The sequence below is a fragment of the Ahaetulla prasina genome, chromosome 2, assembly GCF_028640845.1.
Source record: "Ahaetulla prasina isolate Xishuangbanna chromosome 2, ASM2864084v1, whole genome shotgun sequence".
Classification (NCBI taxonomy): domain Eukaryota; kingdom Metazoa; phylum Chordata; class Lepidosauria; order Squamata; family Colubridae; genus Ahaetulla; species Ahaetulla prasina.
The window spans coordinates 75,741,778-76,310,110 of NC_080540.1; the positions used below are offsets into that span (position 1 = coordinate 75,741,778).

At 39.8% G+C, this 568,333-nt stretch overlaps 6 protein-coding genes across 14 annotated transcripts; 3 read left to right on the forward strand and 3 right to left on the reverse strand.

Annotated features, from left to right (window-relative positions):
• Positions 1–101,753: 101,753 nt before the first annotated feature.
• Positions 101,754–188,460, reverse strand: MAPKAPK3 (MAPK activated protein kinase 3). Of its 2 annotated transcripts, none has more exons than XM_058174000.1 (11): positions 188,296–188,460; positions 185,530–185,883; positions 115,991–116,130; positions 111,974–112,038; positions 110,821–110,900; positions 109,952–110,078; positions 109,187–109,262; positions 108,839–108,963; positions 107,058–107,143; positions 105,202–105,282; positions 101,754–104,302 (listed from the first exon to the last, which is right to left on the reverse strand). In XM_058174000.1, the coding sequence occupies exons 2-11, from the start codon at positions 185,752–185,754 to the stop codon at positions 104,144–104,146; spliced, it is 1,164 nt and encodes a 387-aa protein (XP_058029983.1). In that variant the 5' UTR covers positions 185,755–185,883; positions 188,296–188,460; the 3' UTR covers positions 101,754–104,143. The 2 variants fall into 2 exon arrangements, with proteins under 2 accessions (XP_058029983.1, XP_058029984.1); XM_058174001.1 differs by lacking the exon at positions 188,296–188,460 and adding an exon at positions 131,362–131,471 and having other exon boundaries at positions 185,530–185,666.
• On the forward strand, positions 188,309–193,345 carry LOC131193618 (uncharacterized). 2 transcript variants are annotated; one of them, XM_058174009.1, is made up of 2 exons: positions 188,309–188,808; positions 191,872–193,345. In XM_058174009.1, the coding sequence occupies exons 1-2, from the start codon at positions 188,309–188,311 to the stop codon at positions 192,062–192,064; spliced, it is 693 nt and encodes a 230-aa protein (XP_058029992.1). In that variant the 3' UTR covers positions 192,065–193,345. The 2 variants fall into 2 exon arrangements, 1 of the variants encoding a protein (XP_058029992.1); XR_009153963.1 differs by lacking the exon at positions 191,872–193,345 and adding an exon at positions 188,923–189,501 and having other exon boundaries at positions 188,676–188,808.
• A 42-nt stretch (positions 193,346–193,387) lies between these two features.
• HEMK1 (HemK methyltransferase family member 1) lies at positions 193,388–373,261 on the reverse strand. 6 transcript variants are annotated; one of them, XM_058174005.1, is made up of 12 exons: positions 373,126–373,261; positions 369,604–370,049; positions 364,842–364,933; positions 363,401–363,494; positions 350,520–350,681; positions 349,543–349,607; positions 338,704–338,753; positions 335,250–335,355; positions 332,147–332,242; positions 317,132–317,245; positions 315,792–315,893; positions 193,388–194,770 (listed from the first exon to the last, which is right to left on the reverse strand). In XM_058174005.1, the coding sequence occupies exons 2-11, from the start codon at positions 369,862–369,864 to the stop codon at positions 315,839–315,841; spliced, it is 1,095 nt and encodes a 364-aa protein (XP_058029988.1). In that variant the 5' UTR covers positions 369,865–370,049; positions 373,126–373,261; the 3' UTR covers positions 193,388–194,770; positions 315,792–315,838. The 6 variants fall into 6 exon arrangements, 5 of the variants coding, with proteins under 5 accessions (XP_058029988.1, XP_058029989.1, XP_058029987.1 ...); XM_058174006.1 differs by lacking the exon at positions 193,388–194,770 and adding an exon at positions 280,491–283,537; XM_058174004.1 differs by lacking the exon at positions 193,388–194,770 and adding an exon at positions 308,727–311,072.
• Positions 211,429–220,799, forward strand: CISH (cytokine inducible SH2 containing protein). The gene is made up of 3 exons (XM_058174008.1): positions 211,429–212,442; positions 218,077–218,303; positions 218,993–220,799. Exons 1-3 carry the CDS (start codon positions 212,396–212,398, stop codon positions 219,493–219,495), a joined length of 777 nt encoding a protein of 258 aa, XP_058029991.1. The 5' UTR covers positions 211,429–212,395; the 3' UTR covers positions 219,496–220,799.
• A 1,240-nt stretch (positions 373,262–374,501) lies between the features above and the next one.
• On the forward strand, positions 374,502–388,122 carry C2H3orf18 (chromosome 2 C3orf18 homolog). The gene is made up of 6 exons (XM_058173466.1): positions 374,502–374,615; positions 377,996–378,160; positions 379,257–379,670; positions 381,249–381,274; positions 381,556–381,685; positions 383,953–388,122. Exons 3-6 carry the CDS (start codon positions 379,437–379,439, stop codon positions 384,022–384,024), a joined length of 462 nt encoding a protein of 153 aa, XP_058029449.1. The 5' UTR covers positions 374,502–374,615; positions 377,996–378,160; positions 379,257–379,436; the 3' UTR covers positions 384,025–388,122.
• An 11,902-nt stretch (positions 388,123–400,024) lies between these two features.
• Positions 400,025–415,767, reverse strand: LOC131193271 (high mobility group protein HMGI-C-like). Of its 2 annotated transcripts, XM_058173282.1 has the most exons (6): positions 415,734–415,767; positions 414,876–415,069; positions 410,867–410,950; positions 408,755–408,802; positions 402,754–402,838; positions 400,025–400,131 (listed from the first exon to the last, which is right to left on the reverse strand). In XM_058173282.1, the coding sequence occupies exons 2-6, from the start codon at positions 414,966–414,968 to the stop codon at positions 400,049–400,051; spliced, it is 393 nt and encodes a 130-aa protein (XP_058029265.1). In that variant the 5' UTR covers positions 414,969–415,069; positions 415,734–415,767; the 3' UTR covers positions 400,025–400,048. The 2 variants fall into 2 exon arrangements, with proteins under 2 accessions (XP_058029265.1, XP_058029264.1); XM_058173281.1 differs by lacking the exon at positions 415,734–415,767 and having other exon boundaries at positions 414,876–415,143.
• Positions 415,768–568,333: the final 152,566 nt, after the last annotated feature.

The following is a 568,333-nucleotide window of genomic DNA, read 5'->3' on the forward strand; positions in this document are numbered from 1 at the left end:
TACTTTTACCTCTGCTTTTATTTTGAAAATCTCTAAGGAATTTGTGATTTTGTATTTATCTGTCATACATCTATAACATAGTTTCCAGACAACAGGAAAAAGCTTCAAAATAAGAATTTGGCAGATACTTATATCCAGCAAGCCCTCAATTATTCATCCTGTAGCATAGTTCCTTTATTTGCAAGTAGTGTGTTTCATCAAACTGGGATAAATTTGGTTAGTTAAAACTTTACTTTGTTCAAACATGGCAGGATCAAACAGTATTTATAGCACTAGATGGCAATAGAAAATAGAAATATTTTCAATAAAAAAATTCTATTATGATCTATACCTTATAGTTATGTTGTAAGAAGATGTAAATATGTAAACCAAAAATCACCCGCATGATGGTTAAAAATATTTATTGCAACAGATACCTATATCTAGATCTTAAATCCCAATATCCTGTCAACTTCAAAACTCCTTTCTGAACAAATCCATTTCCAAAACCTTTCTAAAATTTAGGAACATAGATGCTGTCCAGATGTCTAATAGCTATTCCTAAGGGTGGGTGCTGCCTCTAAGAAGCACATTTCTGATTTTCTGCCAAGTCTCCTCAATAGTCCAATCCCTAGTTTCAACTTCATTTTACACGGAAGAAGTTGGTCTAAACTGCTCTAATCCAGATAATAATATTATCATATGCAGATCTACCTGAAAATAATCTTTAAAATTCAGATACTTCTCAATTTACAACCGTTTAGCAATCACTAGTGTTGTTTACAACAGCACTGAAAAAGGTGACTAATAACTGTTTTTCATACTCACAACCAATGCAGCATCCCCATGGTGACATGATCAAAATTCAGACACTTGGCAACTGACCCACATTTATGACGGTTGCAATGTTCCAGAGTCATGTGATCTCCTTTTGTGACCTTTTGACAAACAAAGTTTGCCCAGCAATAAGGAGAGTTGCCTTACTAAAAGCCATTTAGTAATTAAGGGTTTTAATTACTGGCTGAACATCCTATTCATGGATTCAAACAAATACTCAAGCTGTGCTTCAAAAAGCAGCTACACAACAAGCAACCTTGTGCTTAGGCCACCCAACTTTCAAATATCATGTCTCAATATGGATTTTCCAACTACTTCGCAGTCCAATTATTTTTATTTATTTATTTATTTAATTTTGTCATAACAATATACACAAGCATCACACAAAAAGATTATATAATATATAAACATATATATGAGGAGAAACAAGGAAGTATAAGCATATATATATATAGGAAAAGAAACAATAGGACAGGAACGGTAGGCACGTTTGTGCTCTTATGCATGCCCCTTAAAGTCCTCTTAGGAATGGGGTGAGGTCAACAGTAGATAGTTTTTGGCTAAAGCTTTTGGGGTTATGAGAAGAGACCACAGAGTCAGGTAATGCATTCCAAGCAGAGATAACTCTGTTACAGAAGTCATATTTTCTGCAATCCAAATTGGAGCGGTTGACATTAAGTTTAAATCTATTGGTAGCTCTTGTATTATTGCAGTTGAAGCTGAAGTAGTCATTAACAGGAAGGACATTACAATAGATGATTCTATGAGTTAAACCCAGGTCCTGTAGAAGGCGACGGAGTTCCAAGTTTTCTAAACCTAGGATTTCAAGTCTGGTGGGATAAGGTATTTTGTTGGTTACGGAGGAGTGGAGAACTCTTCTTGTAAAATATTTCTGGACACCTTCAATTGTATTGATGTCAGAAATGTGGTATGGGTTCCAGACAAGCGAGTTGTAATCAAGAACTGGCCTAGCAGATGTTTTATATGCTCTGGTTAGTAGTGTGGTGTTTTTGGAAAAGAAGCTACGTAAGATTAGGTTAACAACTCTTAGAGCCTTTTTTGCTATGTAGTTGCAGTGGGCTTTGGCACTTAGATCATCAGATATGAAAACTCCAAGGTCTTTGACAGGGTGGGGGTCATCTGTAAGGTAATGTCCATCAAGCATGTACTTAGTGTTTGGGTTCTTTTTTCCAATATGTAAGATTGAGCATTTGCTGGTTGAGATTTGCAGTTGCCAAATTTTAGACCAAGTGGTTAGATGATCAAGGTCTTTTTGAATGGTAGATGTATTGTCGGTGGTGTTAAACAGTTTGACATCATTAGCAAAGAGAACACAGTTACTTGAGATATGGTCACAAAGATCATTTATGTATAGTATAAAGAGAGTTGGTCCAAGAACGCTACCTTGAGGAATGCCACTCTTGACAGGAACAGAATTAGATCTAAAGGCCAAGAAAGCTTTCAAACAAAGATTTATTGACGCAACTGCCCAAGATGATATTGCAGTACTTAAATGCGTCAAGTCTCTGAAATGGCTGGCTCAAAAAATCAGTCTTCCAGTTAGAAAAATATTTAACAACTTACATACATCAACATTTCAGAAGACCTTTTTCTAGAGTATGATTCAAACAACTGGACCCAATGATAAGACATGGGAGGTTTCATAGAGTCCCAACTAGTCCCAAGATTGTGCATTTGGGGAACAGCAGCTTTTGAAGACACTGGACACATTCATGTTTACTGAAAATTGTACTCTCCAGTAAGGAAGGGCCTTATTTTAAAACTAAAAAATACTGGAGCACCCAAGAGTCTTATTTATTGCAGGGAACAAACCTAAATATCATCAATAAGACTGCACTCGTGATTTCAAAGGCTATCTCAGAGAGGACAAAAAGAGGACAAACTTGATCAGATTGGGGATAAATATAGGGATAACAATCTATTATGAAGTTTTGTTTTCTTTTTATCTATTTGCATTTTTCTATCAATTGTATATATATGATAATCAATTGATTTAATTAATAAAGATTTCTTCTATTTTTCTGTTTTATCTTACTCTTTCTTATCGACTGTATTTTATTTTATCTCACAATAGCTATTTATCTCATTTCGCTGTATCTTAGCTCATATTACTGTATTTTACTATTATTGATGCTAATATGGTCAATTGACTAATCAATAAAGTATATATTGTGTGGTAACTATAATAGTGATCACATGACAGAGGGACACTGTAAAAGTCGTAAATATGTAAAGGCATTGATTATAAAGTTATTTTTTCAACACCATTGGAACTCTCAACTATTATTGAATAAGACAGTTGGTAAGAAAAGTTTATCTATAAATAAATCAGGAATTTGTGCACAGTTTTCAAAAATCTTCTGAATTATTGCCCCCTCACCTCATATCGGGATTCAATCTTAAACAAATATTCTCTCAATGCCCTCACAGGATGCCATAATTTTTATTTCTATCCCCAGATATAATTACAGGCATTTATAATATTGCTAAACAAAATAGGCAATTTAACTATATCCTCCCAGTTCCGTTTCATGATATACAATACTATGAAATATCACATGTCTCCAATGGCTTATCTTTAGAAGAGCTGAATGAAAATAAATAAATAAATAAATAAACAAAGTTTGATAATTTTCTATGTAGATGAATTAGATTCATTTTAAATGTGCTTTTCATTTACTTGCATAATGCAACATAACTGCTAGTTGTACCGATTCATTTAATGAGAAATAATCTGTTATTTCTCTTTCCAGAAGAAAAAAAATACATAGAATAGAATAGAATTTTTATTGGCCAAGTGTGATTGGACACACAAGGAATTTGTCTTGGTGCATATGCTCTCAGTGTACATAAAAGAAAAGATGCGTTCATCAAGGTACAACATTTACAACACAATTGATGGTCAATATATCAATATAAATCATAAGGATTGCCAGCAACAAGTTATAGTCATACAGTCATAAGTGGAAAGAGATTGGTGATGGGAACTATGAAACGATTAATAGTAGTGCAGATTCAGTAAATAGTCTGACAGTGTTGAGGGAATTATTTGTTTAGCAGAGTGATGGCCTTCGGGAAAAAACTGTTCTTGTGTCTAGTTGTGTGCAGTGCTCTATAGCGTCGTTTTGAGGGTAGTAGTTGAAACAGTTTATGTCCAGGATGTGAGGGATCTGCAAATATTTTCACGGCCCTCTTCTTGATTCGTGCAGTATACAGGTCCTCAATGGAAGGCAGGTTGGTAGCAATTATTTTTTCTGCAGTTCTAATTATCCTCTGAAGTCTGTGTTTTTCTTGTTGGGTTGCAGAACCGAACCAGACAGTTATAGAGGTGCAAATGACACCTCTATAATTCCTCTGTAGAATTGGATCAGCAGCTCCTTGGGCACTTTGAGCTTACTGAGTTGGCGCAGAAAGAACATTCTTTGTTGTTCTTTTTTAATGGTGTTTTTGATGTTAGCTGTCCATTTGAGATCTTGCAATATGATAGAACCCAGAAATTTGAAGGTTTCTACTGTTGATACTGTGTTGTCAAGAGAGGTGAGAGGTGGAAGTATGGAAGGGTTTCTCGTAAAGTCTACCACCATTTCTACGGTTTTGAGTGTGTTCAGTTCCAGATTGTTTTTGGTTGCACCACAAGGCTAGTCATTCGACCTCTTGTCTATATGCGGATTCGTCATTGTCTCGAATGAGACCAATCACTGTTGTGTCATCTGCGAACTTCAGTAGCTTAACAGATGGATCATTGGAGATGCAGTCATTGGTATACAGAGAGAAGAGAAGTGGGGAGAGCACACAGCCTTGGGGGGCCCCTGTGCTAATTGTACAGGTATTTGATGTGATCTTGCTTAGCTTCACCTGCTGCTTCCTGTTTGTTAGGAAGCTTGTGATCCACTTACAAGTCTGTTCCGGTACCTGTAGCTGGTTTAGCTTAGTTAGAAGAATGTCTGGAATGATGGTATTGAATGCTGAACTAAAGTCTACAAAAAGGACCCTTGCATAAGTCTTTGGAGACTCAAGATGTTGTAGGATGTAGTGCAGAGCCCTATTAACAGCATCATCTGTTGATCTGTTTGCTCGGTATGCAAATTGCAAGGGGTCTAACAGTGGATCCGTGATGGTTTTCAGGTAGGAAAGCACTAGCCTTTCAAAGGTTTTCATGACTACAGATGTTAAAACAACTGGTCTGTAGTCATTCAGTTCCTTGATGGTGGGCTTCTTCGGCACTGGGATGATGGTAGAGCGTTTGAAGCAAGAAGGAACATAACACATCTCTAGTGATTTATTGACAATATGGGTGAAGATGGGGGCCAATTGGTCAGCACAGACTTTTAAGCAAGAAGGAGTTATCTTGTCTGGGCCTGGAGCTTTTCCTGGCTTTTGTCTGTGAAATAGGTCCTGCACTTCCTTTTCTGTGATCACTAGGGGTTGTGAACCCAATGAAATGGGGTCAGTTGTAGGAGGCTTGGCTGTTGTTGGTGTGTCTGAGATGGGGGTTGTGGAGATAGGTGGCTGTAGTTTCCTTTCAAACCTGCAGTAAAACACATTCAACACACTGTGCAGGATTTATACTGAAAACAAATTAAAAGCATAGTTTAGCAATTCATATAAAGTTTGCAACAGGATATGTGCTCCCAGAATAAGTAGTTTTTGCCAGTCTCCTCTTTAGACTCAAACATTGGAAGAAAAGCATACAACCTGGCATTCCTCCCTAACCCCCATAAATATTTTTGCCTTATACTGTGCTACAATCAGCTCACGCATACTGTACTAAAGTCAGAATAGGCAATATATTGTCTGAAATGACAGGCAGGAATTACCATACTTCCACAAAGGTATGCTTAATATAATCTACTCTTTATAGGAGGAATTAATGTACTGTACTGATTTTAAACACATAATCATGATATAATTAATAATTCTTACAAAATATGCATTAAAAGTTGAGTTGCTTTAAAGAAAAATTAATGAAATTAATTAGTGGTGATCTTTAGTGGCTGTTATGGAAAAATATTTCCAAGAGTTGGCCATATTAGAAGATTTTCTGATGCTAATATAGAATTACTGAATAAAAAATATAGAATGTCAAATAGACTGATTCCTGTCATTTTCTTTCGAGAACTACATGTGATAGAAACTTGCATACTTTCCAGGCAAATAACATCCCTGGCATATGCTGGGGGAGGGGTGGAGGGAAATAGAAGTATTTCTTGATTTGCCTTCTACAGTTGTTAATAAACAAAAATTTAATCTTAATCATGAGAAATAGTCAAGGGATAAGATTTTTTTTTCTTTATGCTGAATCTTTTGAAGGTGAGATGAGAAAATTTCATAATCTTGATTTTTTTATTTTTTTATTTTTTTATTTATTAGATTTTTATACCGCCTTTCTCCCGAAGGACTCAGGGCGGTGAACAGCCAAATAAAAACAAACAAGCACATAGACAAAATTAAAACATATTAAAAAACTAATTATAAACTGGCCAATTAAAATTAACACTAAAATAAGCAATCCTAAAACCCCACTTAAAATTTCATCAAGTAGCCCCGCACGGTGGAATAAGAAAGTCTTGAGCTTGCGTTTAAAAGACCGGAGGTCGGGGAGTTGACGCAGCCCCGGAGGCAACTCAGCCCCGGAGGCAACTCATTCCATAGGGCTGGAGCCCTTACAGAGAAGGCCCTCCCCCTGGGGGCCGCCAGTCGACATTGTTTGACTGACGGCACCCTGAGGAGGCCCTCCCTATGGGAGCACACAGGCCGATGGGAGGCTATAAGCGGCAGTAGGCCTATAGCCTACTTTTGAGAGGGGCTACCATCAAATCAGTATTGGCTCATGGTGACTGGCTAGACAAGTCCCTGCAGTTTTCTTGGCAAAATTTTGGAAGAGGTTTGTCATTGCCTGCTTCCTTGGGCTAAGAGAAAGCAAACTGACTAAAGGTCATCCCGTTTGCTTTATGCATAAGGGAGAGGGGGGAGAGAGAGAGGGAGAGAGAGGGGGGAGATAGAAGGGGGGAGAGAGAGAGGGAGAGAGAGAGACACATAGAGAAATACAGAGGGGGGGGAGAGAGATGTCAAAAGGGTTTTGTGGTTCCCTGTGTTTTTTAACAACCAGTTCTCTGACTTAATGACCAGCTGAATGGGCGTGGCTAGGGGGTCATGTGACTGGGTGGGAGTGAGTGATGTCGAATTGGCCATGCCCACCCAGGTTTTGTGGCTCCTGGTGTTTTCTTTTCTATGGGAAATGGGTCCAAATGGCTCTATGAATGTTTAAAGTTGCAGATCCCTGCTTTAGGCCAATTGGGGTGTTTTATCTAAGCTTGTAATTTTGATATACTATATGAAGATAAATTTACATTCTTTTTGACTTTTGAAGGAAAAGTTGCCAATCTGACAACTACAGAAGAATGAAAAGGCAGAAAGCGGATGAGCTCTTTGAAACCTCTATAGGCAAAGAGAGAACTTGACATTGCCCACAAGTATTCCAGACAGTTGTTCCTCACAAAAAGACCATAAGATATCAGCTTCTGGTTTAAAACCCTGAGAGACAAGGGAATATTTATCTTGCTCAAATCACAGCGAGCACTTTAAAAGGACATTAAGTTTGCATACTTCCTTTTCTAATCACTTTCAGAAGTTGCTTGTTAATTGCTTTTCAGTTGTTAGATACCTTTGGATCAATGTGTTTCACAGCATTGGGTGAATTTTCCTCAATCCTTAGCAAAAGAAAGTTTAAACTAATAGTTTAAGAACATAAATACACACACACATACATGCAAATAGCAAAAAAGGTGATTAAAACTTTTGACTGTGGAAAATTACAAATTGATTAAGGGTCCAGTTAAATATAAAATGAGATTTTGGAATCTATATATATAAAAGCCAAATACGACTCATTCATCACAAAATCTCCAGAACGGTAAAGCCTACAAACTTGAAAATTGGCATGTATGTTCCTCTTGGCTTCTAGGTGCTTGCTAAGAAAGGTTTTTTCGAAATAACCATCAGATCATTAGTATTTCATATCCAGTATTATAGTCACACGTTCTGATGCTAAGGAGTTAAGACATTCTACTCCCACTCCCCATCTGAAAGGAACTCTGTCCCAACTGCCAGTTGCTTTATATTAACACACTCTGATGCTAAAGAGCTCGACATTATACTGCCCCTTCCCACCTTAAAAGAATTCTGTTCCAACTGTGAGTTGCTTTATATTAACACACTCTGATGCTACCCCTTCGCTAAACCAGGTGTGGCCATGGCCGGCGCGTGACTCATCCAGCCTGAGGGCTGGGACATTTTACTCCCCCTCCCCTCTGTTCCAACTGCCAGTTGCCTTATATTAACACGCCCTGATACTACAGAGTTACACATTCTATATTAAGTTTCAGGCTTTAAGTGTCAATTTATCATGCCCAATCACATAGTTTTGTAGCAAAGCATGGGTGTCCAGCTAGTTAATTATAAAGGAAGAAGAACTCATAAATTCAACTTACAGTTGCAGAATGAAGCAAATATTCTAATATTGGACATACTGAAGAATATTTTTTAAATGAGTTTAGAAATTAATAGTATCAACAGAGACATTTGTGTCCATGGTAAGACTGTATCTAAAAGAAGTTATAAAAGAGGAACAAGTTTTACCTGACAAGATCAAATCCGAGTTGAAGTGCATTTACAAATGACTGACTACCAGAATGACATAGAAAAAAATCTTACACTAGACATAAAAAGGAACCACGTGGTGTTTTAATAATTAAAGGGGTATACAAATAAAAAACCAAGACAGTAGCCTGGATAGTTTTCTTATATTACTTTATAATATAATATTTCTTATATTAGGTTTACAAAAAGAAATGTATTAAAATTTTGAAAAATATTGTGAGAAGGGGCAAAGAAAAATAAATGGACTAAAGATTAAAATTATTAAATATAAAGGGAAAGAATATAAAGTTGGTTTATTTGATCAGTGTTGAAATAGTTGTTATTTCTGATAACCCAAATGGACTTTTTTTGACATCAGGATTGAAATGGCAATTCTATATGTATTTGTCTATAGATAAGAAATGGCATGTAGGGAAAAAATGATGTATTTTAAGAGGAAGTGATAATTTACTAAAATTGTTTATACTTATGGGAAATCACTTCTTTGTACATTTATTTTTTTCTTTATTGTATTCTTTTATTTTGTATTTCTCTATTTCTTCCTTTTTTCTTTCCTTGTTGCATCTTCTCTTTCTTTTTATTCTTTCTTTTTTACTTCGTATTAGATTTGACTGTTAAAATTGTAATTTTTAATAAAATAATTATATGAAAAAAAAGAATAAGTATATTTGAATACTATTTTGTTGGAGCCTTGTTCTAGATCCATGTTGGGTCCTTCTGGTATAAAACTATATTATTTAATGTTTTTGTTGAATCATTATTTGTATCAACAACAATTTATTATTAGTCTTAGACCAGAATAAAAGCACTCAGTATATATACACTTAAAATTTCTGGTATAAAATAATAAATAACTAAAATCTATAATAAAATCCAGTGTCAATTACACATGGTCTGACTATACAATAGTTGTAATCCCTGTGTGGCCCATTTAGGTTCAACGCTAAAAGGGAAATGACTAAGCAGTGCAAAGGGTTTGCCACAATTGTTATATAACATTGCTATGGTGGAGAAGATATGTGTTTGCGACGAATCCCCAGTGCTGCTGCGCAGAATCTGGCCACCTGTGCTGTAGTTATGGATTGTTCATCCTTAAGCAGCCACTGAAGATAGGTAGTGTTGGAATTGCCAGGATACCTAGCAGTTATTGGCAGAATATGCTTTTTCCTAATCTCCATATAAAAGGAACATCTAAGGAGCATGTGACTCACAGTCTCCACCTCTCCTGAGCCACAGGGACAGAGTCTTTCCATGAATGGAATCCTTTTATACTTGCCGTACAGGACAGCCGATGGAAGCGCATGGCATCATGCGAGTGCAAATGCTCTCCTGTGGTTTGCTGATTCCAACTGATCATTATTTGTATCATAGAATGTCATAGAACTGAGCAGATTTAGATAAAGACAAAATTTTGCATAAGGGACATTTTTTTACAAATTGAAGTGCTGAAGCCTAAAATAGATTTTTTGCAAAAATCCTGATGGAAAACATTTAAGCAATACTGTTACTCTAGAAATAACAGTAACAAGAGTTGGAAGGTACCTTGGAGGTCATCTAGTCCAACCCCCCTGCTCACGCAGGAGACCTATACAAGGGATTCGAACTGCCGACCTTTCTGATCAACAAACACAGCGTCTTAGCCACTGAGCCACTTAGGGAGATCATATTCATATTTATCAAAAATTGAAAATAGCAAAGGATTGGGTACATTTAGGAATTTCATATTTTATTTTTGAGCAATTTTTTAAAGATATTGATATCATTTGGGGTATCTGAGGAACCATCTCTTCCCAATGGGGACTAGCCCACCTCATTCGTTCCACTGGAAAGGGCCTACTGCAGATCCAAAGAATTTCAGAAGAGCCTTTTCTGCTCTAGTCTCGGCCCTCTGTAATATTCAGATGTGAGGCCCGCCTCCACATTCCTGGCCTTCCAGAAGAGCCTAACAACTTGGCTCTGTTCTCAACAGAAGTCTGCTACATTGGGGGTGACTGACCAGGAAGATAAGATTACCACCCCAGGGTTCACCATCATCTTGGTTCTCAGCTTTTCTATTCAATTTTTATAATTGTAATTATTTTTTTGGGTTCTTTTTTTACTTTTCAATATATTGTAAGCCACCCAGAGTCACTGTATATCATTGGTCTGTGCAGCATAAAAAATAAATAAATAAATAAAAATAAATAAAATGTTGGATGTTATAAATGGTAATACTTGGATAACTGAACCAAAGATAAACCACACATTTTGTTTCTTTGTTTATTGCTAATCTTTTTAGACAGACCTTACAGGTTGGAGATTTTAGTTAAAAAATAAATTTGTCAACCAACTGAAATTAAGTTTCAAAGAAAAATTGTTTACAGAGATGGAAAATCATCCATGCTTATATCAGATTGAATTTACACTTGATTAAACCAAAAGCCATTGATGTAGAACAAATGAACTTTTAAAAATATTTTAATCAAACTGATGTCAGATATTAAGTTTTAATGGAATGGTCAAACGCCAAGTTCTGTCTTTCAGAATGCAGGGGTTTAGTTCTGCTGATTTTCAGTTACATTTTCAGGCACATTTATGACCCTCTTGGTTTTTTTTCAAATGAAAATTATGTTCAGCATGTACCACTAGAAGTCCATCTGGAGAGCTATAATTTGGCATCTTAAAATCTTGGCCAGTTCTTGTTTTGAGTATAGTCAAAACACTGTTGTATTTCCAGCCCTGAAAGCAGTCAGATATGTTTAGACAATATTGAAGAAATTAAAATTTGATTCCTGTTGTCAGAAAAACTGTTCCCTTGGAATCTGTATTTTAAATGGCAGTTCCCTCCCTTCCCCCCACCCCCAGCATGGCCTGAAAATTAGATAGTCGGCTTTAATAAAGCATTAATTTGTATGATTTACAAAATATTATCTATTTACATTTTAATATCTTGGATTTGAACCAGTTGTATTGAAAATCCTAGCTTTACAATGTCACTTTTTCACTTTTTTTAGAGATTAATCCAACAATTCAATTTCATCAACAATGAAATAATTTTAATAAAATAAATTCATTTTCAATTAATCAGAACAAGTAATTGGGTTTGCCTATTTTGCCAGATCAAAGTTCCTGTCTTTTTAACAAATGATAAAATATATTTCTTGTGATCTTACAATGGGACTGAAGTTGGTTTTAAAATAGGTTTAATAAACACATCAACAGTGTTAAAAAGAATTTTCTTTTGCATATAAAATAAATTTGGTGTGCTAGTCAACATGTTTGATCATGCCTTTTGGTGTCTGTTGGATAAATATTCTAGTTTTACAAATGAGGTTCTTAGAATGAAGTTAAGATTTAAATATGTCAATGTGTTGGGCAACTATATTCCAAATATTTAAAATGTATCTATGAAAAAAATTTCATCTACCACGCCTCAATTGTTTCTAAAAAGACTATCATGCATTCGTAGAAAGATATTCATGTATCAACTATCAAAAGCTGGCTTCATAAAGTGTGTCAACTTGCAGTCTTTGATTGGTTTTTTACTCGTGTAAAGGAAAGACTAAAGAACACATCATGTGGCTGAAGTTTACTTCCTGGTAATTTTCACTTAGTTGCAACATTTCTTAATCTATTTTTTTGTAAGGAAAGAGCTTTTTGTCTTTGCTATTTAAGTTTGCATTCATATGTGGGTTTTCCCTCCTTCTTTGTTAAATATGTTTTTACAATTAGAAAGGCCTCAAACAATTTGGGACAATGATACCTGTCAGAATGCCTTCCCCATTAGAGATCTAATCACAGTGTTTATTAGGAGAGGTCCTGCTATGTATGCTGGGATTAGCTAGTATCAACTTGCAGCTGCTTGAAGATGGACTTTCCTCATGATTATTTCAGTTGTTCTGGAATTCTTTCCCCATTAAGTTTGGGAACATCTGCTATAACCTCGTCTGAGCTTCTTTGAAAGTTTACTGTTTACATAAGCCAATATGAATATTAGAAGACTGTCCCTCACCATTTTAATTAATCTATTTTTATTTTATTAAATAAATAAAAATAATTAATCTAACCAAAAACTATCTGCATTTAGTATAAATAGTCCTCAGTTAATAACAGTAATTGGAACTAGAATTTCGGTTGCTAAGTGATGTATTCATACAATCATGTAGACTTCATACAACTATGCCACTTAGCAACAGCACTTTTGGTTGCCATCATTAAGCGAACCCCATGACATTGTGGAATAACATCAATCAACAATTTCACATGGTCACCATTTGCAACCTGCTGCCAGGTCCCCACTTACTTTGCTTGTCAGAAGCTGGAAGGGAATGTTACAAATAGTGATCACATGACCATGGGGATATGACATTGTAATTGCAAGCTGGTTGCCAAGTTCCCAGATTGTAATCAAATGACTATGGGACACAGCAATGACCAGAAATTTGAGGACTCATTGTAAGTACCATTCATAAAGTGTTGTCATAACTTAGAATGTTGCTGAACAAGATTATTAAGCAACGACACCTGTATTACTAATTTCATTTTAATATATTGTATTGCTGTTTTTATTATAAATGGATTTGAGATAATTTGGTAGGGTATAAGTATATTAAATATATAATACTGAACAAGTAAACTTTCAAGTAGCCCTTACGCTTAAACGTATTTTGGCATCTAGAATGCCTTTACCAATTCTGGACAAGTAAGTTCCGTTTGAATTAAACAGGATATATTATTTTTGTTTTTCCTTTTTTGATTTTTGATTTTTGATTTTTCCTTTTTTGTTTTTCCTTTTTTGATTTAGATTGATGTATCTTACATCAATCTAAAGATCAGGAAAGATGTACCTAAGGCATCTATTGTACACAACAAAGAATTCAGTTTAGGCAAGTGGCAAATATATGTGATATAGAGGTTGACAACAAAAACAGTAACCCTTTCTGGGCTAAACTTTGCATGAATATAAGTTGGCTCTCAGTTCAAGTGTAGATTCTGAATTACCGTTATTTCACAGTAAAGCAACAAGCCTGGAGAAATGTGTTAATCTTGAAAGCTCTAAGTGCACTAGAATCTAAAAACCTATCTCTTTCATTCTAAATTTGTCAGGCTATTAGGATTTGCAAGAAAGACACTCTTAAAGATACTTCCATTGCCAATGGCCAATTAATTAGCATATCAGAAAGGACTTTCTTTCATCAAGCCCAAATTCTGAAATGCAGTCTCTTCAGAAGGGGTTCCCCTTTTTTTTTAAGTTTAGCTGTAATGTGTTAAAGGCACATTTTATTTAATATATTTAAATTATATTTATTTTAATTACTGTGGTTAGTTTAATAGAAATAGGATTTTTATTAAAAATTTTGATAGAATTGACATATTCTGTTGCTTTGTTGTTTATTAACTGTACACAATCCTTTGACAATTTTAGGAGAAAGCTGTTAAATAATTAATATGCTTACTAAGTTGATGAACGTATCTTTTGATACGTTGATGAACGTATCTTTTCTTTTATGTATACTGAGAGCATATGCACCAAGACAAATTCCTTGTGTGTCCAATCACACTTGGCCAATAAAATTCTATTCTATTCTATTCTACTCTAATATGCTTACTAAGTTAATTTAACATATTTTAAATATTATGTTAACTATGGATATTTTAATACTGTGGATAATATTTAAAAAGATTAAACATATGCTGTTTCTACACTTTAATTCTTAAGCAATAACAGACTTGCAAAAGTATGTGACTTGACCTACTCTGTAACTGAGTGTTCTGTTATTGATCCCTGTTTTTTAATTAACATCTGAAAGACAGGCTGCTTACAGAAGCTAGCACTTCCTATTCACTTTTGCAAGTTATAAGATAACAAACTATCTGTTCTAACTGTAATTAAATGATTTATCTTTTTTGTCTTAGTTAGGCACTCAATACCTGATAGACACTTAATCCTCATTAATAGGAATCTTCCAAATCGTACCTAAACTAAGCATCTCTGGGGGGTGGGGATTGCTTACAAGGTATAAAATTTGTCAGCAAAAGCAATTCTTTTGTGATTAGAATTCTGGAGACTGCCCCTAACACTTGGGCTCTCCCTGGAAGCTTGAAGTAATTAAAGGGGAGAATTTAAATAAACATGACACTACTTGTTTCCCTCTTGGCATCTAATTTCTTCCTGTTTCAGTATCCATTCTGAAAATTCTAAATTAGCCAGCCACATAAGAAGTTCAGAAAATACTGAACTTCTTGTAGCTGAAATTTTATTTGGAGGTGCTATTTCCTTTTGTATTTTAGAAGTCAGATTATTTTTTGGCTAAGAGTAGATTAATTTGGAAATCCTAATATTCCTTCTTCTTAACCCTCTTTTCTCTGAAAGCAAGAGTTGAGGTAGTGTTACAAATCTTGATTAATATAGTACAGGTTTGCAAATGAAGCTAAAGAAAGGTGGAATTGCGTATCAGGTATGAACAAAATATAAATATACAGGCTATATTTTATTTTTTTAAAAACTCAAAAGTGCTAAATTTCCAAACCAATAATTTCTAATGTTTATTTGACAATGACAGGAGATTTTAAATAAACATTAGTATACTTTGTTACAATTCTGTTCAGCCAGAGCATTTTATTAGTTTTGCAATAGTGGCCAATATCTGAGAAACTTTCTAGTAGTCTGGAAGTTGAGTCATGGCAATTGAACTTAGTTTGTTGTTGGTTTGAGACATTTAGCTGCCCATCCAAGCAGTTTCTTCAATCTGAACCAATTAGTCAGAGGAATCTGAATAGGCAGAGAGTCATTGGAATTCATATAATGTTCCTAGAACTTTTGAACAGAGCAACTGGACTTTCTGGTTTTTCTTTGAAGACATTTCGCTTTTTGTCCAAGAAGCTTCTTCAGCTCTCTTGAAAAAGCACCTTTGGGATTATCAGTGTTCAACTATTTAAAAAGGCTTGTATATCCAAACAAATAATATCATGATTAGTCTGATTTATTGTTGTGGACTGCTTGTAGCATTGGAAATGGACTCTTAAATACTTTTTAAATATCTTACAGTACAATGCAAATTTAAAGCTCTCTAGACAGTATTGCTGGGGGAGTTAATGTTAACCCTGCCAATAACAATTTTTACGAATAGGTTATTACATAATTTATTTCATATTGTCATGTTACATATTTGTGCTATGGTTATGTTTTCCAGAAATATTTGGATGCCTCTTTTTAAAGTTGAACTGTTCAATTAAAAACACTACTTTCTCCTTCATGTTGTTCCTTTCTAAAAATTCTTATTTTAAGAATTAAGAAGGTTAAATATAAAAAATGTATTGCAAATGAACAAACATTCATTGGTTAAAACAGAATGAGTGATTGATCAGTATGAAAATATCAATATAGAAAATTTTATCACAGGCAGTCTTAAATATTAAAAAACAAATGAAAAATAGAGGAAAGTTCAACATTCTAATACCAGTAATTCTAAGATTACATACACTATTTCGTTTCAGTTTCTTATTTATGAAATCATCAGCTTCATCATAGCAAAGCTCTAATTTTACAATCTCATCTTTGTAAAATTACTTTTATGATTATCTCCTTTCAAAATTTTATATTAAAAAAAAGCATGCAAGCCTAAAATACACCGACGTTATTTTAAAAAATAAACAAAAATAGCAATACATTTAAAAAGATTTTAAATGGGTCAAAATACGTAGAAGACAAGACATGCCTACGATATTCATTATATTTTGTATGTCATATACCTATGTTCATATGGAGGGGAGAAATCATTAGCATCCTTGCTCAAAGTACAAAAACTGCCAGTTAATGAAGTTGCTTTTGGTTACCATTCTTGGAATAATTAACTGAGCAGGTACATAATTGGCGCCCCCTAACGATGCTTCAACCACAATTCCTTATTTTTAATCACAACACGATCGTCGTGGACGCTGATCAAAAAGAAAGGCGCACCATAAATAAGTAGGTTAAAAGATGAGACGGGGTTTCTATTGATCTTATCGGCTTAGTTTTTACACGCGGACTTCGGAAACCCATTTTTGATCACCTCAACAAGGACACTTCTTTAAACACAACACCAAATCCTTTATAACTCCCTAGCCCTGGATGAGAGAGGCTAACTGGGTTTCTGCACGAGCGAACACTGTCCATCTTTCACTTCGAGGGCACTGCCTACGCGATCGGTGCAGAATGTTGAAGAGAATTCTCTCTCGCATGCCATCTTGCAATGAAAAAGCAAGGGAGCCCAATCGGGAGGAGACGGGAGAAAGCTCTTGAGCTGCAGCGGGATGAGGCATAGCGTTGCACCTGCCAAACCCTTTCCGAAAAAGGAAGCGAGGCCGCTCGCTGCCCGCCACCAAAACAGCAGCGGCCCCGCATCCCTCAGATCGCCACCACCAGCATCACCACTACCACCATCCCTTCCAAAAAACGGCACCCTCCACCCCCACCCCCACCCCCCCAAAACGCCATTTTCTGACAAAGTCCGTGGGAGAGCCACGGACGTGCAAGACTGAGGCAGAGCGCGAGCGAGGGCGCGCGCGCAACAGGGATCGCTACAGCAGCTCCGCCCGCGAGCCAGACGTTTTGCTGGGGGGGGGAGAGCGGGGCGAAGCAGCCTCCCCCCCCACACACACACACACTCCTTCAGAACAGGAGGCGGCTCTGGACCTACCCACGCCGTATTTTTCCTCCTCCGTTGGGATCCACATGCTGCTCCCCCCGCCGCCGGGGCTGCTCCTGAAGCCGGCTCCCCCCTGCCGGAGTGGAGCTCCTGAACCGCGATGCTCATTGACGAGCAGAGGAGGCGGCTTTTCCTGACGAGCCCGGGGCCGCTGCTCCGTACAGCCCCCAGGGCAGCGCGGCTGTGGCGGCGGCGGCGACGTCTTCTCTGTCTCCGCGGGCCAGCAAGTGCGCGGGTGACAGAGGGCGACGGCGGGCGCAGAAGCGGGCTAGCCTTGTCCCCGGAGAGACTCGGCGGATTCCGCTGCGCTGGTGAAGGAAGAGCACAGCGCTCGCTCCCCCAGGCCGGCTCTGAGGCAGGACGGCTCCGAGGGAAGGACAGCTCCTCGCCTTTAATCCACTAGCCACGACAGCCCCGCTCTCGCCGCTCCTCAGCCTGATTCTCTTCCTTCCCCGGTCCGGTGGTGACGGGAGATGAAGGAATGGACGGCAGCCCTCAAACGCTTCTTCGGCGGCGGCGGCGGCGCGACAACGACTGTTGTTGTCTCCCCCGCTCGCTCCTGCTGAAGGACTCCCGCGCCCACCCACTTGGCAACCAGGCGCATGCGTGGAAGCTCCCGCTGCCGGCCTTCCCGCGCGATCTCGGTCGGCGTTTGGGTTGCGTCCTGCTGCTGAGGTGGGCGAGGAGCGGGAGTTGCGGGCGGGTGGGTGGGGGGGGGAAGCGGTCTCCCTTTGCGGGAATCGTTCTTCGGATGTTCATTCCTTGCCTACCCAAACTACGGCAGCGGGTAAGCTGGAGCTCGCGGGGTCCGCTAAATCCAAAATCCTTCGGAAACGGATAGGGTTTTTTTTTGAGAAGGTATGCCGATAAAATGAGAGTACTGAAAAGAAATGGCCTCTGAGAAATCAAGATGATTACTGAATGTCTATAGAGATTCTCAGTCATCCAGGTCATGGTGTTACCAGAGGTGCTTTTTCAAGAGGCAACTTGAAAAGTCCAGTTGGCTCTTGAAAAAGCACAATTGGAGCAAGAGGATTACTGCCATGAAAAAAATTGGCTTGAAGGTACACTTCGTAAAAATGTTCTATCCCGCCCTAAAAGGATACATCGGAAAATGTTCTATCCGGCCCTAAAAGGATACATCGGAAAACATCAGAAGAAAATGCCACAATTCCCATATTCCCCCTCCCCAAATTTAAAGTACACCTGATTCATCAACCATTAGGTAGACTTAAGATAGGCCATGAATAGGAAGGCTTTAACTGTAAGAAGCTAAGTAATACCAGTACTTAGAAAAATAAACGCAGTGGTATATGATGGAAGATACCTGGTTTTGTAATAATATTTGAGAAAAGAATATTGGAATTGGCCATGCAGCATGTCCTTCTGAAAAGGCATAGTCCTCAACTTACAACCATCCATTTAGTGACCATTCAAAGTTTCAACAGCCCTGAAAAAAGTGACTTATGACCATTTTTCACACAACCATTGCTGCATCCCTTGGTCATGTGATCAAAATGTGGATGCTTGGCAACTGGCTCATATTTGTGATGGTTGCAGTGTCCCAGGATCACATGATAACCTTGTGCAACTGTTTGACAAGCAAAGTCAATGGAGAAGAAAGATTCACTTTACAACCGTGTTACTAAGCTAACAACTGCAATGATTCACTTAATTGTGGCACGAAAGGTCATAAAATGGGGCAAAGCTCACTTAACTGCCTCGCTTAGCAATGGGAATTTTGGGCTCAACTGTGGTCCTAAGTTAAAGACCATCTTATTCAATTTTAGGTTGCATCAATAGAAAAACAATTTCCAATACATACAAAATAATAGCCCCGCTATATTCTGTCTTGCCTTGAGTACTGTCACCAGTTCTGGGGCACCATATTTATTTGCTTGTGTGCTTGCTTGCTTGCTTGCTTTTTTATTTGATTTAGATGCTGCATGACTCAGAACAGAAAACAAAATTAAATGGTAAATTCAGCCAATAACACAGAAACTTATATATCACACATCCAGGAAATATCAAAGATTCAGAGAAATTGGAACAGAGGGAGAAAAACTAGTTTGGTCTAGTAGTTAAACCACTAAGCTAGAAACCAGGAGATTGAGAGTTCCGGTTCTCCCTTGTGCATGACTCAGCTCAGTGACTCTGGTCCAGTCACTTTCAGTTTTACTGACCTCACAGGTTTTGTGGGGAAAATAGGAGGAGGAAGGAATATTAAATATGTTCTCTGCCTTGAATTATTTATGAAAACAATAAAGGCGGGATGAAAAAACTACCAAAAAAAAAGCACTGAGGATTTCCTAGAAGAACTTATGAGAGAATTAGACATACATAGGCCTAATAAAAGACAAGTAGGCACATATTTAACATTTTTAGGTAACCAATAGGGTGTTACATAGAATATCATCAGTCAATTTCACAATCATCACAGAACTGAACACACTGAATAATGGTCTTATTATTGAAAACTAGTTTGTTATTGAATATTTCAAAAACATTCTTAATAGTAAGAACAGTTTAATAGTATAATCAATTACAAAGATCGTGGTGAGTTTCCTTTTATTGTTTGTATTAAAACAGGTTGAATGAGAGATTGTTTTAATTTCAATTTCTCTGTTGTACAGAGTTGGATTTCATGGTTCTTTTTTTCTAGCTATTTAGACTATCATAACAGTGGAAACAATTGTTTCAAAACTATTCAACCAAAGTTCTAGAATGAATTATGGCATTTAGAATAAAGTGAGTTTGAACAGAACGTCTGTAAATGTGAGAATAAACAACAATGCATTATGAACTGGACTACCAGGCAGGTGAATATATTGATAGAACAATATTAAATATAATCAGAAATTAATAATCGTTGGTTAAAATAGGTCTTGAATTAAAAGGATGACAGAAGAATGATTGCAGCAGAACAGAATTAGGGTGACTGATCTTGTATACCTGAATGTAATTAAATAGCGTGATCAACTCTACAGTGGCAAATCAGTGCAAGGGTAGCTTGCATATGGAATCACAATACATATACCTATACACATACAAACTGAAAGATAGGCTTGAAATTATGTCAAGATATGGGCCGTGGTGGCTCAAGGCTATAAGAAGCCTGTTATTAAAACCAGCTGCCTGCAATTACTGCAGGTTCAAGCCCCACCAGGTCCAAGGTTGACTCAGCCTTCCATCCTTTATAAGGTAGGTAAAATGAGGACCCAGATTGTTGGGGGGGCAATAAGTTGACTTTATAAATATACAAATAGAATGAGACTATTGCCTTACACACTGTAAGCCGCCCTGAGTCTTCGGAGAAGGGCGGGATATAAGTGTAAAAAAAAAAAAAAGATATAACTTGAAATAATAATTGTGCAATAACTATGCAAGGGTCCTCTTTGTAGACTTTAGTTCAGCATTCAATACCATCATTCCAGACACTCTTCTAACTAAGCTAAACCAGCTACAGGTACCGGAACAGACTTGTAAGTGGATCAAATAGAATGAGACTATTGCCTTATACACTGTAAGCCGCCCTGAGTCTTCGGAGAAGGGTGGGGTATAAATGTAAACAAAACAAAAAACACAAAAAAAAACCACAAGCTTACTAACAAACAGGAAGCAGCAGGTGAAGCTAAGCAAGATCACATCAGATACCTGTACAATTAGCATAGAGGCCCCCCAAGGCTGTGTGCTCTCCCCACTTCTCTCTGTATACCAATGACCGCATCTCCAACGATCCATCTGTTAAACTACTGAAGTTCGCAGATGACACAACAGTGATTGGTCTCATTTGAGACAATGACGAATCCACATATAGACGAGAGGTCAAACGACTAGCCTTGTGGTGCGACCGAAACAATCTGGAACTGAACACACTCAAAACCGTAGAAATGGTGGTAGACTTTAGGAGAAACTCTTCCATACTTCCGCCTCTCACAATACTAGACAACACAGTATCAGCAGTAGAAACCTTTAAATTTCTAGGTTCTATCATATCACAAGATCTAAAATTTTATTTTTTATTTATTTATTTATTTTTGTCACAACATTATATACAAGCACATATAATGAAAGAAAACAATAGGACAGGAATGGTAGGCACTTTTGTGCACTTATGCACGCCCCTTATAGTCCTCTTAGGAATGGGGTGAGGTCAATGGTAGACAGTTTTTGGTTAAAGCTTTTGGGAGTTTGAGAAGGGACCACAGAGTCAGGTAGTAAAATGGACAGCTAACATCAAAAACATCATCAAAAAAGACAACAAAGAATGTTCTTTCTGCGCCAACTCAGTAAGCTCAAACTGCCCAAGGAGCTGCTGATCCAGTTCTACAGAGGAATTATTGAGTCTGTCATTTGCACCTCTATAATTGTCTGGTTTGGTTCTGCAACCCAACAAGAAAGACACAGACTTCAGAGGATAATTAGAACTGTAGAAAAAATAATTGCTACCAACCTGCCTTCCATTGGGGACCTGTATACTGCACGAATCAAGAAGAGGGCCGTGAAAATATTTACAGATCCCTCACATCCTGGACATAAACTGTTTCAACTCCTACCCTCAAAACGACGCTATAGAGCACTGCACACCAGAACAACTAGACACAAGAACAGTTTTTTCCGAAGGCCATCACTCTGCTAAACAATTCCCTCAACACTGTCAAACTATTTACTAAATCTGCACTAATCTTCTCATCGTTCCCATCACCAATCTCTTTCCACTTACGACTGTATGATTGTAACTTTGTTGCTGGTAATCCTTATGATTTATATTGATATATTTGACCATCATTTGTGTTGTAAATGTTGTACCTTGATGAAGGTATCTTTTCTTTTATGTAACTGAGAGCATATGTACCAAGACAAATTCCTTGTGTGTCCAATCACACTTGGCAAATAAAAAAATTCTATTCTGTTCTGTTCTATTCTATTCTATATAAAAAGTGTTATGCAATGGGAGTTCTAAAATGGTATCCTAATGAAATAACTGGTAAATAGTGGAATACCTTTTGATTGATAATTTGAGCATGGATTTATAATAGAGTGTAACATTTGAAATATAATGGCATTGGAATAACTGAGTAAAATAATTGTATCTGAACCATAATGATATGTGAAATTTCATAATGCAGAAAAAGGTGACGAGAATGATAGTGCTAAGTTGAAATGACAGTGATGTGCCCAGATGTAGAGTAAACAAAACAAGTAGAAGAATAACAATGTAATTTCTGTTAGGTGTAGCATAGAATTTCTTATATGTAGGAATACATTTCAAATATTGATGAATTACAAAGGTTATGGCACCTAGAAATATAGTTTTATGGTCTACAATCTTGTTTTTGTTTCATATAAGATAAATGACAGTGGGGTCTGTCTTTTAATCAGAATGTTCTGCTTTTATGTTCTCATGGGGAAAAACAATTCAGTAATAATCACATCACTTGTCATGTCCCCCTTTTCTATTGGAAGAGATTTTAGGGTGAGCAAAGATCAGAAATCTTGATTTTTTCCCAGTTGCTTCCTCCAACCATTCCATAAGTAATTATTTCTCATAATACTTTTTTCATATTCCATAAATTTCAATCTTGTTAACAAAAATAATACAAGAAAGGCAAAGGTATGGGAAGGTACTACAATTGCCAGTATCATTGGCTTGCCCTTGCATCAGGCAACAACTTGCTTTTTGTTTATTTATTTGAAGAATTATATGAATACCCATCATAGACCTCTGGGTGACTCATAACTACAAAATCTTAAAACTGTAAAAATTATTACAAAATCCTAAAAATATAACTAATAGGTAATATGCTCAGACTTGCTGGCATGGAATTATATTCATTACTACTGGAGATTGGCAGGTTGGGCAAAGTTATAAATGACAAGTGTCTTTGATGCAGTATCTGAATTATGGGAGTTAATATGCAGCCGTCTTTAATACTGCTTTAATAACCAGTCTTCATGTTTTGCTAAATCATAATTCTGTAGCCTTCTAATACCAAAATATAAATAGACAGTTGTATGTCCAGACCCCTTTTAGACTCTTTGTATTTTGAGCAACAATAATTAGATGATTATTTGGCTTGATATCCTTACAAACACTGATTCTTATACAGAGATTCTCTAGAATTGAACAGTTGTTGGAAACAACCCGGATTTAATCTTCCCAACCCCACATAGATAGTAATAGAGCCAGAGCTAACATTGCTGATAAATTGTCCCAAATAGATATAAAACGTTGGTACCAAATCACCATTGCCAGTATCATTGGCTTGCTCTTGCATCAAGCAGCTCACTTGCAGTATTGGATCGTGTTTCTATTAGCTCAGCAATAATATTTCATCTTTCCTGTTTTTCAGCAACAGAAACATAAAATCTTTCACAATGAAGAAGACATATAAAGAATTCTAATAAATGGGGAAAATATGATGAGGTTGAAAAGCCAAAAATGAGAAGGACATAACATTAGGGCTTATGTAAACATTAGGAACAATGTATGTTGGTGATACTAGAAGCATTTGCTCTTGAGGATGGTTCTGATCTCACAAGTAAGAGTAGGTGTAGAAGCTTTCCTCCCACTGCATAACAGATTGTAAAATGCTTCTCAATGTTAATGTAATGTAAATGAATTTATTGAAGTGTCAAAAGGTATAATTTTTTTCATTAGGAGAGATTATACTTTTCCTAGACTGTACATGAAAGACTATTATCCATCTTGCTTTAAAAACTTGGTACAGGTGTCAGATTTAAGTGGTATAATATCTTTTCAGCTTTTTCCTGGGCCTTCATCTCTGCAGCCAATTACTGGTTCGTCATCTCCAACTTAGCATGATGTAACAACAATACAATGGTCTTTCATTGGAAAAAAAAATCAGGGACATCGTTCAGACCTGTTCCTGCTGGTTGGATAGCAACAGTCAGCAGTTACTTTGCAGATAGCTTCTGAGCTTATTTATTATAGGTGAAAAAGAACTATATACGATTTATTGAAACAGTAAGAATTTTCACGATAAAGCAGCATCATTATAGCCTTAGCATTTGTATATTTATTAGAAGCAACCTTTTCTGAGTTTAATGGGATTCATTGTAGTGTATTTTTAATATTGTGTAAAGGTACATAGCTATTATTGAATTACCTGATATCTTACTGTTCATCAAGTTCCTTTACATGATGGTGAAATCTGAAATAGGATAATCTTGAATTTCCCAGGCCCTAAAAATAAAAGACTAAAGAACTGGGAGGTTTTACTAAATATAAAATAACAAATTGCACCCAGACATTATTCCTTATGTTTTTTTATTGCTCTTACTTTTCTAGATTATTTGAGCATGAAATGATCAAAGTGACCTTATTCAAAAACATGAGTCCTTTCATCACAATGAGCTTTCTTGGTTTGCTGTTTGCATGGAATTAAATCTATGCATAAAAACGTATTTCAACTTGTTGAGCTGAATCCTGTTACTCCAGATGACTTATGAATATAATAATATTCACACTAATACTTTTATCAGTTTTTTTTCCATTTTAGATAAACCCAACATTGAATAACTGCAATCATAGTATAAAAGTTGTACCTCAAAGTCTTAGTTCTCTGTAATGTTTACATTTTAAAAATAGTAAGTGTTATAACAGCACTAGACTTGAAAATGCATGGACATGAGTTTATACTTAGAATATGTGCCTAACCTTCCCTAACCCATTGCTGAAATGTACAATGCACTTTAGTATGTCCTGTTTTAATATTGCATATTGTATTTTAACATATTGAATGTTCATTAGATATATTCCTTAGAACATGTGGATACAACATATAGATTGTACAAAATATGATTTTATTGTTATTAAATACTATAGTTGTTTTTCCATTCTGAATGCTGTAATACTTACCCAGTAATTGTTTCACAACTCTGTTAGATATATATATATGTATTGATTTATTCTCTTCAGCATATATGTTCTGTATTTATGTAATGCAGCAGAATGAAGAGTAGAGAGCTCAGTGAGGTTGCTGTGGAAACCTGTTCTGAATCTTTATGCACTGAAGTTCCGTAGTCTATGATGTCCTAGCATAATTTATATTTGGAATACAGTCCAGTTGAGTTCAGTACAAAAATGCAGAGTGCAATATTTGTACAGCTTTTCTCTTTACTTAAACATGTTTCTGCTATGACTGAACCCAAATTTTCAATAACTTGGGAAGTTATATTACATTTTGTACTGTTTCCAATACAATAGAATTTCTTTTCTTTTTTTTAATATGAATATCTTTATGTTATAGTGTTGGTAATTTTGCAGACTCACTACTTGTTAATATTACCTCTCTTCATCACAAGTAGTAGTGGTTATGGAATGGTGATAGTGATATATTGGCTGTGCTTGTGCTTAACTAAACATATACTCTATATTTATCCCAAACATAGCAATGCAGCAACGCTTCTTTAATTTGAAGTAAGCCTTCTAATACTTACTGGTATTTATGTTTCAAGGAAGAGAAATAAGTCTCCATTCCAGAAAGTCTTTTGAAACAAGTATTAGGTTCTGTTTTCTAACATTAAAATATTAGTTTTTGCCCAATGATAGCATTCATAAGAACATACGGATCATGCTGGTCCAAATCTACCTAGCATTATATTTGCACAATTGCTAAATAATGCCTTTGGGAAGCTGATAGAATAATAGCTTTCTCACTGATTTTGGAAGTTACAGCTAGGCATCATTAATACTTGCCATTGAGAAGTTTATTCATCAATTTTTCTAATCACCTTATCTGTTTTGCTGAAACTGTTGCCTATCACTGCTTATGATTAAAAATTCCAGAGTTTATTGCTATTTCATGAATTCAAAAAGCTCATGATATTCAGTGCTGCTCAATTTATACCATACTGATTCAATATAGCATGATGTATGTAAATCATAGCAGAGAATACAGAAGATTAATTTGATTTTCTGCATGGAATCAGACCATCTCAAAGGACAAGTATCAGCATAATGCAGAATTATATTACTTAGAAAGACAGTGTTGAGTTCTACTGTAAAGATTCCTCAGGTGCATTTTATTTTTCAGTGTCTGAAAAGGTCAGGTAATAATACTTTCTCATTATTCTGTCACTTAGCACAAGGCCTGCTTGGCATGTTAGTCAGAGCTCTTGCTATAAAATTAAATATTCCATGGTACTTATTTTTAGAAAAGAGTTCATTATTCTGGGGGATGCAGTGACTGTAAAGATGTAACCATTCTCTATAGCACTAGATTACACATAAAAAAGTAAGGGGAGTAAATATTTCGTGGTACAAACAATGAAATACAAAAAATTGGTACAGAACTATCCTCAAATGATGCTTTTTAAAGCAGGAAGAGAGATACAGAGGAGCTGTCCATGGTACTGACATATACAAAGCCAGCGAACATTTTTAGCTATGTTACAAACCAATGCTGCATTTTATAATTCTATCACTAGAATAAAAAGTGAGTTCATCTAAATAATCTATTATGTTATTAAACAGAACCAGTAACAAATCCATATCCATTTTGGAATCAGCTACTCATCTTTTGAATTTGCTATAATAATAAGATTTTTTAAGTATGTAAAACACATTTTTCTCCTACATAAAAGTTGCACTATTATAACTTGAAAATTATACTTTAATATTATGTGTGATGAATTAAAAATAAAAAGGAACTTACCATTATATTGGCAAAATTCTTTTTTTAAATACATTGATTAATAAAATAATTTTCAATTTAAAAATTTAAAGTCATTTAAATTTATTTTAAAAAATAAAAAATACCATTCTACTCATTTAATATAAGTACTTAAATACCTTTTGATGTAACCTTGTTTTTTATCATATTAGTATGATACATAGCAATGAGAATGTTTGCATTTTCTTTCCATTCAGTACCTAGAAAATATTAATAATATTGGTGCCAAATTGTGGCAGGGGAGTTTAAGCTATGTTACTAGAAATATATTTTAAATGTTAACATTTACAAGAAATTAGATGATTAAGACAGAAACCATACTAATTTTCATAGAAATCATGGTGATTAATGTCTAATTTTATATTTAAAATGGATCTATAATGTTTTGGTGGAATTTAATACAATTTGTAGAAAAATGGTCCTATTTTGGGGAGTAAAAAAGTAAAGTCTCCTTTGAAATATGCTTGGGTGTGTAGATACACCCATGTTCATTTCTTGGAAATAGCATGAAGTTATTTTCAATGGTCATCCACCAGGATTATTTTTTAAAATTTCCAGGCACAAATCAAGGATTTTATGTGGTTTCCTATCCAAGTACCAGCCACATCCAGTCATATTAACTTTTTGAAGATTAACTGAATTTGGACAAGAGCTGCATTATCTGTGCCAAATTTGAAGCTGGTAAATTGAAGCTTTTTTTTTCTTTTTTGCAAAGGAAATAATTGGTGGCAAAAAAATAAAGATGCTTCTTCATGAGAGGATTGGATTTTCTGTCAGTAGTATGAGAAAGAGGAAGAATATAACAACTTAGTTCATCTCTATTCTGTCTCATCATCTTTTAGCGACCAGATAATTCCTTGCAGGGTGGAGTCTGGGCAACTGAATGTAGTTAGCAGAGTGTTTACTGGCCGGATGCCCTTCCCGTTGCCAGTGCTGAGTTTTGTTTAGCAGATATATTCTCATTGTACCCAGAGAGAGAAATATCTGCCTCTACCTAGGATCGAACTCACAGCCTCCTCTAGGCCACCACATCACTTCTATCTCTATTCTGTCTATATACTAATAAATCTTTAGTGTCTGCAGCATTTAGCTGGATGAAACTACATCATAAGGCTTTTTTTTTTCAACCAAAGTACCTCAAATGGGCTAATTTATAGAATGTGCTACCCATTACTATCAAGGGAATGAAGTTTTCGAAAATTGTGGCTGCTTCAGTGGTGGTGTGCTACTACAGTCATGTGATCCTCAATTTCAGTTGAATTGAAAGCAAGAAGATTCTTTCAATTCTTCACTCATTTAATGGTAAATTACTATGAATTGTCCATATAATGTTGGTTGTGCTTTGTGGTGTGGGATTGTAAGTGATCTTAGGCTGGCTTCTAGGAGTGCCCTATACATGGTGCTGACAGAATGAATAGATGTCAAAAGCTGGGAATTATTGAGGGAAAGGGCTAGAAAAGGACTCAGCAAGTGGAAAGACGGAAGACTGAGGAACATTCAGTAAGAGACACTGAGTAGGCTGTTGCAGGAGAATAGGATTTATCAGAAACATGTAAACATGGAATAGAACCCTATCTTCACCTCTAAAAATGGAACAATCAAAATTTCACTGTCTTCAAAAGGGAAGAGGAAAAGGCCTAGAATTTAAACCCTGTTGTAGCAATGTATATTTCATTGGACTTGAAAAAGTGTTCTGCAAATAGTCTTGTTTGCAGTAAATTATCTAGGTCTATCATATGTACTGATAATAGCGAATTACTGAATATGGGATATAGTATCTGGAGAGTGGAGATTTATTACCATGTCAGATCTGAAATCTGACAGCTACTAGATAACTGATTATTTGAAGAAATATTGTTTCTTTTGTAGTTAAAAGGATGACACCCATCCCACTTTTTCAATAAAATATGCATCAATTGTGATAGAAATACAGTTCTCAAAATTCCCAGACATGCTCAACTGCTACGCTGACTTGGAAATTTGAAAATTGGAATCCAGTACATTCAACGAACACCTTTGGAAAAGTCTGGGATAAATCTCCCTTCCCATCTGAACAATTCCATAAGTTGGATGTAGAGAAGAAGATCTCCATAAACTGGGAAATCGTAATTTTGTCTTTTTCTAAAGTGGGTGTTAAGCATACACATTGGAAAAGTTTGTCATTAAAATAAAAACTGACCTTGAAGAAAACTTGCATATTTATTTGTGAACCATGAAATGAAGCAAAGTAATATCCAAGAATGTTTCCAAGAATATGTTTCCTAAACAATATTCCAGCACAGATAGATTCTTTTGAAAGATATTATGTTCTGATATTGAGATTAAGAAATGTCCATTTTTTGTGTAAATGGTTGAAATTCTACCCTGTGTTTTGTATGTGCACATTTTGTGGCTTAGCATATTGAGTGAGCCTATATTTTCCAATTTTTGAAATATATTTCATAGATATGTAGGAACCAGGCCATTATGCCTTATTTAATTAATCTTGATTGAAACAAAATATTGTATAGTATTGTATGTTAATCTACCATAAAAGAAAGCATAAAACCAGCATTAACACCACTACTTTTTATCACCTTGAACATTCAAGTATAATTTAATTTGAATAATTAGTAACATTAGACTGTTCACAGATGAAATTATAAACATAGCAGGCTTTCATCTGATAGGTAAAACATAATGTGTAAAATGGAGGATGCTATTGCTGATAAATTGAGTTAATGTGACATATTCAACTTTAACATGTTTCCATAATAACAACAGGTAAATATAATTTTTGTTTTCATTTGGTAGTTTTATGTGCAATGGTAAGATCAAAGTATGACATAACAGTGTCTTATTTTAAGTGTGTTTGTGTATGTGTTTGTTGGTTCATATTTATAGAGTTACTACACAGTTTAGCTTTTAAGCTTACGAAACTCTAAAATCTATATAAATAAATTGCATTATAGCACTATCCCAATCATATCTCAGAAGAAAGTCATAATGAATACAGTTGAGTTTATTGCCATTGTTTGCAGTTTTAATCATCTTTCCCTAGGCAAATTCAAAAATTTATTTCATAACAGTACTATATGTACCATTTATTTAATGCAACAATTTAATAAATTTAGTACTGAAGAATTCACTACAATTGGATAAGGCTTTGGTCATCATGTTAGATGACTTTAAAAGAAAATTAGACAATTCCAGAAAAGAAAGGAAAAACTCTTAATGACTTTAACAGTAGTTATGATTATTACATGCTGTAATCAGAATTTATAAAATGCATGTAATAAATGATGTACTACTTTTACATTTTATTTATGGATTTACTAGAGGTATTTCATTGGTCTTGTGGAATAAAAAGATTGCTGGAATGGAATGGCTTTTAGTGTGATCTAGCAGTTAGCTTAGAGCAGTGGTAGTCAACCTGGTCCCTGCACCCCCTAATGGGCGTTCCAGCTTTCATGGTGGGCGGTAGGGGTTTTGTCTGATACTGAAGCACTTCCTTTTTTTTTAATTTAATTGATTTTTTTAAAAAATTTCATAGCATTATTTAAAAACATTTTCATTAGGTTTTCATAAAATTCCCCGTGACAATTTAAATTTCTGAAAATATACTATTTGTATTGCCCACGCATAAGTTCAGTTCACGTTACGTAAGTGAAACTAAATGGCGCTATAGTGCGACCACAAACAACCTCATCCCAGAATAGCTCGTGCATCTCCCCCCACACCACCCAGCTGTAACAGACAAGCAGAGCTGGTAGCCGGCGCCCACCCCCCAAACCCAATCCACGATGCACGAGAGGCATGTGCAGACGATGATACATGGTGCATTATGTGGAACGGGTGGGCGGTTAGAAAATTTTACTACTAACATACACAAAAGTGGGCAGTAGGTATAAAAAGGTTGACTACCCCGGCTTAGAGAATTATCCTTTTCGATTACTGTTATTTAACTTTTTTTATTAGAGTTTGTCACATCTCATATACTTATGTTCTTTGGCTTGTTCATAAAATATAAGTTTTCCAGTGCTAAGCCTAACTGGCTTCAATTTACCGAACGAAATACTGGTACATTCAGCCACAATCCATTGTATATGAATAGGCAAAGGGGAACTTTGCCCAGCTTTACCTGGCTACTGCATTACTGTAGTTATGGATCTTCTTGGGATGCTCTGGTGATGATGCCTTGTCCTATTGGCACTCAGTTCACTATTGTAACATGCTTTATGTGGGGTAGGAGATAACCTAGAACCGTGATAGCGAACCCATACCTTCGGGCATGCGAGCCGTTGCCCTAGCTCAGCTCAAGTGCACATACGCGTGCCAGCCAACTGATTTTCAGCTGGCCCCGCCCATGCCTCCCCTCCCAGGAGTCTCCACATGGCCCATTTTGGATGCCAGGTGAGTACAGGGCTTGTGTGGATGCTCTGGGAGGGCATTTTTGGTCTCCGGAGGGCCTCTGTGGGGTGGGGAAGGTCGTTTTTGCCCTCCCCAGTCTCCAGGAAAGCATCTGGAACCTGGGAAGGGTGAAAAACAGGCCTACCGGGCCTACCAGAAGTCAGAAAACAGGCTGTTTCTGGCCTCCAGGGGTGTGGGAAAGGCCACTTTTGCCCTCCGGAAGCTTCAGGCAGGCTTGCTAGGCCCAAAATGGGGCATGGGGGTGGTGGTCATGCGCACATGAGTCGGGAGCGTGGGGGGGTCATGTGCACATGCATGGGGGCAGGGGGCATTGAATTATGGGTGTGGGCATGCACGCCTGTGTTCCTTCCCGCTTTTGGCACGCAACGGCAAAAAGGTAAACCATCACTGACCTAGAAGGTGAAGTTGGCACAGGACAGGTTAACACTTGTTTTAAAGTCACTGTAATGACTATCAGATTTCCAGGCTCAGTTTGCGTTCCATTGTGTGTTTTATGTAAACTGATTACGGACATCATAATAGGAAAGTCCTCAAAAATAATTGAACTGGGTTAGTTTATTTTCCATTTTATTGTGTGTTTTTCTTATACTTTATACTGTTCAGTCCAAATTGGAAAGTTTACCAATTTTGTCAAAGAAACAAAAATGTTCACTTTAGCACAGCCTTATTAATTTACAGATTGAGCATAGTTTGTTTGTTTTTCAGTAGTTCTCACTAATACTGAGCTGATCTCTTTGCCCTCCTCCAATATATTTTACTTATTTTTGTCTTGAGTTAAACCTGAAAACCAAGATAGAATATATCAACTACGGTGTGTGGACTGAGCCATCCCACTAGGTTATTGAAATTGAGAAAGGTGTTAAGCAATATTGCACAATGGCCCCACTTCTATTTAACCTTTATATTAACTCCGTGGAGGGCCAGCTCTACAACCTGGACTTTCACTTCCTGAAACTTGCTGGAAGACACATTTCTGTTCTATTCCATGCAGATAATGCATCAACATTTTCAGTAATGCCTATCGGCCTTAAAACAGAACTGACAATCATACCAGAATACTGCAAAAAGGACTGTCTCTAACTCAAACTAAAATCATTTGCCCAAAGGCCCAAGAACTATTTCTGGAACAAGATGGCCCCAGGATAGAGCAGGTTTTTTATTTCAAAGGCTTGGGGGTAATCATTCACTCTGCTACATTGCTGAAAATGCACAGAGCAGCTCATCTGCCATTCTTAACTACCTAAAGGTTAACAAGTGACTATGATATATCTGCAACTCTTTAAATTATTTGAAGCTAATTAACACAGTTTCTCTATGGTACCTAGCTAAGCCCTTTCTCAATTTCCTACTGCCATACATATAATGCAGGTTCCTAAGAATACCCTTTCAAGTCCCTAATTGTGTTTCTAATGACCCCTTGCAACCTAGAGACAGGTTTTATGAAGGTGAAGGCTAAAGTGTGAGAGGTCATATTCAACTATTGTGTTAGACTGTTTGTCTTTCTCCCTGGCCTTGCCTCAGTATGAGCAGTGAATTCTAATATTCATGGAAACTGTCAGTGGCAATCAAAATCTCCTCCATTGGCCTTTTTTCAGATCTTCTGCTTGGGATGGGATACAAACAGGCCAAAACATTCATCAGACATAGCCAATATAAAGCACCAATTGGCCTTAACAGGACCCAAAATTCTTTTCCGTGAACTCATTATGTACTGAATACTTTTTATATCATTCATGCATACGTACGTGTGTATGTACATACATACTCCTTTCAGATTCTAATTTTTGTAACTTTTATACCTTCTATATTGCATTTATATTCTATATTCTAGGAATTCCTTCATACATACATATACATCTATAATTCCTTTTAGATTTTCATTTTTATAACTTTTATACCTTCTATATTGCTTATGCATCTATCTTCTCTGTGCTGTGTGTGTCCATGCATGTGAGTGTATCCTTTTACTTCGTATACTTTATAATCCCACCCTTTATGCTGGTCTATGACTATAATTTATGTGAATAAATGTTATTTTTAAAATGCATGACTGTGTCTATAGTTAAGAGCTCCCATTTATTTGTGAGATATACTAGCCTAATATAAATTGATTGGAGTATTTAGCACACAAATCAACTGTACTGATTTGTAATTAGTTCCAAATCAGGTTAGAGATAAAAATATCATACTAATTGGTTTGCTGAACTGTATAGAAGAAAAAAAGGCCCTGTAGGATACCTAGAGAACTGGGTTCCTACGGTTCTGCAATATTACAGAATTACAGAAAAAGTCATTTATATGAAATGTAGCACTAAGGATTCTTGGTACAAAAAGAATAGCAGATGCAAAGGGATCAGTCAAGAGAGTAATCTGTCTTTTGTTACAATGTTTTGTAAGAATTGACTTTTTGACTAATAAGTGGTTGGTTTTGTTAAGCAATGTTATGAATGGGTTTTTGTAAAATAATTTTCAGAACTCTTTGTGCTAAGATCTGAAGATTGAAGAAAATAAGTAGTTGAAAAACTGAAGTTGCAATTCAATTTTGTTTACATCAAGATGTGGATAAACATAGTTGAATAACTATGTGCTTTAACATCTAACCTGAACTGTGCTCGCATTTCATCATTGGTTAATTTTGCATATTTGAAATTATTTAAATTATGTTGATAGACTGCTGTTAACTATGCATGTTACTTTTTAAAAATTTCAAGTAAATACCTCTGACAACTCTCATTTTAAAAACTTGGACTTGTTATTTGGTATTAGCAAATTAACCAAGCCAAGTTTCAGTAGTATTTTTTAACCATGATATTATACAAAAACGCTATTTGTTTTTCTAGTAATTTTGAAGAGGGGGTGTGTGTAATGTATCTTTAAATGGTTTCGGCGGGAAACAAGCACGTTGCTGATTGGTTAAAGCCGCCGGTAGAACTGTATATAAGGAGAGGTTTTTCCCCAGCCTGGTTGCTGGGTTCACCATATATTAAAGAGCTGTTGTCACTACCCTGGTCTCCAGCCTCGTTACTTCCCGAACTTAACACTGGCGACGAAGGTGGGATCTCGAGGCTAAGAGCACCAGGAACGAGCTGAACGCACGGAGAACCGAACCCAGCAAACTCAGGGCAGAAACGCGGAGATGGCCAGCTACACTCCGCCCGCACCGTTTGACCCAGCCAGGGAGAAATGGGGAACGTACATGACCCGTTTCGAAAGCTTCCTAGAAGCAAACGAACTGCAAGGAGTTCCAGACAACCGCAAAAGGGCATATTTCCTGAGCCACTGCGGTCCTGAGGTCATCGACATTGCGGAAGCCCTGGCAGAGCCAACGCCGGTACAATCGGTACCGTGGCAAACTCTGCAAAATCTATTGAAGAACCATTTCGCGCCAACACCGTCCAAATACGTACGGCGTTTTGAATTTGGGGAGCGCAGACAGCAAGAGGGCGAATCCATCAGCGATTACATGGCCGCCCTGCGAAAAGCCTCCAAGGACTGTGGGTACCGAGACTTGGATGAGGAGCTGTTAGAGCAACTCATCCGTGGGGTCAGAGACATGCGTTTGGAGGCGGCTGCTATCAAAAAGCAATCTAACGCTGGCAAACGCTCTGGACGAAGCCAGAGCTCATGAGATGTCCACCCAAGCGGCGGAAACCCTGCAAAAGCCACTCTCGCCAACGGCGAGCACAAGCGCGAAATCAACCCCGGTCCATAGTGAAGAAATCCAGCCCGAGTCAGACGGCGAGGATGAGGAAGGAGTTTGCCTCACCGAGAGAAGGGGAAAAGAAGACCGGGATGAATGCGGAAGTTGCGGAGGGCAACACCAGCGTCAACGATGCAAGTTCAAGGACGCTACATGTCGGCGGTGCGAGAAGAAGGGGCACCTGGCTCAAGTCTGTCGAGCACCCCAACCTTCCCGCCGAAAATTCAAACCAACCAATCAGAGCGCGGGATCGGCAAGGCGACCCGCGATTGGTCAAAACAAAAAGGGCGCGAACTCAAATCGAACGACCGTGATCATAGGCCGTGCAGCAACCCGCGTCGAGAAGAAAATTTTCACTAAACCAAAAATCGAAGGAGTGCCGTGCCGACTAGAAGTGGACACCGGGTCAGCGATCACAATCATGTCCTGGGACACTTTTGCAAAAGCTTTGCCGAGAATCGCCAAACGCAAACTGCAAACACAACGGCTACGAGTGCACGACTACCAAGGGAATCGCATCCCTGTTCGAGGGACCACCTCCGTCCGTGTCGAGTACGGACCACACAAGAAGACCCTGCCCATCACGATAGTCGAAGGGACACTGCCAAGTCTGTTGGGACTAGACTGGTTCCGTGCATTGGGCATGGGAGTGACTGGCATCTACAGAAGTGACTTTAACCTAAAAGACACACTCATGAACGAGTTCGAAGATGTCTTCAAGGACTGCCTGGGCAAGTACAAGGGGACCCCTATTTCCTTCAATTTAGACCCCCAGGTAGCCCCCATTAGGTTAAAGGCAAGGAGAGTCCCTTTTGCCCTTAAACCTAAGATTGACAAGGAGATAGACAAGCTCATCAGTCAGGGGATTCTGGTGCCAGTCGATCACGCAAAGTGGGAGACGCCAATCGTCACCCCAGTAAAACCAGATGGGTCAGTTAGAATCTGCGCTGACTACAAGGCGACGTTAAACAAAGCCTTGCAGAAAAGCGCTTACCCGGTCCCCGTGGTGCAACATTTGCTGCACTCGCTGGGGCAAGGACACGTCTTTGCCAAGTTAGATTTGGCTCAAGCCTATCAACAACTACCCGTAGACGCCAACACAGCCGAAGCCCAGACGATTGTGACTCACAGAGGTGCTTTCAAGTGTACCCGGTTACAGTTTGGGGTGAGTGTGGCACCTGGTCTATTCCAAAATTTAATGGAGCGACTTCTGCAAGGGCTCCCGGGGGTAGTCCCCTATTTCGATGATGTATTGGTATCAGCCGAAAATTTAGAAGAATTGGGGGAGCGTTTGAGAAAAGTTCTGGGCATTTTCCGGTCAGCCGGTCTAAAGGTTAAAGTGAACAAATGCCAGATAGGGGTAGAATCCGTAGATTTCTTGGGCTACAGAATAGACAAGGAGGGAATTCACCCCACTGAAAGCAAGGTCAGGGCAATACGAAAGGCTCCAGCGCCCAAAAACAAAACAGAGCTACAGGCATTCCTGGGTCTAGTGAATTTTTACGCGGTCTTTTTAAAAAATAAGGCAACCGTTGCCGAGCCGCTACATAAGTTACTGGGAAAGAATACTGCTTGGTCTTGGGGAAAGTCGGAAGCTAGGGCTTTCGAAGCAGTAAAAAACCTACTCTCGAGCGATAGCTTACTGGTTCAGTATCATAGCTCATTGCCATTGGTATTAGTCTGCGATGCTTCCCTTACGGGGTTGGCGGCTGTGCTCAGCCACAGGTTTCCAAATGGCACAGAAGCCCCAATAGCCTTCTACTCCAGAACGATGTCCTCGACAGAGAGGAACTATAGCCAGTTGGATAAGGAAGCGCTAGCTATTGTGTCAGGGGTAAAAAAGTTTCACGAGTACGTTTTTGGTAGAGACTTTGAAATTGTGACAGATCATAGACCACTGTTAGGGATACTGGCTGGCGACCGCCCAACGCCTGTGGCACTGTCGCCACGACTGACCCGATGGACTATCTTCTTAGCCGCCTATTCCTACAAACTGCAGCATCGGCCGGGAAAAGAGGTGGGGCATGCGGACGCATTAAGTAGATGCCCACTACCAGGAGCGATCGAAGACCCCACTCCGGGGACACCCATACTGTTAATTGACTCTCTGGACTCTGGCCCAGTCACATCTAAGGAGGTGGCTCGGGCATCATACCGGGACATTACTTTGAGAACTGTACTCGGTTGGGTACAAAGAGGGTGGCCCGCTGCGCCGGGCGAGCGTTTTAAGGAATTTGTAAAAAAACGTGGGGAACTGTCGGCTCAAGGGGGGTGCCTGCTATGGGGGGATAGAGTGGTGATCCCAGAAAAATTGAGGAAAAGGGTGTTGGACCTCCTCCACGAGGGTCACCCAGGGATCGTTAGGATGAAGGGTTTAGCGAGAAGCTATGTGTGGTGGCCCTTAATGGACTCAGAAATTGCTGAAAGGGTAGGGAAATGCCAGGCCTGCCAGGAGTCCAGACCGCTACCCCCAACGGCCCCGGGTCGAATGGGAGAAACCCCAGGGCCCCTGGTCTAGAATACACATTGATTTTGCCGGCCCCTTCCACGGCCAAACCTTCCTGGTCGTAGTAGACGCCTATTCCAAATGGCTGGAAATCATTCTCATGAGATCCATGACAGCCGAGGCCGTGATCTCAGTCCTAAGGCACCTATTTGTAACCCATGGGTTGCCCGACACGCTAGTGTCCGATAACGGTCCACAATTCACGGCAACCCAATTTGAAGAATACTTGGCAGAGGAGGGCATCCGACATGCCCTCTCGGCGCCTTTCCACCCTGCGACGAATGGCCTTGCAGAGCGTTCCGTCCGGAGCGCTAAAGAGGCATTGTCCAGACTTAAGCCAGGCGACTGGCAAACAAAGATAGATATTTTCCTGACAGTCCAACACAGAACCCCCTGTGTCACAACCGGCAGAAGCCCAGCCGAATTGTTAATGGGCCGAAAGCTCAGGTGCCCCCTAGACCGTCTACATCCAAACTATACGCCGGAGGGTTACAAGGGGGAAATAGGAAAAACAAGAGAAATGGACATAGGCGACCGAGTGTGGGCACACAACTATGGTGAAGGCCCAACCTGGATAGCAGGACAAATCCTAAACAGAACAGGTCCCAAATCATACTTAGTAGAATTAAGGGACAGCCGAGTATGGAGGCGCCACATAGACCAAATACGAAAACGCATAGCTGAACAATCTGAATCAATAGAAACGGGCCCTGACTACACAATGTTTGATTCCACAGCTGACTCAAACCCGGAGAACTCGCAGGACTTAGCTGAAATTCCGGAGGTCCAGCGACGCCCACAGGTTCCAGTAGAAAACAGCAGGGACGACTCTGCTAATAATCCAGGGCCGGATGGCCTAGAGAAAGAGCTGAGAGGAGCAAACAGCCCCTCCGGTCAGCTCGACCCACTCCCAGGGAATGTACTGCGCAGGTCCGAAAGAGTCAGGAGACGCCCAGTCTATTTGCGTGATTACGTTGAAAAATAATATGTAAATATCATGTAAATATGGGTAAAGTGTTTTCTGGGGGGAAGGAGTGTAATGTATCTTTAAATGGTTTCGGCGGGAAACAAGCACGTTGCTGATTGGTTAAAGCCGCCAGTAGAACTGTATATAAGGAGAGGTTTTTCCCCAGCCTGGTTGCTGGGTTCACCATATATTAAAGAGCTGTTGTCACTACCCTGGTCTCCAGCCTCGTTACTTCCCGAACTTAACAGGGGGCTTTCAAAAAACTAGAATCCTAATAAGGATGTTATAATTTGCCTAAAGTAAAGACAATTTAAATAAGTAAAACATATGAAGAACGGTTGCAGGAACTGGGTATGTCTAGTTTAATAAAAAGAAGGACTAGGGGAGACATGATAGCAGTGTTCCAATATCTCAGGGGTTGCTACAACGAAGAGGGAGTCGGGCTGTTCTCCAAAGCACCTGAGGATAGAACAAGAAGCAATGGATGGAAACTAATCAAGGAAAGAAGCAACTTAGAACTAAGGAGGAATTTCCTGACAGAACAATTAATAAGTGGAACAGCTTGCCTGCAGAAGTTGTGAATGCTCCAACACTGGAAATTTTTAAGAAAATGTTGGATAACCATCTGTCTGGGATGGTGTAAGGTTTCCTGCCTGGGCAGGGGGTTGGACTGGGGGGCCTCCAAGGTCCCTTCCAACTCTGTTGTTGTTGTTGTTGTTGTTGTTATTATTATTATTATATACTGTATAACAATTTCCCATACTTAGTATGTTACTCTTAGGGATCAGCATGACTTTGAAATACAGTATTTGGCAGCTATTTGTGACAGGACAGGCTGCCTGCAAAATGAGCAGCCCATGGGTCGCTGGTGCCCTGTCCCTTTAAGATCTCTCTCCCTAGCCAGCCTAGCAACTGGTGGCTGTGAAACCTAAGCAGAGAGACAGGTGGGGTGCTGATGCTGGAGTGAGCGGGAAGGTGGATTTTTCTTATTGTGGGAAACTAAAACAGCCTGAAGCAACCTAAGGCAAATAGAAAAGTTACTGTTCTCCAGAAGTAGGACTAACAAAAAGAAGTACTGGTAGTAGAGGAACAGGAATTGTAGAAGAATTGGGGAAGAGTGGTATAGTAGACAGTGAATACTTGTGGGTTGCCTAGAGCAGGGGTCTCCAACCTTGGCAACTTTAAGCCTGTTGGACTTCAACTCCCAGAATTCCCCAGCCAGCTTTGCTTTGCTTTGCAGCTTTGCTGGCTGGGGGATTCTGGGAGTTGAAGTCCAACAGGCTTAAAGTTGCCAAGGTTGGAGACCCCTGGCCTAGAGCATGGGGTTATGTTAGCTTTCTTACCTTGGGTTTCACAGAAGTAATATTTGATGGATTGCACCCAAAATATACTTAGGTTCTGTATCTTAAAACAGAAATGATGTATAAATATTGTTATAAAAATAAAATCATTTTCATCAGCACTCTGTTGTTTTGCATCAGCAATTGGGAGAAAAACAAATACTATTCTCTCCAAATACTTCGGAGAATTACCTGTGGCCTGGTCACCTCACAACTGGACTATCGGTAATTCTCAGATTATGACAGCAATTGGAACCAAAGTGTCTGTCCTAAGCGATATGGTTGTAAAATGCAATGTCATATGACTGCACCACTTAGTAGCTACACTTAGTAGTCCCGGTTGCCATTAGAAACTCAGGGCAGTGCAGCTTGTTGAATGAGGACTTTATATGACCACAATGTGGGAGGAGGCAGGAGTCTCAGGCAAATATGTCCATGGGTGAGCTGTGGGTGGGTGAGTCAGTGCCAAAGGCAAGTACTGGGGAATGCAGGCAGGTGGATTCTGCCATCCTGTGGGGAAAGACAAGGGCCAGGACTGCAAGTCCACTCAGCTGCATGCCATTGCCAGCCAGGGCAATACTGATGAGGTAGGGACATTTCATTTGCACTTTTCTCATGCATGGCCTGAACATCCGTTGACAATTCCTGGAGGCTGTTTGGCTGAGTGTCTCACACACTGCAAGATGTCTAGAGGAGGAGGCAAGACAAAAGGGCAAAGGTGCCCTACACAGCATGGCTGACCGAGCCCCCGTATCATAGGGTTTGAGCCCAGCTGACATCGGAGAGCCCAGAGAGGCAAGCAAAGAAGATGACAAAGGTCAGCTGTTGGTGGCAACTGAGGGGGCAGTTATAAATGTGTAATCATTTAAAAGTAAAAATGACTTGATGACACAAAATGCTTATATTTGTCATTTGCATATTTACTGGCATATCAAATACCTATAATAGAAACTATAAATAGATTTGCAATGAAGGGATTTTTTTAATGAATTGATAAGTAAATTAATTGCTTAATCCTATGCTGTGAAGGAGTGCTATGCTGAAATTTTACCCGTATTGCATATTTTTGTTAATTATGATCTAATGTTATAACAGCTGTGGATTGACCTCTTTTCCAAAATAAAATTTATATTATTTATAGAATTCTGATATTCCCTCATGCAAAATCTCAGCATCAAAAAAGCTGAAAATGCAATTATAAATTTTACTTCTCAGTGCAACCTAGTTGTAATAAGAGTCAAATATTTATAACTAACCATATATGATTACGCCTTGGGATCTTCTGTTATAATTTCTTTAATAGTTCCATACAGAAGTTTCTTTTATACTAGGCACATGTAAACCTTGACACATGTACTCTCTTGAACTTTCTGTTATTTTGACTTTAAATTGATGGTATGAAAGGGGGTCACTATGTGCTCCAAAACGAAAATGTGCTCTAGTGGCCTTTTGGTGACCTAATTTAATATAATTGAAGCTTCAGTAGAAATGGGGATAATCTTTGTAAATAGCCCAGAGACCACAAAACGCCCTGCACTCATGGAGCATAAATGTCTGCTGCAGCTTCACTGTGGTAGATTAGCATGTTTTATAAAGCCTCAGAAGGGAATGCTGTTTGTGCCATATAGGTTTATTTCAATTGCTGACACCTTGTAAAAATGATTTTAAAACGTACATGCTGCCTCTTGAAATATGTATTTCTCATAAAGATAATTAGTATTTTTCACGTCTTTTGCCCATTGGAAACTAAAAGGTATTTTTCTATTCAACTTTTCTACATAAGATAGATGTATCGGTTCCGGAGTATTTCAAGTTGTATATCCTTATGTCAGAACTATGCTACTCCAAAAGCTGAAGCAGGGGAAATTTGCTCATATTTAATATATAATATAATATAACAACAGAGTTGGAAGGGACCTCGGAGGCCTTCTAGTCCAACCCCCTGCCCAGGCAGGAAACCTACACCATCTCAGTCAGATGGTTATCCAACATTTTCTTAAAAATTTCCAGTGTTGGAGCATTCACAACTTCTACAGGCAAGTCGTTCCACTTATTAATTGTTCTAACTATCAGGAAATTTCTCCTTAGTTCTAAGTTGCTTCTTTCCTTGATCAGTTTCCACCCATTGCTTCTTGTTCGTGCTTTGGAGAACAGCCCGACTCCCTCTTCTTTGTGGCAACCCCTGAGATATTGGAACACTGCTATCATGTCTCCCCTAGTCCTTCTTTTTATTAAATTAGACATACCCAGTTCCTGCAAACGTTCTTCATATGTTTTAGCCTCCAGTCCCCTAATCATCTTTGTTGCTCTTCTCTGCACTCTTTCTAGAGTCTCAACATCTTTTTTACATCATGGCGACCAAAACTGGATGCAATATTCCAAGTGTGGCCCTACCAAGGCATTATAAAGTGGCACTAACACTTCACGTGATCTTGATTCTATCCCTCTGTTTATGCAGCCCAGAACTGTGTTGGCTTTTTTAGCATATGGCATTTATTTAGCATATGGCCACCCATCAACTAAGACACAATGTGTGGTAAACAAAAATGTGACAAATTCGTAATCTCTTGCATAAGAAGTATGTCAAGGCCCCTAAGAAATTTCATAAGCAATATAGCAATATACGTGCATCCCCATCAGAGCTTTATTAACACCCTAGCCCCAGTGCCTGGAGGACTAACCAGATTGTCAGGGCTTCCCAGAAAGTCAGCAGGAGTCAGGTTTGGTTTTTTTTGTATTTTATGGGAAGGCTGTTCCACAAGACATGTTCCATGATAGGGAAGCCAGGCTTTCTAGAATCCACCAAGTATCGAAACCTTACTGATGGGACTTGGGAGCAAACCAGAGGTGGGTTTCAGCAGTTTCTGACCAATTCTGGAGAACCGGTAGCAGAAATTTTGAGTAGTTCAGAGAACTGATAGTAAAAATTCTGACTGGCCCTGCCCCCATCTATTCTTTGCCTCTCAAGTCCCAGCTGATTGGGAGGAAATGGGGATTTTGCCGTAGCCTTCCCCTGGAGTGGAGTGGGAATGGAGATGTTACGGTATCCTTCCCCTGCCACGCTCTCCAAGCCACGCCCACAGAACCGGTAGTAATTTTGAAACCCACCACTGGAGCAAACCTACTGTGTCTGATGTAGTGGAATGGGGAGAAACTGTTGGGGAAGGGTTGTTCTGCAATTAAATTGATCCATGCTATATAAGACTGTAAAGATGACAATCCGCATCTTGAATTGCACCCAGAAGCCTACTATGAGTCGATGCAGTTCACACAGCAGTTGTGTTATCTATGCTACTGTGATGCACTCAGTAATGCAACACAGGCTGTTGGGGGATTTAACATTTCCTCCCCCATCCACCCCCCACCCCAATCATGGTCAGATCATGTTCTGGTGTTCCCAAGACTCTCTTATGCCATTCCCCTGCACAGGGAGGCCAGACGTATTCAAGCAGACCACCCTTGACAACTGATGGCCTTGAATGGGTTCCAGATGGAACTGGGGAATATCCTGTCTGGAGGTTTTGCTGCATGGTCCTGCCAAAGCCTTAGTAACAATCTGGAAGCAGTGGATTGGATGGCATCTGTGTAGCATTTCTTGACCCATCTCTCCCAACTCACCCCATGATTCATGGAGGAATGGTATGTGTCCAGGTTACCTGTCTCACCCGCGCAAGGAGAGAGGCATACTGCAGATCCTGTCAGTCAAGGAATTTCAACTCCTGAGGTCCAGCTCTGCCGTTTGGCTCGGCTTCTGCCCTTTGGAACATCTTATTTATTTTATTTATTTAGTTATTTTATTAGATTTATAGACCGCCCTTCTCCCGAAGGACTCAGGGCGATGTACAGCCAAGGTAAAAAAGAAACAATGTACAATTAAAAGTAAATTAAAAAACTTATTATACAATTTGGCCGAAAATTAAAATGATTAAAAATCTAAAAACCCCAGTTTAAGACTTAAATAAAATTTAAAATTCGAAATCTAGACAATTTAAGAAAGCCCTGCGTGAACAAACAAATATGTTTTCAGTTTGCGGCGAAAGGTCCGAAGGTCAGGTATTTGGCATAAACCAGGGGGAAGTTCATTCCAAAGAGTAGGAGCCCCCACAGAGAAGGATCTTCCCCTGGGGGCCGCCAGCCGACACTGCCTGGCGGATGGCACCCTGAGAAGTCCCTCTCTGTGTGAGTGTACGGGTCGGTGGGAGGCATGAGGTAACAGCAGGCGGTCCTGTAAGTACCCAGCAGGCGGTCCCGTAAGTATCTTGCCCCTTGAGGTGAGATTTGTCTGAAGACGTGGCTTTGCCAGTTGGCTTGGGGGCCCCACTGGGGGAGTATCATGCTGAAGGTGGTTGATGAACCAATAGCAGATCCACCTCCCACCCCTCACATCCTGTTTCCTCCCTCCACAACTTTTTACCATCTATATTGATTATAATCCATATTTTATTGTGTGTATATATATAATATATATAACTAATAATCCCTTATAAAAACATGCAAGTAGAACATAAATGCAGTACAATGCAACTGCTATATTCAGTGATAATTCACCTAAGTTGCTAAAGTATTGGAATAGTGACCACAGTTTTTAAAATCACAATTTTTGTAGGAAATTGCCAAGGAAGCTCAGCATAATGTTTGTCATTGATGGAGAAAGCTGCTAATTACTAAAATGTAAAAGCTAATTACTAAAAATATCCCTAATAATAAAAATAAGAACTCTTAAAGAGCACTGTAGTCAGAACCATAATTATAGAAGTTTAGCTGTAGTGTATTATCATCGGACCACACAGTCCTGTGAAAGAATAAATATCACTGAAGGGCACCCATAAGAATTCTTCCTTTCCCTTGTGAGAGTTTATATTAGGTCTCATACCTAAACTGACACTTGAATATTTATACAAAGAAGCGAATAAAGAAATTGAGTAAATAAATGAATTTTGAGGAAGAAGCATGAGGAACTGAATAGGTGAAAAGAAATGAATTTCTGGGGCTTATTGATAAACTTGAGATAGACAAATTGCAACGTTCACACATATTTATCCAAGAATTCTTCAATATGTTTTAAATCTTCAAATAAAAATAGGTTAGATACCCTAAGATCACTCTTTATATGAAGGGACTGGAAAATGTCCAATACAATGGCAGGTTTTAACAAGCTAAAGAAAAGTTCATGGCAGTTAGCTTAATGCATGTTACCGATAATACTAATAAACTGAATAACTCATTTAAAAGGGAATTAACAATATTTTTGAAACCAAAGAAGAAAATGCATTTTTAAGAGCTTACATTTACAAACACTGTTAATTTGTTATAATAAAGGCATTTAGGTAAAACAAACTGTGGCTTCTGAAAAACATTCGGAAGCAGAATTTTTTATTACTGCAATTTCAAATGAAATGAGAACAATTACATTTGTTTCATTTTATGCTCCAAATAAAAAGAAAATATTATGAAAAACATGATTCATGGAGACATGAATGGGGGTTCTTTCACAAAATCTTGGTAAATCCTGATTCATACAAAGAGCTCTGGCATACTGCCCAAAATGTAGTAGATTACTTATTATCCTTTCTTTTTCAGATGCATGGAGGAATAAATACCCTGTAGAGAAAAAATATATTTATTTTTCTTCTTTTCAAAAAATTTATTCAAGAGATAAATGCTGGATGTTTAAACCACTGTTAAATAAACTTACAGTTGTGGAATTTACAATGCTCACTTATGTAGACTATAAACACTGATTTTGAAATTGCAAGTAGAATCATTGTCTTGAAAAGATGGAAATTGAATGGCTTATTTTTATTAAAAGAAGATATAAGACTGAAATGCCAATTTAAATTAGAGCTTCCTTTAAAGTAGTTCAATTCCCTATGTTTCTTTATTCATCACATGAGAATACAGTAAAGCTTTTAGGAAATGTTATTCATTTTTTTTGGCACTGAACAGAAAGAAACTGAAATACATATTGTTGAATGGTTTGAAGCAACTGGAATCAAGAAACAAGCAGAATCCACTGTTGAACATAGAACAAACTTTTAAAGTGATTCATAATTAACTAGACTTGAGGCTTTGAAGAAGGTGAATTACAAGAAGCTTTTTCTGAGAAGATATGTTTAGTAAGGGAATAACCCAACTCGGGTCCAATAGGCTTATTAAATATACCTAAGCTTTTTATAACAATTCTTGTAAAGTGATTTAATATTCTTTCAGCTGACATTACACACCCTGATTGGCAAGATTTGTCCCAAAGATATACACAAGGGGAAGTATCAAATATATTCTGAGTGCCACTGCTATTGATTTTAATGTGGACAAAGCTATTGATATTTTGTAATAGCCTTTTGTATTCATGACCTTGAAAAATGCTGATGAAGCCCATGAGTGTTCCTTTTCTTCATCATAATTTCCTAGACTACTCATAACACATTTTAGCTCTTTCCTAGTAATGTATTTGATATCTTCTAACTCAGGAGTGGAGGAGGGGAGATGTTGTTACACTTTCTGGTAACATATTTATTGGAACTTTTCCAATAAAGATTTGATGCTAATATTGGAGTACATCACTAGTCTTTCCCCAGCCTTCCCTATTTACTCAGGCTTGTAACTGGCATATTAATGTATTAACAGATGAATACACTCAAGGTGAATATGTTACAGTTTATTAAAAATCACTGCAACAAATGATAATTTAAAAAAATATAAATCAATTATTTGATTTTTTAAATTATATATTCTATTGACAGTGACTATCAAACATACACTGTATAATTATCCTAAATTGTCTACAACGGCAAGAAAATTATTTGTGTTAAAATATATCATTAACTGCAATCATAACACTTAGACTGAATGACTACAGGTAGTCTATTCAGCAGTTGGCACTATATTTTTAAAGCTATATCTAGACAAACAATGTTTGCTGCTACATATTCTAGGCAGAAGAAATATTATAGTAGCCAACAACGTTCCTCTAATTTGTGACCAGAAACAAGTATCCATGCAAGTAAAATGCAAGTACATGTAAAAACAACACGTTAAAATATTTATGCTTTTTTAGTTATAGTAGTAGAAAATATAATTGTATAATCACATACATCTGTAAAATGTGTACCTTTAAGTTACTTTTTCTCCAGGTAACGATTCCTTGCAGTTTTTGTGGCAGCATTTTTCAGAAGTGACTTGCCATTGCCTTCTTCCTAGGGCTGAGAAAACATGACTGGCCCCAAATTGTTCAACTATCTTTGCACTTAAAGCAGGACTAGAAGTGATGCCTTAACCACTACACCAAACTATTTCTACACATATAGGTCACAAATTATAGTGTATATTCACCACTCACCTACAATTTCTAGTCAGTCAATATTTTCTAAGGATTTAAAATTCCCTCTTTCCTTCCTTCCTTCCTTCCTTCCTTCCTTCCTTCCTTCCTTCCTTCCTTCCTTCCTTCCTTCCTTCCTTCCTTCCTTCCTTCCTTCCTTCCTTCATTTGCAGCTATTGAAGGACCAGAATGAAATCACTGCCAGAAAAAGTGTTCATATTACCTGTCTGATACAAATATGTCATTTTGAATTTTTCAATCATCAAACTATATCTTAATATATTTACAAACTATACTCATAGTGTCCATCATGTCACACTGGTAGATTATATCTATTCCCTGATATGACTCAATATCTCAGATCCTGTTTTACTCTTTTATTGTATTCAGTTAATATCACAACTGATGAAAAAATTCCTCTTAAATCACATAAACAGTAATCTATCTTGTATAGGAGAAAACATGTATACAGATCTTTCACAATAATTTCTTTTCCATTATTTTATCACATTTTTCTTTATATGTCAGAAGATTACTTACTAAATTTGATAGGCAAAAAACCTATTTCACTGACCTTGCACGCCTCCTTTCTTGGTACATTGCAATTTAAAAATTCAAAAGTGGCTCTTTATGTTTTCTTTTTTCTTCTGATAAAAGGTTCTTCATACTGAGGAGATGTTTTAATTCTCTGTTAGCCATCGTTTGATGAGTGGGCATTCATGCTAACTGAAGAAAAATAAATCTTCCTTCAGAAACATGTTTGCTGATTTTATATAATCCAAATTTGCTGGACACTCAGCTGGGTAATATCTGCTTAAAACATCTCAAGGCATATTTAAACAGAAGCATTTTCTTGTGGAATTTCAAAGCTCTTCAGTCTCATTCAGCTTTGCCACATCTGTGTTCTTGGCTCTTCATTCCTTATTCAGTTTCCATCTTACAATTTTATAAGGTAAGTAGATTGAGAGATCAAGGCTGACATCAGTGAGCTTTATGACCGAGTGATAATTTTAATCTTATCTGGGATTCCCTCATCCATTGGATAGTAATATCCAACAAATAGTAATTGTACCATACTTCCTCGCTTTTAAAATTTCCATTTTCCAACTTCCTGAAAGAGACAAAATTCTCCACACATTATGCAGATCTCTTACAAATAGGCTGTGTGCTCCATGCAATGTTGTTTTTTTAAAAAAACCAAAAAGAGCATGGAAAGTCAGTATTCACGTTCAACTATTTGCCAGCAGCTCTTAAGATTCCACGTTTGCCTCAAATCAGTAATGTGATACTTCAGAACTGATGAAACATTTGCTTTAGCACAGATGGATAAAATAATTTACATGAATTTTTAATATATTATTATTATTATTATTATTATTATTATTATTATTATTATTATTATTATTATTATTATTATTATTATTATTATTATTATTATTATTATTATTATTATTATTAGATTTTTATACCACCCTTCTCCCGAAGGACTCAGGGCAGTTTACAGCCAAAAAATAAGAACACAAGCAATGTACAATTAAAACAAAATTAAAAAACTTATTAAAGTTTTTTTAAAGTTAGAGGATGGTCCTGGACAATCCTAGCTTGACTACTGTAGGACTTCATCCTTTTCCCCCTCCCCTCGTCCATAGACCACCCCTCGGGATTGGATATGAGGGGTTGGTGCTCTGACTTAATCATGGCGGTTTTTCATCCACCGCCTAAGAACTATATCTCGTCTGTCTTTCACCCGGAATTACTGGTGTGTCAATTTTCATCTTGACAGGTCCAGGATGGGTCTGCTTGCCGGACTTTTATCATGCGGATATTTACAGCGGCTGACCTTCTTGCCCTGCAAGATTCCCCTCTCTCGCAGGTTTGGCCCTCCACATTATTGAGGGCCCATCTTGAGGACGGGTTTTGGAACCTCGAGAGATGGCATGCCAAAAATAGGAGACTCAGGGGATTTTTAACTAATTGTTTTAATCGGTTTTTTAAGGGGAGTTTTAATGGGAATTTTAAGGGAGTTTTAATGGGAATTTTAAGGGAGTTTTAATGGGAATTTTAAGGGAGTTTTAATGGGAATTTTAAGGGAGTTTTAATGGGAATTTTAAGGGAGTTTTAATGGGAATTTTAAGGGAGTTTTAATGGGAATTTTAAGGGAGTTTTAATGGGAATTTTAAGGGAGTTTTAATGGGAATTTTAAGGGAGTTTTAATGGGAATTTTAAGGGAGTTTTAATGGGAATTTTAAGGGAGTTTTAATGGGAATTTTAAGGGAGTTTTAATGGGAATTTTAAGGGAGTTTTAATGGGAATTTTAAGGGAGTTTTAATGGGAATTTTAAGGGAGTTTTAATGGGAATTTTAAGGGAGTTTTAATGGGAATTTTAAGGGAGTTTTAATGGGAATTTTAAGGGAGTTTTAATGGGAATTTTAAGGGAGTTTTAATGGGAATTTTAAGGGAGTTTTAATGGGAATTTTAAGGGAGTTTTAATGGGAATTTTAAGGGAGTTTTAATGGGAATTTTAAGGGAGTTTTAATGGGAATTTTAAGGGAGTTTTAATGGGAATTTTAAGGGAGTTTTAATGGGAATTTTAAGGGAGTTTTAATGGGAATTTTAAGGGAGTTTTAATGGGAATTTTAAGGGAGTTTTAATGGGAATTTTAAGGGAGTTTTAATGGGAATTTTAAGGGAGTTTTAATGGGAATTTTAAGGGAGTTTTAATGGGAATTTTAAGGGAGTTTTAATGGGAATTTTAAGGGAGTTTTAATGGGAATTTTAAGGGAGTTTTAATGGGAATTTTAAGGGAGTTTTAATGGGAATTTTAAGGGAGTTTTAATGGGAATTTTAAGGGAGTTTTAATGGGAATTTTAAGGGAGTTTTAATGGGAATTTTAAGGGAGTTTTAATGGGAATTTTAAGGGAGTTTTAATGGGAATTTTAAGGGAGTTTTAATGGGAATTTTAAGGGAGTTTTAATGGGAATTTTAAGGGAGTTTTAATGGGAATTTTAAGGGAGTTTTAATGGGAATTTTAAGGGAGTTTTAATGGGAATTTTAAGGGAGTTTTAATGGGAATTTTAAGGGAGTTTTAATGGGAATTTTAAGGGAGTTTTAATGGGAATTTTAAGGGAGTTTTAATGGGAATTTTAAGGGAGTTTTAATGGGAATTTTAAGGGAGTTTTAATGGGAATTTTAAGGGAGTTTTAATGGGAATTTTAAGGGAGTTTTAATGGGAATTTTAAGGGAGTTTTAATGGGAATTTTAAGGGAGTTTTAATGGGAATTTTAAGGGAGTTTTAATGGGAATTTTAAGGGAGTTTTAATGGGAATTTTAAGGGAGTTTTAATGGGAATTTTAAGGGAGTTTTAATGGGAATTTTAAGGGAGTTTTAATGGGAATTTTAAGGGAGTTTTAATGGGAATTTTAAGGGAGTTTTAATGGGAATTTTAAGGGAGTTTTAATGGGAATTTTAAGGGAGTTTTAATGGGAATTTTAAGGGAGTTTTAATGGGAATTTTAAGGGAGTTTTAATGGGAATTTTAAGGGAGTTTTAATGGGAATTTTAAGGGAGTTTTAATGGGAATTTTAAGGGAGTTTTAATGGGAATTTTAAGGGAGTTTTAATGGGAATTTTAAGGGAGTTTTAATGGGAATTTTAAGGGAGTTTTAATGGGAATTTTAAGGGAGTTTTAATGGGAATTTTAAGGGAGTTTTAATGGGAATTTTAAGGGAGTTTTAATGGGAATTTTAAGGGAGTTTTAATGGGAATTTTAAGGGAGTTTTAATGGGAATTTTAAGGGAGTTTTAATGGGAATTTTAAGGGAGTTTTAATGGGAATTTTAAGGGAGTTTTAATGGGAATTTTAAGGGAGTTTTAATGGGAATTTTAAGGGAGTTTTAATGGGAATTTTAAGGGAGTTTTAATGGGAATTTTAAGGGAGTTTTAATGGGAATTTTAAGGGAGTTTTAATGGGAATTTTAAGGGAGTTTTAATGGGAATTTTAAGGGAGTTTTAATGGGAATTTTAAGGGAGTTTTAATGGGAATTTTAAGGGAGTTTTAATGGGAATTTTAAGGGAGTTTTAATGGGAATTTTAAGGGAGTTTTAATGGGAATTTTAAGGGAGTTTTAATGGGAATTTTAAGGGAGTTTTAATGGGAATTTTAAGGGAGTTTTAATGGGAATTTTAAGGGAGTTTTAATGGGAATTTTAAGGGAGTTTTAATGGGAATTTTAAGGGAGTTTTAATGGGAATTTTAAGGGAGTTTTAATGGGAATTTTAAGGGAGTTTTAATGGGAATTTTAAGGGAGTTTTAATGGGAATTTTAAGGGAGTTTTAATGGGAATTTTAAGGGAGTTTTAATGGGAATTTTAAGGGAGTTTTAATGGGAATTTTAAGGGAGTTTTAATGGGAATTTTAAGGGAGTTTTAATGGGAATTTTAAGGGAGTTTTAATGGGAATTTTAAGGGAGTTTTAATGGGAATTTTAAGGGAGTTTTAATGGGAATTTTAAGGGAGTTTTAATGGGAATTTTAAGGGAGTTTTAATGGGAATTTTAAGGGAGTTTTAATGGGAATTTTAAGGGAGTTTTAATGGGAATTTTAAGGGAGTTTTAATGGGAATTTTAAGGGAGTTTTAATGGGAATTTTAAGGGAGTTTTAATGGGAATTTTAAGGGAGTTTTAATGGGAATTTTAAGGGAGTTTTAATGGGAATTTTAAGGGAGTTTTAATGGGAATTTTAAGGGAGTTTTAATGGGAATTTTAAGGGAGTTTTAATGGGAATTTTAAGGGAGTTTTAATGGGAATTTTAAGGGAGTTTTAATGGGAATTTTAAGGGAGTTTTAATGGGAATTTTAAGGGAGTTTTAATGGGAATTTTAAGGGAGTTTTAATGGGAATTTTAAGGGAGTTTTAATGGGAATTTTAAGGGAGTTTTAATGGGAATTTTAAGGGAGTTTTAATGGGAATTTTAAGGGAGTTTTAATGGGAATTTTAAGGGAGTTTTAATGACGGCCTTGGACTTGATTCGAGTAAATGATGGCCCTATGCACATGGGGGGAGGCACACTGGATCTGATTTATATCTCTGGACAGTGGTTAAATGATCTGGAATTAGATGATTTAGTAACAGAACCAATGTCATGGTCCGATCATTTTCTCCTTCGCCTAGACTTCCGAACCGCCACTCACCATCGCAGGGAGACGGAACCTATACGTTGGTTCCGTCCCAGGCGCCTGATGGACCCCGAGAGGTTCCTGACGGAGCTTGGGCCATTCCCTGAGGATCTGGCCCACGGCACGACTGAGGAACTAGTCGTGGCCTGGGAACAGGCTGCGGCTGGGGCCTTGGACCGTGTTGTGCCTTTGCAGCCTCTGACCCAGCGCAGATCTCGTCCGGCCCCTTGGTTCTCCGAGGGGCTGAGGGAGATGAAACGCCGGAGAAGATGCCTAGAGAGCACCTGGAGGTCCAGTCGTTCCGAAGCTGATCGGACACTAGTTAGGTCCTATTCTAGGACCTACCTAGTGGCAATGAGGGAAGCGAGGCGTTCTTACGCCTCCACCCTCATTGCGTCGGCAGATAACCGCCCGGCCGCCCTGTTTCGGGTGACCCGCTCCCTCCTTCATCAGGAGGTGCGGGATGACCCTTTGCAGGGACGTGCCAAGGAGTTTAGTGGTTATCTATACGATAAAATCGCTCAGCTCCGGGACTGCCTGGACCGAAATTGGGATGATCCAAGCGAGGGAGAGGAGGCACGTCTTGTCGAGTCTGTTTGGGATGAGTTTGACCCAGTGGCTCCCGAGGACGTAGACAGGTTGTTGGGGAGGCTTCACGCCACGACATGTTTACTGGACCCGTGTCCTTCCTGGCTGGTACTGGCCACTCAGGAGATGACACGAGGCTGGCTCCAGAGGATTATCAACGCTTCTTTGTTGGAAGGGGTTTTCCCTGCCGCCTTGAAAGAGGCGGTGGTGAGACCCCTCCTCAAGAAGCCCTCCCTGGACCCAGCTATTTTGGGCAATTATCGTCCAGTCTCCAACCTTCGCTTTGTTGCGAAGGTTGTAGAGAGTGCTGTGGCGCGACAGCTACCCCAATACCTGGATGAAGCCGTCTATCTAGACCCGTTCCAGTCCTGCTTCCGACCCGGATACAGCACGGAGACAGCTTTGGTCGCATTGGTGGATGATCTCTGGAGGGCCAGGGATAGGGGTTACTCCTCTGCCCTGGTCCTATTAGACCTCTCAGCGGCTTTTGATACCATCGACCATGGTATCTTGCTGCGCCGGTTGGGGGGATTGGGAGTGGGAGGCACCGTGTATCGGTGGTTCTCCTCCTATCTCTCCGACCGGTCGCAGTCGGTGTTGACAGGGGGGCAGAGGTCAACCGTGAGGTGCCTAACTTGTGGGGTGCCGCAGGGGTCAATTCTCTCGCCCCTTCTGTTCAACATCTATATGAAGCCGTTGGGTGAGATCATCAGTGGCTTCGGGGTGAGATACCAGCTGTACGCTGATGACACCCAGCTGTACTTTTCCACCCCGGGCCACCCCAATGAAGTTGTTGAAGTGCTGTCCTGGTGTTTGGAAGCCGTACAGGTCTGGATGGGGAGAAACAGGCTCAAGCTTAATCCCTCCAAGACGGAGTGGCTGTGGATGCCGGCATCCCGATTCAATCAGCTGCAGCCGCAGCTGACTGTTGGAGGCGAGTTATTGGCCCCAAAGGATAGGGTGCGCAACTTAGGTGTCCTCCTGGATGAACGGCTGTCGTTTGAGGATCATTTGACGGCCGTCTCCAGGAGGGCCTTCCACCAGGTTCGCCTGGTTCGGCAGTTGCGCCCCTTCCTTGATCGGGATGCCTTGTGCACAGTCACTCATGCGCTCGTTACCTCTCGCTTGGATTATTGTAATGCTCTCTACATGGGGCTCCCCTTGAGGTGCACTCGGAGGCTTCAGTTAGTCCAGAATGCAGCTGCGCGGGTGATAGAGGGAGCTACGCGTAGCTCCCACGTAACACCGCTCCTGCGCAGACTGCACTGGCTACCTGTGGCCTTTCGAGTGCACTTTAAGGTTTTGGTTACGACCTTTAAAGCGCTCCATGGCTTAGGGCCTGGGTACTTATGGGACCGCCTGCTGTTACCGCATGCCTCCCACCGACCCGTACGCTCTCACAGAGAGGGACTTCTCAGGGTGCCGTCCGCCAAGCAATGTCGGCTGGCGGCCCCCAGGGGAAGGTCCTTCTCTGTGGGGGCTCCCACACTCTGGAACGAGCTTCCCCCGGGTTTACGCCAAATACCTGACCTTCGGACCTTCCGTCGTGAACTGAAGACACATCTTTTCATTCGCGCGGGGCTGGCTTAAATTTTATCGATTTTAAATTTTTTATTAATAATTTTAAATGGGGTTTTAGTTTATTATATATTTTAAACTTTTTAGGCTAATTATAAAATAAGTTTTTTAATTTGCATTTTAAATTGTACATTGTATTGCCTGTTTTATTTTTGCCTGTACACCGCCCTGAGTCCTTCGGGAGAAGGGCGGTATAAAAATCAAAATAATAAATAAATAATAAATAAATAAATAATTGGCCGAGATTTAAAAAACATTTAAAATCTAAAAACCCTTAAAATTCATCTAGAAATTTAAATTTAACAATTTAAAATTTAAAATTTAAGCCAGCCCCGCATGAATAAATAAATACGTTTTGAACTCACGGTGAAAGGTCCGAAGATCAGGCACTTGGCGCAAGCCAGGGGGAAGTTCATTCCAGAGGGTAGGAAACCCCACAGAGAAGGATCTTCCCCTGGGGGCTGCCAGCCGACATTGCTTGGCGGACGGCACCCTGAGAAGTCCCTCTCTGTGTGAGCGTACGGGTCGATGGGAGGCATGAGGTAACAGTAGGCAATCCCGTAAGTATTTTTTATTTATTTATTTATTTATTAATCATATTTATATATCGCCCTATCTCCCAAGGGACTCAGGGCGGTTTACAGGCACTAAAAACAGATAAATAGAATATAAATACAATATAAAACATTTAAAAAACTTATTCTAAAGCCCGTCCAATTAAAAATAGAAATAAAACCCAATTTAAAACCCAAAATTTAAAATCTAGCTCAGTCCTGCACAATTAAATAAGTATGTTTTAAGCCCGCGGCGGAAGGTCCGAAGGTCCAGCTGACGAAGTCCGGGGTAGATCGTTCCAGAGGTGGGAGCCCCACAGAAGGCCCTTCCTGGGCGTCGCCAGACGACATTGCCTCGCTGACGGCACCCTGAGGAGACCCTCTCTGTGAGGCGCACGGACGGTGGGAGGTATTCGGTCGCAGTAGGCGGTCCCGTAAGTAACCCGGCCCAATGCCATGGGCGCTTTAAAGGTGGTCACCAAAACCTTGAAGCGCACCCGGAAGGCCACAGGAAGCCAGTGCAGTCTGCGCAGGATAGGTGTCATATGGGAGCCACGAGGGGCTCCATCTATCACCCGCGCAGCTGCATTCTGGACTAACTGTAGCCTCCGGATGCCCCTCAAGGGGAGCCCCATGTAGAGAGCGTTGCAGTAATCCAGGCGAGACGTCACGAGTGCGTGAGTAACCGTGGATAGGGCATCCCGGTCCAGAAAGGGGCGCAACTGGCGTACCAGGCGAACCTGGTAGAACGCTCTCCTGGAGACGGCCGTCAAATGCTCTTCTAGAGACAGCCGTTCATCCAGGAGGACGCCTAAGTTGCGGACCCTCTCCATCGGGGCCAATGACTCGCCACCGATGTTCAGCCGCGGATTTAGCTGACTGTACCGGGATGCCGGCATCCACAGCCATGGAGCGCTTTAAAGGTAGTAACCAAAACCTTATAGAATGCTTTCTTGTGTTGTTTGGGTATTTTCAATAAAACACAGTAAGAAAGGGAAGATATCAAGCCGGGCGAAATTACCAAAGGCTTTTTTTGAAATGATGGAGGACTTGGAATTAAGAGATATTTGGAGAGAACATAATACAGAAGAGAGGGATTTTACCTTCTTTTCTGATAGGCACCAATCATTTTCGAGGATTGATTTTATTTTGATTACTAATGACTTGTATTCTAGAGTGAAGAAGACGAAGATTTGTTCAAGAACTTTATCTGATCATAGTCCAGTTTGGATTGAATTTGATCGGGAAAAGGAGGCTAGGAGATCATGGAGGTTGAATGAGAATTTGTTTAAATATGAACAAAATGTAAATGAATGTAAAAAACAAATGAAAGAATTTTTTATTATGAATATGAAAAAAGAGACATCTATAGAGATGATTTGGGACTCAGTAAGGCTTATATGAGAGGAAATCTTATACAAATGAATATTAAATACAAAAATAAATTGCAGAAAAGAAAAAGGAACTGGAAGAGGAAATTAAAAGAAAGAACAATTATTGATCAATAGCCCAGGAAATAGTAAAATAAAAGAATCAATAAATATATTGAGAGGTCAGTTTAATATGTTGATGGCAGATCAAGTAGCAATTAATTTACAATATGTAAAACATAATACGTTTAATAATGCCAATAAGCCAGGAAGATGGCTTGCCTATTTAATAAGGAAAAAACAGAAATCACGAACGATTGATAAAATAGGATATAGGGTAAGGAAATTTATTAAGAGAACTTGATTAAAAAAGCATTTTTAGAGTATTATAGTAAGTTATATTCTAGGGATATGGTGGATGATACAGAGATAGAAAGATATTTACAACAACAAAATATTTGTGAGCTTACAGAAAATCAAAGAGAAGAATTGAATCAATTAATTACTTCAGAGGAAATTTTCTTAGCAATTAAACAACTTAAAATCGGTAAAGCACCAGGAACAGATGGTTTAACAGCTGTTTATTATAAAATTTACAAAATGAGATGGTTGAACCACTTAAAGAGTTATTTAATAAAATTCAAATGGGAGGAGATGTTCCCCCTTCATGGAGGACAGCCTTTATTTCGTTAATACCGAAGGAAGATCGAGATGGTATTAAAGCAGAGAATTATAGGCCTATATCACTTTTAAATACTGATTACAAGATATTTACCAAGATATTGGCTAATAGATTAATGCCAGTGATGAATCAAATAATTCATAATGATCAGTCAGGATTTATTAAGGGTAGGCAGATGAGATATAATGTGAGGCAAATCGTAAATTTACTTGAATATTTGGAACGAAACAACCAAGTATCAGCGGCATTCCTTTTTGGATGCTGAAAAGCTTTTGATAGATTGGATTGGCAGTTTTGTTTAAAGTAATAGAAAAATGCAATTTGGGGATTATTTTATTCGTGCAATTAAAGCAATATATCAGAAGCAAACAGCACAAATAATAGTAAATGGTGGGTTAACAGAAACTTTTAAAATTGAGAAAGGGACGAGACAGGGATGTCCCTTGTCCCCATTACTTTTTATTTTAACTTTAAAAATTCTTCTGAATAACATACGTGGTTCCGATCGAATAAAGGGAATTAGAGTTAAACATCAAGATTATAGATTAAGAGCTTTTGCAGATGACCTGGTTGTTACTGTATCTCAACCAATATACTCAGTAACTGGTTTAAAAGATATAATTGGTCGGTATGGTAAAGTATCTGGATTTAAGGTGAATCAGCAAAAGACAAAGATGATAACTAAAAATATGAATATACAACAAAAAGAAGAGTTAGAAAGAACTTCAGGTTTTGAAATCGTTAAAAAGGTTAAATATTTAGGAATATATATTACAGCTTCAAATGTTAAATTATACAAAAATAATTATGAGGTATTGTGGCAGAAGGTATGGAAAGAAATGGAGAGTTGGAAGAAGTTACAACTATCTTTGCTGGGAAGAATAGCGGCTATAAAAATGAATGTTTTGCCCAGGTTTTGTTTTGTTTCAAATGATACCGGTGTTTAAGAATGATATTAAATTACAGGAATGGCAAAAGGGGATTAGTAAATTTGTATGGATGGGCAAAAAACCAAGAATAAAATTAAAAGTAATGCAGGATATAAGGGAAAGGGGGGGTTTTAAAATGCCTAATTTAAAATTGTATTATGAAGCAGTTGTTTTATCATTAATTACTGATTGGATTAATTTAACTGAGGAAAGAGTTCTGAATATAGAAGGTTATGGTTTGTTATATGGGTGGCATGCCTATTTATTATATGATAAGAAAGTTGATAAAATATTTAAAAATAATATAATTAGAAATGCATTATTGAGGGTTTGGAGGAAATATCAATACAAATTAGATGGAAAGATTCCAATATGGGCAAACCCGAGACACATGATAGAAAATATAAATATATATCAAAAGATGGAGGTAGTTACTTATAAAGAACTTCTTTGTATGGAAAAGGGGGAGTTACAATTAAAATCTAGAGAAAAGATGGGGGAAGAAGGGAAAAATTATACATGGTTCCAATATGGACAACTACAAGCTAGATGGAAATTAGATCAAAAATAGGTGTTAAGCAAATTGAGGATAATTTGTTAAAACAAATGAGAGATCAAGGTCAACAGCATATTAAGAGGTTGTATAATGTATTAGTAGAAATAGATTCAGAGACTGATTTGGTTAAGGATTGTATGATTAAGTGGGCACAAAATTTTCAGCAACCAATAATGTTGGAAACTTGGGAAAGAATTTGGGTGAGGAATGTTAAATTTACACAAGCGCAAAATATGAGAGAAAATTTTTATAAGATGTTTTATAGATGGCATTTAGACCCCAAAAAATTGTCATGTATGTATCCTAATGTACAGGCTAAATGCTGGAGATGTGATTGTGAAGATGCTACTTATTATCATATATGGTGGACTTGCAAAAAAGTTAAAGCATTTTGGATTAAAGTATGGTGGATCATGCAGAATATTTTGAAAAGAAGATTAAGTTTACCCGCAGTTCTTTTACTAGGAATAATTATGGATTGTACAGCTATAGAGACTAAATTGATTCTGAACTTAATAACAGCCGCAAGACTTTTGATTGCTCAATATTGGAAGAAAGAAGAATTACCTACAATTGAAGAATGGACTCTCAAAGTATCAAATCTGGCAGAAATGGCAAAAATCTCTGCTTACTTGAAAGACTATACACAAGAAAAATATATTTTAGAATGGAAAATGTGGATTGATTATATTCAAAATAAGTATCAGATAAAAAAATATCAAATAGCATATGAGTAAATTTAGGAAATAATTTGTATTAGATATATTTTTGAAGGAGAGGGGAATTGAGAGTGTGAATAAGCGTGGAGAGACCAGAGATTATAATTTAGGAATTATTTTAGATTATGATTGTTAGTTTTGATACCCTGCATTTTGTTCTGGGAAGTCGGGGTGGGGGGTGGGGGGTAAAGGGGAAGGGAATTGGGGGGTTGAGGTTAGTGATGGAGTGATGGTTAATGTACAGGGATTATTGAAGATGTATAAATATAATTAATGTAGGGTCGAGTCTGACCAGTTGCCATTTTAGAACGGTGGGGAGGGAAAAAAGAGAGTAGGAGGTAGGAAAGAGGAGAAGAGGAAGGAAGAGGGGTAGAAGAGGAAGGAAGAGGGGTAGAAGAGGGAGAAGAGTGTAGGGTGGAGGGAGGAGAGGAGGTAGATAAGAGAAGGAGAGGAAGGTTTGGAAAGTAAAAGAAGGTAGAAGAGGGAAGAAGGTTAAAAAGGGGGGTGGTGACTGGGCAGGCCCGACTAATTGTATATAACTGTACATTGGATGAATTATTTGACAAGATTGTAAAAATAAAACTTTTTTATAAAAAAAAAAATAACCTTAAAAAAAAAAACACAGTAAGAAAGCTCAGTAGACTTAATTGTCTTCATGTGTGTTACAAATTGTTTTTGTATGATTCTTGAAATGTCTTTCCCATCCATACCCCATACCCCCAAAAAGCACAGATCAAATCATTTTATTTCCCCCCCCCCATCATTATTGGTGGTTTCCCCAAGGGACCTTATATCTAGTATTTTTCTGGTTCAAAATATAGCTCCTGATTTCAGAAGAATAATAAACCCTTTCTCTGTGGGTTAAGAACTAATGATACTGACCTATTTTAGTTTCAGAAGTGATTTAGTGGATTCAGACTATAAGCCTACAGATGTATTTATTTTTATTCCTTTGATGAACACTTTCCTGAAAGACGTAGCAATCATTTTTGAAGACATTGAGAAATTTGAACGTTATTTATTATGATAGATTTAATCAATTGCTCTATAAAAGAATTATTGAATATTAAAACTTTGTAAGTAAAATGTGAAACTGAAAAAATAAAGAAATTAAAAGGTATACCTTGATTGTGTTTTATAGCATTCAAGAACTCAGTGCAGCCTTTATAATATTGTTAAAACTCTAAGTTTCCTTATGGCAATTGCCTTCTAGGTGAATTATAATGCCCATCATCTTTCAAAATAAGGGGGGATAAAATCCAACACATAAATGAAAGCGGTGGTTTGTAGATGGCTGCCTAGTTTAATAAATTATATCTGGGTAATCTACAATTAGATTCACAATGTAACACTGATGGAAACTTATCTATTCAAATCCTAACCAAGAACCCAATTCTTAAGGATTATTCAAATAGTGTCTAAGAATATAGAGATCCAACCAAGGTAATTTTTTGTAAATAAAATTAAGGTGTTCAGGTCTTTTTTTTTTTTTTTTGCATACCTTATAAAGGATGGAGGGCTGAGTCAACCTTGGGCCTGGTGGGACTTGAACCTGCAATAATTGCAAGCAGCTGCTGTTAATAACAGACTGCATTAGTCTGTTGAGCCACCAGAGGCCCTAATCAATTAGCATTTTGAGACATCAAGGAAGTCCTTTAGATAGCGGTCTGAAGGCTCCAATCACAACTGATAAAAGAACAGATTTATTTTTTGATAAGCATTCAATTGTGATCAGCAAGTCCCTATATTTTGTAATTTTTTTCAATTTTTTTTCCTCAATCCCAGCATTACCTGATACAGGACCATAAACAAAGCTAGACTCCCCCCCCCCCACCAGTAACTGTTGTATCAGGCATGCTGTGAACAAAATGCCTGACTTTGGATTTTAAAGTCCTATAAGAACTTAATTTGCTAATTTTCCAAAATGTTCTCAACTTGATAGTCCCAGTAGTTTTTAGTACTACATTCAAATCCAAACCTCTGACAAAGTTTCCAATGAATAATTGTGGAAACATAGTCATGATGCTACTTGCAATCAGTTTATGAAATGAAATTTTGCTTCAGCCACCAATTAAATGGTCGATTGTTTCATCCTTTTCACTACATAGGGAACATTTGCTGTTGTTACATGTTGCTGAATTTTCACCTTCACATAATTAATTGGCAAAATTTGTTCTTGAGCCACTACAATAAAACCTTCAGGTTTTTTTTCTTTAATCCTCCTGATTTTAACCAATAAACATGTGGGTGTTTAATCAGCTTTTCCTTCTATTGACCATGCATCGATTTGTTCTTTCAATTAACAAATCTGTTCTCAGTTGTTTCTTTTCTATATTCAGCCTTCACCTTCATTGTTTTCAAGAGCTTTCCATGATTGACTTCCTTTAGCAAGGACTCTTGGCTTTTCTTAATGTAATAACTCAAGCCATGTTTCCTTCTTCCACAGTTTGCTTCACCTGAAGGAATCGTCTACTGTCTCCAACTCATGGCAAATACACCCAATCAATACCACATTTTGGGTGCAAAATATGCTGCGTTGTCATTAATTTTCTTGTCTTCGGATTCAAGTTAACAAGTTCCACCTGGGTCCAGTCAACTGTTTCTGCTGCATATTGAATAACAGAAACTGCTCAGGTATTAATTGCTTTAATGATGTTTCTACTTCTATCTGTAGGCCTGTGTATTTTGTGATTTTCTCCAGTTCTTTCTCTTGTATTCTGCTGTCTCTAGGTACTGCCACATCCACTATTCAGCCTTTCCTCCCTTTCTAATAAGTTGATAAGTCTGGGGTGTTATGTGACAGGTGCCTGTCTGTTTGAATTGTAAAGTATCAGAGCACTTTAGCTTCTTCAGTTTCTATTACTTTCTGTATTTTGTGGTCCCGCTAGTTTTTGTTGGCAGGCAAAACAGTATTTCTTGCAGCTATTCCAATGGACCCTTGTGGTTACTTTACGATGCCATTTGCAGGCAGTTTATGAAATCTTCTTGCAGCAGTCAACCAGGTGGTCTATTTTCTTTAGCTTCTTTGCAAAGGCAGCATTTGCTGTGTGATGCTGTCCTCTCAATTCTGGCTTTGTATGCATTTGTTTTTAAGACTTGGTCTTCTGCAGCCAAAATTAGCCCCTCTGACTCTTCTTTCAACTTTCCTGTTCTTAGCCATTGCCTGTCTTGTTATTTGTTTTGCCTGCTATTTTCTTAATGTATTTTTCCTCACCATGTCTCTTTTCTTCCTTTGATCTTTCTTGAGGCCAATTTGGTCTCTCCAGAATTCACAGTGTACTCACTTCAGTGTATCTTCTTCATTGTTCCTCAGATATTCTTCCAGTGTGCATTTTTCTTCTTCCATTGCTTTGTCTACTTTATTTATTTATTTATTTATTTATTTATTTATTTATTTATTTATTTATTTATTTATTTATTTATTTATTTATTTATTTTGTCACAACAATATATGTAGGTATCATACAAAAAGATTATATAGTATATAAACACATATATGAGTAAATATAAAGAGGTATAAGCATATATATACAGTATATATATAGGAAGAAGAAAAGAAAAACAATAGGACAGGAACGGTAGGCACGTTTGTGCGCTTATGCATGCCCCTTATGGTCCTCTTAGGAATGGGGTGAGGTCAATAGTATACTTATAATACTTATAACATTTAATACTTATAACATTTATATTATTAATATAATATATTAATATAATATAAATTAATATAATATATTAATATAATATAAATATAAATATTATAATACTTATAACATTTAATACTTATAACATTTCTCACCCCCTTATTTTCCTTAGTACATAGAGTCTGTGAACCTTGCTGCATATGTGATGGGCATAATTCATTGCCATTATTTTTCTGGTCTTCATATCCAGGTCTGTCTGTCTATCACCCATCCATCCATCCATCCATCTATCTTCACCGCCCATCTCCATCACAGAGACGCTTTCAATTCTGCTGGTGTGAATACTATATTTCATATTACAAATAATCTTGGATCTGCTAATCTCCGTTATTTTTTATTCTGGATGTTGCTTTTACTAGAACTGGTGCATTCTTTTCAGCTACCCTATTCTTGTTGGACTTGATTTGTAATAACAGATTATTATTATTATTATTTTGTTTTTAATGTTTGTATATTTGCAACAGGTAGAAATCTTTTATTTTATTTTATTTTGTCACAACAGTATACACAAACAATTGTCATAGATAAAACAACATATATTGAAGAAAATATATAAGTAAAAAATATGCATCAATAATATTAATTTGATATAATGAAGGGAACAATAGGACAGGAACGGTAGGCACTATTGTGCTCTTATGCACGCCCCTTAGTCTTATGCACGCTGCTCCCGGCCCTGGTTGCAACAATGCTAAGTCCTATAGCCCAGTTGTCATCAGATGTCCAGGAACTGCAGAAACCTATTGTGGTCCTTGTTGATTCAAATGACGACTTATCCAGTATAGGTTTCTTTGAATTACGTCTCACCGTATTGTTTATGGGAGAGACAGTCTTTGTTTTACTCTGTTGAAACCTGTCCAGCATGGTTGAAGCTCTGGCATAGCAAGGCTCACACAATGCTCACAACCATGTCAAGGTAGTGGCTCACTGGGGGATTATTATTATCTGTTCAGAACAAAGTGAACTCAAAGCAATGTGAAGCCACAGCTTCCAATTCCCTTTAGTTGGTGTTGGCTTAATATGCATCAGGTTCTTGCCAAGAAACTAAGATGTCATAATATATTGGCATAGTATATGTGCAAATCCAAGCAGTGGTTTCTGTAATTGGCAGATGGAACATTTATCAATGCACGATCTACCATCCAAGTGTTTTAATAATATATTTTTGTTTTATGGCACCCAATATACCATTGGTACCACCATGACTTGTTTATGCCATAATCTTCCCATTTTGATTTTCAGATCTTGACACTTTGAAATTTTTTCAAATTTTTTTTTCTGTTCTACTATCCCCTGGTGCTGTTCTAAGTTCTCAAATAATACAAATAATTATCTTTAGATTATGATAGATAAATGCATTGAAGGTTATACACCTTTGTCTTAGAATTTATGTTGATACATTTGTGCCTATTTATTCATAAGTGGAGGTTAATACATATGTTTCATAGAAAAATAAAACAAATATCATTATTTAGAATAGTCCACTTAAGGCAATAGCACCGTGATGGCGAACCTATGGCATGTGTGCCACAGGTGGCACACTGAGCCATATATGTGGGCACACGAGCGTTGCCCTAGCTCAGCTCCAGTGTGCATGCACACGCCGGCCAGCTGATTTTCAGGCCTTCTGGGCCCACAGGAAGTCGGGAAACAGGTTGTTTCTAGTCTCCGGAGGCCTTCCAGGGGGATGGGGAAGCCGTTTTTGCCCTCCCAGGCTCCTAGAAAGCTTCTGGAGCCTGGGGAGGGTGAAAAATGGGCCTACCAGGCCCACTGGGCCATCACGTGCCAAAAGTGGGGGGTTGTGTGCGCATGCGCAGGGTGCATTGAATTATGGGTGCGGGCACACATGCGCGTGATCTCCCCGCCCTCCCCCTGCTTTTGGCATGCAACAGCAAAAAGGTTAGCCGTCACCGCAATAGCAAATCCAAGGAGATTAATAATTATTATCCAAAAACCATTATTTTTGATTACAACTCTTGTGGTACAGTTGAGACTCAGCAGACCAGACCAGAACTATTTCTATTTAAGCACTTAAAACAATCATTAAAATACAGGAGAAAAAAATGTATGTATATCAATGAATCAGCATTACCTTTCTTAGAAGTGAATTACTGTAAATTTTATGTTATCTATTTCATGGCTATTTTATATCTTTTAATTTAAGTTAATTAAGCAAGAGTTCTAAAATAGTCAAAAATATTCACCAGGGGGAGCGGGATGACCCGCTGCAGGGACATGCTGAGGAGTTTAACGGTTATCTATACGATAAAATCGTTCAGCTTCGGGACGGGTTGGACCAAAATTGCGGTGACTCAGGTGAGACGCTCGAGGGTGGTCTTGGTGACATTGTTTGGGATGAGTTTGACCCTGTGGCTCCCGAGGACATGGACAGGTTGTTGGGTAGGTTGAATGCCACCACGTGTTTACTGGACCCGTGCCCCTCCTGGCTGGTGCTGGCCACTCAGGAGGTGACACGAGGCTGGCTCCAGGCGATTACGACCGCTTCTTTGGTGGAGGGTGTCTTTCCGGCCGCCTTGAAAGAGGTGGTGGTGAGGCCCCTCCTCAAGAAGCCTTCCCTGGACCCGGCTGTTTTAGGTAATTATCGTCCGGTCTCCAACCTTCGCTTCGCAGCGAAGGTTGTAGAGAGTATGGTGGCATATCAGTTTCCCTTACACCTGGATGAAACTGTCTATCTAGACCCGTTCCAGTCCGGTTTCCGGCCCGGTTACAGCACAGAGACGGCTTTGGTCGCGTTGGTGGATGATCTCTGGAGGGCCAGGGATAGGGGTTTTTCCTCTGCCCTGGTCCTATTAGACCTCTCAGCGGCTTTCGATACCATCGACTATGGTATCCTGCTGTGCCGGTTGGAGGGATTGGGAGTGGGAGGCACCGTTTATCGGTGGTTCTCCTCCTATCTCTCCGACCGGTCGCAGTCGGTGTTGACAGGGGGGCAGAGGTCGGCCCCGAGGCGCCTCACTTGTGGGGTGCCGCAGGGGTCGATCCTCTCACCCCTTCTGTTTAACATCTACATGAAGCCGCTGGGTGAGATCATCAGTGGTTTCGGTGTGAGGTACCAGCTGTATGCGGATGACACCCAGCTGTACTTTTCCACACCGGACCACCCCAACGAAGCTATCGAAGTGCTGTCCCGGTGTCTGGAGGCCGTACGGGTCTGGATGGGGAGAAACAGACTCAAGCTCAATCCCTCCAAGACAGAGTGGCTGTGGATGCCGGCATCCCGGTACAGTCAGCTAAATCCGCGGCTGACCATCGGTGGCGAGTCATTGGCCCCGATGGAGAGAGTGCGCAACTTAGGCATCCTCCTGGATGAACGGCTGTCTCTAGAAGATCATTTGACGGCCGTCTCCAGGAGAGCGTTCTACCAGGTTCGCCTGGTACGCCAGTTGCGCCCCTTTCTGGACCGGGATGCCCTATGCACGGTCACTCACGCACTCGTGACGTCTCGCCTGGATTACTGCAATGCTCTCTACATGGGGCTCCCCTTGAAGGGCATCCGGAGGCTACAGTTAGTCCAGAATGCGGCTGCGTGGGTGATAGATGGAGCCCCTCATGGCTCCCGCATAACACCCATCCTGCGCAGACTGCACTGGCTACCTGTGGCCTTCCGGGTGCGCTTCAAGGTTTTGGTGACCACCTTTAAAGCGCTCCATGGCATAGGGCCGGGTTATTTACGGGACCGCCTACTGCTACCGAATACCTCTCACCGACCCGTGCGCTCTCATAGAGAGGGACTCCTCAGGGTGCCGTCAGCGAGGCAATGTCGTCTGGCGACGCCCAGGGGAAGGGCCTTCTCTGTGGGGGCTCCCACCCTCTGGGACGAACTACCCCCCGGGCTTCGTCAGCTTCCGGGCCTTCGGACCTTCCGCCGCGAGCTTAAAACATACTTATTTAATTGCGCAGGACTGAGTTAGATTTTAAATTTATGGGTTTTAAATTGGGTTTTATTTCTATATTTTTAATTATTGGGCTTTTAGAATAAGTTTTTTAATTGTTTTTATATTGTATTTATGTGTTTTTTAAGTGCCTGTAAACCGCCCTGAGTCCTTCGGGAGATAGGGCGGTATATAAATATGATCAAATAAATAAATAAATAAATCAAATAAAAATATATACAGTATGTAAGTTAACATATATCTTTAAAGAATTACAATAATTAATAAAATAATTTCAGAAAATTAATCTAACCAAAAGGTTTACAGCTTTAAAGAAAAAACATTTGAGTTATAAAAATATTTTGTGTCTTGTAAATATAACTTCTAAAAACAAATCTGTAACAGGTTCATGACATTAGCAATGTGGGAGGCAGAAGAAACACCAAGTACTGTGAGCAATTTACTTCTGATTACTAGACCCACTGTGACAAACACCAGAATCAAGGTAATTTATGTTTTTCCCCCATCTTGTGGAACTGAATCACAATCTTAATATCATAGAATATACATACATTTAAGCTAGATAATTTTTATTTATGTACTATTTATAAAAAAATATTTTTATTTTCATTCATATTCAAAATACACATAATTATAGGCAATCCATTAGGGTTTTTGCAGAGGTTGGCATTCATACCAGAGCTCAGCTGTCTCCAGTCTAATGATCTTCCAGAAGTGTTGGGCTCCACAAACCCATGCTTAACGTGGTCATTGTGCAAGATTATGGAATCGGAAACTTAACACATTTATAAAGCATCAGTTTGCAGAAGCTGTATATTTATGCAATGTGTTAGGAAATTTGCTCATTTATAAATGATGATGAATTTTAGAATGCCCATTACTTCTCCCCACCCAACCCACCCACCCTTGCTCCAAATTCTAGATCAGAAAGTGTGACAGAATTCTGTGTGGAATCAGATGGGCCTTACTCAGTGAGATTGTGGTAAACTCCTATCGAGAACCAGGCTGGTTGCAAGGTTTCAGTGAAGTGTGACTTGGTTCTTAGTTTTGTATGCACTAATTGTTTTTCTTGCAGTTTTTCTCTATCATCTAATAAAATATATATGTTGTAGTTAAAATAACATAGTGTCAAGAAAATGCAAAGTAATAAACTTTTGTTCATTTGTGATAAAAATTATCTGATAAAAACTATCTGGTATAAAACAGAGGATCTGATTTTCTGGAAGAGAATTATGGATTGAAAGCACCAATTACCACACCAACAAGAATAGAAACTCCTGCGCACAAAATCCAACCGCGCCTTCTATAATTTTGTAAACAACAAACTCAAGATCCATCCCACCCTTAAAAGGACCTAACGGTAAAGAATGCAATGATGAAGCAGTTAAAGCAAACCTCTTCAACACATTCTTCAGCTGAGTCTTTGTATACAGCAATGGCTCATAGCCAACATCCCCTAGTCATACCACAAATAACTACAATGATCTAATACAAATAGATTTCACAGAAGATAACATTGAAAAGGCACTTCACAGACTAAAACCATCTCTATCGGACTTGATGGACTATGTGCATACTTCTTAAAAAAGCTTTCCACTGCTATAGCAGAAGCCCTAAGCATAATCTTTGAAAAATCCTTCAGGACCAGTTCCCTACCCAAACTATGGTCACTCCCCACGGTCATCTCTATCTTCAAAAAGGGAGACCCCAGCCTAATTAAAAATTACAGACCAATCTCTTTATGCTGCATCACCTGCAAAGTCATGGAATCAATCATTAATCATTCCATTACCCTCCACCTAGAAACAAACAATCTACTCTCTAATAAACAATTTGGTTTCAGAAAAAAAATATCCTGTAATCTACAACTTCTACATTGCAAGAACATATGGACTACAAATCTCGATCAGGGCAAAGCAATTGATGCAATTTACATAGACTTCTGTAAAAACTTTGATTCAGTGGTACATGACAAACTACTTCTAAAACTAAAACTAAAATCCTATGGCATCTCCAGACCCATAGGATATAGCTATCCTACATAATTGGATAGCTACGAATCTGTCAAACAGACAACAAGTGGTCAAAATAGGGAGCACCCTATCAAATCCTGCACCTGTTAATAGTGGTGTCTCCCAAGGCAGCGTTCTAGGACCAACACTCTTCATACTATACATAAATGACCTTTGCGATCATATTATAAGCAACTGCATTCTCTTCACCAATGATGTAAAAATATTTAACACCACAAACAATGTTGCTACCCTTCAAAAAGACCTTGACTTTGTGTTGGAATGGTCAAACAGTTGGCAACTCCAAATCTCAACCAACAAATGCTCTGTCTTACACATTGGCAAAAAGAACCAAAACACAAAATACAAGCTGAGTGGATACAACCTTGTAGATGACCCTCACTCTTGGAGTACCGATATCTAATGATCTAAGTGCCAAAACCCACTGGCATTAAGAGTTGTAAACCTAATCTTGCGTAGCTTCTTCTCCAGTAATATCACACTACTAACCAGAGTATACAAAACATTTGCTAGACCAATTCTCGAATGTAACTCATCTGTCTGGAACCCACTCTACATATCGGACATTAATACAATTGAACATGTCCAGAAATATTTCACAAGAAGAGTCCTCCATTCTTCTGCTCGTAACAAAATACCTTATTGCCACCAGACTTGAAATTCTGGGCTTAGAAAACGTAGAACTAAGCCACCTTCGGTATGATCTAAGCCTAGCTATAGTGATGGAACCGGTGTCATAATCAGATCATTTTCTTCTTCGCCAAGACTTTTGGACCGCCGCCCACCACCGCAGGGAGATGGAGCCGATGCGTTGGTTCCGTCCCAGGCGCCTGATGGACCCGGAGAGGTTCTGGACGGAGCTTGGGCCGTTCCCTGAGGATCTTGCCCACGGCACAACTGAAGAACTAGTTGCGGCCTGGGAACGGGCCGCGGCTGGGGCTTTGGACCGTGTCGTGCCTTTGCGGCCTCTGACCCGGCGTAGATCTCAATTGGCTCCCTGGTTCTCCGAGGAGCTGAGAGAGATGAAACGCCGGAAAAGATGCCTAGAGAGCACTTGGAGGTCTAGCCGTTCCGAGGTTGATCGGACACTAGTGAGGTCTTTTACTAAGACCTACCTAGTGGCATTGAGGGAGGCGAAACGTTCGTACATTTCCACTCTCATTGCATCGGCAGATAACCGCCCGGCCGCCTTGTTTCAGGTGACCCGTTCCCTCCTTCATCAGGAGGGATGGGATGACCCTTTACAAGGATGAGCTGAGGAGTTTAACGGTTATCTATACGATAAAATCGTTCAGCTTCGGAAAATTGCGATGATCCAACCAAGATGACGGAGACGCGTCTTGTTGAGGTTATTTGGGATGAGTTTGATTCTGTGGCTCTCGAGGATGTGGACAGGTTGCTGGGGAGGTTGCATGCAACTACATGTTTACTGGACCCGTGTCCTTCCTGGTTAGTGCTGGCTACCCAGGAAGTGACACGAGGCTGGCTCCAGGGGATTATAAATGCTTCTTTGTTGGAAGGGGTTTTCCCAGCCGCCTTGAAAGAGGCAGTGGTGAGACCCCTCCTCAAGAAGCCTTCCCTGGACCCAGCTATTTTAGGGAATTATCATCCAGTCTCCAACCTTCGCTTTGTGGTGAAGGTTGTAGAGAGTGTGGTTGCATGGCAGCTTCCCCGGTACCTGGATGAAGCTGTCTATCTAGACCCGTTCCAGTCCGGCTTCCGACCCAGTTATAGCACAGAGACGGCTTTGGTCACGTTGGTAGATGACCTCTGGAGGGCCAGGGATAGGGGTTGCTCCTCTGCCTTGGTCCTATTAGATCTCTCGGCAGCTTTTGATACCATCGACCATGGTATCCTGCTGCACCGGTTGGAGGGATTGGGAGTGGGAGGCACCGTTTATCAGTGGTTCTCCTCCTATCTCTCTGACCGGTCGCAGACGGTGTTGACAGGGGGGCAGAGGTCGTCCGTGAGGCGCCTTACTTGTGGGGTGCCTCAGGGGTCGATTCTCTCGCCTCTCCTGTTCAACATCTATATGAAGCCGCAGGGGGAGGTCATCAGTGGTTTCGGGGTGAGTTATCATCTGTACGCTGATGATACTCAGCTGTAATTTTCCACTCCGGACCACCCCAACGAAGCTGCCGAAGTGTTGTCCCGGTGTTTGGAAGCCGTACGGGTCTGGATGGGGAGAAACAGACTCAAGCTCAATCCCTCCAAGACGGAGTGGCTGTGGATGCCGGCACCCCGGTACAGTCAGTTGCACCCACAGCTGACTGTTGGGGGTGAGTTTTTGGCCCCAAAGGAGGTGGTACACAACTTGGGCGTCCTCCTGGATGGACGGCTGTCCTTTGACGAACATCTGGCGGCCGTCTCCAGGAGGGCCTTTTACCAAGTTCGCTTGGTTCGCCAGTTGCGTCCCTTCCTTGATGCCTTATGCACGGTCACTCACGCTCTGGTTACGTCTCGGTTGGATTATTGCAATGCTCTCTACATGGGGCTGCCATTGAGGTGCACCCGGAGACTGCAGTTAGTCCAGAATGCGGCTGCACGGGTAGTAATGGGAGCCACTCGTGGCTCCCATGTAACATCGCTACTACGCAGTTTGCACTGGCTTCCTGTGGTCTTTCGGGTGCGCATCAAGATTTTGGTCACCACCTTTAAAGCGCTCCATGGCTTGGGACCCGGGTACTTACGAGACCGCCTGCTGTTACCTTATGCCTCCCACCGACCCGTACGCTCCCACAGAGAGGGTCTTCTCAGGGTGCCGTCCGCCAAACAATGTCGGCTGGCGGCCCCCAGGAGCAGGGCCTTCTCTGTTGGAGCCCCGATGCTCTGGAATGAACTTCCCCCTGGCTTACGCCAAGTACCTGATCTTCGGACCTTTCGCCGTGAGCTGAAAACACATCTATTTATTCAAGCGGGACTGGCATAATAGTGTTATTAATTTTAAATTGGGTTTTTATTGTCTTAGGGTTTTTTAAATTTTTAAATTTTAATATTGGCCTTTTGTAATTTGCTTAGTTTTAAATCTTGGTTTTAAATTGTATGTATATCAACTTTTTATCTTTGGCTGTACACCGCCCTGAGTCCTTCGGGAGAAGGGCGGTATAAAAATTTAATAAATAAATAAATAAATAGCTCATAAAATTATCTGCTACAATGTCCTACCTGTCAATGACTACTTCAGCTTCAACCACAACAATACACGAGCCCACAATAGATACAAACTTAAAGTGAACCGCTCTAAACTCGATTGCAGAAAATATGACTTCAGCAACAGAGTGGTCAATGCCTGGAATGCACAACCTGATTCTGTGGTTTCATCCCCAAACTCCACCCCCCAATTTTAACCTTAGACTGTCTACTGTTGACCTCACCCCATTCCTAAGAGGTTTGTAAGGGGCGTGCATAAGAGCACCAGCCTGCCTACCATCCCTGTCCTAATGTTTCCTCTATTTGTAGCTATTTTATGTATCCAATCCATGTTTATACTTATTACCTAATACGTTCTTGACAAATAAATAAATAAAATAAAATAAATTGTGGTAGAAATAAAATAGGCATATGCTGTATTATACAAATATATGAAACATGATATTCTTGAAAGATTATAGCCTGCAAATGTTATCTTTTCCCAGAAACGTTCCATTGGGGTCAGTGAAGCTTCCTTCCAAATAAGGATAGGATAGCAGTTTAAAATTATTAACCTAACCAATCTTGTGCTTTTTCCCAGAGAAAAGGTTGCCTAATCTCTGAATACATGTAATGAAAGGAAATACATCTAACCCATCACCATTCTGAGTAATTCATTCCACTGCCTTCATTCTACATTCTTTCTATTATAAAGCTCTTTTCCAATTAATGAGTTGAGATGTCACTTTTTATATCTTAAATCTATTATTCTGTTACTTGTATTTGAGAAAAACAGAAAACAAACATTGATACTTCTTTAATGTAAGATATTTGAAGAGTGCTGTCATACCTTTCCATCACCTTTTCTCAATGCAAGACATACTTATCCTCTTCAAGGTGGGGTTTATTTATTTATTTATTCATTCATTCATTTATTTATTTATTGTTCACATTTTTATACCGCCCTTCTCCGAAGACTCAGCAAATAAAACACAAATACAAAATTTTTTAAAATACAATATATAATTAAAAATCTAATTCCATAAGCTGAATATTTAAAATACGTGAATAAAATTATAAAATAAAATAACCCCCTTAAAAACCCCACTAAAAACCCTCGATTAAAATTTATCATTAGGCCAGCCCTGCTCGATGAAAGAAAAAAGTCTTAAGCTCACGCTTGAAGGTCAGAAGATCAGGGAATAGGCGTAGCCCCACGGGTAGTTCATTCCACAGGGCAGGGCCCCCCACAGAGAATGCTTTTCCCCTGCGGGCCGCCAGCCGACATTGTTTGGCCGACGGCACCCTAAGGAGGCCTTCTCTGTGAGAGCGCACAGGTCGATGGGAGGCTACTGGTGGCAGCAGGTGGTCCCGTAAATATCCCAGTCCCATGCCATGGAGCGCTTTAAAGGTGATGACCAAAACCTTGAATCGCACCCGGAAGACCACTGGCAACCAATGCAGCCTGCGCAGAAGAGGTGTTACATGGGAGCTACGAGGTGCTCCCTCCTGAGGGTTGAGAGATTCATAAGGTACAGAAATCTGTTAGCCGCTAAACATTGAAGCTGAGCCTTTATATAGAAGGTAAGTCATTGAGGATATTATTTTTAAGATTGGAACAGGCAAGGAAAGAAACAAGGAATTTGGGATCAGACCAAATGGCTTCTAAACATTGGCCAAATGCAACCTACCAAGCCACATAAGAAATTGACTGCAAGCAGTTGTCTTCAAAACAGTAGAATAAATCAACCTAGGATTTCTCCCTCTCCCTCCCTCTCTTCCTTTGTAGAAGCTACTATTTGTTTTTATAGAACCTTTTTAGAAGTACTAGTTTACTGCAAATACAAGGGCTTGTATTTGCGATCTAATCTACTGAAGTGGGATACTTGACATTGAATGCTGAATGCCAGAGAAAGAATTATTGCAAGGCCCTAGGCTCAATTGCCAGATAGTTATTCTATCATCTTTGGAAGGCACCAATTTTCAATATTTATTTATTGGTTTGTTAAATTTATTTGCCATCTATTTCGCCATGGGGCTCCTTCAGAGAGCTTAAAACAGAGAAATGAAAAGAAGTGTAAAAATAACAGTTTTGCTGTTAGTATGCAAAGTACTTTGACCAATTAAATAGAAAAAACTGCAATATAAGATGCTACGTAGGATGTTAACGTTTATAGAAGAAATTATTAGACTTTCTTTAAAATTAGATTAGTTAGGGTTAGAACTCAGGAGGTCACATTCCCAGAACTCAGGACATTTCCAGGAAGCCCATTACCACTACAGGAGATCACATTCCCAGAACTCAGGATGTTTCCACACAGCCTATTAACCAGGTTGTTACAACACAAAAGACTAGGACCACACCCACACAGGATGCTACGAAACAGCCGACCAATCTGCAAACACCCACTCCATCTACCAATCAAGATGCAACCGCACAGCCAACCAACCCGCTCACAGCAACAATCCCCACCTGCCCACCAGTATTTATAGAGAGATGGCAGCTCCGACCAAGCTTTGCTCGCACAAGCACGAAGCCGAAAGTACCAGCCTGAAGATGATGAGTGAGACCTCATCAAAACGTTGCCAAGATACTCTCAACCTTACATGGGAAAAGACCCGAATATCCCAAGATCTACATATATGTGTGTGTGTGTGTGTGTGTGTGTGTGTAAGTAAAGGTATATAAAATAAATTGAATTTCTGCACATTCCACGTACACATTATATGTGAATGCCTCCCTGCTTTCTACTTCTTTTTTCTGAACTATGCTTTTCCTTTCTACTTTTTGGGCAATACATAGTGGTTATCCTACTTATTAGATAGAAAATCAGTTACTTCATATCCCTAGATATGAAGGCTCCTGCAGGTGTTTCGCTCTCTCTTTTCTCATTCAAGAATTGCCAACCTGCTGCCCTCCACCTGCCTACTGTTTACATCAACCGCCTCCCCCTCACTCAAGAATTAGTTTTCCCAAATAGATGGTTCTCTTAGTCAACCATACAGAAAGAGTGCCAGAATCACTGTGCATATTTGTAATAGTATTCAGGCAGCACAATTACCAAGTACTTGTGGGAAAGATGTACTTGGATATAAATTCCTGGTTGAAATTAATTGCAATAGATCACAGACTATTTCTCAATAGTGGAAAAAATGTTTTAAAAGACATATATAAATTTGCATTATAAACTATTTGACAGGAGTTATGAGTCAGCCGGCACAGTGCATCAGGTTTAAGGCAGTTTTAAAATGGGTGGGTGCAGACAGAAATGAAGGTGAGAAAGCAACAAAAATAGGAAAGGGTGGAATTTGTTATCTGTTTAAAGAATCAAAGAGTTGGAAAAGACCATAGAGGTCACCTAGTCCAGGGGTCTGCAGCTTTGCTGGCTAAGGAACTCTAGGAGTTGAAGTCCACAAGTCTTAAAAGAGCCAAGTTTGCAGACCCCTGGCCTAGTCCAACACCCTCTCCCCCACTCAGTGTACAGATGACCATCAGACCTGTTTGAACACCTCTAGTGAAGAGCACAGCACATCCTGGGGCAGCTTGTTACATTGGCTTGTACTGTCAGGAAGTTCCTTCTGATCTCCCCCCGTATAGTTTTAATGTATTCGTCCTATTTCTGAAGCTCTAGAGCAATAAATAATATAGTCATGCCTATCAATATGCTGCATAATAATCTGAAGATCTTGTCCAGAATAGATACCAAAGTGTTAAGTCTGTAGATTCTTTGGTCCTCCTTCTTCCCTTTCATGAAAGTGCGGTGACATTTGCTCTCCTTCATTGTTCTGAGACTTCATCAATATCTAATGAATTCTGATCATGGTTCTGCAATCCCCTCTGCTAATTCCTTCAGTATTGTAACAAATAATCCACCTGGCCATGGACCCTGGGGTTAAGTATTTCTGCCTTCTCACTGTCACCATATCACATTGAAGCTGACACACTGTTTGGCTTTTCTTTCATTGTTAAAATATTCAAAGAACCTTTACAAAACTACTGACTAATTCAGTTAGCTTTTCTGAGCTATCTTTGTATTATTGTTTGATTATATGCCCCTCCTTCCGTGTCCCCTTTTCTCTTCAGAGTTTTAGAGAACTCCATGCATTCACCAGGCCTGCTTTGATATTTTTTCCCATGTTCCTTCTTCAGCGGAACCTTGTGTTCTTTGTGTCTGCACCAGAGGTGGGTTTCAGCAGGTTCAGACCAGTTCTGGAGAACCGGTAGCGGAAATTTTGAGTAATTCAGAGAACCGGTAGTAAAAACTCTGACTGGCCCCGCCCCCATCTATTCTCTGCCTCCCAAGTCCCAGCTGATTGGGAGGAAATGGGGATTTTGCAATAACCTTGCCCTGGAATGGGGAGGGAACGGAGATTTTACAGTATCCTTCCCCTGGAGTTGGGTAGGAATGGAGATTTTACAGTATCCTTCCCCTGCCATGCCCACCAAGACATGCCACGCCCACCAAACCACACCCACAGAACCGGTAGTAAAAAAAATTGAAACCCACCACTGGTCTGCACCTCCAAAATCTCTTTGTAGTAATGCCCAGCCTTCCATCGCACCTTTTTCCTTAAGGACTTGCACTGTTGGATCTGATCTAGCTTCCCTCAAAGTTCATCACAATCTGTTCTTCTGAAGCCTGGTCCTCTCTCTTGCTCTCCCTCTTGATATCATGATTTCAAGAACACGTTTGAGATTAATAGAGTTGGCTGTGCTACTGCTTTACCCCCGAGTCTCTAGGTGGATTTCCAGGCCCTTAGAATGAGAAGTATCTTAGTAATATAACATAACATAACATCAGAGTTGGAAGGGACCTTGGAGGCCTTCTAGTCCAACCCCCTGCCCAGGCAGGAAACCCTACACCATCTCAGTCAGATGGTTATCCAACATTTTCTTAAAAATTTCCAGTGTTGGAGCATCCACAACTTCTGAAGGCAAGTCGTTCCACTTATTAATTGTTCTAACTGTCAGGAAATTTCTCCTTAGTTCTAAGTTGCTTCTTTCTTTGATCAGTTTCCACCCATTGCTTCTTGTTCTACCCTCAGGTGCTTTGGAGAACAGCCCGACTCCCTCTTCTTTGTGGCAGCCCCTGAGATATTGGACTTGCTATTATATTAATATAATGGACTTGCTATTGCTAAGCATGTTTTATAAAACATTGAAATATTACTGGTATTGCTAAGATAGCAACGGCAACATATCCAAAACACAGAAAGGTAAAATTCTGAAAGGGACGAAATCCTAGCTGAAAGAACCATATATGAAACTTGGCATGTAGGCTTCTTGCAAACTCTTCTTCCAATAATAACTACAGGGCTGGACATGATTGCAAGTCACCTAGTCTTTTGCATAGAAAGCACTATTATTTACACTACAGTTGAAGACACAGGAGCACGCCTCTAAGTCACTCCCATAGCTGAAAATATCTTCTCAGAATGCTTTTAATCAGCTTAGCAAATAGAGATGCAGACGAGGGAGCACTTTGAATGGTGACATAGGTATGAGTTTTCAATACCATTAGTTGCTGTTGCTAAGTATAATAGTAAATAATAAATCCAACCCTATACGCCATTTTCCAGCATTCAGAGGAATTCATATGCATTATTTAGACTGAGACGATATTATTACAGTGTTGCAGATTGCAGGAAAAAGACTGAAATATTTCTTGCAGTTCAGTCTCTTAGTTACTGCACAATGGCCTTGCCCTGATAAAATATGGGCTACAGCTCTATAATTTCATTAAAAAAAGCCATAGTCATTTCTTCTATCATCATAGTGCTTTCTTATATTAGTTGAATTTCATAATAAATAGAATTGATGGGAAAGTGCTAAGGAAAAACGTAATCATCTTAAACTGTTTAATAAAAATCCATCAATAATTATATGCTATGCAATGAGATTTAAAGTATCATTTCAGCTTTGGAATCTGCTGGTGTCTATTTCTGAAGAATCAGGATTTTCTTTGCCAGAGGGATTTGAAAGAAAAATAAAAGATTAGATACTAAATGACATAAGGAGGATTTATGTTTTAAACTTTCCCCCCCTCTTACAACACTTAAAAGATTTAGTTTCAAATGTTGTACTGCACACAGACTAAATGCTTCAGGCCTTGATAGCAGACACATATGAGCCATAAGAAGTGGTTAATCCTTGTTTAAAGTGAAAATCTTACCATTAGTCCACTTATCATTTCCATAACAGAATTTATTCAAAGCACATCTTAGGGGAAATACAACACAAGCAGCAATGCAGAACCAGCAGCCTATCAGTTCGTGGGGAGATCATCTTGCATAATTGGTGATAGCTGCCTGTCTCAGCTTTCTATAAATTTATCATCAAAACAACTATCAAGCATCTTGATATATACATACATAGAAGAAAGCATATTGCAATAATTCAGGGACTCAGCTTTCCATAACAGTTGTTCACTTTTTCAGAAAAGCTCAGATTTCAAATAAAATAATTTTCCAATATAGAAACAACAAAGCTGGTGTATTTGATTAAAGTTAAAATGAGATACATTGTTAAATCTGGCTATCCTTTATGGACTTTCTGTTGTCACCAGGACTGAAAATGTTGTTTTATAGATTTGTTTAGCAATAAGAGATGGACTATGGAATGAAGAAGTGTTTATAACTTTAGAGAGGGTGAAGAGTTATCAAATTTGTATATATACTTGTGGTGAAATTTGGAAGTCACTTTTTTATATATTTATTTTTTCTTTATTCTTACTCTTTAATTTTTCCTTGCACTTTTTACTACTTCTCTAATCTCTTTTCTTCTTTAAGTTTAGTTCGTATTAGTTTTTACTTCCGTGCTACTGTACACATACTGCTATAAATTCTTAACAAAAATTAGACCCACACAGAAACACCCACACAAGTGGTAGTCCATTGTGAGTGGTATGGCACACAGTAAACTTTAGAGTAAATCTTTCTCCTGAAATAAACAATGCACAGTTCTTTTGGTCTTACATACCCTGTATAACCTACCTGCTAATATATGGTATATAACCTACCTGCTAATCAGTTGTGTTGTTTAAGAAGTTACTTAATTTTTAATTTAACAAATATTTCTACTGAAGAAAATGGCTTAAAAGTATCAGATTTAACTGCCAACATTTTTTCTCCCAGCAAGAGCAGAGTAGTAAATGGTGCAGTGTCATCTTGGATTTGCCTTGCCTATGACATCCTTTTCATGTAGCCACAGGAGAATAGCAGGTAACAGGATAGAAGACTATCATGGCCCTGTGCTCTTGCTTCTCTTTGAAGACTCTCCTTGTTTCTTTCAGGCTGCATCTTTCCAATTGCTTTGTAGCTTTGTGCTTAGCTTGCAATTGGCAGCTTGCAATAAATATGTTCAGCAACCAACTGTAAAATATTGCTCGTAAAATTATCTCTTGTTAGAAATAAGCTAAAAATGGAACTATTAGCTATATATAAAAACATAGTAGAGTTTTTTAGAATTTGTTTACTGTAATTATATTAAATGGATTCATCTTCGTTTAAGAAATTGTTGTACAATTAGTGGAAAATGCTTGATTATGTTTACAGAATATACATGTTTATCCATAATAGCATTGCCCATGAAAAGTGTAAAGTGGTCAACTAGAAGCTGAATGGGGATTAGCGGAATAAGTGCAAGAATATTTGGTGCAATAAATTTGCAATGACCATGAAAGTAGTCGTGCAATGGTTTTCCCCAATAGTTTGCCTTTGGTTCAAAGTCTTCATAGCATATTGAAGCCATACTAACAATTTGCCTTTTGTTCAGGGACCGCATAGCATATTGAAGCTACACTCCAAAATTGATTGAGGCCAAGATCCATTTCTGGGTAGATGCAAGAACACCTACCATAAAGTTTCCATAAACGCTCCCTCCCCCTCCATTTTTAAGGAACAAAATGATATCTCATAGCTTGGTTTTCAGTTCTTTGGTTTCATCTCTTGGTTTTCTCCAAGACAAAAATCACACCTCTATCAGTATTGACAGGACAAACTACTATAAACAGGCAGCAAACTCCAAACTCACCAGGGCTGATGTTATCCATATATATAGTGTCCTCTCCTTCCGTTACAATCGGTTAAAATCAATGGTGGCTCAACAGACTAATGCAGTCTGTTATTAACAGCAGCTGCTTGTAATTACTGCAGGTTCTAGTCCCACCAGGCCCAAGGTTGACTCAGCCTTCCATCCTTTATAAGGTAGGTAAAATGAGGACCCAGATTGTTGGGGGCAATAAGTTGACTTTGTATATAATATACAAATGGATGAAAACTATTGCTTGACATAGTGTAAGCCACCCTGAGTCTTTGGAGAAGGGCAGGATATAAATGCAAATAAAAAAAAATCACCCCATACAATTTTTGAGACATATTGTGACAGTGCTCTATGTAGGATTTTTTAAAAAAATAAAAATAAAATGCCTAATTGTAATGAGCTTAGCCACATGCCACTTCCTATAATTTATATTTATTTTTTAATAGGATAGTTTGGTTTTGCAGAATGTAATTATTTACAAATACCCCTTAAGGTTATGTTAATCTTGGTTTGAGAAAGTCAAGATATTTGCCAGATCTGTTTTTCCGCTGATACATTCTAGTCTAATTTTAACTTTTGAAGAAGCTTCTTTTTTTTTCAGATCTATTCACTCTTTTCATATTTCAATGTTGTGTCTGGCTTTCAGATTGCTTACCCTTTAGTCACCGACTGACAAAAAGCAATATTAGAAGGGGCTCTAAGATCAGTAGTCTTGGTGGCATCAGAAAAGACATTTTGGAAGAAACACAGTGAACTCAATATTAAAGTGTCCTACCTAGCTGGAGCAACAATTGGATGCAGCAACATCCCTTATTAAAATATAGAATGGTACTTTTCATACAGACTATTTATGTTGGCAATTAATGTAACTGAACCAGAATGTTTCTCATTAATCTAAACACAGCTAGAATTGAGTAAAAAATCCATTTCATAGCCACTCAGGGAACAAGAAAGCTTTGGTTGATTTATTTCTTTGACCGTTTAGCCTCCTGTGACCATCAGGCTACAGACAATCTCCATAACAGAATAGCAACAGGGGGATTTCTCAGCTACTCCAAATCCTTTACTAAACAATCTTAAGTAATATTCAGCTGGGCTTGGCAGCCTGTCTGGAGAAAAAAAAGGCATCAGCAATTACTATGTTATATTTTCTTTTTCTATCCTGCCTAAGGTCAGTTATTCACAGGGCTTGGGGTTCAAAATGCTATTAGCATTGCTTCACATTGGTAGTTCAAGTTTAAATATCTAGGAGAATGGACTTCTTAGACATCAGTAGCAAAGTCCTTGGAGAAGGAGCGCAAGAGGACATGCGCCCCAATGCAATCCCTATGCCAGGGAGAGGTTCTGCCACCGTAAATGGGGAAACAGAATTATAGGGCTGGAACAGACCTTGGAGGTCTTTTAGCCAATCCCCTGCCCAAGGAGCCCTTATACAATTTTACTCTTGGTTGTCCACTCTTCACACCCACAAATTTAGGGGGCAAGTTGTTCCATTGATCAATGGTTCTCTTGTGTCAGAAATTCCCCTTAATTCCAGGTTGAATCACTCTTAGATGTGCTTGCATTCATTGCTTCTGGTTCTGCCCTCAGATGCTATCGAGAATAAATTGACCCCCTCTTCCTGCTTCAAGTATTGGAAAACAGCTATCATGTCACCCGCTAAGCTTTTATTAGGCTAAACATACCTTGTTCCCTAAGCTGTTCATTGTACGATTTAGCCTCCAGACGCTTTATCATCTTCGTTGTTTTCTTTGCATTTCTTCTAGGGCCTCAACATCTTTTTGTATTGTGATGACCAGAACCAGACACAGTGTTCCAAATGTGGGCTTGTTAGTGCAGTAAAGAGCAATTCTGTTACTTCCTTTGGTCTTGATGCTCTCCCTCTGTCAATGCAGCCAGGGCTTTTTTGGCAGCTGCAGCACATTGCTGACTCATAGTTAAGCAGTGGTCCACCAGGACAGCTAGATCCCTCTCACAATCACTACCTTTGAACCAGGTACTGCCTGATCAACAAAGAATGTTCTTTCTGCGCCAACTCAGTAAGCTCAAACTGCCCAAGGAGCTGCTGATCCAATTCTACAGAGGAATTATTGAGTCTGTCATTTGCACCTCTATAACTGTCTGGTTCGGTTCTGCAACCCAACAAGAAAAACACAGACTTCAGAGGATAATTAGAACTGCAGAAAAAATAATTGCTACCAACTTGCCTTCCATTGAGGACCTGTATACTGCACGAATCAAGAAGAGGGCCGTGAAAATATTTGCAGATCCCTCGCATCCTGGACATAAACTGTTTCAACTCCTACCCTCAAAACGACGCTATAGAGCACTGCACACCAGAACAACTAGACACAAGAACAGTTTTTTCCCGAAGGCCATCACTCTGCTAAACAAATAATTCCCTCAACACTGTCAGACTATTTACTGAATCTGCACTACTATTAATCGTTTCATAGTTCCCATCACCAATCTCTTTCCACTTATGACTGTATGACTATAACTTGTTGCTGGCAATCCTTATGATTTATATTGCTATATTGATCATCAATTGTGTTGTAAATGTTGTACCTTGATGAAGGTATCTTTTCTTTTATGTACACTGAGAGCATATGCACCAAGACAAATTCCTTGTGTGTCCAATCACACTTGGCCAATAAAATTCTATTCTATTCTATTCATCTGTACCTATGCATTTGGTTGCTCCTGTCTATGTGCAGGACCTTATTTTTCTCATCACTGAACTGCATCTTTTTGGATAAGGCCTAATATTCTGTTAAGATCTTCTGAATTTTGAGTTTATTTAATTTTTTATTTAATTTTAAAATTTATTTTAAATACAAGTAATGCAAACAATACAAACATATACATACACATCTAAATACAAAAAAGAAAAAGAAAAAATACAAATAATACAGTGTGTACCCTCATGCCCAGAGACCATTTTCCCCCCTTATATTTCTTCTTCTAGAACAGCTAAAAAAATATACAATATATTCTAAATGAGCCCTTATCCCCTCCAAAATAGCATATATTCTTGAGTAGGTTTATTCCTTTTGCCTTCCACCAACACTGATTTTATAAAATCCCTCCATATTTCATTATAATTTTTCATTTTAATATCCCTTTTTTAAATTTAATTTCTGTTGTTAATTTATCATTTGTTGCCATATTCCCATGATGGTGAACTTATGGCAAGCATGCCACAGGTGGCACGTGTAGCCATATCAGTGGGCACAGAAGCTCAGCTCCGGTGTGCCAGCTGATTTTTGGGCCTTCTGGGCCCACCAGAAGTAGGGAAACAGATTGTTTCCTGCCTCCAGAGGGCCTCGGTGGTGGTGGGGAAGACCCGTTTTTCTCTCTCACCTGGCTCAAGAGCCTCTCTAGGAGTCTTGGGAGGGCAAAAACTGCCTTTTCCACCACCACTGAGGCCCTCTGGAGGCCAGAAACGGCACATTTACCAACTTCCAGTTGGACAGGAAGCTCTCCCAAGATTCATAGAGAGGCTCTGGAGCTAGGTGAGAGATAAAAACAAGCCTACCAGGCCATCGTGTGCCAGGAACGGGGGGGGGGGAGTCACGTACACATATGTGGGGGTGGGGCATGTAGAATTGTGGATATGGGCACGCGCGCACACGACCCCCACCCCACCCTCCCCTCCTGGCACGCGATGGCAAAAAGGTTAGCCATCACTGCCATATTCCAAATTTCATTATACCATTCATTTCTTTGAATATCCCAATTTCGTCCCCAGTATTTAGAATTTTGAGTTTATTTTCCAAAGTATTAGCAATTCCCTCCAGCTTGCAAAGTCATCCGCAAAGTTGATGAGTTCTGCCCTTCAATCTCTTCATCTAGGACCTAGATGAAAAATTCTAGGTCATTTTGAAGATGCTGAAGTGCACTTGACCCAAGACAGAACCTTGAGGTATCCCATTGCAGGCTTCCCTCTATGTAGATGTAGTTCCATTAAGTGTGGTTGGTCAGCCAACTGCAAATCCATCCGGTGGTGTGCAGTCAATTCCCACATTGTTTTATCTTACCAAGAAGTAGTCTGTGGTCTATTTTATCAGATGCCTTACTGAATTCTAAATATATTATATCCACCAATCTAGTCACTTTATCAAAGAATAGAATAGAATAGAATAGAATAGAATAGAATAGAATAGAATAGAATAGAATAGAATTTTATTGACCAAGTGTGATTGGACACACAAGGAATTTGTCTTGGTGCATATGCTCTCAGTGTACATAAAAGAAAAGATACGTTCATCAAGGTACAACATTTACAACACAATTGATGGTCAATATATTAATATAAATCATAAGGATTGCCAGCAACAAGTTATAGTCATACAGTCATAAGTGGAAAGAGATTGGTGATGGGAACTATGAGACGATTAATAGTAGTGCAGAAGAAGATCGGGTTTGCATGGCATGGCCTGCTTTTAACAAACCCATGCTAGCTTCTAGCAAGCACCTTGTTAATTTTTAGTTGCTCACAAATCTGTCGCTTCATTATCTTGTACTACCAGAATTTTCCCAGGTATTGATGTCAAGCTGACTGGTCTGTAGTTTCCTGGATTCGCTTTTTTCCCCTTTTTGAAGATTGGAGCCACTTTTCTTTTTTTCTCTCTCTATCTTTTCCAGTCCTCTGCAGTTCTCCCATGCCCCAGAAGCTCAGAAAGGTTTTATTAAATGGTTCCAAGACAATATCTGCCAGTCCTTCAGTACCCAGGGTTGTATACTGGTTCCAGAGATTTGAACCCATCCAAAGTAGATCGGTATTCACTTACCAATTCCTTGCCTATTTTGATGTGCATTCCTGTTCTATCTGACATGCTGCTGCTTTTGACAGGTTAGACTATTTTTTCCCCTTTTGCATAAAGACAGATGCAAATAAGGAATTAAGTAGTTCTCTTTTCTCCCTCTCACCTTCTTGCCCTTTTCTCCCATTAGTGGTCCAACCATTTCTTTGACTTTCTTGTAAAGTGGTAAAATCAGAGCAAGCTGCTGGTTTCACAGTTTCTTTGTGCCACTCATGCAGATTAAGATCTAAGGCAGCTATGTGAATGTTCAGATTATTTTTTTCCTATTTCAACCAATTTTGATCAATTCTGCTGAAAAGCTAATATTCCTCCAGGTCACTTTGCATAATTATTGGTTAAAATTCCAATGGAAATCAAATGTTTGATTATTTTCTGTATCATTTAACCCAGCTTTCTCTGGTGTGAGGCCAATTCTTACTGGTAATCCTTCTAACAGTTACAGTCCTAATATAACTGAAGTCCACCAGGTTAGGCTATTACATAAGCAATCAAGGTAATACAGGGCAGGACAGAGTTGTACTCAACACAGGTACACATTCTATGCAGTATGGGAAGCTTCAAATATTGGGTTGCAGTTCCTGGAAATTTTTTAGCATACTTCCAAGCGATGACGGATATTGGAATGGAGCAACCTGTAAAGCCATATATTGCCCGTTCCTAGCCAATGATATGTCTGCTGTCCAAAGCCAGCTATCTTACCTTCTCAATTAATAATATTCAGATTGTGTTGCTATTATTGATTGGTAACGTTCTTGTGCCCTTCATGCAGGAGTTGATATGCCTTTTCTTTCTTTTAATCCCAGAGCATTTGTGTAAAGTAGGTTGAGCTATGACAGGGCAGCATCACTCATCAAACTCTGGAGTGATTTCAAACTCTAGCTTCATTGATTAACCTGCCAGCTGTCTAGCCAGCTTTTTTCCTCTGACCTTGAGCCTCTCCATCAGTTAATAATACTTCTGATAAGCTTTTAATTCAAATATAGTTTGTTTCTCTCCCCGACAGTTCCAGTTTAGAGAAGAGAGTCTTTGGCATTTGTGGGTACAGGTAGTCTTCGATGTATGACCACAATTGACCCCAAAATTTATGTTGTTAAGTGAGACATTTGTTAGGTGAGTTTTACCCCATTTTATGACCTTTCTTGCCACAGAGGTTAAGTGAATCACTGCAATTGATACTGTAAGTTAGTAACCCGTTGTTAAGTGAATTTGGCTTCCCCCATTGACTTCGCTTGTGAGAAGGTCACAAAAGGTGATCACGTGACTTTGGGACACAGCAGAAAATATGACTTCAGTAACAGAGTTGTTAATGCTTGGAATACACTACCTGACTCTGTGGTCTCTTCTCAAAGTCCCCAAAGCTTTAACCAAAAACTCTCTACCATTGACCTCACCCCATTCCTAAGAGGACTATAAGGGGCGTGCATAAGTGCACAAAAGTGCCTACCGTTCCTGTCCTATTGTTTCCTTTCAATATATGTTCCTGTATATAATGTTATGACAAAATAAAATAAAAATGAAATAAAAAAATAAAAATAAAAACTGTTATAAGTATTTATTTATTTATTTTATTTATTTATTTGATTTTTATACCGCCCTTCTCCCGAAGGACTCAGGGCGGTGTACAAGTATGAACCAATTGCCAAGCATCTGAACTTTGATCACATGATCATGGGAGTGCTACAAAGGTTGTAAGTGTGAATAACGCGCAAGTCACTTTTTTCAGTGCCATTGTAACTTCGAACGGTCACTAAATGAACTGTTGTAAACTGAGGACTGCCTGAATGTACATATTCAACCCTTCCAATGTATTTAAAAAAAACAAAACCAAACCAAAGATACTGCTGTGACCAGTGTTTCCAACCTGGAGGCTCATCGCTTTGTTACCCGCATTGCCTGCTGCTCTTGGGATAACTTTCTTCCTACAGTCCAAGCGGCATCATGATTTTCAGGGTAGCTGGGTGCTAGCTGGGTGCTGTGGGGGCTCCCACCCTTTGGAACGAACTTCCCCCTGGACTTTGGCAACTGCCGGACCTTCGGACTTTCCGCCGAGAGCTGAAGACCTATTTGTTTGTTCGCGCAGGACTGGCATAGGATTTTAATAGGATTTTAATTAGTTTTAATGTTTTAACATTTTCTAATTTGGGGTTTTATTCTAAATGTTTTAATTCGGCCATTTGTGTAATAAGTTTTTTAATTATGGTTTTATGTGTATATTGCTGTTGTTTTTTACTATGGCTGTAAACCGCCCTGAGTCCTTTGGGAGAAGGGCGGTATAAAAATTTAATAAATAATAATAATAATAATAGCAAAAGAGGATGCATTCAGCGTGTCATGAAAGCACATAAGACAGAGTAAAGGTAGAACTCTTATAAGGATAGGGTAATTTTTGACCCTTCTCCTCTTGTATTAGAATGTGTGTGTTTTCTCAAAATTCTGGAGATGAATTTAAGGAAATTTAGTCAAGATTATATGGGAGCCATGCCTTTATATCGTTCAATAACCACAACTAGTCAATAAAAGGTTTACTTTGAAACTGGCATTTCATATATTGGGTCAGTTACTAAAACAAAGAATGTCACTGCTAGGGATGAGCTATATGGTTAGATTACGGACCTAAGGACTAGGCTAGGGTGTCCCTTAAATGCAGCCCCCAAACAAATCCCTGTACTGGCTAACTGAAGGTTGCAGTTAGCTGAAAGCTGTGCATTTAGGACAGTAACCAGTTGGCTATTGCAGCATTTCTTAATCACTGATGGATGAATAGAGAAAGCAAGGTAGGTGGCAGTAGCTGGGGGTGGGGATGGGGCTATTGAATGGATGCTTACAGAGAGAAAACACAGCAGCAATAGGGAAAAAAAGGATGAGGAATTGGAGGGAGAGAGCAAAAGCAGTAGGGGGAACGCAGCGGTTTGATTCCTGGAAGCCCTTCAAAGTATGTTGCACAGAGATTCCTCAAACGTGGCACTACTGATATGAAGATGTAGAAGATAAAGGATTATCCATCCATCCATCCATCCATCCTACCAGAAATCTGTTCTTTCTCTAAGACCACTAATTAGTCAATTCACTTACTGGAGATCTGTATTGTGACTGAAAGATCAAAGGTGATGAGTTAGTTCAGCCTCAGTGTTTCCGAGATGGCAGCTTTACCACCTGCTCGCATGGAAATGTCAGGTCTTATTTTTAATTTATAGAGACCTACGTCTCAAAGGTGGAGTGGGGAGGCAGGGATTTCTGTCACAGCACGTTGAAGGTTTTTGTTCTGCAGGAGCTATTTAAAAATCTGAGGTTGCAGAGGACAAATTTCTTCCAGATGTGCAAAAGGCATCTTAAAAACCTAACTCAAGGGTAAGTAGGAAGTAGATGGTATCTGACAATCAGCATATTCCAAAAGTCTTCCTATCACGCCTGAAGATAACCAGCCATATTGTGTTTATGCATCCAATCAAAGTTCAGTTGTAACAGTGGATTAAAAGAGGAAAAAATAATTTGCTTCGAAATGGGGACAGGATTTTAAACTAACAGAGAACAGGCAGTGTGATTATCTTGTTATTTCAGTCTCTGGACAAGTTAGGAGCTGCTTTTTAATTAGACAGCCAACCCTGGGGCAATAAGGAATTAAGAGAAATCCAATCCCAGGATTCCTGCTGGGTTTCCTCAATTAAGAGATGAAGAAGCAAGACAGTGGTTTATAATTAATATTAGACGTTAGTAATAGCATGTCAAGAAAAAGTGTACACTGTACTGAATGTAAGTTTTTATATATCATGTAGTTTTTGGAGAAGTGAGCTGCAAAGGAACACTAGGGAAAGGGTGACTTTGCAAGTAGACCAGAGGTGGGTTTCAGCAGGTTCTGACCAGTTCTGGAAAACCAGTAGTGGAAATTTTGAGTAGTTTGGAGAACCAGTAAATACCACCCCTGACTGCCCCCTCCCCCATCTATTCTCTGCCTCCCGAGTCCAGCTGATCAGGAGGAAAAGGGGATTTTGCAGTACCCTTCCCCTGGAGTGGGGTGGGAATGGAGATTTTACAGTATCCTTCCTCTGCCACTCCCATTAAGCCACGCCCACCAGACCATGCCACGCTTACCAAGCCACTCCCATAGAACTGGTAGTAAAAAATTTTGAAACACACCTCTGAAGTAGACCAATATGAAAGAGAAGCACAGGAAACATACATTCCCTTTAAGATAGCCTTGTCCAATGTGGAATCTTCCAGGTATTTTGGAAGTGTTATGTTGGGAAGTTCAGGTCCAGTTTGTGGAACATTCCATGGATTATTAAATGTTAGAAATTAATTAGGAAATGTAATTCAAAAATGCAGAGTGGACATAGTTGAGCTGGAAAAACGTATCATCAGACTACAGATATGGATCTATTACTTGGAACCCTGACATTCCTCAACTTAAAATAAGTATTTAATGATTATTTGATGTTACAGACACACTGAAAAAAGGGACTTACAGCCGATCGTTGCAGCATCCCTATGTGCTTAAAATTCGGGTGCTTAGCAACCAGCATATATTTACAAAAGTTGCAGTGTCCTGGGGTCACTAATCATATTTGCAACCTTCCCAGGTGGTTCCTGCTAAGCAAGGTCATTTGGGGACACTGAATTCACTTAAGTGTGTGATGCAAAAAAGGTCATCAAATTGCAACTCATTTAACAACCATCTTGCTTAGCAATTAAAATTCTGGTCCCAATTGTGATTGTAAGTCAAGGACTACCTGCATAGGATTGAGGAAGAAATGTTCACTCGGAAGAAAAGAACCTGATAATCTATGGGAAGAGATAAGGAATGGGATAAGAAAACCCAAATGGAGAGAAGCCCCAACATTTCAAAGAAAATAGAATTTGCAGGTTAGGCATAAACGGAAAGTCAGATAAATGGCAATCTGGATAGAAAGTTAAGTGAAATGGATGGATATATTTTAAGACATGTAAATCCTAGTAGAAGCCAATGGGCAGAATGTGATTTACTGCAAGACGTTAATGTTTGGCAAAAGAAGCAAAAATAGATGTTTATGAAATAGTTCATCTGCCTCCTTCGTTAGAACAGAAGGGAAATTTAGGTAGGTCAGGAAAAACCTAGTAGTTGAATGAAAGGGAAATATGTTCTGTAAGAAGCTTGTGCAGTAAAACATGAAAAGATAGGATAAAGAATAAACAGGTGAATAATGAATGTGAGAATGAGAGGAAAAAGATGATCAAGAAACTCACCTCCCACACCAGCTAATAGAACTGATGAAGCTTCCAGAATAGGAAGTGGAACATCTTCTTCTTCCTCAAAAAAATCAGTCTAGTTGCCTTTTCAAAAATAACCACTTTTGATACTACAAAAGATGATAAAACAAAACATCAAATAACATCAAAACACTCAGAAGTAAATTGAGTAATAACTATGGGAGACTTTGCATTGGTACATTTCACTCCTGCTGCACAGTATGTTGCTAGAGGCTGAATTGTAGAAATCTGACGTTCAGATCAAGTAAAATTATATAATAATTGTCTGTTCTTCCACAGCTTTGATAAAGCTGGGATAGGTGTTAGGAATCTCCCTATAGATACTATAGTAATAGAATACATCGTGGCTGTTTCATTACCCCATTTCAGATGGGCATATATGAAATGTATAGGGTAGGCTGTGTCTAGTCAACCACTTTGAAGAAGCCAAGCACAGTTGCAAGTGAAACAACAGAAACAACAGAAAAATCTACTGTCTAGGCCCAAAAGTCTATAGAGATTCTCAGTCATCCAAGTCATGGTTGTCCCAAAGGTGCTTTTTCAGCAGTCAACTGGACTTTCTTGTTTTTTCTTTGAAGATGTTTCACTTCTCATCCAAGAAGCTTCTTCAGCTCTGACTGGATAGTGGGGAATGGAAGGATCACCACCGCAGGGAGACGGAACCAATGCGCTGGTTCCGTCCCAGGCGCCTGATGGACCCGGAGAGGTTCCTGATGGAGCTTGGGCCGTTCCCCGAGCACCTGGCCCACGACTCGACTGAAGAGCTAGTTGCGGCCTGGGAACGGGCCGCGGCTGGAGCTTTGGACCGTGTCGTGCCTTTGCGGCCTCTGACCCGGCATCGGTCTCAACTAGCTCCTTGGTTCTCCGAGGAGCTGAGGGAGATGAAGCGCCGGAGAAGACGCCTAGAGAGTGCCTGGAGATCCAGCCGCTCTGAGGCTGACCGGACACTAGTTAGGTCCTATAGTAGGACCTACCTAGTGGCAATGAGGGTTGCGAAGCGTTCCTACGTTTCCTCCCTCATTGCGTCGGCAGATAACCGCCCGGCCGCCCTGTTTCGGGTGACCCGCTCTCTCCTTCAACAGGAGGGGCGGGAGGACCCCCTACAAGGGCGTGCCGAGGAGTTTAACGGTTATCTATACGACAAAATCGTTCAGCTCCGGGACGGATTGGATCAAAATTGGGTAGATCCAGGCGAGGGTTCTGAGGCCCGTCTTGTTGAGGTGGTTTGGGATGACTTTGATCCTGTGACTCCCGAGGACATGGACAGGTTGCTGGGTAGGCTGAACGCCACCACATGTTTACTGGATCCGTGTCCCTCCTGGTTAGTACTGGCTACTCAGGAGGTGACGCGAGGCTGGCTCCAGTGGATTACAAATGCTTCTTTGCGGGAGGGGGTCTTTCCCGCAGCCTTGAATGAGGCAGTGGTGAGACCCCTCCTCAAGCCTTCCTGGACCCAGCTGTTTTAGGGAACTACCGGCCAGTCTCCAATCTTTGCTTCACGGCGAAGGTTGTTGAGAGTGTGGTGGCATGTCAGCTACCCCAGTACCTGGATGAAGCTGTCTATCTAGACCCGTTCAGGGCCCGGATACAGTACGGAGACAGCTTTGGTCGCACTGGTGGATGATCTCTGGAGGGCCAGGGATAGGGGTTATTCCTCTGCCCTGGTCCTATTAGATCTCTCAGCGGCTTTTGATACCATCGACCATGGTATCCTGCTGCGCCGGTTGGAGGGTTGGGAGTGGGAGGCACCGTTTATCGGTGGTTCTCCTCCTACCTCTCTGATCGGACGAGACGGTGTTGACAGGGGGCAGAGATCGACTCCAAGGTGCCTCATGTGTGGGGTGCCGCGGGGTCGATTCTCTCACCCTCCTGTTCAACATCTATATGAAGCCGCTGGGTGAGATCATCAGTGGCTTTGGGGTGAGATATCAACTGTCGCTGATGATACCCAGCTGTACTTTTCCACCCCGGGCCACCCCAGTGAAGCTGTCGAAGTGCTGTCCCGGTGTCTGGAGGCCGTACGGGTCTGGATGGGGAGGAACAGGCTCAAACTTAATCCCTCCAAGACGGAGTGGCTGTGGATGCCGTCACCTCGCTACAGTCAGCTGCAGATGCGGCTGTCTGTCGGGGTGAATCATTGGCCCGATGGAGAAGGTACGCAACTTGGGCGTGCCCCTGGATGGTCGGTTGTCCTTTGAAGACCATTTGGCAACCGTCCCCAGGAGAGCATTTTACCAGGTTCGCCTGATCCGCCAGTTGCGTCCCTTCCTGGACTGGGATGCCTTATGCACAGTCACTCATGCTCTCGTTACCTCTCGCCTGGACTACTGCAATGCTCTCTACATGGGGCTCCTTGAAGAGCACCGGAGACTTCAGCTAGTTCAGAGCAGCGGCTCTTGCGGGTTATTGAGGGCGTCTCGGGCTCCCATATAACACCTATCCTGCGCAGACTGCACTGGCTACCTGTTGTTTTCGGTGCGCTTCAAGGTATTGGTTACCACCTTTAAAGCGCTCCATGGCTTAGGACCGGGCTATCTACGGGACCGTCTACTGCCGGCTTCTATCTCCCATCGTCCGATGCGTTCCCACAGAGAGGACTCCTCAGGGTGCCGTCAGCCAAACAGTGTCGACTGGCGGCCCCAGGGGAGGGCCTTCTCTGTGGGGGCTCACCCTGTGGAACGAACTTCCCTCGGACTTGACAATTACCTGACCTTAGGACCTTTAGCATGAACTTAAAACTTATTTATTCCGTATGGCTGGACTAGCCTGATTCTTATTTTTATTGGATGGGTTTTTAAAATTCTGTGATTTTATGGGGAAGTACGTTTTTTAATATTTTGGGCATTTAAATTAGTTTTTTAAGGGATGTTTTTAATTATTGTATGTATGTATATTTTATCTGCCTGTTCACCGCCCTGAGTCCTTCGGGAGAAGGGCGGTATACAAATTAAAATATTATTATTATTATTATTATTATTTATATTCCTTGCAGACAGTTGTAGAGAGTTATTGAGGCCACTTGGAGGTGAATATAGAGAATGGGATGGAATGGAATGGAATGGAATGGAATAGAATAGGTCACCTGAGTAATGCAAATGGGTGTGGAGCCTTCTTGGCTGGATGTTTTCTGCCCTATGTCCCTTCACAGTTGAAGACAAGTGCATGCTGTTAGGGATGAGTCCGTGTTATCTGCAGCTCAAATTGAAATGCAAATATTTCCTGTAGTCTGCAGTTTTTCTGGAAATCCGTTCATACTCCCATGTCATTCAAAGGATGTTCATCCCAAAGTGCATAGTTAAAAGTCTATGAAGTTTCTCAGTCATCCAGCTCATGGTTGTCTAGGACCAAGGTCACTAAACCCTAAGACTGAAACTCTCCAACAGATATCAGCTATGAAAGTCTACACCAATAACTTGTATGGACCTTGAGACCTGCTAAATTGGGGGCATGACAGTCGGAGCTGTTCACTGGTTTGATCATAGAATTAATAAACAAATTAAACAGATCAGGAGCTAGAATACACCACTGCCATATCCTTTCCATAGGGGTATCAAATCAAAAAGTGGCCCTTGGCTGTTGGTTATCAAGGGCCAAATGGTATATAGATTCTAGAACAAATAAAGACAATTCTGAACTACCGTGCTATTTATGATACTATCTTACAGAATATTTCCATCTATAATATAAAGGCAGATTTGAAGTACATAGGAATGCCACATATAAAGGGGATTTTAAATTGTGCACATACTTCTGAATCTTGTACAGTAACAAGATATCATATATAGTTGATTGACATTTTCTAAAACTGGCTTGTTCATCTCCTCAAATTTCTTCTCATTCCATTCAGGCTTGAAATTTTATTTAGATGCTTTGCATAGTGTTTACTTGGAACTCTTAACAGACTGATAAGTCTGTACTTAACTGGAACTTCCTTGTTGTTTTTCTTGTGAAAGGGGGCTATTGCTAAAACCTCATTCTTAGTTATTTGCCTTTTTGATCAATAAATGTAAATAGATGCCAGCAAGGGTATCTGCCTCTTGTAATTCAATTTGATCACTTCAGAAAACATAAGATCATTACACAAGGCCACTCCAGACTTAAAATACTCTTATCAATTTGATCACATCTGCTAAAATAACTGGAGACCACTTATCTACAGTGTTGAAATCAAAGTATGCATCATCAGAATTATAATCGAGGTCAATATGCAAAGCCTTGTTTCGTTTCCCGAGAATTGATTTACATTGATTTACATTGTGATTTCGGGCCAAATAGGATTTGATAATAGGCTTTAGATGAGTGAAATGTATAAACAACATAAGCTGCCCTAAATTTTCAGCTTAAGCTGCTGACATTCGCAGTCAAATCACTGCTGATCTTCACTATTTGGACAAAGGGAATATTTCCTCTTTACTGTGGGGAAAGATTGGCTTGAATTTTCTGATCAGCCGATTGTACAGTTTTATCTAGCATTTCATTTGCAGTTTGTCCTGAGAACATTTCTGAAAGATCTTAAGACATTCATCATTCAGTTAGAACATTAACCTTTTATTTCACCCAGATTGCAGCACAGTGTTAACAACCTCCAAATTCTAGTATACTTTGCCTCTGTTTTCACAAACTCATTTTGTAATTGTGTGTTTAATACCAGGGGATGATAGTCACTCTCCAGGTGTGATTGCACCTCCAACTTTAGAAGATAAGGTAAAAGATTTTAGGAAAAGACCTGTAATCTGTTAAACTTCTGCCCACTCATCTAAAAATATCCTCCACTGGGCAATCTCCATAGTGTACCATTCAAAAGGCAAAGAGCCGGAGTCAGCTATATCAAATACATTGTCACCAAGTTGCACTTTGGTCCTTTGCTGATCTTCGGTAAAGTGATTCCTCTAGAGATCAGATAGGCATAAATTTTAAAAATGACTTCAATATTTTAAAAAGTCTTTTGATTTTGACCATCATTTGCAATGTTCCAATAAAGTGTATGTATGTATGTACGTATATACAGAACGAAGTTAAAATACAAAATATAAAACTAAATAAAAATCCAAGAAGACATAAAAGAAAAAGAAACCCAAAACACAAAGCAATCAGAACATTAAAAAGGTGTATCAAATGTACTATTTTCTGTTTCATACTTTTGTTATGTACTGCCAAATAAAAATATTTTATATGCAACTCTTAAAAAGAAGTTGCATCAAAAACAACACATACACAGATTTCCCTTCTAGTTGACTAGTGATATATATATATTACTACATTAGTTCCCACCGCTTGCGAAACAGGCCCTCCCAAAATTTTTAAACTTCTAAATCTATTAACAATTTCTTGACCTGTCTTCTATATGTTATATTAGTGACAAAGTAGTTAACAGGAAAAACAATAATGGTAAAACCTAACAAAAATAAAGTTATTGTAGTTCACTCATAAAATTTTTTCCAAAATGCTTGTCAGACCAAAACCCTTTTTTTTATTCTAAAAACATCTGATTTATTGTGATAGTTTTGCAAGCTTCTACTGCCAAAACGTCAGACCCTTGAATCTGGGTTCTGACTGACACATCTACTGGGATAGACATAGTCAAATCTCTGCCAGTGGACAGATCATTAAAGCTCTGAACTCTCTCTGATTCTTTAAGATCTCAACATGGGGATTGGTGATATTGATAATACTGGTAAGAACTTCTCTTAAAGAAGATTCAGTGTTGAGTGGATCAGCGTTTTGTGTTTTTTCTTGCTCAGGATTTTTAATTGCTACTAGTTGTGTCAAAGATATCCTTCTTAAGGCAAGTTCCTATTCAAACCGTAGCTTGACTTCTAGTTCTGCTGTGGCACAAAGCGCTAGCAATGCCTGCCTAACCTCATCTACACCTTTAATTACGTCCACCTGCTCATCTCTTGGCAAGACTCCAAATGTCTCAGTTAACCTTGCTTCTTATTCTTCTAAAGGCATCTTATATGCCTTTATGCACCAGTGTTTATTGAAGCAGTTTCCTCTCAAGGACTTTAGAAGCCCAATCCCCTGGTGGGGGACTGTCACTGGCATATCTTGGCTTAAAAAGGCAGGACCATCCTACAGAAATAAATCCAGCAAAATACCTAGTCTTTCATCATGAAACACTTTGCCTGGGGAAACTATGAACGAAGGGTTTTATCGTAAATAGTACAGTAGGAATGAAAGATTACATACTTTGTGGCCCAATTTGCTTGGCAGTCATTCAGCTTCGAAAAGATCAACAAAATACAGTTCGTAGCAAAAGAGCTGACTCAAAGAGAGGGTGATGGACTTTTTTGATCTCCCAAAATGCCTATTGCCTATATTCTTATCTAGTTATATACTGTTAAAACTCTTCTTCCTATAACCTTTAACTGGGTAAAATGCTACATCATAGGGCAACAATTTTTGAACCAAGGAACTTGGTTAAATTACCTCTTCAATGGAGTAATTTATGGAATGTGTCCAAAATCCAGAACCCATGACTCCCATGGAATTGGAAGTTTGGCAAATTTTATAAAATAAGACATTAAAAAAAATTACAAAAGAGTTTATTTCACAATATGAAGTGCTTTTATTTGTTTATTTAGAAAATGCATATAGCTGCCCAACTCACGGTGACTCCAGGTGGCTTACAAATGCCACAAAACATTTCCTGTGCTGATTTTTGACTGAACGATACAGTTCCACATGGTTTTAGTCTCAAGGCAGATCCATCTCTGAATATTTCCTGAATTTTTAAGACGTAGTGAATGCCTTCCAATGAAGGCATTACATTCAAAATTCTGCTATGGTTACTGGCATTAAGGAATCTGGTAATGAAATATTTCTGAATCAACAACCAAACAGGTCATGGATTGTCTATTGTATTACTAAAACTGTTCTGTTTGTATGTAATTGGGCAAAATGGCACAACATAGGGCTACATTTTTTGAACTAATTTACCTCAAAGTGGCTAATTTACAGAATGTGTGCAAAACCCAGAACCCATGAGTTTTACGGAACTGAAATTTGGCAAATTTTATAAAACATTTTATGACATAATACAAAATGTCACAAAACATTTCCTGTGATCAACTCCTGATGTTTGACTGTGTGTTACATTTTGATCACCAGCTATTGTTTCTGAATAGCTCCCTGAATTTTTAACTTTTCCAGTTTTAACTTTTAACTTTTACTTTTCCAGTGAAGGCCATTAGAAGCTCTGCCATTATTGAGTGCTAGAGAATGTGGTAAGAAAATATCTCTGCGGCAATGACCCGACAGGTCGTAGTTTTCTGGTATGCTATTAAATGTACATTGAGGGCAATCAGACTAGTCTGTAGGAATCCAGGCTTCCTGTTCACAGCCTCTTCCTTCAGGGGGCCTTATTTCTGATAACTGTTCAGTAATAGAAATAACTTTGCAGTCAATAGACGTTGTGAGGATATCATGTTAGCTATCTTTAAAATCTATGTTCTCATGTTCTTTTAAAGAAAGGGCAGCTACAGAACTAATTTGATAAGTCTGCATAGGGAAAATGTTAAAGCCGCAGACCCCTTCTGGGAGCCATACACTTCGTAGCAGTGGTGGGATTCAAGTAATTTAACAACCGGTTCTCTGCCCTAATGATTTCTTTCAACAACCAGTTTGCCAAACTGCTCAGAAAGTTAACAACCGGTTCTCCCGAAGTGGTGCGAACTGGCTGAATCCCACCACTGCTTCGTAGCATATAGGAAAACCATAGAAATGGTTAGCTCTCACTTTCTTCTTACAAATCTCATTCCAAAGGTTCAAACTGAGGTAACTATAGAATTTTGCTACTTACCATTGGTGCCTCGTTGTATTATAAACATTCCTGTTCATTTATTTATTTATTTTGTTTAGTTCTATTAAAGATTGATTATACACTGCCTCCTCTTTTTCCTTTCCTCTCTGCTATGTTATGAAAACTATTACCTCCTATTAGTGCCAGCTATGGCCAAATACAGACAAGCCAAAAAGCTTAGTCTGCGGCTGACAGGTAAATGAACATTAGAAGGTCAAAAATAATAAAACAATAAGAAGTGTTTTTAAACAGTTATTAAAAATGAAAGTGTAAAATGTAAGAAAAAGAAATTAGTTCAAGTTAATTCTATTTTTTGCAATAATTTTACTGAATATTACAATTAAAAAAGATAAAAGCTAATATCAACTAAAAAATAGAAAGTGCAGAAAAGAAAAAAGAATATATAAAGAAATAACTTCCTTCTTCATCACCAAGTATAAAAAAATAGTAATAGATAACCTTTTCTTAAAATATAACAAAGGATCTTTCCACATCTCATCTCACATTTATAATCAAAACTTTAAAGCCTCATCATTCAGTCCTGGTCAGCAAAAGTTTATTAAAGGTTATTAGAGAGCAATATATCTTTTTTAACCTTGATCAAATAAACCAACCTTATATTCTTTCCCTCTACTTTTAACTATCTTGGTCTTTAATTCCTTCAAATAATGTCCTACAACTTTATTTCTTTTCCTTTTTCCGTCCCTTCTCACAAATGCCTTCAAACATTGACAAGTCTCTTTTGTAAATCAATATAGAAAAGTTTTCCAAGTTATTCTTCCAGTTTGTTTTTGTATAATTTTAATTTTTATTATTATTATAATATTCCATATCACTCTTATATACAATCATTTTAAAATCCATATTCAAATTAATTTCATTCAGACATTGAGGATCTTTCTGTTTTGTTTTTAAAAACTCTATTCCCATGTCATCTTCAGTTCCAGCATTTAATGGACTTTATGAGATTCTCAGACAGATGAGCTTAAAGAATAAAATGCAGTGCATGAATCAGTGTATGGATCTGGTGAAAGCAAGAATGATCTCCAAGGACAGAATGGTCTGGAGAGGTATAGCAAATGATCTGATGTAAACTAGACTTGGTTAGATTTAGATTTCGTTTTATCTCCTTTTCTTTATTTTGTTTAATGCTTTTTGCTTTTTCTGCATTTTTTATAACATTACTTATTCTGAAAAGGAATATTGTGATGCATTCATGTGTGATGAAATATTGAGATGGGCTTATACCTATATAAGGGTGTGGCTAACAGGCTGTAAGAAGCCTGTTATTAAAACACAGCAGCCTGCAATTACTGCAGGTTCTAGTCCCACCAGGTCCAAGGTTGACTCAGCCTTCCATCCTTTATAAGGTAGGTAAAATGAGGACCCAGATTGTTGGGGGGGGGCAATAAGTTGACTTTGTAAATATACAAATAGAATGAGACTATTGCCTTACACACTGTAAGCCGCCCTGAGTCTTCGGAGAAGGGCGGGATATAAATGTAAACAAAAAAAAAAGTAGCTTTCAGAAAGAAAGAAATTATTACACTAGAAGGCTATAAAAGATGAAGACAGTGGAGGTGGGAGGCTGAGATTTAAAAAAACTAGAATGGTCTCAGAAAGCTATAATTTTATAGTAAAAATGGCAAGCATTTGTTCATCCAGTTGCCAGGAGTTGAACTCAGTACTATCTTGCTTAATAGCCTGAACAGAAATGTGTTCAACATATATCCAGGACATAGAAGGGGGGTTCGCATACAGTAAAAGAAAATGTATTTCAGAAGGAAGTGTTACTAATCAATAGTAAAAGCAACATGTATACTTGAAGAAAGGCAGAAGAGATATGACACCTTTTAGAGAAGCTTACAGTCGGAGAACAGATAATCCCATGGCTATGTATCTTTCCAGAAACAAAATGAAAGAAAAGCTGGCCCATTTCATAAGCATGTAGGTTGCTTAGAGACTGTAATTTCCTCTGAGGTTATATTCTTTCTCAGAAAATAATGGTTGCATGATGAGTTGTGTGCCACTCTTGACCAATGCAGTATTTTCTGATAGTTATAAGATTTAGAATTGAAACAATGAGCATTAACTGGTTTTCCTATACTTTGTCTTATAATATTTACTGTGTTCACAGGGAATTTTCCCTATATTCATAGAATCATGGGGCTAGAATAGACCTTGGGAGATCTTTTAGTCCAGCCCCCTGGCCAAGACAGGACTCCTTATTCCATCCCAGATAAATGGTTGTTCAATCTTTTCTTGAAAACCTCCTGTGATGGGCACCCACAACTCCTGGAGGCAAAATGTTCTATTATATAATTGCTCTGTCAGGAAATGCTTCCATAGTTCCAAGTTGGATCTATCTTTATTGAGCTTCTACCTGTTGCTTCATGTCCTTCAGGTGCTTTGGAGAATACGTCAACCTATTCATCTCTATGACTTCCCTTCAGGTACTGGAAGACAGCTATCATATCACCCCTAATTCGTTAGGCTAGACATACCTAGTTCCTTTAACTAGTCATCGTATGGTTTAATTTCCAGACCTCTTATCATCTCTGTTGCTTTTCTCTGCACTTTCTAGGGCGAGAGCATCGTTTTTTGTATCGTATATTATTCCCGATAAGGAATTAGAGAAAGCCTCTTCCTTGAGGCCTTGTAAAGGTTTGGTACGTTTGTTCACATGCTTTTCTCTTGCAATTGTGAGATTTATAACACCTTCCTCTTTATCAATTCCTTGTGCTCCTGTTATTCAAAATGTCAGATGTGGTGAAATGTAACTTTCATCTAGGACTGAATTGGTGCACATCAAGATTCAATCTGAAACTCAAATGAACGAAAAAGCAAGCAAAGAGGAGGTTGCCAAAAATTATATTGTTTTCTTCAATTGGCCAAAAACAGTAATAACATTAGCCAGAAGTAAAAAAAAAAAAAAAGGATCAGTAATTCCACTTGGAAGCAAGACTGATGCAGCAAATAATTCTATGGGCAACAGCTTTGGAGAGCCACCTAATGTAACTCAGTTGCCTGTTTGCAACATCTTAAAAATGCCTGTTTTCCCAGGATCCTGCATCTGCCCTCCAATCTCAAGAAAAGCAGTTGTTGTTTTAAAGTGCTATGCACAGTACCATCTGCATGCTCCAAAGCACTTTTTTGGAGATTCAATCCAAAATACTGCACAGAAGTCAGATCTTATGTCTATCTAGCTCACCAGTGATGAAAGAGTAATAGTTGTTCTCAGTTATCTGGCACTAGCTCTCTTAGAAATACAGGAAATGTGAAACATATCATCTGACAGTGAATTATGGCACTTTCATAAACATTGGGTAATTGTGGAGTCTGAATAAACTTAAGAGTAGGTAGGGTTGGGTTTTTTGCCTTTTTTTTTTAAAAAAACCTTTTGCTTTAATTTAGTCTCATATTCTAAAATATTCTCAACTCATGCTTCACATCTTATGGCTACAGAGACATGTCTATAATGTTTTTTTGCCATCATTTCAGAAAAGTTTGCCACTGCCTTCTTCAATTACCAAATCTACCCTCTAGCCCTGGTGATTCAAGTACTAACCAGATCCAACCATGTTTTTTTTTAAGAGCAGCCAAGGTTGGCTAAGTGCTGCCACCTAGTGACTATTGCTAACTTACAGTTGCTCTAAATTTAGTTAAATTGAACATTAAAACACATAATATATGGACAAAAATGATGCCTTCAAATTAAGTTCGCTTCACATTCTTTGAAGGGGAGAAGAGAGAAAGTCTGTCATCCTAGAACTGAAAGTAAAATATCACAAAAGAAGATTGATTAAAAGAGCCAGGTCCATTTAAGAAAAAAATTTGGTAAAGCACCATTTTATTAATATCTGCAAAATGTTAGAATTTCCCAAACAGTCTGAAGTGCTTTTAACATCAATATGCTTGCAAATCAAAGAGAGGCACCTATGTAATTAATAGAAATTTACTTCATTGCAGATTAATCCTTATAATTCTAGAATAAGGATATAATACAAAGTCACCAATATTTTTTGGTTTACCAGCCACAAATTTTCTGCCTCCATCTCTGGTCTCCTGGCTTATGCAGCAGACTTAGCTTGGAAAATGTAAAGAACACAACAATTCATCTGCAATTATTTATCATCTCGCCATTTTACAAGTACCATTAGGAGAAGACTTCATCTCCCCCTTGAGGCTTCTGACAAACACGGAGGCCATCAAAGGATTTCTCTTTCCTGTAGTGAGTGTTAGAAATGAGAAGTAACATAAACAAGCACCTGTTCGTTAGCATCTCAAAAACTGGAGCACAAATGAAAGCTGAGAGAGAGGGCTTGATCAGTTCTCACCTTCTTCCTAGAGGGCCAGGGGCACTTGCATGTGTGGGAAATTGTCATAGGAATAGGAATATCCCTTTTCAAAGAAAATGTTTGGACAATGAAATGATTTGAATAAAGATAATTGGTATGTAATATAAGTTTCACAGGACAAGGTTATTATGAGATATTGTGTAAAAATGCATCCCAGTTTGAGACCTTTAGTGTTTGCTTTTCTTGTTGCACATATCGCCATACTGAAATATCTAAACTCCCTAAAAAAATATCCACAAAAATTACTTGAGTAACTTCAATTTTTGTTATGCCATCCACCCTAACCTACAGGGTATTAAGAAATAATATATGATACGTAAAAACAACTGTAGTAGTGTGTGTGTCTGTGTGTGTGTGTGTGTGTGTGTGTGTGTGTATGCGTGTGTCTGAAATTTGCAAATTTCCTCTTTGAATTTAGAAGCACTCATGGCATGTGCTCATGTTTTAAACTTTTTATATATGGACATTACATGAAAGTGCTATATCTCCCAGTTCACAGAATAGCCAAACTGATACCTTATCTCAGGGAAACTGCAATTGTAACCATTTATTTTCTGGTAGTAGTTTCCCGAGATTTCTCATGGAAATTTATCAATAGCTAAATAAAAGGAATATAAATAAAATAGGGGAAGTAGGGCCAATTGGTTTAATACATTTTTAAAAACAACATCACAGGAAGGGAAGGGGTGACAGTAATTCTACCCGTGTCCTCTCTGATGATGCCACCATGTCAACCCCAGACCACTGGAAATTTTCTACTGCTGGAAAAGAATGTAAAAAGTGTGCCCTCTAGCTATACCCTGATAGCTATATTGTGGTTCTTTTAGTAAAAAAATCATAGTGCATCTGGGAATCATGTCCTTCTGAACTGTAGAAAATTTCAGCTAAAATCTTTGTGCAAAGTTGTGGATGCTGACATAAACAATGATATTTTGGTTGATTAATGCTATATATTAATCTCTGATACTTAAAAAAGTAAACAGTGGAAAAAAATGTGTGATAAAAATAAATTATGGCCTATATGTAAACAAGGAAATGGTACATCTAAATTGGAAAATGTAGCAACTGCACTCATACCTGTTTTTTGTTTTTTTTTTGCTATGTGGATCCTACAAGGCAGCCAGTGGAAGTTTCCTGTGGTTGAAAAAAATGTGTGCCCACTTCACATATGACTGACTACACTGTTCTTACCTACATGATCTGAATGTAGGAATGGAAGAAAGCTTGTAATAATCCCTTAAACCTTAAATTGTAAATATTTCCCAAAGACTAAAAAGCAATGCTTCCTTATGCAGATGGACGGTGTATAAAATAAGAGCATTAACCTGATAAGAACATTAAATACAATAGAAATGAACAATGAAAATCAAACAAAAATATATGAAAAACTTACTTTTTCATAGCTTTCTGATTGCTTCTTGTAAAAACCTGATTTTTTTTTTTTACTCCTTTGCTTTATGCATGATTTAATCTATTTCTCTTGAATGGATTCAGCATAATCCAGTCTAAATTAAGCACATTTATGTCCTTATGAATTCATCTGAGAGTTAAGCAGATGGATGCTCTTAATTGCTTTATATGAAAAAAGGGATTTAGAATTGCTTATTGTGACTGTGCTTTTGTAAGCACTGAACCCGCATTACCACAAGAAATATTTATTTATCCAACTTCACTGGTATTCTAAGGTTTGTTGCAGCTCCTTATGTATACTAAAATGTAATAGAATAATTAACAAAATTCTTTGTAGAAAAAGGCCCAGTTGTGTTGAAATAAAAACATTCGTGTTTCAGTTATGTATCCTTTGTGCGATGATTTCAGTTCAATTAATTATTTCATTTTATTTCTCTCGTCTTTATTGGTTGTTACAGCCAGCTGATGCAGTTGAGGTGCCTCCTTGTTTTTGTTTCTTACGCCGTTTGTTGAGGAGCCGATTGTTGGATACTTTCAAATCTTTAATTTTTACCTGATCATAGTCTACCCTCATGGTCGCCAAAGCACTAGTCATTTCCTCCTAAAATACAAAAGAAGTAACAGTGAAATTTAAAGGAAAAATAGTCTGTCTCCTGTTATGTCTACAGAAGGAAGGATATCAGGCAAGAGTAACAACTGTAAAGTCCCCCCGCAAAAGTTATATACCAGATGTAGTAGGTTGTAATGAATAAAATAATTCATATGTAGGATTAAACATTACATATTAGGGACAAAAAAACTCCTGAGAACCAAATTAATTCTGTAAAGAACATTCAGCAAAGTAGTATATCTTTAATGCTGCCTAATGTGCCTATGTGGAATGTAATGTTTTCCTATGTCAAAGGCAACCTGACATTAGGAAAACTTCTAGAAAACACTAGTGGCAAAGTGAAGTGGGTATTCAAAGTCCAAAACATCTGAAAGCCCAAACTGCCTATTCTTGTTGAATCTGCCTCAATCAGGATGGACACCTCAGAAAGCACATTATATATGCTTTTCTTGTAGCCCCCAGAACTTTTGGAGAAACATCAAAAGTACAATTTTCTATTGTTTTTCAAAAAAAAGGTTTTTTTAAAAAAAAAGAATATAAGTATTTGGACAGATCTAGCACGTTTATTTAAAACAAAAAAAATTCCAAACTTCTTACTCCAAAAGGCATACTAAAGAAAGATTAAAGTAAAAATCCTGGCTTTAGCCATTGCAGACATTTTTTGCTAAAGTCTATTTAAAAAAATAAACACCTACCCTGTCACTAAAATCCTGCTTGTCTTTCTAGGCCTAACTCTAGTAATTCTCTCAATCTATTATCTGCATATCTTTTAGCAACTATTGTGCTATTTCACACTACTTGGGGTTATAAATAATTAGAGAGAACATTGTTTTCCAACCATCCATAAAAAGGAAGCTCTCCACCCAACTCTGCACATGCCCAAAGATTACCTTCACTTCATCCCAGTGGTCTTTATCTTCTTGCAGGACTCGAGTAGTGTGAAGAGGAGTTGGTGGCACCACCATGGATTGCTAAGAGAGGCAATCAATAGAGATGATTTCTTGTGACAGACTGCTGACACACTAACCATTAACTGCTCTTAAAAAAAGAAGTTGTGTTCAAAATGTAGAAACTTGTCTCCTAAGCTATGTGAGAAAGAGTGTAGGCGGCTGCATTTTGGGAGACAGTCGTATTTTTCATAATCACAAAATTGCATAACTTCCATAAGATTCTGGCAATTAACTTGGTAAAAACTAGAGGAGAAAATCACATTTGAGCTCCTCCCGCTTCCCCCAGCAAACACTTGTCAAAGGAGGATAAAACTTGCAGTAGCAGGAAAAAGCACTTCATTTCCCCTTCTGCTTCCAGATAGACCTTTCCCCCCAAAGTAAATCTCAAACCTCAAAACCATATTCTTCATAAAATAATTTAGTTTTCCCCTCGATCTCAGTATGAAATTCTGCAGCTCTTAACATCAAGGTCCCATTCTCCTTTTAAAATATTTTTATTTATAGGCCACATAGCCGAATGAGAAGTAGAACAGACTGTCAGGATGATAAGTTGTAAAAATAAAAGCTCTTAACACAGCTACACTTACATTTTAGTTTGTAAATTCTGCTTAAAGCCCACAATGAAGTTGACACAACACTTGAATCAAAGGCTAAGCTTACACTTGTTCTTGATCAACTGACATCCCTTTGTCCAAATTAATCACTTCTGCACTATGACCTATGTCAGCATTTCCAAATGTGGTTCAATCTAGGTTTCTCGTTCAAAGGAATGGCAGGTGCTAGTACAGAGTTTCTGTGATAGAGATACGGATTCCAAGTCTCTCCAGAATTGTTTATATTAGAAATTTAAATTTTAAAACTTGAAACATCAGTTTCAATTTTGGTGACTGGAAAGAAAGGACTTTCTCCACACAGACATGTTCAACTCATTTGTCTGCTTAACTTTGAGCCTTTCTTATTGAGACTGAGATCCCCTTTCGGCCTACATTTCCTTTGGGCTGACAGTTCGCTATTTAACCATTTGCTCTATGGAGCACTCAAATTGCTCTCTTGGACTTTGTCTCTTTTAAGAGGAAGTGTTCACAAGGCATTTAATCTCTTTAGACTGATTTTTCTTGGCAACAATATCAATCCATTTTTAAAGCAGCTATTTGAAGTGCGTTGATAGATGTGAGAATCCGGTAGAGAAAAGGTTGGTGTCTTTTGCCTGGCAGTATGCAGATGGGAAACTCAAAGCTTCAGCAGCAGCTTGTTCTCTCTCTCTCTCCCACCCCAGAGGGGAGTCTATTTCAACACTCCCAGAGCCTTTTAGTTAGTTGGCATCTCCATCAGAAACAACTCTGGCGTGATTTTCTGAAAGAGCTGTGCTTAAGCCTCCCCCTTCGCTATCTTGAGTTTTCCCAGTCCTCTGCCAAAAACTGAGAACGCCCCCAAAGCAGGAGGTCTCTATTCATATCAACACTGTGTAGCACGATGGTGCCTTGGAGGTCTAATAATAAGTCCTATGTTGATGAGGTAATGTAGCTTTTTATAAATAAGAGAAAGAGAATGTGTGCACTGCAATGAAAGCTAAATCTAGCTGAGCAGTTGGGTTGGGGGTGTAATGTCCTTGACTGCCACTCACAGAGAGTTTTTTTTCCCCCTCTACCCTCCAAGACTTCCCTCATACTGTGAGGGAAAAAATATATTCGTTTTTACAGATAGAGCCTTAGTTCAATTAGTAATATGCTAAATCGTCTCAGCAGGCTGCCTAGTACCCCCATCAAGACACAGGCAGACCATTGTGCAGGACTCACATTAATCCAGGGATGATTCATAAATTGAGAAATGGTCATCCTCTCTGTTGGGTCAGTTTTCAGCAATAGACGAATGAGCTGCTTGGCTAGAAAAAAATACACATGGAAACATAACTTAGGCAATTAGGGCTTGTAAAATTATACATGAAAAATATTGTAGAATATCCATGCACCCTACTCAGTTTTTCTCTTCTGTCCAATTAGGAAAAAATGGCACCTATCTGCAGAATGAATATGTCATATTCATGATCTTATATTTAAGAACTACTTATCTTTTCCCATTTATATCCTGCCTTTTACCCAGAAGCACAAGACCATGCATAGTGATTTCCTCTCTAAAGTTAGCAGCCACGAAAGGTATATTACCAAATGAATCTTCATGGCTTATTATAGTTTCTAAATGTTCTTAATAATATAATAATGATAATTGTTTTACTAATTATTAATCTAACTGTTTGTGATACACCTCCTACAGTTATTTGTTTGTGAGAAGGGCATATAAATTTGACAAATAAATCCAGTTCTCCTCAGTTTTACACCAATACCCTAACCGCTGCAATATTTTAATTCTACAGGGAGGAGAGAATTTTGAAATGGAGGAAAAACATGATGTGGACTTAGAGAGCTCTATAAACTGAAATCATTAGATCACACCGTCCTTCAATCTGGTACTCTCATCACTTCTCTGATTTCTTTAAGCTACGATAGGGTATCTATGGCTCTCCAAACTTCAGTTTCAGACAGCATAACCAATATCGGAAAGGCCAAAGATTCCTTGCTCCTGAATGAACCATTTTCCATTGGTTGAAGGGACATGTCATCCCACTGCAGCCAAGTCTGGAACAGTTCAGAAATTTGGCCCCCAAAAGATGACTATATTTGCTAGCCCAGATGAGGCAGACTTGGCTCCAAGCAGAAAAAAAGATTTTAGGATGATGCATTTTTGAGCAATTTACAAATGTTAAACATGTGTATATAATATTATTTGTCATATGGAATCTCATATCTGGAAGCAGCAACTGTTGCCGATATTCTAGTACTAACTTAGAGGTAAGCAAGCTGTGGTATCCCAGATGTTACTGAGCTCTTAATTCTTAGAAAGCATGGGAAATAGTGACAGTTGGTGGTAATGGTCAGGCAGCAATTTCCAGAATGCTGTATGTTGCCTATTCCTGCTCTAGACAAACATACCGAAGCTAATTACAAAGAAAACCAGATATTAAGAGGCATACTGGTGGAGCAATATCATATTTGTTACTTGGAATACATTTTTGCTTATTTTCTACTGGCCCAGCACATCTAAATTTCTCTCTAATATTAAAATAATATGTGAAGAAATGGCATTTAATTCAATTTGTCTATTTTTTTTGTTTCTGACCATTCTTTTTACAATGTTTATGAATTAGGCGTGTGCATTCATGAAGTTTGCCAAATTTTATTTGTTTCTATCCCTCCATTATTATTTTTACAAATAACTCTAAGTGGCAAACATATCCAAGTTCCAACACACATTTGTTTCCTATTTTCTCCACAACAACAACCCCGAGAGGTGAGTTGGGCTAAGAATGAGTGACTAGGCCAAGGTCACCCAGCTGTCTTTCATGGCTAAGGCAGGACTAGAACTCACAGACTCTGACTTTCTAGCCTGATGCTTTAACCACCAAGCAATCTCGTATCTTGAAGGTCTTTATGAGCACATAGGTTACGCAAATAAAAAATTGCAATTTTTAAAACCCAGCAATGATACAATGTTATTGGACACATACACAACACTCATTTACCTTCGTCAGATACCTCTGACCATTCAGGATTTGGAAATCCATACTGCCCCATCCGAATTCTTCTTTTCATTCCTGGGGAAATGGCTTGGCCAGTATTGGAATAAAATGGAGGGAACCCACACAAACTGCAAAAGAAGGACATATATAGATGAGCTTCTGGTAACTAGAAAACCACTATATATTCCCTCCTGGGTCCCATGTAGAGTCACAGATGGCTGCTCATTCTTCTGACAGAATGAGTAATGATCTAGTGACTAATTTTTCTGATTTACTGGTGGCATTACGGTAACAAGGAGCTAATATGTGACATATCAGAATTCTGTTTTGTTATCTAAATTTTACACTTACAGAATATACATGATGACACCAAGAGACCACATATCACAGGATTTGTCATATTTCTCAGGACCAAGTACTTCTGGGGCTGAAGAAGAGAACAAAAGAATTGTGAATGTTAGTTTTTCAGATGTTGGTTATATGCTAACTAATATTTATTCTTTCCTTATTATTAAATAAGTGCTTAGTATATAACTGAATGTAGGTATTTTAATATAATCAACAGTAACAAATACTTTATATAGTTTACTTATGTAAACTAGTGTCCATGAGGGTGTACATATATGGGGTGTGTCAAAAACAGACATCCCAAGTTTTATTTCCAATACTACCAACAATGGCAAAGTGATTATCCATAATAAATCTAGAACACTGAGCAATTTTGCTTTGCTTGCATGATCTCAGATCATACCATCCTTCCAGTATAATTTGTCAATTGTTAAAGAAGCTTTTTTCTGTTGCCTGCAAAACCCCCCTCTAATTTTCACATTATATTACTTGCTGAAGCCCAATACTTACAATAAAAATTAACTCCTAGCATGTTGTGACTATGCACAGGGGGCCTTTTCCTCTAATCCTGGATTGGTAACTTTGGATTTATATATACACACACTATAGTATTCTTTAACATAATTGCATGTATCCATAGGTTAGAAGTCAACTGTGGTAATTGATTTTTTACTTCTGATAGCAACGGTTGAGTGCATTTATGAAAGTGTAATAATTTTATGATTTCCAGAACGAATAAATCAAAACATAGGAAAAAGCCAAACTTACCCACATAGTAAGGAGTGTAACAAGGAGTCTGCAGTGCGTTCTGTATGGTTGTCTCTTTAGCAAACCCAAAATCTGTGAGCTTAAGCACTGACTCTTTCTCCTTGGATGTATAAAGAAGGTTTTCTGGCTGGAGAATACAAATAAAGATGAACTGGATAATTTTTGGTACTAATCTCTTCTGAATTTTTAACCCTGTTTGGTTTGTAGCTAGAGCCAAATTTACTTTTAAATATCGGTACATTTTAATCTTGTGGGTCAGTGTTTGACTCAAGCTGTTTCTCTCAGCGTTGAAACAGGCCTATGCAAATCAACTGCTTAGATATGTTAATTTATAATTGCTACCAACCTGTCTTCCATTGAGGACCTGTATACTGCACGAATCAAGAAGAGGGCCGTGAAAATATTTACAGACCCCTCACATCCTGGACATAAACTGTTTCAACTCCTACCCTCAAAACGACGCTATAGAGCACTGCACACCAGAACAACTAGACACAAGAACAGTTTTTTCCCCCGAAGGCCATCATTCTGCTAAACAAATAATTCCATCAACACTGTCAAACTATTTACTGAATCTGCACTACTATTAATCTTCCCATAGTTCCCATCACCAATCTCTTTCCATTTATGACTGTATGACTATAACTTGTTGCTGGCAATCCTTATGATTTATATTGATATATTGACCATTAATTGTGTTGTAAATGTTGTACCTTGATGAACGTATCTTTTCTTTTATGTACACTGAGAGCATATGCACCAAGACAAATTCCTTGTGTGTCCAATCACACTTGGCCAATAAAATTCTATTCTATTCTATTCTATTCTATTTTTTCACATAGTTAGAACACATTTATAATAGTTCTTACCTTGACATCTCTATGAGCTATATTCATCCCATGAAGATGTTGGATGGCTGTTCCAATGTCTCTCATTATTTCGGAGGCTTCTAGAAATGTTATTTTAAAGAAAGGTCACATTAGCATTCTTGCTGTACCTCAGAGATATACAGTGTTTCTAACTAGCAACCAGCTTGTTTATGTCGGAGGGGAAACATAAAATTAGCCCTAAGACTTGTGTTTTGCTTTGAGAATGACTATTAATTAAATAATTAATTAATCAATGACATTTCTGCTCCTCAATCCTTTGGCTAAAAGGTAATACCACTGATATGAAATCTTGTACATTACAAACCTGCAATACACTGAACAATTTTTTAAATGACTAAACAAACACCTTTTGTCTATGTATATTTTGAAATAAACACTGCAGTATTTGGTGAAGCTTCAATCCATAATGGGAAAGCCTCATTATTTAAACTTGGATAGTTTTTCATTAAAAACAATGCACACGACCCCCAATGAAATTTATATTTCTGTGGGTTTGCAGGCATTTAGAAATAAAAATAATCAGAAGCTCTACAGAAGTTTTGAAAGAGTTACCAATTTTGATTTGATTAGAATTCCTTTAAAATAGTAAGAAATAAAGAGTTTACCTAAATACAGGTAGCCCTCGACTTATGACCACAATGAGTCCAAAATTTATGTTGTTAAGTGAAGCATTTGTTAAGTTGCCTTAAGTTGCCTTACACAATGTAAGCCGCCCTGAGTCTTCAGAGAAGGGCAGGATATAAATTAAAAAAAAAAAAAAGTGAGTTTTGCCCCATTTTACAACCTTGCTTGCCACAGTTGTTAAGTGAATCACTGCACTTGTTAAGTTAGTTACATGGTTGTTAAGTGAATCTGGCTTCCCCATTAACTTCGCTGGTCAGGAGGTTGCAAAACGTGATCACATGACCTTGGGACCCAGCAACGGTCGTAAGTATGAACCAGTTCCCAAGTATCTGAATTTTGATCACATGACCATGGGGATGCTTCAAAGGTTGTAACTGTGAAAAATGTTCACAAGTCACTTTTTTTAGTGCCATTGTAACTTTGAACAGTCACTAAATGAACTGTTATAAATCGAGGATTACCTGTACTAACTTCCAAAATGTGTTCATAAAAACCTTTGATGTTCTACCTTTTTCTGTGAAAGCTTGATCTCCTCGTTCCTGGATTCGAGTGAAGAGTTCCCCTCCCTCCATGCTGTTGTGAACAAGATACAGATTATTCAAAATGCAAGCACAGAAGGGGTGCCTAATTTCAGTCCTTACAGGTAATACTATTCCTCCATTTCATCTTCTCTACGGTGTGTGTCTCTCGAACCTATCTGGCATAGAAGCCCAGAGCTGCTGCTCTAACCTTACAGCATACCTCAAATCGTGTTGTCACCTGTCTAAACCTTGCTTAAAGGCTTCTAAATGATTTGCTATGCTTCCAGTTTTCCTGCTTACAAAGAAGGTGGCTGGATATCTGGAAAGTATGTCTTCCATGCTAGCCTTCTCCAGGCATGTCAAATTACTAAGAATATTCTCATGATATCATCCAGGAACTACGTTTAGATGCAAAAGCAGCTGGAAAAGTTGAAGAGCAGTTGGGGCTGCTCTGCAACTTTCTTCCCCTGAAGCACAAAACAAAGATGATTCTTCTCAAACTGTGTACTTCGAACTATACCTTGTCTGTACCTGCCCTTTCTTTAAAAATACTGCAGGAGAGGGTGGTACTGCCAATCCCTGGCCTATTGCCATGTCCTTTATACAATTTCCTATCCAATGTATAGCAATGCACAAAGGAAATCTCTCTACAGTGGGAGGAGATGAAAAATATATAGTCAAGAAAGTGGCAGGAAAAAAAATCTTTTTCATGGCTTTTCACCTTTAAAAATGGCTGGAAGACGTTAATCTGGACTATTGTAACACTATGTTTATTTATCCACCAATTACATTTTACAAGTAGCAACTTACAACCTCCAGTAATGGCTAACCATAATTCCCAGAATGTATTTTCATGGGCTAGGAATCATAAAAATGCTAGGAAATAAAATTCAGTATCTAGAGTCACACAGTTGTCTGGGGTATATCTCGTAAATATTTTTAAATATGTTATTTGTCGCGCATGCAGACTACTTAAATCCTGCTGTCTTTAATAGGATTTTAAATGTTTAGCAGCAAGACCATTGCTGCAATAAATCACCCACTTGTGACTGGATGATTGTAAATTGCTGCTCATCGCTGTGCCTCCCTGATATATTTGATAACAAAGAAAGCAAATGAACACACAATGAGTTTTAAAGCTTGATGCTTAATATACATGCGAGCTTTTCAGAGAAAGCTGAATCACTACTATCATTACTTGACCTTACTGGAAATGAGCATAACAGACAGTACTGGAGGATGGTTAAAAGTAATTTCTCTAGTTTTGATGCTATCAGAATTCTGGAAACAGAAAATAAAACAGCAACAGCAACTGAAAGATTGGAGAGTATTTGAAGAGAAATATAAAACTGGTCCAATATAGGTTCTAAAAAGAAAACTCTTATGGAGGAAAAGCATAATTTAAGCAGATGCATATAGAGTTTATTTTATTTTATTTATTTATTTTTGTCACAACAATATATGTGTCAAGGTTCCCTTTAGGAACCCTAAAGTCTAATATGGTTTCCAGGCCTGACAATATGTAGGTATCATACAAAAAGATTATATAGTATATAAACACATATATGAGTAAATATAAGGAGGTATAAGCATGTATATATATAGGAAGAAGAAAAGAAAAACAATAGGACAGGAATGGTAGGCATGTTTGTGCGCTTATGCACGCCCCTTATGGTCCTCTTAGGAATGGGGTGAGGTCAATAGTAGAAAGTTTTTGGTTAAAGCTTTTAGAAAAAGATACATAAGTCTTTGAATGAGATCAAGAGAATTCTGATTCTGACTTGACTCTGATCTTTCCCTCCACACTTTCATACATAGCAATAGCATTTAGACTTATGTACCGCTTCACAGTGCTTGACAGCCCTCTCTAAGCCTAAATGAGAATAGCTACAAATTCCTTTGAATATACTCCTGTCTTCTGCAACTTTTTCAATTTCTGGACAGTCTGCCAGGATAGCCAGCTAATAATATCAACTAAGTTAATTTGTTCACCATCTCTCATCATATCGGTACAAGACTTTTCAGAAAAAACTTGGCAAGATTTCTCTCCATAGCATGCAAAAAGTATCAACTGCAGTATGTTTTACATTTAAGTCAATGTCATTTATGTTTCAAACAGATGAATGTTACCGTACTTTAAGAGAAAAGCCCAACAGAAACATGCAGTGGTACCTCTGTACTTGACTGCTTTGAAACTCATCAAATTTGTTTCTCAACACATTTTGACAAAAATCTTGTCTTGGTACTTATTATTTGTTTGGTTCTTGATGTACAAGCTAGAATTTGTTGGTGTTGGCTACTTTATGACTTGCAAACCTTGCCAGAGGAAACAAAAGGGTCACGCATTAGTCACGTGGTTTGTTTGGTAGTTGTTGTTTGTAGTACTTGTCGTGTCTCCCAGAACCAATTGAGTACTGAGGTACCACTGTACTATATTCATATTCACGATGCAAGAATAAGAATACAGAATCTGTTCCTAAGAGCATCTGTTCTAAAGTATACAGTATCATCTTGAATAAAACATTTATAATGCTTGTGGCTTTTACAGTTTTGTACAGAAATTTCAAACACCTTTCCTTGTGTCTTCACCCAAGCTAAGGAAAATAACCCTTTTCTCAAAAAGCCTTACAGCAATTTGTGTTATTCCTCTAGCCACGGAGACAACCCTAATCATCTATCCTAGCATTAGTTAAGGATAATAAATACATTAATTATACTTTAAACAGATCAGATAGCATCACTAACCATACAGAAGCTTCCCAGAAGATGCCATTATCCTCATCTCTTGTAAAGAGCTATTCTCAAATCATAAAACTGGTTACTGAGGAAAATGGGATGATGAGCTTGATAAACCCTCAAAGCAATTCTGATGCCTTTCCATCTCTTACTAAATAAGTATGGCTGAACTATGGAAAAATAAACAGGGAACTCTTCATATAGATGTTTCTACTGCCACTCCAGCTACAGACTAGCTTTGATCAATGAGAGCATTAGGTGGGGAGAGTGGAATTTAATTGCAGTAAGTTATTTGGACTGATTTAGATTATTACTTTCCTGGGACTACTCACCCAGTAGTCACTCACAGAGAGAATGGTAAAAGAAAAAAATATATATACAGGTAGTCCTCGACATACGACCACAATTGAGCCCAGAATTTATGTTGCTCAGTGAGAAATTTGTGTAAGTTAGTTTTGCTCCATTTTATGATTTTTCTTGCCCCATTTGTTAAGTTTGTTAACTGCAGTTGTTAAATTAGTAACACGGTTGCTAACTGAATCTGGCTTCTCCATTGACTTTGCTTGTCGGAAGTTTGCAAAAGATGATTACATGACCCTGGGACACTGCAACCGTCATAAATATGAAGCAATTGTCAAGCATTCAAATGTAAATCACCTGATCATGGGGATGCTGCAATGATCATAAGTCACTTTTTTCAGTGCTGCTATAACGGGAGGAGGTTTGGAAATTTTTCTAGCTGGACTACCAGATTCTGTAACAGCTTTGTTCCCTATGCCATCCATCTGGAAAACTTGCAAGATTTGTTTCTCTCGCCATGTACATGTATACATCTGAACTAGACTGTGTTGTTTCTCCGTGTCATATAATATATGTGGGTATATGAATAATTATGTATTTATTTATTTATTATTTATTTATTCAGTTGTATTTATGGAGTGTATATTAGAGGTGGAGACCCTTTGAGAGCTGTATGCAACGAAATTTCATTTTAATGTATGCCAATTAGTGTACATTCAACGTGACAATAACATTATTCTAAGTTATAAGTGTTGTAAGTCGAGGACTACCTGTACAGTAGGAACCCAACTCCTTCCAAGATTTTCAGATATTTTTTAAAAAAAATTAAAAATTCCAAAATAGTTTTGAACACTCTTGGGAATTATGGACAACTCACCACTGTTTTCTATACTAAAGAGATTGTATGACTGAGATCTAATAATCGTCTTGAAGATTCCAAATATAAAACTAGTGAGGGTTACGCTTACCACTCCATGATGATTAGAAGGCATCTCTTCCCACGGTGTATATTCTCGTAAACTTCCAAGATATGGACAATATGGGGACAGCCTGAAGCTCGCCAGTGATGATCCACTTCCTGTCGTGCTTTTGGGCTGTCATACAAGAGCTGTAAAGAGACAGGAAGGAGTAACAATTAAGCTAATTTTTTTTACTTACAGTCTAAATTTGCTGCCTTTAAAACTCTTAACGGGAATGAAAACTGTCAAGCTCATTCAGTTGGACTCCTTCATTACTCCTAATTTTTCTCCCAAAATTATGGGTACCAGATTAGGCAGCTGCTCTACACTTGGAAACAAAGTGTTTTTAAAGCACTGCCCTTAGTGCACTAGAATGAAATATAGGTAGTCGTCGAATTACAACCATAATTAAGCCCAAAATTTACATTGCTAAATTTACATTGCCCCATTTTATGACTTTTTTTGCCACAGTTATTAAGTGAATCGTTGCATTTGTTAAATTAGTAACACGGCTGTTAAGTGAATCTGGATTCCCCATTAACTTTGCTGGTCAGAAGGTCGCAAAAGGGGATTACATGATCTTGGGACACAGCAACAGTCAGAAATAATGCCAGTTTCCAAGCGTCTGATTGTTTATCACATGGGGATGTGGCAATGGTCGTAAGTGTGAAAAACGGTCAACAGTCACTTTTTCCAGTGCCATTGTAACTTTGAACGGTCACTAAATGAACTGTTGTAAGTCGAGGACTTCCTGTAATCTTAACCTGTTGTCCTTAATCTGCTGCTCTTCCAAATGGAAATTAAATGTATTTTGAGATCATGTATCCTTTTCCAATTTGAAGTATATATTGAAAGGGTTGAGTTGATAGCCAGTATATATTTAATATATATTTGGGGAGAAAAATATTACAAATCATGCTTGTAATATTAAAAGCGGTGGTTGAACTATTGGATTTATTTTCTTTCTCATCCCTTTACACAAAAATAACCTTTGTCAATTATGTATGTATTCTAGTCCCACTAGGTGTATAAGTAATAGCAATGATGAAGCCAAAGAGAATACAGATAGTCCTTGGACCACCCAAAAAAAGGACTTACAACCTAGATTCTAAGTTTCAATGTCTGCTCCCCACCCCCACCCCACCCCAAGTCATGTAACTGCATTCTTGGTGCTTAGCAACTGGCCCACATTTATGACTGTTTGTAGTGATGCAATTTATGGGTTGTCGTTTTTTTAAGAAATTGGTATATACTTCCAGTTTCCGGCAAAAAACACCCGATAGTGAGCAATAGATTCACTTTATGCCGTTTGCTTCCTGGATATTGCACTGCAGCACTGTACGATTGGACATGGTCACATGATGATCTGCTTTATAACTATCACATAGAGTAAATTGCAACTCAAATATGGTCATAACTAAAGAACTATCTGTAACAGGATTTACTTTTGTTTAAAGCAATTTATAGCTTGGCATTTTACCTGTCTGACAGTGTTAAAAAAGATTTACTTCTCTTCCTCTTTATCTTACTCAATACAATACTTGGCAGTTGTGAAGTGCATTCCATGATCTTTAAGTAAATAAGGGTTGTTAATGCATGTTTATTTGGAAGAAGTTTCTAAAGTGGCCAATCAGTTCATTCTACAGTAACTACATATACGTTTGTAGCCTTACTCCCATTACAGGTATCATAGTTTTATGATACTTAAAGAAAGGGAGTAGAGAGTAAAGAAAAAAAATCATCTTTGGTAAAAGCAAACAAGGAAAGTGACCCTATTCTTAATAAATATGAAGCAGTTGGTATTCCCTTCATCTTTCAAAAGAGCAGACTTCTTCTGAGAAAGATGAACATAAAAATGTTCTGGTACAGTTCAATGATTTAAATTGCTTAATTTTTTTTTCTTGTTACATTTTGTTCTAATGCTATGTTATTGAATGGATAAGTTTATTATTTATTTATTTATTTATTATTCATATTTATATACCGCCCTATCTCCCGAAGGACTCAGGGCGGTTCACAGGCATTTAAAACATTTATGTACAAATTAAAATAATCATTAAAAAACTTATTCTAATGCCCAATTATTAAAATAGAAATATAAATATTAAAACCAATTTAAAACCCCTATAAATTTAAAATCTAAAATCTAAGCCAGTCCCGCACAGATGAATAAATGTGTCTTGAGCTCGCGACGGAAGGTCCGGAGGTCCGGAAGTTGACGGAGTCCTGGGGGGAGTTCGTTCCAGAGGGCGGGAGCCCCCACAGAGAAGGCCCTTCCCCTGGGCGTCGCCAGACGACACTGCCTAGCTGACGGCACCCTGAGGAGTCCCTCTCTGTGAGAGCGCACGGGTCGGTGAGAGGTATCCGGTAGCAGTAGGCGGTCCCGTAGATAACCCGGCCCTATGCCATGGAGCGCTTTGAAGGTGGTTACCAAAACCTTGAAGCGCACCCGGAAGGCCACAGGTAGCCAGTGCAGCTGTGTCTAGTATTTCTGCTTTTATTGGCCAAAGAAGAAAAGTGCCTCTTATAACCTTTCCTACAAGAAAGAACAGACATGATTCCATATAGATTTTTTAAAAAGTGCTTTACGAAGCACTTTTACAAGTATCAGTCAATTCAGTTGCATTTCCATGGACCTGGAAGATCATATAAGTGCTATAGAATTCTGGCATTTTAAAGTTTGCATTTTCAAAGCTACTTTGAACATAACTGTAATCTACAAAATCTCAATTCTTACTTGGCATGTATTTTAAGTAGATAAGCATCTTTTATAGTTAGATGTATCCACTATAATATTCAGGCAACTCTCTTATAGGCGTAAGTACATTTCCATTACTGTTAGGCAGAGAGGTGCAGGGCTCAGTGGCTTAAAAAATACTGGAGATCTATACTACTGCTGCGTGATGGGGTCAGCTCCCATCACCTGCCTCAGCTCCTGCCAACATAGCAGTTCAAAAGCATGTAAATGCAAGTAGAGAAAGAGGTACCAGTTCAGTGGGAAGGTAACAAATGTTCCATATTTCACTATATGCTTTGTGCAATGAAACAAACAAAATGTTAAAAAGTTATATTTATGTAGTTACTTACCAAGCACATCTAAATTTTATTAAAGTAAACAAAATATCTTTACAATCCCCAAGACATGTCACAAATTTTGAGCACCCCAAATGTTTGGAAATTGAAAGTTGAAAAGTTTGACACATGCTAAATATGCGTTATAACATGGTAGCCACATGACCATGGAAATGTCTTCAGATAGTGCTGGCTCAATGGCTTAAAGAAACGGAGATGAACACTACCCTTAAAATTGGCTACGACTAGCTGAGTAAAACTCCTAGCAGAGTAAAATCCTTTACCTTTACTGTTAGGCAGAATATTAATATTAAGGGTCCACAGGGCTCAATCTAGAATTTCATAATGATGCTACTGATCATCGGGGATATGCGAGATTGAATGGCAGTGCTAACATTTTCAAAGTTAGTCTAAATAAATTCACCTTGAACTAAAATGAAAATATATATACTGTGTTGAGTAAGTAGGTGGAATATGAGAGGCAGCAGCATAAAGCATTTTTACTCTGAAATATATTTTAAAATATTCTTAGTGCTGAGAGCTGCAACATCCAGGGAACTGCAATATCCTAAGGCTAATAATTTTCCACTCCACATGGTACTTTGGAATGTGCAAATAAAGGCCGTTTTTATTGGGAATTAGCAGAGGATAAGTTTTTTAAGCATAAATTTAAAAATTTTAATAATCTGTGGTATTATATTAAATCGTCTCTTCATTAATTATTGAAAAAATAACTTATTCAAGCAAGTTCTTTTCTTCTGTACAATAGAAAGCTGTAGGACCTGGACAACTTGCAGTGAAGCTTAAGAAAGCTAATGTGGAAGTGAAGGGAGGGAGGAAGTGTTTTTGATCCTTCCCCTCCACTGATTTCTTTTAATAATTCTCTCCATCTCTGGCTTAGAAGCATCAATTAACTGTTCAGAAAAGAAAGATACTTTGAATTGTACTTTAATGGCCTAGTAGGAATCAGAAGCAGCATCACTGGGGGAAAAAAATCAGATTATTCTCTTTTGCTTTTCCCACATTGCTTTCTGAAAGGCCTAGATTTTTATGGTAATAGAAAATCACCAGAGTAAAATTGGACGCATATATTTAGATTCACTTCAACACTGGGAGCTGACAGTCTTCACTGACAATTATGTGGATTTAGGAGTTGTTTGTTTGAAGTGTCAGGACAGTGATAATTACCTAAAGAAAGAAACTAAGGAGTCTGAGAGATGGTTAAATTTTCTAGAAAGTCTTTGATTTCAATGAAATCATGTTGCTGATTACAAATTAATTATTAATAACACATTGTGGAAATTATATAAAATATAAAAGCCAACAAATATTACAGAAGTATTGAGAATCCTTGGTTTCAGTTTGCTGGGAAATATGATTTTATTACATTCTGCCTGTGTGAAAAGTGAATATAAAGATAAAGCCAGAAACGTTTTATTTATTTATTTTATTTTATTAAATTTTTATACCACCCTTCTCCCGAAGGACTCAGGGCGGTGTTTTATTTTGAGTTTAATGGAAAAAGACTGGGGGGGGGGATGGATCTTTGATGTTATATATGTTGAGGGCAGCAAGTTTACTTTATGCACAAAAAATGGAAGGACACTTTGATTCCCACAATGATGATGGATCATCATCGACTGCTAAATTGACTGCTTTGATAAAAGAAAAAAATACAATTACATCTGTTTTCAACTTGGAAACTGCTTCTGGACTTTGTACTTGAGGTGGAAAAAAAATGAAACTTTAATTTTGGATTTTACCGATTTGTTGTTATAAAAATGGTTAATTTAAACTATTAAAGACAAGGTTTGATGTTTTTATCTTATTCTACTGCACCAGAGGGAGTCAGAAGTCAATGCCTTTTCTTTCTTTTTCCCCTTTTCCCTCCCCTACACTTTTTCTTTCCCTTCTCCCTCCTCTCTTTGTCCTACTATTTTCTTCTGTATTTTTGCATTTTATATTACAAACTAATAAATAAAATAAATAAATAAATAATTTCTGCTTTAAGAGTGTCACAAAATAAGCACTGCCATATTGGACCAGCTGATTATTCTCACAGTGGCTAACCAACTGTACAAGGAAGCCACTAATCTCTTAGCAGATGGCTTCCCAGGCAATCACTGCCCTTGAAACGATAGCTGCTGACCCCATGGAGAACCCCCATGACCTCCATGAATTTGTCCAACCCTTTTTTGAAGCCAGCCAAACTTACAGACAGCAGCACAGATTGTGTCTTTTTTCAGTATTGTTTCTTATTATTTTGAATGTATTTTTGGCCTTTTTACACTGAGTTGACACCTTCATTGAACTATTTACCATTAATCCAAGATCTGTTTCCTCACCACCCACTGTTAGTTTTGGGGTTTGGGGTTTGGGGGGAAGGGAAGATGGGCGCAGTTCTTATATACAGGAGATAGAAAGGTTTCTTCAAAAATTCATGATGCAGGGATAAGCAAAGCTATGCTCTTTCTAAGCTCTTAGTCTTCTAAGTCACAAGATGACTGAATGGTGCTTATTTCTCTTTTACATTAAAATATATAGTAGATGCTCAAAGGAATGGAAGATTCAACTCCTGCAATTTTCAAGTCAATAATATTTTTATGAACAGGTCAAGACGATCATCCAATATTGTATATATGAAGAGAAAAACAAGCAGGTGTCTATACTTATAGAATCATTTCCTGGGTCATTTATTTGATACTGTGGAATAATTTTTAAAAAGTCAAAGCTATTCAACTCATATTTTAATCCAGTCTTTTCTAATAAAAAAAGTCTATATAATAGGAAACTGCAAAGAGTTAAAGGGCACAATTGAAATTTGAAATTGACATATCATATCCAAGAAATGCATGTTTACTTTGAACCAATTTAGCTCTATTTAAGACCAGATGGATTGCATTCTAGCCTATGGAAGGAACTAAATTATGATCTGTCAGGTCTCTGTCTTCAAAAAATAAAAGAGGGCACGGGGAGGAAAAGCCGTAAAGACACAGACAGTGTCACATAGATGTCTGAGAAGATTCATAAATAGATCATAAAGAAACTGATTCATAAATGTATTGTAAAAGTGCAGTATTTATTATTTTTATATATTACCATAATCAAAAGATTGACTCACAGTCATTTACACAATCAGTGTGGATTTATCAAAAACAAGTCTAGCCACTAATCTCATTTTTTGACTGGGTAAGTGATTTACTGGATTGTCAGAATAATGGAGACACAATGTATCTTGGTTTCAATATGATTTGATAAAATACCTTCTAATTATCTGATTAGCACTACGCTTTACAGCTGACTATAAAATTCAGTACTTAGCTGGATACATAGCTGTAAAATCATACCCTAAGACTACCATCATTAGCACGATAAACCTATAACCTAAAAACGGAACAAACATTCAAAACAATACTGGTCGGTTAGAACACTGTTTTCCAACATGTAATTTCAAGACGCATGGACTTTAGTACTCAGAATTCTCCAAACAGCACGACAGTTACATACTAGTTACAAGGTTGGGAAAAATTAGGTTAGAGAAATGGGCTGAAAGTAATTGAATAAAATTTAATGAAAACAAATGCAAGATTATTACCTTTTAAGAAAAGAAAATCAAATATGCCACATTAGGTGAGGGTACTAGTATTTACTAAAAAGGAAACTAGATCAGTCAGTAGTGTGATGTAACTATATTAAAAAAATGACAATTTAGGCTACATCACAGATATACAGTTCCCAATTCACTAGAAGTAATTGCTCCACCACTTCTTCCTGGTTTGATCAGATCCCATCTTGTGTTGTTAGTTCTGGGTAATGCTCTAATGAGGATCCAGAAGTGAGAATACAATAGAATAGAATTCTTTATTGGCCAAGTGTGATCAGACACACAAGGAATTTGTCTTGGTGCATATGCTCTCAGTGTACATAAAAGAAAAGATACCTTCATCAAGGTACAACACTTAAAACACTTAATGATAGTCACAGGGTACAAATTTAACACTTAATGATACATTTAATGATAGTCATAGGTTACAATTAAGCAATCAGGAAACAATCAATTACAGTGTAAATCGTAAGGATACAAGCAACAAAGTTACAGTCATAAGTGAAGAGAAATTATGTCCTTTGGAGAAAGACTGAAAGACCTAAGAATGTTTAATTTTGAGAAGTGTTTATTGGGGGGTGGGTTAGCAATCTGACTGTAAAATCCTAGGAACTGAAAGTGCTCTTCAAATACCTAAAATATATCTGAGAGAAGGATAGCATGGCCTGTTCTCTAGCATTTTGGAAAGGGGGTTACAAAGAGGGGGGGAAAGGGGAGGAGAAAGAGTCGGTTTACTGGGGGGAAGGGGGAGAGAAATCTTCTTAACTGCAGGAATCCAAATTAAAATATCCCCCAAAATTCTCTGTCTACTCTCACCACTTTGGATAATTGGTTCAACTGTTGAACTGCTCTTACTGTTTGGAAAAGATCACATAATTTGTACTGGAATAGCTAATTCACAATTCGTGAAGTAATGTTCAAATTAGAAATTACCCTTTGATATTAAGAATGTTTAAGAATTTTATGACAGCTTTATGATTAAAATGTACACATTTAGAGAAATGAGTACATTTGCTTTAAAATGTGTTTAGCATAATCTAAACAGTAATAGGAAATAAACAGACAGGTTTGTCTATCCCTCTGAAAGAGGGACGGGTGCAGGTGCCGCTCTGCGTGATCGACTGGGGCTCCACTGAGCCGGTCTGCCTGCACATTCGCCATCCCTGATATATGAACTGCCCATATGGATAGCAGATGAGTCTCCACCCAGAGGCCCAGGAGTTCGGCTTCCTGCATGAGGGCCCTGGAATGGGTCCCTCCTAAGCAGTTTATGTGGGCCTTGGCGGCCACGTTGTCCATGAGGACCAAACTATTTTGACCCGATACCACATCCTTGGAACTCCTCAAGGCCAGATGTATTGCCCAGAGCTCCAACCAATTTAAGGTGAGCTCCCCAGCCAAATAGGCTGGCATCTGTTGTCAGGATTAGGCAATTTGATTCCGTGAACCTGCTGCCTCTGAATATGGCTGGAGAGGTCTACCATTTGAGCAAGTGTAATACCTCTGGTGGAATCTGTACCCTGGTGGAGGAGGCTCGTTGTGGGTTCTCTGGAATGGGAGGAGGAACCACTGTAGGGTCCTGCTGTGCAGTCTTGCCCATGGTGTGATGCCAATGCAAGACACCATCTTTCCCAAGAGTGGAGAGAACAAACACAGGGATGCCGATCGTTCTGTCCTGACTTGTTTTGCCAACTCCCTCACACTGGATTGTCTCTCCTAGGAAAGGTATACCTTGGACTCCACCATATCTATTATAGCTCCCAGTTGTTGGGTTTTGGGAACTAAATGGCTTTTGGATTGATTTATAGAGAATCCGTAGTCTTGAAGGATTTGAATTGTGGACAACAGGTCCTCCCTGGCCTGCTGTTCCGAACTGGACTGGATAAGAATATTGTTCAGGTAGACTTTCTTTCTTATAGGCAGAGTCCAAGATGTCATGTCCCACTCCTCCGCTGACGGCCGGGTCAGGGAAATCCGAATCAGGCGTGCCTCTGCAGCTCTGCCAAAATCCTAGCAAAGTTCTCAAGGCAGGCAGGAGACCAGAAAGTGACTTCAGCAAGATAAGGTAGACTTTGCCTGACTCAGAGAATGCCAGAAAGCAGATCCTTTATATAGGCCATGGGGTGTGGCTCCATGACTCAGCACTTATCCAGGCCTGCCCCTCCCTTCCTTCTGTCACCGCCGCCTATCAATTCTCCTGAAGCGAGGGTCACTCTAGTCTGCAGCTGTTGGTAACTGACCTTCCTCAGGCTCACATGCTGTGGGGGAGGGGGAGGGGTCTAGTTGCTCCGTTTGCCTGGGCATGGAGCCAGAGCTGGGGGCTGGAGGCACTTCTTCCTCTTCGGCCTGTCTGGGCATGGAGCCAGGGCTGGGGCCGGGAGGCACTTCTTCTTCTTCGGCTGTCTGGGCATGGAGCCAGGGCTGGGGCCGGGAGGCATGCTAGGACATTCCTCAGCATTCGGAAGCAGATAAGACGGGCCTGGCTGCGGGGAAAGCGGACGAGGCACAACACAAATGTGTCCCGCCAGGTTGGTCATCATCTGGGGGCAGATGACAGACCAATGGCAACGCCCCATGAATTGGAAATGGAGAAAGCCTCTCCCATTATCTGTGGCCCCTGATGGTAATCCTGGGACCTGGAGTAACCAGAGGCAGATGAGGCTGTTCTCTGCTTTAACCGGCTGCAATCCCTTCCTTTATGGCTTCAGATATATATATATATATATATTGTTTACATTTATACCCTGCCCTTCTCCGAAGACTCAGGGCGGCTTACAATGTATAAGGCAATAGTCTCATTCTATTTGTATATTTTTTTACAAAGTCAACTTATTGCCCCCCCCAACAATCTGGGTCCTCATTTTACCTACCTTATAAAGGGTAGAAGGCTGAGTCAACCTTGGGCCGGGCTCGAACCTGCAGTAATTGCAGGCTCTGTGTTCTAATAACAGGCTTCTCTACTGCCTGAGCTATCCCGGCCCCTTTTTTATTTTTTTATGGCCCACATGCTGGCAGAGAATTATGGGCCAGATTGCTGTCCAGGTCAAAGGCCTTCAGTGGTAGGTGTGAAGGTTCCTCAGCGGAGGACACCCCTCTTTGCACAGGTAGATCCCAAGAAGGATCAGTTATATCTGGAGCCTGCATTGGGCCGAATAGCAGCTCATTGTTGTTGGGCAGATTAGGAGCCTGCTCTATGTTGCCATCTGGTGACCATGCAGCTACAGGGATTGCCACTGGATTTTTATTATTATTATTATTATTTTTGTCACAACATTATATACAAGCACATATATTGAAAGGAAACAAATAGGACAGGAACGGTAGGCACTTTTGTGCTCTTATGCACGCCCCTTATAGTCCTCTTAGGAATGGGGTGAGGTCAATGGTAGACAGTTTTTGGTTAAAGCTTTTGGGAGTTGGAGAGGAGACCACAGAGTCAGGTAGTGTATTCCAAGCATTAACTACTGTGTTACAAAAGTCATATTTTCTGCAATCAAGATTGAAGCAGTTAACATTAAGTTTGAATCTATTGTTTGCTCTTGTATTATTGCTATTGAAGCTGAAGTAGTCTTTAACAGGAAGGACATTGCAGTAGATGATTCTGTGTGTTAAACACAGGTCTTGTCGGAGTCGACGGAGTTCTAAATTTTCTAATCCCAGGATTTCAAGTCTGGTGGTATAAGGTATTTTGTTGTTTACAGAGGAATGAAGAACTCTTCTTGTAAAATATTTCTGGACTCGTTCACTTGTATTAATGTCAGAGATATGGTATGGGTTCCAGACAGGTGAGCTGTATTCAAGAATGGGTCTGGTAAATGTTTTGAATGCTCTGGTTAGTAGTGTAGAGTTTTTGGAAAAGAAGCTACGCAGAATTAGGTTTACAACTCTTAGAGCCTTTTTTGCTATGTAGTTGCAGTGGGCTTTGGCACTTAGATCATTTGATATGAAAACTCCAAGGTCTTTAACAGGGTGAGGGTCATCTATAAGGTAATGTCCATCAAGTTTGTACTTTGTGTTTGGGTTCTTTTTTCCAATATGTAAGACTGAGCATTTGCTGGTTGAGATTTGGAGTTGCCAAATTTTGGACCAATCGGATACAAAGTCAAGGTCTTTTTGAAGGGTAGAAGTATTGTTGGTGGTGTTAAATAGTTTGATATCGTCAGCAAAGAGAATACAATAACTTGAGATAAGGTCACAGAGATCATTTATGTATAGTATGAAGAGCGTTGGTCCAAGAACGCTGCCTTGAGGAACGCCACTTTTTGACAGGGACAGGATTTGATAGAGCATTGCCAATTTTGACCACTTGTTGTCTGTTATCAAATATTATCAAATATTGATTATCAGATTATCAAAAAATGGATTATCAAATATTACAGGCTGTCCTTTAGTTGGTAATTGTGGGCCTGTCGGCTCCTTGCTTTGGAGGCTCCTCTTATTCTTATCAGCCTCCTTTTCAGCCTTCTGGAAGTCTTTCTCAATAGCCTTGTGCCTCTTGCTAGTCTCCTTTTAAGCAGCCTTAGAGGTTGTTTCTCTCATCTTATTTACTTGAGCCTGAGCCTTGCCATGTTTTGAGGACTTAGAACCCAAAGGGCCTGCCCTCATAATCACTGTCTTGGCTAGAAAGGCCTGACTTAGGCCCAGAATGAGTGTGCCTGTGAGAGGCAGCAGCCATTTTGGAATGCCAGAAAAATTCTTTTAAACCAAGAAGGTTTGGGTAAGTTCTACCCTTTGGGGCTTATCTGCAGTTTGCAATTCTGCCACCAATGCTTAATTCACAGCGTCTCAGAGCTAAGCTCGTGGACGCTTGTTTTACTGTCCATTCAGCCTGTTAGGCCTTGCCTCCCAAGAGCTGTAGAAATTGGAGCAGTCTTACGATTCCTCCAAAATGGTGGCAACCATCCCCTTTTGCGCTGTCTGGCTAGCGCTACGTGGGCTCTGCAGCATGGGGAAAAGCAGCTGATTGAGCTGGACTGGGTTCACCGGTCTTCCCACCACTCAGAACAATTCGTCACACTCACTAGCAAGTGCTATGCAGCTAGGCTCATGGGCACAGCAGAATTTGTGGCTTTTTTCAGGGCCTGTCTTGTGGGCCCATCAAAATGGTGTCCGATCCTGCCGCATTCTCTAGCTAGCGCTATGGAGCTAGGTTTATGGGTGCTGCCTGCCTGGAGTCAAAGGGGCCGAATACTCGGGTCCCCTCAAGGGTCAGGGGTTCGGAGACAAGCCGGTGAGTGCTGCCCTGAGATCTGCCAGCCGGCAGTCTCCTCGCTGTCTGAGCGACCTTCATGCTGGTATCACAGGGAAGATCAACCAGCCAAACTGGGATCCGTCCCTGAATATGTTGAGATCTTAAGAAAAAGCAATCAGAAATGGTCAGCTCGATAAAACACGTCTGTCCAGCTTAGACTGAGTCTGAAAGCTGGGAAGCAAGGGGAGGAGGCGTGGGTTAAACAACTTGCAGACTCAGTCCAATAGCTGACAGATGGAGTTAACCCATTCCTGGCTGCTGTCTCCAGCCGCTATGGAGAAAGGGGTTAAATGTAAGCCACTGAGTGACTGACTGCAAATCATCTAGTTCAGTCCACGATCAATGGAGACATAAATTCCAATCCAACTCCTTAGTCTCTGCATTACATTCTATACACACACACACACACACACACACACACACACATCATTGTGATATATATTCACACCATCATCAAATACATATCTCTAAACTAGCAACAGGCTCAAGAAACCTGACTGGGTGAGCATGACTCATAGCATTTCCTCTAATGTACAATTTCTCGTGTGCTTGATAATAGAGTCATAGGTGAAGACTTTACAGAACCTATTTGGAACACATAATAGCTTTTCTATTTTCTTCTTTTAAGTTCCAAATGACCTCTGTAAAGCTGCAAAAACTAACATAACCAACAGATACATGATGGAAAAAACTATCAGTATATCATATAAACATAAAAATATATGATATAAAGTGAACAACAAGAGAAGTATCTATTGCATGTATTGTAGTATTCTCTTTAATAAAGTTGCATGAAACTTTGCTTCCTACAAGAGACTCTGATTTATATAGTCCTTGCAATGACTGTGCAGTGAAATCTCTTGGATTCAGTAATGCAACTTTAGAAATAGTGGAAGAGCCGATTGATTTATTCTCTAAGTGCTGCAGTTCCCAACAGAGGATCCTATTTAACATTACTGCTTATTTTGAACATGATAATTTTTCTGACCTTGAATATAAGATAATCTGTTGGGAAGCTCAGGTATCAGATATATGATATTTCAATCATTCTATTCTTGGGACACTTTTCAGATGGGAGAAGAGGAGAATATCAGAACATAAGCTGTGGGGATAAAACCTCATCCGTCTTCTATTTTCTTCTTGCGGATATGGAAAAAATATGGAAAAATACTAGGAAGGGAGAAATCAAGATGATTTGGGGAAAACAAGATAGATGACCCGAAGTCCAGTATTGCTGGATATTTTAAGCATGTTTTTCCCTTCTAAAATATCTCCTGATGCTGATTAATTCATTCCCACATAGATGAGTAATTAGTTAAACATTCCAAATGAATTTATGATTAACTACCCAATTCTAAACATGTTTATGCTTAAGAGTGAAGCCTAAATGTTTTTGTTGATCACCACTGAAGCAGTAGTGAGAATGTGGGCATGCATGTGCATAAGGGCCATCTAAAAAGCAGATAAATTATTCTTGGTGACTGTGAAAAGTTTCAAGTGGAAGGATAATGTCAGTGATGAAATTAGATCCCACAATGAAGCAAAAGATGTAATATACACAATACAACTCCTTACTCAAACCAGGAGTATTTTTAAAAAAATTAAGTAGGCTTTATAAAAGCTGCAAGCTTTTGTTCCCAGGTTTCCAATTCATATTTAATGAAAATTTAGTTGCACCCCAGAACGTTTTTGTTCATATTAGCAGAAAAGAAACTGGTGCATTACATTTTTAGTGGAGATTTTTTTACAGCAGCACCTTTAATAAGTACTGATTTGAATTTGTAGGAAAAGAGAGATTGAAACTAATTTATAATGTTTCCTAGTAGGCATAACAATATCCTAAAACTGTTCTATACAACATAGTAACAAAGAAGCCTTCCTATCGCCTGCATTTCATGGACACTTCAGTTCACCTATTTGTTTGAATAAGATTATTAATCTCTGCAACAAAAACTTTAATAAAACCACTGGTTATAAACAAAACAGCAAAATCTGTAGATTGCATCCCTAGTGATGCTGACATGTCTAAAATGAGTAAGCTAATTCCTTTGATCTGAAATTTATTTGATGAAGTTTGCATTCTGACATATGTGATAAATCCTAGCAAAAACTTTGCTACTGGTACTTCTAAACAGTAAACATAAAACAGTAAGGGTAAAAAGAGCCTATATCAAATTCTTCTAGCCTCCAGGAACATTAGCTAGAAAAGAAAGAAGGACTTCTTGATATAAAACAGTATAACAATGTAGCAAAAATAAAATAACGCACAATCTCAATTTCTCTGGTACCTTATGGTCATATGCATATCAAGTGAACAGGGAGACAAGCAAACAAACAATCTGCTTTCAACAAAAGCTGATAGGAAGATATTAAACTAGGCAGTTCAAAAGGCCTTCCTATAATTAGGGACAAAAATGTAAAAAAACCAAAAACCACCTGTTTGGCCACCTTAAATTACCAAATGGATTTTCAAAGACTATATTAATTATTAAGTCTAAATATATCAATTTACTAATTCAACTATTGATGTAATGTGAAAATAAAATTAAATTACAATCTAGTATTCTACTTCTATAAAATGTGAGCCCAGGGGAAGAGTAAGTCAACTCACAACATAATAAAGGCAAAGAGGGCAATATAAAATTTAGTAAAGAATTCCCCCATGCGCTGTTAGCATGACAGTCTTAATTATTATTGAGATATGAAATAAGTAAATCAATTACTACTGAGTTATGAAATAAGTAAAACAAATCACCTTGCCAAGGAAAACAGCCCAAGGACTTTGACTGAACAGCATATCTTCCCTATCTTTGCCAAAATTCTCAGTGCTCTCAAGGGACATCATAGATAGTTTGTACATGTAAACCTTCTATTTCTGTTGTTGCTAAAGTTCTTGTACTTAAGAATATATGTTAGAATTTCTTATGTTTTTATTGTATTCTAAGCTGCCTAGATAGCAAGGATAGCAAGATGAGCAGCATATAAATTATATCAATAAAAATCCAATAAGAAAATGCCATTCCCTCACCATTTTGCACATACCAGGGATTTAAGTACATGAGGGACAATATATCTCTCATACTGCGAGAATACTCTCATAAGGAATATTCTGAGAGCTTTGGCCCAAAGGACAGAAGAAATGCAGACCTATTATTGTAGATAAGATTCAATATAATTCTTCCAGACATTGGGACTGAAAGTGTTTACTAGCCTGCTTGGACAAGAAATGAACAAACAACTGTACTACTTTACAAAATGCACAGTTAAATGCCGCTTGCTATGAAAAGATGTGAGATTACCTATCAAGTGGATTGTTTTAAACAAATGTAGACATACTTATGGATATAAATTTGTAATGCATACTAGTTATGATGACTATCTGCTCCCCTAGGAAAACTCTGAATGCCAGTTACTGGGGAACAGCAGTAGAGATCTACTGCCTTTATGGCTTACTTGTGATCTTTCCAGTGGCAATAGGCTGGCCATTCTGGTAAGAGGATGCTGGACTAAACAGGCAATTGGTTTCATCCAAAGGTCTTATGAGAAGTAGCTATGTCAGAAACCTGAAAGGGGTGACAACACAAATCGAAGAAAAATACAAATTCGTTATGAGAGTCTTTAAGAGATTTCAAAGAGCAGGCAAGCTATCAAAGAGCAAAGTTATAAATAGTTATAAACAGTGGGGTACACGAGGAGTGAAAAAGCTCAGAGAGGCATTGTAGCAACAAGTCCAGCACTTTGACATTTTTCCTCTGTTGGCTGGATGCAATCTTTACTGATGACCACAAATACAGTACCCTTGCTTTGAAACGAGATGGGTGCCAAATGAATTTAATAATAAATAAATAAATTTAAAACTATTGGCCTTTTAAAATAGTAAATGGCCTTGAAATGCCAGCTTCCATGCATGATCAAACCCCATCCCTCCTTAAGTATTCAGATGTAGAATAGAATAGAATAGAATAGAATTTTATTGGCCAAGTGTGATTGGACACACAAGGAATTTGTCTTGGTGCATATGCTCTCAGTGTACATAAAAGAAAAGATACGTTCATCAAGGTACAACATTTACAACACAATTGATGATCAATATATCAATATAAATCATAAGGATTGCCAGCAACAAGTTATAGTCATACAGTCATAAGTGGAAAGAGATTGGTGATGGGAACTATGAAACGATTAATAGTAGTGCAGATTCAGTAAATAGTCTGACAGTGTTGAGGGAATTATTTGTTTAGCAGAGTGATGGCCTTCGGGAAAAAACTGTTCTTGTGTCTAGTTGTTCTGGTGTGCAGTGCTCTATAGCGTCGTTTTGAGGGTAGGAGTTGAAACAGTTTATGTCCAGGATGCGAGGGATCTGCAAATATTTTCACGGCCCTCTTCTTGATTCGTGCAGTATACAGGTCCTCAATGGAAGGCAAGTTGGTAGCAATTATTTTTTCTGCAGTTCTAATTATCCTCTGAAGTCTGTGTTTTTCTTGTTGGGTTGCAGAACCGAACCAGACAGTTATAGAGGTGCAAATGACAGACTCAATAATTCCTCTGTAGAATTGGATCAGCAGCTCCTTGGGCAGTTTGAGCTTACTGAGTTGGCGCAGAAAGAACATTCTTTGTTGTCCTTTTTTAATGATGTTTTGATGTTAGCTGTCCATTTGAGATCTTGCGATATGATAGAACCCAGAAATTTGAAGGTTTCTACTGTTGATACTGTGTTGTCAAGTATTGTGAGAGGTGGAAGTATGGAAGGGTTTTCCTAAAATCTACCACCATTTCTACGGTTTTGAGTGTGTTCAGTTCCAGATTGTTTTGGTTGCACCACAAGGCTAGTCGTTCGACCTCTCGCCTATATGCGGATTCGTCATTGTCTCGAATGAGACCAATCACTGTTGTGTCATCTGCGAACTTCAGTAGCTTAACAGATGGATCATTGGAGATGCAGTCATTGGTATACAGAGAGAAGAGAAGTGGGGAGAGCACACAGCCTTGGGGGGGCCCTGTGCTAATTGTACAGGTATTTGATGTGATCTTGCTTAGCTTCACCTGCTGCTTCCTGTTTGTTAGGAAGCTTGTGATCCACTTACAAGTCTGTTCCGGTACCTGTAGCTGGTTTAGCTTAGTTAGAAGAATGTCTGGAATGATGGTATTGAATGCTGAACTAAAGTCTACATAAAGGACCCTTGCATAGGTCTTTGGAGACTCAAGATGTTGTAGGATGTAGTGCAGAGCCATATTAACAGCATCATCTGTTGATCTATTTGCTCGGTATGCAAATTGCAAGGGGTCTAACAGCGGATTCGTGATGGTTTTCAGGTAGGAAAGCACTAGCCTTTCAAAGGTTTTCATGACTACAGATGTTAGAGCAACTGGTCTGTAGTCATTTAGTTCCTTGATGGTGGGCTTCTTGGCACTGGGATGATGGTAGGCGTTTGAAGCAAGAAGGAACATAGCACATCTCTAGTGATTTATTGAAAATATGGGTGAAGATGGGGGCCAATTGGTCAGCACAGACTTTTAAGCAAGAAGGAGTTATCTTGTCTGGGCCTGGCGCTTTTCCTGGCTTTTGTCTGTGAAATAGGTCCTGCACTTCCTTTTCTGTGATCACTAGGGGTTGTGAACCCAATGAAATGGGGTCAGTTGTAGGAGGCTTGGCTGTTGTTGGTGTGTCTGAGATGGGGGTTGTGGAGATAGGTGGCTGTAGTTTCCTTTCAAACCTGCAGTAAAACTCATTCAGGTCATCTGCCAGTTGTTGATTACCTTCAGCCTGGGAAGGAGGTTTGCCATAGCCGGTGATATTGCGGTGTAGTTCATATTATGTAATTTTGGTTTGGGTTATTTCTGCACCATCTGTTTTTGGAAAACCTGGATCAAAATATATTAACCACCTGGTCTAGGTTCACGAGCAGGACTTATTTTAACATCTTTCTCACACTTTATCTTTCTACATAGCCTTATTTATAAAAGGAATACTTTTCCAAAATATTGGAAAATATTCCAAAATATTGCCAGAAATGAACTACCTTACAAGGGGGAAAAAATGAATTGGGAAGGGGACTGGGAGAAAAAACCATTTTTTTACACAGATCAAAGACACCTATATTGATTGCTCAGCAGTCTCAACATTATTACTTTGCATATTCTAGTACCACAACGGAGCCCAAAATTTATATTGCTAAATGAGAGTTGCTAAGTTAGATTCAATGGGGAGTCTTAACAACCGTGTTAAGGGGTGCGAAGTGAATCTGACTTCCCCATTGAATCTGCTTGTCGGAAGTCTGCAAAAGTTCTCATGACCCCAGGACATTGCAACCGTCATAAATATGAATCAGTTGCCAAGCATCTGATTTTAGATCACATGACCATGAGGATGCTGCAACGGTCGTAAGAGTGAAAAACAGAAGTCACTTTTTTCGGTGGCAGTTAACTTTCAACAGTCACTAAACAAATTGTTGTAAATGAAGGACTACCTGTACTATACATATCATACATGATCTCAGTGCTCTTTAAAAATGACTCTGGTGAAATATCACAACCCAATATTGAAAGCAGGCGACCTAATGTGGGGCTCTGACGTTACTACCCTGAAGGCACCTAAAATGTTCATTAAATGAGATCTGAAGCAGTGATTAAAAGATGCAATTACTGTAGTTTGCACACAAGTTCTCCAACAGGTTGTTGTTGTTTTTTTTGCTTTCTTTCTGATGTACAGCCTACAAGGAGGTTAAAGTACAGAGACGAGCATCTCGTGATAAAGGAAGTTCTCCTCAGGTTGGTAATCAGATCAATCCTAAAAATAACTCAGTTTGCCATAATTCCCAGGGCTCTTGTAAACTGCATAATTTGAACTCTATGAAAATGCTGAATAGATGCAGTTGCTCCAAAGTTAAAAAGAGACATCTGAAGGAGGAGGATGTGAGAAGGGTAGAAACATGAAGTAGCACTCTTAGATGTTTTGGAATATTTAGATAGCACTTTAGGGGAAACAAAGTAAGGACATAATTTTAAGGAGAGCTTTGGGAGAAAATAAGAGATTGAAAGAGGGCATACGGTTTGATTTCTTATACGGCATTGGCTTTAAATCTGCTGTAGCTATGCATACATGTATTAGTGCGCAACAAATTGTACAACAAGGTAAATGTAGGTACAGACCTGAATATGAATCTTATTCCAATCTAGAGTTTGTATCTTTATTTAAATATATACCCATAATATGTACCAGAATCATTTGGCACTTCCCAAGCCTACTAAAGCAACAAATGTATAAATCTAAATGTGGGGATAATGTTTAAAAGGGAGATGTTGCTATTGAACCCTATTACCACAATGGAATCTATCACAAGGTAGAAAAGAGGCAAATTACTACTGTCTTGTGGGCAGAAGGATCCAGTTATCAGGTTATCCTTCAAACTCTCTAGAATGTTCCACCAAATTTCACTTCCAAGTCTAAATACAGAATTACACAGGGTGGCAAGGTAGATTCCCTCCTTTTAAAAATTACATTTTCCCTCCAAATCAGTTTCTAGCTGATTGATGATACAGACAGCCTGAGCATTTTATTAAAGGACATAAAATCTTAGCTTTTGGGAGACATTTGTCTCATTTTTGTGTGTGTTATGCACTATTATGCAAAGTACACAAAGGGAGTAAGAAATAGTAAGCTAAAAAACCCCTTGATGAATTCCAAACCATTCACCACATCCAGAGCCCACCGAATACAACACCTTCTGCTCTTTAATTTTCTTATTTTTCTTGTCTTTGGATCTCATCAACTTCATCCAACTTCCTCAGTCTTTACATTCTTAATAACCCATTCACTACTTTGCAGCTGTATTCATTCTCTATTTATGTCCAAACTATTTCAAAATACTGATTATGTACTGATCACATTTGTTTAGCATCTATTTATTCTAGCCCCCTTCATTTTATCACATATTTAAGTATCCTATTCGCATTACATATCAACTCTTCTACATAACAAAGAGATTAGAAGCATACTCAGTTGCAAAACCATTTTTTGCTTTTGACAAACATTCTTCACAACATACCTTTCTAACAGCATCTGCATGTTTTGAATTTCCCCATTACATTTTTCCTTTAGTAAACAGTCAACAAAGATATAAATTCATCTACTTATTTTACACTATTTGTGAATAGGACAACCATTTGCCCTATTTTCCCAATTAAACACAAATACAACTGCAACAAAGCTAATAGAATCTGCCCTCAGCACTATTCTCTTAATTGACTGGCAAATGAATCAAATTTGCATCTTTATTGTGTGATGAAACAGCACCTCCCAAATATATCTTTTTCTCTAATAGGTGAAAATGCAAATCATTTGGAAGCCCAAATAATGAAAATCAGGGAGCACTGTGAAAAAAATGGGTTCAATATTAATATAAAGACCAAACTAATGACAACAGATACAGCAACCACCCTTAAAATTTGACAATGAAAATATTAAAGTGGCAGATCATTTTCTTTTGGTGTCAGGTAGCTATAACAAATCTAGCAATAGTTTATCAATTCATGTAGCACTCACCACAGAAGTGCAGAGATCAGAAGTATATAGGTAATGATTTTCCTCAGTCTATAGAAGTAAAAGTTAGATTTTGAAGAAGTAGAATAGAATTAGAATTGATGCTTTTGAATTTTGATGTTAGAGAAGACTCTTGAGAATGACACAGTCAGTCAAGAAAACAAAAGGAAAAAACCAATCATTGAACAAGTCAACTCAGAGTTTTCACTTGTGGGACAAAGACCAGGCTAAAATTATCCTACTTTGGATTCATAATGCAAAGACCTAACTGTCTGAAAAGTAGTGGGAAAGTGACAATCAGCAGCAAAGACAATGGATTCAACAAAGTGTGCACCTTTGAAAGACCTGGAGAGCCAGATTGGAGATAAAAGTTTATAGAAATGGTCTACGTGGTTCTTTGGAGTTAACTTCATAGCCCTTTTTTTTTTTTGTTGTTTACATTTATATCTCGCCCTTCTCCGAAGACTCAGGGCGGCTTACAATGTATAAGGCAATAGTCTCATTCTATTTGTATATTTTTTTTACAAAGTCAACTTATTGCCCCCCCAACAATCTGGGTCCTCATTTTACCTACCTTATAAAGGGTGGAAGGCTGAGTCAACCTTGGGCCGGGCTCGAACCTGCAGTAATTGCAGGCTTTGTGTTCTAATAACAGGCTTCTCTACTGCCTGAGCTATCCTGGCCCATACTCAATCAATCAATCAATCAATCAATCAATCAACATTGCCAATATAAAGAACAAAGAAAATTAAGACTGGCCACTCTGCTTATTGCATGAGTCACCTTTGCTAGATTCCTGATCAATGCAAATACCACTCAGAACAGTAGGGAATTCCTTTTCTTCAATGACAAAGAGGGCTGAAAATCAAAAGTGAAAGAAACTTCAGCTACAGCTGCTCTTGGTAATTTAGGAATATCAAAAATCATTTAAAAATAAGAATAAGAAATTTTAAAAAAAACTGAGATAAAAAAAAATACTCCAGAGCCACAGAATATCCCAATATTTTTCATTGTTTAAACTTCTTACCTGAATATTGTCAAATGGAGGTAACATTAAAAAATATTTAGCTGGAAGAAAAGATAGATGTTGAATACCTCCACTTCCCATTCTCCAGGAAGCTATGTCTGGTATTCTTCATAAACAAGAACAGTAGGCATTTAACTGTTGTGATGCAGCCATGCTCTATTTTTTTCTGCACAATTTTTCCTGTCAGAATTGAAGCCTATAATTTCTGCAACCTTGCTAAAATATCCACTCTATTTCCCATGCCATTCTAAAGTTTTTCATTAAGTGGAGGATGAAAGGCATTTTTTCTTCCCTCAGATGAATCTAATTTTCCAAGCATTAGTGACAAAACAATCTGCTTACTTCACCATGCCTTCTGGATTATAGGAGTACAGAAGGGCAGTTAATCATATGGGAAGAAAGAAAAGCAAACAAATTGATGCAAGCCGAATGTTCATTCTTCTCCAAAAGATAGCACACTAAAATCCAGCTCTTCTTTAATATTTATCCATTGATGTATATGTTTTATAAGTCTGGCCATCTCATTTCTGCAATTCTGGGTGGATAACAATCATTAAAATAATAATGAACAGACTCAAATACTAAGAACTAAGTAGGCCCAGAAAAATGCTGGTAGAAAATAAAGAACCACCCTGGCTAAGCATGGGTAGCACTTAAGGTCTGAGCCTACCGGTAGCAATCAGTGCATCAAAACATTAACATTTCTCCAATCTTACTGCTCAGCCCTCTTAAATGTGTCCTTTCTTCTTTGGGCTTTTCACTCAATACTTTTAATTTTTTGTGTTTAGATTACTATTCATTAAAAAAAAAAGCACTGCTCTTTTGATTGCCAGTTGGTTTCCAAGTATGATTCAAGGTTCCGGTTGTCACCTTTAAAGTCCTATATAATTTAAGTCCTCAGTTATCTTCAGGACTGACTGCTTCCAGTAATATCTGCACACTCTACATCAGTGGTAGTCAACCTGGTCCCTATCGCCCACTAAAATTTTTCATAGCATCATTTAAAAACATTTTTATTAGGTTTTCATAAAATTCCCCGTGACAATTTACATTTCTGAAAATATACTATTTGTATCGCCCGCGCATGTTTAGTTCACGTTACATAAGTGAAACTAAATCGCGCTATAGTGCGACTGCAAACAAAAGAGCCTCATCCCAGAATAGCTTGTGCATCTCTTCCCACACCACCCAGCTGTAACAGACAAGCAGAGCTGGTAGCCGGCGCCCTCCCCCCAACCCAATCCACGATGCATGAGAGGCATGCGCAGATAACGATACACGGTGCATTACTGTGGAACGGGTGGGCGATTAGAAAATTTTACTACTAACAGAGATACAAAAGTGGGCGGTAGGTATAAAAAAGTTGACTACCCCTGCTCTACATGATCAGGAAGAGGGGGGGCACCCGGTCTTTTAATTTTCTTATTACCACTAGGGGCCCCAAAGTAGTCGTCCTCTGTTACAATCCCCTTCCTATGACATGGTGTTCCCATCTAGGATTCAAGCAGCTTCTCTGACCTTGGGTATTTGCTTGCAGATATTTCATTACCCAACAGGTAACATCATCAGTGTACTATTATGCTATGAATAGCCTTTGGTTGGTCCAGAAAGGCTTGGAAGACTACAATGCATATGGCCCTCTGGAGGTTGTGATCTATATTGGAGAGTCTTATGTTGGTGCAATAAAGTTAATGATGATTGAGTACATATAGTCCTTGACTTACAACAGTTCATTTAGTGATCGTTCAAAGTTACAACAGCCCCCCAAAAAAGAGACTTGTGACCATTTTTCACACTACCGTTACAGTATCCCCATAGTCACATGATCAAAATTCAGATGCTTGGCAACTGGTTCATTTTTATGACGGTTGCAGTGTCCTGGGATCATTTGGTCACCTTTTGTGACTTTCTGACATATAAAGTCAATGGAGAAGTCAGATTCATTTAACAACCATATTACTAACTTAACAACTGTAATAATTCACTTAACAACTGTGGCAAGAGAAGTCACAAGATGGAGTAAATTCATTTAACAAATGTCTCACTCAGCAACAGAAATTATGGGCTCAATTGTGGATGTAAGTCGGGGACTATCTGTATTGCTGTAGTTTATCCAATTATGATTGGAGTAGTCATGTGAAAAAGTATATCCCACTGATTTTATCTTACTTTTTCAGCATATTTCAACATACAAACATTTGATCTTCCTTTCAACAAATATCTTGCATTATTTACATTTTGTAAACCACTGTGTAATTTAAATAAAAATAAATGCAAATTTCTCATGTGGGAAAAGTACATTTATCCTTACCTCAAATAGCTAAAATTAGAATCAGGTGCACCACTCCAGAATCAGGTGCGAATGGTAAGAACATGGTTAAAGAGGACCTGGAAGAAACCTATCTTATTTAAACCTTAGCCATTTTAGTTTGATTTGTTCTTTGTTGTGGAAATGTGTGCTATCAGTATGCCTAGATTAAATTCAGGTTTTTGGAAGGAAGGTTTATATATCCCTATGAAGAGAATCTATAATGGGAAGGGATTTTAAAAGATTGCCAAATAGTTTAACATCAATCATTTCACTGTCTGGAAGATATATGTACAGGGAGAGAATCTCCACCTTGCACAGGCCAAGTCATCACAGCAAGTTCAGTTCAAAAGCAGGATGCAAAATGCTGAAAGAGGTCACACAGAATCCCAGAATTATGTCACATGACAAACAGGTAGTTCTTGCCATTATTGATACCAAAGAGCATGAGTTTACCATTAAAAAGAGGTTGTTGCACAAATTAGATCTACATGGGAGATACACCAGGAGGAACTGTCCAAAAAGAACATCAGGACATTTGCTCATGAACACCTAAGCAAAGACAGGACTCCTAGAACAAAAAGATCTGGACAAAAGAAGCAAAGAATTATTTGGCTGCAGTACCAGAAAATATGTTCGGCAAAAACTAAAGACAATATTTCACCAGAAGAACCTGATACTAATTATAAAGCAAGTTATTTTTGAAACTGCTTTGCAACATTAGAGCCTGGGCACAGATTTTTTGATCATAGTAGATTCTGTGCCCAGGGGTGCCTGACAATAGTCAGAAGAATGAAGTTCAACTAAAAATGGAGCTTCCAACATGACAATGGCACTAAACATTCCAATAAATCTGCCAAAGAATGGTTTTAAAAAAAAGACTTATCTTTATATTTTGTTTGAATGAACATAAAATGTATTTGTCCACCTATTTTAGAATTTTTTTTGCATGGACTTTATATGCTGTATAAGGATTTGCAACTGGCTGACCAACCGTACTCAATGAGTAGTCTTTAATGGGTCTAAGTCTACATGGAGAGAAGTAAGCAATGGGGTGCCACAAGGTTCTGTCTTAAGAACAGTACTCTTCAATATCTTCATAAACGATTTAGATGAGGGATAGAAGGGGAACTCACCAAATTTGCAGATGATACTAAGCTGGCAGCAATAGCTAACACCCTAGAAGATAGGCTCAAGATCCAGATGGATCTTGACAGACTTGAACACTGGGCCCTATCTAACAAAATGAAATTCAAAAGAGAATAGTAGAGAAAAGTAAAGTAACTACACTTAGGTAAGAAAAACCAAAAGCACACATATAAACTGGGGGGAAACCAGGCTTAATAGCAGTGACTGTGATCTTGGAGTCTTAGTGGACAACCAGCTAAATATGAGGCAGCAGTGTGCAACAGCAGCCAAAACCAATGCAATCCTAAATTGCATTAACAGAGGGATATAATCAAGATCAAGTGAGGTACTAATACCAGTCTATAAAGTACACTTAGAGTACTGCATTCAGTTTTGGTCACCACACTATAAAAAAGATGTTGAGACTCTAGAAAAAGTGCAGAGGAGAGCAACCAGGATAATTAGGGGACTGGAGACTAAAACATATGAAGAAAGGTTACAGGAACTGGGCATGGGTAGTTTAGTGAAGAGAAGGACCAGGGGAGACATGATAGCAGTCTTCTAATATTTGAGGAGCTGCCACAGAGAAGAAGGGGTCAAGCTATTTTCCAAGGCACAAGGAATAATGGATGGAAACTGATCAAGGAGAGATTCAACCTAAAAATGAGGAGGAACTTTCTGACAGTGAGAACAATCAACCAATGGAACAGCTTGTTTTTGGAAGTTGTGGGAGCTTCATCACTTGAGACTTTCAAGAAAAGACTGGACTGCCATTTGTCAGAAATGGTGTAGGTCTCCTGCTTGAGCAGAGGGTTGGACTAGATGACCTATAAGGTCCCTTCCCACTCTGTTAATCTGTAATCTGCTGCTCAAAGTCAGTTGCGATAAGTAGTTTATATAAATGAACACATATATTTTACTTTTTAAAGTACAATTTGAAATAAAAACTTCTGTAAATGTGAATTAAGGTAGAAACATTATTGAGCATTCTGCTGGCGTTTTCAAACCAATAGCAACCACTTACGCAAATAATAACTTTCTGAATGTACAGCCTTCTACTGTAAAAGCCACATTAAGCCATCTGGTGTCATTATCCAGAACATGATGTGCTATGGAACTGGTAAACATGACTCCATCTTATCTTGCACAAAGAGTTTTTGTCTAAGATATGCAGCTGCAGTTCTCTATCACATTCAATTAATGTTTCAATAAGATTACTTGAGAACAGAGAAATACAGTAAGAAACATAATAAAATAAAATACAATAGCAAATTTTATTACAAACTTCACACAAAAACCCAACATTTCAACCACATTTGCTATTATTCACTTAAAAATTAAAATAAATGATTCTGGTAACCATATGGAAAATGTAAATTATCTATATCAGTGGTGGTATTAAGCCGGTTCTATCCAGTTCGGTGAACTGATAGTGGCAGCTGCCAGAGGCTCTGCCCACCCATCCGGATGTTGTAACGTCCAGTTTTTGATGCTCTGCGCATGACCGGAAGGCCCTGCGCATGCGTGCATGCTTACATTTGCGAACCGGTAGCGAAGGTAAGTGAATACGACCCCTGAGCTATATGATCCATATATCTCACCTTTGGGTAATACAAAATAATTCAGCAACTACACAGTTCGTCCTTAACTCAGCTCTTAATATGTAATCCAGCTGACGAAAAAAATAGATTTTATGTAGATGACATCTATGTCTTAATAAAAAAGGACCAACTAGAAAAAACACATAAAACTATCAACAACATCTTCAAAATTCTCAAGGTAAAAGAAAACCACAATACAGATAACTCTCAACTTATGACCACAGTTGAGCCCAAAATATCTGTTGTTAAGTGAGACATTTGTTAAGGGAATTTTGTCCCATTTTAGATCTTTCTTGCCTCACTTGTTAAGTGACTCACTGCAGTTGATAACTTAGTAACTCAGTTGTTAAGTGAATCTAGCTTTCCCATTAAATTTGCTTGCCAAAATTCACATGATCTCAGGACACAGCAACAGTCATAAATATGAACCAGTTGCCAACACAACATCTGACTTTTGATCACATATTCATGGGGATGCTGAAAAGATCATAAGTATGAAAAATGGTCATAAATCACTTTTTTAGTGCCATTGTAACTTTGAACAAATGAACTTTGTAAGTCAAGGACTACCTGTTCTTATGCCAATTAAGTGCTCCACTACCAAATAATAACCCAACCTCCCACAAGAGAAGCTGTGTAAGAACACGATTTACACGAGCACAAATATATTGCTGCAACCCTGAATATCAGAAAAAGGAAACAGATCATCTATACAGTATCTTCCGACAAAGTGAATATCCATGGAACTTTATCACAAAGTGTTTCATCACTCAACCTACTATAGCACAACCAACACAAGCTGTGAAAAGGGTAAAATTGTCATACATCAAAAACATCTCAGAAACTACCAACAGACTATTACAACCACATGGCATCACCATAGCACACAAACCAACTAAAGCCAGTGGTAGGATTCAAGTAATTTAACAATCGGTTCTCTGCCCTAATGATTTCTTCCAACAACCAGTTTGCCAAACTGCTCAGAAAGTTAACAACCCAAAGTGGTGCGAACTGGCTGAATCCCACCACTGAGTAAAGCCCTCCAAAACATTCTAAGAAAACCAAAAGACAAAACAGGAGTCATCTAAAACATAGCAACTATGTAGAACAAAACAGGCAGAAGACTAGCTGAGAGCATCCATGAACACCAACTAGCAGTCAGAAGACATGATGAAAACTCGTAACTGTAGTTTCAACTGGGAAACTGTGAGCATGTTAGATTAAGCCAAGTTCCAAAGTGACAGAGAATTCCTGGAAGCCTGGCACTCAGACAAATCAACAGGCACATAGGGATAAACAACATCTACATACCACCCAAAAATGACGATCAAAAAACCAAAAAAGAAACAAGATCAAAACACCTCGCCACAGCAATCAGCATCCATTGATTCTAGATCAACAATCAGAAGTAAACAATACTTCAGTCAAGGAAGTACCAATGCAAGAAAACAAGCTAGCAGTTAACAATAATAAACAACAGCCTAATCAAGGAACTACCAAGACCACTCTCACCAACACTGATAGGATAACCCAGTAATATATATAAATAAGAGTAAGCCCCATTCCCTTGTAGCACTGATAATGTTTTCTAGTTTGATAATGAAATGTTTACAAGAAAACCACCAAGAGAGCACCAAGGATCCCACAGTTATTCTGAGCTACAGATATTCTCCTTTAACTGATTTTATGTAGTTTTGTGAAACATGAAAGCCACAGATAACACTACTTTTTAATTCTTTTGAGGGAAAAAATAAAGAAAATTGAAGTGTTTAAAATAGAGGATTGGCTATATTCTTGTAGATCTATCATAATAACATGACATATTGTTTTTTATTTCTTTCTATTTACTCATACATGGTTTGAGAAATAGCACTAAGTCCTTCAGGCAAATGATTGGATGAGTATGATTTTATCACTATTTTCCATTCTGTGGATTTAATGGCCAGTTCTGCTATCATACAGTTTTCCACGAATTACTTTCATTGGCTACAGAAAGATATATTGGGAGTTAAAGATAGATACGCAGGGGCGGGAAAGAACTCTAGAGTATGTAGCCTTTTCTCTTGGAAGAGTATGTACTCATTTAGTCATCTTTCATCAATAAAATCGATTAATAATAAATTATAATTGTTCTTCTCCTATATGACAAGATAGTTATACTCCTTTAACAAAGAAAAGTACTTTAATAATAGCCATGTGGCTTCAAGTGTATCTGCTAAATCCATAAAACAGAATGTTTTTCAGCTACTCCAAGTAATTTCCTCGTTCATTTTATGTTTCACGCTTAGTAGTATAATACTGAATATCTTAGCAACAAGAGAAAAGATAATACAGTACTCAGACAGCGAAGGAAATTTCCACTCCATACTGAACCATCATAATTGCAGCACTTTCTAAATGAATTGGCTTTCTCATCAGTCCCTCCCTATCTGTCTGTCTTTCTCAAAGTGCTTTTGGAATCCCTGTGGAATGGCATTGTGTCATTTTCCAAATTTAGTAAGCCTCCAGTGAAATCCAACCCATTTACTCTTTTCAACAAGCTTACCTGGTACAATAAATTTTGGAAGGACAAAAAGTTATGTTCCATTGTGCTATACCTTTATTTATCATAAACAATTGGAGGGTCTGATGGAATTCATGATGCCTGTCTAAATTGTTTAATAATACAGAAATAAATCCAACTTCAGGAGTCTCAGTATTTTCAGGGAATTATGTAGCTATAGCTCTTTATATTATTTGATTACATATACATTTGAGGATGATTTTTGATTTGAAATATTAATTAAAATGTTCAAACAGTTTATATAGGTCACAATTTCAAACCAGAATTGTTGTGTTAGAAAAAATGTAATAGGAATATTACATTATTACATGCAAAATAAACTGAACTGAAGAAGCTTCTTGGATGAGAAGCAAAATTTTTCAAAGGAAAAATAACAAAAAAGTCCAACTGTGTTTTTGAAAAAGCACTTTTGGAACAACCATGACCTTGATGGTTAAGAATCTCCATAGACATGCAAAATAAAAGTTCATAACAATGAAGTCAATTGATAAAATATCAAGATTTTTAGTTAATAAGAATAATAATCAGTTACTTATTTGATTTTGATGGCCACCCATTCAGTGATTTATGGTATTTCTAGGAAAGCTGAATATATCTCCTATTGCTACCATATAATGTCTTTGAAAAATGTAATTTTAGAAAAGAAAAAGCAAGCAACAGTTACCGTCTTCAAAAGACTGTCAGATTGCCTCCGATCAATATTCAAGAAAGGATGACCCTGACTCCATTTGATTATAGAGGAAGGTAACTTTTACTGAGCTCATCTGATAGCAATAGAAGTAAAGCTAGAACTGGAAATAGATATGGCTTACAGATACATTTCCCCTTATTAAGCCCTCCTCCCTCCAAAGGTCAAACATTTTTAGTCCATTGTTCTTCTCCTCTCTGGCCACGTGGTACTTTGCTTCCGATGTTATTCCTCTGTCTGTCTTCTGGTTGGTATGCCAACACAGTGTGTATGGAAAATGTTTACCCCATGCCATTGATGAGAGACATGTTGACCCATTTGGCAAAGGGGAAAATTTTCACCAAATTGGACTTACGAGAAGCTTACTACAGAGTGTGGATGAAGTAAGGAGATGAGTGGAAAACTGCTTTCAATTGTCCCCTTGGCTGCTTCCAATTTCGGTGCTCCCTTTTGAGCTTCAGGGGGCTCCTGAGGTGTTCATGCATTTGATAAATGAGGTGCTCCATGATAAACGTCCTTGTTGCAGGAGGGCCGAATGTCAGCCTTTAACATCCTTTGCAAGATAGGCTGGGTTGGGGCCATCTGGATCTTGGATAGAATGCTGTTCCCAGGTCATGCTTTCTGGGTCATGTCAGACAATATTGCTTAACTGATAACTGGAGACTGATAGTCCTGCAGGTACTTAGGCCTTGTGTCATGAAGAACTTCGCAGCATCTTTAATGGAACCTGCAAGACCACCAATAACCAGTGCAGCTCACAAACTACTGCAGCTCATAACTATTTATGCCATTAACCTCTGGGCTAGCTGTAGCTTCCAAGTTGTTTTCAGGGGCAGCCCCATGTGTCATCATCATCATCATCATCATCATCATCATCATCATCATCATCATCAAGCTAAGTAACTAAGGCACTTCTGGTTGGCCCCACCTTTCTCGCTGGGTGCCTAATTTAAGACACTCCGCACTGGATATCGTAAAAACCGGTGAAAACAGCGAAGAACAGCTGTTCCCGGCTTCAATTTCTCCCTCTGGTTGAAAGAGAGAGAATAGAGCAGCGGGGAGAGTGGTAGATTCCCCTAGGGGCTTTGTTTTTGTTATACAAAGTCCCGAAGGGTGGAATCCCATTGAATCCTCCTTTAATCTCCAGTATTCAGTGCGCTCCTGGAAAAGCAGGAAAAGAGGAAGGTGTCCACCTCTGCTCAATTGATTTCTTTTTGTGGATTCCTACATGCAGATGGAAGAAGCACGAGTGAACAATTATTGGATTGCAAGTATTTTTGATTTCCTGACTTCCACCTTTTAAAAAGAGAAACTTTTTTCCCCTTGCTTTAACTGACTGTTTAAAATGGCGTTTGAGAGGAAGTGAAAGTACAGTGAAGTAAAGTGGAAAGGAGCAAGCTGCGTAACTAAGAAGCTAAGAAGCTAGGAAACACTATTTGTGGATTGTAAGGAATTGAGCTCTCTTATACTTAAAGGAAAAATCGTGTTTACTTGCTGAGAAAGTGAAACTGAATGGAGATTTTATCTTATTGTGCTGGACTGTGAACTGTTGGATTATTCTAGTTTGTTTAAGTATTTCATAAGGGGATTCTCAGCAAGAACTTTGCCATGAAGGTTCTTTCAGAAGAATGGATTCATGACTTTATACAGGATTATACAGAAAGAATGTATTTAATTATTCAAAAATATGAATTGATAAAAAATGGGGATGTTTTGGATGAGAGCTTGGAGGAAATTAACCAGTGTAATCAGTACTTGGAATATGGAATGGAGGCGCAAGCAAAAACAGATAAAAATGAAGATATGGTCATGAATAAACAAGATGATGTACAGAGGCTTTTTCTAAAAAGTTTAGATGAAATGCCTGAATCTGTGTTACAAGAGGCTGCCTCCCGAACTGGAAAAATACACAGGATTAATGCTTTCCAAGAGTTTTCTTTCCAGATTGATGGAATATATGGCAGTAACTTGTGGATTGTTGGACATAAAGAACTATTAGGAAATATTGTGATTGACTTTTTAAAAGGAGTAATGAAGGAAAGACAGAGACTAATGCATCAAAAAAAAAAATGGCAAGAGATAAAAGTATTATTCTGGAAAGAAGTTTTTTTTTAAAATATTAACAGACAAAAATATTAGCGTTCTTGAAAGATTAAAGATCTGGAAGAAATGGGTTGATTATATGTTTCACATCTATCATAAAAGACTAAATATTTGGATTTATATTGGATTTTGACGAGGAAGTACTAAAGTTGAATAGATACTGTAATTTCTTGTATTGAAATTATATAATGTGTTGTACTGAATTGCAAATAGAATATTTTCGAAAGGTCTTACGTAAGAAAGATTTGGGGGGAAATTATATGGTTATAGAAACTATTAAGGGAGATATTCTCTGAATTGGATTGGATTTTTATGTATTAGCTGGTTTTAAATACTTTAGGATTAATTTGTTTTATTGATTTATATATTTTATTATTGTTAATTGTTAAATTTTTTTTGAAGGATTTTGGTTATGTAAGGAGGAAGTCAGAGTTAGAGAGGGAAAATTGGTATAATAGTTTTGGGGGGGAAATTTTTTTTAGCATATGTTTATTTTATTTTTAACTATACCTTGTGTTTGTTCCGGGAAGTGAGGGGAGGGAGGGGTTTGTGAAGGAGAGGGAGGGGCTGGGGAAAGGGGATTTTTGTAAAACTTTTTGAATAATAATAAAAAAAAGCTAAGTAACTAAGACTAAGACCAAAATAGGGTTCCCAATAATGGTGGAAAGAGGGAAGTACAGTTCAGGATAGACAAGAAGGCAAAATACTGAATTTTAATGAAATTGAGTCTCCAGGGACATCCCTAAGAATGAGGGAATTAATGGAGAATCACTGATTATAATCTTGGAGACCTGGAGGACTGGTGAGATCCCAGAAGACTAGAGGGGATAAAATGTTGTCCCTATCTTTAAATTGGGGAAAGAAGAGAACCTGAGAAATTATAGATCTGTCATCTTGACACTTATAAATGTCAATGTCAATGTCCTCAAAACAATTCTTAGAACATATTATCTGTGAACACTTAAAATTGTGATAATTTTCAAAAGCCAGGATGGGTTAGAAATAAGTCACACTAAACAAGCCTTATTGCTTTTTCTGTTTAACTTAATAAATTGTGTGAATGCTATGGATATAAAAGCACATTTAATGTTTCTCAAAATGTCTAACCCTAAAATATGGGTTAGAAAACAGAACTTTTAATGGATTCATAACTGGCTGAATAACCACACCCAGAAATACTAAATAGTTTTACATTAGACTGTCTTGAGAGGAAGGCTGCAGGGCTGCATCATGGGTCATGTGCTGTTTTTTTATTAATGATTTGGATGAAAAGGTTCAGGAGATGACTATCAAAAAAGGAGTGGCCAGCATCTGAGAAGATTTAAAAAATATAAACAGGCTTGAACAACAGGTCAAAATGAACAGGATTAATTTTAACAGAGAGAAATGTAGAGTCATGTATCTGGGAAGGAAAAACGAAAGTATAGGCCAGGGGAAATCCGACTTGGCAGGAACATATATGAAAAGATCCGATTCTGCTTGAAGAATTCAAGCCAATTGTGTGATATAAATGCTGAAAGGCAAATGCTATTTTAGGGTGTTCTAATAGAAACAAAGAGTCCAGATCATGTGAAGTAATTGTCCCACTCTAGTCTGCCTTGGCCATGCCCAATTGGGAATATTTGTGTATAATTCTGGGCAACTAAATCTAAAAAGAACACAAATAAACTGAAAGAAATTCAGAAAAGGCCTCAATACTGTGAGGGGACTGAAAAACCATGTCCTATGAGGAAAAGATAAGGAATTGGATAGACCATAAAAGAAAAGTCTGAGGGGATATATGATAGTAGATTTTAGGTATCTAATTGTTTGTTATATAAAGGAGGCAACAGGTTCAGGCCCTGTCCCACCATAAGATAAGACCAGAAGCACTGGTTGAAACTAGAAGGAAATATATTAATTCAAGATATATATTGAAGAAGGAATTTCTTAAGAATAAGAATAAAAATTGTCAATCAGTGAAACAGGTTATCTCATGAAATGGCATGTTCTCTTTTACTGAAAGTCCACAGAAGCTGGGTAAACACCTCTCCAATAGTACATCCTACACTGATAAGATGGTTGAACTAAATGACCTCTGAATATCTTAAACTCTGTGAGTCTATCTACTGGTGCAAGTTCCAATTTTTTAAACTCTTTTGTTGGGTTTTTATGCAAATCCTTATGACTTGCAAAGGGTCCCAACTGTTTTATGTTTTCCTTTGGGTTTTTTAGATTTCCACATCAATCACTTAAAACTACATGAAAGCAGAGTACTCTATAAATTTATAAAATCCCAAAGGTTTCTTCTTACAGATGTAAATATAAACTTCGCCTGCATGTGCATACACACACATACATATACATATCCAGGAAAATCATTTAGACATTTTTTATGTTTTATGAGTTTTATTTTAAATTGCTCATCAATCACACTTTTGGCAGGGTTCATACATAATAAAAATAATATATATATAGAATATAGAACAAAAATATATAAATTTTTAACAAAATATATGATCTACAGTAATAACAGTTGTGTTAGATTAGTAGATAAGAGGTTACTAAATATTTATGAAAATACAAAAGTCCTTGCCCAAAACCAAAAGAACCATAAATGTAGGTATTAAACAAGCTTTTCTATAGAGGATGATTCAGAAACAAGATGCCATTTCTGAAAAGAAAATTTCCTTTGTTGGCACCCTCCATACCTCATAGTATGGGAAAAACTGGAGAAGAGTTTTTGATGAAAGTCTTATTCATCTAGATTTTAAAATATGGGAAGAGATGCTTCTACAGATTACTTGCTCTAACACTTTTATGATGACGGGAAAGTATAAACTCTGACACTGAAGGATTAAATAAAGATTATTTGCCAAATTAGTGTTATTTCTATATCAAAAGCACACATCACTTCTACTAGTAGAATTTCCAGCTAGCAGAATTTGTTTCCACGTATTGTAATTGTCATAAAAATAATTTTTGCTAGAACTTTGTTTATCATCTTAACCTAATAGGAGAGTGCCTACAGAATTGTTACACATTAATTTTACTATGTGACATAAAGTTTAACAGTTAAGTCTATAAATGCCTCTATGAAATTCATCTACGTAGCAGTTTGTCTTTATGTTCTGCAAAAAAAGTTAGAAAGGGATCATTTTATTTTATCTACTGTGACATCCTGTAGCTTACCGAAATTGCTTACGTGAGCCCTGGGAAAAATGCCATCAGGAAAAGAAAAATCACAGCATATATAAATCATGTATTTTTAAAAGTTGCACTTCACTTTCTAAAGCACATGCATTGCATTTTTAAAAACTTCTATCAACATGTTTTTACGCCAACCTCTATACAGTAATGTTTTAAATTTTATTCCAATGATATATTTTGTGTCATATATTTAATAAATTATTTTTCCTCAATAAATTCCTTTTCCTTTATAGGTAGTAATATGATTCCTGAGCTCTTGAACCAAATGAAACTTAGCATTTGTAATTTTAAGTAAATTTACAATATTCATATTTGTTAAAATAATGTTGTTGCGTACAATGGAACTTATTTGCTGCTGAGGGTGTTCAGGAATGCAGCCTCAAACTTCATTTTTAATTTTATTGTTTACTTCTGTTTCATTGGATTTGTAATGGATAATAAAAGTGGTTTCAGACTATATTTTATAATGGTTAACTTCTATTATATGAATTACCATAAAAGATTATGCTTTTAATATTTGTTTTTTAATGTACACTTTGCTGTCCAGTACTTTTGCATTCTGATCCATTTTTTATCTATTAAATGCATTATAACAATTGTCTATTTTACTATATTGTCTTTTCGCATGTTTAATCCAGAACTCTATTTTGACATGGCCACTAAGCATTATAATAGTATTATAACTAAATCTACCCAGCTTGCTGATGTCCAAGTATCCTAGAAGTGCTGGTTGAAAATGTTTGAATTAGAAACCAAAACATCTGGAAGGTTTTACACATTGATTTAGAGACTGAAGGAGAAGGAATGCACAAACAGTATCACTTTTTCTCTTTTCTGCTTCTTCAGTGCTATTTTCCTTTATATTTTATTGAAACAATAATACTTATTTAGGAATCCTTTGGTTCCCCAAATCTTGCTTTAATAAATGATTTTTCAAATAGCCTCCCATTTTAGCAGCATCATTTCCACACAGAAGACAGTGATCTGGACCAGCAGTTTATTATGCTACGTAGCTTTCATCTAACTTTTTTATTCTTCCCCAGTTTCTACAATAGAGAAGCTTATTTCACCTTCCTCTCTACATTTAGATGTTACAATACAGCTTTACTTTGATGTTTGTTCTTAGGAATACATTTAAATTTTGCAGTATAAACTAAGTAAGGATTGTTATTTGATAATTGATTTACAATTATTCAACATTTTAATTAATGATTTGGATATGAAGATTGATAGATTGCTTATCAAATTTTGTGGCGGACACAAAATTGGGAGATCTGGTCGGCACACGAATTGACAAAACAGGATTGGATAGATGGTAGGAACAAGATATCCTTCAACTTTCAGAACCTAAAGTACTATGTTTAGGAAAGGAAACAAAATTAGGATATATAGGCAAGATGGTTTATTTATTTAGTTAAACTTTTATACCGCCCTTCTCCCGAAGGACTCAGGGCGGTGTACAGCCATACATAAAAACAATAAAAAATATACAAAGTTAAAATATCAATTTAAAATACATATTCAATAATGGCCGAATTAAAACCGTCAATTGACCCAACCTAAAAATACCCTATATAAAATTACAAAATTTAAAATTTAAAAAATTTAAAAATTTTAAATCAGGCCAGTCCCGCTTGGATAAATAAATAAGTTTTTAATTCCCGGCGAAAGGTCCGAAGGTCAGATATTTGGCGCAAACCGGGGGGGAAGTTCGTTCCAGAGGGTAGGTGCTCCAAGAGAGAAGGCCCTTCCCCTGGGGGCCGCCAGCCGACACTGCTTGGCGGACGGCACCCGGAGAAGACCCTCTCTGTGAGAGCGTATGGGTCAGTGGGAGGCATAAGGTAACAGCAGGCGGTCCCGTAAGTACCCGGGCCCTAAGCCATGGAGCGCTTTGAAAGTGGTAACCAAAACCTTGAAGCGCACCCGAAAGACCACAGGTAGCCAGTGCAGACTGCGCAGGAGAGGTGTTACCCGGGAGCACCGTGGAGCTCCCTCAATCACCCGCGCAGCCGCATTCTGGACTAACTGGAGTCTCCGAGTGCACTTCAGGGGTAGCCCCATGTAGAGAGCATTGCAATAATCCAGGCGAGAAATGACGAGAGCATGAGTGACTGTGCATAAGGCATCCCGGTCCAGAAAGGGGCGCAACTGGTGAACCAGGCGAACCTGGTAAAAGGCTCTCCTGGAGACGGCCGCCAAATGATCTTCAAATGACAGCCGTCCATCCAGGAGAACACCCAAGTTGCGTACCCCCTCTGTTGGGGCCAGTGACTCGCCCCCAACAGACAGCCGCGGTTGAAGCTGACTGTACCGGGGTGCCAGCATCCACAGCCACTCCGTCTTGGATGGATTGAGTCTGAGTCTGTTTCTCCCCATCCAGACCCGTACGGCCTCCAGGCAACGGGACAGCACTTCGACAGCTTCGTTGGGTTGACTCATGGGTTGGAGACAGTACACTGGAGCAGAGCTTAGGTGTCATCATTGACAACAAGTTGAACAGGGGTATTGAGACAGCTGCTGGAAGAGCTAATATTATTTATTAATATTAATATTATTGCTTAACACAGTGTAAGCCGCCCTGAGTCTTCAGAGAAGGGCGGGATATAAATTCAAATAAAATAATAATAATAATAATATAGTTCTGGGCTGCATTAAAACAGGAGTTCCCAACCTTTTCTATACCCCGCACCCCTAGAATGCTTCTGATATATTCTCACACCCTTACAAAAGTAAATAATTATATGCATAGAATTATGCATATACACTATAATTTTGAAACTTCTAAACTCAAGTTTTCGCAACCGCTGGAATATCGTCTTGCACCCCTGATTGGGAACCCCCTACATTAGAAGAACCATTGTATCAAATATAATATAATATAATATAACAACAGAGTTGGAAGGGACCTTGGAGGCCTTCTAGTCCAACTCCCTGCCCAGGCAGGAAACCCTACACCATCTCAGTCAGATGGTTATCCAACATTTTCTTAAAAATTACCAGTGTTAGAGCATTCACAACTTCTGCAGGCAAGTCGTTCCACTTATTAATTGTTCTAGCTATCAGGAAATTTCTCCTTAGTTCTAAGTTGCTTCTTTCCTTGATCAGTTTCCACCCATTGCTTCTTGTTGTGGGTGGTTCTTTTGTGTAAAGTTATGTGTAAAGTTCTTTTTCCTTTTTATGGTGCACTGGTGAGACCACACCTGGAGTATTGTGTCATTCTGGGAATCACATTTCTCCCAAATATTGACAGGTCAGAATATATTCGTAGAACAAAAAAGATGATACAGGAAGTAAGTAAGGAAGTTTAGTCTGGGGAAACAGACTGAGAAAAAGTGTGATATCAGTATTCAGCTATTTTAAAGGATGCCAGTGAAGATAGTCAAGAACAGTTTTCCATTGCTACAGAAACTAGGACCAGAGATAGTAAATATATGTTGCAGCTATCAACATTTCATAAGGAAAAAAATCCTGAAGGTAAGAGGTGTACAATATGTCTGCATTTTTATCCACAGGCTGCTGCTTTTGCTGCTGAAGTGTGCTTCAGCTCTTAAGTTGCAGATTGTATACCCATAAAGCAACAGAAGAGAGAAAAGGCTTCTGCTGAAACACTACAGATTAGTCTGAAAACAGAATAGCATCTACTTTAACGGGGTACATGTATAAATAGTCTGATTTAGCACAATGCAAGTTTTATATTCCTAAACTAAGAACTTTTGCAGCAGAAACTACAAAACACCAGTTGAGCTATGAAACAAGGTTCCTTAGCTGACAGTGTATGCTTTTCTGATGTGCCAGGAAAGATTTTTTTTAAAAACTTATTTTATATATGGAAACAATACTATGAGCAAACTTAGTACTCTGCAGAGTAAATGAAAATAAATGGGAAGGGATAAAATAGTTGCAACCAAAACTCAGAATTTACTGTAGATCCTGAAGAAGATTTATTTGTATGGTAAGAGGTGAATATTGCAAGGTTGGCCAGTTGTATTTTTTCAATGTGATTAGTCCTTCCTGACCTGAATAATCCAGATCAATCTGCATAATCTCTTACCAGGCCCAGGAAGACTGTTCTGTATTTCAGAAAAGCTAAAATATAGCCACAATCTAAATTCATGGGCAGGTAACTTCTGAATCAAATTCCTGCTTTAATAATCGCACATATTTGCAGGGGAGATTGACAGTTGCATACAATTATATCTAATGCCATTTGAATTTGACCTACCCAAGAAAAACTCCAGACCTTTTAGCATGCTGAGCTTTACACATTAACTCCATCTAAGTCAAAAGGATGTATCTCCTCCAGATTCCTTCCAAGCAAGATTATAAACTGATTTAAAGCAAAGGGAGGGGAAATACCCATAAAGACTTTTACTTGCTGCAGTCCATGGGTACCTTGTAATATAGCATGGAGGCAGCGGAAGCTTTTGCTGAAGCTAGAGAAACCCACCCACCCCCTTCAAGCCATGACATTTTTGGTATTAACAGATGAGTTGCTGTGGCAACCAGATTCTTTTTTAGAAAGCCACACTAACTAACTATCTCAAAGCAACATGTGGGAAACTGGAATTTTGAAAGCCTTCTGAAAAATGAGTCTCAAAAGAAAATTAGGATTAAAATTTTGCAAGCATGTGAATCTTAAGAATCAGGACTAGCCTGGGCCTTGCTCAGTGCAGTAACCCAGTTAAAGCATCTGCAATAGAAGACATTTATCAATTAAGTGTTCTAGCTCATGGGTTCCACAGTCAAAGTGTCCTTTCTGTGGGGTTTTTCTGTAACCTACTCATTTATATTTCAAATTCTAGGCCACCCACCACTAATGATTCTGGGAGCTTCACATGAAACAATAGCCAGATTTTTCTGCCTTCTTGTAACTTTCTTTCATGTGTTTGAAGAATATCCCCCTTCAGTCTTCTCAAGATCAGAAAATCCAAGATCTTTCAATCACTATTCATAACATCCATTTCTAGTCCCTAATCATCCTTAACACCCTTCTCCAAATCTCTTCCAGATTTTCAAGTGGGGTTTGAGACAAGTTGAAGAACGACTAGCCTTGTGGTGCAACCAAAACAATCTGGAACCGAACACACTCAAAACCGTAGAAATGGTGGTAGACTTTAGGAGAAACCCTTCCATACTTCCACCTCTCACAATACTAGACAACAGTATCAACAGTAAAAACCTTCAAATTTCTAGGTTCTATCATATCGCAAGATCTAAAATGGACAGCTAACATCAAAAACATCATTAAAAAAGGACAACAAAGAATGTTCTTTCTGCGCCAACTCAGTAAGCTCAAACTGTCCAAGGAGCTGCTGATTCAGTTCTACAGAGGAATTATTGAGTCTGTCATTTGCACCTCTATAACTGTCTGGTTCGGTTCTGCAACCCAACAAGAAAAACACAGACTTCAGAGGATAATTAGAACTGCAGAAAAAATAATTGCTACCAACCTGCCTTCCATTGAGGACCTGTATACTGCACGAATCAAGAAGAGGGCCGTGAAAATATTTACAGACCCCTCGCATCCTGGACATAAACTGTTTCAACTCCTACCCTCAAAATGACGCTATAGAGCACTGCACACCAGAACAACTAGACACAAGAACAGTTTTTTCCCAAAGGCCATCACTCTGCTAAACAAATAATTCCATCAACACTGTCAAACTATTTACTGAATCTGCACTACTATTAATCGTCTCATAGTTCCCATCACCAATCTCTTTCCACTTATGACTGTATGACTATAACTTGTTGCTGGCAATCCTTATGATTTATATTGATATATTGACCATCAATTGTGTTGTAAATGTTGTACCTTGATGAACGTATCTTTTCTTTTATGTACACTGAGAGCATATGCACCAAGACAAATTCCTTGTGTGTCCAATCACATTTGGCCAATAAAAATTCTATTCTATTCTATTCTATTCTATTCTATTCTATTCTATTCTATTCTATTCTATTCTATTCTATTCTATTCTATTCTATTCTAAGAAAACAGAAAATGACTTCCGGTGATTTAGTAACTGAACCAGTGGTAGGATTCAGATTTTTTTACAACTGATTCTGTGGGCATGGCTTGGTGGGCGTGGTGTGGCTTGGTGGGCATGGCTTGGGCATGGCAGAGGAACGATACTGTAAAATCTCCATTCCCTCCCAATCAACTGGGACTCAGGAGGCAGAGAATAGATGGGGTGGGGCCATTCAGAGGTGGTATTTACCAGTTCTCTGAACTACTCAAAATTTCCGCTACTGATTCTCCAGAACTAGTCAGAATCTGCTGAAACCCACCTTTGAACTGAACCCTTTTTAACATGGTTTAAAATGTTACTTGCCTTTTCAGAATCTATATCTTGCTGTTGCATTTAGTTTAAAATCAACCACTGTTCCAAAATTTGTTCACAGTACTTTTACCAAGCCAGGTGGCCCAAATCTATACTTACAAAATTTGATTTCTGATTCCTAAATGAGGAACTTGGTCTTTGTGAAGAATGATAGATTTCATCCTGTTAGCCTATTTATTGAAGCTATCAATATGCTAAAATAAAAATCTGGAGGCCGAGGTTCAATTCCCCCATTAGCCACAGAACCTCTCTGGGAGACTTTGGGCTAGTCACTTTCTTTCAATCCAGTTATCTTATAGAGTTATTGTTATGGGGAAAATATGGAGAGTGCTATTTATACCACATATATAAATTGGGGAAAAAAGTAGAGTAGATAGATAAAGATGTGCATCTTAGTAGAATGTTTACAGATAATGGGAAATGGATGTCAAAGTTTTAGGATATACAAGAGCTGATAAAAAAAAATAGTGTTTTTTAGTGTGTTACAAGAGATGAAACTTATTGAAAGATGCAAAATGGGCGTTGGACTTACCTGAGACGCCCTTTCTCAGGGAAGTGAAAACGGCAGTCAGGCAAGGGTTTGACCCATCTATCCAGCTTGGAGGACCGAGTCTGCTAAATCTTGAAAGCCCCACCTTTTCCTGTTGGGCTCCAGTTTTTGGTGAGGAAGCTGTCGCAGACTGACGTGTCTTTCTGGAATGAGAAACAATTAGTGTCCACCCTCCCCCATGGCTGGTGGCCAGTCCCAATAGAGTGGGGCTGACTGCCGTTTCACCTCCCTGAGAAAGGGCGTCTCAGGTAAGTCCAACGCCCATTCTCCACGTCGGAGAAAACAGCAGTCAGGCAAGGGACATACTAAAGTTTGATGTCCATCCGGCTGGTTGATGGCAGGCCGCTGGCTTATTGAACATCGAGGACACTCTGTAACACCCTCCTGCTGAAAGCTGCATCCGCCGAGGCGTACGAATCCAGCTTGTAGTGTCTGATGAAGGGTGTTGGAGTAGCCCATGTTGCTGCTCTGCATACCTCCTCCAGAGGACCCTGAGTAGACCAAGTGGCCGACATGGCCACGCTTCGCGTGGAGTGCACTGTGATGTGTTTAGGTCAAGGCAAGGACTGTGTATCATAATCGGTAGCGATAGTAGCTCGAATCCATCTGCCAATGGTGGGAGCAGAGACTTTTGTACCTAGAGACGCCGGTTGGAAGGAGACAAAGAGTGCCTCCGTTCTCCTCATAGAAGATGTGCGATGTAGATAAATTTTGAGAGCACGACGAACGTCTAGGGTGTGCCACTGATGTTCTAGTCAGTGAGTAGGTGCAGGGCAGAAGTTGGGAAGGACTACTTCCCGAGAGCGGTGGAACAGAGAATTTACGTTTGGAACAAAGGTAGGGTCCAGATGTAATACGACTCTATCCAAATTTATTTATTTATTTATTTATTTATTCATACTTTTATACCGCCCTATCTCCCTAGGGACTCAGGGCGGTGTACAGCCATATAAAAAACACATAAATATACAAAATAAAACATTAATCTAAAAAACTTATTAAATAGGCCAAATATTTAAAATAGACATATAGATAATAAAACCCGATTTAAAACCAAATCTAAAATGTAGACATTTAAAATTTAAAAATCTAGTCCAGTCCTGCACAGATAAATAGATGTGTCTTAAGCTCGCGGCGGAAGGTCCGAAGGTCAGGAAGTTGACGAAGTCCTGGGGGAAGCTCGTTCCAGAGGGTGGGAGCCCCCACAGAAAAGGCCCTTCCCCTGGGCGTCGCCAGTCGGCACTGCCTGGCCGACGGCACCCTGAGGAGTCCCTCCCTGTGAGAGCGCACGGGCCGGTGGGAGGCATTCGGAGGCAGTAACGGTCCCGTAAATGAAAAATGTAGAGCTCCCTACGGGCTGAAAGGGCTGCAATTTCAGAGATGTATCGTGCCAACGTGATGGCAATGAGAAAGGACACTTTAAGAGTTAGAAAGCGGGGAGAGATCTTTTGGAGAGGTTCAAAGGGCGTCTTAGTCAGTGCAGAAAGGACTTTGTTCAGATTCCAAGAGGGATATCTATGCACTACAGGAGGGTTCAGATTGGTTGCTCCCCTTAAAAAATGTCGTATGACAGGATGTTTAGCGAGGGAGTCCGATGAACCACAAGAGAGTACCGATGAAATGGCCGCCATCTGGCGTCGGAGCATATTGGGCATTAAAACCCGAGTTCAGTCCATCCTGTAAGAAGCCGATAATGTGGGCCAGTTCCGGATCTGTAGGAATGACTGAGTGCTGATGGCAACACCTGGAGAAAATCTGCCAAGAGGCCTCATAAATGCGGTTTGTCAATGGATGTTGAAAGGTCTGGATGGTGGTGATGGCCTGAGACAGAATGTTGAGTTGAGCTAGGATGCCCCATTCAACCTCCAAGCAGTGAGATGCAACCACTGGGGCTCCGGATGGATGAGAGCCCCCTGTCAGAGAAGAATGGAGTCGTCTGGTATTTGCCATGGTCTGGTGACCGAGAGAGAGACTAGATCCGTGTACCAAGGCCTGCAAGGCCAATGAGGTGCAAGGAGGATTAGTTTGCCCTTCTCCTCCAATAGTTTTCAGATCACCTTGGGGATCAGTGGAAGTGGTGGAAATGCATAAAGGAGGCCGGGAGGCCAAGGAGACTGTAGAACATCCACTGCTTCCGCTCCCGATGAAGGGAATCTGGTAAAAAATCTGGGAAATTGATGATTGGTAGCTGTCGCAAATCGATCCACTACTGGAGTACCGTATCGGCGAGATATTTGCAGAAATAGGTCTGGAGATAGGCTCCACTCAGAGTGGTCCAGTTGGTGGCAGCTGAGGACATCCGCCTGGACATTTGCCATCCCCGAAATGTGAGCTGCCTGGAGACATAGAAGGTGAAGTTCCACCCACTGCCCGAGCTTGGAGATTTTGTCCATGAGAGATTTGGAGTGCATTCTTTCCCTATCTGTTGATGTGGGCCTTTGCGGAGACATTGTCCGTGAGGACTAGGATGTCCCGTCTGGTGACTAGCTTGCTGAAATGGACCAGGGCTCGATGAACTGCCCTTAACTCTAAGAGGTTTATGCTGAGTGCTTGTTCAGAGTCCTTGTGCCATATGGGGCCCAAGATGAGCTCCCCAACCAGGGAGCCTCGCGTTTGTCGTGAGCATGAGTCTGCTGGGCTCCCAGAATCTGCTGTCCTTGATAAAGAGTGTTGGTCGTCCACCAATGAAGAGAAGCCAGAACCGATTGTGTTAGTTGAAGTCGAGAAAGAGACGTGGAACGCTGGCTCCTTTGATATGGAAGAAGTATCCATTGCAGATCCCTGCTGTGGAGACGAGACTAGGGCACAATTCCAAATGTAGATACCATCTTTTCCAGTAACTGGGGAAAGGTCTTCAAAGATGCCAAGTGAGAACAAATGATTCGCTCTGTCAGCTCTTTGAGGTTAGATTGGTGGTCTTGAGACGGATAAGCCATAGAGAGACTTGTGTCAATTTCCGCCTCCAGGTGAAGAAGTCTCCTGGTGGGAAAAAGATGACTCTTGGACCAGCTTATGGAGAAACCGTGGGATTGCAGAATGTGCAATGTGGTGGACAAGTCCTGTTGAGCAGTCTGCTCCGAGTGTGACAGGATGAGAATATCATCAAGGTAGAATTGGATGCGAATGGGCAGGGATCAAATATGGCCGATTAATGCCCCCAAAACCTTAGAAAACAGCCTTGGAGCAGAGGACAACCAAAGGGTAAAGCTTGTACTGAAAATGCTCTCCCTTGTAAGAGAAACGGAGGGATTTTCTGTGGTCAGGATCTATGGGTATATGAAGATATGCCTCCGTAAGGTCTATGGAGGAGAGAAAATCTCTCGGGCAAATGGATTCCAAAATGGTATGCAAAGACTGCATTTTAAATTTATGGTACTTAACATAATGGTTTAAGGATCTGAGGTCAAGAATTGCCCTCCATCCTCCCGAGGATTTGCGGACCACAAACAGGCAGAAATAAAATCCGCTATCATGTTGAGAAAACGGGACCCGCTGAATGGCTTTGATGTTTAAGAGATGGAGAATGGCTTCCTCCATCATCACCCAATTGAACCTGTTGTGGAGACAGGACAGGTGACGAATATCCTCGGGGGAGGGGAGAGGAATTCTAAAAATAGGCCGAATCGGACCATATGTAGTACCAGAAATAGAATGAGACTATTGCCCTATACATTGTAAGCCGCCCTGAGTCTTCGGAGAAGGGCGGGGTATAAATGTAAACAAAAAAAAAAAAAAAAAAAAAAAAAAAAAAGAAATGGAAAATTCCCACTGGTCGGCAAATAGGGTGAGACGACCGCCAATGGGAGGGGATTGGGGAGACTATTTGAGTCTGCGGAACCTTCTACCCCTGCCATCCCGAAAGGGCTTTCTGTAAGGGAACTTCGAACCTGGTCTGACCTGTCCATCCTGCTGGTAACCTCCTCTGGATTGGAAGGAATGGTGGGGGCGAGACTGGAAGAAGTTGGTGTCAGAAGGCCGAAAGGACTGGTTCTGTGGGTACAGTGACGCGCTTGTTTCAGTCCTTCTGGAGAGAGAATGAGGAATTTTCCGCTTATCCCTTGTCTCGATGAGAATGGGCTCAAGAGCCTCCCCAAACAACTTGTCTCCTGAAAATGGGGCAGACACTTGTTTTTGGCATCCGCCTACCAACTGCGAAGCCAGAGAAGTCAGCACAATGCGACTGCAGACCCTTTAGAGGCTTTAGAGGCGAACCTCGCTACACTGAGAGATGCATCCATGGAATATTCCAGTGCTGCGATAATCTTGTTGAGGTCTTGGTGTGACCTCGTATCCATGGAAGGGGTCCTGGCCTGTAGTTGTTTCAACCATAAAATGGTCACCCTGTTAAAGAAAGACATGGACGCAGCCACCTTCGCTGACCAAGCCGCTGCTTGGTGACCTTTAACCAAAACCCTTTCTGCTCTCTTGTCTTCGGGATGGAGATATTCCTTTGAAGGGCCCGTGATGTGGGTCAAGGAAGAGAGAGCCACAATAGGACTGTCAACAGATGGTACCTGAAGGATATTAGTCATCTCCAGAGCCATATTGTATAGATACTTGTCGAGACCCAAAAGATAGGGTCCCGAGCCGGGGATAACCCATTGACGTTGGACTATGTCTGTAAAGAGTTTGGGTACAGGCACCATATCCATGTTTATGGAAGGTTCAGAAAAGAGAGAAGTGGATGGATCCTCCCCCAGTTGACTGTGGGATTTGGATGTAGATGCGTCCCCTAGGCGGGGACATCTGCGCCTTGTAGAGAAGGGATTTAAAGACCTGTGGATTAAAGAGTCCTACGAAAGACAGTTAGTCTTGTTTCAGGCCCTCATCGTCTGACCAAGTGTCATCCCTAAGGATTTCTTCCTCAGAAAGGGAGTCCTGGTCTGAATGGTCAAGGGAAGCAGCCTGACCATGATCTGAGATTGAGCAGTCAGAAGCCAGAGTTTCCTCCTGTTGTGCTTTTTTTTTTTTGTTGTTTACATTTATACCCCGCCCTTCTCCGAAGACTCAGGGCGGCTTACAATGTATAAGGCAATAGTCTCATTCTATTTGTATATTTTTTTACAAAGTCAACTTATTGCCCCCCCAACGATCTGGGTCCTCATTTTACCTATCTTATAAAGGGTGGAAGGCTGAGTCAACCTTGGGCCGGGCTCGAACCTGCAGTAATTGCAGGCTCTGTGTTTTAATAACAGGCTTCTCTATTGCCTGAGCTATCCCGGCCCCTTGAGATGTGGATTGCATTGCATTGAGCACTGTTGAAAACATTGAACCATGCCTGTGTAAATGGCTTCGGCAATAAGAGCTCCAAATGATGGGGAGCTGAAAATTCCCTGAATCTGAAGATAAAGATGCAGCCGGAAGTCCCGATGATGTGAAGGTTCGGCTTCATCCCTTTGGGGAGCAGAGGTGTTCCCTGAGGGAATCTCAGCGATTTCCTGGAATAGCGATGCACTCTCAATGGAGGGCGCTTGAGCCCCTGAGGCTGGATGATCCGGAGACCAATTCGGTGGAGGTGCAGTTCCAGGGGTTGTTTGTTGGTGGAGAGATACCTCATGAACAGGAGATGATGAAACCTGATGCTGATGCCCTGTTTTGGTCTGCTGAAGAGGAGTCTGAGAAAGGGACGGGCCTGTGGCCTGGGATTGAGCCTTTAAAAAGGCTTTGTCAAGTGCCCTGTGACGTCTTTTATCCTCTTTAGTAATTTTGGCCAGAATGGAAGAACGTCTCTTGTTATGCTTGGAATCCCTTGAGGACAATGTGCCTTCCCCAGGATCGTCATGGCCGTTAAGAGTGAGATGGATCTTTACATGAAGTATGCTGCCTTGCGTCTGCCATTTTGAAACTCCTAGGAGAGATACTGTCCTGCAAGGTATTTATCGAAATTTTGCTAGATTCCTGACTCAAGCTTTCTGCCCTGACCCAAGGCAAAAGGAGAAGATCACTGGGTAACCGAAGCCGAAGTAGGCAATAAATGCTCCCAGAATATCTGAAATATTGCTTGGCTGGCCAGCCAGAAACGATAACAAAATGGCGCCTAGACGTTTCCTGCCAATGAGGAAGAGCACTTATAATGAGCCCCAGGCCGTTTTAACAGGCCGAGCTTCGGGCACTAGTTAGTGCACACTTCAAACTGTTTTTCTCCCCCCCCCCATGCACCAGCCGGTGACTCACAAGGAATAAAGTCAGGAGACCTCTCTGTGTAGATGTAGATGGCTGTTGTTGCAGAGATCGGCAGCTGAAGAAGAAACAGCCCATTCTAGTGTAGCCCGGCTTAATCGAGTGCCCCGGAAAAAGCTGCTCAGCAATAGCTGTGAAATGTAGCTAAAAAGCTCCACCTGGTGGATGAAAGCCAGGGAGACTGCCAAAGACTCTGACGTTGGAGGAGTCTATGAAGTCAGAAGCTGCCAGCCGGCAGTCCGATGCCGCTCTGCGGCCCTCAGCGGGGTCGGACTGACAGTCCTTCACGCTGGAACTGTAAGTCTTCAAGAACGCTGAAAAATCCAAGTCAAAGTATGGTGTAGAAGCAAAAGACACGTCTGTCCAGCTTGGGACCGAGTCAAAAAACTGGAGCCCGACAGGAAGAGGCAGGGCTTGCAAGATTTAGAAGACTCGGTCCTCCAAGCTGGATAGACAGGTCAAACCCTTGTGTCAGGCCTGGAAACCATATTAGACTTTAGGGTTCCAGAGGGGAGGAAGGGGGGCTGAGGGGTATGGTAACATTCTTCAAGCGGTCAAGGTCGGATGGTGTTCACATCTGCAGGAAGAGTAGCAAGAAGATATTTGAATAAACTGGGAGAACGTGGGACCATGTGACCATCAAAGGGGTCAGGGGGGTGGGACTCTTGGGGTTTGTATAACTGGGAAAAGAATCCGGAAATTCAGTTTTGGAATTTCACTCATCGTGTGCCAGTTTCCTCATGCTAGTAAAGAACTCTGGAAAACAATGGCTTCTGAGTTTTTTTATGCAGAAGAGGTTTTTCTGGAACCTTGACATTATTCCAAAACTCAGAAGCCATTGTTTTCCAGAGTTCTTTACTAGCATGAGGAAACTGGCACACGATGAGTGAAATTCCAAAACTGAATTTCCGGATTCTTTTCCCAGTTATACAAACCCCAAGAGTCCCACCCCCCTGACCCCTTTGATGGTCACATGGTCCCACGTTCTCCCAGTTCATTCGAATATCTTCTTGCCACTCTTCCTGCAGATGTGAACACCATCCGACCTTGACTGCTTGAAGAATGTTACCATACCCCTCAGCCCCCCTTCCTCCCCTCTGGAACCCTAAAGTCTAATATGGTTTCCAGGCCTGACACCTTATCTGACTGCCGTTTTCTCCGACGTGGAGAAATGCCTTTGATTTAAAGGATGCTGCTGCCTCCTTTATGATATTGTTGTTATAGTGTTGAATTATGAGGGGGTAGATATGGATTCTAATCTTCCCTTTGACTTTGGTGACTTTGGATCAATCATTCTCTCTCAGCCCAACCTATCTGGCAGAGTTGTTATAATGAGAAAAATAGGCTAAGGAAGTATTGTCATGAGCTTCTGAATGAAAGATGGGATATAAATTTAAATTTAAAAATAAAAAGAAAGTGGCAGGTCAGCAGAAGCATAGAAGCAAGCTCAGTGCAGCAGGAACTGGTTAGTTAAGAAGAATGCAGTGTGTAGCAAAACAGGAAGGTTCAATGTCAAGAACGAACTGATTCTGAGGTGGATTCTGATTGAATGTAAAATGGATGTATCAGTATAGAACAATTATATTGAGATGGTTTGAACACACAGAGGGATGAGAATCAAACTGCAAAACAGATATGAGAAGGAAGAATGAATAAATTTAGAAGAATTTATTGGAGTTAATGAAATAACACAAAAGAACATAATTTGAAGAACAAAAGGCAAAGTATGAATCAATGAAATAAGGTATGGATGTAGCGTAATCAAAGATGATATAGATAAGTATAGAGAGCTACAAAGAATGGAATTAACATAAGATAAATTGAGCAATATTTCCTTTTTGTTCTCCAAATTGTTTATATTTTTATATTACTATTTCTTTTGCCAAGCTTTGCATAATAACACTGTTTAACCTGAAAAGGAATGGTGTTTAACCCATAAACAATGCTATAGAGCACTGCACACCAGAACTAGACAAAAGAACAGTTTTTCCCCAAACTCCATCACTCTGCTAAACAAATAATTCCCTCAACATTGTCAAACTATTTACTAAATCTGCACTACTATTGATTTTCTCATCGTTCCCATCACCCATTTCCTTCCACTTATGACTGTAACTTTGTTGCTTGTATCCTTTTGATTTATACTGATATTGTTTCCTGATTGCTTATTTGTAGACTATGACTATCATTAAGTGTTGTAAGTGTTGTACCTTGATGAAGGTATCTTTTCTTTTATGTACAATGAGAGCATTTGCACCAAGACAAATTCCTCATGTGTCCAATCACACTTGGCCAATAAAAAATTATATTCTATTCAAAATATTTTACACATACATGTACACATAAACATAGCATGATCCTAATATGAAATCCTGTTGAAATTTTGCTTTGCTTTATTTATTTTAGATTTAAATTCTAGAAAGAATCCTATTTATAGGAAAAAAGTGTATATATCAACCATGTTTTAAATGGATATCTATAAACTTATTTCAGCATTATAGTATTTGAACCTTCTTTTAAAATCCCATCTTTATTCTTTCATATGTAATTCAAGATGGCATGTGTACATAATTCTCCTGATTTTACTTAGTTTGGTAATGAATTATCTGTAAAAAAAAACAAAAACCCCAACCAAGCTCACAGAGCACCAGGGACGCCACACATAATTCTCCTTCCTCCTTCTATTTTCCTCACAGCAACAACCCACTGCAACTACATTGCAGTGGCCAACTACTGTAGTAGTTAGTACTACATTGAAAAAAAGGCTTTAAGAGTTGTAAACTTAATCTTGCGTAGCTTCTTCTCCAGAAACACTACACTACTAACCAGAGCATATAAAACATTTGCTAGACCAATTCTTGAATACAGCTCGCCTGTCTGGAATCCATACCTCATTTCGGACATTAATACAATTGAGCGTGTCCAGAAATATTTTACAAGAAGAGTTCTCCACTCCTCTGATCACAGCAAAATACTTTATGCCACCAGACTAGAAATCCTGGATTTAGAAAATTTAGAACTCCGCCGCCTTCGACATGACCTGAGCTTAACTCATAGAATCATCTGTTACAACGTCCTTCCTGTTGAAGACTACTTCAGCTTCAATCACAACAATACACGAGCACACAATAGATTTAAGCTTAATGTGAACCACTCCAATCTTGATTGCAAAAAATATGACTTCAGAAACAGAGTTGTTAATGCCTGGAATGCACTACCAGACTCTGGTCTCTTCCCAAAATCCCCAAAGCTTTAACCAAAGACTATCTACTGTTGACCTCACCCCATTCCTAAAAGGTCTGTAAGGGGCGTGTATAAGAGCACCAACGTGCCTACCATTCCTGTCCTAATATTCCCTTTGATTGTATCCAATTTCATGTGGTTATTACATACTTATGATTTTATATATATGTTTATATATCGTATAGTTATTTCATGCTTTTGCTTATATATAATGTTGTGACAAATAAATAAATAAATAAATAAATAAATCTCTGTGAGGTTTGAGAGAGGGTGACCGGCTCCGTCACCCAGCAGGCTTTCATGCTTAAAACAGGTCTAGATCTCACAATCTTCTAGTTAAAGTCAGAACTTTAACCATTACAACTATCTGGCTCTCGGTGTTATCTCCTACAGAAACTTTTCTAGATCTATAGATATGAGAAGAGTTAATTAGAGATGAAAAAATGAGACTGTCTTTAATAAGATACTATTCTTTGTTTCTGATATATTTCAGAGTATCTGATTGTGTAAATTATGTAAATTTTCTCTTAAATATGCAAAAATGGAAGGTCACTGAAAGCCAATAGTAGAGTGGAAATGTGGGGAGCAAATGTTATTCAGGGTACTTTAAGATACCCTTAAATTTAAACCAACATGTTAATTCTGTACAAATATTTACTGCAAGGGGAAAAAATCACTGTAACTGCACACAGAATAGGATTATAATTTTCCAAATCCAATTATTACATCGATACTAAACACTGTATTGTATTGTAGTCATAACTTCTTTGAATATAGCAAACTAAAAAAAATCTTTTTAACAGAAATTTGCTATTCAACTGCTTCATTCACTGTTGCTCACTGATCTTTTATTATTTTTGCATAGTTTTGTAAGCATTTTGTACCATTTTATTAAATATATATATGCCACTTCTCAGTATTATTCAATTAAAATAATTTGCCTGCATTTACTGCCAGAGAGAAGAATCATAGGCTGTGCCAAGCTAATCTGCATGCTGAACTACAACACTTTGAAAATACAATTTGAAATACAAGAATTACAGCACAGTCTTACTGCTTAGGATGATGCAAAGCTTTCTCATTTATGAAGGAAATTGCAAGGACAACCAAATCCCAGTTATCTATATTCTACAGGAAGGAAAACTGGTAAAAGAGAAAACGTTCTTCCAATTTTCCATCTAAAAAGGCTGCTGCATCCTATTCAATCTTCACTGGATATTCGATGCCCATTCTGGGTCTACCAAGCTAGAAACATTTGTGATGTTTCTAGAATCAGGAAGAATTAGTAATAAGGGCTTACTACTTCATACTATATTAATTTGTGCAAAAAAACAACACAAGCATATTCTACATAAACATATATGTGTATATAAGTCTGATTTGCTTCATTTTATAACCCAAACAGTAGGCTGTTTTAATGTCATGGCACATATTCAACAAGTCAGTATCTGAGTTGAAAACCTTTTATATATTATGACTCACAGATGTGGAAGCATTGTCTGTTTTTTATACCATTTAAGTAAGTTTGAGGCAAGTTCATATGGCAAAAACACTATTCTCAGACTCTTCTTGAGAAATTTCCTTTTGGAATGTACACAAAATCTCATGCTACATTTGAAAGGAAGCTTTATATTCTCTAATATCTGCAGTATTTTATACTTCTAAGTTCAGCAATAACCTTAAATTAGTTCATACTTTTCACCTATCATTCTCTGTGTGAAAAATATAGGTAAACTGCAGGTGCCAATATATTTCTTCCCATGGATGAAATGGCATAAGGAAAGAGTCAGATCCATCTCAGCTCCAGATTTACTTTCTAATCAAATTAGCAACTCCACCTGAAATTGCAGTTAATACATCAAACAAAATCGTCTTCCAAAACCTAGGAGGTTTTACATCTAGGAAAATTTTTGTTAAATTAATATCTAACAGGGGTATCAAGAAATAGGATTAGAGTTAAGATTAACCCTGACCCTAACCCTAACCACCACAACTGTATATAGAGTCAACAAGCAAAATGTAACTCGATGCTTTTAAAAATTGCCTCCAAGCCGTAAAATGCTATTGCAATCTTTAATGAGATTTTGTTATGTCATAAATCTAGACAGACTTGTTTCAGATTGTTGGCAGTTTGGAAATGACTCAGAAAGGGAGCAGCACTAACCCAGCTTGTATTACAAAGATGCCTTATGATTATGCTGTACTTTCCTCCCCTTTTTTTCTAATTCCTGCATTTTCAGTTATCAAATTTTGATGAATTAGCCTTCACTTACTTACATGATTGTTCTTTAACAAGAACTACCATTTTAAAAAGTTAACCAAAAAGAAAGACAACCACTACCATTTAAAAGGATAACCAAAGAAACCATTCAAGTGACCTCTTGAACAAACCAATTTATAAACACTCAAATAAATAATACCCCGCCCAGTGCAAAACAATTTCACTTCACCAAATGGTTTCCATATTATCATCAGAAAGTAGCAAAATGGAATTGTATTTGAATACCAGATATATTTCCAGCTGTGCATTTTAAGAAGAAAAATTAAAGTTGGATAGATGATTTTAGATATGCAGGATAGTGTCCATAAGATCAAAATTTTAAAATCTGTGTAGACTTTGCCCTGCATTATAAGCATTACCCCATCAGTAAAATATTAACACCCTTGAAAGTCTTTTAAAATAAATGAATTTACTCAATCAGCAGTAAAACTATAGTAGAACAGAAGATATAAAATGATCATTTTAATGCACTTTGAAATATACTATGTACTATACACTATTTACCCATCATTATAACAGACACACTTAAAAGCTGCTTTATATAAGACTATGTCTCTACAGTATATGCACATAATTACTTTATTTAGCAGAGGATTTTATTTCTGAAGTCTATTTCACATATCAAAGTAAACATGTATTCCTCAATATATTATGGAACAATGACAAATGAACTTTACCATATGATATAGTTTTCAATAGACTGAATAGCACACATTTCCAGTTAGAGTTTCTAAATACATTGCAATCTTTTCACTAGTTAAACTAGAGGAGAATATTTGTGGCTCAAAGTTGAAATGAAGGAGTCTCTGATGCCCTCTGAATTTGGTGTTTTCTTGAAGATGTTTCATTACCCAACCTAGGTACCAACCAATGCTAATAGAAAGTGGGATTTGCTCTCATTCTATGGTTTGCCTGTCAGTGTTGTTGGGAGTTGTCTTGGCGGTTCTTTGGTTTATGGTTAGCTTGTTTGGTAGTTCCTTGGAGTATTGTTTGCTTCTTGATTGTTAATCTTGGTGTTAATCTCTGCTCATTTGAGTGCAGATTGCTGGTGAGGCAACGTTTTATTCCCTTTTTGGCATGTTGATGATCTCTTTTGGATGGTATGCAGATGTTGTTTATGTCTATGTGCATGTTGACGGCCGATTTGTACAGGAATTATCTAACATTTTTAGACTTGACTTGGTCCAGGATGGTTCCCAGTTGAAACTTATCGTTAAATCTGTCCATGTTGTGAAATTATGGAGTTTTCATGTCTTCTAACTGCTAGTTGGATTTCATGGATGCGCTTTGCTAACTTATTTGTTCTCCATAGTGGCTGTTGCAGTCTTTACACTATATGTTGTAGGTGACTAATCTTTTTTCTTCTAGCCTGCTGAGTTTTTGGTTTACTTAGAATGTTTTGAAGGACTTTATTTGGTTTGTACACTGATGCTGTATGGTTGTAATTGTTGGTTGGTGGTATCTGAGATGTTTTTGATGCATGGCAACATTATCCTTTCCACAGTTTGATTCGTTGTTCTATATTGGGTTGAGTGCTCAGGCATTTTTTTTATGAAGTTGCATGGATATTTGTTTTGTTGGAAGATGTTGTACAGATGATCTGTTTTCTTTTTCTAATGTTCCAGATTGCTGCAGTATATTTGTGCTTATCTCAATAATATTCCTGTTTATTCAAAAGAGACAATCAACAAGCCAAAAAAGGGAACAAAGAGACACCCAAATGAGCAGAGATTAACATTAGACTAATGATCAAAAAGTAAATAATACCCCAATCAAAGAATTGCCAAACAAGCTAACAGTAAATAGCTCTCCAAGACCATTTTCACCAATACTGACAGGGCAAGCCACCAGAATATAAACTGAGAGCAAACCCCATTCCTTACTAGCACTGATGATGCTACATAGTTTGGGTAGTGAAACCTCTGCAAGAAAACAACCAAGCCCAGAGAGCATCAAGGATCCCTTATTTAAATTAGATTTTACTCCATTCTTTATATATTAAAATTGTGGAAATTTTTAGTATGTACTGTAAAGCAACTGAAAGTTCACTCTTGATTTCAGTGGTAACTCAACAGGAGAAGACATGCTTATCAGAATAAAACTAGTCAGAACAAAGTATCTTATGTTACAAGTAATTATCTCACAATAAATTAACTTTCTGAAAGGGAGCAAGTTTTGATCTTATAAAATTAAAATAGACTTCAGGCATTCAAGAAAAACTACCATCATCAGTTCTAAAAAAATATCGGTGCTGAAAGAAATTATAGTTTGGAATATAAACATGCTTTCTTCATGTTTATTTAATCATCACATGTATGATATTAGAAAAATAATAGAAGAATAGTTTTTCTGAAAAACATACAATCTATATATATAAAAGCAAAAACCACTCACGCATCATCACAAAATCTCCAGAACCATAAAGCCTACAAACTTGAAATTTGGCACATATGTTCCTCTTGGCTTCTAGGTGCTTGCTAAGAAAGGATTTTTCGAAATGACCATCAGATCATTAGTATTTCTTATATTATTATTAACACACTTTGAAGCTAAGGAATTAGATGTTCTACTCCCCCTCCTCACCTGAAAAGAACTCTCTTCCAACTGCCACTTGGTGTGGGGATGGCCAATGCATGACTCATCTGGTTTGAGGTCTGGGAATTAGACATTCTACTCCCCCTTTGCTCTGATGCTAAAGAAATAGACTGAGGGAGAGAAGGGGATAAGATAGGAGAGGCCTCTGTGGGGCAAGCCTAAGGGACAGAAGAGGAGAGGAGAGGCCAATCGTAATTACTCATTAATTTGCAAGCTGTGTCAATTTATCAAGTCCGATCACATAGTTTCATAGCGGAGCACGGGTATCCAGCTAGTTTGCAAATAAAACTCATATTTCTGCAAAATGTCTTTAGAATGCTAAAAGCATTATTGGGCATTCATTGAAAAGGTTCAAAGAAAGAAGAAAAGAATCTGATTGGAGATTAATCCAATTTCATTATTTTGTTTGTGCCACGTTTTCTTAACTCCAAGAATATTTAAAGATTAAATTATTTGATATTAATGGAAAATCCATGATGATTCTATTTTACTAGAAAAGAAGTTGGGGCACCTAATTTTCCCAATCCCCTAGCTACCAATGTCCCGAATCCTCTAGCAAAACTGCTGATAGTTGTGGGACCCTTTAAAACATAATGACGTAATATAAACAGTTTTGGTAAGAGGAAAATTTAGTGCTTCAGATTAAGTGAACAAACATGCTTTGTACTAAGGCAAAGCAACCATTTGATATAACACATTATTTGGGTTGACTAAAAAGGAATAAACTGAACACCAAAAATCTCACTTCGATGCACAGCTTCTCCCTTTCAGTAAATTAGATTCAGTTTATTCAGTATCAACTATCCTACAAATATCAGCTGTCCTACTATATTTCTACAGTTATAAAAAAGGATGAGGGGAGAGATGGGGAATTTCTATGCATAAAAAATATTACATACCTCTAATTACATTCTCACAAACAAAATCAATGATATTAAAATTAACAAAAGTAAACTAAAAAAACCTGACATATTATCACATCAGCTAACATTTTTATTTTTCTGCCCTTTTTAATCTGAGCATTCTCTCCATTGGAAGCATTGCCTCCCAAATAATCTGGTTTAAAACCAATTATCCAGTTTTAATTTTCTAAACTATGGCAGCAATGAATGTGTCATTTTAACTGCATGGAAATAAATTAACACCATTTCTAAGAAGGGCATCGATAAATAGTTTAATGTATTCTATTAAACGCTTTGGAAAAATAACTAAAGCAACTATTGAAGCTCCTACTACACTGTTTTTAAAGATACCATGTTCACATTTCCAGACGAAAGTGATTCCAGACGAAAATGTTGAGTAGTTCCATTAATAAGAACTATTGGACATGACAGGGACTTTCCAGTTACTATGCGGTTTGAATGAGTAACATATGGCTCTGCAAGTAAGTCTTCCTGAATGCTTTTTGAAGAATCTTAAAATCACATACTTAACTATAACTTTCCCTTGAGTCATCTGTCCAATTCCAGACTTCTCTAATTTTGTTCACATAGTAGACGAAAGATTTTTGGTAAAAGAACACAAAAGCTTGGGTGTGGAAAACTGGATGAGGCTGGAACTCTGTTAGGCCTCAGCTTTCTCAAAAAAGAGATCACCTGAGATAACAGGTACACTTAATAGAATCTCAGCACAGTTATGCATAGTCACAAATTTTTACAAGTAGCCCTCACTTTACAATAGTAATTGGGACCAGAATATCCATCACTAAGCAATGCGGTATAAAGCAGTAAATCACATAGCCCTGCTATAGGGCTATGGCATAGGGCCGGGTTACTTACGGGACCGCCTGCTGCCACCGACTACCTCCCACCGACCCGTACGCTCTCACAGGGAGAGACTCCTCAGGGTGCTGTCCGCCAGGCAGTGCCGACTGGCGACACCCAGGGGAAGGGCCTTCTCTGTGGGGGCTCCCACCCTCTGGAACAAGCTCCCCCCAGGATTACGTCAACTTCCCGACCTCCGAACCTTCCGCCGCGAGCTTAAGACACATCTATTTATCAGTGCAGGGCTGGCCTAGGGTTTGATTTTTTATAAATTTAATTTTAATGGGGTTTTGTATTTTAACTATAGTTTTAAATTTGGCCTAATGGAATAAGTTTTTTAAATGTTGTTTTAACATGTATTTATATTATATTTTATGTTTTATAAGGCTGTAAACCGCCCTGAGTCCTTTGGGAGATAGGGCGGTATAAAAGTTTGAATAATAAATAAATAAATAAATAATATTTAACAATGGCTGTTCTAGTAGTCCCCCAGTTATTAAGAAAGGACTGGGCAGGTCATTAAATAAGGACCTCGTGCAATTGTAATTTCTGATCTCTTGCTGGCTTCCCCACTGACTTTGCTTGTGAGAGGCCGGCAGGGGAGATTGCAAATTATGACCACATGACTATGATGCTACGAAGACTGGAAATCTGGCTGGTTGCCAGATCTCAATCACGGGAGCATGGGAGTGCTGCAATGGCCACAACTTTAAGAACTGGTCATAAATACCACTAGTTCAGTGCTATCATAAGTTCAAACAGTTGTGAATGAATAGTTGTTAAAAGAGGACCACCTATATAAATAGTTCCCTCCAAATCAGGGGTGAAATCAGGGTTCAGACCAGCTCTCCCGATCCGGTAGTGATGGCAGCAGGTGGTTCGGAGAACCGGTAGCAAAAATCCCTGGCCCCGCCTCCTGCCCCTGCTGAGCCGCACCATCATCAGAGGTTTTTTTTTTTTACTTTTAAAAGCAGTTTTTCTTCAGCCGAAAACATGCCTTTAAAAGTAAAAAAAAAGCCTTTGATGATCTTGCGGCTCAGCTGAAATCCTGCGGCTCAGCCGAAGAGGTTGTAAAAAAAAAAAGTTGTAAAAGGCTCCTCTGGCGATCCCAGCTGAGTTCCTCATCACCAGAACCTTAAAAACATGTTTTCTACAAGCTCTTCAGACAAAGTGCTTGTAGAAAACCTCCTTTTAAGAGATTCTGGGCTGCGATAAGGCACTTACCTAATTACTGATGTAAAGCATGGCTTTCCCAGCCCGAAAGGAGCAGTTTCAGTAGGCAGGCAGATTCAGTTGCTAGCTAATCCATCTCCTCAGTCAGCAACTAAATCTGCCTGCTTTGCTGGCTGAGGAACTCTGGGAATTGAAGTCCACAAACCTTAAACTTACTAAGGTTGGAGACCCCTGATCTAAAAAATATAAATAAAATAAAAAATGGCTTAGGACCGGGCTATTTACGGGACCGCCTACTGCCACAAACAGCCTCCCACCGACCTGTGTGCTCCCACAGGGAGGGCCTCCTTGGGGTGCCGTTGGTGAAACAATGTCGACTGGCGACCCCCGGGGTAGGGCCTTCTCTGTGGGGGCTCCTGCCCTCTGGAATAAGCTGCCTTCGGGGCTTCGCCAACTCCCCGACCTTCGGACCTTCCGCCATGAGCTGAAGACTCTTTTATTCCATCGAGCTGGGCTAGCCTGAATAAGTAATTTTAAATGGGGTTTTAGTTTTTTGTATTACTTAGTTTTTAATATTTTTGGCCACTATTTATCTAAATTTTAGTCTGTTTTTAACTTGTATTTATTGTATTTTTTAATTGGCTGTGAACCGCCCTGAGTTCTTCTGGAGAAGGGCGGTATACAAATGCAATTATAAAAATAAAATAAAATAAATAAAATATTTGTGCAGCTTTCTGAGATTTGGTGTGTTTCTGTAGTGTTTCACTCTAACTACACAAACACACAAAATCTCACAAAGCTGTATGTGGCATTTTGTGTGTGTGTGTGTGAGAGAGAATCAGTTGTGTTTTGTGTGTTTAAAGTGTGAAAGATGGTTTTTGAGCTTTTTGTGGCTGTGTGAGGTTCCTGATTGTTGCAGGGGCCATTTTGGGTGAAGAACAGCTGTTTTTACATCGTGTATGAGTCAGTTGTGTTGTGTTGTGTGTATGTAAAGTGTGAAAATTGGTTTTTGGTACCCCTTATTGTTTTGTATACTTTATTTTTTTTATTATTTATTGTTATTGGCCACACCCACCCAGTCATCTGACCACCAAGTCACACCCATCAATTAAGCCACGCCCACAGAACTGGTTGGGAAAATTTTTAGATTTCACCCCTGCTCTAAATCCTATATTTGTAATGCCCCAAAATAAATTAAAGCAATTGTAATGGGAATCACAGATTGTATAAGTATTTCAGTTTATTCCACCAGGCACTAGAGATATTTATCGGAACACTCCAGCCACAACAATACTACATAAATGCTTCTACCTCCCCATAAATGCTTCCACTTTATTAGCTGCTTTTCTCCAAATAAATGTTCTCTGCCCTAGTTTATTCAGGAAGAGGCAAGTGTGGCTTTCCCTCCTTTAGTAGTTCCCTAAATGTGAAACTACGTACTAGAGGCTGATTCTTTTCTTCAGAATGAATACCACTTAAGAATTCAAGTCTTTATTAACATATAAACATATAAATCAAGGTTAAAAAAAAATAGAAGAAAGTTGTAGCGCACTAAAAGACAAAGGGGGAAAAGGAGACTAGATGAATACTTGCTTCTGGAAAGACTATTCAATTGCTTCTTTAGTCTAGGATCTCACTCATCACACAAAGAGATTGAGATCAAGAAAAAAATTAAAATAAAGCCACAGGAACCCAAATCATTGGCTATAAAATACAGTAATATCCAACGCGAGTCTAGTTTCATTGATCCTAATGTGTAGTATAAAAACTCCATCTCTGTTGGACGATTTTTAAGGAATGTTGCTTCTTTTCTTACCTGTCTTTCAGCTAGTCTACAGGGAAGAGAAGCCTTGTTCTTCATACCAGAGATTAGACTAAAGACAAAATAAAGATTATACCTTGCTCTTTGAAAACAAAACTCCCAAACTGAAAGGGGAACTGTCATTCCTAGTTGGTTCCTTAGCGTTTAATTTTCTTCTGCATCAATTGCCTCTATATATAACCAGGATTAAATACCCAGTCAGTTTTTGCTCTTTCTGTGTTTGAACCTCTAGGAATGAAATGTCCCCCATTCACTACAACAATTTTACTCTTCTTGATTTCTTGAGTGTTTCCTCAATAAATGCAATCGTTATTGTTTATGTTCACTTTTTGATGACACAGAGGAGATTTTGCTGAGTCTGCTTTCAAAGAAAAGAATGTAAGGTATCAAAGCTGGAGAATATATAACTTACAGATAGTTGGGGTCAAAATAACTTGAAATTCTGAACATTGAAATCATCAAGGTTCCAAGACGGAGATAGTTGTCTAGCAGAAAATGTAACTGAGAAAGTTTATTAATTATATCTGTGGTTGACTCATGCAATTAACTGATATTTACCGATAAAAATAAATGTGAAAATGTCAAATTTTTCACAAATGTGAAAATTTCTGGTGTAAGAATACTAGTAGTCGCTATCATAATTATTTTTTTCTTTACTTTTTGTTGAACGGTAATTAACAAACATTATCATCAGGTAACTTAATCAAGAAACATAAATACATGATGCATAGAGGAAAATGTGCTGAAAAGTAAATATAGATACAAACAATAAAAACATTAATATTCATCATATAGCCTAAATGTGGCTGTTGATAAATCTGTTACAGTTAAGATCATATATAAAGTCCACTTCAATTGTACAATCACATAATTGTAGTCCTGCCTCTGACCTTTCCCATTTTAACTATTTAAAATCTAAAAATGGAAGTTAACCCTACAGTCTATTTTGTAATGTTTATATTATAAGAACTTAGAAATCCATTGTCTTCCTTTTATATTATCCACTGTGTAAATTCTTAAAGTTTTATGTACTAATGATTTTTCTATGAATTAATAAAAAGAATCTATGTTCTAATTAGAAAAGGATTATTATACAACAGTGGCTTGTACAGCGATGGCCCTTACCTAAGTCTACTGTAATAAAGATGGCTTAAGATACTATCGTGTGATTAATGTATCCAATTAAGTTCAATAAAATTTATGAACAAATTAACATAAGTGGATTAGAACCAATAGCTTTTCTGTATTGCAAATATACTGCAGAATGCAATTGTTCACGTCACCACCTGGTGCTCTGGTTGTTTCCATTCTACAATGCTTCAAGTTAAAGTATAGCCTATAAAGCTGCAATGGTCTACATCTAGGATGCTGTATAAGGTTACTCTACTTTCAGCAACAGCATCACAAACAAGATAGCCAAAATTGACCAAAATATTTAGTGATTCAGTCTGTTCAATTTATTTCTATAGGACCAGAGGAAGTGGCTGCAATTATACTGGGAAAAACAGGATTATCCCACATTCAGTGTTTTGTCATTCCTTTTCCCTTTTATATCAGTTTGTATTTTATTGTATGACACTGAAGCTTATTATAAGAAAGGAAATTTCCTACATTCTCCTACCCTTGTTATTAAGGTAAAGGTAAAAGTTTCTTCTGTTCAGTCGTGTCCAAATTTAGAGGGCTGTGTTCATCTCCATTTCTTAGCCGAGGGAGCCAGCACTGTCCAAAGACATTTCCGTGGTCATGTGGCTAGCATGACTATATGCAGACGCACATGGAATGCTCTTATCTTCCACTGAAATGGTACCTATTTATCTACTTGCATTTGCCTGCTTTTGAACTGCTAGGTGGGCAGGAGCTGGGGCAAGTGATGGCAGCTCACCCCATCACATGGTGGTTGGGTCTTTTTTTTTTGTTTTGTTTACATTTATACCCCGCCCTTCTCCGAAGACTCAGGGCGGCTTACAGTGTATAAGGCAATAGTCTCATTCTATTTGTATATTTTTTACAAAGTCAACTTATTGCCCCCCCAACAATCTGGGTCCTCATTTTACCTACCTACCTACAGGGTCTGAACCTGGCCAGTCAGCTTTCCTGCTGACAAGCTCAGTGTCTTTAACCACTGAGCCATCATGCTGCCCACCCTTGTTATTAACTGATGATAACTAATAATGGACAGGAATCAGTTTCATATTTAGAGTATTAGTAGTCCAGTTGCTCTGAATCCTTCTCCAGTTTATTATTCACAAAGTTGCTCTTTATGGACAAAATAAAGTGAGATGCTACAATGACTTCCTAGAAAAAATCTGGGTTATAAATCTAACAAAATTTATTCAGTAAAATGAGTTGTGCTAGACAAATTCTCCTTCCACTACAAAACTCACAGATGAGGTCCAAGATTGCTGAACAATAGTACCACTGATTCTCCTGCAAGATACCCCTCTGAAGTAGTACTATCCACAAGAATGCTTTCCAACTATCTACCTGAACTTATCAGGAGCAGCACTACTACCAGAAATAGGCTTCACCCCCTCTCCAAAGTTGTTTACTGTTCAAGAGGAATCCTATCTTGACTGGACTGACACTGTTATTTTATCCAAAGAGTTATTTTACTCACTGCCTTTGTATATATTTCTACTGTGAATGTAGCATTAGCTGAGAAACAGCTGGATATAGCCAACATATTGATGCAACTGAACTGTAACGTTCTGAATATCTTTTCTTTATACACTTGTCAGAAGATAAGCAATTGTGAAGCATATCCAACAGATTAACACAATAGGCCGTAACCTATCACCTGAATATGTTTGGTCAAATAAGACTAGAAACATCAGAAAAGTTCATTCTAGTCACATGAGTTAAATAATATGACAAGATAGCATTCTCTTTTTTTTTTTTTTTTTTTTTATTCAAAAAGTTTTTATTAGTCAAAAAAGGTTTATACAAATACATATCAGGTATGGTAAATTTTCATTTTTCTTATCTAAAATAAAATTTTACTCAAATTTTTAACACATACAACAGCCATAAGGCAAGCAGGTGACACAGTAGCTAAGTTTGCAAATTTTAAATCGTAATAAAGAAGAGTCAAGAATAAACAGAATATCGTACAAAGAGAATAAGGAAAACCAACACAATCCCAAATATCTTTATCACTTCCTAGTTTTGGATCTCAACACTCTGGGTCCACCCTGACCCAACCCCAGGGCCGCAACAGCGCCAGCCGCTTCAGCCCCATGATCTATAACCTCCCTTCTTCAATTCCTGGGTCATCTGATTCCAGGAAGGCTTTGTGTTCCTCCACATAGGCCGTAGCCTCCATAATTGTACTGATTTTTTCGTAATGCCCTCCCGGAAAATCATCAATCCCTCTGGCATCAGCCATCTGAAGCCCACTCCTTCTGGTACAATTTGCTTGACAAAAATAATATTTCTTTCTTTTTCACGTACCTGTCTGGGAATCTGCCTCAGAATGGCTATCTCCCTGCCCCTGTAAATCAGTGCCCCACTCCTATGTTTTCTAAAATTTCATCTCTCGTCTCTCTTCTCACAAATTTGACATGAACCTCTCTGGGAACTGCATGCGTGCGTGCATATTGCAATTAACTCTATAAACTCGATCCACATCCCAATTCATGAAATCAACACCTCTCCCAAGAAATTCTCCCAACAATTTAGTCACAACATCTCTCAAGTCTTCTTGGTCCACTTCTTCCAAATTTTGAAACCTAAGGAAATAAGACATTTTATCCATCTGTGGTCAAGCACAGCATTGCCTGTCGTCTCCTCTCTTTTCTGCACTGCCGCATCTCACCCTCAAACCTTCCACTTTCTGCTTGTTTTCTGCTGAAACTTGTTGAGTATCCTTTAAATCCTTTTGGATAGTCACAATTTCTGCTCTTATTTCATCAATTTCTTGTCCATATTAGATAACTTTTCCGTAATTCTCTCCATCTCTCGGGCAGTAGCTCTCTGACCTTTTGCCTTTAAGGGAAAAAAATACAAAATCCTCAGGCAGGCACAGTATCCTTGTAATTTCCTCCGGATCCACCAGGGGGCACTCACAGGAGCAACGAGTCCAGAGTACAGTTAGTCAACCAGGAAGCCGAAGGGAAGTGATGTCATCAAAATTCTCATAGTGAAGGCGGAAGCTGGGCGCCACCACTGTTCCCCAGAAGGAGGGGCCTCAAACCTTCCCTCCTAAATTTCTCCATCACCTCTTCTCTCCAGAGCTCCACAAAACCGGTAATCTTCTTATTTTAAGTTCTCCTCTCTCCAGAATAACTCGTGCTCCTTCCAACCGCAGGGGAGAAAAAAACCCCCCGCACTCCGGAGCACTCCACTCACGTTTACCGATATTCCCTTCCCTTCTCCTCCTCAATTCTTCTCCGTTCCCTGTTCACCACCAGGCTGCTGCAGTTATAAATCAATGCCCGGTGTCACGGGCACAGCGGCAAGCGGCGACCAAAATAATGGCGCGGCCTGTGGCCTCGAACCCCCCCGAGCCTAGGACGCGCCAGCATCGGTCCCCACAGTCCTGTATGTCGGCTGGGAGACCCCTGGCGAGCCGTCCGTGCGGCAGGTGTCCTTTTCGGAACACCTGGCCCCTGAGGGCCTCGGCGGCGGCCGGATTCGGGCGCTGGAGGCAGGAGAAACCTTCCAGACGTCCGTTGCCGCTGGATACCGGAAGTCGTCTCCGACAAGATAGCATTCTCAATTTTATTAAATGCTGCTAAGAGATCCAGTAATACAAAAATCAAAGACATATAACCTCTGTCCATTTCTTGGTGTACTACATGGATCCAGATAGATGAGATTGAAACAGATTGAAATAATCAGTTTTATTCAAGAAAAACCAGAGTATGGTGTCACTGTCACTTTGGAGCTTTCAGAGGAAAAAAGGTAAAGTGGAATTTTTATTTCATGGATCTTTGAAAACATTAGAGTACCAAGGAAACAAGAAATGTGCGTGTGTGGGAGAGAATAGAAAAGAGAATTTACAAGTTACATAAAACTGAATAAAAAGTTTCAAATTAATTATTTTAGTAATTCAGTTAAATGTACTCTTTATATGAATTTAACATTTTAAAAACATTACAATCAAATCAATATTCAATAATTAGGAATTGTAGCCAATATAAGACTCATCAATCAGAAAAAATATTTACTGTACTTACAATTTTTATTTACTTTGATTTTAAATTTTTTTTTAAATTTCAAGGACATCTTGCAGTTATCTAGATCTGAGCATGGACAGAGCTGTTTGATCCAGAAACAAGATGCAACTGGTACAAAGAATAGATTTGGACTCCCAGACTATGTATCTATTCTACTTGGGGGTGTAATATCCCATTCAGAGTTATTGATAGAACTTCAAACTTTAGAAGTCCATGTGCAGAATTATAGCCTATAAGCTATTAAAAATTTAATAAATAATAATAATAATAATTATACTGCCTTATAAGCTAAATTCAATTCAGTATCACTTTTTTAAAAAATAAACCAGCTTGCTTATTGCAGTATTTTTTAAAACATAATTATCTAGTTTGGCAATCAACATAGGTGTAATTATACCAATAACTAGTAATTACACCAATGGAAAAAACATCTGAATGTAATATCACGATAAATTTAATATTTTTCTTCCCCTGGAATTCCCACTGTTGCATACAATGTTTGACTTGTTCAGTTTCCAAATATTTTAGTAACAATTTATAAAAAATCTCAAATGAGTAGCTTTTCTAAGTAATGGTGGACATCAACCAAATGAACATGTAGTTGGCCTCTTTCCACACTTCCATCTTATCTTTATTTTTAAATAATACAAATTAAATTCATCCATCTAAATTATGCAAAGTGTACTTCACTCATCTATTATTAATTTCATTGTAAGAAAAAAAGTAAATCAAAGTTGATACTAAAGACTTTTCTTATAAAGTATCTGGCAAACTAAAATAGTAGATTTCAGGAAATTTTCCTTTCTATCCAGCCATCAGTGTGCAAAGTTCCCTTCACCAACAAAACAATAATATTATAGAATTTTGTTTAGTCCCTTTATATAGTAAAGATCTTTGGCTTTGACCGATATTCAGTTGCATTTAATTTGCAAAAGTGAGTTCCTCTATTGTTAATTTACAATTTATTAAGATGTGTCACCACCCAAAACTTACTAGAAATTTAAGAAAATTCAGTTCAAGATCCCAATCAATATATCATAATTACCAATTCCATTTTTTCACAGATCAGGTTTGAAGATCGATAAGATTGCCAGCTTTAATTCATGATTCATTTGTGAATAAATGTAACAATTCTCTACTATTACAGACATTTCAATCCCCATGAACGTAAGAGATTCTATTTGATGGTGAAGAGTTGATGATAATGTTAAGTAGAGGTGGTCCTCATTTAACAGCACTGTTCAAACTTGCAATGACATTAAAAAAATAGTAATTACAACTAGTCCTAAAAGTTTTAGCCCTCATATAATGCAATCTGTCACTGATCAACCAATCAAGATTTTGGTCATGAAACCTGATTTGCAAACTTCCCTTCTGGCTTCCCACAAGCAAACTCAATGAGGAAGCTAGCAGGAAGTCAGAAGATCACATGAGGTCCTTGATTAACAATGATAACTGGGAATTGACAGAACTGATACTGCTAAACCATGTGGTCATGTCAAATAGAACTTTATGAGTACATCACTTAGCAACAAAAAATCATGTCCCAATTATTATTGTTAAGCTAATCTACCTGTACTTTTAAATCTTCCTAAAGATCCATATATGCTAAATGGCAACTATAAGTACAGAATGTATGTATAGCCTGCCACAAATACAGTCAGATATTCACTGACACACTGATGTTTGACATGGATGAAATCTGGCTCCTAAACCTCCCAAGGTAAGATACAGTGTAAATTTTAAAATCCTACCTACAGTCAGATTAGGGTGAACTGGTACCAATACAATCTCTCATAGTTCAATCAGGGAAACACTTGAGGAGTGTGATAGGGAGTATATCAATAGAACCTGCCTCACTGTTCTATCATTAGGCAAATAAACCCAGATACTGGAGATTACTAAAATTATATAATACTGTAAGAAAAAAGATTCATGATACAATGATACATGCTTGTCTACCAGATACACAGATGGTCATACAAGGGCAACGTGTAATAAGTTACATCTCTTCATGACTTGCTTTATCCAATTTTCTCCGAAGCCTTAAACTTCAAATAGGGTTACTTATAAGAGAACATGTAAATCTGCATTCCCTCTCTATTCATCCTGCTTTATATTTCAGTACAATTGTAATTTATGTTTTAACAGCTGAGGGCCATTTTATTTATAATTTTCATAAAAGTATAATGTACACATTCTCAGATTTCACCCTCATTATCCTTAACTATCATGAAGGATCTAGCAGAGTTATTAATCATGGTCCTATTTTGACCAGTGTCAGTTGTCCATGTATAATACCATGCAGCACAATATAACTATTCTAACCAAAATACCAGAAATTATTTAATAACTACAACTAAATCTTATTCCAAACAAATATTATAGGTACCTTTATATTGATTTATATTGATATATTGACCACCAATTGTGTTGTAAATGTTGTACCTTGATGAACGTATCTTTTCTTTTATGTACACTGAGAGCATATGCACCAAGACAAATTCCTTGTGTGTCCAATCACACTTGGCCAATAAAAATTCTATTCTATTCTATTCTATTCTATTCTATTCTATTCTATTCTATTCTATTCTATTACATTTTTTGATTTTGCTTCTCTAAAAGTGGTTTCAATCATTTTCTATTTCTTAACATGGGTTAATTTAATATACAGATTTTCAAAATTAATCCCTCCACAAGAAATTACTGGCATTTTAATTATCACGGAAAAAAGCAAGCAACAGCATTTGTTTTAGTGTGTATAAACAAAATTATCTTTGGGTTTAGTTCTAAATTTTTTAAAAAGATGTTGATCTGAAGGAATCCTGGAATCCGAATATTCCATTGGTTTTGTGATCAATCCACATCTCCAGCTAAAGTAACCTTTGACTCTGCTGGCTATGAATTATGGCTGTGCTGGTTGTGAATTCTAACACCTCTGGAGAGCACAAGGCTGGGAAAGGCAATTTAGAATTTCTAATATGAATATTATCTAGGCCTCAACAATTGCTTTTAGCCTACACATCAAATAATAAGGGCCACGGTGTGGCTCAGGCTGTAAGAAGCCTGTTATTAAACACAGCTGCCTGCAATTACTGCAGGTTCTAGTCCCACCAGGCCCAAGGTTGACTCAGCCTTCCATCCTTTATAAGGTAGGTAAAATGAGGACCCAGATTGTTGGGGGGGCAATAAGTTGACTTTGTATATAAATATACAAATAGGATGAGACTATTGCCTTACACAATGTAAGCTGCCCTGAGTCTTCGGAGAAGGGCAGGATATAAATGTAAAAAAAAAATAATAAGGAAAATTAACAGCTAAATCAGGATGAATCATCTGATACATACCTTTAAAGCACATTTCCGTCCTGTCACTTTGTGAAAACATTCCAATACTTTTCCATTAATACCAAGGCCCAAAACCCGTTTAGAGATTTTATAGTCATCTGTAACTGCATGTTTCTTTATTTCCCCTTTGACAGCAGCAGCCTGGCTAGGCAAAAGTCTTGTGTTGCTTTTGCTTTCATCTGGAATCTCTGATGAGGATCCTTGTTGATTCTCACTTTGTTCCATAGCAGGTAAACGCTCAAATTTTTAAAAAAACTGCTGTCCCAATCTTCAGAAATATTCTTCCATTAGACTGTAGAAGCAAACATTTCAAAGAGACGAGGTCCATTTCCTAGGATTTTACAGAACATCCTCCTTTAAAAAAGAAATGTTAACTGTAAGGCACAGATTGGACTATTTACTATACCTTCTTTATTGGTCATATGCTTTAGCACAGAATTTATAACATGGTAAGGTACATAATTCACTCAATAATCTTGTGATATACTAAGAGTGCAGCACTACGATTTACTGATCACTACCATATTTTCATGGGAAAAGGTGCCTGTGCCTCTAAAAGTCATATAACATTAAGCAATTTAACACGCTAAGCACTGACAAATATTCTGTTCCATGTAAGAAACTGGGTTATTAAGGACTTTAGGTTTGAAGACGAAAGGGTGCTTTGGAGCCTGGAAGTCGCATGAATATTATACCTAGCTGCACTCTTTAAAGCAGCTACATCTTTTCTCAGGATTCAGTGACTGTCCTCTGTTGTGTAATCCCAGACAAGCACACATTTGGTTTAATAAGGTGGAAATAGGGACTACATTCATGTCTCCATGGACTCAGAAGCATCTTCATGCTCTCAAGCCAAAGAGCTTGTTGTATAGCTACAGTAAGAAATGTTGTAACAAAGAATTTCTGACATTGTGCACTTGCTTGATAGAAAAAAATGGCAGTCTTGGATTGAAAACTAAAAAAAAAAGCACTGATCACTTAAAATCATGTTTTCTTATTTTTAAAAATAAAAATACATCTTTAAGATTTGTAAGAAGGTTCATTTAAGCAATATTCAGTTCACCTAACTAGGAATAATTATGTAGGCCTGTACTAAGAACTAGTAAATCATCCCCATAAGCAAAGCCCTCACAAATGAAATTGCTTCCAGTGTTTGCAAGAACTAAATTAATGAAATAAATCACTGTATTTAACATTTTGTATAATAGCTGTATTCTGAGCTGCTCTGAGTAACTAGCAAATAAAGACAAGGTATATATAATATTGATCACTTGGAAGCATATGATTAGCAGCTAAACCGGTAATTTTTCATCAAAACAAAATTAAAATTGGTAACAATACAATGAGGCTCTATTCGAATCAGTGTGATTCCAAATTAAAAATCCTAGCAAATAAATTTTTAAGATGTTCCTGCTCAATTTCCCACATTGGTGCTAAATGCAGCTCAAAATTATTTCAATAATGTTGAAAAGGCCTCATGTGAATTACAAGTATTATAAAACTACAGCAAAGGCAAAGACCACAATTCATGAATACACCCACACAATCCTTCTTTGACCCATATCTTTCCTTTTAATTTGACAAGTGGTGTCATCTGCACAATTAAATTGCAGGGCTGTATCTTGATAATACAGGTTGTTCTTGACTTACAAATACAATTGGGACTGGAATTTCCGTGGCTAAACAATGCAATCAGTAAAAGTGACTTGCATCCAATGTTATGTCCTTTTGCCATAGTCGTTGGGGAAAGCTGGATTTGCTTAACAACTATGGCAAAAGGACATAAAATTGGATGCAAGTCACTTTTAATGACTGCATTGTTTAGCCATGAAAATTTCAGTCCCAATTGTATTTGTAAGTCAAGAACAACCTGTATTATCAAGATATTTCTTTTATGAAGATACATGCAATCCTGGGAACACTGCAACCATTGTAAATACATGTTGGCAAGAGCCCAAATTTTGATGTGACTACGATGACACCGTGACAGTCAAAGTGCAGAACCAGCTGTAAATTTCAGTGCAATCGTAACTTGAAGTTATTAAACAAATGATCATAAATTGAAGACTGACTGTATTTGGTAAGACATTTCGAGACTCCCTTTTAGCTGCCTACTCATATTTGCCATGAACTCAAGCTATGATTTCATGGTCAGAACCACCTTTTGAAAAAACAAATAGTTACCATTTATATATTAAGGGTACTCATGAAATTTTAAAATCCAAAAACAAGAGCCTGGACTGGCAAAACAATGGATACAGTGTATTTTTCAAAGAAAAATACTTTATAACAAAAACAGCAGTTGCTTCCTCATCGAAGGCAGAATATCTTCCGTTTAAGGAAAGACAACAGGACAATCCCGCTCTTCGACACCACCTGTGACCCCATCCCTTCTGGCAAGCAAATGAATAGGTGGAAATTTACAGCTAACATTTGCCCCACTTGGACCATCATCTCTCTGACACAGATGCAGAAAATGAGGGTGTTCCCCCCCCTCAAGACCATTTTCTTGTGAAGGGCACTTGGTTGAGTTTTCTCTTCTGGGCAACTCTTGGTCTAACTCTGAACTGGCCAAAGAGGTGAATTATTCCAGAAGAGAGGGGCTGCTCCGCTTCAAGGTTGGCTAGAGGCTAACACAACCCAGAACAACCCATCCATTCGTGTACAATTCCTCATGGCAGCAACGTATGGGGGTGGGGTGGGGTGGAGGGGGGGGGTAAGAAAACCCCGCGACAGAGCCGCGGAAGATTCAACGAGGGATGTTACCTTCGTTGCGCGCATGCTCCTCACAGGTGGTCGCTCCGCCGCTGCTCCCTCAAACCTGTGGGTAACCAGGAGGGGAAAGGGGGGAGGAGGGAGGAATTGGCGGCCATGGGAAACCTCGCCCCCGCCAGGCCCAGCCGAAGCTCTTCGCCAACCGAGCAGGACAAGCTCAGGCAGCAGCTCATGTGACTCTCCGCCCCGGCCGGCCCAACCCGGTCCCGCCATAGACAATTGCCAACATGGAGGGCGGGGCATTGTAAGGCGGGAGAGCACGTGCTCCGGGGCACCTGGCTACCCGGCGCGGGAGTTGCGTGGCACCCCCCACTCCGCCACCAGCAGCCAAGCGGGATGCATCTTCGCCTGCCCCGTCCAGCTGGCGGGTCAGAAACTTTGTATTGTCGTCCGAGCTAAAAGGAACTGGAGGAGAAAAGCGGGGCGGGGCAGAGCTGCCGAAGCGAAGGGCGAGCAGCGGCCCTCAATAGTTACAGGCAACTACCGTGAAAGGCGTAATCTGCGGTGGGTGTTAGCAGTGGGGTGACATTAGGTCGTCTATCTTTTGCGATGACGTCCGGTCCGAAATACCTTGTGGTCTCTCTAAAACGCCCTGCCCTTTCTTTTCATGCCCATCAGTCTCTTTCCCAGACAGCGAAGCTTGTGCTGAGAACAAAGGGAGCCGGTGGGGGGAGAAAGAGGCTGGGAACCGCCGCCTTTTGCCGGAGCCCCAAAGACTGGAGAACAACGAAGAATCTACATATATATATAGACCATTGAGGCCGTTCGACAACAATTCGACAGTTGAAATGTCTTTGGATATTAGTAGTATATATAATATTCGACAGTAAAAAGAGCGGATGTAAGCTCTTGCAGGAAACGAATCTGACCGTGATGGTTCTGTAGATTCGGATTTCGGAAATGCGGTAGTTTCTCAACTACAATCTGGTATCAGGGCAACACCTACTGGTGGAAGGAAGGTTGGATCGACAAGACGGGCTGCGGGAGCAGTTTCCACGGTGGTTTGGAAAGGGAAAGGAGGAATGCGTGTTCAGCGCATACGGTGCTGTCCTAGACACGTGTGTGCCTGTCTTGTAGTTGTGAAGAATCAATAAAAGATGAGTGCACTTCGTAAGCAGTTGATTTTTAAAGGCAGACGCGGAGACTCAAGTTCACTTGATTGTATTTTTGTAAGCTGCATGGTGGATATGTTCATGGGTTGAGGAATCCAAAGGTGCTTTTTCAAGAGGCAGCTGGTTTTTCTTTGAAGACGTTTGGCTTTTCATCTGAAGAAGCTCCAACACTGAATGCTCCAACACTGGAAATTTTTAAGAAAATGTTGGATAACCATGTGACTGAGATGGTGTAGGGTTCCTGCCTAGGCAGGGGGTTGGACTAGAAGGCCTCCAAGGTCCCTTCCAACTCTGTTGTTGTTATGTTAAGCTTCTTGAATGAGAAGCAAAACATCTTCCCAAAACAAAAAAACCAGGAAGTCCAGTTGCCTCTTGAAAAAGCACCTTTGAGACAACCATGATCTGGATGACTGAGAATCTCCATAGAATTTGGATTGAGGAATGTGAATTTGAGAGGGCTTGGATGCTTTTTGCTTGTTCTAAAATGTTAAGCATGGCACTGATGACAGGTTCACTGTCAGAATTATTATAAACCTCAGTTCACTTGAACAGCCTTCCCTGCAGTAATATATAGTAACATTGAACGTTATTTACAAAATACACTTTTCTATCAATAGAATATTTGCAGCTCAGGATTAAATTGTAGGGTCTTTGGTGGTCTCAGCTTGGTGGTTTTCTCACAGGCGCTTCATTACCAAGCTAGGTAACATCATCAGTGCTAGTAAGGAGTGAGGTTTGCTCGCAATTTATATTCTAATAGCTTGCCCTGTCAGTGGGAGTGGTTTTGGTGGTAGTTTGGCTGGGCTGTTTATTGCTACTTGTTTGGCTAACAATAACCTCTAATACTTTTCTATAACAGCAGTTGCTGGACTTTGGGCATGCTACATTGATAAATACAAAAGCTGCCCACACTTGATGTGATTATACTGTGCTGTTCTAAACAGTGAACTGTTAATTAATCTTAAAAGATGACATTTACATAATCCATCAGGTTTCCTTCATTGCACTTCCCATTTAATTCTTATGTAGCTTATATAGCTTTCTGATTGCCCTTGCCCTAGAACCAAATTATTTCCACAGTCACAAAAACTAAATATGAACTGAGTGGTGTTTGCTTTTTGTGAGAACATATTATTGCCCACCCTTGCTTCTTAAATTATGTGAATATTGTATATAAAATGCCAACCTTTATTTAGTTTTGATAGTTAATGAACATTAATGGCTGTGTTGGAAAATTAGTTTTCACTACACCCATTGATGCCGAACAAATCCATATATGAGAGAAGGATACTAAAAGTTACATAGAACTAAGATCTTTACTTTTTTATGAACAAATCCAATTTGTCACTGTATAATTATACATATACTGTATATGTTCATATGCATAAACATTTGTGGTTATAGAATTAGGACACTTAACTGGTAGTCCTAATTTCATTCCATTTATATAGTATGTAAATGTTGCTTAAAGTGCTAATGGCAGACCTTTAGAAACTATGCTAATGAGAACATTATAAAACCCTATTGAGTGTTCAATTAAATGCCTTGGGAGTCAAACCAGAATCTTCGCATCCATAGTTACATGAGGTGGAATAAAATTTACAAACAATAATACATATTTCCTTGCACTATTGAATATAATGATGAAAGAATAGAACAGAACAGAACAGAACAGAACAGAACAGAATAACAGAGTTGGAGGGGACCTTGAAGGTCTTCTAGTCCAACCCCCTGCTTAAGCAGTAAACCCTACACCACTTCAGACAAATGGTTATCCAACATCTTAAAAACTTCCAGTGTTGGAGCATTCACAACTTCTGGAGGCAAGTTGTTCCACTGATTAATTGTTCTAACTGTCAGGAAATTTCTCCTTAGTTCTAAGTTGCTTCTCTCCTTGATTAGTTTCCATCCATTGCTTCTTTTCCTACCCTCAGATGCTTTGGAGAATAGCTTGACTCCCTCTTCTTTGTGGCAACCCCTGAGATATTGGAACACTGCTATCATGTCTTCTCTAGTCCTTCTTTTCATCAGACTAGACATACCCAGTTCCTGCAACCATTCTTCATATGTTTTAGCCTCCAGTCCTCTAATCATCTTTGTTGCTCTTCTCTGCACTCTTTCTAGAGTCTCCACATCTTTTTTACATAGGGGCAACCAAAACTGAATACAGTATTCCAAATGTGGCCTTACCAAGGCATTATAAAGTAGTATTAACACTTCACGTGATCTTGATTCTGTCCCTCTGTTTATGCAGCCTAGAACTGTGTTGGCTTTTTTGGCAGCTGCTGCACACTGCTGGCTCATAGTTAAATGGTTGTCCACTAGGACTCCAAGATCTGTCTCATAGTTACACTATTGAACAAGGTACCACATATACTGTACCTGTGCATTTTATTTTCTTGCCTAAATGTAGAACCTTACTTTTTTCATCATTGAATTTCATTTTGTTTGATAGCGCCCAATGTTCAAGTCTGTCAAGATCCTTCTGTATCTTAAGGCTACCTTCTGGAGTGTTGGCTATTCCTGCCAGTTTGGTGTCATCTGCAAATTTGATGTGTTCCCCATCTATCCCCTCATCCAAGTCATTGATGAAGATGTTGAAGAGTATTGGGCCTAAAACAGAGCCTTGGGGTACTCCACTGAAATGAAAAATAATCAATCCTGTAATGGTATGTGGGAAAGATCTTGGAAGAGAGACAAAGAGCAAAGAGACACAGCCAAGGGAATAGAGGTAGTCCTCGACTTATGACCACAATTGAGCCCAAAATTCCTGTTGCTAAGCAAGATATTTGCCCCATTTTGCAACCTTTATTGCCACCATTGTTAAGTGAATTACTGTAGCTGTTAAGTTAGCAACATGGTTATTAAATGAATGTAGCTTTCTAATTGACTTTGCTCATCAGAAAATTGCAAAGTGCAAATCACATGACCCTGGGACACTGCAACAGTTATAAAAATGAGTCAGTTGCCAAGCATCTGAATTTTGAACACATGACTTATGCTGCAACAGTCATAAGTGTGAAAAACGCTCATAGGTCACTTTTTCCAGTACCGTTGTAACTTCAAATGTTCACTAAATGAACTGTTGTAAAACGAGGACTACCTGTAGTCAGATGAAAGGGCAGCAAAGTCTGCAACTGGATAGTGGGTGGGAGCAAGAGGCTGAGAAGAGACCTCTAGTTTCTCAGGCTGTAAAGGAGATGGTGGGGAGGGATTGGTCTTTCAAACTTCCAACATTCTATCAATGTAGCTTTACAATAAAGTAGAATTAGCTCATCTGGTTGTGATTCCTGTATGGTTTATCCCGAGAGGCCGACAAGTCCTGATACTGACATAATTCCTGTTATGAGTAAGCTTTGTGTGAAAAGAAAGACTGCATTGTCGTATCAGTTCAGTAAAGCAAGAACTATCTAGTGGAATTATCTGATTGAGACGTGCCATAGTAAAGGAGTCTTCTCAATTTGTAAACAAGAGATGTTACATAATTTCCTAAGTCAGTAGTAGTGTAATTCTGTAATGTAATAGCATATTTTGTGTAAAATCTTTACATTGTTTTCTTCTAAATAGTGCCCTGCAAACAAATGTTCCTATTTTTTTAAAACAGCAATAATTCTGCTGAATTATTTGCAAAATTATCTCCAATGCAAAATAAAAACGTGCTTTTAATTCAAAGTGAACAGATGCTGTAAGATTAATCATTAAAATGGGTCATGCAGAAGAGGTGCTGCTCTGATTATAAGAAAAGGAATGCCAAGTTAATTGGTCACATACCACATACCTAAAGTAAAAAAGTATATTATAAACACATACACACACACACACACACTACCCTACTAATATAATTATTTATTATCCTTCCCATGACTCATAGAGGTATAAAAAAATAAGAACTATGAAGAATTTTTATTCTTAAGCTATATAAATAACTAATTTGATTTTTGGCTTTTGTGCCTTTGTATCTGCCAGGACCATTCCCTGCCATTGTCTTGACAAGATTTTGGACCTGATCTGCCCTTGACTTCCTTGGGCTGAGAGAGAAGGGCTGGCCAAAGGTCCCATCTGAATTCAGGCCTAAAGCAGGACTAGAATTGATAGTATCCTTTTTTATATTACAGCCTGGTGCCCTAACCACTACACCAACCTTCTGATCAGTGATGGGTTTCAAAATTTTTTACTACCGGTTCTGTGGGTGTGGCTTGGTGGGTGTGGCATGGCTTGGTGGGCGTGGCATGGGAAGGTTACTGTAAAATTTCCATTCCAACTCCACTCCAGGGGAAGGCTACTGTAAAATCTCCATTCCCACCCCAGTCCAGGGAAAGGTTACTGCAAAATCCCCATCAGCTAGGACTCAGGAGGCAGAGAATAGATGAGGGCAGGGTCAGTCAGAATTTTTACTACCGGTTCTCCGAACTACTCAAAATTTCCGCTACTGGTTCTCCAGAAGTGGTCAGAACCTGCTGAAACCTACCTTTGCTTCTGATTCACTGTAGAATAACTTCAATTTCCATCCCCACTCATATGTAACAAACTAATACAGTTGCCTCTCAAGTTCTCTTTAGCAATCTATACGAAGATTAGTTTTGTTGTGTATCACTCTACATCTTAAGATATTTGGGATGTAGGGCATATCTTCACTAAACTCCTCCCTCTATATCTTACTGGACATAGATGCTTATATGTATGCATACAGCATATATATATATGTACTATACAAAGTTAAGTTGCAACTATGTGCATTTTAGGACCAGTTTTTTACAAATAAAGTCTTAAAATGCACACACTTGCAAGTGTAGCAAGCTGCTTTTTCAACAATTGCTATTTGTTTCCTACTTTTCCTTGTATTTTTTTTTAAATTCAGAGACACACCATTTCATCATTTTTCAAGTCACACTCAGTTCCCCAAAAATAAGTTCTACTGCAATAAAACAATACACATGTTATATTCCCTTTTTATTTTTTAAAGCTCTAAGCTATGGTAATTAATTCACTTGAAAGGGCATTCAAGCCTCTGTAGAATAAACAATGATTTGCAAGGGTTAATCTGCAACAAACTGAAGCATGTTATCAGAAACAAGAATGCTTGAGGCAACATAAGTTATGGCAGTGAGATGGGCATCCAGATAAGCTATTTTAATAAATAATGCATTGTTTAAATAAATAAACATGATATAATGTCCTTCAGAACTGCAGGAGAAAAACAAGGCATGAGGTCACTTTGACAGTAAATTGCAGATTAATAGATAGTAACACCATCAGTTTCTGCCCTTCACTAACAGTGGAAGAAGTGGAGAAATTTGTATCTCATGTTTTTTCTTGGAATAGTGTTTTGCTCATAGCTGGTCATTAAAACTTTGCTGCTGTAAGAAAAGATAAAAAGTTACTGTTTTATAGAATGTATTAATTGCATAAAAGAAATTATAAAGGCTCTATTGCAAAGCCTCAGTTACAAGGCATACAAGGCATATAAGGCAAACTAGGGCATACAAAACTTTTGCCAGACCAATTCTTGAATACAGCTCATCTGTCTGGAACCCACACTGCATATCGGACATTAATACAATTGAACGAGTCCAGAGATATTTCACAAGAAGAGTCCTCCACTCCTCTGCTCACAACAAAATACCTTATGCCACCAGACTCGAAATTTTGGGATTAGACAATTTAGAACTTTGCCCTCTTTGGTCTGACCTAAGCATAGTACATAAAACCATCTGCTACAATGTCCTACCAGCCAATGAATACTTCAGCTTCAACCAAAACAATCCAAGAGCACACAATAGATACAAACTCATGGTAAACTGATCCAAACTAGACTGCAGAAAATACGACTTCAGTAACAGAGTTGTCAACGCCTGGAATGCACTACCTGACTTTGTGGTCTCTTCCCCAAGTCCCCAAACTTTAACCTTAGACTGTCTACTGTAGACTTCACCCCATTGCTAAGAGGTCTGTAAGGGGCGTGCATAAGCGCGCCAGCGTGCCTACCGTCCCCGTCCTAATGTTTTCTTTTATTCGTATCCTTTACATGTATTTATAATTATGTTTACACTTGTATCTGTCATAGAATACATGCTTGATGAAATAAATAAATAAATAAAGGAAAAGGAAAAGCAACAAAATGAAAAAAGATTAATTATTATGTGTCAGCTTGACCAAAATGTTCAAGAAAGTTCACCCACAAAGGGTGAGAGAAATAAGATGCATCCTGTTGTAAATTAGCAAAAAGAATCACTGCAAAACACAGGAAATTGGGAATCAGTAAATAAAAGAAGCCATAACCAAAAGGAATCATGTTGGACACGTACACAGAATATAAACAGGCAGGAACTGGGGGGAAGGAGGTATGATGTATCCTGGGGGGAAAGTATAAAAGCATTGTTTAAAACTTTGAAAAGTGCGCTTCATGATCTCAATCCAACTTGAGAAGTGACATGGAGGCCTGCCTTTGCAAACGCATTTCAATAGATTCTCTTTGTACATCAGAGTTGTCTATCAAATTAGTGACTATAAAAAACTTTTGGTGTTTAAATCTCACATTGCTCTTAGTCCTTGACAGGTCTTGTTGTATATGCTTGGCCTGCTATTCTTCTACTGTGCTGGTCATGTAATACTTTTCCTTGCTGTGTTTCTTTTCTATTCTTTATTTGGTCTTGCAGCCAGTTTGCTCTCCAGTACACAGTAGGCCTTCATAGTATACCAGGGGTGAAATGCTCCCGGTTCGGACTGGATCGCCTGATGTGGTAGTGATGGCAGCGGGTGGTTCAGAGAACTGGTAGCAAAAATACCTGCCCCCGCCCCCACAATTCCCAACTGAGCCATGTGATCATCAGAGGGTTTTTTTTTTTACTTTTAAAAGCATTTTTTCTTCGGCCAAAACAATGCTTTTAAAAGTTTTTTAAAAAGCCTCTGATGATCATGTGGCTCAGCTGGGTTCATTGGAGGCTTTTTAAAGTATTTTTTCTACAACCTCTTCAGCCGAAGAGGTTGTAAAAAAATGCTTTAAAAAGGCTCTGAATAATCCCAGCTGAGTTGCCGGATCGTCAGAGGCTTTTTTTTCTTTTAAAGGCAAAAAAAATGCTTTTATAAGAAAACAAAAGCTCAGCTGGGATCATCAGAGCCTTTTAAAAGCATTTTTTTACAACCTCTTCGGCCGAGGTTGCTTTTAAAAGTAAAAATAAAAAAGTTGGCCATGCCCACCCAGTCATATTACCCCCCCACCACCAAGCCACGCCCACAGAACCGGTAGTAACAAATTTTACATTTCATCACTAGTATACTAGCTTCAGTGTACCCTCTTCAGTATCTTTCAGATGTTCTTCCAATGCCTTCCATTCTTCCAATGTCTTCCATTGTGGCATTGATCTTTGCACAAAGCTTTTGATGTTTCTACTTACTCCTGTGTGCTGACCTACGAGTAGTCCCAAAAACATCTTTCATTTCAACAGCTGTGAATTCTTGTTCATTCACAGATGAGTCCCAAATAATTGTAAAGAGTCCTTCGGGATAAGGCTGATAATCACCCACCTTTATCTCCATTGACATGCTGCCAAACACCTAATTAGCGACGCCACACAGAGTCCAGAATCAAACAGAGCTTCAGAGTTTAAACTGAACAGAATTAAGAATGTTGCTTCCTGCAAAGACCCATGTCCCTTTGCTGCTCTTTTAAGTCTTATGGGAGGGGCCAATCATCTCCAAGCCCTACTCCCGAGTTGTCCCTTTTGTTTTAACTGTTCTTGCCTTCTGGCAGCTCTGCGCATGTGCGCACTGTGAACTGGGAACAGGCTCCCCCTGTCTGCTGCCTTGCTGTGATCTGACACTGGAGGTTCCAGAGACAGCACGTACCTCCCAGATGGCCGACTCTGCTGCCAGCTCCACAGGCTGCTGGCAGACCACAACATCCTATTATTTCTAGGCACTTGATTGTCCAATCACATGGTAGGGAGTTGAATACCTTTTGTAATAAATCCGAGCTATATTCAAGTTGGCCTTCCTCTTCCTTCAGTTTTCCAAAATCATCTCGTCAACGAAGAGCTGATCTTTTGTTCTGCTATTTGAGAAGTTTCCTTGTTTGTCTCTGGCTCCTCTGATAAGATCTGCCCAATATGGTTGAATATTCTGGAATAGCTCTCACCCTCCTCAGAGCATGCAAGTCCCTCAACCAGACCCAGGTAGTGCTTCACTGGGGAATTATTATTATTTAGATGACAAGTTCTGTTGCCTGAAAAGGCCTGATATAGAGTAACAAATAGGTTAGAACAAGGCGTAACAGCACCAGGCAGTCACTTGCAATGCATAAAATGGAATTTGTTTTAAATTTGCCCTTGATTCTGTAAGCGATAAAAGGGTGGTGGTTAGTAAAATAATGCCATTGCAGATAAGCCAGAGAATCTGGCTGAACAGGATTGTCGGAAGCAAAGTTTCTTCATTGTCTGATTCCCTTTTCCTACTCTAAGAGAACTAAAAATTGAAAAACAAAATAAAAAATGTGAATATTATGTAGTGTTGTATAAAGTGTTGCATATGCAAAATTGAGTAATCCCTTAAGTGCAAAATCTGGCAGTTAGCCTGATGGTTGGCACAAAGCCTCTGGTGGCTCAGACTGCTAAGACAGTCTGTTATTAACACAGCTGCTTGCAATTACCACAGATTCAAGTCCCACCAGGCCCAAGGTTGACTCAACCTTCCATCCTTTATAAGGTAGATAAAATGAGGACCCAGATTGTTGGGGGCAATAAGTTGACTTTGTATATAATATACAAATGGATGAAGACTATTGCTTAACATAGTGTAAGCCGCCCTGAGTCTTCGGAGAAGGCGGGATATAAATGCAAATTTAAAAAAAAAAAGTAGAGGAATAACACTTTTGCTCACACTGAGGAACAGTGCAGTTGCCTGGCTGGTGCTTCACTTAAAGCCTCCAATGAATGACCTGAGAGCCTGATTGAACATCTGCTTCTCCTATGATGAACTGCCTAGTTGCATAGATCACCAAGATAGGCCCTTCCAAAGATGCTGCCCTTGGCAGAAGCTTGACTGTTGGCAATAGGGGAATCTGGTGCGATTCTCAGGAAAAGGCAGGCAATCCTCAAGGAGCCAGATTGGGTCCTGTTTCCCAGTGTTTAGCAAGATAACAAAAATACATCTCTTTTCCCAAGAGTTTAATTGTTCATCATTTTAATAATTGTGTTATCATTTTGTTTTGTTTTTTATTTTAATTGCATTGGTTTTATCTTTTAAACACATTTTTATTGTTGTAAGCCATCTCGGGTGTTTCTAGATACAGAAAAGCAGGTTACAGATTCATTAAGAAAAAAGGAATAAAGAAAATTCCAAATCCTTATTAAGACAATGTAATCTCAAGGGGAGGGGGAAATCACATTTTGGAACTCTCCAGATTTCTGGGGTCAGATAAGATATGAAAAATATATAGACTGAAGACTGAAAAAAAGCTAATTGAAATTAGAATAATAAAAGTCAGCATAGCTCTTAGATCATTGTTTGCAGTCTTCACCGACCCGTGCGCTCTCACAGGGAGGGACTCCTCAGGGTGCCGTCTGCTAGACAATGTCGTTTGGCGACACCCAGGGGAAGGGCCTTCTCTGTGGGGGCTCCCACCCTCTGGAACGAACTCCCCCCAGGACTGCGTCAACTTCCGGACCTCCGAACCTTCCGCCGCGAGCTTAAAACATATTTATTCATCTGCGCAGGACTGGACTAGGTTTTAAATTTATATTGGTTTTAATTGGGTTTTACTATTTATATTGTTTTTTAATTAATGGGCTGGGTAGAATAAGTTTTTTAATTGGTATTTTATTTTGTATTTATATGTACTTTTTATCTGCCTGTGAACCGCCCTGAGTCCCTAGGGAGATAGGGCGGTATATAAATATGATAAATAAATAAATAAAAATCATGATTTATCTGTGATCTGCAGCAAATCATCCAGTCTTACTTAGGACCACAACAATAGCAGTTCTTTTGGTGACATGGTAATGCGTTTTTCCCAATAAAAATAATTTTCCCCGAACCGGCTAAATTTGTATGACTTCTTGGCCAGACCTGTTACTGTAGGTCAGAAATCTCTCTGAGCTAGCATTTAGCCACTATCACTTGACAATAGAACATAGCTTTTTGGCTATATAGTCTGCATCCCCTAGAAATATTCCTTATAGATACTTACAGTCTTAAAAACAAATCTGTTTTTTTTTCTAAGAAAAACATTTATTATGATTCAAAGGGACATGCTTTTAAATTTCTTTTGTATCTGTAGTGCAGTACTTGTGAGACGATGATTGTAAGGACATGGTAATAAGCCCAAAGGAGTTAAGAATGCCATGGGATCTCTTCAATCATTTGAATTATATTTATTTATATTCCTTTGCTCGAAATTCTGAAAGGCCCGAAATTCAAATATTTCCTTTCATTTTTATGAATATGGAAATTAAATATTAAAGTTTAATTAGCTAAAGAATGAACTTGAATGTACTACTTCCAAACCATAAATCTGTTTCCCTCATATTCATATAAGCAGCTTATTACTGTACTTTATCAGTAAGTCCTGAGACACAATTAAACCAAAAAATCAAATCTATGCATAATGGAAAGTGTGGCTTTGATACAAAGTGTGGCTTTGATGACAAAAGATTCATGATTATTGGTTTTTGCTTTAAGGAATGTATTCTTCAGTCATTTTTAGAAGAGTTAAATTCTCTATTAAGTATGGTAGAATTTTGCTTTAGTGTCAGACCTGCTTCGACTTAGACATTTAGGAAAGAAAGACTTTCGACTCCATTTAGTTGAAATGATAGGTCTTTTACTAAAGTCAAGCAGTTTTAGCGAAAGAAAAGCTAGATCTGAGTATTCCTGTGCAAAGGTTATATTTTTTCTCTTTCCCTGGTCCTCCCCCTTTGACCAATTCTGTTAAGTCCGGACACGGACAGAGAGGCAGGACGATCATAGTGAAGTAAAACAACTGTTTATTTCAGGCAACAGGAACAACAACAAAATAACTAGGAACTAAGGGCTGCCCGAGGCTGCAGCTCCTTTTACTGTCCAGCCTATCAACCACTAACACTTGTTCATTTTCCCGGGGGGGGGGAATGAACCAATGAGTAATGGCTGATGTAAGACTCCCTCCTAGTTGAATATTCAACAAATTCAATAGTGTCAAATAGTATTCTGTTTTGATGTTTTGGCACCTTTCTGGTGCCTTTTAATGTAGTTTCACATTCCATTCCCATGTGTCCTTGCTGGCTGGTTTATTCCAGTTTGGCACCTCTGGTTCTTGTCAGCTTGTCTCTCCCTCCCTCCATTTGTCTTCCCTATGCTAGCTCAAGCTTAACTTTCCCAAATTCCTCCCCCCTACACCACTTTCAATTTATGGCTGGATGCCAGCGAAGTGAAGATGCTGAAGATGGCAGACCTTATACTTAGTGAGAAATACATGCAAAACATTTCTTGATTGAAATGAGGGGTGTAGAAAACTTCTTGTTCTGAGAATAGAACAGTCTATTTCTTTTCCAGACTCTAGACTTGACGACAGTAGGAGAAAGATCTTGCTAGTGGCTGTTGCTTTGCAGAAGAGCTGCAGGTTACAATACTCTTTCTACTCCTGGGTACAATCTACAATCTACATGAAATTGCTGGATGAGATAATCCAATAGTATGGAATGAGATTTGATCAATATGCAACAATGCCAAATTTTATATCTCCATCCCAGGCTGTTCAAGTGATGTGGTAGAGGATCTTTTTCAGTGTCTAGATTGTGGGGGTTTGGATGGGGCAGTCCATTAAAGTGTGCCACCTTACAAGATCCAGAAAGAGAGATTTCTCTGTCCTTTTACCTTCCCTATGGAACATCCTTCCCCAAAAATGAAATTGGCCTCGGCCAGGTTAACATTTTCTAGGCCCTGAAGATGTGGAGGTATTCCTGCTCTTTAGAGTCTGAGTGTCTGTTGGAGCCTGTGAATTAGTATTATTGCAACATTTGTATCGAGATTTTTATGGGATTTTTAGAAAGATCTCAGCTGCAGATTGTATATTGTTTCCGTTTTTTGTTGCTTTGTGCTGTTTTTTAATTGTTGTTAGCTACCCAGAGTCATTTGTTTGAGATGAACAAATAAATTTATTTAATTTAATCTTGTTTGAGCTGAATAAATAAATCTCTTTAGCATCTGGACAACCTCTGTCCTCTTGTTAAGGTTTCCCAAGAATTTCTACTAAACCTATTATACTAATGCATCATTCATTACATACATGCAAAACTCTTTTTAAGATTAAAAGCTGACCCAAGTCCTCCTGGACAAACAATTTCATCTTAAGCTTTGTTTTTTAAATTCACAATCTATTTTTAGTCTAAGCTGTGGGTAGAGAAATAATATTCCTATACTTCAGTAGCTCTTTTAATCTTTTCAGATTGCAGCATGTTTCATGAACACTTTCATTAACCTTTGGTAAATAAATACTAATAGTCTGTTAAATAAAACACCTAATTCTCTAATAAAGGAAGCAAGGATGTACTTCAAGCTTGTAAGAAACATTGAAGTAATGTTGGAACAGCACATTGAAAGTAATTAAATTAACCTCAGCCACCAGTATGTTTTTAAAAAATTAACCCTGCATGAAGTATCCATGGAGGCAATTCTGATTATTTATATTCAAAATATAACTTTTCTACTCTTGACAATAATAATGATACAGTACTGCAAATGAAAATTTATACTGTCTCTGATTTTCTGAACTGTTCAATTTTATCTAGAAATTTTATCTACCTATAGGGAGATAGCTGCAAGAGAATTGCTAATTTTGAACATAATAGTGAATTCAAAATGTCTGTAGTTATGCAAATCTATACCAGTCTTCCATGTTTGTATAGCATACAGCTTATTGAGATGCTCTAGTGCCATACCTAGTGGTCTGGTGCCATACCAAACTACTGTTACTGAGAAAATAACTTCTTTTGTATATTGTACAGGGAGAAATAATTTCTAGGCAGAGGAATTATTGTAAAATATGCAGATCTTTTCTAGTCTATAAACTGGAAGGTCAAATATGGAGTAAAACTATTTCATTATTTGTTAATGCAGGCATGTGAAAAACTAGATGTTTTGGAGAGGTCTAGCAATTACTTTCTAGATGAGGCTTGACCAATTTAACTTTGATATCTTCCTGGCAAGTGATATTGCTGCTATAAAGAAGCAGAACCATCCCATCTAAAGGACAGAATTCAAGGATGAGCTGAGAACCCAATTTATTTTTTGTCATACTGGTAGCCTGAAGGGGCCTTTTATTATTTATCAAACTTACATCTTTGTGGCTTAAAGCCTTTTGTGTCCAGACTGCTACTGAGCTGGACACAGGTGTGAATCAGCAGAGAAAAAAAATACTTCCAACCCACCAAAAAGGAATAGAGGATGGAGAACAGGCTAAGGTATGGCCTTGAAATGCATTTGTGCTGTTCCCAAGGGCAAATAAGCTATCCAGGTGACTAACCAATACTGTTTTGGGGCAGATGGAGGCAGCATTTTGATTGGCCAAACTTAGGATGCAGGTGTACTGAAGACTAAATCCCTGAAAGAGGATATCACATCCTCAATGGTTGGGGGATGTGCTATAAGAGGAGCTGTAATAAGAGAGAGAGAAATTGCCATGTTTGAGCTTGTGCTACATTGAGGCATCAAGACAGGGGCCATCTTGATTGTGGTAGTTAGAAAGAAACTTTATTCTGGGTGTTGAAATGAACAGATGCCAATTCCTGATCCAGGAGGAGGCAGAAGACACTGGTGGGCTCTTCCCAGGGGGAAGAGAAGAAAATACTCAGACAGAGGGATGTTTCACTCAGTGGTGGGATTCAAATAATTTAACAACCAGTTCTCTGCCCTAATGACCGGCTGGGTGGGTGTGGCCACCTGGTGGGCGTGGCCAGGGGTGGGAGAGGCAGCACTCAGCCTCCTGCACCTCCCAGGGAGCAAAAATGGGTTGTGGGGACACTGCCCCCCCGCGCCCCGTTTTGGGCCTAGTAGGCCTCCCTGCAGTCTCCTGGGAGCAAAAATGGGCCACGGGGGGGCACCGCACTCCCCATGCCCTGTTTTGGGCCTAGTAGGCCTCTCTGCAGCCCCCTGGGAGTGAAAACAGGCCACAGGGAGGCCACACAACACCCCTTGTGCCCCGTTTTGGGCCTAATAAGCCTCCCTGCACTTAACTGGGAGCCAAAATGGAGCACGTGGGGACTCCTGGAAGGGGTGGGGAGGGGAGGGGCAAGCCAGAAATGTAACTACTAGTTCATCCGAACTGGCCCAAACCCCACCACTGGTTTCACCCCAAATCCAAGACAGAAGAGGACTGAGGGGCATGACTCCCTGCAGATGGATGCTGGACTTTGGAGAAATTGCACACTAGGAAGTTCTGGGCAGAAGACCCAGAAAGAGGTATGTCACACAACATACAGAGAGATGCTGACGAGGTCCAAAAAAAAAGCATTATTTTTTATTTCTGTTAGCGAAACATGGGGCGGTGAGAAAGAGGGGGAACTTGGTAGTTATGCTATATTACAGGGGGTTGTTAGCAAATAGCTCAGGAGAGAATAGAAAAAATTACAAATTCTAAAGTTTGGATGCTTATTTTTTTCCCAATCATTCCTGTAAATATACCTGTATATTATAAAAGAAACAAAAAAAGCTTCCATCACTGTTTAGCAATTGTCCTTCTCAAAGACACCTACACATCAGTTATAAAAGAACCTTTAGTCACGCTATGACAATCTTCAGTGTTGATTTATATTTACAAACTCTTTTAACAGTTGCAATAATGTCTTTCCATTGTTGAGATGTTCCTGCATGAAAATATCCAATCATATTAGAATTGTACTCGGTTTATTGTAAGACAAACTAGGGAAGGACTCGTAGAAGTTGACCAAACCTGATAGTATACCCAACCTGTTTCACTCTGCACAAGCCTGGTTTTTCTTTGTACTGCTTCCTTGCCATTCTGCTGCTGCTTCTCCAATCAAGTGGTCAATGCTCTGTTTTGGTACCATTCAACCTACCTCCATCCAGACTCTTCTTCACCTCTCTGCCATTGCTTCTCTCCTGATGGGTGTTCTGACCTAGACTTCCTGAGACACTAAAAAGCACACAATTAATCCCCAAAACCCTCTTTTTATTTCAACTGCTGTGAATTATTATTCATTCACAGCCCGTAATGAGTTTCAAGGAGTTGGTAAAGCGTCTGAGAGAAGACTGCCAAAGCCCTTTGGGATAAGGCTGATAAGCACCCACCTTTATCTCCCTTGACACACTGCCAAAGACCTAATTGGCAATTAGCTTTGCAAGGCATATAGAGCACAGAATCAGAACGGAGCTTCAGAATTTACACCGACCAGCATGAACAAAGTTGCTTCCTGCAAAGACTCACATGCCTTTGCTCCTCCTTTATGTCTTATGAGAGGGGCCAATCATCTCCAAGCCTTACTCCCAAGTCACCCCTTTTTTCTTAACTGTTCTTGCCTTCTGGCAGCTCTGCGCATGTGGACACTGGGAACAGGTTCCCCCTGTTCCTCTGCTTCGCTGACGTCAGACTCTGGAGGCTCCAGAGTCAGCACATAACTCCCAGATGGCTCTGGCCCCATCTCTGCCTCCAACACAGACCCGTCATCTGAGCCTTTCCCCAGATTCCAGGACTGGCCCATGTTCCTCTCCAGCCTCCTCATTGTCCAACTGCCAGCTCCAGCGGACCACAATATAGGGTGCCTGGCTCCCATCATCTCCCCTAGCTGCATCCTGCCTATTTCATGGACATTCTTCCCCATCACTGAAACTGAGGCCTGAGTAAAGGCCTATGGTGATATGTACTTGTGCCTCTACGGATAACTGCCTGCAATTAGATATTGTTTTCACCATACCAAAATTCTTCACTCTGTATAGACCAGGGGTATCAAACTCAATTTCACTGAGGGCCACATCAAGGTTGTGTTTGACCTTGGGGGGCCGGGGTGGGTGTGGCCAGGGTGGGCGTCAACATCACTCATGTCGGGGGTGCCAGCGGTGGTGGCCCAAGCGCTCTACCAGTGAAAAAAAGGCTCCCAAGCTCCATTTTTGGCTGTAACAGCCTCCTGCAACCCTCTGCCAGCGAAAATGCCATTTTCACCGGCAACACAGTGTGGGCCGTTCTTTCACTGTTTCCAGGATGGCCCTGTGGGCCAGATCAAAGCACATCATGGGCCTTGAGTTTTACATCCCTGGTATAGAGGCTTGAAAGGAATTCATGTCTCCATTAATATTCCTCCTTTAGAAGCATATAGAAATATGATGAGGAAACTAATCCAAGACAGATTTAAGCAAATTTAATTTGCTAATGACAAGATTGAGTTGGGAGAAAATTGATAACGTTGGGCTGTTAAAAAGGTACAGGTATTTTCCGGTTTATGACCACAATTGAAGCCAAAGTTTCTATTGCTAAGGGAAACATTAAAAGTGAGTTTTATCTCATTTTACAATCTTTCTTGCCACAGTTCTTAGGTGAATCACATGGCCCCAGGACACTGCAACCATCATAAATACGTGTCAGTTGCCAGGCATCCAAATGTTGACCATGGGGATGTTGCAATAGTCGTTAAGTTTGAAAAATGATCATAAGTCACTGTTTCAGTACCACTGTCATTTTGAATGATCACTAAATGAACTGTTGTAAATTGGGGATTATCTGTACCACTCAGGCATAGAGTCCAAAGCAGTAACTTGGAAAGACTTCTAGTTTTACCCCATCCAAGTCAGTTCATTGAAGGAGAGAGAGCCTTGTTGTCATCTGCCAGCAGCCTGCGGAGCTGGCAACGGAATTGGACAGTGATGAGGCAGAGGTGAGGCCAGGGCCATCGGGGAGTGAGGCGTGGCCTCCAGAGCCTCATAGTAGTGAGGCAGAGGAACAGGAGGAGCCTGTTGCTAATGCATGCATGAGAAGAGCTGCCAGAAGGCAAGAGCAGCTCAAGCAAAACGGACGACTCGGGAGTAGGGCCAAGAGATGATTGGCCCCTCCCATAAGGCTTAAAACAGACCAGTAATGCCGTTTGGGTTTTGCCGGAAAACAACGTTGATAGCTTCATCTTCTGCTTCGTCTACGTCTTGGATTTATTTTTGTGACTTCTGAATGTTTCCCAAGAAAGGCCTTTGGCAGTTTGTCTAATTGGACCAAGGTTTGTGATAGGACTGAGGAATTTGTGTTGGGAGGAATTCGTTTTGAGTTGAATGACGCTGGGAATGAAGTAATTCTCAGCTGTTTGAATAAAGTATGTTTGCTTTTTCACGGACTGAGTTTCCTACTACCTACTTGGGTCTGGGTGACAACAAGCCTTCTTCAGAGATGAGACAAGTGGAGTGGGGAAGGGGACATGCAAGGAGAGAGGTCAGAATTCAGCATATACCTAGGATAAGTTTAGTGGCTCAGGTAACACATGGCGGGATCAATTTATAATGTAACAGTGGTGGGTTGCCCCCGGTTCAGACCGGTTCTATAGAACCAGTAGTAAAACCAGCGGGAGGCTCCGCCCACTGACCCAAATGTCATCAAAACTCTCCTGCACATGCTCAGAAGACAGCACGCACAGGCACAATGCAAACCAGTAGTAAAGATAAGTAGAAGCCACCCCTGTAATGCAACAGCAGAGATAATGTCAGGGTTGGGACACAAGGCTGTAAAACAAAAACAACAAAATGAAAGTTCAAAATAGAAAATTAGATTGGAAAGGAAGATTAATAATTTACAAATGGATGTTAGTAATTTGAATAATTTGCAGGCAAGAATATGAAAATGTTTACCAAAATGATATAACCTAAGAGAATTAAAAAAGACTCAGAATAATTTTTTTTAAAAATTGAGTCTTGGCAATTTTTTAAAAAATGAATGATACGAAGGTAGAAAAAAACCAATTTGATAAAAACAGCAGTTTTTTTTTAAAGAAAGCATTTGTTTTATAAAACATTGCTGGAACACACTACAAACATAGACTTAACCCTGATAAAGATAAAATATTAAAATTTTGGAGTGTTATTTAGGATAACCAATAATAAAGATCAACATGGATAATGGAGATTGAGAAATGCATTAGATCAGTAAAAATAGATAATGTAGTCATAACATAAAAATGATTAAACAGCAAACAAAAGATATTAAGTAGAGTGCATCAGGAAATGATGAACTACATGGATTTTGGCTTAAACATCTGATGACTTTCCATGAAAGATTGGCTACTTGGTTTAATGAAATATTACAGATTAAAAGCATTGAAGAATAGATAACAATTGGTACATTTTAATAAGCCAAAGAGAAGCAGGGCCATTAAGTTTTCTACTCGTAAATTAGCAACAAAAGTTAATTGCCCAAATTGATTAGGAACAAATGATCAAAATATCCTACAGTAAAAGGCTCCACTTAACAGTATCGCAGGTTGAAAACCTGTTTCTTTTATGCTTTGACCAGTAGGTGGTGACACTTTGTTTTGAAATCCTGAATGGATTGTTTAAGAATAATCCCTAGCTCTCCTTTTTTTGAGCTTTCTGGCAATGCTACTTTGAGCTTCTCAGAAGGTTGATAATAAAATCTATTTCTAATGACATTTGTTTGAACTATTGACTACAATTGTAATGTATTAAAAATATGGAAGATTTTATTCCTTTCTAAGTTTGACTTCATCGGGCAATGTAGCACAAAAAGCAGCAAATAAAGAAATAAATAATTCCAAAGTAAACCAGATCTTTTTTCATTTTGAAAAAGAAGACAGCACACTGGAAAAGGTAGTAAGTAAACAATCAGGTTATGAGAGTATACTTGACAACTTGGGTCATCCAATGGTGCAGGTAATTCCCAAATCACATTGTTCTCTGCACCAGGTATTGAAACAAATACAAAATTGAACTAAAATCTGTTACAAAATCTGACACTGCCATTTCATTCTGCTTGATGAACACAAAAGCTTGCATTCTTTAATTAGTGCCACCAGAAGGTAGGAGGTTTCAAAATCAGATAGGAATCTACTCTGAAAATAACAACAAAGTTGAGTTTTCATTAGATCTACTAAAGTTTCAGCTGTAATCAGTACTGATGTCTGGATTTATAAATACTCCACTTGTACTTAGAAAAGTCATTTTTTCAGATTTTTACTTCTAAATGGCACTTGATGACATGCCTAGAAAATATACAAAGGCAACACTTTTTTTTCTATCCATAATTAACTGGGATGATCATAACACTTAAAGCACAATACATTTAAAACTCAAAATATCTACTTTGAAATGAAAACTGTGATTGGAAGTTATGTTGAGGTTGCAAATACATTGCAGTTGCAGAGCTTGTAATTAAATTCACACAGACCCTTCTCCAACTGATTAGTCAGATCTTTTTCTTTTAGTGTGAATATTAAAAAAAGCCCACAAGCTAATTTGCTATCTAATTGAGGTTAAGAGAAAAGAGCCCCCAAATAGAGCTCCAGAAAATAGTAAAGCTCTCTTATATTCTGGTTACATAATCATTCTATGCTGCCAGTTTGAGTTCAATAATAAATTGTTGAACAACTAATCTCCAAGGTCGATCTGGCCATACTAAGTCATCTCTGTTCTAGTTTATGAGAATATCTGGTGTTTAACTAGTTAAATAACATTAACTCATACTACTCTAATATTTTCTTACAGTCCAAAATCAATATAAAGAAAATTAATAAGCTGAAAAGATACGGTATCTTTACTGGTGCAAACAGCTGATTACCACATTTCAATAATGGACCCTCTTCTAGGGTAGGTTAAATAAGGATCAGAAGATTTTAGGATCTAAAATGATCCTATGATGTACATTGGTTGCAGCCATTATTTCCCATCTGACTATATAAGTGGTGTATCTCTATATTTATATTACAGAGTCAGAGAAACATGCATATTTACAGACATTTCAGGCAAAACAGGCTCCATTTACATACAACAGCTTGTCTCACAGCACAGGACTCTGTCTGGCAAAGCTTACCTCATTAATCATAGTTCTCCTACTTACTTGTACAAGATTATTCACTATTTTTCTTCCAAAGTTTAGTTTCTAGTTATGGAATTTAAATCCGTGCTCCATGGACCTGGACCAGGGGTGAAATCCAGTAGGTTCTGGCAGGTTCTGGACAACTGGTAGTGGAAATTTTGAGTAGTTTGGAGAACCAGCAAATACCATCTCTGGCTGGCCCCAGAGTGGGGTGGGATTGGAGATTTTGTAATATCCTTCCCCCCTCCCCGGAGTGGAGAGGGAATGGGGATTTTATAGTATCTTTCCCCTGGGGTGGGGTGGGGTGGGAATGGAGATTTTGCAGTATCCTTCCCCTGCCACGCCCACCAAGCCACACCCACAGAACCAGTAGTAAAAAAAATTGGATTTCACCACTGAACTGGACCCATAAAATAGACAGTTCTCCACAAACAGAAATATTTTGATCCCAAGCTATGCTGGACACTGAAACTATTACCATTACCCTCATCTCCAAGGTTTCAGATTGTAGTTTGCTATGTGATCCTGTGTGACAGGCACATTTGGAAGTGACTATTGTCTTGGAATCCCTGAAAACTGACTTGTTAATAAAAATTAACATTAAAAGGAAAACAGTATCCTATTATATAAGAACTGTTAATCATTCACACATAGTAAATATCTAACTTCCACATCAGGGAGATTGGAACTCACAATCCCATGAAAAACAACTAAACACTTCACAGTCGTAGCAATTTACATAGTAGCAATTTACTTTATGGAATCTACAACAGACCTACTTTTGAAGCACCCATCCCATACTTCAGCCATTCTTAAACACTTGGACTCAATCACTCCTTTCCCCGCTTTTGAATACTGTCAAAATCCCTTCAAAATCCAGGGTCTTGTTTTTACACAAGAGTCTTAACAGCAACAATCCTTTACCAGAATTTGCCAGAAACTATTTCACTTGTTTTCCTAAATTAAGTGATAAAGTATAATCCCTTTCAATTTCTTCAAAAACAACAACAACAAATTTAAGAATTGTGGCCTTGAACATTGAAGAGGAGCTGAGAGGAAATTCTTGTGGTTTTTAGTATGATTTGAGGAAGAATGTCCTGCCAGAAGTCCAGCTAGGAAACTGGAGGAATCCTTTTTGAGAATCCTGCCTTGGAATGCAGGAAGTCATTGGAATTGGGAAGAAATAGGCTGGCAGCGTATAGAGTCGGCAACGACTAGCACATATGTGCGAGGGGAACCTTTACCTTTACCTTTAGGCTGGCATATTTTGCCTCACAACCAATTGTCCTTGAATTGCACGCTGGACTACACATAGTGCAGGGTCATAGAATTGTCCTGTGGTGCACCATACTGAATTTCTGGGATGCCTGGAGATAAAATAGCTTTAAGGTTCCGCTGTGAATGAGCTCCTACAAGTTAGGAGGGTAGGGCTATCATTCCTCATTGTTTTTCTCAGAAATCCCCAATACATTCACTTTCACGTATACCAGCTCCCGAATTATTCTAGCATGTTCATCCCTTCCTGGTTTTTCATCGTTTTTAAAGATAAAAGGACACATGAAAATAAACGCTGGATGTATTCCTAAAGAGAAGGGTGCGTTTTATGCCTTTGGAAAGGCAGGAAAGGGGGGGGGGCTGCTTTTCACCAGCATCTCTTCGCTGCAATGTCTCCATCCCGCCAGAAAGTCTGGCATTTATTTATTATTTTTGTTACAACTTAGAACAATGGATGCCCGAAAAATTTATGCCCAATTAAGAAAAGTTTGCAGAGGTGGGAGGAAGGCTGTCAGCCCTAAAGAAGCAGCCTTTGTTCTCCTGATGGTCGGCTCCGTTGTTGCCCTCCCCGATCAGACTTTTTGCCTTCGGGCGGCGGCCGCAGGAGAGTCAGCGCCCACCTTCCCGGGCCACATGGCGAGCGTGCGCCTCGAGGCTTTCTGCTGATTTCAGCTCCCCCCGCCCCCCCATCCCCCCCCCTCCCGCTCTTTCCTGGGACCCAGCACCGGCCTGCGGGTTTCTCACTAACCCTGCTGGGCCTGGGTAACTGCAGCATCGCGCGTCATTCGCTCCCGATTGGCGGGCCTTCGGTCGTCCGGCCCTGCCCTCCTTCACTCCGATTGGCAGAAGGAAGGGAGCCCGCCCCGCTTTCCTGGAAAGTTCTTGGAAATCTATCAAAGGTATTTCCTTGAACTGAGCGAACGAGCGGAGGCAGCGCTGAATTAAAACGACAAAACACGCAAGTTTTCAAACCATTCGGCGCAGATCTTCCGAACGCGCTTCCCTTTCCACCCGAGGGATGCGTCTTTTTGAGGGAGGGGGGGAGGATCATTTCTGACCTTAGGGGACCGCAAGCCTGAAACGAAGGTGCCTCGAACGGCCCCTTCTATTTATACTTGCCTTTCTTTTTTGTCGGTGCCTGTCGGAACACTAATGTGAATACAATACAATTCCAAGAATCCACCGCTTCCTGGAATAGATTAATCGGGCGCAAACAAAAGATTACGGAGTAGTGCTTCTCCCCTTCCGCTCCCCGCGATCCGCATTTCTTCAAGGGCCGGCGTCGAGGCTGCTGGGCGTCCGCTCGGCTCTCCTCCCCGAAGTTTTTTGTTTTACGCGGGGAGAGATTATTTATTCAGACAGGTATTTATTATTATTATTTTTAATTCTAGTTTTTTATTCGCGGCGACTTTCCGCGCCGCCGAGGAGATTGGTTTTTAAAGTGAACTTATTGCCCACGTTTTAAAGCTCGGCCGGAGGAGAAGAGCGACTACGACCCCGCGCATTTTTCTGCTGGTAACTTGGTGCGGGGAAGATTGCTCTGGAGGTACCCGCAGCTTGTTTTCTCTGGGCGATTCTTGAGTGCGTTTCACAGAAAGTTTGTTGGGACACTTTTGGATTTCTGGTAGCTTGCGGACGGACTGTGTGGGAACAAAGAAGAAGCGCGGCTTTCCCCCGTTTCTCTGAGGATTTGATGCTCTTTCCTGAATCTTGGCGTGACATGATCCTCTGCGTTCAAGGGTAAGTTTCCTTACAAATAATGACTTTAAAAAAACACACACACACATGCACACAAGTGGAATCTTCTTAAAAGCTTGTTCCGAAGTCAGTCCTGTTTTCAGTGACAGTTTACTCCAGCTCCCTAGGAATACACAAGAAAAGGACGGAATATGGATTCTCTTGCCCTGTTTTTTGTTTGTTTGTTTTTGTAAAATTGTGGGCTTTTATTCAAATCAGTGGCTCTGATGGTCATTTCTAACCTATCAAGAGTCTTCACATTTTCTGTACTTTTTCATGTAAAGCGAAGCGGGTAGTGACTAGCTGTGTGCACCACCAACCACTTTTAGAGAGCTTTGAAAAGGAGCATTTATTAGGTAGTTATAAAGAAATAGAACAATAAAAAGGCCTTCCCATATGTGAAATGTCTTTAAATCTAACTGAGCTGAAAAGAAGGTGGGGCAACCATCAAGAAAAAGAGAATTCCAGATCTGAACTGGGCCAGAGCACTTTGCTTTGAATAGCAGAAATACCTGATTTGAAATGCTAAACCATTACGTTCTTTGTTAGGATACACAGATCATGAAAGTGGATAATAGACGAGTACATATGCATATGTGCAAGAGAAGTCAAACTTAACAACGCTTACATGTTTGTTTCAGTGTGACTATTCATTAGTCAAGGCCATTGAACCAACTTATAAATGAACTTGTACAGAAATACTGCCCTTAGGACTAACTGGGTCTTTTTTACCTTCAGGTTTTTTGCCTTCAGGTTTTTTTCATCTTTTTCAGGTTCTTCTCTTACTATTATAAATGTTTCTAATCACGGATCCTGTGTATTTATATGTTTACCCAGCTTAACATTTATTGTTCCTTCAGGTCATTTATAAACAAAATAATTACATTGGTTCATTGACTCTTATATGGCAGGTCCAACAAACTACTAAAAGTTGTTGGCCATTTAAAGCTGTTCTAAATATTATATTAGTATTTTTTTTTATTTCTTAAAGTTTACAAAAATTGGACTTTTCCTTTGGGCTTTTGTTTTATTATCATATTAGACATACTGCAATCACATTGTTTGTTTTTTATGTTTGGAATCCACGTTATGCTTTTTATACTATATCTGCTTCTGAATTAATGCTGGATTAAAGTTATAGATTTATACACACCATCCTGCAAACACTAAGATCAATTATATCAGGCTTACTTAGGCATGTATTGTAAAGTTGTATTTTAATTGTGGTAGTAGTTATGTTAGTAGAAGGAGTTACATGATTTCTGTATGTCCCTCTCTTGCTTCACTATTTAATTGCTTCTTGAGCTAATGTATCACTTTGGATGTGTTGCACTCTGTAGAGCTGAGTTTCTCAACTTTGGCCATTTAAGATGTGTAGATTTCAGTTCCCAGAATTCCCCAACCAACATGGCTGGCTGCAGAATTCTGGAAATTGAACTCCAGACATCTTAAAATTTTCAACGTTGAGAAATACTGCTCTGGAGTGACACACAGTACAGAAACCCCAGTATCGTATCACAGTGAAAATGAGAATGGCCTAGTAACCTCCAGTAAACTTTCTAGCTGCACTGGGATTTGAATTTGAATGTTTTTAACACCAACTTTGCCAACTGCACAAAGCTGGTGTACACACTTTTCTGGTTCTGTCAATCTTCAACTTGACAGTTCTGTTTATTATTCAGCAGCTTGTCCTGAAGCTGTTTTGGCTGCTGTGGAGTCTTCCCCTGGAAGATGCTCTTACTCTGGGTGCATAATTCAGTATTGATAGTCACTGTGTCATATAGTTGAACTCATGATGTTAACCTACAACTCTAGGCAGTCTCTTTCATATTCCCAGGGGATGCTTCTGCATATACAATTTCCCTCTCACAACTTTGTTATGTCCTGCCATTTAATGAAGAACAAATCTGCTGTTTCCCTTTCCTCCTCCTTTCCCCCACCAAGGAACCAACCCCCGCTATGATCCCAAGGGGGATCATTGCTTGCAGCATATAGATCAAACAAACAAGAAACATCTTATTTAAGCCCCTCACCCAAAAAATAATTAAAATGAACTTGTAACTAGTTTGGTTTTAGGAATAATACAACTTTTAACTCCCTTATTTGACAGTTACATGAGCAAACAAGAGGCTCTCTGCTCTCACTAGTTATCCAGAAGAGTTTTTACTCAGCGAATCCCCAGCCAAGAAATTTATTCACTCAAGAAAATAAGATGGTTTACAATGGCATGTGCCCTCTTCTCTTCTTGGCAAGGAAGCCCTGAGATTGCCAGTGCAAGCCACACTACTTGCCTCATTAATCGTGGGAGTGAGACAATATAATTACTTCGTTTTCCACTTGTTCATGACTATGAACATTCATTTACAGAGCAGCAATAGTGATGGAAAGAAAAGTGACTTTAAATGGTGTACATGAAGAGTCCATGTTGGGGGAGAGGGAGAACAAATGGCACTGAAAAACCAATGATAAGAGCAGATTCAGGATTCTTCTAGTTCCTTTCTTCTGCTCCTGAAATATTAGATGTTAAGGAAATAGAGGAAGATTTCATTGAAAGATGTGTCTTTGTAACCTTTACAGCTTTAGGTATTTATATAGGCCAGTGGTGAAATCCAATTTTTTTTACTACCAGTTCTGTGGGTGTGGCTTGGTGGGCGTGGTTTGGTGGGTATGGCAGGAGAAGGATACTGCAGAATCTCCATTCCCACCCCATTCTGCGGCCAGCCAGAGGTATAATTTGCCAGTTCTCCGAACTATTCAAAATTTCCACTACCGGTTCTCCAGAACCTGTCAGAACCTGCTGGATTTTACCCCTGATATAGGCTTATAGAGTATCAGCAGTAAATGGAGTCTATACTGAATAAAAAAGTCTAGATGTCTGAAATAGACCAAAGTGTTATAGAGGATTAATAAGAGGAAAAAGTTACATTTTGTCTCTGATATACCATTTGTTCAGACTATAAGATGCACTGTTGTATAAGACGTACCAAGATTTTGAAGCAGTAAGCAAGAAAATCCCAAATTCCCAAAGATCCTAGGAGTAGCAGCAGTGATCTTCATGGGTTATCCTTTGTAGGATTATTTGAGGATTAGTGATGGTCTTTCTGAAGAAATAGTCTGGAAACCTTTCATCCCTACTGTTTATTTTGTTGACTCATTTGCAAAACAAACAAACAAAAACCCTCCCAGATTTATGTCTTGTTTTTTTCCCTATGTATCATACCCACTTTAGAGAACTAAAGCTAGAGAGATGTGTGTTTGTGTGTGTAAGAGAGAGACCTAATTGCTCGAGTCAATGTAGATCAGGGATGTCAAACTCAAGACCTGTAGGCTGCTTAGATCTGGCCCGCGGGGCTGCCCTGAAAGGTGGGGACAGCGAAGGACCAGCCCGCAGTGCCTTTGCCAGCAAAAATGGAGCTGGGGGGGGCATGCGTGGCCCCTGCAAGCTCCATTTTTGCTGGCAGAGAGTTGCAGGAGGCCGTCGCAGCCAGAATGGAGCTTGGGAGCCCATTTTTGCTGGCAGAGCAAAAGGCGCCCCCAACACAAGTGACGTCGAGCTGGCCGCAGCCACCCCAGCTCCCCAAAGTCAAACACAACCCTGATGTGTCCTTCAATGAAATCAAGTTTGACACCCCTGATGTAGATACTTTTCCAAAAATCGGCAACAGAATCAGTAATAGAAGAATTCTTCTGAATAGAAGAATCAGAAATAAATAATTAACCCAATTAGGATACTGAATACAGATACTATTTCTTAAATGGAAAGAAATCTATACCAAGTTTGTGGACACAAGTTGAATTTCAGTGTGTAGCATTTTAATTATTCCAGATTTTATCTATAGGTTGATTTTTAATCACATTTGTCATCTCCTTTCTCACTAGACATCAGGAAGTGTTTTCTAGAAGTGATTTTTGAGTTCTCATTTTCCATTTCCATTTTAGTGAGTTGAAAAATGCTTATTGGTCAGGAAATGATAAAATTTAATTTTTTAATAAAAAAGTTTTCCGTTCCTAATAGATGGTTTTACTTTATTTCTGCTTTTTCTTGACCCATAGTTGAACTTGAGTATTAAACTGGAATGATTGCAGAGGAAAGAAAAAAGCTGAACAGAGGATAGGAAAAGAAAATAGGAGAAAGCATAGCTTAGAAATTTAACTTTAACCCCTGTTTTCATTGGTAACTTATTCATATTGCAATTGCACACAATCAGTACTGGGGTATTATTTTAACTATTCAAAAGAGAAACTATATACTGTAAGCAAAGCAGAAAGGTATAAGTTACTTGTGGGGCCGCTAAGGTTGAATGATAAGTAAACTGGGGGAGTGAATGATCAAATTTCTACTAATGGAAATATTTCCAGTTTTGTGAGCAGTTGAAAATAATTGTTAATGCATTTATCAGGTAGGTGAGAAAGCGCCAGTAGCAAAATACAACTGTGTGAAAGTCTTTTGAAATTCATAATACCCAAGAATATTCTGTTACATCTTAAAGTTACAGATTGGCATAGTGTAAAAAATGCTTCTTTAAAATACTAAAGCAGTTTCACACGATCTGGAATGTTCAAGTGGCTCCTTAAAAGTCACCACATGGCAATGTGTTTGCCTGAAACCAGATTGTCAAGCATTCAGCTGCCAAGAGAGCCAAGTGCTCCTCCATAAGGTTGAATGTTTGAGGATTGACAGTGGTCACCTGGATTGGATGGTACAGGAGACAAGCTGTTCATGTAGTTGGAGCCATCATAGGGTTATCACGGTACAAAGGAGGCCTATATAAATGGCCTGTAAATTGCCATTTCATATCATCCCACAGGAGAACCCTTTGATCTTCATCTTTCATTTACACTCTACTAAATAGACACATTTATTTTCATACCAATTTTTGGAGGGAATCCTTCCAAACACCAGTATATCAATCATAATGTTATACTTCCTTATAAAATTAAATTTAGGGGATTATCTTAAAATTGCAGAGAAACTAACATCACTGGAAAGTTCCATTGACCTAAATGGAATATCCTTTGGAGGAAATACGCATAACCCTGCACAGAGGGAAACCAGGATAATATAAAATACAGGATGATAGCTTAGCATAGAGATATTTTTTGACTTCATAGCTGGCTCACACATGTTCCTACATTTGTTATTGTGAATAATAAATTTACTGATTGTCTGATTCAGGTAAGATAGTTTTTTAAAAATCAGTAACTTTAAAATATAGGAAACAAAGAATTTTAAAAAATTCCTGGGAGGGTGGAGTGTTTTCTAAGAATCTGCATTGTGTTTTTTCTTTATCTGTTTGTAGTACCGTACTTGCAAAGCATCAAGATGGATTTTTAAATTTTATCCAAATTTTACCTATTGGAAAATACTAAAACACTGTCTCATTTTAAAAATGAAAGGACTGATAAGCGAAAAACTTCTGTAAGCCTAAAAAGAGCAAAGAATCCTGAGCCGTTGCCTTCTTTGCTTTGCTTTAAATGGGTTGCTGCCATGAATACAGTTGCCTTGTTTGTGGAAATGAACTCTAATGTAACTGTACAGTTCAGTATATGTGTTCTCAAAAACACAAAAGATGTTGTGCTCAGCGATACATCTGTTTCATCCCGAAAAGGAATAATCCAAAATGCTCTTCTTTCCAGATCCTATCCTTTGGTATCAGAGGAGAAACTCCGGAGGCTACCTGTTGCAGGCCTTGCAGTGAATGTGTCAGAACAGGTCATGCAGCCTCTGTCAGTCACATCCTTCCAAGAACAGTCTGCCCCTCCCTTGGTAATGCCCAGACTTGAAAGCAACTCACCTCAAACACGAGACCCAGAGGAGGATCTGCTGTGTATTGCCAGAACGTTTTCATTTCTGAGAGAATCTGGTAAGGATCCAATTCGTACTTTTGACTCTTGGAATAAGCACTTATTGTATATTGTTAAAGTGCCCACTTCCTGGCTGCTGAGGAAAGTATCTATATCTCAAGGGTGAAATCCAGCAGGTTCTGACAGGTTCTGGGGAACTGGTAGCGGAAATTTTGAGTAGTTTGGAGAACCGGCAAATACTACCTCAGGCTGGCCCCAGAGAGGGGTGGGAATGGAGATTTTGTAATATCCTTCCCCTGCCATGCCCACCAAGCCCACAGAACCGGTAGTAAAAAAAAAATTGGATTTCACCACTGCTATATCTCCTTTAGGGCAGCCTGGATTTTAAACAGCAGAATTGCCAAAAGGCAAAATTACTCCCCAATATAGTTATCTGGGGCTACAATTCTGTAGCTCTTTGTCTGCAAACAAGCCCTACTTAACTCAGGGACACTTCCACAGCTCCTTGAATATATCATCCCAAAGCTGACTTCATAAATGTAAATATTTGTGATACTTCCCCTTATGATAGTGATTAAACAATATTACTTAGGAAGGGAGTGTAACTGCCACTTGAGTTCACAAATATACGTATGTATATATATTAATAAAATAGAAGATGACTCAATCAATAAATGTTTCTTTTTCTTTTTCTTTAAATGAATAGTTTGTCCTTCTTATCCATGTCTTTTCTGGGATTTTCTTCTAGGTTGGTATTGGGGTTCTATTACAGCCAACGAAGCCAAGCAGCAGCTCCAGAAGATGCCAGAGGGGACTTTTCTGGTACGGGACAGTGCTCATCCCAGCTACCTGTTCACGCTATCCGTAAAGACCAACAGAGGCCCTACCAACGTACGCATTGAATACGCCGATAGCAAGTTCCAGTTAGATTCCAATTGCCTCTCCAAACCTCGGGTTTTGGCCTTCCCAGATGTGGTTAGTCTCATCCAACATTATGTTCTTTCTTGTACTGTGGAGAGCAAGAGTGATGCTCCCTACCCGCCTCCCATGCCTTTGCCTCCCCCACAAAAGGAGATGATAGCATCAGCAGTACACCTGAAGCTCATCCGGCCGCTCAGCCGCAAGGACATTGCCCCCAACCTGCAGCACCTCTGCCGACTACAGATCAATCGATGCACTGGAAAGACAGACCAATTGCCTCTACCAAAGAGAATGAAGGACTATTTGAAGCAGTATCCTTTTCAACTTTAAAGGCAGCCAATCTGACTGGGACAAGCAACCGAAATGATGTTGAAAAACATCCAATTCTGGCAACAGATTGACTTTGATCCATTGATGAGGTTATGTTCTTAAGTGGGCACAGTATATTAAACTGCCAAAGGAAGAGACTGTTTTTCCCATCATCCTCTCCCTTATTTTTCTCAGTTACCTAAATTCATTCTCATGCCATGGAGGTGGCAGTATGCACAAGGTACACAAATCCAAGGCCAAAAGCTCAAGGAGGCACTTCTCTTCTTTGTCTGCAGAAAGGAACTACTCTTGGCATGTGCAAACTACTTGAATTGGCAGAATTGCGCCAGGAATGTTCAAGCCTCAGAACTGTATTATTTATTCCCATGGTACTCTTTTTTTCTTTTGCTATTTCCGAGTACATATAAATTGAATATCCTTCTTTTACTTTTGCAAGCATAATAATAATGATAATAATAACAGTAACAGAGTTGGAAGGGACCTTGGAGGTCATCTAGTCCAACCCCCTGCTCATGCAGGAGACCTATACTAGGGATTCAAACTGCCGAACTGCCGACCTTTGTGATCGACAAGCTCAGTGTCTTAGCCACTTGAGCCACCTAATCAGGCAAATTATTTAAAGATGGGCTCAAATCATAACTTATGTAAGTTCATTTTGCAGTAGTTCATTATGGACTTGAATGAAGTCTCCTGGCCATTCTATACTCTATAACCTGTCTTGATGTATTCATACTCAGATATAAGATAAATATATTGGAAGTGTATAAAAGGTTGATTCCAGTTGCAATCAACATCCAGACTTCAGTTCCCATTAGATTGACAAAGAGATAAACTTATTCAAGCTTTTTGAGCTTGGATTAGTAAACCCTCTGTTCTCTCCCTTTTTGAAGAGGCTATTCCTAATTTGAATCAGTTAAATCCAAATGATTTTTTGTTAAAATTACACGGTGAAGATGCCTACGTATCTGTCTTATGAAGCATAACATTGTCCTTGGAGAAATGGTCACACCCTAAAAGTTCATTTCTGTAGCATTTTGTTTATATCTTTTGGAGGGAAAATTCAGGAAATGGGCCATTTTTCTCCTATTACCATATTGTTAGCTGAAATATTAACTCACATTACTGCTGTATTAGCACAAAGGAGCTTCAGGGAGAACACAATACTGATACATTATTTACGACCATTTTTGCTTGTGAGTACCGTATATACTCGAGTATAAGCCGAGTTTTTCAGCACATTTTTTGTGCTGAAAAACGTCCCCTCGGCTTATACTCGGGTCTATACGGCTTATACTCGAGTTTTTTTTTTTAAGCCTCGCTTATACCGAGTATATACGGCTTATACTCGGGTTTTTTTTTTTTTCTTTTTTTCACATTTTACCGGACTGAAGCCCTGCCGGTGCAGGGGGAGGGCGGGGGGGGGGAGCCGCCAGCCTTCTCAGCTGAGGGAGGGAGGGTTTCCCCAACCGGTAGGTGCCTCATTTCCCACCCTCGGCTTATACTCGAGTCCCCAGTTTACCCCAGTTTTTGGGGTAAAATTGGGGACCTCGGCTTATACTCGGATCGGCTTATATTCGAGTATATACGGTACTTGCCCTCTTTGATTCTGATGCTTGTCCACGGGGCAGAGAAGATAGCAGGAATTAAGTGTCACTCCAGCTTCCATCTTTTCCAATTGCTCTGGTGCACCTTATATTTGTTAGGTAGGAAGCTAAGACACTACAGTGTTGGTTGTATAAGGGAAAAAAGCATTATTGGCATTAATTCTGCCTTCCATTCCTTCCTCTGTCTTACAATAACAGTAGCTGAGGATGGAAAATTTGTGTTGTCAAAAGACTGTCCTTCCTTATTATATGTCAAATCCTCAGGAGAGTTATACATATTTTCATGGTTTTATAGTTCAACGGTGAATACCTCTGCTACACGTGTGAGCTCCAGGAAGGGATAAAATTCTAGGGCAGTCTTTTCTAACCTGCCACTCTTCGGATGCGGGACTACAACATCCTGAATTATAATTGGCCCTGCTGGTGGAGAATTCTGGGTGGTATATTCCCAGCATATCTGAAGCTGCCCTAGATACAACTTGAAACAAAAGGAGCAGTATGCGCCTTCAGCAATCCAACGTGGCTTGGTATATTTAGTCAGCATTCATTTCCTCTTATGTTTTTTTTCTTCAGAATTTGTTGTACGTATGATTTTGTTTTAGATACTTTAATAACTGACAGAATGTGTGTGTGTGTGCGCGCATGTGTGATGTCTGGTTTGTTGATCACAGTGCTCTCCATTTCTGGAACAAGGGCAAATGAATGGGAGAATATATATTAAAAAAAACAAAAAAAAACCCAATAAATGATATTTTTAAATATTAAAAATGTTTAAAACATGATTTTGTTCCAATTACATGCACAATGAAATTTTAGCCATTTCTTGGAAGTATATCAAATGCATCTGCTAATTTTGCAATTTTAAATATTGCCACTGATGTTTTAAATCAGGGGTCTCCAACCTTGTCAACTTTAAGACTTGTGGACTTCAACTCCCAGAATTCTTCAGCCAGCTTTGCTAGCTTAAAGTTGACAAGGTTGGAGATCCCTGTTTTAAATAGTGTTAAACCGACATTAGCATAAAATTCCCACTTTTTTGCAGCATTAGGATTATCCCTCACCTGAGTCTTACAATTACAGTGTTTGGGGTGCTTTTTCCTGTTACCTGAGAAAAAAAAATTGAGAGGTGTGCAGTGATCCCCAAAGGGGAGAATTAGATCAGTGATCCCTCTGCACATATGGACTATCTGCTGTGCATGAAGTAGAGGAACCAGATATGAAAAAAACCACCAAGGAATGTTAGCAGCAACCGGGTGCCTTCCACACAGTCTGGACTAGAACTCCCTTAATCCCACACTATTTAGTAGGGTGGCTGGGGCGCTGGAAATGGAAACTGAAATCCAAAACAGTGAGGCTAACTGGTAATTCTAGCATTTATGATGATGGTAGAAAGGTCCTGTTTCCAAAACTGGTCAATTTTGGTGGGTTTGGAGGGATTAAACATGCTGTGGGAATACCAAAATGATTGGTTAACTAATCCAGTCTACCAATATAATAAGACTACAGTTGATTAAACCAGGTCAAGAACAAGGTTACACTAACTACATAGCACTACATTGTTCTATGGGGACACTTAAACTCAGTCATCATAGACCTGGACAGAGAAATGGCTGAAAAAGTCCCATAAACACCTAAAAAGCAATGCTGAAACAATGTTCAAAACTCCCTAGTACCTACAATCTGCAAGGGAACGAAGCCATCCTCTCCAGATATGATCCTTGTAGATACATTCCAGCAAAGCAAGAAATAGAGAGGAAAACGAAAAAGTTTCAAAGAGACTCAAAAGACTTGCATGTGTTCCCAAATGTTGGATAGGTTGAATTCCACCGCATGTTTATTGGACCCGTGTCCCTCCTGGATGGTACTGGCCACACGGGAGGTTACACGAGGCTGGCTCCAGGGAGTTACTAACGCTTCTTTGTTGGAGGGTGTTTTCCTCGCCGCTTTGAAAGAGGCGGTGGTGAGGCCCCTCCTCAAGAAGCCCTCCCTGGACCCGGCTGTTTTAGCGAACTACCGTCCAGTCTCCAACCTTCGCTTTTTGGAGAAGGTTGTTGAGAGTGTGGTGGCATATCAGCTTCCTCAGCACCTGGAGGAAACTGTCTATCTGGACCCGTTCCAGTCCAGTTTCAGACCCGGATACAGCACCGAGACGGCTTTGGTCGCGTTGGTGGATGACCTCTGGACAGCCCGGGACAGGGGTTGTTCCTCTGTCCTGGTTCTATTAGATCTCTCTGCGGCTTTTGATACCATCGACCATGGTATCCTGCTGCGACGGTTGGAGGGATTGGGGGTGGGAGGCACCATTTATCAGTGGTTCTCCTCCTATCTCTCTGACCGTTCGCAGATGGTGTTGGCAGGGGGGCAGAGGTCGACCCCAAAGCGCGTCACTTGTGGGGTGCCTCAGGGGTCTGTTCTCTCACCTCTCCTGTTCAACATCTATATGAAGCCACTGGGTGAGGTTATCTGTGGTTTCGGGGTGGATTATCATCTGTACGCTGATGATACTCAGCTGTACATTTCCACCCCGAACCACCCCAACGAAGCCGCTGAGGTGTAGGGCCGGTGTCTTGAGGCCGTGCGGGTCGGATGGGGAGGAACAGGCTCCGACTCAACCCTTCCAAGACAGAATGGCTGTGGGTTCTGGCGTCCCGGTACAGTCAGCTTATACCATCGCTGACCGTGGGGGAGGAAGTCCTGACCCCCAGGGAAGGAGTGCGCAACTTAGGTGTTCTCCTGGACGATCGGCTGTCCTTAGAGGATCATTTGACAGCCGTTGCCAGGGGAGCATTTTATCAGGTTCACCTGATTCGCCAGTTGCGCCCCTTCCTTGACCGGGACGCCTTACGCACGGTCACTCACGCCCTTGTCACTTCCCGACTGGACTATTGCAATGCTCTCTACATGGGGCTCCCCTTGAAGAGCACCGGAGGCTCCAGTTAGTCCAGAATGTGGCCGCGCGGGTGATAGAGGGAGCACCGTGTTGCTCCCATATAACACCCATCCTGCGCGGTCTACACTGGCTACCGGTAGCCTTCCGGGTGCAATTCAAGGTTTTGGTTACCATCTTTAAAGCGCTCCATGGCTTAGGACCAGGATACCTTCGAGACTGCCTTCTGCCACCGATTGCCTCCCAATGACCCGTGCGCTCCCACAGAGTGGGCCTCCTCAGGGTGCTGTCGACCAAACAATGTAGGTTGGCGACCCCCAGGGGAGGGCCTTCTCTGTGGCGGCACCAGCCCTGTGGAACGAGCTTCCTCCGGGATTATGACAACTCCCCGACCTCCGGACCTTCAGACGTGAACTGGAGACTTTATTAATTCAGCGCGCTGGACTAGCCTAAGAATAAAATGTTTTAACTAAATTTTAAGGGTTTTTTAATGGGTTTTTACCATTTTTAGTGATTTGGCTATGATAATATTTAGTTTTAATTGGGTTTTTAATGCTTATTTATTATATTGTTTTTTAATATGCCTGTGAACCGGCCTGAGTCTTACGGGAGATGGTGCGGTATAAAAGTATGATTAATAAATAAATAAATAAATAAATAAATAAATAAATAAATAAATAAATAAATAATGTCAACAAACAGCCATCAAACAGAGCTGTTGTGCCCACAAAATTTAAGGAAGTAGTCATGTACGGTAATACACCAAGGCTAACTGCAAGCTACCAACCTAGTCTGGGAAGATTCCTCCATCCCATGATGGTCACAGAAACTTAACATATGGACATGAATTAGGTAAGACCAGGCTATCGGGAACCACATGGGATAATAATGAAATAAATCTCCACAAGCATCCATCCAGATAAGTGTTTAACAAAAGCCAGACAGCCCATCTAATCAGAAGGAAGTTAGCCAAGTGTAGCAAAGCCCAAAGAATTCCTCACCTGCCCACCCACTGCCAAAACATGTTAAAGTGGAGCTTGAGGGGGAAAGTGGGTGTCATCTCTCAAGATGTGCAGACTAGAAGTTTTGAACAGCTAAAGCAGGAAAAAGGTGGGAAGGCTTGAGCCACCAGCTTAGGAGGACCACTCAGCTAGAACTGAAGGGAAGCCTTCTCTTCATCCTTTCTAATAGGGAAATTCTTTAGACGAAGACTGAATTTCCAAAGCAGGTAGAAGCAAAGCAAAGTGGTTGCTTGATGGTTAGAAGTGAGGGATGTAGATGCAACTCAGGAGGCAGCTTTGGGGAAATGATGGTCAAAATAACATCAAATCAACAGCTTTGGGGAAATGATAGTCAAAATAGCATCAAATCAGACATTCTTTAGCCAACCCTTTTAAATTTGCACAAGGCTAAGGTGCTTTGAATACATAGCTGTTTTGGATACTGATGTCCCTGTTTTTATGGTAAAAGCTTCAGTAAGTTTGGAAATAAATTCTAGCAGGGTTTCTAATTACTAAAAGATTAGGTAGACATTGAAGAAGCAGAGCCTAAGCTGTGCTTGTGTCCCAGTTTCTGCTCGCTTCCTCACGTTGAAGACACAGAGCATTCATGACACTAAAAGTGTTGGGGGTTCAAAAAAAGAAAGAAACTAATATTTAACTAGTGCTATAAAAGACAGGGGAAATGCTTAGGAAGTTAGATGTCTTGGATGCATTTAAAAGACTTATTGTATAAGCACCCATAAGTGGTTAATGACAAAGTATAAACACAATAAAACTCACACCCAGAGGTGTGTGCAGAACTGTTGGCATGAAGTCAAAGCCACTTTTAGAAAAAAGTAATAGTTAAGAGAGGACAGAAAGGATGACTTGTAGGTGTATACTGCTTCAACTCTTGGTACCTACTCCTGTCCAGCGGAATTGGGGAGGGGGTGGTGAGAAGCCCCCTGGTTAGTTATTGTGAGTGACATACGAACCTCATTCTCACAAAGAGGGTTTGTTTTAAAAGATAGGTAATTGCTGCTGAGAAGGGTGAGAAAGGATAATGGTGTATAGTAGAGGTGGTAGTTCATTTTTCAGATGGTCACAATATAAATATTAGGTGTCATGTTTGACAGCAGAAGCACTGATGGGATATAGAACTGGGCTGAGAAGCCTATGGTAAATATTTTCATTGTCTCTTTGGTAGTTTTGTTCTATTCCTCTATTTTTTTATTTGTCAATCTGTATGCTGCCTCAAATCACAAAGAAATTTTGGTGGCTTACACAATAGGATTAAAACTTCAGTAAAAGTAACTAAAAATAATAATAGCCACAAATTCAATACCTGACACAGCAAATTGGGATAGAAAGTTACTTCCAGTCAGGTGCAGGCAATAAGAAGCTACTTCAGATAAGTGCTGTCTGTTGGCAGGGCTATTTGGAAAACAAATAGCAGAAAGCAAAAAAGAATCATATATAAACCATACATTTTTGGATGTGCTAAAATATTTATTTAGTACACCACTTACATCACAGTACGTCTACTACATGGATATTCCTCTGGGCAGCTAACAACACATTAAAATAATTTTTTAAAATAGTGGGGAAAACCCCCCCAACAATGGTCACCAAAGATGAACCCAAGAAGATAAGAAGAAACCTCCTACAGCAGTGCTGGCAACAAGACTTCAACATGCTGATGTGGGAATTCTGAGAGCTGAAGTCCACATATTAAAGTTGAAAAATACTGTCCCAAAGCATAAAATAGCTGTCCATTCCTGTCCATAGCCTCTATTTTTTTTTTAGGTATTCTGGGTTTATTCATGTGCTAACATGATAGAGGTTTACCAGTAGGAAGACAGGTTGAGCAGTTCTATTCATATGTCAGTATTAAAAGATAGCGTAATTCTCCATTCTTATATTTGAGTATATTTTGCAGAGACAATCTTTTTTGTGGTAGGAGGAGAATCAGAAGTTACAGCCCAAAGTGAATTTATTTATACAACTGTGCTATAAAGAGATCTGCATGGATATGAAGACAGAACTTTATAACAGCATGCTGTCATTTGCTGAACTCTAAATTTACATGGGCAATGAAATAAATTGGAGTGGATCATCACTTTCTACATCAAAAAGTATTTATAGTACAGTGTAGAAATCCACTGGGAACATGTACAGTGTATATCTCTGGCCAATTGAGAGTTAGTGTGATTGCATGTCTAAGGGGAAAAACAGTTCTGCTTTATAATGAACAACATTCACAAGTCTGAATGGAGTTAGCAAAAATCATTTCTGCACCTTATCCGCCCACAATGTGACAGACCTGTTCAGACAACAGTTAGGTAATGATGGATGCACTGTAGTATGCCTCTATTGGTGAATGGTGGGTTTTTCTTTTAAATCTGAATCAAAAGCAATAAATGTGTTATATATTATATAATTAAAAGATAATAAATTTATTGGTTTTGATTCAGACTTAACAAAAAGAACCCGCCATTCCCTAACAGGTACACACACACACACACACACACACACACACACACACACACACACATATATATATATATATATATAAACCATACATTTTTGGATGTGCTAAAATATTTATTTAGTACACCACTTACATCACAGTACGTCTACTACATGGATATTCCTCTGGGCAGCTAACAACACATTAAAATAATTTTTAAAAATAGTGGGGAAAACCCCCCCAACAATGGTCACCAAAGATGAACCCAAGAAGATAAGAAGAAACCTCCTACAGCAGGCGTTTTTCTATCTCGATGGCTAATAATAGAATAATCTAACAGAATAATCAGAGAAGCTATCGAGATAGAAAAACGCCCACACAGCATGAACAAACGAGATGATACCTCCCGCCTACCAGCCATTTGGAAACCTGCCCTTATTGACAAACGAGTCCCTAACACGAGGAATGACACCAGACCCACACTCACGAGGTCCACACAGGATGTCACCACCACACATCCACCCAGAAAGCAGACCCAAACCCACACTGATCAGGAAGCACGACCAAGGACCAGAAGCCAGACCGCAGCTGCAACATTAGCCATTTCAAACCCCTCCAATCCATACATACAGCAGACAGACACCCACTATGAAGATGTAGCACGACCACAAACACGAAGCCAAACAGCAGCAATGCAGCTCACCAGCTCAAATCCCCCTGCAACTCAGACCAATCTGAGCACAACCAAGCCCTCACCCAAAGAGGACACCCCCCCATCCAATCAGAGCACAAAAAAACCCATCCAATCAGAGCACAGCCAAGCTCCCACCCAATCAGTTCAAACCCCCACTAGCAGTTAAAAAGGAAGAAATAGCTGCAATCACACATTGCTCCCAGAAGCACGAAGCTGAAGCCTGAAGATGACGAATGAGACTTCGTCGAAACGTCGCCAAGACACTTCCAATTTTACGCGGGAGAAAACCTGAATAACCAAAGACCTACATACAAACACCTGTGAAAACCTCAGAAAACAAATAGATAGATAGATAGATAGATAGATAGATAGATAGATAGATAGATAGATAGATAGATAGATAGATAGATAGATATGGGTATACCTATCTATGTATATCCATCCATCTATACCAGGGTCTCCAATCTTGGCAACTTTAAGACTTGTGGACTTCAACTCCAGAATTCCTCAGCCAGCAAAGCTGGCTGAATATCCAGAAATATTTTACAAGAAGAGTTCTCCATTCCTCTGAAAACAACAAAATACCTTATCCCACCAGACTTGAAATCCTAGGCTTAGAAAACTTAGAATTCCGTCGCCTTTGACAAGACCTAAGTTTAATTCATAGAATCATCTATTGTAATGTCCTTCCTGTTAAAGATTACTTCAGCTTCAATTGCAATAATACAAGAGCAACCAATACACAATGTAAGAATGTAAGAACCCACACAATGTAAGCCGCCCTGAGTCTTCGGAGAAGGGCAGGATATAAATTCAAATTAAAAAAAAGATTTAAACTTTATGTTAACCGCTTTAATCTAGATTGCAGAAAATATGACTTCTGTAACAGAGTTATCAGTGCTTGGAACACATTACCTGACTCTGTGGTCTCTTCCCATAATCCCAAAAGCTTTAACCAAAAACTTTCTACTATTGACCTCACCCCATTCCTAAAAGGATTATAAGGGGCGTGCATAATAGCACAAATGTGCCTACCGTTCCTGTCCTATTGTTTACTTGTTTCTTTCTTTTCTTTTTTTCCTTCTTATATATATATGCTTATACTTCCTTATATTACCTCATATATATGTTTATATACTACATAATCTTTTTATGTGATGCTTATATATAATGTTGTGACAAAATAAATAAATATAAATAAATAAACAGCAGAAGAAACAGGAGTAATCTAGCTGTGAAAGGCATCTTGAATGTAAATTGTGATTTATCCACTATCACAATAATTGTTACTATGGCCAAGGCTTACCTATTAATCTCCATATTTTTATTCTGATGTCTTTGAGTCAGGGTTTTTTAACTCATGGTGACTGCCTTGATAAGTGCCTGCAGTTTTCTTGGCAGGGTTTTTCAGAAGTGGTTTGCCCTTGTCTTCTTCCTAAGGTTGACACAGAGAGAGACTAGCTCTCTCTTTAGGCTGATTTTGTGCTTGAAGAACTCACAGACTCCTGGTTTTAGTCTTGTGCCTTAACCACTATAGCAAACTGATTCAATTGCAGGATTTAGCCAAAACAAAATATTAAAAACCCCTTTTGTTAAGAAAAACCATGTGCTCCTGAGAGAACTTGCTGCCATTCAGAGATAGAGTTTTAGAACATTGGGAAAGACACTGAAATTAAACAACAAGCTTTTTGAGATGGAATGAGCAGACAATATAATATAAAGCAGACATATCTTGATTGCTTTCACATGCTTTGGACTTTGAATCCCATAATTTGAGAGCTGATGCAGTGAAATGGTTAAAATGCTGGCCTAAGATCTGAGAGAACCAAGTTCAAATCCATACTTAGCCAGGGAAACTCATGCAGTAACCTTACACCAGCCATGTTTACTTACCATTAAAGTTTGTTGGGATGGTGATGATGGGAATTGGAAAAGAGAGTATCATTATGTTGCCATGAGATCCTGGAGGAAACGCAGGATATAAATCTGACAGATAGGACAGTCCCCATTATCATCATGTTGGGTTAGGCCAATATGAAGTTGTCCATCTGGGTTCAGTTCCAAGTGGTGAAAAAGACACTGAAAACATGGAGACTGCTTGGAAAGATGGTTTAATGGTGGTCAGGATCACATGGCTTGAGTTCCTGAACAGAAAAGGGGACGAGGTGCTGAGCGCACCCTGGCTTTACGCTTTCTCTGAGCTTTGAATTTCCTGAGGCACAGGAAGATTATCCTGATTGGTTGTCAGACTCCCAGGGGGTGGGGGTCTTAGCTAGCCTTGCTGGCTGATGTAATCTTCTCAAATGCCATATGGTGAGTTTCTGTTGCTAGATGGGTCCTATTGTGTTGCAGATGATGGTCCATTGACAAAGGTGGGGAGAATGAGTTTCTGCCTCTGGCCCATTGACAAAAGTGGGGGGAGGCAGGAAGCTGTAGGGAGCTGTAGGGAGCTGCTTTGTCCTTAAAACATATTTCTCCATTTCACATCTGTTCTGTCCTCCGCAACCAAAACCAAGAAGACACGCGAGCTGACTATATTTACCAGCAATTTATTCCTACAACAGATATCAGTTCTGGCAACGAATCTGCAATTGCCTGCCAAGTTCTCTTATCTCCTCAGAAGCCAACGTAACTGCAGTTAATAAACAGAAATCCAGAAGCCAAATTCTTAATCTCGAAATATTGCAGCCAGAGTTTCCAAGAGTCTGTTTTTGTCTGTCACAAGAAGCTATAGAGCAGCTCCTCCTGCTTTTATACCCTGTGGGGTGAGGCTCCATGACTCAGCACTCTCTAGGCCTGCTCCACCCCTTCTTTTGTTGTTCCTGCCTCTCCTTTCTGCGATACCTGGGATTTAACCAGGACTGATTGTCAGCAGCTGGGACTTGAGGCGCTGCCTGGGAGGGGAAGGTGCGGAGAATGAGTTTCTGCCTCTGGCCCATTGACAAAGGTGGGAGAATGAGTTTCTGCCTCTGGCCCATTGACAAAAGTGGGGGAGGCAGGAAGCTGTAGGAGCTGTAGGAGCTGTAGGAGCTGTAGGGAGCTGCTTTGTCCTTAAAACATATTTCTCCATTTCACATCTGTTCTGTCCTCCCCAACCAAAACCAAGAAGACATGAGAGCTGACTATATTTACCAGCAATTTATTCCTACAACAGATATCAGTTCTGGCAACGAATCTGCAATTGCCTGCCAAGTTCTCTTATCTCCTCAGAAGCCAACGTAACTGCAGTTAATAAACAGAAATCCAGAAGCCAAATTCTTAGTCTCGAAATATTGCAGCCAGAGTTTCCAAGAGTCTGTTTTTGTCTGTCACAAGAAGCTATAGAGCAGCTCCTCCTGCTTTTATACCCTGTGGGGTGAGGCTCCATGACTCAGCACTCTCTAGGCCTGCTCCACCCCTTTTTTTGTTGTTCCTGCCTCTCCTTTCTGCGATACCTGGGATTTAACCAGGACTGATTGTCAGCAGCTGGGACTTGAGGCGTTGCCTGGGAGGGGGAAGGTGCGGGAGAATGAGTTTCTGCCTCTGGCCCATTGACAAAGGTGGGGAGAATGAGTTTCTGCCTCTGGCCCATTGACAAAAGTGGGGGGAGGCAGGAAGCTGTAGGGAGCTGTAGGGAGCTGCTTTGTCCTTAAAACATATTTCTCCATTTCACATCTGTTCTGTCCTCCCCAACCAAAACCAAGAAGACATGAGAGCTGACTATATTTACCAGCAATTTATTCCTACAACAGATATCAGTTCTGGCAACGAATCTGCAATTGCCTGCCAAGTTCTCTTATCTCCTCAGAAGCCAAATTCTTAATCTCGAAATATTGCAGCCAGAGTTTCCAAGAGTCTGTTTTTGTCTGTCACAAGAAGCTATAGAGCAGCTCCTCCTGCTTTTATACCCTGTGGGGTGAGGCTCCATGACTCAGCACTCTCTAGGCCTGCTCCACCCCTTCTTTTGTTGTTCCTGCCTCTCCTTTCTGCGATACCTGGGATTTAACCAGGACTGATTGTCAGCAGCTGGGACTGCTGACAACAACGACAACATCCATGGAAATATATTCTGCCTTTTTAATATTTTCTAAAATATTTCATTCTTCTAGGAGGGGGGGTGGGTGCTAACTTTCTACACAGGCTAAACAGTGCAACATTTTAAAAATTCAGGACTATAGACAATGGAGTTAAACGTAAAGCAAAAGAAGAAAACTGCCACTGTCCTTAGAATAAATTTCAGTTTAATCAAATGTTCCTATCATTTTGTATTTTGCCATGTTTTTCTCAATTCAATCAAATTCCTTAGAGCAAATATTCTTGGAACAGAAAGTGTTGTCAATCCATCGGTAAAAGAAACAATGCTTTTTCACCTGGAGGTATTTATATTTTGTCCATTCATTTATCACAATATTAGGATACACACAACTACTTTCACAGATTAGTATCTATCTGCTATAGAGATTCCCAAGTCTTTTTTAATTTATGAATTAAAATACACGATTATTTCCAGAGCTTTATACTGACATTATCCATAAGTGTTAGGGTAAATTGCAATTTAATTAACACAGGCTGTAGTGGAAAGAATGGATACAAAAATGCTTTTCTGACAGTTTGTGAATCTGAAATGCATAATATCTCTCATTTCAGGATCACAAAGAACTTTAAAATGAGCTTGTAACCCACCATTATTTTGGCAGATGTTAAAACACACAGATTATGGTTTCAGCTATGGATTGTTAACTTCAATTGCTTAAAGTACTTACTGCTTGAAGGAAACTGCAGTTTCACACTGAAATGCAAGTCAATATTAATTAACAACTTAGCCTACAGCCATACATGACCATAGAAGGTCTGTGAGTTCATCTATTATCAACTTCATTTGTAGACTGAATTAGAGTAGGAGGAAGCAACCATTGGACCAAAGTGTATATTTGGAATTTTGAGAGCAAGTTATGGGCATTTCCAGACCAAACTTTCAAAATGGCTGCCAGAGTGAGACTTTATAGACAATAAGGAAGAGGACCTTGATAGAGATGTAGAAAGTTAGCACCAACCCATAAGAATGAAATATTCTAGGACAGCGGTCACCAACTGGTGGTCCGTGGACCACTGGTGGTCCCTGAGAAAATTTTCGTGGTCCCCAGAAAAATTATTTGCATTATTTGTATTGCCCTAAATCAGGGGTGCTCAAACTATGGTCCCTGGGACAGATATGTGCAATGAACATTTGTGTTGTTGCAGAGAGTTTCCCCCTTCAGGGTCTTTTTGTGAGAGAGGGTCAGAAATTCCGACTTGGGGTCTGCTTCAGCTTCCTGGTCTGGGGCTTTGGCCAAAGACTGGAGGGAAGGGCCACTGGTGGCAAAGAGTCAGAGGACCTTGTTCCAATAGCACAACATCATGGGCTGGAACTGGCTGACCATCTCAGCCAACTGAGCTGCCAGGTGCTGGTACCTGTCCTTGCACTCCCGCAGGTCTTCCCTCTGTTTGGAAAGCCTATGCTTGCTGCGCCTCCTTCTTGCTCAATCCAATTTGAACTGAGCCAGCTGCTTTGCCAACTCTTTCTCATGGTGGCTGCTTAGCTCTAGCAACTGCTTCCAGTTGGGGCCCTAAAGAGCCCGGGCGGGTGGGCAGACGAGGAGTAATGAGTAGAGGCTGGAGGTGCCCCTCAACATGAGTGACATTGAATTGGCTATGCCCACCCAGCCACATGACCACCTTGCCACGCCCACCCAGCTGGTCATTAGGCAGATCATATTAGTGGTCCACAGGATTTAAAATTATAAATTTAGTGGTCCCTGAGATCTGAAAGGTTGGTGACCCCTGTTCTAGGAAATATTAAAAAGGCAGAATATTATATTTCCCTGGATGAAAGAGAAACATGTTTTTTTAGGCAGGAAGCAGGCTCACTTTTATTAGCCCCCACCCTACTCAACAGCCCACAGCAAATGACAGCACTTAAGAGATAAAGACATGGCTAGGTCTATTCATAAGCAAATATCCTCACCCAAGATCCAACAAAGGTAGGATTAGCCCTCAGCCACAATAGGAATTGCCCAAAACCCTCTTCGTTACATTACAGATTTAACCAAGCCTGGGACTCAAGATAACCTACAAAGTTACCCCTCCATGGCCCCATGGGAATCTGATAACCAATCAGGATACCTGCCCTTACACAGAAACAGGAAGCTCTAAAGCGGGGCCCAAGAAAGGGTGTAGATAGATAGATAGATAGATAGATAGATAGATAGATAGATAGATAGATAGATAGATAGATAGATAGATAGATAGATAATGTGTATGTGTGTATGTATGGATGTATCTTCCATGTTCTCATTTCTGCCCAGGAACTCAAATCATGTGGTCCTGTTCACCATTAAAACCATCCTTCCAAGCACTCTCCATGTTTCCAGTGTCTTTCTCCCCACTTGGAATTGAACCCAGATGGACATTTCTTCCGACAGAGATATGCAAGATCTGATGACAGGGCAACAGGAGATGAAACATTTTGTCAGATCAAGCTCAAAGATGACACAACAAAATCCAATATAGTACAATCATTTATTTGCTTACACAATCTTGCCAAACTAAAGCTATAGCCTTCTAATCTAATCAATGTACTCTGAGAGATTCTAGGGCCGTGATAGCGAACCTATGGTACGCGTGCCAGAGGTGGCACGCAGAGCCTTTTCTGTGGGCATGAACGCCATCGCCAGCTGTTCTTCTGGTTTCTGGCACACATATGTGCGCTGGCCACCTGATCTTTGTGCGTGCATGCGCACCGGCCACCTGGTCTTTGGCCCTCTTTGGCCCTCTGGCCCTCTGGTCTTTGGCCACCTGGTCTCTGGCCCTCTGGCATGCATGAAGGCCAGCTGGCCAGTGCATGCGCGTGCTGGAAACCATCAAAGACCAGCTGGTCTTTGAGTTTCCAGGGCTCTAGCACACACATGTGCGCACACACATTCCGGCTTGGGCACTCGGTGTAAAAAAGGTTCACCATCACTGTTCTATGGTGTGGCTACCCGAAAACTACTCCGCTTCATCCAGTTTGGGACTGTACTCTCTTAATCTGGGCCTCTCTCTGATGAGATTTACTGCTTCCTCCCGGGAAAAACTCTGTGTTGTCCAATGTCCTATTCACGGATCCTCCAGGTGCACATTCCATCACATACAGTCCACAACAGACAAATATTCAGAAGTGGATCAGCCAGAGACTCTCTGCAGATTGAAATCCACAACTCTGAGCAGACTTACTTCAACCCAATGATCTGGAATAGTGGATAAACAGCTTGGTGTCTCTCCCCAAAAATAGGAATTTGAGTCCCATAAAGTCCAGCCAGAATAACCAGTGACAAGGGATTGTGAGAATTACAGGCCAAAACATACTGAATGATCATAATTACATATGCCTTCATTGTAATGAATTGGCCTAACTCCTTTTAAAGCTGTCCAAATTGGCAGCCATCACAATTTGTGATAGTGACTTCCAGCTTAAATGCATATTGTATCTTGGATTTCCTTCTCTATATTGTGAGAAGTGGATCTTCCCACAATCCAGCTTAACTCTCTTTAAAACGTACATTTTAGTGCTGCTTTGAGTTGGTTGACCCTTGGGAATTTTCCTATTATCGTGGCAGGCATGTGAGCACTATTCCGTCTTATCTGTTCCATCTGATTTATATCCAAGAATCCAAGCTGTTCTGTTGATGCCCAGGCTGTTCCTATAGTGAGCTGTCCTATATTTATTTTTAAATCATTCAATAATCTTCCAAATTTGCATCTATATTAGCACATGTTAGCAAACAGCACTCTAGTCTTTCAGTTACACATTTTATGGTTATATCTTTACCTTCCTCTCATTCTTTCAGATAATAGTGTGTCATGAGTTTTGCTTACTCATAAGCTGCAGCACGCGTAAGAATTATAGAAATGTCTGGTTTGCACATTATTAACAAAAATGTCCTGAAAGGCCAAAGAATAAACATTAAAATGCTTTTCTATACAGTATCTTTGATTACATGAAGAAAATGAAGACTGCTTGTTAATGGAAAAAAATAGTAGTGAGCAGGGTGTGAGAAGGGGGGAGAGGAGAAGTAACAGATGAAGCCATTCTTAACCATCTTTATAGACCACTGGAAGAACTTCTGGAATCTGTATCAGTGATATAAAAAATGGAACTGGCTAGTTGTTTAATTACTCTGAGAACACACACTCTCTATGTGTGTGCTCGAGAGAGAGAGATGAAACGAATCACTGGGTGTTATGTAAAGAGAACAGGAAGGAGACATTATGCTGTTGTTGTATAACTCAATTTTCCAAGAACACTGCATTAGTCAGATGTCAGTTAAATAAAGATAGGGTGGAATATAGAATTTGCCTTTGTTATATTATGAAAGGGCGCGGCTACTTAATAACAGACTTAATTTTATGGGAGAAGCTGATTATCTTTTAAAGGCTTTTGATCTCTGCAAGTACTTTGAGTGCTGCAAAACATGAGAATAGAAAGAGACTTCCACAAGAGTTCTCTTCCCCACAAATTTTTTAACTCCTTTTCATAAATATCCCTGAACTGGGACTGGCTTTCTGTATGGAAGCAAAAGGTAAGATTAACAAAGGAAATGATATTTTATATCTGTGTTGTTGGAAGTTGGGACTGATACCCATTCAATTTACCAGAAGAGATATCTCAACAGAAAGCCAGGACATATTTTCAGAGAACCATGGCATGGAATAATGGCCCCAAGTTACTAGAATTCAGTAAACAACTGTGTTACCAAATCAACAATTGCAGTGATTCACTTAACAACTGTGGCAAGAAAGTCATAAAATAGGGCAAAACTCACTTAACTGTCTCACTTAGCAACAGAAATTTTGGGCTTAATTGTGGTCATAAGTCGAAGACTACTTGTATTAGGGAATAGAATTTGGAGGCTAATATGATACTTTCAACTCTAAGAGTTTAAATCATATCTGTTATTTTATACAAGACAGAAATACATGTATATATAGTAGCTTTTCCAAATGATTTAGGATTGAAAAGTGAATAGAAAGTGTACAATATTTGTTTAGAGCTTGGCAGGGGTGAAATGCTCCCAGTTTGGACTGGATCGCCCGATCCAGCAGCAATGGTGGCGGTGGTTCGGAGAACCAGTAACAAAAATCCCTGCCCCCCCCCATGCCCAGCTGAGCTGCATGATCATCAGAGGTGTTTTTTTTACTTTTAAAAGCATTTTTTCTTCAGCCGAAAAATGCTTTTAAAAGTTAAAAAAAAAAGCCTCTGATGATTGTGCGGCTCAGCTGGGATCATCAGAACCCTTTAAAAGCATTTTTTTCTACAACCTCTTTGGCCGAAGAGGCTGTAAAAAAAATTGCTTTTAAATGGTTCTGGCGATCAGGCAATTTAGTGGGATTATCAGAACCCTTTAAAAGCATTCTTTTCTACAACCTCTTTGGCTGAAGAGGTTGTAGAAAAAATGCTTTTAAAAGGCTCCTCTGGTGATCCCAGCTGAGTGGCCTAATCATCAGAGGCTTTTAAAAGCATTTTTTCTACAACCTTTTAAGACAAAGAGGTTGTAGAAAAATGTTTTTAAAAGTAAAAAAAAAAGAAAGTTGGCCACGCCCACCCAGTCACTTTATCTCCCTTCCAAGCCACGCCCACAGAACCGGTAGAAACAAATTTTACATTTCACCCCTGGCTTAAGGGTTTTTTTCTCTAATTACATTGTTCTTCCTACATTGTATTTCTAAACTTTTATGAAATAGTGACAATAATGGAAAAGTTTCGTTCCACTGTAGTTGGATTTCCACACTGCAATTATATACTGTAAACTCAGAAGTTTCATGAAGTGTATCATAGCCATACCTCTCGTGTCCTTTGGCAGTCTAGTGACTAGAACCACGATAATGAAGATAATATCCCTTTCTAAGCGGTTTACAGAGTCAGCATTGCCCCCAACAATTTGGGTCCTCATTTTACCCACCTCAGAAGGATGGAAGGCTGAGTCAACCTTGAGCCTGGTGAGATTTGAACTGCCAAATTGCAGGCAGCCGGCAGAAGTAGCCTGCAGTAATGTACTGTAATCACTGCGCCACCGAGGCTCTTATTATTTCATTATTTAATTTTTTTAATTACATGCTATTCATGGATTCATACTATCCAATATATGTACAATGCATTCTCAACATCATTGTCTGATTGCCTATCACAGTGCAAAACTGAAATGAGTTTAAAACAAAAAAGAATGGAATCCATCTTTTCTAGAAAATGCACCAGTTGTATTTATGTTCTGATTGGTCATCTTTCCTAACTTGCTGAACTCCAGATGAATTGAACTACAATTCCTATAGTCTTCATCTCTCTTCTATAAATAAGGCATAGAACAATTAGATATTAGGGTGGCCTAAGGGGACCTTCTCCTTCAGGACACTGACAAAGTATCCTGAAGGGAAAGAGCAATTCTAATGTTAATTTGAGCATTTAGAATGACACCCAAAATGGGGAGGGGCAACATATGACATCTATGGAAGAAATCTGCATTTATAATTTTTTTGTTATAAAAACAAATTAGAGGACGTATATCAATTTTGAAACAACAGATGGTTTTGGGCTTTCAGAGTTGAGAAGAGCAACCATTTTCTTTGTTCCTGAGTATTTGATGTAAAGAAGCATCAACATCTTCCACATACAATGCAGACAGTCTATAGTTTCCATTTTAAGACTGACTTTAAATTAGAGACATTGTCTGTAAACTTAACTTAGGTTAGAGACTGGCTTCTTCCCCATGCCTTTCCTTTTGCTAACATCTTGCCTGAGGAATACCTCTAGAGAGGTCAAAAGAAAGTTTGCATATTCTATTTTCATTAATGCCAATTATCCAGGACTCAAAGCCACTCTGTCTTGGAGAGATTCCCATCCTCATTCGAAATCTGACAGCATCCATGTCAGCACTTCTACTACATTTTTGTTATGAGGCCAAAATATATAACTGGATATCATCAGCATAATGAAGACACCTGATCCCATGTTGACAGTTGACCTCTCCTGGGGTTTCATGCAGTTATTGGAGAAATGGAATATTAAAGTGTAGAACAGACATCTCTAAGTAGACCACTCTTTCCTCTCCACTTTAGACTGGTTTTGACTTCTTAAGAGAAAAGAGAGTTACCAAAGGCTGCTGCCCGCACTCCAATCCTTTGATCCAGAAGAATATTATGGCTGAAGGTATGACACCATTGAAAGATCAAGGAGGACAACAAGGTTTAGCTTGAATCTGAGTGATTTTGTCTGCCAAAAGTCATGAAAATTTTTCACAATGGCTCTTCAGCTGTTCTTGCAAATTCTCCTTATCCCTACAGGGAATAGGTTGCCTTAAAAAGGGTCACTGGGCATAATTCAACAGATGCAATAAAAATGACAAAATATTTTCTTTTTGTCACCTAAGTCCCATGGCATAGATTCAAACATACGCTTTACCACTGAGTCCTCCAACAGCATTCTAGATACCTCCTCTGCTTAGTAGTAAGATTTAATCACCATCAGTTTTCTGGAAATGAATTTTCCAGAAGAAGAAATGCTTCTTAGAAAATTATCTGATTATAACTGGATTGATGCATCTGAAAAAAAAAATAACATGAACTTTCCCTGGAACATCCTGTCTCTATTACACTGAAGTTTGCACACAAATATCTAGAACTATTGAACTTGACCAAATATTGCCAATTCTTTTCCGCTTATAAAAGTACTTCTCAAATTTTACTGTTCCTAGCCAGAGGTTTCTCCAAAAACAAAGGAAACAATTAATAGAACAATTGAATTATAAACTGCCTAGAGTCTAATACGGGCGGCTATAGAAAACAAATAAACAAATAAATACATAAATAAATTAACTTTTTCCTGAGATTATGTTGCCAAAGTTTAGGAAACATGAAATGTTTATAGGAACTGCTGAAATATGTTTTTCTATTTGTTTATATAATCTGTCTTTATTTGGAGTTTCTACTGTCTTTATTGTGGGGACTAAAGAAGCTTCTGGATTAATGTTAAAGGTTTAGCTCTGAGGATTTCCAGCTACATAGGACAGATTTTTAAATATAATGAACTGATTGCATATGAGCAGTTGTGTTGCTGCTTTCAAAGAAAGTACACTTGCTAAGTGTAGTTCATAATTACATTAGATCAGTTTTGCTGAATCAAGTCAAGAATCATTTTAATCTGGTAGAATCACTTCAATCCACTTGCTTGTTGCCATTCTTAAAAACTCCTCTAGAAGATTGGTAAAGCAGGATTTAACTTTGCAAAATTCATGCATGTTTCCTTTAATGAAGTTCGTTCCTCATGTGCTTGTTTTTTCTTTACTACAATTTCAAACAATTTGCCTGGAATAGATGCTAATGTTTTTTAATGTGCCATATTAGCGATGTTCCAGTGCCTGATACTCAGACTGATTTGAAGAACAAATCAAAATTTGTTCTCTAAAGCACCTGAGGGTAGAACAAGAAGCAATGGGTGGAAACTGATCAAGGAAAGAAGCAACTTAGAACTAAGGAGAAATTTCCTGACAGTTAGAACAATTAATAAGTGGAACGACTTGCCTGCAGAAGTTGTGAATGCTCCAACACTGGAAATTTTTAAGAAAATGTTGGATAATCATCTGACTGAGATGGTGTAGGGTTTCTTGCCTGGGCAGGGGGTTGGACTAGAAGGCCTCCAAGGTCCCTTCCAACTCTGTTGTTATATTATATTATAACATATTACATGTTTCTGCTTAGAGGCCAATAATTTCATACAGTGCAGTTCAAGGAAAAGCTTTGCTGTTGAAGAAATGCAATGAATGCACATTTGTATAATATTCCTACAGAATATCTTACACAATTTTTTTCTGGAATCCCTCTTGGGCAGTATGACATTTGGACCAATTTAGGCACCACTATGAAAGTCAATATTAGTTACTGAAAACCCAAAGTACAAATAATTGTTTCTGCCAGAACACAATTTCCGATTGCATCATAAAATCTCTAAAACTGCCAGAGAAAAAATTAAGAGCAAAACAAAGTAGTTCCTGGAAAGAGCTTAATCCCATATACTTTGCCATATAATTAACCAGGAACTTGAGTAGTCACCCTTGCGTCAACATAAATTAAAACATAATAACATTAAATGACCTGCAAATGAGGATACTGCCTCATCAAGAAAGTGAGGAATGTCTAGAAATCTTCCTATTTCCATAACTCATAATTGAACCTAATCCTGCAAGATTGGGCAGCCAAAAATTTCACATTACAACACATTACAATGTACCTACTGTTCCGGTCCTATTGTTTCATCCCCTATATATATATATGCTTATACTACCTTGTTTCTCCCCATATATATGTTATTATATTATATAATCTTTTGTGTTTTACTTATTATCCTTGTGTATATTGTTATGACAAAATTAATTAAATAAATAAATAAACAATCATGGTAGAAACAGAAGGCAATGTTTTCTAGTAATCAGAATGTGTTTAGATAAGACCTCTTTGTCATATTAAATTGTCTTTTAATCAGTCTTTGCATTAGATATTGCATTTTTTCCTTTCAGAATGGCAATGTTGGAATAGTTTATACTTGTTTTGCCTTAATAAAGATAAATCTGACACAACATCTACGAAGGCACCTTGGAATAGATTTAAAGAGTTTGCAAAATAATAGTATTGATACTGTTTCCCAGATTTCTTATAGCTGAGCCATAACACATTTGCTTTGTTAACAGTAATACTTTCTTCACTTCCTATTCTGGATCATTGTTTTTGTCTGTCTGTCAGTCAGTCAGTCAGTCAGTCAGTCAGTCAGTCTGTCTGTCTGTCTGTCTGTCTGTCTGTCTGTCTATCTATCTATCTATCTATCTATCTATCTATCTATTTATCTATCTATCTATCTATCATCTATCTATCTTTCATCTATGATAAAATTTTGCTATTACAGACTGTTACAAGCAGAAGAGAAGATAACTGTGGATCAATTTTTGAGTGAATAATTATCTATTTTGGGACTATCATAATTTCAATTACAATTTTTAGCTTCTGTAGCTAGGGATTCTGGGATTACAGTATGGCCAAGCCATGTTGTGGAAGAGTGACTTAAAATCCATCATACCAAACATGCTCAATAACCAAACGATTTTCTATAAGGAAGCTGCCTAAAAAACAGTGGTGAAACAATTTTGTTACTGTTGTAATTTGCAATCTATCCTCTTCTAAAGAGCTTCTAACACGTTATAAACAATAACTTCATTCAATAATGGTTATTTTCACTGTATTTCCAGGAGAATGAAGTATATTTAGCACTTGGGTTTAATTAACAGTATTTTACCACGAAATAGACATAGAGAAGAGTTTTCCAACCTTTCTGGCTTTGCAGACCAGGGGGAGAGGGGAGAGAGGGGATGAGTCCACCTGAGTGGTGGGCAAGCAGAGCTCCATTTGCGTGAGCGGTAGGCACACAGGTGGCCCAATTCCGAATGGCCCGGTAGTGGGACATGCCCCAGGGGTTGGAGACTCCCAACGTAAGAGTAAGCAAGAACTAACCAAATTAACAGTTCATTAAATTTTGCAATAATTTTCACTAAGGATGGCAGGGCTAATTAATATTAATGGAAGAAAATTATGGGATGTATACTTTGGCTAATTAAGAAATTAGAATACATTTTATAATGGTAAGAACTCTTTCAACAGTATAACTGTTTACTGAGGGTGGGTTGTGTTTGAACTGAAAATGTTTAAACAAATGTTGGACAATAATTTTTGAGGAATGCAGCTAGTCGCCAAGTTCTCTTTTAGTTCTCATGGTGCTATGGTGTATGTCATTGATATAAAATGTTGTATTTTTCAGAGTATAACTATAGCACCCTTTAACAAATGTTTCCATTTCTTTCTTCTGTTCAATTTTTGATTCTTGGAGATTTCTGGACAGTCCTGCAGTTTTCTTGACAAAGGTTTTCAAAAATTGTTGCCTTCTTCCTAAGACTGAGAGAAAATGACTTCCCCAAGGTCACCCAGTTGGCTTTGACCCTCAAATGGGAGTAGAATTTTGATCTCCTGGTTTCTAGCTGGATGTCTTAACCATTTTACCAGTAGTGGGTTCCACTTACCTTCACTACTGGTTTGGAATTGGGAACGCGCGCATACGCACGCTTGTTTGCTTGTGCGCAGCACTTCTGCGCATGTGCAGAGCATCCGTGATGACATCCAGGAAGGGGGGTGGAGCCTCCCACTGCTGCCAATTGGTTGGTAGAAACCCACCAACTGCATTACACCAAACTGGCTCTTGATTTAGCATCATTAATAAGTTAAGAATATAATGTATTCTTCAAGTTGAAATAGACTTCCTGTGATTTCATGGTCACATTTTTCTAGTTTTCTTGTAGCAGTATAAAAATATCTGCCACTGTTTTCTTCCAGGATTTTTCTTTGACTTTCTAGTCTAGACTTTAGCTCAAATATTCCTGGTTATTCCTCATTCAAATATAAACTTGGCCCAATTTAACTTCATTCTGGGGATATCAGCCAGGGCTAGAAAAGTGCTTCCATTTAACAAGATAGCAATATTAAAACTTTGCAAGCAATTTTATTTTGCAACTATGGATTATACAATTCTCTTTTTTGTGAAATATATTTAGCCACTTTTTTATAGGCTGAAATACAAGTAATCCTCAATTTATAATTCACAACAGTTTGTTTAATTTCAAAGTTACAATGGCACAAAAAAAATGACTTATGACTGTTTTTCACACTTAAGACTGTTGCAGCATCCCGTGGTCATGTAAGCAAACATTTATATTTGCTCTATCAAGGGATTTATAAATATGTTGGGTAAAACATATACATTTAATTACAAAATAGGGAAAATAACTAGGACAAGGTTTGAAAAAAATGTTTCTATTGACAGATTTAAAAAATTAAGGTATTAAAATATATTATTTAATATATTTATTGATGAATAAGAAGTTACAAGTTATTCTAAGATATGCAAATTATATCTCAGTTTCATTAAATCCCCTTGTATTCTGAGAAATATGTTCCTTCCTCTTTAAGTCAAGAAGAAGTCTCTACCACTGAAGAGGAAATGACAGTTAGAAATGCCTCAGTGAAGACATAGTTGATAGTTGAGGAAATTGAATAGTTACTGAGGGCAACAGTCTCAGAATTTGCATTGTGAAGAAGTATTTGGGGATTTCTTTGTCATTAGCTTTGTTTTAGTTACATACCTAGAAATATAGCTAAAGAGTAAGTAAAATGTGAATACAACCTTTTCAATTCAATTCAATTCAGAATAGACCTGACAGGGACATTGGATATCTTCTAGTCCAACCCCCTGTTTAAGCAGGAGACCCTACCATTTCAGACAAGTGACTTTCTAGTCTCTTCTTTTTATTTTATTTTAATTTTTGTCAAGCATGTATTTCATGACAGATACAAGTGTAAACATAATTATAAATACATGAAAAGGATACGAATAAAAGAAAACATTAGGACAGGGACAGTAGGCATGCTTGTGCGCTTATGCACGCCCCTTACAGACTTCTTAGGAATGGGGTGAGGTCTACAGTAGACAGTGTAAGGTTAAAGTTTTGGGGATTTGGGGAAGAAACCACAGAGGCAGGTAGTACATTCCAGGCGTTGACAACTCTGTTACTGAAGTCGTATTTTCTGCAGTCTAGTTTGGATCAGTTTACCATGAGTTTGTATCAGGGGTGAAATCCAGCAGGTTCTGGAGAATCGGTAATGGAAATTTTGAGTAGTTCGGAGAACCGGCAAATACCATCTCAGGCTGGCCCCAGAGTGGGGTGGGAATGGAGATTTTGCAATATCCTTCCCCCAGGAATGGGGAAGAAATGGGATTTTGCAGTATCCTTCCCCTGCCACACCCACCAAGCCACACCATGGCCACCAAGCCACGCCCACAGAACCGGTAGGAAAAAAAATAGATTTCATCATTGGTTTGTATCTGTTGTGTGCTCTTGTATTGTTTTGATTGAAGCTGAAGTATTCATTGGCAGATGATTTTAAGTACTATGCTTAGGTCAGATTGAAGTCTGCATAGTTCTAAGTTGTCTAAGCCTAAAATTTTGAGTCTGGTGGCATAAGGTATTTTGTTGTGAGCAGAGGAGTGGAGGACTCTTCTTGTGAAATATCTCTGGACATGTTTGATTGAATTAATGTCTGATATGCAGTGCAGGTTCCAGACAGATGAGCTGTACTCAAGAATTGGTCTGGCAAAAGACCTTAAAAACCTCCAGCGATGAAGCACCCACAACTTCTAAAGGTTAGCTGGTTAATTGCTCTTATAGTTAGGAAGGTTCTCTTTAATTCCAATTGCTTCTCTCCTTGATCAAGTTTCCATTGTTTCTTGTCCTATTCTCTGGTGCTTTGGAAAATCAGTTGATACCCTCTTCTTTGTGGTAGCCCCTCAAATACTGGAATAGTGCTATCATGTCACCCCTGGTCAGTGGTGGGATTCAGCCAGTTCGCACCACTTCGGGAGAACCGGTTGTTAACTTTCTGAGCAATTTGGCAAACTAGTTGTTGGAAGAAATCATTAGGCAGAGAACCGGTTGTTAAATTACTTGAATACCACCACTGACCCTAGTCCTTTTTTCTAGACTAGCTATACCCAATTCCTGCAACCGTTCATTGTATGTTTTAGTCTCCAGGCCCTTAACAAAATTAAGGCTACAACAAAATTATGTTTAATTTTTCTCAGTACATATATGACATGGTTAAATAGATTTTGTTTATTTAGTACAGATCCAGAAATAGCTGATGTATTACATTAATTTTTCTCCCAAATGCTTCCTTGTTTCATCAGCAGAGCCAATACAAAAACATATGAGCAGCTGTGGAGGGACTAAAAATTTGTTAGAGCATTTTGATAGCCAGGTGCTTTCACTTCACCAGCTTGACTGTTATTATTAGGGATAATTTTGCTTTGTTCATTCTATTTGATGTTTTTTTTAATTAATCAACGACCAAAATAAAGTTTTGGTCTGCCTGCGAGTGCTATTTATTGTTACGCATGAAAAAAGCTGTCCATATGATTAGTATTCAACTTTACCAGTTTGCATTTGAATCACCTGATGACATTACTTTAGTCTAAGAATCTGCATTTGTTCCATTTGGGTCTAAGAGGCACAAATAAAATTGTGGTAGGATCATGGTAGCTTTGTTTTGCTATGATTACAACTTTTTTTAAAAAGTCATTGCACTTTTAATGGATGGGATTGTGCAGGAGCAGGAATTTCTGTTACATGGCATGTAATTAGCCTCATGCAACACATTTCTACTAAGCAAATCTGATAGATACCTGTAACTATCCTGCAATTATAAAACCATGTAATTATAAAGTCAAAACATAAATTATATAGAATTATAGAACTGGAAAGGGTCATTTTGGCCATTGAATCCAACATCCCTCCTCAATGAAGCATCCCAAAAGTATAGCCCAACAATGAACACATCCACTAAAAGGCAGCCAACTAACTCCCTAATAATAAATTCCACTATATGCTGCTCTTACTCTGAGGACATTCTTCTTAACATTAAACTGGAATCTGCCTTTATGTAACTTGAGACCACTATTTTATGTCCTTAATTTTGGGATGTGTCAGGCTAGAATAATCTCTGTAGTATTACTTCAGGTACTATTGAAAAATACTATAATATCCCTCTTTATTTGTCCTTCCACAAGGTAAATATATCTAAGGGATGCCATGGTAAACTGAGACTTCATTAAAATGATGAAAAGTGTAGTCATGCCATAATGCAAACTTGCCTCCCATATATTTGCATGCAATCTTACAGTCTAAATGGAAGAGCTTGTTTCATGACACCACAGTGTACGTTTTGAATGCCCCTTGCGGGAGCTCCCATAATCCATGTAGAAATAGTTCATAATTTGCACCATTTCTTGTGGTTTTCTCAGAAACTGAAATACCCACGTATAGTCAGATATTTATATAGTACCTAGAATCTCTAGAACAGCATATAAACAGATGAAAATGCATATATGCACAAATAACACATTATTCCATAATGTAGTACATTCACATGAATGTTAGGAAAGGAAGGAGTCGGATTATGGCATGCAATTGCATAAAGGGGGGGAGTACTTGTATCATGACATCCCTGTGCATGTGTCATCATTCTGCTACTGTTGTTTCTGTAAACCTCACAATTTGGGTGAACTCACCAGGAGACTCCAGTTTATAAGAAGATATGTGTATAAATATGGCATTTTTATAATTTTACTCAGTTACTTGAACACAGCTCTTCCTAGTAATATCCTTCACCTTATTTTACAATTCATCATCTTTCTTTTCACAACTTTCAACTTCATAAAAAATTACACTGAGAATATGAGCTAATTTATAAAGGTCAAAGTAGCAAAAAAAATGAAATGTAATAAAATATGGAAAATACCAGTTTGATGAATACATTATAAGATAATTTCCACTGAGAACCTAATCTAGGCTACAAACGTATTATGGGTAATATTGCAATTGTAATTCTTTTTCCATGGGTTTACCAATGACAAGACATTTACTGGTATATAGCACTCTGCTATTAATAGAAATTATATTTTTATGCAAAAGGTTTCAATTTCAACCCTTAGCATCTGTAGGCTGTGGAAAATCTGTCTACTGCCACTTTATATTTTAAAAAAGTCCAATTTAGTGCCTTACAAATGTGTTAAGACTATGTCTCCAAGAATTCTTATCTATTAACCATGTTAATTCAGAATTTTAATTGCAACTATACTTCCCTAACAAAATATAGGGAACAAATGGAGACTAGCATAGAACATACCAAGCATAGGTTGGATGCCTTAGTTAGTACATGTACATGTGCAGAAATGAGTAAACTTGCGTTTGAAATTAGAGAACAGGAGGATAAACAATATTATAAGATATGGGATTTATTCTATCGATGGTTAGAGGGGAAATTATGATAAAGAAGAATGGAGTTTTTAAGACATGAATTATTGAGAGATATAATTGTTTTAAAATAATGGAATAAACAGGGCAATAAGATAAAATATTGTTCGGTAATCCTCTCTACATGGGGCTCCCCTTGAGGGGCATCCGGAGGCTTCAGTTAGTCCAGAATGCGGCTGCGCGGGTGATAGAGGGAGCCCCTCGTGGCTCCCGCGTGACACCTATCCTGCGCAGACTGCACTGGCTACCTGTGGCCTTCCGGGTGCGCTTCAAGGTTTTGGTGAACGTCTTCAAAGCGCTCCATGGCATAGGGCCGGGCTATTTACGGGACCGCCTACTGCTACCGAATACCTCCCACCGACCCGTGCGCTCTCACAGAGAGGGACTCCTCAGGGTGCCGTCGGCGCGTCAGTGTCGTCTGGCGACGCCCAGGGGAAGGGCCTTCTCTGTGGGGGCTCCCGCCTCTGAACGAACTCCCCGGGACTCCGTCAACTTCCGGACCTCCGAACCTTTCGTCATGAGCTTAAAACGCATTTATTCATCTGCAGGAGTTAGTTTTTAAATTTATGGGTTTTAATTGGGTTTTTATTATTTATTCTAAATTTTTAATTTCGGCCCAATTGAATAAGTTTTTTAATTGTATTTTAATTGTGTTTATATTGTAACATTATTGTGTTTTTTATTTGGCTGTGAACCGCCCTGAGTCCTTCGGGAGAAGGGCGGTATAGAAATTTAAATAATAATAATAATAATAATAATAATAATAATAATAATAATAATAATAATAATAATAATAATAATAATAATAATAATAATAATAATAATAATAATAATAATTTAGTAACCACAACCGGGACCACCAGTGCACTGATATTACCAAGAGTAGGTGGATAATGAAATGTCTGCAAGAAAACAACCAAATTCAGAGTGCACAAGGACTCCCTATTTTTCCTCTAGCATCTCAAGGCAGCCCACATACTACTTCCTCCCTCCTTTTTCTTCAGAAAACAAACAGCCCTTTAAGGTAGCTTTGGATGCAGAGGTAACTTCAAAATATCCAGGGGTTTTTTTACAGATGAGGGTGGATTTGAACTAGAGTTAGAATCTTAAACCAAGCAACATTATTATACCTCTGGTTAAGAACTGCTGTAGGCTTGGATGAGGTACACATGTGAATGGCTGCTTTCTCCTTCTGTCATTTAAAAATCCTTTGTTTTGTTCCCTCATTCTCACTTTTACTACAGGTAGTCCTCAACTTACAACCACAATTGGGCCCAAAATTTATGTTGCTAAGTGAAACATTTGTTAAGTGAATTTTGTTCCATTTTATGACCTTCCTTGCCAAAGTGGTTAAGTGACTCACTGCAGTTGTTAAATTAGTGATGCGATTGTTAAGTGAATCTGGCTTCCCCACTGCTTGTCACAAAAGGTGATCCTGGGGCACTGCAGCCGTCATAAACATGAACCAGTTGCCAAGCCTCTGAATTTTGATCCCGTGACCACTGGAATGCTGCAATGGTCATAAATTGAAAAAATGATTGTAAGCCACTTTTTTCAGTGCCGTTGTTAACTTTGAACGGTCTCTAAATGAATTGTTTTAAGATGAGGGCTACCTGTAAATGAGTTAAATAAGTGAAATAAATGAGAACCGGTGAAATAGGGTGGAGGAAGTGAATGCATTTTCTTGAAATGTACAGTGTAAATATTGGTTGTAAGTCGAGGACTACCTGTATTTAGTCTACTTTAAATTGTGTGTGTGTGTGTGGTGGAGTGGCTAGAGCAGAGGTCTCCAACCTGGGCAACTTTCAGCCTGGCGGACTTCAACTCCCAGAATCCCCTGGCCAGCAAAGCTGGCCAGGGGATTCTGGGAGTTGAAGTCCGCCAGGCTGAAAGTTGCCCAGGTTGGAGACCCCTGGGCTAGAGATACAATGCACATACAACATAAACCTCATTATTGGCACGGCCTTGTAGTTGAGCTCTGAGGGGGAACGTACTGCATTTGCGTGCTGGCTCGAAAAGATTAATGCCGCTCTTGGCTGAACAGAGCCCGCCACCCGAGTTCACCTCTACTTGAGCTTGACAGCCGAGCGGCGTCATCCATTAACCTGACAGATATCCCCTTTCCAAGTCCCGTGGCAGTTAACTCCTCCTCCCCTCCTCCTCGCCGGTTTCCCACACTTTCCCAGCGGAATGAATCATCTGTACGCCGGGCCCGACAACCAAAGCGATTTCCTTGCCTCTTCCCCGGGCGGGGGAGGCCCCCTCCTCGCGCTACCGGCGTTCTCGTCTTCAGACACGCTAAGTAAGGTCACGGCGAGAGCTCGCTTGCCTCTTGCATTCCACAGAAGGAGCCAGAGGATTCCCAGAAGTGCCGCTCCAAGTCCAAGCAGCCACGCTTCCAAGAACTGGAATCGACAGCTGCTGACTCCACAACCCTTTTCCTAGAAAAGCAGGGCCTGTAATTGCCTCGGGGAGGGCGGGCCAGGAGAAAGAGGGAGAAGAGAAAAATCCCCGTCTTGAGCAAACGAGAGTTCACGGGCGGGGCTTCTTAATTAGAGAAAGAGGAGGGAGGACTTAAAAAAGAAAAACAGAAAGAATTGCCTCCACCACAGTATACGCTGTGTGCGTTTCTTCCTTTTGCACTTAATTCAGACCCAAGTAAAACATAATTTCTTCCCTTTTCGTATTTAGGTCTGGGTTCCTCAGAAGCCCGAGCAAGTGCAATTAGTCGGTGACTCAGGCCCATGGTGGGTTTTGCAAGTTATCCCGCTAGTAAAGCCTTTTTCATACTTCTTTATACTGGAGAGGGGTTTTCAGAAAGGAGAACTAGTGGTGGCAATATATGGTAACGCAATTAAGTATTTTTAGAGCCTGAATTTAACAGTATTATGATCCTATACTTGCATATACTGCTCCAATTGTGAAGAAGAGAATCATTGTATTTTTAAAATCTCTTTTCAATGAAACTGCTATTTTCAGCTTCTGAACATGAACAGTTTCTCAAACTTACTTGAACTGTAACGTTCTAGGTCAATAAAGTAGAATTTGTCCTAGCACTGAAGAAAAAGATCATAATAGCCATCCTTTATGCATTAAGAGATCCTTTTCTCTGTTCCACTTCTAAACTTGTTTTCAGGGAAAAGTAAAATAGATTTCAGTGAAACCTATTAATTTAATTGGCTTTAAATCAAAAGGATTTTAGACATGATGCCAACATAGATGCTTACTTAACATTTGTCAGTAATGCAAATTAGATACAGGCTGGGACAATGTTGAACAATATCTGGGTATTTCTCCCTGGTGCTTGGTAGACTTTCTCCCCAATTTGGCTTCAGTTTTTATTTTTAAGAACTGAGTTCCTTCAAGGCTCCATAATACGCCTGTAAACCGTGGGTCAGCATGTTAGGTGAACACAGCCTAGATATTAAGAATTTGAGTGTCTAATCAGTTTTAGGGTAAGTAGACAATGAAGGAAGGTTTGGGGATCATTTCACTTGGGGAAGCCAAACATTAAAAATAATTCAACTTCTTTTCCTCCAATTTGCTTATCTGAAAATATCAGTGAGTTGAAATGTAATTGGTGAACTGAAGGATCTGGGACTGCACTGTAACTCCATTTGTTCCCTATGTTTTGTAGTACTGTACTAGGTGATTGATGATGTATGGCATCATCAATCACCTTGAACAGCAAGAAGCAATATTGTAGGCTGCTTTACTCAGATGGAATTATTAATTAGGAGACAGTGTGGGTGAAAATGAGATGAGACATTGTTTGTATAAGTTAAGGTTCTCTTGTAAAAAGTTTGCCTGTAATAAACAGATGATGCATAAAAGCCTTCCAGTTCAGCTATGTCCTTGTGCTGATAACTATTGCTAAGAGAAATTTGTATTAATAACAGATGAAAGATTTTTATGTTTTGAAGAGAAATTTATGGCAGTCTGCATTCCCTCTCAAGATTCAAGCTAGATGTCCCAGAGGTGCTTTTTCAGGAAGCAACTGGAGTTTCTTGTTTTTTTCTTTCGAAGACGTTTTGCTTCTCATTCAAGAAGCTTCTTCAGCTCTGACAGGATAGTGGGGAATGAAGGATTTATATTCCTTGCAGACAGCTGGTCATTTGCATCCTTTTAGAGGGACCTTGAAGCACTTGGAGGTTCATCTGTGTCCTCAGGGTCACCTGACTGGTATTAGATACTTCTGGCAGTTCACTTTTAAGTACTGTCTTGATTATGCATATTTGCTTTACCACCACAAAAGTAGCATTGACTGACCCATCAAATAACTGCAAATATTTTTCTGAAGGTTGAACTTATTTTTCAGCAAAGCAACTGATTTCCCAATTCAGATTCCCCCCCCCTTTTGCTCCAGTATGCTTTTAAACCGGTTATTGATGATGTTAATCTAATAGGCCACAAATAGCCTGAGTTATGATGGGTTTCTAAAAATTCTGTAATAATGTTAGCAAAAGGGTCTCTTGGAAGAAACAAATCCTGGAACAGTATTTCACCATGCTGCCAAATTTAGCTGAAAGCCTGTGGGAACATTTGGGCAAATTTTAAGGTCAAAATGCCCCAGAACATATTACATAAGGGTTGTTTTTGGGAAAAAGAAGAACACGCACAAAATACGTGTGATATAGTAAATTGGGTGAAAAGAGTGACTTTTGCGGATCTTATGGAGCTAGTTGAAAATGTAGATAACTGAATTTATTGATAACAATTTCAGAACCCAAAGTATAGTTTTTTAGTTTAATTTTCCCCTGCACTTTGTAGGATTTTTAAAAAGGTATTTGTAGTTTTCTATCATTCAATAAAATCTTTTCTCTGAATTTGATTTTTAGAATGTATACATTTTAGAATATATTAGTATAAACATAAATATTTAAATAAAAAAACCTTGATGCACTGCTGTTCACAATTGTTCTGCAACCTTGAAAAGAGCTGAAAAAATATGGCCATCTTATTTATTTATTTACAAATGCATAAGACTGATGTGGTAAGAAAGATGAGCTTCATGGGAATATTCAGAAACTATTACTTGGACAAAAGGCAGTGGAATCTTTTTTAAGCCCAGAACAATGCAATAACATTTGGAAGTGGCTTAGGCAGATCCCTAAATCACTGGAGTGTAGGGAGGAAGAAATACAGAACAATCAGGCTTGCCAAATTTTGTTACTATAACTCATTGCAATTAGAGTAATTTTAATGTTTGTATGAATTTGATTTTATGGTCTGATCTATCTGTTGGGGGTGATAGCTGCCTAACTTTATAGAGACTCTGGGAGACATATCTTTAAAAAAGTAATAAAATACAAATTTAAAACCCCAAGCCTTAGAAGAAAAACAACTATGAAAAAACAAACACATAGAATCCACCACTCTCCTACCCTTGAGGAAGGAGCCGGGTTTTCAAGGTTATTTTAAATATTGCTAGGGATGTGACCAAATATATCTTGAAGGGATGGTGTTCCAGAAGGCTACCTCAGTCCCATCAAATGGCACTGTTTAATGGATGGGGTGTGATTACTGCTTACTCTACCCTCTCGTACAGGTTGAACTGAAGCCCTAAAAGGTATGGCTTTAAATAACTAGGTCCTATGCCAGTGATGGCTAATCTTTTTAGATTAGCACACCCACACCCACACCCATAATTCTATGCGCCCCACGCATGCGCACGCAACACCCCCACTCCCCCTGCTCCTGGCACGCGATGGCCTGATAGGCCCGTTTTTCTCTCTCACCTGGCTCCAGATTCCTGTCTAGGGAGGGTGAAAACAGCCTTCCCCATCCGCCGGAGATCCTCCGGAGGCCGAAAATGACCCGTTTGCCAACTTCCAGTGGGACCGGAAGGCCCGTTTTTTGCTGTCCCCAGCCTCTCTAGGGCCTCTCTAGGAGTCTGGGGATGGCAGAAACAGCATCCCCCCCCTCCCCGGAGATCCTCCGGATGCCAGTGGGACTGGAGTTTCATCTTCAGGATCTGGCCTTCAGGATCCCCTCTAGGACTGACCAGTTTGATCGTCTTGCAGTCCAAGGGACTATCAGGAGTCTTCTCCAGCACCAGAGTTCAAAGGCCTCAATTCCTTGGCGCTCATCCTTTCTTATGGTCTAACTTTCACAGCCATACATTGCAACTGGGAAAACCATAGCCTTGACTATACGCACTTTTGTTGGCAGGGTGATGTCTCTGCTTTTTATTATGCTGTCTAGATTTGCCATAGCTTTCCTCCCCAGGATCAAGTGTCTTTTAATTTCTTGGCTGCAGTCCCCATCTGCGGTGATCTTGGAGCCCAGGAAAATAAAATCCATTTTATTACCTCCATTTTATTACTACCTCCATGTCTTACCCATTTATTTGCCAGGAGAGAAATAAATAAGTAGACTGTAATATCCTAATTGAATTTGGATTTTAATATTTCCACGAGTTGAATTCTCAATACATATATTTTCTTTCTTTCTTTCAGAACTGCATATTTTGTATCTGATTGATTATGCTTTTTAGAAAAATCCTGGCAGCAACAGAGAACAAGGTGATTATTTCTGGTAGAGATAGTCCTCTACTTACAACCATTTGGTTAGTGACCATTTGAAGTTACAACAGCACTGAAAAAGTGACATTACCATTTTTCACATGTATGACCATTGCAGCATCCCTATGGTCATATGATCAAAGTTTGGGCACTTGACAACTTGAACTCTTCCAGGTCATGTGATCACCATTTGTAACCTTCCCAGCCAGCTTTCAGCATGCAAAGTCAAAGGGGGAAGCCAGATTCACTTAACAACCACCTGTCTCACTTAACAACTACAGTGATTTGCTTAATAACTATGGCAAAAAAGGTTGTGAGATGGGGCAACAAATGTTTGGGGCTCAATTATGATTGTAAGTCAAGGACTACCTGTACATAAAGCAGCAATCACCCTCAACACCAAGCTGGCTGAGATAAGTGGAGTTGGAAAATCTTATGGGGTGTTGTGTGAATGACCTTGGGAGCTGTGGGGAGGAGAGGGGAGGGGAGGGAAGAGATACTGCCTAGGGCCGTGATGGCGAACCATATTGGTGGGCACATGAGCTCAGCTCCAGCGTGCATGTGCGCCCTGGCCAGCTGATTTTCGAGCCTTCTGGGCCCACCAGAAGTCAAGAAACAAGAAAAAAGTCAAGGAAACAATTGGCCCATTGCTGGGAGAAAGTGGCAAGAAGATGACAAGGCAAGGAAGATGGCAACAGGGAGAAAGCAGATCTACTCAACTCATTTTTTGCATCTGTCTTTACACAAAAGGAAAAAACAATCCAACCTATCAAAAACAGCACTACAAAAAACAGATTAGAAACACAAGTTAAAATAGGGAAGAAAATGGTAAGTGAACACCTGTCTACCCTAGACGAGTTCAAATCACCAGGACCGGATGGATTACACCCCAAGGTTCTGAAGGAACTGGCAGACGTGATCTCAGAACCACTGAACTATATCTTTCAAAGATCCTGGAGCACAGGGGAGCTGCCAGAGGACTGGAAAAGAGCTGATGTAGTTCCCATCTTCAAAAAAGGGAAAAAAATAGATCCCGGAAACTACAGACCTATCAGCCTGACCTCAATACCAGGGAAGATTCTGGAAAAGATAATCAAGCAACGAATCACCGAACACCTAGAAGCAAACAAAGTAATGACCAAAAGCCAACATGGGTTTGTCAAAAACAGATCATGCCAGACTAATCTTATTGCATTCTTTGACAAAGTGACAAAATTAGTAGACCAGAGGAATGCTGTCGATATAATTTACTTGGACTTCAGTAAAGCATTTGATAAAGTAGATCATAACCTACTACTAGATAAAGTAGAAAAATGTGGGTTAGACAGCACCACCACCAGATGGATTCGTAACTGGCTGACCAACCGTACTCAACGTGTAGTCCTCAACGGAACTACATCCACATGGAGGGAAGTATGCAGTGGAGTACCCCAAGGCTCTGTTTTAGGCCCAGTACTCTTCAACATCTTCATCAATGACTTGGACGAGAGGATAGATAGGGAACTCGTCAAATTTGCAGATGACACCAAGCTGGATCTTGGAGTCCTAGTGGACAACCATTTAGATATGAGCCAGCAGTGTGCAGCTGCTGCTAAAAAAGCCAACACAGTTCTGGGCTGCATAAACAGAGGGATAGAATCAAGATCACGTGAAGTATTAGTGCCACTTTATAATGCCTTGGTAAGGCCACACTTGGAATACTGCATTCAGTTTTGGTCGCCACGATGTAAAAAAGATGCGGAGACTCTAGAAAGAGTGCAGAGAAGAGCAACAAAGATGATTAGGGGACTGGAGGCTAAAACATATGAAGAACAATTACAGGAAGTGGGTATGTCTAGTTTAATGAAAAGAAGGGCTAGGAGAGACATGATAGCAGTGTTCCAATATCTCAGGGGCTGCCACAGAGAAGTGGGAGTCCGGCTGTTCTCCAAATCACCTGAGGGTAGAACAAGAAGCAATGGGTGGAAACTGATCAAGGAAAGAAGCAACTTAGAACTAAGGAGAAATTTCCTGACAGTTAGAACAATTAATAAGTGGAAAGACTTGCCTGCAGAAGTTGTGAATGCTCCAACACTGGAAATTTTTAAGAAAATGTTGGATAACCATCTGTCTGAGATGGTGTAGGGTTTCCTGCCTGGGCAGGGGGTTGGACTAGAAGGCCTCCAAGGTCCCTTCCAACTCTGTTGTTATTATTATTATTAAACACGCTGTTTCCGGCCTCCGGAGGGCCTCCCAGGGGGGAGGGCCATTTTTCGTTCTCCCCAGGCTCCGGAACCTTTCTAGGAGCCTGGGAGGGGCAAAAACAGCCTTCCCCACCTCCCCCAGAGGCCCTCTGGAGGCTGGAAATGGCCCGTTTCCCAACTGGGGAGAGCAAAAAACTGGCCTACCAGGCCCACCGTGCCATTGCATGCCAAAAGTGGGGGGAGCATGGAGGGGCGGGGTGCATAGAATTATGGGTATGGGCACGTGCGTGTGTGACCACCTCACGATCCCCACTTTTTTGGCACGTGGTGGCAAAGGTTAGCCATCTCTAGCCTAGGGAATGGTCAGATTAGAGAAGACATAGCCTGCAGCTGCATATTGAATAGAGAAAGAGCACAATTAAAACATCCATATAATAATATAATAATATGAAATTAGAAAAAAAATGAGTTAAAAATAAAAATGTGGTAGCCGAGGATAACTGCCAACAATAATTATCAATATCTCACAGGCTCATCTCACCTCTTTGACACCCATGCCACTATGCCAGTTTTCTAAAATCATTACTTTAAATAATACTTTAAAATGTGGCTCATAACTCAAGTTCTTTTTCTTAATATATTCACTTGATGACCTCAAAATTAAACAATCAAGAAGTGATAATATATTTCTCATAGCTATTTCATGCTTCACTGTGACGAATTATATCTTTTTCCAGAAATGTAGTGCAAGATTGTTATAATAATGGCACAAAACATTGGTTCTGAAGACCTAGAACTGGCTAAGGAATTGGTGAACTAAAGTTTTAAGACATTTAGAGGGCACAAAATCAGAGAAATCTACTCAGGATATTCATACACTATATTAGATGCCTGCCGAATATGGAAAATTAATTACATTTTCAGTCAGGTAGGTTGACTGATTACATATTTTTAATGGTGTTCTCTTTTTTTCTTCTCTCCCTTTCCATGAAATGTTAAAAATGATAACAATTGAATATTGTAAATGTAATGAAAAACGACGTTAGTTAGTCAAACCATATATTAAGACGTACTGCACAAGAATAACACAGAATTCACAGTAGATATACAGTATAAAATCAACATGACAGACTTTTAAACAGCAGTACTGTAAAAGCAGCAAGAAAAATCATAGTATCATGAATACAGTGTTAAAAGTTTGTAAGAAAAAATACCTTGGCTTGGCATAAAAAAGACAAAGACAGTTCCAAATTAGCTTCAGGAGCAGGCCTACATATAGCAGTAATCAAAATAGGAAGATATCAGAGCATGGAGTGCTGTGGTGATGCTTATTCCATCTCATTAGGGCCACATCTTTCACAAGCCTGATCTAGTAAGATGCTTAATGCCACAAATTCTGCTTATACTTTTGTGTCAAAAATGGAACCAGAATCCTCCCCAAGCTACAAATCTGATCCTTTAGTGGAACTGCAACCCATCTACTAGAACAGGTTGAACTTCACTCACATATAAATTATCTTCTAGTTTAGATTGAACTTTAATTTACATGGCCCTTGTTCAATCCATACTACAACCAAGCTATTTCAGCAATTCTGTTGCCTCACCTGGATGAAAAGGAGAGATAGAGCTGTTATCATCAATATACTAATAACACTAAATATCTGAATGACTTCCCTCAGTACAGCATGTAGGTGTTGTACAGCATAGTGGAAAAGATGGAAATTTATAGAATCCCACCAGATAAATACCATAAGGTATGTGACTATGTATTAAAGATAGCCTTTCAGATATGTCTAAAAACATTTTAAGTTTCTTCTACCCACAGGTAACTCAACAGTGATCTAAGTAGTTTCAATGTCAAAAGTAAGTCTAAACTCCAGTGAAATGGGTTAAGAAAGTCAGTTTTATCCACATACTAGGATCTTTTCTCCAGAAATAGAATTTTAGTTAATAAGTAAACCCTTTAATTAGATTATCTAGATCCAATGAGGTTTTGTACCATGAGAAATCTTTCTTCACACTCCATAAGAGTGAGGAATTTATAAACTTTTGGATCCAACTGTATACTCCAGTGGTGCGTTTCAAAATATTTTACTACTAGTTTTGTGGGCATGGTTTGGTGGGTGTGGCATGGCTTGGTGGGCGTGGTTTAGTGGACGTGGCAGGGTAAGGATACTGTAAAATTTCTATTCCCACCCCACTCCAGGGGAAGGTTATTGCAAAATCCCCATTTCTTCCCAATCAACTGGGAATTGGGAGGCAGAGAATAGATGGGGGCTGGGGCAGTCAGAATTCTTACTACCGGTTCTCCGAACTACTCAAAATTTCCGCTACCAGTTCTCCAGAACTGGTCAGAACCTGCTGAAACCCACCTCTGGTATACTCCCTTCCTACCAGATGTAAATAAACCCTGAAGGACCAGGGTCAAGCAAACATGTTGTCAGCTTCAGCCAAGAACCTTGTCTGCCTCATTAAACCTTAAAACTGAAACCCATTCAAAAAAAATCTGACAGGTTCATACCCTGGACATTTACTGAAAGTATAAAGAATAAGTGGTTATGAATGAATCAATCCTGTCCTCAAACTGACTAACCAATATGTCACAGTGAACTATCAAGGATTATATAATCTTGTCAGTCCTCCCATATAAACCAATCAAGAAACCCAACCAGATGAGCTAATTCAACTTTATTGAAGGATACTTGACCAGAATATTGCAAGTCTGTAAAAATAAATGTCCCATCATCATTTTTAACAACCTGATGCATTAGGATGAGTCTTTCCTAGATTTCTTTCCCTGACTATTAAGCAACTGCAGGCTCCCCCTTCTTTTTATTTCCTAGGCAGCATCTTTTCCCTTTATCTCTCAAGGTCATTGTTACATTACACTACAAATCTTTATCCTTATGCTCAGTTTTCTCAGAAGTAGATGCCAGTAACTAAAACAGGTTGGAGGATCCTACTAATCCTTGCAGTACAGATTCTTTTCCATGTTTTTAGAGATGGAAGTAGCAGGTGAGCTAGCCCTCTTAAAGCTTAATAAAATACTGGATCCAGATCAGGGGTGAAATCCTGCAGGTTCTGACAGGTTCTGGAGAACCGTTAGCAGAAAGTTTGAGTAGTTCGGACAACCGGCAAATATCACCTCTGGCTGGCCCCAGAGTGGAGTGCAAATGGAGATTTTGCAGTATCCTTCACTTAGGAGTGGGAGGCATAGAGATTTTGCAGTATCCTTCCCCTGCAGCGGGGTGGGAATGGAGATTTTGCACTATCCTTACCCTGCCATGCCCACCAAGCCACACCCACCAAGCCACACCACGTCCACCAAGCCATGCCCACAGAATCGGTAGTAAAAAAAATTTGAATTTCACCACTAGTGCAGATGATATTCATCACAGAGTTCTTAGGAAATTTCTAGATCTGCTTGCTGGACCATTAATTAATCTGTTTGAGCAATCATTTCTAACAGGTGAAGTTCCCCAGGATTGATTAACAGCTAATGTACCCATCCATAAGAACGGGGATAAGGAAGAAGCTGGAAGCTATACATCAATGAGTGTAACACCTGTAGTAGTGAATTTAATGGAATCACTCCTGAAAAAAAACGGGTAACCAATTTTTAAAACTACACAACTTGATGGACCCAGAGCAGCATGGCTTTACTAGGGACAGATCATGTCAAACTAATCTGATTTGACTTTTTAAATTATGTCACAAATACATTGGACAAAGTAGTGCTGTTGACTTAGTCTATCTTGATTTTAGCAAAGCATTTGATATAGTTCCACGTAATGAGCTCATTAAAAAGTTGTACAGACTAGGAGTTAACCACTGGGTGATCAATGGATAGGAAGTTGACTCAGCAATAGATCCTAGTGTATGATAATGGGACACTGCTTAAACAGATACCAGTCACAAATGACATGCCACAGGTCCTGTTCTGACAGAAAAGGATGTAATAGAGCATTCACAACTTCTGGAGGCAAGCTGTTCCCCTGATTAATTGCTCTAACTGTCAGGAAATTTCTCCGTAGTACTAAGTTGTTTCTTGCCTTGGTTAGTTTCCATCCATTGCTTCTTGTCTTGACTTCAGGTGCTTTGTATAATAGTTTGACTCCCTCTTCTTTGAAGGGAAAGGGGATACCTGACTGAAACCTTTATAAATATTAAGGGTATGAATAAGTTCTAGAAGATGGTATTTTCAATATTAAGCAAAAATTAAGAACACAGGGCATAACTTCAAACAGACAGGAGGGAAGTAATGTTACCAAGTATTACTTCTCAGAAAGAGTGGCGGAAGCTTGGAACCAACTTCCAGCGGAGGTACTGGGTCAATCATTAGAAACTGAATTTAAACACGTTTGGGATAGATAGATGTCTATTATCTTACAAAAATTAATAAATACATAAGAATAAAATTAATAATAAAAATTCTAGCCTTTGTTTTCAAGCACTGTATATTTGCAACAGGTAGTTCTGCAGTTTCTGGCGCTGGTTGCTCAGCCAACAATCCTGAGTCCCGTAGTCCATTTTTCACCAGATATCAAGGAACTCCAACATGTAGTGCAGACCTTGTTAACCCGGGCGACATCCGAGTCAGTATGGATTTTTGAGATTTATGTCTCACTATATTTTTTTTAATGGGAAAGACACTCTTTGTCTGACTTCTCGATGAGACCTGTTCAATATGGCTGAACCTCTGGTATAGCTCTTATCTTCCTCAGAGTACAGAAGCCCCACAACCACATCAATGGATTCAAATAGATAGGCAACTGCCACACAATACCCCAGACTTAACAATTGCCAAAGAAAGGCAAAAAAAGTCTGGATAGTGGATATGGCAGTACCAGGGGTAAAATGCTCCTGGTTCAGACCAGATCGCCCGATCCGGTAGTGATGCCGGCGGGTGGTTCGGAGAACTGGTAGCAAAAATCCCTGCCCCCCGCTCTGCCCATGCGCAGCTGAGCCGCACGAACATCAGAGGCTTTTTTTTTTACTTTTAAAAGCATTTTTTCTTCGGCTGAAAAAATGCTTTTAAAAGTAAAAAAAAAGCCTCTGATGATCACGCGGCTCAGTTGGGATTGTTAGAGCCTTTTAAAAGCATTTTTTCTACATTTTTTCTATGGCCCCTGGTTCAGCCAAAGGGGTTGTAAAAATGCTTTTAAAAGGTTCTGACCATCAGGCAACTCAGCTGGGATCGCCAGAACCTTTTAAAAGCATTTTTTCTACAATCTCTTTGGCTGAAGAGGTTGTAGAAAAAATGCTTTTAAAAGTAAAAAAAAAAAAGTAGGCCACGCCCACCCAGTCACATTACCCCACCACCACCAAGCCACACCCACAGAACCGGTAGTAACAAATTTTACATTTCACACTGGGCAGTACTTGGAGACAGCAAAATACCTATAAATAGAAATAGAACAACTGTGGCAAAGTCAAGCAAGGGTAATAACAATAGTAATAGGTGCCTTGGGTGCCATCCTAAAACAACTGAAGCACCACTTCAACACCTTGGCACTGACAAATTCGCCATCAGTCAATTGCAAAAGGAGGCTTTACTTGGAACAAGTTCTTCAATCCTGCGACAATATCTGTAACACCCTCAAACATTCTGATCTGCCTATCCCAGGTTCTTGGTAAGGACTAGATAGGTAGACAAAAATGTCGAATCCAGTCTGAACATCTGGCTGACTATTCGATGAACAATAATAATAATAAAATAAATAAAAATACAGAGTAATAATTAAAAAAGGACCTTCGAGAGCAAAAAAATCTACAACCAGAGTGTAACCTGTCAATATGTTAAGGTAAAACCATGGTTATCATAGTAGCAATTAAATGCCAAGCAATTCTAATATAAATATTCAAATTAACTTTTAGGACTTCTCAATCCCATATTCAAGGCTACCTCTACCAGGTGAGGAATGGAAACTATCGGGTACAGGGTAGGCAATGCATCACCAGAACCTTCAATTTGTCTTGAGTGCTCTGTCAAAATTTCAATCTGTTGTGTTGAATGGACAGGAATCCCAAGGAGAGAAATAAAAAAATATTTATTAGACATAAAATCACCACCCTGCAAATGGGGGAAGATTGATAAGAAAGAGGTAGTGACTTGATTATGGAATGCCCAGGAGTGGGCTTCAAAATTTTTTAGCAAGGGGTTCTCTGACCGGTTCCTGGATGGGCATGGCCATGGTGGGCATGACCTAGTCAGCTTCCTGCACCATGGCAGGAGGGAGGTGTTTTTGCCCTCCCAGGCTCCAGAGGCTTTCCTCGAGCCTCCAGGAGGGTGAAAACAGCCTCCCCAGGCTCCGGAGGCCCTCTGGAGGCCAGAAACGGCCCTGTTTCCGGCTTTCCCAAACTTCCAGTAGGCCCATTTTTCGCCCTCCCTGAGCCTCCGTGTGCACCCTGCACTTACCTGCATCCAAAACAGGCTGCGTGGGGACTCCTGGGAGGGGCAGGGTGGGATGGGGTGGGCCAGCCAGGAGTGAGATTTGGGAGTTCTCCGAACTGCACAGAATCTTAGCTAGAGATTCTCCTGAACCCCTGCGAACCCCCAGCAGCCCACCCCTGGGAATGTCAGAGGAACTGGATTACCTAGTTACTTCTTGTCCTGGGATTCCAATCCAAGCATAAGATGGATGGTCTGGCTCATTCCAATGGATGACTTGTCATGATCCAGTTGAGGAAAGGGGATGTGTTGCTTCTGGACTTGGTTTTCTCAGCAGCATTCACTACTGACCATGATATCCTTCAGGATTTCTATGGAATCAGACTGAAGTTGCCATGGAAACCTTGATCCAGTGCCTAGAGGCTGTTAAATTCGAAATGAGAAAAAGCAATCTCAGTCTGAATCCTCTCAAACTGCTGTTTATTTAGAAGGGCTCTGGCTATAATTATAGAGGGGGTGGGACTATACAGGAAAAGGTTCTTAGGTGCTTGGGGCTCTTCTTAGATGCATAGCTACTGTTTCACAGCAAGTGAAGGCTATGTCCAGGAAGGCCTTTGCTTAATTTCAGCTGGTTGTGCCAGTTACAGCTCTACTAGGAGCAGGAGGCCCTGGCAATAGTGTTCCATGCTTGTATCAGAACACAACTGGACTATTCTCCGGCACTTTACAGTGGACTGCCTTTGAAGACCATTTTGAAGGAAAAATTGTCTTGCTGGCAAACAAGAATAGCCATTTAGCTCCTGGTTGCTAATAGGTTTTCAAGTGCAATTCAAAGTGGTGTTGAATTATAAAGCCCAATGTGCATCAACTCTTAGGCTTCAGAAGTACTTCAGGACTGACTTCTTTAATTCTCTGGTGTGCAGTCCCGAGTAAAAATTGTTAATAGTCTCCCATTATACAGGGAATAAGGAGGGATTGAACTAACAGACAATGTTTTTCTATGGCACTCCATCAATTATGAAACAGCTTCTCTCTTGAGAAGACCACTCTAATGGATTCTGAATACTAGTAAAAATGAAGCTTTCCCAGAGAGCATTTGGAGAATGATGAATGTGCACAATTTGTATTGCTGTAATGTATTATTATGATTATATTTTGGTCTTAGTTTTAATATGTTTTTGTTGTTGTAAACTGATGGAAGTGTGCACAAATCACAACATGGTACATAAATGGCAGAAATAAATAAATCATACATAATGTACGAGAAACACAAATAAAACAAGATCATGTTAACTTGGTAAAGCAAAACAACAAAATAAGACAAATATTCAGCAACAGGAAAGTCAAAGAAAAATGGAGCAATAATTTATCTGAAATCTTTTTGGGAGGTACTGGAAAGACAAAGAAGGAAGAATTTTAATTCTGAAATTAAGAAAAGAAGATAGAATTTTAACACTGTCTTCCATCTATGTCCCACATAAAGTCCAGGAATAATTGTAGAAAGTTTTTGCAATAATACAAATCATGGAAGTAAAAATAAACATTGTTGGAGATAGTAACAGGGTACTAGATTTGAATGCAGACAAATCATTTCAAGGGAAAAAAAGAGGAAAACATATGAGAAATGTTTTCAGTATATGAATATATTCTTTGATAAATGCTTGGACATTAAAAAAAAAAATCCAGAAGAGACAACCCATTCTCAGCAAGACATCAAATGTACGCAAGAAGTGTTTGTTGGGTCTCCAAGACTCTCACATTCCACAGGGAAATGAAGATACAGGGAAATGAAGATGACGTATGCAATTTTATTATCATGGTTCCAAGGGGAATAAATGGCACGTAATGGCATGTAAAATGGCTCATAAAGTAACAAATGGCACGTAGTTACTCTAAGGAGGCATATTAGAAAAGTGTTAAGAAAGCAGCCATCTTCATTAGGATCCCAGCCTTCTCTGTGGAAACAGCTGTCCTGCTGTTTTCTTCCTTCCGATCTTAAAAAGTAAATATCTATGCTAGCCTAAGCAAGGTCAGAGCTACCCCATGGGTTGGTGGTAATGACTTAGCCCCTTTCACCCCAGATCTGCAGGGAAACTAAAAAAAAAAAACCCCAACCCAAACAAATCAACGGCTACTCTTTTCACAAAGCTGTTCTGTGTGGTACTCCTGTTTCTGACAGAAGTATCCCATTCAAAACAGTATTCTGGAAGGAGGGTTAACACTATGTTAATAATCTTTCTATGTCTCGGGAAATTGATCATCAGAAGGTCTGTGTAACCTAATATTAAACAGAGCCTGGCTTGGGTTAAAACTGAGTCCTAACCCATTGATGGTTGGGTTTGCTCTCTGCAGGGCATATCACCCCTCCACCCATCCCCGCATTCAGCATTTCTTATCACTGCTTCTTTTTTTATTAGTTTATAGTATAAAATACAAAACTTCAAAAACGAATAGTAGGGAAATAGGAGAGGGGAAAGGGAAGGGAAAAGTGCAGAAAAGAAGGGGAAAAGAAAGAAACACTTCTGACTTCCTTTAGTACAGTAAAATAAGATAGTAACATCAAACATCAACATTTTACATTTACATAGTAGTATAAACTAGCCATTTCTATATCAAACAAATCTGTCTATTCATTCAGCATTTCTTATGAATGAGTTCATCATGTTTGATCTTCTTTCCCTCTGTGCTGAACTTTATTATGCTCTTTATCTGTTGAATTTCTACCCTTGTTTTCTCCATCAAAGCAGCTTAACAGTGATAAGAGCATCACAAAGTCCAAAGTAAACATCGATACAGAATTAAAAGTAACTGCTGGAATAATTTAAAGACAATATTGGAATAAGATTGGCATGTTGATTTTGATATGGCATTTGGAAGTGTTAAACTAGCAATGATTTTAAAAGACTGTGGAGACGACCCTCCCCCTCAATGTTTTGGGATGAATGTCCTGACAGCAGCTGACTGCAAAGGCTATACAAGAATATGAGCTCCGAGAAGTTTCTCTTCTCAGCCAAAGTTTCTACCACCAGCTTGGTGCAAAACAGGGTTTCCATCCCCCCTCCCTTTCACTTGTGCTTCATAGCTTCCAAAAATAAGACAAGGTGAGAGCCAAGCCACTCCTTGAGCAGCTGTCCAATAAAGCCAAAAAGAGCATGATTCTAAGTAGCATCAGATTCTCTGCAAAGAAACAGCTGCATGATGATACTTAGGGCTCTAACTTCTTGTGTGGTGGGAACAATTACACAAGGTAAGAGCTTTTTAAAATGTAGAAGGGCATAAGGAAGGTAGGTTCCGAGAGAAGTTTCCAACACAGTTAATTATGAAGAAAGCATCCATAAAATGCTTTCCTCAGAATGTCTAAATATATGCAGAGATAGTCCTTCCTACTTCTTGACTCACCTAACACTTGACACCTAACTCTGACTTGTTTTGAAGCTCATAGGCAAACCGGTGTTTAATGCTAACACACAGATAACATTTTTTTAATTAAAAAAAAGGAAAACTGTTTCAATAGATAAACGTTTTCTGTGTGAAAGTGGCAACACTATGTAGCAAAGAGTTACATAACTCTTTAACTGGTGATTGTTTTGCCATACCCAGTCCCTATGCAGTTGCTTTTCCTATCTTTATATAAGATTGTAAATAATTACTTTGCAAAAGCAAATGTATAGTTGAAACCACACAGGCATATTTGAAGCAGAGGGGTGCAATTTGGCCATTAGAAAAGGGCTTACTTTTTTCTTCCATTCAAAATAATCCTTAAGCATTTATCTTTCTCTTTTTAAAAAAAGGCATTATTTTAAAGAAATGGTTTTATGATTTCTCAAATAATCTGATATGAATTTAATTTAAATATGATAGGGCCTCAGGACAATTTGTTTGTTTTTTGTCATTAGAAACAATAAAATGAGATCTGATAATCTGCTCTGGTCCCTCTTCACAGTCAGATTCTTCCTGTTTTCTACATCTGCTTGGCTTCCTCATAGAAATAAAAATAAGGAGATATGCAAGATGGAAGGCAGTGTTTTTTTTTAAAAAGTCAAGCTAGTATCCATAACTGCATGACTGAAACCCTGGCTTTCCTCCAAATATTCAAGGCTGCACAGATTGCACTTCTTTCTCTATTTTTCCCCCTCTGAAGCAACAACATCCAAAATAGGTTGCTCTGAGTGATAATATTTGGCCTATGGTCCACAGCAAGCTTCTAAGGCCAAGAGTAGATTTGAATCTAGACGCTTTTGCCCCTAACCCAACACTGATTAAAGCTAAAGATATAGGCCTATGTGTTCTCCGCAAAGTCCTTAAAATGGTGGGCCTATCCCATTCACCAAACAATATTCAATGACAAGGACCTCCATGTCGGAAAGATACATGCCATTTATTTATTTATTTAAAACAGGGGTCTCCAACCTTGGCAACTTTAAGCTTGGAGGACTTTAACTCTCAGAATTCCCTAGCCAGCTTTGCTTTGCTGGCTGGGGAATTCTGGGAGTTGAAGTCTTCCAGGCTTAAAGTTACCAAGGTTGGAGACCCCTGATTTAAACCATTTATACAGCTGCCCATCTTAACCAATTTTGGGTGACTCCCAATCAAAGATTAAAAAAACACATTTACAATGATTTTAAAAACTACAAACACAACTAATTAAATCATTAAAAACAACAACTTTCCCTGTACCTTGATTTAGTGATGACAGCTGTTCTATTCTATGTCACCCTTTCCAGTGAAAGAAAAAAAGAAACAATGATCTTCCTACCTTAGCATAATCGGCCTCTGGACTTGTCTACTGGCTGGTTGATGCCCTACTTCCTACCGCTTTCCTTTGTTTTTGTTACAACTTAGATGCTGATCCACAATAGATTCAGAAAGGATTATTTATAAGGCATATTATTGAATGTATTTTGGCTGATGGGGAATTCATAGGAATGGGAATCTTAAATAGTAGGAATGGGAAGGGGCAGAAGTCAATCATTGTGGAAGAAAATAGATTGATCCAATTAGGTTGGCTCAGAAGTTTTACTAGGCTGAAAAGAAAATGGACCCAAACAATGTGAACAATTTAACCTAGTTTTAAAAAGTTTGCAAAAACCACAGTGCTATCTACTTTCAGTTATGCATAAGTGAAATATTCTCAAGAACTTCTTCAGGTTACATTCAGTTCAAAAGAAAACATTTCAAGCTAAGTGCTGACACACAAAAATATATCCTGTTATCTCTTATGATAGTGGGAATTCAGCTAAAATGTATATCATTGGTTGGAAAAGATACTGACAACCAAGGGTCTGAAAACTGGTAACAAATGGTGTTACTAAACTATTAGCAGAAGGGCAGCTTCTTTCCAAAGACCTATTGCTTGAATGTGGGGAATGAAAAAAGTACATAAGTTTTCACAAATAGGATTTATAGGACCCTCTCTCTAATCATATTCATATAACATACAGAATCATATAAGCAGGAGACAAATTAGGAAACTAGTTGAACTAGTAAAGGACAAGAGAGTTAAAGAACTGTTAAGTAGTTTTCAAATTGTGTGAATTTGGTTTTTTCTGCAGATATCTATGGCAGATTACTTTGTCTGAGATAGTGGAAAAAACAAAGGGAATATTAAAATGCATTGGCAGATTGAAAAAAGTGACTTATGACCCCTTTTCACATTTATGACCATTGCAACGTTCCCATGATCTGCTTGGGGATTTGGATGCTTGACAACTGACTTACATTTATGATGGTTTCAGAGTCCCAGGGTCATGTGATCACCTTTTGCAACCTTCTGACAAGCAAAGTCAATGAGGAAACCAGATTCACTTAACAACTGTGTTACTAATATAGCAACGGCAAATGTGGCAAAAGTTGTAAAATGGGGCATAATTCACTTAATGAATTTTTCACTTAGTAACATAAATTTTGGGCTCAGTTGTGGTCGTAGGTTGAGGAGTACATCAAATATGGAATGGGTTCATGTTCTGTTAAACCATGATTTATTTAACTATAACTGATTAAAAGTATGACTGGCTTCACATAGCATCCTAAGCAAAACACAAGCGAACATTGACCGTAATGTGTGAATCCCAATGCCTCCATCAAAGCTACTCATCAAGAGAAAGGTGTGGGGCAGTGTTTCACATCCTTCCCCTTGCGGTTCCTGAAAGCAGATATGCAGAGCCACACTATCTAGATAAACATCCTAAAGAACATTCAGTTTTCATCATTAAAGAAACATTAAGACAAGAGAAATCTTTCGTTGGGAATGTTGGAGCTTGGATGCCAAGTAAACAGTGCTACTTGCTAATTGAGTTTCAGAGAATCTGGGGCCTTTTAATGTGGCCTTGCCAGTTCTGAGTATTAATTAATGAGATGGCAGGAAAGGAGATAACTGGATACTGGATGGCAATGTATTTGTCAAAATTGCTGCTTAGCTACTCTCTTATCTTTTGATTGCTTAACCATGCTGGTGGGAGGATTCGTGGGATTGAAAGATTGTGGCACAGTGACAAAATTGCTTGGGTACATTTCCTAGAATATGACTGCCTCAACATCTTTGCATTTTATCAAATTTTAATTGACGGATAACCACGAGGCTATCAAAATATCTCCAAACAACTATTTTGCCATCATAGCCGGAACTTAAAATTGGAAGAGTACATTCAGAAATGGTTTAGAAAACAAACAAGGAGGAGGCTAGTTTAATATTAAGCTTTATTGCAGGCTTGTCAAACTGGTGGCCTGTGGGCCGGATGTGTCACGTGCAGGCCATGCCCACCCTGGCTCCGCAAAGGCAAAAAATCTCATGATACGTCACGTGATGCAATCGAGTTTGACACCTGTGATTTATTGGAATAACAACATATAAAAACAGTCCAGATAAATATGTTTAGGATATTTATTTCAAGAAAATGCATTCACTTCCTCCATCCTATTTCACTGGTTCTCATTTATTTAACTTATTTAATTTTTTTTTTTTTGCATTTATATCCCGCCCTTCTCCGAAGACTCAGGGCGGCTTACACTATGTCAAGCAATAGTCTTCATCCATTTGTATACTATATACAAAGTCAACTTATTGCCCCCCAACAATCTGGGTCCTCATTTTACCTACCTTATAAAGGATGGAAGGCAACCTTGGGCCTGGTGGGACTTGAACCTGCAATATTGCAAGCAGTTGCTGTTAATAATAGGCTGCATTAGCCTGTTGCGCCACCAGAGGCCCACTTATAATTCACTTATAATTCACTTATAGGTAGTCCTCATCTTAAAACCATTCATTTAGTGACCGTTCAAAGTTACAACGGCACTGGAAAAAAGTGGCATATGATCATTTTTCACACTTACAACCAGCGGTGAAATCCGGTCGGATCTATCTGGCTCGCGTGAACCACTAGTGCCAGCGGCGGGAGGCTCCATCCATCCGCTTCACATCTCTTTTTTGACCCTCTGTGCATGCGCAGAAGGCTCTGCGCATGCGCAAAAGAGGTGCACACACTCACTTTCCCGAACCGGTAGTGAAGGTAAGTGCATTTTCAACTGTTGCAGCATCCCCATAGTCACATGATCAAAATTCAGATGCTTGGCAACTGGCTCATATTTATGACAGTTGCAGTCATGTGATAGATCATGTTTTGCGACCTTCTGACAAGCAAAATCAATGGGGAAGACCAGAGTCACGTAACATACTAACAACGATAGTGATTCACTTAACAACTATGGCCAGGAAAGTCATAAAATGGGTCAAAACTCACTTAACGAATGCCTCGTTAGCAACATAAATTTTGGGCTCAATTGTGGTTGTAAGTTGAGAACTTCCGTAGTTAGTTGAAAAGTCCTTGACTCAGTAAAAGCCCCCAGAGATGAGACTCCTCTAGAGTCTGGCGCTGACTGAAAACATCCCATATTAAACACCCAAGTTTGGATTTTGGCCTGCAGCTTTTTCTGCCAGCCACAGAGTGCAGAGAAGTCCTCTCATCTCAGGAGCTGGCAAAAAAAGCTCCATGCTGAAATCCAAGCAGTCCAAAAACCAGCTCCATATGGCCCAGAAATGTGGTGCAAGGGGGAGATTTGGTGTGCTGCGGCCCCTTTAAGCTACTTTTGCATTTTCTTTTTCTTTTTCATTGTGTGCATCCAGCCCCATAAGTCCAGGAGCCAGGTCTGAGCACATCTTGTCAGCAGTGGGGGCAAGAAGGCAGTGGCAAAAGTCACCTAGGGTGGTGAGTACAGAGTGGCAGAGGCGGGGAGGGTTAAAGGGAAACAAATAGGGGGAATTAAGTGGGCGGGGGAAGTTGCATCGCCCGTGATTGTACTTGAGGGTGGATTGTCAAGTGCCTCGATTTTGATCATGTGACCATGGGGGCACTGCAACAGCTGTAACTTTGGGCACGGGCCACAAGTCCCTTTGTGTAAGTGTAATTTTGTGTAACTTTGAACCATTGCTGAACATAAGTCGAGGACTATCTGTATAAATGCAGGCTGAAGTAATTGTATTAGTTTAGAGTCACGATTTATGGTTCATTCCTGGGTCAAGGAACAATTGCCGCCTATATCTGTTGTGCTGGTTCAAGCTTTAAACTCTATGAATTCGCTCACTTTTTATTTATTTATTTATTTATTTAGATTTTTATACCGCCCTTCTCCCGAAGGACTCAGGGCGGTGTACAGCCAAAATATAAAAACAACACAATGTACAATTAAAACAAAAACTTAAAAGAAACATAATCCATAAATGGCCGAAATTAAAACAATCAAATTTAAAAACCCTTAAAATTTATAAATAATAACCCCGATTAAAATTGTTTAGAATTAAAAGTTTAGAATTAAAAATTTAAGCCAGTCCCGCTTGAATAAACAAATGCGTTTTCAGCTCACGGCGAAAGGTCCGAAGGTCGGGTAATTGGCGCAAACTAGGGGGAAGTTCGTTCCAAAGGGTAGGAGCTCCTACAGAGAAGGCCCTTCCCCTGGGGGCCGCCAGCCGACATTGCTTGGCGGACGGCACCCTAAGAAGACCCTCAGGGTGCCCTCTGATTATTTTAGAATAATCAGATTTGATGTCATTAACACTTTCTGTTTCACGTGAGGAGGATTTCCAAATTCACATGAGAGAGAGCTTTAGTGTCCTCCTGCAGCAAAGCCACTGACTTAAACCATCCAGTTATCTGCTTTTCTTGCTCATTTTAATATTGGAGCAGCAGCTGGCCTGCCACAAAGTAGGCCGATTTATCATTTTAATTTGAGAGATGCGTGATATGATTTGGGAACCAGAACTAACTTGTAACCTTCGAGAGTCCAACCTGCCTTTTCTGTTCTGCTAACCTATAATGAAACAACACTAGGAGGAAGTGAGTCAGATAACTCCACACTGCTTTGAGGGGGAGTATGATTCACTGTAGCATTGGCCTACTTCTCCAAGAACTTTGCAGGAGATGATAAAAAATTGTGTAATTCACCAAGACAACTCACTGTACATCCTAAATGTGGTGTTCTTCCCATGGTAGGAGACTCCTACTTGGTACTGTATGTGAGCAGTTTTCTTGGAAGAACACATTTGAGCTGAGTGAGCTCATTCAGTTGAAGGTTTTGGTGCTGGCTGGCTGCCTGTACTGACATCTGAATTAGAAACCACAGAAGTATGAGATGAATGACAAGTTCAGCAATGACTTGGCAGAGGCCTTGTGGCTAATCTCCCCTTGTGTCCTGTGTACAAATTAGAAAGGCTAAAGAGATTCATTTGTATTGACTGAAAAGACGAAATAACAACCAAGTTATGTTACCTTGGAGACATGTAAAGAATAAAGGAGAAAGCAACAAAGGAGCAAGGTCAATAGATCCTTTAAAGATTTTTCTGGTTAATGGGATTATGTTTTAATTTTGAAGAAAATAAAAATAAGGAAATAGTGTCACTCCCCAAACAGTGAGACCTGTGAAAACATCCTATGATGGTTTAATGTAAACGTGACTGACAAGATGGAACCTTGTGGGATGCTAGTCAGAACCTAGATGTTGAAAAGCAATCACCCAGGATGCTGGTCAGTCTATATGTAACATCAGTGGTGGGATTCAACCAGTTTGGGCCGGTTCGGGCTTCAATTTGATCAGTTCTCAGCAATTTGAGCTGTCAGCAAAAGGTGCTGTGCAGCAAAATCGCACAAAGTGATTACAAAGCTAGACATGACCAAGTTGTTAAATTAATCCACTGGTCATTATGTAAAAAATACAACTTACCTGTATCATGGGAACATAAAGTGGAAAAAGTTATGGAAAATGAGAAAGTGATGATCTTATGGGACTTTCGAATACAGACGGATGATCATTTGGAACACAACACACCAGATATCAGAGTTGTCAAAAACCGAAATGTACAATTTATTGATATTGCTGTACCAGGAGACACCAGAGTTGAAGAAAAAGAACTGGAAAAAATCATGAAATATCGTGACCTGGCCATTGAAACTATGCGATTATGGATGAAACATGTAATAGTGATACCCATTGTCATCGGGGCTCTTGGTACCATGTCCAAGAATTTTATAAAATACATCAAGAAATAGCAGTTTCCTGCAATAACCACCAGCAGAACTGCAAAAAACTGCTACTCAGAACATCGTACATCTTAAGAAGGTACTTGGTTGATACCGAGGATGCTGGTAGCAACCCATATCAACCATTAGCACCAGTCAATGATATTTGTGATGCATTTTTGAATGTTTGGTTGATTGAGTTTCATGTTTGGTGAATAAAAGATGATGATGATGGTGATTTAAAAGGCAATAAAAACTTGCATTTTTGTCTCAGCTTTGGTGCTGGAGCTACCCATCTGGAGAATGTGATTTCCTGGTCCCTTATTAACAATTTAGATTTTAACTAAAATTGTTTATTTTTTTTGTTTTAAGTTTATTGTACTATAGTAAAATATTGTAGTACAATAAACTTATGCAGATTTACAGCAAATATGTGAACAACAATGAAAGGAAATTTTATATGCTTTGCAAATAGAAAATGTGCTGCAAAAATTATTGCTTTGTCTGATATAGGCAGCTCTATGTATAAGCCTGGGCTTCCCATGTGTACAGAAGTTGTAAGATACACTGGAAAGTACCAAATTGAAAATAACTTTGCATTCTTGCCAATCCAGTACCAGTATTCTCACTAAGCCCTGAACTGCATTAGGTCACATATGTCTAGAATACATTATAGTCCAGAGGATCATTCAGATGTCTGAATGCATTGTAAACCACACCAGTCTTGGAGAGTCCTTTATACTCTCTCCAGCTATTCTTCTAAACAGAGAACATGATCCATCGCTCATATTTAGATTCATGGATGATATTCTTACCCCGGAACCTTGCTGGTGCATTAAGCTGCATTAGATTGCAGTCTATCACTTCTCTGTAAGAATTATTCAACCCCATTTCAGTGGTGGGTTGCTACCAGTTCACCCCGGATAGAGCAAACCGGTATCGGTGGCAGCAGGAGGCTCCACCCAGCCACCTGGATGCTTCTGTGCATGCGCAGAAGTGTTATGTGCACGTGTGCCCACGTGCGCGTCCATGTGCGCACCCACAAGCGAACCAGTAGTGATGGGTTTTGAAATACACCCCTGCCCCATTTGTATATATTCCAATTATATAAAGAGAATGCTGTGGCTGTCATTTCCCGTGTTTCACTTTCTTCTTACCCCACTCTAGCTAGTCATAAGGGATGAAAAGTAAAATGAGCAGTGAGGCATTATTCCTAGGGATCCCGCTTTTGTGTGGCTATCCTAGGACTTAATCTTTCTGCTAGCAGCTGTCAGCGTTCCAGAAAACCCCCTCCTGCAGAAAAGACTCTGAGGCAACCATCTTTCAAAGTTCTTTTACTAGCATAGGTAAGCTGGCACAGCTGTATGAACTCCAAATCTGGAGATCCGGGTTTTTCCTCAGTAGTACAAAACCTCAGACCACCCCTTCTCCAGATGCAGTCTTGGCTTGACCTTGACCGGCAGGAAGAATGTTATTATGTCTAATAGTCCCTTGTACCACCACCACCCTTCTCCTATTTTCCCACACAGGAGAAAGTGACAGCATGTGGAAGCCTTCGGCCTAGTATGGCTTCCAAAGCTGACAGCAGCATTTTAATTCTTGTTTCAACAACATGGCTGATTGGGTGAAGTTAAGGCTCAGGTATTGCAACACATTGTAGATGGGGCTATCTTGAAAAACAATTAGAAGCTTCAGCTGGTTCAGAATACAGTGGCTCAGGCAGTGAGGTTTTGTGTTTTGTGAACGGCATTGTCTGCCATTCTACCTATGGGTGCAATTCAAGATCACTTATCTGCCATAGTTTCTGCTTGCTTGGTATGTGTCAGTAGAGCTGGAGCACTTCAGTTCCCTTCAATTAAACAATGCCAAAGAAGTGTGCCTTCTTTGTCAAGGCACTGCCCTTTGAATGAGATCTCTCCTGAAACCCATGCTCCTTCCACTCTATTGGCATTTTAGTCTTCAAGACCTGATTGAGGTGGCAGGGGCCCCATAGGTGTGTTTCTTATTTTTGGTTTCTGTCTGTATATTTCATCTAGATCCTATATTCTTTTGATTTTTTGTGTTTTTTATTGTTATTATTTATGAACCTTCCAAAACAGAGTCCAGCAATATGCAGATCAAATATATAAGCTAAAAGAATCCTAAAGCCATTTACGATTCTTGGAGGTAACCCTCTCTGTAATAACTCTGTAATAACTTCATATACTGTTATAACTAACTGTAAGACAAGTATTGAAATAAAGAGGCCTTCATGGTAGAAAGAAGAAATGGAAAACAAGGCAAAGGAAACATGTAATAGCAAAATATATGCTAAAAACTGAAATTCCAGGGCCAACTAAAAGATATGTGAGTTGTGGGCAACTTAAGATATGAGGCCATAAGCAGCCCCTATGTTCCACTTTAAAAAACACCCGAAGCGTTCACTAATGATTTTCATGATATTGAAAATCAGTTTCCCACCATTTTGAAGTGAGAAGCACACAAAAGCAGCCCAAAAGTTTCTTCATTATCTAAAATAATAACCCAATGTTCATGATACGCCTTGCTGTGCCATTTTCTATGAACTGTGGATCTCAAATCAACCTCAAAATAGCAGGAATGGCTTCAGCAACAAAAAGTGAAGATAAAAGAAAAGTCCCAAGAAAGAATCAATCAATTCAACTAGCAGGCTTGCAAGTTAACAACTAGAATAGAATTCTGACCATAGAATATCCTATGCAGGTGTCATTAGGTGAGAGAGAAATTGCAGCTGAAGAACAAAATATTTTATCCTGACTCAAAGGACAAAGACAAACCATTATGTTGAAGGAAAAGGCAACCAATTCATTTTCTTGAGGCTGGTCAGCCAAAATATATCTATTCACTCAGAGTATTTCTGTTCTGTTTCCCTTCCCCCAATACTCCCAGCAAAGAGTCCGTCAGAGGCCTTCCTTTTTTTCCCCTTTTATTTACATAGATACATGTCCTGGCCACGTCTACCCACGGGCCTGCCAAGTTTCTGGAGATAACGAGGAAATTATAGATAAGGCCAGAATTACTCACGAATATATTCTTCCCTCCATTGAAATAGTTAGCTCGCGCCAATTCATTAGCTCGCGCCAACTCATTACTTTGTCCAAGACAAAAAACCAGGAAGTCCCGCCTCCTATTTATAGTCTCTGCAGATGTCACTGCATGACAATTATGACTTGGCTTTGTCCCAACTCTTCCGCTGCTGCGCACGGCGACACGCTCACGTGACCTTGCATCGCTCCAAAACTGTTCTTGGGCGTTGCCAAATCAGAAGGAGGCTCCATGGAATCAGGCTGTGCCGGCCCTCCCATCCCTTTGAGTGGGTGCCAGGGAGGAAAGGGCTCAAGAGAAGCAGGGCTGGCCAGGTCTTCTCCTCACTTTCGGAATCATCCGAGTCCAGGAGGCCGGGTCCAGGAACCTGGGTCACAACACTATCCCTCACCGCAGGGTCCTTCCCCCGGGGCTGACGATCGGGATGCGGTCGGGCTGGGTTCTGCTCATGGAAGACCTGCACCAGGTCAGGGGCATGGACGTCAGAGGCATCTACCCAGGAGAAATCAGTCCCGTATCCCTTCCACGCGATCAAATATTGGAAACGACCCTTCAGCCAGCGGGAGTCTCGACGCTGTGGACTTCAGATTCCTCCGATCCGCCCTCGGCGACAGTGACGGGTGCTGTTGGGCACCGGGACTCGTGTGGCCTCAGGAACCAGAAGGGACCGTGAAAACGGGTGGATCCGCATGGATCGTGGCAGGGTCAGTCGGTAGGCTACCGGGTTGATGACTGCCTCGACAGGGAACGGGCCGATGAATCGGTGGTCCAACTTCTTTACCGGGCGGTCGGACGGGAGGTGTTTGGTGGAGAGCCACACCGGTCTCCAACTGCCAGCGGGGCGTTGCCCGTCGGGAGCGGTCGGCGGACCGTTTGTAATCCTCCTTTGCCCGATTCAGCTGCTGGCGTACCAACTGTTGGACCGCATGCAATTCCGTCAGGAAGGTCTGCGTTCGGGAACAGGAGAGTCCGTGGTGCCAGAGGAAGAGCCGGATGGTACCCCACATTGGCAAAGAACGGGTCATCTGAGTAGAGGTGTGCTGAGAGTTGTTAAAGCAAACTCCGCCAGGGACAGGTAGTCAGCCCAGTTGTCCTGTTGCTGGTTGATGAAGCAACGGAGATACTGTTCCAGTATACCGATGACCTTCTCTGTACCCCCGTCGGTCTCCGGATGGTGCGATGACGACAGACATACCTGCACCTCCAACGCGGCCATCAGGCTCTTCCAGAAGCGGGCTGTGAACTGAACTCCGGGGTCCGAAACCACCCTGTCCGGTAGACCATGGAGGCGGAAGATGTGCTGCAGAAAGAGACGGGCCGTTTTTGCGGCTGTGGGCAGTCCGCGGCATGGGATGAAGTGTGCCATCTTGGTGAGCATGTCCACCACCACCAGCACCGTGGTGAACCCAGAGGACGGCGGCAGGTCTGTCAGGAAATCCATAGAGATCCCCCCCCAGGGTCTGTCGGGTGTCGGCAAGGGTTGAAGGAGCCCGGGAGGGGCCCCCGTGGCGGTCTTGGCTTGCCGGCACGGTACGCAGGATGTCACGTAGGCATGTATATCATGCCGCACTCGGGGCCACCAAAAGGTCCGTGTCACCAGGTGGAGGGTCTTGAAGAACCCAAAATGTCCTGCTGCAGGGTTGTCGTGGCACTGGGTCATGACGAGGGCTCGGAGTGGTCCTGTGGGTACATATAATCGCCCCCGAAACTTGAGTAAGTCCTCCTCCAAGGTCCAAGGAGACGTGGGGCCCACCTCCGCTCTCCTTTGCTGCGACCAGGCGTCCTGGCGCTGCGCCTCTCGCACCTGGGCCCGCAAGTCCACTGGCTCCCGTGCTGCGGCCAAGGCTTCTGCCGGCAGCACTGTCCGTGGAGGAAGGGGGTCCTTGGCGCAGAGGTACTCTGGCTTGCGGGACAGGGCATCCGCCCTCCGGTTGTGACCGCTGGGAATGTAGGTCACGCGGAAGTTGAACCGGGCAAAAAACAACGACCACCGGATCTGCCGCTGGTTTAACTTCCGAGCTGTGGTGAGGTGCTCGAGATTCCGATGGTCCGTTCGGACCTCCACCTGATGTCGGGCCCCTCCAGATGGTGTCGCCAAGCCTCGAATGCAGCCTTGATAGCCAGCAACTCTTTTCCCAGATAGTGTAGTTGCGCTCGGAAGGTTGAGTTTCCGGGAGTAGTAAGAGCAGGTAATTAGTGTGCCACCATTCGTCGGAGCCTGTAGCAGCACCGCTCCCAGAGCCACATTGGACGCGTCTGTTTCCACCACAAAAGGCCGGAGCGGGTCGGGATGCCTCAGGACGGGTTCCGTGACGAAGGCTTTCTTGAGGGCTGTGAATGCTTCTTGCTGCGGGGGACCCCACCGGAATGCAACCTTCTTCCTGAGGAGCTGGGTAAGTGGAGCTGTCAGTGTGGCGAAGCCTGGGATGAAGGTCCGGTAGTAGTTGGCGAAGCCCAGTAGGCGCTGAACATCCTTCACCCGACGAGGGGCTTCCCAGCTACACAAAGCTTCTACTTTACATGGGTCCATGGCTATGCCCTCGGGCGAGATGATATGCCCGAGGAATTCTATGGAAGTCCGGAAGAAGACGCTTTCTCCAGCTTCGCATTGAGTTGTTGCTCCATAGCGTTGCAGAACCAGACTGACGTGTCGAAGGTGGCTTTCCCTGGACCGGGAGTAAATCAGGATGTCGTCGAGGTAGATAACCACGAACCGATCCAACATGTCTCGGAACACGTCGTTCATGAAGTGCTGAAAAACGGCGGGAGCATTGGTCAACCCAAATGGCATGACAGTGTATTCGTAGTGTCCGTATCGGGTGCCGAATGCCGTCTTCCATTCGTCTCCTTCTCGTATCCGCACCAGGTTGTAGGCCCCCCGGAGATCGAGCTTGGTGAAGATCGTGGCCTCCCGCAACCTTTCCAGTAGCTCCGGGATGAGCGGCAGGGGGTAGCGATTCCGCACCGTAATGGCGTTTAGCCGGCGGTAATCACAGCATAGGCGCAAGTCCCCTGTCTTCTTCTTCACAAAGAGGACCGGGGCCGAGAGAGGGGACTTTGAAGGCCGGATGAACCCTCGGGCCAGGTTTTTGTCCAGGAAGTCCCTGAGGGCGGCCAACTCGGGCTCCGACATGGAATACAGGCGTCCCAAAGAATCAATCAATTCAACTAGCAGGCTTGCAAGTTAACAACTAGAATAGAATTCTGACCATAGAATATCCTATGCAGGTGTCATTAGGTGAGAGAGAAATTGCAGCTGAAGAACAAAATATTTTATCCTGACTCAAAGGACAAAGACAAACCATTATGTTGAAGGAAAAGGCAACCAATTCATTTTCTTGAGGCTGGTCAGCCAAAATATATCTATTCACTCAGAGTATTTCTTTTAAAAAAACAGCAGCTGAAGAGATATATATATATATATATGTCTTTGGTTGTTCGGGTTTTCTCCCGTGTAAAATTGGAAGTGTCTTGGCGACGTTTCGACGAAGTCTCATTCGTCATCTTCAGGCTTCAGCTTTGTGCTTCTGGGAGCAATATGAGCTTCAATGTGAGCTTCAATCACACATTGCTCCCAGAAGCACAAAGCTGAAGCCTGAAGATGATGAATGAGACTTCATCGAAACAATGCTTTCTGTACCAAAAATCCACTTCCTTGCCTATAGAAACTAGAAGAAAAAGGACTCTGTAATTAAGCTTTCTCCCTGCTATTGCTATTGTAGCATCCTGTAGATCTCAATTCTTAACAATATAAGAATGGCATTATGTATGCCCATCATTTAAGAATGGCCAAAAGAACTCTGAGCTCTTCACTGAAAAATATGAAGGACATGTTTAAAAAAACAAAACCAGGCACTCCACAAGGTTCTCTTTGCTGTATGAGTTTTGGAGGGAGCTTTGAGGGATTTTGAAAAAAATCACTGCTTCATGATAAATAAGTCAAAGAGACTCTTGTTCCATCAACAACATAGCAGTTAACAATTTCCATGCTTTTTAGGTCCAGGGCAGACAGATAAACATCAGAAAAACTGGGGAAAGGACAGTAGAGGAGAGAGGGCTGAAAGACTAATCTTTTCCATTCAGCAGCTTCTAGCTACTGAGAATGTCTGTTTCCTGATATAATAAGCCTCACTGACTTCCAGGAACAGAGAGTTAAACTCCTCTGTTTTTCCCAGCAGCATATGAGGGAGTGGCTAGAGACTGCACAATTAAGTTCCTGGAAAATCCAGAAAAATAAATCCTTGCCAAGGCTACAACATTTCCCTTTCCCACTCTCTGTCTGTCTTTGAGCTTGGCAACTCCCTAGGCAAAAATAAGCTTTGCACACAAAATGTCATAGGTGGTAATGGACAGTAATTGCTTAAATGAACAAAGACTAAAATATGAAACATATTATAGTGATTCTCCTAAAATCAACAATTACATCTTAAGTAATTTCCCACTTTGGAAATGTATGGTCATGTTAACTTTCATTTTTTATTATAAGATCAGAGCTTTTAATAACATAAAAACAAAAACATAATTGTTTATGTAAAATGAAACAGGCACAAAAAATCAAATGCAAACAACTTGCTAAGAACATTAAATAGTGGTATGCTGGGCCTGAATGGAAATCTAGGTGTTTTTATTAGAAAATAGCTTCAAAAGCAGTGCCGCTTACTTTTGAGTAGAATAGGGCTTCCAATTGGCTATAAATTGTAAATATTATTATTGCCTTGACATTTTAAAACTTTTTTTAAAAAAATTGGGAATTCAAAGACTAGAAGTCAACAGAAAACCACAGCATCTTATTTAACCTCAAATACAGCTGAATTCCTGAGTTCCTTAGGAATTCTACTTAAAACAGTCTTACACAAATCTGTTCAGATATAGGTAAGCATATATGGGATTCAATCCAGGGGTGGTCTTCAAAAAATTTAGCAAGGGTTTCTCTGCCCGGTTTCTGGGTGGGAATGGCCATGGTGGGTATGGCCTAGTTGGCCTTCTGCACCATGGTAGGGGGGTATTTTTGTCCTCCCTGGGCTTCGGAGGCTTTCCTCGAGACTCAGGAGTTTGAAAACGGCCTCCCCAGGCTCCGGAGGCCAGAAACGGGCTCATTTTCGGCTTTCCTGAACTTCCAGTAGTCCTGTTTTTCATCCTCCCTGAGCCTCCACATGCACCCTGCACTTACCTGCATCCAAAACGGGCCACATGGGGATTCCTGGGAGGGGAGGGATGGGGTAGGTGGGGCCAGCCAGGATTTGGGGGTTCTCCAAACTGCACAGAATCTTAACTAGAGGTTCTCCCGAACCCCTGCGAATCCCCAGCAGCCCACCCCTGATTCAATCTAAATATAAGAGTTTGTTTCAAAAGTCTCACTGAAAATGATCTTTGAAATATAACCATGCTTATGTAAATTAAACATTTTTCAGTGACAAGATCTCTGCTAGTCCATGTTGAAGCTGCTTTATGATCAATATATCATTCCAGTTCCCATTTCCAGAGTAGATCTTTTCTGTGGAATTATATCAATTACTTATTAATCCCCTATGGAAAAGACAGAAAGCATTGGCCTCCTCTAGCTAGAAAGTAAAACTGAACTGTTTAACGAAAACATTCAAGAGGCTTCTTTGTCATTCTTGCTTAAGAACCTGAAAGGGAGATAAAATGAGTGTCTATGCTTCATCTTGAATTTGAAGATTTCTGAAAACTAAGCTGGAAAAAAAAGAGCCTAATTGTGGAATATTAGTAGACCAGGCAATCCTCTCCATATTTCTAAGTAGCTGCAAATCTAAGGCTAGAATTTAAATATGCATATGGTGGAGTTGGTAGAGTTCTGAATGAAAGGCACAATATGAGGGTAGAACAAGAAGCAATGAATTAATGAAACTGATCAAGGAGAGAAGCAACTTAGAACTAAGGAGAAATTTCCTGACAGTCAGAACAATTAATGAGTGGAACAACTTGCCTCCAGAAGTTGTGAATGCTCCAACACTGGAAGTTTTTAAGAAGATGTTGGATAACCATTTGTCTGAAGTGGTGTAGGGTTTCCTGCCTGGGCAGGGGGTTGGACTTGAAGACCTCTGAGGTCCCTTCCAACTCTTATTATTATTATTATTGTGTACCTACAGGTAAACATGGATTGCTCCTTTGCGGTGATGATCAGCAAGAACAAATTCATATATTTTGGGCAGGACAGTCTAGAAAAAAATGACTGCTTGGCAAGTTGAGAAAGGTCAAAGAGAAAGAAAATGGAAAAGGTGGATTGGTGGAATCAAAATAAATTACACTGTCATTGGAAGAATTACAGGTTATTAGAGAAACTAATTGAGATGGTGTGCATTTGTCTATATAAAGTCACCAGGAGCTGAGCTCACATTTTTGACATCTAACTAACAAACTGGCATGAATGGGGTGGTGTATGTAATTTTATTGTTGCAAAAGCATTGGCAATATGGAGCACTTTTTTTTTTTAGGTTAAGCATTACACAGATCAGAAGCATGGACACAGCATAAGCACATTGATTTTTATTAGCCTTACCAAGACCTGGGTATTGCATAACATTACAAACTTGTGTAATCTGTCAGTTTCTGTATCTGTACTGTAATCATGTCTTGAAAGTAAATACCATGAGTGCTTTGAAAACGATTCTGACATCCAAGGAAGAGAAATTGAAAAAGGCTTTTCAGAATGTTGTGAAATGATAGCTCTAGATGCAATGGTTTTTTCTTTTTCTTTTTTTTTTGCAGTCTGCAAAAGGTTGTAAATCATCCTTTCTTTAAAATGTTCCAGTGCTTCTCTGTTGGTAAATGCTAATAATAAAGGGAGGGGTGGGGGGAGTTCAGAATTGCCAGAAGTGCTTTTCTTTCATAGCACCTTGCCCTGTGGAACATGGTACCCCGCTGGCCACAACCTTGCTGGCCCTTCATAGAAGACCAGGGTCTTTGTCAATTGTTCCATTTTAGATTTTTCCATGGTGACTATTGTAGGTTTCTTTTTGTTTGCTAATAGCAGTTATTCTATTGTTCTATCGAGCCACATAGAGTCACATTCACATGATGGCCAGCCATATAAATAAATAAATGGAAAAGCATCTCCTATACATTTATAAATCTCACAATTTCAGAACATTGAGAGGCCAAACTAATAATCTGGAAGAATATGATTACATTGCTTACCTTTTCAGATGACACCAATTTTTTCTTATGTCTGAACTACTAATAATGAGGCTACTAGTTTTTTATAGTCATGTAGCAGAATATTGTTTTCCTCAAATAAATATGCTCCAAATATTAAATATTGCTCGGTTTTCGAACTGCATGGTTCTATAATAGTAATTCTTTATTGATTAGCCATATTTGGCTATATCAGAATAAAAAATATATATTAGAGAAGAGCTGTAGAACCATGTTAAAAGCAGACTAAAAATAATTAAAAGAAAATGCAGACCATAATTCACTCCTACAATTTACCCCAATCATATCTACACACATAGTTTCCAACTGTACCATTTTGTTCAGAAAAATGCTGCATATATGTAATTTGTTATTCTGACTGCACAAATATTTGTTTTAATATAAAGATCCTAGTATGCCGTTCATCTAATGTACACTGCAAGATAGTAATCTCTCTCTTTCTTATACAACTGACATTCGAATATATATGTGTTCTGTTTTCTGTCTCTTGTTGTTGTTAGTTGCAAAGTCGTGTCCAACCCATCGCAACCCCATAGACAACATTCCTCCAGGCCTTCCTGTCCTCCACCATCCTCTGGAGTCCATTTAAGCTCACCTACTGCTTCAGTGACTCCATCCAGCCACCTCGTTCTCTGTCGTCCCCTTCTTCTTTTGCCCTCAATCTTTCCCAGCATTAGGCTCTTCTCCAGTGAGTCCTTCCTTCTCATTAGGTGGCCAAAATATTTGAGTTTCATCTTCAGGATCTGGCCTTCTAAAGAGCAGTTAGGGTTGATCTCCTCTAAGACTGACCATTTTAGGGACTCGCAGGAGTCTTCTCCAGCACCATAGTTCAAAGACTCTGGGGCTCCACAAATATAAGTACATTCATTATAAAGGACTTGGTTAAAACTTACTTATTTAATCATTGTTTCCAGATGTTCAAATCTTGCTCAAGTACTTACCTCCTTGTTAGAGCATTTTTGTTTTTAAATACTTGGCAATTTGAAGGTATCTTTATATCAACACATCCATTTCAATGTGCCAGCCTTACCATGGATGACTATACAGTATCTCTGTGACATTCAATATCCAAAATTATCTATGCAGCATTTTTGTGTTCTGGAGATAGGAAACAGAGAGACCACAACTCCTGTACAATCCAAGAGATCTATAGCTGAGATTTGTTCTGTTCCAACAGCCATACTTTTGGGAATCTGCTGGTTTTCATTATATTGATTTTTCACCAATTATTGCATGCCCTGATTTTACACAAATAACAAATTGTATAAATTCCTAATTTGGCTTTAACTACAGTAGCTGATGACTGTTTATACATACCCAAGTTTCTTCTCAGATGCTACACAACCCAACTTGCAGATACAACAGTAAACCAATATTGTTAGCATACAGCAATATGTTGCAATGTCTGCTAAATGCCTTAAGCATTTAGGCAGGATCCTTCAATAGTACTTGTAGGCTGTTAACTGTAGACTGAATAGCAGTTGTACTCTTGACTTGTCCCTTTGTATCGCTCCTACTTATCGTAACTCCATTAATCCCAAACTGTAGTCTCAAACAAGTATGTGTGTGAAGGGCTTTGATCACTACCAACAGTCTGGGTTCCATATTTTGCATTAAGTTTTATAAAGATATCAAAAAGATCGCATTTAATGATAAATTTTATAATAAGATGTTTCAAAACAAAGCAATTGTTGATAGTGGATCAACTCTGTCCAAAGCCAGCTTGTTATTTGACAAGAATGTACTTTCCAGCTACCCAGCTCATAATTCTATTCAAAACGAATCTGTTCTATATTTTAGACACTATGAAACTAATGGGGCTGTAATTGCTAGAGTCCTTTTTAGCCTCCCACCCTTTTGTATATAGAAACTAGTATTGCTATTTTGCACTCAGCTGGAATATATCAAGTATTAGTTATATGTTTGAATAAATCCACTGAAGGAAGGGCCCACCAGTCAGGGTATTTTTTGAGTAGCTTGGCTGGTAGAAAACACAGGGGGTTTATTGCTCTTCAAATCCTTTATGAAAGAGATTAGGTCTTGATTTCTAATACTGATGGCCAGAGGGCTAAGTCTTCAGTAGGTAGTAAGTCACTATTTAAGAACTGTTCCCAAGCTGGTTCTGAGAAAGCAAATAAGACATGATAATAGTCACCCAAATCCTCAGCAGAGAGAGGTGTGCTGAATATAAATCACTTTTCCTTCAGGAATCAGTGCCAAAAATATCACCTTTTTAATCACCTTTTGCTGACAGCTCAAATTGCTGACAGCTGACCAAATTGAAGCAGTACGGCATTTTCTTTGATTTAATGAGTTTCCTATATTCTTTTCTTAGAGATAGCATCTTAACTTGAATATATACAGAGGAATGCCTCTGAGCAAGTCTCATAGCTGCCTTTAATTTCTTTTTCATCAAACATTCATTGTCAAACCATGGAGGTCTACCCATAGGCAAACTTTTGAAGTTATTAGTTTCGTTATTAGGTAAAATTTTGTGAATGCGTTGGAGAATGACTGCCAGCCAGCTGTGGGTGGATTGTTAGGGATAAACTTTGAACTGGGGCTATTCAATATTCCCTCATGATCTACTTTGGACTATAATAAACTTTTATTCTGATCTACCTCTGAATTATTCAGAATTTTATTCTGACCAACCTATCAGTCAAGTTATATGATCTTTAGGGCGAACAGCCTAGGAATTTCACACTCACTGGCTAATCAGTGCTTTCTTCTGTTGGCTAGACAACGACCTCTAAGAAAAGAATGGTTTTACTTTTCAATACACAAATAAAATCTAACACACTGCTCACACAGCCTCAGTGGAAGCTGTATCCTTGCCTTCCAGAATATGAAGCTTACATTTAAAAATCAGTGACACCAAGTATATACCAGCAGTATTATTTTTTGTTATCGCTTGAAAACCAATATGGGTGATTATTAAAACATTCATTCTGGAGACTACTATATTGAGTGAAAACATGAAAAGATTGGCCAAGTGTATCATTTAAAATTACCAATAATTATTGCTTGGAATGCCAAATAATTATTTCTTTCAGCATTATTTCTAAACGTATCCAATAGTCAGAACTGTAATAAGCAGATATATTTATGAGAATATAAACATCTACTACTATAAACTCAAAATGTTTATGTCTGAATTTCACTGCCAGAATTATGCAGATTATCCTTGTTACATTATTTCTCACCTGCCATTTCAATTCTTCCATAATAAGAATTGAGAAATGAGGCTCACACTTTTTTCTTTAATTTTTGCACAGGAGTATACTTGGGTTATTCTCTCCTCTTAGCCGAGTTTCATGTAAAACATTTATCTCAAATTCAGAAAGGAATCTCACCAAATCACTATCAGCAAATTCTTCCCAGCCACCTTACATTCTAAGCTACAATTTATATGGGTCTCTCAAAAACAAAATATTCTGGACTGGGATGGTGCGTAGAAGAGGAATATTCAGACTGTTGATTTCTTTCTGAGGCTGAAACAATATTGGCAATGCTTCCTGAATATACACAATTATTATAAAATCTAGCTTTCCTCTCATTTTCTAATTGCTTGGCTTGAGGAAAATAGAATCAGACTGAGGGCTTATAGCAGAAAATTGCCCAAATCAGGGTTTCTGTGGCTAGAGTTGGCTTGCAATTATGGCTAGGTGTGGATGGAGCATCAACTTGGGGAATAGGATCAGGGTTAGGGCCCATTCTAGAGCCAACTAATAGAAACATTTATGTTTGATTCTTTAGACCAGAGGTCCGCAACCTTAAACATTCAAAGAGCCATTTGGACCCGTTTCCCATAAAAAAGAAAACACTGGGAGCCACAAAACCTGCGTGGGCATGGCAAACTCAATGTCATTCACTCCCACCCAGTCACATGACTCCCCCAGCCACGCCTACCCATGCTTTGTGGCTCCTGGTGTTTTCTGTGGGAAATGGATCTTTCTCTCTACCTCCCTTTCTCCCACTCTCTCCCTCCCCCCTCTCTTTCTTTCTTTCTTTCTCTTACTCTCTCTCTCTCCCTTCTCTCTCTCATTTGTTTCCCTCTCTTTCATTCTCTTCCTCCAGCTCTCTCTCATTTCTCTTTCTTTCTCCCCTTCTCTCTCTCATTTGTTTCTTTTTCCTCTCTCGTTCTCTCCATCATTTTCTCATTTCTCTTTTTCTTTCCCTCTCATTTGTTTTTCTTTCCCCCCTCTTTTTCCTTCTTTTTTCTTTCTTTGTTTTTCTCTCATCCCCCCTCTCTTATTTATTTCCCTCTCTCTCATTCTGTCCCTCCAGCTCTCTCTCTTTTTTCTCTCCCTCTCTCTCTCTCCCCTTCTCTCTCTCTGATGAAGGTATCTTTTCTTTTATGTACGCTGAGAGTATATGCACCAAGACAAATTCCTTGTGTGTCCAATCACACTTGGCCAATAAAATTTTCTATTCTATTCTATTCTATTCTATTCTATTCTATTCTATTCTATTCTATTCTATTCTATTCTATTCTATTCTATTCTATTCTACTCTACTCTATTCATTTCTCTCTTTTTCCTCTCTTTCATTCTCTCCTTCCATCATTTTCTCATTTCTCTCTCTCTTTCTCTTTCTCTCCTTTTCTCCCCCCCTCTCCCCCGTCTCCTCTTTCTCTCTCTCCTCTATCTCTGTGTCTCTTCTCTCTCTCTTGGAAAGCTGAGGCTGGTCTGACCTGGTGAGCTCTCCTTGGGGCTCTTCGCAACTCCTTTACTTTCTTTTTTGCAGCTTCGGAAACTTTTCAAAAAACTGACCATGAGCTGCGGCAGCAGCTTCTTCTCCTCACACAACCACCTGGCCGCTTGTTGCAGGGCCAGGAGGGCGCGCACAAGTGGGGATACCCTCCTCAAGTGAGCGGCGGGGCTCGGCCAAAGTGCAGTGAAGGCACTTAGAGCTGGTGGGTTGAGCAGCTGATGGGCGAGCGTTTTTGGTGAGGGGGTTACAGCTTTCTCCGAGCATGGCAGTGGGAAAAGGAGGCTAGCCCCACTGAACCTCACATGTCCACCCCACGGATCAGGCTCAGAGAAAGCCATAGTGCCCTCGCCAAAGACGCTTCCCAATCAGCCGGTCAACCCACCAGCTCTGCGTGCCTTTGCTGCACTTTGGCCAAGCCCAGCCACTCACTTGAGGAGGGTATCCCTGCTCATGAGTGCCTTCCCAGCCCCACAACAGATGGCCAGGGGGTTGTGTGAGAAGGAAGAAACCGCTGCCGTGGCTCATGCTCACTCCTCAGCTGCGGACCTGTCCCCCTTTCCGTCGTACCCTCCTCACGGATCCCATTCCCACCCCACCAGCCCTCATGTTAGTGAGGTTGGCATCAGGCATGACTGGGTTGGGCCAGTGTCTCGGGGCAGAGCAGGTCACATGACTGGGTCAGCAGGGAGCCATAGGAGAAGGGTCAAATGTGGCTTGGGAGCCATGGGTTGCCGACACCTGGTTTAGACTGAAGCTTGGAAGCCAGTTGTAATAGGTCATCAACTAAAGACTTATCATCCAAATAATTAGGTGTCTCATTGACCTACTGGGTATTCTTTTCTTTTATATAGTTTTATTTTGGAATGGAATGCCTTTATTTATTAGGGATTTTCTACTTTTAGAGACTGGACTTAACAGCATTTCCACAGCAAAGCAGCTAGAAAGAAATAAGGTAGAAAGAGACTCAAGTTGCACCATTGGCTCATTGCAACATAAGTCAAACCTTTTCAAGCTTGCTTAAAAGCAGTCGTCATTCCTATGGGGAAAGATGGCAAATTGTTGAGTTAAATCTCCCCATCTTCCAAAAAGTCATTTGAAACAGCTATCTTTCCTTTAATTAAATCTAGGGCATTTCTTTCTCTTTATCTTCTTCTAATCTTGCCATTAAAACAATTCTCCATTTTACAAATAGTGGATGGTTGTGATTAGAATCTCTAGAACTTGTGTCTCCCTCCCTCTCTGACTTGGTTCTCTTCCCAGAATTTAGCAAGGGCTGCATACAGCTGCTATAACAAGACACGTATTGGCAGAATGCAGAATCTCCTTAAAAAGTTACTAAGTTTGAAACACATCCATGGAAAAAAAAAACTGCCTAAAAGTGAGCATTATCCTTTTAGATCTACTGTATGCCTGGTAAGAAGCCAGAAGTTTTCTGTAAGCTCATTAGAGTATATTTTACAATGAAAAAGTTGTGAAAGGGAGCATATATTGCCTGTCTGTTGTGTCATCTACCTTCATGCAAAGGAGTATCAGCAGCTTAAAGCAACATCCTGTGTCTCTGCGAAGTTAGTTCCTCCTCAGTGTCTCCTTTAACTGGAAACTTTTGTACAGTCCATTGAGGTCAGTTTTGAAATATAGCAGCTGCGGTTTGATTCTATCAAATAGCGTCAATAGTTTTCTATTAAAGTCTTTAACTCATCTATTTTTATTGGTATCCAGAAGTTGACTGAATATAGAAACAACTGTTTGAGCTGTTAAAAGGCAATTCTTAGCTATCAATTCCAAGTCTCCTTTCAAATAACTCCTAATCTAAGCAGCATCCTCCCCTGTACCTGCTATCAGAGCCACTTCTTCAGAGGAAGGGTGATTGCCAATAATCCACTTCCTAGTTGAATGAGGAATAAGAATGAGGAATAAGAATGATTCATGAAGAAGGGAGGGAGACTTTCATGCAGTGTTCTTAAGCAGGAATAAGTCCTCTATTTTTGGTTGCTAGAAGTCATCACAGTCTGGTCTTGTTTGGGATTTCCTCTGCTGAATTTCATGCTTAGGCTTCCCTTTGATCTTTCTTTTCAGGTTCTTGTTTGTTCCTGGTATATAATTTTGCATCCTCAGTTAGCATTTGAAATTATGTAGAACAATCTAGGATACCAGGAAATCTTATTTCTAATTACAAAGAATTAAAAATAAACATGAAAGAGTAATAAGGAACTGGAAAAAAAACCAGGAAAAATACTAAAAGTACTTTATTAAAACTACATAAAAGAACTAAAATGAACAGAAAATCAGGAGCTCTTTAAAGAGCTGTCACTCTGTTGTTATCTTAAGTGGGAGTCTATCTTCACTGCCTCAGTTCTATAACAATTACAAATAGGTTACCCTACTTAAGATAAGATTTATGTTATTGACTGGAGCTAAATATTTTGCCACAAAACCTCCAGGAAATATTTCTTGAATATAAACTGTTTTTGAAGGCTTATTATTTAGTTTTTCTTCTTAAAAATCAATATTTTCATCTCAATTTTTAAATTATTCATTGATTTGTATTTCATAATTTTGTCACAAAACCTCCAGGAAATTCAGGATTATAACGTTTGGTCTGGGGCTTAATACCCAAATAAACATTGGGATTCTCTGCAGACCACCTTATTATTTTTTTAAAAATAAACAATTTCCATTTTTTCCCCAATATTATTTTTCTTTCCTCTCCTACTCCTTCAAGCTGGAAATAGCTTGTTATTTTAACCAGAACATTTAGATCCCTCAATAATTATTTCTTAAAAATGAGCTGTTTTCTGTTTTTCCCAGATTCAGCACATACCCGTTTAGTGGCTAGTCACAAAATGTTATGAATTTTAACTTAACATTATTTGGACTCAATCTATGGAATTGGTTTATGGCTTATGTCATCTGATAAAATTGAACTAATTAAATCATGTGGGCATAAATAGAGTGATAAAAAAATGGTTTTATACCATCTTGTTTTGGGTTATGCAGAAGTGGCTCCCAGTAAACTATATCTCTCAGCACACAATATTTTGAAATCATTCTAGACCAGGTAAAGGAAAACGTTACATTTTTGTTTTCTTTATAAAATTCTTTTCAAGTTTATATAGATGATGACAATATTGTTGTTGATGATAAGTCCACATCTATCCTCTGTAACTGAAGGTTATGGACCAAACCCCACCATGCTAGTCTACTTCAACTGCTGTATTATATTATATATATGTTTATATACTATATAATCTTTTTATATGATGTTGTGACAAAATAAATAAATAAAATAAATAAATAAATAAATTAGCTCTTATCTATTTAGACTGACATGCACAAATACAAGCCATTGAAAACTAACAGCTATTTTTGAAGCCAGTGGAAGGTAGGAAAGTAAAAACCAACTTACCATGGCCAACTCGCCATGGGACAACTTGCCACAGGACAAAAGTTATATAACATTGAAGAAATAGTGAAATATAATCATTAAAAGAAAAGATGCAAAAGGAGAAACAAAATGAAATGCGAATGACATAAATTAAAATAATTGATTAATTATTTCAAATAATTAAAATCATGGGACATGAATTGTCCCATGGCTGGCTACGGTGAGTTGGTCATGGAGAATTGGCAGCAGTGAATTGGCAGCAGTGAGTTGGCCATGGCAAGTTGGCCAAGGTGAGTTGTCCCATTCCAAAGTGAAAGGAAGTTAAACTTTTTAAAAAAGTTAGAGAGACAGCTTCAGTAATAAGGAATACTTTTTCTCTGTACGTATGTAGGTGTGAGGAGAGGAGAAATGAATATTCGGAAAGTAACGGATAGTATAAGAATAAAAATGACAGAAATACCCCAAAGCGTCTTGGATGATGAACTATATGGTGTTTTGTGTGTGTGGAGGGAAAATAATATATATGCAAATTTTAAGTTAAGACAGAAGATTGCTCAAGACCTTAAAAACACCCTGATTTCTAGGAAACCAAAAAGACAGATGGGCTCTGATGGTGGAAGAATATTTAAATTTTCATTTCACTTTTGTATAGAATTTGATGACAACTATTAGTTAATCTCTATATTTTATTGTATTCTATGCAAAGCAATCAAAATAGATAATCTAGTAAGCATAAAGAAAGGTATTGATTGCTTTGTTGGAATCAAAGACAAAATCAGGAAAGAAAAGAAGGTGGAAAGTTGATAGTAATACACTTTAACTACAGTCACTTAAGCATACTTTCTTCAAGCCATACACAATTTAATTGTGGTTAGAGGAGGCTTACTAAAATCTTAATAAATCCAAGATATTCCAAGATTATTTATGCTAGGATGAATTAATACTTATATAGGCACAGTTATGTGTATTGAGAGTTTTGCCTCATTTTGGGCATTCAAAGAGTTGGTTTCATAGCTCCCATAATAGATTTCATGGAAAGACAGTTTTATGAATTGTCACAAAGAACTACACCAGACAGTGGAATTTTTATAGTTTCTTAGGTTTCCTGGAAAGTTGTCTGCTGAATCACGTGAACTTTCAATATATCATTAAGCCAGTTATTGAATCATGGAGTTGGAAACAACCTCAGAGATTGAATTCAACCTCCTGCTTAAGCAGGCTCTGTTAACGCATTTCAGAAAGATGACTATCTTGCTTTTGTTTGAAGTCCTCCAACGAAGGAGAACCATTGAGGGACAGTTCTTGTCATCAGAAAAGTAGCTATAATAGTTAATCTGAAATTATTTTTCTATACATTGGTTCTGGTTCTGTCCTCTTGGGCAACACACAGATATTTTCAGTCCCTAAATATATATGACAACTTTTAGAAATCTGAAGACTCTTATATTTGCTCAGTCCTTTCTTCTGTTGGCTAAACATAATTGTTTTTTTTACAACTTGGCTTCCATATCTGGATTACCCTGAATCTGCTCCAGTTTTTCAATGCCTTTTTTAGACTGAAGTTCCGAGAAATGGACATAGTATTTTGAGTGGGGCTTGGCCAAGGTAGAGTGAAATAATTTCTTCCCAGGGATTCTGATTGTATCAATGCATTCCAAACTAATATTTTCCTTTTTAGTAACTGGTTCTCTTTACCCAATTGTCCACCATCCAGATTGCTTTCACATAGAATCAACTATCCTCAAGTCAGTTTGTCCCTATCATATAGTCTTGATTTTATTTTTCCTACCTAAAAACAGGACATTGCATTTATCTTTGTTAAATTTCATCCTGTTTTTTGATCAACTCCTCAAGCATGTTTAAATAGTTTGAATGTTCTCTTTCTCTTCTAAACTGTTAGCTACTCCTCCTAATTTTGTGTTGTCTGAAAATTTGATACCCATCTTGTCAACCCTCATGTAATTAATCCAAGTATTGAACATCACAGGACCCAGAACAGCTCTGTGGGATTCTACTAAATACTACTCTCCAGTCTAGTGTGAAGCCATGTTATTTCACTTATCTTTAACATATACATTAAACCAAACCATTATCCACTGGGAAAGAAATAATTGTATGAGAAGAAAATGAATCACTCTGTATAATCATCTTGCAGCAGCTAATTAGGTAATATAATATAATATAATATAATAAATTAAATATAATATAATAAATATAATATAATATAATATAATATAATATAATATAATATAATAAATATAATATAATATAATATAATATAATATAATATAATATAATATAATATAATATAATATAATAAATTAAATAATATAATAATATAATATAATATAATATATAATATAATATAATATAATATAATATAATATAATATAATATAATATAATATAACATAACAACAGAGTTGGAAGGGACCTTGGAGGCCTTCTAGTCCAACCCCCTGCCCAGGCAGGAAACCCTACACCATCTCAGACAGATGGTTATCCAACATTTTCTTAAAAATTTCCAGTGTTGGAGCATTCACAACTTCTGCAGGCAAGTCGTTCCACTTATTAATTGTTCTAACTGTCAGGAAATTTCTCCTTAGTTCTAAGTTGCTTCTTTCTTTGATCAGTTTCCACCCATTGCTTCTTGTTCTACCCTCAGGTGCTTTGGAGAACAGCCCGACTCCCTCTTCTTTGTGGCAACCCCTGAGATATTGGAACACTGCTATCATGTCTCCCCTAGTCCTTCTTTTTATTAAACTAGACATACCTAGTTCCTGCAACCGTTCTTCATATGTTTTAGCCTCAGTCCCCTAATCATCTTTGTTCTCTGCACTCTTTCTAGAGTCTCAACATCTTTTTTACATCGTGGTGACCAAAACTGGATGCAATATTCCAAGTGTGGCCTTACCAAGGCATTATAAAGTGGCACTAACACTTCACGTGATCTTGATTCTATCCCTCTGTTTATGCAGCCCAGAACTGTGTTGGTTTTTTTAGCAGCTGCTGCACACTGCTGGCTCATATCTAAATGGTTATCCACTAGGACTCCAAGATCCCTCTCACAGGTACTACTATTGAGCAAGGTACCACATATACGGTACCTGTGCATTTTGTTTTTTTTTTGCCTAAATGTAGAACCTTACTTTTTTCACTGTTGAAGGTGGTCTATTGTTTCTTCAACTTCTTTGTAGAGGTGGCATTTGCTGTCTGTTGCTGTCTTCTCAGTTCTGGCTTTGCATGCATTTGTTGAGCCTTCCTTGTCGATAGCTTTATTTTTCTTTCAAATCGATACACATGCAATTTTCGGAAGACAGATTATTGTGAAGGATATCTTAAATATAATTCTTTTAATTACTTTTTGGGTTTGTAACTTTTAATTCATTTTATTTACAATAATATACTTAATTTCTTTCCCATTGTACCAATACCTAATGTGGACCTGTTTCTTATATATTTTATAATTTTAGGAAGAAATAACTTTCTCTGATTCTAATTAAATGAGAACTGACCCAGTAATTAGAAATTAAAATATAAAATAAAATACTCTCCTAAAAGGAGAGTAATCCTTCTCTGTCTGTGTATCCTGCAATTCTTAATTGTTTGCATGCATGACACAGGTTTATAACCTGAACCTATAAAACTAGATTACAGTGTGATCTGAACAGATTCCAAATGCTTTAAGTTCTGATGATTCAGTGATTTTCTAGTAAAGAAACAGGCAATGTGTGAATGTGTGAAATGTGTGAAAATTCTGGCATGCACACACTCATTATCACAGTCCTTTGCCTTAGAATCTCTTGTACTATAGGCAGAGATGGAAAATATAGCTCAGTTTCTAGGTTTCTGGTTGAGTTCCTGTTCAAAAAAATACAACATACTGCCTAATTAAAAAGGTAAAGGTTCCCCTCGCACATATGTGCTAATCGTTCCTGACTCTAGGGGGCGGTGCTCATCTCCGTTTCAAAGCCAAAGAGCCAGCGCTGTCTGAAGACATCTCCGTGGTCGTGTGGCCAGCATGATTCAACGCCAAAGGCGCACGGAACACTGTTACCTTCCCACCAAAGGTGGTCCCTATTTTGACTACTTGCATTTTTTACGTGCTTTCAAACTGCTAGGTTGGCAGAAGTTGGGACAAGTAACGGGAACTCACCCCGTTACACGGCAGCACTAGGAATTTGAACCACTGAACTGCCGACCTTTTGATCGATAAGCTCAGCGTCTTAGCCCCTTGAGTCACCGCGCATCCCGCTACTGCCTAATTAAAAGGAGGTAAATTTAGATCATGCAATAAAAAATGATAAAGGCTGGTTTCATCACATTGGGAGGATCATTCTTTAATAAACTGAAAGTTTACGACATGCCAGTAATTATCTTAATATGAATTCAAACTTAATTTATGAATGTTTCTATTATCTAGTGGATAATGGAAGATATTACAGTAGTAAAAGCAAAGACAACGTGTTCCAGTATAGCCAGTGCTAATTGATAAAAGACACACTGACTCTCTGAAACCTAGTTAGTTGTTGTACTTGTCTATATTTGTCTGAAGGCGAGAGGAGGTAGGGTCGCTCTCTGACAGACCAGATACAAACTTCCCGGACGAATATCCATTTTATATCTACAAAACTATAAATTGAAGGATTTATATGAGGACATTTTATATAGCAGCTTTTATCTATCCTAACTAAGATAATTAGAGAGTAATAGTAGTAGTTGTAGTAATAGCAGTTTAATTTGGACATATTATCAGTATGTAGGTTATCACTTTTAGTTAGAGTTTTGTAAACTCCTACTTGTTTCACACACCCATGTTTCATATTTCAAACACCATAAAGCCTTCTCATCATACAGACTGATGCAACAGATCAGTTAAACAAATGGGTTAATGCAGTCTTTCCCAACTAAATATTATTTAGACATATGAGGATTGCATTCCCAGAATTTCTTGCCAGCATTACTGAAAATGCACAATATTATTAAAGCTGAAGTATACAAAGGTTGATTAAGAATTCAATTAGTTGTCACTGAAAACATGGCTTAAAGTTGGTAGATACCATTAAAAATATTCAGATGGTAAATTAGAACCTGATAGCTCACTTAATGGTAGTTATAAAAGAAAAATGCATATGTTTATTTATTTTTAAAAAATTGTATGGCCACCCACTCATTCTCTGTAATACTGGGCAGCTTTCCAAAATGTGTAATATTTTTACTAATAGTACTGTATTTTTGTTACTTTAAACATGTTTTAAACAATGCTGGTGAGATTACTGGAGTAAACTATATACGGTATTTACACCATATTTATTTATTTTATTTATTTATTTATTTTATTTTGTCACAACAATATATGTAGGTATCATACAAAAAGATTATATAGTAAATAAACACATATATGGGTAAATATAAGGAGGTATAAGCATATATATAGGAAGAAGAAAAGAAAAACAATAGGACAGGAACGGTAGGCACGTTTGTGCGCTTATGCACGCCCCTTATGGTCCTCTTAGGAATGGGGTGAGGTCAATAGTAGAAAGTTTTTGGATAAAACTTTTAGGATTATGGGAAGAGACCACAGAGTCAGGTAAAGTATTCCAAGCACTGATGATTCTGTTACAGAAGTCATATTTTCTGCAATCTAGATTAAAGCGGTTGACATTAAGTTTAAATCTATTAGTTGCTCTAGTATTATTGCAATTAAAGCTGAAGTAGTCTTTAACAGGAAGGACATTACAATAGATGATTCTGTGAGTTAAACTTAGGTCTTGTCGAAGGCGATGGAGTTCCAAGTTTTCTAAGCCTAGGATTTCAAGTCTGGTGGGATAGGGTATTTTATTGTTTTCAGAGGAATGGAGAACTCTTCTTGTAAAATATTTCTGGACACGTTCAATTGTATTGATGTCAGAGATGTGGTGAGGGTTCCAAACAGGTGAGCTGTATTCTAGAATTGGTCTAGCAAATGTTTTATATGCTCTGGTTAGTAGTGTGGTGTTTTTGGAAAAGAAGCTACGCAAAATTAGGTTTACAACTCTTAGAGCTTTTTTTGCTATGTAGTTGCAGTGGGCTTTGGCACTTAGATCATTTGACATGAAAACTCCAAGGTCTTTGACAGGATGGGGGTCGTCTGTAAGGTAATGTCCATCTAGTATGTATTTAGTTTTTGGGTTCTTTTTTCCTATATGTAAGACTGAGCATTTGCTGGTTGAAATTTGGAGCTGCCAATTTTTAGACCAAGCGGATAGATGATCAAGGTCGTTTTGAATGATAGAAGTATTGTCTGTGGTGTTAAATAGTTTGACATCATCAGCAAAGAGAACACAATTACTTGAGATGTGGTCACAAAGATCATTAATGTATAGTATAAAGAGTGTTGGTCCAAGGACGCTGCCTTGAGGAACGCCACTCTTGACAGGAACAGGATTTGATAAAGCATTGCCAATTTTGACCACTTGTTGTCTGTTAGACAGAAAAGCAGATATCCATTTGTGGAGGGTCCTGAGATGCCATAGGATGTTAGTTTTAGGAGAAGTTTATCGTGTACTACTGAGTCAAAAGCTTTGCAGAAGTCTATGCAGATTGCATCTATTGATTTGCCTTGATCGAGATTTGAAGTCCATATGTTTTTGCAGCGGAGAAGTTGTAAGTTACATGATAATTTTTTCCTGAAACCAAATTGTTTGTTGGAGAGTAGGTTGTTAGTTTCTAAGTGTGAGGTAATGGATTGGTTGATGATAGATTCCATGACTTTGCAGGTGACGCAGCAAAGGGAGATCGGTCTGTAGTTTTCGACTAAGCTGGGGTCTCCTTTTTTGAAGATAGGGATGACTGTGGCTAGTGACCAAAGTTTGGGAAGAGAACTGGTAGTGAAAGCTTTATCAAAGATAATACTTAGGGGTTCTGCTATATTAATGGAAAGTTTTTTTAAGAAGTATGCACATAGTCCATCGGGTCCAATAGAAAGCGATGGGTTTAAGTTGTGAAGAGCTTTTCCAACATTATCTTCTGTGAAATCTATATGAGTTAAATCATCATAGTCATTGCTGGTTCGTTTGTGGAATGTCGGATATGTGTTATCGGAGTTAACAAAAACTGAGCCAAAGAAAATGTTGAAGAGGTTTGCTTTGACTGTTTCGTCATTGCATTCTTTGTTGTTAGAATCTTTTAGTGGTGGGATGGATCTTGAGTCTTTAAGTTTATTGTTGGCAAAATTATAAAAGGCATGATTGGAATTTGTGCGCAGAAGGTTCTCTTCTTGCTTGGTGTGGTAATTTGTGCATTCAGTTTTTATTTGGTTGCATATGTTTCTGTAGCGGTTTTTGAAATTTGTAACATAGCCTTTTTTGTTTCTTTTCCAGAGGGATTTTTTTTTTGATTGAAGTTTTTTTATTGATATGGGTAGTTTGTTTTTCTTGGTCATGGTAGTCATTTGTGGTACATATAGTTTAATGACTCTATTGATTTCAAGTAGGAAGGCTCTATAGTGGTCTTCAGCGGTTATGCAGGTTGCAAACAGATTTTGCCAGTCCAGAAATGAAAGATCGTTGTTTATAAGGTCGTAATTGGCTTTTTTGAAGTTGCAGATGGGAGTACTGTTGTTATGATGATTTAAGTATGGACGTATATTGAGACGAAAATCTATCATGCAGTGGTCACTGTTGGAAAAAGGTTCTTTAATCTGTAGTCCGTAAATTGAGTTTGAATTGTTGCAGAAGATGAGGTCAAGGCAGTTGTTGAGTCTTGTATTGTTAGTTACAAGTTGTTCAAGACCTAGGTTTGTAACAGTGTTGTATAGTGTAGTATGGATTGGGTCAGTTGAACATTCATTAGTTGTCCAGTTAATGAGAGGTAGATTTAGGTCACCTAGGAAGATGAGAGGATATGGGCAAGAGGTAGCCCATGTTAGCATTGAGGTTAGCATATTTGCATGGGTAATGTCATAGTCAGGGGCTCTGTAGCATAGTAAGAATCGAAGAGTAGTGTCAAGGGATAGGTCGCATACTATAGTTTCAGGAAGAGAGAGTTTATGTGCTACTTGGATATTTTTTAGATTCAGTGACTTTTTGTAAAAGAGTCACTGAATCCGCCACCTCTTCGGTTTTCACGATCTGATCGATAGACTTGATATTCTTTGTTTGAGATAATGGAGTCAGGAAGGGATGAGTTCAGCCATGTTTCACAAACAAAAATGATATCAAATGTGCCACTGTTTAATAAGAGGATAAATTCAGGTAATTTGTTGACTATGCTTCTTGCATTTATCAATTTGCATTTGAGATCTGAAGTGATTGATGTTGAAGAGGTAAGGGGCGTGCATACCTAGTTTTGGATGTTAGTAGGTTGGGGGTTGTGTACAACAGATGGTTGTATAGATGGTTGGATGGTAGTTAGGTTGTTTGGATGGCTGGTTGATTGGATGGCTGTTTGGGTGGCTGTTTGGATGGCTGTTTGGATGGCTGATTGGATGGCTGGTTGGATGGCTGGTTGGATTGTTGGTTGGATGGCTGTTGGTTAAATGGCTGGTAAGATGGTTGGTGAATGGGTGGTAGGGTGATGGGTACTTGATTGAATACTGGGATGGCTGGTTGATCGTTATGGGTGATGGGGGGTTTGGAGGTGATTTTTTGATTGTAGGTTTTATTTTTTATGCAATCAGCACGGTAGTCAATGTATAGGTTGGATTCACCATTGTCTTGTCTTCTTTTAAATTCTGTGCGAAGTTCACGAGAATGTATCTGTTGTAGAAAGGATAGATCAGGACGTGATCTAAATTTACTGTAGGTAGGGTTGGATTTAGCAATTGAGTTTATAGTATAGATGAATTTGCGTTTACTGTCCTCGTTTATGCATGTGATTCTACAAAATCTTGGTGCTGTTGACCCATCGCTGTTTTTATATTCTGGTCCATCTCTGGAGACAGCAATTATTTCATTTGGGAAGATGGTTGATGAGTTATAATTTCCAATGATGTTGTGAATCTTATTGATATCTGGTTTGTTAGTGTTTTCAAGTCCAAATAATATTGCATTATTTATTTTTTGTCCTCTCTCCATTGCATCTCTGATTAGTTGGTTAGTAGTTATTTGATGTTTAGGTTGTGTTGTATTAATTTGTTGTCTAGGTTGAGTATGCTTGTATAAATATGGTTTGAAGTGAAGGAATTGATGTTTAAAGAACACTTCAAATTTTTATTTCAGCGCTATGAAAGGAGTGATTGTGATGAATGTTTTTATTGACCTACTCTGATCCACCAACAGTAAAACTCTGGATCTTAAAAGTCATGCTTAAATTATATTCTGATTAGAGTGCTGCTGTTGCTCTCCCTTTGGAGCGGAGTATATCAGCATCTCACTGCAGGATAATGCCAGCTATACTAGATGTCTATTCATTTTTGTATGCAGTATTGCTTTTTTAAAATTACTTTAGTATATTAGGACTTAATGGATGCTTGAACACAGATGAGACTAGTCTGGGCTAAAAACTGGCTTTTCTTTTTTTGAATGTTCAGTATTTTTCCATAAATATGACCTAACATATGATCTGTTCTCCATAGAAATCTTAAAACTGGGTAAATAAAATCCATTTAAATGAATCAAAATATATTGCTCATAAATAAATCAAGGAAAACTATCCAAAGCTGCATATTTGTATGTGGCAAAAAAAAAAAGGTGAACCTTTGCTTTCAATAACAAGTGTGCTCCCTCCTCTGACAGCAATAATTGGAACTAAATCTTTCCAATAACTGTTGATCAGTCCTGTGCAAATATTGGTTTAGAGTAGGAGACTCCAACCTTGGCAACTTTAAGCCTGGTAGACTTTGCTGGCTTGGGGATTCTGGGAGTTGAAGTCTACCAGGCTTAAAGTTGCCAAGGTTGGAGACCCCTAGTTTAGAGGAATTTCAGCCCATTCTTTCTTACAGAACAGCTTCGAGAATCAAGAATGCTGGTGGATTTCTTGATCATTAAATTTCTTCTGTTTTTATAATTCTTTACTTGTCCTTCATTGATGTTTGGCCAATAAAATAGGATCATATATTACAACTCATTATTATTTTTTAATACTTTTTTTTAACAAACATATCAATGCGTGAACAGTGTGGCACCTGGGTGTCATACATTCTAATGCAAATAAAACTAGTAGAATTAAACATAATTATTACGTTCAACCAACTTATATATTTCTAATAATACATTGAGTTAATTAATACATTAATTATATTGAGTTGCAGTCTATCATTATTCAATTATTCCATGTTTTTTCTTGTTATTGCTTTTATTTTATTATATAAAAGTATATACACTAATATTCCCCCTTCTCTTATTTCTCTCTTATTCTAACTTTTAATTATGCCACTCTTTATTAAAAGATGTTTTCTTTCTATCTTACCTACCTTCTACTCATGTTACTAATCTAAAAAAAGAAGAGAGAGAAAAAGGAAAGCAAATCAGAACATTAAAAAAAATCACCTATCCATCATCTCTTGCCCGCTTTAATACTTTAATAGTTATGCTTTTTTTGGCTTGCCTCCCATATTCCTCTCTTGGATCTTTATCTGTGTCTGCATCTGCTTCTTGGTTGTTAATCTAGGTATTTCTCCCACCTCTAACCTCTTCCACTGCCTAATTTCTAAAATTTCTGCCCAGGCCCCTATCTCCCTTTCAAAAGTATCTTCCAATTCTCTTAATATGTTTTCCCCCACATTTAATTCAACAGACACTATTATTTTCATTGCTATCTCCTCCTTCTTGTCTTCTTTCGTTCTCTGGTTCTTCGGCTCAATATTACAACTTGTTAGACATAGTCCTCAACCTATGACCACAATTGGGTTCAGAACTCTAATCGCTAAGTGATGCAGTTTTTAAATGCATCTGCTTTTATTAGCTTTTTTCCTGTATGAACATTAAGCAAATCTGGCTTCCACCTTTGACTTTTGTTTGCCAGAAACCCCCTGGGAATGGCAATCACATGACCCTGGGATGCTGCAACTGTTGTAGATATATGCTGGTTGCTAAACGCTTGACTGCGATAATGCTGCACTGGTTGTAAGTGTGAGGACCAATCATAAGATACTTTTCTGGTCAGTGTCATAACTTTAAAAGGTTACTGAACAAATGGTCATACAGTTGAAGACTACCTCTATATTACCTGAGGACAGTAATTATCTAAAGCCAAGGAGACCATTTCAAATGTCTTCTTTTTTTTTTTTTTATTGAAAGAGTTTTAAAAACAAAACATTTTCCCCTTTTTCCCCTCCTCCCAAAAAAAAAACAAAACACCCCTCCTCCCCACCCCGGCTTCCGGGTCAATCACAAGGTAAAGTCAATCAAATAACCACATCCAAAGCTTTTCGTCTCCCAACCCCTCCCATTACATAAAATAACTTTCTAATTATTCAAAGGCAATCTGATATTTCTTAATCTGATATCTGTTTTGTAGATAATCAATCCATTTTTCCATTCAATTAAATATCTTTCCTGCGTATTGTCTTTAAAAACACTGAGATTTTAGCCATCTCAGCCAAGTTAATAACTTTCAATATCCATTCTTCTATTGTAGGTATCTCTTCTTTCTTCCAGTATTGTCCAATCAACAGTCTTGCTGCTGTTATTAAGTTCAAAATCAATTTAGTCTCAATCCCTGTACAATCCATTATAATTCCCAAAAGGAAAAATTGTGGCAGGAACTTTATCTTCTTCTTCAGTACATTTTGAATAATCCACCAAATTCTTATCCAAAAGACCTTAATTTTCTTGCAAGTCCACCAAATATGAAAATATGTAGCATCATCACAATCACACCTCCAACATTTCGCTTGGATATTAGGATACATACATGATAATTTTTTGGGATCTAAATGCCATCTATAAAACATCTTATAAAAATTTTCCTTAAATTCTGTGCTTGTGTAAACTTAACATTTCTAACCCAAATTTTCTCCCATGTTTCCAACATTATTGGTTCCTGAATATTCTGTGCCCATTTTATCATACAATCCTTTACCAAATCCTTTTCCGAATCTATTTCAAGCAACACATTATACAATCTCTTTATATGCTCCTGGGTCTGATTTCTAATTTGCTTTATTAAATTTTCCTCCTTTGCATTATACCAATTTTTGATCTTCTTTCCATCTAGCACTTATTTGCCCATATTGAAACCAAGTATAATTCCTCCTTCTTCATTTAATACCTGTAATGATTTTAATTGCAATCTACCTCCTTCAGCATACAAAAGTTCTTTATATGTAATCATTTCCTGTTTCTGTTCTATATTTATATTCTCTATTGCATGTCTAGGGCTCGCCCATATAGGAATCTTATAATCTAATTTATAGGAATATTTATTCCAGACCATAAAGAGCACTTCTCAACACATGATTCTTAAAAGCCCTATCCACTTTTTTCCATAAAATAAGTACGCATGCCATCCATATAACAAGTCATAACGTTCTATATTCAAAATTCTTTACTCTGTTAAGATATACCAGTCACCTAATACTGAAAGGGATACTGCTTCATAATATAGTTTAAACGTAGGCATTCTTAAACGACCTCTTTCCCGTGAATCCTGTATTATTTTCATTTTAACCTCGCCTTTTACCCTGCCATATAAATTTATTAATCCCACTCTGCCAATCTTCCAAATTTTTATCCTTTTTAATTATAGGTATCATCTGGAACAGAAACAAAAATCTAGGTAACACATTCATTTTAATAGCCGCAATCCTTCCCAATAGGGATAACTGCAATTTCTTCCAGCCATTCATATCATTCTGAACTTTTTGCCATAGCAAGTCATAATTATTCTTATAAAGTTTCTTGTTCGATGAGCTAATATAGACCCCTAATTATTTAACCTTTTTTACTACCTCAAATCCTGTCATTTCCTCTAGTTTTTGTTTCTGTTGTATAGACATATTTTTAATTATCACTTTTGTTTTTTTCTGATTTATTTTAAATCCTGATACCTTTCCATATTTATCAATTACTTCCAACAAAAATCTACTTGAATTTATAGGATTCATTAACGTAACCACTACATCATCTGCAAAAGCTCTAACTTTGTACTCATATTGTCTAATCTTAATTCCTCTATTTTCATTAATTCTCGTATTTTATCTAATAATGGTTCCAGAGTCAAAACAAACAATAATGGTGATAAGGGACATCCCTGTCTTGTTCCTTTCGCAATCTTAATAACTTCTGTCAAACTACCATTTACTATAATCTGTGCTGTTTGCTCTCCATAAATCGCTTTAATTATTCTAATAAAACAGTCTCCAAATTGCATTTTCTCTACTAATTTAATAAAAATCCCAATGCAAGCGATCAAAGGCTTTCTCTGCATCCAAAAAAATAAGTGCCGCTGAAGTATTCTTCTTTTCCAAATATTCCAATATATTAATAATCTGTCTAACATTATTCCTCATCTGCCTCCCTTTTATAAAACCAGATTGATCAGTATGAATTCTTTGTTGTAAAACTAACATTAATCTATTTGCTATTATTTTTACAAAATCTTATAATCATTATTTAAAAGTGAAATCGGCCTATAGTTACCAGGTTTAGAGCAGTCTTGCTCCTCTTTGGTATCAGTGAAATAAAAGATGTTTTCCATGACGGGGTATTCCACCCTAATTGTATCTGATTAAATAATTCTTTAAGTGGGCCTAATATTTCATCCTGTGTTTTTATAATAAGTTGCTGTAAGACCATCTGTACCAGGGTTTTCCCATTTTAATTGTTTAATTGCCTCCACTATTTCTCCAGTAGCTATCGGCCGGTTCAGCTCCTCCTCTGTTCTAATGTTAGAATATTCACCTTATAATCTTTCAAATAATCATAAATGTCCCTATCAATATTTTGTCTTTTGCATATAGTGCAGTATAAAATTCTGAGAATGCCTTTTAATTTTATCCTGTTGATATATCTCTTTACCTTTATATTCTATTTTTGTATGACACGTGCTTTCTGTTTCTTCCTTAAATTATATGCCAACCATCTCCCAGGTTTATTTGCATTACAAAAGGTATTATGTTTAGCATATTGTATATTCGTTGCCACCTGGTCTGCCATTAACATATTAAATTGACTCTGTAATATTTTATAGCCTCTTTAAGTTTATGATCTTGTGGGTTTTGAATTAATAACTGTTGCTTCCTTTGAATTTCTTCTTCCAAATATCTACGCTGCCTTTGTTTATTATTCCTTTGCCTGTTGTCCAAATAAAATCAATATCCTCTAATAAACGCTTTGCTCGCTTCCCACACAGTTCCTATAGGTGTCCCTTTGTACATATTAAAATCAAAAATTCTTTTAACTGTTTCTTACAATAAGTTACATTATCCTCATATCTAAACAGATTTTCATTCAACCTCCATGTTCTACCACCTTTTTTCCCTTGTAATAATTCCATCCATACTGGGCTATGGTCAGTTAAACACCTCGAAAATATCTTCGTTTTCTTCACCCTAGAAAGCAAGTCATTAGAAATTAAAATAAAATCAATGCGTGAAAAGATTGATGCCTATCAGAAAAAAGTAAAATCTCTCTCATCTGGATTCCGTAACCTCCATATATCTCTAAACTCAAAGTCTTCCATCATTTCAAAAAGGATTTTGGTAATTTTGCATGTATAGGTATCTTCTTGGAGGAGGTTCTCTTATCCTTCTTGTATCAATTACTCCATTCCAGTCTCCTAATAAAATAAACGAACTATAATCCCAGAGGGTCAACCTCTCATGTAACATTTTGTAAAACTTTTCTTGTTGCTGATTAGGTGCATAAATACCTATCAACAAAGTCTTTTGCATCTATCACCAGTTCAATAGCAATAAATCTTCCTTGAATATCTGCCTCAATTAGCTTAGCTGGTATATCCTTCCTGATATATACAACAATTCCATGCTTCTTTTCCAAAGCTGATGCAACAAAATGGTTACCCAATTTTGAATTAATTAAATATTTTTGGTCTGATAATTTTATATGTGTCTCTTGCAAACAAATCACATCATTTTAATTGTTTCAAGTAGTGAAATATTTTCCTTCTTTTCTGAGCTGAATTCAAGCCATTAACATTCCATGACAAGATTCTATTTGCCATTACTGGCCTCCTGAAGCTTTGAAGCAGACAACGGAAGCTCCTCCTCCGGTATCTTCCGTCTAGCTCCTCCCACAGCTTCCATAATGGGATCCTGACTTTTACTTTGAGACTGTTGCTCTTCTTTACGCTTAAGGGCTCCTCTTGTCACCCTTTGCTCTTGTGGTTCCTCTAATACTGGCAGCAATAAAGGCTCTTGGGTCACCACGCCTTCTTGAGTCTCTTGAAGTTTTCTATCACTTCTATTTCGACTTTCAAAACTGTAGAAAGAAAATCCTTTGCCTTTAAAACAGTGTCAATTCTATATCTCCTTCCTTGATAGAATAGTGTCAGTCCAACTGGCACCTCCCATCTGAATTGAATCTGATGTTTTTAAGTTCTTGTGTAAAAACCAAATTGCTTCCTGTCTCTTAACATCTTTGAAGGAATCTCTTTCAACACCTTCAACTCCTGTTCTCCAATTTTTAAAGTTGTCTGATATGAAACTTGCAGAATTTGATTTCTCATAGTCCTTTTCACAAAATAAACCACAATGTCCGAGGAAGCTTTCTCTGTCTTGCAATCCAAGAATTAACTCTATATATTTTATCAATTTGGTAAGCTACCTCTTGGGGTCCGCTTCAATAAATTCAGCCAATGCTTCTGATATAATTTTTCTTAAGTCTTCTCACGCTCTTCTGCATACCACGAATTCTAAGAGCTCCTTCCATAAGTTTATATTGTAATATCACAACCTGATCTTCATTTTGATCCACTTTTTCTGAACACCTTTCATTTCATCTTCTAAATACTTATTTGACTGAGAGATCTGTTGCATTTCCACTTCCAATCCTTCAATTTTTTACTCAGTCCTTGAACTGCCATAAGAATATCTTCTCTTATTTTTGCATTAAAATTCTCCATCATCTCTTTTGCCTATCTTCAGAAAGTTTTAATTGTTCTTTCAATATTTCCTCAAGACTTGGTTCAGATCCCTTCTTCCAGAAGGCTTTAAAGGTTTAGCTGCCATTCTGTCTTCAAAAGAATCAGGAATTCAAACTTAATAACTCTCCTTCCCTCCTTTCAGTATAAAAAACTCCGTTTGTAACAATCCACAAGTAACGCTGCTTCATCGTACTAAAAAATTTTACTTTCACTTTTAGACGCCATTTTAAAAGTCAATTAATCAAAGACAAAGAAAGGTTTCAAATTTCAAAAAGGGAGTCGGTACTTGCCGTGCTGATTCTACATCAAAGTTCGAACGCTTGTGAAATTCCCGTCTGCTTGGAATATCAATCAATTTAATAAGTTCTCTAGAGCAGAAGCAACATTCCTCTCCTTTTCCCTGATAAAAACAGGGGCGTGCTGAAGTTGGAAGGAGTGGAATTCGGTGGGGTCATAAATCCAGGAAAATTCGCTCTTAAGAGCAAACCCCCTGTCAGACCTGCCACTCTTCCACAATTCTGATAATCTCTTTCACCCAGAGATTATGCTAAGCTCAGTGAACAGTGATTTATTTTCTGTTTCACTGACTTTTACAATCTTCTAACACGGAGTGCTCTGTTTGAGCACCCAGCAGGAGGGTGACGTCACTGGAGCCTCCTCTCCATTGCATCTCTGATTAGTTGGTTAGTAGTTATGTTTAGGTTGTGTTGTATTAATTTGTTGTCTAGGTTGAGTATGCTTGTATAAATATGGTTTGAAGTGAAGGAATTGATGTTTAAAGAAGACTTCAAATTTTTATTTCAGCGCTATGAAAGGAGTGATTGTGATGAATGTTTTTATTGACCTACTCTGATCCACCAACAGTAAAACTCTGGATCTTAAAAGTCATGCTTAAATTATATTCTGATTAGAGTGCTGCTGTTGCTCTCCCTTTGGAGCGGAGTATATCAGCATCTCACTGCAGGATAATGCCAGCTATACTAGATGTCTATTCATTTTTGTATGCAGTATTGCTTTTTTAAAATTACTTTAGTATATTAGGACTTAATGGATGCTTGAACACAGATGAGACTAGTCTGGGCTAAAAACTGGCTTTTCTTTTTTTGAATGTTCAGTATTTTTCCATAAATATGACCTAACATATGATCTGTTCTCCATAGAAATCTTAAAACTGGGTAAATAAAATCCATTTAAATGAATCAAAAATATATTGCTCATAAATAAATCAAGGAAAACTATCCAAAGCTGCATATTTGTATGTGGCAAAAAAAAAAAAAGGGTGAACCTTTGCTTTCAATAACAAGTGTGCTCCCCTCCTCTGGACAGCAATAATTGGAACTAAATCTTTCCAATAACTGTTGATCAGTCCTGTGCAAATATTGGTTTAGAGTAGGGAGACTCCAACCTTGGCAACTTTAAGCCTGGTAGACTTTGCTGGCTTGGGGATTCTGGGAGTTGAAGTCTACCAGGCTTAAAGTTGCCAAGGTTGGAGACCCCTAGTTTAGAGGAATTTCAGCCCATTCTTTCTTACAGAACAGCTTCGAGAATCAAGAATGCTGGTGGATTTCTTCGAGTCATTAAATTTCTTCTGTTTTAATAATTCTTTACTTGTCCTTCATTGATGTTTGGCCAATAAAATAGGATCATATATTACAACTCATTATTATTTTTTAATACTTTTTTTTAACAAACATATCAATGCGTGAACAGTGTGGCACCTGGGTTTCATACATTCTAATGCAAATAAAACTAGTAGAATTAAACATAATTATTACGTTCAACCAACTTATATATTTCTAATAATACATTGAGTTAATTAATACATTAATTATATTGAGTTGCAGTCTATCATTATTCAATTATTCCATGTTTTTTCTTGTTATTGCTTTTATTTTATTATATAAAAGTATATACACTAATATTCCCCCTTCTCTTATTTCTCTCTCTTATTCTAACTTTTAATTATGCCACTCTTTATTAAAAGATGTTTTCTTTCTATCTTACCTACCTTCTACTCATGTTACTAATCTAAAAAAAGAAGAGAGAGAAAAAGGAAAGCAAATCAGAACATTAAAAAAAATCACCTATCCATCATCTCTTGCCCGCTTTAATACTTTAATAGTTATGTTTTTTTTGGCTTGCCTCCCATATTCCTCTCTTGGATCTTTATCTGTGTCTGCATCTGCTTCTTGGTTGTTAATCTAGGTATTTCTCCCACCTCTAACCTCTTCCACTGCCTAATTTCTAAAATTTCTGCCCAGGCCCCTATCTCCCTTTCAAAAGTATCTTCCAATTCTCTTAATATGTTTTCCCCCACATTTAATTCAACAGACACTATTATTTTCATTGCTATCTCCTCCTTCTTGTCTTCTTTTGTTCTCTGGTTCTTCGGCTCAATATTACAACTTGTTAGACATAGTCCTCAACCTATGACCACAATTGGGTTCAGAACTCTAATCGCTAAGTGATGCAGTTTTTAAATGCATCTGCTTTTATTAGCTTTTTTCCTGTATGAACATTAAGCAAATCTGGCTTCCACCTTTGACTTTTGTTTGCCAGAAACCCCCTGGGAATGGCAATCACATGACCCTGGGATGCTGCAACTGTTGTAGATATATGCTGGTTGCTAAACGCTTGACTGTGATAATGCTGCACTGGTTGTAAGTGTGAGGACCAATCATAAGATACTTTTCTGGTCAGTGTCATAACTTTAAAAGGTTACTGAACAAATGGTCATACAGTTGAAGACTACCTCTATATTACCTGAGGACAGTAATTATCTAAAGCCAAGGAGACCATTTCAAATGTCTTCTTTTTTTTTTTAAGGTTTGTAGATATTTACTGATTTGAAGATTACATAACATAACTGATAGACTTGAATTCATGTTGTTGCCTGTTGTATGATACTGGGCCAGTTTTCTCTTAATTTACTTTGATGTGAAAGGATATTAATCTACTAAGGAAAATTAACATTGCATCATCTCTACCATAAAGCATGATGGCCTCTGGAACTTTTGACTCATGTCTGTAAGAAAAGAACAGAATTACTTATGATCTCTAAGCCTAAAGGATGGGACAATAACTCTAGCAGTACAGAGGTCTATTGTAGCATGGATATATTCATAACTTGAAAAATAGGAGATCTCAAATGTCCCCCTCCTGGGTCTACACTCAATGTTGTTCTGCCTTTTGTGTGGTTTAGCTTTAGTGGCTTAGTGATTATTCATGGTAGCACCTCTTCTAAGGAGACATCTCTCCTGTTGTTTTCCCTGTATCAGTGGCATTGAAGAAAGACTGGGCTCCCATGAACTGTACTGCTTTCCTGGTAATTACAAATAAAGGTAATATAAGGTAATTGCAGTAGTATCACTCCTAGCTATACAGTATAGAGCTGTGTGATTGGGATATTAACCTTCTTCCTCTCCAACACTTTGGAAGATCGATCAAACTCACAAGTGATAAATAAAATAAAACTTTATTTAAAAATAATCAAATGTGAAAGCCTTTTTAAATTTTAAACATTAACATGCAAATAATCAAAGTTAAATTATCATATATGCTGAACAGCTTCACAACTATTCATTTTTAGCAAAAGAACATACATCCATGTGCTGCAGCTGCCAAAAAGCCAGTGCAGTCCTAGGCTGCATCTACAGGGGAATAGTATCAAGATCATGCGAAGTATTAGTACCGCTATATACTGCCTTGGTGAGACCACACTTGGAATACAGCATCCAGTTCTGGTCACCATGATACAAAAAGATGTTGAGACTCTAGAAAGAGTTATCAGAAGAGGAACAAAGATGATTAGGAGGCTGAAGTCTAAAACATATGATGAACTGTTGCAGGAACTGGATATGTCTAACGGAAAGAAGGACTGGAATGACAGGATAGCAGTTTTCCAATATTTGACAGGCTGTCACAAAGATGAGGGGGACAACCTATTCTTTAAAGCATTGTGATGGCAAGACAAGGAGTAACAGTAAGAAACAGTAAGAAAGTAAGAAACAGTAACCAGTAACAGATGGAAACTTATCAAAGAGAGATCCAACCTAGAACTAAGGAGAAATGTCCTGACAGCAAGAACAATTAATAGGTGGAATAGCTGCATTCAGAAGCTACGTGTGCTCCAACATTGGAGGTTTTTAAGAAGAGATTGGACAGACATTTGTCCAGAATGGTACATGGTCCCCTGCTTGATCAGTGGGTTGGACTAAAAGACCTCCAAGGTACCTTCCAACTATGTTATTCTGTAATCTTAGCCAGTTCCAGTAGGCAAGGTGATAAACAAGCAATAATGCATTGTTGCATAGATGGCTTAAATCCTTGTATCCTGAATTCTGCATAACAGAAAACAGATCCCTTGCAACTTGTCTGATCCTTCTTAAAATGTAATACCTGGAATAGGACATAGTGCCTGGGGTGGGGTCTGACCAATATAAAATATAATAGAACTACTTCTTCCTTCGTTGGAAGCTACACCTCAATAGTGCAATTTAAAATTGCATTTGGCTATTTTAGCCATATTTCTGCTGATCCATATTTTAGCTTGTGATCAACCACTACTCTAAGCAATTTTTCACACATTTTATTACCAGGCCAAGTACTGCTCTTCCTATAAATGTGCATTTGATTTTTCCCCATTACATTTGACTCTGTTAAATTTAATTCTGTTATATTTAGCCAATTATAATTTTGAATCTTACTTGTGTTTTTAGAATATTAGCAGTTCCATCCAGTTTTGCATCATCTGATAAACCTTTAATCCACCTCTTTCTCTGAATCCTTACAGAAAGTGTTAAAAAGTACCTGGCTCAGAAACAACGTCTATGTCATCTCATGGCAGATTTAGGGAGAAACCACTTTTCAACAATTTAAGTATGATTTTTTAAAGCAACTTGTGGATCCATCCAGTTATATGCTATCCAGGTAATATTTAACTATTGTGTTAACCAAAATATTGCTATTTGGTATAATGTTTTGCTGAACTGCAACATGTTATGTCTACGCTAGTCTCAGATCCTCCTAAGGAAATTATCTGATGAAAAATGTAATAAGATTAGCCTGACTAGACCTGTTCTTGACAAATCCATCACAGATACTAGCTATTATTGGATTATTTTCAAGTTGTTTACAAACCAACCACTTTCTAATTTATTCTGTGGTTCCCTCGATCTTTCTTACTTTGCATTTGTCATCCTCCAGTTATCTGGTATGTCATCAATTCATGAGTTTTTCTTAGATGGATTGGATCAGCAAGACTGAAGCTCTTGGGGACTGAAGCTCTTGGAAAGGTTTATTGACCCTCAAGGTCAATAAATATTCCAACTATATTTCTGTCAAACACAGGCTACAATCTCTCTCCCCCACCAACACTTCATAACTGTTCCATGGACACATATCCTCTTTTGAAGTCTTTTCATAGAAGACCGAGGATCTCATTGTTGGAATGTAAAAACTGTCTGCAAATTAAGCCCGGGAAGCATGAAGTTTCAGCATACTGGAAACAAACAGAAAGTTCATTTGAAAATAAATGAAAAAAAACAACAACAACCCCAAAACCCCAACCCAGCTAATTCTAAAGGATAGATCAAAGCTTGGTATCAAGTAGCTTTTCCTCTTCTTAATCAGTTTGTACACCATGTATACATTCTGCTTGGTGTCTAACTCTGAAAAATGCATTATGACGTGACAGAATTAGACAACTGGTGCACCTGGCTTTTATAGTCTCGAAAGCGATGCTACTAAACTTTTCTCTAAAAAGGAAGTAGTTATAATATTATTACTGTGAGTAAAGTGATTTCCTTTGTCTGTTGTGTTCCATTGTACATATTACTGAAACCTTTAGCTGTTTATTTCTGAAAAAGCCAAAAGCAAAGCAAGTATGGGTTAGCCAATTTAGATCTGTTTTCTATTTGTAGCTTTATTTATTTATTTATTTACTTACTTACTTACATACATACATATAAGATTTTCAGCAGGTTGGGCGGAACACACAAAGCAGACCAGAAATAAGTAGTAAACTACAAACCAATCATGTTTTGTCATTTGTTAAGTCACAGTTGCGACCAGAAAGCCAACAACGTCTTGTTTTCAAATTGTATGTGACTTCCCTAAAAAACCCTCAAGGTTTATTTATTGAACAATGCATCAAGTACAACACCAAAACAATACCACTTAGCTAAATTCAGTCATTTTACAATTTAGCTGAACTCTGTCACTGTTCAAAAAAGTTGTGACAAAAGGCCTGTCCGCATTTTATCTTCACTGATCTCTTATTAGAAATTCGGCCTCTGATTAGGCTGGAATTTCATTTGCACCCTTGGAGCAAAGTGTCTCTCCAAATTAGAAACCACAGCAACTTTCCAGCTCTACTTAAGCTCCTCTTGATAATTACAGCCATGTGCCTACCACTGGAAGCACTGTGCCACCACCTGGCACCAAGCCCATGTTATTTCTAAGAAAACTGACACCGTTGAACAGCTATAGTAGTATACTCACCCTAGAGAAATCCATCTACTAGCAGCTGCAGGGCAAACAAAACCCAACCTCAGCACATTTATTGTCGAAAACCACTATTTACCGTACTTTCTTATCCTTAATTCTACAAGGAACTGAAATCTGTGCCAACTTGTACTAACAGCATAATATGTCATGTAAAATGATAAAACATTATTATTACCTTGCTGCAAATGTATGACACAATTACTAAGTCTTGGAGAGCTCGAGGTTAAATTATAAAGACTTTCCTTGTTAGAACCTCCCCTCAAGGGACATCCGATGGGTTTGGGAATGTCACACCACTTACAGGCCACCATGTTAATATATTTTACGAAAGGCATCTGCAATCTTTTTCCAAAAGTGCATTAGATGTTATGGTACACACTGTAATGAAAAGACAGGTTGTTCTTTAACGATGCACTTTGGCAACAAACCCCATCTCGTGCAAGAAGAAATGGCAATTCCATTTGTGTCCTTAAGGCAGGGTCAGCATTTGTGGTATCATTTTACAGATCATTGGCACAAGGCTGAGGAAATGAATGTTACCAGAAGGAAGAAAACAGAAGAATGAAGTACAGTGATACAGGCAGCATGTACCAGTGGAAAGTTATATTTGGATCCAGCTCCAAATAAGCAATGAACATATTGGGCAGATTTTTTTAAAATGCAAACAGCTGAATACAAAAGAATGCTTTTTTCATCCCTAAAATAATGCACTGGAAAAAAGCAACATGCCATTTTACAATAGTATTTATCAAAAGGAATATTAAGCAGCAAAATTCAATACTGATACATTATCAAGCATCGAGTACACTTTGAAGCTTCCCTCTGATATGTACTAATTACTGATATATACACACTTTGTTCTTTTGTTCAGCAAATTCAATTCCTGCTTCTCAGTATCTGGTTTACAGATAAAAATATAAAACTCTAAATAGGCAAATACTTAAATAGCAATTAGAGGAAAATGGAAAGGAAAGGAAAAATAATCTCTAAGTTTCTCTTTATGATTTAATTTTTTTTTTCAGTATCTCATGTTTCTGTAAAAGTATTCAGAATATTTTATTCTTAACTCCATTCTATACTCTTAAATTTAGGAATGTAAATTGGATAGAAATGCTATGTCTCTTACGTAACAACTGGAATAATCACATAATAACTTGAACATTTGAAGTAAATCATCCTCAGCAAAATGCAAGTTAGCAGATGTTATCAAGAGACATCTGGCTTTCTGAGAACATACCCTTAGAAAGCACTGTAAACACTTCCAGGTTTGGGAGACAGAACTAGTCATGATCCTTGGCGATCTTCTTTCCTAAATTTTTGAATATGCAAAAACCTTGGCCTGGATAGAAAAAAGACAAACCACAACATTCAATCTTACTAAAAAGAGTATAGAAGTTAAAAAGGGAGCTTTGTAGCACTTTAAAGACTAGCACATTTTACAGTATGAGCTTTCTTAGAATTTATTAGATATTGAACATTTTGTAATCCCTTAATAATATGTAAGAATGGTTTTAACTAAGAGCTGTAGGTTACAAAGAGTTCATTTTAAATCCCTTAGTACAGGGGTGTCAAACTTGATTTCATTGAGGACCGCATGGGGGGGGGGCAGGATGGGCATCGCCAGCTTGAAGTCACTCATGTCAGAGGTGCCTGTGGTGGCCCTAACGCTCTGCCAGCGAAAATGGGTTCCTGAGCTCTGTTTTTGGCTGGGATGGCGTCCTGTAACCCTCTGCAAGTGAAAACAGAGCGGTGACAGCCATACGCGGCCCTCCCAAGCTCCATTTTTGGCTGGGATGGCTTCCTGAAACCCTCTGCCAGCGAAAATGGAGCACACAAAAAATTAAATTACTTAATTTTTTTCATGATGTAAATAAATTTCCAAGCTATTCTTAAGTTTCACAAGAGTCATTTTACTACTCCAGGTATTCAATGAAAAGAATAAAGTACAATACTTGGCCTAACTTCTGCATAATAAACAAATAAACTGAAACACATTCAACATTTCACCATATTCTATGCAGAAAGCAACATCTCTTTTCAATGTTTCCTATTCTTCCATGGAACTGTTTGATGCACAGCCTTTATATACTTGACTCAACTTTGGCTTCATAACATACAGATAGTCCTCGATTTACGACCACAATTGAGTCCAAAATTTCCATTGCTAAGTAGGATATTTGTTAAGTGAATTTTGCTCCATTTTTACTATTTTTCTTGCCACAGTTACTAAGCGAATCACTGCAGTCGTTAAATAAGTGACATGGTTGATAGGTGGATCTGGCTTCCCTATTGACTTTGCTTGTCAGAAGGTCACACAAGGTGACCACATGATTTTGGGACACAAATATGAGTCAGTTGTCAAGCAAGTGAATTTTGATCATGTGACCATGGGGATACTGCAGTGTGAAAAATGGTCACAAATCACTTTTTTCAGTGTCATTGTAATTTTGAACAGCCACTAAACAAACTCTTGTAAGTTGAGGATTACCTGTATTGTGGGTTGCCTATAGAACCTGGTACAAGAAGCTTGGTGTATAAAGAAGAAATATGAGGATCTAGGAATCCTCCACAGCTTACTTTCCACAGAAGTCCTTATGTGTAGCAGATACAAAGAGGAACAATTCTGGATGACTGGACAGCCAATTTGTTACCATTTTGGGGTGTCTGGGGTCAACCTCCAAATACACACTCCTGAAAGAAGAAAAAACAACCATCTTGTTTAAAACTTAAAATTTAAAAATACACAAATTAGCATGCTGTGAATGTGGTCCCAGTAAACTTTTGCAAATGGAAAAACATATTGGGGTGGTTTTTGCAACAATTCAAAAACACTAAACTTCCAATTTAACCATATTTATGACTTGCTTTTGGCAGCTTTTTGGTTTTATTACGAGCACGAGTTAAATGAAAAATTGGATAAATGCTGATGCAATCATATGCCCCTTAGGTAGAAGAGGTCTCACAGATTAGATCAGATCAGATCAGATCAGGTTATGAGAAAGAAATCTCCCAGATCATCATGCAGTAGATCCTACATTCTTGTAGAGAAAAATCCATTTAATGCTGCATGTGAAATCCATGTTATTCATCTCTTTCTTTTATCTGAGGAAAATAAACTCTATTTCCTTTATTATATAAATTGATGAATATTTATATGAATAGTACTGGTTTAAAGTTTAGTGAGGTCTGACCCTCACAGGGATAGCTTTGCCCAAGTAACTTCCCCATTTTTTTATGCCAGATCAGGGATGGTTTGGACCAGACTGGCTGATCCAGTAACAATGGTGGCGGGTGGTTCGGAGAACCGGTAGCAAAAATCCCTGGTCCCCCCCGCCCACGCCCAGCTGAGCCGCGCAATCATCAGAACCTTTTTTTGAATTAACTGCATTAACTATAAGTTCAGCTGGCATTTCATTAATTCTCACAATGCTGCTGTTAGCAATTATTTTCCTAGGAATAATTTAATTTTACTTTTCAGAATGTCTGCTCTATTTCAGAGATCAAGCCTTAGAATCAATGGTCTCTCCAAGTTGTGCACCCGTGTGGCTGCAAGCAACCATTGCACAAGAATCTGTATTATTGAAGTAATAATACTTGATACGCTGAGATGATGCACCAGCAAAGGAAGGAGAGAGAGATAGAGAGAGACCCAGAGAAAGAGGGAGGAAGTGGACAGGAAAGCTTTTTGCCCAGCCCTTGGGAACTAGGTGGAAGCATTTAGACCTTCTGTTGACCTTCAGGCAAAGAAGGGACTCAGCTGTAGCAGGCAGAGGGTTAAATTCTTGCCCAGGACTTAGGCTGAAGCCAATGCTGCAATAGGTCAATAATGTAAATTTAATCCCACAAAGATGTCAAAGCAAGTAGTTCAAAGATTGGCGCCAGACTATTACAATATATTAAGAAAATTGAAAAGTGACAGGAAGTCTTAAGTTATTATGGCTTCATGGCATAAATGAATTAGCTGAAATGAAGAAAAATTCTAAATGCCTCCCTGAGCAGGTTCACTAAATATTTTCTTACATTGAAACTGGAGATGTAGTATGCCTTCAAGTGTAGAAATCAAAATTTGTTATGATTTTGCTGATGGAAAGGTGTGGAATTCATGGCAGATTGAGTATCTGAATAGACACTCAGTCAAAAAGCCCATCTTTTTGCACCCCAAGCAAATTATGAAGAATTCCAGAAGGCAATGGGATAAATCACTCAAGAACAGAATCAAAACTAATAGGAAAGTCTGAGCTGCAGCCGATGATGTTGTCTCATATAGACCATTCAAAAAAGTTAGATGGACATTAAGTCATCTTGCAATGAAAGAATGAATTAGAAATTACAAACCACTAGTTCAATATTTCTCAAAGGAAGTTGAGGATGGGAATGATCTTGCAGCCAAGTACTGTTTGACAATATCCATAATGGTCTCTTTTTTAATGGAGCTACATGTGCCGCTTGAAATTTTTGAGCTTGCTAAGGCCAAGATATGGAAGCTGAAAGCACAATATTTGGGATACTTTGCTTGCTTCAGCCCTGAAGTGATTTTTTTTTTTTGCAAGTATGGTAACCAAAATAAATAATGATAACATGCCACAGTATTAAACCATCTGGCAGGCAGATTCCCAGATGGTAAAGTGGATTGCACTTGAAATATTAATCTTGCAACAAGATAGTATTTTTGGCAATGAAGAAATCCAGTATCTGGTTTGTAGGTACTCAAACATTCTCATAAAACAAATTTCATAAAACAAATCTCTGCTATAAGAAAGATTTACAGTAAGTAGCAAAAATAAATATAATGAAAAAGATTTAGGTATTAAACTGCAACCTGGCTTAGCTTTCACACTGAAGCCTGTAATATGGCACACAGATTTAGTAATCAAAAAAGAAATGTGCACTTTGTATAATTGATGATATAGGTCACAATATAAGTGATTGATTTTACAATGCAATTTTTAAAAATTTCCTGTACAATGAAACTTTAACTTGCTTGTACCCAGAAATTATTATCTATTTCAGTCACTTTTTAACATTGTTTTGTTTTGTATGTGTATTGTACACATACCATAGTATAATTATTGTTTTCATTTGGATAAAATATGTAAGTTCTCATTTGTTAAATAATTTTGAAATTTACATTTTATACATGTAAAGTATATGATGTGCTTTTTAAAAAAAGTACTTTAGCAAGGACAAAGGAACCACAAAATGCACAGTGATGGTGACTTAAATCATTTTGTATCCAAACTCATGCCTAAGCTTACTCACAGCATTTTGTAGTCCACAAAATAAACTGACAACAAAAAAACTAAAATGAAGTAATTTTTTTCCTGTTTCTCACCCCAAACATTGAATCAGGCTCTGTTAAAGTTACATATGGAAGTTCACATTAGTGAGAGAAGGAAATTTTTCTTTTGTGTTGCTGAATTCTCTATTTTGGAAAGAGAACTATGAGAAAGAATTTCAAAAATTGGAAACAACAACATGTTCCAACAAATGCAATGATTATAAAAAAGGTGCTAGAATATGTAGAATTAGACAAGTTAACGATGGAATTAAAGGACAGAGGAGAAACAGTATATTATGAGACATGGTGGTATAATTGGCTGGAAAAGAAGTCTAAAATTAATGTATAGCCAATGTTAAGAGAAGATAATATAACAAAAAAAATATTTAATGTGTAGTAGATAGGTATATAGTGTATATATTATATAAATAAGTACTTAAGTAATAAGAATGCGTATGTACACAATTTGCCGGAGGATAATGTTGAAATTATGAAAAATTCCGATAATGGAAAGCTATAAAAATGTAGTTATGATTTTAAAGGTGAAAAATGTTGAATAATTTTTTTTTTAAAAAGAGAAAGAATTTGTTTTTTGAAAAAATTGAGACCTTGGAAAATGATAGTTAATGATTCAGATTACAAATGAAAGTTCTTTCAAAGTTTTTTCCTTTAAAAGCTGGTCTTCTAAGAGAGCACACAAAACCATGGCCCCTCTGGTCCATGGAACCCGTCCCTGGTGCCCAAATGATTGGAGGCCACTGCTTTAGAAGAAGCACTGTATTTTCTCTTCAGTGAAAATTATTTGAAATTTTCGGTCTTATTCAAAGCTTGACAAGAATTTTCTTTGTTGTGTTCTGTGTTGTTTGCTTTTTTTGCAAATTCCCTTCTGTTCTTCTTTATATAGCATATATTAGAGTAACTATAATAAACATACTGGACTGAAATATAGCAAGCATTTTGCCTGCTAGTTTGAACAGAGTTTTACTTGTAAACAATGAAACCACCTAGAATTTCTTATCTTCCAACCTGTTTTCATGCAGATCACTAGCAGCAGAGCAAGATTTTCTGGTAAACAGGTGTGTCCATAATGATGGAAAGATACACCAAAGCCAAAGCACAGGATGATACTGGGAGAAGCAGCCTTTATCTTCCCCAAAGGAACTCTCGCAAATTGCTATAATTATTTATGAACGTAGTCCAAGAACACGGAACACTTCCATCCAATGGTTTATCCTCTTTCAATGTTTCATTTATAATTCCATCTTTTCCACTATAATTTTCTTCAATTATATAATTCTTAAATCTCAAAGATCCACAAGCATTCTTGGAAACAGCAGTTTCAGTCAATATTACCGGTAGTTAAGGGCTATGTGAGAAAAAAGTTTTTTATTCTTATAATTTCACATTTTTAAAATTGCCCAAATTCTCAATGACTCTGAGCAAGATACCAACTGAAAACCAAAGAAACAGAATAACAGTAGTCAACAGAAAAGCAAGGTGGTCACTCTGCTGGAACAGAGACATAAGAACCCCTCACAAAAAGAACCTAAATCTTGTCCTAGACTTAAGTCTGGGGGAAAAGCCTGTTTCCTGGGTCTCATCAGATGACATTGTTTAATGAACAGGACCCAGAGCATGCTGACTCCATTTAATCTTGTAGGATGGGCAGAAACCAGTGGGGGTTCAGGCGAACTAGTAGCGGCAGTGGCGGGAGGCTCTGCCCACCCACCCGGATGTCATCAAATATGGTCTGTGCATGCGCAAAAGCTTCTGCGCATGTGCGGACGTGGTAGCAAAGCAAACTGGTAGCAAAGGTAAGTGAAACTCACCCCTAGCAGAAACAAAAACAGTGAGAGAGGGATGGTCCCTCAAATAACTAACCTAATGCCATACAGAGCTTTGCAGGTGATAACTAGACTTTAAATTACACTCAGATGTCTATCAGTAACAAGTGTAGGTTGCACTTGTAGGTTGTTGTGATAATTTTCGCACTATGTAACTTACACACAGAATAATACTTCTGAGAACAAAGACAATGAATATAATTTAATAGTTTGTCCAAGATATATGGTAATGCATGCCTGTAAATAAGAATGAAAGGCAGAGGAATGACAACCTGTATGTTTGTATTTATAATTATTCTGGGAGATCTAAACAAGGCAAACTTTAGGAAAGAGCTACCAAAATACTTTCAGCATGTCAATTGTCCCACTAGAGGCAAGAATACTCTAGACCATTGCTACACAACACTAAAAGATGCTTATCGGTCTTTACCATGAGCAGCTGTGGGACACTCTGATCATTGCATGATTCATCTTGTACCTGCTTACAGGCAAAGACTTAAAACCACAAAACCAACAATTAAATCAATGAAGACCTGGACTGAGGAGACAAAGTTAAAACTACAGCCCTGCCTTGACTGCACTGATTGGAATGTTTTTGAAAGTACCTCTGCAGACTTAGATGAACTCACAGAGACTGTAACATCATATGCAAACTTCTGTGAAGACCTATGTGTACCCACTAGGAACATGCGAATATACAGTAACAACAAACCTTGGTTCACAGCTAAACTTAAGCAGCTACATTGTTCCAAAGAGGAAGCCTACAGAAAAGGTGATAAAATCAGGTACAATCAGGCCAGAAATGTATTAACAAGGGAGATCAGAGCAGCAAAAAGAAGCTACTCTGAAAAGCTACAAAATCATTTTCAACAAATAAACCAGCAAACATGTTGAAAACTTAAAAATATCACCAGCCACAGCAAACCTCCTTCCCAGGCTGAAGAAAATCAGCAACTGGCAGATGACCTGAATGAGTTTTAAAAGGAAACTACAGCCACCTATCTCCACAACCCCCATCTCAGACACACAACAGCCAAGTCTCCTACAACTGACTCCATCCCATTGGGTTCCCAACCCCTAGTGATCACAGAAAAGGAAGTGCAAGACCTATTTCACAGACAAAAGCCAGGAAAAGCTCCAGGCCCAGACAAGATAACTCCTTCTTACTTAAAAGTCTGTGCTGACCAATTGGCCCCCATCTTCACCCATATCTTCAATAAATCACTAGAGATGTGCTATGTTCCTTCTTGCTTCAAATGTTCTATTATCATCCCAGTGCCGAAGAAGCCCACCATCAAGGAACTGAATGACTACATACCAATTACTCTAACATCTGTAGTCATGAAAACCTTTGAAAGGCTAGTGCTGTCCCACTTGAGAACCATCACGGATCCACTGTTAGACCCCTTGTAATTTGCATACCGAGCAAATAGATCAACAGATGATGCTGTTAATATGGCTCTGCACTACATCTTACAACATCTTGAATCTCCAAAGACCTATGCAAGGGTCATCTTTGTAGACTTCAGTTCAGCATTCAATACCATCATTCCAGACATTCTTCTAACTAAGCTAAACCAGCTACAGGTACCGGAACAGACTTGTAAGTGGATCATATGCTTCCTAACAAACAGGAAGCAACAGGTGAAGCTAAGCAGAATCACATCAGATACCTGTACAATCAGCACAGTGCCCCCCCAAGGCTGTGTACTCTCCCCACTTCTCTCTGTATACCAATGACTGCATCTCTAATGATCCATCTGCTTGCTTATTTGTAGCCTATGACTATCATTAAGTGTTGTAAATGTTGCACCTTGATGAAGGTATCTTTTCTTTTACGTACACTGAGAGCATATGCACCAATCACACTTGGTCAATAAAAAACTCTATTCTATTCTATTCTATCTGTTAAACTACTGAAGTTTGCAGATGACACAACAGTGATTGGTCTCCTTCGAGACAATAATGAATCCGTATACAGATGGAAGTTTGAACAACTAGCCTCGTGGTGCGACCGGAACAATCTGGAACTGAACACACTCAAAACCGTAGAAATGGTGGTAGACTTTAGGAGAAACTCTTCCATACTTCCACCTCTTACAATACTAGACAACACAGTATCAACAGTAGAGACCTTCAAATTTCTAGGTTCTACCATATCGCAAGATCTAAAATTGACACCTAACATCAAAAACGTCATCAAAAAAGCACAACAAAGAATATTCTTTCTGTGCCAACTCATAAAGCTCAAACTGCTCAAGGTGCTGCTGATATAGTTCTACAGAGGAATAATTGAATCTGTCATCTGCACCTCTATAACTGTCTGGTTTGGTTCTGAAACCCAACAAGACAGACACAGACTTCAATGGATAATTAGAACTGTGGAAAAAACAACTGCTACCAACCTGCCTTCCACTGAGGACCTGTATACTGCATCAGTTAAAAAGAGGGCTGTGAAAATACTTACAGATACCTCACATCCTGGACATAAACTGTTTCAACTCCTACCCTTAAAACAACGATATAGAGCACTGCACACCAGAACAACTAGACACAAGAACAGTTTCTTCCCAAACGCCACCACTCTGCTAAACAAATAATTCCCTCAACACTGTCAAACTATTTACTAAAACTGCACTACTATTAATCTTCTCATTGTTCCCATCACCCGTTTCCTTCCACTTATGACTGTATGACTGTAACTTTGTTGCTTGTATCCTTATGATTTATATTGATATTGATTGTTTCCTGATTGCTTATTTGTACCCAATGACTTTCATTAAGAGTTGTACCTTAGAATTCTTGATGAACGTATCTTTTCTTTTATGTACACTGAGAGCATATGCACCAAGACAAATTCTTTGTGTGTCCAATCACACTTGGCTAATAAAAAATTCTATTCTATTCTATTCTATTCTATTCTATTCTATTCTATTCTATTCTATTCTATTCTATTCTATTCTATTCTATTCTATTCTATTCTATTCTAATACACCTTCCTCCTCTCATTTTCCTGCACAACAACAACCCGGCTAAGGTGGGACTTGAACTCACAGTCTCTTGCTTTCTAGTCTGTTGCCTTAACCACTAGATGAAAGTGACTCTCGGGCTTCTGGGTGGCGCCATCTTTCTCGCTGGGTGCCAATTTATGGCACTCCGCATTGAATACCGTAAAAGCCGGATTTAACAACTGATCCCGGCTTCATTTCTCTCTCTGGTTGAAAGAGAGAGACAGAGCAAGGGGGAGGAATTGGGTAGATTCCCCTAGGGGCTTTGTTTTTGTAATACAAAGTCCTGAACGGTCGAATCCCCTTATTTACCCCTCCCCCACCTCCAGTATTCTCTGCGCTCCTGAAAAAGCAGGAAAAGAGGAAGATGTCCACTTCTGCTAGCAATTGATTTTTTTTGTGGATACGAAAAGCAGGCGGAACGAATGTGAGGAGCAATTATTGGTTTGCAAGTATTTTTGATTTTCTGACTTCCTCCCCCCCTTCAGTTTCGTTTTAGAGAAACTGAAAGCAGAGCGATACATCAAAGGGAGCTTTGCTGTTGAATCGAAACTGAATGGAGATTTTATCTTATTGTGTTTGACTGTGGACTGTTGGATTATATTACGCTGTTTAAGTACGTTACAAGGGGATTCTCAGCAGGAATTTTGTTATGGAGGTTCTTTCAGAAGAATGGGTTCGGGACGTTATACAGGACTACACAGAAAGAATGTATTTAATTATACAAAAAAACAATTTGAAAAAAAATGGGGACGTTTTGGATGAGAGTTTGGAGCAAATTAACCAGTGCAATTATTCGGAAAATGGAATGGAGGATATACAAATAAAAGTGGATAAATATGAAGATTTGATCGTGAAGAAACAAGGTGATCTAAAGAAGTTTTCTTTAAATAGTTTGGATGAGCTGCCTGAATTTGTGCTACAGGAGATTGTCCTCAAATGGAAAAGACTCACAAGCTTAATGTTTCCCAAGAGTTCTCTTTTGGACTGATGGAATATACGGCAGTAATTTTGGATTTCTGGACATAAGGAATTACTAGGAAATATTGTGATTGACTTTTAAAAGGAGCAACGAAGGAAAGACAGAGATTAATGCACCAAAAAAATGGCAAGAGACAATAGTATTATTTTTGAAACAAGGTTTTTAAAATATTAATAGACAAAAATATTTGTGTCCCGAAAGAATTATATGGTTATATGGTTATAGAAGCTATAAGGAGATATTCTCTGAATTGGATTGGATTTTACGTTTAGCTGGTTTTAAATATTTTAGGATTAATTTGTTCTACTGATTTATATATTTTATTATTGTTTATTGTTAATTTTTTGAAGGATTTGGTTATGTAAGGAGGAAGTCAGAGCTAGAGAGGGAGAATTGGTATAATAGTTTTGGGAAAAAAATTTTTTTTTTAGCATATGTTTGTTTTATTTTTAACTATACCTTGTGTTTGTTCCGGGAAGCCAGGGGGGGAGGGGGAGGGGGTTTGTGAAGGGAAAGGGGTTGGGGGGAAAGGGGGAAAAAATTTTTTGTAAAACTTTTTGAATAAAAAAAAAAAAAGAAAGTGACTCTCATATATGACTCTATATGACCTGCCAGTAAACGTGTTTTTTCCTCTCCTTTCCTACACAAAAGGTGATAGGGAGGGGACAAAATTCTACTCAGAATAAAAAAAATAGTTTTGTTCTCTATCTCTCATCTTTCTGATTTGCAGATTATTAAATAGGAAAACAAAACCAAGACAAGTCAGACTTCTTTTTTTAAAAATTTGAATTTATATCCCGCCCTTCTCTGAAGACTCAGGGCGGCTTACATTGTGTAAGGGAATAATCTCATCCATTTGTATTTTATATACAAAGTCAACTTGTATTGCCCACCCAACAATCTGGGTCCTCATTTTACCTACCTTATAAAGGATGGAAGGCTGAGTCAACCTTGGGCCTGGTGGGACTCGAACCTGCAGTAATTGTAATTGCAGGCAGCTGTGTTAATAACAGACTGCATTAGCCTGTTGAGCCACAAGAGGCCCTTGTGGCTTGAACATGTGGGAACTTTTCAATTCTGGAAATGGGATAGAAAACCTTCCCATTCCAACACTCCACAGAAGCATGTTGGAGGCATCCTCATAAGTGGATGTCATATCTCACTCACTCAAAAAATGATTATCATGGTGATGGTGATCAAGGACAATCACAGAATAATCATTTATGAAAAACCATTTATGTATACCGTATTTTTCAGACTATAAGATACACTGGTGTATAAGATGCACCAAGATTTTGAAGAGGTAAGTAAGAAAAAAAAAGGTTTTTGCCCTCCCCAGGACCACTCTGTAGGCCTCCCAAACCCTCTGCACACTGCATTTTTTGCAAAAACGGGTCCTTTTTTCACAAAAATGGGATGAGCGGGGCAGGGCTTCGGGAGGCCAAAAATGGCTGTATTTGGTGTATGAGACACACCAACATTTCCATCCTCTTTTAGGGAGGAAAAACTGCATCTTATACTCCGAAAAATCCAATATACCTCTATCTTGAAGTTTGAAGGTTCTGCACAGTATCCTAGCTGTTCCCAGGACTGCACTCTTCTGCACAGAGAGATCTGATGTTGTTCCTGAGATCTATTGGAGCCACTCTCTCAACTTAACAGTTACAGCCCAGAGGTGGTATTCAGCAGGTTCTGACCAGTTCTGGAGAACCGGAAGTGGAAATTTTGAGTAGTTCGGAGAACCGGTAAATACCACCTCTGAATGGCCCCACCCCCATCTATTCTCTGCCTCCTGAATCCCAGCTGATTGGGAGGAAATGGGAATTTTGCAATAACCTTCCCCTTGAGTGGGGAGGGAATAGAGATTTTACAGTATCCTTCCCCTACCATGCCCACCAAGCCATGCCACACCCAAGCCATGCCCACAGAACCGACAATAAAAAAATTCGAATCCCACCACTGTTACAGCCCCAACTGCTCCTACCACCACTTTGGCCTTTACTTTTTACATCCTCTCTAGCTCCTGTTACATTTCCAGCTTCTCATACTCTTTCCAAATGTTGCTGTTTGTTGGCACTGCTATATCTACCACCACCATTGTCTTCTGGCCCTTGTGTATTATCACATCTGGTTGATTGGCTAGCCCCTTCTCATTTTACACCCTGCCAATAATGTGTTGGAGTGTCTCTGAGGCCTTTCTTCATAGTTTGCCCCCTGGGTCCTGTCTGGTATGGTAGACACCTCCCCCCCACTTCTATGGCTCCGGTGTTTAATGTCATGTGTAGGGAACCAAAAAGTCCAAATTAGAGTTCAAAAGCACTACAGGTTTATACCTTCACAAGAATCTGATCAAGTGAAATTGATGCCAGATAAGAATCAACAGGCTTCAAGGGGGGCTGGACCTAGGTCTTTTATGGAGACGTTGCAACTCCAAAATGATGATGTGTTTGACCCCACCCTCAAGCTCAGCCTGGTCATTTTTACACTTAGCGCCTGTTCTTCTACTGCTATGATCAGTAGCTAAGAGCTGTCTTTTTAGTCCAGCCCTTTCCAACCACTGGTAGGATTTTCCAATGCCTGTTACCTCAACCATCTGTCAATGGTATATCTCATTCAGGATCTTATCTTGCAACGAATTTCCTTTGTATGATCTTCCTTCCCTGTTTGCTGCTATCCCAGTCATTCTCTTAGCAGTTCATCTCTGAGTGTCATTTGATTGATTCATACCTGATTGCTCAGTGTTTTGTCCAGGACAATGGATTTAACACTAACAGACCCTGTCTACTCTCTTTTCGGTTGGTGTACAGTCTCTAAGTTTGGACATGAGGTGAAATCTCTGAACATTGTGAAACACTTCCAAGTCTTCATATCACAACTTCCATGTTGTTCTTTGGCCAGCTCACTATACTGGCAGGGAATCTGATGACTGGCAGGGCATATATGTTGATGGTGTGGATTTTGTTCTTATCACTGAGCTGGCTCTTTAGGACCTGTCTTATCTGTTCTTGGATGTTGTTGTTTTATTTGCCTCCTCATCAAGTTTCCCATATGACTCTGGGATACCAAGGCACTTGTAGTTGGTCTCTATGTCTGCTATGTGGCCTTGTGGTACTTTCACCCCATCAGTCTTAACTACTTTTTGTTTCTTGACTAGCATCCGGTCACACTTCTCCAGTCCAAATGACATCCTGATGTTTTCACTGTATATCCATATTGGGTAAATCAGTGAACCGATGTCTTGTTCGCTCTTAGCACACAATTTGATATCATTCATATAGAGGATGTGGCTGATGGTAGTTCCACTCTTTTAACGTGTATCCATAGCCAGTCCTTAAATATTTAAAACGACAAATCATCTTAAAAAAAAAAAAGTGAGGCAGGAAACTCAAGTTGCTAAATGCCACTAAACATGCTGGTATCCATAAGCACTTGCATTTTAGGATTTGAGTGCACTAGCAAGAATAGGATCCATTCCATCAGTTTATGTACATTTTCTCTATTTCTTCTCCCTCTAAAGTTGGGAAATGACTGGCAGAAAAAAGCAGAAGTTGCTCATGATGTACATGCTTCTATGCAACTCTGCATAAATGATTTTGGCTGCAAAATACAAGGCAGAAAATGTCATCTCCATTTCCTTGATGATGCTATCTGTTCAACTGTGTCCGATTCTTGGCAATTCTATGGATGAGCTCTCTTTTCTCTCACCTTGAAGGGCTTCTTTCAGTTTGTTTAATGTTCTGGCTGGTGTCGGCTTTTATAACGTCTAGCCACTGTGTTTTTTGGTAGTCTCGTTTTCTTTTTTCACAGAATATTCTGAGCATAATGCTTTTTCCAGTGAGTTTAAGCACATATGGCCAAAATAAGTAAGGTGGGATTTTGTGATTTTGCCTTCCAGTGTCTGATTTTATACGGTTCGGTACTTGCTTATTTGTCACCTATGTTGTCCAATGAATTTGTAGAAGCCCTCTCTAATATCACCGTTTGAATGTTGATTTCCTTCTGTCCTGTGAACCGCTTCATGGTCCAAAATTCGTAACTCTAAGTAGATATAAAAGTCTGTAGATATTCTCAGTCATCCAGGACATAGTTGTCCCAAAGGTGCTTTTTCAACTGGACCTCCTTGGTGTTTTTTTTAATTTGAATACGTTTCGCTTTTCATCCAAGAAGCTTCTTCAGCTCAGATAGGATAGTGGGGAATGGAAGGATTTATATTTATATTCCTTGCACACAGCTGGTCATTTGCATCCCTTTAGAGGGTCGTTAAAGCACTTGGAGGTTTATCTGTGTCCTCAAGGTCACAGGAACAGGAATCAGGAGCACTACTCAGGTGACCCTGAGGACACAGATAAACCTCCAAGTACTTCAAGGACCCTCTTAAGGGATGTAAATGACCAGCTGTCTGCAAGGCATATCCTTCCATTCCCTTCTATCCACTCAGAGCTGAAGAAGCTTCTTGGATGAGAAGCGAAATGTCTTCAAAGAAAATAAATCCAAAGAAGTCCAGTTGCCTCCTGAAAAAGCACCTTTGGAACGTCTAGGTAGATATGGGAAACACAATAATGCAGACTAATCAGCATTTAGTTAACAGACTAATGTCCTTGTTTTTCTGTACTCTATTTATGCTCACCATTGCTGTGCGATTCATTGCAATTGGATGGTTTATTTTTGGACTGCATTCACTGTTTCTAATCAATCTGCATTCCTAGGAAAAGAGATTTCTTACAGGCATTCAGTCTCTTCATCATCAATTGTTATTTTGATAGTTTCATTCCTCACAGTGATTATAAGATTGGGAATTTTTTATGTTCAGGAAGAGGCCAAATTTCTCACTCTTTTCTTTAATCCTTTTGATCTGCTGTTTTAGAACTTCTTTAGTTTCCAAAAGGAGAGCCGAGTCATCATCCTACTGAAGATTGTTGATGGTCCTTTCCCCAATCTTTATGCTGATTTTTGATTCTTCAAGTTCCAGCTTCCTCATGATCACTTTGGCATATAGGTTGAATAAAAAGGGTGGAAGAATCAACCTTACTGCACTCTTTTCTTTATCTTGAACCAAGATAAAGTGGCTTCATTTCCTGACAGTTAGAACAATTAATAAGTGGAACAACTTGCCTGCAGAAGTTGTGAATTCTCCAACACTGGAAATTTTTAAGAAAATGTTGGATAACCATTTGTCTGAAATGGTATAGGGTTTCCTGCCTGGGCAGGGGGTTGGACTAGAACAGGGGTCTCCAACCTTGGTCCCTTTAAGATTTGTGGACTTCAACTCCCAGAGTCCCTTAGCCAGCAAAGCTGGCTAAGGGACTCTGGGAGTTGAAGTCCACAAGTCTTAAAGGGATCAAGATTGGAGACCCCTGGACTAGAAGACCTCCAAGGTCCCTTCCAACTCTGTTATTATGATTATGATTATATGCACAGTGACTTCCGGATTTGTATGCAGCAACTGCAGCAACTTAACGAGATGTGTTGACATTCCCAGGTCTTCTACAGCTCTCCATGGCTTTTTATGATACACATTTAAACGTTTTCTTGTAAAAGCAAATGTAGATGTTCTTCTGATATTTTGATATTTGATATTTTTCTATGATCCAGCACAGATTTACTACATGGTCACCAGAACCATGATCCCTTCTGAAGACACCTTGAACACCTGGTAATTTCCTTTCAATGATGCGCACCGTGTGTACCTTATGATTCTTGACGAATGTATCTTTTCTTTTATGTATGCACCAAGACAAATTCCTTGTGTGTCCAATCGCACTTAGCCAATAAAGAATTCTATTCTATTCTATTCAAATATTGTTGTATGATCTTAAGAAGAATCTTGATAATCTGAAGTCTGAAGGATGAGTGCAATTGTGCAGTAATTGAAGCAATTCTTTTCCACCAAGGAATGAACTATGACTATTTCCAAGCCTGTGGCTATTTCTGGCCCAAGTCTGTGATGATTGTGGGTGGTACAGGCCTTGGCAATTCTGCGGGCATATCAGTAGCTGAGACACTTTTGTTTGGCAATTGACTCACTGCCCATGTCTTCTGGAAGGATGGCTTCCAGGTTCTATTTCTGTCTCCTTTTCCTCATAATCTTGAGAAGGCTGGGCCTCTTTGTTGTTCTTCTGTATATTCTTGCCATCTGTTCTTGACACCTTATTGATCAGATATTTCTGCCCCTCGCTTGTTTTTGATGATGCTTTTATGAGCAGTAAATGGTATTTGTATCTTTTTTGAGTTACACAAATGCATTCCTGGCGTGGCCCTTCATGTAGCCCTTGTTTATGCTGGTCCCTTGTTTATGCTGATCCCTTGTTTATGCTGGTCCCAGTAAACTTCATTGTCTTTCTTTGCTGCTCTTTGAAAATGTGCTTTCAATCTCCTTGCTTCCTCCTGTTTGCCTGCTGTTTTGCCTGCTTTTCTTTGCCAGTTCCTTAAACCCTAAAAACAGAATTTATTTCAAAAGAAGCAATCAACATCAGAACTTACCCACAATCCTTGAGAATGTAAGAGGCCATTTTCAGAATTTCTTTGATGATGCTCATCCCATCAATGCCTCCATCCAGGGCACCAAGGTCTTCAAAGCTATAAACCAAAGACACGTCTAAAAACCAAGCCATATCCTGGCTTTATAGAGAACAGAAAATTCAAAAGATATTGCAAAGGCAAACATGTCATTAGATTTGGTCACTAGGAATAAGAATGGAAATTCCTGGTACTGAATTTTTACTGGAAAACCTAGGGGCTTTCCAGCAGATTATTCTGGAGATGATAATCATTTATTGTGTTACTGAGACCACCGTCAACAAAAGCGTTCATAGAAAAAAATTACAACAATACCATATTTCAATTTTAACAAAACTAATGTGTCTAGTTTATCCCTACTCTTTTATACAGAAGTGATATAGGGCAGGGGTCCCCAACCCCTGGGTGGTGGCTTGCACGAATGGAGCTTCATGTACGCACTCATTCGCCACTTCCATGGTCTTGTTCCCGAATCGGCCACAGGCCAGTAGTGGTCCACAGCCCAGAGGTTGTGTCTAATTTATCTGTATTCTTTTATATGGAAGTGCTATAGGGCAGGGGTATCCAACCCCTGGGCAGTGGCCCACTACTGGGCTGCGGCATGTTTGGAACTGGGATGTGGATGTGGTGGGTAAGCGCATGCGTGAAGCTCCATTTGTGCTGGTAGTGGGCATGCATGCCCATCACTCATACAAATGGAGCTGCACATGCTCACCTGCTGCCCATTGTTGTGACCTAGGCCCAAGTAGTTATTACCAGATACAATCAGTCCTAAACAAACATATTTTATTAGAACAGCTGAGAATTACTTCATTCTCAGATTAGTCCAAATTAATTCCAAAACAAATCCTTCAGAAAAAGTCCTTCGGCCTGTTTGTCTTCTTTGGCACCCTGCCAAAGGGTGTTTTTTTTCTTGGCAAAGCCCCATGAAGTTCAGAAACAAGAGATGCCAACTAGAAACAAATGTAGCAATATTGCTTTCCTACAAAGAGCCCAAGAGCCATTGCTGCTCTTTTAAGCCTTATGGGAGGGGCAATCATCTCCTGGCCTTACTCTTGAGTTGTCCTTCTTGCTTTAGCTGCTCTTGCCTTCTGGCAGCTCTTCGCATGCGCCTCCTGTTCCTCTGCCTCACTGCTGTCTGCTCCGGAGTCCACACATCGCTCCCAGATGGCCCTGGCCCCATCTCTGCCTTTGACACAGAACCCTTGTCCGGGCCTTCCCCTGACTCCAGGACTGGCCCATTGTCTTCCCCAGCATCCTCACTATCCGACTCTGCCGCCAGCTCTGCAGACTGCTGATGGATGACAACACCCATGCAGAACCATCCTCTCTGTCCCCCCCCGCCAGTCTACAAAGCTGGAAAGGTTGGGGAACGCTGCTGCAGGTGACTTTCTATTAGGTAAGGTAGGCATGATAAAAAAGGTCCATTAATTTAAATACCCTGTACTTATCTTTGAAACACATCAAAAATAGTGTTGGTCTGATTTTTCCAGTAAAAGAGATGAGCAAGTCATAAATGCTTTTCTCCAAACTTAGTATTTTGCTCTAGGTGTGGGACTAAATAAGAACAGGACTTATAGGGACTGACTAAAGAGAGATAAGCTGAAATCTATTATTTGTATAATATTACAAAGAAAGTGTTATAAAGTCCTTTGATAAATTATTTACAGTGGCAATAACAGCAGATCCATTAGCCACCCAAAATCCTGGAATGCTTTGTTCAACCTAATAGTTAACTGAATGGTTAACTGAAATATTCCTAGTCTCCTAGAATCTGAAATACTTTTTTCAGTCCTAAGTCTCCATGTTAATAGATTTTAGAAAGAGCCCAAAGGACAGCAAAGGACACTCATAAAGGAAATCTCACTTCGTTTTTCTAACAGCAGACATAAGATGCCTGGATTATGATTGTGATATCAAAGGAAAGTTTTTTTTAAGAAAAAGAAAATCTTTCTATGTAATTTTCTCCTTACAGATTCTCTTAGCCATGGTATAAAAATCCAATTATCTACATGGAACCTAAAATCAGGAGGAGTCTGGTAGCACTATTTCAGATTAACCAATTTTATCAAAAAGCATAAGCTTTTATTGAACTTTCTGACAGTTAGCCTGAAAAAATGCGCGGGTTATTGAGGGAGCGGTTCGAAGCTCCCACGTAACACCTATCCTGCGCAGACTGCACTGGCTACCTGTTGTTTTCCGGGTGCACTTCAAGGTATTGGTTACCACCTTTAAAGCGCTCCATGGCTTAGGACCGGGCTACTTACGGGACTGTCTACTGCCGGCCTCTATCTCCCAGCGTCCGGTGCGTTCCCACAGAGAGGAACTCCTCAGGGTGCCATCAGCCAAACAATGTCGACTGGCGGCCCCCAGGGGGAGGGCCTTCTCTGTGGGGGCTCCTATCCTGTGGAACGAGCGTCCCCTCGGGCTTCGACAACTAACTGACCTTAGGACCTTTCGCCGCGAACTTAAAACCTATTTATTTCGTATGGCTGGATTGGCCTGATTTTAAATTCTAAATTTTAAATTTTAATTGTGGGTTTTAAATTTCTGTAATTTTTTATGGGGTGTAATGTTATTTTAAATTTCTGGCGAATTTGAATCAGTTTTTTAAGGGTTGTTTTAATTATGATGTATGTTTCTGTTTGTATTTTATCTGCCTGTTCACCGCCCTGAGTCCTTCGGGAGAAGGGCGGTATACAAATTAAAACATCATCATCATCATCATCATCATCATCATCATCATCATCATCATTATTATTATTATTATTATTAAAATGCTTCAGATTCTTTCTGATTTTTGGCTAAAATTGACTAATACAACTCTCCTTCTACAATGTCTATATGTAACCTATTCTTCCTCCCATGCAGAAAATAATGTTGTCAGAGGTAACGAAAACATATCTGAATTCAGATTTGGGAGAGATTGCTGTTGCTATTATTTCCTTAATAATTGTAAAAGATTGTAATAATGCCAGGGCTTTCAACATCAGAGTCTTTGGCTTTAAAACTGCAGCAAAGAAAAAAACAATACACAATGTGGAAAATGAAGAAAAGATGGATATACCAGATAATTTCTGCTGCCAAGTCACTCATATCTTCGTGAAAAATGTAAGGTGGATTACTGATGATAGTATCTACCAAACCCCAAGGCTGAAGGCATTCCCAAGGACCTACAATGATGAAAGCATTAAAATGCTTTTTAAACATTCAAAGTAGCAGGCAAGCATTTATTCCTTTATTTTAAAAACTTCACAGATGGCCATGAAAAAGAACTTTTAATATTCTTTTGAATTTCAAGTAATCCGATTCTGAGCATAATCTTTGTGAGAGTCTATTTCAAAAGCTGGAATCCAATAAGAAAAAAAACTGTGACAGGATTATTTTCACGTATCATATAATAAATCATACTGAAAAGAAATACCTATTCAAAAGAAAATTGCAGAATATATTGGGACAGCTCTAGTTGGTTGAATTGAAAAGAGATTATATGGAAAGTATATTAATTTTACAAATACAGGTAATCCCCAGGTTACAAGCGTTCCCTTAATGAACGCTCAAAGTTACGTGATAAGTACCCCTTAGCGTTTACAAACAAGTCCTGACATTACAAATCTTGCAGCACCATGGCAGTTGTTTGCCTTTACGAATAACTGCAGAAGCTCTGCAACATTTGTCCTGCATGTTGCTGGCTGAAATGGAGCTTCTGAGGGGTGGATCCACCCCTCTGATGCTCCGTTGACATCCTCACCTGGCATGTTGCCGGCTGAAGTTCGATGAATGCCGAACTTCATTTCGGCTGGCAACATGCCGGGCGAGGCCTCTGGATGCCCAGAGGGGCAGATCTGCTTTAGGCTTTATGTTTTCCAAAGGATAACACCAGGTAAAATGGGAATGGGACTTTCCAGAAATTAGGGGTGGATTGAAAAGGCCCTCTGTTATCTACTTAGAACAGGGGTCCCCAATCCCCAGGCTGCGGTCCACTACCAGGCCGTGGCCTATTGGCAACTGGGCTGTGCAAGCACATGTGCACGCGTGCTGGCCTGCTGCTCATGCAAGTTGAGCTGTGCACACACCCATAGACATACCCATACCCATGCCCATACCCTCTCCCCCATCCAAGCCACAAAGGTTGGGGACTGCTGACTTAGAAGGAGGAGTTGGGTGGCTAAGAAGTATGAAATATAAATAGATACATAGATGATAGATAGATAGATAGATAGATAGATAGATAGATAGATAGATAGATAGATAGATAGATAAAGAATTAATTAATTAATTAATTTCAGGAATTTCTTAATGCACATGTAAATTGATGTGGCAGATGATATTCCTCAAGTATATCATTCCAAAATTATGGAGGACTTTTAATTTAAGTGGTAGATTTGTGCAAATCACTCAACAATCAATTCAAATAGTTGAGCCACAGATTTATTTTGAGTGGTTGAGTGTGTGCATGTATCCAAAAATCGATTATATTGATGTATTGATTTAAAGACACTCCACTGAATATATTTATTTGACTAAGATTCAGTTTGAAGGTTTGATTCAATCCAATTGTTATTCAACTGGATCTCTGATTTGAAGTTGCATTAAAGACCCCACTTCTTCCTGATGTGCATCTTGTTCTGTTTCCTCCCATCTTCGTCAATTCTGACATCCATTTTAATGTTAATATTGTTTTAAAGTTTTAATGTTATCTTATTTTTATTGATCGTTAGCCACCTAGATTTTTCTCTAGGTGATATGGGTTGCATATAAGTTAAATCAATAAAGAAATAAACAAACAGTTGTTGACAAATGGTATTTGTTCATATGCCAATGGTGTCCCTTTTGAAATTGAAGGACTGTGCATCTCTAGTAGTAAGCATTTACACTTGGGTATGCATTCAGAAATGAATTAGAGGCCAGAGAAGCTATTTATACATCACTGACAAGTTAAATTCCCAGTGCTTAATCTCATTTACCAGCCTAATGTTTCTGTTCTGAGCCCAGCACAATTCCATTTTACACTTACTAAATCGGGTGTCGGCAACCAGTGGCTCTGGAGCCACATGTGACTCTTTCAGCCCTCTGCTGTGGCTCCCGACACCACTGCTTTTGCCACCTCCATGGCTTGCCCACTGCTCTCACAGTGCCTCGTGCACAGCACAGTGAAATTTAGTGCATTTCACAATGGGGGAGACGGGGTCCCTTCCTCTGCCTGGAGCCCATTACAACGGGGAGCCACAATGAGATTCTGCCCCACTTGCCCCTGGCAACAGCAGCAGAGTTGTTGGCTTGCTCTCCCTTCCTGGATGTCAGTTGCTTGTCCTGCAGACCCTGCAGACCACCTGTGTTGTGATGCCCCGCTTCCCTGCTGGCCAGATGGCCTTTGGCTCTCTGCCAACCAGGTGATCATCGGCATACTGCTCATAGGCTGGTCGGCCTGCGGACCACCACAGCACCAGTTCAGGGGATCCTTTCCCCCCCCACAGGTATGGCAAAGTCATGTGAGGTTTGACAGTGGCATGGGTGAGGCCAGTATCTCAGGGTGGAGACATGGCCACATCAACAAAGGCCGGAAGTAGCCACCTGCCATTTCCTGCTGTAGTCTGTCCAGCAGGGAGTCCCAGAGAGAGAGGGGGGATGGAAAGGAGAGGGAGGAGAAAGAGAGGAGAGAGAGGGGGAGAGAGACAGAGAAGGAGAAAGGAGAGACAGAGAGAAGGAAAAAAGAGAGAGGAGAGACAGAGGAGAGAAAGAGAGGAGAGAGATCAAGAGGGGAGAGAGACGGAGGAGAGAGAAGGGAAAAAGGAAAGAGAGGAGAGAGAAGGAGAGAGAGACAGACAGAGAAGGAGAGAGGAGAGAGAGTGGGAGAGAGAAAGAGAGAGAGAGGAGAGAGAAAGGAGAAAGAAGGGAAAAAGGAGAGAGAGACAGAGACAGAGAAGGAGAGAGAGAGGGCGGGGTGAACAACACACCCGAGGGCGGGCAAGGCAAGGGGTGGCTGGGAGAGGAGGGGTGAAGTGTGGCTGGGTGTGGCAAATAATTTAACAACTGGTTCTCTGCCCTAATGACTGGCTGGATAGGTGTGGCTGGGGTGTGTGTGTCATGTGACTGGGTGAAAGTCAGTGACGTTGAGTTGGCCATGCCCACCCAGTCACACCAGTTGTTTAATTATTGGCTCCTGGTGTTTTCTGTGGGAAATGAGTCCGGATGACTCTTCGAGTGTTTAAGGTTGCAGTCCGCTGTACTAAATTGCACGTAATAACTTCCCACACTATATTTCCCTTCTTTAACAATTTACAATGCACACAAAAAATGTGCAGCCTGACCTTGTAGTAGAAGTTATCATTTAAAACCAAATTATGAGCATATACTGGGGAATAAAACATGGGAGATTCAGAAGCCATCATTTCATTTTGCAGTCATTGTGTGATTAAGTAGATTAAAGGCCTTTCCAGCTTTCTTGTATGTTCTTGCAAGAGAATGTTCTTCCCTCAAGCCTTTTACAATGGACAATTAAAAATATGAAGAGAACTTACATGAAGATATATCATGGTGAAAGATATGGATTCTTTCCTGAAGTTGTAACCTATAGAGAGAAGATTTGACATAATACCTTTGATTTACATGCATGTCACTTATCACTTATGATTAGTTTTAACAGTTGTCTCACTCATAGTAAATTAACATTTTTGATTGCATAATAACTCATACTGAATCAAAACACAACAACCTGAGGTTGCTGCAACCCATCAATTATGTACATTTATTATGCAACAAATGTTGCACACATTACTGCAATCCCTGTTTTGAAACATTTGCTCAATTCCTTTCTTGTATGCAATACCTCTGATGTTAGTCTTAGTATCAGATACTCATTTCTTTCCTTACTATATAAAATGATGGCAGACAACAATGAAAAAAGTCTAGAAATCAAAAGTCTAGAGAGGCATCTTTGTGTTGTGGATGTTTTGTGTGTGTGAGTGTATCTACCTATATCAAGGGAATTAGATTTATTCTTAATCACCTCCAAACAATCCAAACATTCTACTGTAGCTTTAGAATCATGCAGGCCTCAGTTTACCTGCCCTGAAAATTTGCATAGCCGCACTGTGCAGGAACACAAAGGCCTTTCTATAATTCCAAAGCGTCAAACTCAACTTTTCCTGAGATTTTTTTCTATTTGTAACCTGCCGATTTTTTTTTTTCACAAATAACTCAACCATCTAATCCTGATGAAAGACACGTCCGCTTTAAGAAATTGCACATAGGAGCTATGTGCACATCCCATCTTTCTCAAACCATCTTTCTGCCTTCCAAGCTGATGTACGACATTACTCCAGTGTAACTATAAATTTAAGATTGGAATTATCGATGCTGGTGCAGGGCTATGCCAGAATTGCAGAATATGTTTGATTTGGATTGTTGAAAAAAAAAATCATGTGAGGCCTTTGCTCAGATCATTCCACCACTCTCCCGGGGTTATTGTGACCGTATTCAGCTCACCGAGGGAGCAAACATGTTTGGCAGATGATTTTTATTGATTTTACTCTTTTACAGAAAAACAGGGAGAAAACTGTTCTTGGGACCTGCAAAGCACATGCTATGTTTATTTTCTTCTATGAAGTCAACAAGGTCTTTATATGACTAAAAGTACAGCAAATTGCACTACAAAAAAAAAGGGAAAAGGTCTACTGGGAAAATTATCCATTTTCCATCTTATCTGTGGATTCTTGAATAGGGCATAGGGAACATTGACAGAGAAGCATCAAGAAACCTTCCAAAAGACTGAAGGTCTTAGAGCTGAGGTCATGGACAGAGAGATAGAAGAACATGACACAATGACTCAAGCCTGACAAGAAGAGTTCTTATACTTAGGAGCTCAAAAATAAATCACAGGGCCTTATGCAGAGGTGGGGTGCTGCTGATTTGGACCGGTTTGGGCAAACCAGTAGTTCTGACCACCGGCTGGGCCCGCCCACATGCTCCCAGCGCTATCCCATCCTATATATCTCACTCTCTGGCTTGCTCACCTCGCCCACGCAGCCCAGCTGATTTCTGCACCTCACACACTCTACTCACTGCGGCTGCCCGAGAAGATGTGCTGGAAGCCGCACACATTAAATCACCGTGTGTTTGAAGCCCAGCGCAAGCGCGGAAGGCGCATGTGCTCATATTTTCGGTTCTGCACTAGGCGAACTAGTTGTTAAATTATGTGAAGCCCACCTCTGTCTTTACTGTTGTTTATGAAGAGCAGTTGCAGACTAAGGACGATGATTCTGCACAGGAAAGGTTTCTACCTGTTTTCTCAACTGGAAGCAATGACAGGTGGTCATCTTAATCACAAGTCCCTTCTGAGAAAGACTGAAGCAACAATCTGTTTTTCAGAAGCTGTCAAAAGAAGTATGCTGTCTTTCTGTGGCATACTTTCAGAAGGTTACAGAAAGGCTCTCAAGATGTTCTAAGGCCACAGACAAATATTCCTTTCTAGAAGTCGATATGGGAATGCATGACATAACCAGACACACTCTTGAAGATACTGTAAGGGACTATAATGCACTGAAAGAAATGGAACACAAATGATGTTTTCTTCACTTTTTTTGATTGAGGAACGTGGCCAAGGAAAAGAGAAAATACTGGAAATGAACACATGGATATACAGTTGGTGCCAATGGGAATTGTTTCAATTCTCTTGTAAAGACACTTTTCTAAAATGAGGATCTTCTAACAAACGTGGGTTACACTTGAAAAGAATTGGGAAGAATGTGTTCAAAAGGCACCTGGCAAATCTGATTTAAATTGGATCCAATGGGGGCCAGAAAATAGAATCTAGACACTAAGTGGGTACATAGGATGGTTGATTAAGTGCTATCAAGTTGGTGATGGCTGTTATAAAATCCTAGATAGATTTTCTTCTTCTTGACCAGGTCTTTAACCTGGTCTTCCAACAGTGCACCCATTGCCACTGTAAATCAGTCAACCCACATTTTTTCTGGTCATTTTCTTCTCTTTCCTTCCAAACGTGACCCAATATAACCTTCTATTTTACCTCATTTCATGATTAGTTAGTAGCCTGTCCATGAGGCATGGATAATCTAGTATCAGATATGCCATGGAATTAAACTGTGGTTAGCTGATGATCACTAGCCTCCCTCACATGGACTTCGATATATATAATCAGCTTAGTCTTGTTTTGTGTAACATACATATAATCTTAAAATATTAAACTGCTGAATGGTATGTAAAAGGATATATAAAACCAGTTTCTTAACCTCTGAAAATATGGAGGTTAAATTTATAGATCAGGGAGACCAGTTGTAAGCCTCCCTTATTTCTTCTGAGATCTCTAGAGGGTCAGGCTGAGTCATTTATATGATAAAACCTCCAAAATAAAACTCAGGTTATAGTAGCTTTAGGATGATTTAAATTTTCTTGATTCACAGGGTAAATGGTTGTCTAAGAGGATACCTATTCCTAATGATGTTAGAAGGGTTTTGTTCTTGTCCCAATGCTTCTATGTCCAGGATTCCTTCAGACACTCATATGTCAAATATCCATGATAAATTTATTAATATCCTTTTACATGCTGTCATTATTGTTCTAGTGGCATATTCTCAAATAGGCTGAGGAGGCTGTTGTGAAAACCCTACTGTCTTCTCAATCCTTTAAATATCAATAAAACAAAAACTAACATTTACTTTAAAAAAGCATGGAATATAAATGGCAGTTAAATGGGGAATTTATTGAACAAGTTAATTTATTTGCTCATTTAGGAGTGTTTTTTTAACCAACCCATGTTGTGAGTAAATCATTTAAAAAGAAATTCGGCAAGGGCCAAGGCAAGCACTAAAATATTATATATACTATTTAATTATAATTAGATATCTTGAGCCCCTGAAAGTATTCAGGCCAAAAATAGTTCCGATGTTGACTTACGGTGCAGACTTATGGGGCCTTACAAAAGCTATCTAAATTGATCAAGTTCATGTTTTTTAAGAAGCAAACTGGGAACTGATAAGAACATGTCAACCACTACAGTCAGAGTAAAAACAGGTATCCATTCCATACATATTCAATAATTAAAATTTTCACACACTGGCAGAAGACCCATTCAATGGATCTTGGTAGTCTAAATATGTTTCACGGAATTGGCCCAGCTCAATTCCTGGATAAACTGATTTACCAAAGTTTATTCACAGCATTGGTTTTCCACCTAGTATTTACTCTCAACGGCTTCCCAGGCAAGAGAAAATTTTAAAAGGAGTCCTAGATATCAATGTCAAACTGGCATGGAATTATTAGCAAGAAAAAAGTAGATTTTTTTCAATGATTGGCTAATATCAAAACTATTTTCCAAGATACCTGGCAACAACTTTGACACAATTACTAACAAGGCCCTGTCCTAGAGCAAGATTTGCGTCGTTGGATTCTATGGCCAGATATGGGTGCTGCCATCTCCTGCCATATCATGAGAGGATATATCATGTTTTGTTTAAGTGTCAACTAACTGTAGGCCCCTTTTAGGCTTAGATATTTAACCTCACCAAAGGGGGTGCAATGACTTAGCAATTAAAGATGCTGAGCTTGTCAGCTGGAAAGCTGATAGACTGGGTGTGAGACCCAAGTGCCACATGACAGGGTGAGCTCCCGTTACTTGCCCTAGCTCCTGCCCACCTAGCAATTTGAAAGCATGCAAATACAAGTAGATAAATAGGTACCACTTTGGTGGGAAGGTAACAGTGTTCCTTGTGCCTCATGCTGGCCACATGACCACAGAAGCATCTTCGGACAATGCTGGCTCCCTCAGCTAGGAAAAGGAGATGAGCATCACCCCCTAGAGTCAGAAATGATTGGACACCTTTATCTTTTACCTTTATTTAATCTCACTACTTAAAAGAAAAGCCCACTGGGATCTGAACTGCAGATTATTCTGTTTCCTCCTAGGCTCTAATGCTAAGTTTACAGTTAAGGCAAACAGATCAGGGTATCATGTAAAGGTGGTATGAATTCTTTGTATTTATGACATATTACTGTATTTATTACTGTATTTTATTTTATCTATTTTACTCTGGAATTAAATTCTATATTTTGTTTTTATTTTATTTTATATTGTCATAAGACAAATCAATTAATAAACTACTGCTATTTTTTTCCCTTTCATCTTTCACAGCATTAGAACTTTCTCCAGAGAGTTAGGTCTTTGCACAGCATTTACATATTAGGTCATTTGTGCTTTGAGTGAGAACTCTGATTTGTTTAATGATCTGTTTGTTTGTTTTCCTGGCTGTCTATGGTATCCTCAGAGGTCTTCTCCAACATCAAAGTTCAAGAGTTAATACTCTTCCTATCTTGCTCCTTCAAGTTCAACTTTCACTTCTATTGAATGTCACAGGAAATACCACAGCTTGCACAATTCTGATCTTTGTAGCTATAGATGCATTATGGCATTTGAATATAGATGTAATTGCCAAATTGCCAAAGATATCTATTAGCATGTAGGTAACCTTTGCAGAAAGAAAATTTATCCTACAAAAGGAACTTAACCTGGCGAAGGACAACAAAAAGGTCATTTTTTGCTATGTAAACCAAAAGAAAAAAAGGAAAAGGTGGACTCAAAGCTGGAAGAAGATAACAAGCGATGGGGAGGAGGTTGAGCTCTTCAATACCTGCTTTGCTCTGGTCTTCTCCAAAAGGAAACTACAAGTAGTCTTTGATCTATAGCGATAATTGAACCTGGAATTACAGTCATAAGCCACTGATGCTGTTAAGCAGATCATGGCTGACCGTACCTGATATTATGTGACTTTTTGTAGTGGTTGTTAAGTGAACCCCACAGTTGTTAAGCAAATCCATTATACTCAATGGACATTTTTGGCTGGAAATGGAAAGTAAAATGCTAGTTTCTGGCAAAAAAATGCCAAAAATCATGTTTATGTTATTGTGGAATGCTATAAAAGGCCATAAATGCAGGCCAGTTGCCTAAAATGCGATCACCTGACCGCAGGTGTAGCAGTAGCCTTTGGAATTCCAAAGGGGAATTGTAAGTTGCTCTGGGGAGGTCTGTTGTAACTTTGAACAGTTGTTAAGCGACTGGTCATAAGTCAAAGACTATCTATGTCCTCAAATGTACATAAACAGAATGAACAATGAAAGCAGGAAATGGAAATCCCAAGGTTAGCAAAAAATAGTTAAGGAACATGTGGCTAGCACAAAAGATACCTGAGAATCTTTAAAGAATTGGCAGATATCATTTCAAAGTCCTTTCTGTGAACATGAAGAATGTTTTTTAATGGTCTAATCCTTTGACCATAGTGTCAAAGGATTAGAGTAGGGCATATACTGGTCTTTTTTTCAGAAATAACTAAACTAAACTAAACTAAACTAAACTAAACTAAACTAAACTAAACTAAACTAAACTAAACTAAACTAAACTAAACTGAGTAACTACAGATTGATGTTGATATGCAAAATTCTAGAGCAGATTATAATGTAACTGTTTTATAAGCATTTAGAAAAAGAAATGTATTGCTAGCAATAAATAGTGTGGGTTTATTAAAGATAAATCATTCGTAAACAATCTGATCTTTTTTGATAATGACTAGTTTAGATGGCCAAGGGAATGTGATGGACATAATGTGGTTTGCCATCAGCAAAGCATTCAGCAAAAAAAAAAATGTCTTGTGTGAGATTTCCAGTAAAGAAGATAATACAATGTAGGTTGCATTCGGCTTCCATCAGATGAATACAGAAATGGTTTGAACAATTGTAGCTAATGAATGCACCCAATGGCTCCAGGTCAACAAGCAAAGTGTTAAGTGGGGTATCATAGGGCACCATTCTGGCCTCTGCACTATTTAATAGATTTATAAGTGATTTGGAAGAAGAGTTCTTGAACTTTTTAGAGAAAGAAATGTCAAATTCCACAGCTGTGCCCAGATATGACTATTGAAGATTCTAAAGCCTAAAGCAGATCATAGTTAGGAAAATAGGACCAAAACAAAAAATATATTCTGTAACCACAAGCCTTTGAGACATTCAGGTGAGGCATCCCATTAGCAGAGACTGACTCTTATTTCCTTTGCCCACAAGCAGACACTGAAAATTTCACATGCAACTTAAGAGGCAGGACAAACCTATAATTGTCTTAGATTGGAAGATAACATGGCTTAACATGCTGGTCTCAGGGAAACAGCTGCAGGGAAAAGAGTTTGGCAAAGTGATAGCTAGAAATTAAAAAAAGGTGAATGTGTTAAGTTCCATGTTGATTTTTCACCAGCAATTCTTTACCAGATTCTGCTGTTAGCCAGCTCTGAAGACAATTTGCCAAACTGCTAACTTCCAAAATTTAGATTTTTACCTTGAGCACCAGTTAGAAGCGTACGTAAGAAAAATAGGGAATCTTCTCTTCTACAACTACCTGGTGTATTAACATAGTCCAGTTTTTATCCATTGATATCATTAGTGACTTAGTAATCAACTTTTTCTAGTCAGGGCAAAAACATGATATAAAATAACTTTGAAACAGTAACAAAACAAGCACAGTGCATAATTCACCAGGAAAATTCAGACTAATTATGCTGAGATGAAAACTACTAATTATAGAAAATAAGAAATATGTCATTTGGCATGCTCACTTCCAGCCTACACTTCAAAGTAAAGAGGACCTAGATTGAGAGCAAGGGTGGAGACATTCTTTCAGGTTCTTTAGTATCTGATTTAATCATTCAATTATTAAATAATATTATTTAATATAGATATTACACTTAGTGCAAACTGATTGTATCATCCTGGAAGAGTTCTGTTGTGCTTTTATTAAAGGTCTTTGTGTATGTGGCTTTGTTTACAGGTGGGTTATTTTTCACTGGCATGAGAAAGCCCCTCGTAATAACAAGCGCAGCAGCAAGCAGTGTCCTTCTTCAACATTGGGGTTTTCCTGAATGGAAAACTCTTCTACAGATAGCAGATGAGGAAATGAGGAAAACACTCATAAACTCTTCTACAGATAGCAGATGAGCAGATGAGGAAAACACTCATAAACATTACAGAATTTACATCCATTAACAATTAAAGCCCCACCTGTTAACAAATACTAATGCATTAGTTTCTGGCTATCGATGTTAAGAGTTAAGAATGGTACAAGAAAGCAATTATAGCGCTTCCCATACAATACATAGGAACACTAAGATGCTGAGCTTGTCGATCGAAAGGTCAGCAGTTCAGCGGTTCAAATCCCTAGCGCTGCGTAACAGGGTGAGCGCCTGTTATTTGTCTCAGCTTCTGCCAACCTAGCAGTTCGAACGCACATAAAAAATGCAAGTAGAAAAATAGGGACCATCTTTGGTGGGAAGGTAGCAGTGTTCCGTGTGCCTTTGGCATTTAGTCATGCGGGCCACATAACCACAGAGACCATGGCACTGGCTCCTTGGCTTTGAAAAGGAGATGAGAACCGCCCCCTAGAGTCAGGAAAGACTAACACGTATGCATAGAACCTTTATCTATCTAGTACATAGCATGAAAATAATTTCTAGCTCTATTTTTACTAGAAAGGGCTTCAGGTTATTGGTGAAAAAAACCCACTGAAATTGGGGTGCTTCTGGAATTAGAACTACAATGAAGGAGGCAAAAATATATGTGGAAAAATCCTTGTTTGTGCTTGTTCCTTTAGCCCTGCTTTCCTGATCAGTTACCTTTTTTATGGCAGGGGAGGCAAAGCATTTGCAAGTCAAGGCAGGAGATATTCACTTATTCTGCAGAGTTCGACCACTGGAGGACAGTATTGGGTATAAATACATTTCCCCAACATTATTGTCAGTGGGCTCATGTAAGATCAATTTTGAATATGCTTAAAGTTTTTAACTGGAAAAAAGAAGAAATATGAGTATCTGCCTTATGTCAAGTCAGATTATTAGATTATCCTGTTCACTATTGTTGAATTCAGATTCCAGGCAGATATTTTCTCAGCTACAGTCCCAAATGCATATAAAACGTATACTCTATTGTGCTGCTTTGGCATTTTACTGCTCCAATTTAGCTGAGCATTAAATGACAGCAGACAGAGATGGGACTGGTGATTAAACTCAGGCTATAGGAAACACATGTGTTCCACTAAAAATTCCAATGTCCCAAAGGTGCTTTTTCAGGAGGCAACTGGACTTTCTTGTTTTTTCTTTGAAAACGTTTTGCTTCTCATCCAAGAAGCTTCTTCAGCTCTGACTGGATGGTGGGGAATGGAAGGATTCATATTTCTTGCAGACAGCTGGTCATTTGCATCCCTAAGAACATAGATAAACCTCCAGGTGCCTAAAAGATCCACTAAAAAGAATGCAAATGACCAGCTGTCTGCAAGGAATATAAAGCCTTCCATTGCCCACCATCCAGTCAGAGCTGAAGAAGCTTCTTGGATGAGAGGCAAAATGTTTTCAAAGAAAAAACAAGAAAGTCCAGTTGCCTCCTGAAAAAGCACCTCTGGGATAACTATGACCTGGATGACTGAGAATCTTCATAGACTTTTTGCAGATTCTAATATTTTGTGTAACAGTCCTTTGCTAAATTATTATGACTTTTAATAAACAGACTTTTCTTTCTGTGGCAGTCTTAAATTATTTTGCTTGCCTACAACAGAAAAGTTAATTGTATCTGTAAATCAGAACTGATGTTCTTCCACAGAGAGATGTGATCCTACAATTCTGCTATTCCCATAGTTATGCACTGGTATTACAAAATAGCTTTTCAATTATTGTGGCATCACTTCAAATATGTATGTGATGCACTGACAGAAGTATAGTTATCGTTCATCTTTATTCTGTGTTGGTCATACTGTATCTAGAATATTGCATACTGCATTTTAGGATAAATTTTAGAGACAAATCTAAAACCTATTTCCAGAAGAGCAACCCAAATAAACAGCATGGAAGGAGACATGTATGAGGAGGTGTTCAGTTGGCTTAGTTAGCCCAAAAAACAATAGATTATGGAAGATATCAGAACTCCATGGTCTTTTTGAACATTTATAGCTTCTGATATTGAGAAATAACTACTTATTTCAAAAATTAATACCAATTAATTTTAAAAAGAGATTAAAACAAGTCAGATGAATATTGTTCCTTTCCCTCATTCTGTCATATACATGTGTCATCTGTAATCTGTATAGGTAGTTCTAATTCACTGACTGCAATAAGATTTGGCAGTTGCATTGTTAAGCAGTCATAAAGTGAAACATCATGTGACTGCACTCAACTTACCAGTCAGTTCCAGCTACAACGGTTAAGTGTGGTGTCATGTGACCACAATTTGTGCCTTCGTGTTGATTTCCCCCATTGCCTTTGTTTATTGGAAGCTGGCTATAAAGGTCGCAAATGGTGATCATGAAACTGTGAGATGCTATGACCATTGAAACTGTGTGCCAGTTGCAATCATGTCATGGTCACTGCAATGGCTGCAAGTTGAAGGACCGGTGATAAATCTCCTTTTTCAGCACCATTTGAATGGTCACTGAATGAACAACAGTCAGCAAGTGAGGACTAATTTAATTTAATTTGGCCAAAATGACTTAGGTGGACAGGCTTGTTCAAAAACCTTGATAAATTAAATTTAGCCCAATCCTCTTATTTCATTTTTTTTTTTTTAAACCAGACAATAATTATGGGCTGGTTTTATAATTGCTCATTTTAGATGCTTTGGTCACTGACGTACTTAGAAAACCAAGCCTCTGTATCTATACAGTCTGAAGTTTGGAAGGCAATCCATCTGTTGTGGTCTGTAAGTTCAGTAACTTTTAACTGCTGAGAAATAGCTACGATACCACAGATGCAATATTTCCCCCTATGTATTTTTTTTAAATCTGTCCAAAAGATTGTGAAAATTTCTAGCCTCTTGCTTTCAATGTTTATTCAAAATTCTCTTTCTTAAAGTGTAAGTTTATACTCTTGAAACTTTAAATGGACCAAATTGTTTGATAGTTTCACTGCAACATTCATTAGAATGTTCAGTTAACTCTTTCAAGGAAGAACTTCTTCCATTGTGAAAGAATACTGCTGCCAGGTCAGGAGTACCAAATGCATCAAATGTTTGAAAATACATCTAATTGTAATAATAAAATGAAATTTATAAAAATAGCAAAACTTATGCTTGTTCTCTGCATTGTTTCATGAGTTCCACAGTGTGTTATTGGATACTTGATCAACACACAAACTGCACAAAACAGAGCACAACAGCATGGAGTATTTATCTGAAGCTCCAGTTATTTTTGCAAAACCTGGGTTTTCTCAAACATTCTGGCAACAATCTTCTCATCCCCAGAGAATGCTGTTTTGGCTGCTTAAGGATCCAGTTCAAATAATGTGTTCACTGTAATATACAAGACAAAAGATTTTTTTTACCGTTCTGCATTTTCCTTGGTCAGATTAACAGCAGCTTCTAATTTATCGATGGCAATGAGCTGACTCTAGGAACAAAAGACACAAAGCATAATGAAAGCAAACATGAAAACATTCCTCAGATACAGTAGAATATCCTTGGGGGAAAGCAGTTTGAAGTGAGTAATGTTAAATGCAATGTTTTGGAAATGAGCTTTTGTTAATCTATATCAGGGAAGGATATACTTTTAAAATGCAAACTAGCAAATTTCACCTGGTTATAGCTTTCCATGTGCTTTATGGTAAAGTTGTACAATGGTATAAACCATGCTTAAAAGAATAAACTTCGATAGTTTCCAAATTACCCTAGGTTAGCACTGCTAACCTATTAAATAAGCACATCACAGTAAGGATTATCAGGCTATAACAAACTACTTTCTGGTATGATCACAAATCTGTTTCTAAGAAGATAAGAAGAGCCATACTGGATCAGATTAAGATAAAACTGATCCAGGATTCTGTTTACACAATCAGCAATCAAGCCCACAAGTTTTATATAAGCCAAGAGGCCTACTCTACAGCAACTGGTGTTTAGGCCAAATTGCTCCTGATTTTGGAGGTAACACAAAACCAGCTTAATCATTAAAAAAAAGAGGACTAGAACTGGGTCTTTGAAGTCAAAGTGGCTCGTCTTTCTTCTTGTTCATTTTTGCTCCAAAAAAAAAGGACAAGGTTAGCATTATTTATAGTTTGGTATATGGGTTAAGGCACCAGGCTAGAATCTGGGAGACTTGTAAATTCTGGTCCTGCCTTGGGCACAAAATCAGCTGGGTGACCTTGGGTTAGTCACTTTCTCTCAATCATAGGAAGGAGACAATGGCAAACTAATTCTGAAAAATCTTTGCCAAGAAAACTACAGGGACTTGTCTGGGTAGCCTCTGAGAATCGGACACAGTTGAATGGAAGGAGAAAAAAAAATCTGATAATGAAATGTGACTTACATGAGGAAGCTTTTTCAGAAGACTTAAACCAATTGCCCCTGAGCCACAGCCAACTTCCAAAATAACCGGACCATGGGTCTCTGGGAAATTCTGAAGGACCTTGCTGCATTCAGAAGTCAATCTCTTCCTGCGTTCTTCATCCAGAATGAGAGAAACCAGTTCCTAGAAGATACAACTATTTATTTATTTAATTTACTAAAATTCATTTACTAAAATTCATATGCTACAATCATAGATTCTGGTGATTCACAATTATATCAAATCCACAGTTTTATAACCAAGCCCAAAACCTTAACTATTACACCAATTCCACATAGGTTCCAAAGCTGAGAAAGATGGATAGTCTTTTTGCATTTCAGTGCCAAATGGCTACACAAGATAGAAAGAAGACAGCAGTTGAAAGTTGTTTTGGGAAGTGGTGGAGAGACTAGAATTTTAAAAAATAAACTGTGTGTTAAAAGATAAGGGCACTGGTAGAAAAGTGTAAGATCAGTACAATTAAAATTTCATTTTAAAAGATTCTATGTAATACTGTAGTGCAGCATTTAGGTTTACTCAGAAGCAAGCTCTACACTTCTCTGATAAACACTTGTAGGATTGCTACCTTTGTTAATAAAAATCACATTTACTTCATACAAATTTCTTCCTCCCTCCAACAGAATTTGAATTCACTGCTGATGCTGGAAGAATAGGCAGTAGCCATGATAAGAGGACCTTTGCACACCTTTGAGTTGTATGCTTGTTGGGCCATTCTTGAACCAATAGGCTCCCCTCACTGTCACTTGTGCCCTTGTCACTTCCTGTTTGGACTATTGCAATGTATTGTAAATAGGCCCCCTTAAGAGCATTCAGAAGTTTCAGCTGATGTTTAAGTCCTGTTGCTCCTGATTCTGGAGGTAACAGAATCAGCTTCACTTCTAGCTGTTTAGTACCTGTTTGTTAATAAACTTATCTAATGCCTTTTTAATGCCTTTCAAACTGACAATCATTGCTAATTTTCTGGAAGCAAAACCAATAATTTAATAATTTTAGGGTTGTAAATGCTCTCAGCTTCTTTGGCTCATGAAACAACTCTGCTTCAGGCCATCAGTGTGCTTCCGGGTGTGGCCACCACTGATGTGTGGCCACCAGTGTGCTTCCGGGTACAATTTAAAGAGCTGATTGTCACCTGTAAAACCCTTCAAAAATTACCCTATGCTTCTTTCTCCCAGCTGTTTCTATCTGTCCAATCTGGCCCAACAGGATGGGTATGTTCTGGATCCCATTAATCCTTGAATGTCAGTTGGTGGGACTAGATGTGCCTTATCCGCCATAGCGCCAGCCTTCTGGAACATTCTGCCTCCAGAGATTAGGATGGCCCTTACCCTGTTGGCCTTTTGGAAGATCTTGAAGAGCTGGTTATGAGCCTGGGCCTGGGATCCTGAGTGTGTGAAGGGCCTTGTTTCCTGGTTATGGCAACACCAACAGATTATAATATCTCTTGGCTGCTATTTATATTTAACTTAATTTTTGTATTTTAATTGTTTTTATGATGGTTCACTAGTTTGAAATGGGTGGCTATACAACTTGAATAAACAAAGAAATAAAAAAATGCTTCAGTCTAGTAAAAGAAACAATTTCTCAATGTTTCTGTATATTTTTAAAATCTGAACCTAACCTTTGTACAAGAGCAAATTCCACAAAGAGCACAATTGTTTGTAGGTATAAAAACATAAAATCAAAAAGGCTTTTTTTAAACTCTGACAAACCACCTGTAGTTTGTAAACAATGAACTGGCATGAATATTTATAGTGACAGATTTCTCCCCCCCCCCTCCTTATTTTTGCATTCGGTGCTGAATGACTCAAAAAACAAACTGCGTATACCTGGCATTGACAAACCCCTCCTCCTCCTTCTCTTCCTCCTCTTCTAGCTAGCAAGCCATACAAAGTAGGTCATAGTGCAGCAGAGGCCACAGAAACCTAGAAGGAAAACTTTCCCATCTCTCCTGGTTACTCAAAGGGAGTAAATGCAATTGTATGACACAATAAGTCACCACTGTGGAAATATTTCAGACTTTGTAAAAGGTAATAAAATAAAGCAGCTGGCACCAATGAGTTCTTCAGAATGCAATTAAATCCTATTATGCTTATTTAAGGGAGTGCCTATCAACCCCCTATCTCTGCCTTTTGCCCCCCCTTGCCCTTGCTCTGTTGTCTGTCGACCTTTGTCATCTTCTTCCTCCCACTGCTGAAGTGCATCTGGCTTGGCTCTTCGTGAGGCCATGCCAGGCCTCAAAAAGGCTGTACATAGCTTCAAAGTCTTGTGCAGCCAGCAGCTGCCTCACAAAGAGTCAAGCAGAATGTGCCTTGTCAGCAATGGGAGGAAGAAGTCTGCGAAGGTCAGTTGCAGTGGGTTAGGCAGTGGAGCACAAGATGGCCAGAGAGATGGTGGTGGAGTGCAGGATAATAGAGCCCAGGGGGCCAATAGAGGACTTCAGAAGGGAAAAGAAGGGGACAGTGATGAAATCCTCTGAAGTCTGCTACCGGATCTGTGAGTCTGCCACTGAGTGTGCACTTTGCGCATGCACTTTGCGTGCATGCGTGCCTGAGGCATACCCACCCAGCACTAAAAAAAGGAACATTTTGAAGCCTTCCAAGTCTGCAAAGGTAAGTAGAACAGCGAGGGGGTGGAAATCCGCTCTGCCACACAATTTAGATTAGCTAGAAAGCAGGAAATCCGATGATTCTAGCTAATATAAATCGCACATCACAGCTGATCATCGCCCAGCTGATCGGCGGAAATACCAGTTTGCCTGAACCCGTAGCATTTTTTAATACCGGTTCGGAAGAACCGTTTTGAACTGGTAGCATTTCACCCCTGGAAGGGGGGGCGGGAAATAGGTGGGGGGGGGAGTTGAGACCGAGGTGAGCTTGGTAGGGCAGGACAAGTGTGAGGTCTTGATTTAACACTGGCTGCAACTGGGACTACTGAAACTGCCATTGCTAAGTAGCGTGTCCACACAATGTTTTGATTAGCAGCATAAAAACGAATCTCAATTAGGGTCATTAAGCGAAGACTTCCTGTAATTTGCAACCCAGTATAAACTGTCTAGAGTTCCAATAAGGAGACAGATGTTATTACATGCATACAACTCAGATTTCAAGGTAAAACTCAAAACTTGGCAGGGCTAAGAAATGCTTTTGGAACAATCTAGCAAACCATTGTGAACTTTTTTCTAATCAACTCTAGGCAGTTTGTAAGCAGTAAAATACTGTTTTTTTAAATTAAATGATCAATGAACTTGAATCCTGTATATGTGTCATTGTATTTGTGTTTTCCACTATTCTCCAATTACTATTGTGAAAACTAAAGTACTAAAAGTAAAAAAGACCAGTTTCTTATATAATTAATAATATATTGTCACCTCCCCTTTTCTATTGCTTTGAGAGACAATATAAAGCAAACGTTGATCTGCTATTGCGTTCATTGATTTTAGTTAAGTTATTAAAAGATCATAATACTTTTCCATTGAAAAATGCCAAAGATATTCAATGTTTCTTAGGAATAGCAAAATATGTTATTTTTTTCTTTATGTGGAGAATTTAGAATTTAAAAAAATTAAAAGCTGGATATGTTGGAAAAAAAGATCACTTTTTTTTCTGGAAAAAAAGCCATTTTTTAAAAGGTATCCAATTCTGTTAGAAGTTTTGCTAAGATTCAATGGCATGTTTTATGAAAACAGTCCAATAGCTATCCAATGTTTCTCAGAAAACCTGTAATATCAGATGTGCATTGCAGTAAACAGAAACTGCAGTGCAGAAAGGACACAGCCTGAAGGAGCCAATGTACTTGAAAATGTGACTGTTTGTTTCCCTCCTCTCCTTCTCAAGTAAAATGGTTTGGCCATGAACCGAGGACCCAAATAGTTCCATGACATTTTATACTGTAGAACCCAAGTACACAGATAACAGAAATCTGGAAGAAGAAGAAAGAATTCAAGTATTTTAATGATTTTCAGCATTGAATTATAAGGGATCCACAAAGCCCAAATATGCAGAGAGAAGGGCAATTACAATGTTACAAGAAAAGCCAAGGAAGACATATACAGATCAGTGGTGGTTTGCTACTGGGTGAACCAGTAGCGGTGGTGGTGGAAGGCTCCACTCACCTGCCTAGACGCTTCTGCGTATGAGCACACACCCAACAGCGAACCAGTAGCGATGGGTTTTGAAACCCGCCCCGATACGGATCACTGCTTGGGGGTGTTCTACCTGAAGAAGGCCACAGGTTTTAATTCTAGGCATATCCATCCATCCTGTCCTCTCCATTTTTCTACCTGTACTGTTTCTTTCATTCGGAATTTAGACTGGAATTAAGAAAGAGTCTAGGACTAGCTCTGTTTTGTGTCTTCTGAAAATCCCAAAGATCTGAATAACTCCTGACTTGCTCCCAGCTGTTTCAGGGAAACCTGCTTTGTATCAGCCAGAGCCTCACTCCTGTCAAAAAAGTGTAATTCACCTATCATATTCAGCAAACCACTTATTTCAGTCAGTTGTTGTGGAAAAGCTATAGTTCTTTTTGTAAAAAGACAAAAGTACCCAGAATGGTTCAGAAAGGTTTTTGAGGCATATTGCTGCATTTCTCTGAACCAAAGGAACAAAGAACAGGAACAAATGTTTCCTAGAAGAAAAAGTAGGTTGTAAAATAAATACGAACTTTGACCACACTTACTTTCCTTTTCTCTAAAAAGAGAAACATCAATAGGGAAGAAGAAACATACACCAGGAAGCCTATTAAAACAGCAGAGCAATAATTCCTAGAAGTCAACCCAATAAAATAGCTGTTCTCTGAATTTAACACCAATCTGCCCCCTGGTGGCCAGGCCTATTTTTAAAAAAAACAGAAATAAGCACTAACGGGAAAAAGCATACAAAAATTCCCTTTCTCTACGTAGCTCGTCACTATTCTTTTTAACGAAAATCAAGATTATAAGTAGTAAAAACAGTAAGTTATATTAATTAAGATCTTACATCTACAAAAAAAGGAAACATAGTTTATACTGATATGATTCACTATTTGGAACCAAATCAGGCAAATACTTCTTGGATCTGTAGTGGGTATACCCTTGCTATAGCATTAATTAATTAATTAAAGGAGCTATAACTTCACTACATTTTTTTTGTCTTTTAATGATCCAGTAATCCCTTGCATCGGGATGCAGTCGGGGCAACTGAATGGAGCTGAGTGTTTATTGGCTGGATGCCCTTCCTGTTGCTAATGCAGAGTTTGTAGCAGATATTTACTCATTGTGCCCAGAGAGAGACATATCTGTCACTACTTAGGATCGAACTCACAGCTTCCTGATTGTGAGGGAGAGCTCCATCTCTAGGCCACTGCACCACTCTATACATTTACAATATGGGCTCGTAAAAATACCAGCTGAGTTCAGGAAGCATTAGGGAAGCAGTGGTGTGGGTAACACTTGCTTTCTAGCAGCAAAGGAATGGGTCTCCTTTTGTACTCATCTATAAACAGAAATTCAATATTGTAAATATGTTACTAGCAAGACATTCCAGGTCTAGCAAAGGAGAAGGGCGGTCATTTTGGAAAACTTTAAGAAGAACAGAGTTGGAAGGGACCTTGGAGGTCCTCTAGTCTAATCTCCAACCCTATACTAGGGATGTCAAACTGGCGGCCCATGGACCGGATGCGTCATGCGCAGGCCACACCTACTCCAGCTCCACGAAGGGGAAAACATTGCAATACATCACGTGACGGCATTGTGACACCGCGAGTTTGACACCTGTGCCCTACACCATTCCAGACAAATGGTTGCCCAATCTCTTCTTAAAAACATCCAGTGTTGGAGCATCCACAACTTTGGGAGGCAGGTTGTTCCATTGATTAATTGTTCTCACTGTCAGGAAATTTTTCCTTAGTTTTAGGTTGCTTCTCCCCTTGATTAGTTTCAATCCTTTGCATCTTGTCCTGCCTTCAGGTATTTTGGAGAATAGGCTGACACTCTCTTCTTTGTGAAGGTATCAATCCCTAAGAAATGGCTAATCTTACAATAAATACTCACAGCAGTATTTATTTTTATTCCTTTAGAAATCCCAAAGGAAGCTCTATTGGGTTACTGTTCTTTCCTTATTTGAGGAAAAACCCTCCTTTTCTTCTCAAATCTGCACTGGGATACACATTAGCTAAGGAAATGAGGAAAATTCTCCATGCACATAAATAGCACATTATTAGCCATTTTTATTAGGAAGACTCACTGCAAATTTCATTAAGCAAATTGGTAGATTTATTGTAAATTCCATCAAGTTTTATAAATATTCTCAAGTGTAAAAAAAAGTTACAGTCAGTCGATTAGAGAGCAGAAAAAGGCTGTTATGTTCTTCTGATAAACAGAAAAAGAGAAGCATTTTGTAGCTGCAGCTTCTTTCATCATCTACCATTTAAATGATATTCCTGGAAAAAGACCCACAAGAAAAATCCCGTTGTTTTGAAATAAGCAAAGTGACCTTGCACAGCCTATGAACTTTGAGTGATTAAAAGACTGGTCAGCCACTCAGCTTGTGCAACAAGATTTATATAAATACTGTGCTGGTGATTCTTGGAAGACACACAGTCATGTAGCTCTATCTTGCTAGATGCTACTTGGACATTCCATTTCTCTCTACTCTTTTTGATCATGATGATGATGATGATTACCAAAATACCCAAACCTAGTTAAATACACTAAACTCAAGATAGAAATACCCAGAATCATGAACCTCATCAACCTCTGCCTCACTACTTACTTTCAGTTTGATGGACAAATATTACCAACAAATCAGAGGCCCCACAGCAAAAGCCATTATACAGCCTCTAGAAAGCCTCTACTAAAAGTATGGATCTGGTATGCAAATATGTCATAATAAAAATGGGAGAATTAATGAAGACACATGAAACCATCAACAACATCTTCAAAGGAATAAAGTTCACAACAGGAGAAGAAAATATAACACACACTGCTCTTTCTGAATATTCTCATCAGAAAAAGAAAAGATGGCAACTTAGAAATGCAAGTCTATTGGAAAAATAATAACCCAAACTTCCACAAGAGGAGCTGGGAAGAACATTATTCAGACAAATGTCCTGCAGCAACACAGAGCACCAGAAAAAGTAAACAGACTGCTGATACAACAACGGTCCCCAACCTTTCCAGCTTGGTGGCCCAGCTGGGGGGCAGGGAAGAGGGAAACCAGGATGTGTGAGTGGGGGCTGGTGTGCATGTATGCGCACGTGGGGGCGCAGATCAACTTGTATGAGTGGTGGTCTGGCACACATGTGTATGCACATGCCTGCAAGTTGAGCTATGTGCACATGCGTGTGTGCACTAACCCGCTGCTTATGTGGGTCGAACTGCACGAGCATGTGCACTGCCCTGCCACACACATGGGCCCGTGGCCCGATTGTGAATAGGCCGCGGCCTGATAGTGGGCCACAGCCTGGGAGTTGGGGACCCCTGCTATGGGGTTGACCCCTGCCAACAAAATGGATACCTGTACAATTTTACCAAAAAGTATCTGACCCTTCAATCCACTATAGCACAAGCAACACAAGCTGTGAAAAATAGAACAGTACCATACACTAAAAACATTTTATAAACAACAGACTATTAAAAACCGCACAGTGTCACTATGGTAAATAAATTAACTAAAGCCCTCCAAAGCAACTTAAACCAGATGCCCCAGTAGCCTAAAAAGGGGGGGGGGAAACCCAAAGGCATTACAACATACAGTGTGACTGTAACAGCCACGATGTAGGACAACTGGGCGGAGTGCATCCATGAACATCACCTAGCAGTTAGAAGTCACAATGAAAACCTCTTACTTTCACAATGCACAGACAGACTCACCCATAATTTGAACTAGGAAACTGTGAGCATCCTAGACCAGGGATCTGCAAACTTGGCTCTTTTAAGACTTGTGGACTTCAACTCCCAGAGTCTCCCAGCTTTGCTGGCTGAGGAACTCTGGGAGTTGAAGTCCACAAGTCTTAAAAGAGCCAAGGTTGCAGACCGCTGTCCTAGACCAAACTAGATCTAAAAATACTAGGGAATTTCTGGAAGTGTGGCATTCAAGCAAATCAGCTTTCAGTAGATACATAGAGATAAAACTACTTTTAAAGTCTATTCAAAAGAGGCAATTAAAAAGAACAAAACAAAAAGTTCAGAACAATCTCTCCAGAGCCTACACCCAGATAGGAAGGGATTAACATCAGACAAAAAATCAGGAGAAAATAATACCCTAATCAAGGTACTCTCAGGGAGAAAACCCCATTTCTGCCAAAACTGGCAGGGCAAGTATAAAAACAGGGAGCAAACCCACACTCACCAGGACTGATGGTTTTATTTAATCACTGGGTAATGAAATGTCTGCAAGCAAACAACCAGGCTCAGAGAAAACCAAGGTCTCCACAGATGATTGTTTTTCTCTACACAATACCCTGAGTCAGTAACATGGAAGCATTTTTTAAAAGAATGTTAAAATAGGGCTTATTTAGAGAATTTCAAGTGTTAAAGTAGCTGTAGTATTCCAGGAAGATAAATGAAGAAATATCTGGTGCTAACATTATGCTCTTCAGACTGCCAGTCTCTGTTACCCATTACATTAAATGTACATTTTATTGGTAAGAAGATCATTCAAAAATTAGTACAGTGTAACTAACTGATAACAAACTGACAAATCCCACTCATCCGGTTTAGGTCCGTTCAGGAATTTGAGCAAAGAGAGGGAGAAGGATAGAGGATCAGCTAAAATTAAGGGTTGAAAAAAGAACCCCATTGCTGTGTTTTGCTTTGAAATTAGCCCCACATAATATTTGCTTTGTTGGCAAACACAAAGATAGAACACGACGGTATACTTAACCACAAACCAGGCTGGCCTAGGTAGATTTCAAAATAGTGACACTACTCTTTTGTTTTCCCTATGACCACTTGCATCACATATCGGTACTTGTTTAAAAACTGGGTGGGCAAGCTGTAACTGACGATGAGAGCCTGGCATAGAAAGTAACATTAAGATTGCCAGTTTTAGGTTGGGCCATTCCTTTTAAGCTCCTTTTGCAAAAGCAGATTTGGCATCCAGATTATTAAGGGATGTACTGAGGTTCAGATCCTTTGTTAGAATCTGGGATCTATAAGGGATCACAAAATAATTCATCATCATGTTCCATAGCAAGGCAGAAACTGTCCTTGCCCAATGGATAAACTGTAATTTCCAACCTAGAAATAACCACAGGAACTGGAACTTTTTTAGTGGTTGCTTTTTGGGAAACATCCACACTCTAGACATCAGGTTTGTGAAAAAAGTGAGACATTCAAGAGAAAAATTGCATCGCGGGAGATAAGAAAATGGCAATTTAACTTATTCTAAAAATTTCTTTCAAGTCATCAGGTTTTTAGACAGGGCATTTTTAAGGGGTGGGAGGGGTAGGGCGGGTGATGGGGGTAGCCCGTCGGGAGGGAAACCAGTTCCAGCGCATGCTCGTGGCGATTATCAAATGGGTTCGGAGGTTATGGGGGGGGAGGGTGTTCCTTTGTGTGAGGGTGAGTCTATTGGCACGGTAAGTGGGAGGGGCAGATATGGCGGAAGGGGGGGATCGTATCGACATAGGGGGTCACGCGTTCGATGTATGCAGGCGATCGCGTGCCCCGATCCCCCTAACTTTACCCGTTCCCCGGATGGTCAGGACCCTCAGAGCCTGGGCCTTCGTCTGGTGTTATGCAACGCACGGTCCGTGGCCAATAAGGCCCCCCTAATACATGATCTAATTCAGGGGGGTGCCGGGGATATTATAGGCGTTACGGAGACCTGGTTGGGCAATGAAGGGGGTGTGCCCCTGGTTGAGATGTGCCCACCGGGTTTCCGTGCATTCCATCAGCCGAGGGCCCAGGGTAGGGGTGGAGGGGTGGCGGTTGTGATTAAAGAGAGTCTAGAGCCGAGGGAGACCACTGTACCTCAGATAGCCGGGTGTGAATCCCTCTTTGTGAGGTGGGGTCATAGATGTCAGATGGGCTTGCTGGTGGCGTACCTGGCTCCTTGCTGCGTGACAGCTGCCCTGCCCGAGCTCCTAGAGGTGCTTGCCGGGGTGGCGGTGGAGACCCCCAGACTTTTAGTCATGGGGGACTTTAACCTGCCATCTGCCGGCTCGTCATCGACGGTAGCTCGGGAGTTCTTGGCTTCCATGACGGCCTTGGACCTGACTCAAGTAGTGGATGGCCCCACTCACATCGGGGGTGGCACACTGGACCTGATTTTTGTCTCTGGTCAGTGGTTGAGAGATCTGGACTTAAAGGAAATAGTCATTGAACCTTTGTCATGGTCAGATCACTCTCTCCTTCGCCTGGACTTTCTGACCGCTACCCAACACCGCAGGGAGATGGAACCATTACGCTGGTACCGTCCCAGGCGCCTGATGGACCCAGAGAGGTTCCGGACGGAGCTTGGGCCATTTCCTGAGGGTCTGGCTCACGGCACGGCAGAGGAACTAGCTGCAGCCTGGGAACGGGCTGCGGCTGGGGCTTTAGACCGTGTCGTGCCTTTGCGGCCTCTGACCCGGCGTAGATCCCAACCGCCCTTGGTTCTCCGAGGAGCTGAGGGGATGAAACGCCGGAGAAGACGCCTAGAGAGTTCCTGGAGGTCCAGCCGCTCAGAGGTTGATCGGACACTAGTTAGATCCTATACTAGACCTACCTAGTGGCACTGAGGAAGCGAGGCGTTGCTCGCCTCCTCCCTCATTGCGCCGGCAGATAACCGCCCAGCTGCCCTGTTTGGGTGACCCGCCTCCTTCACCAGGGGAGCGGGATGACCCGTGGCAGGGACGTGCTGAGGAGTTTAACGGTTATCTATACGATAAAATCGTCCAGCTGAAGGACGGTCTGGACCAAGATTGCAGCGATTCGGACGGGACGTCTGAGGGCGGTCTTGGTGATGTTGTGTGGGATGAGTTTGACCCTGTGACTCCGAGGACATGGACAGGTTGCTGGGTAGATTGAATGCCACCACATGTTTATTGGACCCGTGCCCTCCTGGCTGGTGCTGGCCACTCAGGAGGTGACACGAGGCTGGCTCCAGGGATTACGAGTGCTTCCTTGTTGGAGGGAGTCTTCCGCCGCCTTGAAAGAGGCGGTGGTGAGGCCCTCCTCAAGAAGCCTTCCTGACCCGCTGTTTTAGGTAATTATCGCCCAGTCTCCAACCCGCTCGCGGCGAAGGTTGTAGAGAGTATGGTGGCATATCAGTTCCCCTGCACCTGGAGGAAACTGTCTATCTGGACCTGCTCCAGTCCGCTTCCGCCCGGTTACAGCACTGAGACGGCTTTGGTCGCGTTGGTGGATGATCTCTGGAGGGCCAGATAGGGGTTATTCCTCTGCCCTGGTCCTATTAGACCTCTCAGCGGCTTTCGATACCATCGACCATGGTATCCTGCTGCGCCGGTTGGGGGGATTGGGAGTGGGAGGCACCGTTTATCGGTGGTTCTCCTCCTATCTCTCCGACCGGTCGCAGACGGTGTTGACGGGGGGGCAGAGGTCGGCCCCGTGGCGCCTCACTTGTGGGGTGCCGCAGGGGTCGATTCTCTCGCCCCTTCTGTTCAACATCTATATGAAGCCGCTGGGTGAGATCATCAGTGGCTTCGGTGTGAGGTACCAGCTGTACGCTGATGACACCCAGCTGTACTTTTCCACACCAGACCACCCCAACGAAGCTATCAAGTGCTGTCCCGTGTTTGGAAGCCGACGGGTCTGGATGGGGAGGAACAGGCTCAAGCTCAATCCTCCAAGACGGAGTGGCTGTGGATGCCGGCATCCCGCACAGTCAGCTGAGCCCGCGGCTGACTGTCGTGAGCGAGTCATTGGCCCCGATGGAGAGGGTGCGCAACTTGGGCGTTCTCCTGGATAAACGGCTGTCTTTTGAAGACCATTTGACGGCCGCCTCCACGAGAGCTTTCCACCAGGTCCGCCTGGTGCGCCAGTTGCGCCCCTTTCTAGACCGGGATGCCTTGTGCACAGTCACTCACGCCTTGTGACGCCTCGCCTGGACTACTGCAATGCTCTCTACATGGGGCTCCCTTGAGGGGCATCCGGAGGCTACAGTTAGTCCAGAATGCAGCTGCGCTGGTGATAGAGGGAGCCCTCGTGGCTCCCGAGTGACACCTATCCTGCAGGCTGCACTGGCTACCTGTGGCCTTCCGGTGCGCTTCAAGGTGTTGGTGAATGTCTTTAAAGCGCCCATGGCATAGGGCCGGGTACTTACGGGACCGCCTGCTGCTACCGAATACCTCTCACCGACCCGTGCGCTCTCACAGAGAGGGCTCCTCAGGGTGCCATCGGCGCGACAGTGTCGCCTGGCGACACCCAGGGAAGGGCCTTCTCTGTGGGGCTCCCGCCTCTGGAACGAACTCCCCAGGACTTCGTCAACTTCCGGACCTCCGAACCTTTCGCCGCGAGCTTAAAACCTACTTATTCATCTGCGCTGGACTGGGTTAGTGTTTTAATGGGTTTTAATGGGTTTTAGTTCTAAATTTTAATTCTGGCCAATTTTAATAAGTTTTTTAACTGTATTTTAATTTGTATTTATAGTATTGTATTTTTACTTGGCTGTGAACCGCCCTGAGTCCTTCGGGAGAAGGGCGGTATACAAATTTAAATAATAAATAAATAAATAAATAAATAATGGGACCAACATATAAATGTAAAATCCCTACGCTACGAGAAGGCAGAGTCAAGAACCTCCTGTTCCTATTTAGGTTCCCTGAAGCTGACTGATCACCATTGTGTTTCCTTCAAAACAAAGGTTGCAGGCACTTATATGCATGTAGAAAACAGCTGCAGTTTTTCCTTTCTAATAACTTGCCTCTGTCTCTGGTCGAGGAATGAAAACTGGAGGCTTCATCTTGAGTGTCAGATCTTGGAAATCCCATTCACCAAGAACATACTGTACTGGCATCCTGGAATAGAAGGTGAGTTGTGTGATACTTTTGGCCAAAGTTGTACAAGATGTTATTATCTTATTTATTTTCACATCAGTTGCTAAAACACAAACCGCACTCGCCTTTTTCCTTTCCTCCGTGAATGAAATGGAAGACAAGAACATCCAGTACTACCAGAGAGCATTTTATCATAAATAATTTCTAAATGTACCTTGATGTCATTAAGAAGCTCTTTATCACCAGTTTTCCATGGGAGCTTATCCATTACTCTGCCAATTGTTCAATTGCATCCTTCCACAACATGGTTTTACTCCACTTTTAGAGACTAGTTTAGCATTCAAGCTTCCCAAGACATAAGACAACTCTTCACAAGAGTTCTGCTTTTCATCGAACAGAAAGTACAATAGAACCTGAAAGCTTCCTAAGCTTGTAACTTATTTCAAAGTACGACTACGCTAGTAATCAGATGCTGTACATTCTTTTACTGTAGAAATAGGGCTTTAGTAATGTGCGAGTGAACCGGTAGCAAAGGTAAGTGAAACCCACCCCTGGGTGTGATGGCTCAGCGGTTGAAGACACTGGGTTTGTCAGTTGGAAAGTTGACAGCCTGGGTTCAAGATCCAAGCATTGTGCAATGGATTGACTCCTGTTACTTGCCCCTCTTTCTGCCCATCTAGCCATTCAAAATAATGCAAATGTGAATAGATAAATAGGTACCACGTTGGTGGGAAAGTAACAGCATTCCGTGCGGCTCAGGGTATAGTCATGCTGACCAGATGATCACGGAGATGTCTGTGAACAACGTTGGCTCCCTTGGCTAAGAAACAGAGATGAGCACCACCCTCTACAGTTGGACACAATTGGACAAGGGAAACCTTTATCTTTACCTATGATACTTTAAGCTAGTAAATATTACTAGATCTATAACATCTCTTTGCTGGTGCTCTTCTTAGTATGGCTTCATAGATTTCAAACAGATTTACTCACAATTTAATTAAACACTAAATGCAAATCTACAATTTTGCCATAAAGACAGTCGGGATAGTTAATACCTGAGTTATTGAACTCTCTTTTATTGCTTATTCCTTTTATTGATTATTCCTAACTCAAGTGTGTGTGTATGTGTGTGTGTGTGTGTGTGTGTGTGATGGGGCAGGGTATCTCCTCTCTGGGTTATCTTGAAACTGTCTCTTTTAAAAAGAATTATATACATGTCTCTATCTCTTTTCTCCCATTATTTCAGGACACAGGGTTCAGGGAAGGTTTCAAATTAGGTGATGTTGCAATTTGGCTGCTTTAGTTTCTACTTGCTCCATGTTTACAAAGAACTCCCAGATGAAAAAAAAGGAAGACCAGAGTGCCTACCGTTGTAGTCGTTTCGCACAGAGCTGTTGGATCTGTTTTTGTTGCTTTGCTGAAAGGGGAGCAGATATGCTGCTGGCATTCAGACTCTGGAACTGAATAATAAATATTTTATTTTAAACAAAGCCTACACATTCTTTGTAAAACGGTCACCTACCCATCATAGATATATGGCCATTATTTAAAAAAAACCTATAGAAAAACTAAATCCAGTATGTTGGATGCCATTCTGATATGTCATCACAATTTGATGTCATCTGGAAACACTGGACTTTTTACAGATGTTGATGTGTCTCCCCCACATAGAGAAATTACAGAGATGGCCTTGATGGAGGAATTCAACCACCATTACATAAACATCAGCTTAGCCCACATAGCTCAATTTCTATCCTTTGGGGAGATGGTGATGAAGGCTGAACTAATATCAACAAAAGAGAATAGCAGGAGAGACCGGAAGCGTCCCAGCGAGACTGGCTGGAAAATAGTGGGCTCTAATGAGCCTCGTGAAAATCCAGCCAGACAAACCGCTGTCAGGGGGCCTTTGGACCGGAACTGTCTTGTAGAGACAGTGAAGAAGGAGAAGCGTTTTGGACGGCCAAGAGGAACAGGCAAGTTCCCTGAAAGGTTGGAGGAAACTCTTTGAACTGGCAGTGGGGGTGGTGGCCATTATGACTGCTTTGAAGCTGGGGCAACTGAAATAAGAATTGTGCAGGAGCGGTGTTTGGACGGAGTATTGGTACTGGGTGAGTGATTGGCCAACTCATAGGTAAAAAGGAAATGTTAAAAAAACTTTAAAAGATGTCCCGGCGAGGAAATAGTGGCTATTTGGCACTTGGGAATTTTAATGGAGGGAGAAGAACAAAGAAGAAATTAAAACATTAAAGCCCAGAAAAGAAAACTTTTTATTTGGATTTGAAATTGGATTTGGAGAAACTAAAATTGATATAAGAAAAAGAAACCCAAAGGAAAATACTTTTTAAAGAGGATTTGAAATAATTTTGACAGTTTTGAGAGTTTTGAATTTTGAAAGAAGAATAAAGAGGAGGTTAAAATAGCAAAACCCAAGAAAGGAAACTTTACAACTGGATTTAAAACTGAATTTGGAAAAATTAAAAGCAAGAAAAGAAGAAGAAATTTGAGAGAAAATATTTGATATGTGGATTTAAAATACCTTTGCAAATTGGATACTTTGTGGGTCTGAAAATTGTGGATTGGAGAGAGACATTGCTGGTGAAAAGAAAGCACTACAATGAATAGCATGAAAATTGGAAAAACGTAACTATAGTTACCTTGAGCACTACAAGAGTTGTGAGAAAAATTAAGGAGTATTTGTTTTTACTCAAATTGCTTGGCCTTGACTGTTAAAGGAGGTGGAATAAAAAAAGATTTAAATTGGATTGGATTGGAAAAACATTTGTACTGGATACCAGCTGGACATAAGTATATGGACTTAAATTTTAATTAAATATAAGCTAAAATATCAATACGTGGCAGGAATTAATTGAGATGGTTCAAAATATGAGTGAATCATTAACGGTTAATAAAAAGTCAGTAATTTTGTTAGAACATACTCAACAGGACAAAGAGATCATAAATGAGAAGCAAGAAAATAATATTGAAGGTAAAGAAATTTACCTGGACTAGCCTAAGAATAAAATGTTTTAGCTAAATTTTAATGGGTTTTTAACCGTTTTTTACCGTTTTTAGTGATTTCGGCTTTGATAATATTTAGTTTTAATTGGGTTTTTAATGCTTATTTATTATATTGTCTTTTAATATGCCTGTGAACTGCCTTGAGTCCTACGGGAGATGGTGCGGTATAAAAGTATGATTAATAAATAAATAAAAATAAATAAAATTGAAGGTCAAAAGCTAAATGATTACACTGGGATTAAAAATGGCAAAAAAAGAAGGGATAGGAGGAGATATTTTCTAAAAAAGAAGCAAGCAAAGGAGAGAAAAGGAAAGGGGAAGAGACTAGGGGAAAAAAGCTAAACAATTACACTGGGATTAACAGTGAAAAAAAAAGAATGGAGAGGGGAAATATTTTCCAAAAAAGAAGCAATCAAAGGGAAGAGAAGGAAATGGGAACAGATTAGACAAAAACTTGGGGTGAACTATGCGAGCAATAGACCTAAAAGTAAGAGAAAGGATTCAGAAGAAAAGATATAATAAATATAAAAATAATAAAAAAGAAGAAAAGAGAATGGGAGAAAGGGAGAAAAACATTAAGAAGTAGAATACTGGAGGGACCAAGAGAAAATGGTTAAAAGGGGAAGAAAAGTGGAAAGGAGGAAGGGAAATAAGGTATATAATCATAGAGCTAAAGGAACTATATTAATACTAGTAATTGCGAAAGTATCAAGTAAATATGATGATATATATTGTGTATTGTAAAAGGAACAGTAGATGAAATATGAAGTGACAATTTGATTCAATTATAATAACTAAAATTAAGAGATAAATTTGAAAAGTAAAAAAGTGTGATACAGATTTTAAATATTCTGTTGTAAGTGATGAAATAAGGGGCCGGTTTAGCTCAGGCTGGTAAGGCCTGTTATTAAGAACACAAAGCCTGCAATTACTGCAGGTTCGAGCCCGGCCCAAGGTTGACTCAGCCTTCCATCCTTTATAAGGTAGGTAAAATGAGGACCCAGATTGTTGGGGGGGCAATAAGTTGACTTTGTAAAAATATACAAATAGAATGAGACTATTGCCTTATACACTGTAAGCCGCCCTGAGTCTTCGGAGAAGGGCGGGGTATAAATGTAAACAAAAAAAAAATAATTGATACTGCTTATTATGTACTTAAAAGACATTAAGATAAGATGTGGAAGGTTAATTAAGGTAAAGGATTTCAATGTAAAAATGGAAGAAGATGAAGTATATGGCTTATAGCTAAAAAATGTGATGTAAAAAATAAATATGAAGATGTATATTGTTTATTGCAAAATGAACAGTGGATGAAATATGAAGTGATAATTTGGTCCATTTATGAAAACAATTGAAACGAAGAGATAAACTTGAAAGGTAATGAAATAAGGCAATTAATTGATGTTATAATAAGAAATCAGGAATTAAGAATGGAAAGTGATATTGCTTAAGTTAAAGGGTTTCAATATAAAAATTGAATAAGATGAAACACATTGTTTATAGCTAAAAAAAGGGGATGAGGATTTTGAGAAATATATTTTATAAATGGAGAAATAAGATAATTAATTGAAGTAAGGTTAAGAAATTAGAACGTGAAAGGCAGATGGTAATATTGTTTATATACTATGTATTAAGAAGAAATTAAGATAAAATAAAAAAGTAGAGAAAAAGACCATGACAGAAATTGAAATATGCAAATTGTATTTGGAGAAACTAAAAAGTAGATTGGAACGGATTATAAAATATATATAACTATGTTATAAATTGTAAAAGATGTGACCCGGTCAATACTCTGTGCATAAAATATGTATGTAAAAGGAAATTTTTAATAAAACTTGTTTTTTTAAAAAACAAAGCAAAACAAAGGAGAAATGCAGGAATCCAATTTAGAAGCATCTCTAAAAGATGGCTGTTCAGCCTCTGCTTGAACAAATTCAGTGATACGAGCATCAGTGAAATGAAATTTATTAGCTATATAAAACTGTATGTAGGTTTTTTATTTTTATTTGTTAAAAGATTTATGTTGTCCATCTTCTCCTGGTGTAGGGTTTCCTGCCTAAGCAGGAGGTTGGACTAGAAGACCTCCAAGGTCCTTCCAACTCTGTTATTCTGTTTTCCTAGAAGGTGACTATTTTTGTGGGTTTCTTAGGCAGTTTTTAATCTGAACACCTTTTAAGAAGAATTGCAGTTTATATATGCTATGTTACTTGTGACACAGGTAGGATTAAGGCTGTGTACACTTTTTCTAATTTTACTAAAAAATCCTCTTTATGAAAATCTCCATTTACCATAACTGGTGACAATGCTAAAAATGTTAGTACTCAAGAAAAAAAAATAGTGTCTAAAGTAGAAGAAAATGAAGTAATAAACACTTTAATAATGCCAAAAATGATAAAGCTGCAGGTAAAGAATCTATAACTCAGTTGGCTGAGAAAGCTATAAATGTAGGAAAAAATGTGGAACGTGGTACATAGACATGATGGAGACGACGATGTGAATAGACAGAAAGGTAGGGAAGTGAATGATGCCTTTACTGTAATTTCATTATCCAACTATTTATTCTTTCTTGGCACTCTGCATATTACTTATCCCCAAAGGGACTAATCAGATGAGTGATGATGTATGAGCATGTTCTTCTAACTGCTGATTAAACCTAATTTCTAGTTATAGAGCGGGAGTAGGAGCTTAGCCATTATATTCTATGGCAAATGAAGACACATATACATCTGCTGTACTTAATAATCAAGAAAAAGATATATTAAAAGCCAATGCCATTGCAAACAGTGAACAATTCCATGTACTTTGACCAGCACAATTCTTTGGAAGCACACCCAAGCTACAATTTGCCTGCAAGAAGTGCTACTTATCACTTAGGGAGTTTTGTTATGTGCCAAAGCACACGTAAGGTTGATCCTGAGAGATCCATTTTGATGCTCAGTACACATATTATATTAGATCATCCAATTCTGGGCTGAAAATATTTGGACAATCACCCCAGTGTAGCAGAGATATAGAAAAATATAAAAAATATATTTCGATCACTGTATTTAATGTTGATCTGTAGTTTTACAGAACTTGTACTATAGCTCTAATTTCACCCATAGCACTTAACTGTTTTTGCTCCCAGGACATGAGAAACAATATATTCAGAAGATGTCTGTGCTTCTGGGATATTGTTTGCCTCAAACACGCCTTGCCAATACTTGACCACATCAACAGCTGAGATCACATTGACTTTATGATAGGAGTAATTTCTCAGTTGTCTGTGCCAGGCATTTAGAAGAGTATCTTCCATTCGATGCATTCTAAAATATCCATGGTAAGAGAACAGACATAAAATCTTCCTGTAAAAAACATTGCTGAAAGGTGTCATTGCTTCAGAAAAATATCAGTTTTTAGGTATAAGCACTGATTCTCCTTTGCAGGACTACTGCAGGGCCTCTGTCAGTAGTCTGGTGTAACAGTATACATCACCATGGCACAATATTCTGAATGCATCGTTTTTGTAGAGAAGAACATCAGTGTCAGATTCAAATGCCATCTTGTCCTAGTAGAAAACTAAGAAATGGAGAAATAAACAAATAAATCTTCTCAACTTAAAAACAGGTTTACTTTTCACAGAAAAAAAATAGACCATTACAGTATCATATATTATGTTAACATGGGATTTTTTTCCAAGTGTATCTCTAGCCATGTTCTTCTCAGTGTGCACCACTCAGGTGGCAAAGTTGCTTTCACTGAATACAGCACATTAAAGTCCCCTTAGACACATTATATATTATATGAAGTGACTGTCAATTGTTGCTTCTCAATACACTTAGGCAAACTTTTTGGTTGTTATGTCATAACCTGTACATTATATAACTTCTAAATGGTTCACTCTCCCATCCCATTTTAACATCATAATATTTTAATTCTATCAGATCAATTATGGTGAAATAAAATCAAACATGATCAGCTCCAGCAAATGCTTTTGAAACTTGGGAGTGTATCTCTTTTGAATCCAATGAGATAAAAAGATTTGCTACCCTGTTTGGCCTCCGTGCATAAAAACTTCCAAATACTTTATGCTGTATATACTGTAGTACAATGCTGATTAGAGCACCTGAAGAATCTTCATGGTTATTACACAAGGCTGTTCTTTGTTTAATCATAGACAGCTGCATAAACAAAAATCAGAGCTTTTGTGCCATACACTAAGCACTATTTCTGAATCATAACAGCTAGATTCACATAATGTTCAAGAAACCACATTATATTTTATATTATACATAAAAGACCTTTGTGATCATATTATAAGTAATCGCATTCTCTTTGCCGATGTTAAACTATTTAACAATGCGGCTACCCTTCAAAAAGATCTTGACTTTGTGTCGGAATAGTAAAAAAATTGGCAACTCCAAATCTCAACCAACAAATGCTCTGTCTTACACATTGGCAAAAAGAATCAGAACACAAAATACAAGCTAAGTGGACATGACCTTGTAGATGACCCTCACTCTGTCAAGGACCTTGGAGTACTCATATCAAATGATCTAAGTCCCAAAGCCCACTGTAACAATATCGCCAAAAAGGCATTAAGAGTTGTAAACCTAATCTTGCGTAGCTTCTTCTCCGGTAAGATTAACCTCATTTTAATTAAGATTAAAATGAGGACCCAGATTGTTGGGGGCAATAAGTTGACTTTGTATATAATATACAAATGGATGAAGACTATTGCTTAACATAGTGAAAGCCACCCTGAGTCTTCGGAGAAGGGCAGGATATAAATGTTTTGTGTCTCGTCCGATCTCACCACAGCCGGGGCCTTCTTATCTGCTTCCGAACACGGAGGAATGTCCTAGTATGCCTCCCGGCCCCAGCCCTGGCTCCATGCCCAGACAGGCTGAAGAGGAGGAAGTATCTCCAGCCCCCAGCTCTGGCTCCATGCCCAGGCAAACGGAGCAACTAGACCCCTCCCCCTCCTCCACAGCATGTGAGCCTGAGGGAGGTCAATTGCCAACAGCTGCAGACTGGAGTGACCCTCACGTCAGAAGACTTGATAGACGGAGGCAACAGAAGGAAGGGAGGGGCAGGCCTGGATAAGTGCTGAGTCATGGAGCCACACCCCATGGCCTATATAAAGGACCTACTTTCTGGCATTCTCTGAGTCAGGCAAAGTCTAAGCATATCTTGCTGAAGTCACTTCCTGGTCTCCTGCCTGCCCTGAGGACTTTGCTAGGACTTTGGCAGAGCTGCAGAGGCATGCCTGATTCGGATTTCCCTGACCCGGCCGTCAGCGGAGGAGTGGGACACGACAAAATGCAAATAAAAATAAAAATAAAAAAACCCTACCAACCAGAGCATACAAAACATTTGCTAGATCAATTCTCGAATACAGCTCATCTGTCTGGAACCCACATTGCATATCGGACATTAATACAATTGAGCGCGTCCAGAAATATTTCACAAGAAGAGTCCTCCACTCCTCTGCTCGCAACAAAATACCTTATGCCACCAGACTTGAAATTCTGGGTTTAGAAAATTTAGAACTACTTCACCTTCAGTATGACCTGAACATAGCTCATTAAATCATCTGCTACAATGTCCTTCCTGTCAATGACTACTTCAGCTTCAACCACAACAATACACAAGCACACAATACATACAAACTTAAAGTGAACCGCTCCAAACTGAATTGAAGAAAATATGACTTCAGTAACAGAGTTGTTAATGCCTGGAATGCACTACCAGACTCTGTAGTCTCATCCCAAAATCCCCAAAACTTTAACCTAAGACTGTCTACTGTTGACCTCACCCTATTCCTAAGAGGTCTGTAAGGGGTGTGCATAAGAGCACCAGCATGCCTACCGTCCCTGTCCTAATGTTCCCTTTAATTGTATTCATTTTATGTATTCAATTCATGCTTATACTTATATACATTATTTAATATGTACTTGACAAAATAAATAAATAAAATAAAATAAAAAATTAAATATTTTAACAAAATTGAGTCTCCTAGCTGAACAGGGTTTGAGGAGAGTCACAAGAGGAAAAAGGAAGCTCTTCCTTTGTATTTTTCTTATTCTTAAAGAGCAGCTCATTTATTCCATTAAAAAATTACTTATCCTTTATCCTCATTGACTTGCATGGAACTTATAAAATCTGTTAAATAAGTTGCTTATTACAACCGGACATCCCACAGGTGCTTTTTCAAGAGGCAACTGGACTTTCTGGTTTTTCTTTGAAGACGTTTTGATTCAGGGAAAAACCAGAAAGCCCAGTTGCCTCTTGAAAAAGCACCTTTGGGACAACCATGACCTAGATGACTGAGAATCTCCATAGAAATTACAACGGGACCTACAATTATACAACCTTAATCTGAATCCACTTAATCTTTTGTCATAAACTTTTCGAATCTTTTCTAAGAATCCATTCACATTTTGAAAACTTGCTGGCTTTCGCACAATACTTGCAAGTACACAAATACAACTGTACAAAGTGTACGTATACGAAATCAAATAGAGACGCCTTTCTAATGTGATTTTTTTTTTTTAAATGACTTCATGCGGAACGAAAGCGGTGGGGGTGGGGACTCCATATGCGTTTTCTTTGAGATACGAGGATGGGCACGACAGAGACTTTCAGCTTTTACCTGTAAAAAGGGAAAACTGCAAGTCTTCGTCGGATGGTGGAGATCAGATGCTCGAGAGGAAACAACTCTTCCGGTGCGAGCGACAAATGCTTCAGCTCGGCTGTTAACAGCGCCATTGAAGCGAGGTTCCTAGGGAGCCAAAGCTCCACCTTCCAAAACGCCCTTGTCCTTTTTTTCGGAGCGCGTTGAACGAGACAAGGGAGACGCCGCGTGGAAACCGGAGGTAATTCTTCTAATAATAAATTCAAGGATTACGAAAAACTGATGCCACCTTTGAATCGAGTTTGAGTCTTGTAGGCTTCATCGGTGATTTTCTTGGCAGAAATACAATACCCAAGTGGCCCTATCACTTATTTTATTTTATTTTATTATTTATTTGTTTATTTGTTTATTTTATTTATCTATGTTCGTCAAGCATCTATTTTATGACAGACACAAGTGTAAACATCATTATAAACACACGTAAAGGGTATGAATAAAAGAAAACATTAGGCACGCTGTAGGTAGGCACGCTGGTGCGCTTATGCACGAAATATCATTTTAATGTATACCTTAAAGTGTACAATGAAGTTATTCGAAGTCATATATTTGTTTATCACACCCTAAATTATTTAATTTGTTTGGCTGGGTTCAGAGCAAACTAACCCCCCCTCCCCCAGGTAAATCGTTGTTAATAAGCACGCTATAGCTAAATATGATTCAGCGTCTTATTTAGCAAAACATAAATCATGGCTTGGAAATATGCATAGTAGACTCAATCCATGGCTTGATCAGAGATCATGTTTTAAACCCTGTTTAGTCTTACCCGTGGACTAGGATTACCTTGTGTTAAACCCTTTTCATTATAGTGCCGAACGGAAACTTCATCGAAGTAGTGATTTCTTTATGAAGTATTTGCCGGTTTCAAAATTGGAGGAGTGAGAGGGGCGGGGTGGTGGTGGAAGGGAGCGGAAATGCTTTTCCCATGTCCGTTACACGAGCGATTTTTTTAAGTACATCTATATCCCACACCTTGAACATAAATGTAGATGCCCGATTTCCAAAAGGTAGTAAAAACCATCGCCTTTCCGTGCAGGATGGTGGGTTCATTCATTCCAACAAAGGAGACGCAGGAAGGGAACCCTCGGGAAAGTGACCCACCATCATCCCTAATAAGGCCGTGCACCTCCCAAGGTACCACTTTTCCCCTGGCCGAACGCGCGACGCTGCTTCGGCTGAGAGCCAGCCTGGACCACCTAAATCTCACTTTGCATTCCCGGAGTTGGGCGCTTGCAAGCGGCCATCCTCCTCTTTCTGAGTGACGTACCAACCGGCCCAATCCTTAACCAAAGCGCCGTCCTGTGTTAGCCAATCCCAGGGAAAGGAGAGATCAAAGCAGGAGATTAAGAGGGGCAGCGGCAGAAACGGGGTGAGGCTGCTTGTAGCATCTTGACAATGGCACGTCAGGCCGTGCCAGCACCCCGGCAGCTATTCATTCCTCTCCGATGCAGGTAATCCGAATTGCAGCAAAGCGGTAGAGCCCCCGCAGGCAGCCCAGCCTCCAGCAAAACAAGCCGATTACTGCTGTCCCTTCGGACGGCCATTGAAAGCCTGCTTTAGTGAAAGAGGGCCGGGCCAGAGTCTTCCACTCCCCGGGAAACGCATCCGCACAATCCATCCTCCTCGCTTGACCTAATAGTCGGTGTCACTCCTTAAGTTATAGGCAGGACGCGAGTCTCAGGCAGGCTCTCTCTTTCCGAAGCCTCCAAAAACAACGAAGGGATTAACCCGAGGGTTGGGTAGAAGGGTTACTCTCTTCCCCTTGTGGCAGCGATCTTGGCCCTGGGGGTATTTTCTCAAGCTTAGATGTACCCCTGGGATAAGAGCAGGGCTTTAATTCCTCTTCGCCTAGGCATGATATAAGATATAATATAAGGCATGATATAAGGGCATGCATAAGAGCACCAGTGTGCCTACCGTCCCTGTCCTAATGTTCCCTTTAATTGCATTCATTTTATGTATTCAATTCATGCTTATACTTATATATATTATCTAGTATGTTCTCGACAAAATAAATAAATTAAAAAATAAAATAAAATAAATGATCTCAGTAGGTGCTGATGTCCCGGGCTGAGCTGGTGATAGGCAAGGTATACCCAGCAAGGAATTGAGGGCATGGATGGGAACAGAGCAGGCCATAGGGAGCAGGAGCATCTGTCATCTCCAGCAATAAATCAATCCCCTGCATTCTGCTCTGGGGCTGTTTCCTCCACCCCCCAGCTGTCTACTCCAAGTTTCTTTTTTTTCCTCCTGCCCTGTCAAATCATAGCCCTGGGAAAGAAGAGAGATGCTAGATTTACTTCAGGTCAGACTTCCCTGCAGGCAATTACAATAATTTTTTCCTTGGGTGGAAAGTCTGAACGGGGCCTGACTAAGCAGCCAAAGGGTCCTGATGTTCAGCAATACTTTAGGAATTAGACTGGACTGTTCTTTTTAATTACTCTTACCCAGCCTGCCTGCAGCAAATCTGACTAGCAAGAGAAAGTAAGATATAAACTTGGTCACGATCAGTTTTTGGCATGTTTGAGCCACAGAGGGATTGCATGTTGGGAAAAACTAGTTCAGACAAATTGCCCAAATTGCCTTTTGTTTGACAGTTTACTGCTTTTTTAGGATTAAAGTGCCTAAGTTGAGTTAGTTTTGTGGATGGCTAAGACACTCTAACCATACCTGTACAGTGGATGGTTTGAACTAGGACTGACTTTTGTGGGAAGAGATGTTGCGATCATGGTTGAAAGTGAATATGTCAGCATGGTTAACAGCTGCCGTGACAACATGGGAGTGAAAATGTTTAGATAATAAATATGAAGAAATAAATATTAAATGTAACCAAGGCTACAATATCACCCACAATTTCATCACATGCTGGCAAAATTATGCTTAGATCATTCAGTAAACATTAGAATCTTATATGGAAAGGAAAATTCTAGATTCTCAAGTTGGTTTTAGAAAAGGCTGAAAAACAAGAAACTTATTCTTGATGCACAAAAAATACAAAAGAGAAGGTAGCATGAGCTTCCTAGAAAGTCCCTCAGTTGTGTCAATCACGTCAAACTGATTTTGGAAAATGGGAAATCCAGAACATTTCATTGTCCTCATGAGAAATTAATACACAGGATAGGAAACCATAGTCCAGAAAGAAAATGTGAAACAGACTGGATATTCAAATGTGATGTGTTTATCCCCACAAAGATTAGAATTATACAGGCAGTGGTTTTCCCTGTGAGTCTATGGATGTTAGACTTTGAAAAATAAGGATAGGGTTAATGTTTTTGAACTTTGGTGTTTGGAGAGAACTCTTGAGAATACGATAGACAACCAAGAAAAAAACCCACAAATGGATCAATTGGATAAATCAACCTGGAATTCTTGCTTAAGGCTCAAATGACCAAAGTCATATATATTATCCTATTTCAGACACAATATGTGAAAACCTAGTTTTCTTGAGAAGTCTATAAAGCTGGAAAAAGTGAAAGGTAAGAAAAAAAAAGGATGCCAATATGAAGGTGGATATACTTGATTATGATAACAAGGGGTACACATTGGTTGGGGAAAGATCATCCCAGAAAATGACTTGCTGGCACATAATTGTAAGCTGCCCAGAGTCATTGACTGGGATAGGTGGTTATAGAAATTGAATAAATAAATAATCAGTCAAACTGTAGAACTGTAAGGACAGCCTTTTCAGATAGCCACATATCAAATTACAAAGTGCATCAGTAACACTTACTTTCTTCTTACTGCATCTTTCTCATCATCCTGTGTTTTATAACTGCTTTTCAGGTGATCCTCGCAGAGCAAGTCAAAGAAAGTAGCTTTGCATTGTGTAGATAAGAAACACGCTCACCATGTTACGTTGTTCAGCTTGCTTTTGCTGTCTTGATCCTTAAAACCCCTCCTTTGCATGAGTACCTTTTTCTTATTTTAAAAAATATATTTACATGAAAAATACATTGAGCATTTTAAACCATATAGATACACCCGGTTAATCACCTTGACAATAAAATGGCATTTAAATTTGCCAAGGAAAAAAACTTGCAGCGGATGGTGTCTAAGTGGTCATTTGGACTTTCTGGCTTATTATTCTTGTCTATATTGATAGCATTAATAGATAAAAATAAAATTAAAATCTATTAAAAATACAACAAATAGGAAACAGAATCTGTAATAGAGCAATAGAATAATGTAATAAATTAATTAATTAATCCAGTTACATGTCCTTTGTTTAGTTTTCCCTGACTCTAATTACACTCCAACCTACACAGATGATACTTTTGCAGTTACCCAGTCATATCCTGTAAACTCTAGCACCCTTATAAATACAGATAATCCTAACAGGTTAAATATCTTCCTTGGTGAGTGATTGGCTTGGTTTGAGTAATTGCAAATGCACTGATAGGACATAATGGAAATAGTAAAAGTCTTCAGAGCTTCATTTAACTCTAACCCAAAGAAATACACAGCATATGTCAACCCTTATGCCAGACAAAAAGCACCAACCCTGAGTACTAACATTACCTTTATTATAAGGTACAGTAGTAGAATCTTGCAATTTTGAAAATACATCTCCCCCCCCTTTGCTTTTACCATCCAAGAAACTAGGAAGAATCCCTTCTGAGAAGTTACCAGTTTCTCATTCATTTTGTGGGCTCCTCTGCCTCTTACGTGTTGCCTATCTATTGTCTAGTTCCCGTTCTGCCTCCTGTCCCTCCAAGATATTTTCAGTCTGTATAGTATTCCTAAAAATTGATGTGTTCACGGTTACGGAAGAAAAGACCTATATCAATAATATATCTCTTTATTTCTTTACCATCTCTTCTCTGTTTCTTAGCCCTTTGATCATTTGAAACTTGGAATCCCCACTCGTCAACAATCCCAACAGACCTTTGAGCAGTTTTCTTTCTTTTTGCTTCACTGAGTGGTCAAATTAAAATTCAGGAGTGAGGATGCTATGTTCCCTTAAACATCTTGGAGGAAGAACGAGATATAAGTAAAGGTAAAAGTTTCCCTTGCACATATGTGCTAGTCGTTCCCGACTCTAGGGGTCGGTGCTCATCTCTGTTTCAAAGCCGAAGAGCCAGCATGTCCAAAGACGTCTCCATGGTCATGTGGCCGGCATGACTCAATGCCAAAGGCGCACGGAACACTGTTACCTTCCCACCAAAGGTGGTCCCTATTTTTCTACTTGCATTTTTTACATGCTTTTGAACTGCTAGGTTGGCAGAAGCTGGGACAAGAAACGGGAGCTCACCCCATTATGCGGCACTTGGGATTCGAACTGCTGACCTGCCGACCTTTCGATCGACAAGCTCAGCGTCTTAGCCACTGAGTCACAGCATCCCCTGAACGAGATATAAATATAATTAATAATAAAGTAGGAACATGGAAATGTCATAGCAGTGTTCCAATATCTAGGGGTTTCTAGAAAGAAGAGGGAGTCAACTTATTCTCCAAAGTGCTTGAAGGCAGGAAAAGAAGCAATGGATGGAAACTAATCAAGGAGACAAGCAACCTAGAACTAAGAAGAAATTTCCCGACAGTTAGAACAATTAATCAGTCGAACAACTTGCTTCCAGAAGCTGTGAATGCTCCAACACTGGAAGTTTTTAAGAAGAGATTGGACAAACATCTGTCTGAAATGGTATAGGGTTTCCTGCCTAAGCAAGGGGGTTGGACTAGAAGACCTCCAAGGTCACTTCCATCTCTGTTATTCTGTATTCTATTCTGTATTTATTGGTTAAGCACAGGATCATGACTTTGTAATCTTAGTGCAAATGCTGGCGTTAAATTGGACCCTCAAATATAATTTATTTAGAAAGAGGAGAGCTTCCATTAGTCCAGCAAAAGCGGATGGAAAAGATCAATGCAGCAGGACTTTTGAACAGACGAATGAAATTGTATTGTCAGTGTTGAGGTTATGAACTAGGAAGTCCCCAGCTGACTTTTCATCTTGGTCATGCGTAAATATGTTTGACTTTAGGCAAAAAGTATTCTCTTTGCATCTGTGGTGTAGATACAGAAATGTTTACTGTTCAGTGCAAGATAATTTCAGAAGCAAATTATCCCTTTTCTATCTCTCTTTCTATGCTTAGGCATTAGTCAACAAGAACTTCATTTCAAAAGAGCCATTAAAAGTAATAAGCGGAAAAAAACCCTTTCCCACCTTGACAGAAGAAGAGAAATGATGAGTTCATAACTGGAAAAGAACAACATTGTGGTTGAAACCATCATTCAAACAAACACAAAAAAGAAATAAAACACTCTGGTTCAAGATGAATTACAGAACACCCACTGTAAGCAATCTGTACCTCAGTGGCACTACCAGGCCTGAGACAGACCATGGGACAACTGTTGATGAGACTGGATCAGAAACTGTTGCGATGACACCTGAACCCAGCAGCTTTATCAGCACCAAAATTCCAGATGTGGTCAGCAATGGCCCAGTCATGGAGACCATGCTGTTGTCCTTTGGCATCATTACTGTTATCGGGTTGGCGGTAGCAGTGGTAAGACTTGGAACTATGTTTGGGAATGTAACTACCAAATTTTATGCTAATTGAGCTTAACCTCTTGACTTTAAGGCTGCAAAAAAATTCTTGTAGAATGAATCCGGTCCTTTCTTTAATAAAGAATTGTAGTCCCTTTGCAACAACTGTTAAACTAATACCTGCTTTAGATCAGTTCCCCAAGCTTTCTAGTTTTGTAGACTGGCAGGGGGAGGAGAGGGGGTGGTTCCACATTAGCGGCTGGCAAACGAGCACACGGAGGAAGCAGCGGGCATGGATGCTGCTCACACAAATGGAGCATGTGTGCACACACTTGTCCACCGCTTATGCAAGTGGGGGTGCACGCGTGCCTGCTCACGTTCATCTGCCGCTTCTGCAGCCCGATTCCGAACGGCTCATGGCCCAGTAGTGGGCTGGGGCTCATGGGTTGGGGACCCCTGATTTAGATAAACAGATATAGCCTAAACAGATGTATAGATCATTTAAAGACTTGCTTTCATTTGTATTCTCCTACTCAGGATTGACTAGGTAGTCCCTGCTCACATTCTTGTCAATAAAATCTGTGAAAAGAGGCAGAGGCTTTCTTGCAGTGGCTCCATTTTAAGAAAGGTTATGCTGGATTGTGTCCCTCTGGTTTCATTTATTTTACAGTCTTAATTTGTAGGGGCCAGTGATTCAGTACAGGTGTTTTCATCAGTTGTTTTAGATTGTTATAATTTTATCTTGTAACTGTTGTGAGAAAGGCTAATCGGAAAGGCAGTAAAATTATGTTAAATGATTTTAGCTGTTCAGTAGAATATACTTATGCTAAGATTCTTCCCAGTATGCAAGTCCACCATATGTGATTACACCCCAAATTAATTGCATTAAAGCGAGCCAGATGTATTAAATGTGGGTAAGACCCAAGTTCTAGTCCCTTGTCCACCAAAGAAACCTACTGGGTGACTTTGGCCAATCATTCTTTCTCAGATCATCCTACTTTACAAAATTGCTGTAGTACAGGAAGGCTGATATAAATCTAATATATCAATTCATATGTTTTCCCAGCTCTTATTGCTTGCTTCATAAATTTATGCACATGTATTTATTACTTTTATAGTCTTTCTTTCTGTTCAAGAGCAAAAAGCAACATACATAGTCCTTCCTCTTACTTTTCCCCCACAACAACCTTCTGAGGTGCATTGTGCTGAGAGACAATGATTGACTCAAAGTCACCCCGTGAGCTGCCATGGCTAAGGGCATCGGGATGAAATTCACTTACCTTCCCTACCGGTTCACAAATGTGCATGCAAATCCTTCTGCGCATGCACAGAGGCTTAAAATCATTGCAAAAAAGCAACGTCATGATGTCCGCTCAGGGGGCGGAGCCTCCCGCTGCTGCCGCTACCTGTTCGACAGAGCCGGATAGAACCGGCTGAATTTCACCCCTGAAAGGCATGTGAGATCCAAAGCTGGTCTAACCCCTTAACAACTACACAACTTTTCTCTTTTCAAGTACACATTACAACTATTCAATGCAAAGGATCCCCCTGAAAAACTGCTTACGACACTAATGTTTTTCTAATTTCCCCCCCCTAGGTTTTGTATATTCGGAAGAGGAAACGGTAAGTATTCTGTACATATGAGTTAAGCAGTTTCTTTATCTCTTGCTAGTGTTTGTTTTGCAGAAAGCTCCCTCCAAAATCTTCACATTTGAAACAGCAGAGACTGTTTTTCTCTTCCCAGTTTTAAAAGGAACAATGCATTGATCTATGCATATGATGTAGGGTCTTTGCTCAGGAGATCTGGTTTCTAAATAGTTACTGAGTAAAACCTGGAAAGTTTAAATTTTCCCTTGGTTTGACGCTTCATAGAGTGGAACTCTCTCTCTCTCTTTTCTGAGTAGACTGGAAAAGTTACGACATCAGCTCATGCCCATGTACAATTTTGATCCTGCAGAAGAACAAGATGAGCTAGAGCAAGAACTGCTGGAGCATGGCAGAGACGCCGCTTCTGTTCAGGCTGCCCAAAGCAAGGTAATACATTTTTCTCCCCATCAATGAAACCTCTAAGACAATTTCTCCTACTCTCAAATCTGGAGATTTATGTGTGACCCCAAAGACTGCCAAAATCAACTGGAATAGAGCTGGAAGGGACCTTGGAGGTCTTCTAGTCCAGCCCCCTGCTCAAGCAGGAGACCCTATACAATTTGAGACAAGTGACTGTCTAGTTTCTTCTTAAAAACCTCCAATGATGAAGCACCAGCAACTTCTAAAAGCAATCTGTTCCACTAGTTAATTGTTTTCACTGTTAGAAAGTTTCTCCTTAATTCCAGGTTGCTTCTATCCTTGATTAGTTTCCATTCATTGTTTCTTGTTCTGCCTTCTGGTACTTTGAAAAATAAGTTGACCCCTGTTTGTGGCAGTCCCTCAAATACTGGAATACTGCTATCATGTCACTCCTAGTCCTTCTTTTCTCTAGACTAGACATTCTGCATGCTGCATCTGTTCTTCATATGTTTTAGTCTTCAGGATTTTAATCATCCTCGTTGCTCTTTTTCCATCTTTTTGGATGACCAAAACTGGATGCTGCATTCCAGGTGTGGTCTTATTAAGGTTTTATTTATGACGGAATTGTAATTTGTAATATGATAGAAAGAGACAATTAGTAAACACGTGACTGGAGAGTAGCCAGATATTTGATTGTAATTGTTCAAATACAAATCAAATTAGATTCTAGTGGTTTTTTTTCCTGACCCTTCCTTTCATTCACTTTTCAAATTCAGCCCCTGATGAACTATTTAAAGAACAAGCATGGCCTTCAGCCTGAAAAAAATGTTGCAGTATTGTGTTACCAGATATATTGAATTTCAGCTTTCATAAATCTCTGCTGGTATGAGCACTGAGCCATTCCCAGCAGGCTGAAATTATGAGACTTGAAAAACTATACACCTGGAAGACTAGTTTGAGAGGATGCTTGTAGGCTAGATGATGGTGAGATTCTCTCTCCTGGACTTGAAGCTATAGCTATTCTCATACTGCCAGTTTTAGAATTAGGTTCTTTTTCTAAATTAAAATACGAATATAGTAATATAATCTGAATAATTGATCTCACACCTACAAACCTTGAAATGTTTGTGTTTCAAGGAACTTCTTTCATTCAGTAGATCTATTTTCCTGAGGGCAGAAGAAATGTGGAAATGTCCTACTCATTACACACAACAATTATAATTTCAAGGGTGGATATCCTGGGAAGATTTGGGTTTACTGCCTAATTCTGACAGAAATGGGAAGGCAGTAACAGAAAGACAGAAGGTCAGTTAATTTCCATCAGAACATGTATGAAGAACATCCAGATGTTGCTGAACTCAAACTTCCAGGAGACCTCTCTGGTGTGATCAAGCTATGAGATGCTAAGAGTTGAAGGTCTGCAATATCTGGAGGGCCATAGATTCCTCAGTGGTCCCAAAGAGCAAATATCGGAGGACTACACTTTGGAACAAAAGGTTGCCTTGAGTAGCCTTGGAGTGAAAAACATCTGCTCCCTGTTATTTCATGTGAAATGCTGTTGTGATATAAAGGGATTGAGTCCTGTTCCTATTGGTTTTCTAAAAGAAGAATGGAGATAAGAGAACAGAGCTGCACCTCATTAGGAAATAGACAATTGTTGATTATAATATATAATTATTGGGATACTATCTAAGTGATGTGGTTGTAAAGCGTGACATCACATGACCACATTGTTTGGCGATGACAATCCTTGCAATCCCGGTTGCCATCATAATCCCAGGACTATGAGGATCATTAAGCAAGGACCTCACATGACCACAATGTGGGAAGAAGCAGCAATCCCAGAAAAGCAGGCCAGCAGGTGAGAGTTAACAAATGGGTGGGTGAATAGGACAGGTGGATGTTGCAGGGAAGAGATAGAATGTGGGTAGTTGGGTGGGTGGTTGGCTTGGGAAGGTGCTACGGAATGCAGGTGGGTGGATGGGTGAGTACTGTGGGCAGGTACTGCAGAGCAGACCTATGTAAATCCTCATTTAGCATTGCTGTAATTGAAGAGTCATTGTAATTGAACAAGTGGTCATAATTTGAGAAATATCTGTACTTACGTAATGCTAAAATTCATGTTTATAAAAATATATCATATACTTTTGTCAACAGGACTTTTATTCCCATGTTTTATTTCTTTCAATCCAGTAGTGGTATGTTTATTAATGTGCAATACTTTGCAATCTTGGGAGAATCGTGTGAAAATCTGTTTCTCTCTCCCTCTCCATTTTTTTTTTTTGCTCTTGTAGGCAAACCAAGGTGTTCTCCAGAGACCCAGTCGTCTTGTGTTCACAGATGTTGCGAATGCCATCAGTGCATGAAGAATACAGGAAGATGACACCAGCCAGTTAGCAAGCTACTGTGGGTAGTTATTATCAATTCTCGCTGGGGGAAAGAGGCCAAGAACCAAGACTGCCAGTGCTCCTGTTGCCAAGAAACTGCCCCATGCTGCAGATTGATTGGCAATGTTGCAGGTACCAAGTAATGTATGATAGAAGATGAGAGGTTATTTATAGATACAATGATTGGAATGAATATAGTAACAGGCTTTGGAAATAATAGCATCAATTCCTAAGGCCTTCCTTCCCTGAGATATTGACAAAGGTGTCTAGAGTTTGAGACTGCAGATTCAGCTAGGCCATACTATGCAGTAGACTCAAAATATGATCCTGTTGGTTTAACTCCTAGGAACCTGGAATGTATGAAGTTGTCAACATATAGCAGTGTCATCCCATCTCATGTTCTCTGGTGCAGTAAAAGCTGCCCTTCAGTATAATCACATGAGTTAGCTGTTGTCTTTCCATTAGATTTCTACAATGTAAGGTGTTCTACTAGCTGGTTCTTTGAGGAAGGATAACCTGGAATAAAGGCACTGCTAATAGTAACCTCTGTGTCTTACGGAGGCAGATAAACCTCACAAGTTTATCACCTCTTCTAACACTAATTCTTATTATAGGGGAAGAATCTTAGAAATAAGAGCAATGAAACTAACTTGTAAATCCTGAGATGATTCACTCCAGTCAGCATTGGCTGAAATGAAATGAAAAAAAAAAGACAAAAAGAAAAGAAAAATGAAATGAAATTGTATTTGGAAAAATAGTGTTATATATGCATGTTCTTGCATATATTAAATAATCAGAAATCCCTGCATCTCCATATTGAATGGGCTAATAACTCATTTGAAATCCATGGGAAAGTCTCAACATTTTTTAACCTTGACAAATTCTAAATGGAGATTACACACTTATTTTACAATTTAAAGGAAAAATGCATCTGCCTACCTAGCTTATTTATTAGATAAATTGGGATACCAGCCCTATGGTTAAGACCATTTTGCTTATCCCATTTGCAGCTGGGTAGAATGCTGAGTTACTTATTTATTAAACTAATTTATTTTCTTTCCGTCACTAAAAATGAATATTTATTAATTTAATTTATTTATTTGAGTTCAGTAGCTGCCCAGCTCAACAAGAGACTCTGGGCAGCGTACCATTTACATGAGATTTGGGCACAGAATTTGGATTTTGTTTTGTTCCAGTTTGGAAATGGGAGGCAGGGGGAGTTGGGAATTGGGTCCATGGAAGAAAGGCTAGCAAACGATAATTGCACAGCTGCCAAGAGGCCTGTGCTAACCAAAGGCCCTTGTTAAAAAAAAAAAGCTTTGCATTTTTTTAATGGATTAGCGAAAACAGTTGGGAACAAGTTTTATTTACATTTATCTAAACTCCAGTGATGGCATAGATCCTCAGGAATCTGCAAGAGCAGCCAGCCTCTGTGTTATATTTTGCTTTGTGGCATGATGGCGACTCTGCCTGTTTCTGAAGCTGCCTCTTACATTTATGTTTACATTGGCTTTCTATCCTGTCTTTCTATTGCTTTGTCCAGAAAAGCAAACAAAAGAGCCATTACAATAAAGGGCTACAAAAAATCAATAAAAAGAAAGAGAGAGAGAGAGAGAACAAAAAAAAAAGAAAGCTAGGCCACACAAGAAATCACTGCAGAGAAAATAATTCCTGATGAAAAATTGGAAGGCTGGGTGAACAGTTGCAGCCTAATTACGTGTTCAGTGTACAAAGAAAAATACAAAATTTCAGATCTAGCAAGTCAACTTCCCCTCCTGTTAACCATTCCTGCTGTGAAAACTAATATTAAATATCTATGCATGTTTATCTGTTGTAGTTTCAGTGAAAAGGAGAGAGGGGGAGCTCATTCCCCCTCTCCTCCTTGCAAAGAATCGGATCACAGATGCTTTGGAGTGTCTTGTCGTTCAGAGCCCAGGCAGGAGTTATATGCGTGATATAAAGCCATTTGCTTTGGCAGTTGCTAAAAGAAACCACCTGGTGAAGAATCAGTAAGGATAACAGGCCACAATAATGGGTTCCAGCTACAAGAGGTAAATGAAAAACAGTACGAAGAAGAGTGTTTGTGGGCACTCACACCCTTTCCAACAGATTTTGGAACCCAACCACAGCCCCCTGGCAGAATGCGTACATTTGTCCGCTGTTAATCAAGCCAGAAGAAAGTGCAGATTAAGTACAAATGGGATTTCATGCGGTGATACAATATGTCTCTGTGTCTCTTGTGTGTTTTGCTGGCTGTTCTTTTCGATGTTCTCAAGATAGCAAACTATCTGCCATCTCTTTTCAAAAGGAACATTTTAAAAATGTTTCTCAATCCAATTCTTCCTTGAATTGGGTGGGGAAACTGTAAATCACACAAGACCAGATCTGTATGATGCATGCATAACGTTTGGCTGTCACATCAATGCGTTAATGGCATGATATACATGGTGCAGGTATCTCTATATATCAATGCTATCACTGTCCTTTCACCTAATTTTTTTTTTCTTCTGTGCATGCATTTTGACAGAAGTGATTTTCTCTGCAACCACAGAGCAATTCTGTAGAAGTTTATTATACCGTACATGTGAATGGCTATGTTAATACAGTGATTAACTCCACAAAAATATTATCCCTCTTAACCAAGTTAGCTCCTTCTTCTCCCCCAGGCCTCCTCCCCTTGAAAGATAGTGATGACGCATAAGAAGAAGGTTGTGATAAAACCTTCCTTAAGTCAAAATGAATTCTTTAAGAGCAATTGCACAGATACAAGAAACAATTTCTTCTGTCTCACTACTGTTCATTCTTTTTTTTAAAAAAAATTCAAATGATTCCAAAGGACCCAGATGAATCTACGATCCTCAATTGATATGAATTCAGTTTCCATAACTCAAATCAATAAGCCAGAACCCAGTCTTTGTGCAATTCTGCAGAAAATGCCTGGGGAAATTGTGAGCTTCTAGGCATTAGTGGATTCCAGTTCCCCTTGTCCCTGGCCATTGGCTTGGGCTGATGAGTATGTCAGTCTAAACGTCTGAGGAGATTGTGGTTCCTCAACACTATTATAGAGAAGCTTCTGGTAAAAAAAAAAAAAGTATAAGCAATCCTTATTTTGGGCAGCCGTAATTTGGCTCTGCTGACCACAGTGCAGTTGCTGGTCCACCGCGCATATCTGCACTGGATCCTGCCATTTTGTGCCCTTTTCATTTGCATTCCAATTAGTTGATTGCACATGAAACTTTTGGCCAGTTTCTTTAAAGGGCAATAGCTATGCCAATTCTTTAGAGGCTCTCCTGCCAGCCATCTCTAAACTTACAGCTGTCAGATATGGTGGAGATACAACTCCCTGGAAATTGTGGGCGTTTCTGCCTCAAAATAATTGATGTGCTCCAGGTTGCCAAAGTGCACTGTGCTTTGCAATGCTCCTGCTGCTAAATAGTATTAGGTTTATTTCCTTCTGGCTTCTGTTTCTTGGTGGCAGCATCGTCTCTCTCTTCAATCGCTATCATTAGCAATGCAAAAGATGCAAAAAAAAAAATCCAAAACAAAACTTGGAAAAATATGTTTTTGTAAATGCAGTGAGATGTTCAATGAAGTGCCATTAATGGAAATCCTTCAGTTCTCAGACACTTTAAATCACAGAGGCTGAACGGTGAATTTACTGAGTATTTGGTACGAACCTGCACTTTTGGTCCAAGGATTATTTCTGTATGGTTCAGTAAGTTCGTATGAATGAATATGAGTAGAGAAAGAATTGTTCCCTTTGCTCAGCAGACTTCACTCTGTGGCGCAGCCTCTCTGATTGTGTTGTATCATTGATGACTAAGAGAGGAATGCAGAGATTTTGTCAGGGTTCTTCTACCACAGTATTCTAATGCAATAGCCCTTTCTAACATGTACTCGGATAACTGTGACAATATGTTCTTGTATTTGAGATGTTATTAAAATATTTATGTGAAATCAAGAATTTTATTGGCTCCCTCCCTCCCCCCCTTCATTTTGCTTGATCCTACAAATGTTCACTCAGGAAGAGGGCACCTGTTGTGTCTTGCTCGCTTTCCCCGCAGCCGGGCCCCTCTTATCTCCTTCCGGACGCTGAGGAATGTCCTGGCATGCCTCCAGGCCGCAGCCCTGGCACCATGCCCAGACAGGCCGAGCAAGAAGAGGGGCCTGACGTGCCTCCAGCCCCCAGCCCTGGCTCCATGCCCAGGCAAATGGAACAACTAGACCCCTCCCCCTCCCCAACAGCCTGTGAGCCTGAGGAAGGTCAATTACCAACAGCTGGAGCTTGGAGCAATCCTCGCTTCAGGAGAATTGATAGGCGGCGTCAGCAGAAGGAAGGGAGGGGCAGGCCTGGATAAGTGCTGAGTCATGGAGCCACACCCCATGGCCTATATAAAGGATCTGCTTTCTGGCATTCTCTGAGTCAGGCAAAGTCTATCTTGAATTGCTGAAGTCACTTCCTGGTCTCCTGCCTGCCTTGAGAACTTTGCTAGGACTTTGGCAGAGCTGCAGAGGCATGCCTGATACGGACTTCCCGGACCCGGCCGTCAGCGGAGGAGTGGGACACGACAGCACCATTGTTTTGCCTGGGGCATAATTGACTTTTCATAATATTGAAAACCGTTACATGCAGCAGAATGTCACAAGCTAAGCAGAAAGGCACTTCCTTCCTTTTCCCAATGCCAGGGGTGTCAAACTCGCGGCATCATGTTGTCATTACGTGACATATCATGACTTCCCCCCCTTCCCTAAACTGGGGGTGGGCATGGCCAGTGAATGACGCATCTGGCCTGCGGCCCTCGAGTTTGACACCCCTGCCCTATGCCTTAGTGGTACAATCCAGAGGGCCAACAAGAATTTCTCTAGAAGTTCTAATCCCCTCAATCCTAAACAGCATGGTCAATAGGGATTGTTGTGCAACAGCATCTTGAAGCACATACACTGCTTTATTTTTACCCTAACAGTGAGAACGACATTCTGATCCCAGTAGACCACAACAAGCAAAAATGAGTTGGGATCTTTTCTAGGTTCCATTGCGTCCTGGGAGAGAAAACTGAGAACAAATTGATGAGCCCACTTTAGTACAAAAATATTAGCCCTGCTAGGTGGAATAGTTCCAGAGGGCATTGCATTGGGAAGGTTGCTACGAATATACAAAGAACATGCAATTCCTCTTGCAAGCTGCCTTATCTTGGTGTCACAATTGCATTTTACAATTTTAAATGGTAAGAACTAATTGCAAACTTTCCTATCAGTTTCAGAAAGCCTTCTCCTCATTTTTCTCCTTGTTCATATTTTATAAGCCTTCCTCATCCAGTGTCTTATGGCAGCGGTGAAATCCAATTTTTTTTACTACTGGTTCTGTGGGCGTGGCTTGGTGTGTGTGTTGTGGCTTGGTGGGCGTGGCAGAGGAAGGATACTGCAAAATCTCCATTTCCTCCCCACTCTGGGGCCAGCCAGAGGTGGTATTTGCCAGTTCTCCGAACAACTCAAAATTTCCGCTAACGGATCTCTGAACTACTCAAAATTTCCGCTAACGGTTCTCAAGAACCTGTCAGAACCTGCTGGATTTCACCCCAGCCTTATGGTATACAGTTGTTGAACTTGGGTTCCATCAAACATGTGGGGAGTCTCATTGTTTAAGCCAAAGAAAGATGGAATATGCTGAAGACATGAATGCCTTTAATAGTTAAATCAGTCAAAACTTGGCTGTTATATGCAAATAGTCTGCATCCTAACTTGTTTATCACCATTTGTGGGAAAGTACAAAGTTAAAGCTAACTGGGAACCAAAAGGTGCTATTGGAGATACAGGTTTATTAACAATAAAATCAAAGAATACTTCCCAAGGCATAATCTCTTTTTTTTAATATATGAGGATGAGTGATCAAAAACCGTCTTCAATCCTCAGATGAAACAGGTTTCAGTGTCCCTTGCATTATTGTAGTCAGTTATCTTTTGAATATATGACGCCACTTATCTTAACTGCTTTCTGCCACCTGTATTTCAAAGTGTTCAACTTCAGAAGACCGTCCAGGGTTCTTCAGATGTTAGAGCTTCAGTTCTGGCTGAGCTTGAAAACTTGGGATGTGAATGCTGATAAAGCATTCCCATTTAAAAAAAATAAAAGCATCGATCTATTTAACTTCAGCTGCAAGATGCATAAAATAGTGCATGTAAATCATTCGCAGGTGCAGATGTTTAAAGAAACAAATTCATATTTTTGGTTTTCTTTTGTTTTGTGCAATTTATAAACTAGTTACAGAGGCAAGTTCTATTTTGGGGCTGGGTAAGATACCAAGAGATGCAAAGACGGGAAATAGAAACTAAATCAAGGTAATTTTTCTTCTTTTGATTATACAAAAACTTGGGGTGAAGCCATCATCCAGTGCAATTTCATAGTAATAGACTCACAGGCCTCTCTTTTAAGAGCCCACATTGTTGCATATTGCATTATTCCTAATTTTTTCCTCACAGGAACTGTTGAATTTTGATCCCCCCAATCCAAAACTCTAATACCTAATCCTAAACCGCAGTGCTTCACATACATGATTTTTTCGATATCCTCTGCCATAAAATGGCCACTAAAGCAATACTTTTAAAGGAGAAAAGACAAATATCTGGACTATAAGTATCTCAGTGCTATATAGTCTGTAATGTCACATCTCTGGAAGAATGAAGCCTGACGAGATCTTGAACTTATCATGCTCCTGCTGCTTTGCTATTGGTACTCAGTGCTCACAATGACAATAACAACAACAACAACAACAACAACAGTGTAACAGTGATACCCATTGTCATCGGGGCACTTGGTACCATGAATTTTATAGATACATCAACAAATTGCAGCTTCCTGCAATAACACCAGCAGAACTGCAAAAAACTGCGCTACTTGGAACATCATATATCTTAAGAAGGTACTTGGTTGATACCTAGGACGCTGGCAGCAACCCGTATCAACCATTAGCACCAGTCAATGGTATTTGTGATGCATTTTTGAATGTTCAGGTGACTGAGTTTCATGTTTAACATCATCATCATCATCATCATCATCATCATCATAATAGTACAAGATCACCATTGGTCAGCTGCAGAAGGCCACCTTACTGGGATCTGCTCGCATAATTTGCCGATACATCAGGCAGTCCTAAACGCTTGAGAAGTGTTCGACTAGTGATCTGTGATACGAAATCCAGCATAATTATCTCGTTTGCTGTGTATACTAATATTCTGTGTAAATAAAATAATAATAAAAGGTATTGGATGATCTAAAGTTCTCCAGCACTATTTCTTTGCACATTGGATAAGAACCATTGATTCATGATTTGGTCATTACCACTTAACTTTTCCTGTGTATATAGTCTATGGCTGCTGTCTTCAAGATGGAACTCAAGTTTAGAGGGCACTGACTTCCAGGAAGCAACAAATCCTGAAGACTATTACCTTCAGCCAGGCTGACAGATTTTTACAAAGATTGGAAATATTAGTACAATATTTGAGGGAGCACTGGCACTCCATATTCTAAAGATTCAAGAAAAGCGGCTAGAGAAGAAGCTACCTTGGAAGACTTGAAGATCCAATCTTACAGTGAAGGTTTTTTCTTTTCCAAGAACCGATAGAATAGAATAGAATAGAATTTTTATTGGCCAAGTGTGATTGGACACACAAGGAATTTGTCTTGGTGCATATGCTCTCAGTGTACATAAAAGAAAAGATACGTTCATCAAGGTACAACATTTACAACACAATTGATGGTCAATATATCAATATAAATCATAAGGATTGCCAGCAACAAGTTATAGTCATACAGTCATAAATGGAAAGAGATTGGTGATGGGAACTATGGGAAGATTAATAGTAGTGCAGCTTCAGTAAATAGTTTGACAGTGTTGAGGGAATTAATTGTTTAGCAGAGTGATGGCCTTTGGGAAAAAACTGTTCTTGTGTCTAGTTGTTCTGGTGTGCAGTGCTCTATAGCGTCGTTTTGAGGGTAGGAGTTGAAACAGTTTATGTCCTGGATGCAAGGAGTCTGTAAGTATTTTCACAGCGCTCTTCTTGATTCGTGCAGTATACAGGTCCTCAATGGAAGGCAGGTTGGTAGCAATTATTTTTTCTGCAGTTCTAATTATCCTCTGAAGTCTGTGTTTTTCTTGTTGGGTTGCAGAACCGAACCAGACAGTTATAGAGGTGCAAATGACAGACTCAATAATTCCTCTGTAGAACTGAATCAGTAGCTCCTTGGGCAGTTTGAGCTTACTGAGTTGGCGCAGAAAGAACATTCTTTGTTGTCCTTTTTTAATGATGTTTTTGATGTTAGCTGTCCATTTGAGATCTTGCGATATGATAGAACCTAGAAATTTGAAGGTTTCTACTGTTGATACTGTGTTGTCAAGTATTGTGAGAGGTGGAAGTATGGAAGGGTTTCTCCTAAAGTCTACCACCATTTCTACGGTTTTGAGTGTGTTCAGTTCCAGATTGTTTTGGTTGCACCACAAGGCTAGTCGTTCGACCTCTCGTCTATATGCAGATTCGTCATTGTCTCGAATGAGACCAATCACTGTTGTGTCATCTGCGAACTTCAGTAGCTTAACAGATGGATCATTGGAGATGCAGTCATTGGTATACAGAGAGAAGAGAAGTGGGGAGAGCACACAGCCTTGGGGGGCCCCTGTGCTAATTGTACAGGTATTTGATGTGATCTTGCTTAGCTTCACCTGCTGCTTCCTGTTTGTTAGGAAGCTTGTGATCCACTTACAAGTCTGTTCCAGTACCTGTAGCTGGTTTAGCTTAGTTAGAAGAATGTCTGGAATGATGGTATTGAATGCTGAACTGAAGTCTACAAAAAGGACCCTTGCATAGGTCTTTGGAGACTCAAGATGTTGTAGGATGTAGTGCAGAGCCATATTAACAGCATCATCTGTTGATCTATTTGCTCGGTATGCAAATTGCAAGGGGTCTAACAGCGGATCCGTGATGGTTTTCAAGTAGGAAAGCACTAGCCTTTCAAAGGTTTTCATGACTACAGATGTTAGAGCAACTGGTCTGTAGTCATTCAGTTCCTTGATGGTGGGCTTCTTCGGCACTGGGATGATGGTAGAGCGTTTGAAGCAAGAAGGAACATAACACATCTCTAGTGATTTATTGAAAATATGGGTGAAGATGGGGGCCAATTGGTCAGCACAGACTTTTAAGCAAGAAGGAGTTATCTTGTCTGGATCTGGAGCTTTTCCTGGCTTTTGTCTGTGAAATAGTTCCTGCACTTCTTTTTCTGTGATCACTAGGGGTTGTGAACCCAATGAAATGGGGTCAGTTGTAGGAGTCTTGGCTGTTGTTGGTGTGTCTGAGATGGGAATTGTGGAGATAGGTGGCTGTAGTTTCCTTTCAAACCTGCAGTAAAACTCATTCAGGTCATCTGCTAGTTGTTGATTACCTTCAGCCTGGGAAGGAGGTTTGCCATAGCCGGTGATATTTTTAAGAGTTTTCCACATGTTTGCTGGTTCATTTGCTGAAAATTGATTCTTTAGCTTTTCAGAGTAGCTTCTTTTTGCTGCTCTTATCTCCCTTGTTAGTGCATTTCTGGCCTGATTGTACAGCATTTTATCACCTTTTCTGTAGGCTTCCTCTTTGGAATGTCGTAGCTGCTTAAGTTTAGGTGTAAACCAAGGTTTGTTGTTACTGTATATTCAAGTTCCTTGTAGATACACATAGGTGTTCACAGAAGCTGACATATGATGTTAGAGTATCTGTGAGTTCATCCAGGTCTGCAGAGGTATCTTTAAAAATATTCCAATCAGTGCAGTCAAAACATGCCTGTAGCTTTAATTCTGATTCCTCCGTCCAGGTCTTCACTGATTTAATTATTGGTTTTGTGGCTTTAAGTCTTTGCCTGTAAGCAGGTACAAGGTGAATCATGCAATGATCAGAGTGTCCTACAGCTGCACGTGGTAAAGACCGATAAGCATCTTTTAGTGTTGTGTAGCAATGGTCTAGAGTATTCTTGCCTCTGGTGGGACAATTGACATGCTGAAAGTATTTTGGTAGCTCTTTCCTTAAGTTTGCCTTGTTTAGATCTCCCAAAACAATGGCCAGTGAATCAGGGTGTTTGGCTTCAGCCTCCATGATTTGGTCAGCTAGAGTTCGTAATGCCTTGTTTACACAGGCTTGTGGTGGGACATAAACAGCAATTAGAAGAAATGAGGAAAATTCACGAGGCGAATAGTAAGGTTTGCAGTTGATAATTAGAGTCTCTAAATTATTGTCACAGAATTTGTAAATTATTTTAAAATCTTGACACCAGTTTCTGCTAATATATAGGCATAAGCCTCCTCCTTTCTTTTTACCAGATGTTTCTGGAACCCTGTCTGATCGTTCAATTTGAAACCCTGGAATGTTCAGGCTGCTATTTTCAATTGATTCATTTAACCAGGTTTCAGAGAAACATAGGACTGCTGAATTGCGAAAATCAGAATAGTATTTGTTTAAGAGGAGTATTTCATCCATCTTATTTGCAAGTGAGCATATATTTGTTAAGAAAATTGAAGGCAGAGGAGTTTTAATGCGACTTCTTAATCTGTTTAAGATCCCAGCTCGTTTACCTCTTTTCCGTCGCTTTCGTCGTTTGTTTTTTTTTTGGTAATCCATGGCTCCATGGGAATTGCCTCCTCCTGTATTAGAATCTCCTCCGTGTTTGTAAAGACAGGTGGGGGTAAGATCAAAGAAAGCTGCTCCTTAAAGAAATGTTCCTTAATTTTTAGCAGATGGTCTCGTGAGTAGGAAATCCATAGTGAGTCACAGAGAACAATTAGAAATAAAGAAACAATTAGAGAGCATTTCACTGAGGCAGCCTTCGTCGGCGCCATCTTGGGAAGTTTGGGAAGATGCACCACAGTATAGCAGATAACTGTACAGGAACTCTTTATTATGACACACACCTTCCCCAGCAACAGGATGTTGCTCTGGGCTAACTCCAGCCTCCTAAGCCTTGCAAATTGACATAATCACTGCAATCATCTTTATTAAGGTAAAGGTTAAGGTAAAGGTAAAGGTTGCTAGTTGTTTCCAGCTTTAGAGGGCAGTGCTCACCTCCGTTTCTAAGCTGAACAGCCGTGCTGTCCAAAGACGTCTCTGTGGTCATGTGGCCGGCATGACTAAACACTGAAGGCACACAGAGCACTGTTACCTTCCCACCAAAGTGGTCCCTATTTTTTTTTACTTGCATTTTTACATGCTTTCGAACTGCTAGGTTGGCAGAAGCTGGGACAAGTAACGGGAACTCAACCCGTTACCCGGCGCTAGGCATTCGAACTGCTGAACTGCCGACCTTCTGATAGACAAGCTCAGTGTGTTAACCACTGAGCCACTGCATCCCCTTTATTACATCTTTATTACTCAGCCCTTAAAAGAAACCGGTGCTACTCCAATGTCATTGTTTCTCTTTTGGTTTCCATCAAACTCTAGTCAATCTCTAAGCCAAACTCCAGGCAGGAATCACATCACAGTGGGCTGTTTGTAGTCCTGGCAGTTGACTGATAGCTGTCTTGCTTGTCTGTAATAGTCACATCCTACTTCCTCGTCTGTTTGCGATATTCTTCTCTTTCTCTCATACACACTCATACTTTTGTAGGCTAAAGACCTAGGTGGGGTGAAGCTGCCTATGTACATCTGCAGATTCCTAAAAACAACAGGGTGTAGGTCACCAGATGCCTGAAATGCTGGTGTGGATGCTTGGGAGTAAATCGTGAGAAGCGGGAATGGATGAATAAGCCCACCTTCTCTCAAATTTCTAGGCCTTTGGGAGAATGGATGAACTGAGCTCACTATCTGTTCTGCCCCCGCTCGCCTCTGTCTGAGCGATGGCTTAATTAGCCGGCACTATCAGCTCTGGCAGCAAACTAGCAAGCGTCTGCCAAGTGACTCTGTTATCTCCCTTGATGCCGATGAGTCACCCAGGAACAAACAGTACTTCAGCTCTAGTTAAGCAGTTGATTTGCCTGCTACGAAGAGGCATAGCAGCCCTTGCTGGTTTTATATCTTGTGGGGTGTGGCTCCATGACTCAGCACTTCCTAGGCCTGCCCCACCCCAGCTTCTGTTGTTCCCGCTTCTCCTGCCTATGAAACCTTGCCATCAGCTGGGTCTGGAGGCGTGGCCTGGGGGGAAAAGAGTCAGGGGACGGAGGCCTCGTTATCTCCTCTACCTGGCCTGTCTCTGGCTCCTGAAGCTGAGCCAGGGAAGCCGGTGCTCCCGAGGTAAGTCCTGATGGCCCTTCCCCCTCACTTTCCATGTCACTTTCTGGCAGGGGGCCCGGCTCGGTGGGCACAGACACAACACTACCTTTGAGGAAGTTGGGCAGCTGCTTTTTCGAAATGTAGATGGCACCTCTGGTTTTACCCCCTTACACTAGCAACTTGCTGCATCTTGTCCTTAATAGCCAAGTGGCCAACTATTGCACTAGTAAAATGTCATCAGAACATACAAATGTAAATAAACAGTCTAAGATGTGTAAACGGGGGATGAATTTAAGCTGATTTCCCAAATAACTGATCTCAGTTGTTTGTCATCTAGAATAAAATTTGACACCACTTTACACCTGAAAGTAAAGGTTTAACCAAAAAAAAGCCTATTAGTTACGAGGTTATGTTAATTACAGGTAGTTGTGAACTTATGACCACAGTTGAGCCCAAAATTTATGTTGCTAAGTGAAAAATCTGTTAAGTGAGTTTTGATCCATTTTACGACTATCACTGCAGTTCTTCAAATTAGTAAAACGGTCATTAAGTGAATCTGGCTCCCCCCACTGACTTTGCTTGTCAGAAGGTTGCAAAAGGGGATCACATGACTCCGGGACACTGCAACCATCATAAATGTGAGTTGTCAAGCAGCTGAATATAGATCATGTGACCATGGGAATGCTGCAATGGTCATAAGCATGAAAAATGGTGATAAGCCACTTTTTTCAATGCTGTTGTAACTTCGAACAGTCACTAAGTGAACTGTTGTAAGTCGAGGACTACCTGTACATGGAAACTGGTTGGAACAGGTAATGCCTCAGAGCTGAATGCAGTCTGAGGCCTCAGAGCTTCCCATTTGTCCAGAGAGAATAGGCACAATACAAGCATAGTTTGGCACTGATCTAGTTATGTACAGCGTATACAAGCCAGACTTACACATTTGAAGCTTGATTGCTTTCAAAAGTTGCTTCTGGAACTAAGGATCTCCGACAGCCTTTAAATCACAAGAATGGTTTCTGCCACAGCCTCAACCCATCTGTAAATGATGCCCCAAGTGGCTGGAGTATGTTGACCCTGTGTTTCAGCTTCAGGTTCTGCAAGAAGGGAATGGTGTACTGTATAGGGTCATTTAGGTTCTGAGACTTGAAACCAAGTTTCACTTGAGTTGAACTCAACTTCTAATGACTACATGAACATGTCAATGCAGTTTTGTTGGCAATACAGAATGATTTGTATTGTCTTCTTCCAGGATGATTTTTTTTTAAAAAAAACACATCCTGTCTAATCTAATCTATAGCTTGGGGTTTCCTGATGGTCTCTTATCTTAGTATAAATGAAATTTACTCTGTTTTGATTACTGAGCTCAGTCCAAAGTTAGTTATGTGCTGCTACCTACTGTGGACTTTCCCAGAGTTCCTCTTAAAATAATGTGAAAATCCTCAGCCGCTTTGTCCAGAGACCATAGTAGGAAAGATGCTTTGTGTGCACACAGTCACTGTCTCATTTTCTTTCACACATATACACACGTGTGTTTGTATAGCAGTGACATTCCCATTATAGCCTCAGATCTTGTAAGTGTAAGGATTCTGTTAAATAACCAGCCTTTCCATTTTCCTTCTCTTCTGAATCCACTCGAAAAAAGTATCCAAGATAATCAGAGCTTTTTTTTTTTTGATCTCTTAACAATCCATTTACCCATCAGGACACAATAAAAATATTATATTTATTAGTTGAGAGCAAGGTTTTTTTCAAACTTGGCAACTTTAGTATGTGTGGATTTCAACTCTCCAAATTCCCCAACTACAAAGTTGTCTAGTTGTCTAGACCCCAGCTTGTCTAGACTTTACGAAGGAGCACTAGACCTACTTGGTACTTGCCCCACTAGGGCTTGCCCTATTTGTCTGATTCAGAGAATGATTGGCCAGTCATTGTTCACTATCTGAACAGGAACTAAATGTCTCCTCTGTCCTGTTACCCAGGTCTTCGCTTTTCTTCTCTTTGTCAGAGAAGATCCCATGTTATTAATCTTTTCCCAGGCTTCTGTGATCATCACAGTGGCAACTATTCATTGCTGTCTTAACTCCTCAGCACTTTTCTGCTGGCAGTTATGCCTTTGGGCTCATTCCATAATCATATCAATAGGCTGTTGCAATGGATTTCCAGGAATTGGAAGGTCAAGAAAGCCAAGAACCCTCCCAAAGCGTATGTAGACTGTTGCAAGGCAACAATCCATTGGCATGAATTGAAGGTCATAAAATAAAAGTAAGGCTATTAATGTTAGAAAATACAATGTAACCAAAGAAAAAGGGACAACAAAGAAAATAAAACAGTAAGAGAGATGGGGGGGGGGAGGTATAAAACAAAAAGAAGACCACTAAGAAACATTGGTTAAAAAGAGGATATATTTATATGTTGTATGTTATGTGTTTGTCATATTGTGTCATAATATTAAAAATAAAAAAATGAAGGTCATAAAAGCTTTTTTTTCTTTTTTTTAAAACAAGAACCTAGCAACAGATGCATCACACATAGTGATGACATAATGTGATTGGCAGACAATTCCTTTTGTCCCTCAAGTATTACTTAACCATTGTTTGAAAGATCCTTTGGGATATATATAGTAGGTAAAGGTAAAGGTTCCCCTCGCACATACGTGCTAGTCGTTGCCGACTCTAGGGGGCGGTGCTCATCTCCGTTTCAAAGCCGAAGAGCCAGCACTGTCCAAAGACGTCTCCGTGGTCATGTGGCCGGCATGACTCAACGGCAAGGATGCACGGAAAGCTGTTACCTTCCCACCAAAGGTGGTCCCTATTTTTTCTACTTGCATTTGTATGTGCTTTCGAAACTGCTAGGTTGGCAGAAGCTGGGACAAGTAACGGGAGCTCACCCCATTACACGGCACTAGGGATTCGAACCACTGAGCTGCCGACCTTTCGATCAACAAGCTCAACATCCTAGCCCCTGAGCCACCACGTCCCTTTTATATATACACAAAACAAAATTAACCAACAAACCCATTTTTCCAGTTTATGCATCATGCTGGACTAGAAACTAAATATACACAATGGGTATGTACAACATCCTATGTCAAAATAAGATAACTTAGTTATCCTGGTTGCAACATAAAATTGCTTCATTACGGCAGTTAGAGACCTTACTAACTCAATGTATACAACATGCTAAGGTTATCTAATATTAACCTTAGTGAGGTGATTGACTGGGAATAGTTGATATATGTATTAATCAAATATATTTGTTCAAATCTAGTATTTTTATATGACTTGCTCAACCATAAGTTAAATATACTGAATGCATACATTAATCTAGTAACCAAATTGAGTGTGTTGTACTGCACCTGTCAAGTGAACTTGGCATAAATGTACTTCAAGGCCGCAAAACTCAGCACTCTTATTTTTAAAAAGTATTGCCCTAAGTAGGATTTTATGAGTGAGCATGTTTAGTTAGCAATGATATGTTTCCCATTTCTTAAAATCAGGATCTTGGTATCCTAGAATAATTAATGTTCCCAATGGTACAGGACTCAAAATCGATATGTTTTCAAAACATATCACATGGGTCGACTTTCCTCCAAATGCTAATTAGCTCTAAACCCTCTTTTTGGGGGGTTAGGACTGCTGTTACAAATGTTACAAATGTGAATGACTGAGCTTTGCAAAAGGCAGTTATTGATAAAAGTACAAAAGAAAAACGGGGAAGGGGGCTTTCCTTTGCACATGGCAGAACAGGAGTTTAATTCATTTTGCTCTAGTGACACATCAACAAGGAGACTGTTGTTCATTCAATGTTCTCCTGAATGCTGTGGCTCCCTTCTTCATGTAACAGCCTTTTGTAGATGTCCCTAAAGAGAATATGAGATGAAGAGTGAATTGGAGCTCACTTTCTTCTTTTACTGCTTGTCTATAAAGAACACTTGTACATGAAAGAGATTCTGATATCTACTCTGGAATTCCCCAATCTGCTGTCACGGGACCATAGCATTATAGCTACTCTATGGGAGCAGGAAGTTGGTGCTCTCTTTCTGAACATAGGGAATTCTATAAATGTTTAGAGAAGTACAGGGATTTCCAAAACATCATTGTGAAAGACAAAATGTCAGAGTACCAGATGGAGCTCCACATAACTGGTCTTATTCAGACAACTGAAACAAGGAGAGAAATTTAATTACTTATTAACTTTATACGCACCCTTTTCACCCAGCGATGACTCTAGGTGAGAAGGGTGGCATATTCCCAAAGCTACTGTAAATTTCCCAAAATAAATCCAGGATTATGGATTGTTTTCAAAATAACAAGTCCCTTTAGTTGAAATATTTTTCTCAAACACTTTTTGTGGGAGAAAAATCACAACAATCTTGTCTTTAAATTCTTGGTCAAAAAGCTATTTGAGCTGCACCCTTATTCTTCTTGGGGCTTGGCTCGATATTTTGTAGAATTCCATGCCTGTATATCAGTGCTTCTCTTCAGCTGGTTTCTCTTTTCCTTCCTACAATTTATTTTTCAATTTATTTATTTTTCAGTTTATTTTATTTTATTAATGTTAATGGGGTTAAAGGGTAACATATCATACAGACATTTTCTAAGAAATGTCAGTTATTTCACAGTTTCAGTTTAAATGGTGTCACTAGGTAGCAGTTGATCTATAGCTGTGATGGTGAATCTATGGCGCGTGTGCCTGAAGTGGCATGTGGAACCATGTTGCCTGGCATGCGCGGCTTCGTCCATTCCTCTTCCGGGTTTCTGGCATGCATGCGCACGTGCTGATCAGCTGGTCTCTGCGTGTGTGGCCATGCTGAAAACCGGAAGAACTGGTCTTCCATTTTCTGGCGTGACCATGCGCACCGGCCAGCTGATCGGCACGTGCACATGTGTGGCAGTAACCGGAAGATTTGCTGGCTGGTGCGCATTCTCCCTTTTTGGCACTTAGTGCCATGTGTGCAAGTGCTCCCTTTTCAGCACTTGGTGCTTCCTTTTTGACACTTGGTGCCGTGTGTGTGTGTGTGTGTGTGTGTGTGTGTGTATTACTAATCTATAGTGCGTATTAGTGCGTATCATTAATCTATAGCAATAGCACTTAGACTTGTATACGGCTTCACAGTGCTTTACAGTCTTCTCTAAGTGGTTTACAGAGTCAGCACATTGCTCCCAACAATCTGGGTCCTCATACATGCTCATGAACACATGAGCATGAAAATAGATTTTCTGAAAAGAAGAGCAAAGCACAACATGTTGTTACTAATGTTTTGAGTGGCATATAGGGTGTACATCACATACTGATTTGGCAGAGATCTGGGCAGGATGTGAGGTACAATAGTGAAGTCTGTGGCTATGCTGATGTCACCATACTCCTTAGAAGTAATGACAAAAGGAGTCATAGAGGAAGTGGAGGTTAAACGCCTCCAAATTTATCAAGTACCATCTGCACTGACTTATTGAGGGGGGGGGGAACACACACACACACACACACACACACACACACACACGGCCATGTTTGGCTGCTAGACAGTCATCAGCATATTCCATCTAACATGACTAACGTAGCAAAGAGGGCAAAGATAAGGAGTACTTTCATCAGCTGCTCTATAACCAGATTTCAGAATCAAATCTATTCAAAGCAAGAGCTGGTTCTTCTTCCTGCAATGTCTCCATTTATATTTTTAATTTTATTTATCACATGTAGATATTTTCTTTAGGAAGTTAAGATGGTGTATATCTGGGTCACCCAATGTGGTCAATAATACTGATTCACAAGGGTTGATGGGACTAGTCAAGGGTTTGATTATGTTTGATTGGTCACACAATCAGCTAAATATTTGGACCGGATTTGACATTTTTATCCACCTATCAAGTCCTTCCCAAGGATTTGGGTTAGGCAGATGTTGTTTGATGGTGTTAAAGGTATCGTTACAGGATTTAAGCTGTTTTAATTAATACTGCCTTTTGCAATTGACTGATTGATTGACTTTCTTAATGCCAAACATGTTCAAGTAGGATTCTAAATGTTTTGGGATTGCACCTAAGGTGCTTATTATTATTTGCAGTACTAATAGTTAAAACAGTATTTATAAATTATTTTCATAGAATAAATGTGTGGGGGTTGATGAGCATTCTGAAAAATTCTGCTCATAATTTTTCTGTACATCCAGTGATGTAACCTGATATATATATTATATATATAAATATATATATAATATTTGTATATATAATATATATACAATGTATTTGTGTGTGTGTGTAACAATGGTTTTATAAGTAATTGTGAGTATTAAATATTATGATTGTGTGGTCATGGTTTCATAGATTATGTTGCTACTGTGAACTGCTTAGAATACTGGTGAGTGAAGCAACACAAAACATATGCACCAAGACAAATTCCTTGTGTGTCCAATCACACTTGGCCAATAAAAAAAATTCTATTGTATTCTAAACAGACAAAAGATTGACTAAACGAATGAATTACACACCTTCTGTGGCAGGGCATGTGTTAAAACCTGGATTGCTTTCCCCTTGGACTTCAGTTTTGTGATATTCTTCCTCAGGGACAAAAAGCTGTAAGGGAATTATAAGTATTTGCTAGTATAAAACAACATGAAAATCCTCCTTCCAAGGTGATACCATTGAACAGGCTTTATGAAATGTTTCTTAAATCATCATCAAACCAGATAACCTATAAAAGTGATATTTTTCTTTTTTTAACCTTACATCTATACACAGCCAAAGTTTCATAGGTTACTTTCTCTTATTTTCACTTGGGGAAAATGCTGTATACTTGAAAATTTATTTATGCATTTTTTGCTCTTTTATTCACTTGCTAAACATATTATTACTTAGTATTCCGTAAACCTTTACAACATTTTCATGATATAATAAGAAATTGATCCTTCTTGTAGCTGACAATGTTGGCAGCATACAAAGAAAATATATATAAAATGTTTTATTGTTGGCATTTGCCCCCAGCGAGATTGGCAAAAATGTACCCAAGTAGACCAGCAGAATGCTGAAAATGTAAAAGGAGGCAAGGAACATATTACCACATCTGGTGGCTATGCCCAGATGCAAGGAAATACTGGTGAAAGATAAGAAAATGGCTAGAGGAAATTACTAAACAACAAATAGATCTAATACCAGAATTATTATTATTAGGTATGTTAAGGGGAAATTATAATAAAAAAACCCTCAGTATATCATATTACACATGAAAACAGCAGCTAGAATAATCTATGCAAAATACTGGGAAAACGATAGTACTCCCTCTGATGAAATGGCGATAGAAAAGTGTTAGAATGTGTGGAGATGGACAGGCTAACAATGGAAATAAAAGAAAGAGATGAAACGGAATACTATTTGATTTGGGACTTGTGGTATAACTGGTTAGAGAATAGAAGCAAAGAATAAGAATGTAAAAGTAAATTAAGATGTGACAATAAAGGGTAATATATATAGGTATGTAATTGCAATACTGATGCATTGTATAGAATAGATATGTACACGAAAAGAAGAATAACGAAATAATTTGTATGTACTTAGGAGATATACTGATACCGGAGCACTGTAAAGATTGAAATTGTGATATAAAATGAAGAAAACTGTTTAATAAAAACTATTTTTTTAAAAAAATAAAGAAACTGATCCTTCTTGTTATATTCATACAAACAAAAGCAAAGGTTTCATTGGATTTCACCTTTGTGCAGAACTGATTTTAGAGTTCAATGAAAAAGTGTATTCTCCACTTCATGGGCTAATAACGAGGAGTTTCAAGAAGGCTAGAAACAAACAAACAAACAACAACAAAACTAGAACAACAAAGTACATTTGCCTCTTGAAAAAGCACCTTTGGAGCTAGAAACAAGCTCTGATTGTTGGTGAAAGGCAGACATAAACCACCAGATTTTCTCAGTTTCAGCCAGCATGGATTAGACATGGGTGCCCCAACCTTTTGGTTTGCCTGGGCCACATTGAGTGAAGAGGAATTGTCTTGGGCCACATATAAAATAGATAATATGGTTAATGCATGTAAATCACATTAAAATGTTAAAAGTTTATGCTCTTGTGGGGCTGCATTACTGGCTGTCCAGTGCTGCATGTGGCCCATGGGCCACAGATTGGACACATTAGAGCAAGAATATGAGAGTTTGAGTCAACATCATACCAAAGGCACACTGACTGTCTATCACATGCGCAGAAGCGATATCATTTTATATGAAAAATGTACACAAAAGAACCCTCTTGCATATTGGTATTTATTTTAAAAAACGCTTGCTTTGTCTTTGTCACTCATCGAGAAAATCCCCTTTCTATAGAGGCTTCAGCACTTTGGCATGATAGTTTAGCAATCTTCATTCCTACCCTGGAAGAGCTGGACAATGCTTGCTGGAAAGGGAAATCTAGAGTTCTAGAGCTTTTTGTGCAGTAGAACTTTATAACACAGATATAACTGTGTGCTATACCCATGATAAGTTTTATAAGTTCTATAACTTTATAGGACAGGTTCTCTGATGTCCGATGCCTTCTGAGTTCTAGAGGCTCCAAAATTTCTTCTTCAGCAATCATATGAAAACAAACCCTACTGAGTTTCGTAAGATTTACATATACGCTGTAGCTAGAAGCGTAAGAATCCTATCTTCAACTTAACTTCTTGCATCTCTCCCCTGAACCACCACCCACCCTTTGAAAACCAACACGTTATTTTATCTTAATGGCAATGGTGTGGGAGGACACTTGAAAGGCTTTTGTGTACTAATGCATTCAGATGTCTCTTTTGTCCTCCATGGCAGTGAGCCAACAAAGCTAATTGGGGACATGGCAGGAGAGCCACACATAGCAACTTTGAAGGTGACACTGATTATTGATGCCCCTTTGACAGCTTAAGAGCTGCAACCTGCATTTGGCATTTTAGAGCTAACGGGTGTGCTTTGAGCATGGAGCAGCCACATCTGCAAATCCAGTTCTCTTTAGACCTTGCCATTTCCTCCTTTCTGAAAAGACTCCAGCTTGGGCCACCGCTTAATTGATGCTGGGTCAAGAAAAAAAGCTGGACTATTGCAGACCATTCCTTCTGCTTCAGATCCCACATGCTCTCCTGCCCTGCACCAGATGTACTAAGCAGAGCTTTGTGGTGTGAATGATGACTGAGACTTCTGCTCCTCTCTGTGCTGTTGGCAGTTTAACCACAGGCCAGCCTGTGGCAGCAGGTGTCATACGGTTGGCTACTGCAACAGTTTTGAACATAGTACTTGAGATCCTTAGTAAAAAAAAGCATGCAGCCTCCTGTTTTTGTTATGCAGCTTTGTTTTTTTGTTTTTTATTTTGAGAAAGGAGGAGGTTAAACAACATTTAAACAACATTTTACTGAGACCACTCTGAAAATCTGGGATAGAAATACTTTAGAAAGAAATATTTTAAATAGAGAAACATTTAGTCTTTTGACATTGTGTTTCTGCTTTGATAAGCGATCTCCTTCTGCAAGCTATTGCAATCAACCAATCTATAAACAGTTCCCTTGAAAGAAATATAAAAAGGCATGACTATAAAAAGATAACAGAAGCTTCACTCGGGAACCATCGCTTGTCTTTGTATGCAAATATAGACTGACTTTCAAAAAGCCCCAAAGAGAAAAGATTAAAAGTTATTAGAGATGAAAGGCTGATATTAATTGATAAAAGACCTGCTTGACATATAATTCTTGACATGTTTACATGGGAATAAGTTGCATTGTGTTTAGTGGAGCTTATTTCTTGCTGTGAATTGCAATGTGACTATATCCTGCTTTATCTAGAGTTATTCCTTCGCTACCTTTGATTTTATAAGTTAAAAGTGGAGCTTTTCAAAATGAAAATTGGACAGGATTTAAGAAAATGTGTTTTATTTTTCTGTGTTTACGGTAGGTATTTCCAAATTCTGCCATGATGAAACCTGTTATCACCTTGCTTGCTAAGGCTGCTGTCACACTGAAGACCTACATTTAACCGTCAGTTATAAAAGCTGAGATGGATGCCAATGTTTCTGTGGTTGTGGGCTGGAAAATCACTATCCCACTTTCATAGTAGGCCTGGCAGTGACATAAAATCTCTCTGGGGCAGCAAGACTGTGGTTTTTTTTTTTTTTTTGAGGAAAAGCTAATTTGGGAATAATTTGTTTTTTTCCAAAATGTCTATGGAGATTCTCAGTCATTCAGGTCATGGTTGTCCCAAAGATGCTTTTTCAAAAGACTGTCCAAACTGAAGAAGCTTCTTGGATGAGAAGTGGAATGTCTTCAAGGAAAAACAAAGAAAGTCCACTTAACTTTTGAAAAAGCACCTTTGCGGTTTCTTCCAGAAGTTTAATAATCTTCTTTAGAATTTATAAGTCATTAAAATCAAAGAAAGGAAAGGAAAGGAAAGGAAAGGAAAAAGGAAAGGAACGAGAAAAGGAAAGAGGAAAGGAAAAGAAAGGAAAGGAAAGAGGAAAGAAAAGAAAAGGAAAGAGGAAAGGAAAGGAAAGGAAAGGAAAGACGGAGGAAGGAAGGAAGGAACAGTTGAATCACTGAAAATCCCTGATATACAGTTGGAAGGTTCTGAGATGCAAAATATGAAGCAGTAAAGCTAGAGGCATCATCATCCCATAAGTCACAAATTACCTATGCTTTCTCTAGACAGATGAAAACATAATTTTTCACAGCTGGTAATTTGTGCATCAGCAAGAAAGTGGCTTGTCTGAAGAAATCAGAGCATTTTTCTAGTTGGTAATGAAAATATTCTTCATCCTTTATATGTGCAATGACTTGAAAATCTGGAAATCCTCTTTATGATAAGCAAGTCTGTCAGCCCAATTTTACACCACAAAATTACTGTTGTGGGGTGACACTGAAGGAGAGAATGGTACTTATTCTGTCTTAGGTGCCTAGAGCAGACTTACCCACTTTGGAGGCCCTCTGGATGTGAGGACTTCACCTCCCAGAATTATGATTGCTATGAATGCTGGGAAATGAAGTCCACATACCTGGAAGGTGCTAAATTTGAAAAAAAAACTGTCCTAGAAGGAAATCAAGCTATAAATCTAGTGAACACATTAATAACATAAAGATATTGGAAATGTTCTGAAAAGCTACAATAATAGTGTGCTTGTTCATTTGCCTTACAACTTGCCTACTCCCCAGATAGATTTTTTTTCAAACTTTACTGTAGAAATATAATGAGAGAGACTACAACAATCATGTTTAAGGTTTTTTTAGACCCTAAAGTCCTAGAATGTAACTTAGCCCTCCAAGCCTTGGTGCAAACCCCAGGCACCGCCAAAAGTTGTTACCAAAATGTAATTTTTATTGTGAGAGGAGGAAAAAAAAACAAATAACTGAATAATAATAATATTAAATAGTTTTAATTGAAGCCACAATTCTATTTTGTTTTTATTGAGGCTACACCAGGGGTATCAAACTGAAGACCCACGGGCTGGATCTGGATCGTGGGTTGCTTAGATCTGCTTGCAGGGCTGTACTGAAAACAGTAAAGGACCAGCCTATGGTGACTCTGCCAGCAAAAACGGAGCTTGGGAGGTCTGTGCGTGCCTCCCCCGAGGTGCATTTTTGCTGGCAGAGGGCTGCAGGAGGCCTTTGTGGCCAAAAATGGCGAGTGGGGCCCCTGTATGCGCCCCCCAGGCTCCATTTTAGCCGGCAGAGGACTATCAAAACAAAACTAAAAACAAAACAAAAGGAGAAATGTTTCCTCTTTTGCATTTGAGCACACAAAAAGGGACAAGCAAGGAGAAAGGGAAAGAGGAAAGACAAAGAAAAAGATGGGAAGACAGCAAGGCAGGAAAAATAAGGAACGAGGGGAAGGAAGAAGAAAGGAGAATGAAGAGGGAAGGAAAAAGAAGAAAAGGAAGGAAGGGAGGGAAGGAGGGAGGGAGGGAGGGAGGAAGGAAAAGATTGTAATGAGAGGAAGGGAGGATCTCAGGGAAGTCCTGCCTTGTCGGTGTCACACCCACCATGGCCATGCCCACCCTAGCCACCCCTACCCCCGGCCCTCCAAGTTTATTTATTTATTTATTTATTTATTAATCAAATTTCTAGACCGCCCTTCTCCCGAAGGACTCAGGGCGGTGTACAGCCATATTAAAATACATAGATAGACAATGAATTTAAAATAATTTTAAAATGAAATATTTAGCCGGCCAATTGAACTAAAAATAATAAAACCAATTAAAATCAGTATAAAGTTTAAAATTTAAAAGCTAAAAAATCTAATCCAGTCCTGCGCACCTGAATAAGTGTGTTTTAAGTTCAAGCACAACCCTAATGCGGCCCTCAATGAAATTGAGTTTGGCACCCGTGGGCTACACTCTTGACTTTCTAAAGTTCAAGCTTTATTCCACTACTGAGAGACAGAGAACAGCCCTCAGTCCTGGAAAAAAAATTACACATATTGAAAGATGAGCTGCTACTTAAGAAGAAAAAGAAAGCATGCCACAGTTTTGATTCTGTACACTCACCCACTTTCGTGGCCTTCCCCTGGGCTTTTTTGCAGTAGAGATGTGCCCCTGTAATATAGAACAACAAAACAACAACAACAAAAACAAAAACAGCATGTCCCTTAGGCAATATGTACTCTTTGCAAATACATTACACTCTAATTATCATCTTCTTGATAGGTATTCTCTAATGATTCAGGAAAGGTAAAGGAATTTTGAAAAGACAGTAGAAGAAAAACTTGCATCTAGTGACCAAAATCAACCCATTAGGGCTAAAAGAAAAAAATGGAAAATCACTACCAAAAATGTATTGGCAATTTGAAACTGAGAAACAAATGAACATGAAAGAAAGCTGGGCTATTCCAGGTTTGAAAATCACAATGACTTAATTGTCTTTCTCTGTCAGTGGGTCCCAATGGATGTTTATATCTCACTTTTGAGTATAAAAATAAAATAATATCAAAGATAGAGATGGTAGCAGCCAATAACCACAACCACAACACAGCATATACAGCATTGGTTGGGAACAGTAAAGGGAAAAGTTATCTGATTAGTTGTCCTCTGAAAGCAAGAGTGTTTTCAGAAAGGAGTCTTCAACATATTTTAATGTCCAGAGAGATTCCTAAGTTATCTGGTTTGATGGGGATGTTCTAGGTACTACTGGATCTGGATGGTCCCCATCTGGCTGTTCATTGAAAACATCTGTGAAGACCTGGCTTCTTCACCCAGGCCCAGAGGTGGGTTTCAGCAGGTTCTGACCAGTTCTGGAGAACTGGTAGCGGAAATTTTGAGTAGTTCAGAGAACTGGTAGTAAAAATTCTGACTGGACTGGCCTGCCCCCATGTATTCTCTGCCTCCCAAGTCCCAGCTGATCGGGAGGAAAAGGGGATTTTTGCAGTAACCTTCCCCTAGAGTGAGGTGGGAATGGAAATTTTACAGTATCTTTCCTCTGCCATGCCCACCAAGCCATGCCCACCAAGCCATGCCACACCCACCAAGCCACACCCACCAAGCCACACCCACAAAACTGGTAGTAAATTTTTTTGAAATCCACTACTGCCCAGGCCTTTGAAGAGACACTCCATCTGGTCTCCTGGTCTTGCCATTTTTTAATTTTTCTCTTAATTGGTGTTAGTCTAATTTGTTTGGATTGTTGTGAGCCACCCAGAATTGTTAGAAGTCAGATGGCATTCATCAATCAATTATTAATATTAATGATGATTACTGGATGTGTTAGTCAAGTAACTCTTTGAAAGTCTCACTTTAAATTTATTTATTTATCGAGTACGTATTAGATAATATATATAAGTATAAGCATGAATTGAATACATAAAATGAATGCAATTAAAGGGAACATTAGGACAGGGACGGTAGGCACGCTGGTGCTCTTATATATGCCCCTTACAGACCTCTTAGGAATGGGGTGAGGTCAATAGTAGACTAAAATTTTGGGGATTTTGGGATGAAACCATAGAGTCAGGTAGGAGATCAAGTAGAAGAAACAAGTAGAAGATGTCAAAATTGATAGTAGCAGTCATCATCACTGTTGGAATCAGAATACAAAACAATCACTATTCAGCTGAAAAGTGATGTTCTCAATAACAAAGGAGAATATGTGACCTGTCCAGAAAAGTAATAATTAGAAGAAATGGGCAAAGTATAACTATGGAGAATGATAGATAGTAGATAGTCAGTGAGTTATATTTAAAGCAGTAGTGCTGTCATATGAAGCCGGTTTGGTGTAGTGGTTAAGGCATTAGGCTAGAAAGTGGGAGATCATGAGATCTAGTCTAGATGCAAAGTCAGTTGGGTGCCTTGGGTCAGTCACTCTCTCTTTCAGTGCTAAACAGGAGGCAAGCACAAACAACTTCTGAAAAACCTAGTCAAGAAACCACAGATGCTAGTCCAGGTAATTGCCAGAAATCAAAAACTGATTCAAAGGAGCCAGAAAAAACAACAACAGAAAATCTGGCATGTAATAAAGGGAAACTTTTAAATTATATGATTTATATACAAGTACTTGTATATTTGATTTCAGTTCTTTGTTTCCGGGTCCAAAGACCTATCAGTCCCTTTTCTCTATCAGAAAATACAGAAGATTGGAGTAGAGCAGGCCAATTTGATTGTTCTTACCACCTGTCCACAACCAGCACTCCTCTTCTTGCTTCCCTTTGGCCGCCCACGCGGTTTCTTTGGGGGCAGAGGTCCAGTTGGATCCTTTTTGGATGGAAAAGTGGGGAGAGTTATTAATGAACGAGAAGGATAGCTATCTCTATGTCTTATTTTCCTCTCTATGTAACTGCAGAGAATGCACAATAAAACTTAATGTTACCCCAGATGAAATGAATATAACCTCCAGAACATACACCCAGAATCTTCTGGTGGCAGATACTGAACAGTTTTCCTAAAGGCATCAAGTTTAAAAACTTTGCAATAAACTATTAGACAGCAGTAGCTTATTGTTGAGCAGTAGTCTCAATAATTCTCATGATGAAAAGAATGACGTCTACCAATGGGCTAAGATGCTGAGCTTGTTGATCGAAAGGTCGGCAGTTCAGTAGTTCGAATCCTTAGTGTCGCGTAATGGGGTGAGTTCCCATTACTTGTCCCAGCTTCTGCCAACCTAGCAGTTCGAAAGCACGTAAAAAATGCAAGTAGAAAAATAGGGATCACCTTTGGTGGGAAAGTAACAGCGTTCCATGCGCCTTTGGCATTTAGTCATGCCGGCCACATGACCACGGAGATGTCTTTGGACAGCGCTGGCTCTTTGACTTTGAAACGGAGATGAGCACCGCCCCCTAGAGTTGGGAACAACTAGCACATATGTGCGAGGGGAACCTTTATCTTTACCAATGGCTATCAGCTCTCCGGTAAGGCCAAATTGCAAATCAATTGGAATCAAAAGAGTATGTGATGAGAAGATTATTTGATTAAACAGGGATCTTCTATGACACCAATATTAGCAGAAGAGAAGAAAATAATTGGTAATAGTAAAATGTGGAATCGAAAGCAGTGCAAAAATTATTGAGGCTTTTTGTTGGCTCTTCTTAATTACTTTTCCAATGGATACATGTCAGTATTAGCCAAAAGGAACACTTGTCATTGACATCCACTGGATACAGTTGAGATATTCTATCCAGAGATCAACAGTGTTGCTTGTCTGTGGGTGTCTGTAGTTGTTTGGAGAACAACCCAGAAAAATAATCATCTGCAGTTTTACTGCAGAGCAATCATTCTTTTCTTCCTCAGAATATACATGCTTTGGCTATGCTTAGCATACTAGAAAACCAAAAGACAGCCTACACCAGCTGTGTAGCAGGCCAAGAACTGCTGTGATTTTTTTGACAGATGTAAGGAGCATCATCTAATGCTATAGAGCAGCTAGATTGTCCAGGAAAATGAATGAGTTTATTGATTTATTGGTAAACGGACATTTGTTTGTTGGTTGGTTAGTCATCTGGTTTGCTGGAATCTTTATGTCTTTCTGGAAATATACCTAAATTAGACCTTCTGGAATAAATAGTCCCTGTAAAGAAAGCATGTTCTGAATCCTTAATTCAACCAAAATGACACCCTGAACACATAACATCAAGGTACAGGGAGATTTAAGGTTTGCAAAAACATAGCAATAATCTTTAGTAGAAAAAAATAGTACTGCAGTATTTTATTGGTTTAAAAAGTCTATGTTTAAAAAGTACCTTCCAATGACCTAACATATTGGACCAACCTTGGTCCTGCATTTAGTTTATTGTTCAATATTCTGAGGCAAACTCAGAAGAGTTGATTAATTCAGTTAATCTGTACTTAAATGAACCACAGACACGAATGTCCAGTGAACATAAATATAGTAGGAATCACCAAAAGTATATTTGATCAATAGTGGAACATAGACAACAGTGGAAACAAAACTTATCAAAAGAGAATATCAGTACAGAAAATATTTATGTTATGTTTGAATAAATATTTAAACCATTCTGAAGAATGTTGTACATGATAATCTTAATATTTGTACATGGTTTTACATAATTAATAGACTAATTAATATACCATGCAAGTGCCACTGTGCTCACCTTCCTCCTTATACATTACATGTAAATGGAATCTCATTCTTTTCCTAATTATTACTACCACCACCACTACTATTACTAATAGGAATAATAATAATAATGCATATGCAGCCAAAATTGAGAGGACAGCAACAGATAGCAAGTGCTGCCTCTGCAAAGAAGCTAAAGAAACAGTGGACCACCTGGTTGCTGCTGCAAGAAGATTGCACAGACTGACTACAAACATTGGAATATCTGCAAGAAATACCATTTGCCTGCAAGCAATGATGGGACCACAAAGTAGACAAAGTTCCCGCTTGGACTATATTTCCCGCTTGGACTATTGCAATGCTCTCTACATGGGGCTGCCCTTGAAGTGCACCCGGAGGCTGCAGCTAGTTCAGAATGCAGCTGCGCGGGTAATAGTGGGAGCGACTCGTTGCTCCCATGTAACACCAATCCTGCGCAGCTTGCACTGGCTTCCTGTGGTCTTTTGGGTGCGCTTCAAGATTTTGGTTACCACCTTTAAAGCGCTCCATGGCTTAGGACCCGGGTACTTACGGGACCACCTGCTGTTACCTTTTGCCTCCCACCGACCCGTACGCTCACACAGAGAGGGCCTTCTCAGGGTGCCGTCCACCAAGCAATGCTGGCTGGCGGCCCCCAGGGGAAGGGCCTTCTCTGTTGGAGCTCCTATGCTCTGGAATGAACTTCCCCCTGGTTTACGTCAAGTGCCTGATCTTCGGACCTTCCGCCGTGAGCTGAAAACGCACCTATTTATTCAAGCGGGACTGGATTGATATTTTATTGGGGTATTTATGTCTTATGATTTTAAATGGTTTTAAAAAATTTTGGCCATGTTATAATATTTCTTTTTAATTTCTTTTTAATGTTTATATATTGTATTTTTACTAGGCTGTACACTGCCCTGAGTCCTTCGGGAGAAGGGCGGTATAAAAATTGAAATAAATAAATAAATAAATAAATAAATAAATAAAGTAATAACAAATGAAGATGCTAAAGTCCTCTGGGAACTTAGAATTCAGAAAGATTAGCATCTGCCACGTAACATCCCAAACAATTGTTGAAAGACAAATCGTTTTGGCTAGTGGATGTTGCAGTATGTTGCATCTGGAGGCAGCAGAATAGAAGGGAAATAATTGGAGGAAATCACAAAATACAAGGACCTGCAAATAGAACAACTGTGGCAAAAAAAGCAAAAATAGTACCAATAATGATAAGGTTCTTGAGTGCAATCCTGAAACATCTGAAGCATCGCTTCAACACCATCAGCATTGACAAAATCAATTCAGTCAATTGCAAAAGGCAGCTTTACTTGGAACAGCTTAAATCCTGCAGACGATATCTTTAACACCATCAGACAACAACATCTATCTATCCCAGGTCCCCAGGAAGACTGGATAGGTGGATAAAAATGCCAAAATCCAGTCTAAATATCTGGTTGACTGTGACCAACCATCATAATTTATACATCATAATTTATTACATTTATATGCCAGCCGACTCTCAGCGACTCCGAGCAGTAGGAAAGCACATTGTAATTCAAGAATGGAGCACACCACTTCACATCCCCTAAAGTAACTACAGTTTAGCCCAAACTCATTCTCTATTGCTAAGAGGGCAGAACAATGGCCTTAAATTAGAGAAAGGAAGGCAGGTTCTGACTAGATGTTAGAATAAACTTCTTAACAGGAAGCACAGTTTGATATTGGAACCATTTACCAGCAAAAATAATAAGCTTCCCTTGGTTGGATGAGTTCATGTAGTGGCCAGACAATTATGTATTGGAGATGCTCTTTTATAGATTCCAGCACTGAGCAGTTGGTTCAGCTTGATCACATAAATTGCCCTATACATTATTATGACACACATACACTGATAAATAGAAAAAGATCTCTAGCCCTGAACAAAGCAAAGCTGGCTGGAATTGCTGAGACTGTTCGAGAATTACAACCTTTGTCACCTAATATCATTTTCATTATGGTCAGAGGGTATACTGTTAATAAATCTTAACTTAACCCAAAGGCAAAGTATTTAACAGAATTTTCTAAGTTTACTAAAGCATGAACTCTTACCTGTGGCTGCTTCCTTGGCCGCCCCCTTTTTCTTTTGGGCTGCTCGGTCAGGATGGTGGAAGGTGGAGCCATTGGCTTTCCAAGGTTGCTCATGGTGACAATTCAAAGTCTTGAAGGAGCTGTTTCTTCTCAGGGTGAAGAATCTTTCTTTGTCACAGCTACTTGCAATTGTGCTTTATTCCAGAGTTGGAAGGCTAAAAGAAATGCTCTCTGACTACATGGTTAAGAACTACTTAATCTTCTTCAATGCTAATTTGGTAATTTTCAGCATCCCACCAGAATAAATCTTAAAAAAAAAAAAGTAGTAGCTATCTTCCTCCTTTCTTTGGCTGTTTTGTTTGACCCATTAACCTGGGACTCAATCTGCAACACACTATGATTTCCACCACCCCTAACCAGCATTAGGAAGTCTCAGCATTGGTAAATGTTCTTGCATGGATCAGCTTGAAAATCCTGTGTGAGATCTTGCACTAAATGATAGGAAGTGGTGGCAGTGGTGTGGGTGGGTGGGCATGTACCAAAGGTGGTTGGAGGGAGGGGGGGAGATGCACTCAATCAGAGGAAACCAAGGCAATGGGATTTTTTTTTAAATCAAAGACCTTTGCAGGTAGTTGCACCCCAAGATAGTTGCCAAGCATCCAAGAGAATGGATCCTTTCCTCCTTTGTAAGATTAGAGAGCAAAATTCACAAAGAGTATTGTTTATTAGTAGCATTCTTTTCCCCCTCCCTCTCACTGTACCAATTTTAACCCTGGCAATTTTAAGGCAAAGGGGATTGCCCATTGTTCAATCTACAATTGCCCCTTGTGCACATTTTCAACACTGCCTCAATAAGTGGTAAAGGAAGAGCAAATTTACCTGTTAAGGACTCGGTAGTTCTGCTTACTCTACCCCAGCACCCTCAGCCCTCTAAAAGAAGAGAGGGAAGGAGCAATTTTGTGACTCACCCTCTTCCTGCCCTGGGGAGAGGCGGAAAGTGCTTGAAAGTTACATGTGTTCATTTCAGGAGCTTGGCTCTTTGTTCTGCCTATCCAAATTTTGCTCCCAGTTAGTGATATGGAAACAGATTGAATGCTGCTAGACTCTTATCTTGACTTGTGGCAGCAAACGAAACTTGTAGAAGTTCACTTTTTAACTCAGCTGAGATCTGGTAGTAAACTGACAGAAAGGGAGAACAAACACAGAAACCATCAACTGATCCAGAAACAGCCAAATCATATAAAGAAAGAAAGGGGATTTTTTTTTGAGGGAGGGAATGTGTGTGTGCGCGTGTGTGTGCAGGGAGAATAAGTTCAATGGAGGAAAAGTGTTGTTTCACAATTGTCTTGCATCCAACCAGGGGAACGGTGATCCTTGCTTCTCAAAAGTGTCCTTCTCATTTGAAGAAATGAAACAGAAACATCAGCTGAGTCTAAGGAGAGGTATAGTGATTCTAGGTCTTCACACCCAAAACCTTTAGAGGCTTTTCACAGTTGATGGTGGCAGGCATGAATGAAATTGTCCAAAGTAAGCTTTGCTCAGAATTTAATTCAAGGAGAGTTCTGCCTTGCAGAAGTTTGATTAGTTGTTTGGCTTCTACAACTGAAAACACAAGAGATATTATGTGACTTTTCTCAGAGTTATTCTTCCTCCAAAAAAAGAAAAAAAAGAAAGAAAGTTTAATTGGTTCCTTTAACCTTGTCTCATCAGAACTGTGAGAACTTAATTGATGGTCTTCAACATGCAAGTTCGATTCTAGCAATAAAATAAGGTAGGATACCCCTGGAGAGAAACACCTATTCAGCATGCATATTTCTCTGCCTGTTTTCTTCTACATAATTCTCCCTTAGAGGAACTCACATAGGAGGCCTACAAGGTCTGTTGGACTTATTGAATATGGTTAACTCTTATCTGAGAGATCAAGTGTACACAAACAGCCAAGATAGCGTCTTCCTTGATGATTAGTCCATTAGCATCCCTCCTAAATAGATCCCCCCCTAAATAGATCCTCTTTAAATTATTCATTCGTTCGATAATTATTTTATTTATTAACAGCAGCTGCTTGCAATTACTGCAGGTTCAAGCCCCAATAGGCCCAAGGTTGACTCAGCCTTCCATCCTTTATAAGGTAGGTAAAATGAGGACCCAGATTGTTGGGGGCAATAAGTTGACTTTGTATATAATATACAAATGGATGAAGACTATTGTTTGACATAGTGTAAGCCGCCCTGAGTCTTCGGAGAAGGGTGGGATATAAATGCAAATAAAATAAAATAAAAATAAATAATCTGGGACCTGCAACATGTGTCATATAGCTCATTGCCTCAACTGAGGCAATTTGGTATAGTGGTTAAGGCATTAGCAATAGCATTTAAACTTATATATCACTTTACAGTGCTTTACAGCCCTCTCTAAGCAGTTTAGAGAGTCATATTGCCTCCAGCAATCTGGGTCCTCATTTTACCCACCTCGGAAGGATGGAAGGCTGAGACAACTTTGAGCCTGGTGAGATTTGAACTGCCAAATTGCAGGCAGACGTCAGTCAGCAGTAGTAGCCTGCAGTACTGCATTCTAACCATTGCGCCACTGTGGCTCATTAGGCTGGAAATCAGGACGCCATGAATGTTATATTATTTTTTATTCAAACTTTTTTTAAAAAAAAATAACTGAAGGTTTTCTTTAATGTATTATTGATGGTTTACATATTTAGAGAATCAGGTGTTTTTTATGAGTCTGTTCCATTAGTCAGAGCAGTTTTTAAAAATGACTGAAGGAGACCCTTCAGATGGCCACTCACATCCTAATCATCTCATGATTGGATGATTGCAATGTATTGTAGTTGAAGATCATACGGAAGTTAGAGCTGGTTCAAAATGCAATAGCAAGTCAAGATATTGGCTATTACTTACAAAGCTCTTCCTGATTTAGGGATGGTTATTTGAGGAACTGCCTATCTCCACTTCTTTCTGACCATCAGATGTGTTCAGGCATGTACTCCAGGTTTCTCAAATGTTGTTATCTTGTGGGACTGAGGAATCATGACTCCTTTGTCATAGCCCCTGATCTACACATGACTCCCCCTCTCCAAGGATTCCAGAAGTATCTTAAAACCTGACGTTGTTCCTGGATCTGGGGTTAAGGTATTGGTGAAACCCATGTCATTTCTCTAAATATTGGGGATTGCTGTTTTAGTCTGGGCAACCATGTTGTTTTTCTTGTGCTTTTAAATTTAATGTATGTATAATATATGGATATATTATAAGTTGCTCAGAATCTTTTTGGAATAGGGTGGTCTTAACAAATCAAGGTAATTCTCAACTTAGAACCAGTCATTTAGTGACCCAGGTTTGAGGCTCCAATGGCAGGGCCCCTTTGAGGTCACATGATTTCATTTTGGGTGCTTGGCAACCATCCTGGATTTATGGCACTTTGCAGCATCCCATGGTCACGTGACTATGATCTATAACTTTTTTTTTTACTGGAAACTGGCATTTACTTCTAGATAAATTAATTTCTACCTCAAGACTCTCTGAATAATTTACTTAGGGAAGGATAATGATAAGGAGTATTGTCTGATTATCTTATTTTCTTCAGTTTGATGTCTGCTGATAAGAGTGTAGCCCCGATATTGCATATGCGATACAATCTAACAAAAGAAATCAATGTGCCCTTTAGAAACATTAGTCCAAGGGCCAGAAAAGCAAAGCAAAACCCTTCACAAGCCCATGTCTCTTAAAATCTAGGGAGCTTTCTGACATGTCTCTTCCCAAAAGCAGAAATAGTTTCTGCTCGGAACCGAGTCCCTAGGGAAGGGCAAAAGTCTGGCTTAAACGTCAGCTGCTTATAAACACCTTTCATATTAGGAGAAAATAAGCAAGCATCCATGGTGGTGGGAAAGCCACTCAAACCCATGCTAACGGGAAACTATTTATCTTCTGAGAAAGATAAGGTTAAAATTTTTAGATAGGCTCTTCTAAGCTCAATCTATATTTTATTTCTGAATGATAATAACACCCACACACAAAACACCCCCCCCCCACAACACCCTGTGGCCTTATGTGTCAGGACTTCCATGCCCCACAGCTTGTGCTGGAAACAATGACAACTTCCTGATTTCACTCATAGCAAATGATCTATGGCCTCGCAGTGCATTTTGCAGTGGAGAATGTTTTTAAGTCACTGCTCCCTGAACCTGTGCAGATAAGGAACACAAGGAGAGTTTCCCCAGAACACCAGGTGCAGAGAGGAGATTAACAAGGGCACATGTAAATGCAGTTATCTGTAGAGGCTGACTGAAAGGGAAGGCATGGCGAGGGAGACAATTTTAATTACTGACACACTTAACATAAGAGGAAGGGAAACTTCATAGGGTCAATTGTCTCCCCAGGCTAGCTTTCTTGACGGGCCATCCTCCACTATGTTGAGACTGGAACTCCTAGAATTCCACTTGGCTTGAGAGTGGAAGGCTAACACATCCTGAAGGCACCAAATCAAGGAAATTTGACATGCAGAATAGAATAGAATAGATTTTTTTTTTATTGGCCAAGTGTGATTGGACACACAAGGAATTTGTCTTGGTGCATATGCTCTCAGTGTACATAAAAGAAAAGATACCTTCATCAAGGTACAACACTTACAACACTTAATGATAGTCATAGGTACAAATGTAACACTTAATGATACAACACTTAATGATAGTCATAGAGTACAAATAATCAATCAGGAAACAATCAATATCTATATAAATCATAAGGATACCAGCAACAAAGTTACAGTCATACAGTCATAAGTGGAAGGAGATGACATCTATCCAGTAGATATGAATGTGGAAGCACCAAAAACCTTCCTAGTTGAGAATACTGACCTTTGCATATTGATATTATATGCTTATTGGTATTATATGTTGACCTCTGGTAAAGAAGATTGTATTCTACATCTCCTCATGTTGTGTGTATGGACTTAATGCAATTAGTCAAGTGCTCATTTCAGTCATTTGATGAAGGATAGAGATAGCAAAGTACTTTTTGAGTTTCATACAGTTTATTTAGTTACGACAATATATCAAATGTTAAATGGTAATATTCAAAGGCAGAAATTGTCTGAGGTCATCCCAGGGCTTTACATATCCTGTCAAGAGATGCTTGACCAGCTCAAGGTAGTATGTGTGGTCATAAAAAAGCAAAGCAGACCCTCAGTTCAATTTAATGGTAATGAAATATGCAGAGAATGTAACTAATTAAAAACAATTGACATTACTATTTTCATGTATTTAATGGGTAAAAGGAGAAAATATTACAGTTAGGTAGCAATTTTTGGAGAGCTGTGGAGCCACATATTATCCACAAAGTAAAATGAATGGAAACATCTCAGAACATCCCTACTGATCTAACCAAAGACCTGAGTAGCCTAGTATTCTTCTCGTATCCTCTCCGATAGCCAGCCATACCCTGATGGGTAGCCCTGAAGTAAAAGATGAGCACCCAGTGGCCTCCTTAAACTCTTCTAATCAAAAGTATCCCCCCCTCCAAATTCTGTAAAATCAAGACTTAGATAGAATCTACAAGAACATACTGTATTATTGAATCATGGTTGGGATGTTTGAAAAAGTTCATGTGGATCAATTTAGTTCAGAATGTCTATAAATTAGGATTAAGTCTGCTGGCATTCAAAACCCTGGAGACTAAGATATGTTCTCATCTTGGCTCCCTTTGTTAATAACATGATAAAGAAATATATCTTCTGATCCACCTGTGGTGGAGCTGTCCTCTTTTATCAGTATTCTTGAAAACAAATGTTGCAAACTTTTCAGAGATAAGATAGCTATAATAAGGATTTAGGGTTCGCTTCATCTTAAAATAAGTTTCAGATATTTTAATGAACTGCGTAAGAAGCTAGAAGCAGAACTGATTTTTCTCTTTAACAACTGCATCAAGATTTGTATCTGCTCTTAACTGAACGAAGGATGAGAAATTAGCACTATTATTTAATTATTTTTCATGAATCCATTATATCTGTTGGAGGAGGAACTGCAATTTACGCAGGAACTGCAATTATACAGAGAGTGGCAATCCACAGAGGAGTAACTACTACTTTCTACTCCAAGATTCACACGCTTTCTTAATTTTACATCTGGTTTTCCTACTGGAAAATATGGAGCCATATTTTTTGCTTGCCTCCTTAGGCCTACTTGATGGGAGTTTAGGGCAGGGGTGAAATCTAAAAATTTTCCCTACCGGTTCTATGGGTGTGGTTTAATTGGTTTAATTGGTGGCCGTGGCTTGGTGGTCAGATGACTGGGTGGGCATGGCTAATAACAATAAATAATAAAAAATAATATATATAAAACAATAAGAGGTACCAAAAACCAACTTTCACACTTTACACACATACAACACAACTGACTCACACACATATACAAAATGCCACATACAGGTTTGTAAGATTTTGTGTGTTTGTGTAGTTAGAGTGAAACACTATAGAAACACACCAAATCTCAGAAAGCTGCACAAATATTTTATTATTTTATTTTATTTTATTTATATTTTTAGATAAAAGCAATTAAATTTAAAACTTCCTTTTAAATTTAGATGTAGCAATTTAAAATTAATTGCTATGTCTAAAAAAATAAAATAAAACTCTTTTTTAAAAAAACCAATTAACTATTTTTTTAAAACTCCCCTCCCCGTTACTTACAGTTAGTTACAAGGGACGAGGCAGGCAGATTGAGTTGCTCACCAATGAGATGAATTGCAGGCAGGCAGATTGAGTTGCTAGCTGATGCAACTGATTGCAGCAGCCGAAGCAAAGCAAGGCAGGAGCGAGCCCGAAAGAAGCAGCAAGTAGGCAAGTGGGGACTGATTGGGTGGGCATGGGTGGGGGTGGGGGTGGGGAGGAATTTTTGCTACTGGTTCTCCGAACTACCTGCCCCCATCGCTACCGGATCGCGCGATCCGGTCCGAACTGGGAGCATTTCACCCCTGGTTTAGGGTTCCTTCCTCAAAAGCTAAACCACTTTGGACTAGAGGAAGAACAGTGGTGTTAAATATCAATGGAAGGTGATAAGGCCCCAAAGAGCCATGGCTTGTTTATTGACTGAATGACAAGTGAGGGCATTTGCACAGTGCACTATGTCATAAACCATCATTTATAAATGCTATATAAAGTATATATAGAATAACAGACTTGGAAGGGACCTTGGAAGTCTTCCAGTCCAACCCCCTGCTTAGGCAGAAAACCTTATATCATTTCAGACAAATGAATATTTACCCATACACATGTATAACATACACATGCTATATACATACATACATACATACATACATACATATACAATTGAGTGTTCACAAGGTTGATATGTATGGTTACTATATGTGACTACATCTAGGTTGGGGTGTCAAACTCAAGGCCCATGGGCTGGATCCAGCCTGCAAGGTGCTTAGATGTGGTCCGTGGGGCTACCCTGGAAACAGCAAAGGACCAGCTGTGGTGCCTCCTGCAACTCACTGCCAGTGAAAAGGAAGCACCATTTTTGCTGGCAGAGCACTAGGCCACCACGGGTGCCCCTGACACAAGTGTTTTTGAGCTGGCCACACCCACCCTGGCCACGCCCCCCCAGCCCCCCTGAGGTTAAACACAACTCTGATGTGGCCCTTAATGAAATAGAATTTGACACCCTGATCTAGATGTTCTGCTTCAGATACCACAAACCCACCTCCCAGAAGGTAACAAGGAAAACAGGTCATAAAAAGGACGGGTAGCATTCCAGACAATACTGTGGACTCTGCCCAAACATCTCTTTATATGCTATATCTGGATAGAAGGAAGTGAACTACCAATAATCTTTCTGGCATTCTCACCACTCTCTGCACTGCCTTCCTGTCCAAAGCAGTAATGCTTCCAAACCAGACAGTAATGCAGTATGATATGATGCTCTCAAGTGTCCCTCTATAGAAAGTGATAAGGACAGGGGAAGGAAAATGTACTTTTCTCATGTGATGCAAAAAGTAAATCCATGAGAATAACTAAATGTTGAACTGAATAATAGGAAATAATGAAATCTAAATATTTTCAGAATTTTATATTGTTTGCAATGAATTGATTTTTTCTTTCGAATAAATGCTTGTAGCTTAATGGGAGAAAGGATAAATGTTTAGGGATGGAAGATTAAACCTGATCTTCTGTTCTATAAAATAAGTTAGTTAATTCAGTTAAACTTGTAGCAATTCCACCAAAGAACAAAAAAGGGTTAAATTTAGTATTTTTTATTTTGTATTTCATGCTGTTTTTCTCTTAAATTGTAACTTCAAAATTTATACATAAAACCTATCAACATGCTACTGTACAGTGCACACAATTAAAAATATCTTCAGGAAAGCAGTAATACATTTGCTTTGGGTAATTAAAAATGCAAGTGATTTACATTTAAAAGGGTTTTCTGCAATTCTACCCTTACCATCTGCACTGCACATAACTACATTCAAACAAACAAATATGAACTCTAAGATATCTGTCACGCCATTTGCCTCTTTAAATTGTGGTGAGTAAGCTTTTCCATTATAGAAATATTCTGTTTTGTAAAATAACTGACAACAAAACAAAAACCAATCCACAGCTATGACCCCCTTTACGGTTATGTTACATTGCCTTTTATGTACCGAATAAAATCAATATGATTTTTAAAACAGTGTTTACACCACTAGTCAGGTTTGTATATATTGGGATAATGATGTTTTTTGGCATTTGGCCTCGCTATCCCACCACGTTGAATTTAAAATGAAACATTCAAGATGTAATCAAAACAAAGTTTTCCAGCTTTAATTCAAGGGGTTTAACAAAAGTGTGGCATGAACCATTGAAGACTTTCAGCCTCCAAAAATGGGCTGGGCTATAATTCCTCAATGGTTAATGCCACACTTTTGTCAAACCCCTTGAATTAAAGCTGAAGGTCTTCATTTTGTTCACTTCTTGAGTGTTTTATTTCGGATTCAGTGTGGTGGTTTACAGAGGCCAAATACCAAAAAACTTACATGAAGCTGACTATATATGTATTTACTTGCCCAGAAAATAATAAATAGTAAGCTTCAACACATCACGCAGATTGATACAATTTTCTTTCTTCTACTTTTCCCCTTTATATAGCCTTTTGGTGCAGAAGAACACAATAATGCAAAATGGCAGAGCAACTCATAGATTGAAGTTTTATAATTCATCCAGCTGGGAATAAATAGCTAGGGAATTAATCGAGTACTGGATTATGTATTCCTACTAGCCACATGGTGGGGCACTTCCACCACCATTACTCATGAAATTTCTCTTCATACGCTTTTTTACAAAATTGGGACAAATATAAAATGATGGAGTAAATGCAGTATTTTAAAATTTCTCTCATGAAAATTGCAGAAATTTGTAATCCATTTGTAATTATTTAGTGGTCTGTTTAGTTCTATAGTTTCTGGGCTGACTGGGTATTTAAATGGTGCAGTTGATTTTTTTTTTTAAAATTCAGTAAACTTTTAAAACTAGAGGGAAAGGTTGGTGATATTCAAGGGCCAATAAACATCCCCCATGTCTGCTCTAGCTAGCAAAATTGTGCCCAGAATATTAAAAGCACAGATCACTCAAATCTTCATCACAAATGCATCATGTCATTATAGCTAAATGACAAAATCAAGCAATGGCTAAGAAGTATGCTTTTTGTTACCTCAAAATGCAGGGGTGGGTTCTGCTTACCTTCACACAGTGGGATCGCTCACGCTTGCTTGCTTCCTGATGATGTTGGGGGTTGCTGGGCAGAGCCTCCACCCTGGTTTTACTCCATGGCATAGGGCCGGGCTACTTATGGGACCGCCTGCTGCTACCGAATACCTCTCACCGACCCGTGCGCTCTCACAGAGAGGGACTCCTCAGGGTGCCGTCAGCTAGGCAGTGCCGCTTGGCAACACCCAGGGGAAGGGCCTTCTCTATGGGGGCTCCCACCCTCTGGAACGAACTTCCTCCAGGACTTCGTCAACTTCCGGACCTCCGAACCTTCCGTCGCGAGCTTAAAACACACTTATTCATTTGCGCAGGACTGGATTAGTTTTTAAATTTATATTGGTTTTAAATGGGTTTTATTATTTATATTGCTTTTTAATAATTCGGCTTTGTAGAGTAAGTTTTTTAACTGTGGTTTTAGTCTGTATTTATATGTTTTTTACTTGCCTGTGAACCGCCCTGAGTCCCCCGGGAGATAGGGCGGTATATAAATGTGATAAATAAATAAATAAATAAATAAATACTACCGGTTTGCAAGAACTGGGCAAGACACAAAGTCAAATCTCTTTGGAATCAAGTCTGATTTCTGATGACTATGTGGTTATCTTTATGTAGTTTTCTTGGCAACAAGATGGATGCTATTGGCCATTGCCTTCTTCCCCAATGATTTTTTTTTTGAAGTATTCATTTATAAGAAAGGGCAATTTCTAAAATAGATTCGGGGAACTTTGTTGACAGCTGTCACTGAAACAGAATTGAAAGGGGCAACATAGACCAGTCCAATGCCCTGCTCTTAATTGGAATCCAAATTAAAGGATCCTGGCTATGAGGCTATCTAGGTTCTATTTGAAGATATTCAAGGAACGGGAGTCCACCAAAATAGTTGTTACTGTTCAACTGTTAAGGTTCCCTCCCCCCAAAACTCTTTTTGTCGGGATTAATGGGTAGATCATTAGAAGAGACTGTTATGAAAGATTGTTTTTATATAGGATAATTGTAAGATTATTATATTCACAAAAATTAGAAGACTCTGAAATACTGACAATGGAAGAATCCTGATGAAGATATCAGATCAGCAGAGCTGGCAAAATTGATTTGTTTGATTAGAGAAAGGACAATAATTATATTAATGATTGGAAATTCCTTATGGTCTTTTTGTTGAAAAAAAATATCAGAAAATAACCAGACTAGCAAAATGCAGCCTGAACAATATGATTATGCCTTGAAAATAAAGAAGATATTTAATGAGTTAGAATGCCTGAAAAACTTCAGGATGGATATTTGTGACATCATTAAAGATGAAGAAAGCAAAAATAGCTGAAAATGCAAAAGAAGAAAAAAATGGCTCTCTGTTAATATGTTAAAAGTATCTAAAGATAGACAGAAAGCAAAACACAGTAGAGACAAGGGACAATATGATCAATTGTCCCTTGACAATTGTCCCTTGATAAATTGGGGGGGGGTGTCAAACTCGCAGCGTCATGTCATCACCTGATGTATCATGACCTCCCCTCCTTTGCTAAAATGGGAGTGGGCTTGGCCAGCGCATGACACATCTGGCCCACTGGCCGCAACTTTGACACTCCTGGTCTAAATAGTGAGTTTCAAAGAAGAGCAAAAAGAGATGAGGAATTAGAATCTGAATAAGCAATGTAAAGAAATTGAGGATAACTATCAAATGGGAAGAATATAGGTTTATTTTAGAAAATAAAAATCAGTGAAGTGTTTTCTTTAAAGATTGTACAATAAAAAACTAAGAAATCAAAAATTTCTTAGTTATGGGAGGGCAAAATATAAAAAAGAAAATACAGAAATATATGGAAATAGCTATTCAAAAAGTTGAAAAATTAACTATAGATATTTAAAGTTTTGATCACTGTATTAGCAGTAGAGACTGAAAAATGCAACACATTTTACAGGAGTTGATGAAGTTATCAGCAGAACTGTTTAAAATATAATATTTTTAAACTATAGAGGAGATAGATGACAGATCAATTAGTTGCAAATAGACTTGTAGAAGTTTATAAACTATCTAGCTAGCTATCTAGCTATCTGGCTAGGCTTGGAAAAATCCTTATATTCTAATACAGGAGAATAATACCAAAGACTGTTCAGATTACTGACCTATTGCATTCATTGTACACAATAATATGATAATTCACAAGAATTTGTATCAAGGCTTCAGCAGTACACAGAACAAGAACTAACAGATGTACAAACTGGATTCAGAAAAGTCATGGGCACCCAAGATCACATTGCTAGAAAAGGGGTTATATACTATCATTGATAATAAAGCATGATTGTTATGTTCTGGAAGTAACGAGGCTGGAGACCAGGGTAGTGACAACAGCTCTTTAATATAGGGTGAACCCAGCAACAGGCTGGGGGAAAAACCTCTCCTTTTATACAGTTCTGCTGGAGGCTTCGTCCAATCAGCAACGTGCTGATTTCCCGCTCAAATATTTAAAGGTACAACTGTTAATACATAACACTCCTCCCCTCCCAGAAAACACTTTGTCTCTATTTACATATTTATTTACATGTTATTTTTCGACGTAGTCACGCAAATAACCTGGGCGTCTCCTAGTTCTTTCTGACCTGCGCGGTTCAGTTCTGGGTGGTGTTTTGAGCTGGTCGGAGGGGCTGTTTTCTCCTCCCAGCGCTTTCTCTGAGCCATCGGGCTCCGGATTATTGGCCGACTCTTTTTCTTGGCCATCCGGCCTTGGATTAATTTTGGAATTTTCCCTGCTGCTTCCCTCGGGGACCTGATGGCGTCGCTGGAACTCTGGGACCTCAGCTAAGTCTTGCGCCTCCCCCGGGTCATTGTCAGCTGTGGATTCAAAGTGGTATTGGTCATTACCTGTCTCTATTGGTTTGGTTTGGTCAGTTATTCGTTTCCTTAACTGATCTATGTGGCGTCGCCACACTCGGTTGTCTGGTAGCTCTACCACGTACGATTTTGGGCCTGTTATCTTTGTTACTTGTCCTGCGACCCAACTCGGGCCGTCCCCATAGTTTCGGCCCACACCGGTCGCCTATGCTCATTTCCTTGTCTTTTCTAGTTCCCCTTGTAACCCTCGGTGTGTAATGGGGTTCAAGCGGTCAAGTGGGCACCGGAGTTTCCGTCCCATTAGCAATTCGGCTGGGCTTTTTCCAGTGGCTGTGCTTGGGGTTCTGTGCTGGACGGCTAGGAAAAGTCTATTTTGTTTGCCAGTCACCTGGCTTGAGCCTGGACAATGCCTCCTTAGCGCTCCGGACGGAACGCTCTGCAAGGCCATTCGACGCAGGGTGGGAAGGCGCAGAGAGGGCATGTCGGATGCCTTCCTCTGCCAGGTATTCTTCAAACTGGGCTGCCGGGAATTGGGGCTCATTGTCGGACACCAGAGTGTCCGGCAACCCGTGAGTTGCGAATAGGTGGCGCAGGGTTGCGATTACTGCTTCGGCCGTGGTGGACTTCATGAGTATGATCTCCAACCATTTGGAAAATGCGTCCACCACCACTAGGAACGTTTGGCCGTGAAAGGGGCCAGCAAAGTCAATGTGGATTCTTGACCAAGGCCCTTGGGGCTTTTCCCATTCTCTGACAGGGGCTGTTGGGGGTAGTGGTCTGGACTCTTGGCAAGCTTGGCATTTCCCTACCCTCTCAGCAATCTCTGCGTCCATGAGTGGCCACCATACATAGCTTCTAGCTAACCCCTTCATCCTTACGATGCCTGGGTGACCCTCGTGTAGGAGGTCCAATACCTTGCCCCTTAACTTAACAGGAATTATTACACGATCACCCCATAACAGGCACCCCCCTTGAGCCGAGAGCTCATCTCGTTTCTTAACAAATTCTTTGAACCGTTCGCCCGGCGCAGCGGGCCACCCTCTCTGTACCCAACCGAGTACAGTCCTTAGCACAATGTCCCGGTATGATGCCCGAGCCACTTCCTTCGATGTGACTGGGCCAGAGTCCAACGAGTCAATAAGGAGGATGGGTGTCCCGGAGTGGGGTCTTGATCGCCCTGGCAGTGGGCATCGGCTCAACGTGTCTGCATGCCCCACTTCCTTTCCCGGTCGATGCTGCAGCTTGTACGAATAAGCGGCTAAGAATATAGTCCATCGGGTCAAGCGTGGCGAAAGTGCCACAGGCGTTGGGCGGTCGCCAGCCAGTAATCCTAGTAGCGGTCTGTGGTCAGTCACGATTTCAAAATTCCGCCCAAAGACATACTCATGGAATTTTTTGACCCCTGATACAATGGCTAATGCTTCTTTGTCTAACTGGCTGTAGTTCCTCTCTGGGGAGGACATCGTTCTAGAGTAGAACGCTATAGGGGCTTCTGTGCCGTTTGGAAGTCTATGGCTGAGTACAGCCCCCACCCCATAAGGGGATGCATCGCAAACCAGCACTAGGGGTAGTGAGTCGTGATATTGGATGAGCAGGCTATCACTTGAGAGCAGGTTCTTTACTGCTTCAAAAGCCCTATTTTCTGACTTTCCCCAAGACCAAACAGTATTTTTCCCTAAGAGCCTATGCAGCGGTTCCGCAACGGTTGCTTTGTTCTTTAAAAAGACCGCGTAAAAATTAACCAATCCCAGGAATGCCTGCAGCTCTGCTTTGTTTTTGGGCGCTGGAGCCTTCCTAATTGCCTTAACCTTGCTCTCAGTAGGGTGAATTCCTTTCTTGTCTATCCGGTAGCCCAAGAAATCGACCGATTCGACCCCTATCTGGCATTTATTTGTCTTGACTTTTAACCCGGCTGTCCGGAAAATGCTCAAGACCTTTCTTAAACGCTCCCCCAATTCCTCCATGTTTTCCCCTGAAATTAGGACATCATCGAAGTAGGGAACTACCCCTGGGAGCCCTTGCAGTAGTCGTTCCATCAGGTTTTGGAACAGCCCTGGTGCCACACTAACCCCAAATTGCAATCGGGTGCACTTGAAGGCCCCCCTGTGCGTCACAATCGTTTGGGCTTCAGCTGTGCGGGCGTCTACTGGCAGTTGTTGGTAGGCTTGGGCCAAGTCTAACTTTGCAAAGACTTGCCCTTGCCCCAAAGAGTGCAATAAGTGTTGCACCACGGGAACCGGGTAAGCGCTTTTCTGTAAGGCTTTGTTAAGCGTCGCCTTGTAGTCAGCGCAAATTCTAATTGACCCGTCCGGTTTGATGGGGGTGACGATTGGCGTCTCCCACTTTGCGTGGTCGACTGGCACCAAAATCCCCTGATTTATGAGCTTGTCCAGCTCCTTATCGATTTTTGGTTTTAGGGCAAAAGGGACTCTCCTCGCCTTAAGCCTAATGGGAGCTACCTGGGGGTCTAAGTTGAAGGAAATAGGGGTCCCCTTGTACTTGCCCAGGCAGTCCTTGAAGACATCTTCGAACTCGTTAAAGAGAATGTCTTTCAAATTGCAGTCACTTCTGTAGATGCCAGTCACTCCCATGCCCAGGGCACGAAACCAGTCTAGTCCCAACAGGCTGGGCAGAGTTCCTTCGACGATCGTGATGGGCAGGGTCTTCTTGTGAGGGCCGTACTCGACTCTGACGGAGGTGGTCCCTCGAACAGGGATGCGATTCCCCTGGTAGTCGTGGACTCGTAGACGTTGTGCTTGCAGGTGGCGCTTCGCGACGGACGGCAGCGACTTCGCCAAAGTGTCCCAGGACATGATGGTGATCGCTGATCCCGTGTCTACTTCAAGCCGGCACCGCACTCCCTCTATTTTTGGCCTGGTGAAGATCTTCTTCTCCACTTTGGTCGAGGCGCGGCCGATGACCACCGTTGTTTGGTTGGAATCCGCGCCTTTTTTGTTTGAGCCAATCGCGGGTCGCCTTGCCGATTCCGCGCTCTGATTGGCCGATTTGAATTTTCGGCGGGAAGGTTGGGCCGCTCGACAAACTTGAGCTAGGTGCCCTTTCTTCCCACACCGCCGACATGTCGCATCTTTAAATTTGCAGCGTTGGCGCTGGTGTTGACCCCCGCAGCTTCCGCATTCGTCTCGGTCCCCTTTGTCGCGTTTTTCGGTGCGGCAGACCCCTTCCTCGTCTTCACCGTCGGATTCGGTCTGAACCTCCTCCTGGTGCACCGGGGTTGCCTTCGCGCTCGTCTTTTGTGGAACCGGCTTCTGTAGCGTCTCTGCCGCTTGGGATGACATTTCATGTGCTCTGGCTTCGTCCAGAGCGTTGGCCAGCGTTAGGTTGCTCTTTGCTAGCAGCCGTCGCCGTAAACGGATGTCTTTGACCCCTCGGATGAGTTGCTCGAGGAGCACCTCGTCTAGATCACGGTATCCGCAGTCCTTGGACGCTCTTCTCAGGGCGGCCATGTAATCACCGATAGACTCGCCCTCCATCTGTCTTCGCTCCCCGAATTCAAACCGCCGCACATATTTAGACGGTGTTGGGGCGAAATGGTTCCTTAGCAAAGTCTGTAAGGTTGGCCACGACACCGACTGCAACGGTGTTGGCTCTGCCAGGGCTTCCGCGATGTCAATGACCTCCGGACCGCAGTGGCTTAAGAAATAAGCCCTTTTTCGGTTGTCTGGAACTCCGTGCAGTTCGTTGGCTTCTAGGAAACTTTCGAAACGGGTCATATACGTCCCCCATTTCTCCTTAGCCGGGTCGAACGGTGCGGGTGGAGTGTAACTGGCCATCTCGCCTTTTCTGCCCTGGATTTGCTGGGTTCGGGTCTATCGTGCTTCAGCTCGGTTCTGGTTCTCCTCAGCCTCGAAATCCCACCCTCGTCGCCAATGTTATGTTCTGGAAGTAACGAGGCTGGAGACCAGGGTAGTGACAACAGCTCTTTAATATAGGGTGAACCCAGCAACAGGCTGGGGGAAAAACCTCTCCTTTTATACAGTTCTGCTGGAGGCTTCGTCCAATCAGCAACGTGCTGATTTCCCGCTCAAATATTTAAAGGTACAACTGTTAATACATAACAATGATCTTGTAAGAACTCAAGGAAGCAGTTGACTTTCCTAGTAAAACACTGTTTGTTGGAATTGTGACTTGAATGTGAGGTTGAACAGCAAGCGTACCTCTCCAATAGTTATTTTTCTCATTTTTTTCTCAGTTCCTTCAGTCTCTCTCAGTTTTCAGCCCCCTGACGATCACCCTTATTCCCTAAACCTGTTGGATTTGTCTGGACCTTTATATGTAGTGCCCAATATGTGAGATGAGTCACAGGACACAGTATTTGGGATGAGTCTGAACAAAGCAGAATGAAAAAAATATCACAATTATTTCCTATGATTTGAAAATTATACGTTTGTTAATGCATCTTAAAATGCATTCATCTTTTTTGCAGCCACAAAGCTCTTCTGGCCCCTATTTTGTTTCTAAACAGCTAGCAATCTGCTACCTTTTTCAAAATTTCATTGAACAGACGAACATTCTCCATTCAATATATCTGATTTTATTTTTCCTAAACAAAGAGCTTTGAAATTTAACAAAGAGAAGTACATGCCCTACTACAGTACATCAAACCAGGTAGTAGGGCTGTATTACAATTATACTTCTCATCTTTCCTATTACCTATTCCTTTAGTATCCTATGACTATCACTCTGTTGTTTGTATCTTTTGATTTATGCTGATGTTTTTATTTAGTATCTTACGACTATCATCTAGTATTGTGTCTTATGATTCATAATGATTGTGACCATGACCATGATTTATCACTTGTTGGTTGCATGTATGTTGAGAGCTTAGCACCGGAGACAAATTTCTTGTGTGTCCAATCACACTTGTTCATTAAGAATTCTATTCTATTCTATTCTATTCTATTCTATTCTATTCTATTCTATTCTATTCTATTCTATTCTATTCTATTCTATTCTATTCTATTCTATTCTATCCCTATTCCTATTCCTATCCCTATTCCTATTCCTATTCTACCCCCCCCACCCCCCCACCCCATCCCACCCCACCCCACCCCAATCTAATCTAATCTAATCTAATCTAATCTAATCTAATCTAATCTAATCTCCATTCTGTTACTTTCAGCCATATTCTGAAGGAAACAGATGTCAGCATGGCAAGTCATGAATTTTCTGAGCAGGTATGGTTCCTAGAGTTTGCTTCCCTATTGATGTTAATAATCAATGTCTCCTATCACTTCAGTTTCTTCTGTCATTGAAAGATACTCAGTTTACTTTTGGAAGGGATCATCCATATCTTCTCTTTTGACTGAGCAGGTAACAGTTGTCATGGTCATCACTGGTCTGTTTCTCTATATATTTTAATCCATGCTCTCTACTGTGTTCCATGTACATTCATTTGGATTTCTAAATAGGGAATGTATGTTTTCAACATACAGTGCAACTGTTTCTTGCTTTCTTTTGTTTCTGTTCCTTTTGAATACATCATATCCTTCAGTTGCTATGCTCCAGTCATTGGAGTCCTCCTTCTCTGTTATACTTAATAAAAGATATTTGTTTTTCTTTGCTAAAAGCTCAAGCACATTTTTGGGCATTAATTAAGCAGTAAAGGTATGGACTTTTGTAACCCAATGCTAACCGGATTAAATCTAAAGCCTCCCTATTTATATTCATCATTCTTTGGCCCAACGCAGTTTACTATTCTTTTAAAGTGTTTATGGAGATTCTCAGTCATCCAGGTCATGGTTGTCCCAAAGATGCTTTTTCAAGAGGCAACTGGACTTTGTTGTTTTTTCTTTTGAAGTTGTTTCGCTTCTCATCCAAGAAGCTTCTTGAGCAATGAAGAGAACTGAAGAAGGCAGCTGATGAGCTTGCATCTTCACATGTTCGGTTTTTAAGAACTATTGTTTATGTCGCCAAAATGATATCGTCTACACAAAGATACTGTTCACTGCTGCAACAATTCCTTTATGTACTTGCTTTCCAGTACAGATAGTCCTTGATTTGCAACTATTTCTTTAGTGTCCGTTTGAAGTTACAGCAACACTGAAAAAAGTGACTTATGACAGTTTTTCACATTTACAATCATTGTAGCATCCCCATGGTCATATGATCAAAATTTGGACGGTTGGCAATTGACTCATATTTATGACAATTGCAGTGTCATGTGATATCATGTGATCACCTTTTGCAGCCTTCTGACAAGCAAAGCTAGATTCATTTAACAAGCATGTTACTAACTTAACTGCAGTGATTCACTTAACTAGTGTGGCAGAAAGGCCATAAAATGGGGAAAATCTCACTTAACAAGTACCTCACTTAGCAAAAGAAATTTTGGGGTCATTTGCGGTTGTAAGTCAAGGACTACCTATAACACAAGCAGGCTATTGACAGGGCAGGCAGTCCTTGAATTATGACTGGTTGTATAGCAACCAGTTAAATGATGGCCTCGAAAAGGATCTTGGCTGTTGTGAAATGTTATGCCTTCCATCTGTAGTCATGTGGTAGCAATCAACAAAAATAAAAATAAAATAATAAAAATAAAAACTTAAGAATAGATGCTGATGTGTCTTATTAAGATTGGGAGACATTTTGTAGCTAATGGTGTAGAATTAATTAATTAATACTTAATTATTGGTGAATGCCTACTGCATAAAGGCCAGTGGTGAAATCCATTTTTTAAATTACTGGTTCTGTGGGCGTGGCTTGGTGGCGTGGTGTGGCTTGGTGTGCGTGGCTTGGTGGGCATGGCAGGGGAAGGATACTGCAAAATCTCTATTTCCATTCCACTCCAGGAGAAGGATATTGCAAAATCTCCATTCCCACCCCACTCTGGGGCCAGCCAGAGGTGGCATTTGCTGGTTCTCTGAACTACTCAAAATTTCTGCTACTGGTTCTCCAGAACCTGTCAGAACCTGCTGGATTTCACCCCTGCTCTAAGGTTGTAGTGATTCAGTAGTACATTGTGTGACCAGCAATATTAAAGATTAGAGCCAAATGTTTTACCTTGAAAATGGAGATCATTGCAAAATGCATTTGTGTGTGTGTGTGTGTGTTTAAGAAATGCACCCTATGTGGGGAAAATCATAGTTCATAGTTGGGAGAAAAAAGTATTGATGCAATATGGTTGAGGACAGCTTTGAGCTATGACTAGCAAATGTAAAAGAAAAGTTGCTTTGATGCAATCATAACAATTAAAGGTGGAGAGAACCCTAGTAATATACACATCACCCAAGTTTTGTTATTCTGGGGGACATCATATCCTATAAATTGTTGATAGCATGGGTAAGGTATTTGACAGTATTAGGACAACTATTATTTTTAAATTTCTCCCTCCTTTTGGAGGGAGAGCAATAAATATTCAGGTGCCAGATATGTAGCAGGTATTGCACCAATGACTTGTCATGTACTGTCCATATTCTGTTCATGTCTTCAAGTATATTTTCACTGGGTGGAAAAGTATATTTCCTGTGGTAGTATGTCTTTCATCTTCCTGGACATTTCCTGGCACAGCAGGGAATCCGGACAGGTCCTTAAGCATAGATCCTGCATATTATATCTTTTACAGAAGTTACCGAGGGACAGCATTCATGAGGATCTATAATCTGTAATGTTTCCAATTCCCCCTTATATTTCAAAGAATGATGGATGTTTGTCAAAACACCTGCTTGTCATTTTTCCAGTAGTTGAATTTCTGCCAAAGGGAAGAAATAGGCTTTCTTCTGGTACCAAGTCAAACTTCTTTGCTCACAATCTCAGAAGATATGGCTAGAACTTTAAAATCTTATCATTAGCATCCTGATCTTGCCTGACAAGTTTTGACTGTAATCTCCTGTTTGATAGACATCAGCATTATGGAAAACTCGTTAGATTGACTGGCTTCAAAGGAAATACATGAGAGAAGCTTATTTTCTCTTTTTTTGCAATGAGTTCTGGTAGGTGGGGGTGGGGTGGGGGGAAGGTGGGGGGAGAGTGGGGATATTTTTCCTCCAAGGCCTGCAACCCACAATTGACTAAAAGGAGAAAAATACAACTTTAGTAAAGGCATGGATAGATAAATGTTAGCTATGTCGTGAAGCCTTTGTTTGCTCTAAATTGACAATCATGGGTGCTGATGTTATCATAAAAAGCAAGTTGAGGTTACTGTCTTAAAATAAATTGCCAAAGTTATTATTGCAACAACTGCAGTTAAATATAGAAGAGCCATAAAAAGTTGCAATTAAATAAAATTACCCTTAAATAGCTATTTCAGAGGCAATCATATGAAAAGAGAAAGAGAGACAGGCAAAGTGTTGCTTTGAATGGGTATCTTTTTACGAGACGATTCCACCAAAGCAAGCAACCAATATCTATCATGATTGATACCTTGTATATCCCTGTTTTAAGCATGAATTTTTTTTAAAAAATTTGCATTTATATCCCGCCCTTCTCCGAAGACTCAGGGCGGCTTACACTATGTCAAGCAATAGTCTTCATCCATTTGTATATTATATACAAAGTCAACTTATTGCCCCCAACAATCTGGGTCCTCATTTTACCTCCCTTATAAAGGATGGAAGGCTGAGTCAACCTTAGGCCTGGTGGGACTTGAACCTGCAGTAATTGCAAGCAGCTGCTGTTAATAACAGACTGTCTTACCAGCCTGAGCCACAGAGGCCCTTTTACGCATTGTTCGAATAAAATAATTAAAATTAAATTCCAGTTACAAAAGCTACAACTCAGAACAGATGAAAACCAAATTCAAGCTTCAGAAAGGAAGAAAATCTTTACCAGGGTTTTAAAATGACATGAGAAAAATAGGTTTGGGGAGAAGCTCAAAAACAGCAGAAAATAATTCAAGAAATTAACACTGTATCTGACCGTATCCGCTCACTAACTGCCACTCGTTGAGCTTCAAAACCTGGAAAAGGAAAAGCCATTGATGATGATTTTAATAAATGGGACCTGAGATTTGATAGGAGGCAGTCTGGAAGCTGCCATTCCTCAGGACTCATAGACTTTAAAGGTAAAACCATCTAACTGAATGCTCACTTGGGTAATGTAAACTACTAGAATGTATTTCACAAAACTTGGTCAGAGAAGTACTGGTAGTAGAAGACATAATGCATAGGAGTTCGACTACAGCTATCTTTGTATCTTTTACATTTCAGAAGAATTTATTTCTTGATTTTTTTCAGCAACAATTCAATTATATGCCCTTTTATAAATAGGATGAGAATTTGATGAGGTACCAAAATTTCAGCCACAGAGAAAGAAATAGCATTGGATGTATGCTATGAAGCTCCTTATCAGAATGTCTATAGCTGTGATGGCGAACCTATGGCACGCATGCCCAAAGTGGCACGTGGAGCCATGTCACCTAGCACACGTGACATCGCCTGTTCCTTTTCTGGGTTTCTGACGCACATGCGTGTGCGACAATCAGCTGGCCTTTTGGCATGCAGCAGTGCCAGAAGCTAGAAAAGCTGATCTTCCGTTTTCCTGTTTGAACATGCGTGCCGGTCAGCTTATCATTGCGGGCACATGTGCACCAGAAACCTGGAAGAGTAGCTGTCTGAAACCGGACGTTCAGTAGCTGAAACTGGAAGTTCATTTTCGGTCACGTGCATGCTCCTTGGGCATCTCCTCTTCTGGGTTGCGGCCCAGATGTGCTCGCATTCCCCTTTTGGCACCCGAAATGGTTGACTATCACTGGTCTATAGAGATTTTCAGTCATCCAGGTCATGGTTGTCTCAAAGTGCTTTTTCAAATGGCCACTAGATTATATTTTTTTCCTTGAGAGAGAACTGATGAAGCTTCTTGAATGAGAGGCAAAATGTCTTCTCCCTCAGGGGGAAAAACATGGTTTCAAAACATTTGAAAAAGCAATTTTGAGATTTCTCATTAGAAGTTTTGCAATTTAAGGAATCAGTAATTGTCATGGAGGGCTTCAGATCTATAACTGAACACTGAGGAATGTGGTCTTTGCACACAATTGCTAACCAAATAAACATTCATGCATATTTAACTTACATCCTTAAGATAGGTTTCACACAGAAGAGCAAGTAAAATAATCAAATCTACCAGGCAATATTAAAAAAAAAGCAATAGAAATTATTTATAAGCAGACAATAACATAATTGAAGTCTATTATCTGTAATAAAGTATTACCATACATTTCCACAAAATTGTCCTATACTTGGTATCAAGGCACATTACTGGACCATGTAATAATTAATTCCCAGGCTGATAAAGATTTGAGAGCAGGGGTGAAAGGCTCCCGGTTCAGACCTGATAGCCCCATCTGGTAGTGATGGCGGTGGGTGGTTCGGAGAACCAGTAGCAGAAATCCCTGCCCCCCGCATACCCAGCTGAGCTGCGCGATCATCAGAGGTGGTTTTTTTTTTACTTTTAAAAATATTTTTTTGGCTGAAGAAAAAATGCTTTTAAAAGTAAAAAAAAAAGCCTCTGACGATCCCAGTTGGGATCGTCAGAGGCTTTTAAAAGCATTTTTTCTACAACCTCTTTGGCTGAAAAAATGCTTTTAAAAGTAAAAAAAAAACAAAATTTGGCCATGCCCACCCAGTCACATTACTCCCCACTCCAAGCCATGCCCACAGAACCAGTAGTAACAAATTTTACATTTCAGTTTGAGAGACTGCTATATAAATAACAAAATGCAAGTTTCTTTCCACTAGATTGTAGATATGCTTTTAAAGAGAATATCAAGAAATCTCTGCACTAATTTATACAAGTGTTTGTTGATCCTAAATTAAAAAGGAGAGTGATTGTTAGGGTACCAGGCTAGAAATTGGGAGACTGTGAGTTCTAGATTCAGCTTAGACATAGAGCCTCTTTTGGCCATAGAAAGGAGTCAACGGCAAACCAGTTCTAAAAATTTGCAAGAAAATTGCAGGGATTTGTCCAGGCAGTCACGATGAGTCAACACTAACTGGAAGGCACCTCCCCCCCAAAACGTAGACAAATTGAAAATAACTTGGCTTTTGGTCTTCTTATACATTCCCCATATTTTGTTAAAGAGAACAAAAGGGAGTTGGAAAAGTTTATATATTATAGCAGCTGTCAAGGAGACTCACAGGCCAGGGCATCCACAGGGCTTCCAAAAGGCAAAATGGCGGATGCAACTGAGTAATAAAACTCCATACATTTTAAAAATAGTGGGACTTCTGTCAGAGACTTATGTCCACCATCTTGATTTTTGACATTCCCTCTTCATACTGCAAATGCCTCTGCTAATACGTTGTCATAGAAATTTTCTTCTTCTTGACTGTCTCAGACAGGCTTATATATATTGGAAGGTACTGAGAATATTCACAGCAACTAGTATCGATCAGAGTTTTCTGTAGGAACTGGGCTACTCAAAAGAGCAACCTACTTCACAGTACAGTACTATTTCTGAGATGTTTGCTCTTGCAAGTACTGTAAACATAAGCCTTAATGAGAGGAAAGGGGGGGGGCAAATATGCAACGTGTGCATTGTTGTGTCTTGACACATAATCTTACGTTAGATGTTGGGAGGTAAATATGTAATGGTCAAGGATTTATCACTACATCAGTGCGTGAATGCCATGTTTTTACCTGATTGTGGCTTGCTGCATTTGCCAGAGAGACTGTTTGTCTTTACTTCTTGCAAGAGGGCTCATTTGAGGGAGTTATAACCAAGGTACTTTTTTCCCATTTTGATTTGGGGAAGGATTTCCGAGGAGATAAATTCGAACCGCTTGTCTATGCAGCCTTCCAGCTTTAAGCATCCTTTTCCGACATCTTCCATCCTGTAATGAAAACTGTTCCACTCTGTGCCAAATCTGCTAATATCGCCTTAATTACTGCTTCCTGTATAGATCTGACACTTCATTCAAGATTCCATCCGGCTATTAATCCTCTCATTGCAAAGCTGAATTCCCCATTATTTTATTCGCCCCTATTCACTTATGAGATCTTCAATGCTTGGATAAACAACCCGGTCTTGCATTTTTTGGTTTCCCCCCCATTGTCTCTTTATGAGACTGACCCTTTGGAACTCAGCTGCTCTCACTCTCCTGTGGTGCCAAGTGTAAAATTAATATTGACTTAAAATCTGGGCACCATTTTCTGGATTTAAAGATGCTGTTTGGAGTTAATAGAAATGCAACAGGGTTTCACACCCGCTGCCAGCGATTCAGTGACTTAACTGCTTGCAGCTCATTTTTTAACTGAAGCTGTTAACTCTTAATACATTTCAACATTTTTAGGTATTTCTAAAAGAGAGCTCATTTCAGAAAATCCCATAGATACAGTCACAACCTTCTTGACATTCCATGAACAATTCACTGTCACAATTGTAGCTGCCCTCTGCAGTAGGGCAGATGTTTGTTGGCAGGCAGAAGAAAATGAAGAAGCTTATTAATCTAAACTTCAGCAAAAACATCAGGATGGTCTCCCCCATGTTGGTTGGAGGTGATAGGAGCAGCACTGATACATCTGGGAGCACCGAGTTGAGGAAGAATGCATTGGGGCTTGAGCAAAAGGTAGCAAAGTGGTATTTCAAGACAGCAAACACTTCAGGAACAATGGATTCAAATTCTAGTTCATTAAGGAGAAGGAATTAAAAAAATAGAAGACAGGTTAAAAAAATGTCTATTACATCCCACCAATAATTAATTACTACATTATTCTGAAGGAAGGATGGTGGTTTCCTATATTCTTGAGAATTTGTTTTTATTATTTGTAGTTAGGGATGGATATCAGGGGTGAAATGCTTCCAGTTTGGACCGGATTGGCCGATCCGGTAGTGATGGCGACAGGTAGTTCGGAGAACCAGTAGCAAAAATCCCTGCCCCCCCACCCATGCCCACCCAATCGCCTGGTTGCCCGCTTGCCGCTTCTTTCCGGCTTGACTGCTTTTCCCGCCCGAATGGTAGGAACAGGTTGTTTAAAATGCTTTTAAAAGATAAAAAAAGGGCTCTGACAATCACAGCTGAGCTGCATGATCGTCAGAGCCTTTTTTTACTTTTAAAAGCATTTTTTTAACAACCTATTCGGCCAAATAGGTTGTAAAAAAATGCTTTTAAAAGTAAAAAAAAAAGATTGCATGCCACAGCTGATGCACGCACACACACACACACTGTTCTACTTACCCCATGCCTCCTTTTGGCATGCACTGTACATGCGCCCACACCTTGCATTTGGTGCATGGTGCACATTGTGCATGTGCGTGTGCAGCATGCATTTGGTCCGCAGCTCGCATGCGCAGCCAGAGAACTGGTAATAAACTGGATCAGATTTCACCACTGATGGATTCTGCAATACTAACTAGAAGTGATCTGCTTCTACTGTGATGCAGAAATTCTTAGCTACTTGTTTTATACGGTAGAAGGGAGCTACATTTTTCCTGGGTGATGCTTCTATGTTTGCCCATGGGCAGATGGCATTCACAGTCCAGTTATATATTTTATATTCTATCATTTCAATCTGTAGCTTATCTGATAGCCAATGCATTATAGTTTTTAAGGTACTAGCATAGAAATGGGAGATCCATCCAGGCTCATTTTTAACTTGGAAGCTTGGACAGTTATTATTTCTCAGCCCAACTTTCCTGACACGGTTGTTGCTACTGCAGCGAAAAATCAGAGCAGAGAAAGCTATGTATGCTCTCTCAATGTCCTACAGGTATAGGGACATATCCAGTAATGAAGCTATGCAAGACAGACTTCATTCAAACAATAATCCGTTGAAAGGTAAATGAGTTGCATGAACTGGGCAGGTTTGCAAAATGGATAAGCTCTGCAAAATGAAGCCAATATTTTAATGACTACTATAATCTGAAAACTGAATAGTTTTACCCATTCTGTTGAGTAAATTCCCATGTGCTTAGATTCTATTGATTGCAAAGTGCTATATGACTGTGCAACATAGAAAGAGAGGAAGTAGCTGTAGTAGTAGTTAGGACTGCTTCCCTTTCTCTCCCCCTCCCCCAAATTTCATCCTTGACTTCAAAACAGGTTGAATTGTCAGAAGCATTTGAAGAAGGTTTTCTTTGGATGTCCGTATGATAGATAATCCTATAGTCAAGTTGCCTTTCTATACTGAATGCCTTTTCCCCTCTGGAGCTGTTACTTAAGAAGGAGCTAAAGAAGTAGTAATTGTTTAATAACATTATAGCTATATATTCAAAGTTCTCTATCTTAAACTAAAAATAGCTGAATATATTTAATCATATATTGGAAGAAACTGCTGCTGCTTGAATAACACTCAACTTTGGGTTGATGTACTTTGGCTACTATGTTAATGGATCACATCTTTTCTTCTTAGCATTTGATGAAAATAATCAACCTGAATTCATATTTCACGGAGCTTCTCCCCATCTTGAGTTAATTTAAATACAGGCTTCTAATTGGGGGCTTGGAATAGTAATGAAGGATGGTCACTGATTGCTTCCATTTGTCATGTTTTCATTCTAATCAGAAATACGAAAGGTGTGTTTTGTTTAATGTAGCAGAAACTGTGGAATCCAAGGTGAAATACTTTGAAAGGCTCTGCGCATGTGCGAGAATGGAGGCTCGCTGAGGCAACTGGAACCGGCGACGGATGGTCTCCCAAGGATGGCGGCACCCTGACGACCTGCCGAGCTGCTTACGCCCTCCGGCCTGTTGTATCATCTTCTCAGCAGCTGCAGGAGAGGTCCCTGGACCTTCTCGGGTTTGCGGCTACAGAGAACGGGGGCCGGAGGGAGAGCGGTGAATGGCGGCCATTTTTTTGGGCGCATGGTGGGGCCGGGTGGAAAGCTGCGGCCCCGGCCCATACTTTACCATCGGTGTTTGGCCCGGACATCGGTGTTTGGCCTGGACTTTACCATCGGACTTTACCATCGGCTTTTGGGTGTAAGGCGAGGCCGCGGTGTGTGACGTGTGGCGAGGCTGCGGCGTGTGGTGTGGTGAGGTGCTCCATCGGCGCTTTTTTCCATCATCGTCCCGTTTATTATCGGTGCTCCATCGGTGTGAGGCGAGGCCGCGGCGAGAGGGAGGCCCAATGTGAGGCCGGGAGGCGAGGCCGCGGCCTGTACTTCTTCTTCCATCGGCCATCGCTGTTTCCTTCGGTATTTTGGCCCTCCCCCCGCCTTTTGGGCGAGGAAGGGGTGAAGGGCTGTTACCCGGCTCTGCAGTCATCTTCTCTGTCTTTAATTTTCTATCGTGATGCCCCGATACCGCTCCCCGCCGCATTGGGATCTGCGGCATTTCACAGCATTTTACAGCTTGCTGGCCCCCTTGGGGGGATGTCTGGCCTGGTCTGACCCCTAGAAATGGCCTGGTCTTGTGGAGTGGTCAGGCCTTGGGCAGGGCCTGGCCTTTTGGAGTGAGTGGCTTGCTGTGGACAGGTTTTAGCCTCGGAGCACCTTGCCCTCAGAGCAGCTAGGTGGAGGATGGTCGACGGGGCAGGTATCGGAGGAGTCCTGGCCTATCTTGGCTTGCTTCTTCCTAATTAGTGAAATGTCATCGGCACTTTACATGGCCTTTTGAGACTCTTAGGCCATGAGGGCTTCCTTGGGACTACTGTGGAAGATACTTTAATCTGGTTTGAGATCTGCTGGGGGACTCATCCGGGAATCAACGGCAGACATTGATGGCGGGAACGGTAACGCCACTCACCTTTTACCCAATGGATTTCTGGACTGGATTATGGGCAGTATTTCCTTGACTTATTAAGATCTTTTACGAGGACCTTATTTATGGACTAATTGCCACAAATGCTATCTGTCTATTTTTTGTTATATCATCTTTGTCATCATATCCCAGCCCCATTTGATTTACCATCTGACAAATGGGTATCCATTGGAGGAACCATCATTTTAATAACGCTCTGCCAACCTGGGGACATGACCATCTTTCGCCGATTCTCATTTCCTTATGCGATACTCTGTACATGAACTCTTGCACCTGCAAGGTGCCGCCGCCTCGCAGGAGTGGCCCACTTCATTATCTAGGGCCGGCCTCAATGACGGGTCTTGGGACCCACAGAGGTGGCATGCGTCGAGAAAGAGCCTCTGGGGATTTTTAGATAGGGAATTTTTAAGGGGAGGAAGGGATAGGGTGGGTGCTTGGGGAAACCCATCGGGGGGGGGGCAGTTCCTGCATGTGCTCGCGGCATTCATTCCATAGGTTCGAAGGTTATGGGGGAGGATTGCGTTCCTTCTGGTGAGGGTGGTCTTATTTGTACGGTAAGTGGGAGGGGCAGATATGGCGGAAGTGAGGGCTCGTATCGTTTCTTGGGGGCGCGTGCTCGATGTTTGAAGGCGATCACGCGCCCCAATCCCTCAGACTTCTCCCGTTCCCCGGATGGTCAAGACCCTCAGAGCCTAGGCCTCCGGTTGATGTTGTGCAACGCACGGTCCGTGGTTAACAAGGCCCCCCTAATTTGTGATCTTATCCAGGGGGGCTCCGCGGACCTTATAGGCATTACGGAAACCTGGTTGGGCACAGAAGGGGGCGTGCCCCTTGTTGAAATGTGCCCACCGGGTTTCCGAGCATTTCATCAACCAAGGGCCCAAGGTAGGGGTGGCGGGGTGGCGGTTGTTATTAAGGAGAGTCTAGAGCTGAGGGAGACCACTGTACCCCAGATTGCCAGCTGTGAATCCCTTTTTGTGAGGTGGGGTCATAGGTATCAGATGGGCTTGTTGGTCGCGTACCTGGCTCCTTGCTGTGTGACAGCAGCCCTGCCCGAGCTCCTGGAGGTGCTTGCTGGAGTGGCGGTTGAGACCCCCAGACTTTTGGTCATGGGGGACTTTAACTTGCCATCGACCGGCATGTCATCGACAGCAGCTTGGGAGTTCATGGCTTCCATGACGGCCTTGGACCTGACTCAAGTAGTCGATGGCCCTACTCACATTGGGGGAGGCACGCTGGACCTTATTTTTATCTCTGGTCAGTGGTTGAAGGATCTGGATTTGAGAGATGTAGTCACAGAACCTTTGTCATGGTCAGATCACTCTCTCCTTCGCCTGGACTTTCTGACCGCCACTCAACACCGCAGGGAGACGGAGCCACTACGTTGGTTCCGTCCCAGGTGCCTGATGGACCCGGAGAGGTTCCGGACGGAGCTTGGGCCACTTCCTGAGGGTCTGGCTCACGGCACGGCAGAGGAACTAGCCGCAGCCTGGCAACGGGCTGCGGCCGGGGCTTTAGACCGTGTCGTGCCTCTGTGGCCTCTGACCCGGCGTAGGTCTCAACCAGCTCCTTGGTTTTCCGAGGGGCTGAGGGAGATGAAACGCCGGAGAAGACGCCTAGAGAGTTCCTGGAGATCCAGTCATTTGGAGGCTGATCGGACACGAGTTAGGTCCTATAACAGGACCTACCTAGTGGCATTGAGGGAAGCGAGACGTTCCTACGTCTCCTCCCTCATTGCGTCGGCAGATAACTGCCTGGCCGCCCTGTTTCAGGTGACTCGCTCTCTCCTTCAACAGGGGGAGTGGGATGACCCATCGCAGGGACGTGCCGAGGAGTTTAGTGGTTATCTATATGATAAAATCGTTCAGCTTTGGGATGGTCTGGATCAAAATTAGGTGGATCCAGGTGAGAGGTCGGAGAGCTGTCTTGTTGAGACTGTTTGGGATGAGTTTGACCCTGTGGCTCCCGAGGACATGGACAGGTTATTGGGGAGGTTGAATGCCACCACATGTTTACTGGACCCGTGCCCCTCCTGGCTGGTGCTGGCCACGCAGGAGGTGACACGAGGCTGGCTCCAGGGGATTACTAATGCTTCCTTGTTGGAGGGGGTCTTTCCTGCCGCCTTGAAAGAGGTGGTGGTGAGACCTGTCCTCAAGAAGCCTTCCCTGGACCCAGCTGTTTTAGGTAACTATCGTCCGGTCTCCAACCTTCGCTTTGTGGCGAAGGTTGTAGAGAGTGTGGTGGCACGGCAATTACCCCAGTACCTGGATGAAACTGTCTATTTAGACCCGTTCCAGTCCGGCTTTCGGCCTGGATACAGCACGGAGACGGCTTTGGTCGGGTTGGTGGATGATCTCTGGAGGGCCAGGGATAGGGGTTATTCCTCTGCCTTGGTCCTATTAGACCTCTCAGCGGCTTTTGATACCATCGACCATGGTATCTTGCTGCACCGGTTGGAGGGATTGGGAGTGGGAGGCACCGTTTATCGGTGGTTCTCCTCCTATCTCTCTGACCGGTCGCAGACAGTCTTGACGGGGGGACAGAGGTCAACCCCGAGGCACCTCACTTGTGGGGTGCCGCAGGAGTCGATTCTCTCGCCCCTCCTGTTCAACATCTATATGAAGCCGCTGGGTGAGATCATCAGTGGTTTCGGTGTGAGGTACCATCTGTACGCTGATGATACTCAGCTGTACTTTTCCACACCGGGCCACCCCAACGAAGCTATCGAAGTGTTGTCCCGGTGTCTGGAGGCCGTACGGGTCTGGATGGGGAGAAACAGGCTCAAGCTCAATCCCTCCAAGACAGAGTGGCTGTGGATGCCGGCACCCCGGTACAGTCAGCTGCAGCCGCGGCTGACTGTTGGGGACGAGTCATTGGCCCCAATGGAAAGGGTGCGCAACTTGGGCATTCTCCTGGATGGACGGCTGTCTTTCAAAGATCATTTGACGGCCGTCTCCAGGAGAGCTTTTTACCAGGTTCGCCTGGTCCGCCAGTTGCGCCCTTTCCTAGACCGGGATGCCCTATGCACGGTCACTCATGCTCTCATGACATCTCGCCTGGATTACTGCAATGCTCTCTACATGGGGCTTCCCTTGAAGAGCACCCAGAGGCTCCAGTTAGTCCAGGATGCGGCTGCGCGGGTGATAGAGGGAGCCCCTCATGGCTCCCATGTGACACCACTCCTGTGCAGACTGCACTGGCTACCTGTGGCCTTTCGGGTGTGCTTCAAGGTTTTGGTAACCATCTTCAAAGTGCTCCATGGCTTAGGGCCGGTTGCCACCGACTGCCTCCCACCGGCCCGTGTGCTCTCACAGGGAGGGACTCCTTAGGGTGCCGTCCGCCAGACAGTGCCAACTGGCGACACCCAGGGGAAGGGCCTTCTCTGTGGGGGCTCCCACCCTCTGGAATGAACTTCCCCCGGGACTCCGTCAACTTCCCGACCTTCGAACCTTTCGCCGCGAGCTTAAGGCAAATCTATTTATTTGCGCAGGACTGGGCTAGAATTTTAATTTTAAATTAGTTTTTAATGGGGTTTTATTATTTTAATTATAATTTTAAATTCGGCCGTATTTAATAAGTTTTTTAATTAGTGTTTTATCTTGTATTTATATTTGTGTTTTTTAATAGGCTGTAAACCGCCCTGAGTCCCTCGGGAGATAGGGCGGTATAAAAATGTGATTAAATAAATAAATAAATAAATAAATAAATAAAACATTCATATGTGTGAAAAGACGTGTTTTGTACTTTAAACTGGAAACCTGATCTGGGACTAAACACCGTTTACTTCAGTGAGATTTACTTCTGAGTAGATATGCTCAGTAAAAGATATGCTCCAGGTAAGATGTTTGAATAATTAAAAGATTAAATAGAACCGTAATATTATTTTTGTAGTTGTTAATATCATACTTGCGGGGAAAACCTATTACTCTTATAATTCATATCATCATGAAATGACTTCATTTTTCTGGATAAGATGCAAAAGAGGAACAAAACAGAGTTGATTTGCTGACTTACAATTAACCAGATACGATACAAAGGGAATGAAGGGTGGGGGAAAGAAAAATCTAGCAAAGCAAGTTACCAATTTTGAGTTATATAGTATTGGATTAAGAATAATTCATACATAAGAGTTCCAGCAAGCTTTTCTTTCAACAACTGGAACAAGAGGATTGGGTTCATACAAATGGCCAACACTGCGGTTTGGAATCCAAAGTTCCAGGCTTGATTGACTGCAAGAAAAAAATATCATGGGCTCATGAGTCCCAATAAAAAGGGGAGAAGGGGGGAGGGAAGGAGAGAGAGAGACAGAGAGAGAGAGACAAAGAGAGAAAAAGACCACAGAGAACAGAATCAATGGCTTAGCTATAGATTTTGTGCTGATATTTGAATTACTTTTTTCTTTTTTTGATATATAGAGTGATGTGGCAGGAATCCACCATAGATCTTTCTTTACAACTCTTTCCTATATCACAAGCCTTTCTAAACCCTACAGTCTTGTTTTCTTCTTAGAATCTTTACTGTTGCTCTCTTTCTATCCATCGTTCTTTGTATCCTTTATATTCTTTCACTACTCCTTGTGGCATTTGGTGGCCAGTGCATGCAAGATTTTCACTTTTCCAGAAATTCACATTATAGAACACACTTAGATTTTGGTAGTCTATGCTGTGTGACTGGCTGGCTATACCTGGATGAAAGAAAAGTGTGCCTTTGCAATGACTATCATAAAAGTACATGTAAGGTATAGCTGGGTATTTCAATCTAGTTATTTAATTCCTCTTTTGATGCAGCATTTTCCAAAGTTACTTTTGGATGACACCTTTGATGGTTTCATGGGCAGATCTGAATTGTATCAAAGCAAGTGAAATGGACACTTTCTACCTGTGAATCTGAGAGTGGGTCTATCTGGTCAAAGAGGGGAGGGCGATGACTCAGAAAACGAAAGATGAAATCTGGCTCTGGGAAAAACCTGAGACAGGACAGAATAAGAGAATAAAAAGTAATCAGACTAAAGTGGAACAAGTTATAAAGAATAAATCTTGGCTGAGTTCTAACCATTTGGTTCTACAGGTAAAACTGTATGTTCTCCATTTTATATTCAAGGTCACTGATAGACTATTAGGAATAACAAAAAGGCGATGATTAAGGGGCAGAAAGAGAAAGCAAAGAAACCACAGTCTTGATTTAGTAGAGACCTCTATTTGAATTCCTAGCTATTTGGCTGAAATAAAACTAACTGCCTCAGCACCAGAAATGTCATGCTTGGGAGAGACAATTAAAGGTTTTTAGAAGAACATATTATCATGATAGGTATTTAGATAGCTCTTTAAGCTGCTCTTTAAGCTGTTGTGAGGCAAGGATTATTCAAGACGGGGCCATGAATTCTACCAAGACTATTAATTTAATGATACTGTTATTTTTGGCTTAACTAGGTTCAAATTCTGACTTCAGGTTCAACCCTGAATAGCATTTGCAGCAGTGTGCATGTACTGCTATACTCCCCTACCCGCCCACCTAATAACAAGTAGAATTAATACTGCAGAAGGAAGAAGGAATGGGTTCCAGGCTGTGTCAAACTGTGTGCAAAATGAAGGAGGAGCCATCTGCTTTCTAGTGCAATTGCTAACTTTGCATATCACAGTTTCAAGGAACAGAATGACATCTGTATCAGTCTTAGAAATAGTTCCCCTTCCATTTCTCAGACCGTTTTGCAATGGATGTAAATGTAACTCTCATTGTGAAGTGCTTTGTGAAGTCTTTAACACTTAGCACTTTTCAGAGCAGAGAAGTAGTTAATCTTTCCCTTTATTTCAATGAATATAAATTTAAAATTGGCCACTTCTGAAACAAAATTATGCAAACAAATGCAGTTTGACTGGAAGGAAGAAAACCTGAGCTTAGAACTAGTGAATCAGCATCAGTTGACAAGAAATGGTACTCGATGCTAATTTTTTTCTCCATCGGTAGTTGTGGCTTTAAGACAAGCGCATGGCGGGGCAGCACTTGTTCTCAGTTTGTGGTAAATAAAGTGAGCATCAATTTCCTCTCTGTCTCCCAGCTTGCCTTGTGCTATAGCCAGCATCTGGCAGGTGCCACAATTCACATAGCATTTGGAATTTAGAACTGAGTGCCAAAATATTGAAGTCTAAAGAGAAAGATCCTTAGGTTGAAACCCATGTTAGAGTTAATGAAGCAGATAATTTAAGATCAATTTCAACTGACAATGAGAAAGCCACCATAACAACCCCATTGGGGTTTTAATTTAGTTTTATTATAATTCTTTCAGTTTTTAATTTAATTAGTTTTTAAATGCTTTTTTAACTTTTTGATTTGTATTTTTTACCATGGCTGTAAACCGCCCTGAGTCCTTCGGGAAAAGGGCGGTATATAAATTAAATAAATAAATAATAATAATAATTGTCAAACTCTGACACTGCTCTAGAAGCTTTGAGACAGATTACAGGGGCTTGTGTAGCTCATGTGTTCTGGGATGTATTTCAGCATTTTCTCTGTTCTGGAAGAGACTTGTAGGAGAAGCCCTGTGAAGTTTTGCAATTACAGTACAGAAACCCAGGCAAAAGGGGAAGGACCATGGACAGCACCCTGTGGACTTGGGATAGAGGACCTAACTACAGTGCACAAAGATGAAATCCCCCTGCACTGAGAAAGAAAAAGGTAACCTAAGATTCATACTGAAGCAATGCTTTCTCAGACTGGAAGAAAGTTTACAAAAGAGTTACATGCTTTAGTTGTTCAGAACACTTCCTCAGGCAAAAAGAAAAGAAGGCAAGATGGGGAAGTGTGGCTAATGTAATAGGGTTCTATAGAAAGAGAAACCGTGAATCTCTAATCATACATATTAATGATCGTAGCAGATACAGATGTAGAAGAAACAAGCGAGTGTCACTGTTCCTTATTTTTTTTTTTTGAAATATAGAAACTAGCCGTTAAAGTAAAAAAGTTGCAGCCTTTGTGATATACCTTGATATGCAACAGAAATGAGAATTGGACTATGCAATCATATTAGTAAATCTGATGATAGTGTAAGCTGCTCCAGAAGGCCAGAAGTATCAAAGTAAATCTAAATGAGATACAACATGCAGTTTCAGAGAACAGAATCTTTCCTACTATAAAATAACTAATTCCCACCAGAACTAAACTGGTTATTTAACCAGATAAAATTGGTTATTTCCAAGTCATATAAGAATAATAGCAGCTGGGCTGGTTGTAAAAAAAAATATCAAAATTAATATCAAGCCAACATTTTTAATAGGTCAGTTCTAGGTTTACAAAATAAAGGTATTTGTCTCCATAGATTCTTGTAATGTCTTAAGGGGAAAAAGACTACGGCATAAACATCTGAAGAATGTAGAATAGAATAGAATACTTCATTGGCCAAGTGTGATTGGACACACAAGGAATTTGTCTCCAGTGCATGAGCTCTCAGTGTACATACAAACAACAAGGTGATAAGTCATAGATCATAAATCATAGTTACAATCATTAATAACCAGATACAAACAAGAAGTGATAAATCATAAGATAACAATACAGTAGGAGAAGGTAATAGGAAAGATGAGAAGATGAAAAGGATAATAGCAATACAGTCTTACTATATGGATAAATATATTTAGGCCTAAGACAGTGCTGTGGGAATTAACTGTTCATCAGGTGATGGCATGGGGGAAAAACTGTTTTTGTATCTAGTTGTTTTGGCATGCAATGCCTATAGTGGCATCCTGAGGGGAGAAGTTGAAACAGTTGTGTCTAGGATGTGAGGGGTCTGTAGATATTTTCTCAGCCATCTTTCTGGTTTGTGCAGATCCAGTATATCTATATACAATATATGCAATATATATTCAGTATATAAAACATAATGTTAAAGTACGGGTGCTATGCAGGGGTGAAATGCTACCGGATTGGACCAGATCGGGCGAGTAGGTAGCGGAGTTTGGTTCTGGTTCGCCGATCCGGTAGTAATCGCTGTGTCATGTCTCACTCCTCCTCTGACGGCCGGGTCTGGAAAGTCTGTCTCAAGCGTGGCCACGAAGCCTCTGCAGCTTTGCCAAAGTCCTGTCAGAGTTCTCAGGGCAGGCAGGAATCCAAGGTGTGACTTCAGCAACCAGATTAGACTTTGCCTGACTCAAGGAATGCCAGAAAGCAGATCCTTTATATAGGCCATGGGGTGTGGCTCCATGACTCAGCACTTATCCAGGCCTGCCCCTCCCTTCCATTCTCCGGAAGCGGGGATCTGTCCACCTTCCAGCTGCCGGCAATTCTAGCTCGTGACTGGCTTCATGCTCATCATGCTCACACACTGTGGGGAGGAGGTTTACTTGCTCAGTCTGTCCGGGCATGGTGCCAGGACTGGAGGCTGGAGGCATGCCAGGCCATTCGTCTTCGTTATCAGTCTCTGGCTGAGATAGCAGGAGATGGGAGGGGCCCAGCTGCAGAGAGGGGGGCGGGTGAGGCACAACACACTGGCTGGCCACGCCCCCGAACCAGTCCACGGCCCGCAGTCCAGCCTTCACAAGCTGAACACCAGAACACTGGGAAGGCAGCTCGCCACCTGCTCGCCCTCGGGTCAGGGGCCAGGGCCTATTCCCTGAGGCCCCGGAACCGCCACCTTCCCCAACTGGGTCAGGGAATGGTGCATTCCCCAACTCTGGCCTTTTCCCGGAGCCGCCGCCCGCTCCTGTTTCACCCACTTGCTGCCCGCTTGCCGCCTGTTCCCCCTTCGCCTTTGGTCAGGGCCCAGGGATACCTCATTCCCCTGAGACCCCAGAACCACCCCCTGCTTGCTGCCTGCCTCAACCGGGTCGGGGAATGCACCATTCCCCAACACCAGCCTTGTCCCAGAGCCTCCGCCCGCTCTTCCTTCGTCACGCAGCATATACTTACTTTCTTCCAGCGGCTGGCTGCTGGGAAAGGCAAGAGTCCAAAAGTTAGAGTCCCTCTCCTTGAATCTGCCGCCGCCATTGCTGCGTTTTCCATGCACCGACTGCACAAACACACACCCATTTATTTCATTTATTTATCAGCGGCAGGTTGGGTGTGTGCTTGCGCAGCCAGCACATAGAACAAGGCGGCATATTCAAGGAGAGGAACTCCGGTAACTTTTGGATGGTTGCCTTTCCCGGCAGCCTTTCCCCAGGCTGTATACTGTATACTGGGATTATGGGAATTGTAGTCAAACATTTAAAAATGGTGGATTAGACAAGTCTGCCTTATATATTGTGTTATTAGGCTCAATTTGTTTTTTACATTAATTTGTTTTGGAATGTATGAATAAAGGACTTTTTTTGTTCCATCAAATTTTGAAAGTAAGCATGTATACCTAGGATTGCATAAAGCTAAAGATTTAACTTATTCAACCTTTTTGTTGATTTATATGGCCACTCATCTTGTACCTCTAACAGCAATGATAAGAACAGAAGCAATAAAATCAATAAAACTAAAAATCAGATAAAAAATCAGGTACCCAATCCATCATTTATCTCTGTTCATCTACATCAGGGGTCTCCAACCTTGGTCCCTTTAAGACTTGTGGACTTCAACTTCCAGAGTTCCTCAGCCAGCTTTGCTGGCTGAGGGACTCTGGGAGTTGAAGTCCACAAGTCTTAAAGGGACCAAGGTTGGAGGGTCCTGATCTACATAATCACTGGGTCGAACATGACTATTGAAGTGATGTGGGGGGAGGAGCCAAGTTTATAGCTTTCTGGAAGGTTAGAAAGGTGGGGCGGGGGGGTGGGGGGAGGCTACCAGACCTTAAGGTTTACCACAGGGCAGAAGCTATTATGGAAAAGGCTAAAATACATCAAGAAATCCTGAGGATGTTCTCTTGCTTAAGAAAAGACATAATCATGTTTCTGTTGGTTTTTATATAACTAGGTCTATTTATTTAATTTCTGTAAAGCTCATCTTAACCAGTGACTCTAAGCAGTGTGCAATATAAAAACAAAAAAGTTATGAGGTTATGAGATGACCACTAGAAAAGGAAGTGTTTCATTTATGTGATGCCCTTTAATATATTAGTGGCACAACCAAGGGAAGCCTTTCATCACATAAAACTTACACAGGATACTCCTATGTCCCTATGTTCCACATCACATTACAGGACATTCTATATGAGCATTGGCAGAGATTTGCTTCTAGGAGAAAATTACACGAAGCTGTAAATACTCAGCCTGAAGATGATGAGTGGGATTTCGTCGAAACGTCGCCAAGACACTTCCAATTTTACGCGGGAGAAAACCCGAATAACCAAAGACCTACATACAAACACCCGCGAAAACCTCAGAAAACTTCTTCCCTGGTCCAACACCTTAAAGCCACAGGACATCATATCAACTTTAAAAAGACCAGAACTATCGCCAAAACTGAACACTTTAACAACAGAATACTCAGAGAAGCCATCGAGATAGAAAAACGCCCACACAGCATGAACAAACAAGATGATACCTCCTGCCTACCAGCCATTTGGAAACCCGCCTTTATTGACAAATGAGTCCCTAACATGAGGAATGACACCAGACCCACACTCACGAGGTCCACACAGGATGTCACCACCACACTTCCACCCAGAAAGCAGACCCAAACCCACACTGATGATGAAGCATGACCAAGGACCAGAAGCCAGACTGCAGCTGCATCATTAGCCATTTCAAACCCCTCCAATCCATACATGCAGCAGATTGACACCCACTATGAAGATGCAGCACCACCACGAACACAAAGCCAAACAACAGCAATGCAGCTCACCAGCTCAAATCCCCCTGCAACTCAAACTAATCTGAGCACAACCAAGCCCCCACCCAAACAGGACACCCCCCCAGCCAATCAGAGCACAAAACCCCCTCATCCAATCAGAGCATAGCCAAGCTCCCACCCAATCAGTTCAAACTCCCACTAGCAGTTAAAAGGAAGAAACAGCTGCGATCACACATTGCTCCCAGAAGCACGAAGCTGAAGCCTGAAGATGACGAATGAGACTTCGTCGAAACGTCGCCAAGACACTTCCAATTTTACATGGGAGAAAACCCGAATAACCAAAGACCTACATATATATATATATATATAAAAACAGAAAATCTTTTATTTTTCTGCTTTTGGCTATACCACCAATTTTGATATAAGTGGAATAAATAAATACTTCTGAAACAACAATTTAAAAGGTCTCCAATAGACAAGCAAGTAAAACCATTTGACTAAGTATAACTTCAAGAGCTAAATCTACATCTGTAAAGAGTATTCAAAATAATTAGGTCAAAATAATTTGCCAGTTATACATGCTTTATAGCTGGTCATCTTGTTGAACTAGTTCTGAAAATTCAAGAAAACCTGCAGGCTTGTTTGTCATTGTAGTTTGTGATTTAACCCAGTTATTCACCTCAGCTGACTGAGACTCTGCTAAGAGCTCTAAGCTGTTTATACTGATTCAATGGCCCATGCATTGCTCGTTCTTCTTGCTCATTTATCATGTGTGCTTGAATCTTGAGAGATGAATTAAGATAGCTTGCAGGGGGAAATTCCATCTAGCTGTTAAATACCAACTAAGCAAGTGTGATTCTCTCCCTAATGTGGAAATATTTTAAACATTTACATGCTTGATCCATATTTACAAGGGCCTTTGAGAAACCGATCATTACAAAAGTTCCTCTGATGCCAGTAAATTACCCTTAATGGGATAATGAACCTCAACAGAAAACCTGACAGAAAAATCTCCCCCCCTACTTCACAGACCTTGTGAAAGGCTCTTAAAAACAGGCAGTATGTGACCAAGTGGTGATTTGGGTTTGAAAGCCCATGTGATGGAGAACTGCCCTAAAAATCCCTCAATGCTGACATCACCCCACCCCCACCCCAGTTTTTACAGTCGGAGATGGTAACTGTGGTGGTTATTAGGCTCTTGGATGGCAAGAGTTCACAGGTGGTTGAGACTCGTGAATTATCCACTGGAAAATTTCATTTTAGACCAGTAAGTTCCTACTAGCCTTGAAAGGATTGAAGTGAAGCTGGAACGCAGCAAAAAAAGTCACAAGGAATGATTCTCCTTTCACTTTTCTTTCTTCTCCTAATCAAGTACCTTCAGAAGTGACCCATAAATGAAAGACTGGTGTCCAAGGAGCCTGATAGAAAGATTTGTCTTTCCCATGTTTAACTTCAGAGCTGTCTTTCAGAATAAGTTGTTTTGCTGTTGTCAGCAGAGTGACATAGCTTAAGAAAAAAAAATCCTCACACTATTCTGAATACTCCATAGATCATCTCCAGCAAGCCGGGAAAACAAGCTGCTGTTGTAGATGTGATTATTTGGGATTGTGTACCTAGGCAGGCCTGCTGTTAGAAGAATAATGCATGATTTCTTACGATCCATTTTCCAGAAACAATGAAAAATAGCTGTGAATTTGGAGAAGGAAGTTTGCATGTCTAAAACATGCAGAATTCATGTCAGTTATATAAACATGAGTTCAGTAAAGCATTTCAGTGGTAAGATGGAAATTATATAGAAAGCAGATTATGATTGTTGCTATTTCTTCACTCTGCAAATATGGGCTCCAGGCAATATAAATCAGCTTCCAATTGGACAGATTAGAGAGGCAAACTGTGTAACAACTTCTCCTTCCTTCTTCCTTTTTCTTTGCCCCTTCTCCTTCCTGGAATGCCATAAATAAATTGTATGCTGACCATTCCTGTAGAATAATTTATTATATACATTGATGTTGGGCCTTAGCAATGTTATTTAAGACATAGACAGGGGTGGTATGAATATGCAAGCCCATAAAATTTAATTCATCTGCACCCCATATTTCTTTTGTACTATATTGCTATGCCATGTAACTCTGTTGAGTCAGTTCAGAAATGCATAATAACTTAGACCATAAACCAAAGACAATAAATTATAATGTACAATCTAAACATGATTAAAACTATGAAAATTTAGATGTCAGGTGAACTTCTTAGGAAACAACATTTTATTATCTGCATTGGCCATTAGCCTGAGCTCATTTGACTTTGACTACAGTACTCAGAAAAATCTTAAATTATGGACTTCAATTCTGGTTCAGTTTACTTGACAACTTTTTACAATAATGAAGAAAGGAAGCAGATACTCCTATAAGTAAGAGCAACCCTGTCAAGTCATACAGTCTAGTTAAAACAGACTCGCCATCTGGATTTTTAGCTGCATTAATATATATTTTTAAAGGACCAAGGCTGAATTTATTCATTCCACTAAACCAACTTTTAAATACCACTTGCTGAATAAGCCAACAACATTCAATACTAAACCATATCAAACTATATCCTATTAAAGCTCTGTGCAATGGGTGAATCCATCATTGCAGAGCAATTGTAATCAGCTCTATTTGAAACTTTGAATGACTTCAATATGGCTTATTCCTCTGTGGGAATAGGGTTGTAATAAGGTTGTGCAGTGACCTGGATATAATGCTCTAGACCAGGAGTGTCAAACTCATATCACGTGATGTATTGGGACTTTCCCCCCCTTCTCTAAACCACGTGACATATCTGGCCTGCGGGCTGTGAGTTTGACAGCCCTGCTCTAGATCAATATTTGTCAAATTTGGCAACTTTAAGAGGTGTGGACTTTATTTTTTTATTTTTTATTTTCAATTTACATAACAATAAACATTTTTAACAGTACTGTGTCATGTGACTTTACAATTATTCCTGTACATTTTTGTTTCTCTGTTCTAACCAGTTATATCACTTATCCAATAGCCCATAAAATTCTGCTTCTTCCTTGCCTTTCATTTCTAACGTGGAGGCTATCCATCTCAGCACATTCTAGTATCTTGTATATAATCATCTCATTGGCTGGTATATTTTCTAGTTTCCAATATTGAACATAGACAATTCTCGCTGCTGTTACTATGTGTAAAATAATGTATTGGAGTTGCTTCTTGATCTTTCGGTTAACCATTCCTAATAAAAATAGTTCAGCTTTGAAATCAGTTTGTTCTCCTGTTATCTCCAAGAGGTGTAGACTTTAAATTCTAGAATCTCAGAATTCTGGGAGTTGAAGGCTGCACATCTTAAAGTGGCCAGGTTTGAGATACATTGCTATCCTGCATTGGTCTGAAGGTAAAGCATCTCAGTGTAAATGATCACTGTCTGACTTCATCCTAAAAAGGAAAGACTTAGGACTCTTCAACAGTTATTGAATGTCATTGTATTAAGAGATGGCTCCTATAGGACTTAGGGCATCCCTCCCTCCTTCACTGACAACAACCTCCCTCCCTTCTCCAATCCATCCGTTAATAAATCCTAATTTCATAAAGGAGTAAGGTGGGGTATGAATCTAATCTGCTGGTGAGAAAACATACATTGCAGGGAACACTATCCACAAGCAAAAAAAAATAATCCCCAGAAAAATGTGAGTATTTTTATCTGCAAAATACCTGCAGGAATATCATTTTTAACCATTTTTCCCTAACAGGATAGATTTGTCTTGAATAGCCATTGGACAAGATTCTGCACAAGCAATATAAATGGAAAAGTTCAAATGTTTAGCCATTGTCACTATAGGCTTGAACCAAATCTTCACCCATGTTTATATTCCTTCTTTTCTACTGCCCTTAGATAGAACCATTGAACAAGTTAGGAATATAGATAGATAGAACCATTGCTTCTATCAGCTCCTCCATGAGCCAGGAATCAACTAGGCGTGAACCAAAATTTCTCTGAGACTGATGCATTACCACTTAGGAGTAATCTCAATCTTTTCAGAGCTCTGTGAAGTGCAATGTGGAATTGCCTGACAAATCACTGCTGAAAACCAACTAGATTAATAGAATATAGAGATTGAATTGATGAGATTCAAGAATTCAAAGAGGAATGCTAATAGGAAGTGGGTGGTACATGAGCAATATTCCTAACTTGTTCAGTTGAACTCAAAGTCCAGCTTCAAATGCAGGTTGAAGCCCAGCTTCAAATACAACTTTGGTTACGAGCAAAGCTTCACACAGGATCATCACACTCATAACCTTGGAATCATGATAACTAAAGCACCTGAAACCTTGGAGAGGTATACCTGTGATAGGCAATGTCCCTTGCCCAATCAGTTATAAATGTGAGGTCTGCATGCTCCATCTAGTTACCGACAGCAGTCTGAAGATACTGGACCCAGCCATACAAAGTGAAACATTATCTTCAGTCAGTAAGAAAACCCCATCACTTTAAGCAAACGAACCAGCAGTGTTGTGTCCCACTCCCCCTCCGACGACTGGATCAAGGAAGTCCGTATCAAACGTGGCAACGAAGCCTCTGCAACTTGCCAAATTCCTTCGAGGTTCCTCAGGGCAGGCAGGAATCCAAGTTGTGACTTCAGCAATAGAGTCCGATAGCAGCAAACTAGATGAGACTTTGCTTGACTCAAGGTTGGAATGCCAAAAGCAGGTCCTTTATATAGGCTGTGGGGTGTGGCTCCATGATTCAGCATTTATCCAGGCCTGCCTCTCCCTTCCTTCTGCTGGCGTCGCCTCTCAGATCTCCGGAAGCGAGGATCCTCCCACTTTGAATTGTCTTCTGCTGTTTGGGAGGGGTCAGAAGGAGTAGGCCTGAGTAATTCCAATCCATGGCTGACTTCCTCTGATGGCTGAGCCAAAGGAACACACGCTGTATGAGTGAGGTTTGTTTGTTTATTCCTGGGATCCTCTCCAGGCATGGGGCCAGGGCCGGGGGCTGGAGGCATGACAGGCCGTTCATCTTGATTATCAGACTCGGAGTCTGATAACAGGCCTGGGTGTAGACGGGAGGCTGAGGAGAGGAGGGAGGACGAGGCACAACAAGCAGTCTGTTTAAAAGCTTTCCTGCCAGCTTACCTTACACCTTTCCAATACCACTTTTCAATGCTAACCAGTTTCCAAGAATATTACAGCAGGTACTTCTTTAATGTCTGAACCCTAAGGTCTCTAGGCTGAAAATGCACTCTCCCAGTTTACCCTCAGGCCAGATAGCTCTCCATAGCCATTCCCTGTTTCACCCATAAGAGTAGTATTCTTTCTAACTAACAGCTACTGAATCAATCCTTAAGCACAGCCATAGCAGGTAGCAGAGACAGGTGGCATCTCTTCCATGTCCATGCAACTAAAACCTTCAGCCTCAGCAGCGAAGACAGCACTGGTTGTAACAGCCATGAGACTGAACAGGATCTTATTGGGTATGCTATCCTTTCAAGCAGCAATGACAGGACCAATTATTTTCACCAGTCCCCAGTGTACTATCTAGCTCAGTACTTCTTCCTCCACTTTGACCAACTATGCAGTCACGCTACAGAGCACTGCACACCAGAACAACTAGACACAAGAACAGTTTCTTCCCAAACGCCATCACTCTGCTAAACAAATAATTCCCTCAACACTGTCAAACTATTTACTAAGTCTGCACTACTATTAATCTTCTCATTGTTCCCATCACCCATCTCTTTCCACTTATGACTGTATGACTGAAACTTTGTTGCTTGTATCCTTACGATTTATATTGATATTGTTTCCTGATTGCTTATTTGTAGCCTATGACTATCATTAAGTGTTGTATCTTATGATTCTTGATGAAAGTATCTTTTCTTTTATGTGTACTGAGAGCATATGCACCAAGACAAATTCCTTGTGTGTCCAATCGCACTCTGCCAATAAAAAATTCTATTCTATTCTATTCTATTCTATTCTATTCTATTCTATTCTATTCTATTCTATTCTATTCTATTCTATTCTATTCTATTCTATTCCTAACAGCCGTAGCAATGGTATATCTCTCACCATAAACAATGGTAAATCTCTATCTATATACCACTTGTCTATACCACAGACATCACAAAACACCTGGAAAACTGTCCCTCTTCCATCTGTCAATCATTTAGTTTCTCAGCCAGCATTCTCCCCTCCCCTCCCCTCATGATTTCCTGCTTATTCAGACCTCAGGAGCCTGCAGTGCAACTGAGATATTTTGCCTCGGTATCCATTTACAGTATTTGTTCTCTTTCATTAAACTATATTTCAATAAACTACTGCATGAAAGCCAGAAGGCAGAATTTTGTTTTGATCTTTGAATAATGAGGATCCTATCTTATGAAAATCTGGCAATATATTTTGCCATATAGCCCATAGTACTATCAGGTCTTCTACCAGAGTTTGAGAGTTTGTGGGTTCTGTACAGGATTTTAACTGTACATACACACTACACTACGCTACACTAAACTACACTACATTACACTACACTACACTACACTACGCTACACTGCACACATGGGTAAAATCTCTGTCTTTCATATATATACATACTCACACACATACACATACACACAGTTTCAATGTTAGATGTACTTAAAGTGTGTGCAATTCATGGACTTCGACAGTAATATAAGAAGTACCCTTGGATGAAACAAAAAGAAAAAGCTATACTTTTAGCACTGTAAAAATTCCTATAAAGCACAAGATAAATGATTAGCCAAATGAATAATTTCTTACCAACTCATCTCAATCAATTTATATTTCCCTCTGAAAATCTTGATGTTAAATAGAGGCAATAAATCATTCCATTTGCCTTTATTCTTTGGCCTTGATCAAGACCCATTTCTATAAATGTTCTTTCTGGCTGCAATCATGGACATTTACTTGCTCTGGTGGAGTGCACTAAGGAACTAGTAGTTAAGCTCTGTTGAAAGGAACCGCACTTGTGCTAAATGATTACTTAGCTGAAAGGCCCCTGATTGCCCATTTCTCAGAGCACCTTTGTTGGCACCTGTCTTGACCATTAGATGTAACAGCTTTGGGACAATAGAACTTCAGCACAGGAGACTTTTTTCCAAGAATGCACTTATGAGATGGAAGGACTCGTCTCTCTTCCAACAGCTTATGCATCTGTTTTCCCAACTTAATGGCCCATTGCATAACAAAATGGCTGCGGATAGTCCATCTTCAAGAACCATTCCAGGCAGGTCCTCCTAATAAACAGGAAAAGGCCTGCTGTGGCTGCATGTTGCCCTTTGGTGCTCTTTTTCCAATCCAGCCATCTGTTATTCTAAAACCTATCTCATAATTTCACCCTCATGAAAAATTGTATCTAGCCATTTGTTGGTGTTGAACAATTGATTGCATGGTTCTTGTCATTCTCAATCCCCCCTTATGTGTTATCTCCCTGAAAAAAGCAGCCATTGAAACTTATGTGGCATTTTACACATTGTCAGGCTGACAACAGAGCATATTAATCTATACAACCAGCTTCTAAAGAAATGCTAATTTATCCAGCAGAGCAAACAAGGGCAACTCCGTGCAGCTCTCACCTTTGAGCGGCATTGACAACTATTTCTTAATGGATTTCCTGTACTCACAACTCAGACATGCCCTCGTTCCCCATATAGAAAACCTGGCTGTTGCTACATTTTCTTGAAAAGGCATCAAGAGCATTTAGCCACCAGCATTTCCAAGTTTTAAATCTGTCCATTTAAAAATAAACAAGAATCTTCAATCCATTCTGATCACTTCAGGAAGCATTTAAACAGAGAAGTATAATAGGAAGAATGCTGGAGATACCACGGAGAGCAATTTACTACTGGCACACATGGTTCTCTGGATTTCATTCAGGCTTGCAGAAGAATTTAACTCAGAGCTAATTAAAAAAACACCCCACACACTGTCACACTTCTGAGTAAAATGTAAAAAATGTCCGGTCGCCATAAACTTCAATTAGGTTCCTTAGAGTGATATGCAACCAGCCATGCTTCTAATCCATTCTATTACTACTTCACATGGGGTGCAATTAATTGGTTTAACTCATTGCCACAAGATATGGTGCAGCCTTTAGTTTGGAGTCCCCCCCCTCTTTCTCTCTCTCTCTCTCTCTTCCCCCTTCCCCAATAACTAGGGAGCAAACAACAGCATGAGGCTGTTGCTGTTATGTCCTGCTTTTGGACTTCCTAGAAACATCTGGTTGGTTATTAGAGGAAGCAGGAAGCTGAACTAACTGCTCTTTGGCCTCTTGTTATATTCATCCACTCAGAACCCTTTTCACAATTTCATGTACGGTGTTAGAATTAAAGAAAAACCAAAATTGTTACATTTCACATCATCAGGCTTTTTAAAGAAGCCCAAGGGAGGGAGCAGAAGAATTTCATCATGGACAAGGTTGTACAGTGGTGGATGGGTGGATAGTTTCATCAACACAGGGATCCATATTTGCCCAAACCTGCCTGCTTGTATCCATAGCAACAGAAGGAAGTAGGCATAAAGAAACAAGGTACAGAAGGAAGGGCGGGGACATCTTCAGAGGGTTAAAAAATAGTCAAGACCAGGGGTCTCCAACCTTGGCAACTTTAAGCCTGGAGGACTTCAACTCCCAGAATTCCCCAGCCAGATTTGTTTAAAGTTGCCAAGGTTGGAGACCCCTGGTCAAGACAGAAGTTGTGACCAAATGATCAAAGCTCCAGCATTTTTTTAAACACATTGCACTCCAAGGTTTTTCAGATGGTGTGAACTGTACAAAAAGAACATCTTTCTACATTCCCAGGCTTCTCTTCTTGCCAACCCTATCAACTAAAAGGCAGCTATTTATTGCCTTCATTTTTAAAAATAATGCTGGAGTATAAAAGATATAAAGTAGTTTACGTTATTTTTGAACATTTATGTATTTGAGTTTAAGCTGTCCAGAATATTAAAATAAACACCTAAAAATAAAGCATTTTTAAAAAGTGGCTGTACCAAAATTCAAAATGTGGTTCCTGATGTACAATGACTTACGTTGTCCTGAAAACAACCAAGTCTGATGTGTATCATCTCCAGGCAAAGATCATACAGTCCTATGTCAATGTTTTTGGACTGACTTGCTTAGAGACAACTGTGATTGCCATGGTATAAAGCCTCCTCAATTAATCAACGAAGACATTTTCCTGCAGGTCAGTTGCCAAAGGGCTCAATTCAAATTACATTTGGTAGTCATATTACTCTGTGTGTGTGTGTGTGTTGTGTACATGCATACCATATATGCAGCACAAACTTTGGAATCTTTAGATAATCAGCTGAGCAAGAACTGGAAAGCGGAAACAGATCATCAACCTTTATAGCCTGAACCAATGACACCATTTTATACATAACTTTTACATGCTTCTAAATATTGGTAGGCATTTCTCTTCTCTTGAATCTGTAATGACAGCACAGTTAATAATCAGAACAGTTATGCACCGGAGGCCAGGGGCAGGGGAGTGGAAAGGAAGGAGTGCCTCATAGTGACAATTTCACATTTGTTTGAAAGCTATCGGACGCCATTGATCCGAGATGGCATTGATCAACGGACACACATTTGCCACCCTCTTGGTGCTTATTCTGAAGGGTTTTTGCAATTCTCCACAGCAGTAACTTTGCAGAAACCGCAAAAAAAGTTGCCAACTTGATGAGTCCCTCCCCCAATCCCTTTAGACCTGGCATACAGCTGATTTCTCATAGGGATAAAAGTTCCTGTGACTCAGTTAGCTGTGCTCTACGACTATTGATCTTTGAACGCTCCAGATTGTCATGCCCTCTTCTAGTTTCTTAAATCATGCCTCTTCAGTTTATAAGATGGTTTATTTGTGAGATGTTCCAGCAACAAATCGTTGTGAGACCTGATGTTAAATTGGCTTATTTTCCAAAGTATAAAGGCTGTTTTAAAGAGTCTTAATTTTGTAGTGAACAGTGGATGGCACTATCTATGTGCTCCCATGGAAAACAAACAGATAAGTGCATGAATCTGAATTGTCCTTTGAATTGTCTGGAAGTGGAGACATTGAGCTCATAGACAGATACGAGGCTTCAGAGTTTATCTCTGAAGGCTCTTCTTCCTTGATCCGTCAAAGAGTGACAGATAGCTTATTTATTTGTGGCTGTGTATGCACGTGTGTAATTTAGATACCATCTATCTCACTCACAGAGTGACTCTGGGTGGTGTGCAGTTAAAAATATAAAAAACATCTCATTAGGAGGCAGTTGAAACAAGGATAAAATAATTAAATGTAAAAAGCAGTGGTGGTATTCAAAAGTTTTTACTACTGGTTCTGTGGGTGTGGCTTGGTGGGCATGGCAGGGGAAGGTTACTGCAAAATCCCCATTTCCTTCCGATCAGCTGGGACTCAGGAGGCAGAGAATAGAGGGGGCGGGGCCAGAGATGGTATTTACCGCTTCTCCGAACTACTCAAAATTTCCGCTACCAGTTCTCCAGAACTGGTCAGAACCTGCTGAACACCACCTCTGGTAAAAAGGTTGGGGGGGGGGCGACCTTCAAGATACTAATCAAGCACAAGGCTGCAAGCCCCAAGTGAGTCTGTAGAGCCAGGACTTCAGATACTTCTGAAAGGCCAGGAAAGTGGGGGCTGCCTTGCATCTGGGGAGAGAATATTCCACAGTTTCTCTTCTTGGACCCTGGCAGTTGAAATTCCTTAACTGATGGAGTCTATGACATACTATCCCTCCCTGACTGAATGAGATGGGAGATGATGGTTCCGCAGGTAGCCTGGCCCTATGCCATCTAGAAATTTAAAGGTCATAGTGAACACCTTGAATTGGACCTTGAAGCAAACCAGCACCCATTGCAGCTTGAGCAGCAAAAATCTTGTATGTGCTACCTGGTGAGATTTTGTTCTATACCAGCTGAAGCTTCAAGTACTTCTCAAGAGTAGCCCCATGTAGAGCATGTTGCAATAGTCCAAAAGGCAGATGACCAGAATGATCAAGAGCAGAGCCTTCTTATCCAGGAAGGAGCATAACTGGTGCACAACATGAAGTTGAGCGAAGGCCCTCCTAGGTATGTCTGCCACTTGCATTTCAAGCAAGAGCTGTGAGTCCAGGCCCTCCGGATTATGCATTGGGTCTGTCTGAAATAGGGCAACACCATCCACAACCCATGACGATTAGCTCCCAGATACAGAGGGGCCCCACCCATAACCACTTCAGACAAATTCCAAGATGAGCCATAGTCATCCAGTTCTTACCTTACTTTTCCTGATGTCTAAACGACTTGCTGGAAGAAAAATTGTTAAAAGTCTCAGCACCTTGCATTGCACCTTGCAATCTCTTTCTTCAGAATAAAGGTATATATGGGTTTTGGGTTTTGTTTCATTCATTTCAAAGTCAACATAGCTTCTAGGTTTTTATGGGACTCTTAGTAAATGAACTTGGCTTTGGTTAGGGACTGATGAAGGAGCCACCAGGGGAGGCTAGACTGGAGTGGGAAGCAATGGCCAACACTTTTCCTGTTTGGCCAGAGGGAGGCCCATCACTCTAGGCACAGCTGATAAAAGAGATTATAGCCACAAACCACCTCTGTATTATTGCTAAGAAAATTATATGGCTGCATCTATATAATTTAGTTTAGCTTGACCAAGTGAAGACTTTTCCTTTTCCTTATTATGCAGTTCCATTCTGTTCAGCTCTTTGAGACAGAATGTTTTTTTAAAAAAAAATTCTAGTTGCATAGGCACCAAGTGAATGACAAATATGATAGATTACATCCCAGCAAGGTATAAAGGCAATTGGCAAAGCTTTTCAAGAGACTTTAGGACCCTTCCCTCAGGCCTGTTTCTTCTTCCTTATCTTGTTCCCTCATCCAGGGATATTGAGGTGAGCACCCAACCCAGGGATGGCCAGAGGAGGAAGGAAAGGACCCCCTACCTGCTCTGACAGCCTCTCTCTGAGGCCACGGAAGAACTGGCTGCTGCTGGAGCAGAGAAGCTGGAGGGAGCCGATAAGCCTCAGCACAGCGATAGAAATCGGCTGACTGGTTATCAAGGAAGAACAAACACCAAATAGATTTTGATGTGCTACTTACCATTTTGGGGTGGTTGTTGTTGTTTTTTAATCCAAGGGAAAAAAAGAAAGATGAAAAGAAGAGGGGCAAAGGAGAATTCTCTTTCCCCTCCCTTTGGTCAAGTAATTTTCCCAAAGGAAGCTTGCAGGAGCCTGATGGCAGAGGAACCCCTAATGATCGGTTGGAAGCAATAGAAAGCTGGCAGGTGAGAAAGAGAGATGAGGTTTTTCAGACCTAATGCTGAGGCTAAAAGTGGGAGTGGGGGACTCCTCCACCCATCATGGCCATAACTATTGCCAAGGCAGTGGAAAGAACGATGGGCAATCTTTTTGGGGGGGGGGCTTTGGGAGGGACGAGGGTTGCAGTGGGCAGGCTGTTAATAGATAGATGAAACTGTCCCACCAATATAAGTGAAGCCAGCAGTTAATTTGTTTGTTTACAGGTTTACAGCGTTGCCTTCGTGAACTGCCTAGCTCAGGGGTCTGCAAACTTGGCTCTTTTAAGACTTGTGGACTTCAACTCCCAGCAAAGCTGGCTGAGGAATTCTGGGAGTTGAAGTCCACAAGTCTTAAAAGAGCCAAGTTTGCAGACCCCTGGCCTAGCTCAAAAAGGCAAAGAATACTGCGGCAGATTCGGGTGCTCAGATGACCCAAATCATGGATAACATTAGTGGGCTTGCAAAATCCAAGGTGTGCTGAGGCATGAAACTCTTAGGAAATGATTGGCTTAGTTATTAGAAATATTCCAATCCAAAACTGTCATTTCGAAGATGGTGGGGGGGTGGCTGTTAAGATTGATCAACAGATTCAGGAAACATTTGATTAAAATCACAGCTGCTAAACAAGGTATCAGTGGGAACCAAGCAGGAAAAAGATATTAGGCTGATTGTTTGTTTGATTGATTTTATTGGGCTTAAATACTGCTGTCAGCTCCGAGTGACTTACATGTTCTACTAACAAAGTTAAAAGCAATTCAAAGTCAGCAGTATAACAATTGCATGCCAATATCCTATTAAAAAAAAATAAAATGAAAATTAAGCAAACTTCCAACTGCAAGTTGGCTGACTTCAACGTACTGATGACACCTGACCCTGGATTAATGGTTGGCCTCCCCAACCATTAGGCATGGGAGAGAATTGAGGGTTGTAGCACTCCAGAACAAAAGGCTCTGAGACTCATTATCTTCCTGCCCACTGATTTCAACTGACCCTTCAGTAACAAGAAGAATCACTGCAAAACAGTAATCCCTACTTCTGAAATAGAAGTGTATTGTGATTGATAGAAGTACCATGATTGATGATATCTGCTGAGAGATCATGCAACCAGAAAGGTCCACTCCTGGTATCATCCTGAGTCATCAGTGTCATAATCTGACTGGAAAGGGTCAAGACAATCTGTTTCTGTCAATACTCTCTTCCCCTGCCAGACGGTACTGATACAATACTGCCAAGTCATGAGATGGTTTTCTGAGGATGGGTATACCACCAACTCTCTCCAAGGAAAGGTGGTGAATGCATCTTCTCCAAAAGATGCATTCACCACCATCCTAAACCAGCCTCTTGGCCAGTGTGGAGGTATTTTCAAATCTTCTTTCTTACTGATTTAAATAATAGGCCAGGTTACTAAGGAAACCTTTTATTTAGATAGCCATATCCTTAAGTCATTTAGGATTTCAAATGTTAGGAACAGCACCTTGAATTTCACCTGCAACTGAAGGCAGTGCAAAGTTTGTCATATGGGAACGATATAATTCCTATATCTTGCATTGGTCAGAAGGCTTAGCTATAGCAATTTGCACCAACTGAACCATTTGACATTTTTAAGAATACCCTCACATAAATTGCACTTAACATCAGGCCTTGTGCAGCTGTTAAGGGAACAGTCATAGAAGCATAAAGTTAGTTATGAGGTGAACTGGTGCAGTGTGTCTCAACGTTAGCAACCTTAAGATGTGTAGACTTCAACTTCCAGAATCTCCCAGCCAGCATGCTTGGGAGTTCAATTCTGGGAGTTAAAATCAATACATCTTAAAGTTGCCAAGGATGAGAAACATAGATATATCCATCCCAAACATGAATTAAATTTACTAAACACAAATGCCATTAAAACCATTTTAATTTTATTTCACCAGTTGTGCTATTGAAAGATCCAACCGGAAGTTGCATGCTGTTCAGAACTGTCCAAGGGCAAATATATGGATTCTTCTAAGTTACAAATAACTGTCTCATAGCTTCTTTGCAATTTTCAAAACCATAAGAACATCAGAATGTTTTATACGGAGGGGAAATAGTATTAAAGTTTTTTTCTGCAGATTGTCTTTGGATACTGAATTATGGAGGCTGCTGTCCCTGAAGACTAAACTGTCCTTATCTGACACTTTTCTTTAAATGCTTGGAGTCACTTATTAATTTAGTGAAAGTGCTTTCGTGGAATCTATTGTCTGAGTTAATTGATTTGCTATCAATATCTTGAACTGATTAGTCCTTGAAATCTGACAACTATTAGAGATGAAATGGTGTACACAAATGTTCACACTTGCTTGGGAACAGTTCTAAATTCTGAATATTTTAAAAAGAATTACTTTCTATGTCATTCAATTGCCATGCATGGAGGAAAAGAATGATGTAGGATTTTCATTCTGATTTATTGAGCGTGGGAATGCGTCACTGTATCCTAACATCATTGGATACATTTAAAAGCTCTTCCACTACACCAGCTTAACTTCAATCAGCCAATCAGTCAAACAATCAATCTTGCTTTGCTTTAAATTGCCCAATGAAAATAACATCAACAAGTGTTACATAAACATAAACGACATACATAAATAAACAAACCCACTCTTTAAATTGGCCCTATACTTTTTCTGTATAGGAGCAAAACTACATTCTTAATGAGACAAGAGTTACTTAAGGAAACAGAGTCCTCTTGGTGTCAGGCCTGGGCTATGGAATTCTCTCTTTGTAGAAGTTAAGCAACTTCCAGCACTTACTGTAAATCCTTTATAAAACCTTTTCATCTAAAGAAGGCTGTAAAATAGTAACACTAGATGCTGTTTTAAGATCTCTTTCCAGAGCACGATAGCATAGTCTTTTGAGACTGAAGGATGCCAATGAATGGACTACTGCCTTTAAAGAACACTAAATATAAAGCATTTAATGTTAAAATATATAAGAAGTTCCTGTTCTTAGCCTGGTTTTTAAATAAGTTGTCCAGAATCTTTATAAGTTGTTGGCCACATAAATTGAAGAAATAAATAAAAATATATATAGTTTATTTATTTTTAAATTTATATCTCACTTATCCTCCAGTAAGTTAACTCAATATATATAGTATTACATAATCTAGATCAGCAACTGGCTGAAAGAGGTGATTGGCCCCAACTCATCAAATCAGCATCTGTGGTTGAAGGTGATTAGGTACCTTGAACTCCCTGCTGTCAGTCTGTTACCTTAACCACAACTTTGCATTGGCCCTCTGTAAATTATTGTATTTAATTATTCTATTATACTTTGGAAGTTGGGATGCACTTGAAAGGGCATGTGATTGGGCATAAGGATAAGTTTAAATTAATTACAGAAGAAATGTCAGAGATGAAAAAACAGATGTTAGAAATTCAAACTGGAAATAAAGAAGTTAAAGAAGGTTTGGTGTCAGCAGTACAGGGTCTGGCATCAAATGTGATTTTATTGGAGCAGGAAGTAGAAGAAATAAAGAAAGTTAATTTAAAATTGGAAAATAAGATTGAGGCAGTTCAATGTAAAATGGATAAAGTTGATGATGAAATTGTTTTGGTACAATATAGAGCTATGGAACTTGCTTTACGAATCCGTGGACTTAAAGAATGTAAAAATGAGAATTTGAAGCAAATTTTTTCGGAGGCCTTTGCAGAGATTTTGGCAGTTCGGCCAGCAGATGTGGCATTTTATATTGATAAAATTTATCGTGTGAATTCCTGGATAGCAAGACAAAGAAATCTTCCCAGAGACATTGTTATTTATTTTACTACTAGAACAGTGAGAAATGAGATTTTACAAGCTTTTTAAAGGAGACAAGATTCAAGCGGCCAAGATATTTTAATACTAAAGGAAATTCCCCCCAAAATGTTGAGAGGTAGGAAGGAGTTTGCTTTTTTGGTGAACGAACTTAAAAAACGTCAAATTGAATACAGATGGGACATCCCAATTGGTATAATAGTTTACTATGAAGGGAAAGCACATCGTCTTAATAAAGTCAGTAAAGCACAAGAGTTTTATGCTTATGTGCTTAAGGCTGAAGTCCACCATCTCCGGATGGTAGGAGAAAGGAAGGTGAAATTAAAGAAAAAGAAGTGATAGTAATGGAAGAAGACCGTTTACAAGCGTTGGATGTGTCTAAGATGGGATCAGAGATTCCAAAAGAGCCAAGGATGACAAGAGCAGCTGTCAAACGCAAGGAACAAGAAGAAAAGGCTCAACAGGCTCAATCTGCTATTACCAAGACGGAAACAGTGGGAGGAGCAAGGCCCAAAGAAAGATATGATTTGCGGCTGGTGCTTCAAAAGTTTCCGATTGCTGATAATGGCAATTAGACTTTTATCTTGGAATGTCAATGGATTAAACTCACCACAAAAGAGAAGAAAGATATTTCATTATTTGAAGCAATTTGAAAATGACATTGTATGTTTACAAGAAACACATATTAGAACATTAGACCAGAAATATTTGATAAATTCGAAATTGGGAATACATTTTGTTGCATCTGCTACAGAAAAGAAGAATGGACTAGTTGTTTATATAAAGAGTAATTTATCTGCAACATTAATTGAAGCGGATAATCAAGGAAGATATATTGCTATTGAACTTTTATTGGAAGGGAGAAAAATACTTTTAATAGGAGTTTATGCACCAAATCAACAACAAGAAAAATTTTATAAGTTTTTACATAAAAGAATAACATCTTGGGATTATAAAACTTATATATTAATGGGTGATTGGAATGGAGTGATGGATACCCAGAAAGATAAAAGAAGTCTTAGAAATATTTCCAATCGTGTAAAACTGCCAAAGGCATTCTTTGATTTGATGGAAGATTTAGAATTGAGAGATGTATGGCGAGAACGCAATGAAAAAGAGAGAGATTTTACATTTTTTTCTGACAGACATCAATCTTTTTCTAGGATTGATTTCATTTTAATTACTAATGATTTGTTTTTCAGAGTGAAGAAGACAAAATTTGTTCTAGAACCTTGTCTGATCATAGCCGGTATGGATTGAGTTAGATCGGGAAAAAGAGGCCAGGAGGTCGTGGAGGATGAATGAGAACTTGTTTAAATATGAACAAAATGTAAATGAATGTAAAACTCTAATGAAGGAATTTTTTTCTTTGAACATGGATAAAGGGACACCTATAGAGATAGTTTGGGACACCAGTAAAGCTTATATGAGGGGAATTTTATTAGAGATGAATAATAAATATAGAAATAGACTGCACAAAAGGCGAAAAGAACTAGAAGAGGAAATTAAAAGGAAGGAGCAGTTATTGGTAGGCAATCCAGGAGATAGTAAAACAAAAGAGTCAATAAATATATTAAGAGGTCAATTTAATATGTTAATGGCAGATCAGGTGGCAACTAATTTACAATATGTAAGACATAATTTGTTTAATAATTCTAATAAACCTGGAAGGTGGTTAGCATATTTATTAAGAAAGAAACAGAAACGACGTATAATTGATAAAATAGAATATAGAGGTAAGGAAGTATATCAGCAAAATTTGATTAAAAAAGCTTTTTTAGAATATTATACTAAGTTATATTCTAGAGATGTGATTAGTGATAAAGATATAGATAGATATTTACAGGACCACGGTATTTTAGAAATTACAGTAGATCAAAGGGAAGAGTTGAATCAATTAATTTCTTCAGAGGAAATAGTGTTTGCAATTAAGCAGCTTAAAGCGAATAAAGCACCAGGTACAGATGGCTTGACAACTACTTATTATAAAAATTTACAAAATGAGATGATTGTACCACTTAAGGAGTTATTTAACAGAATACAAAGGGGAGGAGAAGCTCCTCCTTCATGGAGGACAGCTTTTATTTCATTAATACCTAAAGAAGATCGAGATGGTGTTAAACCAGAGAATTATAGGCCAATATCGCTTTTAAATACTGATTATAAGATATTTGCTAAGATACTAGCGAATAGATTGATGCCACTGATGAATCAATTAATTCATAATGACCAATCAGGATTTATTAAGGGGAGACAGATGAGATATAATATGAGACAAATTGTAAATTTACTTGAATATTTGGAAGGAAACAGCCAGGTTTCAGCAGCATTCCTCTTTTTGGATGCCGAAAAAGCTTTTGATAGATTGGATTGGCAGTTTTTGTTTAAAGTAATAGAAAAAATGCAATTTGGGGATTATTTTATTCAAGCAATTAAGGCTATATATCAAAAGCAAACAGCTCAAATAATAGTAAATGGTGGATTAACAGAATCTTTCAAGATTGAGAAAGGGACTAGACAAGGATGTCCCTTGTCACCATTATTATTCATTCTAACTTTGGAAATATTATTGAGTAAGATACGTGGTTTAGATCGAATAAAAGGAATTAGAATTAAAAATCAAGATTATAAATTAAGAGCGTTTGCAGATGATTTGGTTGTTTCTTTATCTCAACCAATACATTCAGCTGTATATTTGATGGAGACAATTGATCAGTATAGTAAGGTATCTGGGTTTAAAGTGAATCAACAGAAGACAAAATGATAATTAAAAATATGAATACACATCAGAGGAAGAATTAGAAAGAATAACTGGATATGAAGTAGTTAAAAGGTTAAATACTTAGGAGTATACATTACAGCATCGAATGTAAAATTATTAAAACAATTATGAGGTTTTGTGGGGAAAAGTAATTAAAGAAATGGAGAAATGGAAGAAGTTACAATTATCATTGTTGGGAAGAGTGGCAGCTATAAAAATGAATGTTTTGCCTAGATTTTTATTTTTGTTTCAAATGATTCCAATTTTGAAGAAAGATGCAAATTTACAAGAAAGGCAAAAGGATTAATATATTTGTGTGGAAGGGTAAAAAACCGAGGATAAAGTTAAAAATAATGCAAGACGTTAGGGAAAGAGGGGGTTTAAAAATGCCTAATTTGAAATTGTACTATGATGCAGTTGTTTTAACTTTAATTTCTGATTGGATTAATTTAACAGAGGAAAGGATTTTGAATATAGAAGGTTATGGTTTGTTATATGGATGGCACGCATATGTAATATATGACAAGAAAATTGATAAGACATTTAAGAATAATATGGTCAGAAGTGCGTTGTTGAGGATTTGGAAAAAATATCAATATAAGTTAGATGGAAAGATACCAATATGGACCATCCCCAGACATATGATAGAGAATATAAATATATTACAAAAAATGGAAGTTATCACTTACAAAGAGCTTTTGACTATGGAAAAGGGGAATTACAGTTGAAATCTAGGGAGAAATTGAGGATGAAGGAAGAAATTATACATGGTTCCAGTATGGACAATTGCAATCTAGATGGAAAATAGATCAGAAAATTGGTATAAGGCAAAGTGATGATAATCTGGTAAAACAAATAAAAGATCAAGGTCAACAGCATATAAAGAGATTATATAATGTATTGGTTGAAATTGATTCAGAAATGGAGTTGGTTAAAGATTGTATGGTAAAATGGGCACAAAATTTTCAACAACCTATAATGTTAGAAACATGGGAAAAAATTTGGGTGAGGAATGTTAAATTCACAAGCACAAAATTTTCAACAACCTATAATGTTAGAAACATGGGAAAAAATTTGGGTGAGGAATGTTAAATTCACAAAATTTAAGAGAAAATTTTTATAAAATGTTTTATAGATGGCATTTAGATCCTAAAAAACTGTCATGTATGTATCCAAATGTGAAAGCAAAATGTTGGAGATGTGATTGTGAGGATGCTACCTATTATCATATATGGTGGACTTGCAAAAAAGTTAAAGCCTTTTGGATTAAAATATGGTGGATTATGCAGAACATTTTGAAAAAGAAGATCAAGTTTGTTCCACAGTTCTTTTTATTAGGAATAATCTCAGATTGCACTGTTATAGAGACAAAACTGATTCTGAATTTAATAACTGCTGCAAGATTATTGATTGCACAATATTGGAAGAAAGAAGACTTACCTACAATTGGAGAATGGATTAGTAAAGTATCAAATTTAGCAGAAATGGCAAAAATTTCTGCCTACTTGAAAGACTGTACACAAGAAAAATATATATTGGAATGGAGGAAGTGGATTGATTATATTCAAAATAAGTATCAGATTAAAAAATATCAATTAGTTTTTGAGTGAAGTTAGGAATTATTATGGAAAAATAAAAATTTTGCAAAAAAAAAAAGACATACATAAATAAACAAACCCACTCTTTAAATTGGCCCTATACTTTTTCTGTATAGGAGCAAAACTACATTCTTAATGAGACAAGAGTTACTTAAGGAAACAGAGTCCTCTTGGTGTCAGGCCTGGGCTATGGAATTCTCTCTTTGTAGAAGTTAAGCAACTTCCAGCACTTACTGTAAATCCTTTATAAAACCTTTTCATCTAAAGAAGGCTGTAAAATAGTAACACTAGATGCTGTTTTAAGATCTCTTTCCAGAGCACGATAGCATAGTCTTTTGAGACTGAAGGATGCCAATGAATGGACTACTGCCTTTAAAGAACACTAAATATAAAGCATTTAATGTTAAAATATATAAGAAGTTCCTGTTCTTAGCCTGGTTTTTAAATAAGTTGTCCAGAATCTTTATAAGTTGTTGGCCACGTAAATTGAAGAAATAAATAAAAATATATATAGTTTATTTATTTTTAAATTTATATCTCACTTATCCTCCAGTAAGTTAACTCAATATATATAGTATTACCTAATCTAGATCAGCAACTGGCTGAAAGAGGTGATTGGCCCCAACTCATCAAATCATCCTCTGTGGTTGAAGGTGATTAGGTACCTTGAACTCCCTGCTGTCAGTCTGTTACCTTAACCACAACTTTGCATTGGCCCTCTGTAAATTATTGTATTTAATTATTCTATTATACTTTGGAAGTTGGGATGCACTTGAAAGGGCATGTGATTGGGCATCACATAAACAAATTAACATCAACATCACTTTTTCTGGAGTAGATTTTCTGTATGACAGACAGTAACTGGAAAGTAGGACCTACTTATTGAACTTAGCATTAATTGTGGTTAAGTTACTTACCCTCTGAATATTCTCCAGATGATATAGTTAAACAAAGAGTCATGGTTTGATAGTCATATCTTAGTGATTTTTGAGCAGGCTGTAAGTTCCTGGTTAATTATTTATTGCAAAGAATTACAAAATGCATGTAGTGCATTTATCAGAGATGTAGTAGCTACACTAGGAGACTAGCTTTTCTCCCAGTTGGTCTCCGTCTCTCTCTCCCCCTCCATCCATCTCTCTCTTTCACACACATCATCATCATAATCTCTCTCTCTCATCTAATTTGTCTTTACCTCCAAAGGTGTATCTTCTGTAACTCCCAAATAGGAAAAGCTGCAGCAGGATCAATTGTTCATAGGCACTCTTGCTTCTTTGAGGGAACTAATGGTTGCCTAACCATTAAACTAACCATTCACCTACATTAGGATTGTATGTCAGTCCATACTTAAGATAACCTGACCTACAAAATTACATGGTTGCAGACATCTATTAAGACACTTATCCTTTGACTCATGGTTTAGGTTGTGATGACCAGGGGTGTCTGTAGAATGGGATAAAAAAGTCAAACTGCACAATAGATACTTTGTGCCTTTTTTACCTGCATCACAAGCACACAATGCAACAAGGTTCCATCTTGAGTTTCTTAAGCCCCCCCCACCCTCTGTTGATGATACAGATGCCAATCTCCAATATAATTTAGCATGCCATGCATCTATTTTTCATCTGTCTGATTTAAATCAATGCCTGTGTGTGTCCACTCCCCCTTTTAAAAAATCATTTAAGTCTTGTCTTTTAGACTCCATGCTTACCTTTAGGGTTTATTATGTTATTTCCTGTTCTGATGATTTGATCTGATGATTTGATGATCTGATGATAGAAAAGTGCTTAAAATACATGCATACATTTTCTTATCCCCATGCTCAAAAAGCTGGACACCTTCCCTTTCAAGTGGCCAGATTCTTTATCTATAGGAAAAGTATAAAAAAGAAGCTGTGGCTAGATGCTATGTAGAATTCTATGCAGAATTCAGTACAGGAGGACAAGTGGGACTTCCACATTTTAAGGCACACTGTGATGTCAGTGATGAGCTGCTTATCTATGAGCACAGTATTATCGCCTGCACTGGGGAGGAATTACCTATCCCCAAGTTTGGGGTGAGGTGGAAACCTGGGTTTTCACGCTGTCCAACTTTTTGGTAATATTCCAAGTGTAACGTGGAGAGGGAGGGCTGATTTAGCCTGTATTATAGCAATAGCAATAGCACTTAGATTTATATACTGCTTTGTAGTGTTTTACAGAGTAAGCAGTTTACAGAGTCAGCATATTGCTCCCAACAATCTGGGTCCTCATTTTACCAACCTCGGAAGGATGGAAGGCTGAGCCAACCTAGAGCCGATCAGGATCAAACTGTTGACAATCAGTTGAATTAGCCTGCAATGTTGCATTCTAACCATGGCCACCAGGGCTCAGGTAGGACAATTTTTCTTACAGTAGGTTCTATATCTTGATGAGGCCCTGCCAGTACAAGCATTTATCAGCTCTTGATAGGAGTCTGTTCCCAGAGTGAAAGACCAAGATAAATATATTAACCATCTACACTCAGATCTGGTAAAAGGGGGGTGGTGCATTTCTAGACAAGGCCCTGGGCTGCGTGTTTTCCACGAATGGCTGGAGATATTGTACTAAAGAGATAAGCAGATAAGGCGGCATGCGTTAGTCCCTGCTATCCCATTTATTTAATTTTTACTAGAAATAAAGGGGACAAAATTACAGTCAGATGAGGCAAAGATGTGACTGAAGATTTACATGAATGTTAATGTCCACAGGGAAGATACTGCTTGTTCCCTTTATATTGTTTTGCCAGACCTCTCTCTCATTTTTGCATATATGCAGAAAATACAGCGTCTTTCAAATCAAATAAGAGAGCTCTGGTTTCAGCATAGGCAATTGGGAAGGTTGTCCATGACATAGATAAAGAATACTGTGACAGTATAAACTGCAAAGATGGGAAGAACAAAATTAAAATATAGAAAGTTTATTTCATGGCTTTAATATTCCATTTTCTTTTTTAACCTAGCCCCCCCATCTTACACTATGGCATAATGTTTATAATGGCTACATATGTGGTAGGCAGAAAACTAACAAGGGATAATATCAAGATCAAGGAAAGTGATAGCATCTGTCTGTATCACACTGACGAGGCCACATTTGGAATACTGGGTACAATTCTGGTAACCACAATACAAAAAATAAATAAATGCTGAGGCCCTAGAAAGAGTGCAGACAACAGCAAGAAATATGGCGTCTGGAAGCTAAATCCTATGAATACATATGAATTACAGACCAATCTCTTTATGTTACGTCCCCTGCAAAGCCTGCAAAGTCATGGAATCAATCATAAACCAATCCATTACCCTCCACTTAGAGACAAACAACCTACTCTCTAACAAGGAATTTGGTTTCAGGAAAAAAATTGTCCTGTAATCTGCAGCTTCTACACTGCAAAAACATATGGACTACACAACTCAACCAGGGTAAAGCAATAGACGCATTCATCCTTTGATTCAGTGGTACATGACAAACTACTTCTAAAACTAAAATCTTATGCCATTTCTGGATCCCTGCATAAGGTGGATAGCTGTGTTCCTGACAAACAGGCAAACAGGCAGCAAGTGGTCAAAATAGGGAGCGCCCTATCAAACCCTGCACCTGTTAACAGCAGTATTCATTTTCTGTATTCATAATCATGTTTATACTTATATCTGTTATTTAGACATGCTTGACAAATGAATGAATGAATGAATGAATAAATAATGGCTACGATAGCATGAGGGCTCCTGCCCTGGGTAAGGGATTGGACTAGAAGAGGGATCTCCAACCTTGGCAACTTTAAGCCTGGTGGATTTCAACTCCCAGAATTCCCCAGCCAGCTTTGCTTTGCTGGCTGGGGAATTTTGGGAGTTGAAGTCCACCAGGCTTAAAGTTGTCAAGGTTGGAGTCCCCTGGACTAGAAGATTTCCAAGATACCTCCCATTTCTATGATTCTAGGTGTTATCTTTTTGGAAGAGCAAACAAAAGGAAAGCTATTCTTGTTAAATTCTTCAACCAGGTTCACACAACCAGGCCATAGCATCTATTACATCTTATTGAGTCATGCGAATCCGGAGTTGTGATTTATTTGATAAACCATGGATGTACGAATAATGGTTGAACATAATGTGCAAACGCATTTTTCATGTTATGCAGTGATTGCTGGTCAGAGAAAATTTATCCACCAAATCTTGACAACTGATATTTCTAAAATATCTTTTCGTAACAGTAGTACAGACAAAACTTGCGAGTAAACTACCCTACATTGCTTATAATGAAATGAAATACAATGAAAAAAAATGAGGATGAAAGTTTTACTGTGAAAATGTGGCGCAACCACATTATGTAAAGAGAAGAGCAGTAAAGCCGGTAAGAACGGTAGCAAAGTTAGGTCTTAAAAGGCATGCAAATGGCCAGCTCATAAGAGAACAGTTTGCCTCTGGGCTGCTGTCTCACAACTATAGATGAAATGGCTACTTTTCTGAAATTGTTCTGTATGATGGGGAAGACTCCCCTCCCGACCGAAACGGAGTGAATTAAGCTGGTCAAAGGTAGCTGAAAGACACAATCGTCTTTAGTGCTGGCCATTATCAGAGGAAATAACCCACATACGTTTGCCATATATTGGAGGATTTTGGAGAATTTTCCTTTTCATCAGTGTACCCAGCTGTGAACTTACTTTTTTTTTTTTCCTTTTAAAAAGCAGAGTTGGTAAAAAGAGTGTCTGGAAGAAAAGCACGAAGGAAATGACCTGATGCAGATACAGCTGTAACAGGCTACTGGAGTAAAAGGCCTGTCGGTTTGACCCCATAAAGCTTAGAGCTAAGTTAAATCATGTTGTACCAGCTAGTGTACATAATAACAAGAGATACAAGTCAGATCCTGTGTCTCTCCTGGGGATTTGCTTTCAACTCCAACAAGAATTCAGCAATGCTTCAAGGTCTCTAATGTCATAATACAGTGAGAAAATGAAACGATTGAAGGCAGCAGCATATTATAACAATGCAGAGTTGCTTTATTTCGAAGCAATTTTAAACAGACGCATGCACATCCACACACACATCTATTGTTCTGCAAAATATATCCATTAGCTGTCCTGAGTTAAATTAACTTATTTCTTCTTCCCATTAACAGCGTAACTGAAAACAAAAGAGTTGCATGTTAAGACTAACATCCTCTGCAATATTCATTCCTTTGGTGCTTTGCCAACATTCTCAATATTTAACATGGGATGCTTTCATTTCAGGTCTGCTTTTTCAGAAAATATAGTAATAGTGATATAATAATACTAAAGTACAGCATCTAAATTTGCAAGTTACAGGTATGCCCAAGGAGTGAGAGAGGCTAAAAAAGTGAAAAGGTCAGTAGAAGGATGTCTAGCAAAGCCAATCAACATCAGACACAGTGCCCTGTGAGCTTCTCTTCCTTAACAGCGGCAGCAGCAATGACATTATACTTGTTCCAGAGGTGGTATTCAGCAGGTTCTGACCAGTTCCGGAGAAATGGTAGCAGAAATTTTGAGTAGTTCGGCGAACTGGTAAATACCAATTCTGACTGGCCCCGCCCCCATCTATTCTCTGCCTCCCGAGTCCCAGCTGATTAGGAGGAAATGGGGATTTTGCAGTAACCTTCCCCTGGAGTGGGGTGGGAATGGAGATTTCACAGTATCCTTATCCTGGAGTGGGGTGGGAATGGAGATTTCACAGTATCCTTACCCTGGAATGGGGTGGGAATGGAGATTTTACAGTATCCTTCCCCTGCCACACCCACCAAGCCATGCCCACCAAGCCACGCTTCTGAAGCCTCTTGGATGAGAAGCAAAACGTCTTCAAAGAAAAGGCAGAAAGTCCAGTTGCCTCTTGATAAAAGCACCTTTGGGAAAACCATGACGTGGATGACTGAGACTCTCCAGAGACAAATTACTATACTGGTTAAATTTAACATAAGTTATTTTTATTGTATTGTATTTTTTTAATGTATTTACTTAAATTTAGAATAAGAGGTTGCTTTATTGTATATTTGTATCCGTACTGGAAAAAGTCAAAAGTTATTCTTTTTTATATTTGTTTGTATTTTTGTCACCTTTTAAATCTTCCCCCCTTTCCCTCCTTTTGTGTTATTTTGTTTTTTTTTTATTATTGTTTTGAAACTCAAGAAAATTATTTGCAAAAGAAGAAGACAGTGACTCTGGCCTTGATTTTTTAAGGGTGTCCAAAGTAACACTGACAGAGAAATCCTGTCATGTTTATTCAGAATCAAGCCCACTAGGCTTTTGGGCTAACTCTGAAGTTAATATGAACAACATACTTTTGCTCTGGTAACAACCTTACAGTTCACCACACATTCTATCAAATAATCCCAGATCCACTATGATAGAAAGGAGGACAGCTAGATTTTCAAAGACATTTCAAAACACCCTGCTTCTTTACAGCTCGCATGCATTCAGGCAAGTTTAAAGCAGGGCAGGCACAGCTCTTGGTGATGCTGGATTTAAATAAAGCAGGCTCGCTAATCCCATGGAGCTAATTGCAGCTTCTCTTGCAGCTAATACAACTCTAACTGCACTTCAACGACACCACCTGAAGCATGGCGTTAGAGAGTAGAAGCTCTCTGTGTGGCCCCATTCTGAGCTCTCCATTTATTCAGGCAAATGGCTGAAGGCTGCTGGAGATGTTCTTTCTGCTGCTGAGGATTGACAGTTCTGGGACAGCTGACAACTGTGCCTCCGTCCCCTCTAGACTCCTGCTGCATCTCACCAAGGACACACGTAATACTGACTGAGAACTATGTTCTAAAATATGTGGGTATGGGGTGAAAGTGTCAGCATGTTATAGCTGGACTTTCCCTCGAAACAGTCCATAACAGTTAATTATTGTTTTTTTTTAAATAAAAGATCTGTTTCCCCCCAGCTTTGCTCTTTATGCCCTTCTCTATCTTTTTAAAAGCTTTGTTCCTTTGTGATCTTTGCCCTCTATTGAATTATAATTTAGAATAGAATTTATTGGCCAAGTGTGATTGAACACACAAGGAATTTGTCTTGGTGCATATGCTCTCAGTGTACATAAAAGAAAAGATACCTTCATCAAAATACAACATTTACAACACAAATAATGGTCATAGGGTACAAATTTAACACTTAATGATACAACACTTAATGATAAGCATAGGGTACAAATAAGCAATCAGGAACAATCAATATAGATTGACAGGCATCTAGACAAATTCCTTGTGTGTCCAATCACACTTGGCCAATAAAAAATTCTATTCTATTCTATTCTATTCTATTCTATTCTATTCTATTCTATTCTATTCTATTCTATTCTATTCTATTCTATTCTATTCTATTCCATTCCATTCCATTCTATTCTATTCTATCTATCTGCTAACATGGAGATTTTGCATTTCTCCAATCTGCTTTGTTATAAATTGGTTGAAGTTACCTTCCTATAATTTCTGAGTCCTTGACCATCTGGCCCAGGGGCGAAATGCTACCGATTCAGACCGGTTCTCCCGAACAGGTAGTAAAAAATGCTACCGGTTTGGGCGAACCAGTATTTCCGACAATCACCTGGGAGACAATCAGCTGAGAGACAATCAGCTGTGACATGTGATTTATATTAGCTAGAATCATCAGATTTCCTGCTTTCTAGCTAATCTAAATCGTGTGGCACAGCGGATTCCCCCACCCCCACATGCGCACGCAAAGCATGTGTTTGGTAGCAGACTCTCATAACCGGTAGCAGACTTCAGAGGATTTCACCGCTGATCTGTCCCCTACCTCCAAGCGAGTGGCAACAGACCTTCAGCTCAAGACTGTTAAGAGTTCCTTCAAAGAAGACTGAAGTTCTTCATTCAACTGGCTTTGCAGTGTGAAGCATGGAAACTGCTTTCTGGGTATTATCAAAATATTGGCGCCACCCAAACCAGGATTATAATCAAATATCACTGACTGATGTGGTAAAAAAGGAACTGACAAAACAATAAACCTGAAATGACAGGCAGAGAATATTTGCTCTTTCCACCCACAAGGGATATTAATTTTCCACCTTTGTTTCTGAAGGCTCCTGTTGTGTAGGAAATGGATTTGTTTTCAACGTGGCGCCATTTAAATTACTTTGCCTAGCAGAAAACCAAGAAACTGACCCTTTAACTTAGCTTTCCCCGAGCTGATGCCCTCCATTATAGTGGGCAACTCTTCCCAAGTTTTCCAACCAACTCTGGGTGTGTTGTTCACAGAGCTGCAGAGGCCAAGTTGGAGAAATCTGCATTAATTAATACATCGCAGTTACTCCATATGGCATCTGGGATAATACCCAAAGACTTTCTCAGCTCAGGCTTTACCTGCTCACATCATGTAAAAATGCTCACAACAATGTCGGTCATGGGTCTCTGCCAACCACCCTGTAAGTGAAGTGCTAGGATTATATTATATCAGTATAATTGTTTTTTTAAGAAAGAAGAAACAGAGTAAACAGGAGACTTTTACAAAAGGACAAAATCCTGCCTTAACATTTGTGTCCAAGCATTTGCAGTCATTTTGCTGGATTACTCAGGATGGATTGGGAGAACAAGAGGAATGGTTGTGCAAAACAAAAATAAGTCCCAAGCAAATAGGAAATTACAATGGTGTATTCTCTTCATAAACACAGGGGCCAGACTTATAGTAGCTAAGGGGAGCTGTTCTCGTCATCTTTATTATACATTTTTATGAACTTCTCCTTAGTTATAACTGCACCATTATTGGAGGCACAGGAGCCTTTAATAATCTTATGCCAGGCCATTTGAATGGTTCATAAACACACATTTGAGTGTTTCTTGTTTATGCTTTAAATATATCCAATATCTAAAGCTGTCTTATAGGCTGCTTTAGGTGATCTTGCAGAGTTATGAGAAGGGAGCTGGTCAAGATAACCCCTTGAAACTCACAGTTCTCACTAAATCCAGTAAAAGAGAGCTATAGTCTATAATAACCAGGCTAAGAAGATCTTTTAGATGATTTCCAAAGATGTCTCATTTTTATTTTCACCGTTGACCAAAGGAATGGTATGAGCAAGAGATCTGCATAAGAAGAGAACCAAATGGTGTGTTACTTCAGAGAATTAAATTGATTTGCACAAGAGCTTTATGGTGCCAGTGCTCTCCCAGCCTAATGGGGATGGCAACATTTGTGAGAAATATAATGTGATGGAGAATTCCGTTGTGCTCAGCTAAGACATGTGACTACACAACAAGGGGCAACTGATGTCTTGTAGGCTGCATGTACTCAGGCTAATTGTTTTAACCCAGGAGAGATTACAGTGCTGAATGTCCCATGAGAAAAGGCCAAATATTCTTATCCAGTCACCTCTGGTGATAACATCCATGAAACAAAGAAAAAATGCCCACTTTTAAAAAAATAAAATAAAAGCCCTTTGAATTCAACAGAACTTTCCAAACAGATTTAGAATGGAGCTTTGTGACTGCAAGCCTTGGTGGTAGCTGATTTGTTTCTTTGTTTTTTCAGGCTTTCAGGCATTTTTGTCTAATTGGGTCTTTTTGACTTAGTAACTTCTGGCATTGACTCATCATCTTTGTCAGCAGGAAAACTAATGTCCAAATGAAGATTGAGAATGTTTGGAAAGACTTTGATTAGAGAAAGGTCATTATTGACATTCATTAATGACTGGAAACCCCTTGTGGATTTTTTCCATAGAAAATGATTTTCTGATTTATGATTTTGATTATTAGAACAGGTTATAGAAAGAAGAGAATTATGATGTAATCTTAGAAAGGTTTAATTAGAATTGTGTGTATAACTACCAAGAAGAAAATCGTAAGCCACTTGCTTATATTTTTTCATGTTTTCTGTTCTGTTTGGTTCTTTCATTTTCTTTTTTCTATCTCCTTTTTCTTTGTCTTTTCCTTTCTTTTTTCCCCTGTTTTACATTTACTATATATTTCTTTGAACATATTTCTTATTATATATGTAATATATTTTAATAAACTCCCATTTTTTAAAAAAAAAATGGTGTTTGGGAACACCGTGTCATTATATGGATTTTAGGAGAAAGAATCTTGGGTCATTAAATAATTGCACAGTTCTATCTTCTACCATAATAAAACATTTGAGCTTTACAACAGCTGCTAAAAGAGTTTTTCCCCCCTCCTAACCAGTGCAACTCTGTCCTTGGGAAAGCTTCACCCATCTCCTTCTGCCTGCCATGCAACGGCCATATATCTGCCTAAGAAAGGAGGGCAAGTGTGCAGCACGGCCATGCTAGTCAAGCCCTGTATTTGCTGTTGCAGAGACGATTTGTGTTGTTTTAGATGGAGTACCGAAATATCTCAAAGTCATGCATGGCATCCCACTTTTAGTGGATGGGGTAAAAGGAGCCGCGTAAGCACAGTTTGCTCTCTGTTGTTGAAACAAATGCAGTATTCCCTCTGCTCCCAAAGAGAAATCAGTAGATCAATGACATTTTCACTGGGCTGTCAAGTGAGTATGAAGGGGGAACAGTCCTTATCAGAATGGTGACAAGATGCCGAGTGCTCTCAGAGGTTGAATGGAGTGCCTGCCTGGTGCAGTGTTCTATCCTTCCTAGCAAATGGCTGGCTTGGGTCTCTCATTTTCAGGCAAGCAAACAGAGAAGCTGCCCTGAAAGCAGGCTTCAGGGAATGGAGAATTTGTGCAAGCAGCACAAAAATCAGGAGAAGGAGAACAAGGAAGGCTGTCACACTATCCCAGCCCCTGCTAACCAATCTGATCAGGAAAGACAGTACTGGATTTCAAGTTGTGTCTCCTGAGACTAAACTGTTGCCCGGGTTAAACTATTTAGGCAGATATTTTTTTTTATTTTAAAAAGTGTGACAGCTGCTGCTATAGAAAAGGAAATAACTTCATCAGATCCAGCCACGAGATTCAGCATCTGTCCTCTGACTGATATGGTCACCTTCAGCCAGCAACCTTTGTTCATTTTCTGATATCACAGACGTCAGATGCCATTAGCAGAGAAACTGATCACCATTTGGTTCACTGGATTTTTAAAAAATACCTCTATTAGGACCAACCAGGAATGTCACCTGGCACAATCAGATAGGTGGGCTTTAAAAACAAAACAAAACCCTGCTGTCCTCTAATCTTTCAGCGAGCAATAGGCTACATTGATGTGGATGATGTAGCCCTCACTGTGAATCTCTTTCCCTATAATGATGCTGGGGAATGAGATAGTTCTTGTTGTTGCAGGGCAATCTCAGGAATGCAAGCGGTGGATCCCCTTGGCTTCACTGCCTCTCCCATTGAATTGCCTACCAGCAGGAAAAAACAAACCCCAATTGCTTTCATTAATGCACTCAGGTAGGGGGATGGACTCAGGTGGGGCAGTGTTTAGAGTCATAGGAATCACATTGTGAGATAGAATAGAACTTAGATTTCTATACTGCTTTATAATACTTTACAGTGCTCTCTAAGACAGGGGTCTCCAATCTTGACAACTTTAAGGCTTGTGGACTTCAATTCCCAGAGTTCCTCACCCAGCAAAGCTGGCTGTCAGCTTCGACCAGCAACAAGTCTTAAAGTTGCCAAGGTTGGAGACCCCCTGCTCTAAACAGTTTACAGAGCTGGCATATTACCTCCAAGGGAAGGGAGGCTGAGTCAACCTTAAGCCAGTTAGGATCAAACTCCTGGCTGGGAGCAGAATTAGTTTGCAATACTGCATTTACACACACACACACACACACACACACACACACACACACACACACACCCCTACTTGTCAGGTTGCAGGCATGGAGGCATCCATTGGGCTATTCCCTCACCCTGACTGGTTGGTTACAGGTTCAGAGGAACAATGCAGGAGGAAGCAATAATGAGCCTGTTCCACTTTTGGCTGCAAAGGAATGGTAGTCCTGGCAGCAAGTGGCAGTGGATGGTCATGGAATTGGGATGGTAAAACGCTGCTCCCTCTCCGATGAATAAAAATGGCAAAAAGCACAGCCATGCTAAATAACTTGTTGGCAGAAATTAGTATATATATATATATATATATATATATATATATATATATATATATATATATATATATATATATGTGTGTGTGTGTAGGTCTTTGCTTGTTCGGGTTTTCTCCCGTGTAAAATTGGAAATGTCTTGGCAACGTTTCGACGAAGTCTCATTCGTCATCTTCAGGCTTCAGCTTCGTGCTTCTGGGAGCAGCTTCGTGCTTCTGGGATATATATATGCAGGTTTTGGTATGTTCGGGTCTGTTCCCGTGTAAGATTGGAAGTATTTAGGCAAAGTTTCGATGAGATCTCACTCATCATCTTCAGGCTTTGCTTTGTTCTTATGTGAGCAAGTATATATATATATACATATGTATATGTATAAATCCAACCGCCACTGGTAACAGAATTAGGTACCCACAGCTGGTTTGGTTTCCCACTTAAATGGACCTTCTGTGGAGCACAAAACTACTTCTCTCTCTCTAAAGACCTTGCTGCTCCTATTTTTTTTTTATAAAAAAACCCCGGCCTATATCTCTCTTTCAAAAGAATGCTAAACCCATGGGCATAAGAAGCTGATTTGACAACAAGGAAAGCACCATCAAGCAATCCAAGAGCTGCTGTTTCTGAACAGTCCAGTCTATACAGATCAAGCCAAAATGGGGACCTTCTCCAGGACCAGATGGAAGGGGCTAGGCTCCCAGCAGTCTAAAATGATCAATAGGAATTTAGGCAGAATCCACTCCTGACTACTTCAGATATCCAATAATTGATGAAGTGTGCTAGGTGGCATCACTAGCAAGAATAGTAAAAGCACCATTTTAAACTTGGAATAGCAAAATACAACGTCAGCTGAGAGTTAGAGAGGAAAGGCAACGTTTTAACCAGGTGGCACTAAAACTGTTCATTGGGATATCTTCATACCATATTTAGGTGGATGGGAAAATGAGCTGACAGGATGATATAATTTCTTGTGTGTCCAATCACACTTGGCCAATAAAGAATTCTATCCTAATCTATAAACCTTTGAGTTTTCCAAAACCCTTCCTAACACAATGGGATGGGAAGAAGCAAAAAAAAAAAAAAAAGGATGTATGAATGTATAAACCAGCTGTTTCAATAACAAAGTCCCAAATTAATCCCAAAATAGAAGTTCCTGATTAGCATTTAGGGGTAAAGAAAATTGATGTTACCTTGTCCATTGATATATACAGGTGACTTGGCTTGGCAAAGAATAGAAGCCGAATAGAATAGAATAGAATAGAATAGAATAGAATAGAATAGAATAGAATAGAATAGAATAGAATAGAATTCCTTATTGGCCAAGTGTGATTGGACACACAAGGAATTTGTCTTGGAGTACATAAAAGAAAAGATACATTCGTCAAGAATCATAAGGTATAACACTTAATGATAGTCATAGGGAAACAGTCAATATAAATCTTAAGGATACCAGCAACAAGATTACAGTCATACAGTCATAAGTGGGATGAGATGGGTGATAGGAACGATAAGAAGATTAATAATAATGCAAACTTAGTAACTAGTTTAACAGTGTTGAGGGAATTACTTGTTTAGCAGAATGTTTAGCAATCTTTATATCCAGAAATTTAGAAAGTAATGTTTATTGGTGCACTACTTTTAATATAATATAACAACAGAGTTGGAAGGGATCTTGGAGGCCTTCTAGTCCAACCCCCTGCCCAGGCAGGAAACCCTACACCATCTCAGTCAGATGGTTATCCAACATTTTCTTAAAAATTTCCAGTGTTGGAGCTTTCACAACTTCTGCAGGCAAGTTGTTCCATTTATTAATTGTTCTAACTGTCAGGAAATTTCTCCTTAGTTCTAAGTTGCTTCTTTCCTCAATCAGTTTCCATCCATTGCTTCTTGTTCTACCCTCAGGTGCTTTGGAGAACAGCCCGACTCCCTCTTCTTTGTGGCAACCCCTGAGATATTGGAACACTGTTATCATGTCTCCCCTTTTAAAACCAGTTAAGCCAAAGTACAAAACATTACCTCACAGTTGAAAGTAATAGGATTTGGAAATGAGCAGTTTTTTCTTCAGATTAATTATGTTTTTCATCTGCAAATAGAATGTATCGTAAGCAGTTAAAAAAGCAATGGTAGCCAAAGTTACAGTATGTAATCTCTTTATTAGGCTTGGATTTCTCAAGTTTTGGATTTCTCTAGAACTTTTTCACTGGGTAAGAATTAGAGTGTGCTGTATTTTTTCCCCCTTTGATGAAAAACATCACAAACCACTTTGGAGGAATTTATCTAGAAATAACTGAAATCCATTTCATTGGCAGGCTGGCATAGACTGGATGCACTCAACCAAACATCTATGTCTGTCTCTCCATGTTAATAAACCTGAATGCCAATACTTCCTTCCACTTATCCTGCTGTATTGCTCCTTTCTGGATCTCATTATCCTTACTACAATTTTGGATGGATGAGAATTCATTTCAATTGATTAAGAATGAATAATGTTATTTAAGAACTTTCACTGCTTTTATGAATCAAATATGGGTATGTTCATTAATAAGGGACATAATTTGAATGCGGGTAAAGGATATTTGACTGTTATGTTGTGTTTGAATTTCTGAAAATAAGCAATATGTATGATATTAAATTAGGATTCCCTACTTTTTTTTTTCCTGACAGGTGCCTCATCATTCAGCAGGCAGCTATGTCAAGTTAGCAATTGGTCACTGCAGAAAGGTAAGAATTTTGTTCAGCTCTGGTTTTTGAAGCACAAAACCACCATCCACACACATTCTCTCCTAAACAAAATGGTTTTGTGTTGTTTTGCGAACAGAACAATAATAAAATTGAGAGGTTAATCTATTCCCCAGTTTAATTTTGCAGATACTACAGCGTACCTTTTCTTTAGTGACTGAGTTAGATATTGGCCCATTCAGTTAGAACAGATGGAAGAAATACTCCCTCCCCACATTTACACCTCACTGACCAAGAATGGCCAGTGATGAAGGTCAGAGGAATTGATGCCAGACTGAGCAACAGCCAGACATTGTCTGGATTGACTTAGGGAGCTTGATATTGATTGCTGTACAGTAGCAGCAGCTTCCTGAAATCATATAACAAAGAAGAAAGAGTGCATTCATGCTAACATAAGAGGAGACAGAATACGAAAGTAGCACCTCAATCAAGAGTTCCAGATTTGGCTTTGCACAGGACAACCTTCTGAAAAGTATTGCCCAGCTTGTATTAAGATGTGTGGCCAGATGTTTGTAATTAGTCTGGTTACTGATTGATGTTATTTGTAATGCTACCCAACTCATGACTTGTGATATTAAACAGCCTACATAGGCTGAAAAAGCAAGCATGACCAGTAAACATAAAACCTACAAAACATAATACAATAATGCAGTCAAGGTCAAACTGCAACCATGTCTACGTTCCTCAAACAGTTACAATGTCATGCCTGAGCCAAAAATATAGGTTTTTCAAAGCCTACAGGAGGCCAATAAGGTTGGGGCCATTTGACTCTCATGAGGGTGGGACAAAGAAGACATGCTTTCTAAGTCTCACTAGGTGGCAGTGTTGCATAGAACAGATGCAAAACACAGCCATTCGGTCACATCTCATGGGATGAGTAGAAACAATTGGAGATAGATGGGCTTGCAGATGACCAAGCGCTAGGTGCTTTATAACCTATAGGGAAACAATATCTGGAATAGCATCCAGGAGCCTATAGGAAATAAGTGCAGATGTCCACCTTTGAGTAGTCCAGGCAGAGAAACAAAACCATGAGTAATCATGCTACTTTTATTTTAGGATTACAGGAACAACATCTTGCTAGTCTGAAAGTATTTTTCCCCTCACTTTTCCCCTTACTTTCCAGAGAACTAGAGAGGGTCCCTTCCAAGATGCTTTCTCCATCCCCATTCCTATTGCTGAGATATCCCTTCTTAAAATGCCGACCTTAGAATGCTATGTATCTCCCTCCTTCTGCCATGGTTATTCTCACAGTCCATTACATTAGCTCACCAAATAGTGGCTTTTAGAATAGAATAGAATAGAATAGAATTTTATTGGCTAAGTGTGATTGGACACACAAGGAATTTGTCTTGGTGCATATGCTCTCAGTGTACATAAAAGAAAAGATACGTTCATCAAGGTATGCCATTTACATAGGCATACCATTTACATAGGCATACCATTTACATAGGCATACCTTTGTGCATCTATATCTACCTGCTCTGTTGCATTCTGATTGGTCTTCTGCTTGATCTTTAAGGAAGTCCATGTACAGTGTGAAGGAAAACTTGTTAATAAGGGAAAAGCAGGGGTGGGGTTGCTGGGGTTCACAGGGATTTGGGAGAACCTCTAGCTAAGATTCTGTGCAGTTCGGAGAACCCCCAAATCCCACTCCTAGTTGGCCCCGCCCACCCCTCCCTCCCAGGAGTCCCCATGTGGCCCATTTTGGATGCAGGTCAATGCAGGCCATGCATGGAGGCTTGGGGAGGTTGAAAACGGGCCTACCAGAAGTTCGAGAAGGCCAGAAATGGGCCTGTTTCTGGAGTCTCCGGAGCCTTGGGAGGGCAAAAACATCCCCCAGGAGGCTGACTAGGCCACACCCACCATGGCCATGCCCACCCAGCAACTGGGCAGAGAACCCCTTGCTAGAATTTTTGAAGCCTACCGCTGAGAAAAGTATGAAGCAAGATCAGGTTATGCAGAAGTAATAGGAACTAAATAGCATTGAAGAATTTTCCTGAAGTAAACTCTAGTTACCTTGGCAGTCGACAAAACCACTTTACAGGCAGTCCTTGACTTATGACCACAGTGGGGCTTGGAATTTTGGTTGTAAGAGGTTGCAGGCATAGGTTGAATCACCATGCGATTGGACTTGATTTTATGACTGTTTTTACCATGATTGCTGGGCCAGTGCATGTTGGATTCGGGCAATAAAGAGGCAGGAGACCAGTGAGTGACAACAGCTCTTTAGTTTATAGTGAACCCAGCAACCAACAACGGCAAAAACCCCTCTTTATATACAGTTCAGTCGGAGGCTTCAGCCAATCAGCAACGTGCTATTTCCCGCTCTATTTTCCCTCCAAAACTCTTAAAGATACATTACACTCCTTCCCTCCCAGAAAACATTTTACCCCTATTTACATGAAATTAGCATCTTATTTCTCTACGTAGTCACGCAAGTAGACTGGGCGTTTCCTAACTCTTTCGGACCTGCGCAATTCATTCTCTGGGAGTGAGTCGAGCTGGCCGGAGGGACTGTTTGTTCCTCTCAGCTCCTCCTCTAGGCCATCCGGCCCTGGATTATTTGCAGAGTCGTCCCTGCTTTCTTCAGGAGGGACCGGTTGGTGTCGCTGGACCTCATCGAACTCAGATAAGTCCCGCGTTTGCCCCGGGTTTGAGTTAGCTGTGGATTCAAACATTGGATAGTCAGGGCCTGTTTCGTCTGTTTCTGGATTTTTGGTTGTTCTTTTCCTTAATTGGTCTATGTGGCGCTTCCAAACCCGGCCATCCTCTATCTCTACCAGATACGATTTGGGCCCGGTTGTTTCAAGGATTGTCCCCTTTACCCAATTTGGGCCTTCTCCGTAATTGTGTGCCCATACTGGACTTCCCACTGTCATTTCTCTTGTTTTACCGTGTGTCCCTTTGTACCCGTCTGGGGTGTAGTTTGGGTTTAACCGGTCTAACGGGCACCTAAGCTTCCTCCCCATCAGTAGCTCTGCTGGGCTGCGGCCAGTTGCTACACAGGGGGTTCTGTGTTGTACTGCTAGGAAGGTGTCAATTTTTAATTGCCAATCGCCTGGCCTGATTCTGGACAATGCTTCCTTTGCGCTCCGAACGAAACGTTCTGCAAGGCCGTTCGTCGCAGGGTGGAAAGGCGCCGAGAGGACATGCCGGATGCCCTCTTCCGCCAAGTACCCCTCAAATAGGGTCGCTGTGAATTGCGGACTGTTGTTGGAAACTAGGGTGTCGGGTAACCCGTGGGTTACAAATAGGCGCTGAAGGACTGAAATTACGGCCTCGGCTGTCATGGATCTCATAAGAATGATTTCCAGCCATTTGGAATAGGCATCGACTACCACTAGGAATGTTTGCCCGTGGAAGGGGCCAGCAAAATCGATGTGGATCCTAGACCATGGGCCCTGGGGTTTCTCCCACTCTCGAGTTGGGGCCGTTGGTGGTAGTGGTCTGGACTCCTGGCAGGCTTGGCATTTTCCTACCCTGTCACTAATCTCCGTGTCCATCAAGGGCCACCACACATAGCTCCTTGCTAAACCCTTCATTCTCACGATCCCAGGGTGGCCTTCGTGCAGGAGTTCCAAAACTTTTTTCCGCAATTTCTCCGGGATCACCACTCTATCCCCCCAGAGCAAACACCCTCCTTGAGCCGACAACTCCCCGCGTTTCTTTACATATTCCTTAAACGCCGCCCGGCGCAGCGGGCCATCCTCTTGCACCCAACCAATTACAGTTCTTATTGTAATGTCCTTGTAAGAAGCCCGAGCCACCTCCTTGGAAGTGACTGGACCAGAGTCCAAAGAGTCAATTAGCAGGACGGTGTGCCCGGAGTGGGGTCTTCGATAGTCTCTGGTAATGGGCATCTGCTCAGCGTCTGCATGCCTAACTCCTTTCCTGGCCGATGCAGTAATTTGTAAGAATACGCAGCCAGAAAGATAGTCCATCGGGTCAGTCTAGGCGAAAGTGCCACGGGCGTTGGGCGGTCGCCTGCCAGCAGACCTAGTAGGGGTCTATGGTCTGTGACGATTTCGAAGTCACGACCAAATACATATTCATGGAACTTCTTTACCCCGGAGACTATGGCCAAGGCTTCTCTATCTAGCTGGCTATAGTTTCTTTCAGCCGATGACATTGTTCGGGAGTAAAATGCTATAGGGGCTTCTGTGCCATTTGGTAACCTGTGGCTGAGCACAGCCCCCACCCCGTAGGGAGATGCATCACAAACTAACACCAATGGCAGCGTGCCATTGTATTGAATCAGTAGGCTATCGCTAGACAGAAGGTTTTTTACTGCTTCGAATGCCCTAGCTTCCGCCTTTCCCCAAGACCACACAGCTGTCTTTGTTAGTAATTTGTGTAGCGGTTCGGCTATGGTCGCCTTATTTTTCAAAAATACCGCGTAAAAGTTGACCAGACCTAAGAATGCCTGTAACTCCGTTTTGTTTTGGGGAGCTGGGGCCTTCCTGATTGCCCTAACCTTGCTCTCAGTGGGGTGGATTCCTTCCCTGTCTATCCGGTAGCCCAGGAATTCCACGGATCCTACCCCGATCTGGCATTTATTCAGTTTAACTTTGAGACCGGCGGACCGGAAAATGCCCAAAACTTTTCTCAGCCGTACCCCTAAGTCTTCTAGATTGTCGGCGGATACCAGTACGTCATCAAAGTACGGTACCACCCCGGGGAGTCCCTGCAATAGCCGCTCCATTAGGTTCTGAAATAACCCTGGAGCCACACTAACCCCAAACTGTAACCGGGTGCATTTAAAAGCACCCCTGTGCGTTACGATTGTTTGTGCTTCGGCCGTGCTGCTATCTACGGGTAACTGCTGATAGGCTTGGGCCAAGTCTAGCTTGGCGAAAACCTGGCCTTGCCCCAAAGAGTGCAGTAAGTGTTGTACTACTGGGACGGGGTAGGCACTCTTCTGCAACGCTTTATTAAGCGTTGCCTTGTAGTCAGCACAAATCCGGACCGACCCGTCCGGTTTGATTGGGGTGACTATGGGTGTCTCCCACTTCGCATGGTCAACTGGCACTAGTATTCCCTGGCTTACTAGTTTGTCCAGCTCCCGGTCAATTTTGGGCTTTAGGGCGAACGGAACCCTCCTAGCCTTTAACCGGATAGGGGCAACCTGTGGGTCAAGGTTAAAGGAGATCGGGGTCCCCTCGTACTTGCCCAAACAGTCTTTGAAGACGTCCCCGAACTCCTTCATTAGTTCGTCTTTTAGGTCGACGTCGTTTCGGAAGACTCCGGTCACTCCCATGCCCAATGCCCGGAACCAGTCCAGTCCCAACAAGCTCGGCAAGGTTCCGTCGACCACGGTGATGGGCAGGGTCTTCTTGTGCTGTCCATACTTGACTTGGACAGACGTTACCCCTCGGACGGGGATGCGATTTCCTTGGTAATCTTGTACCCTTAGTTTCTGTGGTTGCAGCTTGCGCTTCGCGATGGCGGGCAAGTCTTTCACGAGAGTGTCCCAGGACATGATCGTGATCGATGAACCGGTGTCCACTTCCATTCGGCACGGCACCCCTTCAATGTGTGTTTTAGTAAAAATCTTTTTTTCAAGGCGCGTGGCTGTTTGACCCACTCTCACGGCAGTCTGATTAAGCTTCGCTGTTCCCGTGCTCTGATTGGTCGGTTTGAATTTTTGGTGGGAAGGTTGGGGCGCTCGACAGGCCTGCGCTATGTGCCCCTTCCTTTCGCACCGCCGACAAGTCGCATCCTTAAACTTGCAGTATTGTCGTTGGTGTTGTCCCCCGCAACTCGCGCATTCGCCCCGGTCTTCTTTCTCTGGCCTCCCGGTGTGGAAGACTTCTTCCTCTTCCTCGCCTTCCTCCTCGGCCTGGACTTCCTCATTGTGGACCGGGGTTGTTTTCACCCCAGTCCCTGGCGCGATCGGCTTTTGCAGGGTTTCTGCCGCTTGGGTGGACATCTCATGAGCCCTGGCCTCGTCCAAGGCGACTGCCAGTGTTAGGTTGCTTCTGGACAGCAGCCGCCGTCGCAATCGGATGTCTCTGACCCCGCAAATGAGTTGGTCGAGTAATGCGTCTTCCAAGTCTCGATATTCGCAATGGTTAGCGGCTTTTCTCAGCGCTGCCATGTACACACGAATCGATTCGCCCTCTCGTTGCATCCGTTGCCGTAATTCAAACCTTTGAACGAATTTTGAGGGCGTCGGTGCGTAGTGAGCCCGAAGGGCGGTCTGCAGGGTTTGCCACGGTACCGACTGTACCGGCGTTGGCTCCGAAAGCGACTGCGGTGTCGAAAACTTCCGAACTGCAGTGGCTTAGGAAGTACGCTCTCTTCCTGTTGTCGGAGACTCCCTGGAATTCGTTCGCTTCGAGGAAACACTCGAAACGAGCCATGTATGACCCCCATTTTTCTTTAGCTGGGTCGAATGGCGCTGGCGGTGTGTAGCTGGTCATCGCTGCTATCCGCCCTTATTTTGCTGGGTTCGCGTATTCCTGGTTAGCTCAGCTCTTTTTCTTGCCTCGAGATCCCACCTTCGTCGCCAGTGTTGGATTCGGGCAATAAAGAGGCAGGAGACCAGTGAGTGACAACAGCTCTTTAGTTTATAGTGAACCCAGCAACCAACAACGGCAAAAACCCCTCTTTATATACAGTTCAGTCGGAGGCTTCAGCCAATCAGCAACGTGCTATTTCCCGCTCTATTTTCCCTCCAAAACTCTTAAAGATACATTACAGTGCAGTTGTTAAATGAATCATCTGTCCTGAGTTCGAATCCAGATTATCCAATGGGCATTTTTTGCTGGTTTTTACTGGAAAATGGCAAAAAAAGTCACAAAACTGCAAGAGGCTTTGGTCATAAATGCGAGACAGTTGCTAAATTGCCCAAAATGTGAACATGTGACTGCAGGGGTGGCGTGGATTTGGAATTTTGAAGAAGTAAGTCAATGGACTCAAAAATAGTATTTTTGAGTCTATTGTAACTTTGAAGAATGATTACGTTCCTGGTCAAAAGTCAAAGACTACAGACAAAAGGAGAATGTCTATCCAGAAGGCAGGTACTACCATAATTCTTATCTAATCCTATTCTATTCTAATTCTATTCTAATCTTCTAGAATAGAAATGTTTGTGTTACATAAAATAACGTGTCTTGGCTATTCATGAAGAATGATACCTACAGTAGTTTAACAAATATGCATATTGATAACATAGAAACTCTGTTGCTGTTTCTGTTAAGTGCGGCAGTGGAGCAGTGGTGGGTTTTAATTTTTTTTACTAACAGTTCTGTGGGCGTGGCTTGGTGGGTGTGGCATGGCTTGGTGGGTGTGGCTTGGTGGTGTGGCAGGGGAAGGTTACTGCAAAATCCCCATTCCCTCCCCATCAGTTGGTACTCGGGAGAGAGCCAGTCAGAGGTGGTATTTACCAGTTCTCTGAATTACTCAAAATTTCTGCTACCGGTTCTCCAGAACTGGTCAGAATCTGCTGGAACCCACCTCTGCAGTGGAGAGAGAAAAGGGGAGAAGAAGCTCAACTCTAGCCTTGTAATGCAGCTGCGCTGTCACATGGGCTGATAAGCTGACCTCTCTGCTAGCCAGTGCTATTGCATGGGGATTTGAAGGCATCAATCCCATTGATCCAATCGGATATATTGGGGATTACAACTCTAAGTGGGACATCCTCAGTTGCTGGAGGACTTGCTGCCAATCTGACCCAAAATTGGAGAGAGAGAGGGAGAGGGAGAGAGAGGAGTGAAAATGTCTGTCCAGAACTGAGTGACTGAGCTACTGAGTGGCTGGAAAGAAAATTTGGAGAGTGAAGTTATATGAGTGCACAGAGCTGTTGGTTCCTGGTCAGAAAAGGAGAAGAATGTGTGGCTTCCCTGGAGGAAAGGAAGTGAAATGTTTGAAAGAGAACATCTTGACCCAAGACCTAAGATGGGAAGGAGGAACTTGGCTGTCTACAGACAGCATCTTCATATGAGGCACAGGATGGGAAGGAGGGACTCAGCTATCATAGACAAAGCCCTGGTTTTCTGGAGAAGGGCTGGGCAGAAGACCCTGAGAGAGGTTCATCCCCAATGGAGGGAAAGGTGCTTGATTGAGTTAGATTCTGCTGATACATAAGCATAAATCCAGAACATTCCTTTCATTTTGTTCTCTCTTCATAAGCCCAGAAACAGGGGAGGGAGATGTAGTGAAGAGGGGGAGGAAGTGAAGCATTCAACAGAATAGAATAGCTTTGAGGATAGAGACTTAGGAGGTAACCTGACACCTGGTGAAAGCTGGGATTGTGCATACATACCTGTTGTAAATAGTTATTATAAATAGCATCACTATTTTTAGTAAGAAAGCATAAAAGACTCCACTATTGTATTTTTCTACATCAATTGTCATCCCTGTAAACCAAAATTTATTGGTTTTATTCTATCACATTGTGACAAACCTGAACCATAATTGATACTTGATTCCATTCTGATAGGTAACACCAACCAATGGTTTCATGTAGATCAGGCATGGCTGCACGTGTCCCTAGACCACAGCTACTAATGCAGCCCTGTAAGCTCATAAAGTTTTCACATTATTTTGTGATTTATAGTGACATTTATATACCTTAACTATATTATACCCTGTTTCCCCCAAAATAAGACATCCCCTGATAATAAGCCCTCCCCAAAAAAAATATTTAAATGCAGAGCTGGAAATCAGGTAAGATGGCCCTATCTTGCGCCACATGCCCCAAAATAATAAGACCTCCCCGAAAATAAGGCCAAGAGCTTATTTCAGGGTTCAAAAAAATATGAGACAGGGTCTTATTTTCGGGGAAACATGGTATATTTTACATACCACCCAAGACAATTCCTCTTCAGTCAATGTGGCCCAAACAATGATATGCCCTTGATGTAGATATTAAATAGCAGTGGAGACAAGTGGAGAGCCATGAAGAACTCCACAAAGCAGAGATTTAGGACTAGACCACCACCAGCACCCACCGCCATCTGGAACCAGGCCTCAATGAAGGAGAATTATTCCGACACCCTTTCTGTATCAAAAACCATGGAGAGCTAAAGAATGACCAGAATGGATGCACCACCTCCTTCTGGTCCAGCCAAAAGATCATCTCCAAATATCATCTGCCCTACCTCAATAATAGATCTAGTCCAAAACCTGATTAAAAAATTACAGGTAATCTATTTCCTCCAGTGACTTTTGAAGCATCAAAGTAATTGTAGTTGAAGCACTGACTTTTCTCTTGGAACTTAGCATAAATGGAAGTCTCCCTAATACAGGTAGTCCTTGACTTATGATCACAATTGAGCCCAAAATTTATGTTGTTAAGAGAGTCTTGCCCCATTTTATGACCTTTTTTGCTACATTTGTTAAGTGAATCACTGCAGTCGTTATATTAGTCACACGGTTGTTAAGTTGTGTTCTGTTTCCCTCCCCCCAATACTCCCAGCAAAGAGTCAGTCAGAGGCCTTCTTTTCTCCTTTTATTTACAAAGATATATGTCCTGGCCACGTCTACCCACGGGCCTGCCAAGTTTCTGGAGATAACGAGGAAATTATAGATAAGGCCAGAATTACTCACGAATATATTCTTCCCTCCAATGATACAGTTTGCCCGCGCCAATTCATTGCTTTGTCCAAGACAAAAAACCAGGAAGTCCCGCCTCCTATTTATAGTCTCTGCAGATGTCACTGCATGACAATTATGACTTGGCTTTATCCCAACACTGCTTCTGCTGCGCACGCCAGTCACGCCTGCGCAGCTTTGCATCACTCCAAAACTGTTCTTGGGGCGTTGCCAAATCAGAAGAAGGCTCCAGGGAATCAGGTCTTGCCAGCCCCTCCTCCTCCCTTTGAGTGGGTGCCAGGGAGGGAAAGGGCTCAAGAGAAGCAGGGCTTGCCAGGTCTTCTCCCTCACTTTCTGAATCATCCAAGTCCAGGAGTCCGGGTCCAGGAACCTGGGTCACAACATTAAGTGAATCTGGCTTCCCCATTGACTTGGCTTGTTCGAAAGTTGTAAAAGGTGATCACATGTTCCCGGGACACTGCAACCATCATAAATGTGATGTTGTCAAGCATCTGAATGTAAGTCAGGTGACCATAATCATAAGTCACATTTTTCAGGGTGGTTGTAACTTCGAATGGTCACTAAGCAAATTGTTGTAAGACGAGGACTACCTGTATTATGTCTATAGCATAACCCTGTGAGGTAATTTGAATTATGGGAGCGAATGACTAGCTCAAAATCACCCAGTGAGATCTATGATCAATTTGGATCTCTGTAGTCTTCTGCCACCTTTCCCAAAACATCATAAAATGTGTGACAATGTGGAAAAGGCCAGTTTCCTTCATTCTCACTGTGGGCCTCAAGGAGACTCACAGAATGTCATTTTAGAACAGTAGTACATTTTTCCTGGCACATACCTCAAGGAAAGCCATTTGACATTTTCCTCTTATGCTACTGACGTATGGCAAGATGCATGGTTACTTAGCTGCCCAGGTAGCATGTGGATTTAGTATGTGGTGTTGTTTTTCTGTTCTAAATATATTTCTCTAAGAGCTGTGGCTCTGGTTGGGAATTATAGGAAGCACATTTAACTTCTGTAATTGCAAAAATCATTACTGAGGCACACACTGCTCTCACAAACCTTCAAGAAGATTGGAGGTTGGGAGAGAACAGCTTGTTATTCTTTGATAAAAGACACCAACTTTGTTGCCCCCAAATATCATATAATAAATCACAAGAGAAAGTAAAATATAATACAGGAGCCAGTTTGGTGAAATTGTCAAGGCATCAAGCTGGAAATCAGGGCACTGAGTTCTAATTCCACCTTAGTACAATGCCAACAAGCGACCTTAGGCCAGTCCCGCTCTATCAGCCTCAGGAAGCAGGCAAGGGCGGACTACTTCTGAAATCTTGCCAAAAAACCAAAGGAACCCAAGATAAGTCATACAAATTTGTAATGTTTTTACTAAAATGTGAATATATGTCTATCTTCCAGAAATCAAACTTTGGGGGAAGATGCATCATCTCAAATTGTAATCTTGATGAAACTATGAAATCCCATGCAATTGCTTAAGCATTGATGGAATTATTTTCTTTTCTAGAGATATTTTTGGTTATAGGTGCTAATGAATATTAGAAAATATGTACTATTTTTCCTGGTTTGTACATAAGTAGGGAGTGGCTTAATTTTTTTAAAAACACAGATGGGATTGAATATGTTCTTGAACAAATGTGCTTTTTAATATTGAAATTTATAAAAGGAGTGATTTGTCTTGGTAGGAGAGTTAATACATATCCACAATATGAACAGAAATGAAAAGGACAACATTTGAACTTTTAAAAAATGTGGCTCTTTTCTGCCCTCTGTGGTTATCTAGATTTTTGCAATTCAGATAAGGTTTGGGTCCATCTGTAATGTTTATTTAATTTTAGTTTATTTTGCATTTAGTATTATAGGTGAACTACAGATTATGGCTTAGTCAACAATCTGTGGTTAAACAAGTTGTGGTTTATTGATTTATCAAATTTATTTGCCAACCAACTTGTGGTGCCTCTATTATGTAATGCCTAAGTCCTCCTGCTGAAATGGTTGTCCACAAAGTTTTTCACAAAGTTAATAATGATTTGTTGCAATGTTTAGGCTTGAGAAAGCTAAAATGAAACACTTATTAAAACAAGGGATGAGAAATGAACTGCACAAATCAGTTAAGCAGTTTTCAAGTGCACCACACAGAAAAATTAACTAGTATGTTATAATATCACACACATATATTATATCATTATCATTGGCAACCTTCAGTCTCAAAAGACTATGGTATCGTGCTCGGGAAAGAGGTCCTAAAACAGCATCTGGTGTGACTAAAAAGACCAATTCGAGAGTAGCAATCCCTTCTGTACCGAGGGCAGATATATTCTCTCCCCTGCCCAGCCCACAGATTTCGCTGGTTCTGGGACTGCCTCTTTGTCTCAGCCTGCCGAACAAGTGTCTCTTTGAATTGGAGAAGGCCATGCTGCATCTTTAGCCTCCAAGCTGAACGATCAAAGGTCAAGGTTTCCCAGTCATTAATGTCCATTCCCAAGGCCTTTAGATCCCTCTTGCAGATATCCTTATATCGCAGACCACAGCTGCGATATAAGGGTATTATATATGATGGTAAGAATAGGACATATTTTAAAATGCATCCTGTACCATACTTGGGATAGAGAAATGTTGCAGGATAGGCAATATTAATTCTGAAAAAGAATTCCTGAAGGAAATTATTTAAATAAGTCTCTGGTGGACCCAGAACCCATACTGCCATAAATCTCACATACTGATTTCTTAGGACTGTCTTTGCATTTGATTTAATAAGTGTATTTTGCCTTTATCATGCCTGTAATCTGTCTTTATCAGAAGGGGAACATTATAGAGGAACACATCTCCACAGAAACATGTTTCTCCTGTAGACATCTGTCAGGAAATTGTTATTTGCCTAACTAGTTGGCCAGGCAATATATAAACTAACTGTTTATATGTATGTTTGTAGAAAGGCATGATATTGCTTTAAGGCTGTGCTGCATCATTGCAAGCATCCTGATTGGTTGAGCTCTGTAGCCAATGTATAAAAGGACTACTAAATTATGGCTTGTGGGGAATTACAGGGACGTTACAGCATTGTAACCTAATGACATGCTGCAACTGTATATTTGAGCTTTATGATCGTTGCTTGCTCATGGCTAGTTAGTGATTCCTCAAGATACTGACTGTTGTGAATTAAACTGCATTTTGCCGAACTGAAAGAAGACCTTGTTTGTTGTGCAAGTCTACGGTGGTAAGAAGACTTGATATTTGTAACATCCCTGACTGACTGACTGACTGACTTTATATGTGTATGACCTGGATTGTTTTTGGACTATGTCTTTGCCTTTTCCCTAAAAGTAAAGGAATATCAAATCCTAGTTTGTCTGCAAGTGACTGTTATTGTATTCAACCAGTCTCCGCTGTTTTCATGCGTAGGGTACTCTGCTCAACAGTCCACAACCTTGGTTGTGAACCCAGATTACCCTTAACAACATCCACCAGGAGGATTCATTCATTTAAAGTTGCCTATTTTTGTAAACCTAACAACCCCACTCTCCCCCCACCCCACCATCCCTGTCAGACTCTTACAGTATATATAAGCAAGCATGCTGCAGGCAATTCAGTCTGAAAGACATACCAAGTGCATGGCAATTCAGTGGGAAATCCCAAGCTGCAAGGTCTGATATAATGATAGATTACCTGACAATTTAAGAGGAACATGTGGGTGGGCAAGCATTAAATTTATTCCCAGACATGCAAGTTTGATACTTAAGTCATAGGAGAAGAAGCTGATGAAACAATATAAAATTATCTAACTCTATTAGGCAAAAAGAGCTAGTTATCCAATTCTTGTGTTGTACCAACAAAAATCCAAATTGGAGCACACAGGGTCAGAATTTGTTAAATGCCCAACAAGATGGATGACAAAGATAATTATTACTGCCTCCATAAATAGCAAACTTGGGATTTTTGTTCCTGAACAGGGAAATCAACCTGTTCAGGTGCACATTGGGACCTGGATTCTAAGGACAAATAGAACTAGGCAATTTCATTCAATACCAAATGAAAGAAGATATTTTGCAAGAATGGATCACTCTTTACATTATATTGGCACAAGGATGGCCATTATAGCTTAGTTGGGAATTTGGCTTTTGTCTGTGAAGGAATTCTTTCTTTGTGACAAGGTTTTTAAGAATCAGAGGTTCAGACATCATTTTAAACACTGAAATTAATTCTGGAAGAATATGGCAAGTTCATTTTATAGATGAGCAAGCACCCATCATTCCCCTCTGTTCCTCTTTTGTGCAATTCAGGTGTTAATCTGCATATTTCTGTAAGCATATACTCTATGTTCAAATATTATTATTCTGCTATACATCCATATGAAGTTCCTTTGCTGTTCACGTGTGCCTCATGATAGAGGTGATTTGGTTGGGCATTCCAGGTTGTATGAATCCAACCACTATTGTTTCATTGGATTTTATGGTTTAATACTGTGAGAGACCAAGTTTGATGTAGGATTACCAGGCTAGAACCTGGAAGGCTGTGAGTTCTAATCCCACTTTAGACATGAATTCAGCTGGGTGACCTTGGGCTGGTTCTTCTCTCTCTGCCTTAAATGCCAAAACACTTCCAAAAATCTTGCCATGAAAACTGCAGGAATGAATCCGAGCAGTTACCAGGAGTCAACACTGACTCAAAGCGGCTTTTCTCACAAACAGACAAATCCTGCATGAGAATCAGGTCAACATGTTTGAGATAACATTCCAATGATTAGTGCAATATTTGAACTTAATCACCACTGTGCAAGAGAGGCAGATAGGGGGCAAATAATAATATATCCCAATGCTATGAGCAATTTGAATTCCAGACACTCCAGATGAGGAAATAATTTTGCTAGTTGCCTTTAAACGGTTAGCGATGACTTGCATTTGCAATTGTTGCATTTACTGATGTGCAAACAGATTTGAGCATAATGGCAATCCACTCCAAGAATACTGCAAGGCATTGTACAAATATTTCCAGGGCTCTACGCTTCAGCAATCTGGCTACCACTAACCATGTTTCATAGATTAAATTTCACTTTCCTTGGGTAACTAGGAGATATTCTGCGGTCAATAAGATTCATTGATTTAACATAATTGGAGTTTGTCAGCCAAGGCCTTCCCTAGATCATGCTTATTGTATTATTGAAACCACACCATTATGTCTCATGGATACATTTTTGTCTCAAAATAGGGGCTAAACTACTCAGAAAGTGGTTGCATAGGGGAAAGGAAGCACCAGAGAACACGGAATACTAATCTACCACTGCACTAGGAAATTCCTGAATCTCATATTTCAAGTTAACTTTGAGTAGTAGTAAATATTATCATACTCACACCTTCTCCTCTTGTCTCTGAAAACTATATAAAGAGCTGTTGCTTTGCTTTCAGTACATGACTTACAAAAATATATCTCACTAGTTTCACAATTCCATTTATTAACATAAATGATGTTCTCCCTGCAACATACTCCTCATTTCTTTCAAGGCCTACCAGGCTAATTTAGTAAAAATAGATTAGATTAGATTAGATTAGATTAGATTAGAATAGAATAGAATAGAATAGAATAGAATAGAATAGAATAGAATAGAATAGAATAGAATTCTTTATTGGCCAACTGTGATTGGACACACAAGAAATTTGTCATGGTGCATATGCTCTCAGCGTACATAAAAGAAAAGATACGTTCATCAAAAATCATAAGGTACAACACTTAATGATAGTCATAGGGTACAAATAAGCAATCAGGAAACAATATCAATATAAATCCTAAGGATACAAGCAACAAAGCTACAGTCATACAGTCATAAGTGGAAGGAGGTGGGTGGTGGGAACGATGAGAAGATTAATAGTAGTGCAAACTTAGTCAATAGTTGAACAGTGTTGAGGCAATTATTGTTTAGCAGAGTGATTGCATTTGGGGAAAAAACTGTTCTTGTATCTAGTTGTCTTGATCTGCAGTGCTCTATAGCATCATTTTGAGGGTAGGAGTTGAAACAGTTTATGTCCGGGATGTGAGGGATCTGTAAATATCCCAGAATGTAATCCCTGGTTTACAGAAAGACAGGCTGCCAGAATCATCTTGGGCTCCATTTCAAAGCAAACTTCATGCTTTTCTCTGCCATTGACTAGCACCAGAAATCACAAATAATAACTTCTTTTGCTTTAAAAGAATTAAGTTGGAGTTTTCAATCATAATTGAATAATATTTGGACTTCCCTCCCTTACTTCTGAATGGAGCTTATTTTCAAACAAACATAGTAAAACTCACTGCTACTGTTGAGGGAAGTGTATAATATAGAGTTTATTTGAAGCTTTGACGGATCAAAATATTGTAAATATGGGGAATATTGTTAGATACAAAGATATCTTAACAGATCGGGGAGAACTGAAACAAAGGCAAGAATTAGAGAATCAAGGGGTTAAGATAGATTGATATACAAGAGTCCAAATACAATCAATATTTGAAGTAGATTGTAGACAACATGGTTTTAACTTGGGGAAATCAGAACTGGATGAGATATTGATAGGAAAAGACAAAACATGATTAAGAAAGTATATAATTATCTATTGCAGATTAGATTAGAAGATGAAGAAGTAAAAGAAACAATGATAGCATGGGCAAAGAATTTTGGATATACTATTGAACTGAAGAAATGGCAACAGCTATGGGAAAGAAATTATAAATTAACAATGGCAACAGCTTCACTGCTACTGTTGAGGGAAGTGTATAATATAGAGATTATTTGTGTTCATCAAGTTTTTTCTCTCTCTACATTTTGCTGATCCTTTTATTTCCAAAAGGCTTTTAAAAGCATATTGTCTTTGTTTAAGATTTTGCCCTAGAAAACTTTTGTTCTTCTATGTCGAGAACTCAAGGTCTTGGTGACCTAACCACCACACCAAACTGGCTCTCTCTAGATGTATTTTTAGTCCCACGACAAGTGATTTCAACACTTGTCTCATTTGGCCTTGGATACTTGGACCACTTTCAGTGTGTCTTTAACAGCTAGATTACAAACCTTTTTTTATAGTAGGTTGTCTATGTTTGAGAAGTGGTGCTACTTGATTGAATTATAAGACCTTTCTGACCTACAAAGCAAACCTCTCTTAGTTACTTAGGAAGTGCTTGTTACTGTTGGTGCAGCATTTCACCAGGGAGACTGTACAAAAACAAAAAGCTTTGAACAAAATGAGGACTTATTAAAAACTCCTGGTCTGCTGCTGTCAGATGTATTGTAATAAGGTGCAAGATATCAGATAAATACATCATTACAGACAAGCAGTTAAGATAACAGAATGAGGAAATAGGAACAGCTACAAAATGTTCAGTCAATAGGTTACAAGATGTAAAACATACAAGAAAAAAATGAATTCTTGACAGATGGCAGCAAATTGGCAAATCTTAGTATTATTATTTTAAACAAACGATAGCATTTAATATATCTGTCCAAAGCAGATGAATAGCAAATGTGGTCATGATATTCAGAATGAGGTGCAAGGGCAAGGGGCCTCTGGTGGCTCAGACTGGTAAGACAGTCTGTTATTAACAGCAGCTGCCTGCAATTACTGCAGGTTCAAGTCCCACCAGGCCCAAGGTTGACTCAGCCTTCCATCCTTTATAAGGTAAGTAAAATGAGGACCCAGATTGTTGGGGGGCAATAAGTTGACTTTGTATATAATATACAAATGGATGAAGACTATTGCTTGACATAGTGTAAGCCGCCCTGAGTCTTCGGAGAAGGGCGGGATATAAATGCAAATTAAAAAAAAAAAAAGGATGCTCCAAGACACATTTTCCCCACTGTGATGAATTGTGAAATAATCTTGCAACTTTGTTAAAAATTAAGTAACCCGAGGCTGACTGAATGAGAGTTATGCTGCTTGCAGAAAATAAGGTCCACCAATGAGACTGCTACTTACAAAGCCAGTTTCCATAAAACTGAACCTAATGTGTCTATGGCAGGGGTGTCACAACTCAAGGCTTGCGGGCTAGATCCGGCCCATTGAGTGCTTAGATCTGGCCCACAGGGCTGCCCTGGAAACAGCAAAAACAGCCCATGGTGCCTTTGCCAGCAAAAATGGAGCTTGGGGGGACCACATGTGTTTTGGCTGTGATGGCCATCTGCAGCCCTCTGCCAGCGAAATGGAGCTCAGGGTACCCCCCCCACCCGTGGCCTCCCCTGAGCTCTTTTTTGCTAGCAGAGGGTTGCACAGAGGCCATCACATCTGAAAACGGGGCCCAAGGGTGGCAGAGGGCTAGCAAAACAAACTAAAAACAAAATAAAAACAATGTTTTGGGCTCAATTGCAGTCTTAAATTGAGGACTACCGGTACTTGCAATTTGAACCTTATTGGACACTTCATTCCTGGAGGGTTTTTAAAGAACAGACTGGACAATCCTTTGTCTGAAACAGTATAGGATCTCTTGCTTGAGGAGTGGGGACTGGACTAGAAGATCACTGTTAGTTTGGGATATGTTCAGAGCCCACACATCTGATGACATAAAAAAATTGGCAAAGTCATCTCAAGTCACTTTGGCCGTTATTCCAGGTGGGCTTACATCTGTATTGCAGCCCCTAGATGTCAGTTTAAATAAACCTTTCAAGGACCATGTGCGAAGGATGTGGCATGAATGGATGACATCTGGTCAAGCTCGTCTGACAAAAGTTGGAAATCTGAGAAAGCCAGACATAGAACTAATAGCACAGTGGGTTCGTGATGCATGGGAAGATATTCCAGAGGACATGGTGCAACGTGCCTTCAAGAAATGTGGCATTAGTAATGCTATGGATGGCAGTGAAGACAGCGCATTGTATGAGAGTGACAGCAGTGATGATGACGACTGTGAACTCAGTGATGACGACAACGTATATGCGGATAACATCACAGAAGCTGAAGTAGCTGAAGCTCTGTTTGGACAAACAGATGATGAGGAGGAGAACTCCAGTTTTGATTTTAGCTCTCGTTAGCTTGGTTGCTGTTACTTTTAAAGATACTGTATTTTTGATACCATATTCTTTTTGGGGACCCCCTTTTGCACTTTTATTGTTTTTCGTTCAAATAAATATTCATGTTATTTTACTTGGCTCTATCTTTATTTTTTACATTGACCAGTAGCTGCCTCATTTCCCACCCTCGGCTTATACTCGAGTCAATAGTTTTCCCAGTTTTGTGGTAAAATTAGGTACCTCGGCTTATACTCGAGTCAATAGTTTTCCCAGTTTTGTGGTAAAATTAGGTACCTCGGCTTATATTCGGATCGGCTTATACTCGAGTCAATAGTTTTCCCAGTTTTGTGGTAAAATTAGGTACCTCGGCTTATACTCGAGTCAATAGTTTTCCCAGTTTTGTGGTAAAATTAGGTACCTCGGCTTATACTCGAGTCAATAGTTTTCCCAGTTTTGTGGTAAAATTAGGTACCTCGGCTTATACTCGAGTCAATAGTTTTCCCAGTTTTGTGGTAAAATTAGGTACCTCGGCTTATATTCGGATCGGCTTATACTCGAGTCAATAGTTTTCCCAGTTTTGTGGTAAAATTAGGTACCTCGGCTTATATTCGGATCGGCTTATACTCGAGTCAATAGTTTTCCCAGTTTTGTGGTAAAATTAGGTACCTCGGCTTATACTCGAGTCAATAGTTTTCCCAGTTTTGTGGTAAAATTAGGTACCTCGGCTTATACTCGAGTATATACGGTAAGTTGGAGTTTTCAATCATAATTGAATAATATTTGGACTTCCCTCCCTTACTTCTGAATGGAGCTTATTTTCAAACAAACATAGTAAAACTCACTGCTACTGTTGAGGGAAGTGTATAATATAGAGTTTATTTGAAGCTTTGACGGATCAAAATATTGTAAATATGGGGAATATTGTTAGATACAAAGATATCTTAACAGATCGGGGAGAACTGAAACAAAGGCAAGAATTAGAGAATCAAGGGGTTAAGATAGATTGATATACAAGAATCCAAATACAATCAATATTTGAAGTAGATTGTAGACAACATGGTTTTAACTTGGGGAAATCAGAACTGGATGAGATATTGATAGGAAAGACAAAAAGATGGGAAGAGAGCAAGGAATGAAAAATAAGGAAAAGAAAAATAAGGAAGGAGAAAGAAAGGGGAGTGAAAATAAGAGCAGTCCGAGCAATAAATAAATATTGCTGGGCTGCTTTCCAAAAATCCTCAGCACGGAACTAAAAGTTGCAAGTGTTTTGTGAGTTCAAACAGTCCCTTCCAGACTAACACGTTTCATTAAAAGATACAAAGTTTGGTAAACTGAAGCTCGCTCTGTCCAATGCAAAAAAATCATCATCATCATATAATAATAATAATAATAATAATGATAATAATAATAATAATAATAATAATAATAATAATAATAATGATGATGATAATGATAATAATGATGATAATAATAATAATAATAATGATGATGATGATGATGATGATGATGATAATGATGATAATGATAATGATAATGATAATAATAATAATAATAATAATAATAATAATAATAATAATAATAATAATATTCAGCCGTGCTTCGCTTTGATGGCAGCCTGACGAAAATGGGGGCAGGGGATACATACACGGTTAGGGAAAATAACAAAACAATGTTTTGGGCTCAATTGCAGTCTTAAATTGAGGACTACCGGTACTTGCAATTTGAACCTTATTGGACACTTCATTCCTGGAGGGTTTTTAAAGAACAGACTGGACAATCCTTTGTCTGAAACAGTATAGGATCTCTTGCTTGAGGAGTGGGGACTGGACTAGAAGATCACTGTTAGTTTGGGATATGTTCAGAGCCCACACATCTGATGACATAAAAATTGGCAAAGTCATCTCAAGTCACTTTGGCGTTATTCCAGGTGGGCTTACATCTGTATTGCCCCCTAGATGTCAGTTTAAATAAACCTTTCAAGGACCATGTGCCAAGGATGTGGCATGAATGGATGACATCTGGTCAAGCTCGTCTGACAAAAGTTGGAAATCTGAGAAAGCCAGACATAGAACTAATAGCACAGTGGGTTCGTGATGCATGGGAAGATATTCCAGAGGACATGGTGCAACGTGCCTTCAAGAAATGTGGCATTAGTAATGCTATGGATGGCAGTGAAGACAGCGCATTGTATGAGAGTGACAGCAGTGATGATGACGACTGTGAACTCAGTGATGACGACAACGTATATGCGGATAACATCACAGAAGCTGAAGTAGCTGAAGCTCTGTTTGGACAAACAGATGATGAGGAGGAGAACTCCAGTTTTGAGGGATTTTAGCTCTCGTTAGCTTGGTTGCTGTTACTTTTAAAGATACTGTATTTTTGATACCATATTCTTTTTGGGGACCCCCTTTTGCACTTTTATTGTTTTTCGTTCAAATAAATATTCATGTTATTTTACTTGGCTCTATCTTTATTTTTTACATTGACCAGTAGCTGCCTCATTTCCCACCCTCGGCTTATACTCGAGTCAATAGTTTTTCCCAGTTTTTGTGGTAAAATTAGGTACCTCGGCTTATATTCGGATCGGCTTATACTCGAGTATATACGGTAAGTTGGAGTTTTCAATCATAATTGAATAATATTTGGACTTCCCTCCCTTACTTCTGAATGGAGCTTATTTTCAAACAAACATAGTAAAACTCACTGCTACTGTTGAGGGAAGTGTATAATATAGAGTTTATTTGAAGCTTTGACGGATCAAAATATTGTAAATATGGGGAATATTGTTAGATACAAAGATATCTTAACAGATCGGGGAGAACTGAAACAAAGGCAAGAATTAGAGAATCAAGGGGTTAAGATAGATTGATATACAAGAATCCAAATACAATCAATATTTGAAGTAGATTGTAGACAACATGGTTTTAACTTGGGGAAATCAGAACTGGATGAGATATTGATAGGAAAAGACAAAAACATGATTAAGAAAGTATATAATTATCTATTGCAGATTAGATTAGAAGATGAAGAAGTAAAAGAAACAATGATAGCATGGGCAAAGAATTTTGGATATACTATTGAACTGAAGAAATGGCAACAGCTATGGGAAAGAAATTATAAATTAACAATGGCAACAGCTTCACTGCTACTGTTGAGGGAAGTGTATAATATAGAGATTATTTGTGTTCATCAAGTTTTTTCTCTCTCTACATTTTGCTGATCCTTTTATTTCCAAAAGGCTTTTAAAAGCATATTGTCTTTGTTTAAGATTTTGCCCTAGAAAACTTTTGTTCTTCTATGTCGAGAACTCAAGGTCTTGGTGACCTAACCACCACACCAAACTGGCTCTCTCTAGATGTATTTTTAGTCCCACGACAAGTGATTTCAACACTTGTCTCATTTGGCCTTGGATACTTGGACCACTTTCAGTGTGTCTTTAACAGCTAGATTACAAACCTTTTTTTATAGTAGGCTGTCTATGTTTGAGAAGTGGTGCTACTTGATTGAATTATAAGACCTTTCTGACCTACAAAGCAAACCTCTCTTAGTTACTTAGGAAGTGCTTGTTACTGTTGGTGCAGCATTTCACCAGGGAGACTGTACAAAAACAAAAAGCTTTGAACAAAATGAGGACTTATTAAAAACTCCTGGTCTGCTGCTGTCAGATGTATTGTAATAAGGTGCAAGATATCAGATAAATACATCATTACAGACAAGCAGTTAAGATAACAGAATGAGGAAATAGGAACAGCTACAAAATGTTCAGTCAATAGGTTACAAGATGTAAAACATACAAGAAAAAAATGAATTCTTGACAGATGGCAGCAAATTGGCAAATCTTAGTATTATTATTTTAAACAAACGATAGCATTTAATATATCTGTCCAAAGCAGATGAATAGCAAATGTGGTCATGATATTCAGAATGAGGTGCAAGGGCAAGGGCCTCTGGTGGCTCAGACTGGTAAGACAGTCTGTTATTAACAGCAGCTGCCTGCAATTACTGCAGGTTCAAGTCCCACCAGGCCCAAGGTTGACTCAGCCTTCCATCCTTTATAAGGTAAGTAAAATGAGGACCCAGATTGTTGGGGGCAATAAGTTGACTTTGTATATAATATACAAATGGATGAAGACTATTGCTTGACATAGTGTAAGCCGCCCTGAGTCTTCGGAGAAGGGCGGGATATAAATGCAAATTAAAAAAAAAAGGATGCTCCAAGACACATTTTCCCACTGTGATGAATTGTGAAATAATCTTGCAACTTTGGCATTGAGTCATGCCGGCCACATGACCACGGACGTCTTCGGACAGCGCTGACTCTTCGGCTTTGAAACAGAGATGAGCACCGCTTCACTAAATCGGGCATGGGTATGGCCAGCACATGATGCATCTGGCCCATGGGCTGTGAGTTTGACACCCCTTGCCTAGAGAGTTATTTTCCACATGGTATATAAGGAAAGCCAAGGTATACACGGCAGAAAATATGATGCAATGGCTATGAAAACAAGCCTTCTTCTCAGAAGTAAATGATTGCAAAGTTGAGAACAGCCCATCATTTGCAGAAAGCCTGGGAGAAACATTTTGCCAGTTTGGTGGTGAAGGAGGACACAGCTCTTCTCACTCCGATCTCTTGAATGATATGTTAAATGCAGTCCAGCCCTTCCGCCAGCTCTTTCCTTTCTGAGGTATGGAAATGTAGGAAATGTTGACTATTTTGAAGTAGCATGACATACAATTAATCCAGTTCTCTTCACAATCCAGCCATGCCTTGTTTGAACTGTAGGCAAGTACAGGTATTATCCTGCTAACAATCTGCAACTAAGTTGATTCCTGCAGACATTTTGTTCTCTCCTCTAAGTTCTTGACCCAACTTCTAAACAGGTGGTAAAGTTGAATAGCCAATATCAGAAATGAATCTCCCTAATTCTGTTTTTGGTTTTCAGGAATTAACAGATGACACTCTTCATGATAAAAGATAAGTGTGGCCATCCGCTAATTGCAGCAGATTAAGTTAATGGCACTAGAACAGGCTAGACAGTTTTATTTTGTCTTTTATCCTAGTTACTTGGCAACCCTGCTGGCAATGCCAGAGTCTGCTGTAAACAATCTCTAATAAGACTTTGATTGAGTAATTTTTCCTTTCCTCACTTCTTTGTGTTTGTTTGGATTTAGGCTGGCCCTACCATTAGGCAGAGAGTGATGGCTATGCCATAGACACCAGATGCATAGGCTGGAGAATAGCCATGTTGACTCTTTCTCCCACATTACTTCCTCCATCTCCCCTTCTATCCTATACCATATCCCACAGTCCCAATGTAAAACAAACTTCTTTTGTAGGTGAAGTAGGTGGATTCCCTATCACAGGACCCCAATGTAATGCATAATTTGACCATATACCATTGGATTTCCACATCTAAAACATTTTTAGGGAGTGTAATGCAGTGGTGGGTTGCTACCGGTTCTCCCCGGTTCGGAAGAGCCGGTAGCGGAGATGTTGCAGTGACAGCGAACCAGTTCACTCCGGCCGTCATCTGGGCCCCTGCATTATACCTACCTTTATTCCTCCATTTTTAGCCCAGCTGAAAGACTTGGCAGAGCTGATTGCAATGCCTCAGCTGTTCAGCCAGTCATTGCGCTTCCGCATATGCAAAGCGAACCAGTGGTAACACCAGTTAGAACCCACCACTGGTGTGAAGGTGAGCTTGTCAGCTGGAAAGTTGAGAGCCAAGGTTTGAGACCCAAGACCCAAGTTCGTGTCACTTGCCCCAGCTCCTGCCCACCTAGCGGTTCTAAAGCAGGCAAATGTGAGTAGGTAAATAGCTACCACTTTGGTGGGAAGGTAAGAGCATTCCGTGTGCCTTTAGTGTATAGCCATGCTGACCGAATGACCATGGTATTGTCTTTGGACCACACTGCCTCTCTTAGCTAAGAAACGGAGATGAGCACCACCCGTTAAATTTGGACATGACTGGACAAGGGAAACCTTTACCTTTATTTTAAATCATTTTACCACAAGGAATTGTACTTTGTTTTTCCTATGAGAAAGGGATAGTAAATAGAAAGAGTCTCGAGCAAGGTAAATAAAGGGATACAGTTCTCCCTTATGTCACTTCCACTTCATAAAGTTTGCACACTAGCTTTGTGCCCAGAAGCCCATGAAGAGGACTTCCAAGGCAGAAGCAATTGGAATGAATTGGAAGTGGCCCATGTCCCTTGTTAAAGCCTTCTGGCAAGACAGTTTGTTTTGCTGCCATGGCCATCTGCAGCCCTCTGCCAGCGAAATGGAGCTCAGGGTACCCCCCCCACCCGTGGCCTCCCCTGAGCTCTTTTTTGCTAGCAGAGGGTTGCACAGAGGCCATCACATCTGAAAACGGGGCCCAAGGGTGGCAGAGGGCTAGCAAAACAAACTAAAAACAAAACAAAAGGAGAAATGTTTCCCCTTTCGCATTTGACCATGCAAGAAGGGACAGGAAAAAAGAAAGGAAAAGAGGAAAGACAAAGAAAAAGACAAAAAGATGGGAAGAGAGCAAGGAATGAAAAATAAGGAAAGAAAAATAAGGAAGGAGAAAGAAAGGAAGGAGAATGAGGTGGGAAGGGAAAAGAAGAGAAGAGAAGGAAGGAAGGAAGGAAGGAAGAAAGGAGATAATAATGAGAATGAGGGAGGGTCTGAGGTAAGTCCTGCCTTAGCACTTGGCCACCACAGGTGCCCCCGACATGAGTGACACCACCCTGGCCATGCCCACCCCGGCCCCCGAGGTCAGACACAACCCTGATGCGGCCCTCAATGAAATTGAATTTGACGCCCCTGAGCTATGGAGATTCTCAGCCATCCAGGTCATGGTTGTCCCAAAGGTGCTTTTTTTCAAGAGGCAGCAGGACTTTCTGGTTTTTCTTTGAAGACGTTTCGCTTCTCATCCAAGAAGTGAGGAAAAATGGTGAGGAAAACCTTAGTGCGATCATAAAAAAGTCTTTGCCACACTGACTCTAATACAGATCATTTTATTATAATGTAGGGAGGGAGGAAAGAGAAAAGGACAGGATGAAATTGGAAAAAAAATGCAGGCCTTCTTGCCTTGATTGCAGCAAGTCAGCAGGCTTTGAAAAGGATTGTACAGATACACCCCCCCACACTGCATCTCCCTGCTAGCCTTATGATTTCCTTGTCTAAGAGAGGGTAGGCCTTTCTTCTTTTCTTTCAGATACATATTTGAAAAGGAATGAATATAACATTATTATACCTTTGTTGAAAACAATGAAAGCAAAGGCATCGAAGAGATTTGTGTAAGCAAGCAAAGAAACAATGTTTTTTTTAAGCCATCCCTAGAAGTAGCCATAAAACCAGTCAGCATCAGAGCCTCTTTTTCATTAACTAGAGCATATCCTTAAAATGCAGCGAAGCAAAAAATCCATAATGGCAGCGCACGTTCTCTCTCTCCCGGCCTTCCTCTCTCTCAGGCATGCACACACATATCAGGAAGGCCTAAATCCATATTCATTTTACCTGGTAGCAAATTTCATCGGATGGACACTGCAGTGGAAAAAAATAAAATTGTAGCAGAAAAGCAATCGCCTCTCTTCATGTGGCCCAAAACAGCTATGATAGCTGCCTCGAACTCTCAGTAATCTCCATAGCTGTGATTGCACAACGACATGATATGCCATCCAATATTATTGTTTGAATAAAAGCTAAAGGATGTGGGCTCTCACTTAAAAACAAAATAAAAACAAAACCCAAACCAAACCTAAGTCAGCCATAGGGTCAAAGACAAAAAAATATTCTAAATTTTTTGCTTAAAAAATGTGTTAAAAGGTATGTGCTTATCTTAACTATTCCTCACATCAGTAATTTGTAGTTCTGAGTTAGGACTTTCTCTTGTCTTTGGTTTAATCAGAAGCCAAGAAGGATAATGGGTTACAGAAGTGCAGTAAGAATTGTGGTTTTCCTGCTTCCCTTTCCAAATAATGCCCTGGGTGTCATTTTGGGTTATGTCAGTAAAAATCTGGAGCACCCTATGGAAGAGAGATGGGATACTATAGAGGCACTGCAAAAAGGAGAAATGAATAGATTGTGGAGGGACATTTTACACCAGATAAATGCCTTCTCCTCTAAGCAAGCTACCTTTAATATAGCCTAGAGCAGAGGTGTCAAACTCATGTTGTCATGGTGTCATCACGTAACATATCATGACTCCCCCCCTTCATTAAATCAGGCATGGGTATGGCCAGCACATGATGCATCTGGCCCATGGGCTGTGAGTTTGACACCCCTTGCCTAGAGAGTTATTTTCCACATGGTATAAGGGACACGGTGGCTCAGGGGCTAGGACGTTGAGCTTGATGGCTTCTTGTTCACAAACATCTTGATTCTTCTGTTCTGCAATTGTCTCCACTGAAATATCTCTTCGATCATAGTAGCATAATGTATAAAGCAGACTCTATATATTATCTCTGTTTTCTAAAGTGAAAATATCAGGGGTGAAGCATTTAAGAAAAGGTCACCACAGAATAAAGATTCAGAACATTTTGTCAGAGACTGGCTTAGAAGATTTCACATAGACAGAAGACATGTTATATAACTTTCCAAAGCCACACCAGCCCATATTGACTGGCACATTCTTTACTTTTCTCAGTTTCCTCACATCAATACAAGATCTTGGAATCTTTTTTATATGTATTTTTTTTATCACAATTCCAGTGCATTTTAGTCTTTCTAACTTTCATTCTCCACAAACATATAATTATTTGTATTTATTTATAAATCTGCTTTATATAGCTGTTCAACTCAGAATGATTCTGGCATACAAGTTAAAAGGAAATGAAAACGTTGAGCTTGATGGCTTCTTGTTCACAAACATCTTGATTCTTCTGTTCTGCAATTGTCTCCACTGAAATATCTCTTCGATCATAGTAGCATAATGTATAAAGCAGACTCTATATATTATCTCTGTTTTCTAAAGTGAAAATATCAGGGGTGAAGCATTTAAGAAAAGGTCACCACAGAATAAAGATTCAGAACATTTTGTCAGAGACTGGCTTAGAAGATTTCACATAGACAGAAGACATGTTATATAACTTTCCAAAGCCACACCAGCCCATATTGACTGGCACATTCTTTACTTTTCTCAGTTTCCTCACATCAATACAAGATCTTGGAATCTTTTTTATATGTATTTTTTTTATCACAATTCCAGTGCATTTTAGTCTTTCTAACTTTCATTCTCCACAAACATATAATTATTTGTATTTATTTATAAATTTGCTTTATATGGCTGTTCAACTCAGAATGATTCTGGCATACAAGTTAAAAGGAAATGAAAACGTTGAGCTTGATGGCTTCTTGTTCACAAACATCTTGATTCTTCTGTTCTGCAATTGTCTCCACTGAAATATCTCTTCGATCATAGTAGCATAATGTATAAAGCAGACTCTATATATTATCTCTGTTTTCTAAAGTGAAAATATCAGGGGTGAAGCATTTAAGAAAAGGTCACCACAGAATAAAGATTCAGAACATTTTGTCAGAGACTGGCTTAGAAGATTTCACATAGACAGAAGACATGTTATATAACTTTCCAAAGCCACACCAGCCCATATTGACTGGCACATTCTTTACTTTTCTCAGTTTCCTCACATCAATACAAGACCTTGGAATCTTTTTTATATGTATTTTTTATATACTATCCAGTTGAAGTTGGATGGTGTCCAAATCAATTAGATTAAATTAGAGATGCCTTATAATTGTATAACACAATACCTATATAGTTGTAATGTCTATGGTCATTCTCCATGCAGCTCCTGGCAGCTGGCCTTCTGTGCTAAACCAATAATTGTGTAAAAGAAATGCACAACTGATGCAGCTAAAAATAAAAACAACAATCATTTTTTTCAAGATGAAGCTTCCTGTTAACTATTGAAACATGAACCAAAAGATACTTTTCTTCCTTTTGGTTTTTGCCTTGATCCCATTTGAAAAAGCTTCTATACAGCCAAGGGCATTTTTCCCCATCCATGGTCATATCTGTATTGACTGTTCACGTCCCTTTACCAGCCCCAGCCTCATTCTTCTTGGCAGGGAGGGTGTGTCTGGTATTCTTCACCTGGCCGGCAAACAGGTTGCCAGAGCAGCCTCCCAGACAGGAGAGAGAGGTGAATTATCTATGGAGAAATTGCTACTTGACTTGGCACAGAAGTACCATTTCAGAGGGCAAAAGATAATAGCCAAATAAAGGCAGGAATTAATATTTCAGCACAAACTGAGACCAGTTTGTAAGAGCAGCATTTAACACTTAATCAAAATGGGTCTGACAATGCAGAAATTAGGTTTTTGACTGCCATTATTGTTTTATAATAGCTTCAATTAATATCACTCCCATTTCTGTTTTGTTCTTTGCTAATCATTTTTATGCCACTTCCTTCATTGTTTTAGGCTGCTGTTTTAAATATTTAATTACACTCAAAGCCATCCTCCTTTCAACACATTCTAATTGATCTCGACTTAAAAAAACAGGACCTGTCATTTCTGTTCCTTTGTTACACAGCTTCTTTACACCCAGACTCAGGGTGTAAAGGCATATATACTCATTCATAATTTTGTTCACTGCCTTTTGAAATCCCCTGGAAAGCAACATACTTGCAGTTACCAGATTGTGAGAAGTTGATGATCAGGAATGCTAACCACAGGGTGAGGTCCAAAAAGTGAAGATGGTGCATTGAAGTTCCATTCATTTTTTTAAAAAATTGTGACCTATGAGTGGAGCTTCTATGGCATTGTTGTAGCTGTCATCCTAATTTTTTTAAAATTGCACCCTGCAAATATTTTGGGGATGATCATGGCAAAAAGACAATGTGAAGCTTCAGGCAGCTCCAGGAAAAAGCTAATCTGCCCCCAACATGAATAGTGGCACAGAACAAAGCCATTTCAGTTGTGGCAGAGCACATGGGTCATGGCATAGATTAAATGGAGCAGATGATGGGCTATAGAATGGAAGATAATAAAGTAAGACAGATTCTCCCTTTTGCCCCAACAAGTTAAAAGGAAATGAAAACGTTGAGCTTGATGGCTTCTTGTTCACAAACATCTTGATTCTTCTGTTCTGCAATTGTCTCCACTGAAATATCTCTTCGATCATAGTAGCATAATGTATAAAGCAGACTCTATATATTATCTCTGTTTTCTAAAGTGAAAATATCAGGGGTGAAGCATTTAAGAAAAGGTCACCACAGAATAAAGATTCAGAACATTTTGTCAGAGACTGGCTTAGAAGATTTCACATAGACAGAAGACATGTTATATAACTTTCCAAAGCCACACCAGCCCATATTGACTGGCACATTCTTTACTTTTCTCAGTTTCCTCACATCAATACAAGATCTTGGAATCTTTTTTATATGTATTTTTTTTATCACAATTCCAGTGCATTTTAGTCTTTCTAACTTTCATTCTCCACAAACATATAATTATTTGTATTTATTTATAAATTTGCTTTATATGGCTGTTCAACTCAGAATGATTCTGGGCGGCATACAAGTTAAAATAAATCCAATGCAACATAATACAATAAAAGCAAAAATAGGCAATAACCCAGGGACAAATACACCCAACTCCTTCATAAAATTCCTTCAAAAGGTATATGCTTCCTTAACTTATCACCTGAGGGAAGTCTCTTGTCTTTGAGGCTTTTTTAAAAGGATGGCAGGGTTGGTACAACTTGAACCCCTGGGGATGGGGTGCTATTCTAAGGGCGGGACTATGACACAGAAGTCATGCTTGAGTCTCATCAAATGACATTGATTCGAAGACGGGACCTGGATATATCCACTGTCAGGGTTCCAAGTAACACCCCCAATGAAAGAAGACTCTGAGGCTCGAAGTTCCTCGAAGTTTCATTTTATTAGAGATGTCATATTGGCAAATCTGGAAAAACCCAAATCTGAAATTTTCCAGGTTTTCCCCACCCATAGAAAAGTCCAAGTCCCTGCCCAGCACCCACATGTCCATCACATGGCCCAATTAATACACTGTCCCAACTGGAGATGCCTCCCAGTCACACCCCTCCAGGTGCAGGTTAAGATGTCCTTGACTCTCAGAGAAAGGAATGTTATTATGACTATATATTTCCCCTGCTTCATACAATCCCCCGTCTCAGTTTCCCACAGCACTAAATGTGGCAGGCCTGAAGATCCATTGCAAAGATGGCTTCCAGGCCTGATATCCACCCTCCTATCAAACAGGTAGAAATTTCTCCTGAAAGCATCCCTGAGCACCTTTTCTTCCTCTGAACCCCTGATTCCCCTTCCCTGACTTCTAACTCCCGTCCCCTGCACTGACCTTTGTACTTGTAGACAGGTGTTCCTCAACCTTAGCAACTTTAAGATGTTGCTGGATTTTAACTCCCAGAGTTTCCCATGCTGGCTAGTCATGACTCTTGCTCCCAAACATCTAATACATAAAATAGAATAGCTTCCTCATCAGCTATGTTGAGGCTAGTTAGCGTATGGTTACCTGCATGACTCTTCCTTAAAAAACTGCCTGACTGCCACTTGGCCCTAGGAGATTCTTCATTCTCTGTGTAATCTATTGCAGACTTCTGTTATGAAGGATCTGCTTGTTAGTGGGGGTTTCATTACGGTCTTAAACCAGGAGCAAAATTCCACTTGTTAATGATCGGTCTCTGGGAATCTATACCTCTAGGAAGGAAAAGGCTTCCATATTATTCTTCTTATGTTTACTGGAAGGATAGTGCTGTTTATGAAATTTAGAAGATGCCTTGTTAACACATGGAAAGATGATTTCGTAGCATTGTGATTAGCACTGGAATGAGCCCTTGGAAATGGTCTATCAGGTCTCCAATCAACCAGTTCTATGTTTCTCTTTCCTTAAGCTGCAACATAGAAACTCAAGCTAAAATATCCTGAGAACCACAAATTATTCTCCTAAAGGCCATCTGTCAAAAAATACATGGTTGCTGCAATGCTAGCTTTAAACCTCTTTCTTGCACACAACACAACATCAAATAATTTCTCCCTCCAGACCATGCCAGCAATCAGAATAGACTTAGTCAGATTTTAAACTGGGGCTCAGAGATGGAAGACACAAAATAATGACTGCATTTTGAGTCAGTTGCCCAGAGCACTACATACTAAGGCTGGCCCTGGGTAAAAAGATATGAGCCCACAGGGCCACTTGACTATTGAAACATACCCATGAACAGTGCTCTGAGGAAGTGCTTGCATTCCAATAAACAGTGATGAAAAGCTATGACAGCAAGCCATAGCCAAAACACCCAGGGTTATGGATGTGTCAGATCCTATAAGTTAATTAGCATCAGAGCCAATCTTGCATAGATGGCAAATTACAAAAAAAGGCAGGTGCTGCAGGAAACAGTAAAGGCATTTTCAAAGGAATCGGGGTGGGGGTGGGGGGATGACTTTTAAATGGAAAGTCCAAATAAGATGGAGTCCAAAGCGTCCTTCTCAAAAACAATACCACTGAATGTGTGTAGTTTGGAGAACGATTGTCACATCCATTCTGATCGTTGTACAATTAGTTTTTGGTGTCAGGTGTACACTGTAACTTCAGGCTGCCACTGAAGAGGGAAGAAAGGTTTCAATGCCATTGTCCAGTGACCGTATCTGCTGCCATGGTGAAGGGGAAGAGTTTCCTTCATACAGTATGGATAGCACTGCAGTGTTGAACCTGGAAAGAGACAAGCATAGACTGTAAACACTATTGGAGCATATTGCCAAAGGCCATTGCATAAGCATTTGTTGGCTTTGCAAAATGTGGACAGAACTTCCTTCTCTCCTCCTTGGCCATAGTCCCATCTGGGAAGCTCCATCTGTCTCTATCTGGGCTGTTGCTGGCTTTAGGCTGTAAGCATCTATGGTCTATTTACATTCTGATTTTGCAAGTGCACACTGTCTTCCTTCCAATATATTCTTTACCTATGATTTGGACACAAAGGTTTAGTTTGATCATCTGCTTAATTGGGTTCAATCCAGGGACACTTGAGATTCTGTGACAGCAATTCCTTTTCTCTCCAGGGTGAAACAGCCAAGCTTATAGAAGAAATGAACACCCTTTCTAATTGTTTTGGGTTGGTACGATGCATCTCAAAATGCCAAATCAAATTTAAGCTAGTAGAGAATATAAAAACACCACCAGGTAAACACAAATTACAAGCAAGTCATTTGATATGTCTTCCAAAATAATCATGTGCAGTGCTCCAGATTAGATTTTTAAAAGGGCTCAGTGATATTTTGATTATATCCACTGAAATCCATAAGAGTTTTATTGATTAAGCTTTAGTCAGGGGCTACATTAGTAGAGCCATGATGACAAACTTATGGCACATGTGGTGGAAGTGGTACACAGAGCCATCTCTCCGGGCATGTGAGACATCGCCCGTTGCTCTTCTGGGTTCCAGTGCACCGGCCAGCTGGTCTTCACGTGCATGGAAGTGTCAGAAACTGGAAGAGCAGCCACCCGGTGTGCATGCGCATGCCAGAAAGATGATCTTCCGGTTTCCGGCATGCACATGTGCACCGGCCACCTGGTCTTCCAGTTCCTGGAGCGCTTGCGCATGTGAAGACCAACTGGCTGGTGCACATGCACATGCTGGAAACAGGTGTCGTGTCCCACTCCTCCGCTGACGGCCGGGTCAGGGAAATCCAAATCAGGTGTGCCTCTGCAGCTCTGCCAAAGTCCTCAGGGCAGGCAAGAGACCAGAAAGTGACTTCAGCAAGATATGTTTAGACTTTGCCTGACTCAGAGAATGCCAGAAAGCAGATCCTTTATATAGGCCATGGGGTGTGGCTCCATGACTCAGCACTTATCCAGGCCTGCCCCTCCCTTCCTTCTGTTGCCTCCACCTATCAAGTCTTCTGACGTGAGGGTCACTCCAATTGGCAGCTGTTGGTAATAGACCTCCCTCAGGCTCACATGCTGTGGAGGAGGGGGAGGGGTCTAGTTGCTCCGTTTGCCTGGGCATGGAGCCAGAGCTGGGGGCTGGAGGTATTTCTTCCTCTTCAGCCTGTCTGGGCATGGAGCCAGGGCTGGGGCCGGGAGGCATACTAGAACATTCCTCCGTGTTCGGAAGCAGATAAGAAGACCCCGGATGAAGTGAGATTGGACGAGACACAACAACAGGAAGATCATCTTTCTGGCACACACATATGCACTGGGTGGCTGCTCTTCCGGTTTCTGGCACCCACGTGCACGTGCAGGAGACTACAATGCTAATATATAGTTATTTACCTCCTGTTTAGTTCATGCTCACATGTTATCCATGGTGCAGCAAGGATGCAAGCTAGCCCCACACTAAAAAGAAAGATGAACAATGTCATCTGGGGCTTTCTCCCTCCCCCAAAATCACCTCACAAAAGTGGGTTGTTTCCGGGAAGGTCCAGGGCAGGCAGGGATCTGATCATCTGCACAAAGCACGAGTCCATCTTCTCACTGAAGTGGTACCTATTTATTTACTCTCATGTAATGTATTTTTGAACTGCTATGTGGGCAGAAGCTGAGGCAAGTGATGGGAGCTCACCCCACCGCATGCTGCTAGAACTCTCAAACCACTAAAGAAAAGACTATCTCCAGAGTAATTAAGCCATTGAACCATCGTGCCTCTTTTGGATGAGGTATATACAGTTCCCAGAACCATTAAACTGTAAGCTGGAACCCAGTGTTTTCCTAAACCTTTTAAGAACGGGTTAGAAAATGTTTGTATAAATAATAAATAATAAAAGAATCTTTAGTAAAGTCACAAAGGACATGCAAAATTAAGTCATCCATAAGTGGAGCTGGACTGACTCACTTGATACTGGATAATCAAGTCTATTATTTCCCCGTGGAACGATTTGGTATATTTTACTGGTGTAATCAGTCCATCATATACTGATATAGAAACAAGGTTTTTCCCCCCCAACTCAGCATAAGTAAAGGGCAGAGGCAGAAATTTCATTTGCTGAAATTCTGTATTACCATATCAACATAACCTGCATAATGTCTCGGAAGCCAAGTACTAATATGCTTACAATTAACATCAATTCAAGGTGACTATATACATTTTCACGTCTTTACACTTTTTGGAACTGTTTTATTCATTTTGTTACAAAATATAATTATGTTATAAAGAGCACAACACAATAGTCTTCTGGTACTTGCTTATTTATCACACAAATACCCTTTGCAATAGTAATGTGCATGCCTCAGAAACCAACACTAAATACAATTTTATACTATGTGGTTTGGATCAGCCCAGTGACCATAACTGGGACTAGATTAAATCACAACAGACATGAATCCTAAATGTCGGGTACAGAGTTGGTAATACGATCCATCTATGTCATATCCAGAAGAAGGCTTAATGGAATTGAATTTACATTGGATCAAGGAGCCAGTGATTCTCCATGAAGATTTATAAAGGTTGGCTAATAGGGAAAAAGAAAAAAGCCCCATGCTTCTGTCTTGACTATGCTAACCCAGCTGGTTTGTTCTACTATTTGTTGGCCTTCCTTCATTGGATTAAACCAAAGGATTGTTATGATTATGGAAAGTACAACAGGAAGTAAGTAACATGAGAAATATAGAGCTATAATTCACAGCCACACCTGACAATTTACGCATGCCTGAAATTCAGCTGAACTGCCTTATATATCAACAGAACATAAACTTTCTTGAATTCCTCCTTTAAATCTGAAGAATTTCCAGGAATAACATTCAGCTGCTTTGTAGGACGTTATACTAATCTGCCAAGTCAAAAAGCACTTTTCTTAATGGATTTTTAAATTTCCAGCCTCCCAATCTTGACATTGACATACTGTTTGTTGAATATACATTACATTGAGAATACGTTCATGCTCCCCAATATTTTGAAGTCGTTCTGAGAGAGGAGGAGGAGAAGGGAAGAGAAGCCTAGAGTGACAGTCAGAAATGCCAGCAAACTCAATTACTTTGGCACTATTCATCTTCCCTGATGAAACATTCAGGTGCTCCCAGATTTGTTCCCTGCAAACAGGTTAGACAAATCAGACTGTACAGATAAACCTCAACTTACAAACATTTGTTTAGTGACTGTTCGAAAATTGACTTATGACCAATTCTCACACTTACAATCATTGTACCATCTCCATAGTCATTTAGCAAGTGGCAAGTATTTATGATAGTTGCAACATGGGGGTGGGGGGGGCGTGGGGGTCATGTGATCACCACTTACCACCTTTCCAGCTGGCTTCCAACAAGCAAAGTCAATGGGGGAATCAATGTGAATAAACCACATGAGACAATTAACTGCAGTGATCCTCCACTTATAACAACTGTGGAGGGAAGGTCATAAAATCAGGAGCAACTCAATGGAATGGAAATGGAAATCCAGTTGCGGTTGTAAGTCAAGGACTACCTGCACAGTGGAGCAGAAGGGTAGTTTAACAGTCAATTCTCTACTATGTCATACAATGCCCATTAGGATGAAAGTTGAAAATAGAAGTGACCACTTTCAAAAGGGGGTTACTAGGACACATCGGATAAACAGACTGTTCCACATCCTGCCCTTTGCAAGTGCTGTATAAGCAAGAAAGCAGCAGTATTACTGGCAAAGGCTGTACAGTGCTTTGAATTCTGTTCCAGAAAGTTATTTCAGGGGAAGATATGAGAAACCATAGTCCCTGTTTGCAGTATCTTCAGGAGGTTGCCTTTGTCTTGGATCATATGGCAGCAATAGAAGACAGCTGTGAGACCCCTTGAGCAGACAAACGCTGGGTTTGCCTCTAGTTTGAAGCATCACTCAGCTGGCCATTAACCATTTTCCCACATTGCATTAGGAACAACATGCTCTCTCAAGCAATAGCTGACTCAGTTGTCATTATTTCTCCCACTCCTGACAATTTACGCATGCCTGAAATTCAGCTGAACTGCCTTATATATCAACAGAACATAAACTTTCTTGAATTCCTCCTTTAAATCTGAAGAATTTCCAGGAATAACATTCAGCTGCTTTGTAGGACGTTATACTAATCTGCCAAGTCAAAAAGCACTTTTCTTAATGGATTTTTAAATTTCCAGCCTCCCAATCTTGACATTGACATACTGTTTGTTGAATATACATTACATTGAGAATACTTTCATGCTCCCCAATATTTTGAAGTCGTTCTGAGAGAGGAGGAGGAGAAGGGAAGAGAAGCCTAGAGTGACAGTCAGAAATGCCAGCAAACTCAATTACTTTGGCACTATTCATCTTCCCTGATGAAACATTCAGGTGCTCCCAGATTTGTTCCCTGCAAACAGGTTAGACAAATCAGACTGTACAGATAAACCTCAACTTACAAACATTTGTTTAGTGACTGTTCGAAAATTGACTTATGACCAATTCTCACACTTACAATCATTGTACCATCTCCATAGTCATTTAGCAAGTGGCAAGTATTTATGATAGTTGCAACATGGGGGTGGGGGGGGCGTGGGGGTCATGTGATCACCACTTACCACCTTTCCAGCTGGCTTCCAACAAGCAAAGTCAATGGGGGAATCAATGTGAATAAACCACATGAGACAATTAACTGCAGTGATCCTCCACTTATAACAACTGTGGAGGGAAGGTCATAAAATCAGGAGCAACTCAATGGAATGGAAATGGAAATCCAGTTGCGGTTGTAAGTCAAGGACTACCTGCACAGTGGAGCAGAAGGGTAGTTTAACAGTCAATTTTCTACTATGTCATACAATGCCCATTAGGATGAAAGTTGAAAATAGAAGTGACCTCTTTCAAAAGGGGGTTACTAGGACACATCGGATAAACAGACTGTTCCACATCCTGCCCTTTGCAAGTGCTGTATAAGCAAGAAAGCAGCAGTATTACTGGCAAAGGCTGTACAGTGCTTTGAATTCTGTTCCAGAAAGTTATTTCAGGGGAAGACATGAGAAACCATAGTCCCTGTTTGCAGTATCTTCAGGAGGTTGCCTTTGTCTTGGATCATATGGCAGCAATAGAAGACAGCTGTGAGACCCCTTGAGCAGACAAACGCTGGGTTTGCCTCTAGTTTGAAGCATCGCTCAGCTGGCCATTAACCATTTTCCCACATTGCATTAGGAACAACATGCTCTCTCAAGCAATAGCTGACTCAGTTGTCATTATTTCTCCCCACTCCTGAAAACAGGCAGGCTTGGCACTTGCAGAGGGGAAAGGGTTAAGTTAGTCATTTCTGCTGCAGATTCTGCCTGGCAGAGGAAAATGAATCACATTTCCTCCTGCTCTCCATCAGCAAAGATTGCTCTATAATTTTGTTTTTAGCCATTCGTGACTGAGACCTCCTCTGAAAAATTTAGCTCGCCAGCATCTTTGCTATGTGGTCCCAGATGGCTGAAATCTTTGGGGAAATGGCTTCATTTTGCAACGGCTGAGGGCTGGGGGAATAGGAAGGACTGATGGATGCGGAGCCCTCAAATCCGTGACATGGGCTATCCTTTCTGTAGCCCACTTAGCCACCTCGGATCATCCAATCCTAATTGTTTACGACCTTCTTCGAAAGACGCTGGCCATGAATGTGGTAATAGCTTATGGCCTCTAGCAGTCAAGCCGTCTGACCTTTTTTAGAAGCTGTTGTAATCTTCTGTGAACAAAAACAGCCCACTTTCCCCATCTGCCCTCTTACCACTTTGTAAATATAGTGATGCATACACAGCAATGGGGGGAAAAAACACCACTTAATCTAGCCTACCACCATATCCAGCTCTCTCCCGTCTTTTAACATAAGTGCAGCAGCACTTAAGAAAGGGGAGGAATTACTTCAGAGTTTCCATCACGTGACGGATCACTCTGGTCAAAAATTAATCAGGCAAGAATTAGTAACTACTTCCCAAATAATTTATATTTATGAATAATGCACTCTATTTCAGAAGTCCAGCTTTTCTGAAGGGTTTTTTTTTTTTGTGGGGGGACGGGACAAAGTTACTGTTATTAAGGCAACCTTTTTTTAAAACTGGCTCTTTCTTTTTTGCCTGTGATATACACATTTAGATGGAGAAGCTTTCCTCAGTGCTTAACCCCTGGCCAAAACAGCTCAATCTGCTAAATGCCTGCCTGCCAGGCTCCTGTCAAAAGCCTAGCAGCCGGGCCAGTAAAATGTTGGCACACCTCACAATAGCTCTACCTGGCATACTGAGAAAGCCAGTGGCATGGGGGACTGCTTTTCTTCTCTTCCTTCCATCCTTTCTTGAGCTTTTAACCACAGGGAAACAGGGAGATATGAAGCAAGAAAAGTTAAACCATTCTCACTACAGATAGCCCTCAATTTACAACCACCACGGAGGCCAAGATTTCTGTTGTTAAGTGAATTTTGCCTCATTTTATACCTTTCTTGCCTCAGGTGTTAAGTGAATCACTGCAATTGATAAATTAGTAACCCCATCGTTAAGTTAGTAACCCTCCCCACATTGACTTTGTCAGAGGGTCACAAAAGGTGGGATCACATGATCTTGGACACAGCAACGGTCATAAATATGAACCTGTTGTGCCTCGCCCGCCCTCCTCTCCTCAGCCGGGCCCCTCCCATCTCCTGCTATTTGAGCCAGAGACTGATAGTGAAGAAGAATGGCCTGGCATGCCTCCAGCCCCCAGCCCTGGCACCATGCCTGGACAGAATGAGCAAACAAACCTCCCTCCTACAGCGTGTGAGCAAGAAGCCAGCCACGTGCTAGAAGTGCCGGCAGCAGAGCAGGAGGACGGAAAGACACAGTGGACGGATCCCCGCTTCCGGAGAATGGAGAGGCGATGTCAGCAAAAGGAAGGGAGGGGCAGGCCTGGATAAGTGCTGAGTCATGGAGCCACACCCCATGGCCTATATAAAGGATCTGCTTTTTGGCATTCCTTGAGTCAAGCAAAGTCTCATCTGGTTGCTGAAGTCACACCTTGGATTCCTGCCTGCCCTAAGAACTCTGACAGGAATTTGGCAAAGCTGCAGAGGCTTCGTGGCCACGCTTGATACAGACTTCCCAGACCCGGCTGTCAGAGGAGGAGTGGGACACAACATCATCAGTTGCCAGAATTTTGATCACATGATTGTGAAGATGCTGGAAAGATCGTAACTGTGAAAAATGGTCATAAGTCACTTTTTTCCAGTGTCATTGTAACTTTGAACGGTCACTAAATGAACTGTTGTAAGTCAAGAATTACCTGTATTTCAACCCCTGTATACCAATTGCCACATTTGCTTAATTTTCTTAATGCAAACAGCCAATAAAAGCCGAAGAACAAGGCATACCTCCATCAAGATAAGATTTTTGGATGTTTCCGCATTCTTGTGGTTATAGAATCATGAAAATAGATGGAACTTCAGCAACTTTCTATTCTTACTTTCTGTTGATGTAGGACTTCTACTATTACACGTATCTTAATGGCCTCCCAGATGTTTCAGAAACTCTAAGGAAACCTATGTAACATCATAGCCTCACACAGTACTCTCTCAGACATTACAGTTATTAATAGATATTTTCTACCTGCATGAGATAGTTCTTTGACATAACTAGACATTCACTGTTGCAGAGGGAGAAGATTGCCTTCTGTCAAACAGCTGATAGATAGAATTCAAACTTAAAAATAAAGTTACACACACATAGCTCAGGATGATTCATATAAGCTGCTGTATAGGAATCCCTTAACTCTGAAATAATTCTACTGATTTTAGTAGGGTTTATGATTTTAGTAGGGTTTATGGCCAGACCAATAGAGTTTTATTTGTTTACTTATTTTTTTCAATTTCTATGGCTGCCTATCTCTGTAAGTGACTGTGGGTGATAAACAATCGTAAAATAAATTTAAAAATACATTTCCATTATAAATATAAATAACAGAGCACCCAGCAACTGAGGATGATGATGCAATAAATTAAACCATGAGATGGGACACTTCCCACACTCAGGGCCCCAGACCAGACCACAGAACCAGGACTTTGGGTCTTATGAAAGGCCAGTAGAATTGGGTCCATCCTAAGGGTTATAGGATTACAGGATTACAGTCAAGGATGTCCAACCTTGGTAACTTGTGGACTTCTGAGGAGCCATGGTAGCTCAGTGGTTAGAATGTGGTATTGCAGGCTAACTCTATCCACAGCCTCAAATTAGATCCTGACCAGCTCAAAGTTGACTCATGTACAACTGTGCCTTCTTTCAAGTTGCTCTGATGAACAAAGTAAAGATATGGCGTTTATGCAAATCTCAACATTCCCTCCAGATGTTTTTTATTTAAGTGTGCCAAATCTAGTATTTATTGCAGAATAAGTACATTCAAACACAATATAATTTCTATTTTTTAATGGCAGCTACGAGGGTTAACTAGGAAATGTGCTGTTGAGACAGCCAGAAAAAAAGATAATCGCTGCCGAAGCCTGTCCTCTTGATCTGAAAGCAAACACATATAATTTTTGAAAGTCAACTTTTATAATACCACTTATTTCCATATTTAATTTTATTTAAAGTGAAAAGTGAACCATGTTTGGCCGTGAATGGTATGCAGCCCCAAACCCATTTTTTGTGGCTTCCAACCAGAGATTTTAGAAAATGCCCGGCTGCCAGCAGTTTGGCAGATCGAATCTCACCAGGCTCAAGGTAGACTCAGCCTTCCATCCTTTGGAGGTGGGTAAAATGAGGACCCAGATTGTTGGGGGCAATAGGTTGATTCTGTAAACTGCTTAGAGAGGGCTGTAAAGCACTGTGAAGCGGTATATAAGTTTAAGTGCTATTGCTATTGCTAAATCCCTCCCCACCAGCGATGTAATTTCTCATTTTTTTCTTTGTAGTAACACAAAATAGAAACAGCAACCACCCTTACAGAAATCAAAGCCCAAACTCTTCCATGATTTTCCCACTGTGTTTTTTTAAAAAAAGGAATGTATTGTAAACTCAGTCAGGTAAAGTATTAGGAAAACTCATCTTCAAAATTTTTTATTATTCCAGGATAATAGTTTCCCCTTACCATGGTGCTTCCAAAATCAATTCTGCTGGATCTCTTAGAACTTCTACTTTGCAGTTCTAAGAATTGGGGGAGGTTGTATTAGACTCAGGCCAAGAGGTGGAGTTAGGTAGTGACTAAATGCCCCCTGCAATTTCTACTTGCACATCAGTGGGAACTCTACTTCCTGCTACTGCTTCCCAGAGGTATTCTATAATGATGGTCTCTGAGACAGCAAGCTAGTGATTTCAAAGGAGCCTGCCTGTTTCCTAGATTGCGTTCTTAAGTCAAGCTTTCCAGGCAGTTAGTGACTGAGTGAGGCAGGAACCTGAAGCCATGATTGCCATTATAAACCTCATAAATATATAAAAATGCAGAGAAAAGGAGAAAGACAACATAAAAGAAATTGCCTTTCTGTGTGGTAGAGAATTTAAAGTTGAACTGTGTGTTGCTATGGCTACAATATTTGGTTTTCTGAATTGTTCCTGAAGAATAGGTCCACCCTGCCAAACTTTCTGGGGATTTAACAGGAGAGAGTAGATAGGGATGTTTTAGTTCTTAGTCTACAACCTACTTTATCATATGTCACTGAATCAGTCACTGAATCTAAAAAATATCCAAGTAGCACATAAACTCTCTCTTCCTGAAACTATAGTATGCGACCTATCCCTTGACACTACTCTTCGATTCTTACTATGCTACAGAGCCCCTGACTATGACATTACCCATGCAAATATGCTAACCTCAATGCTAACATGGGCTACCTCTTGCCCATATCCTCTCATCTTCCTGGGTGACCTAAATCTACCTTTCATTAATTGGACAACTAATGAATGTTCAACTGATCCAATCCATACTACACTGTACAACACTGTTACAAACCTAGGTCTTGAACAACTTGTAACTAACATACAAGACTCAACAACTGCCTTGACCTCATCTTCTGCAACAATTCAAACTCAATTTACGGACTACAATTAAAGAACCTTTTTCCAAAAGTGACCACTGCATGATAGATTTTCGTCTCAATATACGTCCATAGTTAAATCATCATAACAACAGTACTCCCAACTACAACTTCAAAAAAGCCAATTACGACCTTATAAACAATGATCTTTCATTTCTGGACTGGCAAAATCTGTTTGCAACCTGCATAACCGCTGAAGACCACTATAGAGTCTTCCTACTTGAAATCAATAGAGTCATTAAACTATATGTACCACAAATGACTACCATGACCAAGAAAAACAAACTACCCATATCAATAAAAAAGCTTCAATCAAAAAAAAAATCCCTCTGGAAAAGAAACAAAAAAGGCTATGTTACAAATTTCAAAAACCGCTAAAGAAACATATGCAACCAAATAAAAACTGAATGCACAAATTATCACACCAAGCAAGAAGAGAACCTTCTGCGCACAAATTCCAATCGTGCCTTTTATAATTTTGTCAACAATAAACTTAAAGACTCAAGATCCATCCCACCACTAAAAGATTCTAACAACAAAGAATGCAATGACGAAACAGTCAAAGCAAACCTCTTCAACATTTTCTTTGGCTCAGTTTTTGTTAACTCCGATAACACATATCCGACATTCCACAAACGAACCAGCAATGACTATGATGATTTAACTCATATAGATTTCACAGAAGACAATGTTGGAAAAGCTCTTCACAACTTAAAACCATCGCTTTCTATTGGACCCGATGGACTATGTGCATACTTCTTAAAAAAACTTTCCATTAATATAGCAGAACCCCTAAGTATTATCTTTGATAAAGCTTTCACTACCAGTTCTCTTCCCAAACTTTGGTCACTAGCCACAGTCATCCCTATCTTCAAAAAGGAGACCCCAGCTTAGTCGAAAACTACAGACCGATCTCCCTTTGCTCGTCACCTGCAAAGTCATGGAATCTATCATCAACCAATCCATTACCTCACACTTAGAAACTAACAACCTACTCTCCAACAAACAATTTGGTTTCCGGAAAAAATTATCATGTAACTTACAACTTCTCCACTGCAAAAACATATGGACTTCAAATCTCGATCAAGGCAAATCAATAGATGCAATCTACATAGACTTCTGCAAAGCTTTTGACTCAGTAGTACACGATAAACTTCTCCTAAAACTAACATCCTATGGCATCTCAGGACCCCTCCACAAATGGATATCTGCTTTTCTGTCTAACAGACAACAAGTGGTCAAAATTGGCAATGCTTTATCAAATCCTGTTCCTGTCAAGAGTGGCGTTCCTCAAGGCAGCGTCCTTGGACCAACACTCTTTATACTATACATTAATGATCTTTGTGACCACATCTCAAGTAATTGTGTTCTCTTTGCTGATGATGTCAAACTATTTAACACCACAGACAATACTTCTATCATTCAAAACGACCTTGATCATCTATCCGCTTGGTCTAAAAATTGGCAGCTCCAAATTTCAACCAGCAAATGCTCAGTCTTACATATAGGAAAAAAGAACCCAAAAACTAAATACATATTAGATGGACATTATCTTACAGATGACCCCGTTAAAGACCTTGGAGTTCTCATGTCAAATGATCTAAGTGCCAAAGCCCACTGCAACTACATAGCAAAAAAAGCTCTAAGAGTTGTAAACCTAATTTTGCGTAGCTTCTTTTCCAAAAACACCACACTACTAACCAGAGCATATAAAACATTTGCTAGACCAATCCTTGAATACAGCTCATCTGTCTGGAACCCGCACCACATCTCTGACATCAATACAATTGAACGTGTCCAGAAATATTTTACAAGAAGAGTTCTCCATTCCTCTGAAAACAATAAAATACCCTATCCCACCAGACTTGAAATCCTAGGCTTAGAAAACTTGGAACTCCGTCGCCTTCGACAAGACCTAAGTTTAACTCACAGAATCATCTATTGTAATGTCCTTTCTGTTAAAGATACTTCAGCTTTAATTGCAATAATACTAGAGTAACTAATAGATTTAAACTTAATGTCAACCGCTTTAATCTAGATTGCAGAAAATATGACTTCTGTAACAGAATCATCAGTGCTTGGAATACTTTACCTGACTTTGTGGTCTCTTCCCATAATCCTAAAAACTTTAACCAAAAACTTTCTACTATTGACCTCACCCCATTCCTAAGGGGACCATAAGGGGCGTGCATAAGCGCACAAACATGCCTACCGTTCCTGTCCTATTGTTTTTCTTTTCTTCTTCCTATATATATATGCTTATACCTCCTTATATTTACTCATATATGTGTTTATTTACTATATAATCTTTTTGTATGATACCTACATATATTGTTGTGACAAAATAAAATAAATAAAAATATGGAATAAAGAATCCCCACAGGACATGCTGTCAGAAATCAGCTGAAGATCTGAATACTTTCTGGTTTGGTTCCATCAGAGAAGGTGGCATGAATTCCAGAGAAGGTGTCTTTCTTTATTTTTCCCATCCTGCCCCATTAACCCTTTATATAAGGTAAAGGCAAAGGTTCTCCTTGCACATATGTGCTAGTCGTTCCCAACTCTAGGGGACGAAGAGCCAGCACTGTCCGAAGACGTCTCCGTGGTCATGTGGCTGGATGACTAAACACCAAAGGCACACAGAACGCTGTTACCTTCCAACCAAAGGTGGTCCCTATGTTTCTATTTGCATTTTTTATGTGCTTTCGAAGGTTGGCAGAAGCTGTGACAAGTAACGGGAGCTCACCCCATTACGTGGCACTAGGGATTCAAACCTTTATATAACCCCCTTTATATAGCCCCCAGCAAAAAGTGCCACAGGTGTGTGTCCCACTGACAATCTTCTCATGCCTAAGATAAGATATTGGACAGTACTTTGTTGCCACCCATAAGAAGCCATATTGAATAAAGTGGCAAAGCTGGGATCACAGAAACTGGAGATGGGGGCATGTTGTTCAGAACCTACGGCAAACTCAAAGGCAAGGAGAACATGCACCATTCTGCCAATTTTGTTTCTGTTCTGACAGATGATAGATAGATAGATAGATAGATAGATAGATAGATAGATAGATAGATAGATAGATGATAGATAGAAAGATAGATGATAGATAGATAGATAGATAGATAGATAGATAGATGATAGATAGATAGAGATAGATGATAGATAGAAAGATAGATGATAGATAGATAGATAGATAGATAGATAGATAGAGATAAATAATAGAAAGATAGATAGATGATAGATAGAGAGAAAGATAGATAGAAAGATAGAGAGAGAGAGAGAAAGATAAACATACATACATACACAAACATATATATTGTAAACATATATTTAACTTTGACTGACCTTTTTTAGCAACTGGTTGACTTCCTCTGGAGTCAAAAGCTAGAAAAGTTCATACGATAAAGAGGAGAAGGAATGACAGAAGGAAGAGTTGCTTCCAAGCTGCTTCTTGAATAACAGAAGGAAGAGCTGTTTCCAAGGCAACAGTCAGAAAAATAACTTAAGAAAATATCTCAGACAAGTCCTCCTACCCATTCACAAAAAGGGAAAGTGAATGAGGGGTAAGCATTTTCAGACTTGCGAGATTCTGTTACTAGAGCTGTTACTATAAAACTAGTTTATTTGTATTTTTGTATCAGTTTTATATATTTGATATGGGGGGTGGGGTGGGAAATGACATAATCAATAAAGTTTCTATTCAAGTTCCTTATCTTGCCCAGTTTCACCCTGGGGAATGGTAGAGAAGTCCATCAAGTTTGCATTTTTTACACCAATTCATTCTCCTTGAATCTATATACAGTATGAACTCCTTTTAGACTTCTGCGGTGTAGTCTATAAATCTACAATTCAGATATGCACAAAAATACACAAAGTATATTTATTTGCATAGTGAATTTACAAAGTTGCTTTAAATTCACCATGCAAATATATGTACTGTGTTATTTTTGTGCATATCTCAGTTGTAGATTTATAAACTACACTAGTATAGAAGTTTAAAAGGAGTTCCTATGTAGATTCAAGGAGCATGAATTGGCATAAAAAGACAAACCCAGTGGACTTCTCTGCCATTCTCAGGGTGAAATTGAGACAGATAAGGAACTGATGTAAATGTAGACTGAATGAACTTATACCAAGAACAAATTAAGAACAATGAAACTGAATCAGAAAAAATAAAGCTAGACAAATTTGAAGCTTTCACTTTTTTGTCATAGTTTTCCTGGTTGCTGTTCACTTCAAAGAGTAGTGAAGGTGAGCAGCTACTTCCTGGACACATTCTCCTTGACCATCAACATTTGGCATTCTCTGCCTTTCAGACAGAAAATTAAATAGTTCCTGGGTACCAAAGATGACTTACAGGAAAGGAACCTCTGAGGAATAGAGTGAGAAAAATAACTTCCACCTGATTGGACTGAAAAATATCTGTGCCATAGTGATGGGAGCATAGGTAACACTCAGTCTTATGCTTCTCTTCCTCATTGCATCAGAAGGTTAATATCCAATGGCGTGTTGAAAGAAGAGACTGTTTTTTGGGGGAAGAATGGAAAGGAATTTAAAACTCATTTTAAAGCAGAAAACAATGCTCAAGACCAATTTAAAGAGCTCTACAGTTAAGGTTGGCTGTCAAAAAATGATACCTAAAGCTTGTGCACAAGTTTGGAAATCCTCTAATCCCTTCTGTTCAAAACACTACAGAAATTAGTTCATCAATCTTGTAGTAATGAATGTCTATTCTTTTTGCTTTCATAACCTTGTCTATTCCTTTGCTAATTAGATATTTTAATTGGATAACTTACTATAATGCTGCCCTTGAATGCCTTAAATCTGTTAAAAATCTTTATAGTAAAATAACAATTTCAAAAATAGTTAATGTTTAGATGTATACCCACTCTTTCTTTAAGGAACGGAAAGCAGCATATATTTCACTCTCTTCTCTTGTTTCTTCCCACCACAACAACCTGATGGGGTAGGTTGAGCTGAGAAAGAATGAAGTTATATTATGCATTGCCCAGATTCACGGAGGAGTTTCACAGCTTATAAATCTATTCTATCAATCATTCTCATAAAACTGTTGGAAGGAGCAGCTGATTGTTGTTTGCTACTCCCTTAACCAGGGGTGGGTTCTACTTACCTTTACTACTGGTTCGCATCATGCCCATGTGCTTCTGCGCATATGCAGATCACTTCTGATAATGTTCGGGTCAGTGGGCAGAGCCTCCTGCTGGTTTTACTACTGGTTCTATAGAAGCAGTCCGAACCGGGGGGCAACCCACCACTACCCTCAACCACTTATTCCAGCTCTTGTAGGGATGCCCTCCCCCAGGACATATAGACTTTATATAGACACTGAATATATAAATATTTAAATCTATTCAGACTTTATATAAAGACACAGTGTGTTTATATAGACACTGAATAGACAAAAGATTTACAAATGGTAATTTTTTTCAGCCAGCATACCAATGGGTGTTGTAGCCAACTGGGGAAGGCTGCCCTAATTTCAAAGAGTAATATGCTTGCAAGTTTTCCAGCTGTACATATTACATTCATATCCTTCTCACAGATGCAGATTTTAAATGTCCTCATATGACTATTGCTGCAGAAGGCATTCTGGCCAAGGTCCAATCTCCATGATCAGCACAGACCTCTTCTTCCCTGGTGATCTTCTTAGCTGTGGTTCTTGTGAAGCCACTATACCTGAGGTGTAGAAAAAGAAATGGGGACAAAACCTGAAATCTCGTGTTCCTTAAATCTATGTTGTTCCATTGGGCATTACTGTCCTTTTCATATTGTAAAGCACAATGCCATTTACAAAAGGAAGCATAACATTCTGCAACAACTCTGGGCAAATATATTAGAGTGATTTTTTTTTTTTTAAAAAAACACCACGACCTCCTGTCACCAGACAAACTCACTGCAATGTTTCCTTGGCAAACACAGACACACTTGGTTTGCCCAGCTACCATACAAGTTCAATTGGCCTGCACCTTTGCTACCCAAAGGGCAGACCTGGAGCAAAACACATAATAGGGCAGCATGATTTTCCCTCTCTAACTTTTAATTTGCAGTTCACTTTGAAAGTACATATCGCTTCTTGGGCTCTAGACTGAAGAACCACAAAAGGCCTCTTCTTGTCTATAATAAAAGCCACCAGTCAAGTGACTGGTCATTTCTTGCTAGGTCAGAGGAGATGCATCGTGTTATGATAATCAGTTGCTCCATCACATAGGAGTTCATGCTACATGATGCATATTTTTCTTTGGATATGGAAAGGCCGCCCCAAAAGCATTATCAGTCACCCCCAAAAGGCTATCAATAGTTGCCACCTGCCTCAGCAAACAATAATTCTGTACCAGAGAAGAACGGCAAGCAGGAAAATAACAAGCAACATAGTAAATGCATCAATGCCTTGATTACAGGCTATTACTAAAACAAAAAAAAAAAGAGAGAAAGAGGCGAGGACATAAAAAAAGCACAATTAATTATAACTGTCTAGTCTCTTAAAATAGTTTAGCGCATATCCAGGTAGATCATTTCCCTCTTTTGTGGGAACAAGCTTCTTCTTTTTTTGATCATTTAGTTCTCCATTTGCTAGGGATGATTAGTTGCTATAAACTTATCCAGAAAGCAAGAGAAAAAGAGAATTGGGAGGATGATTTAAGTTTCATTAGGGTTTTAAAATATGGAAAAAAAGTCACCCAGATATTTTAAAGATATTATGTCTTTAAAATCAGGATTTGTTTAAAGAACTTGATTTATAAAATATTATGGTTTAATGTTACATGTAAATATAGACTGTGCCTTAAATAAAAGAATAACAGAATTGGAAAGGATCTTGGAAGTCTTCTAATGCAAGCCCCTGACCAAGCAGAAAACCCTATACCATTCCAGACAAATGATTGCCCAATCTTTTCTTAAGAATCTCCCGTTTTGGAGTACCCACAACTTCTAGAGGCAAGTCGTTCTCAATGTCAGGAAATTTCTCCTTAGTTCTAACTTGCTTCTCTCCTTGATTAGTTTCCATCCATTGGTTCTTGTCCTGCCTTCATGTGCTTTGGAGAATAGTTTGACTCCCACTTCTTTGTGGCAACCCTTGAGATATTGGAACGCTGCTATCGTGTCACTCCTAGTTCTTCTTTTCATTAAACTAGACACACTCAATTCCCGCAACCATTCTTTGTATGCTTTAGCTTCCAGTACCCTAATCAACTTTGTTGCTCTTTTCTGCACTCTTTCTAGAGAGTCAACATTTTTTAAAATATCATGACAACCAAAACTAGATGCAATATTCCAAGTGTGGTCTTACCAAAGGCATTATAAAGTGATATTAACACTTCACTTGATCTTGATTCTATCCATCTATTAATGCAGCTAGGATTGCATTGGCTTTTTTTGGCCAGCTGTAGCCCATTGCTGGCTCATATTTAAGTGATTGTCCACTAGGACTCCAAGATCCCTCTTGCAGTTACTACTGTTGAGGTACCACCTATTCTATACTTGTGCATTGGGTTTTTTTGCCTAAGTATAAAAACTTATTTTACATTAGTAGCAATGTATGTTAAACAGTAATTATATTTGTTGTTAAGGAAAGAATATGTTACGACCAGGATGGTCACACTGTGTCCAATGTTTTTAATGTTTATTAAATTAAAACTTTTTAAAAACTTACTTTAACATTGAATTTCATGTTGTTAGATAGGGCCCAGTGTTCAAGTCTGACAAGGTCTTTCTGTATCTTGATCCTATCTTCTGTAGCATTGACTATTCCTGCCAGCCTGGTGTCATCTGCAGATTTGATGAGTTCCCCTTCTATTCCCTTGTCTAAGTCATTTATAAATCAAATAATATAGTTTATTTCCATGACAGACATAGAAGAGAACAGGGACATTTATTTATATCAAGTCTACATATCTACTGTGAGAATTCAGATCAACAGAGACAAGACTATTTCTGTGCAGAGGCTTATAGTTTATAGTCAATTCTTTGCAACTCTTAGCATCTCCTTTTTAAAGAACTTCCATCAACCTGAATTCCCGTTAACTTTTCTGATCATGAAACTATTTATCACTGCACTGGGTTTATTAAAATGCTTTCTTTGTTTTTATAAAGTTTTAGCAAAGGATAGAATACAAAAAGAAGAATGGAAGGGCTAGGGAATGGAGAAGGTAAAGAAAAAGCAAAGTCAAGAATGCAAAGGGACAGAAAAAGAAAGAAAAACAGGGAAAGGGAAAAAAAGAATAACTTCCCACTTTCTTAGGTACATACAGATATAAAATATATTAACCTGTTACATTAAAATCAGCAATAATACCTAGTAATTCTATGATCAAATTAAAATGTGATATATGAAATCCAGGACAAATCTCTGACTTTAGTTTCCCACAAAATAAAAAATAAAATAAATTTCCCGCATTTTACAATAGGTTTTCACCAATGTTGCTGCTATTTCACTTCATCAGCTAAGGTTTCCTTTGGTTAAGATGTCCCTGTGACTTCTTCCACTTCTGAATGAAAATGCTGATTTCATAGTAAAATAAGGCTATTCTGGATGGACTGTGTTTGCTTGCGTTATCTCTGAAAAGATGTTGGGCTAATTCACAACTCAGATATCTTTAAATTACAGTTTACTTTTGGAAAAGGAATCTTCTCTTTCCTTGAGAGGTAGGTGTTGCTACCATATTGTTTTCATTAATTCCCCTACTCATTTTAACTCCACCATTCTGTATAGTGTTCCCACATTCATTCATTTGGATTTCAGGGCAGAGGTAGATAGTTTTATGTGAAATGCAGCCTCTCCTGCTTTTCCATTGCCTCCTTTCCTTTTGAACAGAGCCGTATAACAATGGGAATCATCATTCCAGATTTTCCTTATTTCTAATCAATCAAATTTGCCTTTCTGCATTATAAGAGTAGGGGCTCATCACCTTTATTTCTAGAAGTGTGCATTATTTGGCTCTAACAACACATGAGAGCCAATGGTTAAATTTTCAGGAGAATAGAGCTAAGCCATGATGCCTAGCATGATAATCTGTTATTTAGCAGCATATGGCTCAACTGTGGCAATGGAACCAGGGGACCTAGTTGTTATACATTAAGTAGCCCACAGTTGCCCCACAAAATAATTTGTACTATGTGTAGCTAGTTATTTCCCTGCAGTTTGCTTTACATGATGAAATGCCGGAGAAGACGCCTAGAGAGTGTCTGGAGATCCAGCCGTTCGGAGGCTGACCGGACACTAGTTAGGTCCTATAGCAGGACCTATCTAGTGGCACTGAGGGATGTGAAACGTTCCTACGTTTCCTCCCTCATTGCATCGGCAGATAACCGCCCGGCCACCCTGTTTCGGGTGACCCGTTCTCTCCTTCAACAGGAGGGGCGGGAGGACCCCCTACAAGGGCGTGCCGAGGAGTTTAACGGTTATCTATACGATAAAATCGTTCAGCTTCGGGACGGATTAGATCAAAATTGGGTAGATCCAGACGAGAGTTCCGAGACCCGTCTTGTTGAGGTGGTTTGGGATAATTTTGACCCTGTGACTCCCGAGGACATGGACAGGTTGCTGGGTAGGCTGAATGCCACCACATGTTTACTGGATCTGTGCCCCTCCTGGTTAGTACTGGCTACACAGGAGGTGACACGAGGCTGGCTCCGGGGGATTGCAAATGCTTCTTTGCGGGAGGGGGTCTTTCCCGCTGCCTTGAAAGAGGCAGTGGTGAGACCCCTCCTCAAGAAGCCTTCCCTGGACCCAGCTGTTTTAGGGAATTACCGGCCAGTCTCTAATCTTCGCTTTACGGCGAAGGTTGTAGAGAGTGTGGTGGCATGTCAGCTACCTCAGTACCTGGATGAAGCTGTCTATCTAGACCTGTTCCAGTCCGGCTTTCGGCCCGGATACAGTACGGAGACAGCTTTGGTCGCGCTGGTGGATGATCTCTGGAGGGCCAGGGATAGGGGTTGTTCCTCTGCCCTGGTCCTATTAGACCTCTCAGCGGCTTTTGATACCATCGACTATGGTATCCTGCTGTGCCGGTTGGAGGGGTTGGGAGTGGGAGGCACCATTTATCGGTGGTTCTCCTCCTACCTCTCTGACCGGATGCAGACGGTGTTGACAGGGGGGCAGAGATCGACTCCGAGGCGCCTCACGTGTGGGGTGCTGCAGGGATCGATTCTCTCACCCCTCCTGTTCAACATCTATATGAAGCCGCTGGGTGAGATCATCAGTGGCTTTGGGGTGAGATACCAACTGTACGCTGATGACACCCAGCTGTACTTTTCCACCCCGGGCCACCCCAGCGAAGCTGTCGAAGTGCTGTCCCGGTGTTTGGAAGCCGTACGGGTCTGGATGGGGAGGAACAGGCTCAAACTTAATCCCTCCAAGACAGAGTGGCTGTGGATGCCGGCACCTCGGTACAGTCAGCTGCAAATGCTGTCTATCGGGGGCGAGTTGTTGGCCCCGTTGGAGAAGGTACGCAACTTGGGCGTGCTCCTGGATGGTCGGTTGTCCTTTGAAGATCATTTGGCGACCATCTCCAGGAGAGCTTTTTATCAGGTTCGCCTGATCCGCCAGTTGCGTCCCTTCCTGGACCGGGATGCCCTATGCACGGTCACTCATGCTCTCGTTCCTTCTCGTCTGGACTACTGCAATGCTCTCTACATGGGGCTCCCCTTGAAGAGCACCCGGAGACTTCAGCTAGTCCAGAATGCGGCTGCGCGGGTTATTGAAGGAGCGGTTCGGAGCTCCCACGTAACACCTATCCTGCGCAGACTGCACTGGCTACCTGTCGTTTTCCGGGTGCGCTTCAAGGTATTGGTTACCACCTTTAAAGCACTCCATGGCTTAGGACCGGGCTACTTACGGGACCGCCTACTGCCGGCCTTTATCTCCCAGTGTCCGGTGCGTTCCCACAGAGAGGGACTCCTCAGGGTGCTGTCAGCCAAACAATGTCGACTGGCGGCCCCCAGGGGGAGGGCCTTCTCTGTGGGGGCTCCTACCCTGTGGAACGAGCTTCCCCCCAGGCTTCGACAACTACCTGACCTTAGGACCTTTTGCCGCGAACTTAAAACCTATTTATTCCATATGGCTGGACTGGCCTGATTTTAAATTTTAAATTTTAATTGTGGGTTTTAAATTGTTGTAATTTGTATGGGGTGCAATGTTATTTTAAATTTCTGGCATACTTGAATCAGTTTTTTAAGGGTTATTTTAATTATGGTGTATGTTTCTGTTTGTATTTTATTTGCCTGTTCACCGCCCTGAGTCCTTCGGGAGAAGGGCGGTATACAAATTAAAATATTATTATTATTATTATTATTATTATTATTATTATTATTATTATTATTATTATTATTATTATTATTATTATTATTACACATTTCTCTTTTGTGGACTGAAATAATAGGTGAGAATATCACTAGAGTTCTTAAATTCTTGAGCTTCTTTATTAGAACCTCAAGACCAGTGGTGAAATCTGAACTGGTTTGCTACGGGTTTGCTGGCTGCGCATGCACACACTACATGTATGTGCATGGACAGTGCGCACCAAATGCACGCTGCACATGCATGCACAGCACACACAAAATGCACACTATGCACACGCACATGCACAGTATGCACCAAACGTGCAAAAAAAGGAGGCTTTGGAAGATAAGTATAACAGCGAGGTGGGGAGAACAGCTGTGCTGCATGATTTAGATTTCCTGCTTTCTAGCAATATTAAATCGAATGGCACAGCTGATTGTCAGAAATACTGGTTCGAGGAACCGGTAGGGTTTTTTTTACTACCAGTTCACCCAAAATGGCAGTTTTTATTACTACCAGTTCTTCTGAACTGGTGCGAACCGGTAGGATTTCACCACTGCTCAAGACACATGGAGAACGATTAATTTGTGGAACCACTTGCCTCCAGAAGTTGTGAGTCCAAATTCTCCTGGTCGAGCAGAGGGTTGGACTAGAAACTCCCTTCCAATCCTGTTATTCTATGTTATTCTATATAATGATAGAGGTTCTTGATATCATCAGTTCATGGATATGGTCTATAGAAATTGGTGGGTTTTTTTTTTTTACTGAATTAAAGATGAACAATTATTATGGGTTTTTTTTGGTGGTCTAAGCTTTGGTTGGGGACGCGGTGGCTCAGGGGCTAGGACGTTGAGCTTGTCGATCGAGAGGTCGGCAGTTCAGTGGTTCGAATCCCTAGTGCTGCCATGTAACAGGGTGAGCTCCCGTTACTTGTCCCAGCTTCTGCCAACCTAGCAGTTTCGAAAGCACGTAAAAATGCAAGTAGAAAAAATAGGGTCCACCTTTGGTGGGAAGGTAACAGCATTCTGTGCACCTTTGGCGTTGAGTCATGCCGGCCCCATGACCATGGAGACGTCTTCGGACAGCGCTGGCTCTTCAGCTTTGAAACGGAGATGAGCACCGCCCCCTAGAGTCGGCAACGACTAGCACATATGTGCAAGGGGAACCTTTACCTTTAAGCTTTGATTTACAAGACATTAATATAGTTATGTCCTTTTCTGAATTCTAATCTAAAATCATTACATGTATGACATCTTTCTCCTTTATTTTTCCATAAAGCAAAAAAAAATAAAAATGCTGAAAATGGAAGGGAGGAAAATAAGGAATTTTCATGTGTGTGTGTGTGTGTGTGTGTGTGTGTGTGTGTGTGTGTGTGTATGTGTTAAGCCTGTAACCTGACAAAAATTTCTCATTTGGGAATTGAAAATGAAATGAAAGATGCAAATAAATCATTAAAATGTTTTAAAATAAAATGATATCTCTCACAGAGTGATTTTTCTGTAACCCAACAATCTTTCTTTTAATCTATCCTAAAATCTAATCTAATTGCTGAAAATTAATATTGCATATGATACTAGCTGCCTGCTTTTGTTATGCTAAACATTGGGAAATGTCAAAGCACAGTTGATGACTGAATGGGATAATGAATTATGTGAGGTGTTATAAAGGCAAGAATATAGAAATGCAAGAAGATAATATAAAAATTAGTCAGAAAAAATTAATTTTTGGAAAAGAAAGTACATTTATTGAAACTGTTTTAGAACATAGAATAATAGGCTGGAAAGAACCTTGGAGGACTTCTAATCCAATCCCCTGCTTAAGCAGAAGATCCTAAACAAATCTCAGTATTAAGTATTTTGAGTAATAATTGAAATATACTCCTCTGAAGGAGTAAGAAATTCCTGGGTAACAAAGCCGAACACAAGAAGATATCTTGTAGACTCAGACCATTAACTCATTTTTCTTTTTATTCCTCTCATCAACTTTCCAGATTTTCAGACTAGACTCTTTTCTAGCCCAATTTAGAACAGAATAACAGAGTTGGAAGGAACCTCTTGGAGGTCTTCTAGTCCAATCCCCTGCCTAGGCAGGAAACACTACACCACTACAGACAAATGGTTATCTTCTTAAAAATGTCCAGTTTTGGAACATTCACAACTTTGGGAGGCACATTGTTCCACTGATTAATTGTTCTAACTTTCAGGAAATTTCTGCTTAGTTTTAAGTTGCTTCTCTCCTTGATTAGTTTCCACCCGTTGCTTCTTGTTCTACCCTCAGGTGCTTTGGAGAATAGCTTGACTCCCCCTTCTTTGTGGCAACCCCTGAGATATTGGAACACTGCTATCATGTCTCCCGTAGTCCTTCTTTTCATCAGACTAGACATACCCAGTTCCTGCAACCATTCTTCATATGTTTTAGCCTCCAGTCCCCTAATCATCTTTGTTGCTCTTCTCAGCACTCTTTCTAGAGTTTCCACATCTTTTTTACATTGTGGCGACCAAAACTGGATGTAATATTCCAAGTGTGGCCTTACCAAGGCCTTACCAACTTCTCTGTCACTGCACCAATTTTTGGAATATCATCCCTTTGGAGAATCTTGTCACTGCCCCCTTGTCTGTTTTCAAATGTTCTTTAAAGCAGGGGTCTCCAGCCTTGGCAACTTTAAGACTTGTGGACTTCAACTCCCAGAGTTCCTCAGCCAGCAAAGCTGGGAGTTGAAGTCCACAAGTCTTAAAGTTGCCAAGGTTGGAGACCCCTGCTTTAAAGATCTGCCCTTTCTCCCAGAGCTTCAGGAGGGAGATCAGATATCCCTAAGCTAGCAGTGAGATGGAAGGATGGTTCTGTTACATTGGACACTTTGATTATGCATGATTCTTGCTTTTAGGTAAAGTTCTTTTAAATTTGCAAAGCTTCCCAGAGTTTTTGTCACTCTGGTCTAGGTAAGAAAGAAAGGGAGGGAAGGGAAGGGAAGGGAAGGGAAGGAAGAAAGGAAGGAAGGAAGGAAGGAAGGAAGGAAGGAAGGAAGGAAGGAAGGAAGGAGGGAAGGAAATGAAACTATATTGAACGTAGGGACTTTTGCTAAGTATTCGTTCCTTTTTCAGTTATTTGTGTTACAGTTATGATTTCCCTCCTTCTATTATTGAATAAAATAATGTAAAACAATATTTTTTCTTTACCATCCCAAGAAATTAAAAATATTTTGAACAGATCACTGAGTTTGGGAATGTATGCATATACATTGACCACTGTACCTCAGATTGCCGGGTGTGAATCCCTCCTTGTGAAGTGGGGCCATAGATATCAGATGGGCTTGCTGGTCGCGTACCTGGCTCCTTGCTACGTGACAGCTGCCCTGCCCGAGCTCCTGGAGGTGCTTGCTGGGGTGGCAGTTGAGACCCCCAGACTTCTAGTCATGGGGGACTTTAACTTGCCATCTTCCGGCTCGTCATCGACAGCAGCTCGGGAGTTCACGGCTTCCATGACGGCCTTGGACCTGACTCAAGTAGTTGATGGCCCTACCCACACTGGGGGTGGTACACTCGATCTGATTTTTGTCTCTGGTCAGTGGTCGAGAGATCTGGACTTAAAGGAAATAGTCATCGAACCTTTGTCATGGTCAGATCACTCTCTCCTTCGCCTGGACTTTCTGACCGCCATCCAACACCGCAGGGAGACGGAGCCGATGCGTTGGTTCCGTCCCAGGCGCCTGATGGACCCAGAGAGGTTCCGGACGGAGCTTGGGCCATTTCCTGAGGGTCTGGCTCACGGCACGTCTGAGGAACTTGTTGCGGCCTGGGAACGGGCCGCGGCGGGGGCCTTAGATCGTGTCGTGCCTTTGCGGCCTCTGACCCAGCGCAGGTCCCAACCGGCTCCTTGGTTCTCCGAGGAGCTGAGGGGGATGAAGCGCCGGAGAAGACGCCTAGAGAGCTCTTAGAGGTCTAGCCGTTCAGAGGCTGATCGGACACTAGTGAAGTCCTATACTAGGACTTACCTAGTGGCATTGAGGGAAGCGAGGCGTTGCTACGCCTCCTCCCTCATTGCGTCAGCAGATAACCGCCCAGCCGCCCTGTTTCGGGTGACTCGTTCCCTCCTTCACCAGGGGGAGCGGGATGACCCGCTGCAGGGACGTGCTGAGGAGTTTAACGGTTATCTATACGATAAAATCGTTCAGCTTCGGGACGGGTTGGACCAAAATTGCAGTGACTCAGGTGAGGCGCCCGAGGGTGGTCTTGGTGACATTGTCTGGGATGAGTTTGACCCTGTGGCTCCCGAGGACATGGACAGGTTGTTGGGTAGGCTGAATGCCACCACGTGTTTACTGGACCCGTGCCCCTCCTGGCTGGTGCTGGCCACTCAGGAGGTGACACGAGGCTGGCTCCAGGCGATTACGATCGCTTCTTTGGTGGAGGGTGTCTTTCCGGCCGCCTTGAAAGAGGCGGTGGTGAGGCCCTCCTCAAGAAGCCTTCCTGACCCGGCTGTTTTAGGTAATTATCGTCCAGTCTCCAACCCGCCATGCGAAGGTTGTAGAGAGTATGGTGGCATATCAGTTTCCCCTACACCTGGATGAAACCGTCTATCTAGACCCGTTCCAGTCCGGTTTTCGGCCCGGCTACAGCACGGAGACGGCTTTGGTCGCGTTGGTGGATGATCTCTGGAGGGCCAGGGATAGGGGTTGTTCCTCTGCCCTGGTCCTATTAGACCTCTCAGCGGCTTTCAATACCATCGACCATGGTATCCTGCTGCGCCGGCTGGAGGGATTGGGAGTGGGAGGCACCGTCTATCGGTGGTTCTCCTCCTATCTCTCCGACCGGTCGCAGTCGGTGTTGACAGGGGGGTAGAGGTCGGCCCCGAGGCGCCTCACTTGTGGGGTGCCGCAGGGATCGATCCTCTCGCCCCTTCTGTTCAACATCTACATGAAGCCGCTGGGTGAGATCATCAGTGGTTTCGGCGTGAGGTACCAGCTGTATGCGGATGACACCCAGCTGTACTTTTCCACGCCGGACCACCCCAACGAAGCTATTGAAGTGCTGTCCCGGTGTCTGGAGGCCGTACGGGTCTGGATGGGGAGAAACAGGCTCAAGCTCAATCCCTCCAAGACAGAGTGGCTGTGGATGCCGGCATCCCGGTACAGTCAGCTAAATCCGCGGCTGACCATCGGTGGTGAGTCATTGGCCCCGATGGAGGGGGTGCGCAACTTAGGCGTCCTCCTGGACGAACGGCTGTCTCTAGAAGATCATTTGACGTCCGTCTCCAGGAGAGCGTTCTACCAGGTTCGCCTGGGCGCCAGTTGCGCCCCTTTCTGGACCGGGATGCCCTATGCACGGTCACTCACGCACTCGTGACGTCTCGCCTGGATTACTGCAATGCTCTCTACATGGGGCTCCCCTTGAAGGGCATCCGGAGGCTACAGTTAGTCCAGAATGCGGCTGCGCGGGTGATAGAGGGAGCCCCTCGTGGCTCCCGCATAACACCCATCCTGCGCAGACTGCACTGGCTACCTGTGGCCTTCCGGGTGCGCTTCAAGGTTTTGGTGACCACCTTTAAAGCGCTCCATGGCATAGGGCCGGGTTATCTACGGGACCGCCTACTGCTAGCGAATACCTCTCACCGACCCGTGCGCTCTCATAGAGAGGGACTCCTCAGGGTGCTGTCAGCGAGGCAATGTCGTCTGGCGACGCCCAGGGGAAGAGCCTTCTCTGTGGGGGCTCCCACCCTCTGGAACGAACTGCCCCCAGGACTTCGTCAGCTTCCGGACCTTCGGACCTTCCGCCGTGAGCTTAAAACATACTTATTTAATTGCGCAGGACTGAGCTAGATTTTAATTTACGGGTTTTAAATTGGGTTTTATTCTTATATTTTTAATTATTAGGCTTTTAGAATAAGTTTTTTAATTGTTTTTAGACTGTATTTATCTGTTTTTTAAATGCCTGTAAACCGCCCTGAGTCCTTTGGGAGATAGGGCGGTATATAAATATGAATAATAAATAAATAAATAAATAAATTTTATATATATATATATGTAAGATTGGAAGTATTATTACACAGCCAACCAATCAGCTTGCAACAGCTAGGCCTGCAATTCAAAAAAACATCCCCCCACCAGTATTTATGGAGAAACAGCAATTAAAATGCACACTTTGCTCACATAAGAACAAAGCCAAAGCCTGAAGATGATGAGTGAGATGTCATCGAAACTTTGCCTAGATACTTCCAATTTTACACGGGAAAAGACCCGAACATACCAAAACCTGCATACATATACCCGTGAAAACCTACGAAAACACACACACACACACACACACACACACACACACACACATATATATACTGTGTGTGTGTATATATATATATATATATATATATATATATATATGTTTTCTGAGGTTTTTGCACGTGTTTGTATGTAGGTCTTTGGTTATTTGGGTTTTCTCCCACGTAAAATTGGAAGTGTCTTGGCGACGTTTCGATGAAGTCTCATTCGTCATCTTCAGGCTGGTGTTTACAGCTTCGTGTCTCTAGGAGCTATGTGTGATCACAGCTGTTTCCTCCTTTTAACTGCTAATGGGGGTTTGAACTGATTGGTTGGGAGGTTGGCTGTGTTCTGATTGGGTGGAGGTGTGTTCTGATTGGTTGGGGGTTTGGCTGTGCTCCAATGCTGGTCAGGGATGGCATGTGGGAAGATAGCATGGCTTGGGAAGGGTGCCTGGAAGTGCTTGCAAATGTGCAAGAGGTGTCATCCAGGTCATGGACAGTGCATGGGAAGGTAGCATGAGTTGGGAAGGGAGCATGGGGATGCACAAGAGGTGCTAGTGAAGGTGCACAGGAGGGGGACAGTTTGGGGAAGATACATGAAGTTGTGCAACAGGTTCTGCACAGGTTAGGCAAGGCACATGGGGAGGCAGCATAGTGGGAAGAACATGTGGAGAAGTGGTGGCATGGACTGAGAAGGGTGCACAGGGTTCCTTTCCTTTCCTTTCCTTTCCTTTCCTTTCCTTTCCTTTCCTTTCCTTTCCTTTCCTTTCCTTTCCTTTCCTTTCCTTTCCTTTCCTTTCCTTTCCTTTCCTTTCCGTCCTGTCCCGTCCCATCCATCCCTTCCCAGCAAGCAGGTAAGTAGAACTGAAGCAGCCACAACCTCCCCAAATTTCATTCCCTTGGAAGTCATAAGTCCCAAATTTTTGACACATTCTGTAAATTAGCCTATTTGAGGTACCTTCAAAAATTGTTGCGCTATGATGCCCTCCCTGTTTTACCCAGTTAGAGGTCATGACAATGAGAGTTTTAGCAGTGTACAGAGAAGTTCCACCCTGACTCTAGATGCAGTAGGTAATCATTTAAATGCATTACAGTTTTGATTACATGCTGAGAAACACTTAAGCCTTGCTTATTTCCAAGATATTTTTCTGTGAAGCTCATTCTCCGTTTTGGATGTGTGTGTGTTTACAGTTGCTCTTTGAACCCTGAGCCTTTTCCTTAAACCCTATCATTTATCCGTGTTTCTTTTTGATATGAGTTTTAATAAACACTCAATACTGCTGTTGTTTTATGTTTTGTCTGTTTAAACCGGTCTTGCATTTTTCTCTTAACAGAAAAGGAACGGCAGCCTCCGTCTTTTGCCCTTGCTTCTCTATCTCTCATTTAGGAGAGGACAGCAAAGCAGTGACAGCATATATCATCTGAAGACAATGACTGCAGCATCTCTCTGCTCTATCCTGCTTGAGTAAGGCAGGCCGAGGAGCGAGCACAAGAAATACCATTGGTTTATGAGCATGACTATTTCTGCAGAAAGTGACACCTTTGATTTTACAATACAGATAGTCCTCGACTTACAACAGTTCATTTAGTGACTGCTCGAAGTTACAACAGTACTGAAAAAAGGGACTTGAGATCGTTTTTGACACTTTTGACTGTTTGCAGCATCCCCATGGTCACTAGGGATTCAGATGCTTGGCAATTGACTCGCATTTATGTCAGCTGCAATGTCCCGGGGTCGTGTGATAACCTTTTGCGACATTCTGACAATCCATGGGGAAACCAGATTCATTTAACAACTGTGTTACTAACTTAAAACCTAAGGTGATTCACTTAATAACTGTGGCTGGAAAGGTTGTAACTTGGAGCAAAACTCATTCAACAAATGTCTCACTGGGCAACATAAATTTTGGACTCAAGTGTGGTCGTAAGTCAAGGACTACCTGTACTTAATACCTACTGTATCGCCTATTGGCAAATATTTTTCATGACTTAGAAAATTGGATCTTCCTAATTTCTACGTAATTTGCCTGTTAGCCATGGATCTGGTAAAAGTGAAATCCATGGCAGCTTTGTTGTTTGCTGTTCCTTCATCCCATGGCTTAGGAAACGAAGCTACATTTTGTATCTTTCTATGTAGAATCAATTGCACTTCATTTTAATTGGAATCCAGCTGAGATCACCTTCTGTTATCCCCAACCTCCCACTTCTGTTGATTTCCTTTGATCTTTCTCGCAGTGTTGGGAAAGTGAAAATGATAAACAAAAGGGATACCATCACATGGCAGATCTGGAGAAGAGAGGATATATTACTGCAGCAAACATTTTAAAATCTAAAGAGAAGTGAGAAAGTGAGAGAAGCTTATATGTATTATTTCATCCCACATGTCACATGCTCAGATGCTAGTCAGCCTTCAAAAAAAAAAACAAAACCCAAAAACCCCACCAAACACCCCCCCCCCCCAGGACTAAAGATTCAGGGAATGAAGGAAAACAATGATGCTCAGTTACATGGAATGGCTCCCTAAAATAACAAGTGAATGCAAAAACAGCTCCTCTGATGAACTAATTGTTGCTGTACCATGGTGCTTTTGGAAGTAGAAGCATTAAAACCTTTAGTGAAGAACAGACCACTGCTGGAACAACATCCTCAGTTAAATTTCTTTGCTGTTGTCATTGACTTACTCAGCTTCTGTTAATTGGATTCCTCCATGATTGGCTTCCTGCCCTTTCTGATCCAGGTTTCCTGTTCTTTAGTCGGTATAGTCTGCTCTATTTCTGACCTTTTGTGCTCAGTAGCCCTTGAGTTGCAGCTTGATCAAGATACGCTGCTACCTAGCAATGCTACAAAACAAAATATGCTGTCACTTTTAGTTATCCTCTGATTTTACATGAGTTTTGCCAGCCAGACGGAAGAGGCAAAATAACCTGATGCAAAAACAAGAAGCGGGTTTGAATGATTCTGCCATAAACTGACTGACTTACCTTTGCACTGAGTGGACTCAGTTGCGTTGTGAGAAAAAGGACATGGAGAGTTGAATGAGGAGAGGGCAAGAGTGGGGTCCTATGCTTGCTGATTGTCTAACATCTAGTATGTTGCTCTTGTAAGAAATGTTATGGGACATCATCATCATCATCATCATCATCATCATAATTTAATTTTTATACCGCCCTTCTCCCGAAGGACTCAGGGCGGTTCACAGCCAGATAAAAACCACCAATACAATACAAATAAAAACACTCATAAAAAACTTATTAAATTTGGCCCCTAAATTAAAATACATAAAACCATAAACCATAAAACCATAAAACAAATAATAATACTAATTCTATGCCAGTCCTGCGCGGAAGAATAAATATGTCTTCAGCTCGCGGCGGAAGGTCTGGAGATCAGGAAGTTGACAAAGTCCTGGGGGAAGCTCGTTCCAGAGGGTAGGGGCCCCCACAGAAAAGGCCCTCCCCCTGGGGGCCACCAGCCGACATTGTTTGGCTGACGGCACCCTGAGGAGGCCCTCCCTATGGGAGCGCATGGGTCGGTGGGAGGCAAACGGTGGCAGAAGGTGATCCCGTAGATAACCCGATCCTAAGCCATGGAGCGCTTTAAAGGTGGCAACCAACACCTTGAAGTGCACCCGGAAGACCACAGGCAGCCAGTGCAGCTTGCGCAGGAGAGGTGTTATATGGGAGCCATGAGTGGCTCTCTCTAACACCCGCACAGCTGCATTCTGGACCAACTGAAGCCTCCGGGTGCTCTTCAAGGGGAGCCCCATGCAGAGAGCATTGCAGTAGTCCAGGCGAGAAATGACGAGAGCATGAGTGACTGTGCATAGGGAATCCCGGTCTAGAAAGGGGTGGAACTGGCGAATCAGGCGTACCTGATAAAAAGCTCTCCTGGAGACAGTCATCAGATGTTCTTCAAAGGACAACCGCCCATCCAGGATAATGCCCAAGTTGCGCACCCTCTCCATCGGGGCCAGTGACTCGCCCCCAACAGTCAGCCGTGGTTGCAGCTGGCTGTACCAGGATGCCGGCATCCACAGCCACTCCGTCTTGGAGGGGTTGAGCTTGAGCCTGTTTCTCCCCATCCAGACCCGCATGGCCTCCAGACACCGGGACAGCACTTTGACAGCTTTGTTGGGGTGGCCTGGGGTGGAAATGTACAGCTGAGTGTCATCAGCGTACAGTTGGTAACTCACCCCAAAACCACTGATGATCTCACCCAGCGGCTTCATATGGATGTTGAACAGGAGAGGCGAGAGAACCGATCCCTGCGGCACCCCACACATGAGGCGCCTCGCGGTCGATCTCTGCCCTCCTGCCAACACCGTCTGCGACCGGTCGAAGAGATAGGAGGAGAATCACCGAAAAACGGTGCCTCCCACTCCCCAGCTGGCGCAGCAGGATACCATAGTCGATGGTATCAAAAGCTGCTGAGAGATCTAAAAGGACCAGGGCAGAGGAATAACCTTTGTCCCGAGCCCTCCAGAGATCATCAACCAACGCGACCAAGGCTGTCTCTGTGCTATACCCAGGTTGAAAGCCGGACTGGAACGGGTCCAGATAGTGGAAGCTGATGCATTCATACAACACTAAGGTGCTGGATAGGTAGAGCATGTTAGGAAACAAATAGATGCATTCTTTCTTTTATTACAGTGAGACTTTTATATATACAGATGGAAAGACTTACAGATTCCCATCATGGAAGAAAGGAAGAAAGTTAATGATACTGGCTGAGCTAGTGAAATTGACTATCTTGATTAAACAAAAGACTTTGATTTTTTGCTAGAAATATATGTGTATGTGTATATGTATATGTATGTATGTATATATGTGTGTGTGTGTGTGTGTGTGTGTATTGGCTTTGTTCTTATATGAGCAAAGTGTGGATTTTAACTGCTGTTTCTCTATAAATACTGGGGGGGGGGTTTGAATAGCTGGATTAGCTGTTGCAAGCTGATTGGTTGGCTGTGTTGCTAGTTGGTTAATGGGGTTGATGTTTGTGTGGGAAGTAGACCAGGGCCCAAAATGCTACTTCCCACACAAACATCAACCCCATTAACCAATTAGCAACAGTTGTAACTGTATTGAAGAAAGTTGGAAGTTATCCTTTCTGTTTCCTTTTCCCTCCCTTGTTCCTTTGCACCTTTCCTTTCCCCAAGGGTCCTTTTTGTAGACTTCAGTTCGGCATTCAATGCCATCATTCCAGATATTCTTCTAACTAAACTGATTCAGCTAACCGTGCCTGACCACACCTGTAAGTGGATCATAAGCTTTCTAACCGACAGGAAGCAGCAGGTGAAGCTAGGCAAAATCACATCAGATACCTGTACAAATAGCGCAGCCCTCTCCCCCCAGGGCTGTGTGTTCTCTCCACATTTCTTCTCTCTATATACCAATGACTGCATCTCAAAGGATCCCTCAGTACTGAAGTTTGCAGATGACACAACAGTCACTGGTTTCATTTGAGAATCTGCATACAGATAGGAAGTTGAACAACTAGCCTTGTGGTGCTACCGGAACAATCTTGTACTGAACACAAACAAAACTGTAGAAATTATAGTAGATTTCAGGAGAAGCCCTCCTATTCTACAACAACAACAATTCTACCACTTCTTAGAATAATAGATAGCATAGCATCAGCAGTAGAGACCTTCAAGTTTCTAGATTCTATAATATCTCAAGACTTACAGTAAAATGGAAAAACATCAAAAATGTCATCAAAAAAGCACATCAAAGAATGTTCTTCCTGTGCCAACTCAAAAGGCTCAAACTGCCCAAGGAGCTGCTGATACAGTTCTACAAAGGATTTTTTTTTAAAAAAATCATGTTTTATTTGCAGTTTTCCTTTTATACCATACATATTTTGTGGATAGTATATTGACTGGTCAATGTCCTTTTTAAGCAATGCTAACAATAATAATACATATAAGTATGCATAATCCTAATCTTCCAACTTCAACAATACCATTCTCTCTTTATAATTCTTAAATCATTTTTTCCATTAATTCATTTAAACCTAAATAACATTTCTTACAAAGGAATAATTGAATCTGTCATTTGCACCTCTATAACTGTCTGGTTTGGCACTCCAGCCAAACAAGTCAGACACAAACTTCAACGGATAGTTAGAACTGCAGAAAAAACAATTGCTACCAACCTGCCTTCCATTGAGGACCTGTATACTGCGCGAGCCAGAAAGAGGGCTGTGAAAATATCTACAGACCCCTCAAATCCTGGACATAAACTGTTTCAACTTCTACCCTCAACCCAACACTATAAGGCACTGCACACCAAAACAACTAGACACAAGGACAGTTATTTCCCCCATCATCATTCTGTGATAAATTTATATTTAAATGTAATGGTTCAAATCCCAGAAGGGTATGGCTAGCTGATGAGAGCTAAATAGCTTGAAATAGATCTATATTAGTCTCCCTTTATTTCTTTGTTGGTAAATATAAATTTAACACAAAAATAGTTTGTTGCCAAAGTGACTGCCTGCAAAGGCTTCTGGATTGGGGCTGAAAAGCAAAAATGGAAGCAGTATGCTCTATTCCATATTTCAGTAGACCAGGTTCCCCTGATAAAAAACACTTAAATTTAATAAAGTATATTTTTTAAAATGCATGATTATCTTTTCTGTTACTGGTTATGTTTCCAGTACTCTAAATGGATGTTCATTTTAGTTCATGGCAACAGAAAAAAAATATTTAATTCTTGCAGCTAATGCAGAACAATGAAGTTGGTAAAAGAACTTCAAGGGGAATTTGAGCATTTTCTGGAGCAAGAAAAGAGGAAGGCCTTTCAAGAAAGTTAGAGGAGGTAGAGCTCGGAAGAAAAATGGATTCCAGACTAATTGTAGGGTAATTGTAGAGAGCAAAGACAACTACGTCTTGTGTGAAATATGCTTGTAGCTGCACACTTTTAATCCCTCTCTTTGTCACACTAAACAGTACTGGATGGCATTTTTTTTGCAGTGACTCATGAAATAAACCCTAATCTTGTCTATTATTGTGCTAAGCAGCTTTTAAATGTAGGATACAAACTTTAAGCATGGACATTATATAAATGACCAAGAGCAGAAGATTGAACTTCACTTTGTTCTTACAGGAATATGATCATATTTCTTTGTGATGCGTGGAAACTCGTCTTCTTCTGAATTGAACCGTACATTTAAAAGACGTGCAGGTAGTTCTTGACTGACAACCATTCATTTAGCAAGCATTTGAACTTAAAACAGCACTGGACAAAAGTGACTTGCGACTGCTCCTCACACTTATGACTATCACGGCATCAGCGTGTCACAGTCCTCACATGATCAAAATTCAGACGCTTGGCAACTGGCATGTATTTTTGAAAGTTGCAGCCTCCTGGGATCATGCAATCGGCACTTGCAACCTTCCCAGCCAGCTTCCATCAAACAAAGTCAATGGGAGAATCTGGATTTCCTTAAAGACCGTGTGATTCGCTTAACAACTGTGGCAAGAAAGGTTGTAAAATCAGGCATGACTCACTTAACAACAGAAATTCCGGTGCCAATTGTGGTCATACGTTGAGAACTACCTCCACTGTATTTGGAAGCTAGCATTCTGCAACCTGACCAGGAATCACCACTGTGTGTGTTATGTTAAAATACTTAATTATCTCGTTTCTTTGACCGCAGATTAATTTGATATGTGCTATATAATCAGGATCCATTCTAGAAGTTATAACGGATCCAGAAAGAGTACCTTGTATTTTCCACTGATCACAAAGCCACACTTTGTTCCCAAGATATTTTACAGGTTCAAAGACTTCAGGACTTGACTACAGGTTCAAAAACTGTCCACAGTTTTTCAAATTCAGAAAGAAAATCATAACCTTATCTCTTTTCTTTCCCCCTTTTCTCTTTTTTTTGGGCTAGCTTTGCCACTTAGCAGCCCAAGAGAGCTGCAATGCTGTCACTCCTCAGTGACTGTCACATAAATTGTCTTGTCTGTCTAATATTCTTCCTCTGATGTGAGCTCAAGCAGGAGGGGAAAGTAGGAGAGATTCATTTCTGTTTTCGTCTTTTAATCCTTTCTGAGATAGGTAGTACCATCCAGGTATTTGTGTGTGTGCATTTAAATAATAGTATAATTCAAGCTAGATTTTACTGTATTGGCAAAAATCAACGTTCTCCAACCCTAACATTTATGGGGTGCAGGCAAGGCAATATAGCAGATAGATTTGTTAACTTACTGATCCTAATTTGATTTGCAAATGGCAGTAAGATAATAGTATCTCTACACTGAATCTGAAAACGAATAAACTATCCAGCAGCAAAAATGTAATTGCAGAAAGATCTCCCACTGCCTGCTCCATGAGAAAGAAATTATAATTCATTTGTTCTAGGAAATTATTTTATTCAGCCATTGGATGAATAACAAAATATTTTCTCTATTACAAACAACGTCATACTAGTATACCCAAATGCATTTTAATTTTCAATGGCAAAATATGCAGTTCTCACTATCTTCTGTCATGAATTGACTTGGATTATATGACATGGAAAGATAATTCCTCCCTCTTGCAATGAGTTGTGATTCCAAAATTCATATTTTGCAGAAATGGGGGCCATTCAGTTTGAGTAAGATCTAGGTTAGAGGGCTGGGATCCAAGCTCAGTCTAGGGCTGTTCTCCCCCTAACCCCAGCATTTGAAGCACACAGGCTCAAACTATCTTACTTCAGACACATTATGTGAAGAACCATTCTCTTAAGAAGGTTGTGGTATTGGGAAAGATGGAGGAAAAGAGAAGAAAGGGATAACCAGCAGCAAGATGGATAAACTCAGTTATAATGGTGGTGATCATTGCACCATCGGAAGACCTGAACAGATTGAACATTGTGTCTGAAAACTCCATCTATTTCTGTGTAAAAAGAAGAGAAGAAAAAAGATACTTTTCAAAATTTAAGGGCATCTAACACCAACACTTGCACTGATTATTGCCTAAAGTTAGCTCTCTAAATTTCAGCCAGTTCTGTCAATTAAGGGGATAAAAGGGACATTTGTTATTTTCCACACATATTCAATACAAGTTAGAAAACTTAGTATTTCCAAATCACACTTCAGATTTGGCCTTGCATTGTCAAATCAGTCTAACAGAACAGAACAGAACAGAACAGAACAGAACAGAACAGAACAGAATATAATTCTTTATTGGCCATGTGTGACACATAAGGAATTTGTCTCCGGTGCATAAGCTCTCAGTACATACAACACATACACATACAACAATAGTGATAGATCATTAGCATAGTCATTGTAAAAATACATTCATCATACAACATTAGATAGAACTTGTTTTATGGATAAAATACTTGAACAAAATTTAAACAATAAAACGCACAAATACTAAAATATTACCAACATGAACCAGTTGTCTATAATGGCTGTCACATTAGTCTTATATTGTCAAAAGGTGACAGTTGTGGTGCATTTGCTTTTGCCTCGGGTGCTCTCTCATATCTCTGTATATTTTGGAAAACAGCTTTGAGACTTTTAGCCCTTTTCAATTGTCCATATTTCCTGCCCCTGTTTACTCTTGCCGACAGCTCATGAGAACAGATTAACTTTAAGGGCCAGTGAAAAGACACATGAATCAGATTGGAGAAACCCTTAGGCCCATGGCTAACTAGACATGAAAAATAAATCTTAGGAAAGCCTTTGTGGTCTTTGATTTTATGTTTAATAGCAGCAATAGAAGACAATGTTATATCTCCCTTCTAATTTAGTGTCAAGAATCATGGGATACAAAACCACAAATCGCCAGTCTGATTAATTTTCTCTGGAGTCAATGGCAAATATGCAGCTAAACTGCTCATAACATTATAAGCCCAGTGCAAATCTGAATTTGGCATTGGTGGATATTTAAAATACTATATAAATTATGTTACTGCTTGTAATTTCATCCTAGAACAATTGTGCTTAGTCTTTTAAACATCATAATAATATGTACAAGGTTGATATTCACAGGGCTGGCTGTGCTTCACAGGACTGTTTCTTCAGACCAAAACATAAGTAAAAAAATTAACATGCTGTATATTGATGGAAGAATAGACTACAATGTGACTCCACGACATCAACTTTCCATTATATTTCAAAGCATTCTGTTACATAAACCAGCGTTCCTCAGGCCCATACCCTCCAGATGGTTAGGCCTTATCTCTCATCATCTCAGGAGCTGACAGAAAAACTATCCAACACATCAGGAATGAGGAAAATGTTCTTTTCTACAGTCTGAAGTTAAACAGTACAAACACAAGTTTCTGTCCCATTAAGGAAAGGGTTATGGTTCATTTATTTATTTTTTTCACCAATGGAAGGTGTTTCTGTGTGAAAGACCAACATTTACCAGAGACTTTTGTAATGAAAAACAATTATCAGCAAGAGGAGTTGAAAAAGTTGTTGGCAGCAAAATCCATCTGGTTCAGTTCCAAGCCCGGAGAAAGATGCTTGGAAACAACATGCAGGCTGATTGGAAAGAAAGGTTTATTGATGGTGCAGAATCACCAGGGTTTGTGGCTCTGGTGCAGCTGACAAAATGGAGTTGAAAGTGGGGGGTGGGGTTTATACCTTCTTTTGGCTTTGTATTTGAGCTTCCTATTTTTGTGCAAGAACATGTCCTTTAATATTCTATTGGCTGTTGTCAGATTCCTATGAGGTCATGATTGGCTCTATAAGCAAAAGGGGAAATGCAAATCCTAGGTGTTTGTCTGAGCTAATTTTGTCAACCTTTTGTTTGTTGCTTATCTGAGTTTCTGTCTTGACTCAATCTTTCTGAATGGATTACCAAGTCTACATTTCTAAAAGCTGGCCTCCTCAGTTTCTGCTTGGGGCAGGAAAACTGTGGCTGGTTTCTGCCTGCCTTAAGATTTTTTTTAATTTCTATTTTATCCTGCCTTTTTAATATTTCCCAAACTATTTTATTCTTCTAGGATGGGGGGGAGGGGCCTTCCCACAATGTGAAGATCAAGAATAAAGGCTACCCTTTTGCATCTAATGAGCATTGTGTTTTCACTGGTCCTTTGACACAGACAGAGAACAAAGATTAAAGAAATTTACCTGCTGCCTTTGCCAAAGGCACAAGTAAACAAGAACCATAGTGCTGAGAGTTGATGGAGAAAGGGAATTAAATGTCAGCATCTAATTAATAAATTCCCCTCTGATAGTTTTTAGATCACCTGAAGATCGTCAATATCCATGGGATACACTTCCCGCAGGACCATTTTTTTAATTTATCACCCAATTTCACCTAACCAGCACATCTAATTACATTGTTAGTTTATTGACTTTGCTATTTGTGTTTTCTCCCTATCTCAGGCTATGAAGACAGTCTTGTGCTATTGAATGGAGACAAAAAGCTGCAATGCTGTGGCTCAAAGAAGTGTTGGTCTAGTGCTTTGGATGACTTGTGTGGAAAACAATGGTGTGTCTCAACCTCATGATTACTTTGCATGTGATGCATGATCTTGCCAACCAATGACTGTGTCAATAAACTAATCAGAGGCCATCTATTTAAATTTGACACCCTGGAATAATCATACAAGCACAGATCAAGCTGCTGCCTAAAGCTGCTTGCTTGGATTGCCTGCAGGATGGTGCTTTCATATTGTGTTGGGATGGGTTTCTTTTTTCTAACTTGCAATGCATATTTTATGTATCATGCGTGAATAAAAGTGATAAGTTGTGTGCCACCTGTGCCACACACAGACAAAGTCTCTCTCGCACACAAACCATCTTTTTTTCATGCCGTGCCTATCTGTTTTATGACTGGACTAAAAATCCTCTCTTTTTGAACATCTTAGCTGTAAATCGTTTACTACTCTACTGTCTTTTGCCTTACCGCTGTCCAACACAACAACAACCCCCTTATTACTCTTAGAAAGACTGGAAAACAAACTAGATCACCTGAAGGAAGCAAAAATGCAAAGGAATGCAGTGCCTTGAGTACTGTCAGTGAGACTATTCATTGTTACTGCCTAGCTGTTACATTGATTGGGGCTTTAGAAACACAGATGAAGAGATATTGGTAAATGGGTAAGTGATGGACGTAACAATTTACAGCACAACTCAGTGCTGCCTTTCGATGCTGTAAAACTGAATTCCTTATCAAGAAGGTCAGGATTGCCCCAAATGGTTATTATGAGAATACTGTGGGCTGTGTTTTTTTTTTCCAAGTTAGCCACAGGCAGTAGAATAAATAAAAAGTTAATGGTATACAGGAAAGGCAACAAAATAATCTAAGGCATGGATGAACAGAAAGGCTTTGACCTTGACCCTTTGCAAAAAAAAAATATGATAGGAATTGCTGAAATTCAAGAGGATAGATTTTGTCCACAGAAGGAAAATTTAAGAACTATGGGGGGCTTAGGAAAACTTATTTGAGACCCAGGGCCATATATCTTGAGATTTAGTTCCTTTCTACACTGCCACATTTTTTTAGCCAACCCATGTTTGTTCTCACAGCAGTGAGTCTTGAAATGTTGAAAACTAAGGTTGTGCAAACTTTAAAGGAGTGCTTCATCTTCAGAAAGCGAAATAGTTAAGTTTCTCATTGAGGCAGCTGCAAAGAGCTTCACATGGGGCTTCTAGGCATGCTGACTGTGTGTGTGAAATTCTCATGCATCTGTTGGATATGATGTGAAGTGCTTCCATGAAGCAAGATGCATCCTAGGCTAGGATGAGCCATCACTTACTATCTTTAAAGCGCTCCATGGCATAGGGCCGGGCTACTTACGGGACCGCCTGCTGCTACCGAATACCTCTCACCGACCCGTGCGCTCTCACAGAGAGGGACTCCTCAGGGTGCCATCAGCTAGGCAGTGCTGTTTGGCGACACTCAGGGGAAGGGCCTTCTCTGTGGGGGCTCCCACCCTTTGGAACGAACTCCCCCCAGGACTTCGTCAACTTCCAGACCTCCGAACCTTCCGCCGCGAGCTTAAAACACATCTATTCATCTACGCAGGACTGGACTAGATTTTAAATTTAGGTTTTAATGGGGTTTTATTATATATACTGTTCTTTTTAATTTATTTGGCTATGTGGAATAAGTTTTTTAATTGTTATTTTATTCTGTATTTATATGTACCTTTTTATTTGCCTGTGAACCGCCCTGAGTCCCTAGGGAGATAGGGCAGTATACAAATACGAAAAATAAATAAATAAAAATAAACTTCCACATCTCTGTTCTGACCTAGGCTTCCTGAGAAAGCATAAATCACAATTGCAGTCTCAAAAAACCACTTTTATTGAGATGGCTGTGAATTACGGTCATTCATATCCCGTAATGATTCACAAACAGTTTATGAAGATTCCGACAGATGTCTACTTGAGTTGTCTTTCAGGGTAATGTTGATAAGCACCCACCTTTATCTCCCTTGAAATGCTGCCAGAGACCTAATTGTCTATTAGTTTTGCAAGGCCAAATGGAGCACAGAGTCAAACGGACTTCTCAGAGCTTGAATTGACTGTATGAACTAATTGCTTCCTGCAAAGGCTCACCTCCGTTTGCTCCTCTTTTATGTCTTATGGGAGGGGCCAATCATCTCCAAGCCTTACTCCCAAGTCACCTTTTTTTCTTAATTGTTCTTGCCTTTTGGCAACTCTGTGCATGCGCACACTGGAAACAGGCTCACACTGTTCTTCTGCCTCGCTGATGTCAGATTCTGGAGGCTCTGGAGGCAGCACATAACTACCAGATGGCCCTGGCCCCCTCTCTGTCTCTGATGCGGAGCCCTCGTCCGAGCCTTCCCCAGACTCCAGGACTGGCCATGTTCCTCCCCAATCTCCTCATTGTCCAAAACTGCTGCCAGCTCTGCTGGCCGCTGGTGGGCCACAACAATCTCACTGAGGCCAGGTATGACTGCCTTGAGCCCCTCTGCTAAGAACACTGTTAGATTCGGGCAATAACGAGGCAGGAGACCAGGATAGTGACAACAGCTCTTTACTATATGGTGAACCCAGCAACCCGGGCTGGGAAAAACCTCTCTTTATATACAGTTTAGCCGGTGGCTTCAACCAATCACCAACATGCTTTTTTCCCGCCAAAACTTTTAAAGATACATTACACTCCTTCCCTCCCAGAAAACACTTTACCCCTATTTACATAAATTTTACATTTTATTTTTCAACGTAATCACGCAAGTAGACTGGGCGTCCCCTGACTCTTTCAGACCTGCGCAATTCATTTCCTGGGAGTGAGTCGAGCTGACCGGAGGGACTGTTTGTTCCTCTCAGCTCCTCCTCTAGGCCATCCGGCCCTGGATTATTTGCAGAGTTGTCCCTGCTGTCTTCAGGAGGAACCGGTTGGCGTCGCTGGACCTCCTGGAATTCAGATAAGTCCTGCGTTAGCCCCGGGTTTGAGTTAGTTGCGGATTCCAACATTGAATAGTCAGGGCATGTTTCGCCTGATTCTGTATTGTTTGTTATGCGTTTCCTTATCTGGTCTATGTGGCGCTTCCATACCCGGCCATCCTCCAACTCTATTAGATATGACTTTGGTCCTGTTATTCCTAGGATTTTTCCTGCTAACCAGGTCGGGCCCTCGCTGTAGTTGTGTGCCCACACTAGGTCGCCTGTTGCCATCCCTCTTGTTTTACCGTGTGCCCCTTTGTAACCGTCTGGTGTGTAGTTTGGGTTTAAACGGTCTAGTGGGCACCTAAGTTTCCGACCCATTAATAGCTCGGCCGGGCTGCGGCCAGTTGTGACACAGGGGGTTCTGTGTTGGACTGCTAAATATGTATCAATTTTTGTTTGCCAATCGCCTGGCCTGATTCTGGACAATGCTTCCTTTGCGCTCCGAACGAAACGTTCTGCAAGGCCGTTCGTCGCAGGGTGGAAAGGCGCCGAGAGGACATGTCGGATGCCCTCCTCTGCCAAGTACCCCTCAAACTGGGTTGCCGTGAATTGCGGGCCGTTATCGGAGACTAACGTGTCGGGCAACCCGTGGGTTACAAATAGGTGCCGTAGGACTGAGATCACGGCCTCGGCTGTCATGGATCTCATGAGAATGATTTCCAGCCATTTGGAGTAGGCATCGACTACTACCAGAAAAGTTTGGCCGTGGAAGGGGCCGGCAAAATCGATATGGAGCCTAGACCAGGGGCCCTGGGGTCTCTCCCATTCCCGAATCGGGGCCGTTGGGGGTAGCGGTCTGGACTCCTGGCAGGCCTGGCATTTCCCTACCCTTTCAGCAATTTCTGAGTCCATTAAGGGCCACCAGACATAGCTTCTCGCTAGACCCTTCATTCTAACGATCCCTGGGTGGCCTTCGTGAAGGAGATCCAATACCTTTTTTCTCAATTTTTCTGGGATCACCACTCGATCCCCCCATAGCAGGCACCCCCCTTGAGCCGAGAGTTCCCCACGTTTTTTTACAAACTCTTTAAAACCCTCGCCCGGCGTAGCGGGCCAACCTCTTTGTACCCAACCAATCACAGTTCTTATCGTAATGTCCTTATACGAAGCCCGAGCCACCTCTTTGGATGTGACTGGGCCAGAGTCCAAAGAGTCAATTAGCAGAACTGGTATCCCCGGAGTGGGGTCTTCGATAGTCTCTGGTAACGGGCATCTGCTCAGGGCGTCTGCATGCCCTAATTCCTTTCCTGGCCGGTGTAGTAATTTGTAGGAATACGCTGCCAGGAAGATAGTCCATCGGGTCAGTCTGGGCGAAAGTGCCACGGGCGTTGGGCGGTCGCCTGCCAACAGACCTAGCAAGGGTCTATGGTCCGTGATGATTTCAAAATCACGACCAAATACATATTCATGGAATTTCTTTACTCCTGAAACTATAGCCAAGGCTTCCTTATCAAGTTGGCTATAATTCCTTTCAGTTGATGACATGGTTCGGGAGTAGTATGCAATAGGGGCTTCTGTGCCATTTGGTAACCTGTGGCTGAGCACAGCCCCCACCCCATAGGGAGATGCATCGCAGCTTAACACTAATGGCAGTGTGCCATTGTATTGGATAAGGAGGCTATCACTCGTTAGGAGATTCTTTACCCCTTCGAATGCCCTAGCTTCCGCCTTTCCCCAAGACCATGCAGCCGTATTTGCTAGTAATTTATGCAGCGGCTCGGCTACTGTAGCCTTATTTCTTAAGAATACTGCGTAGAAGTTGACCAGACCTAAGAATGCCTGTAACTCCGTTTTGGTCTTTGGAACCGGGGCCTTCCTGATGGCCCGTACCTTGCTCTCAGTGGGGTGAATCCCTTCCCTGTCTATCCGGTAGCCCAGGAATTCCACAGACTCAACCCCGATCTGGCATTTGTTCAGTTTAACCGTGAGACCCGCAGATCGGAAAATGCCCAAAACTTTTCACAGCCTTACCCCTAATTCCTCTAGATTTTCAGCGGATACCAGTACATCGTCAAAGTATGGTACCACCCCTGGTAGGCCCTGCAATAGCCGCTCCATCAGGTTCTGAAATAACCCTGGAGCCACACTAACCCCAAACTGTAACCGGGTACACTTAAAAGCCCCTCTGTGCGTCACAATTGTCTGCGCTTCGGCTGTGCTGCTATCTACGGGCAGCTGTTGATAGGCTTGGGCCAAGTCTAGCTTGGCAAAAACTTGCCCTTGCCCCATTGAGTGCAGTAAGTGCTGTACCACCGGAACGGGGTAAGCACTCTTTTGCAATGCTTTGTTAAGCGTTGCCTTGTAGTCAGCGCAAATCCGGACCGACCCGTCCGGTTTGACTGGGGTGACTATAGGGGTCTCCCACTTAGCATGGTCAACTGGCACTAGAATTCCCTGGTTTACTAGTTTGTCCAGTTCCCGGTCAATCCTGGGCTTTAGGGAGAACGGGACCCTTCTAGCCTTTAGACGGATAGGGGCAACCTGGGGGTCTAGGTTAAACGAGATAGGGGTCCCCGTGTACTTGCCCAGGCAGTCTCTGAACACGTCCCCAAATTCTTTCACGAGTGTGTCTTTGAGGTCGACTTCGTTTCTGAAGATTCCAGTCACTCCCATGCCCAATGCTCGGAACCAGTCCAGTCCCAACAAGCTTGGCAGGGTCCCATCGACGATGGTGATGGGCAGAGTTTTCCTGTATTGTCCGTACTCGACGTGGACGGACGTTACCCCTCGGACGGGGATGCGATTCCCTTGGTAGTCTTGTACCTTTAATTTCTGTGGTTGCAGCTTGCGCTTTGCGATGGCTGGTAAGGCTCTCACGAGAGTGTCCCAGGACATGATCGTGATCGATGAGCTGGTGTCCACCTCCAATCGGCACGGCACCCCCTCAATCTTTGCCTTTGTAAAGATTTTTTTTCTATGCGTGTTGATGCGTGACCCACTCTCACGACAGTCTGATTCAACTTCGCGCCTTTTTTAAACTGACCACTCGCGGGCCGCTTCGCCGTTCCCGCGCTCTGATTGGCCGGTTTGAATTTTTGGCGGGAAGGTTTGGGAGCTCGACAGACCTGTGCTAGGTGCCCCTTCTTTTCGCATCACCGACACGTTGCATCCTTAAATCTGCATTGTTGTCGTTGGTGTTGCCCTCCGCAACTCGCGCAGTCACCCCGGTCGTCTTTCTCCGGCCTCCCGGTGTGGAAGACTCCTTCCTCTTCCTCACCATACGATTCGGCCTGGACCTCATCATTGTGGACCGGGGTTGATGTCACACCAGCCGTTGGTGCGACCTGCTTTTGTAGGGTTTCCGCCGCTTGGGTAGACATCTCGTGAGCCCTGGCTTCGTCCAAGGCGTTTGCCAGCGTTAGGTTGCTCTTAGATAGCAGCCGCCTCCGCAAACGGATGTCCCTGACCCCGCGGATGAGTTGCTCCAGCAATGCCTCATCCAAGTCTCGGTACTCGCAATGTTTTGAGGCTTTCCTCAGGGCGGCCATGTATGCGCTGATGGACTCACCCTCTTGCTGTCTGCGCTCCCCAAATTCGAACCGTTGCACGTATTTGGACGGCGTCGGTGCGAAATGGGTTTTCAATAGAATCTGCAGAGTTTGCCACGGTACCGACTGTACCGGCGTTGGCTCAGCCAGGGATTCTGCGGTGTCGAAAACTTCTGGACCGCAGTGGCTCAGGAAATACGCTCGTTTCCTGTTGTCTGAAACTCCTTGAAGTTCGTTCGCCTCGAGGAAACACTCGAAACGAGCCATGTATGACCCCCATTTTTCCTTAGCTGGGTCGAATGGCGCTGGCGGTGTGTAGCCGGACATCGCTGCTTTCCGCCCCTTGTTTGCTGGGTTCGCGTCTTCCTGGTGAGTTCAGCTCTTTTCCTGGCGCTCTTAGCCTCGAGATCCCACCTTCGTCGCCAGTGTTAGATTCGGGCAATAACGAGGCAGGAGACCAGGATAGTGACAACAGCTCTTTACTATATGGTGAACCCAGCAACCCGGGCTGGGAAAAACCTCTCTTTATATACAGTTTAGCCGGTGGCTTCAACCAATCACCAACGTGCTTTTTTCCCGCCAAAACTTTTAAAGATACATTACAAACACCACACAAAGCAAGCATTGGTCTCCCCAGCAGAACACTTAGAAAGCTAATGCCACCAAAAAGGCATTCCAGTTTTGGATATTTTTTTAAAAAAAGACCCAATCCTTTATGCTGAAAAGACTGATGAACCGCTGGGGTGAAGATGTGGTGGGCTTTCAATGTGAGGTGGGAGGAGAGACCAGAATATGGAAGACTGATTTCCGACCAATAGAAAAGCAGCTCTGCAGAAATGCATCGTTTCACATGAAAAACCAGACTTGCAGCAATGTCTCACATACTGAGGCTGATACAGAAATAAATCAGATCTAGAAATAAATCATTGCTCAGAGACAAAGGCTTGGGGTCCCAAGAATGTAAAGCTGATTGGAAGTTGTGCAGGTGCTGCATGTGAAATACAAAAGACTCACAATTTAAGCATTTCGCTCCCAAATCTTCAAAACACAGAATTCATCCCACTCTGATGTAACAAAGGAGCCCATATTTCTTGGTGTCATTTGGGTCGTATTTCATATTAAATGCTTGTCTTAGAACTCTAGCAGAAATGCTCACTATTGTAATTCATCTTGAAACATCTAATAATTAATAATAAATAAATATTCCCCAGACTGGAAAACGTTGCAGCACACTCCTGCTCAGCTCAGTCAGATTACGCCTACAGTAAGTAATTTATAACCCTGGTTTCCAAACCTCAATTTTACCAAAAGACATTAATGTTCCTCATACAAATGTTGGACATTTTCATTATTTATTGTCTTCTATATTATCTAATATATTTTAGAGAGTAAGCAGGATCTTCTAACAGAAATATGCAAGAGCTGCTATCCATGCAAAGGGGACTGAATTATTTTTTAACACCTGAGAAACAAGATAAAATTCAGAAACAGCTCAGGTAGAATATTCCCTGATTCACTGGATTATAAGAAGGAACAA

Bases quoted from the DNA above. Each gene is read 5' to 3' on its own strand.
- LOC131193618 (XM_058174009.1), top strand. From the start codon at position 188,309: ATGCTCCTCACAGGTGGTCGCTCCGCCGCTGCTCCCTCAAACCTGTGG. The intron at 188,809-191,871 runs GTGGGTGTTAGC...TTTGTTTGATAG, and splicing joins CGTGAAAGGCGTAATCTGCG to CGCCCAATGTTCAAGTCTGT.
- C2H3orf18 (XM_058173466.1), top strand. From the start codon at position 379,437: ATGAATTACAGAACACCCACTGTAAGCAATCTGTACCTCAGTGGCACT. The intron at 379,671-381,248 runs GTAAGACTTGGA...TCCCCCCCCTAG, and splicing joins TCGGGTTGGCGGTAGCAGTG to GTTTTGTATATTCGGAAGAG. The intron at 381,686-383,952 runs GTAATACATTTT...TTGCTCTTGTAG, and splicing joins TTCAGGCTGCCCAAAGCAAG to GCAAACCAAGGTGTTCTCCA.
- LOC131193271 (XM_058173282.1), bottom strand. From the start codon at position 414,968: ATGAGCAACCTTGGAAAGCCAATGGCTCCACCTTCCACCATCCTGACC. The intron at 410,951-414,875 runs GTAAGAGTTCAT...CCATCCAAAAAG, and splicing joins GGCCAAGGAAGCAGCCACAG to GATCCAACTGGACCTCTGCC. The intron at 402,839-408,754 runs GTGAGTGTACAG...ATTCCCTTACAG, and splicing joins GGGGAAGGCCACGAAAGTGG to CTTTTTGTCCCTGAGGAAGA.
- HEMK1 (XM_058174005.1), bottom strand. From the start codon at position 369,864: ATGACACCTTTCAGCAATGTTTTTTACAGGAAGATTTTATGTCTGTTC. The intron at 349,608-350,519 runs GTAAGTCACATT...TTTTGTTCCTAG, and splicing joins TTCTGAAAAAGCTTCCTCAT to AGTCAGCTCATTGCCATCGA. The intron at 332,243-335,249 runs GTATATCCATCT...TTTGGTTTATAG, and splicing joins TTGGCAGCAGAAATTATCTG to CTTTGAAGACCTTGGTGCCC.
- CISH (XM_058174008.1), top strand. From the start codon at position 212,396: ATGCTCTTTCCTGAATCTTGGCGTGACATGATCCTCTGCGTTCAAGG. The intron at 212,443-218,076 runs GTAAGTTTCCTT...TCTTCTTTCCAG, and splicing joins ATGATCCTCTGCGTTCAAGG to ATCCTATCCTTTGGTATCAG. The intron at 218,304-218,992 runs GTAAGGATCCAA...ATTTTCTTCTAG, and splicing joins TTCATTTCTGAGAGAATCTG to GTTGGTATTGGGGTTCTATT.
- MAPKAPK3 (XM_058174000.1), bottom strand. From the start codon at position 185,754: ATGGAACAAAGTGAGAATCAACAAGGATCCTCATCAGAGATTCCAGAT. The intron at 112,039-115,990 runs GTAAGCGTAACC...TGTTCACAACAG, and splicing joins CTTCTAATCATCATGGAGTG to CATGGAGGGAGGGGAACTCT. The intron at 109,263-109,951 runs GTAAGTTTGGCT...TCTCTTCTTCAG, and splicing joins TTACACTCCTTACTATGTGG to CCCCAGAAGTACTTGGTCCT.